Source organism: Nycticebus coucang, chromosome 1 (genome assembly GCF_027406575.1).
Source record: "Nycticebus coucang isolate mNycCou1 chromosome 1, mNycCou1.pri, whole genome shotgun sequence".
In the NCBI taxonomy this organism is placed as follows: domain Eukaryota; kingdom Metazoa; phylum Chordata; class Mammalia; order Primates; family Lorisidae; genus Nycticebus; species Nycticebus coucang.
In genome coordinates this window covers 130,171,920-130,748,635 of record NC_069780.1, presented here as the reverse complement: position 1 = coordinate 130,748,635, position 576,716 = coordinate 130,171,920, and the positions used below count along the sequence as shown (strand labels likewise).

The 576,716-nt window shown below is 40.2% G+C and overlaps 6 protein-coding genes, 1 non-coding gene and 1 pseudogene across 16 annotated transcripts in view; 5 read left to right on the top strand and 3 right to left on the bottom strand.

Moving 5' to 3' along the window:
* AP3B1 (adaptor related protein complex 3 subunit beta 1) overlaps positions 1 to 164,320 on the bottom strand; it is a 269,031-nt gene extending 104,711 nt beyond the window's left edge. The window contains exons 1-17 of one of the 2 annotated variants that reach the window (XM_053587990.1): positions 162,500 to 164,320; positions 136,488 to 136,563; positions 107,719 to 107,793; positions 93,801 to 93,896; positions 93,021 to 93,181; positions 91,246 to 91,312; positions 82,260 to 82,442; positions 47,987 to 48,139; positions 43,922 to 44,019; positions 41,556 to 41,610; positions 41,402 to 41,473; positions 38,708 to 38,770; positions 34,788 to 34,920; positions 28,357 to 28,466; positions 16,685 to 16,861; positions 3,956 to 4,142; positions 2,861 to 2,991 (exon numbers count right to left, since the gene is read on the bottom strand). In XM_053587990.1, the coding sequence (XP_053443965.1) occupies positions 2,861 to 2,991; positions 3,956 to 4,142; positions 16,685 to 16,861; positions 28,357 to 28,466; positions 34,788 to 34,920; positions 38,708 to 38,770; positions 41,402 to 41,473; positions 41,556 to 41,610; positions 43,922 to 44,019; positions 47,987 to 48,139; positions 82,260 to 82,442; positions 91,246 to 91,312; positions 93,021 to 93,181; positions 93,801 to 93,896; positions 107,719 to 107,793; positions 136,488 to 136,563; positions 162,500 to 162,627 (1,965 nt within the window). In that variant the 5' untranslated portion in view covers positions 162,628 to 164,320. The remainder of the gene's footprint in view (positions 1 to 2,860; positions 2,992 to 3,955; positions 4,143 to 16,684; positions 16,862 to 28,356; positions 28,467 to 34,787; positions 34,921 to 38,707; positions 38,771 to 41,401; positions 41,474 to 41,555; positions 41,611 to 43,921; positions 44,020 to 47,986; positions 48,140 to 82,259; positions 82,443 to 91,245; positions 91,313 to 93,020; positions 93,182 to 93,800; positions 93,897 to 107,718; positions 107,794 to 136,487; positions 136,564 to 162,499) is intronic. The other variant, XM_053587979.1, reaches the window with a different exon arrangement.
* A 26,066-nt stretch (positions 164,321 to 190,386) lies between these two features.
* LOC128589251 (melanoregulin-like) lies at positions 190,387 to 191,480 on the top strand. Its single transcript, XM_053596219.1, has one exon. The coding sequence runs from the start codon at positions 190,426 to 190,428 to the stop codon at positions 191,083 to 191,085; it is 660 nt and encodes a 219-aa protein (XP_053452194.1). The 5' UTR covers positions 190,387 to 190,425; the 3' UTR covers positions 191,086 to 191,480.
* A 45,027-nt stretch (positions 191,481 to 236,507) lies between these two features.
* On the top strand, positions 236,508 to 236,648 carry LOC128593428 (uncharacterized; annotated as a pseudogene).
* A 30,051-nt stretch (positions 236,649 to 266,699) lies between these two features.
* On the top strand, positions 266,700 to 391,066 carry SCAMP1 (secretory carrier membrane protein 1). The gene is made up of 9 exons (XM_053587936.1): positions 266,700 to 266,922; positions 303,074 to 303,151; positions 343,114 to 343,212; positions 344,377 to 344,485; positions 346,907 to 347,035; positions 351,947 to 352,106; positions 371,712 to 371,813; positions 374,709 to 374,826; positions 388,344 to 391,066. Exons 1-9 carry the CDS (start codon positions 266,866 to 266,868, stop codon positions 388,506 to 388,508), a joined length of 1,017 nt encoding a protein of 338 aa, XP_053443911.1. The 5' UTR covers positions 266,700 to 266,865; the 3' UTR covers positions 388,509 to 391,066.
* On the top strand, positions 270,614 to 270,721 carry LOC128592579 (U6 spliceosomal RNA). The gene has a single exon (XR_008381936.1). It is a non-coding gene; the product is annotated as a U6 spliceosomal RNA (small nuclear RNA).
* On the bottom strand, positions 290,541 to 291,935 carry LOC128583618 (phorbol-12-myristate-13-acetate-induced protein 1-like). Its single transcript, XM_053587963.1, has one exon. The coding sequence runs from the start codon at positions 291,769 to 291,771 to the stop codon at positions 291,613 to 291,615; it is 159 nt and encodes a 52-aa protein (XP_053443938.1). The 5' UTR covers positions 291,772 to 291,935; the 3' UTR covers positions 290,541 to 291,612.
* LOC128583612 (DNA polymerase epsilon subunit 3-like) lies at positions 312,309 to 313,173 on the top strand. Its single transcript, XM_053587951.1, has 2 exons — positions 312,309 to 312,487; positions 312,574 to 313,173. Exons 1-2 carry the CDS (start codon positions 312,336 to 312,338, stop codon positions 312,866 to 312,868), a joined length of 447 nt encoding a protein of 148 aa, XP_053443926.1. The 5' UTR covers positions 312,309 to 312,335; the 3' UTR covers positions 312,869 to 313,173.
* A 6,645-nt stretch (positions 391,067 to 397,711) lies between the features above and the next one.
* On the bottom strand, positions 397,712 to 556,218 carry LHFPL2 (LHFPL tetraspan subfamily member 2). 9 transcript variants are annotated; one of them, XM_053587904.1, is made up of 8 exons: positions 556,006 to 556,218; positions 554,958 to 555,041; positions 554,096 to 554,210; positions 542,024 to 542,086; positions 541,611 to 541,689; positions 477,234 to 477,291; positions 415,920 to 416,545; positions 397,712 to 401,415 (listed from the first exon to the last, which is right to left on the bottom strand). In XM_053587904.1, the coding sequence occupies exons 7-8, from the start codon at positions 416,347 to 416,349 to the stop codon at positions 401,159 to 401,161; spliced, it is 687 nt and encodes a 228-aa protein (XP_053443879.1). In that variant the 5' UTR covers positions 416,350 to 416,545; positions 477,234 to 477,291; positions 541,611 to 541,689; positions 542,024 to 542,086; positions 554,096 to 554,210; positions 554,958 to 555,041; positions 556,006 to 556,218; the 3' UTR covers positions 397,712 to 401,158. The 9 variants fall into 9 exon arrangements, with proteins under 9 accessions (XP_053443879.1, XP_053443831.1, XP_053443841.1 ...); XM_053587856.1 differs by lacking the exon at positions 541,611 to 541,689; XM_053587866.1 differs by lacking the exons at positions 541,611 to 541,689; positions 556,006 to 556,218 and adding an exon at positions 555,259 to 555,755.
* Positions 556,219 to 576,716: the final 20,498 nt, after the last annotated feature.

The window sequence follows — 576,716 nt, the reverse complement described above, 5'->3', positions numbered from 1 at the left end:
ACCCCAGGCCATTTTTCTTACTAAGTTAAGTTATACTTCATAGTAACGAGATTTGACCCTGTAAGATCATTTCACAGGGAAACTAGGATAACCTGATATATTATGTGCATGAAATACATGGATATGACTTTGGCGGGGAGGGGAGTGAAAGGCAGGAAAGACAACATGAGAGTCATGTTCTGCAGCGTTACAGCTACATTTGAAAACATAACTCTCCACCTTATTTTTATATTTAATTGTATCCTTCATAGTATAATTTTAACCAGTTTATCTCAGAGACCAATAGACAGAAGCTGTTTTCTGCCTGGCATCAATGGACAGTGACTGTTCTCTTCAGCCTGTTTCCATCAGTTAGAATTATTCTCCACAGTTAAATTACCAAGTATTAATTTCAGAAATGTAACCCACAAAATGAAAAAGAAATCGATTTGTCCCCATTGAACTGGACAGGTGAGATGAACATAGGACAACAGGTTACTTTTAAGGGACTTAATGCTCAGAAGGGCACATAAAAAGGGAAGAAGCTAGCCAACCACCCAATCTATCAGCAATGCAAGGATAATGCTGAGATCAAATTAAATTACACAGCATTGGGATAAGAAGACACACCATTTGGGGGGGGGTGGGGATAGGGTAAAAAGTAGGGGGAGGATAAAAGCATGGTTCTATCTGGGCCAAAACATTATCTTCTCAATAACAAGAAAGAACAGAACCATAAAAACAACAAATAGGCATAATAAGAAATTAGGAGGAATATATTGTAGGGAGTGTTCTCTTATATTCTATTATGTGACCAAAAGTTGCATAAATAAGGCAATTTTGTTTTCTAAGAGTACTTAAGAGTATGCAAATCTGAGTGAAAATCAACTAACAATTTTAACTGCAAGAAGAAAAACACAGAGTCTTCGTATTTTTTCAATATTTTTAACTTCTACATTTTTTTGGGGGGGCCATCTCTTAAGTAAGAGATCATTGGTCACAACATGAAAATGATCGTGCTGAGTATCAGACAATACAGATTTGCAAACAAGCTCAAGCTTCCTCTCCTCATAACATCATAACATGTAGTAAGACCCTGGGCAATGGGTTGGAAACAGTCTTGGGTTGGAAACCGGTTCTGTCACTTACTAGCTACATGAACTTAGGCAATTTACCTAGGTTCTGTGAGACTTGGCTCCCTCACCTGCACAATGGGAATAACAATAACCCATAACCATCACTTATGATCATTATGTGGTTTAAACAAGATAATGTCTGCAAAACATTAACAAGCATTATTGTCAGGGTTTGCTACATGGAGCTACTGTCATTTTTGCTTTTGTCCATACTCCAAAGCTGGAGTAAGTTGGGGTCATTAAGAGAAACATATTTCTCAGAGGAATCAAATACATGGCTATGATCATTCTACAAATTCTATTTAAAGCATAAAGGTTTTCTTCTGTTATATACCAAACAAATAAGAACAAGGATGGTAACTTACAGGAAATCAGTTATCACTAATTTCCCACAGGAATTAGTGATTAAAAAAAAAATTGGCTCTCTGAATCCTAGTTCAATGTATCTATTTTTTCTATTAGAAAAACATCCAGCATAGATTTGATTGGGGGGGGGTGCGGGGGTAGATAGTCTCTCTGTGGCTCTAGAATGTAGTGACATCATCATAGTTCACTGCAACCTCAAATTGCTGGGCTTAAGCAATCTTCCTGCTTCAGCCTACAACGTAGCTGGGACTACTGGGCACATGTCACGTCAACCAGCTAAGTTTTCTATTTTTAGTAAGATGGAGTCTCACTCTTGCTCATGTTAGTCTCGAACTCCTGAGCTCAGGCAATCTTCCCACCTCATCCTCCCAGAGTACTAGGATTATTAGGCATGCGCCACCATGAATATTCTTTGTATAGCTTTTTTTTTTTTAAATTCTACATTTTAAAGTGTGTATTCTACATAATGAATATCAAACTCCTCCTGCCTCAGCCAACCAAAGTGCTGGGATTATAGGTGTGAGCCTGGCCTCACATAGTCAATCACTAAATATAATCAAAAGGCCCCATTCCTTATTTTTCTTATTTATATAAGAAATAAACCAGTAATATTAGAAAAGAATGTTAATTCTTTTATCCTAATGACCAGCATTTTTTAAAGATCTAGAAAAAGCTTATTCACATTGCAAGTTTTTTTTTTTTTTTTTTTGTAGAGACAGAGTCTCACTTTATGGCCCTCGGTAGAGTGCCGTGGCCTCACCCAGCTCACAGCAACCTCCAACTCCTGGGCCTAAGCGATTCTCTTGCCTCAGCCTCCCGAGTAGCTGGGACTACAGGCACATTGCAAGTTTTTTAAATATTAAAGCAACATATTATTAATTTTAATTGTGACCTTGTCAAAGGACATTTTTGGTACACAATGCTCCCTATTTATATTTAGGCTTCATTTAAAACAGGTTCACCAGAAATCCAGAAGAACACTTTGTGTGGCTTTTCTGGACGAGAACAGCACAAAAAATGTTTAGAAAAATGTTGACAGGAAGCTTTAAATCTCTAAAAGCTCAATCCAATGAAACTAAATACCTTAGAAATGGAATCTACACAGCTACAAATGCAATAGCACAAATGTGGGTGGCATTAAAGCAGAGAACTCAATTCTCTATTTCCTCGAAGAAAAGGAACAGTACAAATATAATGACATAGGAATACTGTAATACTTAGTTCCGATGAAGGCAAGATATATCAAACACATTACATTTAGAAATACTAGAACAATATTTTCCATTTTCAACTCTCCAAAAAGGCTTTTATATAGAACAATAATTATCCTAGAATTTTCCACTGTTTGAACGAAATTAATTTCAGAAAGGTCAACTTACCAACTCTATTACTTCTACATTTCGAACTGATGGGTCGGGCGCCACCTCTGGCCAATTAGATAATTCCAGGTACCCAGTAGCTTTAATGTTGAGTGTATGAGATAAGGTGCCAAGCTGGAAATGATCTCTATCTATTAAAAACAGAGGAAAATATAAAATAAACAATAAGAGCTGCATATAACATAGAACAGTCATAATCAGAGCTCAAGATAATTGGCATGTTACCTCAAATGTCAAAGAATAAATATAAACTAGGAAGCTCTTCATAGGTCAAAAAACGGATTTCAGTCCATAGATTACAATAATCTCCCCCATAATGGCCAATAAAAAAGCTAATCAGTCAGTGTGTTTAGAGGTGTTGCTCTGAAATGTAGCTTCTCTAAAAATTACTTTACTGTGAATATTAAGAATGACAGCACAGTTAAACAATCCATATACATGTCTTGGCACAAACACATCCAGAATTTTAATAGTTTTTCTACAAAACAGAATTGCTTTTTATCGCTTTACAACAATTAAATAAGAAACAATATGAAAACCAAAGAATATAATAATTTTATTCCAAGTGTAATGGCTACTAGTAAACTGATAAAATGTTTAATCAGTCCTTTTAAAAAGCTGGGGAAAATAGGTCAACTTTCCTCTTTGAAAAACAAATTTAAATACAAAGGGATCTGTTATGTAATAATTCCTCCTAGAAATGTTGACGTTAGTGTACATAGAATATTTAATTAATAACATCTCAGTATTAAAATGATTTACATTCCTTATAAAACCAAACCACTTAAAATAGAAATAAATGCAATGTCTTCAGGAAGAACAAAGCTTTCACCTACTGGTTAAACTGTTTAGTAAGAATAAAAATAAAATCAAAAGGCTTGAAATTATTTAGGTAAATAGGTCTATAAAAATATAAACTTTAACTAATATAAAACTTGCTCTGGAGAACATGAATGAGTAGAAAGCACATTGTTCTTATATATGCAAATCATTTATATTATCTGACAGATAAATTTTAAACACATTAGAAATGGGGATTTACTGTCATAATTTTTTAGATAACGTATGTTTGCAGTTACAGTCTGATAATAATACCTTTAAAAGGAGATTCAAGCAATGGTGCAGGTTTTTGTGCTAGGAATATTTTTTTGGCGTATTTACTTAAAGCTCCACTCTTTTCATTCGGAACAATAAGCTGCCTAATAAATCTTGTACGGTCTCTGATGTCGTAGTTTTGATCATACTTGCCGAGATTTAATATGTACTGGGTAAGCAATTTTGTCTGTTGGAAAAAAACAGAACAAGATGAGAATACAGTTATTTATGATTATTGATAACTCTGGATAAACATATTTAAAGAGGTAATAAAAATGAATGGTTATGTCAAACAAATGTTGTTCCGTAGGGAATATGCATTTCTAATGCTGCAAATGGAATTCTGAAGCCAAAGCACATGTCCTCTTCTGTACTGGGGAGGTGAATGCTGAGTACTGAGAAGCAGCCATGTGCTAGATTATTAAACTGCTGAAGTGGAAAGAAAGGCATCATTAAAAAAATAATCATATATGGCAAACTCGCTGAAGGGTCTACGTGAGAATAATGAATGTGGAAATACAACTAAAAACATGGCACTCAAAACTTAATCGGAAAAATATGCAGGACATCAAAACATCAGAGAGTATTAGGGGGCTGGCAAACGGCTTCTCCTGAGGTGTGTTTTATGAAGAGATACTGTCCCTGGCATAAGCAGTGTCTGCACTCTGACTGCACTCAGTTACTTTACCCTGAATTATGACCCATTAAAGCAGACACATGAATCACTGAACTGGATTACTGCAAATTATTTGCAGTGCATTTAGCTGTTACTTTTTCATAAAAGCAAGCTGCTGATGCCCTCTAAAAACTAGGATAAAAGACTTCTCCCATTTTTTTTCCCCATGCTGCTTATAGCCTCTAGTAATACTGGTCATTTATTTATTTATGTAAGGGAACAACTTATTATGGTAGCTTTTACACGCTAATAAGACTTCCTAAGTCAATTTTTGAATGTACTACATTAACATATATTGAGATAATTTTAATAATAATTGAACCAAAATTGAAATGTTAACAAAAATAGGTTTGCATTTTAAACTACGGTTATTTTATTTAAAAAAACATAGCTTTATTACAGAAAGCTACACATGCACAATTGTAACTACCAGGCAAATAGGATTCTTAATACATGGGAAAAATAAACTGAGCAACAGTAAATCATTACATTAGATTAGAACATTTTATACACATTAGAAACAGATAAAAAATTAAAATCCAGTCACGTTTAAGCAGAGCTAAAGGCAATTCTAGAACAGTAATTCAAAGTATGGGAACGGTGTGGTAAACTCTTTTACAATAATAATTGTTTAAAATAATTGATTTGGATAGTAAGCAACCTTCTTTCAACAGATACTTAAAAAACATTAACCTAGTTTTATTAAAGTAGAATTATAAAAAATACGAGTGAAAATGTTAATAGAGCTATTCTGAATTTGAGAACCAACAACTGCTCTTGACTAATTGCTAGACCATTCAACTACAGACAAGAAAAATTCCATGATTCATTTTTTTAAAGACAAGTACTACAACTCAAAACAAGCTTAAAGGGAAATGTGGTACGCTCAACTGTGTAATTAACTTGCTGGGGAAACCTGGAAATCTACTTAACCATTAGTTTTCTTAAATGTAGACTGAGAATTTACAAGTAGGCTAACTTTAAAGTCCATTTGAGTGTTGAGATTTATAATCTACAACTAAAATAAATCAGAGAAAGTATCCTAATGGCAATGATTAAGTTTGAGTTCACAAAATGATATATTTTGCTTGTATTTCCTATTGCCAAAATTAATTTTTAGAAAATTAAACATTTTCAATATACTAACAGACACAATTTTGAGAGGGAGATAGGGTATTTAAAGTAACTAAAATTATATGATTTTAAAATATGTATATATTTATTAATTAATTTATTTTTTTTGTAGAGACAGAGTCTCACTTTATGGCCCTTGGTAGAGTGCCGTGGCCTCACACAGCTCACAGCAACCTACAACTCCTGGGCTTAAGCGATTCTCTTGCCTCAGCCTCCCGAGCAGCTGGGACTACAGGTGCCCGCCACAACGCCCGGCTATTTTTTGGTTGCAGTTCGGCCAGGGCTGGGTCCGAACCCGCCACCCTCGGCAAATGGGGCCGGCGCCTTACCAACTGAGCCACAGGCGCCGCCCAAAATATGTATATATTTATTAACTATAAAATTTATTATACTGGTAAGCTTATAAAGATGTTTTATAAGCTATTTTATTTCTGAAAACATAAAATTCTTTCTAAAATATATAAGCATATCTGTGTATAATAATGCATTAGAAACATAATTATTCACCATACATTCATATTCTTCTAATCAGTTTCTTTATGTTAGCTATCTCTAATACCACGGCCTTGATATTTCTTGAGAGAATGTATCATTTACGTAAAATATGATTTTTTAGGGTGTTTAAAAAATCTGCTGATAATCATTTTGAAATTAAATTTTATGATTAATAATTATCAAAGTGTTAACATTTTCAATTTATTCTTCTTTGTAAACAATAATGTTTTAGTGGAGAAAACATCCCCCCCCCCTTTTTTTAGAGACAGGATCTTGCTCTGTTGCCTAGGCTGGAATGCAATGGTTGGAACTCCTGGGCTCAAGTGATCCTCTTGCCTCAGCCTCCTGAATAGCTGGCACTATAGGTGTGCACCACAACACTGGGCTAATTTAAACAAACAAACAAAAAAAACTATTTTGTAGAGACAAGTCTTGCTCTATTGCTTAGGCTGGTCTTAAACTCCTGACATACAGTGATCCTCTCACCTTGGCCTCCCAAAGTGCTAGAGTTGCAGGCATGAACCCACAGCTGGCTGAAAATATCCTCTTTACAGTATTTCTGAATCATCTGGTAAGCCCCAGAGAAAATGCTATTGAATGAAAAATATTATCAATTCTCTCTTCTAAGTTGAAATCTGTAAATAATTCAAATCCAAATATTTAACTTTCCCCTCTTCTAGTCAATGAAAAATTTTTAAATAACTATTTCTAGCCAAACCTTTCAAATAATTATTTATCCTTTAAAAAATATTTCACCAAATTTAGATACTACAAAACCACCTGCCATAATTTCATTTAATTCTAACACAAACTATAAAATTATCTAATAAAATACAAGAACTCCATCAAAAGAGTCTTCAAAATAGACGATATAGTACAAATGACAGAACTTCCCAATTAACTCTTGAGTTCTCACCATTTGTTTAGTTCTCTCATTTTCACAGGGATAAATTTCAAAGTCTTCCTGTCTGCAAGATTTGTTTCTCAGAATCTTTACTTGCTAAAATTCTCAAAAAGCTAAAGGTTTTTGGCATTCTATTGGTGACACTTTAAAGATTTCCAAATGATTTTTGAACTAAAACCTAACTAATACACAGTAGACTTGGTTATCAATTAAAAAAAACTTAAGCCAACATGATATTTAAGTTAAAAATTTACAAAGCAATTCTTCACAAAATTATATTTCTAGAATCCTGTTGGTAAGATACAAAGAGAACAACTAAGTTGCATACTGTTAATACTGTTATGCTGAAATAAGTTTTTTTGACATCAGCTTCATCACAAGAATTTTGTAGCATAGTTAAACTGTATATATCAACATCAGCAAATTTGATCACTATTATTTCAACTGACTGAATAAGCAGAGTTTGTTTACATGGACTGCAAACAATTCCCAAAAACATTTCTGTTCCATAGTTTTCTTAATTTAATAAAAACATCAATTTTACCCATGACAACATCCCATTGGTGAAAACAATTTCATCTCCAATGTTGGGCTTTTACATTTACAACAGCATTTATAGAATTTTTGACAAGAGTAAACTTCCAGAAGCTTTTCTTTGTTCCCATCTATAGCACTCAGAAAGAATAAACACAAAAATACTTTGAGTGGCTCGGTGCCTGTAGCTCAGCAACTAGGGCACCAGCCACATGCACTGGAGCTGGCAGGTTCAAATCCAGCCCCGGCCCACCAAATTACAATGACAACTGCAACAAAAAATAGCCGGGTGTTGTGGGGACACCTGTGGTCCCAGCTACTTGGGAGGCTGAAGCAAGAGAATCGCTTAAGCCCAAGAGTTTGAGGTTGCTGTGAGCTATAACACCATGGTACTCTACCCAGGGTGTCAGCTTGAGACTCTGTCTCAAAAAAAAAAAAAAAAAAAAAAAAAAAATACTTTGAGTGAGAAAAGTCTATTATTGGAACTAATTGATTTTCTCTTTGAAAACCCACAGTGTTTGGGCCTTTTTTCTACTAATGAAGTCAACATATCAACTCAATTTTCACATGTGCAAAAGCATACTTGGAATAAAACGTGAAAAATTAATTTTTAAAAAGTTACTTCATCTAAATTAGCTCATGTTTTATGTACAGTTATATAAACATCTTCTGTACCCTCAGGTATCAAAGTATCACCTTGAGGCATAATCTTTGTAAAAATAACACCTAACTTTTAATATAGATGTTGAACCTTTTTTAGCAGATTTATAGGATCTTCTGGTTGTTGCGTGTTGAGTGGTATCACTACAACCCCCAAGGTGGATGGTAAATGGGAACATTGTATGCATGTTAAGTACTGAATGGAAATTTAACACTTCCTTCTTCATAAATATACCTTTCCATTTAAAAAAATTTATGGCTGATAAGCGTGTAACAAAATAAAAAACGAGCTGTCAAGTAATAAAACAAATAAGTTTTAGATTTACACCTCACAATAAAGACAAAAATACTGCTGCAAGAGTCCTCTGACCACTCTCTTTAATGATCTACAACAGGGCTGTTTAGTTGTTACCTCCTGCATGTATTTCACCAATAACTAAGCTCTAACTTCCCATTTTTCCCTCTGATTCCTTCCACTGGCAGCCTGGGGCGTCACGCGTCTCACAGGCCATGGCACCACTTGCTGGTACATCAAGCTGCTGCCAAATGAAGCACTGGTAAGTACTCAGCTCACCACCACCAGGAAAATGAAAGACAGCGCCCCCCTGCTGTGTCGGAGTGTACTTCACTAGACAGCACACACCCTGCATGCTGATCTAAAGGGGGAAGTTAGTTATGCTACATCCACAAGAAAGTGGAAAAAGGCAATGTTTCAGATTTAAAATATATCACATATTAAAATCAAATCTCTGTTCACTGCACTTGTGTTTTACACGCCACTAGAAAGTTAAAAGGAGAGGTCTACAAATTTACTCTCTTATTTTAATACAACCATTAATAATATTACTGAATTAAAAATAAAAAACTTGGGACAAATCCTACATGTGACACTTAGATAACAGGTATAATAATTAGATCTGTCCAGGGCAACTGTTATAATAAAAAAAAAAAAAGACGCTTAAGTAAACAATCATGACATTTGAACATTACCTCAATCTAAAACCAGACGGCGCATTAGATAGTACTTTAAAATTTACAAGATAATAAATTATACAAGATAAACAAATAGAACATATTATCAACAAAAATATTCAATATTGTTACTTATAAACTGTGATTTCAGATTAATTTTCCTGCTTAGATTTAAGGAACCATTACTAGTACCAACTAATGGCTAATGTTATTCCGAGACCATTTACGTCAATTATATTCTCTTTAGATTGACTCTAAGTTACCGTGTGACAGAAAAATGACTTTTAGGAGCTCTATATAAAAGTAAGATATTGATTACTTAAAAGACTTCTCAAAATATGAGTATCATATTTTTACCTAAATACTCTGATGAGCAATTAACCTGGTAAAAATGTTTATTTAAACAATAGCTTTCTTCTGATAGATTGTGTGTCAGCACAAAATAACAAAAAAGGTCTCTTAAAACATAGTCCCAGTATCAGCTTAGAGGTGTGCCATACAGATGTACCTCACAGATGGGAGCTTACTGAGCCCTTTCCTCTTTCTCAGCCCTTCTTGAATTTCATTGTGTTTTTCCTCTTGTGAGAGCCTGTAGCTGTTCATACACAGAATGTTCAACCTACATCAGAGGCAAACCTAAGCAGCACTGGTGTCCCATCTAATCAGTCTCTTAATTTCATAACTAAATAGTATATGACTTGGACAGACTTCTGAGTTTAACAGTATTTACCTTTCTGTCAACTTGAAAATTTTCTGTAACATTTTCCTCTGTATGTTACATTTATTTGAGTTTTTCAATGCCAAAAAACATAGATGCAAAAAGGGGGTAAATGTCACTGTCAGCCTACTTTAGCCAAATCATGTTAGTGGAACTGGGGGGATTTTCTCAGTTCCTTTTTTCCTAAGACCTGAATCACAGGGCTAGAAAGAATTCAGGAGGAATCCCCAAAATATCAGTGTGATTTACAAAACTTCTCACTAAGAATCAAAAAGAATTTAATGATGCACTTTTTTAATAGCAGAAAAGTAGAAACTTATCTCTGAGAATGAGACTGTTAATTCAATGAACTATACTACACATACCAATACTTCTTTTTTTCTCTTTTTTTATGGAGACAAACTCTCACTGTGTGCCCTGTGTAGAAGTATCGTAGCGTCATAGCTCACAGCAACCTCAAACTCCTGGGTTCGAGCCATCCTCTAGCCTTAGTCTCCAAGTAGCTGGGACTACAAGCGCCTGCCACTGCGCCCTTTTAGTTTTTCTATTTTTTAGGAGAGACGAGGTCTCACACTTGCTCAGGCTGGTCTCAAACTCCTGAGCTCAAGCAATCCACCTGCCTCAGCCTCCCAGAATGCTGGGATTACAGGCATGAGTCACTGCACTTGGCATCCCATAAAATGTTTCAAAGACGTATTCAGTGAAAAAAGTTCTGTAAGTATCCATTTCAAAACCCACAAAATAATATAAATCACTTATGGATGTACACTCATATAATAAAAATGTAAAACACACGTGACTGAATGAAGCAAGCCCACAACACAGATGTGGTCACCAGTGGGGGTGGGGAAGGGAGGGAGGGAGTGAGTGAGTGAATGAGAGATTTTTGTTCTGTATCTTATATTCCTTTTAAAAAATAATAAAGGTGGCAGATGTTACATGTCAACTTTATCCTAGTCCTGGATAAATACATATATATTTACATATATTTATGCTACTATGTACTTTGCCATAGGTTTGCAAGATTTTATAATTAAAAATAAAGGCATAAGGCGGCACCTGTGGCTCAAGGAGTAGGGTGCCGGTCCCATATGCCGGAGGTGGTAGGTTCAAACCCAGCCCTGGCCAAAAAATAAAAAATAAAAATAAAAATAAAAATAAAGGCATAAGTTAAGAAAAACATTAACTTAAGGTTCCTAATACTACAACATCATTTAAAAGATAATACACTATTAGGGAAAGTTTAAAAACAAAAGCGTGCTTTAGTCATTAAATTTTTAATTGTTATTAATCAGTTTAATCAAATCCAAGTCTTTTGTCTCAAACTTCCACAGATTATTTCAGTGAAGTCACGCCAAATCTTTATGCTATGTTTTAAGAGTTTGCAATTTCAGCTACTTGAACTGGTTTCAAAGTCCTTCAACTTTTTTACCTTCTACAACAAAGTACCTCAGTGTTTTCTACTCTTGTTCTTTATATCTATTGTTTCCTTCAAAAACTGTTAAAAGAGAGATTGCAGCACTCTTTTCTTAGTGGGATAAACCCAAATGAGCATTTTTCCTAAGAAGAATAGAGATTCTCAGTAACTAGACTAATTCCTTTATCGTAAATAATCATGTTCTACATAAAAAATCTAGTAATTGCAAACTAGGATAATAGAAGAAGAAGCAGGAATACTAAAATGAACTAAGCACTATTATATGCCAGGAAATCTAAGCATTTTACATGGTCTGTCTCATGTAATCTCATAATAACTTTGTGAGGTAGGTACAGTCAGTTCTGCTCCAATGCTTGTTTTAAAAATGTGCATTTGTGGGTGGCACCTGTAGCTAAAGTGGCCAAGGCACCAGCCACATACACCAGAGCTAGAGGTTTCGAATCTGGCCTGGGACTGCCAAAAAATAGCGGGCTCTGCGGTGAGCACCTATAGTCCCAGCTACTCGGGAGGCTGAGGCAAGAGAATCACTTAAGCCCAGGAGTTGGAGGTTGCTGTGAACTGTGACACCACAGCACCCTACACAGGGCGACAGCTTGAGGCTCTGTCTCAAAAAAAAAAAAAAAAAAAAAAAAAAAGGTTTGATGCCTATGGCTCAAGCGGCTAAGGTGCCAGCCACGTACACCTGAGCTGGCAGGTTTGAATCCAACCCGGGCCCGCCAAACAACAATGATGGCTGCAACCAAAAATTAGCCAGGCGTTGTGGCAGGGTTCTATAGTCCCAGCTACTTGGGAGGCAGAGGTAGGAGAACTACTTGAGCCTAGGAGTTGCAGGTTGCTGTGAGCTGTGATGCCGCAGCACTCTACCCAGGGTGACAGCTTGAGGCTCTGTCTCAAAAAAACCATGTGCATTTGTTCCAACTCAGTTGGTGTATTAGGGAACAATTTGGGCATAACTTGAATTTTGTCCGTGACGTGATTTCTTCTGCAAAAAATACTAGGTAAAAGCATAAAAATGCACCCAGCTGAACTGAGCTGTGTAGAAATACAAAAAATACAAATATCTCAAACGTTCACCTCAGATGTCAACATCTACATGTGCCATTTTCGGACTATCCTCATCTACACTGAGACATACAACTTTTCATCCAATTCCAGATTAACCCTCTAATCACTTCATTCATAAAAACCACCTTTCCTTAACAAGCAAAGCTCAGGTCTATTTCAAGATAGAACTATATTCATTTTAGTATTTATGCATTTGTTAAACATTTAACATGTGTAAAACTGTGCTCCTATTAATATGTCCCCAATATAGTTTTTGAATATTCTGACTCTAGTTCCATTTTCCCAATAATCCCTATGGCTTTTATTGTGTGCCTTTGCACAACATGATATTGCATTATAGCTTAATTGATATTATTATAATTCCCATTTTACAGATAAGGAAACTAAGTCATAAATAGGTTATATAATTTGTCCAGGATCATGTAGTTAGTAAGTGGCACAATAGGATTTGAAGCCAAACAGGCTAACTTTAGAACCTGTACTTTCAATCATTACCTGCCTCCCACTAATCAATATCAAATAGTTGTATGGCAGTCACCACACAGTTAATTTAAAACTGTTTTCCAAATACAAACTTCCATCTCAGGCCAGGCAAAGTGGTTCACGCCTGTAATTCTAGCACTCTGCGAAGCTCAGGCAGGTAGATTGCTTGAGTTCAGGAATTCAAGACCAGCCTGAGCAACAGCAAGACCCTATCTCTACCAAAAAACAGAAAAACTAGGTGGCGCCTGTGGCTCAAGGAGTAGGGCGCTGGTCCCATATGCCAGAGGTGGCGAGTTCAAACCCAGACCCGGCCAAAAACAAAACAAAACAAACAAAAAAAAAAACTTACTAAATGTAGAATATAAATGTCTTAACACAGTAACTAAGAAAATGCCAGGAAGGCTATGTTAACCAGTGTGATGAAAATATGTCAAATGGGGCGGCACCTGTGGCTCAAAGGGATAGGGTGCTGGTCCCATATGCCGAAGGTGGTGGGTTCAAACCCAGCCCCGGCCAAAAAAAAACTAGCTGGTCACAGTGGCACGTGCCTGTAGTCCCAGCTACTTGGAAGGCTGAGGCAAGAGGATTGCTCAAGCCCAAGAGTTTGAGGTTGCTCTGAGCTAGGACACCACAGCACTCTACCAAGGATAACAAAGTGAGACTCTGTCTCAAAACAATAAATAAATAAATAATTTATATATATGTGTGTGTGTGTGTGTGTATACCAGAAAGGAAAAATATTTAAATGTTAAAGAATATATAATATTCAAATTAGACAAAATGTTGATTTTTTAGTTCAAGAACTTCCATTTGATTCTTTTTCAGTTTCTACTTCTCTACTGGCATTTCTTTTTCTTTTTCTTTTTTTTTTTGTAGAGACAGAGTTTCACTTTATGGCCCTCGGTAGAGTACCATGGCATCATACAGCTCACAGCAACCTCCAACTCCTGGGCTTAAGCAATTCTCTTGCCTCAGCCTCCCAAGTAGCTGGGACTACAGGCGCCCGCCACAACGCCCGGCTATTTTTTTTTTTGGTTGCAGTTCAGCCGGGCCGGGTTTGAACCCGCCACCCTCGGTATATGGGGCCGGCGCCTTATCGACTGAGCCACAGGCGCCGCCCTCTACTGGCATTTCTTATCTTTTCATTAATTATGTGTGTATTTTCCTTTATATCATTAACCATGTTTACAGCTGTTGCTTCAAAATGCCAGCAAATTCGATCTGGGCCATCTTGGGGCTGCTTTCTCTTGAATTTTTTTTTTTTTCTTGAAAATTACATTTTCCTACTCTTCTTCATTTTATTTTATTAAGGCTAACAAAACACAAATTGCCATTTTAACCATTTCAAAGTGTACATACAGTTCAGTGGCATGAACATACTCACAGCATAGTGCATCAACTACCACCATCTATCTCCAGATTTTTTTCATCTTTTAAACTGAAACTATAACCATTAAACATTAACTCCCCATCCTGGTTCTACTTATGCTGAATAATTTTGGATTGTATCTTAGATGTTATTAATACTATACTGTAGAGACCCTGGACATTGTTATATTCTTTGAAGAGTATCGGATTTTTGTTTGTTTTAGCTTGCAATTAAGTTGGTGAGATTCAAAAGTCAAACTCGATCTATTGGGTATCCCTCAAATTTCAGTTTAATTCTTTATTATTAGCTGTGTTGCTCTGACCCTACTCTCTATGTGTGATTCATAATTCAGCCAGAAACAGAGTGATTTCATAGATATTGAGGCTTCCCCACTCGAGTGCTCTCTCCTGCATAGAATTCTTCATTATTTTTCCAATGTTCATAATTTTCCTGAACTCTGTTCTCTACTTCCTCAAGCCAGGAGTTAGGGTTTCCTTTTGGAGTTTCAGCTGCTGTGCATATTGCAAACTGCAGCTGCCCTCAGCGGACAAGCCACAGGAAACAGGAATATCATTCTCTGACACTCCTTTCTTTCAAGTTATCAATTCCCCTCCAGAATCTTCTTGCTTTTCTTTACTCTTCCGAGTCTTAGTTTTTTATTTTTGCATATTTCCAGAGTTTGTTTGTCATGGGAGGATCAGTCTTGTACATACTTAAATCAAGCTGTTAACTAATTATAAAATTCTTTTTGATTCTTTGTGTATATCAGGTCATAGCATCTTTAAGGTAGCCAAGAAGTTTATTATTCAGTTATTCTTTAAGCATACAAGTAAATGTGCTAAATCTTATAAAAATAAACCTAGACATTCCTTATAAATAGTTCAATAAAAATTCTGAAAATGTTCACTAAGATATCTACACCACAGAGAATGCAGGTCCACATACAAGTATTAGACTCCATGGCAAACCAGCCCCTGAACACTATAGCCTGGTCTCTACACGCAGGGGTCCTCAAACTCCACATGAGGCGGTGTAATTGTATTTGTTCCTGTTTTGTTATTCTACTTCAAAATAAGACATGTGCAGTGTGCATAAGAATTTGTTCATATATTTTTTTTAAACTATAGGAAGGCCCTCCAACAGTCTAAGGGAGAGTGAATTAGCCCCCTGTTTAAAAAGTCCGAGGACCTCCGCTAGTTTACTTTAAAATTGCTTAAATAAATAAGTACCAAAAACAATTTTTTATATGTTTGCAAAAGCAATCATTTTAGTCTCTCTCATATCCAAAAGGTTATGAACCATAAATTTAAAAAATATTTTTAATACTGTTAAGTTGATGGTGCTTAAAATCATTCTTTAATGCTAACTTTCACTTGGTAATTTTGCCAATCTCCTCCTTTTGAGAAATGTTGAAGAATGGAGAACAATTCTACAGGACATTTTTCTCATTTGTTTATGTACTTAATCATTTTAAAAAATGAACTATGTCACCCTTGGCATAGTCAGCAGTGCATTAGTGTCACAAAAACAATAAGCTATGTGAAAATTTGTGTTTTTTTTTTTTAAATCACGTTTTCACCAGTGAGTGGTGAAAATTATTGCGGTTATCTAAAAGTACCATTCTACAATATGCAATGGAATAAATACTTCAGAAGCTGAGCTCAAAACTTCCATTAATAATATAGGTCAAATGGCTCATTCATAGTTGGTGCCTTCACGCTGTGTCTTCACGAGGTCCAAGGGGTAAACTAGCTCTCATCAAAAGGGCTCTGCCCTCACGACCTAATCTCCCAAAAGCCCTATTCCCCAGTATCACATGACTAATTAGGTTTCAACACATGGACTTTGAGGAACACAAACAGACCAGAGCAGCTACCACTGCAGACTAGCTGTTAAAAGTTTCCTAAACACCTGTTTTATGACTCTGCTCTTACAGTAAACCACTCCCTACAAGCCTGTAGTTAAGAGTTTTATCCTTTATAAAACCTCTAACCTCTTATCTCCTTCTACTTTAGATTTTCAACAACTCCTTTGGAATTCCATTGTGTTACAATACATCTATTATAGCACTTAACACATACTCTTTCATTCTTTAATCTATTTTTCTCCCCTACTGGGTTAAAATGCCATCTCTTTGTACTATCTAACATAAAATCTGAAACAAACAGGCACCCAGTAATTGCCGAATGGATAGAGGAACGCAGGAACAGACCTCAGCTGCTTGATCAGAGTGAAGAGCAAAGTAAATATCAGACAGGTTGACGAAGGATTAGACTCTTACCTGTTTGGAGTTGGTCAAATATAACTTTGCTCCCAGATTTAAAATCTGCAGTTTTACTAGATCGTCTTCACTAGTGAAGCTTTTAGCCATCTTCCTTAAAACATCAGGGGCAATTTTAGGAACTCGTTCACAGTTCTCTCCAATTAGCCAAAGAATACTTGCTCTAGCCACAGGAACCTAGTATTAGAAGCAGATGACCTAGTTAGAAATAAGATAATCATACTTCCCTTAATTTTAACCCAGAAAAAGTTTTAAATATCATAAACATTTTACATCTATTAATTCCTTTAATGTATATCCAGGAAGCATTCTATATTGATGGGTTTTCTTTAGTCATCAAAAAATAAATATGCAGAAAATCTCATTAAAACTGATTTTAAAGAGAATGCCATAGAAAAAATTCAGAGAGTAAAAACCTGGTCTAGGGCGGCGCCCGTAGCTAAGTGGGTAGGGTGCCGGCCACAGACACTGAGGCTGGCGGGTACAAACCCACCCCGGGCCAGCTAAACAACAGTGACGACTTCAACAAAAAACCAGCCAGGCATTTTGGCAGGCGCCTATAGTCCCAGCTATTTGGGAAGCTGAGGCAAGAGAATGGCTTAAGCCCAAGAGTTTGAGGTTGCTGTAAGCTGTGATGCCACAGCATTCTACCCAGGGCCACATAGTGAAATTCTGTCTCAAACAAAACAAAACAAAAAAAAACACCGAACTAAAATCTAGATTCTATCAGAGATTGGCAAATTCTTGGACCAAATCTGACCAACTATACCCATGTGTTTCTATCTTTTGTTGCTGGTTTTGAGCCATGAGAGGGCAGAATTCAGTAGTTGAATTTAGACCACAAAGTCCAAAACCAAAAATACTGACCAGCAATTTACAGGACAGGCTTACTGTCCTCTGCTCTGTAGCAATAGTTCTCACATCTCAATGCCCACAAAAATCATGTAGGGTTCTTACTAAAGGCAGGCATCCAGTATCAGCTCCAAAATAGATTTGAGAACCCATGGCTAATACAGAGAAAGGACTATATCCATTAAAGACTATGATTCCAAATCAAAACTATTCATGCTCTCTATGTATTTGTATCCACAGAACTGGAAATATATCAAACTGACAAGATCATCAAGGTCTGCCTGTAAAATCCTGACTCTTAGTCTATTATTTAGTCAACAAAAAGAGGTAAGATAAACTTGTCCAATATTGCGTTTGGGCATTATATATTTTTAACAAAGAATACTTCAATGTAATTTATTTTCTTAAAAGTGACTGCTTTGCTACAAATTGGAAATCTTCCATCAGTACCATTAGAGTATGCAAATTAGTTTATTATTATTTGCTTGTTTGTAGTCTCCCTTATTCCAAAAGGAATTTGAGAGGGTATGTAAATTAGTTTCTGTGAACATTTTCACCTAACATAGAAAATTTGCTTTTTATAATAAATGAAAAGGCTGATGCCTATCATTAAAAGGTAGCATCACAAGATGCTAATATTTTCTGTATAGTTTCTCAGCTATACATATTAAAAGTATGACTATTAAAGAAAAACGCAAGAATAAGAGGAACTTTACATAGCTAAAATTTTATCTCAAATTACTCCTTCAAAATGAAGGAATTACTTATTCTTTCAAAACACCCATTTTATGAAATATTAGATAACATAAAAATATCAAGATATTTTTAAGTTGGACCTTTCACCAGAATAGGAATCAAAGTTTTAAAATTAAAAATTATATAATTCTGAATGTCATAACAGCTTCACCTTTAATTAGTATTTAGCATAAGTTTAGTAAGAAGAAATGAGTGTATTTATGTAATGAACAAAGGCCTGAGAGCTATTACAAATCTATTCATGCAGTGTGATAAAATTGATACCTTTACTGTATACTGACTTCTAGAAAAAGGTTATTTCTAATGTTCCAAAGGTTACACTGCATTAAGACCTTACTCTCCATCTATTATTTTAAATTGAGCTAAAGAATAGTAATTGAGTGGTACATTAAATTTTCCAGTATAAAGCAATTCAAGTTGCCTGCCATAAGGAAAGGTACTTCTAAATAAGAATATATGGGCAACTTCAGATTTCAGTAATGCTAGATTTATTTTTCTTAAACATGTTATTATATATTGCTAGTATAAAAATTAGAATTCAGTGACATATCACAATTTATTATCCCATTTTAAGTAATTTTCTTCTGGTAACACTCTTTTGCAATTAAAAAGACAATCCCCCAAAGAAACACAGTTTTAAGAAATTGTTTAAATTCATGAATATACTAAGATTAAAATGTAAGTATTTGAATACTCTAAAATACACAAAGGATACAATAGTTAAGATAGAAATCTTTGAAAAATTAAAAATCAAGAAATCATAATATCTCAAGGTGGTGGTAACAGTGGTGGTTAAGGACAAGATTTGTAGTTTTCTAGGACTAAGCTAATAAAAGCCCCAAGAGGGGGGTGGGGTCTTGGTGCGTGCCACACATTTTGGGGGCAAGACATGATTGTTAAGAGGGACTTTACCTAACCAATGCAATCAGTGTAACCTGGTTTCTTGTACCCTCAATGAATCCCCAACAATAAAAAAAAAGGAAAAAAATGGATAAACAGATAAAGAAAACATAGTATGTATAAAATAAATAATATCATATATTGTATACGCAATAAAAGACTGTTCAGCCACAACAAAGAAAGAAATCCTGTAATTTGCAACAACAACAACAAAATAAAAGCCCCAAGAAAACATCTTAAAAACTTAAAAAACTTCTTTACAACAAGAAATAACATCAATATAAATTTATCAACACCCAACGTTTGGTGATAGATTAACAAGCTTAGGAAACCGACAAAGCTAATATTTTTGTACATTTGATTGGAATCTGAATCCTAAGATTTTTCCGATTCCAGCCCTTCCTCTCCCTCCCAATTAAGCTAATAGAACTCTCATTTCCACCACTGATACTTCAAACAAGTAAAAAAAATTTAAATAAGAAAATTCATCACTTTGCTCTTCATGGTCTTTGCAACCACAAAATAAACACAAACAATGAACTAAAATGAAGTTGTTAATATCCCCACATATATACATACACACACACACATGCAGTCGTACATATAATACCTTCAATTATGAACCTCTGCTTTTCAATATTCTCAAAGACAAACTGGATTGTAAATGACTTTGCCTGATTCTTTATTCTAAATGCCCCGAGCAAGTGATTAAGTGCACTTTTCAAACCTTCTACTAGAAGGCAGTTTCCACTGCTATTTTAATTTTAACCCATTAACTTGCCTGCAAAAACAAATGGTTCCTAGAACAACACAGCAATTATGGAAAGATATCCAGAAAGATTTTAAAGATCATTCTGTAAACAGTTCCATTTAAAAACTATTGTGTTCAACACAAGCCCATTGTGCAGTTACAATAGTCTAAAGTAAATCTTACACAAACATCAATTTTATGTATTTAAATTTGTCAAAGGGAAACTCAGCAGATGTCTCAGCCAACTGCATACCGACAGCAAATCAGATCCAATATTCTGTATCTGGACTCAACATGCACTAAAATTCGAGCCTGAATTATGTTAGGGCGGCAGGACAAGGGGGTAACTTGTGAAATGGCAGGCAGCTGGGCAGGGAGTTCATAAAATGCGATTTCAGCACCACTCAGTAGTCTTTACAGAAATACATCCTTCAATTGTTCTTTTAGGATAAGAAATCTCCACTTGTCCTATTAAACGTTGTATGAAATCTTGTTACACCAATCCTCAAGTAGTATGCATCTTATTCTAGAAGAACTTAATGCCCAAACCAGTATTTACAGTAGCAAATTAAGGAAACTCCAAAGGATAAAATAGTCACAATATATAAGCTGATGAACTACAGACATAAATCTATTCGATTTGACTGAATTCAAAAAGTAAAATAAACTTAAATTTTAGTTTTCATATTTTCAACTATGCTATGTACTAAATCACCAATAAAATCAAAGCTTTGAAAACAATAAAATCTGTGTTCTCTTAACCCTGTGCTTAGGCACTATTTTGATATTTACATATTTTATTTTTTGTTATTTAAATATTTTCTTACATCAGTCATCACCAAAGTTCTATGAAGTAAGCTCTATCATTATCTGCACTTGAAATATGAAGAAATTAGGATAACAAAGTAGTCAAGAAACATGCCCCCATTTGACAGTTTGTCAGTGATGGAACCAGAATCAGAACTTACGTCCGAGTCCAGAACTCAATATTGGGTCCCTTGGGCAGAGACAAGTAAGTGAGGTAAGCTAGGAAGGAATAGCGGCCAGCAAGGCAGACTCTAGTCCCAGATTGATCGTGTGTATCATGGAGGCAAATAACTTCAACGCAGTGGGCCTCATTTACCTCATCAAAGGGACGATGATTCTTTTGTCACTCATTCTTTTCAGGGAAGGTCTGGGCCATCCTTAGGCCTATTCCTGTACCCGTGGCAAGATGAGGCATTTCCCCACTTCCTTTTACCTCCTTTTATGCACAGGAAAGTGGCCCAGATGGGAAGAGATCTGGCTACCATTTTTCTCCCTTTTCCTAAAAAACAGATTGGCCCAGAGTTCTGCCCTGCTAAGTGATTTGTGCACCAAGGGAAAAAATATTCAATACTGTCCTCTTGTCTTTTGACATTGATCAGATTGGCTTTCTCTAAAATTGCAGTGGTTTACGATACCACCCGGGGGTAGGAGGGTGAAATAGATAGAAATTCAGAAGAATATAGGTCTCATTTAAGGCTTTTATTTTAAGGCTCACATTTCAGAATCATTTGCACACATTTAGGAGTTACCAGGCACGTTGGCCAGACCAACAAGGCCCTGCTTTTCCACGTGGCTTTTGTTACCATGTGAATAGCTAGCTCTCTTGACTATTTAACGGAGAGATTTGGGGAACTCAGTCACTCCTTTCCCTAACTTTGAAATTTACGTCTGCTACATCCTTCGCTACCTTCTTCTGGGGTAATTTTTGCCTTCCATCCCTGGCCATTTTTAAGGTTCTGTACAACAAACAAACTGTCTTGCTTCTTGCTTCCTTGACCCACTGCAAGCACTTCGGCTTCCTCGGATTTGTTAGGTGAATAGCAACAACTCATTATTAACTCCTAAAGTTCAAATGTGTGCCAAAGAATTGCACAAGCTTTAATTAATTTAATCTCTCCTATTATCACATTCTACTTTTATCTACTCCTGCTTCCTCTCTTTGCCTGACTATAATTAGATGTTTTCTATTTATTTCTTTCCCAAAGGATCAGATTTAACATGTCTGTATCAATTTCTACCTTTTTCGGGTATTCTATTTTACAAAATCAATTTGATCCCTCCTCTTAGGTTTTTATCTTTTGTTTCATTGTTCTTTTTCAAATTTCTCAGGACAAATACTAAGTTGTTTTATTTCTGATCTCTATACTTTAAAAACGCTGGAAGGGTGTAGTCTCAGGCCTGTAGTCTCAGCTGAGGAGAGAAGACTGCTTAACTCCAGGCGTTTGAGGCTGCAGTGAGCTATGATCATGACACTGAACTCCAACCTGGGTGACAGAGCTATATTCTGTCTTGAAAAAAAAAATGCGGATATGTATAACTTTATCTTATCCCATACATTCTGGAATAAAACATGTTCACTTTTCTAGGTTTTATGGAAAGTTAGTGTTTATTCTCTAAATTTTTCTTTGATCTAGAAGTATGTTTCATACTTCACAAACTAGCCTGGAACGCTTTTAAATTATTTAGATCTAATTTTATTGTTTATGGTCAAAAGATGTAAAATCTTTACATTTTCCTTATATCCAAATTCATTCTTGATTTCAGAAAATGTTTGATGGAGATACCCCTAAGAATGGGTTTATCTGTTCAAGGGATGTAAGGTTTCTGTAATATTTATAAATCAGTTTTTACTCCACTGTTTATTTTTTCCATGCCATTACTTATATCTATTAGGAATATGTGAGAGCAGCATATTAAAGTTACCTACTAGAAACGTATTTTATCAATCCTTCCTTACATTTCAAATAGATCTTTCCTATATATTTATTTAGTTGCCATATTTTTGTATAAATAAATTTATGCTTATTAGTTTCTTTGTAAATTAGTCTTTTTTCATTTTATAATGTTCCTCTTTATCTTATTAAATGCTTTTAATTAACTCTAAATCTCTGTTGTTCACATTTGCTTAACATCTCTTCCCCTACCTTATTTTAAACCTTTACCACTTGATTAAAGTGTTTTAATTAATAATGGCCTGTAGCTAGCTTTCCTTTTTCATTTCAGTTTGAAAGTCTGTCTTTTAATGAGAAAATTCAGTCTATTTATATTTAGGGTGAAACATATTTGATGTTATTTCTTCCATCTTACTTTAATTTTCAAAAATGTATTATTTATTTTACATTTCTATTTCATTTCTTTCCTTTTATTTTTTTCTGGTTTGGTAACGTTGCTACTTGTTACTTTGTGAATTTGAAGTCCCACCACACTTCTGCATTCTGTTAATTGTCACCTTATGACAAAAACAAAAAATCCCCAAAATAAGCTTTGCTATATAGGTCTGTAAAAAAACATTTACTTTGCTAATAGGCCAACAACTATCAGGGAGAAAGCTGATGTGATCAAAAATATCCTCTAGCCCCAGACAGGGATATAGTCAAATAGAAAAGATTCTCTTCCAGGAAAGTCTGAGGTTTGCTTGATACAGGTCTCATACCCTGTCCCGGTTTTATGTATAAGCAGCTACACTCCCCTGAAGACCTAACACTTGCTATAATTGTCCCTTCCTTTCTAAAGAGGACCAGAACAAGTTCACTAGAATCAAGTTTTACCTAAATTTTGCACAGGAAGTCAGGGAGTACAGAGCTTCATATTCCTATTTCCATCTCACAATTAGACACATACTTACCTACCATTACTTGTAAATAAGATATCAACTATTTCCCCCACAAAACTCACTGTTTTCATCCCAGGATTATTTTTATCTTACTATTTTTTTAACACAAGATGAAAATATTATATTAATTTGCTGCCTATACTCTCTTTCTCCCGTGAGACCTACCTTTAAAATTCTTTCTATTCTGACCTCCATCTCATCCTATCCTTAGGGTTCCAAGTTATTGAACACTTTTAGTCCTAGATTATTAGAATTTTCTTCATATTGAGGTCCCTTCTTTTTCAAGAGTCCTTATTTAGCACCTCATCTATCATTATGCACTTAATTATGTGTATAAATATATTCGTATACTCATGTCTATTTTTTCTCTCCCCCATCTCTGTGTCTTGTTCATTAATTATTAGTTAGAAAGTGAATCTTACTGGGGGCTGTATCACTTCCATAGAATGCATCTAAATATGTATAGGAAAGCATGTGGTTGTTACAATCATTAAAGATAATTCCGAAATTTGATGCTTGGTGGACAGGGATGCTAGATGTCCATCTTCATGACTTGAGGAAAAGCGTTTACCCTCTCACTTCCCATCCATAGATGATTGACAAATAATGTCAAACATCTGTTCTACACTGGTGCAGACATGGACCATGTCAAAGTTCCAATCTGTCAATGATTTGGGGGAAGAAAAAGGAAATAACAATAATAAAATCCTAGCCAGGTAAGTGAGAAGGTTTCAGTGTGAACTGAATACAGGAAAGAGATGATGCCATAAATGCATGCAATTATTACTTGTTAAAAGTAAAATAATTTTTAAAAGTTTATAAATGGAAGTGAAATATAATGTATTGGTTAAGAAAGCAGATCTATGTGACCTTGGACAAATTAATCTCTTTATGCCTCAGTTTTCTCAGATGTAAAATGGGAACTAACAGAACCTACCCTGCAGGATTGTTATTAAAATTCATTATTATTTTTAAGATGCTTAGAATTGTGTCTGATAAATGATATGCACTATAGGAGTTATGTTAAATAAGTGAAATAGAAAAGAGGCAATAAGAACACTTAAAACTGTAAACTTTATCATAAACTATGTCTTCTTCAAAACCATTAAACTTGGCTTGGGGCCTGTAGCTCAGTGGTTAGGGTGCCGGCCACATACACCAGGGCTGGTGGGTTTGAACTCGGCCAGGGCCTGCTAAACAATGACAACTACAACCAAAAAAATAGCTGGGTCTTATGGCGGGCCACCTGTAGTCCCAGCTACTGGGAGGCTGAGGCAAGAGAATCACTTAAGACCAATAGTTAGAAGCTGCTGTGAGCTGTGATGCCATAGCACTCTACTGAGGGCAACATAGTGATATTCTATCTCAAAAAAAAAAAAAAAAATTAAAATCACTTTCTTAATCCCTACATTCTCATACACAATCTTTATGAAAAGTCCTGGGTTTGGTTATTGGAATCAAAATTAAAGAGTACATACCGCTGGGCACCAGGGCTCGTGCCTCTAATCCTAGCTCTTTAGGAGACCAAGGCAGAAGAATCACTTGAGGCCAGAAATTTAAGACCATCCTGAACAACATAAGAGAACCAGTCTCTACAATAAGAACAAAAAAATTAGCTAGGCGGATTACATGTTCTTCCCAGTTACTCCGGAGGTTGAAGTAGGAAGATAACTTGAGCCCTGGAGTTTGAAGTTACAGTGAGCTATGATGATGTCACTGTACTTCAGCCCAGCTGACTGACAGAGCGAGACTCTCTGGAAAAAAAAAAAAAAAAAAGAAAAAAGTAGATAGGAAGACATAGTAACTGTCCCGTGAGAGACACGATGGAAGCTAAGATGCTGAGTGACTTCTGTTTGAGTCTTATTATTCCTAGCTTTAAGACAAATGTGTAACTGCCCTGCAAGATTTAATAATGTCCTAAGGGAAAGAAATTTTTGCCACCAGAGATATTTTAAATTAGTCTTTACTGGTGGGCTCTAAAACTCTTTACTGGTAGGCTCTATTACCTCTGCCTACATAAATACATTCCCGCTAAAGACTCAGAGTATGGTTTGGCGCCTGTAGCTCAAGTGGCTAGGGCGCCAGCCACATACATCAAAGCTGGTGGGTTCGAATCAGCCTGGGCCTGCCAAACAGCGACAACTACAAGCAAAAAACAGACGGGTGTTGTGGTGGGCGCCTGTAGTCCCAGCTGCTTGGGAGGCTGAGGCAAGAGAATCACTTGAACCCAGGACTTGGAGGTTGCTGTGAGCTGTGACAGCACTGCACTTTACAGCTTGAGGTTCTGTCTCAAAAAAACAAAAAAAGACTCCAGAGTATAGATTACCCCTTATTCAAGAAAAATAGTAGAATGCCCTCTAAACATGTTTCTTATAGAATATTAGTTAGCAAAATGTTAACCAACACTTAAGGGACAGGTGTGGCAAAAAGCAAACGAAATGGAGAAAAAAAGGTTGAAGAGTTTGAAGAAAAACCAGGAGAATATGGCATCACAGAAGTCATGAGAACTTTTCAAAAGGGAAGACTGGCTAGTGAAATCCAGTGTTAACAGAAGATCACGAAAGGCACAAGCAGAAAAGTACATACTGGATTCATCAAGAAGACAGCCCCTTGGGAAAGGCATAATTAATGAAGTGCTGGGGAGTCAAAATCAGAACAGGATGGGTTGAGGAAGGCAATAAAATTCTTTTCAGATAATTCTTTCAAAAACTTTAGTTCTGAAGAGAAGAAGAGCATTAAGTAAGACAGCAACGAACCACCCTCCGTGGGCCACTGCAGAGGCTTTGCGATGTACTAATGCAAATGTGCACCACTGATGTCATGTAGGTCCATTTACTATCATCGGTTTATAGATGAGAAAGGTAAAACACAGAGATTTTAACAAGAGGACACACAGTGGTAAGTGGTAGAGTTGGGACTAGTATTTGTTGTTCAATTTTTTTTTTACATTAATTTCAGATTTATAGAAACATTACAGGAAGAGTAAAAATAATTTCTGGATATCTTTCGCTCAGATTCACCAAATGTTAACATTTTACTACCTTTGTGTTAGCTATTGCTCTCTAGCTATATACACATATTTCGTTTTCTTAATCAGTAAAAGTTGTAAACATCCCCTTGTTCCCCAACATACTTCAGTGTAAACTTCCTATGAAAAGGAACGCTCTTACCCAATCACAGTAAAGAAAATTTGAAATCAGGAAACTAAATACTGAACCAATACTATTAGCTAATCTATAGATTCTATTGAGATTTTAACAATTGTTCCTATAGTATCCTTTATAGAAAATGAAAACATCAAATTATGTCAGGTATAATTCTGCCTGAGTTTTTCTTTACATTATGAGAATGACATTTATAAAAAGAATACTGCCCAGTTATTTTGTAGAATACCTTCAACTTGGGGTTATCTCATGTAGCCTAATGGTAAGATTCAAGTCATTTACTTTCAGCAGGAATGTCATAACCCTGATGCTCAGTTCTGTTCAGTGTCACATCAGAAGGCACAGGAGCCCACTAACAGCAATGTTCATTTGGTTCAGAACGGCTCTGCCAAGTTTCTCTACTATAAGTCACCATTTTAACCTTCAAAATTACAAAGTACTTTACGAGGATGTACCTTAAGACTGTGCAAATACTCTTGCTATTCCTTAAATTTTCACCAACTCGTTTTTAGAATCTGTTAATTCTTGCCTGAATCAATTATCATTGCACTGGTTGGCAATTAGTGACATTCTAATTTCATCATTCTTTCTACATTTACTAGTTGTTCCTATATTGTTAAGGAACAGCTTCTCTTTCTCCTCTATTAATCCATTCTGATGTAGACATAGAGATTCTTACCCTATGCCATAGCTTATCGTCCTTTTACTATTATCATTTTTTTTGCCCCCTCAAGATGGCTCTTGTGTCCTTCTGACATGTCTCTATCACTCTTTGAGCACTTTCTTGCTTTTGTTGGGTCCAATAAAGTGTTCCAAGTTCATCTGGTTCTTTCTTTACCCTACCTCGGAAATCAGCTGTTTCTCTAAGAAGTCCTGGTTCCTTAAAGTGAGGAAAGGTATTTAAAAACCAGGATCTACCATAAAAAAGAACTATATTCTACAATCATGCGCAAGCCTTGAAAACATGCTAAGAGAAAGAAGCCGGAAACAAAACAGAACAGGCACATCTAGAGACAGAAAGCAGATTATGATGTCCAGGTCACAGAGCAAAAAGAGTTTCACATATGGAATTTTTTTAGGGGTGATAAAAATGTTCTGTAATTACACAGTGGTGATGGCTGCACAAGCTTTTGAGGATATCAAAAATCACTGAATTATATACTTCAAAGAGTAATGTTATGGCATAAAATTATATCTCAATTAAAAAGAGAGATTTGGGTGCCCGGTGTGCTCACTGGTACTGGGGTATTATTGTTTTCAGGTCCTCTCAACGGACAGCAGTGGGAAATAGATGTGTGTGTACCCTTTACACATTCACAGGCGACACATGAATGTGCGTATACATTCACACAACACCCAGCTACAGATATCTAAACCCATGAAGCTCCCACTACTATCCCCAATTCCAATCTAACACAGCAAGTCTCATTCTATCCTTTCCCCTTTTCAGATTTGTAATTCCCTCCTACGACAGCCCCAAATCTTAGAACTACAATTTGAATCCAGCCCAGTTCTCCTACCACTACCCTTACAGAGCAAGTGGTAACCACTACCACATACTGAGCGAAATTCAGAAGAACTCAGCAAACACCTCTGAAGTGGTACTCACAGTGATACTGTCCAAGAGTTTGGCCATGTGTTTAATAATTTCACCATGTTGTGCAGGTTGCATTTGAAGTAATTTCTTTATAACAACCACACTTTCAGCAACAACTATTTCTGAAAAAAGACAGATTATTCATATTAGGTATGTATAATCCAATTCAAATGCAATACACCTGATAAAATGTAAACTTAGATTAGCAAAACATTCTACATGTCTTAAAAAGACTAGGTAAAAACTATAACCATCAGCATGCTTCCAAATTTTGGGGGTGAACATGTGTAGAAGAGTTAACTTTACTCTCTACCTTCTGTTACTGTCTCCTAGCTTCTTTTACCCATTTCTAATCTCTGCGTCCTTAAATCAGGAAAGCAACAGAGTTGGATTACATTGCTCACCAAAGTGTTCCGAGTCTTCAGCACTTAACCAGAGCTCTCAAACACTGCTTTTTGGATGTCTAGCAGTTATACAGTGGCAATCAAATATCTACAATCTAAACAACATTTTCCTTATTTATTAGGAAACAGCAAACTAAAAAACTATTCCCTTAAGTGATATATGCTTTAGTTTACAAAATGTCATATTTCATTTTCTTCTTACAATATTATTATCATTTTAAAGATGAAGAGAGATGCACTGGAATTATGACTCTGTTCAGAAAAGTGAGTAGTGAAGATTAGTAGCAGTAGGAAAGATGCCACTGTGGAAACAGTGTGGAAGGGTGGGACTGTGAGCTGGGTGGTCTCAATTTGTCCCCTAAGTCCCACACTGTCTTTCTCTCCCCAGCTTTGTGCCCTCAGAGGTCCACCTGTAGACTTCATGAACTAGACTCCCTGGCCCCTAGCTTCTAGCTGTATTTAGTCAATAGGAAGTACCAGCAGGAGATCCAGGGAGGCAGGAGAAAATATTATTTATTATTCTCTATCCCTCCCCTGCCAGCCTCCCAGCTACCACATGCAAGCCACTACCCAAGGTATCAGTTCCTGTGAGTGGCTCTCTCCTGCAGGGTCTTCTGCTCCCCACACCCCTGCCTTCAATCCTAGGCATGGTTAGGGCTTCCCACTGGTGCTGACCTACTGGCCTCACGTGCTACCTCATACCTTACTGGTCTCCCTTAATCCTGCCCACATGGTTCCTTCATTCAGTTTTCTTCAATCGGCCCTTTTAAGTGCACCATCTACTTCTTGCTAGAGCTATAACTAATACGGTCACTGCTACTTAAAGTAGCTAGGAAGCAGATCCTTAAATTGGAATTATGCAATTATCATACTAAAGTGGTTAATCACTGGTCCACTTAATTCTGGGGGGCACCAGTACAGAAATGTAATATTACTAGCTGAGCACCCGACCTTATAAAATAAATCTTATATAAACCATCATGAACACTTCTGATGCCAATGAAATAACTTGACATTTTTGTTATTTTGACTTTTTTATTAGTAGGACTTTCTTTTAATATTTTATTGGGAACACCATGATTTGTGTCCTGTTACTTTTTCTGAAACATACTCTTATCTTGCTCTCTTTTAGAATATAAACAAAATTTCTCATCACTCTATTATTAAACATATGGATTTCAAACTGTATACCTTTCTCAAGGGGAGCAAAAAATTAACTACTAGTTAACTAATATTAATGCTTTACAAAATGATGTCATATTTCATTTTCTTCTTACAATAACAAAAGGTAGACACCCTACTATTATCATTTTAAAGAGGAAGAAAGAGAGATTCACTGGAATTATACTCTGTCCAGAACTCAAACTCAGAACCAGGATGTACCGTTCTACCTATAACAATGTTCTGTATTATCATGGGCAGGAATTACTTCTAAAAAGACTACTTCTTGATGCTACAAGGAAAACAAAAGTAAATCAGAATGAGACTCTACCCTCAGCAAGCTTATACTCTACTAGAAAAAATAATATGACTGTATAATTACTAACAAAGCAAACTATGGTTAAATATAGTTTTAAAGATTCCATAGTATAAAAATCAGTATTTTTAAAATACATTATTGCAAACCTAGCCTAAAAAAAAAAATGTCACAAATTTTAATTGTCCATAATACAGAAGCAGGACTGGTTATAGTTGAAACATGTTATTTGGAATCGTTTATCCTTTGGAGCTATATTATATACATTAGTTTCTTACCATTGCTGTCACAGATTACTATGAATGTAGTGGCTTACAGCAACAAATTCATCATCTTACAGTGGCAAAGTAAGAAGTCTAGCAGTTCTTATAAGATATTGACCAGGCTGTGTTTCCTCTGGAGGTCTAGGGGAGGAAAATCTGTCCCTTGACTTTTCCAACTTCTCAAGGCCACTCATCCTCCTTGGTTCAAGGTCCCTTCCCAACATCACATCAGTCTGACTATTGCTTCTGACATCCTCTGACTTTCCTGCCTCCCCCTTTTCCTTATAAAGGCACTTTTGATAACACTGTGCCCATCTGAATAATCTCTCATCTCTAAAACCTCGGCTTTTTCATTTTTTTTTTTTTTTTTGAGACAAAGTCATTCTGTTGGCCTGGGTAGAGTGCTGGGGAGTCATGGTAGCTCACAGCAACCTCCAACTCTTGGGCTCAAGCAATCCTTTTACCTCAGCCTCTCAAGGAGCTAAGACTCCAGGTGCCCATCACAATGCCCAGCTAGTTTTTCTACTTTTAGTAGAAAAGGGGTCTTGCTCTTGTTCAGACTGGTCTCAAATTCCTGAGCTCAGAAGATCCTCCCGCCTCAGCCTCCCATACTGCTAAGATTACAGGTGTGAGCCACCTCACTCAGCCTAAAACCTTAACTTAATCATGAATGCAAAGGCCCTTTTGCCATGTAATGTCCAGACCATTAAGACTGAGGCACCTTTGAGGGGCCACTGTTCTATGTATTATGGTTCCTTCTCATTCCCTTCAAGGAATTCCACCCTGCTCTTCCTTTATTCCACCTTCTGGTTTCCAAGGCCCTCAGCACTGTGGGGTTTTTCCACCAAAAGCACAAAGTGATTCCAATGTGCTGGACCTTTCCTAGCTTTCTCCTGTCTTCAACTCAACATGATGGACCTAACTCTAACAAGTATAGTCTACTATCATACAATGTTTTACAAACAAAGATTCAGATAGATTAGGTAGTTTACTCAAGATAGCATTAAGCTTCATAGATAGTCCAGCTCTAGAGGAAGTGGTCAGTACATGGGAACACTACTGTATACCTGCTTTATATTACTATCTCCTTCCATAAGACTATGAGCTCCATAAAGGCAAGTATCTTTTGTAAGCTAAATGAATATTCCATTAAGGTATTCATCCTTTATTAAATACCTCAACTTTAATTCAAGTCCTCAATAAATGTTTACTGAATTACTAAAAAACTAAACAAAACAAAACAGAAAAAAAGGAGTTCTATCCGGAATCTATTTTAAGTTTACCATGGATGGCAGTAAGGTCATTCAGGTCAGCAAATTTTGCTAATAAGTTACCTGAAATAAATTACCTTGGACAATTAAATTATCCTAACTCAACTAAAATGTAGATTTCTCCTACTAAAAATCCATAAGAAATCTGTTTATCAAATTAACCTTAGAGAGTGATAATGAACGGTTTTAGGGCAAGCTTCAAGTCTGCTTAGAAAAGTCCTCAACAACACACACACAAAACTACAGATGGAAGAGAAATACATTAAACATACATACAAAACACGAGAGTCTAAATGCTCTCCCTGAAATTTAAAGATACATTATCTAAAGAGATGATGTGGTGGTATTAATCTCACTACAAAATCAAAGAATCACAGATTCTTAAAACTCACAAAGATCTTGCAGATTTTAAGGTAACTTAGGCTTCATTCAGAATATTCATCCCTGAAAGTAGATCTTTTTATAAGAGGGTAAGAAGCTCTATTGTTGAAGTTAAAAATACTATAAAATGTTCTTTTATGTTACTGATTTTAATATAAACAATCTCCTTATTTGTTTTATTTCTTATGTTTTTCTGTCAGATTTTCACACTACAAAAAAAATAAATAGCATATATGACAAAAAGGTAAATTCATCAGATGTCAGAGGCTAATGATGATTATACAATCAGAACCTGGACAACGTAATTTACATTTGTTAATATTCAAATTGCAAGGAAAAAAATCCACAGCTATAAAGAGTATTGATTGACCAAAACCAAAAACCGAAATATTAAAATATCAGATTATAAATTAGTAAATCCTCCTATGTTTTGAGCGTGATTATATGTTATATTAATTCTTCCCCTATCTACTTATGAAACAATCTTCTTCCCTTAAAAATGCTACCAGTGACACAGTATTTATCTTTTAAATCAAAGTGAATAAAAATATTTTGACAAGTCAACAATAAACTTCATAACAATAAAGCTGAATAACCGGACGTGGTGGCGGGCGCCTATAGTCCCAGCTACTTGGAAAGCTGAGGCAAGAAAATCACTTAAGTCCAAGAGTTTGAGGTTGCTGTGAGCTGTGACACCACAGCACCCTACCAAAGGCGACATAGTGAGACTCTATCTCAAACAAACAAACAAAAAAATTACGCTGAAGCTTTAAAATCCACAGCTCAAAAATTTCACATTAGAAAAGAAAAGCCAAAAATTAAAATTGAGAAACATCGAATATATATGCCCGTAGAACCTCCATAGTTGGCCACCTCCCTACATTAACCACCTTAAGCTGACCGAATTTTCATAAATCAGACATGCAGCGTATGTGTGCATTAGTACAGTAGGCCCAGTTCCTTATGCGGACCACCTCCATATGCGGACCAGTTTGTCACAGTCCCTTGGGTGCAGTACAGAAGGACTACTGTATTTTATATCTAAAAGAACTAATCAGTGTTCTACCCAATTTTTTTTTTTTGTATGCAACTAAATTATAAAAGAATAATTACTCTGGTAAACCTTGGTTCATAATCTTTAATGTTTTGGAATTATTTTCCCAAAAAGTAGATTTTATTTGGTCAAAAGAAAGTCAGTATTAAACATACAGGAAAACAAAAAAACACGGTTTTAAAGTCACATTTTAAAGTGTGACACAGGAACAGAGACAAACAGGATTAGTCACTGTTAAAAGTAGGAATAGATAAAAGGATGACATATAAGATCCTATCTCCCCTACTTATGCTGCATGTACAGAAAGTACTTTTAAACTATGTCCTTGATAATTTTTGTTGGAATTTAATTTGGAATTTTAATATTAATACTACACATACAAAAATGTTCTGTCATAATATCTTGAGCTTACAGGTACAAATTTAACATTTTATGTTCGCAATAAAAATCATTGTTATTTAGGAACAAATTTTCTTTCAATTTTTTTTATCAGCAATACTTTCAACAATGTTACAGTTTTCTAAAGAGATCTACAAGTGAGAAAAGGTAATTAGGGATAATAAGATTATTGTCATAAAAAGTTATTTTTCAAATAAAATATTAAAAATGATCAATTTTGTTATGTTTTTACCTCATGGCTGCTATGTCATATATGCCTGTGTTAAGAGATGACATCAGTATATTTAGAATTCTACTAAAATTGGGCAGCGCCTGTGGCTCAAGGAGTAGGGCGCTGGTCCCATATGCCGAAGGTGGCGGGTTCAAACCCAGCCCTGGCCAAAAACCACAAAAAAAAAAAAAAAGAATTCTACTAAAATTTTAATGATTTTTACACAGAAAATAATGTTTTAAAAAAATTTTCATTTTAAGCAAATATACATTAATAATAAGTCTTCTAAGTAAATTATTTTAAAGGTAAAAACTGAATTTTTTTCTTTCTCTAAGTGGCCCCATTAATTGTAAAGCCACACCCGTAGAAATACTCACATTTTACTGCCGAACCATATAAAATCTAGGTTATGCATTTTTTTTGGATATTACCAAGCCAGCTTTACAGAACACTTAGATACCATTTAGCGTGAAACTGTATTAAATTGATGGTTTTTAAATCTAGTCAATCTTTAACATAAAATTATGAGATGCGTTTCTGGGAGGGAAAAAAAAACATTGAAGGTACACAGTTAACATATTGTTTTAATCTAGCCACTTCTCCGTGTTACAAAATCATTTGCCTGCTTTTAGCACCCTCTGCAGGTGAACCAGCATTATGCATGACTTATATGCCACTGAGAAGCAGTAAAATAGGACCTTTAAGGAAAGGGTACAATGAAGGTTATTAAATTGTCAAGAAGTAAAACAAACTTGCTTAGTTCTGCTAAGGCAAGACAATGTTAATTAATTATCTAACTCCCTTAAAAAAAGACTCAGAATGTACATATTTATGTACATTTCAAGAATAAAATGCTATGTAATGTGATAATACTGACATACATGAAAAACTAAAAGGCAAAGTTAAAAAAGATTACAATTTATAGATATCAAAAATCCTCATATTATAAATCACTTGAAAATAAAATGAAACTGTGAACTTACCGTCTCTGTTGGACAACAGACAGACCAGGCCATTGAGGCATGTATCCGTGACTTCTGAGATGTTGGTTGCACATCTGCCTATAGTCTGAATAGTAGCTGCTGCAAATTGCTTATCTTGGCTTTTCACATAGGTCTAAAAACATTATTTCAATTAGTTTACACATTAGTACTATAAAGTGGACCAAAAAAAACATGTTATATCGAGCTTTGTCAATATATAAGAATTCCAGAATACATAATGTTCTCATAAGCACAACAGGAGGCTCAAATGATGATGCAGAAAAATTTAGTTTTTATACTTAAAGAATGTGCCTATAGAAAAAGCACATTTTCAAGCCTGGCTCATTCACCTGTGGCCACAGTGGCTTGAGACTCCAAAACAGACAGTAGGGAGCAGTCACCCAAAGACAGCAATTAGTTTAAGTGCAAGGTTGAAAGAGATGATGAGAACTCTCTCTTTGGAGGTTTCAGTTCATTTAACCAGCAGCATCTGTGAATCTATGAAAAAATGGGTCACTTTTTCAGAGACACTTAAATCTAAAACTTGGGAGAAAAGGAATAGAAGACCAGTATGCTATACACAAATATTTTACATTCAAAATGGTATCAATGCAATGGTATCAATTTGCTATCAATGACTGCAAAACTACAACAATAGCTACACTGAGCAGCATCTCAATAAAGACCCTAAACACTCAGTTTACAACAAAATAAAATATCATACTTTTGAAATAGTATGACACTTTAGTAATCATAAAAGTAATAGTAAAAGCATACTATAAAAATACTCTCTAAATAGTATGTTTACACAAACGTAAAAATAAAAAAAAATTTAACAAGTGGAAGTTAAAATATGTTTACAAAATTTATAATGGCCCTAGAGAAGTTCATTTAGGTCAGAATTTTCCTAATTTAAAAAGTAAGCTTTCATTGCTTGCAGAAACTAACATACTTTGAATATTTATATTTTCTATAATATTATATATACAGAGAATTTTTTTTTTTTTTTGTAGAGACAGAGTCTCACTGTACCGCCCTCGGGTAGAGTGCCGTGGCGTCACATGGCTCACAGCAACCTCTAACTCTTGGGCTTACGCGATTCTCTTGCCTCGGCCTCCTGCAGCTGGGACTACAGGCGCCTGCCACAACGCCAGGCTATTTTTTTGTTGCAGTTTGGCCGGGGCTGGGTTTGAACCCACCACCCTCGGCATATGGGGCCGGCGCCCTACTCACTGAGCCATAGGCGCCGCCCTTATTTTTTTTTTTTTGTAGAGACAGAGTCTCACTTTATGGCCCTTGGTAGAGTGCCGTGGCATCACACAGCTCACAGCTCCTGGGCTTAAGCAATTCTCTTGCCTCAGCCTCCCGAGTAGCTGGGACTACAGGTACCCGCCACAGCACCCGGCTATATTTTTTTGTTGTTGCAGTTTGGCCGGGGCTGGGTTTGAACCCGCCACCCTCAGCATATGGGGCCAGCGCCCTACTCACTGAGCCACAGGCACCGCCCTATACAGAGAATTTTAAATCCTGTTTTCAATTGAAATTTTTTACAAAGACTCCCAGTCTCAAATGAGAAGAACACAGTTTAGAATTAATACTATGGTTATGTGAACTGCAAAAACCATATACATTTAAATGGTGTCTAAATGACAAGTGGGGGTGAAAAAGATCTAAGAATATCTTTACAAAAACATACCAATTTAGTAAGAATGGAACCAAGAAGGTGATTACATGTGAGGAAATAAATGAATTAAACTTTCCTAATTGCAAGATGGTAAGTAACCCAATTGTATTTAAAACTGTTCCCAGATTGCCCAATTTCTTCAATTTAAAAAAATACATTTATGAATCTTTAGAAAAATTCCTATTTTACTCAAAAAGTATTAAAAGCAAACTGTACTTAACTATGAATATAACATATAAATAAAGTACAAATTTAGACAGCGACAAAAATGAATACATAAGAAAGCATATGTTGAAAAGACTGACTAAAAATGGACTTATTAAATATCCTGCTTTGAAATGAAGCAACTCGGGTCACAGATATTTGAAAACAGGTCTAATATGTAACAACTAGACAATTCCTTAAGGTTACCTACGACTCCCTTCCTACAATCCCAGGAGAACAGCCACAAGCAGATAGCAAGAAGACACCCAAAGAGAATCCAATCGAGGACAAGGAAAGGGACAAGAGCAAACCTGAAGGCCAAAACTGAGAGATGAATAAATAAAATATAAGAATGAGGGCAGCGCCTGTGGCTCAGCGGGTAGGGCGCCGGCCACATATGCCGAGGGTGGCGGGTTCAAACCCAGCCCCGGCCAAACTGCAACAACAACAAAAAAATAGCCGGGCGTTGTGGTGGGCACCTGTAGTCCCAGCTACTTGGGAGGCTGAGTCAAGAGAATTGCCTAAGCCCAAGGATCTGGAGGTTGCTGTGAGCTGTGTGACGCCACAGCACTCTACAGAGGGCGATAAGGTGAGACTCTGTCTCTACAAAAAAGAAAAAAAAATAAGAGTGAAGTAAAATTTTGATATAAGGACGATTAACGACAATTAAGGTCACGGGGGGGGAGGAAAAGCAGAGAGAAGGAAGGAGGGAGGTGGGCGGGGCCTTGGTGTGTGCCACACCTTCTGGGGGCAAGGCAGGATTGTAAGAGGGACTTTACCTAACAAATGCAATCAGTGTAACCTGGCTTATTGTACCCTCAATGAATCCCCAACAGTAAAATAAATAAATAAATAAAAGAATGAAGTAAGGGCGGCACCTGTGGCTCAAGGAGTAGGGTGCCGGTCCCATATGCCGGAGGTGGCGGGTTCAAACCCAGCCCCGGCCAAAAACCAAAAAAAAAAAAAAGAATGAAGTAAAAACAAAATTTGAGCAATGCTCTAGAATTAATAGTATTACTTCATAAGAACTTAAGAAGCTACATTTTCTGGCATATAAATATGAGTGGGTCTCTGCATCTTAATTTTAAAAGGAATTCTTTTCAGAAAAACTAAACATGAGACAGTAATCAAATTATGAAAATACAAGTCATGGACATGCTATAATATTCTGCTACTCCTCAAGAAATTTTAAAATCACATAGCTAAAAAGGAATATAGTCCATGTAGCTGAAAAGAAGCTTAATATGGGCTTACAGAAGAATTATTAATTAAATTAAATCTATAAAAATTAGGCACTGACAAAAAAACCTGTGGTAAGTGTGTAGCATGTGGAATATTTTTGTTAAGAAAACTGTTGATGGTATGTAAAGCTCAAAGCACTGACGTAACATTTTTATTGCTGTGCTCCCCTATTAAGGCTTCAGAGATGACCCTTCCATCAGAAAAGGCAGAATGTCTGCTAAGTAATTTTCAAATAGTATTTTTCTTAGAAATACAGCTAACATAACATCTTATCCATTAGCACATGTTTAAAAATACAATAAAATAAATAAAAATGAAAACAACAATTAAAAAAATCATGGTGGAGCATTTATAAACCAAATGTTTTCATGAGGCTAAGAGGGAAATGTCTAAAATAGTGAGAGTCAAACAAACAGGGACAACCAGGTAAGAAATGAAACAGCCATTCTCCCAAGTGTTCAGTATAGAAAAGACTATTGACGCTAGCCACATAAAAAGATGAAAACCTTTCCAGAAATAAAATTTCAAAGACATAGTTATAAACCAAAGTCTTTCCAATTTTATCAAAACAGGAAAGGGAATATTATTCTATTTCCTTGAAGTTACAAATTTGTAGTTAATGTTAACTCTTGAAAATTTATCAATTTCTTGGTTGTTATTCTTGTCCCAAATCACTGTTTTACTAATATTTACATAATTACATACTTCTTGATGGAGAAAGATACAAAGCTAACTTAAGAACTGAATATACATTTCAGAGGTGATTTTATAATTCGCATTATACACAAACCTGAAATTCTCGAAGGAGAGTCGATATGTTAGCTTCATTTGCCAGATTTGTCAAAATTTCAAGCTATAGTAGAAAAGAAGGCACAGATTTTAAAACACAAGTAAAAAAATAAATTTCATAAAGACTAGTCATTTAATTAAGTTAATTTCTATTTTTTAAAAAAATCACACTTTCACCAGGATGGTAAGGCATTAAGACCCTTACCTTCAAGGTGAATGGAAGTCTTATACCTATACAGAGATTATCAAATTACTAGTTCATAAAAAAGTTAGAAAAAAAGAAACTCCTACTACCTTATTCTTTGTCCCAACTTTAACCTCAACAATTTAAGCTAGTTTAACTTTTGTCTTTTATTAATAAAGTTAGAAAACGGGTGGTGCCTGTGGCTCAGTGAATAGGGTGCCAGCCCCATATACCAAGGGTGGCAGGTTCAAATCCAGCTCTGGCCAAACTGCAACAACAGAAAAATAGCCGGGCATTGTGGCAGGCACCTGTGGTCCCAGCTATTCAGGAGGCTGAGGCAAGATAATTGCCTAAGCTCAAGACCTGAGGTTGCTGTGAGCTGTGATGCCACAGCACCCTACTGAGGGCAACAAAGTAAGATTCTGTCTCAAAAAAGAAAGAAAACAATTTGTCCCCCATGTATTAAAATAACAGCTTTCCAGATACTAATTCTCTTGATTTGTTCTCCCAGCCCATCATCCCAAATACAGTGGAGCCTCCATAGGTGACCACCTCCCGACATTGACTCCCTCCTTAAGTTGACCTCATTGTCATAGACCAGACATGCACCAGATGTACGCATCAGTATGGTAGACCCAGTTCCTTGTCTGTATGTTCGTATGAACAACGTATGAACATACGTCGACCACATCTGTATGTTCCCCAGGTTGTAACAGTCCCTGGGGTGGTCAACTTACAGAATTTTTACTTTACTTCGACATTTTAATTCCCTCTTCTGGATTTATAGATATATAAAATGTATAATTACAAATCCATCTCTAAATGGGCTTGCAAAAATAAAATTATTTTTAGCCATAAAAAATATTTAATCTGAAGAAAAGCATGACAAAGCAATAAAAGAAAGAGAACAAATGAAACAGACATAAAATAAGATGCAGGCACAGAAATATAATCATACCAACAATGACATTAAAGTAAATGATCTAAACACTCCAGTTAAAAGATCCTTCTTACAGAGGAAGTTCTTGTTATATTCTGGGTACAAGCCACTTATTCAGATACATGTACTGGGAATATTTTTTCCCAGATTATGACTTAACTTTTCCTTTCATTTTGATGATTTTAACTTTTTGAACAACTTTTTAAAAATGATCTGAAACATACAAAAAAGTTACACAGAATTGCTTTTTTCCTCTGAACCATTTGAGACGACAGTTGCCAGTATGATGCTGCATCACCCCCAACACTTCTGGGTGTGTCTTCTATAAACAAGAACATGTCCTTCAGACCACAATCCAACAACAAAAAAAAAAAATCAAGAAATTAACACTCATGCTTTACTTCTGTGTAATTGTCACTCGACATTCAAGTTTCATTAGTTGTCTTGATAACATATATTTACCAGGATCCAGCTCAATATCATACATTATATTTAGTTTGTCCCTTCAGTCTGAAATAGTTTCTCAGTCTTTCTTTTGACTTTTATGGCTCTCACATTTTTAATGATTACAAAACAGGTTTTTTATAAAATATCCTTCAAATTGGGTGTGTCTCATATTTTCTTATGATTGAACTCAGTTTCCACTATTTTTTTTTTTTTTTTGGTAGAGACAGAGTCTCACTTTATGGACCTCGGTAGAGTACCGTGGCATCACACAGCTCACAGCAACCTCCAACTCCTGGGCTTAAGCGATTCTCTTGCCTCAGCCTCCCGAGTAGCTGGGACTACAGGCGCCCGCCACAATACCCAGCTATTTTTTGGTTGCAGTTCAGCCGGGGCCAGGTTTGAACCCGGCACCCTCGGTATATGGGGCCAGTGCCTGAGCCACAGGCGCCGCCCTCAGTTTCCACTATTGATTGAATAGTCCATCTTTCTCCCACTATTTTATAATGTCTCCTCAAGAAATTTTCACATGTAGGGGTGTATTTCTAGGCTTTCTATTCTATTTGACCTACTTTTCTGCCTAAATATCATGCTATTTTAATCATTATAGCTTTATATTTCTAACTACACTGTACATCATAATTATCTTTCCCTGAAAACAACACTCTGCTTTTCATCTGCTCCCAACCCTTCAACCTCTCAATCAACTTATCAACCAACAAAAAAATTAAGAATGTCATTCTTTTAAGATCCCTCCAAATATCACCTTCCCCAAATCTCTGAGAGAACTAGCCTCACCTTCCTCTTTTCACAACACTCAATTAAGATCTCTGTAACACTTAAAATACACAATGCTAACATTATCTATTTGCGTGCCTGTCTCCTTCAGCTTGAGTTATCAAGCTGTAGGGGTGTATTTCTTGATAGCATACCTTGATTTCATATTATCAGAATGTAGCACAGTAACTAGTACCTAAGAATGTAGATTAGAAAGTATAAAGAAAAATCCTTAAATGTATCTGTTTTTTAGAAAAGCAAGACTCCATTCTGCAGATGCTAGAAAGTGACAGCACTATCTCTTCAAAGTAGACATAGATTAAGTATCTGGAAAATAAAAGCGTACATACCTTTAGTGTCTTGATCATAGTTGGATCAGTTGACCTAACATAGAAACTCTTCAGATAAGGTTCAAACATGCCCTAGATTACAAAAATACATATATAAATACATGGATGGTACTAACGTGTTCATTTGCCTCTTGTGCGTTCTTAACGTACATACCTTTCTTTGAATTGACATAGTTGCTATATTTTGTAGGACAATATACTGCACCTCCCTAGAAATTAAAAAAGAACTTTCACTGGGTGTATTTTCCAATGAAACATCTTTGAGTAAACAATTCAATAATGAAAAAGAATCAGCAATACGTTACATAATGAATAAAACTCTTAAACATAATATTAAAAAGTTTTTAGTAAACATTATATATTTGTGCCTTCTTTTTAATGCATTTTCCTATAAAGTACTAATAAATCAGAAGTGATTCGTCATGAGGAAGAATTAAAACCAACTTAATAACAATGTACTTGAAATATAAAGTCAGTATTACAGCGCCTTTGACCACATACAAGGAAGGTGTTCTTAGGGTTAGCGAGTAAACACAACCACAGTGCTAATGTAAACTCTGACTGGAAGGCTCATTCTGAAGCTCAATTCCGCCCAAACTGAAGGCCAGATTTAAAAGGCACTTAGATGATATTCTTATTTATATATTTATGTTCAAATATCTAACAAATGAACTGAATCTAGAATAAGATTTCACATGAAAGACCCACTCCAGATCTGATATCCTTTAAAATGGCCACAGAAAATAAAACTCACTGCCCTGACAAAGAGAAAAGAGGGGCTAGGTGTGAAGACAGGGAGAACAGGGACATGAAGGAAATGGCACCTCGCTTGTTACTAAGGAATGGCAAAAGCTAGTCAAGGGCTAACGTTGTGTGCTAAGCTCTAATTAAGGGCAAAAATAAATATATACCTTTTTTTTTCCGCCAACCCAGTTAATGGAAGTGAGCACTCAATGAAAAAACAAAATTCATTATGACAAAATATCCAAGACATGCTAAACAGCTACATAACCGAAACAAAGTTGTTCTCAAATACAGAAAACAAATCAAAATAAACAAAAAACATCTGACCTTGAAATCCTGTTTCTCGTGTTACATGCTATGGAAACTCAACATAAGTGTTTTGAATCACTGACCTGAACCACTTGGCCCTTTCTTCTTTCCCTCCCTTCTTTTCCTTCCTTTCTTTCCTTCTTTCTTTTCATGTAAATATCTATAAAAACCTAAAAGAAGGGCGGCCCCTGTAGCTCAGTGGGTAGGGCGCCGGCCCCATATACCGAGGGTGGCGGGTTCAAACCCAGCCCCGGTCGAACTGCAACAAAAAAAATAGCTGGGCGTTGTGGCGGGCGCCTGTAGTCCCAGCTACTAGGGAGGCTGAGGCAAGAGAATCCTCTAAAGTCCAGGAGTTGGATGTTGCTGGGAGCAGTGTGATGTCCCGGCACTCTACTAAGGGCAATAAAGTGAGACTCTGTCTCTACAAAAAAAAAAAAAAAACCTAAAAGAATATCCAATCCTTGGAAATGAGGAGCTATTAAAAACACAGCTCTCTTTTTTAAATAGAGCAAACTACAGTAATTAAGTCAGTCTGAGTGCTTCAGTATGGTTTTTCAGCGATTCCAGATTTACTTAAAACATGCAGACATAGGGCGGCGCCTGTGGCTCAGTTGGTAAGGCGCCGGCCCCATATACCGAAGGTGGCGGGTTCAAACCCGGCCCCGGCTAAACTGCAACCAAAAAATAGCCGGGCATTGTGGCGGGCGCCTGTAGTCCCAGCTACTCGGGAGGCTGAGGCAAGAGAATCGCTTAAGCCCAGGAGTTGGAGGTTGCTGTGAGCTGTGTGATGCCACAGCACCCTACCGAGGGCCATAAAGTGAGACTCTGTCTCTACAGAAAAAAAAAAAAAAAAACATGCAGACATAACATCATTATTGTCATAGCTAGAAATACCAAACACACACGCTAAGCTACTAGTGACAGTGTACACTCTGTACCATAAAATCTTTTCAATCTCTTTGGGCTAAGAGAATTTTATTTTATTTTATTTTTTTTGGAGACAGAGCTTCAAGCTGTCATCCTGGGTAGAGTGCCATGGCATCACAGCTCACAGCAACCTCCAACTCCTGGGCTTAAGCGATTCTCCTGCCTCCGCCTCCCAAGTAGCTGGGACTACAGGCACCTGCCACAACGCCCGGCTATTTTTTGGTTGCAGCCGTCATTGTTGTTTAGCAGGCCCGGGCTGGATTTGAACCTGCCAGTTCGGGTGTATATGGCTGGTGCCTTAGCTGCTTGAGCCGCAGGTGCCGAGCCAAGATTTTTTTTTTTTTTTTAATCAGCATTTATCATTAAGTTTGAGGTAAATTTTATAAAGGCTTTTATATTGATCCCCTTTAAGTATGAAATCTTACGGATAAAATATAGTCAGAGATACTTACTAAGTGCCTGAAAGATAGGTTACATTTGTTCAAACATTGCTTTTGAAGGAATACAAAAGAAAAAGATACATATGAAATCATGACTTACCTATTGCTGCGAAGTAAACGCACTAGTGATTTAGAAATGATGCCAGTCTCCGATTTTGGAGCTATGTGCCAGTACAGCTGAGCAACTGCCATAACCACCTAAAAGATAAAGGGTGGAAATAACAGAAACTATGAACACCAGGGCACTCCACAGTTTCAAAATACATTACATGCTGTTTCCTTTAACTCCTATAGAATTCCTGGGAAGCAAAACAAAACACATAGTTCTCTTTTCTAGTTGGGTTTTTTGCAAGTTTTGGTATAAGGGTGATGTTTGCTTTATAGAACGTGTTGGGGGAGATTCCTTCCTTCTCAATGTTTTGGAATAATTTCTGCATTGTTAAAATGTCTATACGTCCTAAAGCAGTCTACAGATTCAATGCAATCCCCATTAAAATACCATCATCATACTCTGAAGAACTGGAAAAAAAATAGTTCTTCATTTCGTATGGAACCAGAAAAAAACCCACATAGCCAAGGTCATTTTTAGTGATAAAAACGAAGCCAGACAGCCTACCAGACTTTAGGTTGTATTACAAGTCCACAACGATCAAAACAGCATGATACTGGCACAAAAGTGGAGACACAGACATTTGGAACTGAACAGAAAACTAAGAGATGAAACCAGTCTCTTAGAGCCATGTGATCTTTGATAAACCAAACAAAAGCACTGGGGAAAAGAATCCCTATTCAATTAGTACTAGGAGAATTGGATAACCACATGTAAAAGACTGAAACTGAACAGGCACCTTTCACCACTTATCAAAATTGATTCAAGATGGATAAAGATTTAAACCTAAGGCATGAAATGATAAAAATCCTTAAAGAAAGTGTGAAAAAACTCTTAAAGATAACAGCCTGGGTAAAGATTGTATGAAGAAGACTTCTGTGGCAATGGCAACAACAAAAATAAATAAATGGGACTAAATTAAATTGAAAAGCTTCTGCACAGTTAAGGACACAATAATCAAATCAAATAGACAACCTTCAGAATGGGAAGAAATATTTGCATGTTATGACTCTGACAAAGGTTTAATAACTAGGATCTATAGAGAACTCAAATCAATCAACAAAAAAAGAGCAGACAATCCCATCTATCACTGGACCGGAGACATGAACGGAACCCTCTCTGACGAAGACAGATGAATGGCTAACAAACATATGAAAAAATGCTCATTGTCCCTAATCATCAGAGAAATGCAAATCAAAACCACCCTGAGATATCACCTAACCCCAGTGAGAATGGCCCACATCACAAAGTCCCAAAGCTGCAGATGCTGGTGTGTATGTGGAGAGAGGAGAACTCTTTTACACTATTGGTAGAACTGCAAACTAATATAGCCTCTTTGGAAAGAAATATGGAGAATCCTCAAAGAACTCAAATTAGATCTTGCATTTGACTCCGCCATCCCACTAGTAGGCATCAACCCAGAAGAAAAAAAATCCTTTTATCATAAGGACATTTGCACTAGACTGTTTATCGCAGCTCAATTTACAATCGCCAGGATGTGCCCATCAACCCAGGAATGGATTAACAAACTGGTATATGTACACCGTGGAATACTATTTAGCCATTAAAAGACAGTGACTTTACATCTTTTGCATTAACCTAGATAGAGTTAAGACATTCTTCTCAGTAAAGTAACACAAGAATGAAAAAGCAAATACCTAATGTAAAGGAAAGGAAGGGAAGGGGAGGGAAGAAGAAGGGGAAAAAGAAAAGGAAAGGAAAAAGAAAGGCATTTGTTGTCCTCGTCTACAAGACTAACTTACGCTTTTAGACACTGTTTAAGAATTTTAGGAGTGCAAGAATATCTCATTTCTTCCCATGATATAGAAATATACTTTAATTATATGTAGAATAAATCCCCCTGATTTTAAGATCTTATAAAAATAAAAAATTTCCAGTTAATGATTAACCTAATACAGGGTGACAGTTCTTTGTAAAAAATATTACAGCACGGAGAGGGCTAGTAAATATTAGTACATGAGAGAAAAGAAAATCGAAGATTAATTTTAATGCATTTTACACATAATAAATTAAATGCTATTCCATCACAAATAGTAAGTCCAAGCTTACTGGCAAGAATATAACCGTACTTTCAATATATGTCAATGTTTTTCAAATTCTAGCTTCCACCTGGTATGTCATTCGCTTTAATATATTAGGGCGTTCCCGCATACCAAAGAAGCAAATGATCTTCTTTATCCTCAATATTTGCAAATCCAACCAGTGAAAGTCTCTTCTAAACTCAAAATCTGAAATGAATAGGCTAATTTGTAAAAAGCTAAGAGGAAAGCTCCCAAAACTCCAAATTCCAAAAAGATTAAAAATATACAGCCCCAAAGACCTTCTACAGTTACATCATGTATGTTCACAATTTGTTTTCTGAAACAAATTCTCAAAGTTTCCCCATAAATCTGAGTATAAAGTGAAGTAAAAAGTTATTCATAATTCTTCACAAGTCTGCTGTTACTTATATTTTGCAGAATCAGAAACAGGGTACCAAAATATACACAAAAAGTAAACTGTCTCAATTTGTTTCATCATTTGAGAACAATTTTGATAAGTATTTAAACTTTAAAATCAATTTCTAAGACAAAGTTAAATTAACAGTGATACATTCGTAAAGCACAGTTTTAGACGGCAATTTACAGCTACCTAAGTAGCACCTGGCTAAGATAGGCCACACTAAAATATAACCATAGTTTACAACCTTGGTGAAATAATATTTTTGTTATGACTGGGCATGGTTACTGAATAATGATTTGGAAACAATTATTAGGGTAAGATAAAAACTGCCGATTATTAAGATACACAAACTTGTAGACCCTGTATTCTCGAGAATCAGAAAACTGACAATAATTCTAGTAAAGTTCCTTATATTCAAAGTTCACACTAATGTAAGAAAAAAATTCATTAAGAAAATTTTCTTAATTAAAAACATTCTAAGAAAATGTTTAACTTAAATCCTTCAAGCCTTTAGATCTAACTAACTTCCAGCTAACAGGAAGCACAGGTTATAAAAGAATAAATTCAATGTCACTATAAAAGAAGCAAAAACAGACAAATCCAGAAGGACATTCTGCAAGACTTGAGAGGCTTTGTAACAATCAGACGTGATCCATGAGATAATGGTCTGGATAAACCATTGAAAAAGGACAATATAAGATATACTGGTGTTTTGTGAGATGAAATTTTATTGAAATAGAAAGGTAAAGAGAATTGACTAAAAAAAGACAAACCAGGTTACAAATCACGACACATGGTAAGATTTTTTTTCTTGGATAAAAACATACACACGTATACACGCCAATGTATCTATATTTATGCAGACAAAAAAGATCTAGAAGAAAATGCATTAACATAACTGATTTCTGAGTGATAAGAATGCAGCATTTTAATTTTTTTAGTCTTGCTAGTCTGTATTTTCTAATATTCTATTAAGTACATGTATTCTTCTAAAATGTAAGAGGTTATTTAAAAAGATGTTGCACCAAAAAAACCCTTAGGACTCAAATAAAGATGATTTTTAGTTACTAATAGTATCAATTTGACTATGTCTGAAGTATTAGTTTTGTTTATACTTTAGTCTCTTAAAACTTCTGTCAGGTAAATACAAACATTATGGAGTCTTAACCAAAGGGAGTAGCTGAGAAATATGTTTGTACACAGTCTTTGCATAAAGGCTAACATAATCCAATTAACTGAGAAACAACTTGGGCTCATAACTTGGCAAAAGCTGATTAACAAAACCACAATAAAGGCAAATGAAGTCCGGTAGGCCAACAACTGCCAGACCGGATATTCTCATCAAAATCTAATTTTGCATACCTGGCAACACTGAAGGCTGAACTAAATGTAGGTAGGCATTACTTTCCAGAAATTAGGTCTCTGAGTCTATAGCTCATATTCCACTTTGTGTTTCCAAGTGTCCATTACACATGTTGGGTAACGAACACATGCTCTATTAGCACACATGGAGTCATTTGCTAAATTTACAAACTTTTCATGACTATTTTTAAAACTCTGTGAATCATTATTTCTTATAGGATTTTCACATACCGCTGCGTTCCTGCTCTGAAGCAAAGGCTTTGTGTTTCGAATCAGGAGTCTGTGGTCAGGATCCATAGTGTAGGTCTTCCTTTTGTCAGCCTTTTCCTTCTGCTCATCGTCCGATTCATAGAAATTCTTTTCATTGTCTTCTAGACCATCACCCTACAATAAAAGAAACCCAATCCCAAGATTAGTTCAGAACTTAAACAGACCAAATAATTATGTAGTCAAAGAAAAAAAAATTTAAAAGTCATCTGCAATAACGTTTTACTGTTATATTACTGTTGAATCAATTTAAAAATAATTGGCTCGCGTCTTTATAATTGTTACATTACTGTTGAGTCAATTTAAAAAGGACAAGGTAAAATATATTAGTATTTTATGAGATAAATTTTTATTGAAATACAAAGTTGGAGAGAATTGACTAGAAAAAATGATTAAAAATTACTACACACAGTACAGTGGCTCACACCTGTAATCCTAGCACTTTGAGAAGGCAAGGCAGGAGGATAGCTTGAGCCCAGGAGTTCAAGACCAGCCTAGGCAACACCAAGACCTCAAATGCACAAAAATTATTTTTATTTTTTTATTTTTATTTTTTTTAGTATTATCATTTAAGTTTATTTCATTGTATTATGGTGGTACATATGTTTTTGTTACATAGTTTGTTTCTGTAAATTTTAAGTCAAAATTATAGGTGTGCCCACCCCCAGAAAATGTATAATGAGTTGGGCGGAAATTTACACTTCCCTTCTTCCCCCCTCTTGTCATCCAAAGTTTGTTAAGTTTTGTCTCCTTATGAGCACATAGGTGTTGATCAACTAGTTATAATTTAGTAACTGAGTTCAACGTAATGTTTGTTTTTCCATTCTTGTGATACTTCACTTAGGAGAATGTTCTCCAATTCCATCTAAGTTGTTACGAAAAATACTAGGTTGCCATCTTTCTTTCAGGCTGAGTAGTATTCCATGGCATACATACACCACAATTTATTAATCCATTCATCTATCATTATTTTTAAAAAGACTTAGCCAGGCCCAGCACCCTTAGCTCAGTGACTAGGGCCTTGGCCACATGCTCCAGGGCTGGTGGATTCGAACCCAGCCCAGGCACTTCTATCCCTCCCAGATAGAGAGCTATCAGAGGATGATTAGTCCAGAGCGAATCCCATGCAAAGAAATACATTTAAATTAACCACAAATAAAAATGGAATTCCAAAAAATGTTCAAATAACCCACAGGAAGATGAGAAATGCAGAGAAATGATGAAGACTGAGAACAAATTAAACAAAAAATAAAATGACAGGCTTAAGCCTTAAAAATCAATAATTACATTAAATATAAACAAAAATACGAATTAAAAGACAAACACTGGTAGATTGAAATGCATGACCCAACTATATGCTGTCTACAAGAAACTCACTTGAAATATAAAGATAAAGACAAGTTGAAAGTAAAATGGTGGAAAAATACATATAATATGCTAATAGTAACCCAAGACAAACAGGAATAGCTGTATTGATATCAGATAAAGTACACTTCAGAGCAAAGAAAATGACTACAGAGAGGGACATCATATAATGACAAAATGGATAAGCTACAATGAGGCTACCTATCATATAATTCCATTTATATAGCGTTCTTGAAATGACAAAATGGAAGAAATGGAAAAAGATTAATGGTTTCCAGGAGTTAAAGACTAGAAGGAGGAGCAGAGTTAAGCACCCAAAAGATAAGTGCATTTAGGTATAAAATGACACCATGAAGGGACCTTGTGATGGCAATGTTCTAAATCTGCACTGCACCAATGTCAATATCCTGGTTGTAAGGCTGTACTTGTAGTTTTGGAAGCTATTATCATTAGGGGAAACTGAGTAAGCGTTCTCGTATCTCTCTGAATTATTTCTTACAATGTGAATCTAAATTATCTTTTTTTAAAAGCTTAATTGAATACAATGAAGCCAAAAGTCAGTAAATTATTTAAAAGCAATTTCATATGCATTTGTGCATTGTCATAATATAATAATTAAAATCATGTAAAATGATTTAGGTTAATATCATTTAGTGAAGTATTTTTCCCTTGTTATGTGCTCACAAATAATGAACAATCTTTACTAACACTGGAAAACACTTCTCATGAAAAAGACAACGTTTAGATCTGTTTCTTAGAAATAAGTACATTAGTTCAGTGCTTTTTAAGTTGATAATAAAAAAAAATCTGACCCTGGGTAGAGTGCCATAGCATCATCATAGCTCACAGAAACCTCAAACTCTTGGGCTCAAGCATTCCTCTTGCCTCAACCTCCCAAGCAGCTGGGATTATAGGTGCCTCCATGACACCCAGCTATTTTTAAAGACAGGGTCTTCACTCTTGCTCAGACTGGTCTCTGAATTCCTGAGCACAGGTGATCCACCTGCCTTAGCCTCTCAGAGTGTTAGAATTACAGGCGTGAGCCACTGTGCCCATCCACAATAAAAAAATCTTCAGAAATTGTTCAAATCTCACAAAATTAATACTCTTTAAAAACAGAAGTATTTTTTAATAATACTCGTCTTCAAACTTAAATTAGAAATTATTATCAACATCCTCTGAATATACAAATTCAAAATATACTTGTCTCTTAATGCTTTAAAAAAAAAATAGGACTATAATTGAGATATACTTTTAAGTAAAGACCAGACTTCAATGATTGCTCCCTTACAGAGCTCCAGGCCAAAAAGTTTCTTTTTTCTGAGGCAGGGTCTTGCTCTATCATCCATGCAGGAGTGCCGTGGAACTAACATAGCTCACTGCAGCCTCTACTCCTAGGGTCAAGTAATGCTCCTCCCTGACTCAGCCTCGCCAGTAGCTGAGACTACAGGCATGCACTGCCATACCCAGCTAATTTTTAAAAATTTTTTGTAGAAATGGGGTCTCCCTATGTTGCCCAGGGTAGTCTTGATTCTTGGCTCCAAGGAATCCTCCCACCTTTGTTTCCCACCAAGTGCTGGGAATACAGACATGAGCCACCACACTGGGCCAAAGTAGTTCCACTAAGTGAGTTATTAAACCAATAAATGATACACCAATAATCACATGTTCTCAGAAGCACTCACCCAGAATCTTAATGCCAAATAAACAAGTATTCAAACTCTGAAAGCACTAGTCATATTATGGAACTGCTGCATTAACAAACTTAGCACTGTAACAAATAAAATCCTGAACTACACATAAACCTTCTTTTAATAAGCATTTATTCATTCCATTTTTCATCATTCTTAATTAACATATCTTATCAGAGTTCAATTATACTATTTTAATGAAAGACCCATTTGTATTTCTTATGTTATTATTTTTTTTTTTTGTAGAGACAGAGTCTCACTGTACCACCCTTGGGTAGAGTGCCGTGGCGTCACACGGCTCACAGCAACCTCTAACTCTTGGGCTTACGCGATTCTCTTGCCTCAGCCTCCCAAGCAGCTGGGACTACGGGTGCCCGCCACAACGCCCGGCTATTTTTTTGTTGCAGTTTGGCCGGGGCTGGGCTTGAACTCGCCACCCTCGGCATATGGGGCTGGCGCCCTACTCACTGAGCCACAGGCGCCGCCCTACTTATGTTATTTTTAAATGTTTAGAATTATGTATTTTAGTAAAAGTATTTCAAAAGATAAATTTCCTTTCATTAGTATCTTTCACACATAACATTCAAAGATCTGATAATATAACTATTAAGAAAAAGTCCTACAAATTAACATTTAATATTATACAAATGATAAATCTTCTAAGATAGAAGGGACTATTTGAAATAACATATTTCAAGTTTTAACAATGGGACTGTGAGAGAAACATGAAGAACATGTTGAGCATAGCTAAAATGGTTGACAGAAATTATTATTTGAAAGCATATTCCCCTCAGAAGAGATCCTCTTGTATTTTTTATGAAATTTCAGTTTGGTTTTCCTGCCATCAGCGCAACATAACGCAGCTTTTTAGATCTGTCTCTCCCAGTTACTAGCTGTCTGTATGTACCAGTTGCACCATGCTCTACACTGGAACAAATGGAAAAAAATAGTAATTAACCAGAGAAGGACTTTTTCTGTGAGGTTGATGCAATTAACAAAACGAGGCTTTCCTGGAGGATGGAAACCAACATCCAGTAATATATCTGAATTTGTAGGAGTGCTTTCTCAGGTTTCCAACCAGTCAGAACAGATATCACCTCAAACAGAATGGAGGCTCCATAGACACAACCAGTGTTTCAGTGCTGCCTCTACGACCATGACAGATCACTCGACCTTTCCTGTCTTGATCTGATCTCTTCTTGTCTTGATTTACTCATCTACAAAAGCAGTTTTTATTTTATGAAAGTTTTATTTTATAAAGATGACTCAGTTTAATGAAGGTTATACAAGCACGTAGTGCCTGGTACAAATTAAGCATTAAATAATAGCTATTATCACTGCTTTTATTTTATTAAGAAACTTCATTTCTCAAAGCCAGGTAATAGAAACTACTGTTTTACCTCAAATCAAATATCCCTAGATACCAAATATATAAGAAAGTTCTCCCCTAACTTTGTCTCTCAAAAAAAGAAGCTGCCTCATATTGGAGGACTTAAGAGGCTCTCGTACAACTGCTTCATTTTGAACGATAATGTATTGTTTGGGGACGTCTTTACACCAAAACAACTTCAATCAATGCTAATTGTGGATGCTTAAAAGAAGTCATGAACCCCAGTGATAAAAATGTCAGTATAAAATAAGCTTTTAAAAATCACTTTCTTAAAATAGGCAAAACGGGATTTTATAGTTCTGTTTCTAGGAATGGTTAATTAGGCAATTTGAAACAATCCCCTTTCAGTGAGAACTAGAAAAGCTGAAGAAAAAATATGAAACCTACATGTTTTGAAGGGCACTGGAGAGCTGAAGAAACAATGTCAAAATATTCAGGCAAGACCCAGGAGTAACCAACCTAAAAATCTGCCTGGTATAGGATTTACTGTCCCTACAAAAGCATGTGTTAATTATCTAACAGAAGGCTGAGAGGCCTAAAAGCTGAGTAGAGCTTTCAGCAGATTCAAAAAAAAAAAAAGAAAGAAACAAAAATATTGGAGGTCGGGGAACCAAGAAAAACTACAATCCTATAAAACTAGCTCTGCTAGTCTGGTTTAAAAGCTGGAGTCTATATCCTAGGGAGTAGAGATGATCAGATTAAAGCCCTGCTTTGAATCCCATCAATCCATAACTGAGGTGACTGAGTGAATTCAAGATTGTTGATTCCGCTCCCTAATACCTTTCCACAAGTAAACCAAAAACTATCATCCAAAGGTGCAAACTAGTTCAACAATCAGAAAGGAAATGGTGGTGTCATTCAGAATTAGGATATTGCTTCCATTTGGGAGGAAAACTGGAATATTAAGTGAGAGGTATCAAAAGGGGTACTTATGAAGTATACTAATAATTTCTATTTCTCAGTCTGGATGTTCTGTACACAGGTGTATTTCAGTTTGCAAAAATTCATGAAGTCATTTGTTTCAGGTACTTTTCTTATAAAATGTAGAACTTCTGTAAGTTGACCACCCAAGAGACTACACAAACTGGTCAATATACCGAGGTGGTCAACGTAAGGAACCAGGCTACTGTACTGATAAGTACCTGTGCTGCATGTCTGGTCAATGATAATTACATCAACTTAAGAAGGTGGTGAAGGCTGGGTGCAGTGGCTCATGCCTGCAATCCTAGTATTCTGGGAGGCCCAGCTGGGTAAACTGCTTAAGCTCAGGAGTTTGAGACCAATCTGAGCAGGACCAACAGCCCGTCTCTACTAAAAATAGAAAAAAAATTAGCTGAGCATGGTGGCACATGCCTATAATCCCAGCTATGTGGGACAGTGAGGCAAGAGGATCACTTGAGCCCAAGAGTTTGAGCTTGCTGTGAACTATGACACCATAGCACTCTACCCAAGGTGACAGAGTGAGACTGTCTCAAAAAAACAAAAGAAAAGAAAAGAAAGTGGTCAATATAGGGAGCTGGTGAACTATGAAGGTTCTACTTATTTCTACCTCAATAAAATGCTTTTTAAATATGCACATAGAAAAGACAATGCAGCATTAATGTACACACCTATGATTTAATAAAAAAAAAAAAAAAAGACAATGTACATATAAACCAAGAGAAATGAAGACAGTAAAAATATACAGGGAGTCTAGAAAATAAAGATATCAGACATGAATTTTAAATAAACTGTATAATGAACTGAATGCTGTGTTTCCCCCAAATTCATATACTGAAATCCTAATCCCCCATGTGATGGTATTAGGAGGTGAGGCCTTTCACAGGTATCAGGTCATCAAGATGAAGTCTTCGTGAATGGGATGAGTCTTGTACTGTTTCCACCCTAGGAGGACATAGGAAGGGGACAGTCATCTAGCAACCAAGACGCAGGCTCCTGCACAGCTATTACATCTGCCAGACCATTCATCATAACTGTGAGAAATAAATGTTTGCCAAGTTATGTAGTTGAGGATATTTCTGTTATATAGCAGCCTAAACTAAGATAGATTATAAAGTAATTGTGGTTAACATGTTTAATGAATTAAGTGGTAAGATCACGTTTTTGGTAGAGAATGCAAGCCAATACAACTTGTACTGAAAAGTCAACTTTATTTTTTATACTTCTTTATCTAAAGTGCTATAATTCAGCAACCACTTATAGAGTTAATTAAATTCGGCTATCTTTTTAAAATTCAATTTAACTGATTTTATCTTTGTGATATTTTTAACACACCACATAGAGGAAGATCTGTGCCCTCTTACAGAAAACAGCCCAGATACTTAAGTGGAAGAATCAAAGTTCATACCTTAGAGAACTTGGGAATCTATTTTATTAGCAGAAGTTGTGATTTGCAGCCATACTTCATAGACATATGTAGTAAAAGAAAAAGATGAACAGATTTTAACACACCATGTTTGCCATATAAAATGGGCTCCTGTGTGTAATGCACACCCATGTTTTGGCCCAAACTTTCAGGAAAACACCATTTGAGAAATTGTCTACCTATTGGCAGACAATGTAGGAGAGGCGCATTAGGGGAGGGCTAACACTCCCCTGGTAAACATGCAGATCACACTTCCCTCCCACAGCCACCCACCCTCTCTCTGAAGGCTGCTCCTTCCCTCTTTCCTAAGAGCCCTTCTGTCCCCACCTCATCAGGAGCCACAACTGGTATGGCCACACATGAGGCCATATGGGTGAGCGCTTCTGAGGCCATTTAGTCTGCATACGGGCAGCTGGGTGACTCTGTGGGGCCTGTGCATGGAGATCCTCATCTCCTCCTCATAGCTCCCTCACCAGCTCTACCAATGCCCCCTCCACTGGTCCAGGTGATTGGCAGAGGCCGCTCTGGCCTGCTCCAGCAGATCCTCCCATCCTAGGATTCTGAGCACCCTATTGGGCCCCGCAGGAGGCCCACTGGGCTCCCCTGATCCCATGCTATACTAACCATGGATAATGTGCAAACTTAATTTTCCCTCAAAATTTGGGCAAAAAAAGTATGCATGTACACAGCAAAGTATGGTACCTCCATTTGTGTATTTGAAGGTAATTTTTTAGCAACATTCTGGTTTTAGTAGAACTGCTTAATTTTCTGAACTTAATCTATATTTCTAATCTAGAAATTGATATTAAGCAATCTCAATTTCTACAACACATCCACAAATTTCGAACTAAGTAGAAAAACCACTCTAACATAGGTAAATCGCTGTTGCAAAGCCTTTAGATATTATTCTACTACACACACGTGAAGTCCTTATTAAGAGTATATCGTGCATATTATTTCAACCATCTTGATATTTTGGTTTCTTGGTATACAAATAATAAAAGGCATAATTTTAAAAGAAAAAGATAAACATTAATTATATTTTCCATTGTCAAAGAACAAGAAAAGAAAAGTGTGTTTTAGAAATATGTGGATCAAGAAAATAAAAAACAGGCAAGAGAAGGGGATCAAGGGTATCCAAATGGGGTCAGAGGAGATCAAACTCTCACTCCTTGCAGATGATATGATCTTATACCTGGAAAACCCCAAGGACTCAACTATAAAACTCTTAGAAGTGTCAAGGAATACAGCAGCGTCTCAGGATACAAAATCAATACTTACAAATCAGTAGCTTTTGTATATGCCAACAACAGTCAAGCTGAAAATATAGCCAAGGACTCTGTTCCTTTTACAGTAGCGCCAAAGAAGATGAAATAGCTGGGAATTTATCTAACAAAGGACGTGAAAGATCTCTATAAAGAGAATTCTGAAACTCTGAGAAAAGAAACAGCTGAAGAAGTTAACAAATGAAAGAACATGGTTGGGAAGAATCAACATTGTTGAAATGTCCATACTACCCAAAGCAATCTACAGATTTAATGCAGTCCCTATTAAGGCACCATCATCATACTTTAAAGAGCTTGAAAAAATAGTGCTTCATTTTATATGGAATAAAAAAAAAAAAACTCAAATAGCAAATACACTACTCAGAAATAAAAACAGGTCAGGTGGTAAAACGTTACCAGACTTTAGGCTATACTATAAATCTATAGTGAACAAAACAGCCTGGCACTGGCACAAAAATAGGGAGGTAGATGTATGGAACAGAACAGAGAACCAAGAGATGAACCCAGACACTTGTAGTCATTTGATCTTTGACAAACCTATTAAAAACATTCAATGGGGGAAGGATTCCCTATTTAACAAGCGGTGCTGGCTGAATTGGCTGGCAATCTGTAGAAGAATGAAACTAGACCCCCATTTCTCACCATTAACAAAGATTGATTCTATGTGGATAAAAGATTTAAACTTAAGATATGAAACTATAAAAATATTAGAAGATAGTGAAGGGAAAACACTTGAACAAATTGGCCTGGGAAAATTTTTTATGAGGCAGACCCCCCAGACAATTGAAGAAACACCAAAATTATGTTACTGGGATCTGATCAAATTAAAAAGCTTTTGCACAGCCAAGAGCACTGTAAGTAAAGCAAACAGACAACTTTCAGAATGGGAGAAGATTTTTGCAGGTTATGCTTCTGGACAAAGGTCTGATAACTAGAATCCACAGAGAGCTCAAACTAATAAACAAGAGAAAAAAAACATTTCTATGTGGGCAAGAGACTTGAACAAAAACATCTCTGAAGAAGACAGGCGCATGGCTTACAAACATGAAAAAATGCTCATCATCTTTAATCATCAGAGAAATGCAAATCAAAACCACTTGAGATATTATCTAACTCCGGTAAGATAGCCCACATAACAAAATCCCAAAACTATAGATGTTGGCATGGATGTGGAGAGAAGGGAACACTTCTACACTGCTGGCGGGAATGCAAACTAATACGGCTTTTTTGGAAAGAAGTTTGGAGAACACTCAAGGAACTAGAAGTGGACCTACCATTTGATACTGCAATCCCCCTACTAGGTATTTACCCAGATGATCAAAAATCATTTTACAACAAAGATGTGTGCACCAGAATGTTTACTGCAGCCAAATTCATAATTGCCAAGTCATGGAAGCAGCCCAAGTACCCATCAACCCATGAATGGATTAACAAACTGTGGTATATGTACACAATGGAATACTATGCAGCCATAAAAAGATGGAGACTTCACATCTTTTATTTTTACCTGGATGGAGCTGGAACATATTCTTCTTAGTAACGTATTTCAAGAATGGGAAAAAAGTATCCAATGTATTCAATACTACTACGAAATCAATATATAATCACCTACACATTCATACAAATGGTAAAACATAATATAGTCCAGAAAGAAGCAGGGAAGAGAAAAGAGAGGGAAGGGGAGGGGGAGGCCAGGAGGAGGAAAGGGCTGTAGGGGATCCAACCTAATGTGCATAATGCAATGATACATTTCTACACTATTTAGAAGAGTGTGAATCAGTTTTTGCCACAACAAATAAGAAAGGAAAACAGTTATGTTAATCATAACTGTTAACATAACAGTTAGATCATAACAACAGTTAGATGTAAGCATTCCATATTGTATATCAAATCAGCACATTGTACCCCATAAATGCATTAATGTACACAGTTATGATTTAATAAAGAATTTTTGAAAAGAAAGTAAAAAAATCAATTATTATACACACATTGCTTCTGTGAGCCTAGAGAAATGAAGCGTTATCATACATGAGGTTTCTAATAGGTATCAATTTTTAAAACATTTTATACTGTTTTGTTTTTCTAAACTATGTAGTCATTAAGTAATACCAAATTAACTCCAATACTGATATTATTATTACAAAATGACAGACCCATTTGACTGAAATCTGACTACTGTTGAAAACATTACTATTAAACCCATAAAAACTGCTCTTTTACGCCTTAGGAAATGGCTGGTTCTAGAGGTATGGCTGTTAAAATAAGCTTAGCTCATCGAGTTTTCAAACAAATAAACAAAAAAATTCCCTAAGGACAAAGCTGAAAAAATTGAGCAAACAAAGAATAACAATAGCATTAGTTATAACCCAAGGAATGAAATAAATGTCTATGTGTTCATACTGACACAAATAAACGGCTAATAACTAAATGCAGGGAAAAGCGACAAATCTTCCTTACAAACGAATTCCAAATAATAACTCTGCTAGTATCATGTGAATGAGTACAGAAGTTTTGAAATACATTTCTGTGACAGCACTATAACCATTTCCCAAGGTGATGTGTATCTCCAACAACCTATACATAAGTAAAGGTTTTTTCCAATAAAAAACTATTAAACCACTCAAAGAGAAGTCTTAGTAATAATGAAGACACAAATCCCCAAAATGCATGTGGTAAAACCATTTCACAAACTGAATATAAAACAATCTATTTTAAAATATAAGTGCATATAGGAAATGAAATTAGGTATTACAACAGACTGCCTACTTTTCCCATAATATACATTCAAGTTGGGAAAAAAAAAAAAACCTGCTTTAAATCCTCTTATTTGGAAAAAGGGGACAAACTTATATTGGAAAATACTTTGTGGTTTTTATGAAAGTACAGACAGTGTCTTAAACTCTCAACAGACACCTAGATTTCACACAAAATCTGGGGGCAGGGTGTGGATAGAGGTGGAATGAGAGCCTCTATCCAGGAGCTGATGAATGAAGTAGTTAGATGATGTGTAAATTCATTGGACTGTTAGCCCTACTTTGGGGTCTGTAGTTTGTAGTTAAGTTTGCCTTCAAGACTTACTATAAAGACTATCTATAAAGCTAAAGAAATCAGCACAATGTGAAAGAGACAAAAAGATCAATGGAACAGAATAGAAAGCCCAGAAGCAGACTCATAAACACAGCCAATGACTTCCACAAAGGAGCCAAAACAATACAAGGGAGAAAAGAGAGTCCTTTCAAAGAATGGGACTAGAACAACTGAACATGGACATGCCAAAAATACGAATCTAAACAGAGACCTTATACCTTTCCCCAAAATTAACTAAAAATGAATCACACACCTAAAAGTAAAATACAAAACTAAAACTTCTAGAGGCTAACACAGAAGAAAATCTAGATGACCTTGTGTATGGCAACATTTAAATACAACACCGAAGGCATGATCATGAAAAAAATAATTGATAAGATGAACTTCATTGAAATTGAAAATATTTACTATGTGAAAAACAAGGTAAGAGAATTACAAGACAAATTACAGACTGGAAAAAAATATTTGCAAAAGACCCAACTGACAAAGGCCAGGTGTGCTGTCCTATAATCACAGTATTTTGGGAGGCTAAGGCAAGAGGACTGCTTGAGGCCAGGAGTTTGAGACAAGGCTGAGCAACATAGTGAGACTCTGTCTCGAAAAAAAAAAAAAAATACATATATATATATATAAATTAGCTGGGTATTGTGGCACATGCCTATTGTTGTAGCTACTCAGGAGGCTGAGACAGGAAGAATGCTTGATGCCAGGAGTTTGAGGCTGCAGTGAGCTCTGTCTATGCCCTTGGACTTTAGCCTGGGCAAGAGAGTTAAGATCCTATCTCTAAAAACTTTTAAAAATTAAAAAACAAGCTAGACATGATAGCTTACACCTGTAATCCCAGCACTCTGGGAGTCCAAGGCAGATACATTGCCTGAGCTTAGGAGTTCAAGATCAGCCTGAACAAGAGCAAGACCCAGTTTCTAAAAAACAGCTAGGCGTTGTGGCAGGCACCTGTAGTCCTAGCTACTTAGGAGACTGAGGCAAGAGGATCGCTTGAGCCCAAGAGTTTGAGGTTGCTGTGAGCTATGATGCCACAGCACTCTACCAAGGATGACAAAGTGAGACTCTGTCTCAAAAAAAGATAGATAAAACAGCAAGGAAATACTACTATACACCTATTGGAATGGACAAAACTCAAAAGTTTGAGATCACCAAACACAAGCAAGGAGGTAAAGTAAAAGAAACTCTTATTCATTCACTGATTATGGAAACGTAAAATGGTGCCTCAACTTTGGGAAGACAATTCAGCAGTTTCTTACAAAATCAAACATATTCTTACCACATAATCTAGCAGTATTTCTCCCTGGTACTTACCCAAAGGAGCTAAAAACTTACATTCATGAATACACCACAAGCTGCACATGGATATAGCATTTTTATTCATCACTGCCAAAATTGGAAATGACCAAGAGGAGCTTCTGTTGGCGAATGGATAATTAAACCATGGTACATCCAAAGAAAGCCCAGACCTCAGTGACCACCACCTAGACAGCCTTGCCCCACTACCATTGCCATAGGGAGACCTGGGCAGAGCAATATCCCACAACTTCAGCCTCCATGAAGAGGGACTTGCCCACTCCCCAACCCCGGCTTCCAACAACGGCCTGAGGAAAACCTCACCACTTCTCACAAAGATCACAGTTTGTACTGTGACAACCACAGGGCAATGGGACAACAGAGAACAGTTGCATTATAGACGCTCAGTGGCTCTACCCCTACCCTGCCCAGTCAGTCTTCCACAGTAGACACAAGTGCCAGCTAGATACAAAGTACCTCTCCTTCTTCTCACAAAGTAGCAAAGTTCTCAGCAAAGAACAGATGCCTATAAACCAATCTGCCCTGAGCTGAGAGAAGAAATACAATGCAAATGGGAAGAAACCAGCAAAACAACTCTGGCAAGATAAACAAACAGTTCGACAGCCCCAACAATCACAATGAATCTACAGCAAAAAACCCTAACAGAAAGAAATTGTTGAAATGTCAAAAAAGGAATTCAGAATATTGCCATCCAAGAATTTTATATCCCACACACCTAAAATAGGTGTATCAGTTTCCCTTGTATAAGTTTCACAAATGATGGAGAAATAAACACTTTTCCAGAGAGCCAAAAATGTACGAGAATTTGTCACTACTAGACCTGCCCTACAGAAAATTCTCAAAGGCGCACTATACGTGGAATAGCACGACAGATGCCCATCAGTATAAAAACTCCCAAAAGTTAAAGCTCATATAAAACAATAGTACAAGACGAGGTACAATGGCTCATGCCTATAAACCCAGCAATTTAGGAGGTCAAAGAGAAAGGATTGCATGAGGCCAGGAGTTCAAAACTAGCCTGGGCAACATAGTGAGACCCCAGCTCTATGAAAAATCAGCCAGGCATAGTAGTGCGCCTATATTCCCAGCTACTTGGGAGGCTGAGGCAGGAAGATTGACTGAGCCTAGCCAAGGAGTCTGAGGCTGCAGTGAGCTTTGAAGATACCCTTTAACCTACGTGACTCAGCAAGTACTTGTCTTAAGACACAAACACAGAAAACCCCGACAATAGTACAAGAGGGAAAACAAAACAACAAGGTATTACCCAACATAATGTACAGAACAGTATAACACATATCAATACTAATACTGACTATGAATGATCTTAATGTCCCAATGAAAAGACAAACACTGGCTAAACGGATGAGTAAACAAAAGCCAAATATGTGCTATCTCTAAGAAACCCATCTAACACACAAAGACTTGCATATATTTAAGGTAAAAAGACAGAAAAAAAAAATATGCCATACAAATAACCCTGAAGTGAACAGGTGTAGCCGTTCTCATATCAGATAAAATAGACCTTAAAGTGATGGAGGGGATAAAAGACAAAGATGATCATTAAAGGGAGCAGCTTGACAAGATAAAATCCTAAAGATATGTGCACCTAATACCAGAGCTCCCAGACTCATGAAACAAATTCTTCTAGATCTTAGGAAAGAACTAAACAGTAGCATCATAATTGCAACAGACTTCAACACTCCACTAACACAACTGGACAGATCATCAAAGCAGAAAATAAATAAACAAACACCAGACTTAAATAGGACACTAGAACAAAGGGATCTAAATGACACTTACAGAACAATCTATGTAACAACTACTGAATAGACATTCCTCTCATCAGCACCTGGGACATTTTCCAATATTGGCCATATCTCAGGCCACATAGTATGTCTCAGCAAATTCATAAATATCTAAATCACACCATGTATTTTCTCAGACCACAGTAGAATAAAACTAAAAATCAATTCTAAGATAAACTCTTAAATCTACACAAAGTCATAGAAATCAACAACATGCTGCTGAATGAATGATCCTTGGGTCAATGACAAAATTAAGATAGAAATCAAAAGATCTGTCAAACTGAAAGATAAATGGGACTCCATCTTTCAAAATCTATCAGATATAGTGGAAGCAAGGCCTTAGAGAAAGTTCATAGCTTTAAATACATACATCAGAAAGATCAGAAATTAACAACCTGACACCACATCTCAAGGAACTACAAAAACAAGATCAAACCAAACCTACTGGCAGCAGAAGAAAAGAAGTTAATCGAAGCTCAGGGCAGAACTGAATGAAATGGAACCAAAAAAAATTACAAAGGATCAACAAAACAAAAAGTTAGTTCTCTGAAAAGGTAAACAAAATCAATACACCACTAGCCAAATTAACCAGAAACAGAAGAGAAAGGACTCAAATAAACTCGATCAAAAATGAAAAGGGAGACATTACAACTGATACTACAGAAATACTGAATATCATCCATGAACGCTATGAAAACTTCTACACACACAAACTGGAAAGCACAGAGGAGAGGGATAAACTTCTGGAAACACACAACATCCCAGGACTCAATCAGGATAAATGGAAATCCTGAACAGACCAATAATGAGTAGTATGATTGAAGTAGTAAAAATAACTTCCAAACACACAAAACAAAAACCTCAGACCAGATAGGTGAATTCTACCAGACCTACAAAGAAGAACTGTTAGGAAATTATTCCTAACATCAAAAAGGAGAGAATCCTCCCTATCTCATTCTGTGAAGCCAGTATCACCTTGACACCACAGCCAGGAAAGTGCACAACAAAAAAGGTAAACTACAGACCAATGTCCACTATGAACATAAATGCAAAAATCCTCAAAAATACTAGCAAGCCAAATGCAACAGCACATGATGATGTGATCTTGTATCCACAACACCATAAAGGCTCCACCAAAAAAACTCCTACAAGTGATAAATATATACAGCAAAGTCTTGAGTTACAAAACCAATATACACAAATCAGTAGTATTCCCATATACTAATAACTGCCAAGCTCAGAGTCAGATCAAAGACCTAATACTATTTACAATAGTTACAAAGAAAATTTAAAAATCCAAGATATATTTAACCAGGCAGCTGAAATATCTCTATAAGGAGAACTACAAAACACTGACAAAAGAAATTATATTTAATAGATGACAGAAACAAGTGGAAAAATATTCCACGCTCCTAGATTGGTCAGATCAACATCATTAAAAAGAGACTGTACGAGCCGGGCGTTGTGGCGGGCGCCTGTAGTCCCAGCTCCTCGGGAGGCTGAGGCAAGAGAATCGCGTAAGCCCAAGAGTTAGAGGTTGCTGTGAGCCGTGTGACGCCACGGCACTCTACCGAGGGCGGTACAGTGAGACTCTGTCTCTACAAAAAAAAAAAAAAAAAGTGTCTGTACGAACCAAAGTGATCCACTTATTCAACAAAAATCCCCACCAAAATACTAACATCATATTTCACAGGTCTAGAAAAAATAACCCTGAACTTTCTTTGAAATGAAAAAAGAACCCAAATAGCCAATGTAATCTTCAGCAAAAATAACAAATCTAAAAGCATTATATTACCTGATGTCAAATTAAACTCTAAGGCTATACTAACCCAAACAGTTGGGTACTGGTATAAAAGCAGAGGTATAGACCATGGAACAGAAAAGAACCCACAAATAAAACCATCCACCTACAACCAACTGATCTTCAACAAAGCAGACTACAACATACAATGGAGAAAGGAAGCCCTCCCTATTCAGTAAATGGTGCTGGGAAAAATGGATACCCACACAGAAATAAACTCTTGCCATATATAAAAATTAATTCAAGAGGAATAAGACTTGTAAGTAAGGCGTGAAACCATAAAAATTCTGGAAAACCTAGGAAAAACTCATCTAGACAATGGCTTATAACTAAGATCCCAAAGGCAAAAACAGCAATAAAAAAAAATAAATAAATAGGACTTAATTAAACTAAAAAGTGTGTGCACAGCAGAAGAAATAATCAAAAGAGTAAACACCTACAAAACGGAGAACATATATGCAAACTATACATCTGACAAAGGACTGATAAACAGAATCTATAAGAACTCAAAACAAATTAGCAATAAAAAACAAACCTCATTAAAAAGTGGGCAAAAGGCTCAGCGCCTGTAGCACAGTGGTTACGGCGCCAGCCACATGCACCAAGGGTGGTGGGTTCAAACCCAACCTGGGCCAACTAAACAAATGCCACAAAAAAAAAAAATAGCTGGGTGTTGTGGCAGGCGCCGGTAGTCCTGGCTACTTGGGAGGCTGAGGCAAGAGACTTGCTTGAGCACAGGAGTTTGGGGTTGCTGTGAGCTGCAATGCCACAGCACTCTACTGAGGGTGACATGGTGAGACTTTGTCTCAAAAAAAAAAGGAAAGAAGAAAAAAAAGTAGGCAAAAGACATGAACATTAAGGTTTTCAAGAGGAGATAGACAAATGGCCAACAAAAATATGAAAAAAATGCTCAATTTTTCACCAGGGAAATGCAGACTAAAACCATAATGACCATGATCATATCAATGTATACAGTTATGATTTAATAAAAATAAATAAATAAATAAAACCATAATGAGATACCACCTTACTCCTGTCAGAATGGGTGGCCATTATTAAAAAGTCAGAAGACAACAGATGTTGGCATGGATGCAGAGAGAAAGAAACCGTTATTCACTGCCAGTGGGACCACAGATTACTACTATACAACCTCTACGGAAAATAGTATGGAAATCCCTCAATTGGATCTAGCAATCCTGTTACTCGATTATCTAGCAAAGCAAATGAAGACATTTTATCAAGAATACCTGCACTCAAACGTTTAGCACAACACAATTCACAGTTGCAAAGATGAAGAATCAACCTAAGTGTCCATCAATTCATGGGTGAATATAGAAAATGTAATATATATGTATTATATAATATATATATTATATATCATGTAATTATATATATGTATTACATACAACACACACACCATGGAATATTACTCAGCCATAAAAAGGAATAAAATAATGTCGTTTGCAGCAACTTGGATGGAACCATTATTCTAAGTGCAATATCTCAGGAATGGAAAACCAAATACCACATATACTCACTAGTAATTGGGAGGTAAATGATGGGCGCACCCAGGCACAAAGAGCTGTAAAGGACATTGGAAACTAAGACAAGGGAAGGGTAGGATAGGAGTGAGGGATACAAACTTACCTGTCAGGTACAATGAACACTATTCTGGTGACAGGCACACTAAAAGCCCCAACTTAAGCAATCATACAAGGTGTCCATGTAACAAAATCATTTGTACCCACTTCATATTTTGAAATTGAAAAAAATTAGCTATCGAGTGATGAAAAACATGGTGGAAACTTAAAGGCTTATTACTGAGTGAGGAAAGCCAGTTTGAAAAGGCTGAATACTGTATGATTCCAGCTATATAACTATGGAGACATTCAAAAAGACAATCACCCTCAGTGATTGCCAAGGGTTAAGTGGGAGAAAGCCATGAACACAGAGACCACAAAGCATTTTCAGGGCAGCGAAACTATTGTGGATGATAATAAAATGGTATATTTAAGTCATTATGTATCTGCCAAAACCCACAGGATGTACAATACCAAGGGTGAACTGTAAAGTAAACTACAGACTCTGGGTGATAATAATGTGTTAGTGTGGCACTAAATGTGGACAGAGGGGGATATTTTGCATGTGGTGAGACGGAGCGTACATGTATATGGGAAATCCCTACATTTTCAACTCAATTTTACGGCTTTAAAAAAAAAAAGGTCTATTAAAAAAACAGTGAGTTTAATGTATCTGAATCTCTCATGTGAAAACAGGTCTCCCTCCACTCACATGTACCAACCACCCCAAATTCTATTGTAAAAAAATCAGAATAAAATACAGGTTTTCACTTTGTTTGAAAACATTCACTTTTCAGAAGAAACAAATTTCATTACACTACATACAAGCTTTGTGGAGGCAAAAATAAACAAATAAATAGGCCAGGTGCAGTGGCTGATGCCTGTAAAACTAGCCGTCTGAGAGGCTGAGGTGGGCAAATTGCTTGAGCTCAGGAGTTCGAGACAAGACTGAGCAAGAGTGGGACCCTGTCTCTACTAAAAAATAGAAAAACAGAGGCAAGAGGATCATTTGAGCCCAAGAGTGTGAGGTTGCTGTGAGCTATGATGGTCACATGGCACTCTACCTAGGGCTAGAGACTCTATCTCAAAAAAAAAAAAAAAAAAAAAAAAATGTTTAAATAGATTAAATAGCCTGTTACTCCATCAAGTATATTTTATAAAAGACATAGTTTATATGCCCTTAAGCTGCTATTATATAGACTCATGGTAAAAGAAAAGTATGAAATTGTACTTACATAGATTTTGAATCAGAAGCTCCAAACACAAAATGTTTGCAAAAATTACCATAATCAGTATTGAACTCAAAATTTGGAGTGCTGAGGATAATCTTTGCTTTTTAGAGGGATCTTAGGACACAAGGGACACTTACTCATTTTGTCTGAATGGATTTGCTAAGAAAAAAACAAATTATGGTCTTTTTTTCTGTTCCTAAGGAATGACAGAGAAAATAAAGAAAAATAAATTGACATTTAACACTACATATAAGCAAAACTTTTCTATGTCTAAAAATTGATAAAAGAATCTAATATTTCTAAAAAATATCTACTTCTGTAACACGTTGATACTGGACTTTGTAGAAAAGGCAACTTCAGCTTAACAAATCTCTAATTATTAATAAAGATTTACACAAATATCTCTGAATCCTCAGAACAACTCCACGTGATAAACCAAGCAAGTATTTACTACCTTTTTCACAGATGAAAGAACTTAAATAATGCACACAGTTTATATGAATTATCAATAGTCGCAGAGATTAAAAGTAGTGGGGCCAGGATTTGAACGCAGGAATTATTATCTTCATCTCATCATCTTTCCCTTTTGTCACCCTGCATTTATAGTAGTCAAGTAAAAGACATTGAATGTACCTACTTGCCTTCTGAATCATAAGTTAGCTTGATAGGTACTAGTACCGTCTTAAGGTTTACACCAGGACAAAACAATCTGGGAACAAGCTATGGACTCAGACTACCACATAATGTTCACAAGTGTCCCAGAGGAACACATCACGATATTCCCATGCGATCTGAGATACTGCATTAGCCAACTTCGGACTGCTGCAACGAAATACCACAGAGTGGGTGTCTTAAACAAAAGGCATATATTTCTCACAGGTCTTAAGGCTAAAAAGTCTAAGATCTAGATACAGGGTGCTTCAGCTGCTGGTGAGGGCCCTCTTCCTGCCTGCAGACAGCTATCTCACATGGTGAAGAGACAGGAAACAAGCTCTCTGGTATCCCCTCTTATAAGGGCACTAATGCCATCATGAGGGCCCCACCCTCAGGACTTCATCAAAACCTTAACATCTCCCAAAGGTCCTCCCTCCAAATATCATCACTTTGGGGGTTAGAATTTCAACATACAAATTTTCAGAGGCCACAAACATTCAGTTCATAATAGATAACAGCAGTATATTGGTGTTACATCTCTCTGGCAGTGGGTCAGATATCCCTGACAAGACTAGGGTGGGTAGATAATAAGCAATATTATAATACCATGTTAAATTAGTCATTCTGTATGGATAGCATACATTATCAGAGATGAATTCACTAGAAAAAAAATTCATGTTTAATAAAAGTTTTAGTATTTTTTTCAAAGAAAAAAAGCCCCTTTCTCTAAATTCAGTTCTATGTAAAACACACAGGATATACATACTGGTTTGAGTTTCTCTTTTTTTCCCTTCTGTGAAGAAACCACCATGCTATTCACTTTACATGTTGCATACCACAGTCCAGTGACCACTACACCACACAGGTGGAAGTGTGGGTTTGAGGACCATTGAACACTGACTCTCCCCCAGTACATCACAATTATGGAAACACGTGTGCACAGTAACTTTCCATTGAACCAGTCTGAAAATCCAGTGTTCAACTGCCCATAACACTTCTCATTTCTTACAACTATATATTCAGCCCTAGTATATAAGAAACAAGCTTTCTGAATGCAGTGGTTTCCAAACTTTTGTTACGGAGAAATCTGGAGGATCTACAAAAGGCATTTTTCAAATTTTCCTGAAATGAAATATGATCGTGACACTTGTTGAACCTAAGTCTAAGGGTTTCCAGACATAAGAAATAAGATTCCCAATTATTTGAAAACTGATGTCATGGGGAATATAAAAGAATTGTTTTTTCCTAAAGCAAAATGCATATTAGAGGTGGTTTATGTTCAATCATAAATTATGAAACAAAATTAAAGCCATCCTAAGTGGAACTAATCATGATTCCTCATGTATTCATTTTCTCCTTACCTTAATCCCTGCAATGAACAGATCCTATGAGAAACAAGAAGGTGAATGTGTGATGAATTGAAATCATTAAGTTTAAATCTCCTTTAAGGCATTAAAAACAATGGGTTAAACACAGGTATTACTATAGTTGCGGATATTCTAAATGGAGATGAATAAATCAGTAAAGTTTTTTTAAAATCCAATGGGGAACTCTAATATTTTAAAAATTAAACTATCTTGTTCGTAACCTGGGAGCTGCCAGTATGTTGACTAAATCTGTCAGATCTATTAATCTCTCTGGATGTCTCTAACTTTCAAGCCTTCAGACTTCTTCACAGCCACATTCAATGAAAAAGAGTATTAAGGAACGTTCTCAGAAGAAGAAGGGAAAAAAAGGTCTGACCCACCAGTATTATATCCAGCCAAGATACATTTTCAAACATAAAAGGTGTTAAGAGAATACTGATCTAAGACCTAAGTAAAATAACAATCAAGTGTGAGGGTGACACTGAAAGTCTCAAAACCTTATCACCTAATCATTCTTAAAAAGATACTGGAGGATGTGCTCCACCAAATCCAGGAAAACCAAAGAGAGAAAACCACCAGGGACAAGAAGAAACAGAAGATTTGACACAGGGAGACAAGAAATTCAGTTCTGGAACTACGGCTGGGCAAGCTTACTTTAACCATTGGAGTAGAACAGAGGGCAAAGCCTCCAGGAAGACGTCTCCTGGGAATAAAACGAAGCTGTTGTAATAGTTGATGTATTTGACAACTGTACCAGGTAGGACTGTGTTCAGCTGTATGCAAAAGAAATAGCTAGTTAGGTAACTTCGCAAGTAGAAGAGATGCCCAAAATCTTTTTGATTTTTCAGCTTCACCCACTCCTAGAATATGGCTTTATCCATATGCTTACAAATCGTCATACACGCATTCTGAGAAGATACAATGACAAAGAGCAAAGGGTTAACAATACGTGCAGACAGTCCCCGCGTTACAAACACCCAGCTGACATACAACTCATACTTACGAATGGAGGCTATACAGGTAATAGGTAGATGTACCTGTTCCAACTTATGTACAAATTCAACTTAAGAACAAACCGATAGAACCTATCTTGTTTGTAACCAGGGGGCTGCCAGTATGTTGAATAAATCTGTCAGAAAATAATAGTTTCCCCAGAATCCCCATTTCTAAAACTGGGTCACATAGCCATTTCTCACTCTAAAAGAGGACAGGGAAGTTGATTATTTTTAATTGGGTATATCACTACTCCAAACAAAATCAAGAGTCTGTTAAAGAGGGGTTAAAGAGGGGAAAGGGGAATTGATATTTGATAGGCAATTATAGCTACCTCAACAACTGCATATAAAATAATATTTGAAGAATATTTAATATTCTGATAGAGTTTGGAATCCTTTCTGTAGTGACATGATTAAAAAAGGAAATTAAAAACAAGGCAATTTTTGCTTCCAAAAATAACTGAAAGTTCTACAGGAGAGGAGATGAAATGTTACTGTAGAGCATAATATTCAAAAAGTCACAGCAAATGAATGTTACACATGGGTTAAAAAACTGTAATATAATTTGTATTGCAAATAAGAAAGAAGGTAAGTCAAAGCATAACGTAATATAAGAATACCAAATTCTTCATTTCTATAAAAAGAAGTCAATATATAATGCCTAAAATTGATAAATACTATCAAAAAACAGTAATATAACGATGTTATGTCGAAATGGAAGTATGTTACACACACACGGAGAGAGAACTGAGAAAGCTAACTCAGTACGGCAAAGAGTAAGACAAGCAAATGTTTCTTAAAAGCCTTCGAGTACTATTCAACTTCCTTTTAAAACCACATACACATGCTATTTAAATAAAATTTAAAATGTATTTTTCCTGTTTTAATTTCTTTTTATTTTAGAACATTATGGGGGTACAAATGTTTAGGTTACATGAACTGCTTCCATACAGTGTGAGTCCAAGTTGTAAGTGTGCCCATCACCCAGACAGTGTGCACTGTACCTGTGAGGTGTGAATTCACCCCTCTCCTCTTGCCCCCTCCCACCGATGTGGTTTCCATTAAGTCCATACGTGCACATGGGTGTTGACAGACCAGTTCCATCTTTACAGTGAGCACATGTGGTGTTTGTTTTACCATTCTTGGCAATACTTCACTTAGAAGAATGGTCTCTAGTTTCACCCAGGTTGTGCAAGAGGTATTAGTTCACCAAGTTGTTTTTATGGCTGTGTAGTATTCCATGGTGTACATGTCCCACATTCTATTAATCCACTTAGGTACTGATGGGCACTTGGGTTGATTCTACATCTTTGCAATTGTGAATTGTATGACAATAAACGTTCGAGTACACCTATCTTTTTGATAAAATGATTTTTTTTTTCCTGTAGATAAATACCCAAAAGTGGGATTACTGGGTCAAATGGTAGGTCCACTTTTAGTTCTTTGAGGTACCTCCATATGACTTTCTATACAAGTTGGACTAGTTTGAGTCTCACCAACAATGTATAAATGTTCCTTTCCCTCTGCATCCATGCCAGCATATGTTGGTTTGGGATTTTTTGATAAGAGCCATTCTCACTAGAGTTAGGTGAAATCTAACTGGAGTTATGTTTTGATTTGCTTATCCCTGATTAGAGACATTGAGCATTTTTTCCTATGTTTACTGACCATTAGCCTATCTTCTTTTGAAAAGTTTCTGTTCATGTCTTTTGCCTACCTTTTTTTTTTTTTCAATTCTTACTTATTTTTGGTTCTTGGAGCAATGTCATCTTTTCAACATGAAATAAGGCAGCAAGTTCAACTCGAAATAGAAATGTGAAGTGTAGGCTAGGACAAAACCCAGGGTAGGGAGAAAAAAGACAACAGCAAAAGGAAGAGATGATGAGAGGCTGTAGAACAGAGTGTGCCACCCCCCTGGGGGAATGACTCATTTAGGGGGCAGTATACACCTCTCTTGTGGGTAAGAAAATAAAGTCATAACATACTTTTATTACTGGAGAGGGCGTTTCTGGAGATTTAGGGACCAAGGCTGGTCTCTCTCCCATCCTGATCACCTTTTCCAATCAAGAGAAAGGCAGGACTCCAATGCCTGGGTGAGAGGAAGTATGAGAGGAGCACCCGACTTGGCAGAATGGGACAGAACCCCCAAAGGACAGAGTGTGGGAAGACACTGAAATGGAGATAATACTGTAAATACCTCCACCCTTGAAGCTGAGAGACAGAACATGCAAATATCTGGAAATTATGCCTTAATAGCCTGGATTTCCCTCTCCAAAACTGTTCTAAAATAGAAAATCCCATCCCCTTCCTTGTAGCAACCTCCACCCCCTACCCTCTCCACTTTGCTACTACTTGGGTTAAGTAGCCTTCTTCTTCAACTACCCCCTTCTTCTCCCTCAGAATTTATGTTGGCTGCCTCTTCTTTTTTGCCCAAAAAAGGGGTTGATTTTCTCCTTGCTAACTTGCTTGAGTTCTTTACAGAGGCTGGTTATCAGCCCTTTATCAGATGTATAAGCAAATGTTTTTACCCATTCTGTCACGTGTCCATTTGTAAAATAATTTTTTTAAAAAAGGAATCTTCATAACTTAAAAAAAATCCAAACAGAAATAAATTATGAACAACAAAAATTATGAAGCAGATAAAAAGAAGCTAAGCAAAAAAAATTTAGAATTAAACTTAACCATTCAACATCTGGACTTAACAGACATCTACAGAACATTTCATCCCAACAAAGATGAATACACATTCTTCTCATCAGCCCACAGAACGTACTCCAAAATCGACCACATACTAGGCCACAAATCTAAACTCAGCAAATTTAAAAAAATAGAAATTATTCCTTGCATCTTCTCAGACCATCATGGAATAAAAGTTAAACTCAATAACAACAGGAACCTGCATACCCATACAAAAACATGGAAGCTAAACAGCCTCATGCTGAAGGATAGATGGGTTATAGACGAGATTAAGAAGGAAATCACCAAATTTTTGGAACAAAACAACAATCAAGACGTGAATTACCAGAACCTCTGGGATACTGCAAAGGCAGTCCTAAGAGGGAAATTTATAGCACTGCAAGCCTTCCTCAAGAAAACGGAAAGAGAGGAAGTCAATAACTTAATGGGATATCTGAAGTAACTGGATAAGGAAGAACACTCCAACCCCAAGCCCAGCAGAAGAAATAACCAAAATCAGAGCAGAACTAAATGAAATTGAAAACAAAAGAATTAAAAAAAAAAAAGGAAAACAAAAGAATTATACAACAGATCAATAAATCAAAAAGTTGGTTTTTTGCAAAGATCAATAAAATAGATAAACCTTTGGCCAACCTAACCAGGAAAAAAAGAGTAAATTCCCTAATTTCATCAATCAGAAATGGTAACAATGAAATAACAACAAACCCCTCAGAAATTCAAAAAATCCTTAACAAATACTACGAGAAACTCTACTGTCAGAAATATGAAAATCTGAAAGAAATCGACCAATACCTGAAAGTACGCCACCTACCAAGACTTAGCCAGAATGAAGTGGAAATGTTGAACAGGCCTATATCAACTTCTGAAATAGCATCAACTATACAAAATCTCCCTAAAAAGAAAAGCCCAGGACCAGATAGCTTTACATCAGAATTCTACCAAACCTTTAAAGAAGAACTAGTACCTCTATTACTAAACCTCTTCCAAAATATAGAAAAAAAGGAATATTACCCAACACATTCTATGAAGCAAACATCACCTTGATCCCCAAACCAGGGAAAGACCCAACAAGAAAAGAAAATTATACACCAATATCACTAATGAATATTGATGCAAAAATACTCAATAAGATCCTAACAAACAGAATCCAACAACACATCAAAAAATTATACACCATGACCAAGTGGGATTTATTCCAGGGTCTCAAGGCTGGTTCAATATACGTAAATCTATAAATATAATTCAGCACATAAACAAACTAAAAAACAAGGATTCTCTCCATTGATGCAGAAAAAGCTTTTGATAATATCCAGCATCCCTTCATGATCAGAACACTTAAGAAAATTGGTATAGAAGGGACATTTTTTAAACTAATAGAGACCATCTACAGCAAACCCACAGCCAATATCGTACTGAATGGAGTTAAATTGAATCATTTCCACTTAGATCAGGAACCAGGCAAGGTTGCCATTGTCTCCATTGCTCTTTAACATTGTAATGGAAGCTTTCGCCATTGCAATTAGGGAAGAAAAGGTGATCAAGGGTATCCATATAGGGTCAGAAGAGATCAAACTTTAACTCTTTGCAGATAATATGATCGTATATCTGGAAAACACTAGGGATTCTACCATAAAACTTTTAGAAGTGATCAAGGAATACAGCAAAGTCTCAGGCTACAAAATCAACACCCATAAATCTGTAGCCTTTATATATACCAACAATAACCAAGCCGAACAAACAGTCAAGGACTCTATTCCTTTCACAGTAGTGCCAAAGAAGATGAAATATTTGGGAGTATACCTAACAAAGGACATGAAAGATCTCTACAAAGAGAACTATGAAACTTTAAGAAAAGAAATAGCTGAAGATGTTCACAAATGCTCATGGCTGGGAAGAATCAACATTGTTAAAATGTCTATACTACCCAAAGCAATATATAATTTTAATGCAATTCCTATCAAAGCTCCATTGTCATATTTTAAAGATCTTGAAAAAATAATACTTCGTTTTATATGGATTCAGAAAAAACCTCGAATAGCCAAAACATTACTGAGCAATAAAAACAAAGCAGGAGGAATCACGCTACAAGAACTGAGACTGTACTATAAATCAACAGTGATCAAAACAGCATGGTATTGGCACAAAAACAGAGAAGTAGATGTCTGGAAAAAAATAGAGAACCAAGAGATGAATCCAGCTACTTATCATTATTTGATCTTTGACAAGCCAATTAAAAACATTCAGTGGGAAAAAGATTCCGTATTTAACAAATGGTGCTGGGTAAACTGGCTGGCAACCTGTAGAAGATTGAAACTGGACCCACACCTTTCACCATTAACTAAGATAGACTCTCACTGGATAAAAGATTTAAACTTAAGACATGAAACTATAAAAATACTTGAAGAAAGTGCAGGGAAAACTCTTGAAGGAATCGGCCTAGGTGAATATTTTATGAGGAGGACTCCCCAGGCAATTGAAGCAGTATCAAAAATACACTACTGGGACCTGATCAAACTAAAAAGCTTCTGCACAGCCAAGAACATAGTGAGTAAAGCAAGCAGACAGCCCTCAGAATGGGAGAAAATATTTGCAGGTTATAACGCCAATAAAGGTGTAATAACCAGAATCCACAGAGAACTCCAACATATTAGCAAGAAAAGAACAAGTGATCCCATCTCAGGGTGGGCAAGGGACTTGAAGAGAAACTTCTCTTAAAGAAGACAGATGCACGATCTACAAACACATGAAAAAAACCTCATCATCCTTAATCATCAGAGAAATGCAAATCAAAACTACTCTGAGATATTACCTAACCCCAGTAAGAGTAGCCCACATAACAAAATCCCAAAACCAGAAATGTTGGCGTGGATGTGGAGAAAAGGGCACACTTCTACACTGCTGGTGGGAATGCACACTAATACGTTCCTTCTGGAAGGATGTTTGGAGAATACTTAGAGACCTAAAAATAGACCTGGCGTTGGATCCTATAATTCCTTTACTAGGTTTATACCCAGAAGACCAAAAATCACAATGTAACAAAGACATCTGTACCAGAATGTTTATTGTAGCCCAATTCATAATTGCTAAGTCATGGAAGAAGCCCAAGTGCCCATCTACCCACGAATGGACTAGCAAATTGTGGTACATGTGTACCATGGAATACTATGCAGCCTTAAAGAAAGATGGAGACTTTACCTCTTTCATGTTTACATGGATGGAGCTGGAACATATTCTTCTTAGCAAAGTATCTCAGGAATGGAAGAAAAAGTATCCAATGTACTCAGCCCTACTATGAAGCTAAATTATAGCTTTCACATGAAGGCTATAACCCAACTATAGCACAAGACTATGAGGAAAGGGCCAAGGAAGGGGAAGGGAGCGGGGAGGATTGGGGGAAGGGAGGGTAATGGGTGGGGCCACACCTAGGGTGCATCTTAGAATGGGTACAGGAGAAACTTACTAAAGGCAGAATACAAATGTCTACATACAATAACTAAGAAAATGCCATGAAGGCTACGTTAAACAGTTTGATGAGAATATTTCAGATTGTATATGAAACCAGCACATTGTACCCCCCTTGATTGCACTAATGTACACAGCTATGATTTAACAATTAAAAAAAAAATTATGAAGCAGATAAATGCTTCGTAACCAATGGGGAGGAGGGGAGACCTCATTTCACTATCAGATCAGATTGTAGTCCATAGTTTCACATTACACTATATATTGAACTCTTCACCAACAGTTGTCTGCGATCATGGAGAAAAACTTTTACTTGCATTATAAAGCAAGGATTCTACTACTACATTTCATTATGTTGTTTAAAAAAAAATTCCATGGAATAATAAGATCTAATAATAATAAATGGTTAAGACACAATACAAAATTTGTTTTAGAAAGAAAATCAACTGGTAAAGAAAATTAAATTCAATAAAAATAATCTCTAGGGTGGTGCCTGTGGCTCAAAGGAGTAGGGCGCCAGTCCCATATACTGGAGGTGGTGGGTTCAAACCCAGCCCCAGCCAAAAAAAAAGAAAATCTGCAATAAATAAATAAATAAAAATTAAAAATAATAATAATCTCTAACATTCTGGTCCTTTAATGCCTAAATATGGAGTTGATGAGAAGCAAATCCCCAAAGTACCTTCATAGATTGAGTATCACCTCTATGTATATGAATTTTCCATTTTGATGAGTTCTTATTTTGAAGCTACCTCTGAAAAACTTAAGAACTTAATCTTTAAAATACTTTAAACAAAGTTCTAAACTTTGTGGACTTTTATAAACCTATGTAAGATTTTAAAACTGAAGTAAAGATATACAGAGAGAGACGATATAAACTAATTGCTCCAAATGTCAAAATGGGCTAAATACTGCCATCAGAATTATATTACCAGAATTCATAATCATTTATATCTAGAGCTTTAACTCCTAAATCACTGAAATAAAATATTTTGATAATTATTGCAAAATTATCATCTCCTAGAAAAAGTTCAATTTTAAAGAGCTAGATTCATAAAATTAAAAATATTCCTGGCAGTGTTAAGTTTCATTTCAGTTTAGAATTCATGCCACTATGAAAGGTTGTGGGTTTGTTTGTTTGTTTGTTTTTTAATCGCTCTTAAAATTTACTTGGGATTTATATTTATTTTTAAAATTCATTAATTCTACAAAAGCAATGTTAGTCTTAGAGATTTACATCTATGCTTCAAGTATTTTCCCGTAATAGGCTTGAATGACAAAACACCCAACTAATTTTATATCCCTGAAAATTATACAGACTTGACCTAGAATAAAAAACAACCCACATGGACTGCAAAGAATAAGGTAAATTTAAGAAAATAAAAATGCAAATATGCATTTTAGCAGTCTCTTGAATTTATTAACCTAAAAGGTTTAATTTCCATTTTCCTGCATCAGCTTTATTTATAAAATGTCGTGCTTCTATAGTCAAGCACCCTCTTAACAAATCTTCTCATTAATATGTAAATTTAAAGTCAATCGGTCTTCTCCCTGACAGCCCTATGAATTCCTAGTGCACTGTATAATCGGCTTTGACTTGGCATCCACTATTTATCATCAAAGATGTCAGTTAGAAAAATTATGGAAAATGCACTGCAATTGATAGGACTGCAATCTACTTTGTCAACACTTAATTGTTCCTCAAATCATACATTTACATATAAACAGCCTAAATACTGATCTATAATGATGCAAATAAACTAAATTAAAAATCTCTTCTGCCCCTGAAGAAGCTTGTTTGTATATGATATGTTCATCTGAGAACTTACTGACAAAAGCATGTACATTAGTTTGTCTCAAAAAGTAGAACTACTAATTTAAAAAAAAAAAAATTTTGCTGCCCTTCAAACATATTAACATAAACAAATTTTTTTCAGAATTCAATAAGAAACATGATTTTTCTCTTCAAAAGCAAATTTAATTATGGTTAAGTAACTGAACACTGAACCATAATAACCAAACTTATTAAAGTAACGAAAAAAATTTTTAATTTAAAAGTCACAAGGTAATGTAACATAATGGAAAGAATATTGGTCTCGGCATCAGATAACTCTGCTTATGGTTCTATTGTACCTTTTATAAGTGATATTAAATAAATGAGTTGTTAAAATCTGTACACCTCAGTTTCTTCCTCTATAAAATGGATATAATAATTCTGACTGCCCTATGACAAATAAAACTCTATGTAAAAAAGCACAACAAAAATGATAAATTCCTAAGTGTAAAGTACCAAAGTATTGTTTTTTACATTCTGAGTATTTGAGAAAAAACTGCTTATTTCAATGAATTTGATATTACGCAGCTTTTAAATTACTTTATTTTTAGAGACAGATTCTTGGTTCTGTTGCCCGAGCTAGAGGGGAGTGACGTGGTCGCAGCTCACTACACCCTCAAAATCCTGGGCTCAAGCGCTCTTCCTGCCTCAGCTTCCGGAGAGCTGGGACTACAGGCACGTGCCACCATGCCAAGCTAAGTTTTTACTTTTTTGGAGAGATGGATCTCACTGTGTTGCTAGGATGTTCCCAAACTCCTGGGCTCAAGTGATCCTCCAACCTCAGCCTACCGAAATGCTCCGATTATAGGCTTAAGCCACTGCACTCAAGACAGCTTTTTTATTTTAAATAATTTTTATATCAAGTTTCATTTCAGTGGCATTTGTTTTCCCACCAGCAAATTTCCTTTATTTCAAGGTAAAGTTGCCCTTACTTTATCATAAAATGGGCTTCATATAGCGTTTATGTGACTTCTGCCTGTTGGTGAAAGGAAATGGGGACTAAAAGGCACACGTTTCCACTCAGCTGCTTGCATGAAACAACGGTCAAGTGTGAAAGAAGGGTCACACTCAGGACTCACTCTGCTAGAACACTCCTCCACCTTGTCTTCCTGTCCTATAATAATCTTCACCATTCTGCACTGCATGGTATGCCTTTTACATCAGATAGGAAACAGAAAACAGACTCAAATGTGCAATACTTCTCAGTTTCTTCCAGCTATGATCAAAATCTGCTTTGTGATTTAGTTTGTCAACTTCTAAAGCTCAAACTACCATGGGAACTGGAAGCAATATAAAGTCTAAGCCAGAAAGCCTCCAAGTCTACAAATGGTTAGACTATTTATGCCTAAGTTTCCCAGTAAAACAAAATGATTAGCACAGAGAAAGGTTGAGATGGCTTAACTAGCATGGACACAGTCCTAATGTTGATCATCCATTTGAATCTTAATTTTATAAAATGTATTTGTACTAAGAGTCTAACATCTTTTACAAGCCCTTATTCTTAAACTACAGTAAGGGCTGACCCTTTCCAATCTTTCACGCTGGCTGCATATGTACACGTGCAGACATAAGCCTGTTATTGTGATTATTCTGGGCTAAACAAGATTTTCAAATAGAACTTGAACAATCAAGGAATAATTTTTCCATGGATTGAGGACTAAAAATTTTTCCATGGACTACTATCATCTTAAGTTAATAAACAAAATGAAATGTGTCATCCAAAGTAAAATGTCTAACCAGCAGAGGAACTGAAATGAAATCATTGCCAATAACTGCCTCCAAAGAGTTAAGCAAGAGGTTATGAGACGGTAGTTTATTCTATATTTCACTATGTATTTGAATTGCTTCTATAATTAAAAAAATACCCATAGAGTTAGCTAAACTCCTACCAATCTTCTATGTAAGTGGTTTTTCTTTCCTTCTTTTCTTCAAGCCAAAGCAACTTTCTCAAAGGACAAAACTGCATAAGAAAGGAAGGCAGAGAAAAGCTGCTCTGTTGGAAAGAGTTCACATGCACAGGCTGCACAGCCCAGAGCACCACCGCCCACCCTGGTTGTTCCAAAGACAGTGCTACAGCATCCTGAGGCCTGAGGTGCACATTTGAAAATCACTCAAATAGTCTAATAACCAAAGCCTTTATAATAATGCCAACAGTGGGCTGCAAAAAGTAGAAAGGGAATGATTTATCCCATTGTAGCATGCTAAAAGAATCCCATGTTTGTAAAAATTAATGTTCAAGGGCGGTGTCTGTGGCTCAGTGAGCAGGGCGTGGGCCCCATATACCGAGGGTGGCGGGTTCAAACCCAGCCCCGGCCAAACTGCAACAACAAAATAGCCGGGCGTTGTGGCGGGCGCCTGTAGTCCCAGCTACTGGGGAGGCTGAGGCAGGAGAATCGCCTAAGCCCAGGAGTTGGAGGTTACTGTGAGCTGTGTGACGCCACGGCACTCTACCAAGGACGATAAAGTGAAACTCTGTCTCTACAAAAAAAAAAAAAATTAATGTTCAAGCAGTTACCATGTGAAAACAAAGAATGAATACGGTCCCAATTTTCAAATCATTTGTCAAAAGAATAAATGTATTTGGTAATACAGAATTTAACTATCTTGCTTTTGCACATAGCTTTAAAAATGAATTTTATCTAAAATAAGATGAAATAAAATTCAAGGAATAGTAAAACAAATAAACAGACAAATTAGAGATTTTAATATCCGTTAGACATTTTTAAAAGATATGGAAGTAAAGTATGTATTTTAAATCCCAGTTTCTACATAATAACGAAGCAAAGGATCTTTTGTGTACAGCTCCTGAAAATTATTGGACAGTAACAGGAAAGTAAAATAAACTACGTAAAACGGTCACACTAGTTATATAAGTCAAAATTATCTATAACCTTACACGAAAGGAAAAAAAATCTGAGCAGCATTTTTTAAAGGAATTGGCTAAAATCAAACAAGTTGTTACCAACAAAAATCTCTTATCACAGTTACCATCAAGGGGCCTAGACTTTTCTCTCATGCTACTGAATCTAACAAAAGTACCATCAACTCTGTACTTTGCTCAATGATAAATAAAATTAACTTTATAAAATTCAAGTACACAAGGACGGTAAAATTTCATCAAGAGCCCTATGTAACATAAGACTTTTAAATATTAGTAATTCAAAATATACCTTAATTTTTAAGTAGAATAACACACTTTGTTAACATTTAAGTTGAGATGAATCAATAATAGTCTTTTAGAAAGTAATATGAAAAACTTTTTAAAGTGCTTACTGCTGACAAATACTAAGATAATGTAGAAAATATTGATAAACATTTTATAATTATCCACAAGCTTGACAAGTCATTTAAAGCATGTATTGTGAACATTTTCCCCTCATTTTAAAATTATTTCTACCGAACAAAAGCAAGATGTAGTGAGCACTCAAAGCTTATTCATAATTTTGTGTACAAACCACTTTTACATAATACGATTTTTTAATCTTTTCATTTTGTATACAACTGATTTCTTGATGCATTTTAATTTCTTCTGCATTTTAAAAAGACATATCAACAGATGAATGAATAAAGTATTCTTCAAAGATTTAAGGATTTCCTTAAATGAGTTTACACTTCAACCTTAAACATGTACATACTGAATCATCTCAATTATATAAACTATATAATAAAATTAAATTTTTCTAAATTGTCAATATAATGAAAAAGAATAAAATATGCTTCTAATCTCAATCTGCAGAAAGTAAACAACTTCACTTAAAGGTAAATTTAATTATTAATTTTGCTAAATAATGCTACCAGTTTAAGTGAAGAAAAGTATTAACATATTTTAGGAAAAAAACTAGCAAAAAATAGTTTTAAAGTTCAACAATATTTATAAAGGGAAAAAATTATTTAAGGTCTAAAATCACATGTTACAGAATCTTATCACCTACTTTTATAAATGTGTATCTGGAATAGCTGGAGCTCAATTTTTTTTTTTTTTTTTGGTAACAGTAACACAAAAAATCCATGACGTGGCAATGTCCTTTCAACGACTGTATCATGTCCTAACAAGGACCTCTAACCAGGTATCACACTAAAAGTTTACAGACTATGCCACTAAATATGTGCTGATCATTGCCAAACAACAGACAATTATTCTCACATTTACATTGGTTTCTGCTTTCTAAAAGACCCCAAGAAAATTGATTCCTCCTTAAATAGGCAGATTTCTGTATTTTACTATTCTTAATTGTTTGTATACATTTTTAAAATATCATCCATTCTCTTAGTGTAGTTGGTAAGTGGAAGACTGTCCAACACTTACCTCTTTCCATGGGCTGACAAACTGTGTCCGAGCATATCGAGTTAGCATGTGGATTATGACAACCTGCCCCCACTCTTCAACATCGACTAGCAAGTTACATAGCTTGCGGTAGTTCTTGTGAATCAGATCTATTCTATCTGGGCATACTTCTTCGAAAGCCATCACAACACTGCCAGCTACGAGCTACAAAAGAAAGAAATAGTAACTTATTAAAAACCGTTTCTTCCACCTGGCTTACTGTACCCTCAATGAATCCCCAATAATAAAAAAAAAAAAAAAAAAAACCCGTTTCTTCCCCCCATCAAAGGTCCTCCTCAGGTATTACAGTAGCGTGATCAGTGTCCTGACAATCAATACAGCATTTGGTCACTCCATTACAATGGATGTTCATGTCTGAAAAACTAATGTTAAAGTACCACTCACTCAAAGAATAATTTCAAGAGTTGTAATATGTCTGGAGAACTAATACTATTCTTAAGAGAGGTAAATTCATAACAATTGCAATCAGTGTAACCTGGCTTATTGTACCCTCAATGAATCCCCAACAATAATAAAAAAAAAAAAAAACAAGTAAAAAATAAAAAATAAAAAAATAAAAATTTGTCTAAGCTCTCAACTGATAATGAACTCAGACTCAGACTCAAACCTAGATTGGCCTTGATGCCAAAATCCATGCTCTTAATAACTTTTGGTTAATTTCTAGAATATAGAGTTTTCTCAGTTGTAAAGCTGTTCTGAAACATCATTTAGTGGAAGGTCACATTCTAAATGACATCACCTTCAAAAATAAAGATGAAATATGGATCTGAAAAAAAAAAAGAGAGAGGTAAATTCTGATAATTTTTTATTTCATAAAGTTTCAATAAATTTTTTGTACGTGGATTAAACATTTTTGTACGTGAATTAAACATTTTTGTACGTGGATTAAACATCCACATTTTTCATTTTTAAAGTTAACCTAAATTCTAATCTAAAAATGTATTACTTAGTTCACAACAATGTTCAGAAAAAAATCAACACAGTAACAAGGCTCACACTGTATCCGTTTAAAACGGGAACGGCAATAACTTCATCATGAACTGATGTCAAAAAGTATATGAGGAATCTGCAAAATATTTTTAGTACAAAAATCTTAATTGACCTGCGTTTACCAATGTAATTATTTGCAAAAAACCTCCAACTCGCTAACAGTTCAGTACATCACCTAAGCTGTTATCACTTTTATAAGAATGTGTGTAAGTTGGAATAACATATTACCAACAAAAGGCAGCTTTCTCCGAGACTAATTAATGAACCATAAATGCTAGTGTTTGAACTGCCATACTTTTACAAAGTGGTAAAATTAAGAAACCTTTAGTATAAAGACACAAGCTAAGCAGGATATAACACACAAATATGTACTACTGATATATATGCAGTTAGCCAACAATATAGTACGGTTTTGAAAAACTACATTAATATCATATTCTTTCTGAACACTAGGGATCTTCATTTTACTGTCTAAAATTTCCCCAATGACTTAAAATAAGCAATTAAATAGAAATATAACTCATTGAAATGGTACTTTTTGAAAAATATTAGATACAATGATATTCGTATTTTGAGTGTTTGTCCCTCTACTTGGCTGACATTTAGTTTATTAATATGCAACCAACAATACAATTGAAAGAAAACAGCTCAGAATATAGACTTGCTATTATGCTAAACAAGTTTCAAGTCCTGTGGGGATTTTATGAATTACCAATCAGTATAAACGTGAAGCTGCATTTATTGACTCCAGCCCTGCCCATGTACCGGTGCCTGCTGGTCCCAGCATGTATGCACCTCAATCGAAAAAGCAAAACATTGATTATTTGTGTGAACTAAATAAAAATGTATTAGACATATAATTTTCTACATTGATATGGAATGGAAGTTAAATTCCTGTTTCCAGCTCCAAATTGGGACACCTTCTGTGTAAATTACTAGTCAGAAATTATATTCTGCAATAATCACATCTCGGTAAGGTTAAAATTAGTATCATTTAAAAACTGCTTAGAAGAACTAAGTTTATGACATCAAGCTATAGAATTACTCATTATTTGTGAGATATAAACGTCTATATACATCATTTATGTCTCAACCTTATATTAATATCCGTATCAACTGGCAAAGGTATTCCAAGAATCCCACTTAGAATAAAATGACCCATAAAATTAAACAGGTAATGTAATAGTCTTTTAATTTTAAAAATACTAGGTAAAATCGAGTTACTTTGTTTAAATCTAGAAATTCTTTTCTTCCAAAGGTGTTTAGATATCAAACAAAAACGGAAAATCAGGTAAACCAACAGCTGTCAGTATATAATTCTGAAGTACTAAGAAATTCTAAAGTATTAACAAATATCGTAAAAAAGGTAAGAAAATTATTAATTACTTAAGTACAAATAAAGTTTATAAGAACACTAAAATAATAATTAGAAAGAATGTAAAGAGAGTACCTTTCCAAAATAAAAATGACCATTTTAGAACATAGTTTTAATAAGCTGACCATCGGCTAAACACAAGGAGAAGAATTAATAATTTTGTTCTATTAAATGTTCAATATTCTATAAAACATTCAGAATTAAAATAAAATGATCTACTCAGATTTTACAACCAAAAATATTGGTTCCCAAAAAACAGACAGTTAATTTCCATCTCACTGTGTCAATAGTAGCTTTTCATAGAAGGGGAAAAATAAATCACTCCACCAAAACTAGCAATGAGCTCATCAAATTCAAATGCAGTTTTCCATTTATGTATTTTTTATATTAAAGCAATAAACATGGTTCATTTATCTTTCCTTGGTTGCCACGTTTTTCTGTGCTGTTGCTATGAACTTTAGCCATTAGCTGTGCTCCAAGGTAAACTACATGAACCATCAACAAAAGTGACACCCCATCTATGGAGTTCATATTTTCTCTGGATTATCTGTGCTAGTTGACAAGCTGGTAATGAAAAAAATCACACTAAGCAAATGGTTCCTCTAATAACAATAAATTTTCTATAAAATTATGAAGGGTACAAAACGTTTCCTTGCATCTATTTTGTCATGAATTCTAATTAACGCTGCAAAAACCTGAGAGTGCTGGGTCATCACAAGAAGTGCATCAAGGTTTGATTGATAATATGGTATAAGTTGGCCAATGCTGCCAAGATTTCCTTCCCTTAAATTAATGGCCATCCAACCTGCCCTAATCATACAGCCCAAATGATATTCCCCTTCTTATTTCAATTTTCTTGAGGCATGGAAAATGGGAAAGATCAGTCATTTATCTTCTAATAGCTGGATAATAGATCTATCACAATAAAACATCTGCACAAACTCAGGGGTGTGTTTTTTTGCCCATAACAGTGAGGCTTTTACCAACATTAAATCAATAACTTATAAAATGGCTATAAACTACCAACTATCCGCTAAACATAATTCTGTAGCAAAAATTAAGGAGACTTTAGTCATCAAAAAAATAAGAAAATCTGTTTTTTAAAGGCACTGACCTAATTTGTTTTAAGAAACTCTGTTTTCTATTAAAAAGTGCTATAAAAATGATTTCCTTAAAATTAACCTGAATGGAAAAGGAAATAAATACTGCCCTGCTTTTGAGATATTCACAAACTAAACAACATTCACTTCTAAGCTTTAACTGCTCAACAAATATGGATTTCTACATTTAAAGAAAAACAGGAGAAAGTGTTATAAATTTTAAGAATGAATTCAATAAGGGAACATTAGGGAAGGCTTGCAATGAAGTAGAAAAGTATTTAGGATATATTGATGAGGAATGAAATGCTACGTACTTAAGAATAAACAATAAAAATTACAGAATGAAAAATTATAATAATCGACTTGAGAATGACAGAATACAGATTAAATGTTCCCTTTTAATGTCATTGACTACAGTTGTAAAGTTTCTGTATCCTTTTAAAAATACAGATACCTTCAGATAACAGTTACCTAAATAACACTAAAATATTCTTACAATTATTTATGTCACCACAACTGTGTTCCTAAACCCAATGTAATCTATTTTTTAGGAAAGAATTATTCATATGACAAATACTGGTCTTTCTCTAATGAAAGAGAAAGCCATTCTGTTATATTTTAATATGCTTATCACTCCATCTTTCCTTAAAATGAAAGCTATAGAACTAAATTTTTTTTTATATCTCAAGAAAGAAAATCTTCCTGTAGCCTAAAAGAAGCAACAGAAGGTATATCTCAAAATCAAGAAGGTTAAACGAAGAAAGTTTAACAGTGTAACAGCTTTCAAATTTATATTTATCAGTAGTAATATCAATGTCATCATCATGATAATGATCCCAAGAAACTCTTATAGATAGCAAACAAAATCCTTTTTAGAATGTGAAAACAAATTAGAACTGGTTTGTCTAATTGGGAAATTTTTTTTTTTTTTAATCTATACCTTTATTTTTCCTGTGGAAATATGAATGCAGACATGACTCACAGTTACAACTTTCAAAACATATACATTTGGAGAAAACATTGCTTATTACGTTTTGCTGATGATAAAGTTTGGATCTATGACATTTAATAGGCCTTTTAATCCATCAAAACAAAGTTAAAATGGTCAAGCAACCCACAATAAAAACAGGAAGAGACCCTCATAAATCCAAAATACACACTTGGAAACTCAGCACCTTTCATATGAGCTACATTAGAGCCCAATTGTGTAACAACAACATCAGACCACAGAGATTTCAATGTTTTCAAAGAAAAGTGGAGCATTTTGTCTGATGAAAGGAAAGGAAAAAGAAAAGGAAACAAAAACTCATCATTGGGCAATTTGCAACATGAGTATAAGTGAAGGATGAGGTCAGATTTCAATAATTGGGAAATTTTTAAATAAAAATGATTTGTGATTCTTTATTGATTTTAATTGTCAAGGGAGGAAAAAAGTACCTGATTTTCTTCAATAAAATATTACATGTGACCAAAAAAAGTGTAATAATTAAGAGAAGATCCACAAATATCTGTGTAGATATCAGAATACTTTTAACCTTTCTATAAGGGATTATAATCACACAAAGGAAAAAATTATGAACACATTCTCAAAACATAATCAATTTAAATAATGGGTAAACAACTTAATGGTGCCCAGGTAAAATCCCCAGAAAGCAAAGGACCAAAACCTACGCCCTAAGCACAACTCAAAACGGAGAATCTCCAAACTTTAAATTACATCTAAGTAGAAAAGTAAGCCCTAGCACCTCCCAGAGAACTATTTTCATGCTTATAAATTACAAAACACAAAGAGCTGTGACAGTATGAAAACTGCCCATAACAAAGCAAACGGGTCAGTGGCAGGCAGCAGAGTGAACTAAAATCAACACTAGAAAGAAAAAGAACACTCTCTGTGTGAAAATACTGAAAAAATTCCTGGTAGATCAGAATAGACAGCAAGGCAAAGACCTGAAGGGCAAGATTACTCAATAAGGCTATCTTGAAAAGGGAAAAAGTTTCAAGAAAAAATAAAAAGAGGCTTAAAAAAAGGAGGGGCGGAGGACTGGCTTAGAAACTCAAGTAACAGTAAACGAAATAAGACGGAAACTTTTAGGCTCCTATAAGATATATCTCAAAATAATCTTAGGACGTAAACCCACTCCTACGTGTGCTCTTCCCTAAAAAAGCCGTCTAATAAAAAAACACCTTTACTGTTCTCACATAGAGGGTGCTCTGAATACTTGCCAGCTACCTCAAAATCAAACCACCGATCCTGTCCGCACACAGATGCAAATAACCCAGAAGTATTCAAAACAGAAAAGAGAAAAGGTAACAACTGGTAAAACTACCCACAAAAAAAAAAAAAAAAAATCAATGATGAAGCAAAAGCAAACATAACACCATGCTCCAAAATAAAGTAGAAACACACCAGAAAAGCGTTTGAACCCTGTAGTGACAGGATTCGTCAGTATAATTAGATAAGAGAAATTACAATCTTTAGGAACTGGAAAAGAGGAAGCAAAACATCTCTAACTGCAGAGATGATTCATTCTCTAAGGAAAAAAAAACAAGGAGAATGGATGAGAAAACTAACTCAAACAACAAAAGAATTCAGTAAGGAAGCAGGATACAAAATTACCATTCAAAAGAATTCAACAGCTTTCTTAGGTATCTACATAACAAGTTTCAGGATATAATGATAAAGCAATTTGCATTTACTATCACATCAGAAAAATAAGACTAAATATAAAAACAACACTAAACCAGTATTTATATATCAGTTCCCACTACTCCTCACAGAAGTACATTATAGCAGTTCTGAAACACTTTCTCTGCATTCTGGGACTAAGCAAAAAAGTAAATATATTGTAGATGATGGGAGCCAAGTTTCTTAATGTTGGAAAGGAAGTTATAGCATGACGAGGGAGAAGCTAAAAGGAAATCTGTGCTGGAATTAGAGACATCAACAGAAAGTTGCTTCTTACTATAGATACAAAAAGAGACATGTTTGTATGTTTTTAATTTTTAAAAGATTAACATACGCCATCTAACACTTTAGGAAAAATCAGTGCCTCATAAAGGGTAGGCCATCAAAGGCCCCAAAAGATCTACCTATGAACACTGAGCATGACACCATTTGAGGAAGAAAAGATTAAAAATAATACCAAATATCTAATTACTATCATCAGGAACACAAAAAGTTAATTCAGAAGTCATTCAACAAATATTAAATACTATGAACAAGTATTCAATATTTTTTCTTTACCCCCCTACATTCTGGAAGTAAATGGTCAGAAACCAAGAACAGACATTCCAAATTTAAAGAATTGTGTCCTTATATTTCTGTTCAGTCATTTCTTTCTTATTTGGAATTTTTATTAACATTCTGTATTATGGTGTTAGACATTATGCTGAGAAATGTGCATACAATAGTTCTTTCAACCCAAACAGTGACTTAATAAATTAGAAATTGTAAGTCCTGCCCATTTGTAAACTTGAACCCATGAAAGCTTAAGTACATAGCTACTAAGTGGCAGAAGCTCAGATATGAGTCCATTTCTGTCTAATTCCATAGACTAATTTTCACCTATAGCATGCTGTATCCTATCTGGGAAAATATGTACCCATATACACAAAGATTTCATTCCCAGGCCACTAACAGATTTCTTTTAGTCTAATAATGTATCAGAAATGATAGTAAAAGAGATTAAAATAAAGGAATAGTAAGATCTATAAGAACTCAGCAAGTATCTTGCATAGAAAAAGCTAATTTTTTAAATTACTAAAATATAGTTAACTACAGAATCAATATTATTGATTTCAAATCTGGAACCTAGAAACAGACACCATGTCTGTCAAACAAAAGACAAAAAGGAATCAAATATGTTTCTATGTCCTATGAAGACAGGACATAGGACTACTTCCTATGGGACTACTTCCTATAGTATGCCAACTACGCACAGAAGAAATGCAATGAAGATTTCTGCTACACTATAGACTAAAAGAAGTTTGCTAAACAGCCTAGGAATGAAACTCCAAGCATAGTCTCCATGTATAATACAGTATTTTAAAAATATGTAGTGAAAACATCATTAAAACAATTAAACTGTTCACTATAACATATTCACTTAATTAATGCAATATAAGTGGTAAGGGAGAAATGAGAAACAAAAAAAGATAATTATAAAAGCAAGTAAAAGGGCAGCTTAAAATCCAAATATATTAATAATAGTATTAAGTGTGAATGGATGAAAAAATCCAATCAAAAGCCACATACTGCTAGACTGGATAAAAAAAGAAGAGCTAACCAGAAGCTGTCTACAGGAGACATTAGGTTCCAAAATACAAAACAGGTTAAAAGTAAAAGGATGGAAAAAGACATATAATGCAAAAAGCAACCATAAGAAAGCTGGAATAGTTGCACTTATATCAAGCAAAACAGATTTTAAAACAAAATTATAACTAGACATAAAGTGGAGTATTTTATAATGACAAAAGGAAGATATGTAGTAAAACAGCTATAAACATTTATGTACCAAACATTGGAGCTCTAACTATGCGGGGTGCTACAAAAGTTTTGAGATAGACTGTGTTATTGTCCATTATTTCACTTGCAAGAAACACAGTTGACACACAGATATGGATTCTCCATGATGCATCGGGCATTCTCCAGGACAGATTGTATGCGAGGCCATAAAACAATAGCTACGTGGCTACTGCCTACTATATTAAAAACAGTTGCTATTCACAGATACTAGATGCATGCTTTGTAATGACGGTATCCTAAAGTGAGCTGTAATCTTTTTCTTCTGGAGTTCTGAACCACATAAAGTGGGTACAAAAGCCTCATCTAAAATACCAGTACTCATATACTAGTAACTCACAAACCCCAAAGGGCACCCTGTTCCTAAATCTTGGTGTCACATCACTACACACAAAAGGAAAGGGCAAGGAAGGGATATATACATTGTCTAAAGAGGACTCATTTTAGCCAATAAAATAATTCTAAGCAGCCAATAAAATAGCCTTTTATGTATGAAAATGTTTTAACTATTTTTAAAAGCATACTTACAATATGAAAACACACCTCTCAAATTTTTCCATAGCTCTTCAATACTGCTTACTACATCATTGTAAGAGAATCATTAATTCCCAGGCGACTGGGCTCATTAAAATCCTAGCAAATCATTGCTTAAAATAAAAGCTTTGGCTCTAAAAGCAGTCAACAGTTTAGCCAGAGCTTAAAGAAAGCATTTTTTTTTAAAACAACTTGCCATTCTTCATATTACATGAAGAAATATGTAACAAACTTAGAATTTCAAAGGTAGTCTTTTTCATTATGTAGAAAGTTCTGTTCTTTAAAGTTTTTAAAAATAAGTATGAGCTCCATTAATACATCACTTTGAAACTGATAAAAATAATTATATCAAATATACAATGGTAAATGACACCATATAAATACAACACATTTGTACTTTGATGACATAAAAAGATAATCACTTACTGTGCTTTTATCTTTCAGAAGTTTTTCAATTACTTCAATTAACATTTCCTTCTGATCTGGATCAAGACTAAAATAGAAAAAGAACTTGTGTTATTTTTTTCCTCCTTTCATTCTATATTTAAATAATGCTCACTTTTTCAAGGATGCTGAGAAGTTTTAAAGGAAAGGAGAGAAAACAAGAATTAGTTCAAAATAGAAACAAACTGAAAACAAATTTAAAGTACAATGGGATGGTTTTTCTGATACATGTGTCCTAATCCTTCCCTCTAAGTATTTAAAGAACAAATTCACTTCTTAAAAAGTTGGAAAACCTCAAGAGAGTAACTGCTAGTAGATAAACCACAAATACTTCTTTTAACTGGGGGAAAAATAACAACATAGCACCATTTTCTACTACACACACACCAGTGCACTAAGTGACATGCATTATAAAATCTGCCAGGTAAAACCAAGAAAAATAAAAGGCAGTACTGAGATTAAAGCATTTGATATAGAGGCCTAACAGCCAGTACTGAACTACAAGACTGTAAATTCAAGGCAGGGAGAGGTAAGAGTTGAGGCTGAGGAGGTAAACTTGAGCCCAGGGGTAGGACCAATAAACCATCACGGCGACTTGTGGGATAAGAACGCAAAAAGGTAATTAGGTGAAAAGCATGATAAAAGTTTGCCTTACAGTTAACCTAAAAATATGAGATTTTACTTTTTACAAACATTATCTAAGTTTGTTATTAATCATTATAATTATCTGAACATGTTCAAACATCTTAATTCTGTCAGATTCCAGCTCAAGTCCTTGTTACCAAAGCAGTCTTTTGTAACTAATCCCAACTCATTACTTCTTTCTGGTAACACTTACAATGCGATCACTGGCCCCTATCCTATCAAAGAATTGCTAGCATACCTTGGTATATACACATATATTATGTGCTATAATCTTATTCAATTAAAGGTTGCCTTCCTCAAATATGTGATATGTCATTCATAAGTAAATACCACATCCTTTACCATTTTCACGCATCTAACACATGTAGCATAGCACTGTGAACACACACCAGAAAAGAAAAGGACCTCAAAAAAGCCGGTGGAATTAATGACTGCAGAAAATAATACCAAGTTCAGGGCACTGTATGATATTTGCTAAAATATCATACAAACATGGTATGGCACTACATATAAAAATCACTATATTTTAAAAAAAAAAATTTTTGCCTGTGGCTCAAAGGAGTAGGGCGCCGGACCCATATACCGGAGGTGGCGGGTTCAAACCCAGCCCCGGCCCAAAACTGCAAAAAAAAAAAGAAAAAAGAAAAAGAAAGAAATTTTAATAGAATAGCTTTGAAAAAGAATCAGACAAGGAAAGGAGAAGCAGGACCAAAGATAAAAGAAAAAAAAAAACAAATATGAGTAAGTTGAGAGGATAATATACTTAAGATTCTAACTTACAGTAAATAGAAAAAATAAAATCTCCATTTTCTAATAATATGTGTACATGTGTACATGAGATAAGACTATCTAAATGAGAATTCAAGTTCTGATTATTTTTAAGTTATAAACTCCAAAAATTATCACAGGTCTGAATAGGCTCACAAATAAAAACCTGCATAGGGTCTCCATAACCAAAACAAAATTAAAGATGTATAAAGAATGTTCGTAGAGGAGAAATACAGTCATTGGGTTTACTTAGTATAAGGGCAGGCTAGTTTTGAGAACCTCGTGGTCTGTAACATTCCAGGTAACATTAGCGGTCTTTGCCATACTGTGAATGAAGCACTTACCTGTACAACTTTTGTATTGCATGAGCTGCGTTCTTCCTAACGTACGGTGATAAGTCAGCAGACGCTTCCTTAATAGCGAGCATCATGATAGGTACAATAATGGGCACTCTAATACTTGACAGAACTCTCAAAGCACTTGCACGAATTAGTTGGTTTGGGTCCTAAAAATAGTGCGAAAATATTCATCAAAATTTCAAGTTTACAATATTTCAATGACATCTTTATGGCACAGTTAATATGTGTTTACAGGGTTAATATGTGTTTACAGGGTGTAACAATAGCTAAAACAATCTACTTAATTTAAAATGAAAAACCAATATATGGAAGTGAGAGGGAAAAAGAAAAATTTATTTCTCTAAACAGTGTTTTAAAGAAATGTAACAGTTATAATTCTGATTCATCATTTATTACTAAATGTGCAGGGGTTTTAGCGTCTTGTGATAATAAAAAGTTACAGGACATAAATTTTATTTTAAAAAATGTATTGTGTCTGCTCTTCACCTGCTTTCAACAATTAGTCAGTATAATGATAAACAGTTCTTTGATACCTGATGATTATACTGAATATAAACAGATAGAAGGTGCAATATAAATGGCAAGATTCCAGTTGGTTATATGAGCTATTTTCCAAGGTTATTGAATAAGCACTAGGGGAGGCCTTTTAACTCTTTCAAGACATTACTATGCTATTTAGTGGATTATTGTTCCACTTCTTTAAATGACACACTTTCAACTGTGCAAAAACCTGGTAGCTATTTGCGTGCTCACTCTATTATTTACCTTCAGAGCTCGCTGAAAAGTACTTATGGACAAGAGGGCCAGATCCTGCTGTTCTTCAGCATATCGAACCAGGTAAACATATACCAACTTCTTGATCTGTTAAAGGAAAAAAAAATCATTTACTCCTAGCCAGAGTGAAAATTTAAAACTCGATATTTGCTATACCAAATCCATGCTCAATTTTTCTCAAGTAAATAACGGAACCTAGTCAGAGTTTAGACTATAAAATAAACACAGTATTTTGTGGAATAATGAATGGGAACAGAGAAAGGTCACAAGGTGAGTCACAAGGTGAGCATTTTAATAATGCAACCATAATAGCAACATGCCATCAAGGTATGCCTTCCTCTTAAAGGGGATAAAATAATCTCTAAGCAAACATCAAACAAGAATATTAAAATGCTAACTTAATTGCAAAAACAGTTTCAAAACGAAGGTTGCAAATAATAGAAAGAAACCAGGTACAATGGTGGGCAGCAGTCGTCCCAGCTATTGGGAAAGAAGACACAGAAGGATAGCTCGAGTTTGAGGCCAGCTTGAGCAACACAAGATCTTGTTTCTTTAAAAAAAATAAAAATACAAAAATCAAAGCTAAAATAAATAAAACGAGTAAGAGAAAGAATTTGGGCCCTATCCACTTCACATTCAAATATGTATTACATAACATTTTCAGCTCAATGTGAATTAATATAATATACTGGACCATAATGCCAACTTACTATAATAAAAATTCAAAGACTAGATGTATATTCTGAAAACAATTTTAAAGGCCATTAAAGGCAATTTAATCACTAATTTTATAACAAAATTATGAACAGAAAAAATAAATGAAAATTAGAATTTGAGTTGGAATTCATCAATTGCTTCCTTCTAGCACTGCTCTTCATCTGTTATCTCCCTTCTCAAATATCCTCACATAGCCTCAAATGCCCCCTGCCTGATGACTCTTCTTATATACCAGCATAATATCCTCACATAGCCTCAAATGCCCCCTGCCTAATTACCCTTCTTCTATACCAGCATAATAAATTCAGCACCTGTAGCTCAGCAGCTAGAGCACCAGCCACATACACCAGGGCTGGTGGGTTCAAACCTGACCTGGGCCTGCCAAACAACAATGACAACTATAACAAAAAAACAGCTGGGTTTTGTGGCGGGCGCCTATAGTCCCAGCTACTCGGAAGGCTGAGGCAGGAGAATTGCTTAAGCCCAAGAGTTTGAGGTTGCTGTGAGCTGTGACACCACAGCACTCTACCAAGGGTGACACAGTGAGACTCTTGTCACCAAAAAATAAATAAATAAATAAATACCAGCATAATATATACCTAAAAAGTTTATGGGATGCTCAAAGTACATAGGAAATTGGGGACAATACTATGAATAGAAATAGCTAGAACTGATGATGAAAAGAAAAAACACAGTGCTACACTGAGCCACATTTCATGTCACATTAACCAACCTGGACTACTTTAAAGCAACTGCCACGGCCTCCTTCCTTCCCCAATTTCTCATGATACAACACCGTTTTGAGTTTCTTTACCTTCCCACTTTCTACTTCCACTCACTGCAACTTGACTCTATTTCTTTCAGTAGCACTCATAGCTGCAAATAAGGTCTAACAAGAACAAACTAGATAAAATCTCCTTCTGATAAGATACTTCCACTAACACAACTAATTCTTGCTTAAAACCAGGTACCTTTTCCAAATGTACTGCTGACTAAATCAAACCATACTTGAGCAACTGTCCTTGTGGGATTTATTTAGTTTCTTTTAAATAAAGAGCATTTAAAAATCTGTAAAAATCTTCTAAAACTTCGATTCAACCCATCATGGTGCCCTGTTAAGATAACCTGAAACCTTAATTTCATAATACAATCTATTTTGTTATTCTTTATAATTTCATAAGCACAAAAAATATAACAAGCATGCTTTCTACATCATTATTAATAAAAAATGTTAAAGCCATCTTACGTTGATATCAATCCATTCATCTATGCTATATGGATAGGTTAATAGGCAAAACTAACAAAAAAAAAAAAAAAAGAGTAATTGATTTCCAATTACTCTTCACTGTTGAATGGCTCCACAACATTATTTAAAAATCTACAGACCTTAACCCAGTACTCAATACTTAGGATCTGCCCCAAACTGCCTTTCTAGTAATATAGAAACTGTCTCCATAGAACTTTCACTTTTGGTCTCAATCTTCACCCAGGTTATCTCTTCGAGTTTTCCTCTTTCCCCTCAATAAAATCTTCCACAAGAACAAAAATTGAACAATGAAATACCCACTGCTAGATAACAACAAATAAATGATGGCACGTGAATGTAACACTGTATTATGCACTGTCTCTGACATTGAAAATGTCCTTATAGAACTGTTTGAAGATATAAAACAGTATGCATTTAATAATCGCACTTCTGTATTAGAAAAATTGGATGTATACATACTGCATCTTATCCAACCTAAGATACACCATCAATTCTAAGGTCCATTCATTTTATGGACCGCAAAGGAAAGAGTGACAACAATTAAAAAAAGCAACTGCCCACCATAATCACCAACAGTTGTTAAGATAAATCTCAATTGCAGAAACTTTTAAAATAGCAAACAGAGCATTAAGAATAGATGCAATATGGTAATAATATATGTAGCTCTAACCACGTGCCAGATACTGTTCTAAAAGTTTTACTTAGATTAACTCATTATATCCACACAACTCAGTAAGTATTATTATTCCTATTTTACAGATGAGGAAACTAAAGTACACAAAATATGCCTGACCAAATTATCACATCAATTAAATGGAAATTACAGAATTCAAACCGAGTAAGCATAAAAGTCAAGAAATCTATACAGCAAAATGTTACCAGTGACTATCTCTGGGTCACAGTGTTAACCAGTGACTTTCACTCTTTACACCTTTCTGTATGTGCTACTTAAGGGTTCTTTTCCCCCATAGGAACATGAAATAATTTTGTGTTCAGATAACACAATAAAAATATTTTCATTTTAGGGGTGAATTTCATCTTTCCACATGCCCTTCAACATGAGTTAATAGTAGATTTTCTGATTCTAATATTTTAAACTTTAACTTCATTATAAAGTTTCAAATTAATATGTTTTTAAGTTCCCATCTTACTAGGAAAAGACAATTTTTTCTACACTCATAGCAACGGTAGCCACCTGAACTGTTTTTAAAACTCACCTAGAATCATTGTAACGTGGCTTATTGTACCCTCAATGAATCCCCAACAATAAAAAAAAAAAAAAAAGAAACTCACCTACAATGAGCAAGTTTTTTCAAGTCAACCAATCTGTGACAGCCCTTGCTTATTTAAAGTTAGCCAGTCAGGAAAAAGCTCACCCAATAAGCCCACATCACTGAGTGAGTCACCATACATCTACAAATGGTACCAACCCACTTAGGACCCCAAAACTCCATGAATCCCTCAAGTCTACCCTTCCCAAAAATCCACTATAAGGTCAGCAATCTCTGTGCCCAGGGAAACTATGCCTAAAAAATACAGTTATCCTTTGCTATAATAAGCAATAAATTCATTGCCCTATTATTTCAGATTCATATTATTTCAGATATTGAATGTGGGTTTCATCATTCTTCAACACAACCTACAAAAAAAGTTCCAAGACTAGTTCATGGAAGGCTTGTATATCCTTCATCTTTACTGTTCAATTAGTAACATGACAATTACAAAATTCAGAAAATTTAACATCAGTATAATCCTGTTATCTAATAAATAATCCATGTATAGAATTTTCTGATAATAACTTATATTTACAGTATTTTTTCCTGATCCAGGATCATGCATTATATTTAAGTTTTCACTTCTCATTAGTCTTCTTTCATCTGTAGGAATTCCTCAGCCTCTTTTTTCTAGATAATTTTGTCATTCTGGCTAGTGTTAAAATTAATCAGGAAATACAAAACATGGAGGAAAAACTCTGCCTCAACTTTTGTTCTTCACCTCAATCTGCTATATGACAGCTGACAATTAAGTTCAGAAAACTTCATCCTAGAAAAAAATGCTACATATCTCACTGCTGAGTATAATTGCGGTCACCTTTGAGGTCCTCCTCTTGGGAAGCTACACACTGACACCAGCCCCTAGTCTACCCTTCAAAGCAATTTTAGAACTTATACTGGAATGGCCATCAGAGCTGTTGTCATAGTACCCTTGGTGTCCTGAATGTCATCAAAACATCTTCCTTTCAATATTTATCTTCAGGTGAAGAAAAAAGTCTTTGGGGGCCAGATCAAATGAGTAGGGAGGGTGTTCCAATACAGTTATTGGTTTAGTAGCTAAGACCTCCCTCAGAGAGGTGCCCTGTGAGCTGGTATATTGTCATAAGGTAAGAGCCATGAGCTGTTGGCAAAAAGTTTAGGTCATTTTTGTCTAACTTTTCACGCAGCTTTTTCAGCACTTCTAAAGGACAAACTTGTTTTAACTGTCCAGCTGGCACAAACTCATAATGAACAATCCCTCTGATATCAAAAAAGGTTAGCAACATCGTTTTGAGTTTTGATTTGGACTGATAAAACTTTTTTGGCTATGGAGAAATGGCTGATTTCCATTGTGCACTTTGACACTTTCTTTCAAAGTCATTTTGGTAGACACATTTTCATTACCGATGATAACAGAGCCCAAAACATCCTCTGCCTCTCCAAAAGGTCTTGGCAAACTTTGACTCTCCTTTGCTTTTCTGTGTCAGTGAGCTCCTTTAAAACCATTTTTGCACACATCTTTCACATCCCAAGATTTTCAGTTAAGATTTTCCTGTTTCTCGGGGCGGCGCCTGTGGCTCAGTCGGTGGGGCGCTGGTCCCATGTACTGAGGGTGGTGGGTTCAAACCCAGCCCCGGCCAAACTGCAACCAAAAAATAGCTGGGCCTTGTGGCGGGCGCCTGTAGTCCCAGCTACTCGGGAGGCTGAGGCAGGAGAATCGCTTGGGCCCAGGAGTTGGAGGTTGCTGTGAGCTGTGTGATGCCACGGCACTCTACCAAGGGCCATAAAGTGAGACTCTGTCTCTACAAAAAAAAAAAAAAAAAAAAAGATTTTCCTGTTTCTCTATTGGTGTTTACTTGGGCTGCTACACTTCTCATAATCAGCCAATAATTTTAACACACAATTTGACAAATTTTTGCAACGTTTTTGTCAGTTCTGCGCATTACTGTATGCCCTGACCACTCTCTCTTTATCAGTCACACTTTCTCTCCCGTGACAAAATTGTTTAATCCATGCATACACTGCCATTTTCTTCATGCTATTATCCCCAGAAATTTGAACTAACATGTCCCTAATTCACTTCCACTCTTGCCAATTTTAACAAGAAATTCAATGTTTGTTCAATGCTCTAATTCAAGCTCTGACATTTTCATGATGGCACACAAAAACACAACAACAATAATGAACACCACTGAGCAAGATACCACTAGCATGTAGACCCAAACACAACTGAGACACAGCTATACTAAGGTTTTGAAACTTTACTGAGTTGTTTGTATAGTGCTTGCTGCCAAGGTTAAGGGCAAGGTGGTGAGTTTGCAAACTTAATTGTCAGACCTCATAACTTCCTAGCTAGAATTTACCCAGCACTTAAGATGTGTGATGGTCTACACCTACATTAAATTACTTATTTCTTACATCTAACCTAAGTACCAATATCATCTCCCTTTCAAAGGAGAGAAAAGTAAGGCACAGAGGTTTACATAATTTGCCAAAGGTCACAGAACCAGCAAGTGGCAGAATCAGGATATGACCCAGGAAACAGGGACATACATATTCCTAACTATCAGATGTTGTGGACTGTCACAGAAGCTTTACCTGGTGTTACAATAAAAGACTACCCTTCCCACAAGAGCATCTGAAAAGCTAGTATAAATTAAACCATCTAAGAATAAAATTTCCCTAAAATATTGACTCCTGGCTCAGCGCCTGCAGCTCACTGATTACAGCACAGGCCACATACACCAAGGTTGGCAGGTTCAAACCTGGCCTGGACCTGCTAAAGAACAATGACAACTACAACAACAACAACAAAAAAAAAAAAAACCCCTGGGCATTGTGGTGGGCACCTGCAGTCCCAGCTATTTTGGAGGCTGAGGCAAAAGAATCACTTAAGCCCTAGAGTTTGAGGTTACTGTGAGCTGTGATGCCACAGCACTCTACCAAAGGGCGACATAATGAGACTCTGTCTCCAAAAAAAAAAAAAAATTGATTCTTATCTTTGAAGGCAGAAAAAAAATTTACATTTTATTCCATAATAAATCAGTTCATAAAAAAAAAAACTTGTTTAAATCAATAAATCTTACAACCCAAATCAGTAGACAAGATCCAATCTATAGCTTTGGTTTTGTTTTTTTTTTTTACTTTATTTATTCAAATGAATATGTACAATATTTAGGTTATACTGTTCTCACTTCCAGGGTAAAGTTCCATTTGTAGAAGAGCCCCTCACCCAGGGAGCATGCTATCCACCCTCACAATGTGCACAGTAGGTGAAATCCCACTCCATGCCCTTCCTCCCTCTGCCACCCGTCCTCTCCCCTTCCCCCTCCTGCTTCCCTCGACTCCCAAACTGGACTATAATAGTATTTTATTGTTTTTATCAACATGTAATTGCTTATATACTGATTTCATATTAGTGTGGAATACACTGTATATTTATTTTTCCATTCTTGAGATACTTTACCAAGAAGAATGTATTTCAACTCCATCCAGGTAAATGTAAAAGATATAACATCTCCATTTTTTTAATGGCTGAATAATATTCCACGGTATACACAGACTACAGTTTGTTGATCCATTCATGAGTTAATGGGCACTTAGGTTGCTTCCACAACTTGGTAATTATGAATTGAGCTGCAATAAACATCCAGTGCAAATGTATTTGTGATAAAATGATTTTTGTTCTTCTGGGTAGAAGTAATGGGATTACTAGTAATGGGATTGCACTATAGCTTTGTAATTTTCAAGCAACTCTCTCATAATCTTAGGAGGAAATCCTCTAATTTGAGAAGAACATCATAGAGGTATACTATTAAAAATCCAACAAGGAGGCTGTGCTCATAGCTCACATACACCAAGGCTGGTGGGTTCAAATCTGGCCTGGGTCAGCTAAACAACAATGACAACTGCAACAAAAAAATAGCCAGGCATTGTGGCGGGTGCCTATAGTCCTAGCTACTTGGGAGGCTGAGGCAAGAAAATCACTTAAGTCCAAGAGTTATGAGGTTGCTATGAGCGGTGACGCCACGACAGTCTACCGAGTGTGACGTAATAAGACTCTGTCTCAAAAAAAAAAAAAAAATCCAACAAGGAATGCGCATCTGTAAAAAGAGTAGTAAAGTCACGCTGACTTCCTTCCATCTCTATTCACAATTAGATTATCTGTACTTTCTTGTGTTCAAATCTGTGCTCTGCAAAATCCAAAATACTTTTGTGAAACACTGTTCCTTTACATGATCACTTAGAACCAAGTCATCTTAACATGTAAATATAAAAAAATGGGTTCCAAAATTAGGAGACACTAGTTTATAAGACAGAAGCGAAAAGATTCATATTATACCTAATGTTTTAGATTAGATTTAAGCGGAAATGTAACTTTTAAAAACCCTTAGATCGCAGCTTTAGAAGCATGTCTCTAATTGTTGGAAGACAGACAACTTTATTCCTAATCATTTTTAAAGTTCTTAAGAATACAACAATGCTAGAAAGCAATTAACACTTGGTTGACTGATGAGCAGCAGTTTCAATATATCAAATCAACACATACGATATATTTAAGGAAGAAATTTCTTAAATCTGCTTTGGAATGGAGATGCAGGAATCATTCCTTCCTTATCTGTATTCGGTGCAGACCTCTAACACTGCCTGGCATATGGTAAGAGCTCCATAATTATCAGCTAAATCAACTTCTAGCCAAATGATAGAAGAAAAAATTAAGATGTTTCCCATTAGATTGCTACACCTAGTATAGGATCTAACTTCTCAGCAATGGTTATAATTCACTGAATAGCAATGTCTAGAAGGACAAAACATACTAAGAGGGAAAAAACAGATATGAGGCAGACATCAAAGTCTTGTTTTTCAGTTTTTCAAAATAATCATTTGACATATTCTTTCTCCTTCCTAATTATGTTCAGATCATACGCTATTCTAAAACTTCTCTGAGAAGTTTTGCGAATAGAGTGGCTTAGGGTCTACTCCACCCCCATCCGCTTGTAATCCATTTCTCAGCAACACCTTTATTTACCATCTTGGTGACAGTGAAATACTCAAAACCACAGCTGAGCTAGCAGGCATTGCTATAATTATTCACTATTGGAAAAGGATTTCTGTGACTATTATGTCAAAAAGCATAACAATATTAAATCACAGAAGGTTACAAAACACTAAATTTGTTCTAGTTCTGTTATAAGAATCAATCAATACTGACCACAAGAAGCCTATGCACTGACTGGCTGCAGGTGTGCAAAGATAGCCTACTTTCCCTGAAACCATTCTGTGACCAGAAATGGGAGTACTTAAAGCTTCGTGACTTCACCATTCTCTCATCAGTTACTCTCATTCAATGTTACAACACTCCTTGCTGTAAAGCTAATCATAGTAGAGCCCCAGTAGCTGGAGGACACAGGCAGATCTGTTTAATTAGCTTATCAATACTAGTACATCAAACTTCATGAGTTATTGACCAAACCTTTGATTATTTTTGTACTATAACCACCAATTGCTTACTAGGTCACTTTTGGCATCGTTTGACATCTAACAGCAGATGACGTACAGCTCACCTGTGTGTCTAAAGCAGCATGTACTTGTAAAAATGAAATTTTGCACTTGATAGAAATGAAACATCAATCAATTCTCTGAACACAAATTTTCAGAAGCTTGTGTCAAGTTTTCCAAAAACATCTAAGGATTAAGAATGTTTCAAATATTAAAAAAAAAAAAAAAAAAACAAGGTATTTAGAGAACAAAAAATCCAAAACAAATACCAATAATTACGTTTTACTGACACTTTTTTTATGAAACATTAGGCAGCATACAAGAGTTTTATTTTAAAGGGAAAAAAACGGAACAAATTAAAAAGTTCTATGATTGATAACTATAGGAATAGCATAGAGTCATGAATGAACAACAATTACTACGGAATTTTCTGTTTAAAACAAGATTAGAAGGCCAGAGGGAACTAGTTAATTTGCCTCCAATTTCTAAGGATATGGTCAATTTCTATGCATATGTTAAACAAAAAATTTATGTCTATACAAGCAAGATACCTCCCACAGGCTAACTAATACCAAATGTTGGTAAGCAGTCAAACATACAGGTAAGGAGAGAAAGAAGAAACCATCAAACAGAAAAGACAGCACTGAGAAAGGAATGCCGAATTTATGTATCAATTCTAGGAGTCTCTTAGTGGAATGTCTGGGATCTTCTAGATATAAGATCATATCATTAGCAAAAAGTGATAGTTTGACCCTTTCTGATTTGGACACCCTTTATTTCTCTCTCTTGCCTCATTTCTCTGGCCAGAACTTCTAGCACTATGTTGAATAAAAGTGGTGATAGTAGACGCCCTTGTCTTGTTCCAGTTTTTAGAGGGAATGCTTTCAACTTTTCCCCCATTCATTATGATGTTGGCTGTGTGTCTGTCATTATACAGCTTTTATAATTTTGAGATATATTCTTTCTGTGCCTGATTGGTTGAAAATTTCTATCATGAAAGGGTGCTGGAGGCCAGGAGCGGTGGCTCACGCCTATAATCCTAGCACTCTGGGAGGCTGAGGCGGGTAGATTGCCTGAGCTAATAGGTTTGAGACCAGCCTGAGCCAGAGCGAGACCCCACCTCTAAAAATCGCTGGGCGTTGTGGCAGGCACCTATAGTCCCAGGTACTTGGGAGGCTGAGACAAGAGAATCACTTAAGCCCTAGAGTTGGAAGTTGCCGTGAGCTATGATGCCATGACACTCTCGAGGACAACAAAGTGAAACTGTGTCTCAGAAAAAAAAAAAAGGTACTAGATTTTGTTGAATGTTTTCTCTGCATCTATTGAGACAATCATATGGTCTTTGTATTTGCATCTGTTTACATGGTGAATAACATCTTTTGAACCATCCTTGCCTCCCTGGGAGGAAGTGCACTTGTGCTACTGACTTAATTTTGCTAGTTTTTTATGGAGGATTTTTGCATCTAATTTTATAAGGGATATTGGTCTGCAGTTTTCTTTTCTTCTTGTGTCCTTTCCTGGCTTCAGGATCAAGGTTCCAGCCAAGGCTCTGGAAACAGACCATACTTAGGAATATGTAGGATTTAAGCAACCCAAGCCTGTTGAGGTAATCACTTCCCACATTGCCCTACACAAACTACTTTAACTCATAATTTAGTATCTTCCCATAAAACAAATTCTAGGTCCAGAAACCTTCACAGTATCAGTTAGAATGAAATAATACTAATACTGCACTGACTTTTCCAGGCAACAGAGAGAAACGCCTCTCAAGTCATTTTATAAGGCAGATTACCCTAATAACAAAACCAAAATTATCAAAAGAAAAAAAAAATTCTTCAAAAACATAGATGCAAAAACCCTTAACAGAAGCAAGCAAAATGATTCTAACAATGTATGAGAAGATTAGCACATCATGGCCAAGAGAGATCTATTCCAGGAATAGAAAAGAAAGGCTTAATCACTGAAAAACAAATCCTAGTAGTTTACATGAAGAAAACAGAAATCATATGATAATTTCGAAAATGACAGAAAATCACCTGACAAAACTCAATACCCATTCATGCTAAAAACTCTCAAAAAACTAGAGACAGAAGAAACTTTAACATGATTACAGCCTTCTGCACAAAAATTCTACAGCAACATCTTATTCCCTGGTAAGGCTTAATGCTTCCACATCAGGAATAAGGCAAGGATGACCATTCGTCACTTTTCTCCAACACTGTAATGTATGCTGTTAGTGTAATATGATAAAAAAAAAAAAAAGAAAGCATATGGAATAAAAAAGCAAAACTATATTTGCAAATATATAATTATCAAGGTAGCAAAGTCTAAAAAATCTACAAGATAACAGACCTAATAAGTGAATTTAGTGAGGATACAAGATCGTTATATAAAAAGCGAGTATAATTCTATATGCCAGCAATGACCAACTGGAAAATGAAATTAAAAGGATAGCTCAATTTTTGAAAGCATCTTAAAACTCATTGGCACTGACAATAAAAAATTAATTAAACAAATAAATAAAAATAACATCCATAACTAGTAAAAATTAAGATGGCAAAAGTATGTTGATAGTTTAGGTACATACTTTGATTAACTGCCCTGCTTCTTGTTTGAGATATAATAAACTTTTGATTCAAAAATAGACATTTCATATTTAATGACCTAACAATATAGTGAAAATAGAAATTATTAGCTCATCCACTCCCCTACAAAGCCTCACCTGATTTTCACATGATTATCACCTAAAACAGCTCTGCTACCAGTATCTCAAATTTTCAAAGTGTTCTCTCGCTTTCCATCCTTTCAACTCTCAGTGTCCCACCACCACCAAATGGGCCCTCTTCCTCTACCATTTAGGATTCATTTATCTAAACGAATTCCCAATCTGTCAAGCCCACTCTGCAACCTCTCCCTACAAATTCACTAGTTTCTGTAACGCAACACCAGTTGCTGCTGCTACCACTCCTCTGCTACCATTAATGCAGGACCGTAAGGTTCTCTTCTCACCTTGCCTCTACCCTCTCACTGAGACCACATTCATTCCCACAGCTTCAAGGAAGCTCTACAAGAAGCTCTACAAATGGCTCTCAAACCTAAACCTCTAGCCTTTATCTCTAAGCTATACAGCAAGTCTCAATTTCTAACACTGACAACAGGACAGTTCTAACTGGATCTTTTTAATCAATCAGTAATGAAGACCCAGAGAAAAAAGAATACAGCTATATGTATACATTATGCATGACTTATAAAAAATAAAAAGCATGTATAGACTCTAGCATTTATTTTTGATTTTTGAGACAGAGTCTCACTTTGTCACCTTCGGTAGAGTGCCTTGGCATCACAGCTCACATCAACCTCAAACTCTTGGGCTTAAGCAATTCTTTTGCCTCAGCCTCCCGAGTAGCTGGGACTACAAGTGCCTACCAGAACACCCGGCTATTTTGGTTGCAGTTGTCATTGCTCTTTAGAAGGCCCAGGCCGGGCTCGAACCCACCAGCCTCGGTCAGTGCTTGTGGCTGGCTCCCTACTCACTGAGCTACAGATGCCAAGCCTAGACTCTAACATTTTTAATACATAATTAAAATAGTATCTACACTTTATGGAATGAAAATTAAATTAGTTAATTCATGAACAGTGCTTACAGAAATCCCTGGAAAACAATATATATTACCTGAGTGTTACAATATTCAATAGTATGTATGAATACTGTCTTAATACACAACAAATATGCTTTTGTTTTACACATTTGATCTGTTTTATTTGGTGTTAAGACATTCCAAAAATTAAAAGAAAGGCACAAATTTACACATCATAAATAACAGAAGGCTAATCAATGCTGATATACTGAATGAAGAGATAAACAAGGTATTGGCTATAGGATCACGTTAAGCTCCTGAGTAAACAGTGCTATATTAAAATCACTGCACCAATGCCAAACTAATTCAATTTCCAGTTGTAATACATGGTTGGTTCAAGGTACTCTTCACCCAACCAAACACACTCCATCCTGAGGAGGAGGAGGAAAACCTCTTCCTTAAGAAACACACATCTTTGGGAAAAGTCTAATTAAATGGGAGGAATATAAATTAGGTCTATACCGAAAGATCACATTTTGTTTTTGGCAGGGGGGGTTTGCAGTTTGGCCGAGGCTGAGTTCAAACCTGCCACCCTCAGTATATGAGACCGGCACCCTCCACACCGTACCACAGGCACCACCCGATAACATTTTAAATTTTATGAAAGTGGGGAAGCGTTAAAGGCTTTTTTTTTTTTTTTTTTATGGCGACAGAGTCTTACTCTGTTGCCCTCAGTAGAGTGTCATAACGTCATAGCTCACAGCAACCACAACTCTTGGGCTCAAGGCCATCCTCTTGCCTCAGCTTCCTGAGTAGCTGGGACTACTGGCGCCTGCCACAATGCCCAGCTATTTTTAGAGATGGGGTTTCGCTCTTGCTCAGGCTGGTCTCAAACTCCTGAGCTCAAGTAATCCACCTTCCTTAGCCTCCCAGAAAGCTAGAATTATAGGTGTGAGCCACCGCATCTAGCATTAAAGCTTTAAATTGAGAAAATTTTTATCAATTAACCAGACTTTTGCTATAACACAGATGGGAGTTTGGGGGAGAATGTAACTTTAGTACTAGACATAATCAGTTCAGCTTATAGAAAACAGTGTTTTACTGGGATGTGTTTATTCAGTAAATCCACATATATGTATTGAATGCTTAGTACATGTCATGAGTAATCTCAGAAACTTGGGGACTATTCTTGGGCTAAATCCTAAAAAATCCCCAAGAGTGCAAAGTCATCAACTTCTGGATGTACCTGACTAGCCCTGTTTCATACTACATACGAGTAAGCTACCTTAAAACTGAGCCCCTACTATAAAATTTAAACTAAACTGGCCTCTACGAACAGGGGAATCCTGTTACGTTGATCAGTTATCATGATTTATCTAGGTGAATCAATCTCAATTTTGTTTTTCACATTCTCCATCAAAAACCTAAAACTAGGATTGTGTCTGCTTTTTATTCTATTTTATTTACACATAATATTAGAATATTTTAATTATAACAGAAATATAGCAATGAATATGCTACATTTCAAAGCAACTGAAAAGTATATGATTTCGTTATAACAAAAGGAATAATGGGAGTATAAATCAAAAAGGTACCTCAATATTTTTACTGGCCACGTTCTTCACAACAGCAGGAAACAGTTCAGAGGCATTTTTCCCTTTTGCAATCATCTGAAGAATAAAAGCAGAATATTAGTATAGAAATTTCTTTTCAAACTAGTAATTTGAAAACAAAATAGATTTTTTGTTTTTGAGACAGAGTCTCACTATGTCGCCCTCAATAGAGTGCCGTGGCATCACACTCAGAGCAACCTCCAATTCTTAGGCTTTAGTGATTCTCTTGCCTCAGCCTCCCAAGTAGCTGGGACTACAGGCGCCCACCACAATGCCTTGGCTATTCTTTGGTTGTAGTTATCATTGTTGTTTGGGGGGCCTAGGCTGGATTTGAACCACTGGCTCCAGGGTATGTGGCTGGCACCCTAGCCACTAACCAACAGGCACTGAGCCTTTTTAAGAAATTCTATATACACTAAATATTTAGAAGACTGTCAACAAGATATATAATTAACACTTGAACTCTTTTTGAGTAATTTTACTTATCCCAACTGTTTGCAGCAAAAAATAAACACTCTTGTGTATCAATATGAATTTTTTCCTAATGTGTGTCTTCTCACATCCACACAGTAACCAGGTCCTGTTGCTACTTTTTAGTACACCCATGTTGAAGCCTTCTGCTGCTACTATCCTGGCATGGCTGAACATCATTTCAAGAAGTCTCCTCCTTCTATCCATAATGTCCACCACTGACAGTTTAATATACTTAAAACCACTACTTTGCACTTGTCAGCCCTGCTGGAAGGTTTCAAATGCTCCTAACTGCCTGGAAATTATTTCACTATTTCACCAGCTTTTAATTTTACTGATTTTACTTTAATGTTTTTCTCTGCTCAATTACATTGACTTCTACTCTACCTTGATTATTCTTTTCCTTACATTCAATGTGTATATAATTTGCTCTTAACTATATTAAGATGAATGCTCATATCACTAACTAGAAATTTTTCTTTTCTAATGTATGCTTTTATTACTACAAATTTCCTTGAAAGCTTTTATTACTACAAATTTTCCTGTATTATCTGAATCCTCCAAATTTTAATATATGACTTTTCATTATAATTTCCTTGTGACTTTTAACTAATGGATTATTTACAAGTTTAATATATAATTTTTAAGTATTTAAGAAATTTATTTATAATTTTTTAATTTAATTTTTATTAAAATAACTGTATACATTTATAGAGTACAATGCAATGATTTGCTATACAATATGGAATGCTTAAATCAAATTGATTAACACAACCATCCCTTCATTTACTTATTGTTTGAGGTAAGACATTTAAAATTTACTTAGTTATTTTGAAATATACCCTTGCATTGTGCACATTAGGCGAGATCCCACCAAATGTCCTCTCTCCTCCCACCAGTCATCTTCCCCCCTCCCCTCTTCTTCTTTTCCCTTTCCCCTTATCAGACTGTATTTGTTTTTTCTCATTGGTATGCGGGCGTTAAGTGTTTACATATTGCTTTCATAACAGTACTGAGTACACTGGATACTTTTCTTTCATCATTTTTTTGTTTGGTTGGTTGGTTTGGGGGGGGTTTTTTGCAGTTTTTGGCAGGGGACAGGTTTGAACCTGCCACCTGGTATATGGGGCTGGCGCCCTACTCCTTTGAGCCACAGGTGCCCTACTCCTTTGAGCCATAGGCGCCACCCTTTTTTTTCATTCTTGAGATACTTTACTAAGAAGAATATGTTCCAACTCCATCCAGGGAAACATAAAGGATGTAAACTCTTCATCTTTTTATGGCTGACTAGTATTCCATGGTATACAAATACCACAGTTTCTTAATCCATTCATGGAACCGTTTTGATTGCTTCCATGACTTGCCAATTATGAATTGGGCTGCAATAAACACTCTAGTGCAAATGTCTTTGTGGTAAAATGATTTTTGTTCTTCTGGGTAGATACCTAGTAATGGGATTGCAGGATCAAATGGAAGGGCAACTTTTAGTTCTTTGAGGATTCTCCATACTTCTTTCCAAAAAGGTTATATTAGTTTGTAATCCCACCAGCAGTGGGAGAAGTATTCCCTTCTCTCCAAATCCACGCCAGTATCTGCAGTTTGGGGACTTTGTGATGTGGGCTAGTCTTACTGGGGTTAGATGATATCTCATAATGGTTTTGATTTGCATTTCTCTGATGATTAAAGATTATGAACATTTTTTTCATGTTTATTGACCATTCGTCTGTCATTCTTCAGAGAAGTTTCTGTTTAAGTTTCTTGCCCAAAAAGAAATAGTGTTGTTTGTTATCTTCTTATTGATTAATTTGAGTTCTCTGTAGTCTAGTTATCAGGCCTTTGTCAGAATCATGACATGCAAAAATATTCTTCTATTCCAAAGGTTAACTGTTTGCTTTAGTTGTTGAAATCCTAGTAATTTATTATTGATGGTGCTGCAATTGCTAGGTGGTCTTTCTTATAAAATAATTTTTCATAAAAAAATTCATAAAATATTTACCAAGGCCAGTATCTTCAAGCATTTTCTTTGCATTCTCTTCCAGTATTTTTGTAGTTTCATATCTTAAATTTAAATCTTTTATCCAGTGAGAACCAACCAATTCTTATTAATGGTAAGAGGTTTTAGTCCTCTACAGGTTGCTAGCCAGTTCTCCCAGCACCATTTGTTAAATAGGGCTTTATTCCCCACTGCATGTTTTTTTAGGCTTATCAAAGATCAAATAACGAGCCAGGTGCAGTGGCTCACACCTGTAATCCCAGCATTGTGGGAAGCTGAGGAGGGAGAATTGCTTGAGCTCAGAAGTTCGAGACTTGCCTGAGCAAGAGTGAGACCCCCAACTCCTAAAAAAATGAAAAACCCAGTCGGGCACCAAGGCAAGTGCCTTTAATCCCAGCGGCTTCTGGAGGCTGAGGCAGCGAGCTATGATGCCACTGCACTCTGCTCAGGGCAAAGGGTGGGACTCTGTCTCAACAACAAGAACAAAAAAAAAAAAAAAAAAAAACAAAGAAATAAAAATTTTAAAATGAGCAAGGAAAAAAAAAAAAGATCAAATGATGATATGTGGCTTGGTTCATCTCTAGATTCTCTATTCTATTCCATATATCTACATCTCTATTTTTGTGCCGGTATCATGCTGTTTTCATCACTACAGATTTTTTTTTTCTTGGAGACAAGAGTCTCACTCTGTCACCCTTGGTAGAGTGCCATGGCATCACAGCTCACAGCAATCTCAAATTCTTGGAGGTTAAGTGATTCTCTTGCCTCAGCCTCACAAGTAACTGGGACTACAGGCACCTGCCACAATGCCTGGCTATTTTTTTGTAGTTGTCGTTGTTTGGCAGGCTCCGGGCTGAGCTACAGGCGCCAAGCCATCACTATTAATACAACTTGAAGTCTGGTACCATGATGACTCCAGATTTGTTTTTATTTCCAAGAATTGTATTGGCTATTCAGGGTTTTTTGCTGATTCTATATAAAATGAAGTACTATTTTATCAAGTTCTTTGAAGTATGACATTGGCACTTTGATAGGGGATTGCATTAAATCTATAGGCTGCTTTGGGTAGGATGGGCATTTTTTTTCTTGTTGTTTTTTGAATTTTGTATTCAACTGTTTTTACTTTGAAGATTTTTTTAATTTTTATTTTATTTACTTTTTATTGACACAGAGTCTCACTTTGTGGCCCTCAGCAGAGTGAGATTGGCATCATAGCTCACAGCAACCTCCAACTCTTGGGCTCTAGCGATTCTCTTGCCTCAGCCTCCCAAGTAGCTGGGACTACAGGCACTTGCCACAGTCGAGTTGGCCTGTATGAAAGCCCTGATAACTAGACTCTACAGATAACTCAAATTAATCAATAAGAAGATAACAACCCTTTTTTGTAGAGAAGGGTCTCACTTTGGCTCAGGCTGGTCTCTAACTGCTGAGCTCAGGGCATTCCACCTGCCTCAGTCTCCCAGAGTGCTAGGATTACAGGTGTAAGCCACTACACCCAGTCAGTAGTATGGGCATTATAACAATATTGATTCTTCCCAAACACAAGCATGATATCTTTTTCTATTTGTTAACATCTTCAGCTGCTTCTTTTCTCAAGGTTTCATACTTCTCTTTACAGAGAATTTTTATGTCCTTTGTTAACTATATTCCCTGGCATTTTATCTTCTTTGTCACTACTGTAAAAGGAATAGAATCTTTGATTTTATTCTCATCTTGAGTATTGTTGGTATACATAAAAGCTACAGATTTACAGATATTGATTTTGTGCCCCAAGACACTGCTATATTCCTTCATCACTTCTAAGAGCTTTGTAGTTGAGTCCCTGGTGTTTTCCAGGTATAAGATCATGTCATCCACAAAAAGCGAGATCTCCTCTGTCCCCATTTGAATACCCTTGATCTCCTTCACTTGCCTGATTGAGATGGCTAGGACTTTCATTACTCTGTTGAATACCAGTGGTGACAATGGGCCTCCTTGTCTAGTTCCAGATCTGAGTGGAAATGTTTTCAATTTGACTCCATTCAATATGATATTGGCTGTGGGTTTGCTATATATGGCCTCTATCAATTTAAGAAATGTCCCATCTAAGCCTATTTTCTGAAGTGTTCTGAGCATGAAAGGATGCTGGGTATTATCAAAAGCTTTTTCTGCATCAATTCATAGAATCACATGGTCTTTATTTTTTATTTTTTTATGTGGTGTATAATAGTTACAGATTTATGTATATTCAAACCAACCTTGTAACCCTTGCATAAAACCAACTTGATTATGGTCTGTAACTTTTTTGATACATCTTTGAATTGCGTTTGCTAGGATCTTATTGAATATTTTTGCATTGATATTCATTAATGATATTGGTCTACAGTTTCCTTTCTTTGTTAGGTCCTTTCCTGGTTTGGAGATCAAGGTGATATTTGCTTCACAGAATGTGTTGGGGAGGTTTCCTTCCTTTTCTATGTTTTAGAAAAGGTTATGTAATATAGGTGCTAGTTCCTCTTTTTAAATTTGGTAGAATTCTGGTGTGAACCCATCTGGACACGGGCTTTTCTTTTTTTGAGAGACTGGGTATAGTTGATGCTATTTCAGTGCTTGATGTAGGTCTATTCAAAATTTCTAATTCTTTCTGGTTGAGTCTAGCAAGGTGTCATGCTTCCAGGTATTTGTCCATTTCCTCCATATTTTCATATTTCTAAGAATAGGGTTTTTTATCGTAATCTTGAGGATTTTTTAATTTCTATAGTATCTGTTATTTCTCCTTTATCATTTCTGATTGAAGTTATTAGAGATTTTACTTTTCTGTTTCTGGATAGTTTAGCCAATGGTTTATCAATTTTATTAATCTTTTCAAAGAACCAACTTTTGTTTTGTTGATGTTCCAGATGATTCTTTTGTTTTCAATTTCATTTAATTCTGCCCTAATTTTGGTTATTTCTTTTCTTCTGCTGGTTTTGGGGTTGGATTGATCTTCTTTTTCCAGTTGGTTAAGTTGGGCTAGTAGGTTGCTGACTTGCTCTCTTCCTGTTTTTTTGATGAAGGCTTCTAATGCTTTAAATTTCCCTCTTAGAACTACCTTTGCAGTATCCCACAGGTTTTGACATGTTTTATCTTCATTATCATTTTGTTCCAGAAATCTGATGACTTCCTTCTTAATCTTATCTTTGACCCAGCTATCATTCAGCCTAAGGTTATTTAGTTTCCATGACTTTGTTTCAATATGAAGATATCTATTGCTGTTGAGTTCAACTTTTATTCCGCAACTGTCCAAGAAGATACTAGGAATAATTTAAATTCCTTTAAATGTGTTGAGGTTAGACCTGTGTCCTAAGATATGATCAATTTTGGAGGATGATCTGTGGGCTGATGAGAAGAATGTGTATTCAGTTGTATTAGGATGAAATGTTCTGTAAATGTCAGTTAAGTCCATTTGGCTCTAGAGTCAAATTATTTCTTTGTTTAGTTTGATCTTGGAGGATCTGTCCAGAACTGCCAAAAAGATGTTAAAATTTCCAATTATTATAAGATATTATATTGATCACATCTGTTAGGGTTTGTTTTATAAATCAAGGAGTATTCAGGCAGGGTGCATAAATGTTAATTATTGAAATCTCTTCATGTTGAATGTTTCCATTGACAAATATATGGAGTGCATCTTTGTCTTTCCTTATTTTTTTAGTTTAAATCTAATCGTATCTGTAAATAAGATTGAAACCCCTGTTTTTTTATGATTTCCATGTCCCTGTATTATAGATGTCCATCCCTGAGTCTTGTTTTATCATTTGAGGTAAGATGAGTCTCTTGTAAGCAACAGATAACTGGCCTGAGTTTTTGTAGCCAGCCAATCTGTGCCTCTTTAGAGGAGAATTTAAGCCATTAACATTTATAGAGAGAATTGATAGGTATGGTACTGTTTTGGCTGTCTTGTTTTTCAAAGGTCCAGGGCATATTTTTAACACTTTCAACACTGTGGAAGCTAGGTTTTGTTCTTTAAATTCTGGGTGAGTTTACTTTGGTAGTAGACCATTGTGCAGGTCATTATGTTAAATGGGTCTCAGTAATTCCTGGAGAGCTGGTCTAGTTAATGGAAAATTTCCTCAACATATGGATGTCAGTAAAGTATCTGATTTCTCCATCACAAATGAAACTCAATTTAGCTGGATACAAGATCTTGGGTTGAAAGTTATTTTGTTTTAGAAGGTTGAAGGTCAATGACCATCCTCTTCTGGCTTGAAAAGTTTCATCTGAAAGAACTGCAATCATCCTAATATTTCTCCCCTTGTAGCTAATACTTTTCTTACACCTGGCTGCTTGAGAGACTTTTTTCTTCATATTAACTTTGGCAAAGTAAATTACAATTTGTTTAGGAGATGCTTTATTTGAATTGAATTATCCTGGGGTTCTGAAACTATGTGAATTTCTGTGACTCTTACAATGCTTGGATAATTCTCCTCCATAATATCTTGGAGTAGAGTATCTGTGCCTTCAGGAACATCCTCTTCTCCTTCAGGAATCCCTATAATTTGGACGTTTCATCTTTTGGAATGATCTCATAACTCTCTCAAGAGAGAGTTCTTATTTATTCTCCTTTCTTCTGCCTCTTTGAATGCTTGGGATGGTTCAAAAGCCTTGTCTTTAATTTCTAAGATCCTTTCTTCTGCCTGCTCACCTCTATTACTGAGGTACTCTACTGTGTTTTGAAGCTCCTCAAATACCTTTTCACTTCCTTAAGCTCTTCTACAAATTTTCTCATTATGTCCATATCGTTGGTGAATTTGTCTTTTAATTCATTAATTTCCTGAGACAACCTATGAACTACTTATTGAATTTCTATATCCATCTTTTCCTCCATTCTAGTCATCTTGTCATCCATATTCTGAATTCTATTTCTGACATTTCAGCCAATTCTCTATGGATGGTATTATCTGTTGTCTCTTTTGTCATCCCCTAGAGGAATTGATCTACTCTGATTATTAATGTTACCAGAGTTCTTCCACTGGTTCCTCCCCATGAGTATTTTCCACTTTTGACAATTAAAACTGGAGATAGAAGACTGGATTGGGGCCTCAGGAACTGGAGCTAACCAGCACTGTACCAATGCAATTGAGGCTTTTACCCTTCAGCCTTACAAAGGTCCCTTTCAGAGCTGCAGCCACCAACTCTGAGGACTTCCTTGGTGAGGCACCACAGCTGCCTCTGTTTTGATGTCACCCTGCCTCTACCCAATCCTAATGAGTCACGGTATTAGGGCTGGCATCTCAGCTGAGGAAAGATACAAACACCTGCAATGCCCCATCCCCTTCCAGTGACAGCTGGAGGAGGAGAACCTATCCCTCTCTACTACAAAACCACAGTTACTCAACCTTGGAGGGCTCCCAGGGTGGACATCCCAGGCCAAAAGTTTAATCATATTGTCTTAGGCAGTACAGTCACTACTCACAAGAAAGAGTTCTAAGACTCTCAAGTGGCCAGAAAGTAGGAATCCAAAGGCAGATCCCTCCGGCAATACCAAAGGGCTGGAGCCTGGTACCCTCCGGTGGGCAAGGGAGTCAGGAAAGTTCATCAGCCAAAGTCAGAACTGGGACGTCAGTGCCTCCATGCCTGCCATGCATCATCTCTGTGTGTCCCTGCATGTCCCTCTCTTCCACCGGTGCCTCCCTCTTCCACACAAGTCACTGTTTTCCTCACTGCCGTCTACACAATGCTTGGGCCTCTCAGTGTATTTGCCAAACACGCCACGCTCTGTAGCGGGTAGACCTTCAGGCAGCCAGTCTAAGGGGAAAGGGTGAAATGTGTGCTCAGAATTGCAGAGAAAATATTTGTTCACTTTCAAGCTGGGCAGGATGACACCTAGGCTCACAGGTGGGCCCTCCCTGGAGGAGGAGGACTGGGGTTTAGCAGTTCTCTCCCATTTAAAGTTAAGAGGTCTTTTGTTCCCTTCTTGTTCACAGAGAGACATCAGTGGGCCTCCCACTTGGGGGAGGGGTCACTCGTCCTCTTGGTACTGGGCTTCATACCTAGCCTTCATTGTCTTTCTTTCTCTTTCTTAGAGTCACAACTTATCTAAGCAGAAATTATGTACACTTGTCTATCTTCTTTCCATGCTCAACTTCCCACCTTTGGCTTCACTGAGTCCACTTCTCCCCAATATCTCTCCCTCTGCACAGGAGCCTCTGGAGAAGGCTGCTTCTAGTTGGCCATCTTTGTCACACCTCCCTAAGGAATTTCTTAATCTCTTCCAATCATTGCTTTTAGTTTAATTCTATTATGATCAGATAATATACAATAGCTCCAATTCTCTTAAATCTGTTAAGATTAGTTTTATGGCCCTGAACATAGTCTCTCTTACATGTAAAAAGGATGTATATGCTGTTTTTTTTTTTTTTGGAGAGTGCTCTACAAGCATCAATTAGGTCACTCAAGTGATAATGTTATTCCAGTCTTCAATATCCTTATTGATTTTCTACCTCCCTATTCTACTGAGAGAAAAGTACTGAAGTCTCCAACTGTAACTGTGAATTTGTCTTTCAGTTCTAACAGGTTGTTTGGTTTTTTACTCTATTTGTGAGATTCTATTGGTAGACCCATTTAAGATTATTAAGCATTTTGGAAGAAATGACTCTCATTATTATGTAACGTCCATCTTTATCCTTAGTAATACTCCTTCTAAAATTAAGAATGGTTTGAGATTTTTTTTTAGTGTTTGCATGATTTATTTTTTCATCCCTATAATTTGTCTTTATATTACAAGTGGGTTTCTTCTGGAGAGCACATAGTTATAGCTGGCTATTTTCAACTACTCTGACAACCTTTTAATTGATAACAGGCCACCTACATTAAATATAATTATTGATATGGTTACATTCAGGTCTACCATTTTATTATTTGTTTTCTATTTATTGCCTGTGTTTTTGTTCTGTTTACTTTTTCTCCCACTTCTTTAGAAATGTTTTAGTATTTAATTTTTTTATATTAACTCTCTGGTTATACCTTTTCATATAATTTTTTAGTGGTTCCTCCTCTAGAAATTATCAGATAGACAGACAGATACTCAGAAATATATAGATAGATACAGTAAACACTACACCAAGTCAAAGAAAATATAGAAACCATACAAACATACAGACCCTTGTAAGCCTACCTCCCTACTAGCTTTTGTTATAGCTGTGATTATATTATTATATAATATTATATTATTATATCTATACACATATTAAAACCCCTTAGTCAGTGAGATAACTTAAGAATAAAATTAGTCCTTTATGCTTACTCAGACATTTACCATTTCAGCTGGTCTTCCTAAATATCCATCTGGTATCATTTCCCTTCATGCTGAAGAAGTTCCATTAATACTTCATTAAAGCAGGTATGTTAGAAATGGATACTCTTAAGTTTTTCTCTTCCTGAAAATACCTTTATTTCACCTTCATTCAATGAAATTCAAAATTTCCTAAATGGATACAGACTTCTGGGTTAACAGTTCTTTTCTTTCAGCACTTTAAAAATTAATGTTATTTCACTATCTTCTGGTTTTTATAGTGTCTGACGAGAAATCTAGTTATTGAAACTTGTTTCTCTGTGTGTAATGTACCGTTTTTTTCAGCTACCTTCTCAATCTTTTTTGTTTTTGTTTCCTTTTTTTTTTGAGACAGAGCCTCAAGCTGTCACCCTAGGTAGAGTACCATGGCATCACAACTCACAGCAACCTCCAACTCCTGGGCTTAAGATATTCTCTTCCCTCAGCCTCCCAAGTAGCTGGGACTACAATACCCACCACAATACCCAGCTATTTTTTGGTTGTAGTTGTCATTATTGTTTTGGTAGGCCTGGGCTGGATTTGAACCCGCCAGCTCTGGTATACATGGCTGGTGCCTTAGCCGCTTGAGCTACAGGTGCCAAGCCCTTCTTTGTTTTTAGTTTTCAACAGATTACTATGTTTATGCATGGTTTTCTTTTAATTTATCATGATTTAGATTCACTTAGCTTCTTTAATCTATAAACTTATAACTTTCATCAACCTTGGGAAATTTTCTGCCATGATTTCAAATGCTTTTTTCTGCCTGAATGTCTTTCTCCTCTCTTTCTGGAGCTCTAATAACCCATATGATAGACTTTTTGAAATCATCCAATAAGACCCTGAGGCTATATTCACTTTTTCTCTCTTTTTCTTCTTCTTTTTTTTTTTTTTTTTTGAGTCAGGCTTTTACTCTGCTGCCCTGGCTGGAGTGCAGTAGCATCATCATAGCTCACTGCAACCTCAAACTCTTGGGCTCAGGCAAACCTCCTGCCTCAGCCTTCTGAGTAGCTTAGGACTATAGGCACCTGCCACAACACCTGGCTAAATTTTCTATTTTTTGTAGAGATACGGTTTCACTGTCAGTTGCCAACACTGGTCCTAAACTCCTGGCCTCAAGCGATCCTCCCACATCAGTCTCCCAAAGTGCTATGATTACAGGAATGAGCCACGTGCCCAGCCCTTCACTTCTTTTCTTTTTAATATCTGTTCTTTAAATTGACTAATTTCCAATAATCTGTCTTCAACTTATGACTTCCTCTCACCTCCATTCTGCTAATGAGTTAATCCACAATATTTTTAATTTCAGACATGATACAATTAACGTGACAGAAATTTCAACAAATTCCTGCATAGTGTAGCTTGCTTAGGACAATATTTTAAAAAACAATCATCTACCCATTAGTTGTAATCTAGGGAATAAACAGATGTGCTATAGATGTGTCCTCCCAGCATAATTTATTTATTTTTTTTTTTTTTCAGATTCTCACTTTGTTGCCCTCAATAGAATGCCATGGCATCACACGTCACAGTAACCTCAAACTCTTGGGCTCAAGTGATTCTCTTGCCTCAGCCTCCTGAGTAGATGGGACTAAAGGCGCCTGCCACAACGTCTGGCTATTTTTGAAGAAGAGGTCTCTCTCTGGCTCCGGCTGGTCTCAAACCTCTGAGCTCTGGCAATTCATCTGCTCAGCCTCCCAGAGTGCTAAGATTACAGGTGTGAGCCACCGCGCCTAGTCCACAATTTATTACTTAATCAAAGTGGATCTAATATTACTTAGAACTTAAACATAAGACAGTCTTGGCTCCCATATATTACTCTCTCTAACATTTTCAGGGAAATGATAGCACATACCAACCAGACAGCAGACTAGAGTACTTATTTTCAAAGAACACTTCAAACAACAACAACAAAAATGAAAAATGTTACTTTCAGTGATGACACTCAAGGAAAGACATGTAGCAACTGAACAGAGAGAGAACAGAGCTCTCAAGCTCCTTATGGTGGAACTATGTGTCGCTCACACTATATTCTATATAGCCACTTGGTCTTCTTAATAATTAATAAACATGATTACTATTTTCTGCTTCCCAAAATGGAACCTAAAAGTAATGATCCTAAGAATGCAGAGGATCTATAATCAAAACTATCTCACATAGAACTTCTGGACAATGCTAATGCTCTTTGATGGTGACCTAATAGGAAGGAAAACATAATTAGGCATATAAAAACATTCCATAGTGGAACCTGCCACCTCCAGTATATGGGGCCGGCACCCTACTCCTTGAGCCATAGGCATCGCCCCTGGAGCTCGCTCTTTAAGATGATATTAGAAATTTTCTTTTCGGAGAGGCGGAGCAAGATGGCAGCCGAGTAACAGCTTCCTTGCATCTGGGCACCGTGAGTCTGGGGAGATAGGACTCCAGGCGTCTCTGGCTGGTGAGAACTGCCTATCATCACTCCTATGAGGATACAGGGAGTCAGCGAGAGACTTCTGGACCCCAAGAGGAGGACTAAATCCGTGGAAAACCGGCAAGTGGTCGCGTGTCTTCAATCCGTCTAAACCCGCCCACAACTGTAAGTTCAGTAGCAGCGAGACTGCAAACCAGAAAGGCCTTGCCTGTGAACTGTTTTGATGTCCTTGGACTTGGCACTGAGTTGAACTGCCTTGGGGAAGGCCTGAGCGGGAGTGCGAGAACTTTGGCCGTTGTCTAGGGCCCCAGTCTGAGCCGCTGAGCCAGACGGAGCTAATAGTGTTTGGCGGTGGGTCACACGGATCCATTGTCAGCGATCTGCCCCGGCAAGCTCCGCCCTCAGGGTCGCAGAGCTAGAAATGGGTGGGAGCTGGTAACCCAGCAACCAAGTAGCCTAAGGGTGGGGTCTGAGCCGCCTTGCAGCCCTAACCCTCAGGGGCAGAGTGAGACCGGTTTTGGCACACTGAGTAAGTGGATAGCCACTTCAGCAGCAATTCCAGCAAGAAAGCTGGGAAAGCTTCTGCTCAACAAGTTTACAAGTTCGAAGTGCCTTTTAAGTAGGCTGAAGAGAGATTCAGGGTGTCTACCTGCTGGGGTTTGAGTAATCAGCAGCCTCCAGTCGTATCTGAACTGTGACTAACATCTCATACCCCAGAAGACCACGTGTTGCCCAGACAATATTCAATAACATATACAAACTGCTTTGTTTTTGGTTGTGTATTTTTTTCTTCCTTTTTTTGCTTGGTTGTTTTTTTTGTTTGTTTATTTTGACGTTGCTGATATTCTTTTGTTTTTTTAATTTCAATCTTTTCCACACAGATCCCTTTTTCTTTCTCAATTTTCCTAGTTTAATTATAATTTCCCATTGCTGCTTTTTTTAATAACTTCAACTTCATTTTTGCTAGTGTTTCTACCGATATAATTTGGTTTTTCACCCAATTTTATCCCTGTAAAGTTTTCGGTTTGCTTCTTTTGGTTTGATTTATAGCATTTTTGTCTTTCCTCTCTACTTGGTGGAGGTGGGGTACTGTGTCTGATCAGGTTAGCAAAGAGCTGCTGACCTTAAGGGAACCACGCAACTGGGCACCCCCAGAAGGTGGGGTTTTTTAAGGTTGTGTCAAAGTACCCTACTGTACACCTATATTGCCCTGTCTCCCTCTTTCTGTGCCTCTCTTCTTTTTGTCAATATTCCTTATACCCACCCCCTCTCCTTTCTCTATCTTTCTTTTTTTCTTATCACTCGGTCCTCCTTTCTTTCATCCCCTTTTTTTTTGCTCTTCAACCTTCTCACCCTTCTGGTCCTGTAAACTTTAGTCCACAGGCACAAGAACTTAAAGAGCAAGAGGAAGTGAAAGGAAAATTAGGGCAAGCAAACAGATAAAAGAAATCACTCATGAGGAAGAATCAGCAGAAAACTCCAGGCAACATGAAGAACCAGTCTAGAACAACCCCACCAAGGGACCATGAGGTAGCTACTGCAGATGATTCCACCAGTATAGAAATGTTAGGAATGACAGAAAGGGAAGTTAGAATACACATGTTGAAAACAATGAAAGAAATGATGGAAACAATGAAGGAAATTGCTAATAAAGTGGAAAATAACCAAAAGGAAATCCAAAAACAGAATCAAATAAGAGATGAACGATATGAAGAATATAAAAAGGATATAGCAGACCTGAAGGAACTGAAACAGTCAATTAGGGAACTTAAAGATGCAATGGAAAGTATCAGCAACAGGTTAGACCATGCAGAAGAAAGAATTTCAGAGGTAGAAGACAAAGTTCTTGAGATAACTCAGACAGTAAAAGAGGCAGAAAAGAAGAGAGAGAAAGCAGAACGTTCACTGTCAGAATTATGGGACTTTATGAAGCGTTCCAACATACGAGTTATAGGAATTCCAGAAGGGGAAGAAGAATGCCCCAGAGGAATGGAAGCCATACTAGAGAATATTATAAAAGAAAATTTCCGAAACATCACCAAAGATTCTGACACACTGCTTTCAGAGGGATATCGGACTCCGGGTCGCCTCAACTCTAACCGAGCTTCTCCAAGACACATTGTGATGAACCTGTCCAAAGTCAAGACAAAAGAAAAGATTCTGCAAGCTGCCAGGAGTAAGCGCCAGTTGACCTACAGGGGCAAATCCATCAGAGTTACCACAGACTTCTCTAATGAAACTTTCCAAGCAAGAAGACAATGGTCATCTACCTTTAATCTACTTAAACAGAACAATTTTCAGCCCAGAATTCTGTACCCTGCTAAGCTAAGCTTCAAAATTGACGGAGAAATCAAATCATTTACGGATATACAAACATTGAGGAAATTCGCCACAACAAGACCAGCTCTACAGGAAATACTTCAACCTGTTCTGCACACTGACCACCACAATGGATCAGCAGCAAAGTAAGAACTCAGAAATCAAAGGACAGAACCTAACCTCCACACTGATGCAAAAGATAAAACTAAGCAATGGACTCTCACCAAATAAGACGAATAGAATACTACCACACTTATCCATTATCTCCATAAATGTTAATGGCTTGAATTCCCCACTGAAGAGACATAGATTGGCTGACTGGATTAAAAAACACAAGCCATCCATTTGCTGTCTGCAAGAAACACACCTGGCTTCAAAAGACAAATTAAAGCTCCGAGTCAAGGGTTGGAAGACAATTTTTCAGGCAAATGGAATTCAGAAGAAAAGAGGAGTTGCAATCTTATTTTCAGATACATGTGGATTTAAAGCAACTAAAGTCAAAAAAGACAAAGATGGTCACTTTATATTGGTCAAGGGAAAACTACAACAAGAAGACATTTCCATTCTAAATATTTATGCACCCAATTTAAATGCTCCCAGATTCTTGAAGCAGACCTTACTCAGTCTGAGCAATATGATATCTGATAATACCATCATAACAGGGGACTTTAACACACCTCTTACAGAGCTGGACAGATCCTCTAAACAGAAATTAAACAAAGATGTAAGAGATTTAAATGAGACCCTAGACCAACTATGCTTGATAGACGTATATAGAACACTCCACCCCAAAGATAAAGAATATACATTCTTCTCATCACCCCATGGAACATTCTCCAAAATTGATCATATCCTGGGACACAAAACAAATATCAACAGAATCAAAAGAATTGAAATTTTACCTTGTATCTTTTCAGACCATAAGGCACTAAAGATGGAACTCAACTCTAACAAAAATGCTCAACCCCACCCAAAGGCATGGAAATTAAACAATCTTCTGTTGAATAACAGATGGGTGCAGGAAGAAATAAAACAGGAAATCATTAACTTCCTTGAGCATAACAACAATGAAGACACAAGCTACCAAAACCTGTGGGATACTGCAAAAGCAGTTTTGAGAGGAAAATTCATCGCTTTAGATGCCTACATTCAAAAAACAGAAAGAGAGCACATCAACAATCTCACAAGAGATCTTACGGAATTGGAAAAAGAAGAACAATCTAAGCCTAAACCCAGTAGAAGAAAAGAAATATCCAAAATCAAATCAGAGATCAATGAAATTGAAAACAAAAGAATCATTCAGAAAATTAACGAAACAAGGAGTTGATTTTTTGAAAAAATAAATAAAATAGATAAACCATTGGCCAGACTAACTAGAAATAGAAAAGTAAAATCTCTAATAACCTCAATCAGAAACGATAAAGGGGAAATAACAACTGATCCCACAGAGATACAAGAGATCATCTCTGAATACTACCAGAAACTCTATGCCCAGAAATTTGACAATGTGAAGGAAATGGATCAATATTTGGAATCACACCCTCTCCCTAGACTTAGCCAGGAAGAAATAGACCTCCTGAACAGACCAATTTCAAGCACTGAGATCAAAGAAACAATAAAAAAGCTTCCAACTAAAAAATGCCCTGGTCCAGATGGCTTCACTCCAGAATTCTATCAAACCTTCAAGGAAGAGCTTATTCCTGTACTGCAGAAATTATTCCAAAAAATTGAGGAAGAAGGAATCTTCCCCAACACATTCTATGAAGCAAACATCACCCTGATACCAAAACCAGGAAAAGACCCAAACAAAAAGGAGAATTTCAGACCAATCTCACTCATGAATATAGACGCAAAAATTCTCAACAAAATCCTAGCCAATAGATTACAGCTTATCATCAAAAAAGTCATTCATCATGATCAAGCAGGCTTCATCCCAGGGATGCAAGGCTGGTTTAACATACGCAAGTCCATAAACGTTATCCACCATATTAACAGAGGCAAAAATAAAGATCACATGATCCTCTCAATAGATGCAGAAAAAGCATTTGATAAAATCCAGCATCCTTTTCTAATTAGAACACTGAAGAGTATAGGCATAGGTGGCACATTTCTAAAACTGATTGAAGCTATCTATGACAAACCCACAGCTAGTATTTTACTGAATGGAGTAAAACTGAAAGCTTTTCCTCTTAGAACTGGAACCAGACAAGGTTGTCCTCTGTCACCTTTACTATTCAACATAGTGCTGGAAGTTCTGGCCAATACAATTAGGCAAGACAAGGAAATAAAGGGAATCCAAATGGGAGCAGAGGAGGTCAAACTCTCCCTCTTTGCTGACGACATGATCTTATACTTAGAGAACCCCAAAGAGTCAACCACAAGACTCCTAGAAGTCATCAGAAAATACAGTAATGTTTCAGGATATAAAATCAATGTCCACAAGTCAGTAGCCTTTGTATACACCAATAACAGTCAAGATGAGAAGCTAATTAAGGACACAACTCCCTTCACCATAGTTTCAAAGAAAATGAAATACCTAGGAATATACCTAACGAAGGAGGTGAAGGACCTCTATAAAGAAAACTATGAAATCCTCAGAAAGGAAATAGCAGAGGATATTAACAAATGGAAGAACATACCATGCTCATGGATGGGAAGAATCAACATTGTTAAAATGTCTATACTTCCCAAAGCAATCTACCTATTCAATGCCATTCCTATCAAAGTACCTACATCGTACTTTCAAGATTTAGAAAAAATGATTCTGCGTTTTGTATGGAACCGGAAAAAACCCCGTATAGCTAAGGCAGTTCTTAGTAACAAAAATAAAGCTGGGGGCATCAGCATACCAGATTTTAGTCTGTACTACAAAGCCATAGTGTTCAAGACAGCATGGTACTGGCACAAAAACAGAGACATAGACACTTGGAATCGAATTGAACACCAAGAAATGAAACTAACATCTTACAACCACCTAATCTTTGATAAACCAAACAAGAACTTACCTTGGGGGAAAGACTCCCTATTCAATAAATGGTGTTGGGAGAACTGGATGTCTACATGTAAAAGACTGAAACTGGACCCACACCTTTCCCCACTCACAAAAATTGATTCAAGATGGATAAAGGACTTAAATTTAAGGCATGAAACAATAAAAATCCTCAAAGAAAGCATAGGAAAAACACTGGAAGATATTGGCCTGGGGGAAGACTTCATGAAGAAGACTGCCTTGGCAATGGCAACAACAACAAAAATAAACAAATGGGACTTCATTAAACTGAAAAGCTTCTGTACAGCTAAGGAGACAATAACCAAAGCAAAGAGACAACCTACACAATGGGAAAGGATATTTGCATATTTTCAATCAGACAAAAGTTTGATAACCAGGATCTATAGAGAACTCAAATTAATCCACATGAAAAAAGCCAACAATCCCTTATATCAATGGGCAAGAGACATGAATAGAACTTTCTCTAAAGACGACAGACGAATGGCTAACAAACACATGAAAAAATGTTCATCATCTCTATATATTAGAGAAATGCAAATCAAAACAACCCTGAGATATCATCTAACCCCAGTGAGAATGGCCCACATCACAAAATCTCAAAACTGCAGATGCTGGCGTGGATGTGGAGAGAAGGGAACACTTTTACACTGCTGGTGGGACTGCAAACTAGTACAACCTTTCTGGAAGGAAGTATGGAGAAACCTCAAAGCACTCAACCTAGATCTCCCATTCGATCCTGCAATCCCATTACTGGGCATCTACCCAGAAGGAAAAAAATCCTTTTATCATAAGGACACTTGTACTAGACTGTTTATTGCAGCTCAATTTACCATTGCCAAAATGTGGAAACAGCCTAAATGCCCACCAACCCAGGAATGGATTAACAAGCTGTGGTATATGTATACCATGGAATACTATTCAGCCATTAAAAAAAATGGAGACTTTACATCCTTCGTATTAACCTGGATGGAAGTGGAAGACATTATTCTTAGTAAAGCATCACAAAAATGGAGAAGCATGAATCCTATGTACTCAATCTTGATATGAGGACAATTAATGACAATTAAGGTTATGGGGGGGGGAAGCAGAAAGAGGGATGGAGGGAGGAGGGTGGGGCCTTAGTGTGTGTCACATTTTATCGGGGCAAGACATGATTGCAAGAGGGACTTTACCTAACAATTGCAATCAGTGTAACTGGCTTATTGTACCCTCAATGAATCCCCAACAATAAAAAAAAAAAAAAATTCCAAAAAAAAAAAAAACATTCCATAGTTCAAAAATAGAGATCTTATTGGAGTAAGAACCAATTCTTTGGGGGTAGAGACCTGGACCTGGATGTGAGAGAGAGAAAACAAGACAAATACGTCTCGTTCATATTCTTAATGAGGTTTGAGATTTCAGAGGACAAGGCATTTGTAGGAAGACGAATCACTTTGGTCTAGGAAAGAAAGCTTTTAAATAAAGATGTAATTATCAATTTTAAACTATAATGAGAAACAATAGTACAGTACCATAAATTCGAAACTGAATTACAATGACAACTTAAAAAATTCTCCCAGGAATCAGGAGAAAGAACAGATCAAATTAACAGGTAAGAAGACAGAGACAGACAGGAAAGACAGAGCCAAAAAATGTAACCTGCCCATAACAGGAATGCCAAGAAAGACACAGACTGAGAGATAAAAGAGGAAATAAACAACAGGAAAAACGTTTCCCTAAGTAAGACATTTAAAATTTCAAAACAAAAGACTTCTTCAGTACTATAACAAATTAAGGAAGAGAAACCAAAACACAGGAGTATATATTGCACAAACTTCTTTCCTCCTTAAAATACTGAAGACATCTATGGATCTAGACAAAGAGAAAGAAAAAGGCAATCTCTTTGGTATCACGTTTCTGCTCTGTACATCTAAAGCCAGAGGACATCAAGAGTAAAATCTACAAAAATTCAAGGAGAAAACATTGTAACCCAAATACTATTCTTAAGTAATCTATTTTCGAGTGAAAAAAAAAAAAAGAACAGAAACCAGTTCAGATAGGTAACATCTCAAAAAGAATGTCATTTAAAAAAAAAACAAAAACAAAAACAAAAAAAGAATGTCATCTACATTCCCTGACTAAATGAAATGCTTCTGTCACCTGAAAACGAAAATGTGAAGAATGAGGATATGATTAAAAAAAAAGTAAAAGCCGGCGGCACCTGTGGCTCAGTGAGCAGGGCGCCGGCCCCATATGCCGAGGGTGGCAGGTTCAAACCCAGCCCCGGCCAAACTGCAACAAAAAAATAGCCGGGCGTTGTGGCGGGCGCCTGTAGTCCCAGCTGCTTGGGAGGCTGAGGCAAGAGAATCGCGTAAGCCCAACAGTTAGAGGCTGCGGTGAGCCGTGTGACGCCACAGCACTCTACCGAGGGCGGTACAGTGAGACTCTGTCTCTACAAAAAATAAAAATAAAAATAAATAAAAAAGTAAAAGCCATGGGCAAACATGAATGGACAGAGCTCATGCCTAAAAACTATCTTAATAGGGCTATAACATTGAAAATAGATGTCTAAAATGATTTTTAAAAGACAAGCTCCCCAGTTCCCCCTCCTCCCAGCCCCTGGCAACCACCATTCTTTTTTTTATTATTATTAAATCATAGCTGTGCACATTAATGCAATCATGGGGTACAATGTGCTGGTTTTATAGACCATTTGAAATATTTTCATCACACTGGTTAACATAGCCTTCACCGCATTTTCTTAGTTACTGTGTTAAGACATGTATACTCTACACTTAGTAAATTTAACATATATCCTTGTAAAAGGCACCGTAGGTACAACCACCATTCTTTCTGTCTCCATGAGTTTGACTATTCTAGGTATTTGATATATATAGAATCATACGATATGTCTTTTTATAACTGGCTTATTTCACCTAGCACAATGTTCGTCCTATACGTTATAGAATGTATCAGCATTTCATTCCTTCTTACTGCCAGATAATATTCCACTACAAGTATATATACATTTGATCAATTTATTCATTGGTGAACATAGGAGTTGTTTCCACTTACTGGCTACCATGAATAATGTTGCTAGGAAAACTGAACAGTCCTTTCAATTCTTCTCTGTACATACCCAAAAGTGGAACTGCTAGATCATATGATTATTCTGTTTATCACAATGGTTGTACCATTTTATATAACATTTACAATATGCAAATGTTTCTATTTCTCTATCCTTATTAATACTTGTAATTATGTTTTCTTGGTAATAGCTATCCTAATGGGTTTAAAGTGGTCTCACTGTGATTTAGATATGCATTTCCACAGGTTTAGTGAGGATGAGCATCTGTAATTATTGGCCATTTTTATATCTTCTTCAGAAAAATGCCTATTTAAGTCCTTCACTCATTTTTTATTGGGTTTTTAGTTGTTGAGTTGTAGGATCCTTTATGTATTCTAGATATTAATCCCTAATCAGATACATGATTTGCAAACATTTTCTTCCATTCTATAGTTGTCTATTTACTCTATTGATGGTGTCTTTTGATGCACAAAAATTTTAATTTTGATAAATCCAAATTATCTACTTTTTCTTTTGTTGCACACTCTTTGGTGTTGTATCTAAGAATCCTTTGCCGCATCCAATGTCATGAAGTTTTTCCCCCTCTATTTTTCTTTGAAGAGTTTTTACAGTTTTAGCTCTTACATTTAGGCCTTTGATCCATTTTGATTTGTTTTTATATATGGTGTGAGACAGAGTCCAACTTCATTTTCTTGCATATGGATATCCAGTTTTGCCAGCTATTTTTGTTGAAAAGACTATTCTTTCCCACTTGATTGGTCTTATACCATTATGAAAAATCATTCAAAAATCAATAAATACCAACTTTTTATTCCAATGCCATGCTGTTTTGATTATGGTAGCTTTGTCATAAGTTTTGAAACAGGAAGTATAAGATTTCCAACATTGTTCTTTCACAAGATTGGTTTGGCTATTAAAGGACTCACAAGATTCTATGTCTAATTATATATCTAATTTCTATAGACTTCTGTAATTCTAATGTTAGGATGGATTTTTCTATTTTTGAAAAGTGTATCAAAGGAATTGTGATAGGAATTGCACTAAATATGTCAATCATTTTCACATTTTGACATCTTAGTATTAGTCTTCTAATGCATAAACACTGATGTCTTTTTTTTTTTTTTTTTTGCAGTTTTTGGCCAGGGCTGGGTTTGAACCCGCCACTTCCAGCATATGGGGCTGGCGCCCTACTCCTTTGAGACACAGGCACCACCCACACTGATGTCTTTTCATTTGTGTCTTCTTTAATTTTTTTCAGTAACGCAAGTAATGCAGTATTTTTTTAATGTGCAAGTCTTTTGTCTCCCTGGTTAAATTTATTCCTATGTAATTTATTCCTTTTGATGCTATTAAAATGAATTTTTGTTTAAATTTACCTTTCAAATTGTTGACTATTAGTGTATACAAATGCAACTGATTTTGTGTGTTGATTTTATTAAACTCATGTATTAGTTCTAACAGGTTTTTGTGGAAATACTATGTTTTTCTACATATATGATCATGTTGCATGTAAATAAATTTTATTTCTTCCTTTTTGATTAGGATGCCTTTTTATTTCTTTTTTCTGGCCCAATCACTCTGGCTAAAATTTCTAACACTGTGTTGCACAGAAGTGGTGAAAACAGGCATCCTTGTCCTACTCCTGATCTTGGAGTAAAAGAATTCAGTCTTTCACCACTGAATATAATGCTAGCTTTGGGCTTTTCACACATGGCCTTTAATATAACTGCAGTGTTTGTATCATGAAATAGTGTTGAATTTTGTCTAATGCTTTTTCCACATAAATTGAGAGGATCGGGAGGTTTTTTTCTGCTCATTCTATTAACATGGTAGATTATACTGATTTTCGTGTTATTTTTTAAAATATGGTCATATGCCACATAACAATGTTTCAGTCACCACATGTGTAATCTTACTCTAAGATTATGATAGCACATGTTTACTATGCCTCTTCTGTGTTTATATATACAAATGCTTACCAATGTGTTACAGTTGTCTACAGTAATCAGTACAGAAACATGCTGTACAGGAGCAACAGGCAATAACCATCTAGCCCCAGTGTGTAGTAAGCTATACTATTTAGGTGTGTGTAAGTACACTCTATGTTGTTCACACAAGAACAAGATAATCTAACAACACATTTCTCAGACTGTATCCCTGTTGTTTAGCAAGTCATGACTGTACTAAATAAGAATATAGATCTAAAAATTTATTATTAATTTTTAAGCTCAGAAAAAAGGGAGGAAGTGTTCTTAATCTCTTAATTTCAACTGGTCATTCATCAAAGGAATAAAGGTGGGAGAAATGTTTAAAATTGTTAATGTATAGGTAACTACTGATTAATTTCTGGATAATAAAAGAAGGGTGAAAGGTGGGATTCCAGACCCAACTGCAACTTTTTTTCCTTTTTTTTTTTTGAGACAGTCTCACTATATTGCCCTAAGGAGAGTGCCCTGGCATCACAGCTCACAGCAACCTCAAACTCTTGGGCTTAAGTGATTCTCTTGCCTCAGCCTCCCACGTAGTTGGGAATACAGGTGCCTGGCACAACACCCAGCTATTTTTTGGTTGCAGTTGTCATTATTGTTTACCAGGCCCAGGCCAGGCTCGAACCCGCCAGCTTCAGTGTATGTGGTCAGCACCCTACTCACTGAGCTACAAGCACCAACTGCAACTCTTAAGAATCAGCAGCCAAAAATAAATACAGGTACAGAAAGAGAATCAACCCTTGATTTGTATCCCAGAGAGTACACTAGAGCAAAACAACAGCAAACCAATTAAGGTTCTACAGGTGTCATATTACTAGTAACATCTCAGGCCTGATACGTACCAAAATGGCACAAAAATCTTAATCTTTTAAGCAATTGCCAACCTAACAATTTTTTTTTTTAAAGTGCAAACAACAGCCCCAAGTTGAATCCTTGAGTATACATACAAATAAAGTGTTTTTGTTGACAGCAGAATGGGAGAAAATAAGGGATAGAAACATCTAGAAAGATTTACACCAAACTGTTTATTATAATCATTAACTCAAGAGTAATGATTTTGCATGTTTTTAGTTTCTTCTTCTCACATGGACTTTTCAATTTTTCTATAATAATTATGTACCATGGCTCGGCACCCGTAGCTCAGTGGTTAGGACGCTGGCTACATACACCAGGGCTGGCGGGTTCAAATCCAGCCCAGGCCTCCTAAACAACAATGACAACAACAACATAGCCAGGCATTGTAACAGGTGCCTGTGGTCCCAGCAACTTAGGAGGCTGAGAAAAGAAAATCGCTTGAGCCCAAGAGTTCAAGGTTGCCATCAGCTGTGACACCATGGCACTCTACCGAGGGTGACCTAGTAAGACTCTGTCTCAAAATAATAATAATAATGTACAGTTTGTATTTGATTCAAATTTTATTAAATATATTTAACCAAAACATCTGGATCATGGAAATTACTTTCAATTTTCATGTAGTCAATACTAAAATAACCAAATACCGTATGGCACATATGGCTATGAAGTAATATACATAGTACAGTAACAAACCCCATCAGGAATTTTAAGTCTTAGCTATCGAAGGTTCAAATCTGTTCATTATCCCACAACTACAAAGACAAACTAATCTGAAAAGACTTTCAATATCCAACATTTAGTAACAGAAAATACACACACGAACATGGAAATTTTTCATGGTTTTAAGAGCCTCCACATAGGACTATAGTATCGATTAGAAATTAAATTTAAAACTGGACAACCAAACAAGTAATTGTTGTAACAGCTCACTGGGAAAAAATTTCAAACAACTATTAATTATTTAATAAAGGGGGTACTAGCAAGTAACAATTATTAATTGGAAATTGGTATTTTAAAATGTGCCATTTAATAGCATCCAAAATATAAAGTATGTAGGGAAAGTACAGGCTGAACATCCCTACTCCAAAACTTCAAAATGCTCCAAAATCCAAAACTTTGTGCGCGCCAACCTGAAACTCAAAGGAGCATTTTGGATTTCAGATGTTAATGCAAATATTCCAAAATCGAAAACCATTCTGGTTCTAAATATTTTCAATAAGGAATACCAACCTGTATTAAGGGGAAAAAAAAATACCTAAAATGTAACACTGTATCAGTTTGAGGGGAATATAGAAAAAACTACCAAATGATACATTTCCAGATATTTTTTTAATACACTCCCCCCACCATGAATCAGGAATTTCAATAGTATCCTGGGATTTAGTGAAATAAATCACCTTAATAGAATGTAAGAGCCAAAGTTTTTGTTTTTTTTTATGATAAAAGATAAAGAGCCAAAGTTTAAAGAAGTAATTAAGAGCAGTCTCTCCTTTACATGGTACAGGTATCCACACTAAAAACATGCAAAACAATCTTAATAATCTATTGAAAAATTATAATTAATCTATAACCTTTAAAATTTTTGTCAAAACACTAATAACTCTTTTATTGTCAGTTAAATGACTGATTCTTAGGCATGAAACTCTTAAAAATTCATGTTGGAAAAATTCTTATAGATACCAGCCTAGGGAAACAATTTATGAAGAAGACCCCAAAAGTAATCACAGCAACAACTAAAATAAACAAATGGGGCCTGATCCAATTAAAAAAGTTCTGCACAGCTAAGAACACAATCAATAGAGAAAATAAATAACTTACAGGATAGGAGAAAATATTTGCACACTATACATCCAATAAAGAGCTGATAATCAGAATCTACAGAGAACTCAACCAAATCAGCAAGAAAAAAAATCAAACAACCCCATTAAAGAACGGGCAAAAGACATGAACAGAAATTTTTCATGAAGATTGCCTAATAATGGCCAACGAACACATGAAAAACTAGTCCACATCTCCACATGGTGTTGGTAGGACTGCAAACTAGTACAATCTCTATGTAAATTAGTACAGAGATATCTCAAAGAACTAAAAGCAGACCTATCATTTGATCCAGCAAGCCCAATACCAGGTAATTTACCCAAAGAAAAAAAGAGATACTTAGAAAAAAAAAGACACTTGCACTCAGGTGTTTACAGCAGGATAATTCACAATCACAAAGATGCAGAAATCACCCAAATGCCCATCAATACTTGAGTGGATTAATAAAATAGGGTACACATATAACATGAAATACTACTCAGCCATTTAAAAGGAACTAGTATCTTTTGTAACAATCTAAAAGGAACTGTAGACCATTCTTCTAAGTGAAATAGAGGAAAGGAAGAACAAATACCACATGTACCCAATATTAAATTGGAACTAGTCAATCAATACTCAACACACACATCTGGAAATAAAACTCAACAGAAAACAAGTCAGTGGCAGGTGGGTAAACGGGTTGGTTAAATTCACACCCAGCTGCTTATAAGGCACACTTACAACTTTGACTTAAAATGTACAAAAGCAAATTATGTAATGAACAAACGTGTACTCCTGTAATATTCTAAAATTGAAAAAAGTTTTAAAAGAGTAGTTTGAACAGGGCTTGTCACCTCTACATTGAACTTATGATACTGAACAAGGACCTTTTGCACACCTTGGTAAATTATCATGCTCCTTTCTAAGTCTGGATCAATTTTCTCACGTTTCATCCTTTGCACTTTCAGTGTTGTCAGTTATCTCCTATTGTTCCTTTAATTTATATGCAGGGTTTGCTGCCATTGTTTCCTCTGGGACATTTTCATCCTTTTCATCAAAACCACTTTTCTCATTTATGCTGATAAGCTCACCTTTCAGTTTTTCCAGCTACCTATTGAGAGTCTCCTGCAAACTGGTAATGTCACTATTTCCATAATCAGCTATTTCTGTACAACTCCATTTACATTCTATCTGAATTTCATCTTTAGTGTTATCATTTTTCACTCCGCTGCTACACTATCATCTTTGTTGACCAAATCCCTCTTTCAATTATTCGTATTTATAAAATGTCTCGTGGAATTCTCACTGGGAAACACGGAGGCAACCCAACTATAGGCTTCGCTGTCTGTGCATTAACTGAGTAACAGATGCCCGGTAACCAATTGCTGACAGGTTTTGAAAGAAGTGACAGGACTGATCACTGATCATGATGCACATCTGTAATTTACACAGTGATTTTTGGATAGAAAGTAAGCAGCAAAGTTTGTACATTATACAATTACTCAGTTAATAAGCCATGGTAAATGAAATTTAAACCATATTGTTGTGGAACTGAAATAATTCAACTAAACTGTTATAACTGAAATACATGTGTATAAAAACCACGCAGGGCAAGAACTTTCTGTCCATAAACATTCTTGTATGCCCAAAGCATAGTATTATCAAATCAAAAACTTTAAATAGAATCCTCAAAATTTCTATCACACTACCAAATGCATAAATCTGAAAGCAAAGATGAAATCCCTTGTAAGATGTTCTACAAACAAAAAGTAGCAATTAGGCCGGGCGTGGTGGCACATGCCTGTAATACTAGCACTCTGGGAGACTGAGGAGAGTGGAAGGCCCTGAGCTCAGAGGTTCCAGATCAGCCTGAGCCATAGTGAGATCCCGTTTTTACAAAAAAGAAGGCAAGAATTGTGGCAGGCACCTGTAGTTCCAGCTACTTGGGAGGCTGAAGCAAGAGAATCACTTAAGCCCAAGAGTTGGAGGTTGCTGGGAGCTATAATGCGACAGCACTCTACGGAGGGCCACAAAGTAAGACTCTGTCTCAATTAAAAAAAAAAAAAAAAGTCACAATGTCCTTGACTTTCATATATTTGATTCTAAATATAAAATTCTATACTTAGAATCAAATATATTTATATAACTGATTATATATAAATTATATATTTGATTATATATATTCAAATACATTTAGAATCTAATATATTTAACACTTCACTTTTAAACAAAGCATATAGACACCTGTTAATCATCTTTCATAAGTGGGACCTGGATCTTAATGTATCAAGAAAAGAAGAGAGATTTCAACCTCTCATAGGATAGCTACAGAAAAAGAGTCCTGTTTCAGCTGTGTTGTCATCTTATTAGTGTTTATTTGAGCCAATATGCCAATGTATTATATTTTGACCTTATTATATAAAATTAGCAATGGTGGAGATAAAAAACAGAAAAAATTAGAAATTAGAAAAAAAGGTTTTATGAATTTAATTCCATTAAAAACAAAGCAAAACTCTTTAGCATTAGTCACCGGAATTAAGCCAGTTTTTTCCCTGTGAATGTGAAAAATAAAATGCATGTAGAGATTGAAACACAAATTGCAACAAACTTTTATTAAAGATGATACATATAATTAGGTATTGTATCATATCTTTAGTTCTCTGGCAATGAAACCCTTCTAATAACATATTAGCCAATTGTTTAGTTTTGCATTACTAAAAACTGGTGAATGCTCTTACATTCACTAATACTTACTTAGTATTAGACTAAATAGCCTTAGCCTAAAATTTCTGTAAAAAAATTTTCTATAAAAAATTCTTTATTTCTATTTCTAAGCTGAATAAAGTGTTTGTACTGGTAGTAATGGAATTTGAAAAACACAAGAAAGTATACTCACAATATTTAGGTCATGAAATGACCAAAAAAAAAAAATCCCTTAGTATTTCTCTTTGTAGAAAGTCAAAAAAATAGGACAATATATCATCTTATTTTAACTTCAAAATGATTAACTCCCTCATTCTCATAGGAAAAATATCTTTTTTTTTTTTGGAGACAAAGTCTATGACTATGTCACCCTCTGTGGAATGCCATGCATCACAGCTTACAGCAACCTCAAACTCAGGCTTACGCCATTCTCCTGTCTCAGCCTCCCAAGTAGCTGGGACTACAGGTGCCCAACACAATGCCCAGCTATCTTTTTCTTGTATTTGTTTAGCTGGCCCGGGCCCGGTTCAAACCCGCCACCCTCAGTGTATGTGGTTGGCGCCATAATCACTGTGCTATGGGGCACCAAGCCATCATGGGAGAAATATCTTGATATTAGAGACAGGAAAATTTAAACTGAGAAAAGATGAAATTAAAACCCAAGTTTCTTAATTTTTGATACTTCAAATACTATATTTCCTTCCTTAACATTCTTAGACAGGAAATTCTAAGTTAATAATAAAGGGTAAATGTGATGTTAGATTTGGTATCTAAAATACATATTTAACATACTATAATCACTGCTTGTCCATTTCCATAAATTGAAGTAATCTAGTATTTTACCTACCCCAACAATTCGCTTCATAGCATCCAATTTAGCAGAATCTTTGTTGCTCTCCAACATTTGTTTTAGATCTTCATTCCTATTAGAAAAGAGAAGAAAAAAGTTTCCATACTTAGATTTCCACATTAAATACTTTGTATCATATTGGTAAGAATCAGAAATAGAATGAGCAATATTAAGGAACTGCAGTGAGAAGGGGGCTGTCTGCAAGCCCAGGAGAGAGGCTGCAGAGAAAACTAAACTTGCTGACACCTTGATCTTAAGACGTCTCACCTCCAGAACTGTGAGAAAAAATAAATTTCTATTAAGTAGCCACCCGGTCTATAGCAAACTAACACAGGGGTTAAGGATCACAAACTATCACTGCAGTAAAAAAAAAAAAAAAAGTAAAAACTAAGCACATTTTTTCCAAAAAGAATAGAGGCAATGAAATTGTGAAAAAAATTACTCTTACTTTCCAAGAAGCTCATAAAATTAAATGTAATGCTGACCACGACTGAAAGACCAAAAGTAATTCATTAAAACATCTTTTTCCTAATTAAAAATAAAGCAAGAAAATAAGTATTAGAAAGGATAATATATAAAAACTGTCTCTGAGGACAGACAACTACTAAATATAGTATAAATGTTCATCTCAATGAATTCGGGATCCCTTCTTAAAGCTTCTCAAGCTCTTTCACATTTCACAGGTAACAAAAAGGGAGAAAAAATAATGAAACCATATGTATGATTTCAAATTAAAGAAAACCACATGTTTTTCTCCGAATTTTTTTTTCTTATTTTACTCAATGATTTGGCATATATTTAGAAGTGAAAAACCTATAACCTAAAAGAGACTCTAAAAATTCTTAATAGAGGATAGGAATGCAAAAACCAGATAGGAGCTAAATAGAAAGGAAACACGATCACACACACAAACAGGCCAAAAAGAGTAATTTCCTCCTGTTTTGTTGCCCTTTTCTTTTCCCCAGGGTTGTTCCACCATGTCCCCCACCAATGTTATCTGGAAAGAGAAGTTAGCAATGAAGAGGAATGAAGTATTGATTTTTAGTACTTCACAGTCTCTAACACAGGCATAATCTTATTCAGGGCCTGATGAAAACCTGGTTTTTTTCTTCTTAAGCCCAAGTGTCCAGGGTCCCCTTCCCACCTACTGGCTCCCAAACCAAAAATTAGAAAACAGAATCCCAATATTAAAGTCAAAGGTTTTGCTCTTCGCATTTAACAGAAAAGCTAGTCTTCAACAACAAATACAAATATCTTTTGTGTTAACAAAAGCAGAGAAGCTAATAAATTTAAGGTTCAGAGAAAAGAGACAAGAAAAATCCTAGGTAGTGTGCCAAGCTGATGTAGTAATGAGCTTTTCACATATCCTCCAAAAAGAGATACTGGAAATTCTGACACAAATTACATATTTCTTCCCAAATTCCTCTGTGAGGGTCACCAAGACAGTAAAGATTTTGCAGGGTTAATACCATAACACCTACCTTACCTTCAAAATATATTCACTTCTTCGAGTCTAGCACTTAGGTCTACCTACTATGGGTCAATTCAAATATGACCATAACATGTATTACTACATAAATCATAGATAATAAGAAATTTTTTTTGCTAATTATCAATAGCTGAGTCAAAATGATGTTGAAATGGAAACACTTTCCTTGACACTCTGCGGAAAACTAAAACTTGTTTCAAACACACACATTTTTATTTACCTAGTTCTTCATGTATCTAGTTACCTGCAGGTTGCTAGCTTTGAGTATTAGGATGCCAACTTTATTTTTACATAAGTGACATCTTGTGGCGTTAAATGGTATAACTTGTCTTTTCATGTTCAAAATACTGTGTGCCTGTTTTAAGTTTCAAGGAATACACAAGCATATACAAACCAAATTTTACTATTACCAGGAGAGTTTTTATTTCAACATCAGCATAAACTAGTAACTATAATGGAAAAGCAAAAGCTTACTGGTTACATATTGAACATAGGAAATGTTTGGTCATTTCCGTATTAAAATTGCCTCCATTTTTTAATAAACCTATAAACCACAACTCATTAAAACCAGCCACTCCTTTTAAAAAATAATATGAATTAAGGAAAACTTAAGACTATGTGGCACTGTACCCTACAGTAGTACTCAAAGCATGATCTGAGGAAATCTGGTCTGAGAATCATTACCACTCCACAAACTTTTGTGACTAACTGAAGAGGCGCTGATATGTGCTTACAGCTACTAAGCACATTTAGAAACCTGAAGGAGAATTTGACAACCTACATTTACCTTTATTGAATCTAATTTTAAAAATCAGCGCTTATGCTTTATACACTTTTCTCATTTTAGTTTTCTAGTAACATATTTTTGATTGTATTTTAAAGAAGTATCCATCCATGATGGACTGGAAATTTAAAAGGAGGCTCAGCGCCTGTGGCTCAAGCAGCTAAGGCTCCAGCCACATACACCTGAGCTGGCAGGTTCAAATCCAGCCCTGGCCCGCCAAACAACAATGACGGCTGCAACCAAAAAATAGCCGGGCACTGTGGTAGGCACCTGTGGTCCCCTCTGCTACTTGGGAGGCAGAGGCAGGAGGATAGCTTGAGCCCAGGAGTTGGAGGTTGCTGTGAGCTGTGATGCCACAGCACTCTACCCAGGGCAACAGCTTGAGGCTCTGTCTCAAAAAAAAAGAAAAGAAAAGAAATTTAAAAAGAGGGAGAAAAAAGAGGCCTTCACCAGTTTGAGAGGACTTCACCACAGTTACCTTCCTTCTCCTCAAAATGCTGACCAAAACTGAAACTGAAGACCAGAAATGATGGGCCAGGCTTGGTGACTCACACCTATAATCCTAGCACTTGGGAGGCCCAGGCTGGCGGATCACTTGAGGTCACATCTTCAAGACTAGCCTGAGCAAGAGTGAGATGCCATCTCTACTAAATATGAAAACCTGAGGCAAGAGGATCGCTGGAGCCCAAGAGTTTGAGGTTGCTGTAAGCTACGATGCCACAGCACTCTACCCCAGGGCACAGAGTGAGATTCCGTCTCAAAAAACAAAAAATCCATGCAAGATGGATTGGGAAAAGTGATAAGGAATAGTGAGTTCCAATTAGAGGTCCACTTGTAAAAAGCATGCATCAGAATCTTTAAGAAAGGGAGGGTTGGACTTTTACAGAGCCCTGCCAAAAAATTCTAAAAATAGAGGCACCTCCTCTTTACGCTTTGAGAACCACTCAAAAACTAAATGCTCTATCCAAGTGCTGCACTGCAAAACATGAACAGATAAGCAAAAAAAGGCTGAAAACCAAAGTCAGAATTTACCTTTCCTAGTACTATATTACCAAAGAGAATGGCCTTCATAATAAGTTTTTGGGCACAACGTTAAGGCTTAGTAATGCTTTCAGTTCCATTAGGGCCTACTATTTCCCTGGATGAGGCTCAAAACCTTGTACATAGCTTTTGGCAGAAAGCATTCACTTAATAAATACAAGAGTGAGAAAAAAACAAATTTCCAAACTACCATTGCTAATGTCTTTAACCATTTACTCACCCATCTCTTTAACTTTCTAAAAGGAAAAAGCATAAATTATCCAAACAAATATGAACATTTTCTCCTACACTGTTCACAAGATTAAAAAAGAAAAAATCTGAATTACTACAGCTACTTCCTCGTCCCTTGGTAATTTTCTTTTTCTCCCTTAGTCTTCAATTAAAATGTCTCTCATACAGCAATAAATAACCTAATTTAAAAATCCAATGCAAAATTTTAGATGTTGAAAGGTGGAAAGGTGCTGCCAAGAACCAGGCCATGTAGAGTTAATGGCAGAGATATTATTAACAGTATCTGCTAGCTGATGGGCTGCCACCAAAAATGGAAAACGTCAACAGCACCAAGTTAGGACATTGGCCCTTTTTTAAGCAATTCACAGAGTGGTTGGTACACATGTAGCTCAAGAGGTGGCCAGCATGTCAGTAATAATTCAGTAACCCCCAACATGGAGTAAAAGACCAAAGGTCATCTGCTGGAGACCACTTAGAAGGTTGGAGGGTTATCTGCTAGAAATCTTCTGTAACCTGGAAAGAATGTTTAACAGAACCAAAAGAAACACTGTTAAGTGCTATTCCTTGCTTAACGAATGTCTAGACCAGGGGTCCTCAAACTTTTTAAACAGGAGGCTAATTCACTGTTCCTCAGACCATTGGAGAGCCGGACTTAGCTTAAAAAAAGAAAACTATGAACAAATTCCTATGCACACTGCACATATCTTATTTTGAAGTAAAAAAACAAAATGGGAACAAATACAATCACACTGCCTCATGTGGCCCCCAGGCCATAGTTTGAGGACCCCTGGTCTAGACCCTACTGAAGGTAGGGAAAAACAAGTCTATTCTAGTCTTAGTAAGGTTAAGAACCAGTCCTATTTTAAGTCTCAAACACTTATTCTACTTAATAAGTGTTTAAACTCACCAGAGAGAAATTTACTAAATGGCTAGACCACCCAGCACAGAGGGGGTTGGGGGGAGGACGACTAACAAAAATCTCCTACTACTTTCAGATTATTCCTCTATATTGGACAGAACTGGACACTACAATTCCGTCTTGAAATTCCTTCCTCTATGCACATCTGGTTCTCCATCTGCATTGTGACACACCAATGAAGAAAAACAACAATAACAAAAGAAACTTTGCCCTTGGTAGAGATCTCATTGTAAAAAGTTTAAAAAACAGCAAAGGTAACAAATAAGAGAAGTATAAGCCAGCAGATGACATGGAAAAATCATAAAACAGAGGGAGAGAGTATGCATAAGGGAAAGGGGGAGGCAATTTTATTTTTTCTTAACTCCATCTCATACATTGTGATACAATGGATTTTCTATCACAGAACTAGAGATTGCGGTACATTTAAAATATTCCAGCAGAGGCCGGGCGCGGTGGCTCCTGCCTGTAATCCCAGCACTTGAGAGGCTGAGGTGGGTGAATTGCCTGAGCTCACAAGTTCCAGACCAGCCTAAGCCAGAGCAAGACCCCGTCTCTAAAAATAGCCAGGCCTCGTGGCAGAAGCCTGTAGTCCCAGCTACTTGGGAGGCTGAGGCAAGAGAATCGCTTGACCCCAAGAGTTTGAGGTCGCTGTGAACTATGATGCCACAGCACTCTACCAAGGGCAGCAAAGTGAGACTCTGTCTCAAAAAAATAAATGAAATAAAATACTCAAGTGGAGGCAATTTTAAATAGAGTGATCCAAGTAAGCCAAATTAAAAAAAAAAAAAGAAAGAAACATCTGAATAAATATATGTGAGTCAAAGTGCTAGCTATGCAGATATTGGGGGAGCCGGGGCAGGGGACAGGGAGGAAGAGCGCTCCAGGTGAAAGAGATAATGCAAGGAGATGAAATAATTCTAAAGGCTTTGTGTTTACTCTGAATTAAATAAGGAACTACTTTTGGTTTTGAATAGAGAAGAATCATGATCCAATATAGATCATTCTGGCTGCTATGTTCAGAATACACCATAGGGACTTCCATATCTGTCCACAACACAGTAGCCTGTAAAAGACTAAACCTGCCAAAGACAATACCATAAAAGCTGAAACATACACACACACAAACATATGTACATATATAATAACTATGTGAAGACACTGGAAATCAATCAATTCAGGCAGAACGGAAGGGACCACAATCCTTTAAAGAAGACAAGCACACAGTGAGCTCCTCATTCACAACAGTTTCTCCCTGAGGACATTTCCCAAAATACCACCTGAAAGCACAGAGTCCAAGAAGTCACAGTGTTAACAGACTTAGGAATAAGTTCAGCGCAACCATAGTGATTAGAACTTGAAGGGCAAAAGTCACTGAGAAAAGACTCAGTAAAAGGGTTCACAAAAGATTGATTACAAATTCCCTTCAAGGGCGGTGCCTGTGGCTCAAGGAGTAGGGCGCCGGTCCCATATGCCGGAGGTGGCGGGTTCAAACCCAGCCCCGGCCAAAAGAAAAAAAAAAAATTCCCTTCAAATAGCTGGATACATTTTCACAGGGTAAGATTCCAGAAACCCAGCAGAAAATAGCAGCTGGGTGGTAAGATACATGAGCAGAGATTTCAACAGCCACACACTGCTGGGAAGAGAAGCAACAATTCAAGTCTCTCAGAAGACCTGGTAAAATCCTTGGGCTTCCATTAAGACTACTGAAGGGCAATACAGAACAGAAAGGGTGATGTTCTCAGAGCATAAGAAAAACTGAAATAGGCCAGGTACAGAGGCTCACACCCGTAATCCTAGCACTTTGCAAGGCCAAGGAGGAGGACTGCTTGACAACAGGAGTTTGAAACCAACCTGGGCAACACAGCAAGAACCCTATCCAACTCTGCTACTGCAGCATGAAAGCAGTTACGGACAATACACAAACAAATGTGCATGACTGTGTTTTAATAAAACTTTATTTATATAAATGTGTGTGCAGTTTGCTGAACCCCTCTTTAAAAAATCAATATAAACCTGCTAGGCAACTTTTCAACAGACATTATAGAGACTGGAAGATAAAAGAATGACATATTTAAAGAAGGAGGAAAAAAACACCAACACAGAATTCTATACCCACTGATAATATCCTTTAAAATCAAAAATAAAGTGGTTTTCAGACAAATAAAAGCTGAAGATCTGCTCCCAGTACATAAAAGGATACAATCAGAAAGAAGATAAGGTAAGGCTGAGCACCATGGCTCACGTCTGTAATCCCAGCAATCTGGGAGGCCGAGGTAGGAGGATCCCTTGAGTTCAGGAGTTGGAGACCAGCCTGAGCAAGAGCCTAAGCAAGAGCTTAGATTAGAAAAACAGAAAAACTAGCCAGGTGCCGTGGCAGGCACTTGTAGTCCAAGCTATTCAAGAGGCTAAGGCAGGAAGATCCCTTGAACCCAGGAGTTTGAGGTTGCTGTGAGCTAGGCTGACACCACAGCACTCTAGCCTGGATACCAGAGTGAGTCTCTGTGTCAAATAAAAAAACAAGATATGGTAATTTTACATTTATATATATTCTAAATTTATAGCTTCCGTACATAAAGCTGACAGAACCAACAGAAGAAAAACACACGTCTGCGATCACAACTGGCAATGTTAGCACCCCTCTCAGTAACTGATAGAACAAACCAAAAACTTCAGTGAAGGCATACAAAATTTGAACACAATTAACCAACTTAACCTGACACACAGATACACACAGAACAATATGCCCAACAACCACAGAATAAACATTCAAAGTGTACATAAAACACTTACCAAAACAGACTACACGCTGGGTAAGGTTTCAAAAAATTTGAAAAGTCTAAAACCATGGAGAGTATGTGGAATCTAACTAGAAACCAGTCATAAAGAATAACTAGAAAATGCCTGGATGGTAGAAAATGTAAGCAACTCACATTAAAGGACCTATGGGCCAAAGATGAAATCATCAGAGAAACTAGAAAATATTTGGAACTGAAATCAAACTGCACATTTTGCAACTCGTGGGATGCAGCTAAAGCAATTCTTAGAAGCAAATTTATATTTCTAACTACAATATGAAGAAAGATGAAAATCAGTGATTTAAGTTTTTTCTCAAAAAACTAGAAAAACAACAGCAAACTGAACTTAAAGTACAGGAAAAAATAAAGATGAAAGAATAATTCAATAAAACAGAAAGCAAGCTCCAATAGAGAAAAATCAACAAAATAAAAAGCTGTGGGCGGCACCTGTGGCTCAGTGGATAGGGTGGGCCCTTATACTGAGGGCGGCGGGTTCGAACCCGGCCCCAGCCAAACTGCAGCAAAAAAATAGCCTGGCATTGTGGTGGGCGCCTGTAGTCCCAGCTGCTTGGGAGAATCACCTAAGCCCAGGAGTTGGAGGTTGCTGTGAGCTGTGTGAGGCCACGGCACTCTACCGAGGGCAATGAAGTGAGACTCTGTCTCTACCAAAAAAAAAAAAAAAAGTTGTTGCCTATTTCAAATGGGTTGTTATGAAATAGACATAATGAAATCACAAATCACTGGGCCTGGCACATTGATCTACTCAACACCCACTATGTGCCAGGAACTCCTCTGGGTATGGGAATCCCTGACCTCCTAGGATTTACATTTTTTTTTTTCGTTAAGAGACAGGGTCTCCTTATATTGCCCAGGCTGAACTTCAACTCCTGGGCTCTCACCTCTGCCTCCTGAATAAGTGGGACTAAATAGGTGAGTGACACTGCCCTTGCCTGGCTAAGACATTCCAAAATTCTAAGGGAGAATGAATGAAGGAGAGGCAGTTTAAGGGGAATGAAGGAGGGAAAAAGGAAGATGGAGGACAAGGAAAGAAAAAGGGAGAAAAGAAGACGAGGAAGAAAACCTAAAGAAAGACCAGATAAGTAGTACACAAAGAATTAAAATAGCGAAGACTGGGTGCGGTGGCTCATGCCTATAATCCAGCACCTGGGAGGCTGAGGTGGGTGCATTGCCTGAGTTCATGAGTTCGAGACCAGCCTGAGCCAGAGCGAGACCTCGTCTCTAAAAATAGCTGTCTCTAAAAATGTGGTGGGAACCTGTAGTCCCAGCTACTCGGGAGGCAGAGGCAAGAGGATCGCTTAAACCCAAGAGTTTGAGGTTGCTGTGAGCTATGACTCTACCAAGGTTGACAAAGTGAGACGCTGTCTCAAAAAACAAAAAAAAAGGAAAGAAAGAAAGAAAAGAAAAAAAGAGAGAATGCAATAAAATAGCAATAGGTAATCACAAAAGACTTCTATAGGTAGGTGATCTTTAAGCTGAGGTCTCAAAGGATGAAAAAGAAACAACTACAAAGATACTAGGGCAGAAACTAGCTTGGCTGAGGACCCCAAAGAAGGTTTATAAAGGGCCTATAAAAGTAGGTTGCAGTTGTTTTCTCGAGCAGAGTAAATTTCTTTCAGGTGCATAATAGGTACATAAATTATTATTTTTCAACGAACAAAAATTAGTTGAAAGACTATATGAATGTAGGCTATATATTAAACTTGTTCCTTAGAGAGATACATAAATACTCTTTCACCAGAAAATCTCAAAAGGTCCATGACCCCAAGAAAGGCTAAAAAACAGGCATACATCTCTGTATTCATACCATTCGTGTATGTGTGGAAAAGCCACGATGCCATGTAGGAAGTCACCGTATTTGCCAAGCCCTTTATCAATGCCCTCAGCTACCTGGTCTCTTGGTAGGCAACAGGCAAGTAAATTTTACTTCTGCTCTGGAGATTAGGAATGTCATCTAGAATGTAACTAGTCAGTAATATATTCATCAATCTTTCCTTTAATTGCTTCTCAAATGCTACCAATCTTAATCTTTCATAGAAAGTAGCATTTGGGTTTACAGTACTCTTAAATAGTAAAAAAAGGAATTTTTCACTTCTTCCAATTTTTTGCCTTACTATATATAAACTCAATGAAATCAGTGGCTCTATGTGATTTCCTTTAAAGCCTTTTTCCTACAAATAGATAAATTCACGCAAGTGTACAGAAATTTACACAGCAATACTCTTATACTTGATGGAAAGTGAAATCAATCAAATGCCCTTCAAAAAGGGTACTAATTAATAAAAGGAATATGTGGAAATACTACACAGTGGTTAAAAGACTGAAATAGTATCACAGGCTGATATGGAAAAATCTCAAAGACACATTAAGTGAAAAGCAAGATATATATAGAATAGTATATATATGTATTATCATTTAATTGTTAAATAATTTTCTGCAGTGGCTCACACTTGTAATCCTAGCACTCCGGGAGGCCAAGGCAGGTGGACTGCTTGAGCACACAGATTCGAGACCAACCTAAGCCAGAGCAAGACCTCACCTCTAAAAATAGCCGGGTGTTGTGGTAGGCACCTGTAGTCCAGCTACTTGAGAGGCTGAGGCAAGAGAATCACTTGAACCCAAGCGTATGAGGTTGCTGTGAGCTATGATGCCATGACACTCTACCGAGGGCGACAAAGTGAAGCTCTGTCTCAAAAAAATAAAAAAAAATTTCTGGAAGGATACATAAGAACTTGTTGACTGTAGGTATCTCTGGGAGTATGAGATTAAAAGTTATATCCTTTCTGTATTATTGACTAATTTACCACTAACATGCCTTGCATTAATAACATATAATTAACTTATTTAGCCACCTGATAACTGTATTATTTTCTGGTGCTTACAAAACTTGTCTTTAGTATTACAAAGTCTCTAAAGCATGTGTGCTATTATTCCCATTTAATAGATAAGTAAAACAAGGATCAGAACTTATAAAGGCAACATACAGCAGAAGATTATAGAATGTGTAAGAAACTGTAAAACTATACAGGCTGGGCACAGTGGCTCATACCTATAATTCCAGCACTCTAGGAGCCCATTGAGGGTGTATTGCTTGAGCTCAGGAGTTCAAGATCAGCCTCAGCAAGAGCAAGACCCTGTCTCTACTAAAAATAGAAAAACTAGCTGGGTGTTATTCCGGACATCTATAATCCCAGCTACTTGGGAGGCTGAGGCAAGAGGATCACTTGAGCCCAGGTGTTTTAAGATTGCTCTGAGCAGGCAGCATCTGTGGCTCAGTGAGTAGGGCCCATATACTGAGGGTGGCAGGTTCAAACCCAGCTCTGGCCAAACTGCAACAAAAAAATAGCCGGGTGTTGTGGCAGGCGCCTGTAGTCCCAGCTACTCGGGAGGCTGAGGCAAGAGAATCACCTAAGCCCAAGAGCTGGAGGTTGCTGTGAGCTGTGATGCCACAGCACTCTACTGAGGGCAACAAAATAAAACTCTGTCTCTAGCCAGGCGTTGTGACAGGCACCTATAGTCCCAGCTTCTTGGGAGGCTAAGGCAGAATCGCCTAGGCCCAGGACTTGGAGGTTGCTGTGAGCTGTGTGACACTAGGGCACTCAACCCAGGGCAATAAAGTAAGACTCTGTCGCTATTTAAAAAAAAAAAAAAAAGATTGCTGTGAGCTACACTGATGCCATGGTACTCTAGCCTGGACAGAGTAAACACTGTCTCAAAAAAAAAAAAAAAATTCTAAAACTATACAATTTTTAAGTATATCACCAAAGAAGAAGGGAATGTCAAAAACTCAAGTCTTGTTTTAAAATCCAACATTCTTTCCATTCATCAAATTGCTGTCAATTTCTGCTATAAAGTTAACTATATTAAGAATATAATTGAGAAACTATAAAGTAGTAACTTACAAGAAGTACAAAATCCACAACCTAAAGTGTTACCCTATTTCCTCTCTAATCTATAATCTACCACAAGAATAATTCTTATTTTTTTCTCTTAAACTCAAAATTTTTATGAAAAGAAAACTGATCACTGTAACTGTAGTAAACGCTAACTCTATTCTCAATGGCAGTCTAAAACATCTGTTATACGCTTCTGCATAAATCAAAATAAATTTTATTTTCACTGATATTACTTTGACTGTATTTGGTTAACATTATCTCATGTAGATTCATCAGCTCAAAATTAATCAGTATTACAGAATAGTGTAATCCATCCAAACAATTCATCTTTGTTGGCTCACACGGCTCACTGCTACTGGCATGCCACCATAAAAAATGGGCATGGTGCCACCGTAACAGATGGACACAAACATAGCCATGCCAAAGAGTCAGTTTGTGCATCAAGTTTGAGTATTAGTATTAGATTTTCCTCCAAGAAATTCATAAACTATAGCAGAGTAAATGTAAGTTTTCTGCAACTGTTAGTAAGCTATGCCAGCTCAAAGCTAGATTAATTTTTAAATTCTTTAAAAAAAAAAAAAAAAACCTTTCTGAGGCCACAGAAAGCAAGTTTTCCATCTGATGAATTTGGATCGGCATTCTGTATAGGGAATTGAGAAAACCACTAGGCACTCTCTATCTTAAATAAGCTTTGTCCCTGCAGCACCTGAAAAATCTCAGCATTTTAAAAAAGTCATTTAGAGGCCGAGGTGGGTGGATTGCTTGAGCTCAGGAGTTCAAGACCAACCTAAGCAAAAGCAAGACCCTGTCTCTTCTAAAAATAGAAAAATGGAAGCAAGAGGATCGCCTGAGCCCAAGAGTTGGAGGTTGCAGTGAGCTAGGATGATGCCATAGGACTCTACCCAGGGAAACAGTGTGAGACTCTGTCTCAAAATAAATAAATAAATAAAAATTGAAAATAAAAAAAGTCACATGGCAGTGCTATGAGATGAAAAAGTTTTAGAGATGTTACACAATGCTGGGAACGGACTTCAATGAACTATACACTTAAAAATGGTTAAGACGGTAATTTTAATGTTACGTGCTTTTTACCACAATACCTTTTTTTTTGGAGACAGTTTCACTTTATCACCCTTGGTAGAATGCCATGGCATCACAGATCACAGCAACCTCCAACTCCTGGGCTTAGGCAATTCTCTTGCCTCAGCCTCCCAAGTAGCTGGGACTACAGGTGCCCGCCACAACGCCTGGCTGTTTTTTTGTTGCAGTTTCGCCAAGGCTGGGTTTGAACCCTCCACTCTCGGTATATGGGGCCAGCACCCTACTCGCTGAGCCACAGGCACCACCCTCACAATATCTTTAGAAGTCACATGGCCCCACCATGTTTCCTGATGAAGGCTACGTAGACCTAGAAACAGAAAGAGTCCTACAAATTCCTACTTGACAGGGAGAGAATCTAAACATGCAAATAAGTCAAGTTTACATGATTGTCTTTGAAAAACAATTCTCATCTAAAATTAATCACAATTTTTAAAAGAATAACTTATTTTCACAGTGGTTTTAAATTTTCCAAATATAAAATATGTGCATTGACCTAATTATCTTGAAACTTGCTACATGAATGAAAACCAGTTTTAAAATAATAAGAATGTTAAAGGAAAAGGAAGAAAAGGAAAATCATTTGTGGTCAATGTCATCCAAAATCAGTCAAGTAATATAAAAAGTACCAAAATAGGGCGGCGCCTGTGGCTCAGTCGGTAAGGCGCCGGCCCCATATACCGAGGGTGGTGGGTTCAAACCCGGCCCCGGGTGAACTGCAACCAAAAAATAGCCGGGCGTTGTGGTGGGCGCCTATAGTCCCAGCTACTCGGGAGGCTGAGGCAAGAGAATCGCTGAAGCCCAGGAGTTGGAGGTTGCTGTGAGCTGTGTGATGCCACGGCACTCTACCAAGGGCTATAAAGTGAGACTCTGTCTCTACAAAAAAAAAAACAAAAGTACCAAAATAGATTGAGACTTACGTACATGCAAGTGTACATATGTGAACAAAAATTATCTCTGACTTCCAGGCACTTAACCACATACTCTTTCTTTTTCTTTTTCTTTTTTTTTTTTTTTTTTTGCAGTTTTTGGCCGGGGATGGGTTTGAACCCGCCACCTCCAGCATATGGGGCCGGTGCCCTACTCTGTTGAGCCACAGGCGCCACCCCACATACACTTTCTTTAAAAGGGTTCAAGTATCCATTGACCTTTAGAAAAACAATCTGTTGTTTTATAATTGTCAATACTTTCAGATACGCAGAAGCTATTTATTAAGAACTGTTTCTACCTTTGTCTTACTTTCATTTACTTTTAATATATCAAAAATATGTAATATTAAATGTGTCACCTATTTTGATATTATTAAAGTACATAAAAGTATCTGTGAAATTCTTATTGCCCCTGAAACTCAAATATTCCAAAGAGTGCTCCAGCCTTCTGGATTTTAGAAGCTACGTAAAATGTCAATAATCCTTGCTAATAAAATGTGGTTGACTACTCTTTAGTTTGCCAAATGAAATGTCATACACCACATAACAACATTTCAGTCAACAACAGAAGGTATATGCAAAGGTGGTCGTATAAGATAGTTAGGTATTTTCACTTTACCTTTTCTATGTTTACATACACAGAACACTGTGTTACAGTTGCCCGTAGTATTCAGTGCAATCCCTGCTGCCCAGGTTTGGAGCCTAGCAGCAGGAGGCTGTACCCTACAGCCTACGTGTACAGTGGCCTATACCATATTCTGGGTGTATGTAAGTACACTCTATGATGCTTGCACAAGGATGAAACCACCTAAAGATGTATTTCTCAGAACGTAGCTGTGTCATTAAATGAGGCATGAGTGTGTGATGAAACTACCCTCTATTATCACTATTATTTCCTAAAAAGACAGTAGGAAGAACATTTGCTCCCTTGATTACTCATTCAGCAGCCATTTGTATTCTTTCTTTAGTAAACTGACTGCTCACATTATTTTGGCGTAATGTATTTTGTATACTATGTTTTTAAGTTTTGTTTCATTCCCAACTATGTTTACAGTGACCTCTTCGAGAAGAACACACAATGCCAGGCGTGGTGGTGCACTCCTACAGTCCCAGCTACTTGGGAGGCTGAGGCAGAAGGATTGCTTCAGCCTACGAGTTTGAGATCAACAACCATACATGTATCTCAAGAACAGACTTTTGACAAAAACTGATTAATTTTATATATTGCTCTCTCATCTCAATACATTCTAATATATACGTCTATAGCCCCAACTCTCCTAACTACAATTCAACATTACCAATGAAAATGTACTTTCACCGTCCCAAACATCCTCTCAGCCCTTCCCCATTTCTGTCAGCAGTCCTAACATTCAAGTGAAACTTGGAATCTTGAAGCCTGGATTCGGGCCCTCCCCGACCCAAAGCTAGTACAGAACTGAGCCCTGTAAATACCTCTTTCATAATGTTGCTCACCTTCCTTCCTCATCATACCTACTTAGGCCAATGAAATCCAAAACATTATCACATTCCACACAAGACTTTTCTTGACAGTCCCCTTTACGGTTCCGCTATCACCAATTTCTCCAATCTATCTATTCTCCATGCAAAGCCAAGTTAATCTTCCCAAAGACCATTGCAATAATCATTTGTGATCATCAATTCCTAATCTTAGAATGGAAGTTAAAGTCCAATTTCCTTCATACTCTACCAACTTTTCAAATCTTGTTTCCCACTACTCTTAGGAAGAAACTCTAGGAACTCTCCTCTTTCACCAAACTGGTCCACTCTCAGAATAGTTCACCATCACTCTTTGTTTTTCCCTGCTGAGAATACCCTTTCTTTTGTTTCTTTTTTTTTTTTTTTTTTTTTTTTGAGTCAAAAGTCTCCCTCTGTCACCCTATGTTATATAGCTCACAGCAACCTCAAACTGTTGGGCTTGAGCAATCCTCTTGCCTCAGCCTCCGGAGTAGCTGGGACTATACCACCTGCCACAAGCAGCCGCCACAATGGCCGCCAATTTTTAGAGACAGGGTCTCACTCTTGCTCAGGCTGGTCTCACACTCCTAAGCTCAAGCAATCTACCCACCTCAGCCTCCTAGAGTGCTAAGATGACAGGCATGAGCCACCATGCATGGCCTCTTCACCCTTTCTTAATCCTTGTGTCAGGCCTAAATCAAAACTCACTTTCTCTAGTAGCTCAAGTCTTCAGCCCTCATTCCCTCCTCCAAAATCCTGTAGCATTCCTGATTCCAGTTGACACTAAGCAATACTTAAGACATCTTTTGTTTTGTTTTGTTGCTAATCACTAGACTATCAGGGACTAACACATTCTTCAAACTTGATGTTTTGATAGCTCAACTAAAGAAGAGTACACAAAAGTGTTCCACAAACTGATACACAGGATTCCTGACCCATGAAAAACTGTTTTCAAAGAACAAGTATAAAAACCCTGGCGTTCCAAAGCCAGGGCACCGTGAGAGAAAAGCCGTCCTCTGTGATCTCAGACAACATGAGTTTACACACCTTGTATCATGAGGACCAAGAAAAGAGGAAATAGTACCATACCAGTGGTCGCCACAGCGTCCTATAAAAATGGAAGGCATGGGGAGGCACCTGTGGCTCATAGGGGTAGGGTGCCAGCCCCATATGCCAGAGGTGGGGTGGGTTCAAACCCAGCCCCGGCCAAAAACTGAAAAAAAAAAAAAAATGGAAGGCGTGATCCATAGGAGTGCACCTATGAATATCTGGGTGGGACAGTAACCCCATACGGAGTTATGGGATAAAGAAGCCATTTCCCTCTGTCTGACCCCCTTCCCTACTGCCTCCTTCCAATCAGCATTTAAGCCTCATCAACTCCTCCCAACCTTTAAAAAAAAAAAAAAAAAAACTCCTTGAATTTCTTTTCTGGATTTCTGGATGTAGACCTAAGATAACTGAATGGAGGGTCTCCAACAAATATTTGTGTACCGATGTTTTTAGCATCATTATTCACTGTGGCCAAAAGGTGGGTGTGACACAAGCTCCTATTAAGAGACAAATGGATAAACAAAATGTGATATATCCACATAATGCAATATTATTTAGCCATAAAAGGAAATTCTTTTTTTTTTTTTTTAATGAAACAGAGTCTCACTATGTCGCCCTAGGTAGAGTGCTCACAGCAACCTCACACTCTTAGGCTTAAGCAATTCTTCTGCCTCAGCCTCCCGAGTAGCTGGGACTACAGGCGCCTGCCACAACACCCAGCCATTTTTCTGTTGCAGCTGTCATTGTTGTTTAGCTGGCTCGGGTTGGGTTTAAAGTAGCCACCCTTGGCGTACGTGGCTGGCACCGTAACCACTGTGCTACAAGCACTGAACCAAAAGGAAGGAAATTCTAACACATACTAAAACATGGATGAATTTTGAAGATATATTGCTCAGTGACATAAACCAGTCAAAAAAAGGATAAACACTGCAGAATTCCACTTATCTGACATACCTAGAATAGCCAAATCACAGAGAAAGAAAGTAAAATACTGTTTGCCAGGGGCTGGGCAGAGGTGAAAATGGGGATTTATTTAATGGGTACACAGTTTCAGTTTTGCAAGATGAAAAGAGTTCCGTAAATAGATGTGGTAGTGATGGGTTGTAGAACAATGTGAATGTACTTAATGTCACTGGGCTACACACTTAAAATGGTTGAAATGGCTGAGAGTGGCTCACACCTATACTCCTAGCACTCTGGGAGGCCAAAGCGGGAAAGCTCAGGAGTTTGAGATCAGCCTGAGCAAGAGCAAGACCCCGTATCTATAAAAAATAGAAAACTTGGGTGGCGCCTATGGCTCAAGGAGTAGGGTGCCGCCCTCATATACTGGAGGTGGTGGGTTCAAACCCGGCCCCCAGCCAAAAAAAAAAAAAAAACTGAAAAAAAGAAAACTTAGCCAGGCATTGTGGCAGGGACCTGTTAATATCAGGTACTCAGGAGGCTGAGGCAGCAGGATCACTTGAGCTCAAGAGTTTGAGGTTGCTGTGAGCTATGATGACACCGCTACATTCTAGCTTAGGCAAAAGAACAAGACTCTGTCTCAAAAAAAAAAAAAAAAAAAAAAAAACCACTTAAGATGCCCGTCTTCTTCATATATCTTTTTTTTTTTTTTTTGCAGTTTTTGGCCAGGGCTGGGTTTGAACCCGCCACCTCCAGCATATGGGGCCCATGCCCTACCCCTTTGAGCCACAGGCGCTGCCCTTCTTCAGACATCTTAATCCAAGAACATCACCTAGCATACAAAAAGCACTCGTATCTATTGAATTAATAAACTACTTCTGGCTCAGCGCCTGTGGCTCAAGCGGCTAAGGCGCCACCCACATACACCTGAGCTAGTGGGTTCGAATCCAGCCCAGGCCCACCAAACAACAATGACCGCTGCAACCAAAAAATAGCCTGGTGGTGTGGCAGGCACCTGTAGTCCCAGCTACTTGGGAGGCGGAGGCAGGAGACTCACTTGTGCCCAGGAGTTGGAGGTTGCTGTGAGCTGTGATGCCACAGCACTCTACCCAAGGTGACAGCTTGAGGCTCTGTCTCAAAAATAAATAAATAAATAAATAAATAAATAAATAAACTACTTCTATAATAGTTTGTTATTTGTAAAAAACATTAGAAACAAACAGGTCCTAAGTACTTTGAAGGTAGGAACATATTTGGCACAAAGTCAGCACATAATAGTCACTGACTACCATCTAAATGTCCATTCTAGGGCGGCACCTGTGTCTCAGTGAGTAGGGCACCAGCCCCATATACCCAGGGTGGCAGGTTCGAACCCAGCCCCAGCCAAACTGCAACAACAACAACAAAAAAAAAATAGCTGGGTATTGTGGCAGGCACCTATAGTCCCAGCTACTCAGGAGGCTGAGGCAAGAGAATCGCTTAAGCCCAATGGCTGGAGGTTGCTGTGAGCTATGACGCCACAGCACCCTACCCAAGGCAACAAAGTGAGACTCTGTCTCTAAAATAAAAATAAATAAATAAATAATAGGCTCGGCGCCTATGGCTCAAGCGGCTAAGGTGCCAGCCACATACACCTGAGCTGGCGGGTTCGAATCAGCCCGGTCCACCAAACAACAATGACAGCTGCAACCAAAAAAAAAAAAAAAAAAAAAAAGGAGCCACCAGTTGTGGTGGGCGCCTGTAGTCCCAGATACTTGGGAGGTGGAGGCAGGAGAATTGCTTGAGCCCAGGAGTTGGACGTTGCTGTGAGCTATGATGCCACAGCACTCTACCCAGGGCGACAGCTTGAGGCTGTCTCAAAAATAAATAATAACATTAAGTAAATAAATGTCCATTCTACCCAAAACCCTCCATAGGCTTCTTTCTCTTCTCAGAGTAAAATCCAATCCTCGTAATGATTTATGAGGTCCTATACAATCTGTCCCCCCTTCTACTCTGCCCCCATATTATACTAATTTCCCCCTCAGCCTTCATGACCACATTCTTGTTAAGAAGCTTGGAGAAAACCCATTCCAAGACTAAAGTCGGGTAATGCGTATCTCTGCCAACTTACAATTTCAGAACCAGCCTACTATGGTTTGAATGTATCCCATCCGAAATGCGGATATTGAAACTCAATGGCCAATGTGATGGTATTAAGAGATGAGGCCTCTAAGATATGATTAGGTCAGGAGGGCAGGAGCTTAAGGCTCTTCTCAAAGAGGCTTCAAACAGTATTCAGTTCTCTTCCCCTTCTGCCTTCCATCATGTAAGGATACAGGATTAATTCCCTCCCAAGCACGCAGCAACAAGAAGCCACCTTAGAAGCAGAAAGCAGCCCTCACCAGACAACAGAAACTGCCAGTGCCTTGATCTTCCCAGCCTCCAAAACCATGAGAAATGAAATTCTTTTCTTCATAAAGTACCCAGTCTCAGGAACTTGGTTACAGCAGCACAAAACAAGGACACAGCTTTATCCACTTGTCCAGCTGCCACGCCAGCTCACTCACCTGAATCAAAGACGTTGACTGGCCTTCTAATTAGGTTGGTTCCTATCAGCAATATACTGAGCCCATCAATAATGAGGATCTATGGACGCTTTCTAGCTGACATGCCAAATAAGTCTTCGTAAATACACAAACCTCTCTGTTAATTCATAATAATATGAAATAAAGAAAAATCATTTCCTTCTTGATTATTCTACTTTGGGCTTTTCACTTTAAATTTTGAATTTGGACTGCAGGCAATTTGTCAGTAGTTCATTTACATACACAACTGCAAACCTGTCAAATTATTTCACTATAATACATTTGTCATTCTATGAGCGTTTATAACTTTTCCTATAATAAAAAGAACATTTCAACCAACCATCTGTCTGCTGTGTTTGTTTTAATCATTCAGCTGTAGCACTATGGCTCCAAATGCTAAATTTTTTCTCACATCTTATAATTTAATAGTAAGGCTTGAAATTTAAGTATTGCAGATTTTCTCCTCAGAGTTCACCAGATCAGTGATTTTAAAAATAAGACCCTATATCAAAAGATGAATATTTCTTGAATATTTGTGAATATAAAATATAAAAGTCAGAACTGACTACTCCAAGAAGAACTGCAAGCAAAGCAAAATGAAATTAAACACAATCTGTTGGAGAGTAGGCAACATTTCATCAAATTTGTATTCAATGCAGTAAAATCTTATTTAATTTGAAGTATATTTCAAGAATTAAATTACATCATAATTGGAACCGTACTGTACCACTGAAATGACAATCCTTACATAGTCATCTCTTTGTCTTATTTACTAAGAATGCGTTGGCAGATACCAGTCCACAGTTTCTTCTTTTTGCTAAGAACCACCTTGGAACAAATGTTGAGATTTACTTAGTAAAAGATCAATAGAACATTGAGATTGCCTATTATTTAACATGCCCCTTATAAATAAAAAAAGTAGTCTCCGGGCGGCGCCTGTGGCTCAACGGGTAGGGCACCGGTCCCATATGCCGGAGGTGGCGGGTTCAAGCCCAGCCCCGGCCAAAAAAAAAAAAAAAAAAGTAGTCTCCACCCTACATGCACGGTAAGCAAATATGTTAACATCTTTAGAACCACAGACAGTGGATATAAATTTCAATCAGCTAAGCAGAAGTAATAACATCAGTTACCAAAACTGGAATTATTAAGGGCTCAAGGGATTTAAATCTTCACCACTTAAAAGATGATCAGATGTATATTAGCGTGCTAAAGGGGGCTGTGCACGTGGCTCAGGCCTGTAATCCCAACACTCCAGGAGGCCTAGGTGGGAGGATCACTTGAGCTCATGAGTTCAAGATTAGCCTGAGCAAGAGCTAGACCCCATCTCTACTAGAAGAAAAACTAGCCAGGGATAGTGACAGGTGCCTGTGGTCTCAGCTACTCTGGAGGCTGAAAGAAGAAGAATCACTCAAGCCCAGGAATTTAAGATTGCTGGGAACTATGATGACACCACAGCACTCTACCCAGGGTAACAAAGTAAGATTCTGTCGTAGGGCGCCGGCCCCATATGCAGAGGGTGGCGGGTTCAAACCCAGCCCCGGCCAAAACTGCAACAAAAAAATAGCCGGGCGTTGTGGCAGGCGCCTGTAGTCCCAGCTGCTTGGGAGGCTGAGTTAAGAGAATCGCCTAAGCCCAAGGATTTGGAGGTTGCTGTGAGCTGTGTGACACCATGGCACTCTACCGAGGGTGATAAGATGAGACTCTGTCTCTACAAAAAAAAAAAAAAAAAAAAGATTCTGTCTGGGGAAAAAAGAAAGAAAGAAACGAAAAGAGAAGTTCTCCTGGGCTGATTTTATCTATTCACGTGATTTAACTACCTACTATTCTAAATTTTTAGGTCCAAATCTCTATCTCATCTGAATGTGCAACTCTCCTGGTCCTTACACCCAATCTAAAGAACTTCCCATTTCTTCCACCTAGCAAGAACCTTCTCAGGCTTTAAGACCTACAATGTCAGCACCTCAGGGAAGAGTTCATCAACTTTCCCATACACTGACTTATAAAGAACCTCACAAAACAGGCCAATATTATCACACTCTTTCTAGAAATAAGGAAACTGAGCTTTGAGATCAACAACTTGAACAAGGTAATACTACTAGTAAAAAACATCAACTTAAATCCACATCTTCTGACTCTTGATCCATGATGCTCTCAAAACAAGATTTAGAAATTCAGTAGCTTTACTACTGCAATTAAGAAAAATTAATCAGTCTTGTCCGTTTCTTTCTAAAAATTAATTCCTAATTAAATGTTTATCCAGAAATGGAATTATTAAAATTATTTTTCAATTATACACAGATACCAAAATCAGTTTAAGAGGTCCTTTTTTTAAGATAAAGGAAAACAACACAGAAAAAAAAAAAAAAACCTAAAAGAAATAAAAGATTGGAGCAGTGATTTTCAACCATTGTGCCCTGGCACACTGGTGAGCTGTGAGAGGATCTTAGGCGAGCCATGAAAATTTTTAAAGATCTTTTTTTTTTTTTTTTTTTTGTAGAGACAAGAGTCTCACTGTACCGCCCTCAGTAGACTGCCGTGGCCTCACATGCGGCTCACAGCAACCTCCAGCTCTTGGGCTTATGTGATTCTCTTGCCTCAGCCTCCTGAGCAGCTAGGACTACAGGCGCCTGCCACAACGCCCGACTATTTTTTTGTTGTTGTTGCAGTTTGGCCGGGGCTGGGTTTGAACCCGCCACCCTCGGTATATGGGGCCGGCACCACACTCACTGAGCCACAGACACCACCTAAAATTTTTAAAGATCTTTAATTAAGTTATTTTCCAAAGAAGTTCAAAGCACAGTAAGTGTACTCTTTTTCTTTTTAACATAATTTAAGTGTGCTGTGGAAGTTTAACTATAGGTTCAAGTATACTGTGAAATAAAAAAGGTTGAAAAACACTGGTTTATAACATCCTAAAGAGGAATAAAGACTGTAATCCCAGTGACTCAGGAGGCTGAGGCAGGAGGATCGCAGGAGTTTGAGACCAGCCTGGGGCAACACAGTGAGACACTGTCTCTAAAGAATTAAAAAGATTAGACAGTGCGGTGCATATGGTGTTATCATGGTTTCAATGACAACCCACAGATAATTTGGAGAGAAAATGATAATACAGCAGAGAAACTGGACAACCCCTTAAATTGGAAAATTAACATCATGAAGAAAAAATTAACATCATGAAGATGTGTATTCTATACCTCTAAATGTAATAGTCTGAGGACACATCACCTAGGGTAGTATTCTGGCCAGTGGTACACCAGCAAACCCAAATTGATTAACATGCTATAAAATAATTGGCATGCATTCTGTAAACATGGTCATGAAGGACAAAAAAGGATAAGGAATTACTCCAAATCAAAAGAGATTAAAGGAGGCCAGGCACAATGGCTCACACCTATAATCCTAGCACTCTGGGAGGCTGAGACAGGCGGATTGCTTGAGCTCATGGGTTTGAGACCTGCCTGAGCCAGAGCAAGACCCTGTCTCTATTAAAAATACAAAAAACTGAGGCAAGAGGAAAAAATACAACAACTAAATGAAATACCTGATCCTAGACTGGTCCTATACTAAAGGGACAAAATATTCTTAAAAAAAAAAACTATTGGAACAAATGATAAAATTGAATTACATACTATAGACTGTACTGATGTTAAATTTCCTGAATACATCAATACTGTGATTGTTTAAGAAAATATCTGTCCTTAAAAAATACACACTTGGCTCGGCGCCCATAGCACAGTGGTTACGGCGCCAGTCACTTACACAGAGGCTGGCAAGTTCGAGTCCAGCCCAGGCCAGCTAAATAGCAATGACAACTGTAACAAAAAAATAGCCAGGCATTGTGGCGGGTGCCTGTAGTCCCCGCTACTTGGGAGGCTGAGGCAAGAGAATCACTTAAGCCCAAGAGTTTGAGGTTGCTGTGAGTTGCAATGCCATGAAACTCTACCAAGGGCAACATAGTGAAACTGTCTCAAAAAAAAAAAAAAAAAAAATACACACTAAAGACTTAAGTGTATAAGAACATGATGTATACAACCTATCCTCCAATGGCTCAGAAAACATAATAATGTGCACATTTATGTGTATGTATGAGGAGAATAAGTGACACAGAGAGAGAAATAAAGCAATGTAGCAAATTTCTAAATATCAGTGAATCTGCAAAAGGGTAATTCTCTGTACTATTTTTGCTACTTTTTGTAAATTTGAACCTATTTCACCAGAGTAAATCATTAAAAATTAGAGCAGAGAAATAGGGTAAGCTTTGTTTTTTACATAAACTTTATCATTCCATTTTTTAAAGACAAGTAACATTATAGTATCATAAATGAGTAAAGAGGCTCAAGAGAGATTAAGTGACCACTTCCAGAACAGGGGTCTCCTAGGTTCTGCAGAACTCCATTAGACTGGGCGGCGGCGCCTGTGGCTCAGTGAGTAAGGTGCTGGGCCCCATATACCCAGGGTGGAGGATTCAAACCCGGCCCCGGCCAAACTGCAACAACAAAAAAATTGCAAGGCGTTGCAGTGGGCGCCTGTAGTCCCAGTTACTCGGAAGGCTGAGGCAAGAGAATCACCTAAGCCCAAGAGCTGGAAGTTGCTGTGAGCTGTGATGCCACCGCACTCTACCGAGGGCGACAAAGTGAAACCCTCTCTCTCTTAAAAAAAAAAAAAAAAAAAAAAAGAAGAAGAAGAAGAACTCCATCAGACTGCAGTTCAATGGCCAAAAAGTTTCTAACTCCTGGAAGCTTCAAGGTCATATGCTGCCTACACCTACTATTCAAAATTTTAAACTTTCAGTGAGTTGGATGCATTCTCTAATAAAAGTACCATAAATTTCATCAATTAGTAAGTAGCACATGTAAACACTTGGAGAACAGACTCCAGGTTAGAACTTCTGGGTTCAAATTCAGACAGTGAGGGTTCAAGCTTTCTGATCTTAAGCAAGTTAACCACTGCACTGTATCTTAATTTTCTCATCTGTAAAGTGGGATCAGAGAAGTATCAGGATTGTTAGGAAGACTGAGATGATACAAAGTGGTGAGCACAAATGCACAAGCACTCAGTGTTAGCTATTTTTATGGTAAAGTCAATCTGCTAAGTTCCCTCTAAAGCAGGGGTCCTCAAACTTTTTAAACAGGGGGCCAGTTCACTGTCCCTCAGACCACTGAAGGTCCGGATTATAGTTCAAAATAAAAACTATGAACAAATTCCTATGCACACTGCACATATCTTATTTTGAAGTAAAAAAACAAAACGGAACAAATACAATCACACCACCTCATGTGGCCCGCGCGCGGGCTGTAGTTTGAGGACCCCTGCAGGCACCCATCAGAGTCAAAGCCATAATTTATTTTTTTCCAAATCAGGTCCAAATCTGACATTTCTAAGAGAAAAACATCTTAGGTGCTCACAAACCATAAAAATGAATTAATCCTAAGTAAAATCACATGCAAAATAGACCAATGCAGAATTATATTTTGCTAACAGAACTGCAGAGCTGCAGTGAGAATTGATCTTTTATGCACATAATGCACAATGACATCAGTTATTCTTTTAAACTTGTCTAACCTGGGAATATGGAAAACAAAAAAGACTGTATTTCACATGCTACATATAAGATTGACTTTAATACAATTAAACTGTAATCCCAATTTCAACTACTAGCACTTTCTAGACCCAATTCTGTTAGTAAAATTCATGTTAAATTTTAAAGGTACCCTTCTGACATCCACAAAGCTACCAGGATAGCTATTACACCTTAATCCAGGCATGAATCTAGTGACAGCCTATTATGTGAACATACTGCTTAGTACTGAAAGATTAAAAATAAGAAAAATATAAAAATGATAACAATAAAATATAGTTACCAGAATTCTGTAAGCTTAACGTCCCTCGCAAAAAAAAAAAAGAAAGAAAGAAAGAAAATTGGGGGGGGGGGATTTCTTTCCATTTCTTGGAGGTAATTAAAAAAACTCGTACAAACATTTTGCAAAACTAAACGTACCTTGTTCAATGTTCGTTTTTAAAAATTCACATTATAGGGCGGCGCCTGTGGCTCAAAGGAGTAGGGCGCCGGCCCCATATGCCGGAGGTGGCGGGTTCAAACCCAGCCCCGGCCAAAAACTGCAAAAATAAATAAATAAATAAAGTAACCTTTTAAAAAAAAATTCACATTATAATCTGTAAAAGTTTAGGATTGTTAATAGTAACACTCTTTTTTATACATTGTCTACTCATATGCTTATATTGGATTGGAGTTTTTCTCCGTACCGCAAAGGATATAGTCCAGGAACATTAATGCTGGTGTAAAACAGCTTGTTCATCCATAGCACCTAAAACCACCTCTCCACTTTTGCACTCCAGGGTCACGAAATAATTTCCCATAAGCAATGCTCATACTCTTCCACTCTCAAACCCCATAATACTCCATTCACCCTAACGAGAGAACTTCTTAACGTTTTATCCCACATACATTAAATTAACCAAAAGTCTATACTCAAAATTCAGACTTCTGTTGCCCTAGCCCAGATCAACTCAATCAGCGTCTTGGGGTGGAACCTAAACTCCCCAAGTGGTTTGTTGTTTTTTTTTTCATTGAAGTTTGAAAACTACTAGAGACCCCTACACACACGCCCCAACTCCCCAACAACTCTCGCCACTCCCAACTGACCCAACCCCACCCACCCACGAGACACGTTACAGCCACGCTCAGCCGCTGTCTCCGGCGACCCCGCTCCTCTCCGGGACCCCAAGCTTGTGCCCTCCCCTCCCGGAGCCCCAGCTCCTCAATCCCGTCCCCGCGCCCCAAACTCCTCTCCTTACTTCTTCAAATCGCTGCTAAAGAGGCCGAAGGCGCCGGAGGGGGAAATAGTTGAGGTCGCCTCCTGACCCAGCTCCGTCGCCTCTCCTCCTCCGGACTGCTCATTATAAGCGAAACTGTTGCTGGACATTGCCGCGGCGCTGGCGGGTATGGGGTTCGTCCTGCCGGGGGTTCTCTCCAAAGGGTTCCAGTCCAGAGGACACAGAACAAAACTAGTTCCAGCGGAGGGGCGCGCGCAAGCGCTTCCGGACTCGTCACGGCTCCCTAAGCCGACCTGGCGGTCCACCCCTTGCGCATGCCCGGTGCGCAGGCTGGCCGGAGCCCTCGCCGGCCACTCCCGGCCGGCTAGCGCCTGCCTCCACCGGGTTTTAGAGGCGGCTGAGAGGCCGCGCGGGCCTGCCAACCGCTAGACTTGCGGCCCTTACGGAGTTTTGTTGGAGAAAGATACCCATTGTATCCGTTTTGATCCCTCGGGAGATTACAGAGCCCCGACAGCTGTTTGCTGGACTTCTGCTATAAACCCATAGCTTTCAGATTTCTCCGGAAACGCCGTTTAACACGCCAGATCGACTTTCCTAAACCCATCGCGATCGCTTTTCCTTTTGGTGCTTGCTTCCGCTCCTGTCCTGGAGCCGGCGTGGTCTCGCGTTCTCGTCGGGCCCCAGCAGCCTTTATCCTAATGCGACCTCTCCTTAAGGTAGTTTAGAGAATCCACAGAGAAGCGATCATTCCATCTTTGGGACGAAAATCCTGGGGCCAGGAGTTCCCATTTGGAGATAAGGGGTGTGTCCTACCAGCGTCTAGCTACCAACAATAAAACAACGTAGAGCCACCTCCCACGCCAGGAGCAGCCACCCGCTTCGTTCTTTAGCTGCCGCCTCACTCGCCAAAGTGCACTGGGGAACCCTGGCGGGACGCCTGCCCGACCCCGGGGCAGCTCTCCCTGGGTGCCAGCACCTAAAAAGCCTCCTTCCACGTGTCTCTTCCCCCATCCGGCCTTCTCTTGCGGATTTCAGCGCCTTCCTTCCTTATCCCTAAAGTCTGGGTAAAACCCAGAGCCCCAGAAGCCGGACTGAAACTGCCGAGGGGCTCCCAGGGTAGCCTGGGGACCCGCCACCTCCGCGGGGGCCGTGGGGCGTATTCGGGAATCAGACTGTGACCCTTGACTTTTCAAAGATCCCACGTTGTTACTCTGGAAACACGACAGTGGCTCCGAGAGGGAGAGGAATGAATGTCCCTTCACGAAGTTTGGCAGGTTTTAATTGCTGTGTTAGAATCCCAAAGAATTACTCCTTGACACTTGTTACCAAACCCAAAAATCAGATTTTTCTATTTCCTGACAGGATATGTAGTGGCTCTATACTATTGTCAAATAATCTGTCTTTTTGAAAAAAAAGATAGTTTTCGCTAACACTTAAAACCTTTCTTGGTGGCACACGCCAGTGGCTCCGTAGGCTGAGGCAGGAGGATTGCTAGGAGTCAGGAGTTCTGGGCTGTCGTGGGAGGTGCCCATCCGGTGTCCGCACTAAGTTCAGCACCAGTATGGTGACCTCCCAGGAACGTGGAGGGGTGAACCGGCCCAGGTCAGAAATGGAGCAGGTCAAAACCTTGACTGAATTTTCTGCTTTCACTTTCTGTTCATCTAACCCCATGATAATAGGTAAGCTTGCTGTGTACATTTTCAGACATTTTTTTCCTAAGCATATAAAAACAACCTATACATGTGTATATTTCACCAACTACTAAAACTTTACTACCATTTTGCATCTTACATTTTTTTCTTAATATACTATGGAAATCTTTCCTCGTCTGTCTCACTATCTCTCTCTCTCTTTTTTTTTTGCAGTTTTTGGCCGGCGCCGGGTTTGAACCAACCACCTCCAGTGTATGGGGCCTGCGCCCTACTCCTTTGAGAGTACACACTCAAAGGTGCCGTGCACACTATCTCTCTTTATATATAAATACATATACCCACATGGTTACTTCATTGTTTTAAACATCTACGTAACATTTCATTTCATGTCACCTTTATTTAATCAATTACCTATTGATATACATAAATTGTTTTCAGTTTAGACCATTGCAACTTTGCTAATGCATGTCTTTGCATGCTGGCATCAGTATTTCCATAAATTAACATCTCATAAGTCCAGTAGCTAGATCAAAAGAGAAACACACTTAAAATTTTAATAGATATTGCCAAATTTAATAGATATTGCCAGAAATACATTTTATTTTTTCAGAGTCTCACTTTATCACCCTAGGTAGAGTTCCATAGTGTCACAGCTCACGTAACCTCTAACTCTTGGGCTTAAGTGATTCTTTTGCCTTAGCCTCCTGAGTAGCAGGAACTACAGGTGCCTGCCACAATGCCAAGCTGTTATTTTGTTGTTGTTGCAGTTGTCATTGTTGTTTAGCAGGCCCAGGCCAGGTTAGAGCCCACCTGCCTTGGTGTATGGGCCGCTGGCCTACCCACTGAGGTACAGGCGCCACCAGGTATTGCCAGATTTAATAGATATTGCCAAATTTCTAACCCAAAAAGAGAGTGCCAACCGTGTCTTCCACTAATATTTCAACATAACCTTTTCCAGCAATGTATATTATAAATCTCTTTAATGTTTGTTAATCTAATTGCCATAATAATCATAATAAAATTCTCATTATTATTTAAAATTGCATCTCATTTATTGTAAGTAGGGAGATCTAAAAAATGTATTGTCCAGAGAAAAAATTTCTTTTCGTTTGAGACAGAGCCTCACTATGTCGCCCTTGGTAGAGTGCCATGGCATCAGGCTCTCAGCAACCTCAAACTCTGGGGCTTAAGCAATTCTCTTGCCTAAGCCTCCCAGGTAACTGGGACTACAGGTGCCTGCCATAACGCCTTGCTTTGTGTGTATGTGTGTGTGTGTTATTGTTCTCATTGTCATTTAGCAGGCCCTGACTGGGTTCAAACCCACCAGCCTCGGTGCATATCCACTGGTGCCCTAACCACTGAGCAACAGACGCCAAGACCAGAGAAATTTTTTGAGACTAGTGACACAAGTTATAATTTTCCTGGAGGAGCACGTGAAAACCAAGACCTTCCCAGGCAAACCGATAAATGATTATCCTAAATATGACGGAGTTAAAGTATACAATAAATGGCCATTTGAATTTTTCTTTTCTTTTTTTTTTTTTTTTTTTTGAGACAGAGTCTCACTTTGTCACCCTCGGTAGAGTGCCGTGGCATCAAAGATCATAGCAACCTCCAACTCTTGAGCTTAAGCAATTCTCTTTCCTCAGCCTCCAAAGTAGCTGGGACTACAGGCTCCTGCTACAACACCCGGCTGTTTTGGTTGTAGTTGTCATTGTTGTTTTTTTGGCCCCAGCTGGGTTTGAACCCGCCAGCTCCAGTGTATGTGACTGACCCCCTAGCCACTGAACTACAGGTGCCAAGCCAAAAGAAAGAACTTTTTTTTGAAAAAAGAAAGAAATAATGGACTTAGCCTACCACTCTTCTTAAATGTATTATGAAGTTATTATAACTTATAAGTTTGGCATTAACCCAAGAGTAAATTGATTGGTAGTATAGAATACAATCAGATTTAGCTACACATGGGTATTGTTAACACCTCAGATGACTTAAGAAATAATGTGTTATTCCATAAATGATACTGAAGACTCAGCGCCCGAAGCACAGTGGATACGGCGTCAGCCACATACCCCCAGGCTGATAGGTTCAAACCCAGCCTGGGCCAGATAAACAACAATGACAACTGCAACACAAAATAGCCGGGCACTGTGGTGGGCACATGTAGTCCCAGCAACTTGGGAGGCTAAGGCAAGAGAATCACTGAAGCCAAAGAGTTAGAGGTTGCCGTGGGCTGTGATGCCACAGAACTCTACTGAGGGTGACAAAGTGAGACTCTGTCTCAAAAACAAATAATAAATAAAATATAGCCGGGCATTGTGACAGGCGCCTGTAGTCTCAGGTACTTGGGAGGCTGAGGCAAGAGAATCACGTAAGCCCAAGATCTGGAGATTGCTGTGAGCCGTGATGGCACAGCACTCTACCAAGGGTGACAAAGTGAGACTCTGCCTCTAAAAAATAAATAAATAAATAAATAAAATGGTACTGGAACAACTAGTTAACTATGCCGTAAAAAATAAAGTGAAGTCTTTGTATTAGTTTCCTATGGCTATAACATATTACCACACAAACTTAGTTGTTAAAACAACATAAATTTATTCTCTTACAGTTCTGGAATCCAAAAGTTTGAAACTGAAATACACAATCTAAGGTACGGGCAGGGCCTGCCGTCCTATAGGAAGAACACTTGCTTTTCCTTTCCAGCTTTTGTGGCTAAATTTCTTGATTCCTTGGATGGTGCTCCCTCCCTCCCTCTTCAGGCCAATAGCTGTAACATTTTCAAATCTCTGCCCTGTCTTCATGTGGCCTCCTACTCTTATACGAGAACTCTCTCTGCTGCCTTTTCTCAGCACACTTCGATGACATTGAAGGCCCACCCAGACAATCAGAGTATCTCCCTATCTCAAAATCTTCAACCTAATCACATCTACAAAGTCACTTCTGCCATATAAAGTCACACATTTTCCAGGAATTAGGATTTGGACATATTTGGGAACTGTTATTCAGCTGACCAAAATTTCTAATTTACACAATGTGAAAAATATTATGAATTATAGATTGGGAGGGCGGGGACAAGATGGCTGACTGAAGCCAGCTTTCCACAGAGGCTCCCATCCAGAAGGAGACTTAAAGGACAGAAATTTAGCAAGTAACCTGGTGGATTAGAGCTGCACCAAGAGAGAAGGTTGAAGAACACACATCAACCCTGCTGAGGCAAGCTGCAACCCCAAGGATACAAACAAAAGGTACAAAATCCATCACCAAGCAGACGAGAGTCCCCTCCCCCATGAGAATGGCTTGGAGTGCCCGACAAACAAATGAGCAGAGTTCAAAAGTCCTCCCACTACGCTCCACAGGAGAGACCCTCTACAAACTGGACCTACCTCCCCTACTAGGGTGCCACGGCATTCTCCTACCAGGCATAAAACTGTATAAAACTGTACATATTCTGGGCGGCACCTGTGGCTCAAGGAGTAGGGTGCCGGTCCCATATGCCAGAGGTGGCGAGTTCAAACCCAGCCCTGGCCAAAAAAAAAAAAACTGTACATATTCTCTACCTGCAACTCTGAGCTCCTAGCACTCCCCTTCACTCTCACTCTGAGGTCTGGAAGCCTGTCCCCCAGGAATCCAGATTCTTGGGAGATTTCTTGAGGGGTGTGGACAGGGCCTAGACTGCAGCTGGTCAGTGCTGATTCTGCGGCATGCGAGTGAGGAGAGGACGGTTGGCTGAGAGGGAACCACACCGGGCGGCGGTGCCCCAAGGCCCAGAGCAGCAGCCATTTTTGGCAACAATAGGGTTCACTCCCGGATATTCCAAAGCCACACCCCTGACCCCCTGGGCAACCAGAGGAGGCTGGGCATCTTCTCAGGTGGCAACCACCACGGAACAGATTTGGAACGGAAATGCAGGCCCCATGAGTAAAGGATTTGCCTAAGGTGGTACCGGCCTGGGTGGGGCATGGGGACTAGAAACACATGCGCAGAGCCGGGAAGTTCCCAGGGTGGGGCTGAGCCAGAGGACCACTTGACTGAGCCTAAGATGTACCCGGCCCTCAGAGGATCGTCAGCCTATAGACAAAGGAAGACAGGAGGCTAGAACTGACAGCTAACCAAATACAAACCGGCAGGAGCAAAGACAGGACCTGTGGCACAGGCTCTGGGAACTCAAAACAGCTTCTCTTCTGCAGGGGAATTTAGCAGGGACAGAAACAAATTCCGCAAACTTGTTCTGTTCTGTTCTGTCCTGTCAGTAACATCAATCAGGGGCGGGGCTGGAACTGAGTGAACAGCCCCCAATCTCCATCAAGCACACGAGGTTGTCAGACCTCACCTCCCCATGCTAGATAGAGGCAGAGCGCAGCTGCCTAGCTGAGCAGATATAGATTTCCTTGTGATTCAGGCAGGTGTAACCCCTGGAGTATCTGTTCACTAGAGGCAACTGGGTCAAAGCCCTGCAGGGCCATCGGTGACTGGGTGTGACAGAGGTTCAAGGTGGGGAAGGAGGCATCAACCTTCCCAGACTGATCTCTTTGCTGGGTGGGTCATCCTGACTTCACAGAGCATGGGAAAAAGACATATCTGAGTTGTCATCACATCCCTGCGATCCAGTTGCCAGAGACCTTTTAAACTGTCCCACCTGAGACAGGTGCTGACTGAGACCATTGATTTGGACCTTTTGAACTGAGCCAATTGCCCGAGGACTATTCAAGTGGTGCCCTGGGTGTGTGGTTGTAAGAAGGTTTGATTTTCCTTTTCCAATTGTTGCCTGTCGGGGGCGGGGTGACATAATTGCTGGTATTTCTCCACAGCTGAGACTTCAACCCAGAGTGACTGTTTCACTAGGGTCAGACAGAGACCAGCTGAAAACAAGACAACCACTTAGCCCCACAACACCAAACAGGTCCCCACTTTCTCAGGCCGTAGCACTGTACGGATCCTCAACAAAGCCCCAGGGGAAAAAAAACAAACAGTGTAAACCAATCATGGGGCGGAATCAGCGGAAAAACTCTGGTAACATGAATAACCAGAATAGATCAACCCCCCCAAGGAAAGATAGATCGACCCCAGAAAGGAAAGATATGGCAGATGTAACTGAAGATCCCATTCATAAACAGCTGGCCGAGATGTCAGAAATCTAATTCAGAATCTGGATTACAAACAAGATTAATAGAATGGAGGAAAATTTGGAATTAGAAATTTGAGGACCAAATCAAAAGTCGGAAATAGAAATTTGAGGAGAAATTTAAAAGTTGTCTCAAGAATTTAACAAATTTAAAGACAAAACCAACAAAGATTTTGACGCACTGAAGCAAGAATTTGCAGCCCTCAAAGATCTGAAAAATACAGTAGAATACCTCAGTAACAGAGTGGAGCAAGCAGAAGAAAGGATTTCAGACATTGAAGACAAAGCTTTTGAACACTCCCAAACTCTCAAAGAGGAAGAGAAATGGAGAGCAAAAATGGATCATTCTCTCAGAAGCTCTGGGATAATTCGAAGAAGGGTAATATCCACCTCATTGGAATCCCTGAAAGTGATGAAGTGGCCTCACAAGGCACAGAGGCCCTTCTCCATGAAATTATGAAAGAGAATTTTTCAGATATGCCAAGAGATTCTGAAATTCAGATAGCAGACAGTTTAAGAACCACAGCATGACTAAATCCGAATAAGACATCCCCCAGGCATATTATAATTAACTTCACTAAAGTTAATTATAACTTCACTTATAATGAAGGAGAAAATTCTGAAAGCAGCCAGACGTAAGAAATCAATTACCTACAAAGGGAAGAATATTAGAATGACTACAGGTCTCTCTGCTGAAACTTTGCAAGCCAGAAGAAGGTGGTCATCAACTTTTAATCTCCTAAAGCAAAATAACTGTCAACCTCGGATCCTGTATCCAGCTAAACTGAGTTTCATGTATGATGGAGAAATTAAATACTTTAATGACATTCATATGTTGAAGAAATTTCCCATAACCAAACCAACTCTTCAGGATATTCTCAGATCTATCCTCCGTAATGACCAGCCCAATCCTATACCACAAAAGTAAACTCACTCAGAAACTTTTGATCAAACTCCAACTTCCACAGTGATGAAAGGATTAAAAATGTCCAGTGGACTTTCGAAAAACTCAATATCCAAAATTTTACCAGACTTATCAATATTCTCCATTAATGTGAACAGCTTAAACTGTCCTCTAAAGAGGCACAGGTTAGCTGACTGGATACAAAAACTCAGGCCAGATATTTGCTACATACAAGAGTCACATCTTACCTTAAAAGATAAATATAGATTCAGGGTGAAAGGATGATTGTCCATATTTCAGGCAAATGGTAATCAGAAAAAAGCAGGTGTTGCAAGTCTATTTGCAGACACAATAGGCTTTAAACCAACAAAAGTAAGGAAGGATAAAAATGGTCACTTCGTATTTGTTAAGGGTAATACTCAATATGATGAGATTTCAATTATTAGTATCTATGCACCCAACCAGAATGCACCTCAATTTATAAGAGAAACTCTAACAGAAATGAGCAACTTGATTTCCTCCAGCTTCATAATAGTCTGAGATTTCAACACTCTTTTGGCAGTGTTGGATAGATTCTCCAATAAGAAGCTGAGCAACGAAATTTTAGATTTAAACCTAACCATCCAACATTTGGATTTAGCAGACATCTACAGAACATTTTATCCCAACAAAACTGAATACACATACTTCTCATCAGCCCATGGAACATACTCCAAAATCGATCACATCTTAGGTCACAAGTCAAACCTCAGTAAATTTAAAGGAATAGAAATTATTCCTTGCATCTTCTCGGACCACCATGGAATAAAAGTTGAACTCTGGGCAGTGCCTGTGGCTCAGTTGGTAAGGCGCCGGCCCCATATACCGAGGGTGGCGGGTTCAAACCCAGCCCCGGCTGAACTGCAACCAAAAAAAAAAAAGTTGAACTCAGTAACAAAATGAATCTGCATACTCATACAAAAACATGGAAGTTAAATAACCTTATGCTGAATGATAGCTGGGTCAGAGATGAGATTAAGAAGGAAATTGCCAAATTTTTGGAACAAAATGACAATGAAGACACGAATTATCAGAAACTCTGGGATACCACAAAGACAGTCCTACGAGGGAAATTTATAGCACTGCAAGCCTTCCTCAAGAGAAAGGAAAGAGAGGAAGTTAATGACATAATGGGACATCTAAAGCAACTGGAAAAGGAAGAACATTCCAACCCCAAACCCAGTAGAAGAAAAGAAATAATCAAAATTACAGCAGAATTAAATTAAATTGTAAACAAAAGAATTATACAACAGATCAATAAATCAAAAAGTTAGTTTTTGAAAAGGTCAGTAAAATAGATAAATCTTTGGCTAACCTGACCAGGAAAAAAAGAGTAAAATATCTAATCTCATCAATCAGAAATGACAAAGACAAAATAACAACAGACTCCTCAGAAATTCAAAAAATCCTTAATGAATATTACAAGAAATTTTATTCTCAGAAATATGAAAATCTGAAGGAAATTGACCAATACTTGGAAGCACATCACATTCCAAGACTTAGCCAGAATCAAGTGGAAATGTTGAACAGGCCCATATCAAGTTCTGAAATAGCATCAACCATACAAAATCTCCCTAAAAGGAAAAGCCTGGGACCAGTTGGCTTCACGTCAGAATTCTACCAAACCTTTAAACAGGAACTAGTACCTATATTACTCAACCTGTTCCAAAATGTAGAAAAAGAAAGAAGACTACCCAACACGTTCTATGAAGCAAACATCACCCTGATCCCCAAACCAGGAAAAGACCAAACAAGAAAAGAAAATTATAGACCAATATCACTAATGAATATAGATGCAAAAATATTCAACAAGATCCTAACAAACAGAATCCAGCAACACATCAAACAAATTATTTATCACGACCAAGTCAGTTTTATCCCAGGGTCTCAAGGCTGGTTCAATATATGTAAATCTATAAGTATATTTCAGCACATAAACAAATTCAAAAACAAAGACTATATGATTCTCTCAATCAATGCAGAAAAAGCTTTTGATAATATCCAGCATCCCTTCATGATCAGAACACTTAAGAAAATTGGTATAGAAGGGACATTTCTTAAACTAATAGAGGCCATCTACAGCAAACCCACAGCCAATATCATATTGAATTAAATTGAAATCATTTCTACTCAGATCAGGAACCAGACAAAGCTGCCCATTGTCTCCATTGCTCTTTAACATTGTAATGGAAGTTTTAGCCATAGCAATTAGGGAAGAAAAGGCAATCAAGGGTATCCATATAGGGTCAGAAGAGATCAAACTTTCACTCTTCACAGATGATATGATTGTATATCTGGAAAACACCAGGGATTCTACTACAAAACTCTTAGAAGTGATCAAGGAATACAGCAGAGTCTCAGGTTACAAAATCAACATTCATAAATCGGCAGCCTTTATATATACCAAAAATAGTTAAGCTGAAAAAACAGTTAAGAACTCTATTCCATTCACAGTAGTGCCAAAGAAGATGAAATATTTGGGAGTTTATTTAACAAAGGATGTGAAAAATCTCTATAAAGAGAACTATGAAACTCTAAGAAAAGAAATAGCTGAAAATGTTAACAAATGGAAAAACGTACTAGGCTCATGGCTGGGAAGAATCAACATTGTTAAAATGTCCATACTACCCAAAGCAATATACAATTTTAATGCAATCCCTGTTAAAGCTCCACTGTCATACTTTAAAGATCTTGAAAAAATAATACTTCGTTTTATATGGAATCAGAGAAAACCTCGAATAGCCAAGACATTACTCAGAAATAAAAACAAAGCAAGAGGAATCACGCTACCAGACTTCAGACTATAGTATAAACCGATAGTGATCAAAACAGCATGGTATTGGCACAAAAACAGAGAAGTAGAGGTCTGGAACAGAATAGAGAACCAAGAAATGAACCCAGCTACTTACCATTATTTGATCTTTGACAAGCCAACTAAAAACTTTCAGTGGGGAAAAGATTTCCTATTTAACAAATGGTGCTGAGTGAACTGGCTGGCAACCTGTAGAAGACTGAAACTGGACCCACACCTTTCACCATTAACTAAGATAGACTCTCACTGGATCAAAGATTTAAACTTAAGACATGAAACTATACAAATACTAAAAGAGAGTGCAGGGAAAACCCTTGAAGAAATCGGTCTGGGCAATTATTTTATGAGGAGGACCCCCCAGGGCAATTGAAGCAGCTTCAAAAATACACTACTGGGACCTGATCAAACTAAAAAGCTTCTGCACAGCCAAGAACACAGTAAGTAAAGCAAGCAAACAGCCCTCAGAATGGGAGAAGATATTTGCAGGTTATGTCTCCAACAGAGGTTTAATAACCAGAATCCACAGAGAACTCAAACATATAAGCAAGAAAAGAACAAGTGATCCCATCGCAGGCTGGGCAAGGGACTTGAAGAGAAACTTTTCTAAAGAAGACAGGTGCACGGCCTACAGACATAGGAAAAAATGCTCATCATCTTTAATCATCAGAGAAATGCAAATCAAAACTACTTTGAGATATCATCTAACTCCAGTAAGATTAGCCCATATCACAAAATCCCCAGACCAGAGATGTTGGCGTGGATGTGGAGAAAAGGGAACACTTCTACACTGCTGGTGGGAATGCAAATTAATATATTCCTTTTGGAAAAATGTTTGGAGAACATTTAGAGATCTAAAAATAGATCTGCCATTCAATCCTACAATTCCTCTACTAAGCATATACCCAGAAGACCAAAAATCACATCATAACAAAGATATTTGTACCAGAATGTTTATTGTAGCCCAATTCATATTTGCTAAGTCATGGAAAAAGCTCAAGTGCTCATGAATCCACAAATGGATTAATAAATTGTGGTATATGTACACCATGGAATATTATGCAGCCTTAAAGAAAGGTGGAGACTTTACCTCTTTCATGTTTACATGGATGGAGCTGGAACATATTCTTCTTAGTAAAGTATCTCAAGAATGGAAGAAAAAATTTCCAATGTACTCAGTCCTACTATGAAACTAATTTATGACTTTCACATGAAAGCTATAACCCATTTATAACCTAAGAATAGCGGGAAGGGGGAGAGGAAGGAGGATGGGCAGAGGGAGGGTGATTGGTGGGATTACACCTGTGGTGCATCTTACAAGGGTACATGTGAAACTTAGTAAATGTAGAATATAAATGTCTTAACACAATAACTAAGAAAATGCCAGGAAGGCATTTCATCACCACTGTGATGAAAATGTGTCAAACGGTCTTTAAAACCAGTGTATGGTGTCCCATGATCGCATTAATGTACATAGCTATGATTTAATAATAAAAACAAAATTAAAAAAAATAAATGAATTACAGATTGATTAAAAATAAGCTACAGATGGCTCGGCGCCTGTAGCTTAAGCAGCTAAGGCACCAGCCACGTACACCAGAGCTGGTGGGTTCGAACCCAGCCCGGGCCTGCCAAACAACAATGTCAACTACAACCAAAAAAATAGCCGGGCGCTGTGGCAGGCGCCTGTAGTCTAAGCTACTTGGGAAGCTGAAGCAAGAGAATCGCTTAAGTCCAGGAATTGGAAGTTGCTGTGAGCTTTGATGCCATGGCACTCTACCCAGGGCAACATAGTGAGGCTCTGTCTCAAAAAAAATAAATAATAAAAATAAGCTACAGGCCTGGTCCTATGGCCTATGCCTATAATCCTAGCACTCCAGGAGGCCCAAAAGGTGGATGGCCTGAGCAAGAGTGAGACCCTATCTCTATTAAAAAAATAGAAAAACTAGTGTGCCATGGTGGCACATGCTCTAGTCCCAGCTACATGGGAGGCTGAGGGGAGAGGCTGGCTTGAACCCAGGAGTTTGAGGTTGCTGTGAACTATGGAGACACCATGGCACACTACCCAGGGTGACAAATTGAGACTCCATCTCCAAAAAAGGAAAAAAATCTAGGGAAGAAACAATAAACAAATGTTTCTAAAACAATAAGTTGGTGGCCAGCACAGTAGCTCACTCCTATAAACTCAGCCCTTTGGGAGACTGAAACCCTTCCACTTCAGGCCAGGTTAAGACCAGCCTAGGCAACATAGTGAGCTTCTGTCTCTACAAAATATTTTGTAAAAATTAGCTAGGCATAGTGGTATGTGCCTATAGTCCCAGATACTTGGAGGCTGAAGTGAGAAGATAACTTGACCCCAGGGGTTTGAGGCTACAGTGAGCTGTGATCACACCAGCGCACTCCAGGTTCAGCAACAGAGCAAGACACTGTCTCTTAAAAAAAATTTTTTTTTATTAGGCAGTGTGGCACGTGCCCATAGTCCCAGCTATCCAAGAGGAGTGGTGGGAAGATTCCTTGAGCCTAGGTGTTTGAGGCTATAGTGAGCTATGATGATGCCACTGCACTCCAGCCTGGGCAATAGAGCAAGACCCTGTGTTTTATAAATAAATAAATAAATAAATCCTATATAAATACCCAGTTTTAGTGGCTTTATAATCAGAGAATTAGTCTTCTGATGTTTTTCAAAGAATTTACAGGGTCAACAAAGACATGAGGTTCAGATTTCACAAAGTACGTAACTGAATTTATAATAAGGAGTAAAATTATTCCTATTTTTAAATATTTAAATTAGTATGTGAAAAAAAGGCCAGGCACTATTTCTCATGCCTATTGTCTCAGCACTTTGGAAGGCCAAGCCAAGAGGATCACTTGAGGCCAGGAGTTCATGACCAACCTGGGCTACACAGATTCCATCTCTACAAAAAAAAAGAAATAAAAAATAAATAGCTGTGCACTGTGGCTCACACACTAGTACTCTGGGAGGCCAACGTGGATGAACTGCCTGAGCTCAGGATTTGAAGACTCCTATCTACTAAAAATAGAAAAACTAGCCAGGTGTCATGGTAGCACACACCTGTAGTCCTAGTTACTCAGGAGACTGAGGCAAGAGGATCTCTTGAGCCCAAGAGTTTAACTTGCTGTGAGCTATGTTGATGCTACAGTACCCTACCCAGTAAGATGAAGTGAGACACTGTCTAAAAAAAAAAAAAAAAAATCCCCAGACATGGTGACATGCACCTGTCCTCTCAGCCACTTTGGAACTAAGGTGGAAGAGTCATTTCAGCCAGCAAAGACAAGGTACAGCAGGCTATGTTAGCACCACTGACCATTGCACTCCAGCCTGGGCAATGGAGCGAGACCTTATCTCAAAAAATAAAAAATAAAAAGGGGCCTGGAGGAAGGCGCAGTGGCTCACACCTATAAATCCAAGCACTGTGAGATACTGAGGCAGGAGAATCCCTTGAGCTCAGGAGTTTCAGACCAGCCTGGGCAAGAGTGAGACCCCGTCTCTATTTAAACCAAAAAAGAGGCTCGGCACCCGTAGCTCGGTGAGTAGGACACAGACCACATATACTGAGGCTGGAGGGTTCGAACCCATCCTGGGCCTGCCAAGCAACAATGACAACTACAACCAAAAAATAGCCAGGTGTTGTGGCAGGCACCTGTAGTCCCCGCTATTTGGGAGGCTGAGGCAAGAGAATCATTTGAGCCCAGACGTTTCAGGTTGCTGTGAGCTGGGATGCCATAGCACTCTACTGAGAGCGACAAAGTGAGACTCTGTTTAAAAAAAAAAAAAAAGGAATTGTGAAGAAAGGAATGATCTTTAATAACTGAGAGTTTCTCACTCATTATGCTCTTAAAAACTTTCAACCTCCAAGTGACATAATGCAGTCACTACAGTTCTATTAGATCTGGCCCTTGTTTTATGTCTTGACTTCACTGTGGACCACTCTCCATAGCTTCCACCACCCTCCTTGCCCTCCAGACAGTCTGGCTTTTCTGTTTCTTGAGCCACCAACGATGTTCCGACCTTACTTGCTGAGCTTTCTGTTGGGAACATTCTCCCAATGGGTCTTCAAAAGGATGGTTCCTTCAGCTTTATTCAGGCTTTGTTTTTGTTTTTGTTTTTGAGATGGAGTTTCAATCTGTTGCTCTGGGTAGGGTGCCGTGGCATCATAGCTCACAGTAACCTCAAACTCCTGGGTTCAAGCAATGCTCTTGCTTCAGCCTCCTGAGTAGCTGAGACTATAGGCGGCCGTTACAACACTTGGCTAATTTTTCTCTTTTTAGTAGATATGGGGGTCTCACTCTTGCTCAGGCTGCTCTCAAACTTCTGAGCTCAAGCAATCCTCCCGCCTAGATCTCCCAAAGTGCTAGAATTACAGGTCTGAACCACTGCACCCGGCCCTCTGTTCAGGCTTTAGTTCAAATATCACCTCTTCAGCGAGGTCTTCCCTGACCGCCCAATCTAATGTGGCATTTCCCCCTAGCCCTACTCAGTACAGAATTAGTTGGGACAGCTGATCTGTTTAGCTAGCCATGTATCCCTCCCTGATTCAGATCACTCTAGAAGCTTTGCACTGGGCTAAATAGTATAATTTTCCTAGCTACAGTACGAAGTTTCTTTTGCCAAATGAATGTGTTGTCATGCTCTACAGTTTAGAGAAACTCTATGATTTATATTTTGGAAACATGAAGAGCCTTCTGTAATTGAATTTATGCAATCGTCCAATTTACCAAGCATTTGGGTATCTTCCTACTTAAGACTTTCTTAAAGGCCACACACCTGTAAACTTAAATATGCTATCGCCTCATTATGAAAACAATCTGGAAAAAGGCAATGTGATCAACCCTACATTAGATAAAGACTGACATTCATCAGCCTCCAGTATCATTTCTAAATGATAATTTAGAAATGTGGAAAGACTGTATCATTAAATATCACAAAAGGAATATTTTAGGCATCACAGCGCACAGCAACCTCAAACTCCTGGACTCGAGGGATACTCTTGCCTCAACCCACCGAGTAGCTGAGACTACAAGCTCCCACCACCACACCCAGCTAGTTTTTCTGTTTTTAGTAGAGACAGAGTCTCTTCCCATTCAGGCTAATCTCAAACTCTTGGGCTCATGCAATCTACCCACCTGGGCCTCCCAGAGTGCTAGGATTATAGGCGTGACCTACCACCTGGCCGCCATTTATAATATTATTACTAAGAATTTTATGTGGCCTTAATCTCAGAGGGAAAACCTTAAGTTGTACAATGATCTTGTTATATTTTTCCTCATATTCCTAATACATTGAATATTTTTATACAGCCACAGGTCTTTTGTTTGTTTGTTTGAGACAGAGTTTCACTATGTCGCCCTTGACAGAATGCCAAGGCGTCACAGCTCGCAGCAACCTCAAACTCTTGGGCTTAAGTGATTCTTGTCTCAGCCTCCCAAGTAGCTGGGACTACAGGTGCCCACCACATCACCCAGCTACTTTTTCTTACAGTTATTATTGTTGTTTAGCTGGCCAAGGCTGGGTTCGAACCTGCCAGCCTCAGTGTATGTGGCTGACACCGTAAACACTGTGCTACAGGTGCCAAGCCCAGCTGCAGGTTTTTGAAGAAGTTTAAACAGCTGGGCAATGTGCTCAGTAAAATGAAATGAGGTTGACCCTTCATATCCAAGGATTCGGCATCCATGGATCAAACCAACAGTGGATCAAAAATCTTCAAAAAAATTAAAAATAACAATAAGAAATAATACAATTTTTAAAATACAGTATAACAACTATAGCATTTACATTGCATTAGATATTATAAATAATCTAGAGATGATTTAAGTATATGGGAAGATAGGTGTAAGTTATTTGCAAATACTATACAATTTTATATAAAGGACTTGAGCGTGTGTAGATTTTGGTACAGATGGAGTTCCTAGAACCAATCCTCCAAGGATACCAAGGGGCCTCTCTACTACTGAAGCACAAGTCTACTACTCTTCCTTTAGTCTTGTCCTCAAGGCTCACTTACAAGTCAGTGAACATAGCCTTCCTTTCTCCTTCACTTATGCAGCAGAAAGAACAATCAGCCAGACCTGAGTTTGAGTTCTAGCTTTATTACTAGCTAGATGTATGATGGCAAGCAAGCGCTTAACCTTTCCCACATTCAGAGGTTCTAAAAATAATTAGGTCTCATCCTCAATTAAAAATAAAGTTCTCGGAAAAGGAAAGTAACACTTTCAGAATGTTGCTCCAGGTCGAAGTAAACTTCCTACTTCTACATTAACAAAATAAGTGGACTTGTGCTAAATGTTGAAATTATAGGATCGGCCCTCTTGGACAGCTTCTAAAACTCTTCTGTAAATGTTCAATCTCTGAAATCATATTTATATGCAGACAGAAATCTGGATATCTTACGAATTTAGCTACCGAATGCACACAGGACTTCCCCCGCGTATGGCACAAGCCAGAGATCACGCAAAGTACAAACTTGAGGAAACCCAGGCCTTCTCCTCACAGAGATTATATAATAATAGAGGATTATAAGAGAGGAGACAGCACTGGCCTTAAATGCGTACAACTCTACAACATGAGGTGGTTTTGGTGAAAATGTTTAACGGCAATGAATTCAAAAAAGATTTAGCTTTTCATTTTTTTGTAAATTATGTTACATACTTCGAAAATCATTCACTCATGGCTTGGCGCCTGTAGCTCAGTGAGTAGGGCACCAGCCACATACACCAAAGCTGGTGGGTTTGAGCCTGGCCCTGCTAAGCAACAATGACAACTGCAACCAAAAAACAGCCGGGCACTGTGGCAGGCGCCTGTAGTCCCAGCTGCTCGGGAGGCTGAGGCAAGAGAATAGCTTAAGCCCAAGTGTTTGAGGTTGCTGTGAACTGTGATGCCACAGCCCTCTACTGAGGGCGACATAGTGAGACTCTGTCTCAAAAAAAAGTCATTCACTCATATCTCAGTGTTATAGTTCTATTATTTTACTGTGTGCCAGAACTTCTAAGTTCTCTCTGTGTATTAACTTATTGATCCTCAAAACAATCCTGTGGGGTATTTAACCATGAGCATCCTCATTTTATAGGTGAGAAAAACTGAGAAACTGAGCTTGAAAACTTTGTTCAAGTTAACACAGCTACTAGTTAGCAGAGCTGGACTTTGAACCTAAAGAGTCAACCTCTAGTATCCATGCTTCTTCTTTTTTTTTTTTTTGAGACAAAGTGCTGTGACATCAGAGCTTACAGCAACCTCAAACTCTTGGGCTTAAGCGGTTCTCTTGCCTCAGCCTCCCAAGTAGCTGGGACTACAGGAAACTGCCACAACACCTGGCTATTTTTTTGTTGTTGTCGTTGTCATTGTTGTTTAGCAGGCCCAGACCGGGTTCAAACCCACCAGCCCGGGTGTATGTGGCCGGCACCCTAACCACTGAGCTCTGGGTGCCGAGCCAGTATCCACACTTCTAATTACTCAGCTATACAACCTCTTGTCATACTTAAGAATACATCTTGGAGGCTGTGCCATATCAATATGTACAAAATTTATTTGTTTTTACAGCTGCAAAATATCCTATTATATGGCTGTACCATAATTCATTCAAAGAACCCCCAATGACAAAATTTTGATTTGTTTCTAATCTGTCGTTATTGCTAACTATGCTTCCATAAATAACTTAATGGCTCTCTTATTTTGTAGGAATTGCTACCTATCATTCTCTGAGAGACAAATCCATGACCACACGGGACCCTGAAGTGCTACAACCCTTATTGCATTACCTCTTGTGGATACGCGGTAGTTTATTAAGTGCGATGAGAGGAGTGAAAATCCACTGGGAACAAAGCGATAAAAGGAATGACATCAATTGGGACGAGATGTCATTCCCACGGGTCCTGAAGCACAGGCTGCCGCAGGTGAGTGGTCATGGCCGCCTCTGTGCCTATCTACACATTTCCTTCAGGGAAAATGATGTGAGGGTCAGTACATAGTAGGGGATGACAAATGTAGAAACAAATGTTATGAAGACAATGAACAATTTTACCTTCATCACTGATGGGTTACGTGTGTGTGTGTACATATATATGTATACTGCTGGAATGAATGGCAAAAATACATTATGAGATGTGGGTGGAAACATGATACCACCCAAATGGCACCACTGGCTTCACTGTATGACAGTTGTCCTCCAACCATCTACCGTTCATACTTCACCTGGACAGAACATAAATTCAACGTGGGTGGCACTACCAAACAACATATGCCTTATTCCAAGACTAGGAAGAAGATTCAAGGGTGGGCCCCGCATTCAACACCTTACAAATAAAGATAATGAAAAACAGTTTAAACATGTATGCTATCATCTGAGACAATGACAGTTTGGTTTCTCCCTTTTCTAATTTTTGTATCTCTTATTTTCTGTTTTGCTGCACCGTCTCAGACCTATAGACCAATGATGAGTGGAAAACAGTGATTCTGGGCATCCCCACCTTATTCCTCATGAGAAAAAGAAAAGCTTCTAATACTTTACCATTGAATGCTATGTATACTATTTACTCTTTATATTCCTAACTTGCTATACATTTCGATCTGAATAAGTGTCATCTTTCTGCATGTCTTGAAAATATTAATTTTTTAAATTCCCTTGATCTGTTTATATGGTTAATTCATTAACAAATTTTCTAATATTAAACACGTATGCTATAGTTCATCTATTTACCCCTCCGAATAGCATGTTGAAATTTGATTCCCAATGTTGGAGGTGAGGCCTAATAGGAGGTATTTGAGCCCTGGACAAGATCCCATCTCAAATTGCTTGGTACATCCTCATGGTAATGAGTAAGTTCTCAGTTTGTTAGTTCCCAGGAGAGGCCCCAACGCCCCAGAGCTGTTTATTTTAAAAAGGCCTGGCACCTTCACCCCCTCTGTTGCTTCCACTTTCTCTCCTGTGGCCTCCGGGGACACTGGCTCTCTTTCCCGTCCCCTGTGAGTAGAAGCAGCCTGAAGCCCTCCCCCAAGCAGATGCTGGTGCCATGCTTCTTAGCCTGCAGGACCCTGAGTTCAATAAACTTCTTTTCTTTATAAATTACCCAGTCTCAGGTATTACTTTATAAAAATACGAGCGGATTGGCTAGGCGCCTATGGCTAAGGCGCCAGCCACATACACCTTAGCTGGTGGGTTCGAATCCAGCCCAGGCCTGCCAAACGATGACGGCTGCAACCAAAACATAGCAGGGCATTGTGGTGGATGCCTGTGGTCCCAGCTACTTGGGAGGCAGAGGCAGGACACTCGCTTGAGTCCAGGAGTTGGAGGTTGCTGTGAGCTGTGATGCCACAGCATTCTACCCAGGGTGACAGCTTGAGGCTCTGTCTCAAAAAAAAAAAAAAAAAAAATATATATATATATATATGAGTGGATTAACACAACATAAACAATGGGGACATTTATGTAATTGCACTGTTACTGCTGAACATTAACAACATAGAATTGTTTGGCTGAAAAAAAACGAAATCACATAGAAGGCAGTCGCATTTGTGGTAGGCATTAAAATACAGAGAAGTTAATTTATACAGATAAATGAGGAACATACAGACTTCATAGTAATAAACAACCAGGGACATTTTTCACAAACATTAGAATGGGAAAGTAATCTGTGTCTCACGTGAATGTACAGGTCTAAAGGCTTAAAATTGAACAATATTGTTTTTTGAGGTTAATAGTTAAAAGAAATCATAAAGCAGGCCCTACAAGAGTTAGAAATAAATCTTCAGGGTACCATAAAAAATGTCGTCAACCACTGACGTAGCACACTAATGTATTCGAATGTGCCCACGCAGCTGGAGCAATACTGCCACACAGTTGGTATAATCACAGATGGAAGGATCGTAATGGATGTATAAAAGCAAAAGGGAATAAAGAAAAACTGAACGGCCTCAAATTAGATGGTAAATCACTCAATTTTAAATCTCATAGTTGAGAATTCAATCCAAGGGCCCATGTTTGAGGAAATTAATGGAAAATTTAGTAGATGTCATTCAGAAGGCACCCCCCAAAAACACTGCTTTTACAATGGGAAAAAAATTTTTTCGAATCACCTTGAAGTTCAATGTTAGCAGAACACTTAAGGACATCATGGCACTGCAACTTGAGGAAACACGAGTTGTTAAATGCTGTAAACATGAATATTATTTTATTAATCAGGACTCTTTGTTGCAAGTGAAAGAATGCTTCAAATCAACTTAGCAAAAAATAAATGAAAAAGGGGAGTGGGAGAAGAGATTTAGTGATTTTTCTAATTGTGAGAGACAAGGATCGAGCTGCCGTCAGAGATGAATGGATTCATGCAGTCAAATGATATTACCAGGATTTTTCTCCCCATCTCTAAGATCTGCTTTCTGGTTTTTTGGTTTCCTGTTCTTGAACTCCAGATGAGCTGAGATATCGCTGCAAGAAATCTCAGCTTTATAACATCATAGGTCAGCAACTGAAATAAAGTGAATCCTTTTGTCTAGCACTTTCCCAGGAAAGGGTCATGATTGATCCAACTCGAGTCACTTGCCCACCACTCAGACTGATGGTTGTGGCTATGGAGACAGATTATTATAAACAGTTGGGACTGAGTCTGTTATGTGTATCTTTGACAGAGAGAAATACCCTAGATGTTGAATGATTAGGGTAAAGAAGACACAATTCTGGTTCTCTTGCTGTTTTCACCACATCTGCAGTTTACTTCCTCCACTGAAGTCTTGAATCCATCACAGTTACCCATAAGGGTTGCCATCGACTTCTTTATTTATTTATTTTTTTTTTTTTTTGCAGTTTTTGGCCAGGGCTGGGTTTGAACCCACCACCTCAGGCATATGGGGCTGGCGTCCTACTCCTTTGAGCCATAGGCGTCACCCCCATTGACTTCTAAACTGCTATAATTTTGATATTGTGACCTCCTACCATAAATTACAAGTTTTATTAATAGCATCTAGAATGGTGAATCTTTTCCAGAAGGTTATCAATTAGCTTTGCCCAGATCCATCAGAGGAATCACTATCTATGGCAGCAATACCCTCATGAGATGTAATAACTAAATCATAAGACTTAAAAGTTGAAATGACCCTTTGTTCCATGGGTTGCAAAATAGATGTTGCATTAGCAGGCATGAATACAACATGAATCTCCTGGCTCAGCACCCATAGCACAGTGGTTATGGTGCCAGCCACATACACCGAGTGGAGTGGGTTCATACCTAGCCCGGGCCAGCTAAGCAACAATGACAACTGCAACAAAGAATAGCCAGGCGTTGTGGCAGGTGCCTTTAGTCCCAGCTACTTAGGAGGGTGAGGCAAGAGATCACTTGAGTTTGAGGTTACTGTGAGCAGTGATGCCATAGCACTCTACCAAGGGCGACATAGTGAGACTCTGTCTCAAAAAAAAACACAAAAAAGAAAAGAAAATGACATGAATCTCCTTGAACATCTCATTGCCTTCGGAGCTCTTGGGTGGCCAGCAACATAATTAATGAGCAGTAATATTTTGAAAAGAATCTTTTTCTTGGGCAGCACCTGTGGCTCAAGGGAGTAGGGCGCTGATCCCATATACCAGAGGTGACGGGTTCAGTCCTGGCCAAAAAAAAGAAAGAAAAGAATCTTTTTCTCTGAGCAATAGGTCTGAGCCTAAAATATTCATAAACAAATTTGTCATCCAGGGTTTCTTTTCCCATTTATAGAGCACACACTGGGTAGATTTAACATATTTCTTTAGAGCCCTATGATTTTCAGAATTGTACATGAGCTTTGGCTTCAACTTAAGGTCTCCAGCTGCATTAGGCCTCCCCCTCCCCCAAAGAGAGGCGACCTGTCATTTGAAGTTTTTAAGACAACCATTGACTTTTCCTCTCTAGGTATAAAGGTTCCGGACGGCATATTCTTCCAGTAGAGGGCTGCTTTATCTACGTTGAAATCTGCTATTTACTGTAGCCACCTTCGTCAGTTACCTTTACTAGATTTTCTGGACAACTTTACTGTAGCTTCTACATCAACACTTACTGTGTCCGGAAGACAGCTTCTTTCTTTAAACCTCATGAATGAACCTCTGCTAGATTCCAGGTTTTCTTCCTAAGCTTCCTTATTTCTCTCAGCCTTCGCAAAATCGAAGAGAGTTAAAACCTTACTTTGGCTTAAGGTAACATGATGGCTGAATTGATCTCGTATACAAACCACTAAAACATTCTCCATATCAGCAATAAAACTAGTTTACTTCCTAGCACTTTCATTTCCTTCAACAACTTTTCCTTTGTATTCAGAATTTGATCAACTGCCTAAGAGGTCTAGTTTGGCCTATCATGGCTTTTGACTCATCTTCCTCACTAAGCTTAATCATTTTTAACTTTTGATTTAGAGTGAGAGACATGTAACTATTCCTTTAACTTGACCACTTAGAGGCCATCATAGGTATTTATTGGCCTAATCCTGATATTCTTAAAAGAAGATTTTCAGAAAGAAGGAAAATAATCTAGGTCAGAAACATGGACATACATAAAGAAAGGAATTTTTGTATCTCAGGGAATAGAGAGGCCTGCGGAGAGGAAGAAAGAGAGGGGAACAACCATTGACAGAAAAGTCAAATACACACATTCATTGATTGTTTGCTGTGTTATATGGGTGTGGTTCATCATGCCCCAAAGTAGTTATAGAAGTAACATCAAATATCATTGATCACAGATCACCATAACACACATAACAGTAATAAAAAAGTGTAAAATATTACAAAAATTACTAACGTGACACAGAGACATGAAGTAAATGTTTTTGGAAAATGGTGTCAATAGACTTGCTTGATGCAGGATTGTCATAAAACTTCAATTTGTAAAAAAAAATAACAAAAAAAGAAAACTCATTTATCTGTAAAGCACAATAAAGTAAGTTATTCATGTATCCAAGAGTGGACTTGAATTTATTGTAAACGTATGTTGCAAACTCTGGGGCAATCACTAAAAAGTGTTTAAAAGAAGTATATTTGATAGCCGGGCGTTGTGGCGGGCGCCTGTAGTCCCAGCTGCTCGGGAGGCTGAGGCAGGAGAATTGCATAAGCCCAAGAGTTAGAGGTTGCTGTGAGCCGTGTGATGCCACGGCACTCTACCGAGGGCGGAACAATGAGACTCCGTCTCTACAAAAAAAAAAAGTATAATTGATATGCTAAGAAAGAAGAGAAAATGAAATCATGTAAAATGCTCACTTCGTAACCTAAAATTCAGAAAAAGTGTGGAAGACAAAAGTAGGAAAAAAATAACAAGGGCGGCTCGGTGCCTGTGGCTCAAGTAGCTAAGGCGCCAGCCACATACACCTGAGCTGGCGGGTTCAAATCCAGCCCAGGCCCACCAAACAACAATGAAGGCTGCAACCAAAAAACAGCCAGGCATTGTGGCGGGCACCTGTAGTCCCAGCTACTTGAGAGGCTGAGGCAAGACAATGGCTTAAGCCCAGGAGTTTGAGGTTGCTGTGAGCTATGATGCCACAGCACTCTACTCAGGGCGACAGCTTGAGGCTCTGTCTCAAAAAAAAAAAATAATAATAATAACAAGGGCAACAAAAAGAAAACAGTAGCAAATATCATAGATATTAATCCAACATTATCAATAATCACTTTAAAGGTCAGTGATCTAAATACACCAATTAAAAGCCAGAGATTGTCAGAGTGAATCAAAAAGACAAGACCCAGCTATATGTTGTCTACAAGAAACCCATTTTAAACACATGGTTAAAAGTAAAGGGATAGGCTCAGTGCCTGTGGCTCAAGTGGCTAAGGTGCCAGCCACATACATCTGAGCTGGCGGGTTTGAATCCAGCCTGGGCCCGCCAAACAACAATGACGGCTGCAACCAAAAAAAATAACCAGGGGCGGCTCCTGTGGCTCAGTGAGTAGGGCACTGGCCCCATATACCAAGGGTGGATGGTGGGTTCAAATCTGGCCCTGGCCAAATTGCAACAACAACAAAAAATAGCCAGGTATTGTGGCAGGTGCCTGTAGTCCAGCTACTCAGGAGGCTGAGGCAAGAGAATTGCCTCAGCTCAAGAGCTGGAGGTTGCTGTGAGCTGTGATGCCACAGCACTGTACCGAGGGCAATAAGGTAAGACCTTGTCTCTAAAAAAAAAAAATAGCCAGGCCTTGTGGTGGGTGCCTGTAGTCTCAGCTACTTGGGAGGCAGAGGCAGGAGAACTGCTTGAGTCCAGGATTTGGAGGTTGCTGTGAGCTGTGACACAATGACACTCTACCCAGGTCGATATAGGGAGCCTCTGTCTCAAATAATAATAATAATAATAAGGCTCGGCGCCTGTGGCTCAAGCGGCTAAGGCACCAGCCACATACACCTGAGCTGGCAGGTTCAAATCCAGCTAGGGCCGCCAAACAACGGACGGCTACAACCAAAAAATAGCCTGGCGTTGTGGCAGGAGCCTGTAGCCCCAGCTATCTGGGAGCTGAAGCAGGAGAATCGCTTGAGTCCTGGAGTTGGAGGTTGCTGTGAGCTGTGATATCACAGCACTCTACCCAGGGCGAAAGCTTGAGGCTCTGTCTCAAAAAAAAAGGTAAAGGGATAGAAAAAGATATACCATGCTAGCTAGCATTTATCAAAAGTATGGAGTGGTTCAAGTGCAGTGATATTTGTTTATAACTAATTGATGACAACCACCTCCAGGTTCCTTTACTCCTTCTCTACTCCCACTGCTTCACTTGACTAGCCTTAAAAAGGAAAAAGAAAGAAAGAAAAGTATGAATCTCAGAGAGCAATGTCAGAAACAGGACTTTCTAGCACTTATCTCCTCACAGAAATGAATTTGAGCAACTCTCCAAGCATAAAACTACCTTCACAAGAGCTAAGAAATCGTGGTGGGAGATTATAGCACCTGGGTATAGCACAGAATTAAGAAAGGCCCAGACCTGCCCCTGTGCCAGACCAGTCCCCACAACTCCAGGCTCCATACCACCCAGTGCCAGGCCAGTCCCTGTGCCTCCAGGCTCCAGGCTGCATAGCCCCATACTCCAGCAAACCCAGTGTATAGTTCCAGTCTGTAGGGCCCAGCCTTGGCCCAGTTGCCACAAGTCCAGGCCAAGGCTGCATCGATCCAGCCTCTAGGCCTACCCCTGCACACCCAGGCTTTGGGCCAGCCCCTGGGATCTCAGGCACCAGGGGAGCACCCTAACATAACCTATGGGCTTTGGGTGATGATGATGCCTTTATGTAGGTTCATCATTTGTAACAAATGTACAGCTATGGTGTTGATGTCAATAGTGGGGGAGGTTGAGAGTGTGTGGGGACAGGGGTCATATGTGAACTCTCTATACATTCCATTCAATTTATCTATGAACCTGCAACTGCTCTAAGAATAAAGTTTATTAAATCTTTGAAAATCAGTGAAAAATTACATAAGCTTAATATAAAAATATGATGTATGTTGATACAAAAATATCTCTTATTATAGAATGTTTTCATTATCTATAGAGCGGCATCTGTGGCTCAGTGAGTGGGGTGCCGGCCCCATATACCAAGGGTGGTGGGTTCAAACCCAGCCCCAGCCAAACTGCAACAAAAAAATAGCCGGCGTTGTGGAGGGTGCCTGTAGTCCCAGCTGCTCGGGAGGCTGAGGCAAGAGAATTGCATAAGCCCAAGAGCTAGAGGTTGCTGTGAGTCCTGTGACATCTACCGAGGGCGGTAAAGTGAGACTCTGTCTCTACAAAAAAAAAAAATAATAATAAAATAAAATAAAATTATATATTGTATACATAGGTATTTGTAGAAAATTTCTAAAACCATATCTGTGAAATAATTCCCAGGATTTGCACTATAGAGTGGGGTCAGGAATGGAAAATAGATTTAACTTCTGTGGGCTATCCTATTTTACTTTTCACATTTCTAACATATATACATATTAATTTACACTAAGTAAATGTTTTTTAAAAATAAAAATAAAATAAAAGTTTTTGGTGATAATTAGAGAACTGTGAATATGGATTATACATATAAGAGGATATCAAATTAAAAGTCTCCTGTAGGGTTGGTGCCTGAAGCTCAGCTGCTAGGGTGCCAGTCACATGCACTGGAGCTGGCGGATTCAAATCCAGCCAGGGCCTACTACACAATGACAACTACAACAAAAAAATACAAGCGCTGTGGCAGGCACCTGTAGTCCCAGATACTTGGGGGGCTGAGGCAAGAGAATCACTTAAGCCCAAGAGTTTGAGGTTGCTGTGAGCTGTGATGTCACAGCACTCTACCGAGGGTGACATAATGGGACTCTGTCTCTAAATAAATAAATAAACAAATAAATCCTCTAAAATATAGTACATATATATTTAATATATATTAAGAGAGAGAAATATTTATATATTTTATATTTATATATAAAAATATATATTTAATATATATTGAGAGAGAGAAAATTGGGGCAAGATGTTAATATTTGGTGAATCTACATGGTGAGTATTCCCTGTTTTCTTCTTTCAACTTTTTTATATGTAATTTTTTTTCAAAACAAACTAAAAAAGGAAAGCACACACATCTAAAATCTCAAATTTGTAAAAGTTCTTAAAGTTCTAAGTGACTTCTTTTTTTTTGTGCTTTTTGGCCAGGGCTGGGTTTGAACCCGCCACCTACGGCATATGGGACCTGCGCCCTACTCACTGAGCCACAGGCGCTGCCCTCTAAGTGACTTCTAATTAAGAATAGACTGCAGTGTGAATGGGCAAAGCCTTAAATAATCTCACTCACCCCCATAAACTGCTGATCTGTGTGACTGCTAAACTTTATTTTATAAAAGCCAAACACTAATGTCATTGATAAAGGAAATGGATTATTAACTTTCAATTAAATGGGATAATAAAGGAAATTGAGTAATCATGGAAGGTTTGATTTACCAAGCAAACAAAATAAAGCAGAAAGATACAGTCTTAGGATAGCATACGCTCAAAACCAAAGGTGGAAAAAATAAAAAAGATACAGTTACAGGATATTTTCAGGAAATGCACTTTTGCCTAGTTATCTCCATGACTTATTTTCAGAACTCCAGTTTGTGAGGGGGAAAAAAACTCTCCCCTCACTTCTCCCTAATTCAAGCACTGAAAATCAATGTAAAATATGTAATGATATTAACTAATTTCCTTCTACTGACACGAGACACATGTGTTGTGTAGTGTGTTAGAAAATGACTTTTTGTACATGATATTGACATCCAGGAAATGTTAAATAAGTTTTCACATATAAGAACTGATTTAGGCCCTCGCCCACGTCTCCGGCCGCAGCGGGGATGCGCCGGCTGGTCCGCAACGCCCGGGCGGCCACTGTCCCCACACCTGGACGTCGGCCCGGTGGCCGCGCTCCAGCCGTGATCGCTCGCCGCGGCAGCTAGCTCCCAGGCTCCCGGCACCGGTGGGGCCCTCGGTCTCCATGGGGCTGAGGGACTGGTTGAGGAGCGTGTGCTGCTGCTGCTGCTGCTGCTGCTGCCCGTGCAAGTGCCCGGAGGAGCCTGCCCTGCTGGAGAAGGAGCCCCTGGTCAGTGATAGCAGTCCACATTCCTCATTTGGAGCAATTCTGGCAAGGGATGATGAAAAGAATTTATGGAGTATGCCCCATGATGTGTCCCACACAGAAGCAGATGATGACAGAATCCTGTACAATTTGATTATCGTTCGTAATCAGCAGGCCAAAGACTCAGAGGAGTGGCAGAAACTCAACTATGATATCTATGCCCTGCGGCAGATTCGAAGGGAAGTGAGAAGCAGATGGAAACGCATTTTAGAAGACTTAGGTTTTCAAAAGGAAGCAGACTCTTTGTTGGCAGTGACTAAGCTCAGCACCATCAGTGATTCCAAAAACACAAGGAAGGCTCGAGAGATGTTGTTAAAACTGACTGAAGAGACCAATATTTTTCCAACAAATTGGGAGCTCTCAGAGAGAGATCTCTTTGTTGTGGACCGTCTCATTGCACTTGACGCTGCAGAGGAATTCTTTAAAATTGCTAGTCGAACTTACCCCAAGAAACCTGGCATCCCATGCCCTGCAGATGGCCAGAAAGAACTTCACTACTTTCCACTTCCAAGTCCCTAAAGCAGGGGCTCCAAGGCACAGGATGGGAATTCTTCCACCGGGACTCAGCAGCCAGAAAAAGTACATGTAAAAGAGAGTAGCAGATAGAAGGGCTGCTGAGCGAAGAGTGATGCTGAATCCCATAGAAAATGCCAGGTCTTCACAAGGACCTTCTTCTAAGAAATGTTCACGTTGCGTTGAAACCCTCTGGTGGTCTCATACATCCAGAAAGCAAGCTGGAGCGTTGGCCAGTGGGACCGTTCATCGTGCGTGATTACATTCCAAGAGCCCATTGTCCCAATGTTAAGTTTTGGTTGTACAATTAGCTCTGAACATTATTTCTATTGAGAGAGCAGAATATTCTACTTAATAAAAAATACTTGTAGAAAAAGCTACCCTTGAACCCAAAGACGAATCACCAATTATAATTATTATAAAATATAAGCTAAATCCCAAAAGAGTGCTAGACATTATGTGGCATGTCTTTGATTTGGAAGAACCTGTAGAACTTTGGAGGGTGACAAGGCATCATTTACATATCAGTTGTGGAATTCAGAAGTATGGACAGAGCAGATAATAGAATACCAAGGGGTGCTGCTTAGAAGTGAGTTCCAAATAGACTGACTCCAAGCCCAGCTTCTTCCAGCTGCACGTAAAAAGTTCTCTTTTCACTTGTGGTACCTGCATCCTAAATTCCCACCATTATTGATACCTGGTTACCTCCTTTTTGTATGTTGTCCATTTTTATTCCAAAAGCCCTTACATTTTATCTGAGACAACATCTGTCAACTGAAATGTTTGACCTCTATTTCACTCTCTCGTCTGTAATCTGTTTCTGGCTTATTGGCTGAGAGTTGCACCTGCCTGGGGAACTTTTGTGCGGACTTGCAGCTGTGTAGACAGTGTCACATTGAAGAAGATCACTGCTGGGTGTTCTTCCCTTCTGAACATAATTTTCAAAGGGGAACAGTGCTGTCAATGCAGCCTGCTTCTGTCCACAGATCGAGAAGTCCAGCTTCAAGAGTTACTTGCCACTAAAGCAAGAAGCTTGTCAAGAGATCGTGGTTTATTTTATTGGAAAGGCTTTAAGGATTTATAGAATTTATCAGGACAACGGCAACATTTTTATTTTTATAGACCTCGTATTTCTGACTTCACTAAAACTAACATGTATTTAGTCGTCCAGGGGATTGTGACTTGAAAATTTTCATATTCTGATTAGATTCCATGATAGTGTATGCAACGTTTCAAATATTTCTTAAAAGTGATCTATGTTTGTCCATTTATTAATGCATTGCAGACCAACTTACTGACCTGTTTCAAGAAAATTCTTCCTAATTTAGTAAGCTAAAAATTTTATTTTTTATATTTAATACTTAATCCCTGTCTCAAATTGTTTAAAATTAGCCTGCAGATATTTCCCTTCACCTAATGTAGGCTCTTGGTAGGTAAATATACAACGTGAAACAAACAATAAAATAAACAAAATATCTTATTAAAAAAAAAGAACTGATTTAGAATTACATCAGAGGCATAAAGTGTATTACAATCTAGGCGTTCTTTGTCAACCCATTTGGTTATGAAGGAGGAAAGTGAGACACTATGGTCTACTGATGCAAATACGCCATCCTACATGGGATTTCTCATAACTTAAAGAATGTAAGAGCTCAGACTTGAGCATAGCAGCTGGGGCAACAATGTGCCACAAGCAAGAGTAACACCGCCAATTAGTTGCAGAGATGAGACTTGAACTACTTTCCCAACTCAGCCAAATAAAGTGCTCAGAGAATTAGTATTTTATCCTCTAAGAAACAATGGATTTCGTTCTGCCTAAAGCAAAGTAACTAATGCCACCTGCACTATCTTTTTTTTTTTTGCAGTTTTTGGCTAGAGCTGGGTTTGAACCCACCACCTCTGGTATATGGGGCCAGCACTCTACTCTTGAGCCACAGGCACCACCCCACCTGCATTACCTTTTAAAACATATGTGTAGGCTTGGCGCCCGTGGCTCAAGCGGCTAAGGCGCTAGCCACATACACCTGAACTGGCAGGTTCGAATCCAGCCTGGGCCCGCCAAACAACAAATGATGGCTGCAATCAAAAAATGGCCGGGCGTTGTGGCGGGTGCCTGTAGTCCCAGCTACTTGGGAGACAGAGGCAAGAGACTCGCTGAGCCCAGGAGTTGGAGGTTGCTGTGAGCTGTGATGCCACAGCACTCTACCCAGGGTGGCAGCTTGAGGCTCTGTCAGAAAAAAAAACAACATATGTGTAGCTCTTAGCATAGGTAGGAGGTAGGATTTATTTTACCATATCTAACTCCAACATTATTTCCACTTGTATGTCCACTACATGAATGATTCTTAGAAATCACAGGATTGAATAAATTATTTTGGACCAAATTTAAACCAATTTAAATGTCTTCATTTTGAATATAATTTCTCAAGGTCAGGGACTATATCTTACACCTCTTAATCACTCTTCCTAGAACAGTGCCTTACAGCCTCAGTCAAAGATATTGTGACCACATTTACCATAATGATGATGTTATTGACGATTTCTTGCAATGAAACAAAAGAAATCTACTAAATCTATCAAGAAAATTAAGTTCTTTGTGTTTTTTGGATATTTCCTGAATAAGATTCCGTTGTTTGAAGAGTTTGGCAAAGGTTATAAAATGTAATTAACTCAGAGAGAATGAAGCACACTTGAGAAGATTATGTTTTCTCTTCGTAATTGCAATTGATATAATAAAATCATCCTCAAGCAGTCATTCCTGCCATATTAGCATAAACAGTTAGTTTGAAGTCTCAGATGACATATTCTCCCCTTGTTTCGTGTTTCTTGACTATTAGGGTTAATAGAAAGGGCCTGCCTTCGTTAGAATAAAATTGTACTAAAAATGTAATCTGACCCAGTTTGTAAAAGCTCTTTTCTGGTGTAAACGGTAATTCCACTTGTAGGCAGCAGAGGTAGTTGTTTTCACAGAAAACATGAGATACTAATTACATTTGCGTTTCGCATCTTAATTTTCATTTCAAATACTAAATCTTATAAAATATCAATCTTTTGTATTCTAATTCCTTCTCTCCCCACTTAGCCCTTTCTGCAGCAAGTTACGTTTTGCCGTTCAGGTCAACACTATTACCCTGTTTCCCCGAAAATAAGACATCCTCCGAAAATAAGACCTACTTACAGGAAAGATAAGACGTCCCCTGAAAATAAGACCTAGCACATCTTTGGGAGCACACCTTAAAATAAGACACTGTCTTATTTTCGGGGAAACAGGGTAATAAGTTTTTGTTTACTCAGTTTCTAACTCTTTAACTGGGTCTTCCACTACAATGACGAGCATAAATTTTCCAGAGTGGACACGAACATAAATTGTACTACCTTACAAAATGACTGTTTCTGATTGCTCTTATAAGAAGATTTTAACTAATTTAACCAATTTAACTAATACTGAATATTCATGATGTGCAGAGTACGTGGTAGGTGGTGTGAGAAAAAGAAAGATGAACAAGTGTCTACCCCAATGTAAGAGGCTTAACCCAAGAGCCTGTGGATAATGAGTACAAAACATTCACCTCTGAAGATGATTTAATTCCAAATCTCTTCATGTAACTATCTTAGTGCTGTGGCATCCTGAGATGGAATTACAGTGTCACCGTTCAAAAGGACAAGCACCTAACTCATGTTGACCTATTTGGTACCTTCTCTTTCTCCCACTACTGGGTCTGCTAGAGGTGATTAGTGTGTTTACTGCATAATCAGTAGGACTGCTGGGTGCATTGCTGAACAACTCTCACCCTTAGTCTCTCTGACAGTAACGTGCAATAATCACGAGAGCTTTAGAGGATTAGAGTTACAGGTGAGATCTGGAATGTGAAAGGATCGCTACAGTGCCTGGCACCTATGGGCATTCGATAAATCTTAGTTCTTTTTTGCTCTCTAAGTGTCTTCCAGCAGCACGCCAACTCAGCAGGATTATCTAGACATTCCAGCACTTCATGAGGGGGTACGGCAAAGATAAATGATAACACTAGGCCTGTGCCATTGGGTAATTTCAGCTGCCTTTTTTCTGAAGTAAAAATTTGTCTGGTGGATAATTTCTTTTCCCATTTACACTGTGTCCATTCCCCCTGCTCCCTCACTCCTCCGCCCCCTGCTGCCACTCTGATGGCAAGGCTTCTTTCTTTCTTCTTGCATACTGCAAGGCTTCTTTCTCACGGAGTAGCACCTTGCTTTCACAAAGTTCAGCTGTTCAAAAGAAGTTTGCCATATAACATAGCAAAGGACACAATGTTGATAAAGGATGAATTTAGGCACTATCCTGAGAGCACAGACAGGAATAGTGATAACAGCTATTTAACATATTTCATTTTCTGATATGTGACATAGTGGGCAAACCAGGCATAATGTCTCACACTGTAATCCTAGCACTTCAGGAGGCCAAGGTGAGAGGATCACTTGAGGCTAAGAGTTTGAGACCCTGTCTCAAAAAAAGAAAAAGAGATTGGATGTGGACAGAAGGGAACCCTTTTACACTACTAGTTGGACTGCAAACTAATACAGCCTTTTTGGAAGGAAGTATGGAGAATCCTCCAAGAAGTCAAACTAGATGTCCCATTTGAGCCTGCAATCCCATTACTAGGCATCTACCCAGGAGAAAAAAAAAAATCATTTTATCATAAGGACATTTGCACTAGACTGTTTATTTATTGCTGCTCAATTTACAATCACCAAAATGTGGAAACGGCATAAATGCCCACCAACCCAGGAATGAATTAACAAGCTGTAGTATATGTATACCACGGAATACTATTCAGCCATTAAAAAAGATAGAGACTTGACATCTTTTGTATTAACCTGGATGGAAGTGGAACGCTTAGTAAAGTGGAAGTGGAACGCTTAGTGGAATGCTTAGTAAAGCATCACAAGAATGGAGAAACAAGAATCCAATGTACTCAATTCTGATATAAGGACAATTCATGCTAGCATATGGTAGGGAGTTGGGGAGGAGGAGCAGGGAGAAGGAAGGGGGGAAGAGGTTGAGGGTCACAGTGTGGGACACTCCTCTTGGGGGCGGGACGTGATTTTAAGAGGGATCTAACAAATGCAATCAGTGTAACCTGGTTCTTTGTACCCTCAATGATTCTTCAACAATAAAAAAAGAAAAAAAAAAAAAGAAAGAGAAGAAAATGAGCAAGATTTTTAAAGAGAATGAGTAACTTCAATCACTTTAATTATAAAAAAAAATCATTTTAGACCTTGCTAAAGAATCAAAAGATGGTGATAGTACCCCGTTAAACTGTGATGTTTTTATCATGTGCATGATGAATTGTAACATTTTACTACCCTGAAGTAGATATGAATACATGTTCTCTTCATATGTTTAAAGCTCATGCCTATTGTCTCAGCACTTTGGAAGGCCAAGGCAAGAGGATCACTTGAGGCCAGGAGTTCAAGACCAACCTGGACTACACGGACTCTATCTCTACAACGACAACAACAAAATAGCCAGGCTCTGTGGTGGGCACCTGTAGCTTTAGCTACTTAGGAGGCTGAGGCAAGAGAATCACTTAAGCCCAAGAGTTGGAGGTTGCTGTGAGCTGTGATCCCACAGTACTCTACCGAGGACAACACAGTGAGACTCTGTTTCCAAAAAAAAAAATTATTATTTCTGATTAGAAAGTCTTAACTGAAAATAACTTTGTTTTGTTCGTTTGTTTTTGCAGTTTTTGGTCAGGTCTGGGTTTGAACCTGCCACCTCCGGTGTATGGGGGTAGCACTCTACTCCTTGAGCCACAGGTGCCGCCCAACTTTGTATTTTGTTATATAGTAACAAAAAATTATTTTGAAAAGACTGGAGACAAAAATTGAGTAACTCTCTGAGCCCAACAAGTCGTAACATTTCAATATAATCTAATGAGTAGAGTGAATCAGTAAAGCAGAATCACTGTCAAAAGTTTTTGCTCTTCTCCTTGGCAGCACTACATAGCATAAAGATTGGAATATTGAGCATTTCAGGAAAGAGCCAAGGTAATTTAAATTTTCCTTGCTACATTAGTTCTTGGCTTTAAACAAGCCAATAAAAGAACTCTCAGAAAAAGTAATTTACTAAATCATGGTACCAATCAAATAATGAACAACCAAATTACAATGTTTGGCTTTTCTTGTGTTCCTTTTGTGTTACAAAACGCTGGATGACTCTGACAATATTTTGCAGAAAAGGAGTCAGGGCAAGATGGCAGCCGAGTAACAGCTTCCTTGCATCTGGGCACCGTGAGTCTGGGGAGATAGGACACCAGGCATCTCTGGCTGGTGGGATCTGCCTATCATCACCCCTGAGAGGATACAGGGAGTTAGCGAGAGACTTCTGGACCCCAAGAGGAGGACTAAAACAGTGGAAAACTGGCAAGTGGTCGTGTGTGTTCAATCCATCTAAACCCGCCTGCAACTTCCACAGGCACGAGAACTTAAAGAGCAAGAGGAAGTGAAAGGAAAATTAGGGCAAGGAAACAGATAAAAGAAATCACTCATGAGGAAGAATCAGCAGAAAACTCCAGGCAACATGAAGAACCAGTCCAGAACAACCCCGCCAAGGGACCATGAGGTAGCTACAGCAGAGGATTCCACCTATACAGAAATGTTAGGAATGACAGAAAGGGAATTTAGAATACACATGTTGAAAACAATGAAAGAAATGATGGAAACAATGAAGGAAACTGCTAATAAAGTGGAAAATAACCAAAAGGAAATTCAAAAACAGAATCAAATAAGAGATGAACGATATGAAGAATATAAAAAGGATATAGCAGAGCTGAAGGAAATGAAACAGTCAATTAGGGAACTTAAAGACGCAATAGAAAGTATCAGCAACAGGTTAGACCATGCAGAAGAAAGAATTTCAGAGGTAGAAGACAAAGTTTTTGAGATAACTCAGACAGTAAAAGAGGCAGAAAAGAAGAGAGAGAAAGCAGAACGTTCACTGTCAGAATTATGGGACTTTATGAAGCGTTCCAACATACGAGTTATAGGAATTCCAGAAGGGGAAGAAGAATGCCCCAGAGGAATGGAAGCCATACTAGAGAATATTATAAAAGAAAATTTCCCAAATATCACCAAAGATTCTGACACACTGCTTTCAGAGGGCTATCGGACCCCAGGTCGCCTCAACTCTAACCGAGCTTCTCCAAGACACATTGTGATGAACCTGTCCAAAGTCAAGACAAAAGAAAAGATTCTGCAAGCTGCCAGGAGTAAGCGCCAGTTGACCTACAGGGGCAAATCCATCAGAGTGACCACAGACTTCTCTAATGAAACTTTCCAAACAAGAAGACAATGGTCATCTACCTTTAATCTACTTAAACAGAACAATTTCCAGCCCAGAATTCTGTACCCTGCTAAGCTAAGCTTCAAAATTGACGGAGAAATCAAATCATTTATGGATATACAAACATTGAGGAAATTCGCCACAACAAGACCAGCTCTACAGGAAATACTTCAACCTGTTCTGCACACTGACCGCCACAATGGATCAGCAGCAAAGTAAAAACTCAGAAATTAAAGGACAGAACCTAACCTCCACACTGATGCAAAAGATAAAACTAAGCAATGGACTCTCACAAAATAAGACGAATAGAATACTACCACACTTATCAATTATCTCAATAAATGTTAATGGCTTGAATTCCCCACTGAAGAGACATAGATTGGCTGACTGGATTAAAAAACACAAGCCATCCATTTGCTGTCTGCAAGAAACACACCTGGCTTCAAAAGACAAATTAAAGCTCCGAGTCAAGGGTTGGAAGACAATTTTTCAGGCACATGGAATTCAGAAGAAAAGACGAGTTGCAATCTTATTTTCAGATACATGTGGATTTAAAGCAACTAAAGTCAAAAAAGACAAAGATGGTCACTTTATATTGGTCAAGGGAAAAATACAACAAGAAGACATTTCAATTCTAAATATCTATGCACCCAATTTAAATGCTCCCAGATTCTTGAAACAGACCTTACTCAGTCTGAGCAATATGATATCTGATAATACCATAATAACAGGGGACCTTAACACTCCTCTTACAGAGCTGGACAGATCCTCTAAACAGAAATTAAACAAGGATATAAGAGATTTAAATGAGACCCTAGAACAACTGTGCTTGATAGACGCATATAGAACACTCCATCCCAAAGATAAAGAATATACATTCTTCTTATCACCCCATGGAACATTCTCCAAAATTGATCATATCCTGGGACACAAAACAAATATCAACAGAATCAAAAGAATTGAAATTTTACCTTGTATCTTCTCAGACCATAAGGCACTAAAGGTGGAACTGAACTCTAACAAAAATGCTCCACCCCACCCAAAGGCATGGAAATTAAAAAATCTTCTGTTGAATAACAGATGGGTGCGGGAAGAAATAAAACAGGAAATCATTAACTTCCTTGAGCATAACAACAATGAAGACACAAGCTACCAAAACCTGTGGGATACTGCAAAAGCAGTTTTGAGAGGAAAATTCATCGCTTTAGATGCCTACATTCGAAAAACAGAAAGAGAGCACATCAACAATCTCACAAGAGATCTTATGGAATTGGAAAAAGAAGAACAATCTAAGCCTAAACTCAGTAGAAGAAAAGAAATATCCAAAATCAAATCAGAGATCAGTGAAATTGAAAACAAAAGAATCATTCAGAAAATTAATGAAACAAGGAGTTGGTTTTTTGAAAAAATAAATAAAATAGATAAACCATTGACCAGACTAACGAGGAATAGAAAAGTAAAATCTCTAGTAACCTCAATCAGAAATGATAAAGGGATAACAACTGATCCCACACAGATACAAGAGATCATCTCTGAATACTACCAGAAACTCTATGTCCAGAAATTTGACAATGTGAAAGAAATGGATCAATATTTGGAATCACACCCTCTCCCTAGACTCAGCCAGGAAGAAATAGAGCTCCTGAACAGACCAATTTCAAGCACTGAGATCAAAGAAACAATAAAAAATCTTCCAACCAAAAAATGCCCTGGTCCAGATGCCTTCACTCCAGAATTCTATCAAACCTTCAAGGAAGAGCTTATTCCTGTACTGCAGAAATTATTCCAAAAAAATTGAAGAAGAAGGAATCTTCCCCAACACATTCTATGAAGCAAACATCACCCTGATACCAAAACCAGGAAAAGACCCAAACGAAAAGGAGAATTTCAGACCAATCTCACTCATGAATATAGATGCAAAAATTCTCAACAAAATCCTAGCCAATAGATTACAGCTTATCATCAAAAAAGTCATTCATCATGATCAAGTAGGCTTCATCCCCGGGATGCAAGGCTGGTTTAACATACGCAAGTCTATAAATGTTATCCACCATATTAACAGAGGCAAAAATAAAGATCACATGATCCTCTCAATAGATGCAGAAAAAGCATTTGATAAAATCCAGCATCCTTTTCTAATTAGAACACTGAAGAGTATAGGCATAGGTGGCACATTTCTAAAACTGATTGAACTATCTATGACAAACCCGCAGCCAATATTTTACTGAATGGAGTAAAACTGAAAGCTTTTCCTCTTAGAACTGGAATCAGACAAGGTTGTCCTCTGTCACCTTTACTATTCAACGTAGTGCTGGAAGTTCTAGCCAATACAATTAGGCAAGACAAGGAAATAAAGGGAATCCAAATGGGAGCAGAGGAGGTCAAACTCTCCCTCTTTGCTGACGACATGATCTTATACTTAGAGAACCCCAAAGACTCAACCACAAGACTCCTAGAAGTCATCAAAAAATACAGTAATGTTTCAGGATATAAAATCAATGTCCACAAGTCAGTAGCCTTTGTGTACACCAATAACAGTCAAGATGAGAAGCTAATTAAGGACACAACTCCCTTCACCATAGTTTCAAAGAAAATGAAATACCTAGGAGTATACCTAACGAAGGAGGTGAAGGACCTCTATAAAGAAAACTATGAAATCCTCAGAAAGGAAATAGCAGAGGATATTAACAAATGGAAGAACATACCATGCTCATGGATGGGAAGAATCAACATTGTTAAAATGTCTATACTTCCCAAAGCAATCTACCTATTCAATGCCATTCCTATCAAAATACCAACATCGTACTTTCAAGATTTGGAAAAAATGATTCTGCATTTTGTATGGAACCGGAAAAAACCCCATATAGCTAAGGCAGTTCTCTGTAACAAAAATAAAGCTGGGGGCATCAGCATACCAGATTTTAGTCTGTACTACAAAGCCATAGTGCTCAAGACAGCATGGTACTGGCGCAAAAACAGAGACATAGACACTTGGAATCAAATTGAAAACCAAGAAATGAAACTAACATTTTACAACCACCTAATCTTTGATAAACCAAACAAGAACATACCTTGGGGGAAAGACTCCCTATTCAATAAATGGTGCTGGGAGAACTGGATGTCTACATGTAAAAGACTGAAACTGGACCCACACCTTTCCCCACTCACAAAAATTGATTCAAGATGGATAAAGGACTTAAACTTAAGGCATGAAACAGTAAAAATCTTCCAAGAAAGCATAGGAAAAACACTGGAAGATATTGGCCTGGGGAAAGGCTTCATGAGGAAGACCACCATGGCAATTGCAACAACAACAAAAATAAACAAATGGGACTTCATTAAACTGAAAAGCTTCTGTACAGCTAAGGAGACAATAACCAAAGCAAAGAGACAACCGACACAATGGGAAAGGATATTTGCATATTTTCAATCAGACAAAAGCTTGATAACTAGGATCTATAGAGAACTCAAATTAATCCACATGAAAAAAGCCAACAATCCCATATATCAATGGGCAAGAGAAATGAATAGAACTTTCTCTAAAGACGACAGACGAATGGCTAACAAACACATGAAAAAATGTTCATCATCTCTATATATTAGAGAAATGCAAATCAAAACAACCCTGAGATATCATCTAACCCCAGTGAGAATGGCCCACATCACAAAATCTCAAAACTGCAGATGCTGGCGTGGATGTGGAGAGAAGGGAACACTTTTACACTGCTGGTGGGACTGCAAACTAGTACAACCTTTCTGGAAGGAAGTATGGAGAAACCTCAAAGCACTCAAGCTAGACCTCCCGTTTGATCCTGCAATCCCATTACTGGGCATCTACCCAGAAGGAAAGAAATCCTTTTATCATAAGGACACTTGTACTAGACTGTTTATTGCAGCTCAATTTACCATTGCCAAAATGTGGAAACAGCCTAAATGCCCACCAACCCAGGAATGGATTAACAAGCTGTGGTATATGTATACCATGGAATACTATTCAGCCATTAAAAAAATGGAGACTTTACATCCTTCGTATTAACCTGGATGGACGTGGAAGACATTATTCTTAGTAAAGCATCACAAGAATGGAGAAGCATGAATCCTATGTACTCAATTTTGATATGAGGACAATTAATGACAATTATGGTTATTGGGGGGGAAACAGAAAGAGGGAAGGAGGGAGGGGGGTGGGACCTTGGTGTGTGTCACACTTTATGGGGGCAAGACATGATTGCAAGAGGGACTTTACCTAACAATTGCAATCAGTGTAACCTGGCTTATTGTACCCTCAATGAATCCCCAACAATAAAAAAAAAAGAATTAAAAAATAAAATAAAATAAAATAAAATAGAATAAAAAAAAAAAAGAAAAGGAGTCAGAATGCTGTATTAGCAAGGCCAAGGACAGGAGTATAGAGACCAACATTGTCTTCTTATTTTGTAAATAAGATGGCTTTGTGGTCTCTCTTGCCTTAATTGTCCTTGGGGTGACTAACATTTGTTCTAAGCTCCCAGCATACAGCCTAATCAATTTGGTCAGGATCCAGTAAATATGTTAGGCAGCTTAGATCAATGGCTATCAAAGATTCTATGATTCCTCAGAGGACCCATTAATGAAACAAAATATTGATTATCAGGGTAAAATAAACACACAATGAAAATTTCTTAAGAGAAGGAGGCATTCCTTATTTATGCTTATAGGATTGTTACAAATGGGTTGGCTGGGTGCCTGTAGCTCAAGCAGCTAGGGCACCAGCTACATACACTGGAGCTGGCGGGTTCGAATCCAGCCCAGGCCTGCCAAACAACAATGATGATAACTACAACCAAAAAGAAAATAGCCAGGTGTTGTGGCGGGCACCTGTAGTCCCAGCTACTTGGGAGGCTAAGGCAAGAGAATTGCTTAAGCCCAAGAGTTGGAGGTTGCTGTGAGCTGCGATGCCACAGCACTCTACCCAGGATGACAGCTTGAGACTCTGTCTCAAAAAAAAAATAATAAATTAAATGAGTTAATCCATGCAAACCACTTAGAATAGTGCATGGGACAAGGTAATCACACAGCAAATATTTAGCTGCTACTATTATTGTTATATTTGTTGTGTTCAATACAATAACTGTTACATGCAATATGTAACAGAAAACCACAATATAGTCGAAATGATTTTAAAATTAATATAGATTTATTATTTCCTCTGATTTGTTAGATGCTCACTGAAGAGAATTCAAACTTAAGATTTCAACTAAAAAAAAGCTTATGTTATGTTTAAAAACATTGAAAACACTGCTGCAGAGGGTAGAAAATGTACTTTTTAAAAAGAGAATCATGGCTCGACGCCTGTGGCTCAAGTGGCTAAGGCGCCAGCCACATACACCTGAGCTGGTGGGTTTGAATCCAGCCCAGGTCCACCAAACAACAATGACGGCTGCAACCAAAAAATAGCCGGGCGTTGTGGCGGGCGCTTGTAAGTGCCAACTACTTGGGAGATGGAAGCAGGAGAATCGCTGGAGCCCAGGAGTTGGAGGCTGCTATGAGCTGTGATGCCATGGCACTTTACCTAAGGTGATAGCTTGAGGCTCTGTCTCAAAAATAAACAGAAATAAAAAGAGGATCATATGAAATTTCATTTATGCTGGAGGTGGCGGATTCAAACCCAGCCCTGACCAAAAACTACAGGAAAAAAAAAAGATACTTGAAATTGTAGGTATTTTGGAAGAGTTAGGCTTGAAGTAGAGAATCCAGAAAGAAGAATCCAAAATCCAGAGAAGAAAAAATAAGATCCTAAATTAATGCTGTGGTAATGGGGATTAAGAAGATGCCAGACTAGAGGCATGTGCTAAGCAGGATATGGAAGTTATAGGATTCAATGCTGAGAATGAAGAAGTCGCAAACACAAAAGATAAATCATCTATTTCTGACTTGGGAAATAAAATAGAGAGTGATCCTCTCAGGATAAGTTATCCATGAAGAGCGAGGTTAGTGAAAGAAATAGTTCAATTTTATTCATGTTAAGTTAGGAGCGCCAGTGGGACATTCAGGTAAAATGTCCCTGGGGCAGGAGGATTTAATAATCTGAAATCTGAGATGAGGTTGGACAAGATCATTTGGGAATCACTGGCAAAAATGTTGAGGTCACAGACATTGATGAAATCAATCAGGAAGGCAGAAAGTGTAAAAATAGAAGAGGCTTAAGGAGTAGGAAGAGGAACAGGGACTAGGAAAGGAATTAAAATCTGTGGGTGGTCAGGTGCATTGATTCAAATCTGTCATCTCAGAACTTTGAGAGACCAAGGCAGGAGCATTGCTGGAGGCCAGAAGTTCAAGACCAGCCTAAGCAATAGCAAGACACTACCTCTACAAAAAGTAGAAAAAATTAGCTGTCCCTGTAGTTCCTATTACTTGGGAGGCCTGAGGCAGGAGTCTGAGGTTGCAGTGAGCTATGATGCCACTGCACTCTAGCCTTGGTGACAGAACAAGGCTGTCTCAAAAACAACAACAACAAAACAACAAGTTGTTGGGGAGGGGAAGAGGAAAACAGGGAAAGTAAGACCAAGAGAGTTACAAAAGAAGAGTTTCAAGAGGAAAGGAGAAATAATAGTAACAAATACTATAGAGGCCAAATAAACCATGAAATTAAGGTGAAAATTACCCGTTGGACACAGAGTAGGAGGTTAATAGCATTTGATAAATTGGATACATAAGCTGCCGCACACAAAGCAGACAGAGCTGATCTGGCCTCCAATCTACCCTCTTAAATTACCGACCATTAAACATTTTTCCAAATGTTTTATTCCCTTGAAAATGAAAAATGCAGGGTGGCACCTGTGGCTCAAGGAGTAGGGCGCCAGTCCCATATGCCAGAGGTGCTGGGTTCAAACCCAGCCCCAGCCAAAAAACAAAAAAAAAAAGAAAATGAAAAATGCATTGATTTAGTTACTTTCTCTTGAATACATTGGGCCTTCCTAAGCCTCATGCTTTGTCTATATTATTCTTTCAGGCTAAAATAGAACTATTTCTTTTTTTTTTTTTTTTGAGACAGAACCTCAAGCTGTCGCCCTGGTTAGAGTGCTATGGCATCACAGCTCACAGCAACCTCCAAGTCCTGGGCTCAAGCAGTTCTCCTGCCTCCGCCTCCCAAGTAGTTGGGATTACAGGCACCTGCCACAACGCCTGGGTATTTTTTTGTTTCAGCCGTCATTGTTGTTTGGCGGGCCCTGGCTGGATTCGAACCCACCAGCTCAGGTGTATGTGGCTGGCACCTTAGCCGCTTGAGCCACAGGCACCAAGCCAAAATTGAACTATTTCTCTGCTTACAACAATCCTATTCATCCCTCACACCTAGATCAAATCCAAACTCTCTCACTGAATCTTCCATGATTTTCCCCAAAAAGTGATCATCACCTCCATAAAACTCCTAAAGGGCCACTTTAATCTATATTGTTACGGAAAAATGAGACCCAGTGGAGAGAAAGAGCACCCAAACTCCTTGTTTATGAAAGGAAGGGCTTTATTTAGCCACCAGAGAGGCACAGAATTCAAAATGGTCATGCTCCCAGCCTGGCTCAGTCTTCTCCTTTTTATCCCCAGCCAAAAAGTTCCGGCCCACAGGTACCTTTCTCATTGGTCAGTTTGAATCAAGCTGGAGAAATGGGATCCAACTTTTACAGAATCGCAGGCTTTGACATAAGCCAAAGCAAGTGTTAGTTCCCAAGTTCCACAAATTGCTAAGAGCTGAGTCACCACAGGGAGGACTTCGCAGGTGTATCCTTGGGGTTTTCTTGAGAAGACATCTGTTCTCTAAGATCTTACTTTTTCCAGGTATCCTCCCTCAATATCACCTATTTATCAAATTAATTAATTAATTAAATTCACACATTCTTGGCACTCAATAATTTGTCACAGGGAAAAATTATGAGACGTTACCCTATTATCCAGGGATTTATTATTTAGATGGACCGCAAGATATAGACACCTAAAAATTTAAATTATAATACAGAATAAAAATTTTATTCAAGGAACAGGGTGAAAAACAGAATATTATAATTAGAATCATAATACTTACCAGCCAGAAGTATGACAATCAAATCAAATAATTACATAGCTACTAAGACTACATGCTAGTTATTTTTTTAATTTTATTGTTTATTTATTTTTATTTATTATTTTTTTTTTTGCAGTTTTTTTGGGGGAGGGCGGGGCCAGGTTTGAACCTACCACCTCCAGTATATGGGGTGGGCGCCCTACTCCTTTGAGCCACAGGCACCACCCATATTTTTTATTATTTCTTACTTTTTTGAGACAGAGTCTCTCATTCTCTCATTTCTTACTTTTTTGAGACAGAGTCTCTCACCCTGGGTAGAGTGCCATGGGATCATCACAGCTCACAGAAACTTCAAAAGCTTGGGCTCAAGTGATCCTCCTACCTCAGCCTCCCAAGTAACTGGGACTATAATCTGCCACAATGCCTGGCTGATTTTTCTGTTTTTAGTAGAGACAGGGTCTGACTTTTGTTCAGGCTGGTCTTGAACTCCTCAGCTCAAGAAATCCACCTGCTTCAGCCTCCCAGAGTGCTGAGATTACAGGTATGAGCCACCACATCTGGTCAATACATGCTAGTTATTTTAAAAGTAACTATTGAATTTTGGAATTGAGAGGTCATTGATCTAAAAAAGGACGAGTAGTGAGAGGAATCTAGCTCTACCAAATACTTGTATTAAAACATTTTTTATAGTTATAAAAACTAAAACAGTATATGAATATGGAAAGAAAAAAATCGATGAAACAAACTAGAAAGACTGAAAATAGACCTAATTACATATGTAAACAAAGAGTACTGTCCTTAGATTTGGCAAAATTTTCATGTTCTGGTCTTCCTCTTTTACTGGCCTTTACTGGTCCCACAGGACAAGAGGACACGCCCATTTGAAACCTGTCCTTCCCTTCTGAACCATTTTTGTTACCAAGCCTCACTAAATGAGCACTTCAGGTATTGTGTTAGCACTTCAGGTACTGTGTTAGCCTTTCCCGTGCATCTATCCTCCTGTGAGGGACCATGACACCTTCATTGCATCCATAAACCCTTTGATCTACTTTGAGAGTTCATCATTCTTTCCTCTTTGACCCACTCTCTTCCCTTGGCGTCTGGCTCACCAATCTCTCTTGGTTTTTCACCTAACCTACTCACTTGATGAGTTTTCTTTGCTAGTTCCTCCTACAATCCCCAATCTCTGAATATTGTATTTGAATAGTAGTGGTAGGGGGGTGAAGTGCAGGGTGCTCAGTCTTCAGCCCCCTTCTGTCATTGCGATCTGTTACTAAAAGATTTCAATCCATGATGTGGTTTTAAATAACATCTACATACTGACAGCTCTCAAATTTATATTTCTAGCTCTGACTTTTCCCTTGAAATCCATCCTTGTATATCCAACTACCTAGTTAACATCTCCACTTAAATACCTAATGGACATCTCAAACTTATGCCCAAACACGTACAAAACTAAACTCTTCATTATCTACCACTTCAACCAGCTTTTCCCCCAGACTTTCCCCATTTCAGCAAATGGCAACTCCATTCTTCCAATTGCTCAGGCCAAAAAAATCAGAGTCCTTCTCACCTCCTCTTTCTTTTATGTTTCATGTCCAATCCATTAGCAAATCAGTAGGCGGCTCTATTAGAAAGTATGCCTGTAATCCTAGCACTCTAGGAGGCCAAGGCAGGGCGTTATGGGGAGTTCCTATAGTTCCAGCCATTTGGGAAGCTGAGGCAAGAGGATGGCTTGAGCCCAAGAGTTTGAGGTTACAGTGAGCTATGACAGGAGCATACTCTACTCCCTGCCATGGAGTGAGACTCTGCCAAAAAAAAAAGGAAGTATGTCTGGAATTTGATCACTCTTCACCCCCTATCACTACTATTCAAATACAATTCACCATCCTCTGTCATTTGGGTTATTCTTCTGGATTTGGGGCCAGCAAACTTTCTCTGCAAAGGGCCAGATAGTATTAATAAATAATTTAGTCTTTGCAGGCCATAAAAATCTCAGTTGCAAATGCTCAACTCTGATGGCAGGCCTAAAGCAGCAATAGGCAATACTTAAATGAATGGGTGTGGCTGTGTTCAATAACTTGGTTTACAAAAGCAGGCACTGAGGGCAGTGTCTGTGGCTCAGTGAGTAGGGCACCAGCCCCATATACAGAGGGTGGCGGATTCGAATCCAGCCCCGGCCAAACTGCAACAAAAAAATAGCCAGGTATGGTAGTGGGCACCTGTAGTCCCAGCTACTCAGGAGGCTGAGGCAAGAGAATTGCCTAAGCCCAAGAGCTGGAGGTTGCCATGAGCTATGACACCATAGCACTCTACCAGGGGCAACAAAATAAGACTCTGTCTCTAAAAAAAAAAAAAAGCAGGCACTGGGCCAGATTTGACCTGCAGGATATAGTTTGCCAACTTCTGATTTGTGTGAGGAAATTAGAGATTAGGGACCCTGAGACTCCCAAAAGAAAAATGTCCAAGAGCAAAATAGAGTTTAGGAGTTTAACTGAGCAAAGAAACAGCAGCTTAGTTTTAGTATTTCAATTGCGGATTTTTGGGGTTTTTTTTTGTTTTTTGTTTTTGGCCGGGGCTGGGTTTGAAACCGCCTCCTCTGGCATATGGGGCCAGAGCCCTACTCCTTTGAGCCACAGGCACCACCCTCAATTGTTTTTTAATAAAAGTGGCTTTGCTAACAAATAACAAGTCTGTGCAATTCTTGTGAGAAACAGGTTTGAGGAAGCAAACAGAGACTGCAACTTGCCTGCTTAAAGGTTAAATGGCCCAGGTGCATTGGAATGCAAATGACAATGTTCACTTGCAACAAGGCTGCCCGACCTAGCCTGGGGGCCCGAAGTTCTAGGGTTAAGGGATCAGGGATCCATCCCTGAAGTGGGTAAAGGGATAAGTCTCCAGCCCCGAAGGGGGCTGGAATAGAGAAACCCTGGGAGAGAAGTGGGTGTTGTAAAAGTCACTGGGAACAGTGCGTGCAACCACCCACACAGAGGAAGGACCCCTTGGGCAGAGATGAGAGGTAGGACTTTCTCTCCCAGCTTCCAATGTGGGCATCAGCATTCCCCGGTTTGCCCCACAGGGAACAGTCAACCAACCCCTTTGGACCCCAGAAGAGCGAGGCCAACCAAGATGTGGGCACATCCTTAAGGTTAAGTTCCTTGTTTCTCAAGAACGTACAAACTAAGGATAGTTAACTATCAATTAAGGAAGAAGAGATAATGGAATAAAGCGTATGTATTCATACAATTGCTAATGCATGACACAGCCCACAGGCTGATCTCTGCTCAGTTCTCCATTAGCGCACAGACCTCCCACCTAAAATTGGCTTTGCGAGAATTCAGTGATAGCTGAGTGGGTAAAGCATACAGGCCTCTGCTGTATCTCACTATGGTTAATGGGGGAACCCCTGGATCCACCTGTAAACTTCCTCTCTGTCTTGTGTATTTTCCCCATTTGGTCGATTCTGCTTTAGCAAATACCCTACGATCCTGCTGAGGGGCTTGTCCTCAACAATTTGGATTACTAGCCCCCTAAGTAGTCTCCCTGTTTCCACTCTTTCTCCTAAAATTGGGACATAGGTGAAAGTGATAGCTGTGAATAGCAGGGAAGAAGGGAAGGATGAGTAAAAATATAAATAATTTTGTGATCATGAGCAGAAAATGGAGATCATTCACAGGTATATTTTCTTGGTTAAATAGCACAAGGATCAGCTATTGAGCAGGAAGGGGCTAGAGTTGGGTGGAGTTATGAATACAGGGATCTCACCTCACCCCATCCTGCAAAGATGCTTACTGTGTGGTGTGCTCCCAACACTTACATTTAATTCCTTTTTTTATAGACCTTTGAGAATGTTGCTCCTTTTCCCTGAAATACCCCTCATGTACACAACACACACCCATACTGCCTATTTGCAGGACTCCCGGCCATTGCCTATTTGTCTATGTAAACTCAGCTTAGGTAGCATCGATTCCAAGACTTCTCTGATTATCCCCTTGCTTGGTTTATATTCAGAAACTCTCCTTTGAACTCCCATAGTACCAGGAGGAGGTTCATCCAGAAGTCCTTGTGTGATTTATAAATCAACAGAAGGATCAAAGCAATAAAACCATTTCCTATGGAAGGGAATGAGTTTTCCATTTCCTATGGAAGGGAAACCATTTCCTATGGAAGGGAAAGAGGTAAGTGGTATTGGATTGAGAGCCTGGGAAAAGAGGCTGTGTTGAAACAGAGGTCAGCACAGCCAAATTAGAAAGAGAAAGAATGAGTCCATGGACACAGTTCCATGCAAACGTCTAAGAAGTCTGGGAAGTCATTGTCCCAAGAGTTAAGAGATTTTACTAAGATAAGATAATTTGGAGAATTTATTTGCAAAGAAGAGGTTGGGTTTTAGGGTAAACCACAAGCGAAGCAAAGTGCAGGAACCTGAAGCCTGCAAAGATGAGAGGAGAGATGACTAGAACCTTGAAGAGGGGGGCACGCAGGGAGACCTAAGACAATCAGTGACATACAATCAGTCAAGCAAAACAGCCTAAGACAAACTCCTAGAGCAGGGCCAGGGGAATCAACACCTTACCCTTGAAAGACTTGGGGCAGGACCCCCCACTCTGTCCTGAACAACGACAACCCCAATCAACTGCAAGAGACGGCACTTGATGCAATCAGCAAGAGAATTTTATTCCAGCATGCTGGGGCTTAACTCGTAACTCTTTCAGGAGTAGAGGAGTCAAGCCCCGAACAGCAGGTTTTACAAGCTTATAAAGGCAAAAACCACAAAGTAGGGAGGGGTAGCAGACATAGCAGGGGCTTTCCAGATAAGAAGAACTCTGGTTCATTACTCATCTGTCTTAAGACAAGATCAGCAGTTAAACATTTGCTTAGCTCTTTTTGCTTAGCTCTTTTCTCAGAACCGGTTACCAGTTATCTGCTTCAGCCCGGGGCTATTTCCTGGAACAGTTACAAAGGTCACATTCTTATGGTAGGGGGCGAGAGGTGCTGCTACATGGCTGGTTCCCCCCCCCCCCTTTTTGGATTTGGTAGTACTTTCCTTCACCCTCACTATCTTCTCCTCATCCTTCTCCTGCTAGGACTCCTTGTTAGCAAACACCACAGAAAGCCAGAGGGCCCAGAAGTCCAGTGATCAAGTCCACACAGATTATTTTCCTTAAGCAGTGGGCAGGGTGAAGAGAATGGATCTGCAGAGGCAAAGGGAAGCAATCCCAAATAAAAGCATATGCTAGAAAATAATCAGTTAATATACGTAAGACCCACCTTTCTGACTGTCCCACAGGCGAGCACATTAGTAGAGGAAACTGTTTCAGAGAGGGGAAAAGGAGGAGACAAGAAACTTGGCTTGCTAATAAGTTAATGGTTATTTAAATTAACAAATACTTTCTTCTACTTTATAAAGAACCAGTTAGGGTCCCTTTGCATGTTGGCTTCATCAGTAAGCAGACTCTGCTGTAGAGTTTCATGCTTATTACAAAGTGCCTTATGATCAGCCCCTATGGAAGGGAGGGGAAGGAAGCATGATTTGGTAGAAATTATGTTGCAAGACCAATGCCAGACTCAGCCAGACAGACTCAGGCTCCTGCTCAGCAATTATGGAGCTAAAATAATCTGTAAAAGCTGTCCAGCTCAGGGCTGAAATGCCACCTTAGCCCCATTTATGCCTCACATTCCATTATTGGAATGGTAATGATATGGGAGTTTTTTTTTTTTTTTATTGTTGGGGATTCATTGAGGGTACAATAAGCCAGGTTACACTGATTGCATTTGTTAGGTAAAGTCCCTCTTGCAATCATGTCTTGCCCCCATAAAGTGTGACACACACTAAGGCCCCACCCCCTCCCTCCGTCCCTCTTTCTGCTTCCCCCCCATAACCTTAATTGTCATTAATTGCCCTCATATTAAAATTGAGTACATAGGATTCATCCTTCTCCGTTCTTGTGATGCTTTACTGAGAATAATGTCTTCCACTTCCATCCAGGTTAATACGAAGGATGTAAAGTCTCCATTTTTTTTAATGGCTGAATAGTATTCCATGGTATACATATACCACAGCTTGTTAATCCATTCCTGGGTTGGTGGGCATTTAGGCTGTTTCCACTGTTTATTGCAGCTCAATTTACAATCACCAAAATGTGGATATGGAAGTTTTTTTATATACTACTGCTCAAGGTCATCATGGAGATTTGATTTTTCACCTATGTCTAAGAGGGTATATGTTATCATGTGGTGCACAGAGTTAGTCACTGCTGCAGATACTGGCATGCTGGGAGACTGTCAAAAAGTCATGCAAAAAATTAAAAAAATGTCAACATCTGGCATAAATGTGTTCAGTCCTCCCTAGGAAAGCCATGACCTTGGGCATGGTAGCTCTCTGTAGGTAAGGCAACCCTTTGAAGGACAGATTGCCAAGGCTTTTTTCAGACTGTACCCCTAGGAGCTGGACCAACAAGCCATTGGGTGGCACATCTCTGGGCCTTCCTCAAATCCCTAACCTGGGACCAATTTTATGTGTGATAGGAGGCCGTGTAAGTATAGGCAGGGAACTCTAATAATCTGTGTGTAGACAAACTAGAGTTCCCTTAGAAGAGCCACCTGGAAAGTGATGGGCTCAAATACAAAGCTTAATACAGTTAAAGGACATAGATACATTTATTCTGAAGAAAGTAAGACATTGGGTAATGTAATTATTGTGTATCTTTCAATATTTTATTTTATTTTATTAATTTATTTATTTGAGACAGTGTCCCACTCTGTCGCCCTGGTTAAGCGCTGTGGCATCATCATAGCTCATAGCAACCTTAAACTCCTGGGTGCAAGGGATTCCCTTGCTTCATCCTCCCAAGTGGCTGGGACTGCAGGCATGTGCCATTATGCTCAGCTAGTTTTTTCTTTTTTTTTTTTTTGTAGTTTTTGGCCAGGGCCGGGTTTGAACCTGCCACCCCCGTCATATTGGGCCAGTGCCCCACTCCTTGAGCCACAGGTGCTGCCCCTAGTTTTTTCTATTTTTAGTAGGATAGGGTCTCACTCTTGTTCAGGCTGGTGTCGAACTCCTAAGCTCAAGGGATCCTCTCACCTCAGCCTCCCAGAGTGCTAGGATTACAGGCGCAAGCCATTGCTCTCAGCCTTTCAATTTTTTTTTGAGACAGAGTCTCACTCTGTCGCCCTAGGTAGAGTGCCGTGGCATCATAGTTTACAACTACCTCAAACTCTTGGGCTTAAGCAATTCTCTTGCCTCAGTTATAGTTCCTATAACTGGAACTATAGGCACCTGCCACAATGCCTGGCTATTTTTAGAGATAAGGTCTCACTCTGGCTTGGGCTGATCTTGAACCTGTGAGCTCAGGCAATCCACCTGCCTGGGACTCCCAGAGTGCTAGGATTCCAGGCTTGAGCCACTGTACCTGGCTAGCCTTTCAATATTTTAAAATATATTTTTTAATATTTTAATTTTAATTTTTTATTTTTGCAGTTTTTGGCTGGGGCTGGGTTTGAACCCATTACCTCCAGCATATGGGGCCAGTACCCTACTCCTTCGAGCCACAGGCGCTGCCCTAAAACTTTTTTTTTTGGTAGAGACAGAGTTTCACTTTATTGCCCTCAGTAGAGTGCCGTGGCATCACACAGCTCACAGCAACCTCCAACTCCTGGGCTTAGACGATTCTCCTGCCTCAGCCTCCCGAGCAACTGGGACTACAGGCGCCCGGCACAAACCGGGCTATTCTTTTGTTGCAGTTTGGCCGGAGCTGGGTTTGAACCCGCCACCCTCGGTATATGGGGCCGGCGCCCTACTCACTGAGCCACAGGCACGGCCCAACTTTTTTTTTTTTTTTTTTTTTAAGAAACAAAAAGTTTCCTTTTGTCGCCCTCGGTAGAGTGCCGTGATGTCACAACTCACAGCAACCTCCAGCTTTTGGGCTTAGGCGATTCTCTTGCCTCAGCCTCCTGAGTAGCTGGGACTACAGGTGCCCACCACAATGCCTGGCTATTTTTTTGTTGCAGTTTGGCTGGGGCTGGGTTTGAACTCACCACCCTTAGTATATGGGGCCGGTGCCCTACCCACTGAGCCACAGGTGCCACCCTCCCCTTTTTTTTTTTTTGACAGTCTCACTACATAGCCCTCAGCAGAGCGCAGTGACATCACAGCTCACAGCAACCTCAAATTCCTGGGCTTAAGCAATTTTCTTGCCTCAGCCTCCCAAGTAGCTGGGACTACAGGCACCCACCACAACACCCAGCTATTTTGGTGTTGTTGTTGCAGTAGTCATTGTTGTTTAGCTGGCCTGGACAGGTTTCAAACCCACCAGCCTGGGTGTATGTGGCTGGCGCCGTACCCACTGAGTTACAGGCACCACCCACTTTCAATAGTTTAAAGGGCTTCCATGTAGAAAAGGGATTAGGCCTTTTCTATATGGCTGAAGAAGGGAAAATCAGGACAAGTGAATGAGAATTTGAGAGAGGAAGAAATGAGATGGATTCAGAGCTTTTTTTTTTTCTTTTTTTGAGGCAGAGCCCTGGGTAGAGTGCTGTGTTATCACAGTGCCATGTTATCACGCCCTGGGTAGAGTGCTGTGTTATATCACAGCTCACAGCAACTTCCAATTCCCGGGCTCAAGCAATTCTCCTGCCTCTGCCTCCCAAGTAGCTATGACTACAGGCACCCGGCTATATTTTGGTTGCAGCTGTCATTGTTGTTTGGCTGGCCCAGGCTGGATTCGAACCCACCAGCTCAGGTGTATGTGGCTGGTGCCTTAGCTGCTTGAGCCACAGGTGCCGAGCCAGGATTCAGAGCTTTCTAATCATAACAGCAAGAATGGCTTGTCTTGACAAAGAGTGAATGCCCTGGCAATGGAAGCATGTGGTCATGGGCTGGGAATGGGGTTAAGGGAGTAATCATATGGAGACAATTTTGAGAATTGGAAGAACAGGGAGACTAAGTCTACTCTAGTTTAGGGAATCTAAGATTCATTTTTTATTTTTTTGAGACAGAGTCTCGCTCTGTCACCCTGGGTAGAGTGCCCTGGTGTCATCATAGCTCACAGCAAGCTCAAACTCTTGGGCTCAAGTGATCCTCTTGCCTCAGCCTCCCCAATAGCTGGGAATACAAGTGCTTGCCACAACACCTGGCTAATTTTTCTATTTTATTATTATTATTATTATTTTAGTAGAGATGGGATCTCACTCTTGCTCAGGCTGGTCTCAAACTCCTGAGTTCAAGCAATTTGCCAGAGTGCTAGGATTACAGGCAGGAGCATTGCGCCCAGCCTCTAAGATTAATTCTTGCCTTAATACAAATAACCCTGATAGTCATCACAGTCCCAGAAGAGAAAATTAAATCCGGCTTATGATAAGTTAAATCCAATGAAAATACAAACATTTTTGGCATTGCTTTAACATTCATTTTTTTGTGTGTCCTCTTTCATTTTCAGAAATGAATTTGTGTGAAGCAGATCTATGAAGGAGTGCAGTAGAGGTGCAAATATCATGGAAAAGGCAAGCTGTCTGACTAGTAACTCATCCAGTTGAGACAAGTGTGAAAACTCATTACAACCTGAATTTCTCACACCTCTCAGTTTCTCCTCCCTCTTAAACTCCCTAATATAAAAATTTGAATTCATATTATTGGTACCTCTTCTACTTGCTCTCCCTGCCATCAAAAGAATAAATAAGGGCAGTGACTGTGGCTCGAGGGAGTGGGGCGCCGGCCTCATATACCGGAGGTGGCGGGTTCAAACCCAGCCCCAGCCAAAAACTACAAAAAAAAAAAAAAGAAAATAATAAATAAATTAGAGATACATCCTTTCCCACATTTACTTCAATCTAAAATGTTGTGATCCCTTAGGTTTTATTTTATGGTTTCTCAAAAGACAAAATCTTACAAATCTCATTCTTTTTTTTTTTTTTTTTGTAGAGACAGAGTCTCACTGTACCGCCCTCGGGTAGAGTGCCGTGGTGTCACACGGCTCACAGCAACCTCTAACTCTTGGGCTTACGCGATTCTCTTGCCTCAGCCTCCTGAGCAGCTGGGACTACAGGCGCCCGCCACAACGCCCGGCTATTTTTTTGTTGCAGTTTGGCTGGGGCTGGGTCCGAACCCGCCACCCTCGGCATATGGGGCCGGCACCCTACTCACTGAGCCACAGGCGCTGCCCTACAAATCTCATTCTTAAACCCTTGAGGAATATGTCAATTTCTACTTGATTTGAGCAAATGAACTGGGAAGGAATAGGGTTTGATTTAATACTTGTAAATCCTACAGACTAAGTATGAAAGGTATTGCAAAAAAAAATACTGTCATTTACTTCTATTTTATTTCATATTTGAAGATAGTATTGTTGACCATTATATTGTTTGTATATTAATGAAATTTTAAAAATAATGAACTGGCAATTTTATGAACTGTTATTGAAAGAACCAGACCAGCGCCATCTTAGGAGTTAAGTTTCGCTTTCCAGACAAGCCCAGACAAACCCAGGCAAGCCCAGGCAATTCCCCGAAATCATGAGACAACCGCCCACCAATCAGGGACCCCCCCCCCACCTAACCAATCCAGAAGCGCCCCCTTTGTTTCAAGCTTTGCATGCCCACTGCTCTGTCAGACCATAAGAACCCCCTGCTCCACAGCTCGAGGCTCCTGGCTCGGATCTGTTGCAGCAGAGTCCCTGGGAGCCCAAGTTCGAGGTTGCAATAAAAGACCCTTTTGCTTTTTCATCAGACTTGGCTCCCTGGTGGTCTTTGGGGGGGATTTCAAGATCTGAGCACAACATTATCAGTGGCATGCTTTTCTTTCTCCCACACAATAGGCTAATTCCTTAAGGGCAGAAAACTCTTTTTCTTAATCACTAAATCTCTAATAAATCACGGGCAAAATAGCAGTGGTTTATTGAGCACCTCCTTTGTACCAGGTGCTTTACACACATTATTTTCTCATTTTAACAAATCCCTTTTTATTTACAGATGAAAAATCTGATGCTTAGAGAATTTTAGGTCACATAACTAATAAGTTATGGATTCTAAGTCTGGCTTCTGTTTTCCCATCCAGTACTCTTACTGTTAGGCTCCTTATACAGCATAATGTGGCAGGGACTGTTTTTGTCTACCAAACATCCATTCTTTCCTTTTTTATAACAGAGCCCTGAATTTTAGCTGAGCTCAATGTTCAGCAGAGGCTGTTTTTCAGCCTCTCCAGCAGCTAAGGATGAGCATATGACTAAGACGATATAAAATATGTACTATGGAAGTGGAAGTGCTTTAACCCCTTCCCTTGCCTCATGAAATGTGGTTGATCATGTGCCTGTCATTTTAGCAGCTATTTTTGTTTAATCAGGTGGCCTTAGGCTAGAGATGAAAGATCATATCCCACTGTTCCCTAAGGCATCATGGAAATGCCTTGCCAATTCTGGTTGGCCTACTTCTGAACTTCTTTTACATGAGTGAGAAATAAACTTCCACCTCCTCGAAACCAGCTAAATTTATTCCTGTTAGACATGGTGTATCATGCTCAGTATCTTTTTATGGAATTAAATTTTATTCCTCCTGCCTGCCTCTTTTTTATACCTCTTCTCTAATATTATTCCTTTAAATCTAGTTTAAATTTCAACTTGTCTATAAAGTTTTCCATGACCACCATTTTCTTGATGGGGAATTTCAAATAAGTTACCAGGTTTCGTAATGATCTCTCTTTGAAAAAGCTTCCTGGAGGCTGGGCTGGGTGGCTCACACCTGTAATCATAGCACTCCTAGCAATCTCAATCCTCTGGGAGGACCAGGCTGGTAGATATGCTGGAGCTCAGGAGGTCCAGACCAGCCTGAGCAAGGACAAGAGCCCTTCCCTACTAAAGATAGGTCTTTGTGTACTAAAGATACTTTGTGTACTAAAGATATTCCCAGCTATGCCGGAGGTAAGGCAAGAGTATCTCTTGAGCCCAAGAGTTTGAGGTTGCTGTGAGCTATGACACCATGCACTCTACAGAGGGTGACAAAGCCAGACTGCCTCAAGAAAGAAAAGAAAAAGAAAAGAAGAGAAAAGTTTTTGACCAGATGCAGTGACTCACACCTGTAGTCCCAGCACTTAAGGAGGCTGAGGTAGGATGACTTGAGCCCAGGAGTTCCAGGCTATAGTAAGTTATGATTAGGACACTGTACTCTAGCCTGGGCAACAGAGTGAAACCATGTCAAAAAATAAAAACAGCAGATGATATGATTGTATATCTGGAAAACACCAGGGATTCTACTACAAAACTCTTAGAAGCGTTCAAGGAATACAGCAGCATCTCAGGTTACAAAAATCAACATTCATAAATCGGTAGCCTTTATATATACCAACAATAGTCAAGCTGAAAAAACAGTTAAGGACTCTATCCCATTCACAGTAGTGCCAAGAAGATGAAATATTTAGGAATTTATCTAACAAAGGACATGAAACATCTCTATAAAGAGAAACTCTAAGAAAAGAAATAGCTGAAAATATTAACAAATGGAAAAACATACCATGCTCATGGCTGAGAAGAATCAACATTGTTAAAATGTCCATACTACCCAAAGCAATATATAATTTCAATGCAATCCTTATTAAAGCTCCACTGTCATACTTTAAAGATCTTGAAAAAACAATACTTCGTTTTATATGGAATCAGAAAAAACCTCAAATAGCCAAGACATTACTCAGAAATAAAAACAAAGCAGGAGGAATTACACTACCAGACCTCAGACTATACTACAAATCGATAGTGATCAAAACAGCATGGTATTGGCACAAAAACAGAGAAGTACATGTCTGGAACAGAATAGAGAACCAAGAGATGAACCCAGCTACTTACCGTTATTTAATCTTTGACAAGCCAATTAAAAACATTCAGTGGGGAAAAGATTCCCTATTTAACAGATGGTGCTGGGTGAACTGGCTGGTGACCTGTACAAGACTGAAACTGGACCCACACCTTTCACCATTAACTGAGATAGACTCTCACTGGATCAAAGATTTAAACTTAGACATGAAACTAAGAGTGCAGGGAAAACCCTTGAAGAAATAGGTCTGGGCGAGTATTTTATGAGGAGGACCCCCCGGGCAATTGAAGCAGCTTCAAAAATACACTACTGGGACTTGATCAAACTAAAAAGCTTCTGCACAGCCAAGAACACAGTAAGTAAAGCAAGCAAACAGCCCTCAGAATGGGAGAAGGTATTTGCAGGTTATGTCTCTGACAAAGGTTTAATAACCAGAATCCACAGAAAACTCAAACGCATTAGCAAGAATAGAACAAGGGATCCCATCGCAGGCTGGGCAAGGGATTTGAAGAGAAACTTCTCTGAAGAAGACAGGCGCACGGCCTTCAGACATATGAAAAAATGCTCATCATCTTTAATCATCAGAGAAATGCAAATCAAAACTACTTTGAGATATCATCTAACTCCAGTGAGACTAGCCTATATCACAAAATCCCAAGACCAGAGATGTTGGCGCGGATGTGGAGAAAAGGGAACACTTTTGCACTGCTGGTGGGAATGCAAATTAATACATTCCTTTTGGAAAGAGATATGGAGAACACTTAGAGATCTAAAAATAGATCTGCCATTCAATCCTGTAATCCCTCTACTGGGCATATACCCAGAAGACCAAAAATCACATCATAACAAAGATATTTGTACCAGAATGTTTATTGCAGCCCAATTCATAATTGCTAAGTCATGGAAGAAGCCCAAGTGTCCATTGATCCACGAATGGATTAATAAATTGTGGTATATGTACACCATGGAATATTGTGCAGCCTTAAAGAAAGATGGGGACTTTACCTCTTTCATGTTTACATGGATGGAGCTGGAACATATTCTTCTTAGTAAAGTATCTCAAGAATGGAAGAAAAGGTACCCAATGTACTCAGCCCTACTATGAAATTAATTTAGGGTTTTCACATGAAAGCTATAACCCAGTTACAACCTAAGAATAGGGGGAAGGGGGAAAGGGAGAGGAGGGTGGAGGGTAGAGGGAAGGGGATTGGTGGGATTACACCAGCGGTGCATCTTACAAGGGTATATGTGAAACTTGGTAAACGGTCTGTGAAGCTAGTGAATGATGCCCCATGACTATATCAATGTACACAGCTATGATTTAATAAAAAGAAAAAGAAAAGAAAAAAACGCAAAAAATTTTTTCATTATGAAAAATTCAAACATATACAAACATAGAATAGTATAATGAAAAATTTCTTTAGAAGATGTTTTCCTCTTGGTCATAAAGGTTGATTTAGCTTCCCAGACTAGAGTCCTGTCTTTGCTCTTCCATATACATTTTTCTGCTGCATTAAAGGAGGTTTTCAAAAATAGCCAGCTTTAAACTGTTTTGGAAATTCGTTATTTTATATTGTATAAAGTCTGAAAATTAAGTTCACGAACGCGTTGTAGAAAAAATGCGACATGCCTTATTGCTGAATGTCACTACAGTCACCTTTGAAATCCACCCCTTGGGAAACTGTGCACCACATCAGTGCCTAGTCCACCCTCACCCTTCAATGCAATTTTGGAACTATTTTTCTGGACTGACCATCAGAGCTGTTGTATGCAGTTTGACAATGAAGGGCTCAGACTTGCCAGTGTGAGCTTTTACATTGGCAGCACTGTACAAACCACTCAGTAAGGCTTCATGACCGTGGCATGTCAGTGTTTCACAGCTGTGCTCATGTTGATAAGTGGTGGTGTCTTGCTGAGTGGTGTTCATTACCATTGTGCGTTTTTATGTGCCGTGTGTGTGTGTGTGTGTGTGTGTGTGTAGAGTTTCTACTATTGGGTTTAATAGTACAAGAAAAGAATGTTAGATTATGGAAGACATTACAGAAGTTGGCCCTCAAAGGCCTAATTGGTTGTGGGCCCGCCAGGTTTGAAATATGAGAATAACCACTTTAGAAAATGGTCCTGCTGGTGACTAGATAGTGATACGATGATATTGTCAAGAGATACAGGAGATTAGATAGGGATTAGAAACAAAACTGCTCTGAAGTCTTAACTCCATCATTTTACTTGCCTAGGCCTCACAGGCTTCTGGTAAGGGAAGAAAGTTGAACTTATCCATGTTTATTTCATGGCTTGTGTTTGAATTTTGGACATTGCCAAACAGAGAAAAACTTCAGTTTTTTCCCACTAATTCAACATTTCTAAACCTCTGTGAGTTGCTTGATCCAATTTGTAAAATGGAAGCTTCAGCCTAGCTAATTTCTTTCTTTTCTATTTTTTTTGAGACAGTCTTACTTTGTCACCCTCGGTAGAGTGCTGTGGCGTCACACCTCACAGCAACCTCAAACTCTTGGGCTTAAGTGATTCTCTTGCCTCAGCCTCCAGAGTAGCTGAGACTATAGGCACCTGCCATAATGACTGGCAATTTTTTTTTTTTTTTTTGTAGTTGACATTGTTGTTTGGTAGGCCTGGGCCAGGTTCTAACTGGACAGCCCAGGTCTATGTGGCTGGAGGCCTAGCTGCTAAGCTACTGAGCCAGCCTAGCTAATTTCTATTGTTTCCAGATTTTACATTCTATAGTTCCACCTAGTTTTATATATATTTTCTTTTTTGTTTGTTTGGTTGTTTTTTTTGCAGTTTTTGGCTGGGGCCGGGTTTGAACCCACGACCTCCTGTATATGGGGCCGGCACCCTACTCCTTGAGCCACAGGTGCTACCCAAAGTTTTATATATGTTAATGTTAAGAAAAGGTAACTGACCTTTACTACTACTGTAAAGTCATGCTTGTGAGGTATTTCCTTCCTCTTTTTCTCTTGGAGCCTTTTCAGACACCACCAACACTTCTTCCATAAGTCTAAAATTAAATTAGCCATCAGGACCCAGATGAGGTAAGAAGAATCAGTAAAATGTTTCCTAGATGTCACCTAACAAAGGTGCTGAACTTGAAGCTGGGGAAACCCTGATAAGCCCGACAAACTCAGTCCTGTCTTCATGGAGTAAGGAGCACTGAGGTTGTTCCCATGTTCACTCAAAGTTAGGCTAAACTCACATGTTTTTGAAAGGATAAAATGCCTGTTCTGGTTTTTAAAATACTCTTCCATGGAATAAATTCAAGAGATAATGTCACTAACAGAAAGTATACTAGGTCTTAACTATTACTTTAAAAAACCCTTGTGTGCCAGACTAAGCAATATAGCAAGAATCAGTTTCTACACAAAAACTTTTTAAAAATTAGCTGGGCACAATGGTGCATGACTCCAGTCCTAGCTACTAAGGAGGTTGAGGCAGGAGGATCACTGGAGCCCAGGAGTTGAAGGGGTTAGTGATCTATGACTGGGCTACTGCACTCAAGCCTGGGCAATAGAGCCAAAACCTTATCTCTAAATAAATAAATAAAGTCTTTTGGTCTGCTTTATCCGGCCAAGGTTCTCAAATGTTTGTGTGCAGAAGACTTTTAAATGCAAAACCTTGGGTCCAAGATCTAGAGAGTTTGACTCAGTTGGTCTGAGGGGTCTTTATGCTTAGCCAGCACCACTAGACACCCTTAGATGCCTAATGCGGAGGCTCCAGATTCCAAAACTTTGTTAGACACTGCCAAAAAGTTTCTTACTGTCTTATCCTTTGGACAAATAACTTTAAATTTGATATGCATAAACTAAATTTATAACTATATAATATCATTTCCTTGTTCCCTTAAAATAGTGTCCTCATTTGAAGTGCTCTAGGAAGTGGCCCCAGATCAGCCTCAGCTTGGAACCTCCTTAAACAAATGATAACTCTCATCACTGCATATTCTAAAACATGTTTTAAATTTAATTTTGACTAGCTAACACATTTGTCTGGTCTGATGACAACTATATATGCCAAAAATAATATACCAACTCTGCCCTTTCGCCCAATAATTATCTTAGTTTTCTGTGCATCTTTTCAAGTTTCCTTTATGGTTGTCTTATACAAAAGCTAAGAACAGGCTAGAACTCTTCTGCACCTTGTTTATTTAAAATTAATATGTCTTGGCTGGGCACAGTGGCTCATGCCTATAATCCTAGCCCTCTGGGAGGCTGAGGCAGGAGTTGAACACAGCCTGAGCAAGAGTGAGACCTCATCTCTACTAAAGATAGAAATAACTAGCCAGGCATTGAGGTGGGCACCTGTAGTCCCAACTATTGTGGAGGCTGAGGCAAGAGGATTGCTTGAGCCCAAAAGTTTGAGGTTGCTGTGAGCTATGATGCCACGGCACTCTACCCAAGGCAAAAGAATAAGACTTTGTCTCAAAAAAAAAAAAAATTGTATGTCTTGAAAATTTTCCTTATCAGTTCATAGAGAGCACTCTTTTGTTTTTAAGGTGCCCAAAATTTCATGGTATGGTGTGTCACAATTCATTTAACCAGTTCTCTACCCATGAACACATTGGTTGTTCCAATGTGGCTTTGCTGTTATAAATCATGCTACAAGAAATAATCTTTTATTTAAACATAAATTTATCATATAACCCCCAAATTCTATTCCTAGTCATAAACCCAAGAGTATTGAAATCATATTCACCCATGTTTATACAAAAGTTCACATATACACAAATGTTCACAGCAGCATGACTCATAACAGTCAAAAAGTGGAAACAATTCATGTTCATCGGCTCATGAATGATTAAAGAAAATGTGGTATATCTATACAATGGAGTATTATTCAGCCATGAAAAGAATGAAGTACTGATCAATCCTACAACATGGATGAGACTTGAAAACATTATGTAAGTTGGGTGGCACCTATGGCTCAGTGGGCAGGGTGCTGGTCGCATATACCAAGGGTGGCAGGTTCAAACCCGGCCCAGGCCAAACTGCAACAAAAAAATAGCCAGGCGTTGTGGCGGGCGCCTGTAGTCCCAGCTACTCCGGAGGCTGAGGCAAGAGAATCGCCTAAGCCCAGGAGTTGGAGGTTGCTGTGAGCTGTGGGATGCCACGGCACTCTACAGAGGGCCATAAAGTGAGATTCTACCTCTACAAAAAAAAAAAAAAGAAAGAAAGAAAAAGAAAACATGTAAGTGAAATAAGCCAGGAAAAAAAAGCCACATATTATATGATTTGATTTGTATGAGTTGACCAGAATAGGCAAATCTACAGAGATAGACAGTAAGTGAGTGGTTGTTTGGAAATGGAGATTGGAGAAATAATGAAAATATTCTGGAATTAGATAGTGGTGATGGTTGCATACCTTGTGAATATACTAGAAATCACTCCTAAAAATGGTGAATATTATGGCACATGAATTGTATTTCGATTAAAAAAAAACTTGGTACATACCACTTTATATGAGTATAAACATTTATATAAGATAAAATCCCAGAAGTGGGATTGCTGGGTCAAAGGGCACATGCATTTTAAATTTGCAATTTTAATATATTTTGCTGAATGTTTTCCCCCCATTTGGGCATCAAATTTATACCATCAACACGTGTGAAATGGTGGTTCCCAACAGTATTGCCAACAGTGCATGTTGTCAAGCCTTTAGAGTTTTATCAAACTGATATATTTAAAATACAGTGTCTTGGTGTAGTTTTCATTTGCTTCTCTCTCACTCTGAGTGAAACTGAGCTTTTGAGCTTTTTTTTCTTGCATATTTCCTATAATCAAATTTAATCCTTTGGAAATGCTTGTTTGTACTGCCATGTTTTGTAATGCTAATGGCAGGAAGGAGTTAGCTCAGTTTCCAGCTCTCTCAATCAACCCCAATTTCAGCTTTACCCTACAGTTTAGTATATAATTATTCAAATTAGTGATGATTCTCTTCAGCAACAAATTGAACCTCTGCAGAAAATGAACCAAGTGCCATAAAAAGAAAATAAAAGCTGGCTTTTTAGCCTTTGAATCTGAGCTTTTGAAAACCAAACAAAAGGTTGCAGCCTCTCCAAATTATTGATTACACCATAATCTCTGAATCCTGACATCTGATTCCTGATTACCCCCAGGGTTCAGTAAATAACTTAGCTCTTTTCTTCTGGCAAGAAAAAGAGACCATATAAATACTGCTCATCCCCAAATGCTTTCATTTACATAGCTCCTTCCATCACTGAAGATTAGGCTTCCATCTGTGGGATAATTTAGATCATAAACATGCCCATTCTCTAGGTGGAAAAATAGGTTCTGACAAGAACTAGAAAGTTGAGATCAATTGCATGGCTGTCTGCCAATAACATGGCTTGTCCGATTTTCTTTTTTTTTTTTTAATAGAGACAGTCTCACTTTATCCCTCTCAGTAGAGTGCTGTGGCATCACAGCTCACAGCAACCTCCAACTCCTGGGCTTAGGCAATTCTTTTGCCTCAGCCTCCCAAATAGCTCAACTACAGGCACCCCCACAGTGCCCCAGCTATTTTTTTTGTTGTTGTTGTTGTTGCAATTTGGCCGGGGCTGGGTTTGAACGCACCACCCTCAGTATATGGGGCCGGCACCATACCCACTGAGCCACAGGCACCGCCCCATGGTCTGATTTTCAATAGCAAAACTTTAGACTCCACAATTTCAAAACAATCATTTTTAAATCTAATCTCTTAAGTATCCCCAACTAAATTCATTTCTAAGTTGATATGTAACGTACTCAATAGTTGAGTTGTGCTTTGCACCCAATGTTCCTCTTAGTAGCTTTTTTCCTGCCCGAGTCTGACGTCTTAAGTCTCTCTCTCTTTTTTTTTTTTTTTTTGCAGTTTTTGGCCAGGGCTGGGTTTGAACCTGTCACCTCCGGCATATGGGGCCGGCACCCTACCCCTGTGAGTCATAGGAGCCCCCCACAGTCTTAAGTCTCTTGAATCCTACAGAGATTGTTCAAGATCATAGAAAAAACTAAAGCCAGAGCTGGAATAATAATGAGAGCTAGCATCTCTGTTCTAAGAACTTTAAGTATGTTCACTTATTTTGCTCTCACAGCAACATATGAGGTATCGATTATGATATCTTGGTTTCTACCAAAGCATCAAGAGGTTGAGCACTTTGCTTTAGATCCCCCGGCTGGTAACAGAGTTAAGATTCCAATCTAGAAAGTCTACTTCTATGGCTTGTGCTCCTAAGCACTATTCAATATCAAACCTTAGGGCAATCTGATGCAACAATCATTTAAGCAGCAAACTGCCTGAGTCATAGAGAGTTAAAATGCTCCCTCTTCTTGGTACAACACTATGTAAGGGTGAATGGGATAATCATCTCCCTCTATCGAATCTTACATGGATTATGAATTATCTCAGTCTGGTTGAGTTCAGAGAAATGACAATATAATTAATTTAGGAAGGCATGTATCTAGGCTTGTCACTTTAATAAATAAAAACATAGGGCTGCTTAGTATAAATTATGTCCCAAATATTGCCTGAGCCATATTTATACTAAAAACTATTCATTAGTTATCTGAAATTCAAATTTAATGAGGTATCCTGCATTTTATCTGGCAACCTTACATATATTAAAAGGCAAAATGTTAATTGTATGTCTTGAGGGCATCTTTGCTTTTTACTTTATCCAGTTCTGTATCATTTGAATGATTTATAGTCACCAAGATTCTCAAAAATTTTTCCAAAACCTGCAGCACATGTGGTGCATGTGGCTCAGTGAGTAGGGTGCCGGCCCCATAGACTAAGGGTGGTGGATTTGAACCCAGCCCTGGCCACACTGCAATAAAAATCCACACTTAAAAAAAAAAACCTCCAGCAGACCTTAGCTTATGCCCATGGCTGAACCAGTCTTTTATGAGGATAATAGGATTACCAAAATTTGTTGGATTTACCCCATAGGAACCATTACTTGACAAAAAATTGGGTTATGTTTATAATAATAAATATTAGAGTTAATGATTATTGGCTCGGCTCCTAAAGCTCAAGTGCCTAAGGCGCCAGCCACATACACCAAAGCTGACAGGTACAAATCCAGCCTGGGCCTGCCAAAAACAATGACAACTACAACGAAAAAATGGCTGGGCGTTGTGGCGGACGCCTATAATCCCAGCTACCTGGGTGGCTGAGGCAAGAGAATCACTTGAGCCCAGGAGTTGGAGGTTGCTGTGAGCTGTGATGCCATAGCACTCTACCCAGGGTGACAGCTTGGAGGCTCTTTCTCAAGAAAAAAAATAATAAAATAAAAATTTAAAAAAAGAGTTAGCAATTATTATACACCAGGCTCTGCTGTAAGAACTTTAAATAGGTCAATTTAAAACACTGGGAAGTACATACTATTATACCCATTTTACAGATGAAAAACTCTGAATAACAACAATATTAAGTAACTTCCTCAAAATAATGTATCATCTATTTGGTGTGGCACTGTTGAATATGATAGCCACTAACCATGTGTGGCTATTTCCATGAAAGTGAAATAAAATTCAGTTCCACAATTACAGGCCATATTTCAAATGTTCAATAGCCACATGTGGCTAGTGATTGCCATATTAAACAGTACACATAACGTGGTTTCGTCATTGCGAACAGGATCAGCTTCAGGGATCACACAGGGCTTCAATCTTAGAAGAGTCCATGCTTGGTTTAATAATTGCTGTTGCTGACTTGAAATTCTTTCTTTCTTTATTCTTTTTCTTTCTTTTTTTTTTTTTTTTGAGACAGAATCTCAAGTTGTCACCCTAGTGACAGGGTGCCATGACGTCACAGCTCACAGCAACCTCAAACTCCATTTTTTTTTTTTTTTTTGCAGTTTTGACCAGGGCTGGGTTTGAACCTGCCACCTCGGGCATATGGGGCCGGCGCCCTACTCCCTTGAGCCACAGACGCCGCCCGCAACCTCAAACTCTTGGGCTTAAGCGATTCTCTTGCTTCAGCCTCCCAAGTAGCTAGGACTACAGGCACCCGCCACAATGCCCAGATATTTTTTGGTTGTAGTTGTCATTATTGTTTGGCAGGTCCGGGCTGGATTCAAGCCTGCCAGCTCCGGTGTATGTGGCTGGCTCCATAGCTCCTGAGCTACAGGAGCCAAGCAGGCAGAAAGTTTTATTTGATGGCACTGTTGAGCATCAAGGAAATAAAGAAGGCAGAGTGTAATTGGAGTTTCTGGCTGGGGCTGGGTTTGAACCCAACACCTCCAGCATATGGGGCCGATGCCCTACTCCTTTGAGTCACAGGCACCGCCCAGGCACAGTGTAATTGGAATAGATCTTATTGAAGAGGGAGGATTTGAACTGTGCAGTTTTGGAGAGCTAGTTCCTTCTGCCTGCAGTCAAAACATTTTTTCCAGCCTTCCCTCTCCCCAAAGAGCCAACAAAATAAAAACCTTTGCTTAGAATTTGTATTCATATGCAATACATTTGGGTCCTGAATCCTCTTGAGACTACCCCTTGAGCTGACCGGCTGCTCCTACCCGACTTCACCCTCAAGTCTGCCCTGAAATTTCCCAAAAGTCACTCCTAAAAAAATATCTAACATTCAAAATTAGTGAACACGTTTTCAAGTAGAAGTAATTCTCACATGAACATCGATTGTATTTGAAACCAGGCTTCCTATTGCCAGAATTCCCAAGATAAAGCACCAGGCTGAGACGCAAGTCACTGCTTAAATTCACGGTTGCCCCATAAACTGCAACCACCAAAACATGCTGACTCATCTGGACTGTAAAATCATTTCTCAAAATTTCATCTTCCCACACCAAGTTTTTACAATTAGAAGATAGAAGAAAATGTTCTATATTTCCTCCTGCACATGCAAATCCTATATTTCCTCCTGAACATGCAAATCCATGTTTTTTTTCACATGCTAGCATCCTAATCAAACTTACCTCATTAGGTGACAACAGCTTTTGGAGAGGCGTGGAGTAGCAGAAAGCAGCAGCTAGGAAGGGTCTTTTCTGAGGCCATTTCCTTCCAGTTTAGGGGTTAAGAAAACTATCATTTAACAAAGAGAACATAAAGAATTTCCAGATGGGCTCAGCACCCATAGCTCAGTGAGTAGGGCGCTGGCCACATGCACTGTGGCTGGCGGGTTTGAATGGGGCCCAGGCCTCCTACCCTGTTTCTCCGAAAAAAAGACATCCTCCAAAAATAAGACCTACTCACAGGAAAGATAAGACATCCCCTGAAAATAAGACCTAGCGCATCTTTGGGAGCACACCTTAAAATAAGACACTGTCTTATTTTCGGGGAAACAGGGTAAACAACAGTGACAACTACAACAACAACAAAATAGTCGGGCATTTTTGTCAGGTGCCTGTAGTCCCAGCTACTTGGGAGGCTGAGGGACGAGAATCGCTTAAGCCCAAGAGTTTGAGATTGCTGTGAGCTGTGTAGCCATGGCACTCTACCCAGGGTGACATACACTCTGTCTGAAAAAATATATATATTTATATTAAAGCATTTGTACCACAATTTCAGAATAGGTTTGAGAACATGTAAGTGCAATTTAGAGGATAATTCTCTATATAAAGGAATGGTGGAAACAGCAATAAATGATGTAAAAAGCACATTAAAAGCTGTGTTTAAGATGGGACCTGATCACTCACACCTATGGTCCTAGCATTCTGAGAGGCCAAAGTGGGTGGATTGTTTGAGATCAGTCCAAGACCAGCCTGAGCTAGAGCCAGACCCATCTCTACTAAAAATAGAAAAATTAGCCAGGTGTTGGGGGGCCAACTGGCTAAGTAGCTAAGTCCCAGCTACTTAGGAGGGTGAGACAGGAGGATCCCCCAAACCCAGAAGTTTGAGGTTGCTGTGAGCTATGACCCCATGGCACTCTGCCCAGGGCAACAGAGTGAGACTCTGTCTCAAAAAAAGAAAAAAAATCAAAAGCCATGTGTAATTGTGTCAAGCATGCCAGTGGGTACTCATGTTTAACATCATATTTGAGTCTTTATTAGAGTGTTGCTTCCCTTGAATTAGGGTGACTGAATATTATAGAACTTTAGGCTGGGGTTAGCCCAGAATATTTTTGCCCCCCAAATTGTTGGAATTGGTTCTATTTATCATTACCCCAACATACGGAGAAAAGGTGCTTTATACTGGAATGGTTTTGTACTTCCACAGCCAAATGTTCGCAATGGAGACTCTACATCCATTCATCTATCCATTAATTCTTTTGCTCATTCATGGATCACCTGGACGGCACCCATCTATTTTTTCCAGGCACTGCCCTGAAAGTTAGTGCTACAAAAGCAAATAGGATACCAGTTCTCTCTTCACGTGGATCACAGGTTGGTTGGAGAAGACATATTTGTAAACAAACAGGTGGCACTGTTTGTCATAGCTTGCATTCAGAGTACCTACAGGTTTTGGTGGGGAACAGATGAGCATGGAGAAGAAGGTCTACAGTGGAGGAAATGCTGGGGCTCTGTTCTTTTGTCTCCTTTTTTCATTTTGTTCCTTCTTCCTCCATAGCCTTCCCTCACTTCTTCATCAGTCTAAACCTTGCTCAAAACAAACAACAACAACAAAAAAAACACGGTATTTATACTTTCTTAACCATTTCTGCAGAAATGCACCTCAGGTATTTAAAATATTGACATACAAAGTCTTTTTTCACCCTGCTCTTATTCCTCTTTTATCTTTTTTTTTTTTTTTTTTTTGTAGAGACAGAGTCTCACTTTATGGCCCTCTGTAGAGTGCCATGGCATCACACAGCTCACAGCAACCTCCAACTCCTGGGCTTAAGCGATTCTCCTGCCTCAGCCTCCCAAGTAGCTGGGACTACAGGCACCCGCCACAACGCCCGGCTATTTTTTGGTTGCAGTTCAGCCGGGGCCGGGTTTGAACCCGCCATCCTCGGTATATGGGGCCGCCGCCTTACCCACTGAGCCACAGGCGCCGCCCACTTACAAACATCTTAATGCAATGTGTATTTCTTTTTCTTTTCTTTTTTTTCTGAGTCTCAAGCTGTCACCCTGGGTAGAGTGCCCATGGCATCACAGCTCACAGCAACCTCAAACTCTTGGACCTCAGCGATTCTCTTGCCTCAGCCTCCCAAGTGGTTGGGACTACAGGCGCCTGCCACAACGCCTGGCTTTTTTTTTTTGTTGCAGTTGTCATTGTTGTTTAGCAGCCCCGGCCAGGTTCGAACCTGCCAGCCTCGGTGTATGTGGTCAGCGCCGTACCCGCTGAGCTACAGGTGCCGCCACCAATGTGTATTTCTGTAAACTGTATAGCTAAGAGTGGAATAATTTAGATTCATGATAAATACTGTTACATTGTCTTCCCAAAACCATGTAGCAATATGCACTCCCACCAATTCGGTAGAACAGTACCTGTTTCCCCACATCTTTACCAGGTGAGAATATTGTAATTGTTTAACATTTTGATTGTCAGATGATGAAAACCTTGGCGTTTCAATTCCATTTCCCTGACTTCTGGTGAGATTAAGCTTCTTTCATTCGTTTTTTGAAACTAATCTTAAAAGAATTGGTGTAGGCAAAGGGGAATGTGTGAGCAAAGACAGATGTTAGCTGCACAGTGCCAGAGCATTTTAAGGAGACTGAAATTACTTAGTATAGGGGATGAGAGAGGTGATTTCAAGATAAAGGAGGCCTAGAAAAGTAGATAGGTGTCAGATAACAAAGGGCTTACTGAGACACTTGGCCTTTATCCTGTGGATAATGGGGAGCTGATCCAGGATTGCAAAACAGGTTTGTGAAAAAAGGCCAGCTTTGGGAAAACTGAATCCCGCAGTTGGGAGTAGTGAGCAGAGAGACTGGGCAAGACAAGAGCAAATGGGAGACCACAGCAGTTCACCCACGCTGGGGAGAAGGCGTTCAGGAGAGGGATTAGGGAGCCAGAAGCCACAGCGCCACCTGTGGACTGTCTGTGAGGACCACTTTCGACCGTTGCGGTGAATGCCTTTCTGATAATCTTTTACTCTAGCAAATGGTGTTATAGAGTTTCCATTTGAAACTCTAGTTCAGTAGTTATGTTCATTTTCAGGGAGGTTTCTGCAGAGGTGAATATTTAAAAGGAAGTCACTAGAAAGGTACATTTATTTAAGACAGAAAAGATATTAATTGAGGGGTGGCGCCTGTGGCTCAGTGAGTAGGGCGCCGGCCCCATTATACCGAGGGTGGTGGGTTCAAACCCAGCCCCTGCTGAACTGCAACCAAAAAATAACAGGGCGTTGTGGCGGGCGCCTGCAGTCCCAGCAGCTCGGGAGGCTGAGGCAGGAGAATCGCGGAAGCCCAAGAGATGGAGGTTGCTGTGAGTCCTGTGACATCATGCCACTCTACCCAGGGCGGTAAAGTGAGACTCTGTCTCTACAAAATAAAAGATATTAATTGAAAAGAGCTAGCAATAATCTGCAAAGAAAAACAATGGAAAGACCTGTAATCCTAGCACGCTGGGAGGCCGGGGCAGGTGGATCAACTGAGCTCAGGAGTTGGAGACCAGCCTGAGTAAGTGTGAGACCCCATCTTTTCCAAAAATAGAAAAATGAGCCAGGTGTTGTAGCAGGCACTTGTAGTCCCAGCTACTTGGGAGGTTGAGGCAAGAGGATCACTTGAGCCCAAACTTGAGGTTGCTTTGAGCTATGATGCTATGGCACTCTACTGAGGACAACAAAGTGAGACTGTGTCAAAATAGAAAGAAGGAAGGAAGGAATGAAGAAAGGAAAGAAGGAAAAATAGGAAAAGAGAATACTTTTTTTTTTTTTTCTTTAAGAGACAGAGTCTCACTTCATCGCCTTGGGTAGAATGCTGTGGCATCACACAGCTCACAGCAGCCTCCAACTCCTGGGCTTAGGCGACTCTCCTGCCTCAGCCTCCCAAGTAGCTGGGACTACAGGCCCCTGCCACAACGCCTGGCTATTTTTTTTGTTGCAGTTTGGCCAGGCCGGGCTTGAACTCGCCACCCTGGGTATATGGGGCCGGCACCCTACCCACTGAGCCACAGCACCGCCTGAAAAGAGAAATGTTTTTTCAAGTGAGTGAAGGAAAGAAAAAGGAGAGTAGACAAGGATATAAAGGAAACAGGATTTTTTCTATTTTATTTCCTTTTACGTACACATGATGTTTTCTAAATATTAAAATAATATCTCAAAAATAAAGAATGTTGGGCGGCACCTGTGGCTCAGTGAGCAGGGCGCCGACCCCATATACTGAGGGTGGCAGGTTCGGACCCAGCCCCGGCCAAACTGCAACCAAAAAATAGCTGGGTGGTGTGGCGGGCGCCTGTAGTCCCAGCTACTCGGGAGGCTGAGGCAGGAGAATCGCCTAGGCCCAGGAGTTGGAGGTTGCTGTGAGCTGTGTGACGCCACGGCACTCTACCCGGGGCAATAAAGTGAGACTCTGTCTCTACAAAAAAAGTAAAAAAAAAATAATAATAATGTTAACTAATGGAAGGCAGTAGATTCTGAACCATATGTTTGATAAAAATCTCAAAGTGAGTGCTATTAATAATACCCCCGTCTTGAATAATAACACTTGTGTCTTGAGAACCTGAATTTATTTCATCAAGTAGTGCTCTTGTAGCCTCCTAATGCTACCTCATCTAGAAAGAAATCATTCTCTCTCTCTTTTATAGAACAGAGTCCTGAGGCATGGGAAAGATTATTTCTTGTACATGTTACCAGTTCAACACTTTGTTATTTATTTATTATTCATTCTTTACTTGGTTACTGGGGTTATATTTTCATGGCCATTCTGAAATCCATAGAGTCCAGGAGTTTGAGGTTGTAGTCAGCTCTGATGATGTCACTATACTCACCCACTAACCTGGGTGACAGAGTGAGATTGTCTGAAGAGAGAGAGAGAGAAATTGAAGAGAAACTGAAGCAACTGTTGAACTTCAAATAAATATTTGAAGATATATTATTTACTCAAGAAATTCTAAATACTCTAATCTTTAGACAAATCATGCTTTATCTTATTCCATGGTACTTTATTAATGCATGTGTATAAAAACCATCTTCTGGGCTCTGTGCCTGTGGCTCGAGCGGCTAAGGTACCAGCCACATACACCTGAGCTGGCAGGTTCGAATCCAGATGCCATGGCACTCTACCGAGGGCCATAAAGTGAGACTCTGTCTCTACAAAAAAAAGAAAAGCATAATAGTAATTAGGCTGAATTCACTGTGTTTTTATAAAAGCTCCATGTTTTTTTTAATTATTTTATTTTATTTTAATTATTATTATTTTTTTTTTGCAGTTTTTGGCTGGGGCTGGGTTCGAACCTACCACCTCCGGCATATGGGGTTGGCGTCCTACTCCTTTGAGCCACAGGTGCTGCCCCAAGCTCCATGTTTTGATTGCATATGTCATCAGTGACTTTGTACTTTGAAAGATGAGACCATTAATGTCCTCACACTCCAGCTCATCTCTTCATCCTCTTCCAGTCCAAAACGTTTACCCGTTATTTTATAATTACAATTCTCATAATTTTTAGCACAAGTAACATATTGAAAAAAGTCCTCTGTCTACACCTCTGCCATTCTTTGTTGTTGTCGTTACAGAGTCTTACTATGTTGCCCTTGGTAGAGTGCCAGGGCTTCACAGCTCACAGCAACCTCCAACTCTTGGGCTTAAGCAATTCTCTTGCCTCAGCCTCCAAAGTAGCTGGGACTACAGGCACCCAGCTATTTGTTCTAGCAGTTGCCCTTGTTGTTTAGCTGGCCCGGCCTGGATTCAAATCCACCACCCTTGGTGTATGTGGCTGGCACTGTAACCACTGTGCTATGGGCGCTGAGCCACCTCTGCCATTCTTGATGTTTTTTACAGACAAGCTGTTGCTACTAAAAAGTCCCTCTTCCCATTGTCAACTCCTAACCCCAAACTGCCACCATAACTCAGTGTTGGCAGCTCAAGGCTTCCACCCCTCCTCTCTAATAAGGTCCATGAGAAAGGTAAGTGGAAAAATATCCACAGGATTTAACATCTCCACAGTTTCATTTAGCTAATGGGGAGAAGGAAAGAAGATGTGTATTCTCGTGCATTAGTAATGTTGACCCTGTATGACTTTCCGTAACACTAGAGTTTTCTGGAATAGTAGGTGTGGATAGTAGAATTCAGATGATGCAACTGGCTTCTGAGAACTTACTGAAGATGTGGGGACATGAAGGTCTTCCCTGGACCAGGGAGGGTCAAAGGCTGGGAGTGACAGGAAGGGCACTTATTGATGGCACTCAGAGCAGAGGGACTGGACCTTGCAGGCCCGCCTCAAGGCATACTGCCTGTCTGCTCATCTCTCTGCTTCCTCCGTGTTTAAATGGAAAGCTCAGTACTTAAAACTACCCATCTGGCTTGACAGCAGGGAACATTCAGTTAATGGTAGTGCAGAGGAATTGCTGTGTTTGCAGCTGTTTCTTCTTGATAAAATAATTGTTATTTCAAATGGGAAATTATTATGTAGAATCAGAATCGAATGGAAAAGCAGTGTCTTAGCGCAGTTTGATTTAGTGGTATATAAATACGTTTGGGGAAAGGAAGGTATAACATTAAAAAGTATGCTAATCATTACATATGGTAGATTAACACTTTTCCAAAGAGCCAAAGGTAACAATGCCAGAGTGATGTGACATAGACTGAAGCACCACGAGTCACATGTCCAAGCAATGGCTGCACATATCTTCTAACTCTACTTCGTGGAAAGCATGCACATTCTTAAGATAGGGTATTTGGCAATCTGCTTTACCCAGACTAAAAGCTCATTTGCTACTAGTAGGCACTAGAAAACCGTTAGAAACAGCTATAAGTATAATTTTTTAGCATTTCAGAGGCCTTGGCTAACTGTCAAGCTATCGTTTGCCTGCAGTAACTATTAGTTGAAGAAAGAAATAAAAACAATTAGTGATGCATATATTTCTTTGCCTGTGTCTGTTAAGAGCAAATGAGAGTGCAGAATACTTAGGCCCAGGGTTGGGGGCCTGGAAAGAACAGCAACTGAGTGAAAGAAATAGAGGCTTGGGGGTATACTCAGAGCAGGGGCCTGAAGAATGGCTCCTCTGGGCTCAGCGTCCATAGTGCAGTGGTTATGGCGCCAGCCACATACACTATGGGTGGTGGGTTCAAACGTGGCCCAGGCCAGCTAAAACAAAATAAACAATGACAATTGCAACAAAAAATAGCTGGGCATTGTGGCGGGCACCTGTATCCCAGCTACTTGGGAGGCTAAGGCAAGAAAATCTCTTAAGCCCAAGAGTTGGAGGTTGCTGTGAGCTGTGACACCATAGCCTCTACCAAGGGCAACATAGTGAGACTCTGTCTTAACAACAACAAAAAAAGAATGGCTCCTCTGTTTATAACATACCCAACAGGAATCTGGGATCATTGTGATAAGGGGCACAAAACTTTTGGTCTCTGCAAACAAATTCTGTACATGTGAAGAAGAAAAAAGTTATGAAATGCTATGTGGTGGGTGGATGGGTGATCACTGTATAATTCTATCAACTGTGTTGTATGTCTGAAAAATTGCCTAATAAAATACTTGAAAATTAAAGAAAAAAAAAGAAACAAAGGCTGGGAAAGGGATTTCAGAACATTGTATGTGCCCTTTTTCTCTCTTTCTGATACTTGGCCATGATAAAGACCCTAGGTGGGCTGTGCATTGAAAATTCTTTTTTTTATTTTTTAAAGCAGACCTAACTTTATTATTATTATTATGTAGTTTATTTATTCTTTTATTTTTTTGGCTGGGGCCGGGTTTGAACTCACCACCTCCCGTATATGGGGCTGGTGCCCTACTCCTTAAGCCACAGGTGCCGACGCTGCATTGAAAATTCTTAGGTGCTATGTTATAGGAGGGATTGAAAAGTGTAGGGAAGTAAGAATTTCATAACCTAGAGAGTCCAGACATGGACCAGGGGTGACTAAGCTTGCTGAAGAGCAGAATCACTGGGTGTGTGCGCATAAGCTGTTTTCAGGCTATGGCTTTGCTGGCCAAGGAAAGTATCACTCTCCCTAGTGTGTATCAGGGCCTCATTGCCCTGGACATTTCTCCACCTTTTGCACCTTCCTTGACACATTCCAGAGAAGATCAGAAGGAAGTCACCAGAAGGTCTTCCTCACTTGGTTATATCCTTTGTCTATGCTGTTAACATTCCATTTTGATTTTCCATAAAAGTTATGATAGAATAAATCATAGGTGGTGGATTTCATTTTTATCATTCTATTTGCAAACCAAATTTTTTTATACTCGGCCCTGAGATACCTAAAACCCCTGTCATATTTTCAGCCTGTGACTGTGTAGACTCAAAATACTGTATGCCTCTTATTTTATTTGTTAATAATCCTGCATTACAGGCTAGGTGCAGTGGCTCATGCCTGTAATCCTAGCACTCTGGGAAGCCAAGGCAGTGGTTTGAGTTACTATCCAATGTCCTTTCGTTTCAACATGGAATCCTTTTCATGTTTCTTGTGTACTAATGAGAAATTTCATGTTTTTTGCTCTGTTGTATTATTTTAATCTGGGAATATCTGAACCTATCATTTTTTAAATGATTTAAAGACTAAATAGAGATTCTTGATTGACAGTCTTTCAGCGCTTTAAATGTCATCCAGCTGTCTTCTGGTCTCCATAGTTTCTGATGCGACATCAACTGTAAATGTCGTTGCATATCTCTTGTACTTGATGAATCATTTTTTCCCTTGCTGCTTTCAGAATTCTGTCTTTGTCTTTTGACAAGTTGCCTATAGTATGTCCAGGTTTGGTCTTTTTGTGTTTATTACACTTGGAGTTCATTGCATTTCTTGGGTGTGTACATTAATGTCTTTCATCACATTTGGTTAGCTTGTGGCTATTATTTTTCTCTGCTTCCTTTTTTTCTTTTAAGAGTTTTATGCATATGTTGGTATGCTTGGCGGTCTCTGGTTATTTTTCTTCTCCTTTTTTCCTTTATTAAATGATATAATCTCAATTTACTGATTTATTCTTTCAATTCACTAGTCCATTATTTATTTTTCTGCCAGTTCAAATGTGTTGTTGAGCCCGTGCAGCATGCGTAACACACTTTATCTTATTAAAAATTAATATATTAACATATGTACCAGATAAGCAAAGGATACTTACTTTTATTCACATCAACGTGAAATATTTACCCAAAAAGGATTACACTGTAAGTCAAAAATAAAATAAAAAATATTGCAAAAGGTATACTTTGTATCAGCTACATTCTCAGATCACAAAAGGCACTAAATTCTAACTACTTTGAAAGTAAAAAAAAGCACTCTCATTAATAGCTATTGGGTCAAAAAAGAAAATTAAAGTGGAAATTAGAGGCTCAGTGCCTGTACCTCAAGCAGCTAAGGTGCCAGTCACATAGACCAGAGCTGACGGGTTCAAATCCAGCCCAGGCCTGTCAAACAACACTGACAACTTCAACAAAAAAATAGCTGGGCATTGTGGTGGGGGCATGTGGTCCCAGATATTTGGGACGCTGAGGCGAGAGAATCGCTTAAACCCAAGAGTTGGAGGTTGCTGTGAGCTGTGATGCCATGGAACTCTACCCAGGGTGACATCTTGAGGCTCTGTCTAAAAAAAAAAAAAAAAAAAAAAGGAAATTACAAATTATTTGAACATCAGTGGACATTGTTCCTGTATTTACAGGCAAACCTGGAGATGTAAATGCTTTTATCATTAGAACACATTTTGGGGGTGGGTGGAGCAAGATGATGGATCAGAAAGCTTGTTCAGCTGAGCTTTCCTCGAATGACTGGAGAAAAAGAGAGAACCCAGCCATACCTGGGTCAGGACCTTACCCAGAGTGGCAGCTCAGGGACCACATGAGGAGGTGGTGACCTGGCATATGGCTTTCCTGATCCAAGTCTTGGAAATCTGATGAATTAGGCAAGTGACTTCCACCTGCTGGGATCAGCTGTCCCCCGCAGAGTTCTGAGCTGGGAGGAAGACTTTCCAGAGTGTTCAGTTGTTGGGGGATGCTGCACATTGAGTGGAAAGCTTAGAAGAGTGGGTGGAACAGTATACAGCAACCAAATTAGAATATTGGTTTGAGTAGATTTGCCATAGGTTTGGTGGCTGGCAAGGCAGCCATACTGAAAAGGTCTCAGAGCCAGGAGACTGCCATTGTAGGAAGGTACAGAGAAGGTCTTAGCAGGGTCCTAAATAATGGTCATCTTAATTCTGCCTGCTGGGATCAGAACTCCACTCTTGGGAAAGGCTGGGGGACTCCCGCACCCCACAGGAACTGGAGTCAGGGGGCACTGTGAAACCTGCCCATGAAGGATTTTTGTGAGCTTTAAGATCCAAACCCAGCAGGGTCTGCATGCTGAAGAAACAATCAGGTGCTCACCAAAGGCAGCTAAATTAGGAAAAAGGACCACAGAGGTTGCTGGCTGTGCTGTCTCCTAAAAATCCCCACAGCACCACCTGTTGTCCCAGCAACATACTGCAACATATTGTCATCAAGACCACAGACTCCTGTTTGGCCCCTGGGAACAGTTTGGTTTTCCTCAGCCTAAGGCCAGTTTAAGACCTAAGCTCTGAGACAAGATAATTTGAAGCAAAGGAGGAAGTGAGAAGGAAAAAGGAGAACAAGGAGGTAAATAAGAATAAAGGATGCATGAGTAGGAACCAACAGAAAAATTCAGGCAAGATGAATTCCCCCCCAAGGGACCACAAGGCTACTGCAGAAGACTCCACCTATAAAGAATTAATGGACTTGACACTAAGGGAATTTAAAATATGGATGATAAAGACAATAAAATGAATGGATGAGAAAATGGAAAGACAGAACAAAAAGTTGATGAGAGATATGTAGAATATAGAAAGGATATGATGACACTTAAGTAAATGAAGTAGACAATCAGGCAATATAAAGATGCAATACAAAGTACCACAAATAGGTTAGACCATGCAGAAAAAAGAACTTTATTTTTTATTTATTTATTTATTTATTTTTAGACAGAGCCTCGAGCTGTCACCCTGGGTAGAGTGCCATGGTATCACAGCTAACAGCAACCTCCAGCGAGTCTCCTGCCTCTGCCTCCCAAGTAGCTGGGACTACAGGTGCCTGCCACAATGTCTGGCTATTTTTTTTGTTGTTGTTGTTGCATTCGTCATTGTTGTTTGGTGGGCCCTGGGATGGATTCAAACCTGCCAGCTCAGGAGTATGTGGCTGGTGCTTTAGCTGCTTGAGCCACAGGTGCTGAGCCAGAAGAAAGAACTTTAGAGCTAGAGGATAACGTTTTCAAGTTAGTCCACATAGTCAAAGAGGCAGAAAAGAAGAGAGAGAAAGCAGAACGGCTGCTTAGAGAACTACAATACTCAATGAAGCATTTAAACATATGAATAATAGAGATTCCTGAAGGGGAAGATTTTCCCAAAGGAATGGAAGCCCTACTTGGAGACTACCATAAATGAAAATGTCCCAAGTTTTACTAAAGGCCCTGACACACTCCTTTCAGATGGATATCAAACCCCTCATCTCAACTCAAATAGAGCTTCTCTAAGACACATTGTAATGAACCTGTCCAAAGTCAAGATGAAAGAAAAAATTCTGCAAGCAGCCAGGAGTAAGGACGAACTGACCTGCAGAGGCAGAGCCATTAGGATAACAGCAGACTTTTCAACTGAAACCTTCCAAGCCAGAATAACATGGTCATCTGCCTTGGTCAAAACTTAGCTTCCACAATGGCACAAAAGGGAAAACTACACAATGAACTTTCACAAAATAAGATGAATAGAACTTCACCACACTTATCAATTCTCTCAATAAATGTCAATGGACTGAATTCCCCACTGAAGAAGCACAGGCTGGCTGATTAGGTACAAAAGGATAAGCTATCAATATGCTGTCTCCAGGAGACATACCTAGCTTTGAAGGACAAGTCAAGACTCAGGGTTAAAGGATGGAAAACAGAATTTCAAACAAATGGAAATCAGAAGAAAGGAGGGGTTGCAATCTTATTTTCAGATATAAGCTAATTTAAAGCAACTAAATTTAAGAAAGACAAATATGAACACTTCATACTTGTCAAAGGAACAATACTACTAGAAGACATTTCAATTTTAAATATTTATGTACCCGACTTAAATGCTCCCAGATTTATGAAATAGACCTTAATGGGTCTGAGCAATATGATATTTGATAACACCATAATATCTAGGGACTTTAACACCCCTCTGAGAAAACTGGAAAAATCCTCTAAACAGAAACTCAACAAAGATACAAAGGACTTAAATGTGACCCTAGAACAAATGGGATTAATTGACATATACAGAACACATAATGCCAAAGCTAAAGAATATACATTATTCTCTTCTTCCCATGGTACATACTCCAAAATAGACCACATCCTAGGATACAAATTAAAGAACAGAAATTATACCTTGTATCCTCACAGACCACAAGGCAATAAAGGTGGAACTCTACTCCAACAAAAATGTTCATCCCCCACAAAGGCTTGGAAATTAAAAAATGTTATGCTGAATGATAGTTGGGGTCAAGAAGAGATAAAAGAGGAAATTGTTAAATTCCTCAAACATAACAACAATGAAGACATAAGCTATCAAAACCTGTGAGATACAGCAAAAGCAGTCTTAAGAGGGAAATTTATCACATTAGATGCCTATATTTGAAAAACAGAAAGACAGCACATTAATGAACCATCTTATGAAATCTGAAAAATTAGAACAATCTAATTCCAAACCCAATTTGGAAAGAAGAAAAGAAATAACCAAAATGAAATCAGAGATTAATGAAATTGGAAAAAAAAAAAAGAATCATTCAGAAAATGAATGAAACAAAAAGTTGATTATTCAAAAAAATATATAAAATTGATGATAAACCTTTGGCCATATTAACTAGAAACAGAAAAGAAAAATCTCTAATAACCTCAATCAAAAATGATAAAGAGAAAATAACAACAGATGCCACAGAGATACAAGAGATCATCTCTGAGTACTACAAGAAACTCTACGCCCAGAAATTCAACAATGTGGAGGAAATGGATCAATACCTAGAATCACACCCTCTCCCTAAACTTAACTAAGAAGAAAGAGGTCTCTTGAACAGACTGATTTTAAGAACTGAGATTGAAGAAACAATAAAAAAATCTCCCCCCGAAAATGGCCTGGTCCAGATGACTTCATACCAGCACTCTATCAAACCTTCAAAGAAGAGCTTATACCCATGGTGCAGAAAGTATTTCAAAAAAATGAGAAGGAAAGAATCTACCCCAACATGTTCTATGAAGCAAACATCACTGTCACATCTCATTCCTGACACCACTTGTCAGGGCCCAGGACTGGCCAGGTCTTGGGCCTGGCTTAACTAGGTTCTGGACACGGACTGCTAAGTTACCTTGCTCAGGTCTGTTAGGTGCATGAAGGCTATCTACTTTAGCTGGAGAGAGAGTGTGTCTTAGAGAGAGAGAAGCAGTCTTCTTAGAAAGATAGATTTTAGTCTTTAGCAGAGCTTGGTAATCTTCAGCAGAGAGACACTGTGTTTGCGTTCTGCAGGCAGAAGAGGAGACAGAGTCAGAGTAAGCGAGTCTGTGATAGAATGTGCATACTCCTGACTGCCTTCTCCTCCAGCCTAATATAAGGCTGATCTTGTGCCTCTCAACACCACAGGTGTAGAGACTGCCAATTCACCACTGCTCTCATCTTGCAAGCTCTCATGCTTGTTAGGAGAGCTAAATCCCTCTCCATGCCCTTTCCACCAAGGTGTTCCATTATTGAGCTATACAGGTATTTCTATCACTCTCACTCCTCCTAGCCATAGGCTATATAGGCTGCTACACATCACCCTGATACAAAACCAGGAAAAGACCTAACTAAAAAGGAGAACTTTAGACCAATTTCACTACTGAATATAGATGCAAAAATTCTCAATAAAATCTTACCCAGTAGATTACAGTTACACATTAAAAATATCATTCATCATGATCAAGTAGGTTTCATCCCAGGGATCCCAGGCTGGTTTAACATATGCCAGTCCATAAATGTAATTCATCATGTTAATAGAAGCAAAAACAAAGACCATACGATCCTCTCAATAGATGCATTCAATAAAATTCAATATTCAAAAGCATTCAATAAAATTCAATATTCCTTTTATAATTAGAACACTTAAGAATATAGATGTAGGTGCCACATTTCTTAATCTGATTGAAGCTATGTATGACAAACCCACAGCTAATATTATCCTGAATGGAGGAAAACTGAAAGCTTTTCTTCTTAGAACTGGAATCAGACAAGGTTGTCCTCTATCACCACTACTATTCAACATAGAGCTGGAAGTTCTACCCTATACAATCAGGCTAGAGAAGGAAATAAAGGGCATCCAAATGGGGGCAGAGGAAGTCAAACTCTCACTTTTGCCAATGATATGATCTTAGAGAACCCCAAAGACTCAACCACAAGACTTATGGAAGTGATCAAAAAATGCAGCAGTGTCTCAGGATATCTAATCAATGTCCATAAATCAGTAGCCTTTGTATATGCTAGTAACAGCCAATATGAGAAGCTACATGTACACAATTCCATTCATAGTAGCTTCAAAGAGAATGAAATACCTAGGAATATACGTAACAAAAGAGCCGAAGGACCTGTATAAAGAAAACTATGAAACCCTAAGAAAAGAAATAGCAGAAGATACTAACAAATGAAAGAACATAACATGTTCATGGCTGGGAAGAATCAACATTGTTAAAATGTCTATATTTCCCAAAGCAATCTACAGATTCAATGCAATCCCCATTAAATACCATCTTCATACTTTCAAGATTTGGAAAAATTAATTCTTCACTTTGTATGTAACTAGAAGAAACCTTGTATAGCCAGGGCAATTTTTAGTAATAAAAGCAAACCTGGGGGTATCACCATACTAGACTTTTGGCTATAATACAAGTCCATTGTGATCAAAACAGCATGGTATTTGCACAAAAATAGAGTCATTGACATTTGGAACTGAATAGAAAACCATGAGATGAACCTAATCTCTTATAGCCACTTGATTTTTGACAAACCAAACAAGAGCATACACTGGGGAAAAGAATTCCTATTCAATAAATGGTGTTGGGAGAACTGGATAACCACATGTAAAATACTGAAACTGGACACCTGCAGCTCTCACCTCTTACAAAAATTGACTCAAGACAGATAAAAGATTAAACCTAAAGCATGAAATCCTTGAAGAAAGTGTGGGGAAAACACTTGAAGATATTAGCCTGGGGAAAGATTTTATGAAGAAGACTTCCACAGCAATTGCAACAACAACAAAAATAAACAAATGAGACTTAATTTATTAAGCTGTACAGAAAGCTTCTGTACAGCTAAGGAAACAACAACCAAAGCAAATATACAACCTTCAGAATGGGAAAAGATATTTACATATTATGAATTGGACAAAAGCTTGATAGCTAGGATCTACAGAGAACTCAAATTAATCAACAAAGAAAGATCCAACAATCCCATGTATCACTGGGCAAGAGATATGAATAGAACCTTCTCTAAAGAAGACAGATGAATAGCTAACAAACATAGGAGAAAATGCTCATCTTCTCTAATCATCAAAGAAATGCAAATCAGAACTCCCCTGAGGCTTAGTGCCCATAGCACAGTGGTTAGGGTGCCAGTCACATACACCAAGGCTGGTGATTTCAAACCCAGCCTGAGCCTGCTAACCAACCATGACAACTGCAACAAAAAATAGCTGGGCGTTGTGCTGGGTTCCTGTAGTCCCAACTACTTCAGATGCTGAGGGAAGAGAATCACTTAAGCCCAAGAGTTTGAGGTTGCTGTGAGCTGGGACACCATGGCACTCTACCAAGGGTGACATAGTGAGACTCTGTCTCAAAAAAAAAAAAAAAAAGAAAAACTACCCTGAGATATCACCTCACCCCAGTGAGAATGGCCCACATCACAAAGTCTCAATGCTGCACCTACTGGTGTCGATGCGTAGAGAAGGGAACACTTTTACACTGCTGGTGGGACTGCAAACTAATATAGTCTTTTTGGAAGGAAATATGGAGAATCTTCAAAGAACTCCAATTAGACCTCCCATTTGATCCTATAATCCCATTATTAAGCATCTACCCAGAAGAAAAAAAATCATTCTATCATAAGGATATTTGCACCAGACCAGTGGTTTTCAATCTTCCTAATGCCTCCTAATGCCGTGACCCTTTAATACAGTTTCTCATGTTGTGGTGACCCCCAACCATAAAATTATTTTCATTGCTACTTCATAACTGTAATTTTGCTACTGTTATGAATCATAATGTAAATATCTGATATGCAGGATGTATTTTCGTTTTTACAAAGGGGTCGCAACCCATAGGTTGAGAACCACTGCACTAGACTGTTTATCATAGCTCAGTTTACAATTGCCAAAATGTGGAAATAACCTAAATGCCCACCAACAGAGGAATGGATTAATAAGCTGTGGTATATGTATTCCATGGAATACTATTCAGCCATTAAAAAGATGGAGACTTCACATCTTTTGTATTAATCTGGATGGAGGTGGAACACATTCTTCTTAGTAAAGCATCGCAAGAATGAAAAAGCAAGAATCCAATGCTCAATTCTCATATGAGGACAGTAGATGAGCTAATACAAGGTGTAGGGTAAGGGAATGAGGGAGCCGGGAGAGGGGAGGATTGAGGATGATGGCGTGGTCACAGTGTATGACACACCTCTTGGGGGCAGGACACAAGTATAAGAGGGACTTTATCCAACAAATGCAATGAGTGTAACCTAATTCTTTGTACCCTCAATGAATCCCAAACAATAATTTTTTTTTAACTCCAAAGCATACATCTCAAGAATGTGGAAAAGCAATTGTAAAATTTTTATTTTTATTTTTTATTTTATTTTATTTTTTTTTTTTTTAAGAGACAGAGTCTCACTTTGTTGCCCTCGGTAGAGTGCCATGGTGTCACAGCTCACAGCAACCTCCAGCTCTTGGGCTTAGGAGACTCTCTTGCCTCAGTCTCCCGAGTAGCTGGGACCACAGGTGCCCACCACTATGCCGGGCTACTTTTTGTTGCAGTTTGGCCGGAGCTGGGTATGAACCCACCACTCTCGGTATATGGGGCAGGCGCCCTACTCCCTGAGCCACAGGCACCACCCAACTGTAAAATTTTTAAAAAGTTATTTCATAACATTTGTAAACATTAATGTATTAGAAAAGAGAAAAACATGTGCTTTTTAAGAAATTATGTTTTTATGGTTTTTGTCTTGGCAATGGTTCTTTATAAAGACTGACAAAATAGACATATTATGGTCAAAGTTGTTCTTTCACAGACAAACTAGCCCACATCTAGGGCTTTACATAATCTACACTACTATAATTTTTCTCCTAATATAATGCTTAATAGTCAGTAGTTTGTGCTTGATAACATTCCTGCTTCACGCACACATACACGTTGAGTAATCCATACAATATCCATGTGCCTATATTTTCAGCTATCTCTACAGTGGAGGTATATTATGAGTATTTCTACCGCAGAATTAATTAAATAGAATATTGTCAGGAAAAAAAGACGTACATTTTGAAATAGAAAATACAAACATGCTACTCGCCGTAACTAGGGTTTCTGGACTTTGGATTGATTCTCTGTGGGACTAGGTCGGAGCCCAGGACGCAGATTGAAAGTACAAGCTTACAAGAGGCGAGGCTCACTGGAGATGCAGGAGAGCCCGGAACAATTTTTGCAGTGCCTATTTATGGAGGGGATAACAGGTGTGAAGAGTGCTAAGTAATAACATACAGGAGCTACGTGTTTAAAGGCCACAAAAAGGAAACACCTTTCTCCACAGGTCCCACAATAAAGTACCATAAGATGTGTAAGGTTTAACACCTGCTCACTATCGAGTAACCGATCTTATCTCATTCCAGAATACTGAGTTCCTTGGGGCTTGCCTCCAAGTTACAAGATTTCTCTAGGCTTGCCAGGAAAATGTCTTGCTCTCAGCGTTTCCTCTGATGTGTTAAGAATCCGTGACTATCGGGCGGTGCCTGTGGCTCAAGGAGTAGGGCGCCAGTCCCACATGCCGGAGGTGGCGGGTTCAAACCCAGCCCCGGCCAAAAAATCACACACACAAAAAAGAATCTGTGACTGTCCTTGGAAGCATGATGTTTATTCCCCCACAGGACTAACTGATCCTCTGGTCAACTAAACCACAAAAGAATTCAACCCACCAAGACTAGACAGGAAGATAAACCACACACCAGTGTAATTGTTGCCTCAGGAAAACTGTTGAAACTTGAAACCTATTTGGTGGTAAGGAGTTTCTGCATTCACAGAAGCTGGAATTTGTATTTGAGCTTGCATTCAATCTCTTGTTTGTTCTCCATGTGGCTACTTTGGTGAACTTTAAAAATCACGTTGTTATAAACAAGTACTTGGCCATTGTTTTTATGGATTCCCTGAACCAAAAGCAGATGTTTCTTTTTTTTTTTATTTTAATTTCTTAATTTTTGAGACCGAGTCTCACTCTGTTGCCCAGGTCAGAGTGCCTCAGTGTCATCATAGCTCTCAGTAACCTCAAACTCCTGGGATTAAGCCATCTTTCGGCCTCAGCCCCCCAAGTAGCTGGGACTACTGGTGTCTGCCACAATAACTGGCTTTTTTTTTCTACTTTTACAAGAAGATGGGTGGGGTGTAGGAGAGGAATCTCATTCTTGCTCAGGCTTGGTCTCAACTCCTGAGCTCAAGGGGTCTTCCTGCCTCAGCCTCCCAGAGTCCTAGGATTACAGGCATGAGCCTCTGAGCCTGGTCCAAAGTAGATATTTCTGATTGAGTTGTTAAATTTTACCTAGCAATGTGCATTGTATTATGTCTTTTTAGAATAAGGCCACCATACAATGGGGGAAAGAAATCTTTCTACTAACTCAGAAAGAATTGTTTTTGAGAGATGAATTTGTTTTTATTCAGTGATTTCCTCACAGGAAATCATGAGAGTAGACTCATGCCAGAGAGGACACCCCACGTCTCATTTCTTCCTCCCTACGTACTGAAAGAAAGACGGTCAAATGAAACTGTACTGGATTGTGGCAGCCTGCTATAGCCTGGATGGCTATTGTCTCACTTTCAACACCATTTATACCCGAAGGAGCCTGAGTTAGGGAAATGTACTGTCAACTGCTGGGTTTAGTTTGTATAGGTTATGGGACCAAAGTATCCCCGGGAATGGAGGTGGGGAAATCTCTCTTGAAGAAGACGGTAGGATCAGGCTAGGTACGGTGGCTCACACCTGTAATCCTAGCGCTCTGGGAGGCTGAGGTCAGTGGATTGCCTGAGCTCACAGGTTTGAGACCAGCCTGAGCAAGAGTGAGACCCTGTCTCTAAAAATAGCCAGGCATTGTGGTGGGTGCCTGTAGTTCCAGCTACTTGGGAGGCGAGGCAAGAGGATTGCTTGAGCCCAAGAGGAGATGGAGGTTGCTGTGAGCTATGATACCACAACACTCTACCAAGGGCATACAGTGAGACGCTGTCTTAAAAAGAGAAAAAAGAGGGCAGTGCCTGTGGCTAAAAGGTGTAGGGCGCCGGCCCCAAATGCCAGAGGTGGTGGGTTCAAACCCAGCCCCAGCCAAAAACTGCAAAAAAAAAAAAAAAAGAGAGAGAGAAAATTGTCAATTTTCTAGAGGAAGAACTGACGAAGGCCTTGGATGAGGGAAAGGGAGGACTTCATCATCTTTCATGGTTGGTAGCAGTGGGAACTGCCTGGCTAAGGAGAATGTCCTAGAAATACATGCCTGTGGAAGGGAAGATGGCTTAGGTTACTGGTGACATACTAGGGGTTTAAACAGAAAAGGGCAGGGGAGGAGCAGTGATCCTCAGTGAAAGGCATTGGCTAACTGACTCCAGGACAAATATCTAAATTCCCATTTTATATATTTTTTCTTCTTTTTTGTTTTAATTCCTCTTTAACAATTTAAAGTTAAAATTTAAGTCCAGTGTTATCTAAGTTGTGAGGAAATAAGAAAAGGACCTGTGAGTGTGAGTTTCCCCCATCGCCTTCTTCCCTGAAGTCAACTTGGTGGTAGTTGTCAGAAAATAGAGTGGGTATCATGGCAGAGCAGAGGGTGTTTGTCACATTCCAGGCAATAGCTGAAGGGCAAGAGGATGCTATTGCCAAGGTGAGATGCCTTCTCCACAGTGTTCAAAGTGGGAAGAAATGGGTTAAGGGGAGGGAGATATTCTGATATTGTGAATGGGACTCACTATCTAGCCACTAGTATTTCAGTTCCAGTCAGTCAGTCACATAGAAAGAGTCATTCAGGCCAGTCAGGATCACGTGGCATTTAAATCGTAGTAGCTTGTGATACTTTATAACTACCACAGAAAATTCAACTGAAGGAATAAATTACCTATGGTTAATAGCTTATAATAAAATAATGACATTATTATTGTCTCAAAAATGTCTTATATTGAGAAAGAATAGACAAGAACAGAAAATTGAGCTTTGTAATACTAAAAGAAAACCAGATTCGGGCGGCGCCTGTGGCTCAGTGAGCAGGGCGCCGGCCCCATATACCGAGGGTGGCGGGTTCAAACCCAGCCCCGGCCAAACTGCAACAACAACAACAACAAAAAAATAGCCAGGCGTTGTGGCGGGCACCTGTAGTCCCAGCTACTCGGGAGTCTGAGGCAGGAGAATCACCTAAGCCCAGGAGTTGGAGGTTGCTGTGAGCTGTGTGACGCCACGGCACTCTACCGAGGGCCATAAAGTAAGACTCTGTCTCTACAAAAAAAAAAAAGAAAAAAAGAAAACCAGATTTAAAATGAAGGCAGCCTTCTTCCTATGTAATTTTTTCCTGTAATCTCTTTGATAAGATTGGAGGGATTCTCTGGCCACTAAGACAATGGATGTTGTAGATATTGTTTGGAGTCTTTTTTTTAATGGGCCAAAGGTACAAATTTCTTCTGTTTCCTAGGAAAAATTCTAGAACACTCCAGATTATTAATAATCTAGTATATTATCTGTGATTTTTTTTTGGCATGCCAGCTATGATTGCTGCTTAGTATTCCTAAATTCATGCTGAGAGAATTTTTTGCTTACTACAGTAGTACTGTGGGAAACTTAACTTGATTTACAAAGCACTGTAGGTCTTCAAAAGCACAAACATTTTATGAATCTAATTGGAGATGAACAAAGAGGTGAGTGTACATACTAAAAAAAGGTATATGTTTTTTGTGTGTTCATTATCAGCTTTGTCATAAAAATGTTGCAGGGAAGTTACTGCATATATATTAAAAAATCTGCAAATTTTAATAATTGCCACTTCTATTTTGATTAGTAGAATATTGCAATTTGTTTGGGTCTAATTATGAATTTCACATGATCACAACAAATTATTTGTGTATTGAATGCTCTACAGCTATTTTAACAAGCTAGAATAGGGGTTGGCAAACTATGGCCTGAGGGCCAAATTTGGTCACATCTATTTGTTTCCATATTATCAGTGTGCCAGAATTAGTCAAACTGCAAAGTTTAAGGCCACAGTCTCCAAGACTGTTCCCATTCCAACACAAACTGCAGGTTTGGGAGATTCCCAAAACCAGACTAAGGTTTGATAATTTGCTAAAAGGAATAACAGAACTTACTGAAAGTTATTATACTGATGGTTATAGTTTATTATAGGGAAGTGATACAAATTAAAATTGTCCAAAGGAAGAGACAAATAGAACATTGTCTGGGAGAGTTCCAAATGTGTTTTATTTCCCTCTGCCGTGGAGAAAGATCCATTGACCTTGTGGCATCATTGTATGACAAAACAGATGGGGTATTATCACCAGGAAGTTCACTTGAGCTTTGATGTCCACAGTTTTTAGTTGAAGTTTCATTCTGTCATCCTAGTTGACGGAGTGAGTACACAAAGCCCCCATCCTAAATCACTTGGTTGGTCTCTCTGGCTCTGCCAGTTTCCAGTTTAAACAAAGACAGTCCTATTAATTATGACATAGATTACCTTCCAGAAGCATTCTGTACCTGTCAATCAAAAATAAATTGCTTAGGGCGGTGCCTGTGGCTCAGTGAGTAGGGCGCCGGCCCCATATGCTGAGGGTGGCGGGTTCAAACCCAGCCCTGGCCAAACTGCAACAAAAAAAATAGCCGGGCGTTGTGGTGGACACCTGTAGTCCCTGCTGCTCGGGAGGCTGAGGCAAGAGAATCACGTAAGCCCAGGAGTTAGAGGTTGCTGTGAGCCGTGTAACGCCACGGCACTCTACCTGAGGGTGGTACAGTGAGACTCTGTCTCTACAAAAAAAAAAAAAGAAAGAAAGAAAGAAAATACACAAATTTATAAAAAACAAATAAATAAATAAATAAATTGCTTGCTAGGGTTGAATTTAAAGCTCTGATTTTGTTTTGTTTTTGAAAAGAGCCAATAGTATTGAGTTAACATATCATCAATAAACTTTTACTGAGGGCTTCCTTTAAGCAAGGTAACTGCCAGGTACACCATTCTCTAAACTTTCACCTGTCTGTTCCAAACCATGCAGGAGTAAAAAGGTGATTTACAAGCTAAGGACCAGAATTATTTGAATCAAAGCATAAAGTCAATTTTTTCCACTGTGGGACCCAAATCTTTAGATTTGGGGGGCTTTATACCAATTAAGTCAAAACCAAATCATATTCTTTCTCCTGAACTTATTTTTCAGTTGTAAAAATAATGGATGGTAAATAAATAAAAAGAAATTCAAGTAGATAAAATAGTCTATTGACTTATCTTATTTTCTACTTTTACGTTTTTAAGGTGAAGTTGTACCCTTACTTTTTATACTATAGATCCTACCTTTTTCCACTCACTATTGTAATTATTTGTTCATGTTATTACACATTATTTTAAAATATCATTTTAATAGTTATATAATAATCCATGTATAGATTTTGTATTATTGATCTAACCACTCAATCATAGTTATATATATATATATTTTTTTTTTTTTTTTTGGAGACAGAGCTTCACTTTGTCACCCTCGGTAGAGTGCTGTGGTATCACAGCTCACAGCAACCTCAAACTCTTGGGCTTAAGTGATTCTCTTGCCTCAGCCTCCCAAGTAGCTGGGACTACAGGCACCTGCCACAATGCCCGGCTATTTTTGTTGTTTTTGTTCTTGTAGTTGTCATTGTTGTTTGGCAGGCCCGGGCTGGGTTTGAACCCACCAGCTCTGGTGTATGTGGCTGGTACCCTAGCTTCTGAGCTATAGGCGCCAAGCCAGTTTTCTATATTTTTCTGAAATAATGTTTTTGTTTGTTTTTGGAGTAATACAACAGAATGTTATTTGAAAATCTTTTTTCTCTGGCTCGGCACCTGTAGCTCAAGCGGCTAACGTCCCAGCCACATACCCCAGAGCTAGAAGATTCAAATCGAGCCCAGGCCTGCCAAACAACAATGACAACTATAACCAAAAAAATGGCTAGGCCTTGTGGTGGGTACCTGTAGTCCCAGCTACTTGGGAAGCTGAGGCAAGAGAATCGCTTAAGCCCAGGAGTTGGAAGTTGCTGTGAGCTGTGATGTCACAGCACTCTACCCAGGGCGACAGCTTGAGGCTCTGTCTCAAAAAAAAAAAAAAGACAGAAAATACTTTTGTCAAATTTATGCAAGCTGATAAAGTAATCCAGGACCTTTCTTTTATTTATTTATTTTTTTTGAGACAGAGTCTCATTACATTGCCCTCAGTAGAGTGCAGTGGCATCACTGAGAGCTTGAGGCTCTGTCTCAAAAAAAAAAAAAGACAGAAAATACTTTTGTCAAATTTATGCAAGCTGATAAAGTAATCCAGGACCTTTCTTTTATTTATTTATTTTTTTTGAGACAGAGTCTCATTACATTGCCCTCAGTAGAGTGCAGTGGCATCACAGCTCACAGGAACCTCAAACTCTTGGGCTTAAGCGATTCTCTTGCCTCAGCCTCCCAAGTAGCTGAGACTACAGGCGCCTGCCACAATGCCCAGCTGGTTTTGGTTGCAGTTGTCATTGTTGTTTAGCAGGCCTGGGCTGGATTCAAACCCACCAGCCTTGGTGTATGTGGCTGGTGCCCTAACCACTGTTATGGGAGCCAAACCTAGGACCTAGTTTGAAAAATTTTTTAATATAATTTTTTAATATAATTTTTTCTATCATGACAAATGCTAACAAATATTTAATACTAGGTCTTTGTGACAGTTAATTTTAGGTGTCAGCCTCACTGGATGGAAAGATGTCTAGATACCTGGTGAAGCATTGTTTCTGGGTATGCCTACTGAGGGTAATTTGCGAAGAAATTGGCAAGTGATTCTATAGACTGCCCCTCGAAGATCCCCTCTCAGTGTGGACATCTGCCATTGATTGGCTGAAGGCCCAGAAGTAACACAAAGGAGAAGGAAAGGTGACTTCTTCCTCTTTCTCTCTCTCTGTCTCTGTCTTTCTGTCTCTTCTGGAGTGCAGCACCCTCTCCTCCTGCCCTTGGAGAGCTCCAGGTTCTTCACCTGCTGGACTCTGGAACTTTGACCAGTCGGCTCCTGGGTCTCTTGGTCTGAGAATGCTGTCGTCAGCTTCCCTGGTTCTTGGGCCTTCTGACTCAGACTGAGCCACACTACCAGCTTCTCTGGTTTTCCAGCTTGCAGACCGTCTGCTGTGGGACTTCTCAGCCTCTGTGATCATGTGAGCCGGTTCTCCTAATAAATCCTTTTTCATGCATCTGTATATCCCATCGGTTCTGTCTCTCTGGAGCACTGTGACTAATACAGTCTTATATGTGTGTTTAATGGAATCAGGTTCCCAGAAACTTTGCACTTGAGAAAGAAACAAACCCCATATTGTTTAGTGAGTCAGTGAAACTTGTCTCAGCTGGTGTGCTTTGGCTCGTGATGGGTAGTCACACGGTTAGAGATTAAAGGAAGCCTTTTAGGATTCTGCTACCCAGAAAGCAGGAAGTGTGGTTTTCCTCTTCTTTTTCATGTTCTTTAATACATCATAATTGTACCTATTTATAGGGTACATGTGATATTTTGATAACATGCTTACAATGTATAATGATCGAATCATGGTCATTAGGATATCCATCCCTGTAAACCTTTATCATTTCTTCATATTGGAAATATGTGAAATCTTTTCTTCTAGTTATTTTGATATATACAATAAATTGTTGTTAACTCTAGTCACCGTGCCCTACTGTGCTATTGTAATCTCGGCTCTGCCCCCTCCCTGGTAGCCGGGTGCTTCACCTTCTCCTCTGGATATGACTTTCTTCTGAATGTTCTATCTAATTTGACCACCCTCTTCTTCCACCTCAAGCACCTGATATGGCCTCTCCCCTCAGCCCTGCTGCTCAACCTAGTCCCTTCTCTCCAGTCTGTAATATTGGCAAAGTTATTCATTATGAAGTGAGGTAATTATTATTATTACTATCATTATTATTATTATTATTTTGAGACAGAGTCTCAAGCTGTCGCCCTGGGTAGAGTGTCATGGTGTCATAGCTCATAGCAACCTCCAACTCAGCTCAAGTGATCCCGTTGCCTCAGTTTTTCTATTTTTAGTAGAGACGGAGGTCTTGCTTTTGCTCAGGCTGGTCTTGAACTCATGAGCTCAAGCAATCTGCCCACCTCAGCCTCCCAGAGTTCTGGGATTACAGGTGTGAACCACTGCACCTGGCTGGAGTGAGGTAATTCTTCACTCACGTGAGGCAGAGCTATCTGTTCTCAGTTCCTCAGTGTGTTTCAAAATTCTTTATTTATCTTTCCCTCTATGAAGGCTTTTCTCTCCCTAGGTCTTTGGCATGAGCTTCTGAGGCCTGGACGGGAAGGCAGTCTGAGTGAAGCATGGAACAGTGTGTTCAGAACTGTCTTCCCTCTCAGACGTCAGCCCCTGTCCACAGAACAGGCCTCTCCATTCCCTCTCTGCCACCAAGTTCTTTTCCCTACCAGGCATGTTGTTGGAGGGAATAAAGGAAGAGTTTCCAGTCCTCAGGGGTCTGAAGGCTAGAGCCGCCCTAAAGGCTGGCTGACAGCTTTTCACTGTCCCCTGCCCCATGATGTTCCTCGGCCCTCTTCAAGTTCCGCTCTGGTGAGCCTGTCTGCTGTCTACCTTGACGAGTTTAGACTTGGCTCAGTTCTCGACTTCTTAGCTCGAGTAAATGTTCTGGACTCTTACTCCGTTCATTTAGAAATTATTGAACTTGATTATTTTCCTGTTAACATTAATTTTTAAAACCTAACATCACTAAATCTCCATTGAGTTTATTTTTCAAATTCATTTGCATACCAAATTACAATTTAATCAGAAAACTGGTCTGATACCCTTGTGAAAATGTGATTAATTTCTTCGAACTTGCCCCCCAAAATTGATGTTTTCTGCTTTTATTTTGTGATCACTGATCTTTCAGTGCCATTTGTGGTGAAAAGTAAGTTACAAAGTGTGTTGTAATTTGATTTTTTTTTTTTTTTCGGTTTTTGGCCGAGGCTAGATTTGAACCCACCATCTCTGGTATATGGGACCAGCGCCCTACTCCTTGAGCCACAGGTGCCACCCATAATTTGATTTTTTTTTTTTTGAAACAGAGTCTCACTATATCACCCTGGTAGAGTGCCGTAGTATCATAGCTCACAGCAACCTCAAAGTCTTGGGCTTAAGCGATTCTCTTGCCTCAGCCTCCCAAGTAGCTGGGACTACAGGCGCCTGCCACAACACCTGGCTATGTAATTTAATATTTTGTACAGAAATTTTATTTTCCTTAAACATCTTTTAAGAAAATGTAATATGCTATGATAAAATAGAGCATTATATAACCAAAATTCAGAACTGATGGTTAAAAACTACTATCAACACCAGCCTCAACAAGCATGAGACCCCCTCTCTACTAAAAAATAGAAAAACTAGCTGGGCATTGTGGAGGTGCCTGTAGTCCCAACTGCTCAGGAGGCTGAGGCAGGAGCACCAGTTGAGCTGAAGAGTTTGAGGTTGCTGTGAGCTATAATGATGCCACAACATTCTACTGAGGACAACAAAGTGAGACTCTGTCTCAAAAAAACCCCAAAACTATTATTAACAGAGCAAGTTGTGAAAAGAGGTTAGAAAAGTCATTAGGTGAGTGCAAACCTAAGGTGAAAGAAATGTCTTTAGTCTTAACTGCATTGTTCTATCCATCTATCCATCCATCATCCACTCATATAATAATAAATCAGCTTCTACATTATATCAGATACTATGCTGGGTATCAAAGATGTGAACATGAGGTGTGAGCCCCAGAGGTATATGTGTATGGTCTAAATGGGGACAGAGATATGTCAGGAGGTGTAGCAGCACTGTTTGTGCACAACACATTTCTTTGGCCACCTCCGACCTTGGCTGCAGCTGTGGTAGGTGGTCAGTACTGGTGCACATGAATGGCTTCTCATTACTAGTTCCTTAGCTTTTCTTTTTTAGGGCTTTCCCTGAAGCTACTCGATTTCTGTGTGTAAGAGAGAGAGATTTATACCCCTGAGGGGGAAAATCTGAACTAAAGAGGGACAAGAGTTGGTGGATAAATGCCCCTGCTTCCTCATGCTTCACAGGACAATTCTAAGGAACGTTCTACATGGTTCCTCAGCAGATCCCACTGGCATTAAGCCTCCCTCACCCACAGTTGTAACCTTTGTAATTCTTCTTTTATTGTCTTTCCTTCTCTATCTTTCCCATTCTCCCCTTTCTCACTCTGGTTTGCTGGGAACACCACCCAAATAAACTACGGGTACCCACACTCCTTATCACTTACACCCAAGGTCCTGCTTTTGGCAAAACCTTCTTGAATCACCAATATAGGATAAGAATTTCCATAGATGATAAAGATAGATACAGAGTTCTCTGGTTCTACAGAAGAAAGAGCAACTAGTTTATTGGGCAGGCGTTGCCAGGAAAGACGATAGGCCAATTGCAGGAGCCAAAGAAAGAGTGAAATTTGAGATTGACATATGAATTGCCTTAACTATAGCTCAAGGTGAGATATATAGCCTGGACTGACCTAGCGGAGCCTAATCTGCATACACCCTGTTACTTGGGTTAGTTATATTGGCCTAAGGCCTTTTAGGCCTTCTGGAAGGATCAAAAATGACAAGACAAGTTGGAGCTAAGGTCTAGCTCTACGACTAAACAACTTTTAGAACAGAAAATAGTAATAGGTCTATGCCTTCCTTGACCAGGGAAGATGATTTGAGGTGGGAGAATGTCCAGGTTCCTAGGGTTAGCTTAGTGACAATGGTTGTGACCGGGGATAAAAGGACAGTTTGCTTGCAACAATAGTTTTTTTTTTTTTAATCTCCATCTTTTTATGGCTGCATAATATTCCATGGTATACATGTACCACAATTGGTTAATCCATTCATGAGTCAGTGGGTACTTGGGCTGCTTCCATGACTTGGCAATTATGAACTGGGCTATCATAAACATTCTGGTGTAAATATCTGTGTTGTAAAATGATTTTTGTTCATCTGGCTATATACCTAGTAGAGCAATTGTGTGCGGTAGCTTTTTACTATCTACTAAACAAACTCCCAAGGGAACTTGTACCAAGTTCTATGAGATCATAACTGTGAAAATTTGAAGAGAACATGCAAAAGAAAAGTTGTAACCCATCAAAGCATTGTAAAAATCTAAAATAATGACACACTCCCCATGGGAGACTGATATCCCTGCAGAACACAATGCCTTGGATAATAAAGAATATGAGATTTGAACAGCTCCATGCTGGTGTTCATGGAAAGAACAACGTCTGCCTTCATCTCTAGAGCCTCAGGTCATGGTGAGAAGTAGACACAACCATAGAAGTTCCCAAGGCCACAAATGGAGGCCAGCAGCTGGTCAGGTGAAAGGAGGTGATTCAGTGGAGGGAGATGAGAGAACCAGAGACTGTGGGGATAGTTACTCACATCCCTGTCACTTGGTCCCCAGGCAGCTAGTAGCTGCACGCTGGGGAAGCATGGGTGACAGGGATGTGCTTAAAGAACAAACAAGATTATGTTGCAAAATTCAAAAAACAACAACATAGAACTCTCTATGTAGGTCGTATAGGAAAGCCTAATACAAAATGCAAGGGCAAACAACATAAAACCCCAGATATGGCTCTATTTTGCATAATATTCCTAAAATAATCCCTAATATTTACTTCGCTTTTCTGAGTTCCCATTTTCTCATCTGTAAATTGGAGATAATAATATGTAGTACTTAAAAAGTATTTTGTTATACAAGAAAACATCTGTTACACCTCCAGTATTTCAATGCTTGACACATGCCAGGCATTTAAGAAATTTCAGTTGTCGGGCGGCGCCTGTGGCTCAGTCGGTAAGGCGCCGGCCCCATATACTGAGGGTGGCGGGTTCAAACCCGGCCCTGGCCAAACTACAACCAAAAAATAGCCGGGCGTTGTGGCGGGTGCCTGTAGTCCCAGCTACTTGGGAGACTGAGGCAAGAGAATCACTTAAGCCCAGGAGTTGGAGGTTGCTGTGAGCTGTGTGAGGCCACAGCACTCTACCGAGGGCCATAAAGTGAGACTCTGTCTTTACAAAAAAAAAAAAAAAGAAGGAAATTTCAGTTGTCTCTGTACTCTCCTAACGTATCATAGTGAGGGGTAATAGCCATTCTAAACATACCCGATTTTTTAAAAAAAATTCTTGGGTGGCGCCTGTGGCTCAAAGGAGTAGGGCGCCGGCCCCATATGCTGAAGGTGGCAGGTTCAAAACCAGCCCCGGCCCCCCCCCAAAAAAAAAATTCTCAGCATTAAAGTAGAAAAGGAGAACCTGAAAGTAATCTTTCTTTCCTTTAAAGAGCTAAAATCAGATTTGGGTGTATTTCTTTTGGGAGATCAGAAAATGGGTTAGATTACTAAGATTATTTTCTCTCTTTACAAGAGTTCCCTGAAGATTTATGGCTAATAGGCAATTTAAGAATTGTGAACTGTCCCTACTCTGAAGAACTTTTTGAAGTTGCATCAACATTAGGTGATATCAAGCATGGTTGTAAAATTTACAGTTAATTAAAAAAAGTTTTCTGAAAATGTATCCAGATAAAAATAGCAGTCATTCTCTTTTGTCTCATTAGACACAACCAAGTAGATGAAAATGAGTTTTCAAAGTAGTCACAGGACTGTAATACTTAATTTCAGAGTGGTAAACACCTCCTTGATATTTCAGTGTGTATAATGCACACCATATATACACACATGTGCAACATCTTTCTAGCTTGTAAAATCAGAATAATTTCACATAAAATTCTTATGCAGACCATTCCAGGAAATAACATGAGCTTTACTGAATGTCTCTGTCCCTTCTAAATACATATGTTGAAAATTAATCTCTAATATGATAGCTTTCAGAGATTGGAATTGTAGGAGATGATCGGGTCATGAGGATAGATTGGGCCCTTAGAAAAGAGGCCCAAGGGAGCTTGTTTGCTCCCCAATCTCCAGAACTGTGAGCATTAACTTTGTTTATAAATTTCCCAGCCTACCATATTTTGTTATAACATCTCAAACAGACTAAAACCATTTTTGGATCTCATTGACTCATACCATTTGAAATGCTCCCATGGTGTTTCTATGAAATCATTATATAGAATTCAGAATTTCAGTCCAGAAGATCTTATTATAATGATTGCACAATTCTCTTTATGTCGACTACTAAAATTGTTGCTCTTGAGCTTATATTTGGGCTTCCTCGGACTAAAGATTTTAAGTGGCAATCCCTTTTATAAGCTAAGACACAATTGTTTGTTGTGTACATACTTTAAGCAGGATACTGTGGTAGGCCCTGTGAGGAAGGGATATAAAAATGAAATTTCTTTCTGTCACCAGAAGCTCACATCATGGAGAGAGGGACAGACACATTCATTCGTTCACAGATAGTAATTGAAAGCTCACCATAATCACTGGGCATGTAGTGGTGACTTTATATTCATAGGAGATGGGTCTATTATGAATTCTACAACAAAGATACAAGATTGTTTCATACGCTATAGTTATAGGAGAGACAAATTTGGATTGTGAACATATAGGAAGTATCTGTATTGGATGTGTCATTTGAAATTAGCCATGAAGGATTGACTAGACTTTGGTAAGTGGAAACTGAGTGGGAGGACATTCTTGGTGGAAGAAATTGTGTATTGCATGTATCAGTAAACCAAATATACACTTATTTTTGTTATGTTTGCTGTGTTCCTGTACTACAAAATGTTTGTATACAATGAATTATAAAAGAATGCCACTCTGATGCAATTCTCTGGGGAATATTCAGACCATTCATCCTCTTGAACAATATACGATCATACAGTAACACAGCTGGTGGGCTTTGGTTGACTTAGGTGGCGAGTTTGGACAGCCGTGAGCTAGATGAAGGGTGGTGGTGTGAATCTATGGCTTGCTAAGGATTGGCTCATTGAGTTGAAGATAACAGTTCAACTTAGCAAAGCACCTGGTGAGAAAGGAAGCATTCCTCTTCCCTTGCTCCTGATGTGTCTCCCACAGGGGATGTGGGCTGGTGAAAGCTCTTCTATCATGTGCTCTCTTACATTTGTGCTTTTGCTCAAGGTTTTTGGCCCAACAGATGTGCTCCTTTGTCCTTGCTGTGCTTTATGCCGGTGTCAGCAGGCCTTGAAGTGTCATCAGCCTTCCTTTTCTGTGAAGCCTCCCCAGCTCACTTCAGCCCACAACCACCCCTTTGGAAGGCCTCTTTTGCCTATTGTCTTTGCTTACACTGCTTTTTTTTTTGCTTACACTGCTTTTATTTCACCTTTATTTTTAACTCTTGAGTTATTCTTCAATTAATTTCTTGAGTCCTTAATTATCCCTTAATCATAATAGTTACTATTTTTTTTTAATTTTTAAATTTTTTTTAGGGGGGGGGTCTTACTTTTGCTCAGGCTGGTCTTGAACTCCTGAGCTCAAGCAATCCATCTGCCTTGGCCTCCCAGAGTGCTAGGATTACAGGTGTGAGCCACCACACTCAGCCATAATAGTTCCTATTTATTGAGCATTCTCTGGGCCTTTTAGGAAGTTTTCTGGAGCAGGCTCTACTCCTACATATGGTTTGCTCTTTTATCCACATCATCTAACATGGATACCACTTAGTAGTTGCTCAAGATATACTTGAATGATGGACTTGCATGGAAACTCTGGTCAGAGAGGTGAGCCAACGTGATTAAGATCACACAGCTGATTTCGTGGTAGGGCTGGGTTGAGAAACTAGTTTAGATTCTTCTTTGTTCTATCAAATTTAAGAGGCAGCACTAGGAAAATGAACTGTTGCAACAAACGAGGCTTTCTCTATGCTGACCTTCTCTCAATTGCACACGTAACATTTCTTCTTTCTACGTGAAATTGTTACTTATCAAACCCATCAATTTAATATCTGAAATGTGAGTCAAGAGACCAGAGTTCTGGTCCCAGTTCTCCTAATTACTTCCTTGGTGAGTGAAGCAAATGGTTCAACCTGTACTAACTCCATGAGAAAGGCCAAGGTTCCTTTCAGCTGTCACATCCTGTAATTCTAAATGTCATGAAAGCTGATGCATTCGTAAGCTCACTGCTGGGAATTGGCCCTGCCTAGTCTTATGTTGAAATCTGATCATCACTGTTGAAGGTGGGGCCTGGTGGGAGGTGTTTGGCTTGTGGCAGCAATCCTTCATGAATGGCTTTTCTTTCTTTTTTTTTTTTTTTTGCTGTTTTTGGCCGGGGTTGGGTTTGAACCCACCACCTCCGGTATGTGGGGCCGGCGCCCTACTCCTTTGAGCCATAGGTGCCGCCCACTCTCATGAGAATGAGTTCACTCTCTCAGTTCTCCGGAACTGGTTGTTGAAAAAAATCCTGGCACCTCTGTGCTCTCTTTCTTCCTTTTTGCTTTGCGTGTGACCTCTGCATACCAGCTCCCCTTTACCCTCCTGACAAGTGGAAGCAGCCTGAAGCCCTCACCAGAAAAAGCAGTTGCTAGTGCCATGCTTTTTGTACAGTCTGTAGAACCATGACCCCAATAAACATCTTTATAAATTACCTTACCCAGGGTTATCCCTTTATAGCAATACAGACTAAGACACTCATCTATCAACTCTATTTCTGAATATCCTTGTATCAGTGTTCTTGAAGTCGCATTACAGTTGGGTTTCAAGGCAGCTTCCTGGCACCTAAACCGTTGGGGTTTCATTTCTTGGCACACTTAGTTGAAAACGACCAGACACCCCCGAAATAAGGCAAACATAAAACAAAGTTTATTGGGAAACAGTTTTATAGAATAAGAGCAACACATAGAGCAAAATATGTTCGCCATGGACAGCATACAAGCCTCATTGTTGGAAAAAGGAAAAGAGGCAAAGGTTATGGCCGGCAGTTCTCTTTTATACCACCTGGGTTGCGCCTAACCTCATGGTTCAGAGGTCACCTTGGAGCCAGACTCTTACTGCTCATGTGGACGTTCCATGAATCTCTCAGAGCCCATTTGGGCTTGTGGACTACAATGTAGATGTAAACTAATAACAGGATTGTCAGTCTTAAGGCTGTTCCAGGCAGGGCACGGAACAGCCTGTAATCCCAGCACTCTGGGAGGCTGAGGCAGGTGGATTGCCCTGAGCTCACAGGTGAGACCAGCATAAGCAAAAGCGAGACCCCCTAAAAATAGCTGGGTGTGGGCAGCTCTGTGGCTCAAAGGAGTAAGGTGCCAGCCCCATATGCCAGAAGTGGTGGGTTCAAACCTAGCCCTGGCCAAAAACTGCAAAAAAAAAAAAAAAAAAATAGCCGGGTGTTGGGGTGGGTCCCAGCTACTTGACAGATGGAGGCAAGAAATCACTGGAGCCCAAGGGTTGGAGGTTGCTGTGAGCTATGATGCCACCGTACTCTACTGAGGGCAACAAAGTGAGACAATGTCTCAAAAAAAAGGCCAGGCGTGGTGGCTCACGCCTGTAGTCCCAGCGCTGTGGGAGGCTGAGGCGGGTGGATTGCCTGAGCTCAGAGGTTCGAGACCAGAATGAGCAGCAGTGAGCCAGAGTAAGACCCCGTCTCTACTAACAACATCAAAAACAGCCAGACGTTGTGGTGGGCGTCTGTAATCCCAGCTACTGGGGAGGCAATGGGAAAGAACATCGCCAGAGGAAGAAGAAAATGAACAACAAAAAAAGAGTACTTCAAACGAAGAAGGATGAACAAGCAAGCTGAAATTAAAAAAAAAAAAGGCTGTTTCGGGTCACCTTTAAGTCTCTTGTAACTATTGCCAGGCTACAGTCTTTTACATTCTTTTGCATGTGGCACTGTTGTAATTGGTAGATTGGCAGGATGTTCCCTCCTCCCTTGGTTTGAGCAATCATTTAGGACAAAGTTAAGGCAGGTGGCACCAAGATGAAGGCTTGAGAGCCATTCCTAAGAACCTAACATTACCACTATCAAAATCACCTGGATGTCCTTTAATATGATTTTGCAGTTGTTAAAAAATTGAATTAACCATATGGTTGTTGATCTAAAGGGATTTCCATTAGGCTGTGCTTCCCTTTTCAAGAGGAAATGATCTGGTAAAAACCAGTGAAAATGCTTTCTAAAACTTATCTCACTCTTTTTGGAAACTGAGGCCTGCATGCCTGCCACCCTTGTAGTTGGGAGGGGCAGGGGAATGTCTTCTTTTCTTTGTACAGAAAATGGTTGAGCTAAACTGTCAAGAGATGGAGGCTGAGAGCCTCGCCAGTGAAGGCCTGGGTGGGCATCTCGGTTGGAGGTCACAGCTTTGGTGCAGAGATGGGGTGATTTGAAACATTAACTGCAAATTAAACAACAATAGCCTAGAACTGAGGGCCCTCACTTCAAAAGCTCTGGTTTTCTGTTTACGTACAGGAAATTTGGTTATTTGGGACTAAAGCCCCCCTTTTTTATTGCTTTGCAAGCACAGTAATAAACTTCTCTTTTTTCTCCTCAGACTACTTGTTCTTCCGATGCAGCCTCAAGGAGGACAAGTGCTGAGCTTTCAGTAACATAGTCACTGTACACACAAAAAGTGATATTTATGTGGCATACTGAGCTAAGAAACTTTATATTGTCTCTGCCAATGCACTTCTCACTGAGAAACTCTATCACGTATCACTGAGAAAAATAAGCACAGAAAAATATGCATATGATTCCATTTTTTCAAGACAATGCCTAACACAGTATTAGACTATATGTCTACCTGAATGTGTTTTCATATGACTATGTATTACTTTATATAAATGTATAGATATATAATAATGTATGAATATTGGAAAAATGTACTAGATTGTTAATGTACGGGAAGAGGGAAGACAAAAAATTTTTTTAAAAAGTGGATAAACCAGTTATGTATGCTATGAATCTATTTATTGCATTAATAGAAAATAATGTATTTATATACATAAAGACAGGTAAAAGATAAAAACTGCAGAGCCAGGTCCCCATCTCTGATCCCTTAATCTTAAGGATAGGAGGTATGAAAAGGTGGGTGTCTATATTCTTTACAAGTATTCCAAGTGATTCTGTAACAATGACATCTATAAACCTTTGCATTAGGTGCTAATATCATTAGCTGTAAACAGAGCATAGTTGGAAATTTCCATCCTGCAATGCAGATTCAGCTGATCCTCATAGTCTTGGAACATAGTAGATGCATAATAAGTAGCTGTTGATTATTTGAGTCATTTGGAGGACAAATGGAGGGAGTTAGGGCAGATCAATTGGGCAAGGTCAAACTCTGGAGAGATGATGTAAACCATGTAAGAACAATGGGCGTGGGTTCTTGCTATTTTCAGGCATTCCATTAGTATTTGTTAGGCACTAAATAAACATGCAAGACACTTCTCTATCTTGTCTCATTTAATCCCTACCCTTCATAGACTCAGATGAAGGTAGTAGCAAAAGTGGTAACCGACTTGGGATTCAAACAGAATTGGGACACACACACTGAACACTAAGTTATAGACTAGGCACTGGGCAACAGCTGAAGTTACAACAACTGTAAGCATTAAATAGGCTGCTGGCTCTTCCCCTATCTGGAATCTTACAGTTCTGTCATGATCATCCCCATCTGTTGTCACTTATTAGTTGACCTCTCAGTTGGTCACCCAGAAAGCAGCTGCTTTGCCATGTATTCTAATCTGGGTATAGTCCCAGGGAGAGTTTAGCAAATGTATTTTTGCCTATGTTTCTCTTAGTATTTTCACAGTGGTGAGAAAGTATCATTTCCTACATGACTTTACAATAGTACAAGGCCCTCAAAAGCCAAGGAAGACCAAATCTAGACCTCTTCAATTCTTAGATACCCACAAAGTCAAAATAATTCTGAGTCTTCCTCGCTTCATCTGTGCTTTTCTGTTAGGACAGAAGGAAAACGCAAACGGGGTGAGTGGTGCCATCTCAATAAGTTCAGGGGCCGGGCAAGGAACGGTGAAATTAACTTCTTACATACTTTTTTTTTTTTTAATCTCATCCTTGTTGGGGAAGAAAATAGGAAAAATTCAAAAGTATATTTTGCATCCAAATACTCAAAGGTAAACAAAAAATGAATACATTTTTGTCTTTCATCAACATTAACTTGAGGACCTTGATCTCAGGACTGGTGCATTTAAAGGAAAACAAGGCCGATGGACCTTTTATTTCTAGGCAAGGGTTCCTTGTCCGAGGGTACCCTTCTCATCTGTCAGTCTGAGCTGGAGAAAGGAGGGGGCTTTTTACAGAAGCTGAAGCAAGCTTTAGTTTCAAGGTCCCAGGAAGTTAAGTTTCTACAAATCTTAAGAGCTGAGTCACCAGGAGGAAGACTTTGCAGGAGTGTTCTTTGGCTCCTGTGAGAAGATTTTTGTTCAGACCTTACTTTTCCCAGTGCGACCCCTCCTCATTATGTCCGAAGAGGTAGCCATTTCACAGATTCTGGAAGATGGGAGCCAGGGCCGTACCCTGGTACTGAATCTCATCTCCTCCCAAACCTCCTTGGAACAAGTCCTGATCCACAGCGCCAAGGATGTTATCCGCGATTTAGCAGCAACTTTGAGAGGCTGGCCCGGAATCTGGGAGTCCGGGATTCCCAGGTGAACTTGGGTGGGAAGCCCCTGCCCCCTCGTTACTCCAGCAGATGCCAGCCGACGTTGCTCTACAGCCCCACGTGGTTGCGTGGTTTAATAGCCGCACCCCCCCAACCCCCCACCCCTGGCCAGGTGTGTACAGGGCGCCACCCAAGCTGCCTCCCAACCTGGCTAGGGCACTCATTGTGCGTCTTTCTTTCTCACAAAATGCCACCTCTTCCCTAAGTCACGCTCGGTCTCAGCCGATTTCAGGTCCAAGTTAGAACAATGGAGTCCCACCGGACGCAGCGCTCCTCCGGACGCGGACTCTGCCGCCAGCTGTGGGAGCTCGGGGCGCATCACCTCCGCTCCGGCTTCCCGGCTCCCTGGCTCCCTCCGCGGTCGTAGCCAAAGCCCGGAGCGTGGGATCCAGGTCCGGAGGAACAGGACGGGAACGCGAGCCGCGGCCGGGAGCCTGTCGCACCGGGCATGCTCAGTGGCGCGTCCGGCTGGGTGGCCCCGAGAGCTGCACCCGGATCTGTTCGGCGGCGGCGGCGACGTGAGCGCGCAGGGGGGCGGCGGCCTCGCCTTGTCTCTCTCTTCACGCCGGGGTCGGGTGAGTGACGCCAAGCGCCAGAGAGATGTCGGATTTCGACAGTAACCCATTTGCGGACCCGGATCTCAACAACCCCTTCAAGGTGAGCTTCGACCCCCGCATCTCCCGCCGCCGCGCCGCGCCGTTGTTTGTGAGAACAGACGAGTTCCTTCGCGCCCGCTGCGTCCGCCGCTCGGCTCCCCCTTGGCGGACCGGAGAGGGGCGCGGGGCCGCGGTACCCCGTTTGGGGTCGCGCCCCGGCCCCACGCGTCACCCGTTTGGGGTGGGACGTTCCTACCTCCGCGTCAGGCTGCTCTTCCCTGTGTCCCCGACTGGTGGGGGTCGCGCTCTCACCCGGGAGTGGGCCGTGCGCCCGGAGGGGTCCCGGCCTGCCCCTCGGGCGCGGGGAGAGCGACAACCCGGGGCAGGTGGAGTCGTGGCTGGCCGGGCTGAGGGCTGAGAGGTGGCAGAGCGGGGCCCGCCCTGGGGAGGGGTTGTTATGGGGACCCGAGGTGGCGGAGGCGATGGGCTGCGTGGGGTGATGGCAGAGGGCGGAGGAGGAGAAGGGGTGAGGGCACCAAGTACGCTGCAATTTACAAAAAAGGTTGTGCTTATTTTTTAAACTTGTGTTGCACGAAATACCATCAGCGGCGCTGTCATCGCCCCTCTCTCGGTTAGGCTGAGGTTGTGGGTATCAATATCAAAAGAGAAGTCGAAAATAAACATATCTGGAAAACAATAGTGCACGTGGGCTTCTTCCTACCTAACTGTTCCCAGCAAGGTAAACCGTGGAATATTTTCCAGGCTCCTAGTGCGTCACCAGTTCTTGGTGCTGTATGAGGATTCCATTTCCTACTTGAGCTGCTTTCCTTCTTGAGGTCGACCTTATTATCAACCCCAGCGGGTGCAGAAACCGCAAAGGAAGGTGGCAGAGGTGTTCATAATCTGCACTTAAATTAATGGAACACCCAAATAGCTCTTTTTAAAAAAGTGCTCTGGATTTTATAACTGTTTAAGAGTAATTTGTTTCCAGCCAACTTTGTTGGTTAAAGTTGTTTCTTAATCTCTCTTGGCCAAGTGAAATAGTAACTTCAGTTTAGCGTCATACAAAATGAAAACAGTAACTAACTTGTCACCCAAGTGTCACTTCTGGCTTGTAGCGTTTACATCTCTTATTACATATTACATCTCTTAGCATCCTGGAAGAGTAAACATATTCCAGTTTTATAAAATGCCTGGTAATTTCATGGAGGATTATTTCAATGAAATGATCTTGATTATTGACAACTCTATTCGGTTTGAGGAAATGTAGAATAGGCTCAGTCACAATTTCATTGTTCCTAATGTCACTTAAGAAAATTTTGTACAACTGGCTTGTAACTCTAAGGTTTTTACAAATGATATAGTTGCCTTTAAAGGAGAATATTTTTCCACAAAGTTGTGTTTCAGTTATTGAACTTGCATGTGTAGAAAATCAGGTTATTTTTATATTTATTTTTTTGAGACAGCGTCTTACTGGGATTGAGTGCTGTGGCATCATCATAGCTCACAGCAATCACAAACTCCTGGGCTCAGGTGATCCTCATGCCTCAGCTTTCCCTGTCGCTGGTACTTCAGGTGCCTGCCACTACTGGCTAATTTTTTCTATTTTAGGAGGGACGGGGTCTCTTGCTCAGGCTAGTCTTCAACTCTTCTCAAGCAGTCCACCCTCCTTAGCCTCCTAGAGTGCTAGGATCACAGGCCTGAGCCATCGAGGCTGGCCAAAATCAGGTTATTTTTAAATCATAGATTTCTAAAGAGATATTTCATAAATTGCTAAATGAGTTAAAGTATTTTAAAGGTATAACAGGGTAACATCAGGAACCTTTGGATTTTTTCCTAATTTGGGTAATTCATTGAAACTTATTTAGCATCTGACAATTTGGCTGTTTCTGTTTGGTCATTCTTTTTCATGGCTCATTTCTTATAAGCTGATTCTCTTGTTAGGGCAAGACATTGTCTTCTTAGCTTTGACTGCCTTTTGTGACATCAAATGTTGCCATGACATTTTCCTCTTCTGACATTTATGAGGTTGCTGTAGTAATTCGAAACCCAAAAGTAGTTTTAAGTGCTCATTCGTTGTGGAGTAAAATTTTAAACCTTTTTTATAAGTGGATGCACTCAAAGGACAGTGATTATTCAAGATCCTTTATAAAGGGATGGATCGTTTAGGTCTAAGGAAGACTTGATTGCACACACATGCCTGCTTATCTTGCTGTTCCACACTGTCAATGAGTCTGATCCTTTACCTTTCCATCTGTGTCCTGCTGCCCTTCCTCTTTTCACAAAAAAAAGCTTCACATCTATACTGTATTTTTGTCTTCTTTCTACTTTTGCTTTCTTTTATGCAAATGTGTATAACATTTCTGATACTCTTTTTTTGTTGTTGTTGTTTGTTTGGTTGCAGTTCAGCCGGGGCTGGGTTCGAACCCGCCACCCTCAGTATATGGGGCTGGCGCCCTACTCTCTGAGCCACAGGTGCTGCCCTGATACTCTAACTTAAATATAAAAGTTTCCTAGACTCATCTTTGGGTTACCTTCTGATCTTCTTTCTTTTCAAATCTGTTCTTATTTTCAGGTATATAATATATCACATTTGGTAACCATGACAATTTCTTTTTTATTAAATTCTATTTAGTTTCTATTGCTTGTTTTGTTCTTTAATAGTTCTTTTCCATTATTTTTATCTTGGGAATACTTTTGCAAGCATCTTTATTTGAGGCATGTCATGGAAATAGTTTCTGAGTATAATCTCTTTAGATTAATATAACCACAGTGATTTACTTTATTGTAAAAATTATTTGTCAGTTTCAACTTTTTTTAAGCTGCTTTATTCTGGTGGTTATGCTAGGCTTAGTAAATGTTTTTGTTTTTTTTTAGACAGTTTCACTCTGTCTCACTGGGTAGACTGCCATGGCATCATAGCTCATTGCAACCTCCAGCTCTTAGGCTCAAGTGATCTTGCCTCAGCCTCCCAAGTAGCTGGGTCTATAGGAGCCCACTACAATGTCTGGCTATGTTTAGAGACAGGGTCTCCCTCTTGCTTCAGGCTGGCCTGAAACTCCTGAGTTTAGGTGATCCACCTGTCTGGGCCTCCCAGAGTGCTAGGATTGCAGGCGTGAGCCGTAGTGAATGGTTTTATGCAATTTGGTTTTCTTTGTGCATTAAGAAACTTGAATAACTGTCATTCTGTAGTAATCCAGAGAAAATAGACTATTAATTACATGGAAGTTTCTGAGAATCCACTTCTGAATTGTTAAAATGTGATTTTAAAAGTAGAGAGGAAAAGTATTTTCTACATAGTCAATATTCATTTACTGAATAATTGCTGTATGTTCCTGTTCTTCTGTTCAGTTTATTCATTCCACAGATACCGAAGAAATACATGTATCCTTATGGATATTAGTCTAATATGGAGACAGACATGTTTGGAAACTGAAGTAAAAGTTCAGTGACCAGTAGACGTAGAAATACAGGTTCTTACAAGTCTATATAAGACTATATGATTAAGTGCCAGAATGAGTGCAGTTTGTTTATAGGAGGGAGAAATTAATAAGTTGTCAGAAAATGTTCATGCCTTCTAATATGCTTTTGCATATTAATATGATTATTGAATTAGAAAGTTCATTATGGAAAAACATTTAACTTAATGTAACTTAAAATTTGAGAAGAGTCAAGATTTCAGAGTTGAGAAGTTTAAATTTTAAAATGTATTTAGTCAGATGTCTTTTCGTGGATTAAGGAAACAAAGCCCAGAGCTCACTTTAGCAGCACATACACTAAAATTGGACACGATGCAGAGAAGATTAGCTTGGCCCCAGCACAAGGACGACACGCAAATTCGTGAAGTGTTCCATATTTAAATTTCTTTAAAATCAGTGACTGTTTCATTAAAAACAATAAAAAACAAAGAGGCTAACTTGCTCATCTGTCTTATGCCCATTTATAGGTAGTGTAAAACTGGCATTAGAACTTAGATCTCCTGATCTTTCATTGCTGCTCGCACTGTATATCCTTCCTGGATGCATTTTTGACACCAAAATTCTTGCTTTGTTTTTGAAACTTAGAGTTTAAGCTCTTGTGCTTGTGGAGAGGCAGCAGAAGGTAAGATTGAAAAGTTCTGACCCAAGAATTAAAGACCTGGGTTGGATCCTGATTTTGTCACTAACTGGCTGCAAGACCTTGGAAAATTACTTAACCTCTTTAAGCCTCAGTTTACTACTATTTTTTTTTTTTTAATTTCACATCGATGTGAGGGTACCAACAATTAGGTTACAATGTTTGCATTTGTTAGGAAGAATCCCTGTTGTGGTTTTTATCCTGTACCCAAAAGGCATGCCATATACCCTTATATGGACGCAATGTAGCATTCACTGTTCTGTAAAAGAGTAGTAAGGCCAGGCACAGTGGCACACAACAGTAATCCTAACACTCTGGAAGGCCAAGGCAGGTGAATTGCGTCAGCTCAGGAGTTAAAGACAGCCTGAGCAACAGGAAGACCCTGTCTCTATTACAAATAGAAAAAGTAGTCTGGTGTTGTGATGGGCACCTGTAGTCCCAGCTATTTAGGAGGCTGAGACAAGAGGATTGTGTGAGCCCAAGAATTTGAGGAGATTGTGAGTTATCACACCATGGCACTCTACCCATGATGACAGAGTAAGACTCTGTCTCAAAAATAAATGAAAAGGATGTTGCATTTTTCATAGGGTTGTTAATAGGATTAGGTGATGATACATTTAGCATGTAATAAAGTACTCAATGTGTGGTGGCTTTGAAAGGTACAAGTTTTTCATATTAACATTTAATTATGTTAATGAGTATTCTCAGTTAAAAAGTTGGTAAAATTACTGTTTCTTTTGGGTCTTCTGGAGGTCTAGGAGAAGCTGTTTGGCTGATCATAGTAAAGGAATCAAGGCTAAAAATAAGCCTAGCTGATCCTGTTAGATTAGATGAAGGCTGTCTGAATTCTGATGCTTTGTTAATGCACATAGTTGTTTCATGATAAAAGGACTCTATATTAAAATTGAGCAGTGTTCAATTTTTTTGGTCTCAAAAATGAATTCTACTCTATTTAAATAATCTTTTAGAAATGGCCTAAAATTCAGCATCCTCGCTTATGTTATTAACTCATGGTAATTTTAGTGGCATTCTAAAAGTTTAATTGAAGTTGAAAATTAAAAAGCTTGTCATTAAAAAGTGACCCATAATTCAAGTATGTTATTCATTTATCTTAGTTTGGGCTACGATAACAAAATACAGTATCTTACACTGGGTAATTTATAAACAATAGAAACTTACTGCTTCCCATTCCAGAGACTTGAAAGTCCAAGTTCAAAGTGCCAGGAGATTCAGTGTCTAATGAAAGCCTATTCCTTCTGTTTGTCCTCACACGATGGAAGGGGATGGCAGTGCTCTGGGACCTCATTTATAAGTGTTTTAATCTCATTCTTTGGAGCAGAGCGCTCATGACCTAATCACTTCTGAAAGGCTCCATCTTCTAATATCATCCTCGTGATTAATCGTCAACGTGTGATTGTTGAGGGAACACAAACATTATCAAAGCACCATTTGTATTTGTTGTTTTTGAGTCTTGAGATTATATGGCACTAGGAAGAGATTCCTAGGATGTCCTTTGTGATGCTTAACACTTTGAAAACTTTATCTTTTTTTTTTTTTTTTTTTTTGTAGAGACAGAGTCTCACTGTACCGCCCTCGGGTAGAGTGCTGTGGCGTCACACGGCTCACAGCAACCTCTAACTCTTGGGCTTACGCGATTCTCTTGCCTCAGCCTCCCGAGCAGCTGGGACTACAGGCGCCCGCCACAACGCCCGGGTATTTTTTGGTTGCAGTTTGGCCGGGGCTGGGTTTGAACCCGCCACCCTCGGCATATGGGGCTGGCGCCCTACTCACTGAGCCACAGGCGCCACCCTGAAAACTTTATCTTTTAATGTTAATCTAGGACATAGTAATTGCAGTTTATAGTTTGTGGTATAACATTCATGTTAGCTGCATGAGTTTCTGCGCTCTCTCTTTTTTTAGGTTAGTATTTTTTTTTTTTTTTTGAGATGGAGTCTCACTTGTCGTCTTTGGTAGAGTGCCATGGCATCATAGCTTGCAGCAAACTCAAAATCCTGGGCTTAAGCAGTTGTCTTGCCTCAGCCTCCCAAGTAGCTGGGACTACAGACACCTGCCCCAACCCTCAGCTATTTTTAGAGACAAGGTCTTGCTCTGGGTGAGGCTGGTCTCGAACCTGTGAACTCAGGCAATCCACCTGTCTTGGCCTCCCAAGTGCTGGGAGCACTTTGGTGTGAGCCATTGCACCTGGCCAAGGTTAGTATTTTTTAAAAGCATGTGTTAAGCTGTTAATTATATTTCATCAATAGATGCCATCCTTTGTAAGATGCACCGTTATTTTATTTATCATTGTCTCACCTGTTGCTATGTAACAATCCAAAAATACAGTAGCTTAAAATAAAAATTATCTGCTCCAGGATTCTGTTATTTGAGGTAGGCATTTTTTTTTTTTTTTTTTTTGAGACAGAGACTCAGGCTGTCACCCTGGATAGAGTGCTGTGTGGTGTCATAGCTCACAGCAACCTCCAACTTGGGCTAAAGTGATCCACTTGCCTCAGTTTTTCTATTTTTAGTTAGAGATGGGGTCTCGAACTTGTGAGCAAGCAATCTACCTGCCTTGGCCTCCCAGAGTGCTAAGATTACAGGGGTGAGCCACCGCACCTGGCTGGCAGTTTTGGTTTTATTTTTTAATGTTCTTATCTGAAGCCACTCCGGTGGCTTCAGTCACTTGACAGCTTGACCCGGACTGGATGGTTTAAGGTGTCATCACTTATGTACTTCCTGACGAACTAGAGTGTTAGTTGGGGCAGCAATTGGTTCTTTGTCATGTTTTCTCTTTACTAGTAATAATCTGGGGTTTTTACGTATTGGTGACAGTGCTCCAAGAGGGGACAAGAGCTGAAGCTAGAAGGTCCCTTGAGTTGTATGTCACTTCTGCTACATTTTGTTGATCAAAACAAGACAAAAGGCCAATCCAGTTTAAAAGGGGTGGAGAGCAGCACCCATAGCTCAGTCAGCAGGGCGCTGGCCACATACACCTAGAGTGGTGGGTTTGAACCCGGCTTGGGCCTGCTTAGCAACAATCACAACTGCAACCAAAAAATAGCTGGGCGTTGTGGTGGGTGCCTGTAGTCCCAGCTACTTGGGAGGCTGAGGCAGGAGAATCGCTTAAGCTCAAGAGTTTGAGGTTGCTGTGAGCTTTGATGCCATGGTTCTCTACCCAGGGCAACAGCTTGAGTCTCTGTTTCAAAGTTAATAATAATAATAATAATAAAATAAAAGAGGTGGAGAGGATTAGAGACTACACTTCTTGACAGGAGACAGACCCATGAACTACAGGTACACCCAACATAAAATGGTCCAGCAAGCATAGGATAACCTAAATAGACATTCTCATTCAAATAGGGAAGAGTGGGAGGCTTGTAGCAGTTGCTGATCCATAGCAATTCTGAAATCTAGCCAGGTTCATATTATTAGGGTTTACTACTTGGGATAAATGAGTGCTCCTTAGTTAGGACCCAGTTCTACCTGGAAGTGGTTCCTTCATCTTTCTGTGATGGTTCCTTTTTCTGTCTATAAAGAATGACTTTTTGCCTATGGAGCATATGACAAGTGTACAAATCATTTGTCAAGTATAGAACATAGATGTTTTGGCACAGTAATCAAGTAAATGAGGTGAAAGCCATGTTGATTGGTTTGATCTAACCACATCAGATAGTATAAAAAAAATCAGCACATTGTATCTCACATATGCAGGAATGTATTCATGATCTATGTGTATTTGACTTAATAAAAATAAAAAAAAAATAAGAATGACTGTTTGCACTGAGTAGCATTTTCAGCCTGCTTCTATCCTTTTGAAAGTTGGGAGCTCATAAGTAAGTTTCTTTTTATTGTAAGCTGTTTCTCTCAGTCCAGGATGGGACTACTCTCAAGAATTTCTTATTAATCTTATGCGGGTTCAAAACACAGCTTAAAAACTACATCCGTAGTTCTTTATGAGGTGGTCTTCTTTGCTTAGGGTGGAGTGTCAGGTGCCATGAATTAACAATCTTGAGCTATTTAGAAAACCTTTCATCTTCTAGGTTGAGCATCTCCTATGACCATTGGAAGCTTTTAGGGGCTGCTGTGCCACATGACAAAACTAACATTTGAACACAGTATTATGTTGGTCTTTAACAGTGGTCATCCTTGAGTTGATGGTGACTGTGAAAAAATTTGAAAGTAAACCGATCTTGTGCTGATATTAACAATTTTTTAAGAATATAAATAATATTTAATAGTGCTAAATGCAGATCCAAATAATTGGTTATTTATTTACTTTTTGAGAGAGTCTTAAACTCTGTTGCCCAGGCTGGAATGCAGTGGCCTTCTTATATCACTATAGCCTGGAGTTCTTGGGCTCAAGGCATCCTCCTGTCTCAGCCTTATGAGTAAGCACTGCCACACCTGGCTAATTTTTTTTTTTTTTTTTTTGGTAGAGATGAAATCTCACCATGTTGCGTAGGCTGGTCTCAAACTTCTGTTCTCAAGCATTACTCCTGCCTTGGTCTCCTAAAGTGCTGGGATTATAGGTGTGAACTACTATGTCTGTTTTCTTAATATGAACCACCAGTGTGATATAGTTGCTAGGAAAGAAATACTTTTTGGTATAAACAGAAATAGTAATAAAACCAAAACATTCAGATTACTAGTTGCTTTACAAAGCTTGGGGGTTTTAGAAGCTATTATATATCATGACTTAAACTGAAGGTAACAGTAAGGATAGCTCGTTGTAGTTTTCATTTAAATGTTAGTTATGCACTTGGTTGCTTAATGTTGGAGGTTTAATGAAATTAATGACCAGTTCATCAGAGATCACTGGTCACACATCACCACAGTAGATATAATGAAAAAGTTTGAAATATTGGGAGGATTGCCAAAATGTGCCATAGAGACAGACACGAAATAGCACATGCTGTTGGAAAAATGGCACACATAGATCTGCTTGAAGCAGGATTGCCACAAACTTTCAATTTATAAAATATGCAGTAAAGTGCAATGAAACCAACTATCTCTGCATTTTCTCTCATGTTCTGACATGTTGGATGTTGGAATTGAGTCTGATCATCTCAGAGAGGAGGCTTTTTGTTCTAGAGCAGCAGTTCTCAACCTTCCTAATGCCGGGACCCTTTAATACGGTTCCTCATGTTGTGGTGACCCCCAACCATAAAATTATTTTCGTTGCTAAGTAGGACGCGGCCTAAGACCATCCTACATATTACATATTTACATTATGATTCATAACAGTAGCAAAATTACAGTTATGAAGTAGCAACAAAAATAATTTTATGGTTGGGGGTCACCACAACATGAGGAACTGTATTAAAGGGTTGCAGGAGTAGGAAGGTTGAGAACCACTGTTCTGGAGGTCTGCCATGCTCTAAGCCTCAGCTCCTTCTGAGGGAGCAGTCCTGGGTAGTTGCTTACACACAGGTGATCATGTCTTCTTTCCTGTGAGCCTTGCCCACTGTGGCTTCAGCTGAATGATCTTGCCCAGAGGAAGCCATAGAGTAGGAGTCATCCCACTAGGACTTGTGAGGGCCATTTCAAGAATTCCAGTCCTGAATTAGGGCTGCCCTTGAGCTAAAACTAGATGTTGAGGAATTCCTGTCCATCTGAAACCTTGTATCCTTTTTTTCCTGTATTTATCTTTAAAATACTCTCAACCTCCAGCATTTGAGGTGAGCTGAGTCTGTCTTTAGACCAAAATTGCCAAAGAGTAAACTTGAAGTAATATTTTCTTGGCCCAAACCAAGAATGGTAAAATTAAACCTGTGTTTAGAGGAACTGTTTTTGGTGGTATACTGTAATAATGCAAATCTAAACGTTATAAGATGTAGTCCAGGCGCAGTGGTTCATACCTGTAATCCCAGCACCCTGGGAGGCCAGGGTGGGTAGATTGCCTGAGCTTAGGAGTTTGAGACCAGCTTGGGCCAGAGTGAAACCCCGTCTCTAAAAATAAAAAATAGCTGGGTATTGTGGCGGGGGCCTGTAGTTGCAGATCATGGCAGTGGGGGGTGTGGCTGAGGCAAAGAGAATTACTTAAGCCCGAGTTTGAGGTAGTTCTGACACCACTCTACCCAGGGTGACAAAGATAGACTTTGTCTCAAAAAAAAAAAAAAAATTATTAGATGTGTTTAGATCTCAAGGGGAGTATCCCAACTTTCAATAGGTGTAGTGTGTAAAAGGTGATAAGGAAATTGTTTGGATTTGACCTTGTAACAAGTCTCCTCACCACTTTCATTCCATTTCATTTGTGCCTGCTAAGGCAGTCTTGTACACTTGTAGTTCTGACTTTACCTGTGTAGAACAGTGTTGGCGCCCCTGTTCTCTTTCCTGTGCAAGCACTGCCACAAGAAACCCTTGTAGATCTGAACCCAGGGAGCAATCCAGTAATCACCTTCTCCTTGCCATTTGACTTTGGGTACTTTTAAGAATAAGTAATGTTTGTTAATCATTTGCTGGATACTTAATAGCCACCTTTTGGCTTTTGTGAATAATGCTGCTGTAAATATTCACATACAAATTATTGTCTGAACAATTTAACAAATTGAGCAATTTAAAAAATTCCCTTGTTTATATACCTATGAGCAGAATTGCTGAATCATATGGTAACTCTTACATTTAATCCTTTGAGGAACTTGCAGACCATTTTCTAAACTGGCTGAACCATTTATATTTCCATTAGCAGTGTGTGCCGCTTTCCCCATATCCTTGCCAGTACTTGTTATTATCTGTTTTCATTCCAGCCATGCTAGGGGAGCACATCCTCTGGCTGGTATCTCATGGCTTTGGTTTGTATCTCCCTGCTAACTAATGATGTTGAGAATAGTTTTATATACTTATGGACAATCTGCATATCTTCTTTGGACAGATGTTTACTCTGATCCTTTGTTTACTTTTAGATTAGCTTATTTGTCTTTTTAATTATTGAGTTGTAGGAGGTTTTTATATATTCTGGATACAAGTACTTTAACAGGGATGTGATTTGCAAACATGTTCTCCCATTTTGTGGGTTGCCTTTTTACTTTCTTGTTAATGTGTTTTGAAGCACAAAAGCTTTTAATTTTGGTCAAGTCCAAATTATCTTTTTTGTTTGTGTTTTAGTCTTATCTAATAATCCTTTGCTAAATCCGAAGTATTGAAAGTTTATCCCTACATTTTAAGAGTTTTATAGCTTTAGCTCTACATTTAGGTAGGTGAAGTACAACTTCATTCTTTTGCATGCGGATATGTAGTTGTTTCGGTACCATTTGCTGAAAAGACTGTTCTTTTCCTGTTGGATGATACTGGTCTACTTGTTGAAAATCTCAGTATTCTTTCTTTAACTATGTTCTTGCAAATGAGATTAATTTTATCTAGAAAAGCTTTCATATTTCATGCAAAAAATACCTGATGAGTGTTCCCAGAGTGTCTATTAACTTGTTCAGTTTCTAAAATTGCCAGAGCTGGCATTGCAACTGCTTCTAAATGCTTGCATACTTTGCTGAAAACAACAACAACCTTGTAATAACAGGTTTTACATTTGGTTTTAGGATGTAATTATGTATTAGCCACTTGATATTTTTTCCTTTTTAAAAAAAACTACTTTAAAAGAAACAGTTCTATTTTAGAATATAGTTGAATTGCACAATACGTTTTTGCATATAAGTAACAATATTGAAACCTGTTCAACTCATAAAGCAAGGGAAAGGTGTGTATTAGAGTGTTGTGCATTTTGAGTATTGGTGAGGTCAAATCAGGAGGAAGAGATCTGTGATAGTTATACACTGATGATTTTAAGTTTACTGATAATAGAAGAAAACAGAAATCAGACATTTGAATGGTAAATGATTTAGCATATATAGCTCTTCAAGATTTTTTTTTTTTTTTTGTAGAGACAGAGTCTCACTGTACCGCCCTCGGGTAGAGTGCCGTGGCGTCACACGGCTCACAGCAACCTCTAACTCTTGGGCTTCCGCGATTCTCTTGCCTCAGCCTCCCGAGTAGCTGGGACTACAGGTGCCCGCCACAATGCCCGGCTATTTTTTTGTTGCAGTTTGGCCGGGGCTGGGTTTGAACCCGCCACCCTCGGCATATGGGGCCAGCGCCCTACTCACTGAGCCACAGGTGCCGCCCTAGCTCTTCAAGATTATCTGTCAAACACAGTGAGAATAATCCATATTGCAGAAACATTATATACATAGCAAATACTGGAGGTTCCCACTTTCTCTAAGAGAAATAAATTGTGGCCATGTTATTTACATGCAAATGGCAGCCATTTAGCCTGTGGGAATCCTCTACTAGTGGTTAGAATATGGTAGTTTGGAATATAAGGACAGTGGTGTCAAATGAAAGTGGTAGGTAGTAAGAAAAGAGCATCAGGAGTGTTGGCCAGCCATGGCTGAGGCTGGTGTATCAGGTGTAATTTTATCACCAATTGGCAATTTTCCTAGAGCTGTGGGTGCTTGTTTTAGATTGATTTAAGTTGAGCTTGTGGTTTAGGTATGGTGTAAACTTTTGGCATCTTAAATAGTCATAAACTTTAGTGAATTGCTTATAGGTAAGTAACATTTTAAAAATGCAAATTAGTGTATCCCCCAAGCTTAAAAGAAGTAATACATGCTTTTTCTGTTTCAAAAAATGTTTAATGGAAATCTTTATAGATGAATCTCAGGGGAGCTTGACTATTTAGAATTAAGTTCATAAGAAAAAGTTCTATAAATTGTGCATATTGCAGGTAAATACTTCTGTGTTCTTAGCTTGGTGTGAGGGGATTAGAAGGAGTAAATGAAATTTGTAGAGGTTTGTCTTCCACTACTGGTAGAGGGGAATAGCTAAGAAGGTGGAACCAGGCTGCTTAGGTTTGCTTCTCTGCTTCCTACTTAGGTGACCTTTGATAAATTACTTAATTTTTCTGCTTGCAGTTTTATTTTATTTTATTATTATTATTATTATTATTTGCAGTTTTTGGCTGGGGCCAGGTTCGAACCCCCACCTCTGGTATATGGGGCCGGCATCCTACTCCTTGAGCCACAGGTGCCGCCCGGGGTTTTATTTTTTTTTATTTTATATATTTTTTACATTTCTTGTAGTTCTAATCTTTTGAATCAGGACAAAGATGAGAATCATTTATAATAAAAGATAGAGAAAATAAATAATAATGCAGGATTATCTTTGGTTGCAACTTGTGATTATTTTTTATGTCATCCCTAAATTGCCTGTATTTTCTATAGCAGACTCTAATTTGTGTTAACTTTAAAACTTTTTGGTGCTAACAGAAATAGTAACAAAAAACATGTAAATTACTGGTTGCTATACAAAGCTTAGAGGTTTTAGAAGCTATTATATCATGACATAAATTGAGGTTACCAGTAAGGACAATTCATGTTACTTGTATGACAAATCACATTGTGATGTAGGTTTCATTTAAATGTTAGAGGTTTTTAAAGAGGGGATCTCACTCTGTTGCTAAGACTTCATTAATATCGGGGCACCTGATGACCCAATTTCTCAAATTTAGAAGAATTTTTGGTGATTTAGTATAATAGGATGCTAAAATAAAGCCTCTTATATGTAAATGTTCAAACTGCAGTATCAGTGTAGTAGTCCTTGATGGCTAATCCTCCAATCTCACGTCTCCTTACTTCTTTCCTATTGAACATCTATTTATTTAATGAAGGTAGTGGGTGATCTGGTATTTAGCTTTTGAAGACATGAATTTATAGCTGGCCAGCAGCATTTCTTAAGAAATATTATATCTGATTATCTTTTTATTTTTAACAACTTTGAGATGTAATTCTTATGCATACAATTCACACATCTAAAGGGTGGACGTTCAGTGGTTTTTATTATGTTTATAGTTGTGCAATCATGGTTGTGCAGTTATTGGTATTATATTTGTTATTGTTTGAGGTAGAGTCTCACTCTGTCACCCTGGGTAGAGTGCCGTGGCATCCTACCTCACAGCAACCTCAAACTCTTGGGCTCAGGTGATCCCTTTGCCTTAGCCTTCTGAGTAGCTGGGACTATAGGCGCCTGCCACAACACCCCGAGTAGCTGGGACTGCAGGTGCCTGCCACAATACCCGGCTAGTTTTTCTATTTTTGTTTTGTTTTCTTGGTAGGGGCAGGGTCTTGCTTTTGCTCAATCTGGTCTTGAACTTGTGAGCTCAATCACATCCCCCTCACTCCTGCCTTGGTCTCACAGAATGCTAGGATTGTAGGTGAGAATCATCATGCCTGGCCACCCTGGTACTATAATTGTAAGAACAATTTCATCATTCCAAAAAGAAAACACATTCACTTTATCAATCACTTCATATTTTTCTCCCAGTCTCTGCAGCCGTAGGTATACTTTGTGGACATTTCATATCAATGAGATCATTCTATATGTAGTCTTCTATGACGGGCTCCTTCTACTTAGCACAGTGTATTCAAGTTCATCCATGTTGTAGCATGTATCAGGACTTCGTTTCTTTTTATTGCCAAATAGTATTCCATTGTGTGGACATACTCTTTTTTTGTCCATGCATTAGGCGATATATGTTTATGTTTCTACTTTTTGGCTATTAAGAATAGTATCACTGTCAATATTTGTGAACAATTTTTTGTGTGGATATATGCCTCATTCTCTTGAATACATAGGAGTGGAATTGCTAGGTCATATGGTAACTGCCAAACTATTTTCCAAAATGGTTATACTTTTATGTTCCCTTCAGAGTATGAAGTTTTTTTCCACATCTTTGCCCACACTTGTCTTTTTGATGACAGTCATCTTGGTACGCGTGAGTGGTATCTCCTTATGGTTTTGATTTGCATTTCCCTGATAGCTAATGATGTTGAGCATGTTTTCATGTGCTTGTTGGTCATTTGTCTGTCTGCTTTGGAGAAATGTCTATTCAGACCCTTTGCTGATTTTAAATTTGTTTTATTTATTTTTTATTGAGTTATAAGAATTCTTTATATAGTCTAGGCACAAGTCAGAGACATGATTTGCCAAAATTTTCTCTAGTTCTGTGGATTGTCTTTTTACTCAGAAAAAAAATTTTTTAGGCTTATTTTGTTGGGGGATGGGATCTTGTGTTGCCCAGGCTGGTCTTCAACACCTGGGCTCAAATAATCCTCCCACTTCAACCCCTCCACCCCCCAGTAACTGAGACTATAGTTGCCAGGAACTACACCACTCCTCAGCTTCATTTTACTTTCTTGGTGGTATTGTCAAGAAAATTTTTATTTTTATTTTTTGAGACAGAGTCTCATTACATCACCCTCAGTAGAGTGCTGTGGCATCACAGCTCACAGCAACCTCAAACTCTTGGGCTTAAGCAATTCTCTTGCCTCAGCCTCCCAAGTGGCTGGGACTACAGGAGCCTGCCACAATGCCCAGGTATTTTTTGGTTGCAGTTGTCATTATTGTTTAGCAGGCCCGGGTCAGGTTCGAACCCACCAGCTCTAATATATGTGGCCAGTGCCCTAGCTGCTGAGCTATAGGCGCTGAGCCAAGAAAAATTTTTAATTTTGGTAAGATCCAGTGATCTTTTTTGTTGTTGTTACTCTTGCTTTTGGCTTTATATCTAATATACCACTGCCTGACCCAAGGTTACAAAGATATAGTCCTGTTTTCTTTTAAGAATTTTATAGTTTTGGCCTGTACATTTAGGATTTTTTATTCATTTTGAGTTAATTTTTGTAGTATATGGTGAGAGGTATTATTGGTTGTCTATTTAAAGATTATTTTACATCTTTCCTAAGGTTTTACTGTCATTGTAAAACATTTTAATACTATCTAGAACATTTCAGTTTTCTACTCTACTGATAGCTTTAGAATTTGTTTGGGTTCTTGCCACTGCTCTATCTTTAGATAATTTTTGACTGTAGATCAGTTAAAACATGTTTTTATATAGTTCATGTAGCTCAGATATAGTGCTATAAAATGGAATATGAAATACAGAGTAGCAGAATCCCTTTATTACTGTGATTTCTGATAGCATTTGCTATCTAATTCTTCAGTGGACTGTTAGTGGAAATTAACCAGTGATTTAATTTCTCTTGTTTTGGTTAGAGGCTTGATTGTGACTTTGAGTGGACTTAGTGGCATAATTTGAAGAAGCAAAGTATACTCTCAGTGTATTAGCCATTATGCTTATAGTGAAGTGTTTGCCAGTTTATTAGGTCTTCAGAATTACTTCAGGTTTTTTGTTATTACTGTGCCTGCATTGGTGGTTAAGAAGACCAAACTCAGTTCTCTCCAAGAAATTGTTACCCTTGAGCATAGAACAAGAGTCAACTTTGTTCTGTGCGTGGAGCTGCTAAAACCAGTCAGATACCATGATCGTCTCTAGGGATACAAAAATAAAGATGTCCGTGATGTCAAAGAATCCACACTTGAGTTGGGAGACCTCGTATATGATAGATAAATGCTTCGCTGCTGAAGAAGCAGGAATAGCATGTTTTTCATACTGTGGAAGCAAAACTCTGAGAAGACGGGGCCTAAGCTATCTTTTCTCCTAGAGGCAGAAGGTGTGGGTTTTGGGGTAGTTCACTCACCTCATTTTGTAGATAGGAAAATTTAGACACAGAGGTTGATTTTGCTAAGTTTACTCAGCAATGATAGAACTTGGACTAAGAACTGTTCCATGGAATGGCTCTCATACAGATAAGGATAATGATGTGAGAAATTATTTCTCACAGAAGCTGCTAAAAGTGTTGCTAGCAATATAAAAGTAAACAAAGAAAGGAGCAAGCCTCTCAATTTCCATTTTACTATAGACTAAGAAACTAGAATTTCTTGCTTTCTGTATTATTTAGGTTCCTTATGTAGATCGTTAATTACCTAGAGGAAGTTTTTACCAAATTATGTTTTGTTTCTGTGAACTAAAATAAAATCTTAAGCCCCAAGCTGACTGGTTGGGCCCTCTGGACCTCCTTTAGGCTGAGGGGACCCCAGAAAAATCTTAAATCTGTGTTGCTGGCTATGAGAAGAAGGGAGGTCAGATGGGTCTCATTATGTCCCCTCCCTTTTGGAGTTAACTGTTTGCAACTGTAAGATACTAAATCATTAACAGGAATGAAGGCCACAGAAAGCAAAGCTTAAACCATACCCATGAGCCATCCGTTTACTTAACAGGTCTCTGGAGTTTTGGTAAATGTTTGGTGGCTTGTCTCTGATTAACATACATCTTTATCTTAACTTAAAACATCCCAAGCCTTGAGAGAGAACTTCATTCCTTCAACCAGTTACAGATCAAAGATTCTTTAAACCCACCTATGACCTGGAAGCCCCTCACGCTGAAATATCCAACCTTTTGGGGACAAACTAATGTATACCTTCAACGTATTAATGTATAATTTTATGTGTAATTCCTATCTCGATGACTGTATAAAACCAAACTGTAACCAGCTACTTTGGGTACATTTTCTCAAGACCCCCTCGAAGGCATTTTCCCGGGGTTGCAGTCAAACACATTTGGCTCCGAATAAACCTCTTTAAATAGTTTTACAGAGTTTGAGTTTTTTCCCTTAACATGTCTGAAGAATTCTTCCTCTAGAACACTGGAGGAATTTCAGTCTTTTTTTATCTCATGCACACTTGAACCTATAGTTAAACTTCTGTGGCACACTTAAATTATGTTTAAAAAAAAGGTAAAAAAAAAAAGCATATACTTACTGTGCTTTGAACTTCTTTTGAAAATAATTTAATGATCTTAAAAAATGTTTGTGGCATGCTGGTTGAAAATCACTGCTCCAGAATCTATGGAGCATACTAGGTAATGAACTTACTTTTTTGTTGTTGTTGTTTTTTCATGAAATCATAGCTGTGTACATTAATGCAATCATGGGGTATAATGTGCTGGTTTTATATACAATTTGAAATATTTTCATCAAACTGGTTAACATAGCCTTCCCGGCATTTTCTTAGTTACTGTGTTAAGACATTTATATTCTACACCTAGTAAATTTCACATGTACACTTATAAGATGCACCATAAGTGTGGTCCCACCAATTGCCCTCCCTCTGCCCATCCTCCCCAACCCCCCTTCCCCTTTCTTCTTGGGCTATAATTGGGTTATAGCTTTAATAAGAAAGCTATAAATTGGTTTCATAGTAAGACTGAGTACATTGGATACTTTTTCTTCCATTCTTGAGATACTTTACTAAGAAGAATATATTCCGCTCCATCCATGTAAACATGAAAGAGGTAAAGTCTCTATCTTTCTTTAAGGCTGCATAATATTCCATGGTGTACATATACCACAATTTATTGATCCATTCATGGGTCAGTGGGCACTTGGGCTTCTTCCATGACTTAGCAATTATGAATTGGGCTGCCATAAACATTCTGGTATGTATATCTTTGTTATAATGTGATTTTTGTTATTTTGGATATATACCTAGTAAAGGAATCATAGGATCGAATGGCAGGTCTATTTTTAGATCTCTAAGTGTTCTCCAAACATCTTTCCAAAAGGAATGTATTAGTTTGCATTCCCACCAGCAGTGTGGAAGTGTTCCCTTTTCTCCACATCCATGCCAACATCTCTGGTCTTGGGATTTTGTGATGTGGGCTAATCTCACTGGAGTTAGATGATATCTCAGAGTAGTTTTGTTTTGCATTTCTCTGATGATTAAAGATGATGAGCATTTTTTCATATGTCTGTATGCTGCGTGCCTGTCTTCTTCAGAGAAGTTTCTCTTCAAGTCCCTTGCCAGCCTGTGATGGATCACTTATTCTTTTCTTGCTTATACGTTTGAGTTTTCTGTGGATTCTGGTTATTAAACCTTTGTCAGAGACATAACCTGTAAATATCTTCTCCCATTCTGAGGGCTGTCTGCTTGTTTTACTTTGTTCTTGGCTGTGCAGAAGTTCGTTAGTTTGATCAGGTCCCAGTAGTGTATTTTTGAAGCTGCTTCAATTACGTGTGGGGGGAGGAGGTCCTCCTCATAAAATATTTGCCCAGACCGATTTCTTCAAGAGTTTTCCCTGCACTTTCTTCTAGTATTTTTATCGTTTCATGTGTTAAGTTTAAATCTATAATCCAGTGAGAGTCTATCTTAGTTCATGGTGAAAGGTGTGAGTCCAATTTCAGTCTTCTACAGGTCGCCAGCCAGTTCACCCAGCACCATTTGTTAAATAGGGAATCTTTTCCCCACTGAATGTTTTTAATTGGCTTGTCAAAGATCAAATAACGGTAAGTAGCTGGGTTCATCTCTTGGTTCTCTATTCTGTTCCATACATCTATTTCTCTGTTTTTGTGCCAGTACCATGCTGTTTTGATCACTATTGATTTATAGTATAGTCTGAGGTCTGGTAGTGTGATTCCTCCTGCTTTGTTTTTATTTCTGAGTAATGTCTTGGCTATTCGAGGTTTTTTCTGATTCCATATAAAATGAAGTATTTTTTTGAGATCTTTAAAGTATGACAGCAGAGCCTTTAATAGGGATTGCATTAAAATTGTATGTTGCTTTGGGTAATATGGACATTTTAACAATGTTAATTCTTCCCAGCCATGAGTATGGTATATTTTTCCACTTGTTAACATCTTCAGCTATTTCTTTTCTTAGAGTTTCATAGTTCTCTTTATAGAGATCTTTCACGTCCTTTGTTAGGTAAACTCCCAAATACTTCATCTTCTTTGGCACTACTGTGAACAGAATAGAGTCCTTGACTGGTTTTTCAGCTTGACTATTATTGGTATATATAAAGGCTACAGATTTATGAGTGTTGATTTTGTAACCCGAGACACTGCTGTATTTCTTGATCACTTCTAAGAGTTTTGTAGTAGAATCCCTAGTGTTTTTCAGATATACAGTTATATAATCTGCGGAGAGGGAAAGTTTGATCTCTTCTGACCCTATATGGATACCCTTGACTGCCTTTTCTTGCCTAATTTCGATGGCTAAGACTTCCATTACAATGTTAAAAAGCAGTGGAGACAATGGGCAACCTTGCCTGGTTCCTGATCTGAGTGGAAATGATTTCAATTTTACTCCATTCAATCTGATATTGAATGGAGTAAATAAAATATTCTGGGTTTGCTGTAGATGGCCTCTATCAGTTTAAGAAATGTCCCTTCTATACCAATTTTCTTAAGTGTTCAGATCATGAATGGATGCTGGATATTATCAAAAGCTTTTTCTGCATCAATTGAGAGACTCATATGGTCTTTTTCTTTCTTTCTTTCTTTTTTTTTTTTTTTTTGAGACAGAGCCTCAAGTTGTTGCCCTGGATAGAATGCCATGGCATCGCAGCTCACAGCAACCTCCAACTCCTGGGCTCAAGTGAGTCTCCTGTCTCCGCCTCCCAAGTACCTGGGACTACAGGCGCTCGCCACAACGCCCATCTATTTTTTGGTTGTAGCCGTCATTGTTGTTTGGTGGGCCCAGGCTTGATTTGAACCTGCCAGCTCAGATGTATGTGGCTGGAGCCTTAGCCTCTTGAGCCACAGGCGCTGAGTGTGGTCTTTGTTTTTTTTTTAAAAACACACTGTTCTATTTTATTTTATTTTGGTTTTTGGCCAGGGCTGGGTTTGAACCTGCCACCTCTGGCATATGGGACCTGCGCCCTACTCCTTGAGCCACAGGCGCCGCCCGTGGTCTTTGTTTTTTAATTTGTTTATGTGCTGAATTATATTTATAGATTTACATATATTGAACTAGCCTTGAGACCCTGGGATAAAACCCACTTGGTCATGGTGTATAATTTGTTTGATGTGTTGCTGGATTCTGTTTGTTAGGATCTTGTTGAATATTTTTGCATTAATATTCATTAGTGATATTGGTCTATAATTTTCTTGTTGGGTCTTTTCCTCGTTTGGGGATCAAGGTGATGTTTGCTTCATAGAATGCGTTGGATAGTATTCCTTCTTTTTCTATATTTTGGGAAAGGTTTAGTAATGTAGGTACTAATTCCTCTTTAAAGGTTTGGTAGAATTCTGATGTGATGCCATCTGGTCCCGGGCTTTTCTTTTTAGGGAGATTTTGTATAGGTGATGCTATTTCAATTCAACATTTCCACTTGATTCTGGCTAAGTCTTGGAAGGTGGCGTGCTTCCAACTATTGGTTGATTTCTTTCAGATTTTCATATTTCTGAGAATAAAGTTTCTTATAATATTCATTAAGGACTTTTTGAATTTCTGAGGAGTCTGTTGTTATTTTTATCATTACCATTTCCGATTGATGAAATTAGAGATTTTATTCTTTTTTTCCTGGTTAGGTTAGCAAAAGGTTTATCTATTTTATTGACCTTTACAAAAAACCAAGTTTTTGATTTATTGATCTGTTGTATAATTCTTTTCTTTTCAATTTCATTTAATTCTGCTCTAATTTTGGTTATTTCTTTTCTTCTGCTGGGTTTGGGGTTGGAATGTTCTTCCTTTTCCAGTTGCTTGAGATGGTCCATTAAGTTGTTAACTTTCTCTCTTTCCGTTCTCTTGGAGGAAGGCTTGCAGTACTATAAATTTACCTCTTAGGGCTGCTTTTGCAGTATCCAAGAGGTTCTGATAATTCATGTCTTCATTATCGCTTTGTTCCAAAAATTCAGTAATTTTCTTCTTTTTTTTTTTTTTTTTTTTTTTTAATGTTTTTTGACCGGGGCCAGGTTTGAACCCACCACCTCCGGTATATGGGGCCAGCACCCTACTCCTTTGAACCACAGGTGCTGCCTGGTAATTTCATTCTTAATCTCATCTATGACCCAGCTATCATTCAGCATAAGCTTATTTAGCTTCCATGTTTTTGGATGAGTATGCAGATTCTTATTGTTACTGGGTTCAACTTTTATTCCATGGTGATCCGAGAAGTTGCAAGGAATAATTTCTGTTCTTTTAAATTTGCTGAGGTTAGACTTGTGACCTAAGATGTGATCAATTTTGGATTATGTTCTGTGGGCTGATGAGAAAAATGTGTATTCAGTTTTGTTAGGATGAAATGTTCCGTAGATGTCTGTTAAATCCAAATGTTGACTGGTCAAGTTTAAATCTAAAATTTCTTATTGGAGGATCTATCCAACACTGACAAAGGAGTGTTAAAATCTCCGACTATTATGGAGCTGGAGGAAATCAAGTTGCTCATGTCTGTTAGAGTCTGTCTTATAAATTGAGGTGCAATTGGTTGGGTGCATAAATGTTAATAATTGAAATCTTATCATATTGAGTGTTACCCTGAACAAATATAAAGTGATCCATCCTTATCCTTCCTTACTTTTGTTGGTTTAAAGCCTATTGTATCTGCAAATAGAATTGCAACACCTATTTTTTTCTGATTTCCATTTGCGTGAAATACAGATGACCATCCCTTTACCCTGAGTTTATATTTATCTTTTAAGGTAAGATGAGATTCTTGTATGCTGCAGATAGCTGGACTGATTTTTTTGTATCCAGTCAGTCAACCTGTGCCTCTTTGAAGGATAATTTAAACCATTCACATCAATTGAGAATATTGTTAAGCCTGGTAGAGTTTTGGGTATCAAGTTTTTCCAAAGTCCAGTGGACATTTTTAATCTTTTGCCACTATGGAAGTTGGAATTTGATCAAAAGTTTCTGAGTGAGTGAGTTTACTTTTGTGGTGGAGGATTGCGCTGGTCATTATGGAGGATAGGTCTGAGAATATCCTGGAGAGCTGGTTTAGTTGTGGCAAATTTCTTCAACATGTGAATGTCATTAAAGTATTTAATTACTCCATCATAAATGAAACTCAGTTTAGCTGGATACAGGATCCTGGGTTGAAGGTTATTTTGTTTTAGGAGATTAAAAGTCAATGAGCACTGTCTTCTAGCTTGAAAGGTTTCAGCATAGATCTGCAGTCATTCTAATAGTCTTCCCCTTGTAGGTTATGGTTTTCTTACGTGTGGCTGCTTTCACAATTTTCTCCTTCATATTATCTTTAGTGAAGTTAATTATGATGTGTCTGAGAGTTGTCTTATTCAGGTTGAGTCATGCTGGGGTTCTGAAACCGTCTGCTATCTGAATTTCAGAATCTCTTGGCATGTCTGGAAAGTTCTTCTTCATAATCTCATGAAGAAGGGCTTCTGTGCTTTTTGAAGCAACTTCATCGCCTTCAGGAATTCCTGTAAGGCGAATATTAGTTTCCTTCAGATTATCCCAGAGCCCTCTGAGAGAGTGATCCATTTTTGCTCTCCATTTCTCTTCCTCTTTGAGCACTTGGGAGTGTTCAAAAGCCATGTCTTCAATGTCAGAAATCCTTTCTTCTGCTTGCTCCATTCTGTTACTGAGGGATTCTCCCGTATTTCTCAGATCTTTGAGGGCTGCAAATTCTTGTCTCAATGTGTCGACATCTTTGGTGATTTTGTCTTTAAATTCATTGAATTCTTTTTTTTTTTTTTTTTTTAATGGTGATAACTTTTAATAGTTTTATAGTGACAACATACCAATTTTCATGTGTACATACATTTAAATAGACCATAAATACCCATATGGCAGAATATCTACCTCTTGGCAGAAAAAACATCTTTCCAACTAAACAGCCTTAATACTGAGAAAAACAAATGTGAGGTAAGTTTTCATAAAAAGTGACTATACCCTATATTATTTTTACTGTAAAAATTCAAGTAGTTAAAAAATCCTTGTCTCAAAACTCAAAAATGGAACTGTAACACACATCTTCAAATGAAACAATATTTTGATTATAAATAGATAAAATAAATAGTTACTTCTGCTGAAATTCAATCATGCCATTATTTTCATGTATGTCTATATGGGATTTTCATTGTGAATAAGAAATATCTGTCCCTTTTTAAATCAAAATATATTCTAATTATGAAAATGTTATTTCTTTTAAAAGATCGCTTTTCATAGGATACACACTGATTAGTATTTTAGTTTTTAGGAACATCTTTAGAATGAGTACTGGCCTTTTAACTGCATCAGTTGAAAAGTCAAATTCTATTTTTTTCATTTTCCCTAGTTATCCCAAATCCTCTTTTCTCATTTTATGTTCAATGTGCAGGACTTTTAACTGGCACCAAGTAGTCCTCCTATAAAACCCAATTTTTTCAAAGTAATCTTCCAGTTTTCCACTTTCCAATTAACCCCACGGAACACATTTAATGAAAGTCATCTGAACAGAATCAATACAATTTGAATCAGAACAAATTAACTTATTTTACATTATGTAGTGACCTATGCAATCAACATTCAATAACATTCAGTGTTCTCAGAACGAAATTTGTCCTTTTAACAAGACAATATATATATAAACTAAATAGTATACAGTGCTCTGAAGTTGGCACTGAAAAGTAAAAAAACAAAACAAACAACAAAAAAAAAACCAACACTGAACTATTTCTTTCAGCCTTAATGTTATTTTCAACTCCTTTTATACCAGGCTGGGCAATGACCTTCAGCAAAAATAACAGAATAATTCTCTAACTAAAGTGTTGTTTTCAAATAAACAAAGTAGTTTTACAATGTTCTCACAGCCCCAAAAATGACATATGAAAACCCCCCCCACAGAAATTCTTCTGAGGTATTCCATCTTCACTTCTCAAGGGCGTCCACAGCAAGTGAATGCTCCTTTTCACTCCTCTCAATTACATGCAATGAGACCTCTCTTCGAATTTATGAAATTTGTACCACTTGCACCTATTGTGGGAAACTTCCCTTTCGAAGGAGTCCCCTTATGCACAGGTTTTTGTTGCAGTCAGGTTCCTGAGCAGAAGAATTTGGTTATCAGATTCAGAAGTTTCTGCCGGAAATTCAGTTTGTCTCCCAGTCTCCTGAGCTGAGCAGCACACTCCTCTTCCAGCTCAGTGCGCGCGGGGCTCGGTTGCGCGTTCTTACGCGCCTTCTTCCCGGCCATCTCCGCAAGTGCCGCCGCGAACGCTGCTGCGGATCCCGGGGTCTCAGTCTCCCAGCCCGAGCACCTCGGGCGTCTGCAGGATGCGAAGTGCGCGCGGGCAGCCGGGCGGGACCGGGTGGCGGTACGGGAAAACCGAGAAGCACGAAGCTACCAAACGCACAGTCGTGCCGGGAACCTCTGAGGTCCCCAAATTCATTGAATTCTTGAGACAACTTTCAAATTGCTCCTTGAATTTCCAGTTCCAACTTTACCTCCATTCTATTAATCTTCTTTACAACCCAAACTCTGAATTCGATTTCTGACATCTCAGCCATCTGTTTATGAACAGAATCTTCAGTTGTGTCCTCCGTATCCTTCCTTGGCGGGGGTGGGGTGGGGTTTGATCTACTCTGGTTATTCATGTTACCGGAGTTTTTCTGCTGATTCTGCCCCATGATTATTTTACACCATTTGGCTAGATGAGCAGATAAGGTGAAGTTGGGTTGTGGGGCTCCTGGAGTAGTGATTAACCAACCCTTTGCCCAAGAGCTGTGACTGGTGTCTGTACCTTTTCCCCTAGACAACTTACTGTTTTTTTGAAAGGGCACATCATGCTAATGTTAATGTGGACAAATAATGCAATTTAAGGTTTTCAAGTTGCGCTGCCTTTCAGATCCCTACTTGTGCAGTAAATCTGCTTGGGTATCATTGCTTTAGTTATGTTTCTAATCTACTAAAAACTGGTGCCTACAAATATTAGTTTGTGAAATCTCTTTTAGGCTTGAGTAAGGCTGTTAGGAATCTTGCCATGAATATGAACTTTCCCCCTGCCCCCTCTCTTCATTTAGAAACTGTAATGTTGTTTGAGGTAAGTGAAAATTTCAGTCTTTATTAAATTCATATGGTTATAATAACTCTGAAAATTATAGAGTAGGGGAAAAAATTAACTCTCTGAGGACAGGGCCTCTCAGCTCAGATTCTTGTTTAATCAATTTGCCCAGCCTAAAATATAATATTGATTAGACTAAGCAGAGCTGTTGAATAGTATTTTAATTAAGTTTTGTGGAACAACACAATGTTTATTTTCTTTTGAGGAAATAGTTTTTTTTTTTTTTTTTGTAGAGACAGAGTCTCACTGTACCGCCCTCGGGTAGAGTGCCGTGGCGTCACACGGCTCACAGCAACCTCTAACTCTTGGGCTTACGCGATTCTCTTGCCTCAGCCTCCCGAGCAGCTGGGACTACAGGCGCCTGCCACAGCGCCCGGCTATTTTTTTTTTTGTTGTTGCAGTTTGGCCGGGGCTGGGTTTGAACCCGCCACCCTCGGCATATGGGGCCGGCACCCTACTCACTGAGCCACAGGCGCTGCCCATTGTTTTGTTTTTTTTTTAAGAGACACAGTCTCACTTTATTGCCCTCGGTAGAGTGCTGTGGCATCACAGCTTACAGCAACCTCCAACTCCTGGGCTTAGGTGATTCTCTTGCCTCAGCCTCCTGAGTAGCTGAGGCTATAGGCACCTGCCACAACGCCTGGTTATTTTTTTGTTGCAGTTTGGCTGGGGCTGAGTTTGAACCCGCCACCCTCAGTATATGAGGCCAGCGCCCTATGCACTAAGCCACAGGCGCCGCCCCAGGAAATCGTTTTAAACCTATATTTGTTTTCTTTATTACATTTTCTTCCAGCAACTTGGTCTTTGGATTTAGATCTGAATTTTAATTCTGACCATATCACTCATTAGCTATATGAGTTTGGGCAAATAACTCAGACTCTGAGCCAGTATTCTCAGTGTAAGAGAAAGGAAATAGAACCTAAATCATAGAGGATTACATGAGATAGTTAAAGTGTCTGGTGTATTAGCCTAGATGAATTCTCTTTTTGTCTTTGAATATATTTTTGCTGTATCCGTTTTCAGTTTCCCATAGGCTTCTTTGATAGAATTATAAATACGCATTTTCTTCTACATGTCTATTTTATTTAAAAAAAACAAACATGGGCGGTGCCTGTGGCTCAGTGAGCAGGGCGCCGGCCCCATATACTGAGGGTGGCGGGTTCAAACCCAGCCCCGGCCAAACTGCAACAACAACAAAAAAAACAAACAAAAGAAAACTTCATTTGCAATAGTCTCACTTTGTGCCTTGGGCTGGAGTATAGTGACATGCTGATAGTTCACCGAAGCCTTGACTTATCAAGTGTTATCCCACCTCAGCCACCTGAGTAGCTAGGACCATAAGTGTATATACCACTTTGTGTGGCTAAATGTTTATTTTGGTACATTTAAAATATTGCTTTCTGTTATATCATGTGAAAAAATGTGAAGAAAGTGATGCTAAAAGTTTGCTGCCATATATAAAGAAGCTTCTGATCTCTTGCTACCCTTTGTAATTTTGAAAAAGAGTAAATTTTAGTTTGAGTTTTTTGTTTTTCCTTTTTGCCAAAACTAATTTGTAGAAATGGATGAAAGTGAAATTATAAGCTAGTCTTGAGTGGTTGTAATATCTGTATGAGTACTGCCAAGTAGAAACATAATTTCTGTCATATGTGTAATTTAAAATTTTCTAGTAGCAAAAGAAGAGTGCAATTAATTTTAATATATTTTACTTCATATATACAAAGTCTTATTTTTAGATATAGTAGAAAAATTGAGATATTTTACATTGGTTTGTGCTAAATTCATTGGTTTGTATTTTATACTGTCAGAATCTCTCAGTTGGACTAGATACATTTCTTTTTTTTTTTTTTTTTTGTAGAGACAGAGTCTCACTTTACTGCCCTCGGGGTAGAGTGCCATGGCGTCACACGGCTCACAGCAACCTCCAGCTCTTGGGCTTACATGATTCTCTTGCCTCATCCTCCCAAGTAGCTGGGACTACAGGCGCCCGCCACAACGCCCGGCTATTTTTTTGTTGCAGTTTGGCCAGGGCTGGGTTTGAACCCACCACCCTCGGTATATGGGGCCGGCGCCCTACTCACTGAGCCACAGGCGCTGCCCCTGGACTAGATAACATTTCAAGAGCTACTTGAGGCCGGGTGGGGTGGCTCACATCTGTAATCCTAGCACTCTGGGAGGCCAAGGTGGGTAGATTGCCTGAGCTGACACGTTCAAGACTACATGAGCAAGAGACAAGACCCTGTCTTTAAAAATAGCCAAGCGTTGTGGCAGGCGCCTGTAGTCCCCGCTACTTGGGAGGCTGACGCAAGAGAATCCCTTGAGCCCAAGAGTTTGAGCCTACTGTGAGCTATGATGCCACAGCACTCTACCGAGGGTGACAAAGTAAAACTCTGTCTCCAAAAAAAAACCAAAACAAGAACAAAAACTGGGCAGCATGTGGCTTAGTGAGTAGGGTGCCGGCCCCATATATAGGGGTGGCGGGTTTGAATCTGGCCCCAGCTAAACTGCAACAAAAAGTAGCTGGGTGTGGTGGGCACCTGTAGTCCCAGCTACTCTGGAGGCTGAGGCAAGAGAATTACCTAAGCCAAGAGGTTGCTGTGAGCTGTGATCCTATAGCACTCTACTGAGGGCAACAGAGTGAGACTGTCTGAAAAAAAAAAAAAAAAAAAAGCTACTGTGGTTGGTTGCCACCGTATTGTACAGCATAGGGCTAGATGAATAAAATAAAATGTGTTACAATAATAGATGGCTTTGGTATGCTATAAGGTATGTGATAGAAGAATATCAATAGTAATTGCCAATCTAATGTTTGTCTTTATTCCTTAGCAGTCACTTACGTAGATGATGATAATTTACTCATCTTTGTAATCTCTTTCGTAAATAATTCATTATCCATTCCCAAATCTATAAACATTTCAAAGGTCTAAAATATGTCCACTTAATATTAAATCTGTAGGTATGACACAAGCAGATTTGTATTTTGAAAGGCTCATTCTGGCTCATTATGAAGAATAGATTGGGAAGAGGCCTGAAGGCAGGGAGGAAGACCAGTGAGGAGGCCATTGCAGTTTAATACTGGCAGCTTGATCTGGGGTGGATGAAGGAAGATGAAGTGGACCAGAAGCGGGTGAGACAGGTGTCTGATGGTAGCTTGAGGGTGAAATGTGGTTGAAGCTATGTTTTGGTTCTTTCTGCTTGTGTGCATTTTAAAGATGATCAAGACTTTGAAAAGTGAGATGTCCTGTTGAGAGAAAGCACTCAAACATATGAGGGAAGAGGATAATCTGGAAAGAGATGAAGCTTAGATAAGAAAGGGGGATTGTTTTCAAATAGATTTTTTTCAAGTTGTAAACTTTTGAACTGCAGGGGATATTGGACACTAAGAAAAATAGAGGATAAATTAAAGACTATAAAGTTATGTATCTCCTTTTTAAATTGGAAGGGGGAAAAAAGTGAGTTAAATTAAGCAGTGATTAATAGCATTTATGGATTAAAAAATTTATTATTATGAATTTTAATAATGTTAGGAGCGAGTATAGTAGGGATCAATAAATGTTCATACTTACTAAAATCTCTTAGATTTTATTTAAATATACTTATTTAAATATGCATTATGACTGTTCTTAAATATAAAATGGCAAAGAATATTGGTTCCATCTATTTTATTTTTAAGCATGGAGGTATGCTCAGGTTATTTCAGGTGATGGATGTTTATCTTAAGGATCCTTAGGGGCAGGAAGAAAGCCCAACACTCATCTGCAGTTGTAATGAAACAGTCTCTGGAGCTAGCAGGGTATTTCCTCAATCCTCACATCTTTCTCCATTTCACTACCTCCATCCCATCCCTTTACCCCCAGCCATTGGAAGCCATTTTCAAATGAAATCTATACTTAGAAAATAAATAAAAGGTGATCTCCCCTAAATCAAGGCAAGACTAGGGATCTGATCTCTGCCACCCTCGTTTCCTCCTCCTGCCTGCCCTTTTACTTTCAGGCTGAGTCCTTCTGATGACCTGTGGGACATTGTGAAAATATGTAACACAGTTATTCCTTGCCAGTTAAAAAAGCAGTAACTATTTATTGGCCCTATTTTTGCTTTGATGACTTATTGACAGATCTAGTAATTGCTGTTCCCCTCAGATGCTGTACCTCCTCCTCTCTGCTCCTTTTTCTGATCAACTTCCTATAACTTAGCTTCTATCACTCTTTTTACTATGACTAGTGTCAGCTTCTGCTGCTAGTAATTATCAATTATTATGTCTCCTATTGTCTCCTCAAAAATAGGATCTAATGGATTGGTTAGTCATTGTCCAGTATAGAGTTGCTTCGGAGACTGAGAGGATTCCTCATGTCCAGTTCTAGAGATGGTTGCCTCTGAGAACTGGAATTTGAATACAGGCAGTCACTTTTCCAAATAAGACAATTTATAACCTAACATTTCTGAACTGCAGTTGACTAAGCTGATCATCTGTCAAATTTCCTCTACTTTATGAGAAAATTGAGACTACGGTGACTTTCCTAAGGTCACAGAGCGAGTCATTGCCAGGAATTCAGGTTTTCTTTTTTTTTTTTTTTTTGTAGAGACAGAGTCTCACTTTATGGCCCTTGGTAGAGTGCCGTGGCATCACACAGCTCACAGCAACCTCCAGCTCCTGGGCTTAAGCAATTCTCTTGCCTCAGCCTCCCGAGTAGCTGGGACTACAGGTGCCCGCCACAGCACCCGGCTATTTTTTTGTTGCAGTTTGGCCGGGGCTGGGTTTGAACCCGCCACCCTCGGCATATGGGGCCGGCGCCCTACTCACTGAGCCACAGGCGCCGCCTGGAATTCAGGTTTTCTTATTCCTAAATTAGTGATCTTTCTGTAACAGAACAAGACTTGAGTTTTTTCACAGCTCCCTTTAACCCAAACCTATTATGTATAGCTGATAGTATAGTAAGTGGATAAATAATACATGGTTGAAAATAAAAAAATAAAACAGAGGAACGAAAAGACCTATAATATGTGGTTGCACATAATCATCTTTGTGGGGTTTTTTGTTAGATTGTTTAGCTCAAAAATGGTAAAAGTGCAAAGCAAGATAAACAGGAGACAGAACTTGATTAGTCACATGAGTTGATTCAGTCTCCTAATTATTTATTTTTGTGTGTGTGTGTGACAATCTCACTTTGTCATCCTCAGTATAGTGCTGTGGCTTCATAGTTCATAGCAACCTGAAGCTCTTGGGCTCAAGTGATCCTCTTGCCTCAGCCTCCTGAGTAGCTGGGACTATAGGCATCTGCCCTGCCACAAGGCCCAGCTAGTTTTTCTATTTTTACTAGGGATGGGGCCTTGCTCTTGCTTAGGCTGATCTTGAACTCCTGAGCTCAAACAATTCACCCTCCTCAGCCTCCCCGAGTGCTAGGATTATAGGCTTGAACCGCCTTGCCTGGCCTAATCTAATTTTAGGTGCAGGTGATAAGTACTCTCTGGCAGGTGGACTCTTTCAGATTATATGTGGCAGTGATTGAGAAATGTCCATTTTAATGAACTGAGTAGGAGATCATTTGAAAAGCAATGAAGACAAACTTATCTGAAATTTTCTGTGAAGAAACTGAAATTAAAGATATTAAAAAGACCTAATATGCTAGGTGTAAAATTTTTACTTATTTTATTTGAAAAAACATTCTTTTTCACAATGCATCTTGGTTTTTAATGAAATATGGCTACAAAGTTAAGTGGTGTTACTAACAAGGGGGCAGAATAACTTCGGCTTATCTCATGAAGTAAAGATACAATTTTAATGTCTATGCATAGTCAGAGCCATGTGACATTTAGATTAAACTCTGAAGAATGTCTTTATTTGCCACTTAAAAGTTAATAAAACAGAATCCTAGTATGTTCCTTTAAGTCGATAAAATAATTCTAAGATTCTTTTCCTTTTTATTTTTTTATTAAATCATAGCTGTGTATATTAATGCAATTGTGGGGTACAATGGATTCTTTTCCTTTTTAGAAGTATAAATTCTTAGGGACCATCACAGATCTACTGAATCAGAAACAAAATACATCAGGAGTTCAACAAGCCCTTTGGGTGATTCCAGTGTGTGCTGACATCTGAGAACACCTGCCTGCTGTATAAGAAACCAAGTTGGGGCGGCGCCAGTGGCTCAAAGGGGTAGGGGGCCGGCCCTTATGCCTGAGGTGGTGGGTTCAAGCCCAGCCCTGGCCAAAAACCGTTAACAAAAAAAAAAAAAGAAAAAAAAGAAACCAAGTTATCTGTTGAAACAGTTTGGAATTAATAAAAAATTAGCTCAATCAATGTCTTATTGAAGTTATTATGGTGACCTCTATTTTTAGCCTATCTGGTAGGAAGTGTGTACATAAGCATTGGAAAGTTCTGGTTTCCTGTTGATTCTCAGACATATATTAATTGACCTTGAGGAATTTTCCTGACCTTGTTTAGGGCCAAAGATTCTTTTTCTGAAAAATGGAACTATACGGTCTACCAGGAAGGCTTACAGCAAGAATTGGAAACACAAGTAAATGCTGAATCACTTAGGAGGCATAACAGATTATGTATTATTATTTAAGTCTTCTTCAGCTTTGTCTTCTCCCAGTTTAGAGAGTGTGGCTTCCTCAACACAATTTACAGTTACTGAAAATAACTGTAAACAGAGACAGCAGTTCTTCACCTTCCTAAATCCGGTCTCACTCTTGGCATACCATGTATAGACTCTACTGCTTTGACTCTAGTACTACATTAGGAGAGATTCCATACAGGCTGGAAGTGAACTCAGTTCATTTTAGGTAATCATTTTGTCAAATTGCCAGTTAACCTGCAGCCTAGATTAAACTTTTCTAAAATCTGGAAGGAAACAAGTCTATTTAGTTAATGTGATTGAATCTAGAGAATTGGAAGGATGGTTTCATTCTAGGTCTCTTTGATACTAAAACTTAATAAATTATACCTTATTACTTTTTTTTTTTAAATAGTTTAAGGTAAGTTTTAGAACCCTTGACATAATTGGATGTGTATACTTCTAAAATGGGAGTTGGGACTCACTATACTTCTGTGGCGTTGAGGGAATGACATAGATGGTATGAATGTTGGCTAAGCAGGATGCATTTTTCTGACCATTCTGTCTCCCTCCTTTTTGAATTATTTTGGTATTTAATTATGAAAACATTTTCATTGTTCCAAAGTAAAGACTATAAATCAAGATATAGTTAGAGAAGTCTAGCTTCTAAGCCTGTCCTTGCTTTCTTCACTGTTTCCTTCCTCCCCTTGTAATCATTTTCATTAGTTTTTGATTTATTCTTTCTTTTTAAAAAATAAGTAAATACACATTTATTTTTATCTTCCTTCTTGTATAACAAGTTATCATTTATACCGTCCTATACTTTTTTTACTTATGCCTTCTACATAGCAGTAGAAGCATCTCCTTATACCTCATTTACAACTATGTAACACTCAACTGCATAGTACTTTGTCATGTAAGGGTATCGTAGTTTATTCAGGCATCTTCTATTGATAGACATTTCAGTTGCTTAAAGGCTGTTATAAGTAGTAGTATATCTTTGGAATAGATTGCTGTAAGTGAGACTATGGGTCAAAGGAAAAATGCAGATAAAATTTTGCCAGCTCTTGCCAGCTCCCCTCTATAAAGGTTGTTAACAGTTTCTTTTCTTTTCTTTTCTTTTTCTTTAAGACAGAGTCTCACTCTGTTGCCCTGGTTAGAGTGCTATGGCATCATAGCTCACACCAACCTCAAACTCTTGGAGACTCAAGCCATCCTCTTGCCTTGGTCTCTCAAGTAACAATACTATAGATGCCTGCCACAACACCTAGCTAATTTTTTCTACTTTAAGTAGAGATAGGGGCTTGCTCTTGTTCAGGCTGGTCTTGAACTCTTGAACTCAAGCAATCCACCTGCCTTGGCCTCCCTCCCTGGGCGGTTTGTAACAGTTTCTATTCCCATTAGCAAAGCTCTAGAATCCCTATTTCCTTACAGCTTTGCTAATAGGGAGTATCAGATTTTGAATTTTTTGCTAATCTGAGTGATGGGAAATGATTACATCACTGTATTTTTATTAGTATTTTTTTGGAATGAGATAAAACATCCTTTCATCTATATTTTTTGAAATATCCTTATATTTATGCTCATTTTTTGCAGGAAATATTTCTTGGTTATTACTGCTGTCACTATCTCCAAGAATTACTTTTAGGGTATTTCCTCCCATGGGTGGTAATGCTTAGAGAAACAGAATATCACCAGGATGTGTGATTTTTTTTTTTTTTTTTTAAAGACCTGTTTCTTAACTCAAAAAGCTCACAAATAATTTGGAGGAAAAAACTTGCATGAAGATTATCATAGTGCAGTGAAATAAAGGTTAGTGGAGATAAATACCAAGCACTGTGGGAGTTGTGGGTCTGGAGTGGAGTGACTTGCATAGGGTAGATCATTTTTTAGCCTGTGAAGTCATATTTGGACTGAGGCTCTGAGGAAGAGGAGGAGATTGCTAGGCTGACCTTGCTGGAAAGAATACTCCAGCTGGAGGAAGCAATGTAAAGGAAGAGAATGGTGTCTGAGGACTTGCCACTTACTGGTTTTGTAGGTAGTAGTGAAGGGGGACATTGAGACTGCAGCTGGACCATGTGGGTTATGAGAAGGTCTCTGCCTATGGAAAAAAACTGACTTATAAATTAGGCTAACTTCAGCAACGCCAAGTTGAAAATTTGATTAAAACATTCATGTTTCTATTTTCTTAATTTTCTCCCCGAGGCATACCTTTCTTCTTGGTAATCTTCCTGCTCCTCACATTTTTGGGTAATCTTGGGAGGGGAACCCTGCGGAGTACATAGTGATTTCATTTCCTGCTTCTTGTTTTATTCTTGAGCAAGCCAAAAGCCTTTATATTTTGTCTGTGGCTTTTTATTTATCCTTAACACTTGCTTTTTGCCAGGTTTATGCAAAAAGCTTGTTTCACTTGGTTAAGAGAGAAAGGGTCTGTTGTATGAGTTGATGAGCTGGAAAAACATAGGTAGGTGCCAGGTCAGAAGCCTTGTGTCTCATTTTGTGCTTTGTTTTACAGTTTGTGGACAGCCTCTAAAAATCTGAAATGGACGAGGGACAGAGGAAAGAGGTTGGAAGAGGGGAATGACAAGATTAGCTTTGCATTTTTTGAAAGATCACTTTGATGACTGCGTTGCAGAAGGTGGCTTGGAGAAGGTGCTATATAGACTTAGAGAGCTAAGGTCCCCAGACTTGCAGAAGCAGTAACAGCTAGAACATTGAAATACAGATTTTCAGGCCCCACCCTAGACCTACTAAATGAGAAATTCTGGGAGTTGAATGCAGTAATCTGTATTCTGATTCTGATGCATGCTTAAGTTTGAGGTAGAAATTAGATCAATTAGGCTGCATCATAGTTTGGAAAATGCTTTTCACATAAATCATGTAGTTGATTTAGTTGAGTTGTTCATTTTTTTTTTTTTTTACATTTACAATGAAGAGAAATAGAATAAGTATCTAGGATTTTGTGATTTAATTATTTTTATGAAAGCCTAATAATAAAAGATTTGAAAAGCTGGGGTGGTGTGGTCATACGTTAATGGACCACATAGAAAAAGGGGAGACAGTCTAGGATCATGTGGAAAGGTAAACTGTAGTCAACTAGAGATACCAGAATAAAGTAAAACAAATATTTAATCTTTTTTTTTTTTTTGTTTGTTTTTTGAGGCAGAGTCTCCCTATTATGTCGCCCTTAGTAGAGTGCTGTGGTCTCACAGCAACCTCAAACTCTTGGACTTAAGCGATTCTTTTGTCTTAGCCTCCCAGGTAGCTGGGACTACAGACGCCTGCCACAACGCCCAGCTTATTTTGTTGCAATTGTCATTGTTTAGCAGACCCAGGCCGGGTTTCAACCCACCAGCCTCAGCGTATGTGGCTTGCACCATAACCACTGTGCTACGGGTGCTAAGCCCAAATATTTAATCTTGATCACTCTAGACGTTGGCATATCTAGACATTGATTTGTAATGTACAAAATCTATAGTAGGGAAAATTGATTGAAAATATTATAAAGAAGGGGAACATGAACTCTTTGTGGAGTCTAAAGGAAAGGATGGTGGGTTTACCCAGGATTTAATTTAAGATATTCTTGTGCTGTCAGATCCAGACAGCTATAAAGAAGCAATCTTTATATCTTTTTGATCTTTATAGAATAGCTAGCAGCTGATTTGCATCAAACTTAGTTTGCTTTTCTTTGAGTATACCAGGATTGTGGGTTTAAATTTCACCTTAGTTAAAATGGGACTTAGTTAAGCTGATAACTGTTTTCCTCTGTTAGCTTTGTTGGATGATCAACAGTACAGATAAATCAAATGCTATGTAAATATCTAAATTATGTCTTAAAGGATAAATAACATTTTTTCTCTTTTGAATTTTATTCCAGGATCCATCAGTTACACAGGTGACAAGAAATGTTCCACCAGGACTTGATGAATATAATCCATTCTCGGATTCTAGAACAGTAAGAGTATTAATTGAAATACTTTTAAATGTTTAAATTGAAATTAAATAGGAGTTATATTTCAGTTATAGCTTCTTTTTTATTTGATTTATTGAACTTACATAAAATAAGATGTTAATATTTTATTTAGAATTCAGCATGTTAGTTTTTTTTTTTTTTTAACGTGAAGGAATGTCAGTAATTAGAAATTACCATGGTGGTCCTAGTGAAATACTTTAAATTTTCCTTTATGTTCTACAAATTAAATCACAATCTCTCTAATATGTAAGCTTTTCTATAGTAGTTGAAATACTAGGGTTAGAGAAATTTTTCTTATTACAAATGTTGCCTTTTCTTACAGTGGAAATTGTGTATGGAATTGTACCACGAATATTTCTATGTCATTTTATTTATTTATTTATTTTTTGAGACGGAGTCTCACTTTATTGCCCTTGGTAGAGTGCTGTGGAGTCGTAGCTCTCAGCAACCTCAAACTCCTGGGCTCAAGCAATTCTTTTGCTTCAGCCCCCTGAGTAAATAAATGGGACTACAGGCGCCTGCCACAACACCTGGCTATTTTTTTTTTTTTTTTTTTGTAGAGACAGAGTCTCACTTTATGGCCCTTGGTAGAGTGCTGTGGCATCACACAACTCACAGCAACCTCCAGCTCCTGGGCTTAAGTGATTCTCTTGCCTCAGCCTCCCGAGTAGCTGGGACTACAGGTGCCCGCCACAGCACCCAGCTATTTTTTTTTTTTTGTTGCAGTTTGGCCGGGGCTGGGTTTGAACCCGCCACCCTCAGCATATGGGGCCGGCGCCCTACTCACTGAGCCACAGGCGCCGCCCCACCTGGCTATTTTTTTAGAGATGGGGTCTTGGTCTTGCTCAGGCTGGTCTTGAACTCCTGAGCTCAGGCAGTCCACCTACCATGGCCTCCCAGAGTGCTAGGATTACAGTTGTGAGCCACTGCGCCTGGCCCTCTATGTTATTTAAATTAGGTTATTCTGAATAGTATTAGCTTTCTGCTATGGTAGACTAGAACCTCTGGAACTTTACTCAGTCTAGGAAAGTATACTATTCCCCTTACAATTTAGTCTTGCTTTATAAAATGTAGGAGTATGGAATAAAAGTAAAAAGTCCTTGTAGAACAGTAGTTTGCTATCCTGGATGCAGGATAGCAGGAAACTTAATTTCATTAGCTTTACAGTCCTAATCCCTTTCTTACAGTTAGGGCAAGTTATTTATCTATTTATTTTTGATACAATGCCTTGCTTGGTCACCTGGGCTAGAGGGCAATGACCTCATCATAGCTCACTGCAACCTCAAACTCCTGGTCTAAAGTGATCTGCCTGCCTCACCCCTCTCCAATAGTTGGTACTGTAAGGCACATGCCACCACACCTGGTTAAATTTTTATTTTTAAATTATTTCATTTTATTTATTTACTTTTACTTTATTGCCCTTGATAGAGTGCCATGGCATCATAGCTCATAACAACCTCCAGCTCTTGGGCTTAGGCGATTCTCTTGCCTCAGCCTCCCGAGTAGCTGGGACTACAGGTGCCTGCCACAATGCCGGCTATTTTTTTTGTTGTTGTTGCAGTTTGGCTAGGGCTGGCTTCGAACCTGACACCCTTGATATATAGGGCCAGCGCCCAACTCACTGAAACACAGGTGCGGCCTTATTTTATTTTTTGAGACAGAGTCTTACCGTGTTCTCTGTAGAGCGCTGTGGTATTACAGCTGACAGCAACCTCAAACTCTTGGGCTTAAGCAATTCTCTTGCCTCGGCCTCCAAAGTAGCTGAGACTATAGGCACCTGCCACAACACCTGGCTATTTTTTTGTTGCAGTTGTCATTGTTGTTTAGCTGGCCTGGGCCAGTTTTGAACCTGCCAGCCTTGGTGTATGTGGACAGCACCCTACCCACTGAGCTATGGGTGCCCCTAAGTTTTTATTTTTTGTAGAGATGGTTGCCCAGGCTGGTCTTGAACTCCTGGCCTCAAGTAATCCTCCTGGGTCAGCCTTCCAAAGTGCTGTGCTGGGATTATAGGTGTGACCACCGTGCCTGGACTGCTAGTTTTTTTTGTTTTTTGCTTTTTAAAAAAGCTGTTTTTGATACTGACCAGATTTGTTCTACCTGTGGTACAGTTATTGCAATGAGTTTTGTAGTAGAGAAAGAGTTTAATTAGCCAGCCAGAGAAAGGAGAAGAGATCTTATATCTGCCTCCTTGAAAGTGGAGTTTAGCAGTATTAATGAGATAAAGAAGCAGGGTGGTCTAAGGTGTGGGGAAAGTTGATTGGAGGTGCGGGAAAGTGAAGTAATTGGCTATCTGTGCATAGATAGTCAGACTTCATGGCTCTTAATAGGATGTATGTTCAGAAAATGGTGGCACTAGCAAGATCTGAGGATGGAGTTTTTGAGCTTCTGGTGTCAAAAGATCACACATTGGATATTCATGCAGGCCCAATTGAAGGGTCAGTGGTCTTAGCTGGTTTGAACTGAACAAGAGCTGACCCCTGAAAATCAACTTAAGCAACTGTTACTATGGTGACCCTATGTCAGAGATGTTATCTATAAAGAAGCCAGTCTTTTAGCTATATAGATCAACTATGAGCAAGTTACTAAAAGCAAGGTAGGTTAAATTTGGGAGGGCCCTTGGTTTCATTTTGATGATTTTGTTGTGAACTGGATTTGAAAACTATTGGGGTAGATTCTATTGAGAATTCTTCCTAGAATTTCTCTGGCAAATAATTCTGTCTCTTTATTTGGGTGTTCCCTTGCCCCCAGATAAATTTTTAATTATTATGAGTATAGTATAGTTGTATATATTTATAGGGTACATGTGATGTTTTGATGCTGGCATACAATGTGTAATAATCAAATCAGGGTAATCGGGGTATCTATCACCTTAAACATTTATTATTTCTTTCTGTTAGGAATATTGCATTTCTACTTTTTTTAGTTATTTTAAAATATATCACAACTTAATGTAGACTATAGTCTACTTCATTGTGCTACCAAGTATTGTTCATTCCATTTATCTAACTGTATTATTGAACCCATGAACCATCTCCACTTTAGGTCCTCCTCTCTATTCTTCTCAGCCTCTGAGAAGAATACTCTGTCTTCATGAGATCGATTTTAATATTTAGCTACCACATGTGAGTGAGAGCATGCAAAATATGTCTTTCTGTGCTTGGCTTATCTCACTTAAGCTCATATTCTGCAGTTCCATCCATGTTGTTGCAAATGACAGGATTTCATTCTTTTTTATGGCTGAATAATGCATTGTATATGTAGCATTTCTATATCCACTTATCCACTGATGGATACTTGGGTTGATTCTAAATTTTGGCTATTGTGAATAGTGCTGCAATAAACATGGGAGTACAGATACCTTTTCAATATGCTGATGTCCTTTCTTTTGGATACATACCTAGCAGTGGGATTGCTGGGTCATATGGTAGTTCTATTTTTAGTTTTTCGAGGAACCTGCATATTCTCTATAGTGGTTTGCACTAATTTATATTTCCACCAATAGTGTACACCTTTGTCAACATTTGTTACTGCTTGTCATTTTGTTAAAAACCATGCAACTAGGATGAGATATTTCATTGTAATTTTGATTTGCATTTCTCTGATGACTACCTGTTAGCCCTTTATATGTCTTCTTTCAAGAAATGTCTATTCAGATTTTTTTGAACATTTTTAAAATCAGATTATTCTATTTTCCCCCCCATTGAGCTCCTTATATACTCTAGTTATTACTCCCTTGTCACATGGATAGTTTGTGGATATTTTCTCCCATTCTGTGGGTTGTCTCTTCACTTTGTTGATTGTTTTCTTTGCTGTGCAGAAGCTTTTTAGCTTGATGTAGTCCCATCTGTCCAATTTACTTTGGTTGCCTGTGTTTTAGGGTGTTACTCAAGAAATCATTGTCTAGACCAATAACCTGGAGCATTTCTCCAATGTTTTCTTCTAGTTATTTCATAATTCCAGGTCTTAGATTTAGATCTGTAATCCATTTTGATTTGATTTTTTTATACAGTAAGAGGTAAGGGGTCCAGTTCATTCTTCTGCATATAGACATTCAGTTTTCCCAGCACCATTTATTGAAGAGACTATCCTTTCCCCAGTGTATGTTCTTGGCACTTCTGTCGAAATGACTTCACTTCCCTGTCGAAATGACTTCACTATAAATATTGCATTTATTTTCGAATTCTTTATTCTGTTGCATATGTGCCTATTTTTATGCCAGTACTATTACTGTTTTGGTTTCTACAGCTCTGTAGTATAATTTAAAGTCAGGTAATTTGATTCTTTCAGTTTTGGTCTTTTTGCTTAAGATGGTGTTGTCAATTTTGGCTCTTTTGTGGTCTCATATATATTTTAGGATTATTTTTTCTATTTCTGTGAAGAACGTCTTTGGTACTTTTATGAGGAGTGCATTGATTGCTATGGGTAGTATGGATATTTTAACAATATTGATTCTTCCAATCCATGAGCATGGAATATCTTATATTTTTTTGTTTCCTCCTCAATTTCTTTCACCAATATTTTATAGTTTTCATTATAGCAATCTTTCACTTCTTTGGTTAAATTTATTCCTAGATATTTTATTTGTAGCTATTGTAAATGGGGTTACTTTCTTGGTTTCTTTTTTAGATAGAAATGCTGCTGATTTTGTTGACACGCTGATTTTGTATCCTACAACTTTACTGACTTTGTTATCAGTTCTAATAGTTTTTAGCTTTCTCTGAATATAAGATCATATCATCTGGAAATGAGGATAATTTGACTTCTTCCTTTCCAATTTGGATGCCCGTTCTTTCTTTCTCTTGTCTGATTGCTCTAGCTAGAATGTATAGTATTATGTTGAGTAAAGCAGTGAAAGTGGGCATCCTTGTCTCATTCCAGATATTAGAGGAAAGGCTTTCAGTATTTTTCCACTGAGTATGAGACTAGCTGTGTACCTATCATATGTGGGATTCATTGATTTCTATTGTCAGTTTCTTGCAAGTTTGTATCATGAGAGAGTGTTGAATTTTATCAAATCCCTTTTCAGCATCAGCATGAAAATGATGATATGGTGGTGGTTCTTCATTCTTTGATATTGTATCACATTGATTTGTGTATGTTGAACCATTCTTGATGAGTTGGATCCCACTGAGTTGGATTCCAGTTGATGGTGATGAATAATACTTTTTTTAATGTGTTGTTGAATTCTGTTTCTTTTTGTTGTTGTTTTGAGACAGAGTCTTTGTTGTCTGGGTTAGAGTGCAGTGGCATCACCATCGCTCATGAACCTCTCCTGGGCTCAAGCAGACGTCCTGCCTCATCTTCCCAAGTAGCTGGGACTATTGGCATGTGCCACTTTGCCGGGCTGTTTTTTATTTCATGTACAGATGGTATTTTGCTCTTGCCCAGAGCAAAGTCTGGAACTTCTGGCCTCAAGTGATCCTTCTAGCTCTCAGCCACTCAGAGTGCTAAGATTTGCAGATTGAGGCACTGTGCCCAGTCTGCTAGTATTTTGTTGAGGATGTTTGCAGCTGTGCTCATCAGAAACATTGGTCTGTAATTTTTGTTTTTGTTGTGTCTTTTGGTTTTGGTATCAGGATAGTTCTGGTCTTCTAGAATGAGTTTGGGAGTATTCCCTCTTCCTCAATTATTTATTTATTTATTTATTTATTTTTAAAGAATAGTTTGAGTATGATTCATATTAGTTTTTCCTTAAATGTTTGATAGAATTCAGCAGTGAAGCCATTGCTGAATTCCTGGGTCCTGGGTCCTGGGCTTTTCTTTGCCAGTGGGAGACATTTGTTACCACTTCTATCTTATTAGTTGCTATTGGTCTAGTTAGGTTTTGGATTTCTGCCTGTTTCAATCTTGGTAGGTTGTATGTGTTTCTCTCGCCTAGGTTTTCCGATTTATTGGTACATAGTTGCTCCTAGCAGTTTCTACTGGTTCTTTGAATTTCTGCAGTGTCAGTTGTAATGTCTCATTCTTCATTTCTAATTTTATAATATTTGAGTCATCTTTTTTTCAGTCTGGCTAAAAGTTTGTCAATTTTGTTTATCTTTGCAAAAAACCAACTTTCTATTTTGATAATTTTGTTTCAGTTTCCTTTCTGCTCTGATCTTTACTATTTCTACTAATTTTGGGTTTCAGTGTCTGGTCTTTCTAGTTCTGTAAGATATGTGATTAGGTTTTGTTTTTCTGCTTTTTTGGTCTAGGCACTTAATGCAATAAACTTTCCTTTTATTACTGTTTTTGCAGTCCATAGATTTAGGTATGTTATGTTTTCATTTTTGTTTGTTTAAAAAATTTCCTCAATTTCCATCTTAATCTTCATCGACCTAGTGGTCATTTAGGAACATATTGTTTAATTTCCACATGTTTATGTAGTTTCTCCTGTTACTGATTTCTAGTTAGACATCACACTCAGAATTGAATTGGTTTGTTAAATTATGTGTTTTGAAGTTCTTTGTATGCTTGAATGTGCAGATCAGCACATTCTTATTGGTGATCACCTCTTTGTGATTTTTCACAGTCTAGAAAATAATCCTAAAAGGTGGTTTTTGCTTAGAGATTTCTTCAAGATATTGACTCCATTTTAAGAAAAGCTTTGTATAAAATTGTGGTAAAAACTTTTAGAATCTCTGGAGAATGAGTCCTTAGTAGGCTAATCAGGTGTCTGCTGGCTAAGGGTCCTCTAGAGAGTTTCAGGGTGTTGCTGGTCTGCTGGAAAAACCCAGACACGTTCAGAGAGTTGGAACCCTCAGTCTGCTTTCCTCACTTCTCAGGAGAGGGACTGAAGATTGAGTTCATCAGCAATGCTAGTGATGTACTCAGTCATGCGTACGTAGTGAAACCTCCGTTAAAACCAGAGAGCTTCTAGGTTGATGAACACAAGATGCTGGGTCTAGAAAGAGCATGTTGGCTCTGCACCTCCTCCCCCTCCAACTCTTTGATACTTTGCCCTATGCATCTCTTCCATATGACTGTTCCAAGTTGTATCCTTTAGAATAAGCTAATAGTAAGTAAATTGTTTTCCTGAGTTCTGTGAACCATTCTGTAAAATTATCAAAATGAGGATGAGGGTCATGGAACCCCCAGGTTATAGCTAGTCAGAAGTATAGGTGGCAACCTTGGCAGTCTTGTGTTGAGCTCTTAACTTGTGAGATCTGTGCTCGTCTGGTTGGGTAGTGTCAGAATTGAATTGAATTTTACAAAATCCAGTTGGTGTCCAGAGAGATGGAGGTTTAGATGGTGTGTGGGGGTGAAACTCCACACATTTGGGGTCAGATATGTTGTGAAAAAAAGCATTCAAAATAAGATCGAACTTTTAAATTTCTCTTTATTTTATGCCCTCATTTAACAGATTTTGCTTCTGTGTGGCAACTGAATTCCAGGCTGGGATCACTAAAGTGCTCACTGAGCATGTAAGTTATAGGTTGAATTATGTGAAATTGCCAAAAAGTTGACCAGTTTTGAGACATAAAAATGGGGTTTTCATGTGGTTCAACCTTGCAGTGAACTGATGCTATCAATGAGTGAGAGTGTAATTGAGAGTGCAATTTGGTAGTAGTTGTTCAAAGGGAAAAAAGAAGGGCTGGTAAATTGTATTCCACTATCAATAGTTCTAACACGATTTCTAGGGGGTGGAGGTGGAAACAAGACTGTTTTTAACATTTGCTGATGAAGAATGAAGAGAGCTTTTTATATAATTGCTTGGAAAACTTCACTGGCACAGCACACATTTAACCTTTTTACAGTAGCAGCTTCACATTAGTCTAAATTATTCTTTATCAAGTTGTCTATTTTGTGTCATGTGTTACACGTTGAATTCTCATAACAACGTTCAAAATGGGTACTTTAAATATTTATTTTACTAATAAAGAGTCTGAGATAAAGGTTGTCCATAAGTGGCAGAATTGGTTTATTAAATCATGTGTTTTCTGTAAAGCTTTTGCCTTTTCCTTTTTGCTAGTGCTGTGTTTCAGAGATGGATGCCTGAGAAATAGAAGATAAAGTTCTGGTCTTTGAAAACTTTCTCACCTAATTGGGATTTTAAAAATTACACAGTCAAGGCCCGGTGCAGTGGCTCATGCCTGTAATCCTAATACTCTGAGAGGCTGAGGAGGGCAGATCGCTTGAGCTCAGGAGTTCAAGACCAGCCTGAGCAAGAGCAAGACCCTGTCTCTAAAAAATAGCCAGGCATTGTGGCGGGTGCCTGTAGTCCCAGCTGCACTAAGGAGGCTGAGGCAAGAGGATCGCTTGAGCTCAAGAGTTTGAGGTTACTGTGAGCTATGATGCCACGGCGCTCTACCCAGGGCAACAAAGTAAGACTCTGATGTTTAAAAAAAAAAAATTACATAGTCACAAAGAAGATATATCCAGGATAGTAGAGCATAAAAATGTAAATCATCGTTATAAATGTTGAGTTTTATAGTCACAGGAAAGTTTTCTGAAAGTGGGCCATCTTTAGGAGGAAACTAGTGATAACGAGAAGCCAATTTACAATGAAACACTTCCCTTAGATTTGATGAGCAGTTATACAGTGTCAGAATCAGGAAAATTATTATGAGAGAATTTTGGTGCACTTTTCTCATGATGTAAGACAGTTGAAATATTAAAAGTAAACATTAATTATTTACCATATGATATGATTTTAGAAATTTGTCTATTATGAGTGTTACTATTTTCCAAAATAGATTAGATGTATTTGGATAATTGATTTAAGTGTTATGTTAGACCTCGGTCCAAATACTGTTTTAGTTGATTGGTGGAATTGATATTTACCTTAGAAAAATATCTCTGAAAATGTAGCTTCTGTATTATTGCATAAGGGTATGGTGAGCTTCTTGAGGTCAGGAAGGAAGATCTTCCAACAGAATGTCTGTCTGAGTGTGTAACCTTGCTAAGATTTAGAAAGTTCCTGTCCTGTTCTTGTCTTTTTTATTAAAATGAAGTTTCTTTTTATGCTTAATTTTCTGTTTGAAGGGAAACTTTAAGGTATTTAAGGAAGGCTACTGCATGAAAATTTTATGCATGTTCACTATATTACAAATTAAGAGAAAGGAGTTGTCATAAGACACCTTATAATACAGGCTAAGCCAGTCTGTTGACTGTGTCATGGAGGGCTGGGAGCATTTGAACTGTGGCTAGTCTGGGCTTGAGTGGAGGCTGGGCCCAGGCAACAGCAATGGCGGAGAGGCCCGAGGACCTAAACCTGCCCAACGCCGTCATCACCAGGATCATCAAGGAGGCGCTCCCGGACGGGGTCAACATCTCCAAGGAGGCCCGGAGCGCCATCTCCCGCACCGCCAGCGTCTTCGTGCTGTACGCCACATCCTGGTGAGAGTTGCGGGGAGGACTCCTGGCTCGGAGCTCGTTGCCCAGAGCCCACCAACCACAGTCATGTCCTACCTCAGTGTGACGAGTGCCAACAATTTTGCAATGAAAGGGAAGTGCAAGACTTTGAATGCCAGTGATGTGCTCTCCGCCATGGAAGAGATGGAGTTCCAGTGGTTCGTTACCCCATTAAAAGAAGCTCTGGAAGCATATAGGCGGGAGCAGAAGGGCAAGAAGGAAGCTTCAGAACAAAAGAAGAAGGACAAAGACAAAAAAAAAACAGATTCAGAAGAGCAAGACAAGAGCAGGGATCAGGACAACGATGAAGATGAGGAAAGGACGGAAGAAGAAGAACAAAATGAAGAAGAGCAAGTGGACAAATGAATAGGGTGGGCGACTGTGGCACCTTGGAAGGTGCCATTCTGAGACTCGCTACATGTTTCTCTGAAGGTTTTCCCTGCGGGGCAGAGTAGTCTTAGGCAGAAGTGCCTGAGAAGATGAAAATAAAAAATGACTAGAATTGTCACCAAAACCAGCACTTCCCAAACTCAAAGCATCTGAGTAGCAGAATCCTTTTTTGTTCAGTCTGAAGGTTATGCCTTTGGCAAGAGAGATTCTGAATGGCAAATTAAATTAGTTGAATCACTCTTGTTTGCTTATATGTATGGTTAGGTCATTTTTGATCCCTAGTCCCCCAGCGCCTCTCAAAAAGTAATAACTTCCGCTGCCTGCTGTATTCCAGATCACAGAGGCAGCAAAGGCTCAGGAAAATTGGGGCTTTGATCACAGTCAGCCTATATTTGATTGTACAGTGTTTGGCAATAGTAGCTTATTAAGAGTATTTGGAACAATAAAGCTTTAGGAGACTACTAACAAAAAAAAAAAAAGAAATGTGGCTAGTCTGAATTGAGATATGTTATAAAGATGGAAGGCAGTTTTGGGTTATGAAATAATTTTTATTTGAATTCAGAGTATATTTTCTGATTATGTTGCGCATGGTGGGTAGTTTCCTGGCCTATTCTCTAAAATTTAATGCATAAATTGCTGAAGTAATTATCTCATCCTTGAGAAGAGATGTGTTTTTATGGGGAATGTTTTTATTTTTAATTATGTAACACTTTAAACACTGAGTGCAGCTTGATTCTCTCTCTAGTTTTAGCCACTCCAATGGTATTTATGGCATCCAACAGGATTTCTTCTTAGGTATTGAAGGATAGTGATAGAGACACCTTGTGTGGAAGGGACATTTCTCAAGGCCTGATTTATTGTCATGTTTCTTTTCTTTAAGGATTGTAGGATTGTCTTCCTGATTCCTTTTCTGTTATGCTGGTTGCTGCTGTATATGACTTCTTTCACATACAGCAGCAAGATCTGTATCTTCTAGCAGAAAGAAGAAACACTAGAAGAAAATTCTAAGTACTGGCAGCGTGTATAGGTGGTCATCTTTAACCAGTAAGGGGGACATAGGTAATTGGTGTAATGAAAGAATGAACTAAGTAATTGAAACTTGGTAAACGGTCTGTGAAGCTAGTGAATGATGCCCCGTGATCATATCAATGTACACAGCTATGATTTAATAAAAATAAATAAATAAAACTCTTAAGGCAAAAAAAAAAAAAAAAAATAGAAAGACCTGCATTTTAACTTAGGCTCTACCACTAATTAGTAGGTAGCCTTTAAAAGGCAAACCATCTATCCTCTTGAGACATTTTATTTTAAAAAAGTTTACAATGTAGGGCAGAAGGAAAATGTTGAGTTGAATAATTCCTACTATCAGTTTATCTTTTAAAAATGGAAGATAAAACTTTTTAGCTCCAGGGACTAACTCATTGTGATTGTACATAGTATCAATAGTTTACCCGTCTCTAATATTGTAGAAGCATTCTGTACACTTTGCCTGTTTTTATTGTCACTTGTGGTACATTTCTGTTTTCTCTTTTCCTCAGTGTTTTGTCATCTTTTGGAGCTCATTATATGTCCTGGAACTCTTTAAGTCTCATTAATAATACTATTGACTTCAATCCTTCTGGTGTCAATGGAGAAGAAATACTGGAATCCTCTTGGACTCAAACAGCTTCTTTTCCTGAATCTAATCAGTTGCCACATCCTGTCATTTATACCTCCAGGAGGTATTACCTATCCTTTTCATTCCCTCTCACTTGTCCTAATTCAGGCACCTATGTGAAATAATACAATGGCCTATCTAATTACCTGCCTCCAGTATTTTTGTTTTTCAAATCATTTTTTGCACTGATTGGAATTATTTTACTTAATCCGAGGTCAGATTTCGTCATCTACCTTCCTTAGAAATGATCATGCATTGCGTACTCAGTAGTTTGGCATACGGGGCCATCCATGGTTTGACCTTAACCTGCCTTTTTGTTTTTATTTTAATTTTTTCATAGACTATTTTTTTCACACTATTGGAAGTTCAGAATTCATAGACTAATTTTAAGAGCAGTTTTACAGAAAAATTGAGCAGAAAGTACAGAGTGCCAATTTACTCTCTATAGACCATCTTTTTACCCTCATCCTCTCATGTGCTGTTTGTTCCACCCAAAGTCATCAATTCTCAAAACTCTCAAAACCCTCAACCCTGTTGAGACCACCTCCCCTAGGCTTTCTGTTGGTCACTGAATGTATGATCATAACGCCTGGCTTCCCTAGGTTATATATAACCCTCACCACCTTCCTGGGTTCATATGAACCTCTCACACTAGCCACATTCATTTTCTCCTGCTGTGTAGCAAATTACAAGTTTGGTTGCTTGAAACAACACATTTGTTTCACAGTTTGTAGATCAGAAGTTTATACACAACATAACGGGGTCCTTTACTCACTGTCTCACAAGGCTGTGATGAAGGTGATGTCTGGACCCTCTCATCTAGAGGTTTAAGTATGGGAAAGATCTAATTGCAAACTCATTTAGTTTGGTAGTTGTATGACGGAGGGCCTGGCATTCTGCCGGCTATCAGCTGGAGGCCGTTTTCAGGTCAGAGATTCTGTCCATACTTCCCAGAGGCTGCATAGCTTTATGCCAGCTTCCCCAACATGACCACTTACTTTGGCAAGCATTCAGAATGCCTCTTACTCCATTCTGCTACGATGGTATCTTACACAATGTAACCTAATCAGAGGGGTGACAGTCTGTCACATTTACCATACTCTGATGGTTAGAAGCATGTCACAGGTTCTGCAGCACTCACGAGGAGTGTGTTATAATCAAGATGTGAACACGAGGAGGAGAGAGAATCATTAGGTCTCACTTTAGGGTCTACTTACCACCCAGGAATAAATGTTGCTTTTGGAGTAAGAGTGTGTGTCTACATCTCTCTTCACTACATCTATAAGTGTCATAGTGGGACTCCTCAGAATACCTATTCCTCCCTATCCTTAATTCATTAAATTGGTCATTGAATGGAGTATTTTTAGGGCAGTGAAAATACTCTGTATGATGTTATAAGGATAGATACATGTCATTCATTACACATTTGTCGGAGAATGTACAACACCAAGAGCGAACCCTAATGTGAACTGTGGACTTTGGGTGATTATAATGTGTCAATGTAGGTTCATCAGTTATAACAAACAAAATAGGTCACTCTGGCGGGGCGTGTTATTAGTGGAGGAGCAGTGCGGGTATTGGGGTAGGGATATTTGGGAAATCTGGTAACTTCTCAGTTTTGCTGTGATTCTGAAACTGTGCTAGAAAAATAAAAGCCTTATTTATTTATTTATTTATTTATTTATGTATTTATTTATTTATTTGAGACAGAGTCTCAGTCGCCCTGGGGTAGAGTGCCATGGCATTGTAACTCACAACAACCTCAAACTCATGGGTTTAAGCAATTTTCTTGCTTCAGCCTCCCAAGTAGATGTGACTATAGGTGCCTGCCACAACACCCAACTAGTTTTTTGCACTTGCTCAGACTGATCTCGAACTCCTGAGCTCAAGCAGTCCACTCACCTCGGCCTGCCAGAGTGAGCCACTGCTTGACCTTAAAGTCTGTTTTTTAAAAGAAAAAGCTAGTGAAGGGTTCTGAGAAGAAGATAAAAAAGATTACCTTTTGGGGTCATTTTTGTTAAAGGATCACTCTGGCTACCAAGTTGAAAATAGATTGAAAAGAGGCTAAGGCTAGAGGAGGGAGAATAGTTAGGAAACCACTACTGTGGTAGTCCTGGAGAGAGGCCGATAGCAGTCCAGGCCAAAGTGGTGGCTGTGGCACAGATGAGAGGTCGGATATCAGCATGTTTTTAGGGTAAATCCAGTTGGATTTTCTGACAGAATGATGTGATTTATAAGGTTTTGAACCTAGGCACATGGTAGGATAGAAATGAGCCTGTCTTGGGGAGGGGACTCAGTTCAGTTTTTGACATGTGAGATTTGTAATTTCTAAGACATCCAGGTAGACATGATGAGTAAGCAGTTGAATATATGAGTCTGGTGCTTAGTAGAGAGGTCTGGGCTAGAGATGTGAATTTGGTAATCATTGGTGTGTAGATGGTATTTAAAGCTGTAAGACTGGATGTAATCGCTGATTGAGCATATGTAGGCGAGGAGCAAGGCCTGACTCCTGGTGCATGTCAGTATTGGAGGTGGAGGGGTGGGATGAGGAGAGAAAACAGCCAAGGATACCTAGAAGGAACAACTTTGTGTCTGAAAACCAAGTGAAGAAAGTGTTTCGAGAATGAGATAGTGATCATTTGTCAGTGTTGATGGATCAAGTGAGGTTAAGACAAGATTAAGCATTGGATTTGGCAATGTGCAGATCATTAGCTGCCTTGACAAGTGTATTTTTGGTGGAGTGTTGGGAGCAAAAGCCTATTGATGTATTCTTTTTTTTTTCCTTTCTTAAAAATTAAATCATCACTTTATTGACGTATTCTTAAGGAAAAGGCACTGGAGAAAAAGCAAGCAAATTTTTAGAATTTTGCAATCGGCTTGGCACCCGTAGCACAGTGGTTACGGTGCTGGCCACATGCACCGAGGGTGGTGGGTTCGAACCCAGCCTGCGCCTGCTAATAAACAATGACAACTGCAACAAAAAAATAGCTGGGCGTTGTGGTGGGCACCTGTAGTCCCAGCTACTTGGGAGGCTGAGGCAAGAGAATTGCTTAAGCCCAAGAGTTTGAGGTTGCTGTGAGCTGTGACGCCATGGCACTTTACCAAGAATGATATAGTGAGACTCTGTCTCAAAAAAAAAAAAAAAATAGTAATAAAAAAACCCGAATTTTGTAGTAGTAGGGAGCAGAGAAAGTTTTACCAGAGACAGTGTGGTACTGGCATAGACATACAGATCAATGGAATAGACCCGATAGTCCAGAAATAAACATGTTTATGATCAACTGATTTTTGATAAGAGTATCAAGAAAATTCAATGGGAAAGAATAATCTTTTCAACAAATGGTTCTGGAATAACTGGATGTCCCAAATACAAAAGAATGAAATTGGACTCCTACCTCATCCTGTACAGAAAAATTAACTCAAAATGAATTGTAGACTAGAATATAAGCACTAAAACTATGCAACTCCAGCAAGAAAACATAGGAGTAAATCCTCATGACTTTGGGTCAGATGATGGTTTTTTTAGACGTGACACTAAAAATATAAGCAATGAAAGAAAAAATAGACAAATTGGACATCAAAGTTTAAAACTTCTAATGTCAAAGAACACTATCAAGAAGGTAAAGATATAACTCACAGGATATAAAAAAATTCACAAATCTCTTATCTGATTAGGGACTTGTATCCGCACATATAATAAATTCTTACCGCTCAGTATTTAAAAGATAGCCCAATTTATAGTGGGCAAAGACATTTTACCCAAAGAAGATACACAAATGACCAATAAATAGTAATATTCAACATCTTTAGTCATTCAGGGAAATGTGAATAAAAACCACTTCATATTCACTAATATGTCTGTACTCAAAAAGTCAGACACTAGTGAATGTTGGCAAGAACGTGGAGAAATTAGAACCTGCATACACTGCTTGTGGGAATATAAAATGGTCAGCCACTTTGGCAAACTGACAACTCTTCAAAATGTTACTTACCGCATGACCCTCCATATTCCACTCCCAGATGCATACGCAAGAGAAATGAAAACATGTCTGTGGGTGGTGCCTGTGGCTCAGAGGAGTGGGGCGCTGGCCCCATATGCCGGAGGTGGTGGGTTCAAACCCAGCCCTGCCCAAAAACTGCAAAAATAATAATAATAAAAAGAAAATATGTCTGTGCAAAAACTAATACACAGATGTTCTTAGCAGCCCCAAACTGGAACTAACCTATGTTCCCATCAACTAATGAATGGATAAGTAAAATGTAGTATAATAAGGAATGAAGTAGCTACCACAACATAGTTATTTTGTTTTTTTGAGACGGAGTCTCACTATGTCGCCGTTGGTAGAGTGCTGTGGTGTCACAGCTCACAGCAACCTCTTAACTCCTGGGCTTAAGCGATTCTCTTGCCTCAGCCTCTCAAGTAGCTGGGACCACAGGCACCTGCCACAACACCTGGCTATTTTATTTTTTTGTTGCAGTTGTCATTGTTGTTTAGCAGGCCCAGGCTGGGTTTGAACTTGCCAGCGTCTGTGTACGTGGCTGGCGCCCTAACAACTGAGCTGCTGGCGCCAAGTCTACAACATAGTTGAACCTTGAAAACATCATGCCTTCTGTGTTATCAATATCCTTCACAGCAGTGGTACAGTTGTTACATTGATGAATCTATGTTAACACATTGTAATCACTCAAAGTCTGTAGTTTACATGAATTAGGGTTCACACTTGGTGTGGTGCGTTCTGTGGTAGACAAATGTGTGATGACATGCATCCATGATTATTATACACACAGTCATTTTACTGCCCTAAAAATTGTGTGCACTCCACCTGTTCATTCCCCTAGCCCAGTGCAGACTCTTTTTCTCCATTTGCATTTAATCTGTGTGTTTATAGTTAAAGTGGATTTCTTTATAGGCAACATATAGTTGGGTCTTGTTATTTTGATCAGTTTTGACAGTCTGTCTTAAAAGATTGGTGCATTTATTTACTTTTTATTTCAAAATATTAAGGGGGTACAAGTGTTTCTATTACATGAATAGCTTTTATAATGCTTAAGTCAGGGCTTTAAGTGTGCTCTATCACCTGAATAGTGTTCATGGTACCTGTTAGTGGGTTTTTACTCCTCCTCCCCCTCTTCCTGATTTCTAATGATTTTTACTTCCAATGATTTTACTTCTATCAGTGCCCATGTGTATCCATCAGTTAGTTTAATTGGTACATTTAGAACATTAATGTTCAAAGTGATTATTTATATAGTTGGATTAATATCTACCAATTTGTTTTCTGTTTGTCACTCTTTTTATTTGTTCTTTTGTCTTCTACTCTTGGCGGTTTTTTTTTTCCTCAGTTGAGAATATTTTATTACCAAATACAATCATTAATTTAGTTACTTTAAGCTGCATTGATACTATTACATCACAGTGTGCACAACATGTAAAGCAAATGAGATGAAGTCTAATTATACTTTTTACTTACTTAGTTCTACACAAAAGGATTCCTTAGTCAATCTGTTTCAGACCAGTTGACTATATCCATAAGCAGCAGTACTTTATCTTATTTATACTTGTACTTTAAGGTTTTAAGTTGAAATTCATTATTTCCTTATCTGAAGGATTGAAGGAAACAGGAACCCAGTGGCTTGGAGGTTTGGGAAGAACACTTGGTGATGGTGGCTCACTAATTCTCAGTCGTTATTGTTTTGGATATTTCTTCCCCTCTTCTTTTTCCTCTGGTGTTCCCATTGTTGTAAGTTATACCTTTTGTAGTTGTCTCATAGTTCTTGTATTTTTTAAATCTGTTTTCTCTTTGCTCTTCTGTTTGTTGCCAGCCTCCCCCTCAGAGGATCCGTATCTGTATGTCCCGTCTACTGATGAGCTCATCAGAAGCATTCTTTATTACTCTGGCTTTGATGCTAGCATTTCTTTCTGTTCCTTCTTTGGATTTCCATCTCTTTGCTTGTGTATACCCCTGTTGTCGTATGCTTTATCCATTAGAGCTCTTAGCACATTAATCATGGTTGTTTCAAACTCCTAGCAGTCTCTACTGGTTCTTTGAATTTCTGCAGTGTCAGTTGTAATGTCTCATTCTTCATTTCTAATTTTATAATATTTGAGTCATCTTTTTTTCAGTCTGGCTAAAAGTTTGTCAATATTGTTTATCTTTGCAAAAAACCAACTTTCTATTTTGGTAATTTTGTTTCAGTTTCCTTTCTGCTCTGATCTTTACTATTTCTACTAATTTTGAGTTTCAGTGTCTGGTCTTTCTAGTTCTGTAAGATGTGTGATTAGGTTTTTTTTATGTTTTTCTGCTTTTTTGGTCTAGGCACTTAATGCAATAAACTTTCCTTTTATTACTGTTTTTGCAGTCCATAGATTTAGGTATGTTATGTTTTCATTTTTGTTTAAACATTTTTTGCAATTTCCATCTTAATCTTCATCGACCTAGTGGTCATTTAGGAACATATTGTTTAATTTCCACATGTTTATGTAGTTTCTCCTGTTATTGATTTCTAGTTAGACATCACACTCAGAATTGAATTGGTTTGTTAAATTATGTGTTTTGAAGTTCTTTGTATGCTTGAATGTGCAGATCAGCACATTCTTATTGGTGATCACCTCTTTGTGATTTTTCACAGTCTAGAAAATAATCCTAAAAGGTGGTTTTTGCTTAGAGATTTCTTCAAGATATTGACTCCATTTTAAGAAAAGCTTTGTATAAAATTGTGGTAAAAACTTTTAGAATCTCTGGAGAATGAGTCCTTAGTAGGCTAATCAGGTGTCTGCTGGCTAAGGGTCCTCTAGAGAGTTTCAGGGTGTTGCTGGTCTGCTGGAAAAACCCAGACACGTTCAGAGAGTTGGAACCCTCAGTCTGCTTTCCTCACTTCTCAGGAGAGGGACTGAAGATTGAGTTCATCAGCAATGCTAGTGATGTACTCAGTCATGCGTACGTAGTGAAACCTCCGTTAAAACCAGAGAGCTTCTAGGTTGATGAACACAAGATGCTGGGTCTAGAAAGAGCATGGTGGCTCTGCACCTCATCCCCCTCCAACTCTTTGATACAATCATAATGAGTTAGTCCCTGGAGCTAAAAAGTTTTATCTTCCGTTTTTAAAAGATAAACTGATAGTAGGAATTATTCAACTCAACACTGAGGGGACTCAGTTCAGTTTTTGACATGTGAGATTTGTAATTTCTTTTTTTTTTTTATTAAATCGTAACTGTATACATTGATATGATCATGGGGCATCATACACTCGCTTCATAGACCATTTGACACATTTTTATCACAGTGGTTAACATAGCCTTTCCGGCGTTATCTCAGTTACTGTGCCAAAACCTTTACATTCTACATCTACCAAGTTTCGCAAATACCCCTGTAAGATGCACCACAGGTGTGATCCCACCGATCCCCCTCCCTTTACCCACCCCCCCCTTTCTCACTTCCCCCTATTGTTAAGTTGTAACTGGGTTATAGCTTTCATGTGAGAGCCCCAAATTAGTTTCATAGTAGGGCTGAGTACATTGGGTACTTTTTCTTCCATTCTTGAGATACTTTACTAAGAAGAATATGTTCCAGCTCCATCCATGTAAACATGAAAGAGGTAAAGTCTCCATCTTTCTTTAAGGCTGCATAGTATTCCATGGTATACATATACCACAATTTATTAATCCATTCATGGATCGATGGGCACTTGGGCTTTTTCCATGACTTAGCTATTATGAATTTGTAGTAGAGTCCCTGCAATAAACATTCTGGTACAAATATCTTTGTTATGTTGTGATTTTTGGTCTTCTGGGTATATGCCCAGCAGAGGAATTACAGGATTGAATGGCAGATCTATTTTTAGATCTCTGAGTGTTCTCCATATATCTTTCCAAAAGGAATGTATTAATTTGCATTCCCACCAGCAGTGCAGAAGTGTTCCCTTTTCTCCGCATCCACGCCAACATCTCTGGTCTTGAGATTTTGTGATATAGGCTAGTCTCATTGGAGTTAGATGATATCTCAAAGTAGTTTTGATTTGCATTTCTCTGATGATTAAAGATGATGAGCATTTTTTCATATGTCTGAAGGCCGTGCGCCTGTCTTCTTCAGAGAAGTTTCTCTTCAAATCCCTTGCCCAGCCTGCGATGGGATCCCTTGTTTTTTTCTTGCTGATGCATTTGAGTTCTCTGTGGATTCTGGTTATTAAACCTTTGTCAGAGATATACCCTGCAAATATCTTCTCCCATTCTGAGGGCTGTCTGCTTGCTCTGCTTACTGTGTTCTTAGCTGTGCAGAAGCTTTTTAGTTTGATCAAGTCCCAGTAGTGTATTTTTGAAGCTGCTTCAATTGCCCGGGGGGTTCTCCTCATGAAATACTCACCCAGACCAATTTCTTCAAGGGTTTTCCCTGCATTCTCCTCTAGTATTTTTATAGTTTCATGTTTTAAGTTTAAATCTTTAATCCAATGAGAGTCTATCTTAGTTAATGGTGAAAGGTGTGGGTCCAATTTCAGTCTTCTGCAGGTTGCCAGCCAGTTCACCCAGCACCATTTGTTAAATAGGGAATCTTTTCCCCACAGAATGTTTTTAATTGGCTTGTCAAAAATCAAATAGCAGTAAGTAGCTGGATTCATCTCTTGGTTCTCTATTCTGTTCCAGATATCTACTTCTCTGTTTTTGTGCCAGTACCATGCTGTTTTGATCACTATCGATTTGTAGTAAAGTCTGAGGTCTGGTAGTGTGATTCCTCCTGTTTTGTTTTTATTTCTGAGTAATGTCTTGGCTATTTGAGGTTTTTTCTGATTCCATATAAAACGAAGTAATGTTTTTTCAAGATCTTTAAAATATGACAGTGGAGCTTTAATAGGGAGTGCGTTGAAATTATATATTGCTTTGGGTAGTATGGACATTTTGATAATGTTGATTCTTCCTAGCCATGAGCATGGTATGTTTTTCCATTTGTTAACATTTTCAGCTATTTCTTTTCTTAGAGTTTCATAGTTCTCTTTATAGAGATCTTTCACATCTTTTGTTAGGTAAATTCCCAAATATTTCATCTTCTTTGGCACTACTGTGAATGGGATAGAGTCCTTAACTGCTTTTTCAACTTGACTGTTGTTGGTGTATATAAAGGCTACCAATTTATGGATGTTGATTTTGTAACCTGAGACGCTGCTGTATTCCTTGATCACTTCTAGGAGTTTTGTAGTAGAGTCCCTAGTGTTTTCCAGATACACAATCATATCATCTGCAAAGAGCGAAAGTTTGATCTCTTCTGACCCTATATGGATACCCTTGATCGCCTTTTCTTCCCTAATTGCGGTGGCTAAAACTTCCATTACAATGTTGAAAAGCAATGGAGACAATGGGCAGCCTTGTCTGGTTCCTGATCTGAGTGGAAATGATTCCAATTTAACTCCATTCAATATGATATTGGCTGTGGGTTTGCTGTAGATGGCCTCTATCAGTTTAAGGAAAGTCCCTTCTAGACCAATTTTCTTGAGTGTTCTGATCATGAAGGGATGCTGGATATTATCAAAAGCTTTTTGTGCATCAATTGAGAGAATCATATGGTCTTTGTTTTTTAATTTGTTTATGTGCTGAGTATTACATTTATAGATTTACATATATTGAACCAGCCTTGACACCCTGGGATAAAACCAACTTGGTCATGATGTATAATTTGTTTGATGTGTTGCTGGATTCTGTTTGTTAGGATCTTGTTGAATATTTTTGCATCTATAATCATTAGTGATATTGGTCTATAATTTTCTTTTCTTGTTGGGTCTTTCCCTGGTTTGGGGATCAGGGTGATGTTTGCTTCATAGAACGTGTTGGGTAGTCTTCCTTCTTTTTCTACATTTTGGAACAGGTTGAGTAATATAGGTACTAATTCCTCTTTAAAGGTTTGGTAGAATTCTGACGTGAAACCATCTGGTCCCGGGCTTTTCTTTTTAGGGAGGTTTTATATAGTTGATGCTATTTCTGAACTTGATATGGGTCTGTTCAACATTTCCACTTGATTCTGGTTAAGTCTTGGAAGGTGGCGTGCTTCCAAGTATCGGTCAATTTCCTTCAGATTTTCATATTTCTGAGAATAAAGTTTCTTGTAATATTCATTAAGGATTTTTTGGATTTCTGATGAGTCTGTTGTTATTTCGTCTTTGTTGTTTCTGATTGATGAGATTAGAGATTTTACTCTTTTTTTCCTGATTAGGTTGGCCAGAGGTTTATCTATTTTATTGACCTTTTCAAAAAACCAACTTTTTGATTTATTGATCTGTTGTATTATTTTGTTTTCAATTTCATTTAATTCTGCTCTAATTTTGGTTATTTCTTTTCTTCTACTGGGTTTGGGGTTGGAATGTTCTTCCTTTTCCAGTTGCTTGAGATGTCCCATTAAGTTAACTTCCTCTCTTTCCGTTCTCTTGAGGAAGGCTTGCAGTGCTATAAATTTCCCTCTTAGAACTGCCTTTGCGGTGTCCCAGAGGTTCTGATAGTTTGTGTCTTCATTGTCGTTGTGTTCCAAAAAATTGGCGATTTCTTTCTTAATCTCATCTCTGACCCAGCTATCATTCAGCATAAGGTTATTTAACTTCCTTGTTTTTGTATGAGTATGCAGATTCCTGTTGTTACTCAATTCAAGTTTTATTCCATGATGGTCCGAGAAGATGCATGGAATAATTTCTATTCCTTTAAATTTACTGAGGTTAGACTTGTGACCTAAAATGTGGTCAATTTTGGAGTAAGTTCCGTGGGCTGGTGAGACGTATGTGTATTCAGTTTTGTTGGGATGAAATGTTCTGTAGATGTCTGCTAAATCTAAATATTGGATGGTTAGGTTTAAATCTAAGATTTCTTTGCTCAGCTTCTTGCTCGAGGATCGATCCAACACTGCCAAAGGAGTGTTGAAATCTCCGACGATTATGGAGCTGGAGGAAATCAAGTTACTCATGTCTGTTAGAGTTTCTCTTATAAATTGAGGTGCATTCTGGTTGGGTGCATAGATATTAATAATTGAGATCTCATCATATTGAGTATTACCCTTAACAAATATGAAGTGACCATTCTTGTCCTTCCTTACTTTTGATGGTTTAAAGCCTACTGTATCTGCAAATAGACTTGCAACACCTGCTTTTTTCTGATTACCATTTGCCTGAAATATGGATGACCATCCTTTCACCCTGAGTCTGTATTTGTCTTTTAAGTTGAGATGTGACTCTTGTATGCAACAAATATCTGGCTTGAGTTTTTGTATCCAGTCAGCTAACCTATGCCTCTTTAGAGGACAGTTTAAGCCATTCACATTGATGGAGAGTATTGATAAGTCTGGTGGAATTTTGGGTATCGAGTTTTTCAAAGGTCCAGTGGACATTTTTAATCGTTTCGCCAGTGTGGAAGTTGGAGTTTGATCCGAAGTTTCTGAGTGAGTTTACTTTTGTGGTATAGGATTGGGTTGGTCATTGTGGAGGATAGAGCTGGTTTACTTATGGCAAATTTTTTCAACATATGAATGTCATTGAAGTATTTAATTTCTCCATCATAGATGAAACTCAGTTTAGCTGGATACAAGATCCTGGGTTGAAAGTTATTTTGCTTTAGGAGATTAAAAGTTGATGACCACCCTCTTCTGGCTTGAAAAGTTTCAGCAGAGAGATCTGCAGTTATTCTAATAGTCTTACCTTTGTACGTAATAGTTTTCTTTCGCCGGACTGCTTTGAGAATCTTCTCTTTCATGTTAACTTTAGTGAAGCTAATTATGATATGTCTGGGGGATGACTTATTGGGGTTGAATCGTGCTGGGGTTCTGAAGCTGTCTGCTATCTGAATTTCAGATTCTCTAGGCATGTCTGGAAAATTTTCTTTCATAATTTCATGCAGAAGGGCCTCTGTGCCCTTGGAGGCCACTTCATCGTTCTCAGAAATCCCTATAATTCTTATATTGCTTTTTTTCAAATTATCTGAGAGCTCTCTGAGTGAGTGATCAGTTTTTGCTCTCCATTTCTCTTCCTCTTTGAGAGATTGGGAGCGTTCGAAGACTTTATCTTCAATGTCAGAAATCCTTTCTTCTGCTTGCTCCATTCTGTTGCTGAGGGATTCTACTGTATTTTTCATATCTTTGAGGGCTGTAAATTCTTGCTTCAGTGTGTCTAAGTCTTTGGTGGTTTTGTCTTTAAATTCGTTAAATTCTTGAGACAACTTTTGACTTTCTCCTCGAATTCCTAATTCCATTTTATTAATCTTGTCTGCAAATTCTGAATTCGATTTCTGACATCTCAGCCAGTTGTTTATGAATGGGATCTTCAATCACATCTGCCGTATCTTTTCTTGGGGGGGTTGATCTATTCTGGTTATTCATGTTACCAGAGTTTTTCCCCTGATTCCGCCCCATGGTTATTTTACTTCCTTTGGTTTTTCCCCTGGGGCTTTATCGAGGGGCCGTACAGTGTTGTGGCCTGAGAAACTGGGGCCCTGTCTGGTGTGGTGGAGCAAAGTGGTTCTGTCTTGTTTTCAGCTGGTTTCTGTTCGATCCTATTGCAACTTCTACTCTGGCTTGAAGTCTCAGCTGTGTGGAAAAATCAGCAATTAAGTCACCCCGCCTGCCCACCTCTGGCCCCAGTTGGAAAAGGAGAATCAAACCTTCCTACAACCGCACACCCAGGGCACCGCCTGAGAAGTCCTCAGTCTATTAGCCCAGTTCAAAAGGTCCAGATCAACTGTCTCAATCGGCACCTGTCTCGGGTGGGAGAGTTCAAGAGGTCTCTGGGAATTGGATCACAGGTGCCTGGTGACTCCTCTGACACGGCTCACCGCAGTGCAGCGTGGAGTCAGGAGGAGCCACCCAGCAAACAGAGCAGTCTGAGAAGGTTGACGTCTCCTTCCCCACTTTGCCCCTCCGTCGGACCCAGTCACTGGTATCTCTGCAGATGGCTAACCCAGTTGCCTGCAGTGAACAGACACTCCAGGGGTTTGCACCTGCCTGAATCGCAAGGAAGTCTGCCAGGCCCCCGCAGACTGCCGCTATCTAGCAGGAAGAGATGGGGCCTGACATCTTTGAGTGTTTGATGCAGGTGATGGGAAGGAGGTGTTCACTCAGGCTTAGCCCCGTCCCTGATGGATGCTGCTAACAGAACAGAACAGAACAGACAACTTTGCGGGGTTCTGTCTCTGTTCCTGCCGAAATCGCCTACAGAAGATGGGCCGTTCTGAGTTCAAACATCTTTGCTGCTGGAGGTTTGTGTCCTCTTTGCTACTGGAGGTTTGCGTCTGATCACCTCTCTGGGTCGGCCCGCCCTGGAAGCTTCCCGGGTTTGTGAGCAGTGTCAGGAAATCACCCGCTCACCGGTGGCCTCCTCTGGTTGCCCAGGGAGACAGGGGGTGTGGCCTCAGAATATCCAGAAGTGAGCGTTCTTCCGTTAAAGAAAAAACGGCTGTTGATCTACCTCCAGGGAACTGTTGCTCTGGTGTGGGCACTCAGCCGACCCTTTTCTCCTCTGTCTCGCGCCCCAGAGTCAGCACTGAGCGGCCGCAGTTTATGCTGGGTCCACACCCCTCAAGAGATCCCCCAAGAATCCGAACTCTTGGGGGATAGGCCCCCAGACCCCGATTGGGAGTGAGGGGGAAGCTAGAGTTTCATTCAGTTTTACGCCCGCCCGGGGAGGGCTGTTGCACCGCACTACAGGGAAGTGCCGCCAAGGCTTGATTTCCCCTCAGCAGAGTGCCCTGTCCTTGCTCACGTGTCTCAGAGTCAGTGCTGACCTGACGCAGCTCGGGCACTGTGCACTCCCCTCGAGAAATCACCCAAGGAGCCGAACTCCTGGGGGATAGGCCTCCAGACCCCGAGTGAGAGTAGGGGCTCTCAGCTCTCAGCGGGGAAGCTAGAGTTTTATTCAGTTTTGTGCCCGGCCCATAATGTTGCCCAGGGAGGGCTGTAGCACCTAATCCGCAGGGAAGTGCCGCCGAGGCGTGACTCCCCCTCAGTAGACTGCTTTCTCCTTGCCCGCGTGTCTCAGAGTCAGCGCTGACCAGTTGCGGCTCGGGCACTGTGCGCTCCCCTCGAGAAATCACCCAAGGATCCGAACTCGTGGGGGACAGGTCCCCAGACCCCGAGTGAGAGTGGGGGGGAAGCTAGAGTTTCATTCAGTTTTATGTCTGGCTGTATTGATGCACAGGGAGGGCTGCTGCACCGCACCACAGGGAAGTGCCGCCGAGGCGTGACTCCCCGTCAGCCCGGTGCCCTCTCCTCACTCGCGTGCCTCAGAGTCAATGCTGACCAGTCGCAACTCGGGGACTGTCCACTCCCCTTGAGAAATCACTCAAGGATCCGAACTCCTGGGGGACAGGCCTCCAGACCTCAGTGGGCGGGAGGGAAGTGTTGGGGATTCAGGGTTGCCAGCAAAGGATTTTTTTAAAGTTTCATTCAGTTTTATGCCCTGCAGGAGAACGCCACGGCACCCCAGTAGGGGAGGTAGGTCCAGTTTTTAGAAGGTCTCTCCCGTGGAGTGTAGTGGGAAGGCCTTTAATTTCTGCCCGCTTGTTTAATTGTGGGGCTTTTGAGCCGGTCCCATGGGGGAGGGGGACTCCCGTCCACTTGGTGGTAGATTTTGTACCTTTTGTTTGCATCCTTGTGATCACAGCTTGCCTCAGCGTTGTTGATGTGCGTTCTTCAACCTTCTCTCTTGGTGAGGCTCAAGTCCACCAGGATACTTAACTAAATTCCTGTCCCTTAACTCTCCTTCTGGACGGGAGCCTCTGTTGAAAGCTGGGTTCAGTCAGCCATCTTGTCTCCCTCCGAGATTTGTAATTTCTGAAACTGAAAATACCAATATCCTTGCCTCGTTTGGTTTTAATGTTTCTTCAAATTGTCTCGTTTTTTATTATTAATATTACTTATAATTTTTTTTCTTCATAGCTGGACATAGTATACCTAGGTAAAAGGAATTGCTGTGAAAACAGGCCTTTAGTTATGTCGTAGTAAGGTGTTGGGAAGCATTCAGTAGTCCTAGAATTAAGTCTTAGTTTTTTAGTAAGTTAATGCCTCTGAACTGTGCACTCCACAAATGTTTCTAAGTTTTTCCCGCCTCTCGTAGGTGGGACAGGATGGTTGGAGTAGGCTGGAGATGGGTATTTCTTCTCTCCTGTATCATTTGGGCTCTGATAAAACCCCAATAGGTTAGGCACTGGTTAAATACTTTCTCCTGAGGGTAATCCAAAGGCAGGAGGGGATTTTTCCCTGGTTGAGGAGAACCAGGTTGAGTTTGTAGAGATAAAACCCAAGTGTGGTAGTCCCCATGTGACAGTTCCTCTGCAGACTCCAACTCCTACAGGAGGCTGTGTTCATCAGTTACAGTTCAGTTTTTCCTACCTACACTGGCGCTGATTCTTGCAGAGGTTTCTGCTGCAGAGCTTTTACTCCTTCTACTTCCCTGTTTTCTTCACTTTGCCCTGTGCTCTCATGTCTTTTTTTTTGTTTTAGACAGAGCCTCAAACTGTCGCCCTGGGTAGAGTGCTGTGGCATCGTAGCTCACAGCACCTCCAACTCCTGGGCTTGAGCGATTCTCTTGCCTCAGCCTCCCAAGTAGCTGGGACTACAGGCACCTACCACAACACCAGGCTATTTTTTGGTTGTAGTTGTCATTGCTGTGTGGCAGGCCCAGGCTGGATTCTGGTGTGTGTAGCTGGCGCTTTAACTGCTTGAGCTACAGCCACAGAGTCTTGTTGAGTTTTTAGTTTGTTTATCTTTTTTATTTGTTAGGATGGAGTGGCAAATTCCAAACTCTTCATACATGGAGTCAGAAACTGAAAGTCCCCTTCACCAACTTAAATTTTTTTTTCCAGAGTGAAGAAATGAGGAGCCTTTAAAGTAGGCTGTAATCTGATCCCTAACATCTCTGTGCTTCATCTCTCCACATTCTCTCCCTTGGGTATTCCTGGCCAGCACACTGGTCTTCTTGTATATATGTTTGCCATTATCCTATTTTGCACTGGATGTAATTTCTGCTTAAAGTGGTCTTCCCTGAGGTAGTTACAAGCTTACTTTTTCATCTCCTTAAAGCCTTTGCTCAAACACTGGCTTCCCTAACCACCTTATAAAATTATCCCCACAAACCCTGTATTCATTGACCTCTTTACCTTGGTTTTTGTTGTCATTTTTCTTTTCTTTTCTTTTTTTTCGTAGAGAGAGTTTCACTTTATCGCCCTCAGTAGAGTGCTGTGACATCACAGCTCACAGCAACCTCCAGTTCTTGGGCTTAGGTGATTCTCTTGCCTCAGCCTCCTGAGTAGCTGGGACTACGGGTGCCCGCCACAACACCCGGCTATTTTTTTGTTGCAGTTTGGCCAGGGTCGGGTTCGAACTCGCCACCCTCAGTATATGGGGTCCATGCCCTACTCACTGAGCCACAGGCACCTCCCTGTTATCTTTTTTCTATAAAATTTATTGCATTTTAAGATACTGAAGAATGTACTTATTATATGTTGTTAGGAGGTAAGCTTTATGAGGTCGGTATATTGGTTTGTTTTCTTTGTTAATGTATAGTTCCTGTATGTGCGTATGCACCCTGTAGTTGGTTAGTGAGTGTTTGGGTGTATGAATGAATGTGTATGGTCATGCTTGTGTTTTTATGTGCCTTTAAGTATTTGGAAACACTTATCTTGGTGTATATTGTTTTCCTCCTATTATATACCTCCTCCCCAGACAATTATTTTAATTATTTTAAAGACTATTTTTAAATGGTTATCTATTCTAATAAAATTATTTGTCCTCATTCTGAGATTAGTGTGTATTACTCTCACCACCCTTAGATAGCAAGGGAATCTGTGCTAAGTAGGCATAGCCACGTCAGTTCTTCCGTTCTGACTCAGAGGCTGTTAAAAGTAAAAGTTGTGAAAAGGTTTAGGGTCCTCTTTGTTTCATGAAACAAAGAATGTAAATGTAGTTTAGGGAAGCCGTAAACTTTTTTGTCTTCAAGGGGAGTTCTCAAATTTTAAGGTGTCTAAGAATCATCCTTGGGAACTTGTTAAAAATAGTATAGCTTGTTAAATATGCAAATTCATTTTCCTAACCCCTGAGGTTTTGAGGTGATAGTGAGGCCCAGACGCTTTTTAAGTAAGCACCTAGGATTTCTGATGCAGGAGCTCCATGAATGCATAATATTAAGAAACATTTCTTTTGAGTTTAGACTATGCTTAGTATCTTTTTTTGGCTCACAGATGGAAGAGAAAGGACTGGGAAAAATAAGAGAAATTTTCTGGAATAGCTGTTTAGAATATGCAAGAAAACCTGGAAGGAGAACATAAAGTTGTTTATGCGCGGCAAAGACAACTCATGAACCTCCTAGACCTTGAGGAGACCTCGCGTGGTCATTTATTTAACAATGAGCCACTCTTGGAATTTTCTTGGTAGAGAACTCACTATATGATTGATCACTTTGTCCACTGATTGTTATAATGTTCTTAATTCCTTTGAGCCAAAATATTTCTGAAATTTTTATTGATTTGTCCTAGCTTAGTTCTCTAAAACAACACAGAGCAGGCAAATGTAGTATGGTAGTTTATGTTAAAATATGAAAAGAACTATAACCCCTCAATTTTTAAAGAGATATTTAAAAATAGAATCTAGTGCTATTTTGTGAAATTTCTTCTGTCTCAGGAGAAGGATGTATATATAGCCTTGCTCAGCCAGACTTTGTTTTTGATTCTGCCTCTGGAGTCGGCTCTCTTTATTCTCTTCGTGGCCTGTTTCATTTTTGTTCTTTGTCTCCATCTTGCACCCTCTGCTTTTCTCCGTACTTCCAGTTTTTCCCCAAGTACAGCCAAAGTAGTGGTAGACACAGTTCCAAGTTGTCAGGAGGACGAGAGCTTAGCTTATTTTAGTACATTTGGTTGCACTGGAATGTTTTCTTTTTCCCTGTGGATAGCTTGGCTTTCCTTCTTTGGAGTTTTTATCAATGTAAAATGAAGATGAAGCACAATGTACCATGTACTTCGTAGTTTAGTGTACTAGGAAGCGTCCATTGAGGCAGAGAGGTGTTCCTTTTTGCATCTCAAATTTTCCTTCCCTCCTTTAGGGAGAGTCTGTTGGTAGTAATTTTTTTTAGTACGTATCATTATTTCACCTCGATTCTCAAAAGTTAATCTGACTGGATTTAGAATTCTGCATTGACCGTTATTTTCTTCCAGTAGCTAAGCACACTCTACTTGCTCTCCACTGTTACTAAAAGCCAGCTCTTCTTTATGTTGGAATCGTGTTGTTTTTCCTTCCTGTTCTAGGGTTTGCTGTCTCACTGGGCTGTATCTACGGGTTAATTTAAAAAACGTCATGTTCTGTTTGATTGATGCCCTCATCCTTTGTTCTCTCCCTCTGGACCTCTTAGTTGTATGAGACACCTCACTCTAAAATCATGTTTCATAATTTTTCATATTTTCAACTTTTTGGTCTCTGTGGGCTTTGCTACACAGAAAACTATAGTTTTTAGGCCCACTCCTATATCTGTAATTATTTCTTCATCTTTGTGTTGACTGCTATTTAACTTGTCTAATAATTTGTTTTCATTATTGTAGCTTTCATTTCTAAAAGTTCCTTTGGTATTGTTTTAAGAAGTTGTTTGGTCAGATTTGATAGTCTCTTGTTGCTTAGTCATATTCTTACCACTCTCATTTATTAAACATACCTGTTTTGGATCTTATAATTCTAATATATTCAGGTCTTATTCTGTACTTTGTTATGTCTGTGGGCCCTTGCTCCTGGTGGGGTGTGTGTGTGTATGTGTGTGTGTTTGTATGTGTATTTTTTTTTTTGCAGTTTTTGTCCTGGCTGAGTTTGAACCTGCCACCTCTGGTATATGGAGCCAGTACCCTACTCCTTTGAGCTACAGGCACCGCCCTGTGTGTATATTTTTTTCTGAGACAGTCTCACTTTGATGCTCTTAGTGGAGTGCTGTGACGTCATAGCTCAAAATTAAACATAAAACAGTAAGTCAGACTATAAACAGCACCTGAAGGCCATACGTGCATATTAGATGTTATAACCCACAACTCTTTTTTTTTTTTCTTGAGACAGAGTTTCACTTTGTTGCCCTCAGTAGAGTGCTATGGCATCATAGCCCACAGCAACCTCACACTTTTGGGCTCAAGTGATCTTCTTGCCTCAGCCTCCCAAGTAACTGGGACTACAGGTGCCTGCCACAGTGTCTGGCTGTGTTTAGAGAAAGGGTCTCGCTCTTGCTCAGGCTGGTTTTGAACTTCTGAGCTCAGGCAATCTACCCGCCTTGGCTTCCCAGAGGCTTTCTTGTATGTTTAAATTATGAGCCAAAGTTACTTGGAAGCTTATGTGTGGTGATTCTTTGAAGTCTGGTTTTAAAGGGTAGTCCTCTACTTTTGCCAGGTGCCTGAAGTTACTACCAGCCCGAGATTCCTGTAATGGAATTCTCAGTGAAGAGTTTCTTTTTTTGCCTAGTTCCAGAGTCAAGGGCAAGGCACACAGTTATTCCCACCTGTTTTTCTGTGAAGCAGCTTTTTTCCCTCACTCATCTGCTGAAAATGTTATCTGCTAGGGACTTCAGCTTCACACAGAGATCTCAGATGGAACTTTGACTTTGCACTAAGCTTTGTCTCATTTGTGGAGACAGATCACTAATGATGTGTGGCATCAAGGTGTTCTTTGAATTTATAGTTTTTCATACTTTATGGGTTCCCAAGATTTCTTGTCAGTTTAGCCATGTATTTACAATATTATTTAATATTTGATCTGGCATTTTTAGGTATTATATATTTGGGGAGTTGCTATAGACTTGTGGTCTGCTGTGTTACCAGAAATCAAAGTCTTAAGTGGTTTGTTCATATAAATTATGAATAAAATATTTTTACTTATTTATGTAGTAGTAAAAAATTAGAAAAGAACTAGAAACTCTTATTAAAGTAGGTCTTTAATAATTATGATAAAGTCTTCCTCTAGAGCTATACTTGGGTTGAGGTGGCTGATCCAGTATGTTGTGGCTGAAAAAAATAGTGGGTCTCATACTTGGAAAGAAAATAAGTTAACATCTATGAATGTGAGGAAGTTACTAAGATAATAGCTATGATATTATTGCTATTAGAGCAGCAGTTCTCAACCTGTGGGTCGTGACCCATAGAAACTGTACTACAGGGTTGCAGCATTAGGAAGGTTTAGAACCACTGTATTAGAGATTGGTGCTTCTCCAGCATTTTTCATTATTGGTATACCACAAGCAATTATGACCTTAAATATATCAAATTACTAGCTCTGGCCCTACTTTCTTCCTTCAGTACTAATTTTTTGTACTTGGCACTTCACTTGGTATTTAAGGTGATAAAGCCTTTATAGTGAGGTTTCAAATGGGTAAATTCTTGGGCGATTTCTTCAGCATGCTTTTGAAGTGGACTGCCAGCTTAACTTTGCCACACATTTAATTTGGTCATTGTTTTGTTGTTGCTGCTTATTAAATCGATACGGTGTGACTTGATCAGTGTAGTGGGTCAAGCTTGTAATTCCAGGAGGCTGTGGTGGGAGGATCAGTTGAGGTCAGGAGTTTGAGATTAGCCTGGGCAATGTAGTGAAACCTTGTTTCCAAATATAAATAAGAAAAATTGGTTGGGTGTGGTAGTGGTAGCACACATTTGTAGTCCTAACTACTTGGGGAGCCTTGAGGCAGGAAGATCATTAGAGCCTAGGAGTTCAAGGCTGCAATGAGCTATAATTTCGCCGTTGCAGTTCAGCCTGGGTGTGGGACTTAAGGACCATGCTTTTTTTTTTTTATTGTTGCAGTTTGGCCGGAGTTGGATTTGAACTCACCACCCTCAGCATATGGGGCCAGCACCCTACTGACTGAGCCACAGGCACCACCCAGGACCATGCTTTTTTAATTGGAGGACAGTTAGGACTGATTAGCTTCAGTTTTTCTGCCTGTTAATTGGGTTGTGGGAACAGGCAGTTGGAACAGAGAGTTTATGATTCTTTTGATAACGAAAGATGATAATGGAGATAAAAAATACAAGAAAATGTTCTTAATCTCATTTTCTAGAAATGAACACTAATAACACTTTGATATATTTTCATCATATTTTTCTTTTTTTTTGAGACAGAGTTCCACCATGTTGCTTTCAGTAGAGTGCTATGGCATCACAGCTCATACCAACCTCAAACTCTTGGGCTTAAGCAGCTCTCTTGCCTGAGCCTCCCAAGTAACTGGACTACAGACCCCTGCCACAATGCCTGGCTATTTTTTTTTGCCTTTCTTTTTTAATTTAATTTTTATTTTTTTTAATTAATTTATTTTTATTGTTAAATCATAGCTGTGTACATTAGTGCAATCAAGGGGTACAATGTGTGGGTTTCATATACAATCTGAAATATATTCTCATCAAACTATTCAACGTAGCCTTCATGGCATTTTCTTAGTTATTGTATGTAGGCATTTGTATTCTGCATTTACTAAGTTTCGCCTGTACCATTGTAAGATGCACCGTAGATGTGGCCCTACTCCATTACCCTCCCTCCACCAAAACCTCGCCCCTCCCTTCCCCTTCCTTGGCCCTTTCCCCATAGTCTTGTGCTATAGTTGGGTTATAGCCTTCATGTGAAAGCTATAATTTAGCTTCATAGTAGAGCTGAGTACATTGGATACTTTTTCTTCCATTCCTGAGGTGCTTTGCTAAGAAGAATATGTTTCAGCTTCATCCATGTAAACATGAAAGAGGTAAAGTCTCCATCTTTCTTTAAGGCTGCATAATATTCCATGGTATACATGTACCACAATTTGCTAGTCCATTTGGGGGTCAATGGACACTTGGGCTTCTTCCATGACTTAGCAATTGTGAATTGGGCTGCAGTAAACATTCTGGTACAGATGTCTTTGTTATGTTGTGAGTTTTGGTCTTCTGGGTATAAACCTAGTAAAGGAATTATAGGATTGAATGGCAGGTCTATTTTTAGGTCTCTAATTATTCTCCAAACATCCTTCCAGAAGGAACGTATTAGTGTGCATTCCCACCAGCAGTGTAGAAGTGTGCCCTTTTCTCCACATCCACGCCAGCATCTCTGGTTTTGGGATTCTGTTATGTGGGCTACTCTTACTGGGGTTAGGTGATATCTCAAAGTAGTTTTGATTTGCATTTCTCTGATGATTAAGGATGATGAGCTTTTTTTTCATGTGTTTGTAGATTGTGCGTCTGTCTTCTTTAGAGAAGTTTCTCTTCAAGTCCCTTGCCCACCCTGAGATGGCATCATGTGTTCTTTTCCTGCTCTAATATGTTTGAGTTCTCTGTGGATTCTGGTTATTAGACCTTTATCGGAAGTATAACCTGCAAATATTTTCTCCCATTCTGAGGGCTGTCTGCTTGCTTTACTTACTATGTCCTTGGCTGTGCAGAAGCTTTTTAATTTGATCAGGTCCCAGTAATGTATTTTTGATACTGCTTCAATTGCCTGGGGAGTCCTCCTCATAAAATATTCACCCAGGCCAATTCCTTCAAGACTTTTTCCTGCACTTTCTTCAAGTATTTTTATAGTTTCATGTCTTAAGTTTAAATCTTTTATCCAGTGAGAGTCTGTCTTAGTTAATGGTGAAAGGTGTGGGTCCAGTTTCAATCTTCTACAGGTTGCTAGCCAGTTTATCCAGCACCATTTGTTAAATAGGGAATCTTTTCCCCACTGAATGTTTTTAATTGGCTTGTGAAAGATCAAATAATCGTAAGTATCTGGGTTCATCTCTTGGTTCTCTATTCTGTTCCAGACATCTACTTCTCTGCTTTTGTGCCAGTACCATGCTGTTTTGATCACTATGGATTTATAGTACAGTCTCAGGTCTGGTAGCGTGATTCCTCCTGCTTTGTTTTTATTGCTGAGTAATGTTTTGGCTATTCGAGGTTTTTTCCTGATTCCATATAAAACAAAGTATTATTTTTCAAGATCTTTAAAATATGACAATGGAACTTTAATAGGAATTGCATTAAAATTATAACATTTCTTTTTTTTTTTTCTGAGACAGAGTCTCACTTTATGGCCCTCAGTAGAGTGCCATGGCATCATACAGCTCACAGCAACCTCCAACTTCTCGGCATAAGCAATTCTCTTGCCTCAGCCTCCCGAGTAGCTGGGACTACAGGCTCCCACCACAATGCCCGACTATTTATTTTTTTGGTTGCAGTTCAGCTGGGGCCGGGTTTGAACCCGCCACCCTCAGTCAATGGGGCCAGCGCCTAACCAACTGAGCCACAGGCGCCGCCCCTGCATTAAAATTATATATTGCTTTGGGTAGTAAGGACATTTTAACAATGTTGATTCTTCCCAGCCATGAGCATGGTATGTTTTTCCATCTGTTAACATCTTTGGCTATTTCTTTTCTTAAAGTTTTATAGTTCTCCTTGTAGAGATCTTTCACATCCTTTGTTAGATACACTCCCAAATATTTCATCTTCTTTGGCAGTACTGTGAAAGGAATAGAGTCTTTGACTGTTTTTTCAGCTTGGTTATTGTTGGTATATATAAAGGCTACAGATTTGTGGGTGTTGATTTTGTAGCCTGAGATATTGCTGTATTCCTTGATCACTTCTAGAAGTTTTGTAGTAGAATCCCTAGTGTTTTCCAGATATACGATCATATCATCTGGGAAGAGTGAAAGTTTGATCTCTTCTGACCCTATGTGGATACCCTTGATTGCCTTTTCTTCCCTAATTGCAACGGCTAAAACTTCCATTACAATGTTAAAGAGTAATGGAGACAATGGGCAACCTTGCCTGGTTCCTGATCTAAGTGGAAATTATTTCAAATTAACTCCATTCAATATGATACTGGCTGTGGGTTTGCTGTACATGGCCTGTATTAATTTAGGAAATGTCCCTTCTATACCAATTTTCTTAAGTGTTCTGATCATGAAGGGATGCTGGATATTATTAAAAGCTTTTTCTGCGTCAATGGAAAGAATCATACGGTCCTTATTTTTTAGTTTATGTGTTGAATTACATTTATAGATTTACATATATTGAACCAGCCTTGAGACCCTGGGATAAATCCCACTTGGTCATGGTGTATAATTTTTTTGATGTGTTGTGGATTCTGTTTGTTAGGATCTTACTGAGTATTTTAGCATCAATATTCATTAGTGATATTGGTATATAATTTTCTTTTCTTGTTGGGTCTTTCCCTGGTTTAGGGATCAAGGTGATGTTTGCTTTGTAGAATGTGTTGGGTAATAGTCCTTCTTTTTCTATATTTTGGAAGAGGTTTAGTAGTATAGGTACTAGTTCTTCTTTAAAGGTTTGGTAGAATTCTGACTTAAAGCCATCTGGTCCTGGGCTTTTATTTTTAGGGAGATTTTGTATAGTTGATGCTATTTCAGAACTTGATATAGGCCCGTTCAACATTTCCACTTCATTCTGGCTAAGTCTTGGTGTGTGGCATACTTCCAGGTACTGGTCGATTTCTTTCAGATTTTCCTATTTCTGAGAGTAGAGTTTCTTGTAGTATTCATTAAGGATTTTTTGAATTTCTGAGGGGTCTGTTGTTATTTCATCATTACCATTTCCGATTGATGAAATTAGAGATTTTACTCTTTTTTTCCTGGTTAGGTTGGCCAAAGGGTTATCTATTTTATTGATATTTTCAAAAAACCAATTTTTGGATTTATTGATCTGTTGGATAATTCTTTTGTTTTCAATTTCATTTAGTTCTGCTCTGATTTTGGTTATTTTTTTCTTCTGCTGGGTTTGAGGTTGGAGTGTTCTTCCTTCTCCAGTTGCTTGAGATGTCCCATTAAGTTATTAACTTCCTCTCTTTCCATTTTCTTGAGGATGGTTTGCAGTGCTATAAATTTCCCTCTTAGGACTGCCTTTGCAGTATCCCAGAGGTTCTGATAATTTGTGTCTTGATTGTTATTTTGTTCCAAAAATTTGGTGATTGCCTTCTTAATCTCGTCTATAACCCGTCTATCCTTTAGCATAAGGTTGTTTAGTTTCCATGTTTTTGTATGGGTATGCAGGTTGCTGTTGTTATTGAGTTCAACTTTTATTCCATGATGGTCTGAGAAGATGCAAGGAATAATTTCTACTTTTTTTAATTTGCTGAGGTTAGATTTGTGGCCTAGGATGTGGTCGATTTTGGAGTGTGTTCCGTGGGCTGATGAGAAGAATGTGTGTATTCAGTTTTGTTGGGATGAAATGTTATGTAGATGTCTGTTAAATCCAGATGTTGAATGGTTGAGTTTAAATCTAAGATTTCTTTGCTTAGCTTCTTTTTGGAAGATCTATCCAGCACTGCTAAAGGGGTGTTAAAATCTCCAACTACTATGGAAGTGGAGGAAGTCGAGTTGCTCATGTCTGTTAGAGTTTCTCTTATAAATTGAGGTGCGTTGTGGTTGGGTGCATAAATATTAATAATAGAGATCTCATCATATTGAGTATTACCTTTAACAAATATGAAGTGTCCATCCTTATTCTTAAGTATTTTGGTTGGTTTAAAGCCTATTGCATCTGCTAACAGGATTGCAATGCCTGCTTTTTTCTGCTTACCATTTGCCTGGAATATAGATGACCATCCCTTCACCTTGAGTGTATATTTATCTTTTAGTGTAAAATGTGATTCTTGTATGCAGCAGATATCTGGCTTGAATTTTTGTATCCAGTCAGCCAACCTGTGCCTCTTTAGAGGGCAGTTTAAACCATTCACATTAATTGAGAGTGTTGATAAGCCTTTGGAGAGTCCGGTGGACATTTTTAATCCTTTTGCGACTGTGGAAGTTGGAATTTGATCAAAATTTTCTGGGTGGGTTTACTTTTGTGGTGGAGGATTACATGCTGGTCTTTATGGAGGACAGGTCTGAGAATATCCTGGAGAGCTGGTTCAGTTATGGCAGATTTCTTCATCATGTGAATGTCATTGAAGTATTTAATTTCTCTATCATAAATGAAACTCAGTTTAGCTGAGTACAGGATCCTGGGTTGAAAGTTACTTTGTTTTAGGAGATTAAAAGTCGATGACCATCCTCTTCTAGCTTGAAATGTTTCAGCAGAGAGATCTGCAGTTTTTGTAATATTCTTGCCCTTGTAGGTGATGGTTTTCTTTTGTCTGGCTGCTTTCAGAATTTTCTCCTTCATATTAACTTTAGTGAAATTGATTATGATGTGTCTGGGGGATGTCTTATTTGGGTTGAGTCGTGCCGGGGTTCTGAAACTGTCTGCTATCTGAATTTCAGAATCTTTTGGCATGTCTGGAAAGTTCTCCTTCATAATCTCATGTAGAAGAGACTCTGTGCCTTGTGATGCCACTTTGTCACTTTCGGGGATCCATATAAGACGAATATTGTTTTTTTTTCAAATTATCCCAGAGCTCTCTGAGAGAGTGATCTGTTTTTGCCCTCCGTTTCTCTTCCTCTTTGAGAGTTTGGGAGCGTTCGAAAACTTTGTCTTCAATGTCAGAAATCCTTTCTTCTGCTTGCTCCATTCTGTTAATGAGGGATTCTACTGTGTTTCTCAGATCTTTGAGGGCTACAACATCTTGTCTCAGTGTGTCAAAATCTTTGGTCATTTGGTCTTTGAATTCATTGAATTCTTGAGATATCTTTTGGGTTACTGCTTGGAATTCTCATTCGATCTTACTTGCTATCCAGATTCTGAATTCTGCTTTTGACATCTCAGCTATTTGTTCATGTATGGGATCTTGTGCTGTTTCTGCCCCATTGATATTTGGGGGAGTTGATGTACTCTGATTATTCATATTGCCAGAGTTTTTCTGTTGATTTCGCCTCATGATTGTTTTTCACCATTGCTCCTGGTGGTCCTTAGATTTGGGGAGGTGTCTCTTCAAGATTAGACCCCAACGGGATCACTGTTGTTGCTGGATCTTTGTAGGGAGTGACCCTGTGTAGTTCCTCTGGGGCTGCCCCAGCCAGGGAGTTCTGGTTTTGGAAGCAGCTCTGGAGTATTACACACCCAGATCCAGTAACAGGGCAGGAGGTGGTTCAGCAAGGTTCTGGGAGTGCCTGGTGCCCAGTGACTTTGGCACAGAGAGCCCAAGGTTCCAGTAGTCTCTGGCCAGGAGAAAGGCTCTGTGCAGAGGCAGGGTGGGCTCCGGACGGCACGTGGATACCAGAGTCCCTGGCCAGATGAGCGGCCGGTGTGGAGGCAGGGAGGGTACAGGAGGGAGGACACAGGGTTGTGCCGCTCCCGCAGTTCCTGGTGAGGGCATGCGGAGGCCTGGTGGGCACGGGTCACGGGTCAGGTGTCACCGTGCAACTCTTATGGAGGTCCGGGCCGCGCCAAACCCAGGAGTTTGAGGTTGCTGTGAGCTGTGACGCCACGGCACTCTACCCAGGGCAACAGCCCGAGGCTCCAGTGTGCCAAAACCGGTCTCACTCTGCCCCTGAGGGTAAAGGCTGTAAGGCAGCTCTGTCCCCGCCTTTAGGCTGCTCAGTCCCTTGGTTACTAGCTCCCGCCCAATCCTTGCTCTGCGACCCTGAGGGCGGAGCTTGCCAGGGCAGTTCTCTCGCAATGGCTTCCTGTGGCCCAAAGCCGAACACTATTAGCTCCGTCTGGCTCAGCGGCTCAGTTTGGGGCCCTAGACAATGCTCAAAGTTCTCCGCACTCCTCCTCAGGCTCTCCCCAAGGCAGTTCAATTGAGTGCCAAGTCTAAAAACACTGAAACAGTTCACAGGTAAGGCCTTTCCGGTTTGCTGTCTCACTGCTGCTTGTACTTATGGCTGCCGGTGGGATTAGGTCGATTGAACACACACAACCATTTGCCAGTTTTCCACTGTTTTTGTCCTCCTCTTGGGGTCCAGAAGTCCCTTGCTGACTCCCTGTATCCTCAAAGGGAATATTATAGGCAGATCGCACCAGGCAGAGATGCCTGGAGTCTTATGTCCCCAGACTCACCGTGCCCAGTTGCAGTGAAGCTGTTACTCGGCCGCCATCTTGCTCCCTGTTTTTTTTTTTCACAATTGTTTAGAGCCACCTTTATTTGTGTGAGTTTGTCTCTGAGTCTTTGGTTTATTGGTCTAGTTCTCTCTCCTGCATCTATAACATGTTCTTGTAACTATAGCCCAGTAGTAAGTCTTAATATATGTTTGTCTATCTTATTTTTCTTTGAAAGTGCTTAGCAAATTCTAAGTCCTTGACTTTTTCTTATGGATTTTAGAATCATCTGTAACTCAGTTGTATCCTTGGTTATGCCTGGCTTCCTTTTCAAGTCTGCTGTTAGCTGTGTTAGGGTCAAATCCTGCTACCTTGGTCATGTCTTCAGGCTTTATTAGTTCTGATCCTTGAAATTTTCTTTTGTGTCCTTTTTCTTTCTTATAAACATGGCAACTGAAAACTTTTTTACATAAAAGTTGAGCTAGATCGGTCTGATGCAGTTATAAAAGTAGCTGCCAGGTTGTAGAGTTGAGAAGTGAGTTTGAGAAAATGGAGTTGGAGAACTTGAGCCACTGTTTGCCATACACTTGGTCAAGTGAGAGGGCAGGGATGAACAGGCGTAGGCCTTGGGATTTTGCATTTTATCAGTATTATACCTTTTGAAAGAACTTGAAGGTGTTTCTTATGTTATGTAATTTGTCTGTTTCTTAATTTCCCTAGCCTCCACCCGGCAGTGTGAAGATGCCTAATGTACCCAATACACAACCAGCAATAATGAAACCAACAGAGGAACATCCAGCTTATACACAGATTGCAAAGGTTAGTTCTTGTTGGCTGTGTAAATTTATGTTGGAAATTCCAATATAGGTAACATTTGCTTTTGGAGCAAACTCTTTTTTTTTTTCTTTCCTCTCATTCCTCCATTTTTTGAGAGAGAGTCTCACTCTGTTTACCAGGCTAGAGTGCTGTGGCATCATCCCAGCTCACAGCAACCCCAAACTCGTGGGTTCAGATGATCCTCCTGCCTCAGCCTCTCACGTCCTCAGCTAGGACTATGGGTGCCTGCCACAACTCCTGGCTAATTTTTTAGTAGAAATGGGGTCTCACTCTTGGTCAGGCTGGTCTCAAACTCCTGAATTCAAGCCATCCTGCGTTGACCTCCCAGAGTGCTAGGATTATAGGTGTGAGCCACTGGCACCCAGCCTTTGGTCTCATTTTCTGATGCAAGATACCATATGGTAACAATGAGAGAATAGTATGTATTATTGAAAGAGTTATAATGGCGAAGCAATAGACAGTGATAGTGTTCGGAGGTGGAATATGGCAAAATCTGAGAAAAAAGATGAATAAGATGTCTGGTGGTGTATAAGGGCAAATGGAGTAAAGAAGCAGAATTTCATATTCTTTTTTTATCCCTTTCTCATATAATATTTAAGATATTTTACATGGGGAACCTTGTAACCTCATTTAGCCTAACTTATAAGGGCCAATTCACTTGCCCTTTTTTCTGTTTGTTTTCCTCAGCTGTTCTCATTGCTCCTGTTCTTCACTCATTTAGGCACAGAAGTCACCTTAATTTCATTTTCTAGATTACCTTAGAACTCTGACTGCTCTTACTAAGGCAGTGGTTCTCAACCTGTGGGTTGCGACCCACAGGAACTGTATTAAAGTCTCGCAGCATTAGGAAGGTTGAGAACCACTGTATTAAGGGGTTTTGTCTATCCCTATGGGTCCAACATTTTTATTAAGGGTTTTAATAACCAAAATACTAAAATGGGTTAAATATCCTCATAAAATTTTATGAAATTATGATCTCTGATGAATCTCTATATTTTGGAAGTATAGTTGGAATTAGGATTCTATCATAGTAGAGAGAGAAGTAGCAGATAGCATATAAATGTAAATTATTTCATAATTGTATATAAATGTTAAAATATTTTATACTTCTGACAGAGTATTCATGTGTTGCTGTTTTTTGTTTAGGAACATGCCTTGGCCCAAGCTGAACTTCTTAAGCGCCAGGAAGAACTAGAAAGAAAAGCTGCAGAATTAGATCGTCGAGAACGAGAAATGCAAAACCTCAGTCAACATGGTAGTATTCAAAGGAATTTGAGATAAAAATAACTTCTAAACACTTTAAATGGTATCTGTACTAGCTTCATGGTTGTTTGGTTTGTGGATAAAAGCCTGCCCTGTTTTCTTGTTCTAGCAAAGAGATCAGACACAGCAGATTGTGTATTTGATACTCTGTAGCTCTCTGATCTTGGCTGATTTGCATGGTCTTTTGATAGATTTGAACAGTGTTATCATCATCATGCAGAAAATGAATGTGATCATTTTGTCTTATTCTAAGGCCAGGAGCCTTTGGTTCTCCTCTTGGGTCCTCAGTGGTTCTATTGAATCTTTGTGAGTATAATTGAGTGTGCCCTACATTTGACTCATCTGATTTATTCAGACCAGTTTCTCTTCATCTACCCAAGTTTATCATATTTGCAGACCATATTAGAATAGTATGTTGGTGGTAACATTTGGAAGCCTAAAGTGTTTATGTGATGCCAAAGAAATATGTGCTGAATTGTTAGTTATAAAATCTATTCAGGCTGTGACTTCCAAAGATCACTTCAAGTGAGTCTCTTAGGGAATACTAGCAGTCTCTGGGTAAAACATGGTTAAGAGCTAGATAAAGCATTAGTTAGGGTGTCTGGGATAAGAATGGAATGCAGAGCTGAAACAACAGTGATCTAGAACTATTCCTTTTTTTATCTTAGATGTGTAAGTCTTAGGCCTCGTGAGAATATGTTTATCCTGGGTCATTTTCTTGCTTGCAGCATCAATACAAGGAGAAACCAAGGGTTTACTTGGGATCATTGTTTTTGAAATAGCTGTAAACAAAATTGGTCCTATTTCTTTAGCACTGACTGATACAAAATTGTTTCTGTGCACTGTGAGAGATGTTTTAGTAAAGGTAGTGATGAAGAGTGGTAAACTAATAGATTAGCAGTATGTCAGGACGTCTTAGTACTTTCCACCTTTTAACTCCTACCTGATCCTTGCTACAATCTTGTGAAGGGTGGTAGAGTTGTTCTCATTTTATAGATTTAGAAACTAAGGGTTGGAGAGGTCAAGTTGCTGAATGTCACCTAGCCAATAAGTGGCAGGCAGTTCTGGTTCCACAGCCTCTGTTCTCTACTACTGTTCTCCACTGCTTGTCAGGTATTATGAGACTGGTGCAAGAAACATATCAACTATATGGAATTTGAATAGTGTGATAAATGTAACAGAGGAGGCATATTGGGGAGAATATGAAATCAGAAGTCATGCTTTTCCCACTTTGAAAATTCTTTTGGTCTATAAAAAGTATGTAAAACTGATCAAAAGTTGTGGGTTCTAGGCTGGGCATGGTGGCTCACGCCTGTAATCCTAGCACTCTGGGAGGCCGAGGCAGGTGGATCGCCTGAGCTCACAGGTTTGAGACCAGTGTAAGCAAGGCTGAGCCCCATCTCTAAAAATAGCCAGATGTTGTGGCAAGCACCTGTAGTCCCAGCTACTTTGGAGGCTGAGGCAAGAGGATCACTTAAGTCCAAGAGTTTGAGGTTACTGTGAACTGTGACACCATGGCACTCTACTGAGGGTGACAAAGTGAAACTCTATATTAAAAAAAAAAAAAAAAAATTGTGGGTTATGGCATCTAATATGCACGTATGGCCTTCAGATGCTGTTTATAGTCTGACTTACTGTTTTATGTTTAATTTTGCCTGTTATTTCCCAGGTCTTATTTTCAATCTAATTTCTTTATTTGGGCAAATTTTCTTCCCTCACAGATTGAATTTATTTTTCTCTAGGTTTTAGAAGGTTCATAATTTCTCAGCTTCTTTCTCATGACTGTTTTATGTTTTCTTAGTTTTATGGTTTTCTCACATATGTCTTTTGGGTATTATTTTCTCCAGACTTTGAGATTTCCAAATGTGATTCTTTGGTATTGGTTTAATCTTGTGTTTCTTCATGGACTTCCAAAAACATGAAGAATTTAGAAACTGATTTTCTCTCTCCACATGGGTTAGAAATATTAGCAGAATTATTTTTAAAGATTTAAGATGTTGAGGAAGAAATTAAAGTTTAAAAACTGGATGACTTTTCCTTAACAGCCAAACTGTTGGGACTTAGAATTAAATTTGTTTTAAGGGCAGAATCACAGGGTTATGTTCCTCTGGATTTTTTGTTTCTATTTTTTTTCTGTGCATGTTTAGTTCTTGCTAAACATGATAGGGTATGATAACTGGAAAATTATTTTACCATCTAATGTTTTCTAAAATGATATCCTTAGAAAATTTTTAAAAATATAAAGCTTGACTTTCAAAGTTATAGGAATATAGAAATACAGTATTACATTTTTTATACTAGCTATTTAAATAATAGATAGGTTTTTTCCTTATTATGAAACCAAAAATCAGAATGAATGTATTCGTTGTAACATAATTTTTGTTTTTGTGTTGTTTTTTTTTTTAATTTACAGGTAGAAAAAATAATTGGCCACCTCTTCCTGGAAATTTTCCTGTGGGACCTTGTTTCTATCAAGATTTTTCAGTAGACATTCCTGTAGAATTCCAAAAGACAGTAAAGCTTATGTACTACTTGTGGATGTGTGAGTATGGAACAAATTATATATTTCTTTAGAGTTTAGATTTTGATGTCCAAATCCACCATTTTGGGGAATTGATATGTTAAGAATAGTATAGTAAATTAGTCTTCATTTTCTATAATAATTCTAATTTTCAGAGTGAAACATATCATCTTTAGGTACTTCAAATTATACCATATGGGATGATATAAGTCCTTGGAAGAGAAAAACATAACTGAGAACTGGTGTTCTTTTAAGAAAAGAACAACTTCTCTGTCACATGTAACGGTTCTTATTCCTTGAAATTTGTTATCTAAGCATGATTTGCTTGAGAAAATTATGCGTGCTATTTTTATGCAGAGCGAGCACAGTTTACTGTTCATTTTAAGTGGTTGTGAATACTTTTATTATTGAAAGTACCTAATTAATATAGGATATTTTATTGAATGGAATGTTCTAACATTTTAGGTTGTGATACTCAGATTTCTTTCAGTATAATTACAACTCAGGGAAATCCTAAAATAAAATGTCAAGCTGTTAACAGTTCTCTTGTATGTACACAGACGTCCCACTTACTCTCTGTTTCATTTTTCTTCCAAACAGTAGTCTCAGCCTTATTTGATATCATTGTCAGAAGGAGAGGTAGCTATCTTAGCTTCTTACCTGCATGACATCTGGGTTAATGGCTAATTTTTAGGGTGCATTTTTTTATTTATTCATTGGAGGCAGGGTCTTACTCTCTCACCCAGGCTAGAGTGCAGTGGTGTCATGATAGCCCACTGCAACCTCAAACTCCTGGGCTCATGCAATTATTCTTTCAAAGCCTCCGGAGAAACTGTAGCTGTAGTTAATGTGTCACCCATGCCTGGTTAATTTTTCTATTTTTGTTAGAGCTGGGGGTCTCTTGTTCAGGCTAGTCTTAAACTCTGACCATAAGCAATCCTTCCACCTCAGCCTCTGGAGTAGTTGGAACTGACCAGAAAATATTGTTTTTGGTAGAAGAGATGAGGTTTGGAAAAAAATTATAAAAGGAATTTAGTAAATAGAAATTAAAAGGGGAAGATGGTTAATTTTGACTAAAGTAGTTATTAACTACTTTACAAAGGCTAAGTTTTTGAAAATAGGTCTGTTTTGGCTCAGCACTCATAGCACAGTGGTTATGGTGCTGGCCATGTACACTAAGGTTGGTGGGTTTGAACCCATCTGGGGCCAGCTGAACAACAATGACAGCTGCAACAAAAAAAATGGCTGGGCGTTGTGGTGGGCGCCTATAGTCCCAGCTACTGGGAGGCTCAGGCAAGAGAATCGCTTATGCCCAAGAGTTGGAGGTTGCTGTGAGCTGTGACTCCACAGCACTCTACTGAAGGCGACATAGTGAGACTCTGTCTCAAAAAAAAAAAAAGAAAGAAAGAAAATAGATCTGTTTTGTTAATCACTTCCTGAATTTCTCAAATATAATTGACTATAGTTTTCCCCAGCCTTATCCAGTTAGCAAGTTTGTTAACTGTATTCAAAGAAGACTCAAAATTCCGGTTTTTGAAGCGTTACCTGGAATGAAGTAACATCTACTACCAGCTTAGTAATGTACCTACATTTTATATAATATAGGATATTTTAATAAATTATTTTCATGAAGTATTTTATTGTCAAATTTGGAATTGACTCATCCTTTTGAGAGCTAACATTTGTTGAGAATACTTTGTGCCAGGCACAGTGCTAATCACTTTGCATACACATTACCTTATTAAACCCTAAGCACTCTATGAAGCAGGTACTATGTTATAAGCAGGCACTTTGTTTTGTGGATAGGAAAACTAAAGCTCAGAGAATTTGAATAACTTGTCCAGCGTTACACAAATAAGGTTTGAGTTGGATAAGCTCAACTGTAGAGATCAGGGCCTAGATTTCCATGTTATAACACCTACAAAGTACTGAAATGAAGAAGTAATTTACATTTTAAACTGAATGTGATGAAGATATACTCTCTTTTTTTTTTTTTTTTTTTTTTTTTTTTTTTGAGACAAAGCCTCCAGCTGTCACCCTGAGTAGAGTGGTAGAGTGCTGTGACATCACAGCTCACAGCGACCTCCAACTCCTGGGCTTAAGTGATTCTCTTGCCTCAGCCTCCCAAGTAGCTGGGACTATAGGCGCCCGCAACAGCGCCCGGCTATTTTTTGGTTGTAGTTGTCATTGTTGTTTGGCAGGCCCGGGCTCGATTCGAACCCATGAGTTCTGATGTATGTGGCTGGTGCCTTAGCCACTTGAGCTGCAGGCGCTGAGCTGAAGATACACTTTCAAAGGGTTTTCTTTTTTTTTTTGATGCCCTCAGTAGAGTGCTATGGCATCACAGCTCACAGCCGCCTCAAACTCTTGGGCTTAAGCAATTCTCTTGCCTCAGTCTCCCAAGTAGCTGGGACTACGGGCCCCCGCCATAACGCCTGGCTAGTTTTTTGTTGTAGTTGTTGTTGTTTGGTAGGCCCTGGCTGGATTCAAACCTGCCAGCTCTGGTGTATGTGGCTGGTGCCCTAGCCACTGAGTTACAGGTGCTGAGCCTTTCAAAGGTATCTTAACAAGCAAATAATATAATCTATAAATGACCTAAAGCAATAGAAGTATCACAGTGACATGAATCTCAACCTCTTTGAGTGTAGTCTTGATTTTAAAAAGAAACAAGAAAGAAGAAAAACAAGTCAGCTACATTAACCATTTAGTGAAGATAATATGCCATTTATTTTAGGAGTCTATATTGTAATTCAGAATTTATCAAGACTGTTTTAGTGATGGTTGCAAATTTAGGTCCATTAACAGATTTGAGTGCTTAATAAAGCAAATTGAAATTTTATATGAAGGAAAATTGTTTATTTTGCAAATCAGATAACCAAAATCAAGAGATTTCTTTAGTGTTCTACCTACATTCAGGGTCCACCAACATGGATTCATCTCTCATTCAAATTGTATTGAAGTTAGCAACATTGTCACACATTTCACACAACTCTGCCTTTCTGTATTGTTTTTGAACTCTGGATAATTGGACAGATTGTTCAGTAATTAGCCCTGGACACTTTAGTTGTCTTTCGAGTACAAGTGAATGGTTCATTGGTAATGGTTGTTCGTTCCTGTGATAACGTTCAGAAAAAATTGTATGGTAAAAAATTAAATTGCTATTTTTATCTATACTTGGAAAACTTTTGCAAACTTTAAGACATATATGTTGTCTTTCTTTAAGTGGATTAGGAGATAAACCTTTAAAAGTTATTTCTTTGAACATTGAAATTTAAATTAGAATGTTCTCAACATTTAAAACCCTTTTTAGACAACGAGGTACCGTTTAATGCTACAGAGTAGTAATTTTCTTTTTCTTTTGAATTCTGCTTTTAAGCTCTTACTCAACTCCCCTTTTTTGAGCAGAGTTTTAACTAAATTGATTAGTACTAGCTGGCTTTCTTTCATGAGAGTTAAAATCCCAAATGAGAATAATGAGTGAGAGTCTCTTTTTTGTGATAGAATTGAATGGAATTTTAAAGGTGGAAGAGCTCCTGAATTTCTGTAGCTGAAATACTGAACTCACAGAGGTTAAGTGACTGGTTTAGTCTTACATTATTGACTAGGTGTCTTCACACATCCTGTGGAGCTCTTTCATTTACTTTAGACTGAGTTTGTTTATTTATCTAGTGATCTAACGAGAGCAAATTTGGAGAATCCTAGAATGTATTTTCATATTGGTTCATTAATTACTAATTTTGATTCGGAAAGAGATTTAGTTTGTAATGCATATTGAGATGTTTTTATTAGATTCAGTAGGTTTTCACATTAATTTCAACTGAAGTAGTTTATTGGTATAGTTTTATTGTATTCATAATTTACATTGAGATTCTTGCTGGGTGGCGCCTGTGGCTCAGTGAGTTGGGCGCCCACCTCATATGCTGAGGGTGGTGGGTTCAAATCCGACCCCAGCCAAACTGCAACCAAAAAAATAGCCGTGGCAGGTGCCTGTAGTCCCAGCTACTCTGGAGGCTGAGACAAGCACAGGAGTTGGAGGTTGCTGTGAGCTGTGTGACGCCACGGCACTCTACCGAGGATGAGAAAGTGAGACTCTGTCTCTTACAAAAAAAAAAAGAGATTCTTGCTTATATAAGAATTCCTATGATAAATGCAACCTGTGAATACATTTTTAAAAAAATTCTTAGTTATTGTAATGAGGGGCCAATGTGGTTCTTTAAGATGATAGTGTAGTTAGATGTTACACAGATTGTTTAGGGTCTATCAGGGAAAAAAATCATGAGGAATTTGCCAGGATCTATTTGTATTAACTGAAGGAATGGCTTGTCAGAACAGCTAACGTGTATTATGTAATGTGGGGAAGTGGGGTGAAGGTTTAGTAAGTTTAATCTTCTACTAAAACATAGTGTTTATTTTTAGAATAATGGACAACTCTATAAAGGTGACTTCATAATCCTTATAGAGTGACTGTATAGTCACTGGAAATTGCTACTGCATTAGTGTTTTTACTACGCTTTTCAGTCTGTAGCCCCATTCTTTGAAAGTACAGTTCTGAGTCTAGGATCATTTTCCTCTTAAATCTTCATTCTTTTCTGAGCAGACACTACTTTTCTTCCAGGCCTTGAATCAGGAGACACATCGTGTTTCCTTCATATAGATCCTTAAGTTCGTGCTTTTCTGGTTTAGCAGTGTAATTGCCTATTAGGATGAGAGGGCTGCAGAATTTTTGCCAAACAGTACATGTATTAGAATTTCCTTTTTTGTGTATACTATTTTCAAATCAAACGTGTAAGATACAGCAGTGTTTTGAAAAATAACTAAGTAGAAACATGAGATAGATTTTTCTCTTAGAAGTATTTTTTCATTTATAATTTTTGTTGAATTCATAAATTAAATGTAAACATTTTTCTTTCTATTTTGTTTTTGATTCCACAGTCCATGCCGTAACACTGTTTCTAAATATCTTCGGATGCACAGCTTGGTTTTGTGTTGATTCTTCAAGAGGGGTTGATTTTGGATTGAGTATCCTGTGGTTCTTGCTGTTTACTCCTTGTTCATTTGTCTGTTGGTACAGACCACTTTACGGAGCTTTCAGGTAAAATGTGTGTATTTTAGAATATGCTCTTTAATACCTTGAAGTAAATAATTAGTAGTACACCTTAAAGAAAAAAATCAACACATTTTCACTAAAATCATTTTTATTGTTGTTTAACATACTTTCAGAAAAGTCCAATATAGCATGCCTATGTGTTTATTGGCTATCATAAGTCATAAAGTCCCATCCTTTTCTTCCATTTGAAAAAAGATCAAACATGAAAATTAATGTAGGAAAAATAAAAATGGTCTTAGATATTTATACTTGTAAAATTTTCTATTTCATGTGATAAAGTTGACCTTAAGGAAAATTTTGGTCTTTACCCTCCACCCCCCAAATTATAATTGGTAGTTTCAGTCTTAATTTTTAAAGAACCTAGGGAAGGTAAATATACATGCAACATTTAAAACAAGTAGTTTGCATTTAGCAACTTGGTAATTATTTTCTCTGTAAATTCATTTTTGGCTTTTCCAAAGGCAATAACATTTTAAAAACCATGCTACAAGATTAAGTATAATTCTTGGATAGCTTGTTTTAATCAGTGGTTAAGATTAACATTTCCTAAATGCATGTTTTGTGGGATATTACTAGGCATTAGAGGTAAAAAAGAAAGCTTATTAGCTTAATAAGTTTGACAACAGCTGGATAATAAAATTAGTAAGCTTCTTCATTTCAGGATTTCTTTTTTTTTTTGAGATGAGTTTCACTATGTCACCCTTGGTTGAGTGCTGTGGTGTCACAGCTCACAGCAACCTTAAACTCTTGGGCTTAAGTGAGTCTCTTGTCTCCCAAGTAGCTGGGACTCGCTTGGTTATTTTTTTGTTGCAGTAGTCATTGTTAGGCAGGCCCAGCCAGGCTCGAACCTCCCAGCTTCAGTGTATGTGGCTGGCACCCTACTCACTGAGCTATAGGTGCCGAGTCTCATTTCAGGATTTCTTAGACTCTTCAAGTGCCTAGTGTGATTTGTATTTTGTGACTTGACTATGAAACCATTATTTTTCTGTGGAGCACCTTGTTGAACTATTGCTTTAAGAAAAATAAAATTGGGAAATACTGATTGAAATGATAGTCCTGTATGGGTCTATGTATTCAGGAATTTATCAATTCATTTTTATTTGAGTTAAACTCATATGAATAACAAACCTTTTCAAGTCTCATGAATGAGGGGTAACATTACTAGGCTATAGGTGTTTGTTGTGCAAATCATATATTAGGGAAATTAGAATACCACATTCAGTTGTTTAGTTGGCCCCCATCTCTTTAACCAGAGTGAGTCTCTCTCTCTCTTTTTCTCTCACTCTCTCACACACAGTCAGAAACCAATTTTTGAAAACAGAAGAGAAAGGGAGATGTGACAACGTTAGGAAATTTGGGAAAGGTGTCTCACAACGGAAAAGAAAATCGATTAGAAATGGAAGCAAAGGAAGAGAGAAAGGGATATATCAGAATATGGGAGATGGTTGTCAAAGAATAAGGAGAGGCTCTCCTGTGGTAGGTTAGAGAAGAATGAAAAGGACCTATGTACTCCTGGTGTGATCTAGGAAAAGAGTTACTGTGCTCTTTTCCTTGTTATTTAAGCCTGACTCACGAGGCTTTTTTTATTTTTTATTTATGACATCTGGCCTACTCTGTCACATTACCTTTATGTTAGCTATCTGTAATGGTGCTGGTTGGTGGGAGTGGGAGTTATTAAGAGACTTAAAAAATGATGAGACTGCAGACTTTGGACTTTAAACCTTCCATTACTTGTGTAGTCAAACTACTAAATGCCAACTTGCTACCTTTTATTACTTGAAGTCACTTGGTTCTTTTCTCTTCCTTCCTTTGCCAGTTGAAATAAAAATGCTCTGTGGAACATTTTCAGTCCTGGTATTATCAATTCCTAGGCTGAGTTCTTAGCTACCTCTTAATCTTTTAGAATGTATCACAAGTATGTTAATTATCTGTGTTTCATTGTGCAGAGTAGAACTGAGAGGAATAGTTTTTTTATGGGGAAAGTTGAATTAAAGTATTTTAAATAATTAATGTACCTTTCCCGAGTATAACTTTGGCATTTTGTCAGACTGATATACTCATAGGACTTTGTCCTCCATAAGGCAATCCGTGGTAAAGATCTAAAAGAATTATATAGAGAAGTCTCAAGTGAATGTGCTTTTAAAAGAAGTTTAACAGATATCAGAATTAAATGTGGAGTTGTCATTTGTGTATTTTAAAAGGATTGTAACATGGTCTTTAATTTTGTACTCCCACATATCACTAAGCATTTTGAAATATTTAAAATATTAGGTAATTTTGTTGTTGAAAAAGCATAACTATTGGAAACAGACTAAGAAATGGTGTGAATCCTGGTTTCTCCACTTAAAAATCTATATTGTCCCGAACAAATGCTGTAAATCCTCTCAGAACCTCAGTTTGTTCAGTGCAAATGCAGGATAATATTTGTAGAGTTGATAAGAGCATTAGAGATAATGCATGGGAAAGATTTGGCATCATCGATGGTCAATAAATGGTAGTTAGAATTAACTTCTTACTTTTTTTTGGATTTGTTAGGTTTTGTCCTTTATTTTTGATGATTTATAAAGTGAACTGTGATTTCTTATACATTATATTTTGCTTTGTTTAGTCCATTGTTTTCTCATGCCCCAATCTAGGCTAAGAGGAGGTCATAATTTAGACTAAGATGTCTATTGTATTTCCAGATAAAAATGAACTTTAAAAAATCTAGTCTGATAATCTAATCTTTTAATTGGCCTCCTATGTTTAATGGAACTACTGATACATATGGATTTGTACCTACTATCTTACTATTTATGAAATAGTATGTATTATGTACATATTTATAAAATATATGCTTTACATTCATGTTCTCTTTGTCTCCTTTTGGATCAATAAAATATTGTATTTCCTGTGTGTTCTTTTTTATTTTATATTTTGTTAACATTAGTATGGATCTGCTGAGAATGAATTCGTTCAGTTTTTGTGTGACTGAAAGCATTTCATGTTCATTTTAAAGTTTATTTCATTGATTTAAATTCTATATTGTCAGTATGATTTCTTATAGTGCTTTAAATATGCTATTACATTGTTCTCTGTCTTTCATCATGTCTATTGAGAAGTCAGCTGTCAGTCTTAATAATGCTGTTTTAAAGGAATTATCTCTTAGGCTGTTTTAAATAAGATTTTCTCTGTGTGATTTTAAATAGAATTCTTTTGTATTCATCTCGCTTGGAGTTTATAAAGCTTCTTGAATTTACAGATTGATGGGTTTTTGAACTGTTTGGAAAATGCTTGATACTATTTCCTCAAATACTGCATCTATACCATTCTCTTTTCCCTTGTAGGCTTCTGTTCACATGTCTTTTCCAGGATTCTACCTGCCTTTCATGTATTTGCCTGCCTTTTTATTCCCAAGTTTCAGCTTGTTGACCTGTCTTCCATTTAACTGATCTTCTGTATTTTCTTGTCTATAGTGAAATTCATATAATGAATTCTATATTTCATAAATTTCTTTTAGTTTTATAGTATGTACTTAATCTTTTTAAAAGGTTTTATTCTCTGGTGAAATTCTCTTGTTAATATTTTTGTACGACAGTTCAGTATTTAGATCACTCTGTGGGTCTGTTTATACTGTCTGGTTTTTTTCTCTCAGTTTTCAATTTATATGGTGCTATCTCTTGGCATACTTAACAGGTCTTGGCTGAATCTGGAAACTATAAGTAAAAAATTGTACTGATAATGTTCATTTATTTCAGAGAGAGTTCACAATTTGCCTTGCTTATCTCTGGTTCTCTACTCCTAGGAGGTGACCCTGTAAGGTTTTCAACCTCTCCCACAGCACATCCTAGACTCATAAAATGTAGTTCTATGATTTCTTGAGGGAGAATAGAAGAGGACAGCATGCTTTCAGAGGGCTCACCTGGTCTAAACTATTTCATAATAATATCAAGATGTTTGCTTTTTCACTCTTTCATAAATATATAGTGGAGTTGTTTTCAGAGGCCACAAATGATAAACGTTATGAATTCAGAAGTAGATAAGAGAGTGCAGCTAAGAGATTTGCCAAAATATAAATAATGGTACTCTTTCGCTGTTTCTGAAAATATAGTGGTTTCCCAACTGTCTTTTTAAAATTTTTTTTTTTTTTTTTGAGACAGAGTCTCAAGCTGTCGCCCTGGGTAGAGTGCTATGGCATCACAGCTCACAGTAACCTCCAACTCCTGGGCTTAAGCGATTGTCTTGCCTCAGCCTCTCAAGTAGCTGGGACTACAGGTGCCCGCCACAATGCCCGGCTGTTTTTTGGTTGCAGCCGTCATTGTTGTTTGGCGGGCCTGGGCTGGATTCGAACCCCCCCAGCTCAGGTGTGTGTGGCTGGCGCCTTAGCTGCTTGAGCCACAGGCTCCAAGCCTTAAAATGTTTTTTAAAAGTAGGGGCGAGCTGTTTTTGCCATCCCTCTATTGATGAGTTTTGTCTTAACTTTCATAGAGCTCTTTTTATGTCTTTTAATAAACTATAAATACTCTAAAAAACAAATAAATAAAATGTTTTGAAAATTAACTGGTGACAGGTTTATTTTTAAAAAGTGAATTCCTAAATGCTTCTAATATTTCTCAGTATTAATTTCTAATTTGGTAAATCAAAAGCTATAACTACATAAGCAATAAAGATTCCTTGTGATCCTCAGTATTTGCTAAGATGTAAAGAGGTACTAAGACCAAAATTTGAAAACTGCTGTTCTGATGCTTGTCCTCTTAGGAACCATTGCAGAAAACTACACTGTGATCAGAGGCTCTGCTTTCCATTTTAGCATCAATATTAGGTACATTCTTTTGACAGAGAAGCTGAATATATGTTAGGGTCAGTTCTGTGCTTATTTACTTACTCATCAGTATTTTGTTAGGTTGTCTATTCAGTTTTTTGTCTCTAGTCCTGTGAGTTAGAAACCTTCTAAACCTTCTAAAGTTCTATTGGTTTTTCTATTTCCCTGCAGATAGGCCTTGAATTCTTAGCCTCTTGTTGTCCATTCAGGAAAAAAGAATATATAGAATATCAGCATGCCTCTCTCTCGTTCTCTTCCACTCCAGAACTATGGTCCGTTTGTTCCTGGTTGCTGTAACAGCAGCTCTTCATTGGATTTAAACATTTTTTGTGTGTGTGTGTGTGGGAATATGTTTGACACAAGCTATTTTGTCATATTCAATCATATTCAAAAGCCAAAAAATCTGTTATTTCAAACTTGATAAATGTTCATCCTTTTTTATGATTCTAACATAGTGAAGTCTAAGACATTGTTTTTAGATTTGAAGACAATTTTCAAAATATAACTTTGTCTCATTTTTTATCGTGATGTATTTAATATATACTAAAGAATAGCTGAAACATAAATAATAAGACATAATAATGAAGTGTTTATAAACTGTGAACTCACTGCTCAATTTAAAAAAGGAACCATTATTATTATTGCTGAAGCTCTAGTGTATTCCCGTTGCCCTGCACCATATATAGGTAACCAGTTACCTGGAAGATAGGTATTTCTTGGTCATCCTTTAGTTATAATTTTAGTTTTTGACACATATGTACATGCCACTAAACCTTTTTTTAGCTTGTAGGGAATACTTTTGAAAGTACTTCAATTTTTATCACAGTGGTACATGTATAGAAGTTACATTTATAGTTTTAAATGTAACTTTAACTGTATAAGGATTTTAAAATAATATACTCCTGTTTCATCTTTTTCTACCAGGAGTTCTTTTTTTTTTTTTTTTGTAGAGACAGAGTCTCACTGTACCGCCCTCGGGTGGAGTGCCGTGGCGTCACACGGCTCACAGCAACCTCTAACTCTTGGGCTTACGCAATTCTCTTGCCTCAGCCTCCCAAGCAGCTGGGACTACAGGCGCCCGCCACAACGCCCGACTATTTTTTGGTTTCAGTTTGGCCAGGGCTGGGTTTGAACCCACCACCCTCAGCATATGGGGCTGGCGCCCTACTCACTGAGCCACAGGCGCCGCCCTACCAGGAGTTCTTTTTGAGACAGAGTCTTACTATGTCACCCTTGGTAGAGTGCTGTGGTGTCACAGTTTACAGCATCCTCAAACTCTTAGGCTTAAGAGATTTTCTTACCTCAGCCTCCCAAGTAGCTGGGACTACAGGCACCTGCCACAATGCCTGGCTATTTGTTGTTGTTGTTGTTGTTGTAGTTTTTGTTGTTGTTTGGCAGGCCTGGGCTGGGTTTGTACCCACCAGCCCCGGTGTATGTGGTTGGTGCCCTAGCTACTGAGCTGCAGGCACCAGGCCTCTACCAGGAGTTCGTGTTCTTGACTTATATTTGTGACATTTACTTTCATATTTTAGAATAATTATCCATACTCCATTTTTTGATTTTTTTTTATAGCTTTATTGGGATATATTTTATATACTATAAAATTCACCTTTTCTAAAGGCATACATAAATGATTTTTAAGTAAATTTAAAAGGTGGAGTAGTTACGGCAATAATGGGCATCTTTGTCTAGTTCCAGTTCTACACAGGAATGCTTTCACTATTTCCCTATTCAATGTGATTCAGTGGTGGATCTGTCATGGATAGTTCAGTATCAAGGTGGTATTTGCTTTGTAGAATGAGTTGGGGAAGGTTTCTTCTTTCTCAGTGTTGTGGAATAGTTTCTGGAATATGGGGACAAGTTCTTTGAAAGTTTGGTAGAATTCTGGTATGAAACCATCTGGTCAAGGACTTTTTGTTGGAAGATTTTTTTATTGTTGCTTCAATTTTGGTGCTTGATATTAGTTGATTCAGGAGTTCTGTTTCTTTCTAGTTGAGTCTAGGGAGGTAGTGTGGTTCCCAGAATTTGTCTGTTTCTTCCAGGTTTTCAAATTTATGGGTATGGAGATTTTTTATAATATTCAGTGATGCTATTTTGTATTTCTATGAGATCTATTGTTTTACCTTTTTTTTTTTGAGACAGAGCCTCAAGCTATCGCCCTGGGTAGAGTGTCGTGGCATCACAGCTCACAGCAACCCCCAACTCCTGGGCTTAAGCGATTGTCTTGCCTCAGCCTCTCAAGTAGCTGGGACTACAGGTGCCTGCCACAACGCCTGGCTGTTTTTTGGTTGCAGCCATCATTGTTTGGCAGGCCCAGGTTAGATTAGAACCCACCAGGTCTGGTGTTTGTGGCTAGGGCTACAGGCGCCAAGCCAACCTTTTTCACTTTTGATTGAGCTTATTAGAGACCTTACTTTTTTGTTTCTGGTTAATCTGGCTGAAGGATTATCAATTTTGTTTATCTTTTCAAAGAATCACCTTTTTACTTATCTTCTGTATGGTTCTTTTGTTCTTGATTTCATTTAGTTCTGATCTGATCTTCGTTATTTCTTTTTTTTCTTCTGGGTTTGGGATTGGCTTGCTCTTCCATTTCCAGTTCTTTGAGATGTTGTTGACTTATGATCTTTCTGATTTCTGGAATGTTGGGCATTTACAGCACTGAGTTCCCTCTCAGGGTTGCTTTTCCAGTATCCCACAGGTTTGGGTAAATGGAGCCCCATTGCCCCATTGTCATTTAGTTCAAGGAATCCTTTGTTTTCTGTCTTTATCGCTTCCTTTCTGTCTTTATCTCTTAAGCAATAAGTTGTTTCTATGACTTTGTGTGGGGATGAGTGTTTCTCTTAAAATTGCTTTCTAGTTTTATTCTACTGTAGTTGGTAAAGATAAATGGTATAATTTCTATTTTTAAATATTTGTTGAGTCTTGTTTTGTGGTTTAGGATATGATAGATCAATCTTGGAGAATGATCCATGAGCCAGTGAGAAGAACATATATTCCAGTAGTGTTGCGGGGGATATTTTCTAAATGTCTGTTAGGTTCATTTGTTCTAGAGTCGTGTTTAAGTATAAAGTTTCTTTGTTTAGTTTCTGCTGGGAGATCTTTCCAATTCTGGCAGTGGAATATTGGAAGTCCCAGTTATTATAGTGTTATTGTTTGTCTTTTTGTTTAGCTCAAGAAGAGTTTGCTTTAAAAATCTGGGTGCACTTAGGCTGGGTGCATACCTTTAAGATTGATAAGTTTTCTTGTTGAATCTTTCCCTTGGCCAATATAGTTTAGTACCCCTCTTTATCTTTTATTGCTTTTGTTGCTTTCAGTTCAATAGTATTGGCAGTGAGGGGTATTGGCAATGAGGATTGCTATTCCCAGTTTATTTTGGTTTCCATTTGTATAGAATATTGTTTTCCATCCCTTCACTTTGAGTCTCGATGTGTCCTTGCAGGTTAGATGCATTTTCTGGAGGCAACAGATATTTGGTTTGTATTTTTTTTTTTTTTTTATCCCTTCAGCCAGCCTATGTCTGTCTATTCAGTAGAGAGTTCAAGCCATTTGCATTTATTGAGAGGATTGATAAGTAGAGTGGATTTTTGTTTGTCCTGTTATCTGAGACTATTCTCTATTTGGTGTATCTCTTGGCCATTGTGGTATCTAGGCTTTAACCTTTAATTTCTGGGTAGTTCTACACTGTGGGAGTCTGTTATGTTGGTTGGTGTCTGGAAGTCCTAACCAGAGCAATTAGATGAGAGAAGGATGTCAAGGGTATACATGTGGGGAAAGACGAGGTCATGCTTTTACTCTTTACTGATGATATGATTTTGTTCCTAGAAAACTCCAAGGACAGCCAGGTGTTATGGCTCATGTCTGTAATCCTAGCACTTAGGGAGGATGAGACAGGTGGATTGCTTGAGTTCAGGCATTGGAAACTGTCCTGAGCCAGTGTGAGACTCCATCTCTCCTAAAAACAGAAAAAAACTAGCCAGATGTTGTGGTGGATGCCTGTAGTCCCAGCTACTTGGGAGGCTGAGGCAAGAGAATCACTTGAGCCCAAGAGTTTAAGGTTGCTGTGAGCTGTCATGCCATGGCACTCTACCCAGGGCAACAGAGTGTGATTCTGTTTCAAAACAAACAAAAAACCCCCCAAAATAACCCAAAGAGTCAACCAAGGGTTGCTCATGGAATTGATAAATAATTAGAGAAGAGAAATGTCACAGGTTATAAATCAATGTAGTAGCTATGTGTAGTACACAAATCAGTAGCTTTCATATGTCCAAAAAATAGTTAGGCTGGGAATCCAATCCAAGACACAAGACCCTCCAAAGTAATATTAAAGAAAATAAAATATCTTGGAATATATTTAACAAAGGAGGTCAAAGATCTTTATAGGGAGAACTTCAAAGCACTGAGAAAAGAAATTGCAGAGGATATAAAAAGATGGGAAAACATACCATGCTTACAGACTGGTAGAATCAACATTGTTAAAGTGTCCATATCACCCAAAGCAATCTACAGATTCAATGCAATTCTTGTATTGCATTGAATGCATTGTCATATTTTGAAGATCTTGAAAGAGTTCCATGCTTACCATGGAATCACAAAATACCACAAGTAGCCAATGCCATCTTACAAAATAAGAACAAATCTGGAAGCATCACTTAACCAGACTTCAGGCTATATCACAAAGCTGTGGTAATCAAAATAGCCTGGTACTGGCACAAACATAGCGAAATAGACCTTTGGTTCAGAACAGAGAATCTAGATATGAAACCGTCCTCATATTGCCATCTCATGTTTGATAAAACAAATAAAACCATACAACAGGGAAAGTAATTTTTATTCAATAAATGGTGCTGGTAGAACTGGATAGCCACATGCAAAAGACTGAAACAGGACCCACACCTCTCATCACTAACAAAACTTAACTCACAATGGATAAAACACATAAGTCGTGAAACAATAAGAATTCTGGAAGAAATTGTTGTAAAAACTCCTATCGATATCGGCCTTATCTATAAGAATTTGTGAAGACCCCAGGGGCATTCATAGCAATATCAAAAATAAATGAGACCTGATCAAGTTTAAAAGGTTCTGCATAGCAAAAGACACAGTTAACAAAGCAAATAGATAACCCACAGAATGAGAAAATAATTTGCATGCTTCACATCTGGTAGAAGACTGATAACTAGAATTTATAAAGGACTCAAGAAAAGATCAAAAGACCCCATTCAAAGTTGGACAAGAGGCATGGACAGAAACTTTTCTCAAGAAGATAGAGCCAGATGGTGAGCAAACACATGAAAACAAGCTCTGAGTCTGCAAATCAGAACCACACTGAGATACCACCCAACCCTGTGAGAATGGCTCATATCATAAAATCCCAAAACCACAGATGCTGGTGTATATGCAGAGAGAAAGGAACACTTAACACTCTGTTGGTGACATCACAAACTAGTTCACCCTCTGTGGAAAGTAGTATGGGGATTCCTCAAAGAACTTAAAGTAGACTTACCATTTGATCCTGTAGTGCCTCTACTAGGGATTTACCCAAAGGAAAAAAAAATTTTTTAAAAAGGCATTTGTACTTGAATGTTCATAGCAGCACAATTTGCAATTGCAAGGATGTGGGAACAACCTAAATGTCCATCAGTATATGAATGGACAGTAAACTGTGGGTATATGTATACCATGCAGTACTACTCAACAATAAGAGGATGGTGACCTGGTATCTTTTGTAATAACCTGGATGGAATCGGAGACCATTCTCTTAAGTGAAGGATGGAGAAACACCATAAGTACTCAATACTAAATTGTAACTAGTTGATCAATACCTCCATACTCATAGGGAAGCAAAACTCAATGAAATTCGGGTGAGGGAAAGGGGAAGAAGAGAAAGAGTAAATTCCCACCCATCAGTACTTTGAACAGGTTCATTACACATTTTGTGGGTGAGAGGCACACCTAAATAAAGGTCCAAGCAGATGTCTACTGCAACCAACTGAACAGAATGAGGATGTCCAACTTCTGTAGTTTGAGCAACATTGTTTGTGTGACAGTGTTGTTTTTTGCAAGATGATTGGCCTGTCTCTATTGGTGAGTCTTGGCTGCTTCATGGCAAGCATCCTTATCATTTTGTTCAGTTGGTTGCAGTAGACATCTGCCATGATTGATTGACCAGGTTTCATGAAGCTGTAGTGGATAATACCAGCACTGGACCACCAAATGTACACCATTAGTTTTTTTTATTTATGACTATTTGGTTTTGCACTTAAATTTTGACTTAAAATTTACAAAAGCAAACTATGTAACCAAAACATCTGTATCCCCATAATATACTAAAATAAACTAAAAAGAAATAGGTGTGCTGATGTCACCATAATCAGTTTTAGTACTGTTCCAACATCCCCAAATTTCCCTGGATCCCATTGGCAGGCAATTGTCATTCATACCAACTAGCTTTAGGCAACCACTAGTTGGTGTCTAAAATTTCTCTTTTCTGGATGTTTCATAGAAACATTCCATATTCTATGGAATAGAACATTCCATATTCTATGGAATCATAGAATATGTGGTCTTTTCCTATTTTTTATTTTCATTTAGAATAATGTTTTTGAGGTTCATTCAGGTAGCAGAGTATGTTAATAATTCATTTCTTTTTAATAGTTGAATTGTGTTCCATTGTATCCCTATATCACATTTTATTTGTCTGCTTTTCATATTTTGGCTTTATGAATATAATATTACGAATATGCACGTACAATTTTGCATGTGAACGTATTCATTTTTCTTGATTGTATTCCTAGGAGTGGCATTTCTGGGAGGTAACTTTTTAAAAAATCATGTTTAAATTTTTAAGAAACTACCAAGCTATTTTTTTACATTCCCACCAGCAGTGTTTGAGGGTTCCTGTTTCTCTACAACCTCACTAACACTACTTAATTTTTTGTCTTTTTGATTAAAGCTATTCTAGAGGGTGTATAGTTAGTATCTTGTCTTAGTTTTAATTTGCATTTCCCTAGTTGATGTTGAATACCTTTTGTATTTATTAGACATTTGTATCTTTTTTGTTGAAATGTTTGCTCAGTTTTATTGTCTGTTCTTTAAGTTGACTTGTTGACTTGTTACTCTTGTTTATATTTTGTTATAAGTTATGTATTTGAATTAGTTGTTTTATATGATTTGCAGATAGTTTTTCCTACTCTTTGGCTTCTTAGTGGTGCCTTAGGAAGCAAAACAACTTTAATTTTAATGAAGTCTAATTTATCAGATTTTTTTTTTTTTAAAGAGACACAGTCTCACTTTGTCACCCTCTGTAGAGTGCAATGGCATCACAGCTCACAGCAACCTCCAGCTATTGGGCTTAGGCAATTCTCCTGCCTCAGCCTCCCAAGTAGCTGAGACCACAGGTGCCCGCCACAACGCCCAGCTATTTTTTTTTTTTCTTTTATTGCAGTTTTGGCTGGGGCTGGGTTTGAACCTGCCACCCTTGGTATATGGGGCCGGCGCCCTACTCACTATCAGATTTTTTTTTTTTTTCCTGTTAGTGTCATGTCTGACAACTTTCAGGATCATAAAAAGATTTTCCTTTATGGGTGTTTTTGTTGTTGTTCTTTTTTTTTTTTTTTGTACTTTTTGGCCGGGGCTGGGTTTGAACCCACCACCTCTGGTATATGGGGCCAGCACTCTACTTCTTTGAGTCATAGGCACTGCCCTTCTTTTATGTTTTCTTCCAGAAGTTTATAGTTTTATCTATTATATTTATGTCAGTTATACATTTTGAGTTTTTGTTTATTGTGTGAAACAATAAATTCATCTTTTTGCTGTGGATGTTCACATATCCCAGTAATGTTTGTTGAAAAGACTGTCTTGTGAATTGCCTACACATGGTCATTAAATACGAAATATCTGATTTGGAACCAAAAGTTCAGTTTATTATATCTCTAATAAGAAGCAGCACAGGGTGGTGCCTGTGACTCACAGGAGTAGGGTGCTGGCCCCATATACTGGAGGTGATGGGTTCAAACTTGGCCCTGGCCAAAAACTGTAAAAAAAAAAAAAAAAAAAAAGAAGAAGCAGTATAATTAGTCAAAGTATGTGCCTAAACTATCAACTAAGTTTTGCCATCTTAATGGTGCCTTATTTATGCCAGCAGCAAACACCCCAGAGAGTAAGTGGCAATGAAATTGCGAAAGGCATTTTCCACAGCTTACTGAGAATTGAATATTATTCCTTGCGAGAAGTGGTCCAAAACCTGGAAGAAGTGGTAGTCCGCTGGTGTAGGGTCTGGTGGATGACAGTTTCCTGTTTTTTTTTTTTTTTTTGGCCGGGGCTGGGTTTGAACCCACCACCTCCGGCATACGGGACCAGCACCCTACTCCTTGAGCCACAGGCGCTGCCCAGCATGACAGTTTCCAAGTCTAGCTTCTGTAGTTTGAGCAGTGTGGTTTGTGCAACAGTGTTGTTTTGCAAGAGGATTGGCCCGTCTCTGTTGACCAGTCTCAGCTGCATAGTCACAGCATCCTCATCATTTTGTTCAGTTGGTTGCAGGAGACATCTGCTGTGATTGATTGACCAGGTTTCATGAAGCTGTAGTCGATAATACCAGCACTGGACCCCCAAACAGACACCATTAGCTTTTTTTGAGGATTATTCAGTTTTGGACTGTTTGGGCATTTCATTTTTATCCAGCCATTTTGCTGAATGCTTGTAATGGTCAAAAAGCATCCATTTTTCATCACACATAACAATATGTATGGTGTAGAAATGGTTCTCCCTTACGTCGTGACAGCAAAGAAAGGCAAGCTTCAAGATGGTGTCTCTTCTGATGTTGTTTAATTCACACAGAAACCATCCATCCAGCTTCTTTACCTTGCTGATTTGTTTCAAATGGTCTAATATTGTTGGAATAGTAACATCAAACTTGCTGCTAATTTGTGCATAGGTTGAGATGGATTCACTTCCATAGCTTTCAGCTCATCTTTATCCACCTTGATCTTAGATTGCCCACATGGTTCATTTTTAAGATTAAAATCACCAGAATAGACCTTCTCAACCTATCACTATAGTATGTGTTCATTAGCTATATCCTTCCCTAATATAAATATTTCGAGCTATTAGTACTACATTAGTTCCATGATGGAACTTATATTCAGAAATAACACGAAGGTTTGACTCCGCCATGGTTTCACAAAAATTACTCTAAATTTTTTTTTTAAATAATCACCAAAATGTGCATTTGAAAGAATGAGGGTATACCTTCACAATAAAATAAAAACAAGTGTCAAAGTGAAATATCAGTGATATCAGCCTTAGTGTTTAGAATCAGACATTTCTAACTTGATAACCTAATACTTTTGTCAAGAAAAATCACTTGTTCATACATGTATGGGTCTGTTTCTACACTTTCCCCATTGAATTGTTTGAATATCTTTGTTGAAAATCCATTGACCATAAATGTAAGGATTTGTTGTTGGACTCTGTTCCGATCCATTGCACTGTGTGCCTGTCCTTCTATCAGTATCTCCTTCATATTGATGTTGCTTTGTAGTAAGTCAGTCTTCCCTGTTTGTCTTTTTTCAGAATTATTTTGTCTATTCAAGGTTTTTTGCCTTTTATTTAAATTTTAGAATTGGCCTGCCCATTTCTACCAAAAAAAAAAAAAAATCTTGGTGTGCTACTGAGATTGTAACAGGGAATGAGTTAACTTTATAGGTCAAGTTAGGGAGAATTGATACCTTCACAGTATTGACTTTGTGAATTTGAATGAACATGGATGAATATGTCCTAACATTTATTTAGGTATTTGTGATTTCTCTCATCAGTGTTCTTCGTTTTAATTTTACAAATCTTCTGTTGTTAAATTTATTCCTAAGCATTTTATCCTTTTTATGTTACTTTGAGTAACATAAAAATAGAATTATTTTCTTAATATTTTCTCTGGGTTGTTTGTTGCTAGTAATTCCTTATGTCTTTGTTCATGTTGTCCATCTTTTTGACTATAATCATAAACATATAAAAGTTACTTCATCCATTCATGCCTGGGTAGAGTGCAGTGGCATCATCACAGCTCACAGCAACCTAAACTCCTGGGTTCCAGCGATACTCTTGCCTCAGCCTCCCAAGTAGTTGAGACTACAGGAGCTCGCCACAGTGCCTGGCCAGTTTTTCTGTTTTTTAGTAGAGATGAGGTCTTGTACTTGCTCAGACTGGTGTTGAATGAACTCCTGAGCTCAGGTGATTTACTCACCTCAGCCTCCCAAAGTGCTAGGATTACAGGCGTGAGCCACAGTGCCCAGCCAGTAACAATTATTTTAAATTTCTCTAATAATGCCAACATCTGAGTTATCAGAGAGTCTGGTTTTCTTACTGACTTTGTCTCTTGACAGTGTGTTTTTTCCCTTGTTTCTTTTTATGCCTCATAATTTATTGTTGAGAGCTGGCCATCCTTTGAAGACACTAGAGACTGAGTTAGATAGGCTTTGTGCTTGAAATAGTTAAATCGTTTATATTATGCCCTTAGGCTTTTAGTGCCTAGGCAAAAGGGTGCCAGGTTTTGCAGGACAGTCGGGATTGCCACAGTTGCCCTGACTACATGTTTTTTTGGTGTTATGTATAGGATGAGGCCTTGTTTTCCAGAGGCTTGTGTCAGTGTCTGCTCCATTAGCTTTAGTCTCCCCTTTGTGCCTTCCTCTCAGAGGGTTTGTCTCCACACTGTCTTCCCCCAGGAGTGGACTGCTGTTACTTGTGGCCTTATGCTTGCTAGCATGATGGGGGGAGGGGGTTGAGGAGAGGAGGGGACTATTCTCTGGTTCAGCCTTAGCCTAGCAGTCTGTCTCTGTGTAGGGTGGTCACTTCTCAGTGATCCTGCTCCTTCCCCATCTGTAAAGTATCTCTAATGGTCTGGACCAGGGCATATTCCTGTTATTCATTCCATGAGTTACTCTTTTTTTAAGGCAAACTTGTTTGTGAAAATAATGCTATATGGCATCACATACACTTCAGAGTAAATAAGTGTTGTCAAATATCTTCTTAAAGACTTGCTGAGATGCTGAAGAAGGTGTTAATTTCAAGGTTTAAAATTTCTGGTGCTGTTAAAATATTTGAGATTTGTAGTAAGTGTAAAAATAATACAAGGTGCATGAGATAATTTTAAAACACGTCTTTGCATGCATTACCTCTAGATTCTATTTGTGTTCTGTCAGCTAGTTATTTGGGGCACATCTGATTTTAAAGAGAAATGTGAATAAAAAGCATTATTTAGAATAGCAAAAGTAAGTATGTAAGAAACGTATGTGTGGTGTAGCTAAGAATAGGAGTAGAACAGCAGGATGAAACACATTTACTTATGTATGTGTGTGTAAAAGAGTATGTAACATTAAAAATGAAATATATTTCTGTCTATGCATTTATATTTATACCCTTTATGGCAGTAAGTATAAATGATTTTAGAATTATTGCTCATATCCACTAGCATGCTCTTCAGCTATTAACTGAGTAAAAGCAGGGTTAGAGATTAGTTTTTGAAATGGAGTTAGGAAAGGAGAAACTATATAGGGTGTCCATAAAGTTAGTGTGTGACTTAAAATGTTAAACAATATATTGCATAATTTACAATGAATCAAGGGAAGAGGTCTGTGTATTTTCTTCAAGTAACAGTCTAAGGTGGATAGAATGGTAATTTAGATTCATATAGAGGATCATGACCTTTTAGTAAGAAATTCAAGGGGAATTGATATTGGTACTAAAATACAAGTTTTAGTTTATTTAATAAAAGTTACTTATTTTGGGTCATATTTGATGAGATATAGTAAAATGCCATAGGGAAAAACAGTAAAGAAGTAATGCATACTTATTAATTTGACCTACAATACTGTGTGAAGTGAAGATAGTTGATTGAAAGTTTGAGGTTATGTTAACAGGGAAGAGTTTAGGGAGAAGAAAGGTTATTTTGAAGTATATGATTGAATAGCTAGGAAGCTTGGATAGGACTCTTTGTCAGAGTCAATTCAAGTAAGAGAATTAATAGTAAACTTTGTGACACAAGACAAAAGGCATTAGAAATAGTTTTATGATGTGATAGTTCAGATGTGTCAAAACTCAGACTTTTATGGTTAGTATTCTCTGTTGATACAGGTCCCATAAAGGTATATATTAGAGACAACTGTTTGGGTTGTCCATTTCATAAGAGGATAACCTGTGCAATATCCTCAAACAGTTTGCTTGTGACCTAGGATGTAACCAATATCGACTTACATTTTCCTTTAAATTGCTTGGTTTTGTTCAAAGGTGATATGAAAATGGTTGGGTACTGACTGACTGTAGCTATTATACTTTCTGGGCTGAATGGCAGTACAATGGTGAGGTTTTTGGTTGTCACTCATGAAAATCTTTGACTAATCAAGTAATAGCTTTAGTAAAATATTTTTTTGTCTATTTTATCCTCCCTTACTCTTTTTAAAAGGGAGTATTTAAAATAACCTGAGTTGTAGTAAATGAAAAGCAGATTTATAATCTTTCTTTATGCAAGAAAAAGCACTAGATTGAAAGGATTTCTTTTTTTAAAGGGATTTTTAAAGAGAAAAATATTGCACAAAGGAAATTATTTATTTATTTTTTGCTTGCAGTTTTTGTCTGGGGCCGGGTTTGAACCTACCACCTCCGGTATATGGGGCTGGTGCCCTACTCCTTTGAGCCATAGGCACCACTCGGACAAAAGAAAATTTTTTAATCATTGTTATTATTTGCCTCAGGGGAAAAAAAAGAAACACTACATTGAGCATTTGGCGTTAATTCACTTTAAATAGTAGTGTCTATTGATTCATAATTAGATTCCTTGGAGAATATGGAATTGAAGTAATATCTTAGAGGTAGGTAGTTTTAGCACATGGTTAAGAATATTAGCTTTATAAATACATTGACACATCTCAGCATTTCTGTTACTAGCTATATATTTAGATTATTTAACCTCTAAATCTGTTCATCAGTGAAATGTAGTCTGTATTAGTGTCTGCCTCGTGGGGATGTCATAAGAATTGGTAAGGGGTAACGTGTATGTTGGCATGGTCTTTGGCACATAATGTTGAACAAATGTAAACTATTGTTATGAAATAGAGCCAGTTAAGTATAAGGCATCTAGAGCTTGCACCCAGGTTAAAATGTAGGTTTAGGGGCGGTGCCCGTAGCTCAGTTGGCAAGGGCACTGGCCACATACACCTAGGGTGGCGGATTCGAACCTGGCCCAGGTCTGCTAAACAACAGTGACAACCGCAACCAAAAAATAGCCAGGTGTTGTGGTGGGCGCCTGTAGTCCCAGCTATTTGGGAGGCTGAGGCAAGAGAATCACTTAAGCCCAGGAGTTGGAGGTTGCTGTGAGCTGTGATGCCATGGCACTCTACCCAGGGGTCTCAAAAAAAAAATGCAGGTTTAATATTGTTCAGGTTTAAAATTTCATTTCAAATGAACTTTTCATTGTGCCCATCAACTTTTCACAGAACACAGCTGGGAAGAAGAGAGTTCAGGGTCTCTTTCATCCCACGCCTGTGCTTGTTTATCTGGACTAGTTTAGCGAGTGGTTCTTAATAGTTTTCAAGTCAATAGATTCCATTATAAATCTAAAGTCTTTGAATCCTCTTTCTAAAAAAAAAGCACACATATGCAGCATTTGTACACATATGTACAAATTTTTGTACAATTTGGAAAGTTCACATGGTCCTACCTTTTCAAACCTATTTCTAGAAGCCCTGTTCTGGAGGAAGGAATTGATTTCAGTACAAAGTTATTTAGAGGGAAGAAAAGGGCTTGGTTAGATAGTCTTGGATCTCCCAAGTCACTAAGACAAGAAAAGCAGCTGTATTTACTCCTGAGGTTTCTTTTCTTTCTAATGCCTTTACATCGTCAAATAGTTCATGTCTTACTGGATTCTACTAGTAGTGATTAAATTACCTACCATGCTAAGGACATTTTCACTATCTTTTAAATAGCTTAGCACCACTTTTGCGAGCAAAACAGTTTACTTTGGTTCAGTATTGTACTAGCATAATAGAGGGACCAGCAAGTAACATTTATTAATTGCTTACTATGTACTTGTGCATTCTCAGCAAAGCACTTTACATATTTTATTCATATGAAAGCAGGTTCTGTTGTTACCCTCATTTTGCTGTTAGAAAATCTCAGGCTGGATATTGTTGCCTGAAGTTACACAACTTTAAGTGGGCGGGTCTGGATTCAAACTCAGGTCTGCCTTTTAAGCTAAGACTCTTATTCACTTTGTTGAGTTACCAAAGGTGAAGGTGTTTAGTAGCAGACTTCAGTTAACTTGTGCTCCTTTAGCATGATTAAATATAGTATTTCCATTAGGTCTTTTGAAATAGCGAAATACTTTCTTGCCCTGCCTCCCCAAACTGTAGTTGGAATGAATACTGCTTATCTCTGGTATTGATTTGGCATGTGAAATACGGTATGTACATATGTCAAAAAGTTTTCAAATTTTGTATTTTAAATATTTGTAGTTTATTATAAATTATAATTCAGTGAAACTAATAAAACTGAATTTTTTGTCAAGATAGATTGTGGTGCAGTTAGAAATCGAAAGGACAGAGTGAGGTTGGAATAATGTTATCTAGTATTTACCTGAAAGGTTCACGAAACTTATGATAGCATTTCAATTTCAACCTAAGGTAGTTGCCACCTTTCTTGTTTTGTTACATTTTAAAGTTTGAACATCAATCTGCATGTGAATATAATGAGAAAAATGACATTCTCCCCCTTTCTCTCTTCCTTCCTTTTTATTTTCTTTTAAGGAGTGACAGTTCATTCAGATTCTTTGTGTTCTTCTTCGTATATATTTGTCAGTTTGCTGTGCATGTACTCCAGGCTGCAGGATTTCACAATTGGGGCAATTGGTAAGTTACTTACTAGTTTAAGCTATTAATCTAATATCTTTATGTAACTTTTAGCTTCCTAAAGTATTTTACACAGAAAAGCCAGATTAACAAAAGTAAATAAGGCTTGGTGCCCGCAGCTCAGTGGGTAGAGCGCCAGCCACATACACTGAAGGTGGCGTGTTGGAGCCTGGCCCGGGCCTGCTAAAACATTGACAGCTGCAACCAAAAGATAGCCAGGTATTGTGGCAGGTGCCCATAGTCCCAGCTACTTGGGAGGCTGAGGCAAGAGAATCGCTTAACCCCAAGAGTTCGAGGTTGCTGTGAGCTGCGACGCCACAGCACTCTACTGAGGACTATATAATGAGACTGTGTCTCAAAAAAAAAAAAAAGTAAACAAATAAAAGCAAAAATGATTTTTAAAAATGTAGTTTTAAAATGTCCTAAGGCATAACCTTTGGACAAACCGTTCTCTTAAAGACTGCGTTTCCATTTATAATAATGGCACATTATGTCTAGTTTAAATAGAATGTGTGATGGGCGCTGAGAGGAAGAGTGCAAAGGGGACTGAGGATGGTGAGGGAGTGGAAGGCCAACGGTTACGAGGGCAGGGGCAGAAAAGAACTTCAAGGATTTTAAGGGAAAAGGTACCTATTGTGTATAAAGCACTATTTTAGATACACAGATGTACATTTTCATACATACTCAAAAACTTGTCTTTGGAAAGGTAGAATCACTGTACACACATAAATACATGTATCTTTAAACGATAGAATCATTCTCCTCACAGCTGGATGCTCACTCAGTGAGGGATCCCTCAGTAACTAAGACTATCTTAGATAGGATTCAAACCAGGAGGTAATAGCAGATTTATGTCCCTTTTATACCCTGGAGGGAAGATTCCTTGAGTGAATCTGAGGCTGAAAGAGTATACATCTCTAAAAGTTCCCACCCTCCCAGCTTTGTTTATACTGTGCATTCACGTGAATTCTTGTGTGTCGCAGCTTTGTTGCACTGCATTCATGAAATTGAAACGAGCATGAAATTAGAGCTAAGGATTAAATCGGTGTACTGCTACTAAATTGGAGTAGTGATCAGCTGTCTGACAACTCTTAGCAGTTTTGCAGAACTCTTAATGGACATATGATGTATCCATGCAGAGAATTTACAAATATATTAAATCAGTTCTTGGGAAGAGTAATTTTTATTTTAAGTAGTATCTGGTCTTTGAGGGAAGGAAAGGTGTTCTTTTTTTTGTTTGTTTGTTTTTTGAGACAGAGTCTCACTGTCACCCTGGGTAGAGTGCCATGGCATCACAGCTCACAGTAACCTCAAACTCTTGGGCTTAAGCGATTCTCTTGCCTCATCCTCCCGAGTAGCTGGGACTACAGGCGTCCGCCACAACACCCAGCTATTTTTTGTTGTAGTTGTCATTGTTATTTTGCTGGCCTGGGCTAGGTTTGAACCCGCCAGTCTCGGAGCATGTGGCCGGCACCGTAACCACTGTGCTTTGGGTGCTGAGCCAGGAAATGCATTCTAAATGTTTAATTAAATACACTGATTATTTCAACAGTACTCTTTTTATATTGCTTCTCGGCCTTTTGGCTAAGATCAAGTGCAGTACTCTTTTTATATTCCTGTGAAATTGAAATTTCTTTTGCTCTTTAGCATGAACTTAGGGGGGAAAATGCTAAAATTGAGCATAACACTACATATTATGACATAATAGTAAACAGCTCAGAGGAGTCTCCTAATGAGGTTGCATACAGAATGAACTGTTTTGAGATAGACATATAATTCAGATTTTTTACATTAAGGCTTTTTATTTTGGGGGTAATTGTAGATTCACATACAACTGTAAGAAATAAAACAGAGAGATCCCACATACCCTTTACCCAGTTTCCCCCAAGAGTAAAATCTTACGAAAATATAGTAAACTATAAAAACCAGGATCTTGACCTTGATAGTCAAGATACAGAATATTTCCATCACTAGAAGGTTTCTCATGTAGCTTTTTAGTAGCCACACTTATAACTCCTGTACCCACTCCCTCAACTCCTGGCAACCACTAATCTGTTTATCGTTTCTGTTATTTTGTCATTTCAAGACGGTTATAGAAATGAAATCATGTGGTGTGCAGCCTTCGACTTTTTTCACTCAGCATAATTCTCTGGTGATTGATCTGGGTTGTTCTGTGTATCAGTTGTTTATTCCTTTTTACTCTTGAGTAGCACTCCATAATATGGTTGTGTCACAGGCTGTTGAACCATTCACCAGATGAAGAACACCTGGATTGTTTCCAGTTTGGGCTGCTAGGAGCATTCATGAACGGGTTTCTGTGTAAACATAAGTTTTCATTTTTCTAGAATGAATGTCTAAGAGTGTAGTTTTAGGTTCATATGAAAGTGGCATGTTTAGTTTTTTAGAAACAAATTGTTTTATGGGTGATTTAGCCTCTACCTCCTCATTAGTATTTGGTGTTGTCATTATTTTTTATTTTAGCCATCATGGTATGTGCATTGGGTATGGGTGGCTCGCAGATATTTCATAATTCAGAATTTTAAATGAACATTTAAAAAATGTAATATTGAACTCAGGCTTAAAAAATGAATAATCTGGCGGTAACTACTGTTGGCTCTGGAGTTTGGTTTGCTTTTGCATTCAGACCTATGCCATTTATAAGCTGTGTGACTTCGGACAGGTTACCCTATGTCTCTGTGACTCACTTCCTCATCTGTAAAATGGGGATTAGAAACAGCACATGTCTTATTGGGTTGTTATGAAAATTGAATATTACATATAGAAAACTTGAATATTACCTGGCTCATGGTGCTAAATATGTGTTAGATATTATTCTGTCTTTTAAAAGTGTGCATTAACTTATTTACCTAATTGTACTTTTTAATTACTTTATAGTGGCTGGATTTCATCCCTTACTGGTCTCAACCGAAATATTCCTGTTGGAATCATGATGATCATCATAGCAGCACTTTTCACAGCATCCGCAGTCATCTCACTAGTTATGTTTAAAAAAGTAAGTGAAATTTTATGTCTGTAAATTTTTATGTTAAACCTGATGTGAAGTTCTTATTTTCTCATTTTGCTTTTAATTCAGTGTAACCTCAAACCATTTTGTTGTTCTTATGCAGATTTACCCTTAAAGGATTATTTTCTAAAATTGTATCACACTTGAACTTCCTAAAGAGAATCTTTTAAAATCCTGTTAACTGAAGGCTTCTTTCATGAATTAAAAAATCAGCTTTATTTTTTAAATTTGTTTTTTTTATATATACTCTAATTTCTTTTTTTAAATATGAAGCGTATTGGTTTGATTCATAAATAAAACTGTTGTGTGCTATGTGTGTCTTATCCAGACACCAGGAGTACACAGAGCGAGTACCAGGTCGGGCTGGGCTATGACATGCGTTACCTCGGCAACACTTACTCCTGTAGAATTCTCATGTTTGTTTTCACAATCTTAAAAAAAAATTACACAGCATGGGAGATAATCAGTGTTTTTATTTAAAGTTTTATTGTGTCTTAGGTGTACATTTCTGATATTTTATGTGTGTTTAAACTTGATATTGAGACCCCGAGAATGACACCCGTGTTTTAAAATGGTAGACTTTTTGGTGGCTCTCACGTTAAAGAAAATAGATCCTTCTAAATTTTTTTCTTGATTTCCCCCCCACATTGGATAACTTGAGAATATATACAAGGAATGCATAGAAGTAACTTTACCTTATATTTAAAACCACTTTGCAGACTGGAAATACTTTACTCATACATTTGCCTTTTATCTTTTTCCAAACCTATGAAGGTTCGGTTATGTTTTTTTCTGTCTGTATTTTGCCTCTTTTCTTTTTTTTTTCTTAGAAAGTTTAACTTCTTTTCTCTGCCAAACACACATACTGCTGAAACTCAACTTTGCACAGTTACTAAATCCACTAGCCTTTCCCCAGATATCCTCTTCCTTGGTCTCTGAGATTTCCACCCTGCAGGTGTCTCCTCTTCCTCAGCCTTTGGAACTGTGTTCTGATGCTCCTGCCACTTTGGTTCTTCTTTCACCGCCATCTTTTTTTCCAACTCATAAATAAAGGTTAATGCAATTAACTCTTTGTGCTGTACAGATTAGGGGCTCGGGGATTTTCATCCTCCCTCATTGTTCCAGTTTCTTCTCTACGTGGGGAACCAAGAATCTTGAAACTGGAAAAGACAAAGCTTTGCATGCTCTTTTGTTGCGTCTTTGGTTGGTCATGTACATCTCCAGGTGAATGCTTCATGAATACTTCACTTTCTTCTCAGAACAAGTAGGAAGAGAGTGCATGCTGACTAATGTTCAAGAAACATTAAGCCCTCATGTTGTATGATTCCATTTATGTGAAATATTCAAAATAGGCAAATCTGTAGAGAAAAAAAGTAGATTGGTGGTTGTCTGTGGCTCGGGACAACCCTGGGAGTAGGATTGGAATGACCGTTAATTGTTAAGAGATTTCTTTTTAGGGTAATGAAAGTGTTCTAAAATTAGATTGTATAGATGATGTATTCACAACTCTGAATATACCAAAAACCATTGAATTGTAAACTTTAAAAGGGTAAATTGCATATTATATAAGTTTTGTCTTAGGCTGTTTTTAAAAAAGCAATGTTTATGGAGTACCTGAGTAGTGAGTGAGATTGTGGTAAGTACTTTGTGATCCGTTTGACGTCGATGTCAGTGCTGCCATTGATTCGTCACTTGCTTAGATATTTTCTCAGTATCTTTTTCAAAATCTTTCTCTTCCTTTCTGGTCTTACTTCCAGAATTTTTTTTTTGTTATTGTTGTTACAGGTCACTCACATCCTCTCACCCCTTTTAAAGTCTATTTTATGTGTAGTTATATTAATCTGTAAAAAAACTAATCCAACAAATCAGCACTCTGGAGACTTTGGACGTGGACTTGTGGTTGGGATGTGGAATTGTAGGAGAAGGGCTGGTGGCGACAGATACTTCCCAGCTCCTGGATCCACACTTTCTGCTCCAGTCAAACGGTGCTTCTTGTTTTCTTTAAATATGTCATGTGCATTCCTTTGTTCCAGATTATGTTTAAGCGGTGCCATTTAACCTTTGGATCAATTCATTTTCTCTTCCAGTTGAAGACCTACTGGTGTTCTTTTAAGACCCAGTAGGGGTCTTGCTGCCTCTTCCACAGAATCTTTCTGATTGTCCCATGTCTTAGAGATTTTTGTCATCTTCTGTTTTCTCAGGGGAACTTCCTATCTGTATTGCTTACTGTGAGATCTGAGCATAAGCCAGTTTATATACCTTGCAGTGCCTCTATTCTGGATATCCAGTTTGTGAAGCTCCTCCAGGGCAAACAAGTCCTTAGAAATGAGAACAAGAGCTTTGTTTTGGAACCATAGAACTCAGGTTGAAATCCGGACACCTTCACTTACAGACTGAGACCCGAGACAGGCTCCTGTAGAGACTCAGGTTCAGTGTCCTTGCCTGTACTCCAAGCTCTGTGCAAGTGGGGGCCTGGTCTGCATGCTGTAAGTTGTATTCCTCAGGCTTGGGACAGTGGGAAAGTGTCTGCAGTGATGATCATGTGACAGGCCCGCAAATATTTGTTGATAAAAGAAGGAATGGGAATAATAACTACATTCATAGAATTGGTGTGAGGATCAACTGAAGCAAAGAATGTAATTAGCATAGCCCAGGGCCGCCTCAGTTAAAACAGTTTTCCCTCTGATCCTTTGACCCCTTTATCATTTTGTAATGTGGAGTCTGGCTTAGTGTCTGCTTTGTTTAGTAGGTGCCCTTTATCAGTCAGTTTCCTGTCAGAGAAACAGAACAGAATGAAGAAGCTTATCACAAAGAATGGGCATAGGTGGTGTTAGAGCGCGCCAGGTACGTCCCGCGTCCCTGAGGAAGGCTGCTCGGGAGGGCAGGCTGGAACTGTCCATCAGAAACCCAAGCTCCAGTCTGTAAGTGGGATATCTCCTTCCTCAGAGGAGCCCCAGTTCTGTTCTTCTGTCTTTCAACTGATTGGATGAGAGATAGCCAGATCTTCCAGAATATGCTTCTTTACTAAAAGTCAACTGATAGTAGGTACCAGTGACATCTATGAAATGCCTTTATGGCAACACCTACTTTGTGTTTGGTTGAATAACTGGGAACCATAGCCTACCCAAATTAACACATAAAACTGAATATTACAGCACCATTCTTAGAAGAATTCCTGTATTATTCCAGTTGTGTAGTTGAGTTTTATTTCATAAAATTAGAAATGTAATAAATTTATAGTAGAAGGTTTTGTGGTATGTTGCAGGATTCATTCATTTGTTAAACTGTTGTTACTGAGTATGGATTATGTGCGCCAGGCACCTCACCGTGCATAAGCTCAAGGAGCTCACATATTGGTGTGGGAGGGAAACAAATGAATGGGCACCACGATCCAGTGATTTGATGGCTATTGTAGAGGTGAATCTAGGGAGAGAGGGACACCTAAGCACATTTTGGAGATCTTTTTAAATATTGCCTCAGCTGAGAGATGATGATAACAGCTCATCATTATAGTTGTCTAAGTAAAGGAATAAAGGGCAGGGAAGAGGATAAAAAGATAAGCATAGGTACTAGGTAGTAGGGATGCCACGTTCATACCTACTCGTAGAAAATATTCACCTGCCATCTTCAAGGAATTAAAAGTAGCTCAGAATGGATGGGAGATAAACCTGGTGCATGAGCTAGAGCTGGGAGAAATGTAGAGTGTGGTGGTGGATAGGGAAGGTTAAGGTTGAATGCATTAAGTGTAGATGTACCCTTCATGGTCCCGTAAACTAGGAAACGATGTTAAGAAGTTTGAATCTGGGTGGCTCTCGTAGCTCAGTGAGTAGGACGCCAGCCATATGCACCAGGACTGGTGGGTTCGAACTCAGCCCAGGCCTGCTAAACAACAATGACAACTGCAACCAAAAAACAGCTGGGCATTGTGGCAGGCGCCTGTAGTCCCAGCTACTCGAGAGGCTGAGGCAAGAGAATTGCTTGAGCCCAAGAGTTTTAGGTTGCTGTGAACTGTGATGCCATGGCACTCTACTGAGAGCAACAAAGTGAGACTCTGCCTCAATTAAAAAAAAGTTTGAATCTTCTCCAAAAAGCGGTGATGAGCCATAGAGGAATGGTAAGGAGGAGAGTAACTGAATTGATCTGATTTGAGCTTTAGAAGAATCACTCTGGAATAGGTTTGGGATATGTAGGGTAGGAGAGTGGTACTTAGAAAAACTAAGGCTGGGAGACAAGCTAAGAAAGTCAGTTAGTTAGTAATGATGGTGGCCCAAACTAAAGAAGTGGCCATTATCATTACTGAACTAAGGAAGTATGAAGTTGTAGTCAAGAGAAAATGATCAGGTAATGACTAATTTGACTTGGGTCTACAATTAGGGGGCAAAGGAAGACTCTGTTATAACACCCAGGTTTTTACATGATGGGCCATTCAAGGAGAGAATAGGTTTGGGGATCAAGATGTTTTCTACTTTGACTATGGGGAGTTTAAAATACTGGGGGAGGGGCATTAATATATGAATACTCAGCAGGCTTTTGGAGTACAAGTTAGGAGCAAGGAAAAAAGCTCTGGGCTGGACTTCTAGACTGAGAAGTACTGAATTCTTGAGGTAAATGAAGCCTAGAGAGCATATTACAGAGTGAACTCTGGAGAGTCTGCTGTTGGCAGAGTGTGGAGGGGATGATCTGTACAGTCAGGTCTGGAAGGGGGACTTGTTCTTCAGCTGCTGTGTGATGGATAGCTGGGTGCTGCATTTTTTTTTCCCTTCTATTTTCCAGGTAAGTGGTTTTCAGGATCCAAGCCATGAAGGGAAGGTTATATTCATATCCCAGGCATTTAAAAGAAATATGACTATTTCTCAAATAAGATAAAAGTATTAATATGGGAATTATGCAGCATACTCTGAGATATCAGTTGAATTTTTTTTTTTAATCTCATAGTTAAGTAGTTATTAGTTACCTCCCTTTATATGTTTCCATTATCTGCTGGTGCTGTGTAAGTCCCTAAACTTCTCTGGATCTCCTATTCTTTATCTGTGAAATAAGTTTATATTTTTTTATATGATTTTATGAAGTACAATAAATGGGGACAGTATAATATAAGCTAAAGTGTAATTTGAGCTACATTTCATATTTTAATGAAAGGAATTTCTCCTGTGATAGAAATTTAGATAAAAAAACTGATTTTTCTTTTTCTTTTCTTATTCATACTTGTTCAAAACTGGCTATCTAATAACAACAACAAAATCCCTCGGGAGTATGTAGCCATAGTTTATAACCACTAGGGGTCAGGCTCTTCATGAATAGTTAATGCCCTCTAAAATTTATCTGTGCTCACTATTTTGGCTCTGGAATTGTTGTATTTTATTAAACTAGTTTCTCCAGCCCCAGCTAAATGTGCTCTGTGGTGTATATTTATTCTAACTGGAATGAATATGCTATGAGAATGTTGTTGGCATTCTGAAGTCTTACGTAACTGGAGTAGGTAAGTATTAGTGTGTCGAATGCCTGGTAGGAGACTTGGGTGTCTTTGTTTCCCTCATGGTGTGATTTTATACTCCAGATTTCAAACATTGAAAGAATGTATTGTCTCTTGTTTGTATACATAGATAAATAAATTCAGTCCTTACCTTTTACAAATAAATTGTCTGAAGTTTTCTCTTGGATGAGAGAAATGGTATTTCTAAATGGTATTTTTTAATAGGTCCTCTTTCTATAGTAAATTGTTAGAGCTGAATAATGATTTTGGGCCAAGGGAGGAGATATTATTATTATTATTTATTATTATTTTTTTTTTTTTGTGGTTTTTGGCCGGGGCTGGGTTTGTACCCACCACCTCCGGCATATGGGACAGGCGCCTGCCTTACTCCTTGAGCCATAGGCACCACCCGGGAGGAGATATTATAAATGGGTCAAGTAACAGTGGATGAATGAGTCACAGGAAGCTATGGATTAGGGGAATTGGAAAATATTTTCCTTAGAATTAGTGTAAGAGCTAGAATAACATACTAAAGTTAAGTAGAAGGAATTACTACATAATATATAATTCGTATCTCTTTGGGGACCTTGTTTTAAATGATTATCTTTCCCATTAAATTTGGAAATTTGTTCATAGACTTTCATGTTTGTATGTATAAAATAGGGTTTTTGTTGTTGTTTTTTGAGATAGAGTCTAACTTTGTCACCCTTGGTAGAGTGCTGTGCTATCACAGCTCACAGCAACCTCCAACTCTTGGGCTTTAAGCAATTCTCTTGCCTCAGCCTCCCAAGTACCTGGGACTGTAGACGCCCACCACAACACCCAGCTATTTTTTTGTTGTAGTTGTCATTGTTGTTTGGCAGGCCTGGACCGGCTTCTAACCCTCCAGGCCTGGTGCATGTGGCTGGTGCACTAGCTGCGGAGCTATAGGTGCTGAGCTCCGATAAAATAGTTTTTAATAGGGAGGTTTATTTGCATTTCAAAAGAACTTTAAAAGTAGTTGTTTTACTTCTTTATAAAACAAGCTTCCCAGAGTGCTTGAAAAAATTTTTTATTTACTATAATGTCTATTCTGCAGGTATTCTTTTTTCTTTTTTATTTTTTTTGAGACAGAGTCTTACTATGTCACCCTCAGTAGAGTGCCGTCGTGTCACAGCTCACAGCAACCTCCAACTCTTGGGCTTAAGTGATTCTCTAGCCTCAGCCTCCCAAGTAGCTGGGACTATAGGCTCCTGCCACAATGCCTGGCTATTTCTTTTTGTTGCAGTTGTCATTGTTGTTTAGCAGGCCCAGGCTGGCTTCAAACCTGCCAGCCTTGGTGTATGTGGCTGGCGCCGTAACCACTGTGCTATGGGTGCAGAGCCCTGCAGGTAGTCTTTTAATTTGCATGGGAGTATAGAATGGGGAATATGATCCAGAATAATGATTAAGTCTTACTGATTAGTTAAGTTGGTGTTTTATAGTAGATATTTTGTGGAGATACTCTATTATACATAAATTAAATTGATAATTCTTTTAGGTTAAAAGTGACTGTTATGGTCATCCCTCAGTAGACAAGGGGGATTGGTGCCTCTCTCATGTATACCAAAATCTGTACATACCCAAGTATTACATAGCTCCGTAGAACCCATGCATGTGAAAAGCCCTTTGTATAGGTGGGTTTTGTGTCTAACAAATATTGTATTTTTGATCTGAGTTTGGTTGGGGAAAAAAATGTCCATATGTAAGTATACCTAAGCTGCTATAAAACCCATGTTGTTCAGAAGTTCTATTGTAGGTTCTTTGAAAGTATTACTGTTGCTCATCCCTTTTTAAAACTTCTTTTAGGGGCGGCACCTGTGGCTCAGTCGGTAAGGCACCGGCCCCATATACCGAGGGTGGCGGGTTCAAACCCGGCCCCGGCCAAACTGCAACCAAAAAATAGCCGGGCGTTGTGGCGGGCGCCTGTAGTCCCAGCTGCTCGGGAGGCTGAGGCAAGAGAATTGCTTAAGCCCAGGAGTTGGAGGTTGCTGTGAGCTGTGTGAGGCCACGGCACTATACAGAGGGCCATAAAGTGAGACTCTGTCTCTACAAAAAAAAAAAAAAACAAAAACTTCTTTTAGGACCTAGGGTAGTAAGCTGATAATTCTTACTGTACCGTTTCTCTGTGGTCACAAACAAGCATGTTCTCTCTCTCTCTCTCAACCATCCAGCACTATAGTCTGTCTTGATTAGGAGTCCGTTCCAGAAGATTCACATTGCCTATTAAAACGTTGCCCAGTTACTTGTCGTCTTCATCCAGGGAACATGGAGTAGATAGAGTAATAATTTGAGTCCCTAACAAAAAATTAACACTCCTGAGCAGTTGTTTATACCTTGTTCTTAGTTGATACCCTTAAGATGTTTACTTTAAAAAAAATTTCCCCTCAGTTTTTATTTTGTCATCCTTTTCAATAAGTCCTAGGCTAGCTACTTAGTAAATCCCATATCTAGGTTGATATAATTAAATTATTACTAATTATCTAAGCTATCGTCAAACTTGGAAGATTAGGGAGTATTTATGATGCTGTACGTACGACACTTTCATCTAAATCATCTTATATGCATATTTTTAAAACTTATTCAAATATTCACATTGTAATTTATTTAAAGTATATAATTCAATGGTTTTTGGTATACATTATTTTTTAAATTGTGGCAAAATATATGTAACATAAAATTTGCCATGTTAATGATTTTTAAGTGTTACAGTGGCATTAACTGCATGCAATGTTGTAAAACCATCAGCACTATATTTCTAAAACTTTTTATCACTTCAGACAAAAATCCTGTAATCATTAAGCAGTAACTCTCTTCCTCGGGTCCTCAGACTTTTTAAACAGGGGGCCAGTTCACTGTCCCTCAGACCATTGCGGGGCTGGACTATAGTTTAAAAAAAAAACCATGAACAAATTCCTATGCACACTGCACATATCTTATTTTGAAGTAAAAAAACAAAACGGGAACAAATACAATCACACTGCCTCATGTGGCCCGCAGGCCATAGTTGGAGGACCCCTGCAAGCCTCTAGCCACCTCTAATCTTCTTTCTGGCTCTGTGAATTACCCGCTCTAGATATTTCATATAAATGGAATCATACAGTATTTTCTTTTCTTTTGCACCTGGCTTATTTCACATAGTATATTGTTTTCAAGGTTTATCCATGTTGCAGCAGAACTTCCTTTCTTTTAAAGACAGTAATATTCCATTCTGTGTATATAGCACGTTGTATCCATCTGCCGATGGACACTTGGGGGTTTTGCCACCTTTTGGCTATTGTAACTAACGCTGCTGTGAACATTGTTGTATGAGTATCTGAGTCTTTGCTTTCACTCCCTTCCTGTGTACACCAGGAGTAGAATTGCTGCGTGTGGTCTTACAGTCGATTTCTGGTTTAGTTTTTTGAGGAACCTCCAAATTATTTTCTGGCTTCATCATTTTACATTCACATTCATTTACAGCAGTTTCTCTACATCCTTGCCAACACTTGTTATTTTCCATTTTTCTCATAGCCATTCTAGTAGATAGGAAGTGGTATGTTTACTTTTAAACATTCAATCTCTGAGGTAACTGTACAGTGGGCATTTTACTTGGTGACACAGGTACCAGTTTGCTAGAACTGTATTGCACTAGTTTAGTAACTTTGTTTTTAATCAATGAGGACAATTTTGGGCGATTTAAGCCCTAGCAGATAGGTAAATAAGTATTCGGTGGCTTCTATTGCAAGTTACTTAGCTGTGTTTTTAAGGAAGTGTGACAGTGAGTAGAAGAAATAGCTCTCATGCTCCAGGAACTAAAAGCACGTGGGGCACAATGAGACACGGAGACAAGAGATCTGACCCAGCTCTGTGGGCAGGGGGGTCTTGGAGGGGTTCTAGGAAATGTTTAATTAGAAAAATTAGGCTTAGAGATCTATGTTTTTTTTAAATACAGAATAAGAATAAAAGAAATATTTAAACTCATTTGCTTTTATTTTCCCAACTTTTATAAAAGGTAAAAATAATCTTGGTATAACAGGCATTTACATTAATAAAAAGCATAATTTCTTGAAATGATACTCTATAAGCTTTAATGGAAACATGTTTGGATTTTTTAAATAAATTATGGCTCTTAAGTGTCCACATTCTACAGTTTTTCTGTTGTACCCCTCCATAACTTGTACTTGCTCTAAAAATGCATTAAGGAAGCAGGAGTTGCATCTACATTTTGACGGTGATACTTCTACAGATACTTACAAATTAATTTTGATTTATGTTAGTATAACACATTTACATATATTCTGATTTGATCCTTAGTAAAACTCCGGGAAGTAGGTAGGGTAACAAATACCCTTGTTTTATGGTTAAGCAAACTTGAGGTTTTGGGTGGCAGCCAGCCAGCTAGAAAGTATTGGAATTACTAGATGCCAAATCTAATACCTTTTCTGTAATATTCCTAGAACTAAGTATCACTCTAGGAATAATGCAGTTCTCATAAGTAGAAGAGATAGCAAGTATTTAACTTGTTTAATTTTTTAAAGATTGTGATACTTGATGTTAAAACTTTGTTCCTGATTTCATAAGGAATGTGAGTTACCACTAGATATCAATCTGAAACATAGGAGGAAAACGATAAGCTTTTTGAGGTTTTGGTTATCGTGATATAGTCTATCATTTTTGAGCTCCCTCCCCAAATCAGGAATCCATCCTTTTCACAGGAATATCACAAATTCCGTGCAGTATTTGAGCTCTGGGCACTGAATGCGTAGGTGGTCTTTTCCCTCTAGGTGGCTTCTGCGGCTCTATGTAGATGCTGACTGTTGAGCGCTGGGTGCTGTTCCTACCTTTCTTTTGTCCTTCTGCTCTATGGGACCATGAATTCCACCATCAGTAAACTATGAAGCCCATGAACACATAGTATCAGCCACTCAATTTAATGCAAATTTGATAAAGGGAGTAATAACCAAGCAAATTAGAACTAACCTTTGTTACAGGCCCAAAAACTTGGGAAAGGGGGAGAGAGAGAGAAAAGTGAACTTGTAATTGCATTACATTTTGATTGGGTCTAATAAGTAAAGGTTTATTAGATGTCTTTCTTTCTTTCTTTTTTTGGAGACAGAGTCTCACTTTATCACCCTCAGTAGAGTGCTGTGGTGTCACAGCTCACAGCAACCTCCAGCTCTTGGGCTTAGGTGATTCTCTTGCCTCAGCCTCCCGAGTAGCTGGGACTACAGGCATCTGCCATAATGCCTGGGTATTTTTTTGTTGCAGTTTGGCCGGGGCCGGGTTCGAACCCGCCACCCTTAGTATATGGGGCCAGCGCCCTACTTAGTGAGCCACGGGTGCTGCCCTAGGTTTATTAGATTTCTATAATAAACTTCATTTTCTAGGATCCAATTATTTTCTTTCACTGTGAGGTAAATTTCTTGAACATAGATATCTGTATCTTTAATTTTCCATAGAAAACTTGGTTCAAAAAGGGAATAAAAACAATTAGTTCTATACTCATGATAGTGCTAAGGTGCTAGGAGAAAGATTTTAGGGTTTACACTCAGTATGTGTACTGGTCAGTACTCTCTTCTTGACCATTTTACTTTTTTTTTTTGCAGTTTTTGGCTGTGACTGGGCTTGAACCTGCCACCTCTAGCATATAGGGCCACTGCCCTACTCCTTTGAGCCAAAGGCACTGCCCCATTTTACATTTTGATGCACAGTAATAGGGTATTTGCTTCCATCACTATGTCAGAAGCACTTAGGCTGTCTAGGTTATTTTCATTTTATATTTATTTATTTATTTATTTATTTATTTATTTATTTATTTATTTATTTTGTAGAGACAGAGTCTCACTGTACCGCCCTCCGGTAGAGTGGCATGGCGTCACACGGCTCACAGCAACCTCTAACTCTTGGGCTTACGCGATTCTCCTGCCTCAGCCTCCCGAGCAGCTGGGACTACAGGTGCCCGCCACAACGCCCGGCTATTTTTTTGTTGCAGTTTGGCCGGGGCTGGGTTTGAACCCGCCACCCTGGGCATATGGGGCCGGCGCCCTACTCACTGAGCCACAGGCGCTGCCCGGGTTATTTTCATTTTATACCCCGACAGCTTTTCATGCCTTAACATGTTTTCTTCCCTTGAAGTTCTGGTTATTCCCATTCTTCTTCCAGCCATTCCTTCTTGTTATAGATTCCTCTTAAATATTGGTCTCTTAATATGTTTTTGTATTTGACTTTTTTCTCTTCTCCATGTGTTCTCCACAGAGAATTTCACATATGCTGAGAGGTATTAGCTGCCATTCATATGTAATCTTAGACCCTCTGGGCTGCTGTAGCAAAAGTACGGCATGTTCCTCGACTTAAACAGCAAGTAAGGAACTTAACAGTTCTAGAGGCTGGGAAGTTCAAGACAGAGGCATGGACAGACTCAGTTTGGTTGGGACCAACTTGCTGGTTCATAGACAGCAGTCACCTTTGTCCTTATATAGTGGAAGGGATACAAGAGCTCTTTGGGGTCTCTCTTTATTTTTTAGACACAGGGTCTTAATGTCGCTCAGGCTGAAGTGCACTGGCTGTTCACAGGTGTGATCATACTGTAGCCTTAAACTCCTGCCCTCGCAATCCCAATACCTGGGCTTCTGGAGTAGCTGGGGCTGTGGGCATAGACCCACCACATCTGGCCTTAGGGTCTCTTTTATAAAGGTGCTAGACTCATTCATAAGGGCTTCATTCTCAAAACTTAATCACCTTCCGAAGACCTCCACCTCCTAATACCATCACCACATTGGGGATTAAGATTTTAACGTAAGAATTGTGGGGTAGGGCAGAAACATTCAGGCTTTAACAAAGTCTGTGTCGTAGTCCATTCCTCACTTGAGCTCCAAACCAAATTTTCACCTACCAAGGCTGTGGCAGGCCAGAATAGATACTAATAGACATTTGTGGAATATTCATTTAGACTGTTTAGAACTTGACTCTCCTTCTCACTAAACCAACATGTCCTTGCTGTTGTCTGTCTTCTTGAAACTATATCCTGGTGGCTGAGCTTGACCCGTGTGTCTGTTAGCTGTTGTACTTTTTCCTTACTCCATGTTCATTCCACAGTTAACAGTTCTTATACAGCTTTGGAAAAAAGACTGACTTGGATGCACTGGCGCCTTCCCCAAACCTGCTTTGATTGCATACAACTCAAGCTTCTATAAATACAGGGTAGTGTAATTGCCAGTTCATTCAGTTGTCTCTGCCCCAGACCCTCAAATTTGTGGGCATGTAATAAATATATTTTTTTTCATTCCCTTTGTCAACTATGTTAAATTGAGTGGCTGATGTTACATATTAATGGGCTTCATAGTTTAATAATGCAGCTTAAAACATACACTGAGAGAAAAATTTTGAACCTTACTTCTGAAAATAAACCTAAGATTTGAGTGATGAATCAGCATAGAGAGACCATTCCTAGAAGTATTTCTTTGTACATTCATTAGGACTTAACCAAACACACACGAAGGTAAATTGTATACAAAGTGAGAGCAGCAGTGTGTTGAAGGACGTGAAAGTGATGGTTAGTGCTCTAAATGATAAAGTGATGTCATTTATTACAATAGGGTCAATAATACATATTTAGCCAAAATAGAAATAGATAAGGTATTGTCTTTGAATTGTTAGGGGTTGTAAATTGATGAACTGAAGTCAATCGTCTCTTGTTATTGTGTTTAACTTTAAAGCATTCCATTGTAATGTAGCGATATCTTAATTGGATATAGAGGTAAATTGCTTTTTACGATTGGTTGCGAAGTTGTTCTTTATTTTTGGTTTGAATTGGCATAATTATCTCTTCTGCTTAGAGAAAATAGAAATATGAAAAATCTGTATTAAGAAAATAAACAATGTTATGTGCCAGTGTGATGGCTAATTTTCTTCATCTTAAGAGTCATGACTACAACTAGTCCTTTTATTTCTGAGTAACGTTGAGATTAATTTCAGAGCAGCTGGAAATGAATGTGTAGATTGCCACTTACCTTATTTTTGTGTGTGTTTCTAGGTACATGGACTATATCGCACAACAGGTGCTAGTTTTGAGAAGGCCCAACAAGAGTTTGCAACAGGTGTTATGTCCAACAAAACTGTCCAGACTGCAGCCGCAAATGCAGCTTCAACTGCAGCAACCAGCGCAGCTCAGAATGCTTTCAAGGGTAACCAGATCTAGAGTCATCAGACAGTCCACTGTTACTTTCTGACTGTATTTCTTCTCCAGTTACTGTATTCTACAGATATTTTTATGTTCAAAATACACAGTACACACAGCATGGATATTTCCTGTTCACGTGTGCATGGGCTAAAATCGGAAAAACTTACTTATTACTTAATAGTTTCTTAATATTTCAGTGCCCCTTGCAGAAAAAAATATTACATGCTAAATATTCTCCATATTTTTTGGGGGATGATGTTCAGAGAATTATTTCAGTGGTGACACACTGAAATTAACATGGTACTTATGATTAAAAATGCATTTAATACTAACTGCGGTAGTTTTCAAGAATCTTTAGAGATAAGGATTATACATTGGAACAGTAAAGCTATGTTTTTCCCCTATTTATAAAATATTGAAAGAAATAGGCCATCAGGTACTTAAGGATTTTTAAATTGGCTTGCTTTTTAGCAGTTTCAGTCACCAGTGAAAAGCCTACGTGCATTTTGTAGTAGATAATGTGAATTTTATCTTCTTTTTATGTTCTTTTTTTAGAGTAGTTGATATTTTGATAACAATCTCTGATCTTGCATGAGTACCACATTTCTAAAAAGAGTTAGTATTGGGGGCTCTGTACTGCCTATGGTTATGGGATTCAGAAGTTCATGGAATCATAGAAATGATTTTCTGTAATAGTTTCTTTTAAATTAGAATTTATTGGGGTACAATATGAGAATTCAACATAATACGCAGTGCGTTATCCAAAACAGATGGTAGTTACCTGATGCAGTAGAATGTAGTGGTGATAATTCCTTTTTCTTTTTAAGTTTTGGTATTCATATAGTAAAATTTTACTGTATGGAAACTTTGGTATATTCTGTGGCTACTCTTTCATTGAACTAAGATTGTGTTTGACAGCTCTTTTTAGAGATATGTGTGTGTGTGTAATTTTTAATAGAGGTTAAAAGGCTAGCTTAACCTTTGTCTAAAAAGAACGTACAGTGTTGAACGGATTTTTCTTTTAGCCTTTCATCTCTAAAAATAAAAAGACCCTGGCATTTTTCATATACTTGAATCTCTAAGTCTTTCACTTTTTGAGACAGACTGAATACATCTAAAATTTTCAGCAATAGAAAAAATAACGTTTAACTTGCACTAAGCAAGAAAATACAAGTCAGTTAAAAGCATTAAATGCAGTTGTTACTATGCAGCACCCAACTTCATTCTTATAGTATATTTGGGTCAAACTTAGAATTGTTTTTAATGGTGATTAAATGACTCCAAGTCCTTAGTAACTCATGCTACTCTGTTTTGAAAGTCTTTAATTTAAGATTGCAGAATGATAACCAATGATTACTTGATTTTAAGAAAAGATTATATTATTTGAGATTGTAAATCATATTTTAAAAAAATATATGGGTATAAATGGTTAAATCACTTTCATTCTCCCCTAATCTGGAGTTTAAGTAAATTTCACACCAGGAGGTTGGATGCCAACTTCTCACTACTTACAAAGAAGCTCTGTCTGTTACTAGGTAACACAGATCCACCCAGATGGTGTTTACATTTGATTTATTTGGACCTTTATTGAAATGAAATGTAATGGGAGAAGATATTTCTTTTTTTTCTTCAGAGTATGCATTTAATGCTGTTCTTGCGACTATTTCTCATCAGTGATAATTTCCACTTACATTTTCAATCAGCTAAGCCACTTCAAGTTTTTCAGAGCCTGTACTTTTATTGAAAATCTTTTTGATCACATGCTTTATTGAGCGTGGATTTTACACACCTTCAAAACGTGAACCACAAAATAAAAGAACACTTAAACCCACCATTAACTTATGTCCCAAGCCCATTTTTAGTTTTTTTAAACTACAAATAAAAGATATATTAGAGACTTTTGACAACTACTGAGATACTTTCCTTCAGAATTAGTGTTTCTATTATATAGAAATCCCCAAAGTTAGCATTACTAAATAGCAAAGAATAATTACAACTCAACAGTATTTTTCCCCCTGTGGATGGAGAAAATGTTTTAAAATCCAGTTATTTGGGTTAATACGTGTTTGAGAGGGAAAATTATGTTTTTTAAAAACATATGTGTGCATTAACATGCCAATGCTTACAGTTTCATCAGGTATGAGCGGATCTTTAAATTCTTATATTCACTATTACTAATGATAATCAGTAAATATTTACATTTTTACTCAGTAAAAGATTGGCATTCGTTAGTGTTTTATATTTAAGACTAAAATTGCAGTTATGACATGGTCTTCCTTGTGTCATTTTTCAGTTTGCAATATTAAAAACATGGCTGTTTTATTTCAAGCCATAGTTTGAACACTGGAAAATCATTGCTCAGTGATTTGTAATTTGGAACTTGGATTATTTATCTAGGAATGTTTGTATATTTTTGTCAGTGAGTGATATTGTGCTGCCGTCATGGTGACTGTCACAGTTCTGTATAAATGCTCTCCATCTGTCCCTCTACTGTTGCATGTTCTCAGTGGGTTGGAAGTTTTGTATATTTATTGTATTATCACAGAGTGTCATAAAATAAAATTCTGTTTACTGGATGTTTGTTTGTATAATTTTAAGAACTATATTAGCAATGCAGAGGCAGCACTTATGTTGAGAGTGTAAGGTATATAGAAATTTCACACTCAATTTAAAAATTATCTGTGTATAATTCTATCAATTGCTAAACAAAATAATATAAAAGACTTAGTTAAAAACTTAGCAACGTAAAACGACAATTTTTCTGTTGGATTAGACCTTTATAGGTAGTGGAACATTAGCTTTACCTGTATTAAGGCCAAAGTGCAGACTCTCTAGAGTTCTGTTAGATTCAAAATGGAAAACATGTTTTATGGCTCAGATCTTTTGTTGTGGGTTAAAAGTAGATAAAAATAGATGTTGCTGTACTGGTATTATATTGATCTGATTGAACTTTGTTTCCTAACCTTGCTACTTTGTATTGCTGTTTTATATTCTGATCAAAGTACCTATTTGTGTATTATTGGATTTTTCACTTTAGCTAATCTCTTTGATTAGCTAAAGAGATATAAAAATATCTAAAATAATGTTCATAGTTTCTCTTACTTTGAGAAATAGATGTTAAAATAGGAACAATATTTTTATTTTCTGAGTGTTATCTAAAAAATGTGTTTGGATTTTTATACTTCATTTACTAGGAAACTAATTCTGTAATTCATGTGAAGATAGGGGTATGATTTGTATTTTAAGGGGATTTATGTTAAATTAGATTTATTGTTTCTGTAAATCATTTGTAATAGCATAATGCTTTTTACTTATCTGAAGACTGACGTTTAATTCTATCAATTGGTAAATATCTATGTTTAGCATGACAGTTCATATATAGAATTTGTTGCATTTGGGACATTTTTTTTCCTGCCTATATACAGCTCAGAATTACCATGACTGTCATATACCATTTTACTATATCTCCTTTTGTTTTTTCCTTAAAACCCTTTAGAGGCAAAAACAAAACAAAACAAAAAACCCGTAGAGGTGTGAAATAAGAGCAGTTAATTAAAAAAAAAAATTGAGGATGGTTAAAAATAGAAAACACAAGGGGCTGGGTGCAGTAGCTCACACCTATAATCCTGGCATCCTGAGGCAGGTGGGTTGCTGAGCTCACAGGTTTAAGACCAGCCTGAGCCAGAGTGAGATCCTGTCTCTACTAAAAATACAAAAAACTGAGGCAGGAAGATCACTTTAGCCCAAGAATTGGAGGTTGCTATGAGCTATGATGTCGCCATGGCACTCTACTCAGGGCGACAGCTTGAGACTCTGTCTCAAAACAACAACAACAAAAAACAAGCTGGGCGTTGTGGTGGGCACCTATAGTCCCAGCTACTTGGTAGGCTGAGGCAAGAGAATTGCTTGAGCCCAAGAGTTTGAGGTTGCTGTGAGCTGTGATGCCACAGCACTCTACTGGGGGTGACAAAGTGAGATTCTCTCAAATTTAAAAAAAGCAAACACCTTACTTTGACAGATTTTTCAAGTACAGCAGTATACATTTATTGAAGTAGAATAATATCTTTTAAAACATTAGTGTTTGAAATACTTTTTTATTCAACTAAAAAAGTTGTACCTCAGTGGTTAAAGTATTATTGGAAAGTGAACTATTTCCAGTAGAATTTTAGGGCACATTTTATGAAGCAGCATGCTTGTTGGCTTGGTGGGTATTTTATAACCTTATTTTAGAGGTTTATTACAGTATGTAGAAAGAGAAACTTTCAGAGCCAGGTATCGCCTCTCATCTGTCCTACATACGCAGGTATTTGTCTCTATTTAAAGATTCTAAGAAAATAGAGAAAACTGTCCTGTTTCTTATCCTTCCTGTAGGGTTTATAATTAGGATTTAACTGTAGTTTGCACTTTTCCTGCTTTCAAATAGCAAGGAAACATGGGAACCACCAGGTGGATATACAGTGAGTATTAAATTTTGTGTTTATTCAAATCGTGATTTATTTTTCAGCTCATATCTTTCTGGGCTTGACATGGCTGCTGGGGTAGCTAACCCCCTCCTAGCTTTCAAACCCATTTTATCTTTTCTCTAATAGGGATAAAAAAAAGAATAGTTAATCTCCTTCTACCTGGTGATTTTTCATTTACTTATATAAGATGACTATTATCTTCTCTATATTAAGCAGTTCTAATTTTTAGAATCATACTGTAGTAGACTTTAATTTTGAACTCTTTATTTCAGTGTGTATCTAAATGTGATCCTAGAATTCCTTCATCACCTTTCTAGTATTTTGTGTGATTCTTAAGAGTAATCATTGTTGTCGTAGTTGTTACTGTTGGCAATTTGTAGTAGTATTTAAGTATCTGGGGATGGGAAGAAAAACACTAAATCTCTACAATCCCCTTTATCTGGTGATCAGTGATTTCTGCAGTATTCTAGTCTCCTACACAGACACTGACCCCGCAGGGCATATACAGCCCTCAAACTTTTTCACTAGTTTGAGAGCAATGCATACTGTGGTAGAATAATTGAAGAATGCAGGAGCGATAAATGAAAAAATGAAAATCAATTCTTAAATCACTAAGATATCTTTGCTAATAATTCTATTACATTTTCTTCCATTCTTTCTCCATGCATATAAATGTTATAGCGTTAAGAGATAGAAGCAATATGGATTTTTTAAAATCCTATTTTCTCCTCACTTGACATATAATGATTGTTTTAAAAATTTATGAAAATAATATACATTTCAGCATAAAGTACAGAAAGCATATATTTAGAAACAAAAGAAAATAACTAAATTGCTCATAATTTTACACCCATGAATAATTTCTGTCAAAATCTGGTTTATATCTTTGTTTTTCTAAGGAGGCAACTTTGCCCTATACGTCCTGGTAGATTCTTTAGGGATATTTATCTAGCTCTCCTGAGCTCCGTTTCTCTGGGCCCCTGAAGACCCTGGTACTGGACGTCATCTAGCCACAGGGCACTCAGGCCTGGCTCGGCCAGTTTCCGTTCTGCGGGTAAGGTGTCCAGAACTGTGCTGTTCCAGAATTGGGACATGTCGGGTAGCCGCTTTCTGCCACCAGAAAGGACTCACCAGGAGGGCTGGTCTGCAGCGAGAATGAGGAGTGAGGCCGACGTGCAGGGAGAGGCAGAAGGGGCCCCCCTTGCTACCGCTCACGCGCAGCCTGTCATAGCCTGTCACTGCCCGGGCCGCCTTTCTGTCTGTGCTCCCTGAGCTTTCCGGATGGGGTTTCCTAGTCAACTGGAGAAGCTTAACTAAGACAATGGTTTTATCTTTTCTCACTTGTGATGTATATGGAACTTTTCATATCTCTGAATATATTTAACATTTAGTAGCTGTAGAGCTATCATTATACATGTGCGTTATAAAGTCTTGTTATTCCTTCAGCTTCTGATATTCAGGGTTTTTAATTAAAAAGAATTTATCAAGGGCCTCAGGCTTTTGCTCTTAAAACAGATTGCTGGGTCAAAGGGGATGTGCATTTTTTCCCAAGATCTCTGACCCGCATTGCCAAATTGCTTTCCATACAAATGTACCCGTTTGTGCTCCATTAGCGATGTACAAAAGAGCCTGTCTCCACACACCAGCTGGCATTACATGTTCCTTTTCTAAAGTCTTTTATATTAATACCAATAGGTTTTGAAAAATAAGTAGATTGTCTGTTTTCTCTCCATTCTGGTCCCAATAGCTTGGCCTCACCTCCTGCTACCTGCTTATTGTTTGGTTTTGCTGACTAGGAATAACTGTACATCCTGCATCCACAGAGAAATCTTCCGCTTGCTGAAAGCTCCAAGGTAAATACGATCAGCTGAATGCTTGATTGTAACAAGGTGGAATAAGAAATGGGGGCCTCAGGTAGCCAATCCAGCCAGTCTCTCTAGGTACAGTTTGGTTTTGACAGCAGGTTATGTTACCCTTTATAAGATACAGTTTTTAAAAGCAACTCCAAATGATACTAGTCTGGGCAGACAGAGGATGCTCTTAGTTTTCTTCTTTTTTTTGGAGACAGAGTCTCACTATGTTGTCCTGGATAGAGTGCCATGGCATCACAGCTCACAGCAACCTTAACCTCTTGGGTTTAAGTGATTCTCTTGCCTCAGCCTCCCAAGTAGCTGGGACTACAGGTGCCCACCACAACGCCCAGTTATTTTTTGTTGTTGTTGTTGTTGCAATTGTCATTGTTGGTTAGCTGGCCCGGGCCGGGTTCAAACCCGCCACTTTGGTTGACTGGCACCATAACCACTGTGCTATGGGCACAGAGCCTTAGTTTTCTTCTAATAGTAACTTAGGATTTACTATTTACCACAGACTACATTAAATTCATTATTTGCAGCACTTGATCCTCGTGCTGAATCTGTGATGTAATTTCTGCTACTGGCTTTGTTTTATAGAGGACTAGAAAGTTACCCCAGGGTCACCCAGTGCATGGAATAGTGATGGGCTGGAGAGGGCCCCGACTCCTGCCACACAGTGCACCTCTTTCCTATTCTTTGTGTTCCCTTACATCCTTCCACATTTCCAGTAACTGGGTGTCTATCCTTTACGGACAACAGACACCAGAAAAAGTATTGATAATCAAGAAAATGTTTACAGCATGCATTTTTGAACACTTCAGACCAAGGCTAGCTAGCTCTGCCACCCGTAGGTAGGGCCTGCTGCCTGCTCTCCAGTGGTGTTAACTCACTAAATGGTCTCTGGCATTCGCATGTTTGGAGAAATTGTAGTTGAGGTTATTTAATTACTACATTAACTACGCGTATGTGATCACAGAGTGATCACTGGCTTGCCCAGGAGTTTATATTGGCCACTTTCTCACCCTGCACATTTTAGAAAGAAGAAAATATAACAGTAGCTGTTCGGGAGTGTTGCTTTTGTTGCCAAATCTGTATTTTTGCTTTGCCACTTAGTAGCTTTCTAATGGAGGGGCACATTAGTTAACCTCGGTTAAGTTACTTGAGTGATAGTTAATTTACGTATAAAATGAGGTTAATAGTTTCTACCTCACAGGGTTTGAATGAGTAAGCGTGTGAGGTGCTCAGCACGGTGTCTGCACATGGAATGTGCTGCCTCCTGGGTGTGCATCTCTAAACTCGCCCCACAGTGCACGCCCAGCGGCACACGGAACTTCTCCATTGGCAGCAGAAGCTGCACCTGCCCGCCTGTTCTGTCCCTGCTGCTTCTGGATTTTTCTTGGTGATTGCATCACTTTCTACCCAGTGCCCATTCTTTCTAACGTGTAACTTGTCCCACTGTCCCTTCCTTAATTCAGGCTTCTCTCAGGAATAAAATTAGAGTGGTTTCCTCCAAACACAGGTGCTTTGTGGACTGTCTACCAGCACGTGTTAAGATCTGGCAGGGTATTTGGCTATAAAAAGCTGAAGAGCTGCTGATAGCTTTGGTTATTTGAGTGACTTTCCCCAGTGGTTTTGGTTTCACGGCCTCTGTTTGTGCTTTTGTCTTTATCCTGCCTACCTATGCAAAGTGAGCAGTTGTGTTTTGAAGACTTATCTTGAAGAACTCCTCAGGGTAAGGAGAGGAAGCTGCAAGGAAGAAGACAGTAGGTGGGGCAGCAGGGGCGGCCTGGCACCATGGCTAAGGCCGGGCGAGAGCCTCTGAAGTCAAGGCCATGGCTGGTTCCTGCTGCTTTGAAGTTTAAAGTTTGCTTTAAGGATCCTTCAGTGTTTTAGGGTTGAAAAGGTTTTGGATGTTTGAAACTACTGAAATAATTCCCACGTAAAGGAAATGCCCAGGCTGGTAAAGCCTCGTCTTAAGGTGGTTAAAGACTTTAATAGGATGAAGGAGTGAGTTGAATGCAGTGTGTTTCAGATCAATTGTGGAAAGCTGACCTAGTGGCCAAACTATTAGGTGAAAACTAAGCGTGAGAAGTTCACGGGAAGGACTTCCAGAAAGGACTCTGTTGAAATGTAAGCCAGAGTCTGTTCTCTTCAGGGTTAACTTTTGAGAAAGATCTAACAGTCATAAAAGCAACTGAAGTTTGCTAATTTTGCTTATTCACTTCATGATTTGTTTGGAAACTATTTTAGTGATTTGGATGTTTTCAGCTTTTAATTTTTATTAGAAATCCTGCAGGTGTCAGGTATGTTTAGAAACTAAGACATTTCCATCATCACTGACCCTGGCTCAGGGAGGAAATGGCCATTTTTGTTTATTCCATCAGGTAAGAACTTCATGGGATTTGGAGAGTTGAAAGAGTTTTTTAAAAGGGTAATGTCATCTTTTGAGTTTATAAATTAGAATTCCGCGTGCAGGACAAGTGAGGCTCTATGGGCAGGATCGCCCTCAGGAAACACGGATGTGGAGCAGCCCCATCTGATTGCCTGTTCGTACTTTCAGTACTTTTGTTGGAAGAGAACGTCTTTTAGTTAACGTGCCTTTCTTTGTTCTACATATTTCTTTGTAAAGCCTTTAATATTTTGAAGCATTTTCATGTTTCATACCTTTACCTTAAGATATGTTTATTGTACTGAGGATTTTTTCCTTACTTATTAATTGTATTGCTGTTTCTCCAAGGAAGAAATTTATAGTTAGCTGGAAGTCAAAGATAACTAGGGTAGGGATGGATAATCTTTTTTTCCTCTCATCAATATTACCTATTAGTGTTTAAAAATAAATTCTGATAGGTGTTTTCTGGATCAGATTATACACATCATAGTGAAGCCAATATACACAGACTTGAAAGAATCTGCAAAATCTGGTTTAATTCTGATTTGGGGAGGGGAGCACATTGTGAAAATACATATGCATGGGAACCTAATCAATACTAGACAAACAGTGTATTAGTTTACAATATAATAAGATAACCACACATTTAGAGGCTCAAATCGAGTCCAACAGCTGTAAATACAATTTTACATTTGGCTCAAGTGGCTATTGAATATCAAGTGGTGCCAAGTTCCTCTGAAGCACCCGATGACCCCCCAGCCTTGGAAGGAGTTTCACCACAGTCTCAGAAGAAATCCCAGTCATGCCTTTAGCTCTTTTGGCCCTTGGGAGTCATTGCTACCCAAATACAGATGCAGGCCAGGGATTTCCAGGGGCCACATGTTATTGCACAGAGAGGTCTGTTCTAAGCCAGACTCCTATAGCTAAAGAGGTGTGAGATTAGCCCTTAAACAGTGGTCTAGCATTAGCATGGTCTATAAAAGCATGTGAAGGACTAGATCCTTAGTGATTAGGTACCAGCTACTAGTTGTCACACTCACAGAAAAGGCAACACGGCAGCTTCACATTTCACATAAAAGACTGGCATTAGCTGGGCCTGGCTTGTTGCTGGCTTAACTTTCACATAAGTCTGGTGATTATCTTCATTTAGACCCGGGAGAAAGTGATTGTATACCAGCCTTTTCTTCACATAAGATTTGTGTAGCATTAAAATGGTACGGGTTTATGACTAGCCCATAAAGGCATAAATGTGTAACTCTCTTTGCCAAAACAGAACCATCCCTGTTTTGACTCCTGTCCAGTTTCAAAAAAAAAGACAAACAAAAACCCATACATACAACTTTGTTATTGCACATCTTCATACAGACTTGTGTATGTATAATATACATATATCTTAAATATGCTACACATAGGCTATGGCACTTTACAGAATACATGTTTAACAGATCATTACACCACAGGTGTTTAAAACTATACAAAAACACAATGTAACTTCGTTGAATTAGCACACAGGTTTAAAGAATCCACAGAATCTGAGGCAAATATTTCTGCCTCAGGGTTTATTGAGAAGCCCAGCCCATCACAAAACTTTAAGCATAAATGCAGGCAAAATAAATAAGACTTCTGGTGGTAGTAATGGTCCTATTTATTAGAAAAATAAGCATGAGTCAACAATGTGTTAACAGTTCTTTCTAGCACATCCCTTGTACTCAGTGGTTTTTAAATAGTCATGTGGAAGAGCATGGTCTAGGCTATCTGGACACAGGACTTTAGACGGTCCTTTCATCCCGAGGCAGTGAGGGTTTAAAAGGCCCTTTACTCAGTCTCTGCTCGGTTTCCTAATCCGTGTTCAGGGAGTGTCTAGCGGTGTGGGGTTTGTGTATGTGCATGTGTTTTTTGTCTTCTAGAGTAGTCAAATGAAATTTTATTCTGGCCAAGAGAAGTCACATTCTCATTTGTGACTGTTACCAGGCTTATCTAGGGGGACACCACCATGATGGATGTGCCTGGAGGACCCTTTGGGCTTGACTGGACTTGTAAGGAGGAGACTAAAATTGTAAATTTGGTGTTAGAAAATGGATTCTCTGTTTTGTAAAGAAAGATTTATTTCTGACGTTTTTGACTAAGATTTGCCTGACGAAGGAATTTGTTTTAATGAAAATTATTGCCCATGTATGGAAAGTAGTTACACATGATGGTTAGAACATTAGGAACACAACGGGGATGGGGCCTTGACTGATGGTTCCCAGAGCCTGTGTCTGTGTGGTGACCCTCCCCCGGCGCTGCTCTGAAGACACCTGCTGTGAGGATGCCCATTCTCTCTTCAGAGTCCTAGGATTTATACCTTGCTTGCTTCATTGGTTACAGAATGGTAAACCTATTAAGGCCAGCTTCCACACTGCTATCTGGTATAGGCCAAAGGCTAGAATGTAATAAAACTTTAGTTGCCTCCTTCCACCTATACATAAAGCATTTGTTTGTTCTGCATCTGGTTTTTGGCTTTAACATGATCCACTGGGGCAAGGTTGTAAAATGTGAGGGTTGTACACTTGGTGATACTTAGCACCCAATACCTTGCCCATAGAAGGTGCTTATTGTTAATTTTTCAAAACAAAGCCCTCAAGTGAGCAGACCTACTACACTTTTCATCCTTCTAGAAATATGGTAGGTCCAGAATATGTCTGTATCGCTCTCCAATTGTGCAGCTCACATAATGCCAAACTAGGTTATTCCTGGCTACTGAATACCATCTTCCTGAATCAGTCTGGTAATTTATGGAAAGTAGATTAAAAGCTCCTGAATCCTTTATAATAGTGGTATTTGATTCTTTTTGTAAACAGGTTTGGGCAGGTGCACTATGACCTCGGTCTAGCTCCTGTTTTGCACCGGGAATAAAGTCTTTGATACGACTCTTCAGCTCCAACAAAATTTAATGTAATTTCAGTCTTCTTTCAGGATCAACAGCAGTAACCAGAAAACAAGTCCTATGACTAGCTCCTTTTTTCCTGCAAAGAATGCCAGTATGCTACTGATAAGGTTGGAAATAAGAGCTGAGTACAGCCTGGTTACCAGAGTGGGAGGAAAAGTCTCCCTGCAAAAACCAACATCCTGGCAAGTCTTCCCAGTGACCATCTGAATGAGCCACAGCTGGCTTAGAGACAGACCTCTGTCCCTGGAAGGAGGAAACGGTGAAGTTCCCTTTGGCAGTCAAAGCGCAACCCTAACCCTGTGAGAACACACGAGATCTCCCACAGATGGGGAGACCAGGCCAGTGTTGGTGTTAGTCTGGCTGCTGAGAAGATGTACTTTTGTCCTATAGATTGTACAGGAACTGTTTCTTTACTCAAATTTCTAAAATCTTAGCTACATTTGATTTGGTCCTCCTTATCCTGGAATTCGGCCTCGAATAAGTTCTGCAACAAGATTCCACAGCATCCTTGCTGAGCTCTTTGGTCAACTAAGCAGGAGCTAGGGTCTTGCTGTTCCCTTTAGCACACATCCTGTTCTCAGCAAGTTTGTAGTTTTCCATTCTTCATGAAGGGACTAGGAGGAAAACAAAAACGTCAACCTAAAATCTCATTCTGAGGCACAGATGCTTACAGACGAGCAGTTTTGGAGCAGAAACTGTCTTCTGTTACCAGAGAAACTGCTGCCTTAGTAATTCTGATCATTATCCTTCATTGAGCCTCAGAGGAGGAAGCGTCTGACGGAACTTGGTGACTGCATGTCAGGGTTTTTGTACTATTTTCATGTTCCTTCCCTTATAATTTGCACTGCAGTCCTCATGTCCAGTAACTTTGCTTAGCCAGATGTTGCCACTCAACTGGTCCTGTTAGCCTGGGGCTGTGGAATGTGGCTTTGGTGTGTAAAGCTAGTTCTCCACTTGATTCAAATGACCAACCTGGAGGGGGACTCTTTTCAGGAGATTACTCAAGGAAGAAATGGCATTAATGTCTTTCCAAACTAAAGGAGACAGATAAGGTTTTTCCCCTCTTCAATTTCTTCCTGTACTTTGTCACTGGAGGTGGCAATTTCTGCTTGTGCGGATAAGACGGCACAGATGAAGGTGAGGACTGTGCCTCCAATGGCAGTGTAAAAGGCCCAGCCCAAGGAGCAGTCGCCAGGTTTGTAGGCAGATGCATAATGTCCACAGTAGTCTATGGCCTTCTGACAGCCCCAGCCAGCGGGGTAGAGTATCAGACCAAGGATAAGGAATAGACCTGCAGGACAAAACAGAAAACAGATTGTTACGCGATGTGCTTGCTTTGGGCAATGACATCTGCTTTAGTTGCATAAAACAGTCTTAACACTTCTATTATAAATCTGACCTGATGAAGAGATATTATGGTATTAAGAAATATTTTCAGTGACTTTTGTACATGTCGGAATGTGAATTGGCTAATAATTTCTCTTCTAGAAAAGTAAATTAACGTGTTAATATTTCTTCCCCCAAGGCTCTTACTGCAGTGGCAGATGTTGGCAAACTAAAGCCCTCAAGCCAAATGTGGCTTTCTGAATAAAGTTGTATTGGAACACAGCTGTGCCACCCATTTACATATGCCTACGACTGTGACTGCTTTTGCGCAGAAATAGCAGAGCTGAGTTGTGGCCATAGACCACATAACCTGCAAAACCTAAAATCTTTACTGTCTGGCCTTTTGCAGAGAGTTTGCCAACCTGATCTAAGGAGTTCACACAGAACCCTCTAGTGTCATGAACCTGGTGAAATGCAAGAAAGAGAGGCCAGGAATACCAGATCTTAGCTCGACTAAGCCCACAGTCTGCTGGCATTCACCAAAAACCAATGCCTTTGCCAGAGATTTCTATTTAAAGATGCAATTAGAGGGAGGCGCCTGTGGCTCAGTCGGTAAGGCACTGGCCCCATATGCCGAGGGTGGCGGGTTCAAACCCAGCCCCGGCCAAACTGCAACCAAAAAATAGCTGGGCGTTGTGGCGGGCGCCTGTAGTCCCAGCTATTCGGGAGGCTGAGGCAGGAGAGTCGCCTAAGCTCAGGAGTTGGAGGTTGCTGTGAGCTGTGTGAGGCCACGGCACTCTACCGAGGGCCATAAAGATGCAATTAGAAATCAATTGCAAACTTCTAAGACTTTTCTGTCTGGATACTTAAGTAAAGTCGGCCTTGAGTGGACACTAATGAGCTTTGCTTCCATTTCCACCCTGCCATATGGAACACCCATTTTTCGGTTCCTCACTGCTGCGCTGCTCACCGTATGACTGGAAGGCACCCACTGGGTTACTTTTCCTGCCAGGCCCCATCAGGCTGAGGTGAGGAGCAGCTCCCTGCCCCAAGGTCTCAGGTCAGCCCTGCGCCTGCCTCACCCTGGCTGCCGCCACAGTGGGAGCTCCTCCTAAGCAAATATGGAACCTGCAGCGACAGGCGACCTAGGGTCCCCAGGTTTTCTGGGTAGAAAGTCTTCTATAAAGGTGCCACAGAGGATGGTGGTTTTGTTCTACCTGGAAGGAAAAAGCTTTTCTCTGAAAAACGACACCTACATAATTAAGATTGCCAAATCAAACCAAGAAGTCCTGTTTTGTAAGATACCTTGGGCTAGCGATTCTGGCCTTACAAATTACTCTTGCCTTTAGGTCTGTCTCTTTTCTTCCTCTGAGGTTCTCTGGGTTTGCCACACCAAAGCTCCAAAGTCTGCTGCAGTGGCTTTCCCACCCAGAGAACATGACTGCGGAGCAGTGTGAGGTGTGAAGGGAGGATGGGGAGGAGTTTCACACAGGGCGGCTTTCCTAGCTGTCTTTCTCGGTGGTGTTTGGCTCACTACTTTTACTCCTTTGTCTCATCGTCACTCAGGTGGCCTCAGGGGACTTTTTAGCAGGGCTGGAGGAGAAGAATCCATTCAGACACTCCCTGATTCACAGAGATGTCCTTTTGACCTCTATTTTTCTGTAGGTCCGAGTGGCCAGAGCAGGGAAACTGGGAACTGCTGGCAGGGGACTGGGAACCTGTTCTCCTAGGCTAAGGTCTCCAGTGGAGACTTTCGGTCCTCCAAAATCTGGAAGGTCCTGGACCAGCAATTTTGCCTTGGAAAGGCTGCAAGTCATGTAGCAGAAACGCCCCAACAGTCTAGTGTGAGAGCGTAAAACCGGCAATAACGGACCACAGCAGACTCTCTAAATTAAGAGGTGATTCCATTAATAGCTGAGAAGTTTGAATCCAGGCTCTGCCCTCTACAAGCTGAGTAAACTTAGGAAAAATTGTTAACCTAAGTATGATTCCTCACCTGTAAAATGTAAAACTTTATTGACCATCAGTGCAGTTTGTTTTGTAATTAAATATTACAGAGAGCTCACGGGGGAAGCCAGTAAAATAATGGCTAGCAATCAATAATAAGGAAACATGCCAGCAAGAAAGCCCTTGCAGGGGTCCTCAAACTTTTTAAACAGGGGGCCAGTTCATTGTCCCTCAGACGGTTGGAGGGCTGGACTATAGTTTTAAAAAAAATAACTATGAACAAATTCCTATGCACACTGCACATGTCTTATTTTGAAGTAAAAAAACAAAACAGAAACAAATACAATCACCCCGCCACATGTGGCCTGTAGTTTGAGGACCCCTGGCTGCTCCTGGCTTCTCCGCCCTGGGGTTTAGAAGCAAACTAGTGCCCAGAATTCCAGAGGGGCTTCATATCTGCTCATAAAACAGAATCAATGACTTCTGAAAAGAGCATGTCAGACAGCTGCAAGAGAAGACAGTAAAACATACAAGTTTGCGGAAACGCGGCCACGTTTTCCTCAATTTGAAGTGCATGCACCCAGGGACTATCAGCTGGTGTGCAGATTGCACCCAGAGGCCAAACGGAAGGCACCGGTGTTTTGGAGTGAGTTTTACTCCAGAGCCCAGCCAGGAGGCGGTCTGCTGTCCTCGGCGCCGGTCACACAGCAGCTCCTGGAGGTAGGCCAGCCTATAAGTCTCCAGGGCCTCGCTGCACCGTTGTTTGGGGAGGTGTGTTTGTTGTGTAGGGCAGTGGGCATTTGCTTTCTCTTTGCTGGCCTCTGGCCTCTCTCCCTGGTGCATGGTTAGGCTGTGGCCGGTGCAGCGGGAGAAGGAAGAATGGGAGGATACTGCGGGCCAGAAACCCGAGCGAGCAGAGCCGCGAAGAAAGAAACCAGAGTAAGCTACAGCGCTGGTGACTCCCACCCTGGCTGCACGGACAGGAGGAGCCTAACAGGTGCTGCTGCCACAACCTTAAAAGACACCATCCTTGCGTCCTAACAGCCTCCCAGTTTGCTGAACCAGGAGAGCTGTCAGTATCTGCTGACCATGGGGTCACGTGAGCCAACCTAATCAGTGGAAGAAGAAAAACCAAAGGAAAAGAAACTGCTGGTTAGTCACTTGAACTGTCCTACTGATGCCACTTTAGCTGGAGAAGGAGCCTGACAAACTCACCCCCCGGGCACTGACCGTCCCGCAGGAACTTCGATCTCTTCCGGGGACCTGAATGTGGCTGGGGCTTAACCCAGACAATCCACCCATGGGCTCCGTGAGGGCGGGAGCTGGGTCGTCCTGGTCCCCGATGTCTAACTCACAGACAGTGTTAGGCAGATGAAATACACCAGGGAGAGTCACCTCAACATCCTGCTTTATTATCAGCCTTCCTCACCAACCATGATCACAAAAGCCACAGATTTATATTCTACTTAATTTTTTTAAATAGTGCCCTGGAATCAACAGAATATCAAACGTTTTAATCAAGTCTCTAAAGTGGGAAGAAAAGCATTTCCATAGTCTTGTCAAATCCCTCAGTTTTAGAAAGACTAGGTGTAAATAGCCGGGCGTTGTGGTGGGCGCCTGTGGTCCCAGCTACTCGGGAGGCTGAGGCAAGAGAATCGCCTAAGCCCAAGAGCTGGAGTTTGCTGTGAGCTGTGATGCCACAGCACTCTACTGAGGGCGACAAAGTGAGACTCTGTCTCTAAAAGAAAAAAAAGAAAGACTAGGTGTTTCTGGCTACGATGAACCTGAAGTTCTGGAGTACGGGGTGCTAGGAGTGGGGGGAGCCAAGTCTGTGAAGAGGTGGGAAAGGCCCTCTGGCTCTGTTGCAGCCTTCCCTGGCCACCTCCTCCCGGCTCCAGATAGTCAGCGGTGGCCATGTTTCCACTACCTGCTGGCTGACAGCCTGGACCTGAGGTTTTTTGTCTTTGTGGGTCACCCACTATATCTGGAGAAGGCCGTTCTTCCTGCTTGAAAAGCGAACTGCAGGTCGCTCCCGTGGCAGAGTGACAACCCAACCAGGGGGTGCAGACACCACTCCTGCTTCCTTCAGACAGGCTCCCAGACTAAATGCTACAGGCTAACTAGATCTCCCTTTGCAAAGGAGATTTTCTAAGGGCAGGAACAAAAGGAGGCCATCTCTTACTGCTACCAACAACCTGTGAAGAAGCCACCAGGGAGAGACGCATACTTAGTACCTGCACTGAGTCTCATGAGGAAGCTCATTCCAGACAGAACTACGCTGCAGTGACATCACAGCAGACAGTTGAGAGCAGACTAGGGAGCCTGTGATAAATGTGGGCTGCAGCCAGGGAATTCCTGTGCCTGCCCACGTGTGCTTTCTGGATGCCAGGGGCCTTTGTGAGGGGCCATGGTAGGGTCGTAGGAGCAGGATGTCATGTTTCATAGGCTGGCAACACTTTCAAGCTGGTGATAAGCCAGCAATCTGGTCACATGATACATGTCCCATTCTTTGAACAGGGGGCTCTTATTCATGCTAATACTCTGGACAGTCATCCAAATGTGTCTCACATCCCAGTTCAAATGTCACCTCTGTGAACCGTGTCACCCCTGCCTGCCAGTGTTAGCCTGTGTTCCCACTGTCCTGTGGACATGGTCTTCTGCTCAGCTCTTTGCCAAACGATTATTTTTGTGTTTTTATCCAACAGCTATTTATGGAGTTACCTGCTAGGTGCCAGGCGTGGTTCTCAGCCCTGAGGAAGGGCAGGGCCCTCGTGGGACTCTGGCATCTCCCATGCCCAGCACACTTCCTGACACTTAGTACTGGGATTTGTTGGCTAAATCAATGCTTATTACCCTAATAAGACACCACAATTTTGCCGTAACATTTACCAATAAACCTGCTGCGCCCAGCGGTCACACTTAACCTTGGGTAACCAAGGTCAAGAGTTCAAATTATTTCTGGCTTTTGAGGAATACAGCAGGAGACCATCTAGCTGACTACCAAACACCCATTCCCCTTCTAACACATCTCTGAAAACATGAAAGCAAGTCCCCTGGTGGTGGCTATCACCATCAGGTTTGCCCATGACTCAGAGGTCTGGGCTGCAGACCCAGCTCAGCTCCCTACAGCGCAGAGCCTGCCCTGCCACCATGTCCCCACCTGCCCCTGAGTCCCCAGAGGTATCTCTCCCGTGAGGCCAGCAAGCCAGGGGCTTGTCTCCTGTGTCTCATCCCCATTCTGGGACCAGCTAACATGGCAGCCAGGCTCAGTAGGGGGTGACAACATCCAAAAACAACAAGAGCACTCGTGTAAAGGGAAACTAGGACAGGACAGTTGCTCTCACAGGAATTTTCAGTCAGCTGCCAGGGCTCTGCTTAACGCGACACCTGCCTGGCTCTTCCTTCTCAGTTGTCCTCTGCTGTTCCTGCCTACCTCCCAGCCTCTCATCACCGTGAGCCCGGGGCTCGGTCCGCCACCCTGGTTTCAGTCCCAGGGCTTTCCATCCTAGCTCGTGCTGCCATCTCTTCTGAACCCCAGACAGCAGGTGGAGACTCACTCCCAGACCTCCCCTGGGACATCTAACAAGGTGCTTGAAAATTACGTCCAATTCCAAACTCGTGATTTCCATCCTCCACCTAAAAATCTGTTCCTCCTCCTGTCGACCTCATCTCAGCACGTGGGAGTTCAGTTTTACACATGCACAGGTGGCCTGTCCCCTCTCGGGAATCCCACACTCATCTACCAGCACAGCACTGGCATGGAGGGCATTCCCCCCCCACACACACACAACAGTGCCCTCACCGCTCCTTCAAGGCTCTGGAAGGGGAAGCCTCCTCCCCTTGTGCTCCGGTACCCTGACCTCTGTCCCTGTCCCCTCCCGTCATGCCCAGTTCCTCACATACCATCTAGGCTTCTTAGTTTCTTATTGTCTGTCCCCACACCAGCTTTGAGAAGATGGAGAACTTTATCCCAGTTGCTTAGAACAAGATGGGACATGTGACAAGCTGTTGGTAAATGTTAACTAATTGAATAGAATAATAAAAAGATAAGGAGATGTGATTACATTTTTAAATGAAGCCATTGTGGAAAGTTCTTGCCAAGTTTTTGAAATGGCTGTTGGAAAGCTTTGGTCAACAGCATGAAGCTCAGGGGGTTGTGATTCTGACCAACAAAACATCAGCCACACTGTTACTACTGAAACCCACGGGGACCACACCACGGGACTGGTCTTTACACACCTGCCTGCAACAAAAACCTTCCTGGCTATAGCAAGTGCTTGTTGGGAGAGCACACAGGAAAAAGGGGTAGGTTGATGAAATGTAATTTGCTTTGGAAAGAGTTTTAGTTGATGACCACAGCGTCTTTTTAGAGACAATACCTATATGTCAGCTTAGTATATGACCAATAGTAACCAGTAGGTCACTAGGGAAGTTTTGAGACAGACTGTATTCTGGTCCATTATTTTGCTTCCAAGAAACACAGTTGACGGCATCCTTTCTGATTCACTTGTGCAAGCTGCAACTTGCTTGGCTTACTGGTATTGCTGGGAGGGCTTCATTTATTTCCATTTATGTAGATTTTATGTTTCTTGATTTTTGTGTATCTCAAAAATTTTGTAATGACCCATGTATTAGTAGAGGTTTTTAACCAATAATATTTTCAGAGGGAAAGGAGAGGAAGAGGGAAAGAACTAGTTGATATTTGCAAATATCAGTAATTCTTTTTAAAGCCTATATTAATGCTTATCCATTTCCCCAGAGGAATATAGTATAATATCCACTTTCTCCTGAAAACACTCCCATGGTATTATTAGTGTATAATGGCAAGAAAAATACTCTCCAGGGTAGAGAAAGGATGACACAGCAACATAAATAGAACTCCTTGGAAGACAATCAGATTACAGTTGTCACAAAAAGACCTTACAACCAAGGCCCCCAAAGGAAGTTTCTGTTGGAATTACTCAAAATTAATGGCCAACAGTTAAGAACTGTCCGATGCCCTCGTGATACCTGGAGAAACTGTAAGAAATATGTAGTTTCTCTAATTGTGAAAGGCTCCCTCACTCTCAGCAATGACTCCTCTTCATATGTAAATTATTTCTGCTGGCAGTTTTTAAAGCCTTGACTCTAAAATTGTTGAAATGCATCTCAACAAAGCCAGACTGTTTTTCCCATCAGTTAGTGATGAAGCTTAACTTCACTTCCGAGGTGAGATGCCATTTGTTAAACTGTTTGCATTCAACTGGAAGAACTTTAATGAAATATTTTCTCCACAAATTATTCATCTGACACAAAGGATTACTAAAGACAGAGCTCTTGTTTGACTCTAACCAAAATACACTGATATCTCAAAATAAGCTGCTTAAGTAACTAAAATGCAAAATGCAGTGTATAATGGAGTAAAAGGTACTTACCAAAAAAAAAAAAAACTTAAGGACCTATAAAATTTCTAGGACAATTTATTGCCTGCTGAGGTCTTTGGGTGCAGATAATGTTAATTCCTACATCAAAACCAGGTGATGTCTTTTTAACACTTGGTCCCTGAGGTCGGCATCTATCACTTTGAACACAGAGCCACTCTGCATTTTGAGTTGAAATTACTTAGAGTTCTGGACACATTTGTACTGATACCATACTATTTTAGTATTGATTTCATTTTCTCAATACATGTGTTTTTTAATTTAGTCTGTACTGGTTGCTGTCTTTAAAAAAAAGATTGCTGGCCATTTAATAAGCCTACTAGAATTGCCATATAGTATAATGAATGAACCATAAACGTGGCTGGCATAGCACAGGTCTGCACAGGAGACGTGGATTATTTCTGAAGGGGCTTTATGGCTTAGAAGAACACCACCTTTGCACTAAGTTCTTAAAACAGTGCCTGGACTGCTTGGGTAAATATTCAGAGCCTTGCTTAAGGGATTCTTTGTTAATGTAAATTTGAACATAGATCATCTATGGCTCCACCATAATTTATGTCTACAAATAAGTGGTTGCCACAGCAAACCATTTTCCACATTTTATTTGTATATCAATTGCTAAGTCTGAATTTTAAGAGTTTGTAGTTTTCTTCTAGACTTTGCCAACTGATTAAAAGTAGATCCCAATTTCTAGATTTATTCAAATTAATGCCTGGTCCCCTTGCTTTTAAGGAAGAGTTTTTAATGTAATGAAGAAGTTGAGTTCTTTGTTCCCTTTATATATATATGATGATACAGGGTAGCTTTTTGTTTTGTTTTTTTGCTTCTCTAGAATATAGGTCTTTGCACATAGTAGGCATCCAATAAAAGCTCCAATTTGAGCCTGCCTTATAACATGTCTACATTTTTCACTTTTTACCAAGTGACTATTAAATGCTGGTGAATCAGCAAATGTGTCGTATCAGTGGTATTCCTTTTTTTTTTTTTTTTTTTTTTGACACTGAGTGCCATAGGGTCAGCATAGCTCATAGCAACCTCAAACTTCTGGGCTCAAGCAATCCTCCTGCCTCAGCCTCTTAAGTAGGTGGGACTACAGATACCTACCACAATGCCTGGCTAATTTTGCTATGTTTAGTAGATACAGGGTCTCACTCTTGCTCAAGCTGGTCTCAAACTTCTGAGCTCAAGTGAGCCTCCAGCTATGGCCTCCAGAGTGCTAGGATTACAGGCGAGAGCCACTGTGCCCAGCCTTTCGGGCAGTATTCTTAATCTGCTTCAGACACGGCACTGGACCTAACTTCTAATGGAGGCGTCATCTGCTGGACAGCCAGAAATTAGGAGTCTCCTTTTGGTGCCCAATAGTTACCACCAAGAAGGAACAGCAGGGATAATCCTTCTTGGAGGATATTTTGAAGTTGAGCAACCAAGGTCACACTACCTTCTTGGAGAAAGCCAGGTACTTTTTCAAGCATAAAATTACAGGAAGGCTCTGTGAGAGCAGGGAATCTGCCCTCTCCCTGGTCCTCCCCTGTTCTTATTTCTCTCCTCTCTGTGGCTCTGGCCTGGGGGTGGATGGGGAGGGCGCAGATGAGCCAAAAGCAAGGCAGGGACGGGGTTGCGTTGTGGTCATCAGCTGGTGCTTAAGGTTCTTTCGTTCTTTTTTCTTGAGACACAGTCTCGCTATGTTGCCCCTTGGTAGAGTGCTGTGGCCTCACAGCTCACAGCAACCTCAAACTCTGGGGCTTAAGTGATTTTCTTGCCTCAGCCTCCCAAGTAGCTGGTACTACAGGCGCTTGCTACAGTGCCCGGCTATTTTTTTGTTCTAGTTGTTAGGCAGGCCCAGGCTGGATTCGAACCCGCCAGGTCTGGTGTATGTGGCCAGCACCCTAGCTGCTGAGCTTCAGGCACTGACCCTTAAGGTTATTTTTCACCCAGTGAAAAAGCGCTGAAAAAGCAAGTTGTGAACAGCAGCCAGGAGGCACTTCCTGTGCACACCACACACTACATGCGTTTCTGATATGGCAAAAACAATTCCACAAGCAACGAAGGCCAAAACGTTCCACTTGTCTGCTCTCTCACATTCTTCCCATTTATTCCTTTTTCTTCTTTCACACTGCCCTCCTTCACCATTGTTGCTCATTTCCAAGAAAGGTGAGCCTACAAAGCCAGGCCTACCAGGCCTCCACCACCCCAGCGAAGAGCAATTCCCACGACCACACTCTCCACCCCAACTCTGCAGAGCTCAGCCCACGGCCACGGGTCTGGTCAGACTGGAGGGTGGCTTGCTGAGGCAATCCTGCTGGACCAAGACCCAGGCAGGCAGAGGGCTGCAGGGAGTAGGGAGCGTGAGAGCCAGCAAGACTTGAAGAAGCAAATCAGCACATGAGGCCAGAAGGCAAGACAGCAGGCAGCCAGGCCCAGCAGCCCATGTGCTAGTCCAGCCCTCGTGGCAATCCCAGTGGGACAGGCCCAGCCAGCACAAGTGAGCCAAATCCTGAGCTCATTTTAATGGCTTCTGTCCCAATCCTGAGTCACTGGGGATTCCATGGACTTCTAACAGAGCCCTACATGCATTTCCAAAAACAGACTACTTGATGCTGTCATGGAAAACCTCGATCTTTGCATTCTACGGTTTCACTATGGATTACATCCAGGTCACAACCTAAGGAAGACAGCTGGCAAAAAAAAACCCTGCTGGCAGATTACCCAGCTTTTGTAATGAATCCCAGAGGGATATGAACCAATGTGTGTTTCTGACTCTGCCAAGTCCTGGACAAGTTCTCACCTAGTGAAGACCAATCAGCCTGTGATTTATTCTGCTAGGGCAATCTGAGAAGACACCTGCAATCAAGACTCAACTGCTAGGAGCTGCCTCCAGAAAGCAAAAAAATGTAGAATGTGTGGCGGGGTGGGGAGGGTAGGGAAGGTCTTTATTGCTTGTCAATACAACTGCTATCGTCTGCTTTTTTAAAAAAAATCTTAGGACATGCCCTGGTCATATCAAAGCCATAGGACTGCTGCTCTGAACCCTGCAGCCCAACACAGGCACGCCATTAAGGGGCCAGGGAATGGCCCTGTGCAATGTATTACCGTTGGATTAAGGTCAATACTGAAAGTTACAAGAGATACACCTATTCCTCAGAATGCAGCAATTCTGGGCAACAAAAAAAATACCAAAACTTGCTAAGAAAGCAGAACTACTTTAATATAGTTTTAGCTCCTATTTATTGTTTACTATTATCAAGTATTGTACTTTACACATTCTTATATTATCTAATTTAATCCTCAAAACTACCCAAGGCATGTGCTATTATTATCTCCATTTACGAAAGGGAAAACTGACGCTTAGAGAAGTGAGGCAAATTGGGCCTTGTTTCACGGCTTTTAAATGAGGCTTGAATCCTAATTACTGCCAAGAGTGGGTGCAAAACACCCAAGCCATCTGTGTTAAAGTCTTTAGAATGGGCACCATGAACAGGCTAGGCCTTAAAGGCAAATCCTTTAAGTGAATCCAGAGTTTGGTTTCCTTTGAGATAGTAGATTCCTTCTCATACAACTTCTAAAATCAAAATATCACGATTTTAATGATTTATGTTGTATTTTATAGATAATAAGGGCTATCCAAGCCTGTGGCCTAGTTCTTTTTTAAAATTAAGTGTAGCAAAGGAATATGCTTACATTATCCTGTAATTTTTCATTCAGTTACATTTTATAAAAATGTCATTTTTGCCAAAATGCAAGTTGTAAGAACAAACACAGCCCGGATGTATTTCTAAAGAATCTGTCTGGCAGTCTGGTGGCGGGCTCCTCTCTCACCATTTGTGCAGCATGGAAGAGATCCAGGGCCAAGTGAGAGGGCTTGGGGAGAGACAAGACTGGTGCTCACAGCTGCAACCAGTCCTCCCTGAGCTGGGGCTGGCCAGATGCTATCACAGATTGGCAGACTGGACAGAAAGCAAGTGAGCTGCTTCAGACACTGGTGTGCAACCTTTTCAGCCATAGATTCAAGCTGCAAATTCCATTGGCTTGAACTATCTATCTGTGGTGGATGTGAGCACTAAACTCGAGGACGGCCTGTCCCATGTTTCCTATGGTTTCTTCTCTGTAGGGGGCTACTAGGCTGGAAGGAGAACAGAAACCATGTCTTTCCTGTATCTCAGTGCTTAATCTTGGCCTTGGATTAATGGCTTTTAGGCACACCACACAGAGGCCTCTGCCTCCTGCCAATTTAAAATCCTGAGTAATTTCAGAATTTCTGAGATGATGTATAGGTAATAGGAGAGAGAAAGCTACAGTTTCCTTTAGGAAGCCCAGACTTTTGGAAGAGACTGAAGACCCGCAGACTAGCCGCTCAGGGTCTGCCTTATATACAGAGAAATCCTCTGCCTTATATACAGAGAAAAAGAGAAAAGTCAGAAAAATCTCACTGGAGAGTACAAATAATACCTAAGATACATACTGATCTTTGTGCAAAAATGAACACACTTGCCATTTATGTGATGCACACAAGATCACCCATAGGTTTATTGGACTAATCCACACACTTAGAGATGGAATTCACCAGACTAGCATCCTATTAAAAACTGCATGGAAATCATCTTGAAGGATACCTATGTTTTGCTTCTGAATAACTACAAAAGATAAGTTTGGGGTTATGGCCCAAGGTATTCTCCTTGCAGTAAATGGCCACTGGTTTACTAGAGGCAGTTAGAGCACCGTGCAGCTTCTCAGGGTGAAAGGCACTCCTGGAGACCAGAAACCCACAGTCTTGCCTGCGCACCGACCAAACCCTCAATAGAGACATGAAGTCAGTAGGGACCTTCACAGACACCACAGTGAGAGAAGAGTCCTCAGAAATCAACTCTGGTCCCCCGGGGTCTTCATTAGGATTAATAAACGTTATGCGCTGGAGTTCCTTTATCTCCATTTTTGTATTTGACATCTCAAAAGCCTTTGGTAACCACTTCTCTGCAAAAGTTTTAAAGACTTACACATGCACGTACATTTGCACGCACAGTGGACGCCCCGCACCTGAGAATAAAGGGGGGGCATTTGGGGAAGAAATAAAAAAAGACGAACCTGAGTTGAAACCCACCTCATTTAACGTTTCTGGGCAGTGAAATGCCAAGCTGAGGGGGACAGACTTCAGATTTCAGAAGTCAATCAAAAGGGGACACTGAGCAGGAATGATGGCTCATTCCTGTAATCCCAGCACTGTGGGAGGCTGAGGAGGGAGGCTTGCTTGGGCTCAGGAGTTTGAGACTTGCTGAGCAAGAGTGAGACCCCCAACTCCTAAAAAAATGAAAAACCCAGCCAGGCCTATAATCCCACAGGCTTCAGGAGGCTGAGGCAGAGAGATGCCCACAGCCTGAGTCTGAGGTTGCAGTGAGCTATGACGCCACTGCACTCTGCTCAGGGCATAGGGTGGGACGTCTCAACTACAACAACAACAAAAACCAAAGAAATAAAAAATAAGCAAGGAAATAAAAAAAGGGTGGGGGGGGACAATGAGCATCACAGAATCAAAACTCCAAGATTAAAACTAAACTAAGGTCAGTTCTTATTTTCCAATCTCCCTGTTTTCTTCAGAAGAGGAACACTCAGACCCAGAGAGGTGGTATGCGCACCTCGGAGGGGAACGGCTAGTTAGCGACAAAGCTGAGAAACAACATCCTAGCCGCCTGACTTCTGAGTTCCTGGGTCATTCGTGGTATGGCCGATCCTGGCAGATGAAGAGATGAGGGGCAAGAGATTTGTCACTTGGGGCCAGAATTTTTAAGGGCTCTGGTGACTGGATGGAGTGTACTCCCATGAAAGCAAGTCAGAACTGAGGGCCGGCGCCTCTGCCATTTCTCTTGACCCATTAGCCCCGTCCCCCACCACATAGAGGCCCCCTAAGATGTGAACAGAAAACTTTTATCTTATCAGCTGTTGGGGGGGGTGGGATCTCTGTCACTTGATCTACTTCTTTGGAAGCCATCCCTGCTGAGCTCAAGAGTTTGCTATGAAGCAGACTAGGGTTAATTCATCTGGGGTCTGTTTCTGTGCAGCCCTGGACGCAGGCTTGGTGCTTATCTTCATTCTTCTGGGCACACAGCTTTGGAATTCGCAGAGGGATGAATCACCTGTGCCCTTTATTTAGGGTTGTAGGTAGATTAGAGTTTCTCCTGTTAGAACTGAGCTTAATAAGTATCTTGGTTAAAAATGAATCTTTTTCTTTGACTGTCAAAGCAAGAGTCTATTCCTCTACTTCCTTGGGGATGTCTTCAAACTCAGCTGTGTGTGGGGGGGGGAAGATGAGGGGGGCAAGAGAAAAGGTGGGGGGAGAGAGAATGAATCAATTTCTACCACCCAGAACAAACCGAGACAGACTGCCACTCTCTTGGTTCAGAACTGGCCTTTGGAACCCACTGAAGAACTACAGAAGTGCTGGTGGCCACCGACTTTCCCTGCAACTCACAGCCTTCCCTCTGGGATCACTGTAAAGACCTCACCCTTTTCTTTCCGCTCATTTCTAACAAGCTCATTAGTGAGAAATTATCAGAAAGTGGAAGACTTAGATCGTCTTTTCGGATCTGAGTGCACAAAACATTCTGCCAGGCTCCAGGAGACAATTTAGACCAGAACACCATTAAACGCGGAGCAGCTGATTCTAATTCCTTCCCGGCCCACAGCTGAGATCGTCTGGGGCGGAGAGCGGGCCGGACCTGCTGCCTCCTCGCATTCTGTCCTCGCAGCGGGCTGCTGCAGGTGGGGCGAGTCCGCCCACAACTCCCCAGGGAGATGCGCTGGCGGGGAAGGCATGCTTTTAATTTAATGGGAAAAGCAAAAAGTAGGAGTAATTGCTCATATAAAAAACCAACGACATAGACCGGAGGAAATAAGCCATGGGGAAGATCAAGCCGGACCAGAGAGAACAAGCCGGCGTCTTCCTGTGGGGTCAGGGTGGGACAGGGAGGGGACCCACGGGGCCGCGCGCGAGCTTTGCCCGGAACAGAATGTAGCAAAGGCGGCCCCGGTTAGACGGTCTTCTCCCCAGCGGGCGGCGCGGGATCAGCTCTCGGCCGCCCTCCCCGCTCAAGCCCCCGCCCTCGGCACTTACCTGCGATTCCCTGCAACAGCCCGCAGACGTTGAAAATGCTTTTCTTCATGATGCTCTGCACACACATGGTGAAGACGGACACCAAGGCCACGATGCAGAGAATGAAGATCCCCACGGCCAGGAAAATCGCAGTGGCCTGCCAGAAGCCGCTGGCGATCTCGCCGAAGCTCTCGGCGTAGGGCCCACACAGCATGTCCCGCGGGAAGTGCTGCAGCCCCGGGTTCCGCGTGCAGCGCGAGTAGATGCCCAGGGTGCGGTGGTAGGACTCGGGGACGCCCCCGCCCGGGCCGGCGGGCTCGGCGCCGCCGCGGCTCTTAGCCTTCCCAATGAGCCAGTCCGCGCTCATGAAGGCAATGAGCTCTGCAAAAGCCACCACAATACTCAGGAGGGTCCAGAGCATCGAGCGACAGGTGACAATGACATGACACATATTGATGTCCAAGGCGGAGAAAGAGTCAGGCGACCACGGAGTTAATCAAAAAAGAAAGTCGGTGAGGAAGGAGGCTCGAGCGGCCCGGGAAGGAAGTCGCAGCTGCAGTCATCCACTCCCGCAGCCGGCGGCATGCACGCTGCGGGACGCGCTTCCTCTGGCCGGAGCCGCAGCACCGCCTGCCGGGCGGCCTCACCTAGGGAGACAGAGCAGGCGGTTAGCGGCGCGGCGGGCCCCGCCCCCTGCCGGCCGGGCGGGGTCGCGCTCGGTCCCTGCCTCCCGGGCCGGCTGAGCTGGCCAGCAAGTCCCGGCCCCGCCGGACGCCTCTGCTGGGGTTGGTCGATTCAAGTTCTCCCCGCCCACACGGTTCACCTTATCTCTAGGCGGCACCGCAGGACCGGCCAACCCTGGTCCCGCTCCCAGCCCAGTGCTCCCTCGTCTTTTATTAAATGCTCCTAGGGATCCAGATGGGTCCAGGCAAGACTGGCAGTGAACACTGTCAGCGGGATGGCCACATTTTTTAAAAGTTTGCAAGACTCGGGCTGCTGTTTTGGTACTAGATAAGCTAAGTTCTGAAAAACTTGCACCAAAAGCTTTTGCTTGGCAGCAGATAATAGCAACATTCCGCTTTTATTGCCTGGAAATAGAATTAATGGCAGAGACAGCAGAGTGAGCCTTTGCTTCACAAGTAAATGAGAATGTAAAATGAAATGATCCCACGAAAAAGAACCCAAACCCATTTTTCATCCATTTTCACAGGGTCATTTTTAGGCAAAATAGTTTATACTAATTGGAACTCAAAGAGGGAGGGAACCCCTCAAGAGTTCATGACTCACTTGTGGAAGTTATTCACCAGGCTCTGATGCCCGTTCACTAAGTATCATTACAGCTGAGCGGACCAACTTGTTGACAGCAGAAACTTGTCTGTGAAGAATGCATCCCTTGAAATGTCCCAATTCATCCCATGTGCCCCTGCCTAAGCTTCAATTCACCCCAGGTCTGGAACTCAACATGCCCATTGTTTCTGATTTCACAGAGGGCTCATTCTGTACTCAAGGACAAATGACTTCATTAGCAAAGGACTTTGCTTCAATGGCTCAAACCTCCTCCAGAGGAGCCTGGAAGCAGGGCATGGCTGTGCTCCCTGCAGCCCCCTTTTCTGCCCCTCTCCAAGGTCAGGAAGAGTCACGCAGCTCACATCTGACATCTGGACGCACAGCCCTGCTCTCAATGATTAGATCTTATTAACCGAGGTCATGTCAGCTCCAAAGAGAGTTACAAAGAGCCCCCTGGCATGTTGGGAGCAGGGTGAGGCAGGGAGTCAGTTATCACAGAGGAAGGGAAGTAGGGAGTTGAGGAAGCTCAGTGTCAAGGCTGAAAGTGTCTGTTTCTACCCTGTGTGCAGCTGTCTGCTTTCTGGCTGACATCCTGGTGAGCAAGTGACCCTACTCATCTCCTGAAACCACGAGACAGGTTGCATTTAAAAGTCCTCATGTCACTAATTATACAAGATGCTATTTAGGGGACAGAACTAGTGCAATACTAGGAACATGTACACTTAACTATGTGGGGTTGGGGATGCGCGCGGGCTGTGCTGAGCACTGGGTAAGGGAGAGGTGGCGCGTTCAACTGAGGAAGTTTTGGAGTCCATCAGGTCTGGGTTCCAAAGCCAGCTCCACCACTCACTGACCATGTAGACATCTAAGTTTTCAGAACTTTCTCATCTACCACATACATGGACCCTGTAGGGTGCCCATACTTCCCAACATTGCTGTAAGGAATGGACAAGAATCTGTCAAAGTGCCTGGCATGGGAAGTGCTCGATAAATATCCTTTCCCTCAGAAGATTTCCCTCTAATATGGATGGCACTGAACCCATGAGGTGCTCAGTAGATGGCAGAAACCTGGCGATTGCACACACAAAAAAATTAAGAGCAGACTGCTTAGAGATGAATGAGGTTGCTCATGTCTGAGCTTCCCTGGTGGGCCTTCAGGGCAGGGTCCTGCTCTTACTTCCTGTGTCCCCACCGCCTAACCTGGATGCCAACTTCAAGGGTGAAAACAAGCATTAAGTCGGAAGGTATAGCCTACTCCCACTCACTCATTCCAACCCCCTCCCCAAATGTTACCAAATTGAAAAGCCTTTTCAGAAAAAGGTTTCCCATAGAAGAGAGCTTCAGAGGCAACTGCGAGAATAATTATTCTGAAAGAGAAGAAAACCAGCTGCAGTAACTCCCAAGAGACTCTGAGAGCCTGCACCTGCCACCAGGCTCACACACACTTTGAACCAACAGGTGGAAAAAGCCCAGCCTGTTAAGAGCTGCAAAACCTTCCCGTTTGATTAGAAAACCAATTTACTGTTATATACAGCCTGCCTCTATCTTGTCCCTTTTCTTAGTTTAATGTAATTTTTCAATGTGAATATACATATTTGTCCTCTTGCAGAAGCGCAGGCCTCTGCAGCAACCTCTCGGGTTACTTGTAGCTTAATGACTATGCCAGTGTCCGCTATCTTGACCAGCAAGCTCTGGTCAGAGGCAGGAATGCAATTAGGTTGCAAATTCTGAGAAGAAAGGCTATCAGAGAAGATGGGATGTCCAAGCTTAGCAAAATGGTTGACTTCAAATTTAAGGTAGGATTATTTAAGGATTTGTCCTTAAGTTCAAATAATACATAGTTCCCTCTCCTTTTGTGCTAAAACAATATGCCACCCACTGTGCCAAATTCTCATGTCCACACCAGAGCAGCTGGGATGAGGCCTTCATTCTTCTCTGTTCTGAACAGGGAGATAAGGCTCTTTGGTCTCCTGGCAGTTTGTAAACTGCTCTTATCAGAGGCACAGCCATGATATGCAAGGCCAACTGACTAAAACTAACTGCTCCCCGGGGGCTCCAGGCAAAGTTCTCAGAGTGGCTGGACAGGGAAAACCTGGAAATGCAGCAGGGGGCCTCCCTAGCAGTCTGTGCTCTGTGAGGGGTCCCAGTCTGGCTATGTGCAGAGAGGCAGAAACCCGCAGAGACAACATCTGTATCAAAGACAACATCTGTATCAAAGGGGAACGAGATGCCCTTTATGGAACCCTGTGAACTGCAGGGATGCCGGGCACAGCACTCCTCAGCCCCAGCACCCATGGCCACTAACTGTAATTCCTGCTTCCATGAAGCTCAGCTCACAAAACCAGACCCTCATTGCCGTTCCGTGTAAACGTCTCCGTGGGCCACTAAACACACTTCCCCTCTAGAACTCTTGACTTTGCTGTCACATCCCTGGTGATCATGGATGACCCGACAGCCTTCTGACTTTCAGAAAGCGATGCTGTGTTTGGCACAACGGTCTGTGACGTAAAGTCTCTTAGCAAAGACCTTAAAAATAAGACAACTGAGAATCGTGCAGAAGCCTACGATGACACCACCGTCAGAACAGACAGCAAGAAGGAGTTTACAAGAGGTTGGGCTGCGGGAGTCTGTTGTACATACAGTAGACCCTCCGTGGCTGACCACTCCCTGCACTGACCCTCTCCTTAAATCGACCTAATGTTCATAGCCCAGACATGCACCACATGTGCATAGCGTTCAAGAGGCCTGGTTCCTTACGTTCACCTTAGCATATTGACCAGTTTGTTACTGTCCCTCAGGAGGTCAGCTTACAGAGGCCTACGATATAGATATTCTTCCCAAACCTCTAATGGTAATGGTAAAAGAAGGGCAAAGGCACTGAGCAGAGCTGAACTACCGTTTTTTCACTTAGATCCTGGGGTTCTCTTCTTGGCAGCTTCCCACTGCCAGTTAGAAGGGAAGGAAGTACTTGTGAAGTCAGAGCCACCCAGTGCTGTTGGCCAGGAGCAAAGTTCACATCTCCGTGGAAAGGCTGCTGAGGGAGCCAGAGGATGGCAGTCAAGTCCGTGTTGTCCATGCTCCCACCAGGGCAGGATCAGCAACCCAAAGAATGAGGCCAGGACGAACAGTGTCATGAAGAACAACACCTCCCTTACTCACCTTGGTTCTGTTTTTCAGCTTTACTGTTAAAATTTTCAAATACAGATATAAGTTGATAAGACTAGGTAATGAACATCCATCTACCCAACACTCAGATTCAACATTTGCTAACATTTTCCCATATTTGCTCCATCTATAGCCTACACACTCACGCCAACACATAATTCTTTTCCTGAACCATCTGAAAATGAGTTGCAGATGTCTTGACACTTCACCCCTAAATACATTAGCATACACCTCCTAAAAATAAGAACATTTTCCTACAAAACCACAATAAAATTAGCACACCCAAGAGAACTGACAATAATCCCATTATATCCAAAGCCTAGTCTGTACTCAAATTTCCCTACCCTGCTCCATTTTTTTATAGCTGTTTTCTTAAAACCATGACTCAATCAAGGTTCAAATGCACTGCATTTGATTATAGTTTTTTTTAATCAAAAACAGTCTTTGCACCCTAATTTATCCCATCCCACCCGCTCCCCTCCAACACGAACTATCTGAAGATCTTAGGCCAGATGTCTTACAGGATACCCGGCTACCCTTTGACTATTTCTCCGTGTCCTCTATCCTCTGTTTCACAGAAACTGGAAGTTACATCTAGTTTAGATTCAGCGTTAATGTTTTTAGTGAGAACCCTTTGCAGGTGAGGCTGTGCAGGTCCCAGTGCATCACACTGCAAAGGGCATTACTGGGGCCACGCCTTAGAATCAGAACAGCTGTACGCATACGTGTGTGCACGAACGTGTGTGCACGTGTGCATATACATAACAGGGGAGAGGGAGACGGGAAGACAGAAAAGGAGGGAAGGGAGAATGAGAGCCTGACAGACTCCGTGTTCAGGGTCCTCTCCAGTCCGGGAGAACCTGACTTCTGTTGATGAAGTTCTGTTTTGTTTGAAAATCTCCATGGGCAGATTCCGAGGCCACCGTTGAGAAGCCCCGCTCTAAGCGATGCCATCCTAGGAACTAAAGAGGAATTTTAGAATACTTCTCAGAAATGTCTGCTGTATTTCTTTGAAGTGGAACTGTGTTTCATATGTAACTTACGAAAACATAGAAAGCTCTACAGCCATAGGAGGGAGAAGCAACCCTACAGAGATGCGCCCTTCCCTGGAGAATCTTCTCAAGAGAGCACAGGCTATAGTGATGAGAAAAGCTTTTGTGTAACTAAGAAGGTTAGGACTGAACAGCGGCCTGGTGGCCACAGCCCCTCCTCTAACCTATTGATAGAATCCTCCATTTCAAAAAGGACAAGCCTAGACTCCTTGAAGCCTCTCTGACCCTGTTCTCTGTTCACACTCCTGCCCCCCAGCCAGTCTGGAGGGGGCATCATGCACCTGGCAATATCATGTTAAGAAAAGGGCATTAAACAGTATGAGTCGAGATGGCACTGTGCTTTAAAAGCTCTGTAAACAGACCCCAGATCAAATCTTAGCTCTGCCACTCAATAGCTGTATGTCCCTGGACAGACTATGTATTTAACCTCTACGAGCTTTAGTTTTCTCATCTTCAAAATAAGGATAATGGCATCTTCCTCTAGATTGCTGTCGGGATTAAAGGAGAAAGTGTATGTAAAATAATGAGCTTAACTTCTAATTCGCAGTGCTCGCCATATGTTAGCTATTATGAATCATAACCATATAATTAGCTTAACATAATATCTGTGGTGAAGGAAGCATGCAAAAATATTAGCTCCTATTATTAGTAATACATTTGCTACACTGACCCTGACCCATGTGGCCCAAATAATCAGTGTGCCTCTGAGCAGACCGTCTTTTGCTCCCATGTCACCGCTAGTCTCCTGACCAATCTCTGTTTTCATTATTGCTCCCTCCCTCAAATATGTGAGTCACACAAGGGCTGCTATGATCCCCATCCCAATGTCTTCTTCAAGGATAAGAGGATTAGGTAAGGTAGAATTTATGTGCTTTTGGTTTCCAAAAGTTGGAAAGACCCTCTAGGGTGCTGCTTCTTTAAGTTTGGTTCCTGCGCCACCCCTATTTCCCAGAGGAGGATGAGGGCTACTTATTAAAAAAGCCTAAGTCCCCAGTGCCCACCCACTGAATCAAACTTTCTGGAGGTGGTGCCAGAATCTGCATTTCTACCAAGCTCCCCGGGAGATTCTCCCACAGTGAAGTCACTGGGGGGCAGTCAGGAAGAGGTCAGGTTCCAGGTATTGGGAAGAGGCAGGAGGAGTGAGACCACCTGTCCTCTGCACAGCTCGGGAAGCTTCCCAAGTCACAGGGACTGGAGATTCTGTAGGGAAACCAGCTGTTCTCCCCGCACACATGTTCTCCAATAATCCTCACGCAGCGTGAAAGGAGCTGCCCAAACATTCAGGACCTGCTCTTCAGAGTACAAAAGCAGCTTCAGAACTAGGAGGATAGTACTGGCATGAAACCCACAGAACCCTGGGTGACTTTTTTTTTTTTTTTAATCATCTATCAAACTCTCACTCTGGCCACCTCATAAAACATAGTGACTACAGAAATACAGACATCTTGACTTCATTTAAGAGGTGGGTCCAAATGCACTCGTAATTATGTTGTTGAGCTGCAGTCTAAACACAACAAGCTCAACGACTCCCGCTTTTGTCAGCACCCCACACACACTCATCTAGCCCATCTCTGTTCCCCTCTAGCCCATCTCTGTTCCCCTGGAAAAACTCTGAAGCCGCGGTTACCGCCCCCACCCCAACTCTGCAGGGCATGTATTTGGCGATGTCTAGAGGCATTTTTGGTTTTCCTGATTCTGAGAAGAGTTGTACGAGCTATTGGTACCTCATGGACCAAGGATGCTGTTGAACAAAGAATTACCTGGCCCCAGTGCTGCGAAACCTTGCTTCCCTGAGAGCAATTATGAAATAGATACCTGCAATTTATAATAGATTAATAAAATCTTTACAGTTTAAAAGGGTCTAATGAGGGGCGGCGCCTGTGGCTCAGTGAGTAGGGCGCCAGCCCCATATGCCGAGGGTGGCGGGTTCAAACCCAGCCCCGGCCAAACTGCAACCAAAAAATAGCCGGGCGTTGTGGCGGGCGCCTGTAGTCCCAGCTGCTCGAGAGGCTGAGGCAAGAGAATCGCGTAAGCCCAAGAGTTAGAGGTTGCTGTGAGCCGTGTGACGCCACGGCACTCTACCCGAGGGCGGTACAGTGAGACTCTGTCTCTACAAAAAAAAAAAAGAAATTAAAATTAAAAAAAAAAAAAGGGTCTAATGAGTATGCCATGTTCTATACTCTGAACATTAAAATATTTACTAACATAACTAAATTTAGTTGTTTTCCTAATTTATTTTTTTTTTTTTTGTAGAGACAGAGTCTCACTTTATGGCCCTCGGTAGAGTGCCGTGGCCTCACACAGCTCACAGCAACCTCCAACTCCTGGGCTTAAGCAATTCTCTTGCCTCAGCCTCCCGAGTAGCTGGGACTACAGGCGCCCGCCACAACGCCCGGCTATCCTAATTTATTTTTAAAGGTTCATGCTAGTCTGTGTGTCTAAGACCTCAGGATGACAGGGATGGGGAGCCCAACTGGCTCAACTGGACTGACTCCAGTGTGACAGTGTTGGTGATCCTGCCTCCCCTGGGGACACAAGTGGTCTTCCTGGGTCACATGCTACAGTCAGCTTTTGTGTTCAGTAATCTCTGTTCTGGGAGTGTCAACGTTGGCCTCCCCATCTGCTAAGACTGGGGGTTCATTTGCTTTGTGACCCGTACCTGAGGGTCACCTGAGTAAACTGCGAGGTTGGCCATATGGTCTTTATTTCTGTCAAACTCCCCTTCGCCAGAATTGGGCTGGCCACTTGGTAGAGGCTACTGTCAATCTCAGAGGCTCACAAGGAACTTAATGAAGGAGATCTATGGGAGATTCAGGAATTCTCAGCCCCCAGGGTGGTTCCCCTTTGCAAGACGTGTTGGTCTCCCCTAAACTTCTTGTAAGTCCAGCTGCCTGGTGTCCCCTCTCTGCACAAGCACCTGAACAAGTCTCTTTTTTTTCTGGGCATGGAACACCTGGTGAGCTTTCAGGGCCTCCTGCTCACTGTCAAGTATGTTCTTTAGTTCACCAGGCCTGAGCAGTCAGGTTTTTTTCTTCATGGCCACCCCAACTCCTGCTGGGTCCAATCAATCTGCCTTCTGAGCCCCCACTCTGGATGGGCCACTTTGACCCTCTGGGCTGAGGTGTCTGTAGCCAGAGATGGCAGGTCCACTTGCCTGGTCCTATTTGCTAAATAATCCCTTCTTTAAGATTTCTGAAGTCTGCTTACACTTTTTTCACCCATATGTCTACAAATGTCCTCATCTAAAACTCTCGGGGGGGCAAGTCTTCCTCCATGTGCGTGTCTGGGGATAGAAAGAGACTGAAAAAACCAACTTGGCCCCATCCACCAGGCTGGGCACTAGGCCTGCACCTGTACCCACTGGGGTCAAAAGCTGTTTCGGTTCATTTAATGAAATTAAAATTTGAATTTCAAAAGTTGCCTTTTAAAGTGACTGCTTTACATAATTTTAATCAAAAGATTTTTTTAAGTTTATAATGAGTTCTATCATAGCAGGCAAAATATAAATCTTAAAGTGAGCCTCACAAGTCTTTTCAGGATTAATAAGAAAGTAGAGAGTTTTAACATAGAAAAGTATCAAAGGTAGAAAACAAAGAACTTATAAACAAAAATCAAGACATAAAAATCTTTCTTCTTCTTGAAGTCCTTGGTATCGCAGAGGGGAGGCTCTCCGCGCCCTCTGTCCAGATGACTTGATTAAAGCCGGGCTTCTGGCTCATCCTGGTGGCCACCTCCTCATCTGGGGACACTTGTCATCCTTGTCAGGGCAGTGGCAGAAGAACCCATACCTCAGTAAGCCCCATGCACAATATATGGCAAGGACTACGCACCTGTTACTTCTGAATTTCTCACACAAATTCATAAAACACCAGAAAATCCAAGAATCACCTAGAACAAGAACGCCTTCCTGATTGGAAGCTCCTATGGAAGGCCACAGACAGTCCCTGAGCTGCAAATACCCAATTTACGTACAACTCGCACTTAGGAATGGAGGCTATTACAGTAAATCCCCTAGTTACAAACATCCAACGGACATACGACTTGGCACTTAGAAACAGAGGCTATTACAGATAAGAAGGTAGACGTACCTGTTCCAACTTACATACAAATTCAACTTAAGAACAAAACTACAGAACCTATCTCATACCCAGGGATGGCCTGTGTATTACTAGTTAAATGTTCCCCTGTCTCTCAGAGTGGGGGTGGAGTTTCCCCACCCCATTGGCATCAAGCCTGCCCATTGCTTCAGCCCATCCAATGGGAGCAGAAGCGACAGGCGCCCCTTCTGAGCACAAGCTCATGAGCTCTCCGTCCCTTCTGCCATGACATTAGGAAGATCACAGACAGACCTGGCCACCAGCCTGCATCCCTGACCACATGAAGCAGGGGCACAGCCAACCCTGGATGGATGTGTGTGTGGGCAAAAAAACCAAACCTCTGCTGCTGCCAACGCTGCAATTTTTTGTCACAGTGCAACTCCCCAATCCTCTGAGGGCTCGAGCTCCTGGCGGCGTCAAAGTGCCTGCACCCCTGCCTGTCTTTGGTGTCATGTTAAATTCAGTCTCACCATCCTCATCCACACACCTGGCAAAGAACTTTTTTGTAAGTAAATAATAATACACGTCATTTAGTGAGACACAGTGAAGCTTGCCCAACTGTCTCAGAAGCATCCACCACCCACTTCTATCAGGGAAGCTGCTGTAATAAAAATTCTGCTCTCTTAATAAAGGGGGGAAGTACTAAGAAAGAAGAAAATTGTGTTTTGAGTAATTGAGGACCCGAGAAGTATCTCCCAGAGTGCCAGCTTGAAGAATCACTTCCCGCCCCAGATGCCTCCAAAGTCTCTTAGCAAAAAGCAAGGCTTGCTCAGCGCTGCCTGGCCTTTCTTTGCTTCTCTTTTTCCACCCTTGGGGTAACTCTAGCCTCCTCCTGCCACCATAGTTAGGACCCAAGCAGGAAGTCTGCTTCTAACAACCATCAGAAGAGAGCTCTGAGATTTGTCAGAAGGGGAACCTTGGCCAGAGGGCAGCTCTAGAACCAGATATCAGCACAGAACAAAGGCCTGGGACTGCGGAGAGGCCCATCTGCAACACAGACCCTGCCGGGTCTCCTCAAGGAATGGAGGCTATGGGGCGGCCATGAGGCTATCAGCTGAGGAGAACAGAAGCTACCACAAGGAGAGCGGTGGGGTGACTGATGCCCCGGACCAAGAAGGAAAGGGGGTGGACAAGACAGCCGTCGGGGAGAGAGTGAGAAACTGTCAAACGCGGCCACAAGGCAGATTTACAAGTCCCAGGTAGAGAACAAACCATGAACACACTTCAGATGCTTTCAGGGGATCTCCGCGTGAGAATGCTGTGAGACTGCAGGGAGGTTTCGGTCTAGCTCCAGTTACTCACTGCACAGAAATCCAGTTATTGAGACAATCGCCAAGGAAGAAAGGAGTTTTTAATATGACAGACAACTTTCAGGGAGAACAGGAGAAGCTGCTGCCAATTGTTTCCCGATTACTGGCTTGTAAAGGAGGGACCAAGTGCTTCGGGCAGGTCACTGAGTATCTCCCAAGGAGCTGTATGCACTGGGGGCCAGGCTCTGAGGGATGGTGAATCTTGGTGCCTAGAAGTCTGCAATGGGGCCCTCAGAATCTCAGCCCCTTTGTCTTGTAGAAAATCCATCATAGGTTTGGTGGTTTAAGCCTACAATCCCAGAACTATGGGAGGCCCAGGCAGGAAGATCACTTGAGGCCAGGAGTTCAAGGTCCCTCCTTTCTGGGAAACAACTTAAGGGTCAAGGCATTAGTTAAAGAAGAGAAAGGATTATAAAAAACATACAGGGGTTCATGGTGCCACTGACAAGCGTCATAGTATTCCTTCTAGGAATATGGTTATTCCAGAGATGAAGGAGAGGAACATGGCATTAGTGTAAAAACCACAAAGAAGATGCTCCTCAGTCTGTGAGGGCACCTGGCATTTAAAAAATGTTTTTATTTAGGTATTGCTGCATTTTGAACTGAGTCCTTTCCCCCCAAATGGCAATATGGTGCCATTTTATAAACTCAGTAACTGGTAAACAAAAATGGTAACCTGGAAATAGACACAGTAGTTAAAAAAGTTTTTCTTCCCTTGCACCTCCACAGACCTGACCCATGAGTGCTGCCGAGAGAAGAACATGGGAGTAGTTAATGTTTACACCGGGCCTTAGGAACACGGTTCCCAGCAGCCGTTAGGGAGGAGACTCAGGTGAACAGAAAGGCCTCAGAAACTTCCTCTTTAAAGTGACCACGGGGATAGTCCAGCTACATGACCCACAGAGACTAGAAGGGGATCCTCCCTTTCAGGGTGGGACACTAATCCTAGAACTTCCGGGAGGGCCCAGGCAGGGACAGGGGCACCACCAGCAGCAGCCTTCACCTCCATTAAAACAAACACTCCTGGCACGTCGCAAAATAGCCAGCCTTAATTGGGTTTGCTGGCAAAGCTATCAGCAGGGTGACGCACTTCTAATTACCCACTAAAGGATGTTATCAGTGAGTGGGCTGAGCCTATGATGGAAGACAGCTCATAACCCTACACACCCAGAGCCTGATTTGGGATTCACACAGGGAGGGACCAAGGTAACGCTAGTGGCTGCTCACTTGTTTTCTTTTTAAGCCTCCCATGGTCTCACTGAGGTCTCTCTGTTTCTAACTAGTATCACTAAGTGGTAATGGAATTTTAAAAGTTTTTTTTTTTTTTAATAATTTAAAGGAAAGGGCCAAAGTCTAGTGTAGGCTAAGTTCCTGTTTCTAAGAAGAGCATTGCTAGAATTTTCAAACTCACCATTTTTTGCTCACATGGATGCTGGCTTGTTACAACTAAAGGCACAATCTGCAGCCCAAGGTCCAAGTGGCCCTGCCCTGTATGTCCACACCCGTTGTCTCCTGAAAGCCAGTGGGCCGAGCAAATGGACAGGGTAGATGTTCACAAATAAGACTCTTCATAATGTTATCTAGGTATTGAAAATATCCCCTCTCTAGGGCCTTCTTTCTCTCAGAGGTTTAAAATACATGAAATAGTGTGTGATCAGGAATACATGCATATACACACAAGTTTTTTTTAAAGATCTGAAAAATTTAGCAAGCAGAATTGTAAGCTGCATCCTCACCCAGTTCACTAAGCACCGTACATCTCAATCACTTCATAAGCAGAGATCAGCTACCAAGCATTTTCCAACTTTCCCTAATGAGAATCCCAAATTCAAAACTGTGAACAGGTTTAAACTTTCTTCACTTATTAACTAGAGGAATTCTCCCAGATACTTGGGATTCAAATTATGCTTTGAAATTATATAGGGTTAAGTACAGCCTCCAAAAGGATGCACACAGCTCGAAGAAAAGCGAGTTCAACATAGAGCTGCCATGGCATCAGGTACTTACAGATACAGAGCGACCCTTAAACCCTGGTGACAGCTGTGCCCTGCACTGCTGAGCTGGCCTAGTGACTCGGGAATGCACCAACTGGGAAGAGGTGGCAGATAAACTTTCCTCATTGAAGCCTAGATGAAGTCACTGTAGGCTCAAAGCTCAAGACAGCCACATAAAGTCCCCCCCCCTTTTTTTTTTTTGTACTTGTTCATATGATCCAGTATCCTTTTTCTTGCGATGGGGACTTATTACCACAGCTTTTAATGACAGTGAGGCATAGTAAGCTGGAATACAGTTTAACTGGATGTCTCAGAAGACACTGAGATACTGTATGTGTTTTAAGACCAGACCACTTAAAGACACAGTGCTAGAAAGGCATGGGCAGAAATGGCTTTAGGTTCATTTCTATAGCAAGAGATACTGCCCAACTCCTGTCCCCCCAGATTCTCCCGGGTAAGGGCTGCTACACAGGCAGGCAGAGGAGGCCTGTCCCTGTTACGTGCCTAGTGCTGTGGGCTCCAGGGCTCCAGTGGGCTCCTGCCACCTTGCTCCCCAGCAAAAGCCAGGCTGGAGTAGATAACTCATGGAAAATCCACACGGCCCTCAATAAGACAAAGATGCTAGGCCAAGAGCCCACAAAAATCAATGGAGGAAAAAAACAGGCTGGGTTTTGCTTAGGTCCTAAAAAGGAACACATGCCTGGGGTAGTTAGAACCAACTTCAATACAGCAAACTGTTTCCCACAGCCCTGATCACCACTGCCCTCCAGAGAAGATAGCCACGTAAGGTAGAGATGCTCCTTTGCTCTGCACGCCAAATGCCAAGCTCTCCCACAAGTTGGGTGGCTGACAATTCCGGGTTCCAGCCTAAAGGCAGCCAGACCACGTTTTAGGGGAGGATCTGTCTGGCTTACAGAAAGGTGCATGGATAAAACCCCTGCCTGCTCCACCCCTCCAGAACAACGAGCTCATCCCGAAAGGCAGCATCTAGGAGCGATTCCATCCATCTGCAGGCAGACTGTCTTGATTCTAATCCTGATGCCACCAGCTCCTAGGTGGTCACTGCTAGTACACTTGTGCCGTTTCCCTCAGTTCCTGTGTCTGTAAAATTCGGTAATAGAGCATAAGGATGTTGTGACAATCAACTAAGTTAATAAGTGACAAGCTTAGACGAGTGCTTTGCTTTTGGCAGTGGCCTAAGTGTGTGGGGGCCTTTCCTTCCCAGAACAGGATCCAGCCTCCCTGTCCCTCAATCTGGTACAAAACAACCATTTCTCAGGCATTTCTCGTGCCACTTAGCTCTTCCAAGTTCTAGGGCACGTGAGTAATCAGCCTCTAGTTTCTCCCATGTAAAAGGAGTTGTATGGCAGGAGGACGCAACATAGAGCCCGGCTCTGTCATTAAGCAGCTCTGCATCACAGGGCAGTGAACGCGCCTCTGTCCCCAGACACAAATGGCCCCAGGAGGCTGATCACATCCATCCAGGGGCACATTATTTCTGGTAGGTACTTTTATTAATGATTTAATAAAACGTCTTGTTTTATAATCAACCAAATGATTCAAATGATGTTTAAAAGTCCAACACTCCAACCCACTAGCAGAGTGAGGAAGATGCCAGGTGAATATTAAAGTGCAAAAAAAAAAAAAATTTAAAGTGATTTTCATTATATGTAGCATCATCCGTGAGATCATGGTAAATTAAAATTTAAAAAAAATTTTTGGCTGCCATGCTGTCAAAGGCAATATTTTACAAGGTTCAAAGAAACTGATCTGATTGCAATGATAATAACAGATAGCAAAGGCCAGGGGTGAGAGGTTCTGGTAAGACGAGTTACTTGGTAGTCAGCTACCCACATCCTAAGTGAACAAGTGGACTGCAGGCTTGGACTTTGAAAATAAAGCTATGTCAACAAAAAGAACGACACCCATAAACACGTACAGCCTCTCTCCTCCTAATTTCCTGCCCTTTAGCAGAGGTGGGCATTCAGAAGCGCAAATTAGGCCTTTGTGATAAGGGGAGGAATAAAAATGCAGACCCTCTAAGGCTGGCTGTGCAGAGACGGGTAATAACCTGATAAATGACGGCAGTGCTTATCCTGATGGCATGCCCCACTCTCACCGAGAGAAACCAAGAGCCCAGACTCTTCACAAAGGCAATAGATTTCTGGGGTGACAGGTGAAGCTGCATCAATTTCTGCAAAAACAGCTCTTATAATTCTTTCCAGGATAAATCTCATCTTTCTGGAAAATAGTGCTCATTAAATATCTGCTAAAACTAAAGCCCTTAAAAAAGGAGTCTCTCATATTGCTGGCTTCCCGAACCAGAGAACTTATGTAAATATGCATTGTTGACCCTTGTCGGTCATTGTTATGTATGAACAGCCATGCTATATTCAACCAAGCACTAAAGGTCTAAAGAGGCAAGGCAGGCACCTCCTCCCGTCTTATTCATGATCTGACAGGGAAGTAGAGGTAAGGGCAATGGGGCAGAGCAGGGGGCAGGGGAGGAGACACAAAGTTACTTTTACTGACCTCCAGGAACTGTCCTTCAAGCTGGAACTAGGATGGACACTGACTTAATAAAGACCTGAGCTACTGAGGACCATGACTCAGTTACTTACAATTCAGAATGCCAGGGCAAGTGGGATGGGACTGAGGCTGAGAATCTTTAGAAAACTACAACAGGTTTATCAGGGGTATATTATCTGGGAAGTAAACACATGGTTAATTCAAATGGAAGGGTTTCTCTGGGGTGGTGGTGGGGGAGTTGGGAGCTTTTCTGCTTCTGTTGGAAAGCCCTAGATGGTTGCATAAAAACACTTCTTAGTAGAAGCCAAAAGAGCTGGACCATACCGACACTACTTATGTTCTGAACAAGACAAAAGTGGCTGATACCCTAGTTGGAGTGTATGAGGAAAAACAGAGGCCGAAAGGGTAAATGATATTTAATCCAGGCATATCTGCTACCTATTTAGCATGACGAATTTTAAACAGAGGTTAATTAAATTTGACCTTCTGTTCTCATTGCCCCTCTTACCCATTCAAATTCACTTTTTTAACTTAGGATGTTTTGCAAACTTTCTATAATAGTTTCCAAGGAATGAGGATGGCCATTAAGATTTGGGAACTACCAGTAAGGAAAGCAAGGGATATGAAGGCGTTCCCACAGGAGAGGATGTGGAGTAAGCGGAGCACCAGGGTACACCTGGGGGTGTTGTCTGCCCAACAGGGGAAGGGCAGTCCCCGGGAAAGAATGAGGGGACACTGGGTGCTGGAAGGTGAGAGCAGAGACCTATAAGACACGGCAATGGCCAGCAGAGGCCAGCGGCTGTCCCTGATATGTCCTAACATAAATTTTACCCTAACAGTGATTTTTCAACCGGTGTGCTGTGAAAATTTTTAAAGATCATTAATTAAATTATTTTCAAAGGAAGTTCAAAGCACAGTAAATATATTCTTTTTTTACTCTTTTTTAAAATAGAGTATTTTAAAATACTCAACCTAATCATTTTAAATCATTTTAATCACTTTTTAAAAATTGAGTATTTTAAAATACTTGACCTAATCATTACTTAAACATAATTTAAGTTGTGCCGCGGAACTTAAACTATAGGTTCAAGCATGCCGTGAGATAAAAGGGTTGAAATACACTGCCCTAAAAGAGGTCCTGAGCTTGACAAGCAGGAACTAAAATCGAGTCTCTTGTGGCCTGAGATAAACTTCAAATTTTGTGTGTCATATTTTCGATAGCTCCTCCATTTTCCAAACTTAAGCATTTAATTAAAAGAAAAAAAGTCCCAAGGAAGGACTTTATCTGAGGAGTCTTTACAATAAACAGGCAGTTAGCAAGAGGCGGAGATAAGGAAGAATGTTAACAATACAATGGTGTGGGGCTGCAGGGGGCTGGGCAGGGGGCTGGGCAGGGGGCTGGGAAGGAAGCGAGCTGGACAATGCACAGATGTCTGTGTTTTCGCTGCCAGGAGTTCAGACAAACAGGAAGACCTTAAACTTACTTCTCCAACTGGGAACTCTCGGTTTTGCCTGATTAGCAGAGGGGCCGAGCACATGACTGGAACACAAAAACAGAAGGTTGTGATTAAGGCTGCGAGAATCGCTGCACACAGAACCTTCATCCAGCCTTGCTCTCAGGAAATCCCAAGCCCAGGTCGCGCAGTCCACGGCCTCACCACCGCCCCCCTGGGCCACTCGCTGGGGTTTTCACTCACTCAGGAGACCCAAACAAGGCCAAGACACTACAGTTCACAACGTTAAAATTCGCTGCTGACATCTAGCAGAAAATTTATATTATACAGCCCCTAAGTGGGAAACAAAAAAAATATCTGGCGTAATTATCCGAATGACGGGCTGTGTTCCAATAACCATATCACAATGGTTAGAAATCCTTTGAAATTCAAAAGTCAGGAATCTCATGAAATGTTCCCCCCTTGCAAAGTTATGTATTTTTTTCTCACTATTGAGCATTTTTGAAATAATTTTTAAAACTATGCAAACTAGGAATATTGGTTGAAATAACTAAAATTTGAGATCACCGCTTGGTTAGTAGTAACTTAGCGAGTAAACATCAACTGCTCAGCTGGGTCTTCAATAGGGCTTCTTCACCTCAGCGCTCCTCATATTTGGGGCTGGATAGTTCTTTGTCGTGGAGGGTTGTCCTATAAGTTGTGGGATGTTTAGCAGCATCCCTAAGTTCTTCCCACTATTCCAGGAGGACTCTCTCCGTTATGACCAAAACAACAACAATAAAATGTCTTGAGACACTGCTAGACGACCCTAGGGGACAGTCCAGCTCCAGAAGGTACCACCTGTGGTTAATGCACAGGACCTGGGCTGAGATGTGGGTCCAGTCCTGGCTGTAGCACACTCTGGTGCGTGCCCCAATACGCCCAGTTATAAAATGAGGGTATTTCCAAGGGTTGGTATGAAGAGTCAATGAGACAATATGTGTAAACCGCTGTGCACAGAGCCTGGCACATGGTGAGCATTTAGTAAACACAGCAGCAATGAGAATAGCTGAAGAAAAATTGAGCAGGTCATTCCTTCAGTCCTGTTGTAAGAAGAAATAGCCCACGTGGCTCGCATCTGAGGGGTCAGTACAAGGGCACTCAGGGCTCATGTGTTAGAAACACAGCCACCTGTTAACACTAACCTTGAAAGGATGGAGGGGGAGTACAAATAAAGAAAAAAGAGACAAAATAAGAAAATAGATATAGACCAAGAGAGATATCCTGACACAAAGGGGAAAGTAAAAATTTGTACCTTTGAAAAACTACTTGAAGATATAAGTTAAAATAAACATACTAAATGCGGGGAGAAGATATCATGGTAAGAAGAGTTGGTGAGTAGCTAAACAGCTCACCAATGGAAGGTGAGGACAGTCTTTTTTTTTTTTTAATTTCAGATTAACATGAGGGTACAAATGATTACCTTACGTTGAATTTCCAAGGTAAAGTTCAAGTTGTAGTTGAGTCCTTCACCCGGGGGTGTGCTGTATACCCTTACCTTGTGCACATTAGGTGAAAGCTCACCAATCTCCCTCCTCCCTTAGCCTCCTACCCCCTCCACTTGAATATAATTGTGTTTTTCTCATGTGTGAGCATGTTATTGTTTATCTCTTGGTTTCATATTAGTATTGAGTCCACTGAATACATTGAACACTTGCTTTTCTATTCTTGTGTTACTTTACTAAGAAGAATGTGCTTCACCTCCATCCAGGTAAACACAAAAGATGTAAAGTCTCCATCTTTTTCAAGGTTGAATAGTATTCCATAGTATAAATATACCACAGTTTATTAACCCATTCATATGTTGATGAGCACTTGGGTTGATTCCATGTCTTGGTGATTGTGAACTGAACTGCAATAAACATTCTAGTGCAAAGAAGGACAGTCTTGATAGAGCCAGGAAGAAAAGTAATATGGCTACACATCAAAGCAGTGGGGGAAAGTAAGCACTGTAGAGACTCTCTGGCCTGGAGCCACCTATAGCTTCCTCCTGTCAAAATGCTGAGCCTGCTGAAAGGGGTGGCACCCAAGCCTCTCCGGCATCCCTACCTGGAAGGAGAGATCAGAAGCCTTAACCCTCCTTCACCAGCCTCTGCCCCTCTCCTCTCCCCAAACTCCATCCATGCTCCACACATAGGCTGGGTATGGACAGACTCACCAGAACACAAATACTGGGTGTCCCTCAGGACCCAAGCCTCCCTGGGGTTAGAAACAGCCAGTGACTTTATCTGGTAGCTAACATCTGAAATAAGCTGTTAAAAACAGTCATCTTGACTCTCTAGCTGACTCACAGAGAACGCAACACCAAATTGAATCCTATCTCCTAATTAGCCACTCAAAGATACAACCAAGTCTTTGTGAGACAAGGCCTGGCAATATTTAGTGAAATCCCCTCTCTACTGTCTTTTGTTTGACCCACGTTATACTTATATCTCAATAACATTCATTCAAACGCACCATATTGTTCTTTTCTCATTAAAGTAAATTAAATAACCCAGAAAAGTAGCAGGCTTGTGCCCAGTGTTTGAGGCCGCACACATTAACAATCAACAATGCAGCCACCATCTGTAATCTTCTGAACCCAAGTTGGGTCAACACAAAAACCCAGTGGTTTTTACCCTGAAACGCTATTATGCTGCTGTCAGCTGAGTGCACTCTATGAGCCAAATGAGGAAAACAAGACAGCCCTTCGTTCACTCCTGAAGGCAGGCCCCACAACACCCTGCATTTAGCCCCGGCATCAAATCACAGTCATCACAGTGGCATCTACTTGCCAGGGTAATTTTCAGAAGATAAAAACTTCCACGGCTCAGCTTAGAAAAGTAAAATGTTTGACATAAATGAAGTACCCAACAGGTAGTAGAGGTGAGAAATTTAAAAAACAAGCAACAAACAGAGAGCTGACTTAAAATACCCTAAACCCCAGAAGGTTGAATGTTAAATTCACTTTGTCAGAATTAATTTGGGAAACATTTAGTTCTGCTAGAAGGAGAGCTCCATTTCCCCAGCCAATATTTTGTCAAGTCTCCATTTCCATTATTTGTTCATGTCAGTGTTCAGTCTGAGTAATAACTAAGTGTTCCTCTCCCACCTTGGCTGGGAGGATTAACGTGGGGCCAAACACCTTGGAGACAGAAAAACAAACGGACTCAGTTACTATGTTTTTAAGCAAGGTCTGTCTGGAAATCAGGAAGCAAGACTCTGAAGAGCAAGTTCTGGAGAAGCTCTGGATGCTGGTGAGATTCTTTTTCCAAAAGTTCAAATGAGAAGTCACCAAGAGCCTAGAAGGAAAGAAGGGAAATGAAGGGGAAACCGACTTTCCGACTGCCTCCCTGGAGGCACAGTTCACTCCCAGCGCTTGAGACAATTTTTAATTCAAAAGGATCAGAAATACGAACCTGCCTCCTTCTCATTATTTTACCTGATCTTTTCTTATTTGCAAATTTTGTACACAAAGTCCTCTGCTAGGAATAGGTGTAGAAGGCCAATGGCATTGCACTTTTAGTGGAGTCAAAGAATGAAGGTTTTAGATTTTACTTCATTCACACTGAAGAGAAAGGAAAAAAGACTGTGACGTTTTCTTTTAGTATGACAACAGTTTCTAGACCCATCAAAAAAGAGAGACTGTACATCATTATTCAACTGGGAAAACCAGCTCCTCCGCTTGGTCCCCCCACCCCGCCAAGCATTATTTATTCTGATACTCCGTGTTTACCAAACTGTCTGGACAAGAATATGAAGACGCAGAACTTCTAGTTCTGAATCTTGAAGGGTATAAGTAACCAACGGGTGCTGAGCAGATGAAAAGCAACATCCAATGCTCATCAATCTCCCTGCACTCTTCATTTCTCTTGCTTCTCAGTTCTGATAACCCTCTTTTATTTTCTGAACCTGACAGCTGCCAGGAATTTTTGCTCTCTGAACCATCACCATCTGTCTAAAATTAGATCTCACTTTGGGAGGTAACTGTGTTCTCAGCATCAGAAAATTAGTAATGAGGTTTTAAAACAATGCATTTCATGTGGCCATTTAGTCACAGAACTGTACCTGCTATCAGCTTCTGAGTTAAAGTACACCTTACAAAATAGATTCCATTGTCCTAACTCAACCCTGTTTGTACACTCCCTGTTTTATGTTCTCACACTGCCTTTACGATATTCACGTTAACTCACCCCGTGTTTGTGTGTTGGTTGTATAATGTGTTTATGCAGCAATAATCAAGAACGATGGTGCCATTTATAGGCCCAAAGCAGCAGGCGCAGTGATAAATATTGTCAACGAGTGTGAACCTGAAAGAGCCAGTCCTTGAAGATGGATCCCAGATGGCTATCTGCGCCTAAATTGACAATAAAGCCAAGCAGCCATTTGCTGACTAGAGGGCACACACATACTCTGAATTCCCTGAAAACCCCACACCTCTGTTTAACTTTGGGATTTTCAGAGCTCACCTGAGCCAACCAATCAGATAGAACTCATCTGACCCAAGCCATTAGGGCTCAGCTCCATCAACCAATCAGAACTAAACTGCACTGACCAATCAGAACTAAGCGAGTTTCAATCTTTCATTTCAATAAACAGACCTAACCAGGAACCTCAGTGGGAAATTTTGTTATAAAATCTGAACCTGGCTCAGCGCCTGTAGCTCAAGCGGCTAAGGCGCCAACCACATAAACCAGAGCTGGCGGGTTTGAATCCGGCCCTGGCCTGCCAACAATGACAACTACAAACAAAAAATAGCAAGGGATTGTTGTGGGCACCTGTAGTCCCAGCTACCTGGGAGGCTGAGACAAGAGAATTGCCTAAAGCCCAGGAGTTGGAGGTTGCTGTGAGCTATGACGCCACAGCACTCTACCTGGGGCAATAGTTTGAGGCTCTGTCTAAATAAATAAATAAAATAAAATAAAATATGAACCTCTCTTTATTTTCTGTAATGTGCCTTCATTTTATACCCAAAGCTGTCTGCATCTCGACAGTTTATAAACTGTTTACTAAAGTCTTTCCTCCAAATTCCTTTTTCAGAGAATTTGTTCAGTGTGCCCTTGTTAAATGCATTGCTGCTTAACTCCCTTACAGCGTTCATGCTGGTGCTATTGTGTTTCACAAATGGGGAAGCTGAGGCACTGGCCATAATACCTGAGATACAGCTTCCATATTTTAAATATGCTAATCAATACCAATAACCAGGATACTTCTATTTTAACCAGCCCAATGCTAACAAATGAAAACAATTTACTTTTCAAAAACTCATTCTTCAGCTGGAACCGAACCAACCACATGTGAAGTGGCAGAGCACTGTCGAAGAAAAGCACATATGCACTTTAAAAGTTTGCCTGTACCAACACCTAATTCTGCAGCAGGTGGCTTCCTAAGAACTGAAAAGGACTTTAACTGGTTACCTCATTTTACTCAAAGGCTGAAAAGAAGAGGCAAAACCCAACACTTTTCTCTAAAGCATGAAGCCACAAGCTGCCCTCTGAAGTGTTTTGCAGCCTGGTAGGCAATAGGAGTTGGTGTGGGATGGAGCCAGGCCACACAGCAAGGCTGGCATGTAGCTGGATAAGAAAGTGTTCACAGAAAGCATTTCGTGAGGAGACAGATGAAAGAATTTATGAAATAAATCACCAAATTTTTGCAATACTATAGAGTCTCGAGGAGGGAAATCATCTGACAGACTGAATCATAAATTTGTGCAATGCAAGAATTTATAAAGCACCCAAGTATGAATCATACCCACAAAATGTTTTTGAACATCTCTGCAAAAATCAGGCTCACCGAATATAGCAACTCTTCCAAAAACACGTATCTTTTCATTTTGGGTATTAACTCATTTACGGTTGTCTTTTTATCTCAGGTATCAACTCACTGCAAATTTTGCAAAAAACAGAAAAACAAAAGAAACTTACAAAAATCTACCAGAAGATCAAATTTCTGGAAACTAAAAGAAGAAAGGGGGGCATGGAGGGAACTAGTTCCCATCTCAGTATACTGTGCAAATGCCATTTTGTCCAAATCCCAAGTTAAACCATAAAACCCAGTAGGCACATTATTTTTAGTACAATTACTCAAGGGCACTCCAATTCATTGTTAAATACCACCAGTAGAACTTGCCCAAAATCACAAATAATTTTAGAAAAAGTAACTTAAAAATAATTTGGAATTAAAAAAAAAAATGAACTTCACTGAAATGCCAGATGATTGTTAAAAGTCACAAAAATAATCTAAACCATAGCTCTAATAATCGAATTATAGCACTAGGATCTAAAAACAGCAAACTAACTATTTTTGGTTTCACATACACATGGCCTTAGTCTATTGTTTCTCTAAAACTTGTAGAAGCATAAGCACTAAGCAGGTCCACATGAAGTCAACCTAAATCATAAACAATCATTCCAAAAGATTTGTCTACACATAGACCAGGGAGCTAGGAGTCTCCCTTAAACATGAGGTATTCATTTATTCCCTTCCCCAAACCTCCCGCCATCATGTCGTAGTCATTTGCCCTGTGTTCTACTGATAAGATCTTCTGAGTCAGTGGTTCTTCTTAGATGTTCCACACCCCATGGTTGTTGACTCTGATCTATTGGGTTAGACTTCATTAATCTCTTTTATAACACGGACCCCACACAAACCATAAGATTCTGATCAAACTATCTCATCCTTGATCACTCAGTCCCAAAGCCCCTGCCCTGCCAACAGTGTCCCCTCAAGCACAAGTTTACACATTTCACAACCAGCAATGGCCAAGGATTTGGGTAAGCAAAGGGCAACATTTTCTTGGCAGAAATTGCCAAGTTCCTACCCAATATCCACTCTTGCCTCCTTTGCTAATGGAACCTTTGGACCCAACTGGCATATGGCAGGACTCACCTGGGGCATAGCATTTAAGGGTACACAAAAATAGATTAATAATATTAAATAATATTTCAATAGGCAATAGTCTTAAGAATCAAAATTAATTTAAAAATACACAATGAATAAAATATCAAAATTTTAGATACAGAGAATATTATCATTACCAATTTTTCCTTTTGTCTCAAGCTCCAGTACAGCACTATTATACAGGTATTACATTAAAACATAAACTACCTCGATTATGTGTTTTTTTGGTGCCCCCTTAAATTTTACACCAAAGGTAAGTGTCTTACTTGCTTCACCTTAATCCTGGCCCTGACTGAAACCCTACCTTAGGGAGAAAGTAATGGGCCCAGCTAAAAAGCCCACATTTTCCAACTTCCTTTGCAAATGGGGTGGCCAATGAGATTTGAATACAAGAGACAGGCTTTGACACTGGCCTTTCTCCAGGTGGGGAATGTGACTATAAATGCTCTGTGGCCATCTCATGACCTTGGGAGACTTAGAGAATTGAAGTTCTGTGCTAATAATGGTGGAGCAAAAACAGGGAAGGGGCCTGGGTCCCCGATGACATTGTGAAGGTAACATCATGATCCACTTATCTCAGGATTTCTTGTTAACTAAAAACAATAAAACTCGTAATTCATTTAAAGCACTGTAACTGGATCTCAGGTAATAACTGATAAAAGCAGTTCTTAAGTAATAATATTCTAAGGAAGCTAAACACAATAATAAAACCATCACATTCATTTAAACAGAGCTATCCCAGAGAGAAACCACCAAGATCTCAGATGCTTCTCTTTCCATCTTATTAACCAAAACACTAATGTTTTCACTCTAACAACTCCAGGGTAATTTTATTGTTATGATGTCAATTGCATCGGCCTTTCAAGTAATGACCAGTGGCAAAAATCTGGGCAGGGAAGAGAAATATTTCCCCCAGTGGTGAGCAAGGCTGGCAGCATCGTGCCCGCTACATGTGACCAAGTGGCCATGTGTCCTGTGCAGGCTGGGCCGGGACCAACTGACGGACTGCAGGGACTCCTCTCCTGCTCGCCCTACTGAATCCTCAGACAGCCTTCCTAATGGAGTTGAGCGGACTGAATCTCTCTGCCTTGACTGCAGCAAAAACTAACTCCCTTGCTCTAGGTAAGTGCCATCATCTTTTCAAAATCCAGGATTCTAGAGACATTTTTCTCACTCCTGATATTGCTACCCACAAAAGAGTAACATCCCTATGTTAAGATATATGGGGGAGCACTGAACATTGAGCCTTAAGTGTAGCATATTTTTAAACAAATGAAGCTTTGTTGTTAGGTACTAGTAATTCAAACCATATGAACAAAATGTTGCCTGGTGAAATTCCTTCAAAGATTCGTGACAAATACATATAAGAATAAACGGTAATGAGACAATAAGAAGAATTAGTTTGTCAATGTATCTTTCCCATGGAGGGAAGAAGGGTTGGTTTGGGGAGGATGCTGTGGAAAAGATAAGTAAAAGTACAGCATTTTAATATCTTTGAACAAAGAAAATGGAGGAAAGGCCTTCTGTGATGAGATGTCAGTGCTTGAACTAATGGCTCATATTCCAAGGTCAGAGCCCCCTTTTCAGAAGAAAAGAAAGCATTATTTACATTTCTCCCGGCTTATATAGGTTAAGTCATAAGCCGTGTGCCAAAACCCTAATCTGTAGGATCAGCTCTGAAAAGAGGAAAAGAACTCTGCCAAGCATTTATCAACACCTAAAATTGTTTCTTTTCATTCCCAGAACTAAAACTGTTTCATTAAATTTTTTAAACTTGAGGTCCACCACTCCCCTCCAAACCTGCTGTCCCTGCCTCAGATTTTAGGCAGATACTCTAAGAAGCAAAGAAAAACGATGCCAGAAGGGCTATTACTGCAACACAGTGAAGGCCCCAAGCCTAGATGGAGATACCAATGCTCTGGCTGCGAGCCCCACGCAGCCTTCCTGGACATGGAGTCCACGGGAAGCCCGAGGAGGGAGAAGCCAGCAGCCGTGGCCAAGCCCACCACGTGCTGCTGGAGGCTGGGAGAGAGGAGGGACGAGACGACAAGAGCAGCTGGACTCCAGCCCAGAGGGCACAAGGGGGCTCTCAGGGGCTGAGAGACCTGGCTTCCCTCCTGCAGGGAGAGCAGAGGGGCTCTCGGGCAGAATGGACAGGAGAGATGTGCTTCCCAGAGCCAGCAGGGCTCCTGGGGTTCATGGGGGTGAAGCAAGAGCGAGGCTGGGAGTCAGGAAACCTGCTCTCCTTCCAGCTGCATGCCCGCGGGTAGAGCACTTTCCTTTCTGGGGCCTCAGCTGGCTCCCCCCGCCTGTGGTTCTGTGGCTCCAGGGTTCCACATCCTCATGCCTCAGCCCTCCTTAGTGCTGACTCATTAGTTGAGTTTCTTCTCCTAACCATCCTTCTGACTCAAAATAAAATAGGAACAGAAAGCTGGAACCCCAGATGTGAGGTCAATCATCCCTTCTTCCCATGGCACTGAGCTGGCTTCAGGTCCTCGGCAGAAGTGATGCCCTCAGCTTTGCTTTCCAGGCTGGCACGGAGGGCCACGGCCCCCTCTGCCCACGTGAGCTGTGTCTGTGAGGTGATCCCATCCACACAGACAGGGCAGTAAATAACAGCAAGCACCTGAGTCCCAGCAACTCTGCTGTCCCCACTCCACTCCGGCCAGACTGTCCACCGCTGCCAACCCGTGCAGGGGGAAGCAGAAGCTGGGACAAGGCCCAGGGAGGCACACTGCCAGAATCACACCACCACCTCGACTTAAGCTTTGCAAATCTTAGAATATTATTGTTTGCCCTCTACTGTAAGTCCATGGCAAAAACTTAAAAGCTTTAATGGTATTTTGTTATAAGTTGAACAAGTTTGCTGGAACATGGGTAAAAACTAACAACTTCTTAGGACAAAAAGGGAAGAAAGCCTATTTTTTGTGTCCCAGGACTTCTCCCATTACATCTGAGTTCTCACAAAAGAAAATGAGGCTTCATCTGACCTGTAGGATACACCACAGGGTCAGATAAAGAGGAGAGGTGCTGTCAGCGACGGCGCCTCACCAAGAGACCACAGAGATGGTGGGGACCCCCGCAGGGGCAGCCTGGCCTCCTGCCCACCTCTCACCCTGAGCAAGTCACACATATCACCCTCAGAAGCCCCCTCTGCTGTTCTCTGCTGCAGAGACGCCTCCCTTCCCATCTCACTGTCTGCTGGTCCTACAGGGAACATGGGATGTCCACGGTGGCCAGCCTGAAGGGTGAAGTAAAGAGGTTCAGGGACAACCTGTGACAACACTCCACTCTAAAGCCACACAAAGTCAGCACGGAGAGAGGGCCCCACCCGTCAGCCCAGTGCTGGGCAGCTGAGGGTTTGTGTGGGTAAGGAGCTGCAGAAACAAGTATGTGGGTCGCCTCCGTGCAACAGAGAAGCCCCTGCTGCAGAATCCGCTCATGGAGGCCCTGCTCCGCCCACTCCCTCACAAGCCCCGCTCTGCTGCGCAGCCAAGCACGTGGCCGGGGATGCCTCTGGAACCCCCACATGCCAGCCTCGGACGTATGGTGGCTGCTGGCCTCTGTCACTGCAGTGCCTCACACCTTAGGGGCAGACCTGACCGCAGCACTTGCGCAAGAGAGTGGGTGCTAGACACCGACCCTCACTGGTAGCAATCTCTGCAGCACAACCCAGATCACCAGCTGGAGCCTTTCTGTCTTGAGTTCTAAAAATCAGGCTATTCACATCCATGGGGGAATGTGGGAGTCCCCCCTTAGGGACGTGGGAGTCACACGGGTAAGTGGGAGACCATGAAAAGGTAGCTCTGGAATCCTTCCGTGAAGGGCTCCCAGGCACAGCTTCCACACCAAGCCTCACTCAAGTTTCTGCAGAGCCCATGCCAAGAACAGAACAATGCAACAGACTCTGGAGACAGCCCCAGCGACCAAATGTGATCACATGGAGAGTGGGGTAATCAGAAACAGCATGTGGGACCAACTCACTTGGGAGGTGGAAAGAAGGATGAGATTTTTCAAGTACAACTTGGTCATGGCACTGTGGACAGCTGTTGCCTCTACTGTCCAGATACAACTAGGCAGCCAGATACTCAGCAAGAAGATCCATCCAGAAAAAGCCTTCCAAGGAGCCAGAGGAACGTTCCTTACTCCATGCCTCTGGAAAGAATCTCAAGAGCTGACAGAATCAACACAAAATTTGGGTTTTAGCTCTCTCAACAAATTTGGCCTTGCCTGATTTGTTCTCCACAAGAAAGACTACAGAACCCAGTAAGAACCCTGGCCTCTCAGGGAACGATTTCATTCTTCTCCTAAGGCAAAACTACCTACATCCTCACAAAGGTTTTTAAATGATTGAAATGATTTTTCATCTCATAGCTTCAATGTCTGGGCTATTCTTTTGCCCTTATAATTTTGGTAAAGTGTGCTTCATTATTGTGGAAGAGTCTCAGTTACACATCAACTAGCCCAGGGCTGTGTTTGACTGAATCAGTCGTTACATCCACAATGTTCAGACTCCGCCCAACCATATGCATTTTTGCCAATAAAATTATAACATACAACATATGTAATCTTGTCATGATATTAAAGTGTCACCACCATGCAATGAAAACATCATCAGTATGACAATATGACAAGAAACAGCTGTCAAATACTTGCCCTTTTTTTTTTTTTTTTTTTTTTAACTTAGGCCAAATTCACTAAAACTTGAGTGGGGTAACTCCCCTGCCTGTTTGCTTTCACTCTTCCTCAAAGCCGTGAGGATCAGGGATGTACTGTGACCCCTTGTAACTCCAAGTGTGCTCCCTGGACCAGCAGCACTGATGCTGCCTGGGAGCTTATGGGAACCGCAGAAGCTCGGACCCCAGCCCAGACCCACCGAATCAGAATCGTATTTCACATTCACAGGCAGGCTAAAGCGGAAGCAGCGAGGCACCAAGATTTTCTCCCACTCATCCTCTGCACATATACTTTGGCCCCAGATCTGAGAGCCGCCTCTGCTCCCTGGAGGCCACTGAAGCTTTTTCCTAGGGGCTTGGTTGTCATGGCAATCCTACTCTGGCTGGCATCCCACCCACCTGGCTGCACCCAGGCCTTGCTGGCCACCTCCCTTGACCTGCCAAGGCAATGTTCCTCCTGGATGGTTAGAAATGTGCAAGGCTTTTGGCCTCCCCAAAATGTTTATTCATGAGGAAAAGGATCTATTTTTAGGTGTCAACTGCCAGCCCATCCTGGCTCACCCAGGCCTTTTCCTCCCACTTGCCCAATTAGAAAAATCATATTGTTTCCTGGCATACAATTCCAAGGGCACTGGACACAGGCAGGGGACCCGGAGGAGGGATCCAAGAACAGCTCTTAGTGAATGGAAACAAGATGATTTCTGCTCAAAGCAATTTCCTCAGCACCCACCCTTTCCTCCCACCATGGACCCCACGCTGAAGGGACGCCAAGGCCACATGGAAGGAACAGAACACCAACATGTGCAAGACATATTTTTCACCCTCAAAGTATAGCAGGAAGAAGGCACAGCCAATCAGCTAACTCTCCCTTTATCCCACCCAAGTTGAAAGTTTAATATTCTAATCCCAATTTCCCAGATGATATAGAAAAGAATCCAAGTTTATCTTATATGAAGAAATATGCATAAAAAGGATATAAAATTCCAAATCTTCTTACCTAGCTCAAATTCTGACTTTTAGGGAGACCCTGGAAATGGCCCTGAATACGCCATCTACCTATTGTCCTGGCATGCTACAGCGATGGTGAATATGGGAGGCCATGCCCCTCTCTCTGCTCACAGTAGATGGCACTGCATCATCAAGGGATTTCTTGCCCTGCCCTGAGTTGAGGCTGCCTTGGCATCTTCCCAGTAAAGCCCCCTAGACCTGCAGCATCTCAGACCACATCTCTCTCTCTCTCTTTTTTTTTTTTTTTTTTGAGATAGTCTTATTATGCCACCCTCGGTAGAGTGCCATGGCATCACAGCTCACAGCAACTTCCAACTCTTAGGCTTAAGTGATTCTCTTGCCTCAGCCACCCAAGTAGCTGGGACTACAGGTGCCCGCCACAACACCTGGCTATTTTTTGGTTGCAGTTGTCATTGTTGTTTGAGCCCTGGGCCGGGCTCAAACCTGCCAGCTTCGGTGTATGTGGCCGGTGCCCTACTCACTGAGCTACGGGCACTGAGCCAGACCCCGTCTCTTGAGTCAGGACCTACATTCCAACAAGATCCCCAGGTGATTCATATGCACATGGAAGTTTAAGAAGAGCTGGTGTGAGCTGCAGTCACCCAATGTAGACCAAGAAAGTGGAATACACTCACTACTTCTGGTCTCCTGTCTTGGGGTTTCCAACCTCTGTGTACCAATTTCTACACCAGCTTCTCCAAAGACTTCAAATCAGAGGCTTATCTACAACAATGGATTCGTTAACAAAATTTAAAATTAATAGCAGACGTCCAAAAATTGGACAACAAGGTAAAAATCCAAATTTCTGGCTTTTTCTAGAGGAAGAGTGTCAGTGCACCTGGTAATACTGGGCCCACATTTCCACATGACAACAGCTGACCAGAGCTAAGTGGTGGCTGCTGTCTTAAGACAGGGCACAGATTCTGCACACGACTCCCTACTGCCTCATACCAGCCTGTCCTCTTTCCTGCTACCTGTTTGTGTGACTATACTATATACAAAGCCTGACAATTAAGTTTGTGAGCTTGCCACGGTGTGCATACATTGATAGCACTGTAAAAACAACTTGGTGAGGTTTCATAACCTTGGCATTATCAGCGTCTTACAGCTGTGTTCATGTTGATGTGTGGCAGTGTCTTGCTGAGTGGCATTCATTACTGTTGTTATGGTTTTGTGTGCCATTACGACAGTGTTGGAGGTTGAATTAAAGCAATGAACAAACATTAAATTTCTTGTTAAACCTGGCAAGAGTGGAAGGGAAATCAGGGATCTGTTAATCCAAGTTTATGGGGATAATGCCATAAAGAAAATGGCAGTGTCCAAGTGGATCGAATGTTTTTTGAAGGGAGAGACAGCATCACGGATGAAGAGGGATCGGGGGCCAATAACGAGCAGAACTGATGAAAACATTGCAAAAATTCATCATGTTCTCTACAGAAATCATTGGCTGTGAGAAAAATAGCAGACCAAGTAAACATCAATAGAAAAATAGGAAAATCTTAACTGAGCATCTTGGCATGAGAAAGGTGTGTGCAAAAATGCTCCCAAAAGAGCTCACTAATGAACAAAGAAGAGTCAAAGTTTGCCAAGTCCTTTTGGAGAGGCAAGACAGTGTTCGAGGCCCTGTTATCACTGGTGATGAAACATGGGTGTACCCCTATGACCTGAAACAAAGTGTCAAAGTGCACAATGGAGGTCAGCCAAGTCTCCACCACCAAAAATGTTCCAGTCCAAATTAAGAGTTAAAACAATGTTGCTAACCTTTTGATACCAGAGGGATTGTTCATTATGAATTTGTACCAACTAGACGAACAGTTGACCAAGTTTACTAATGGGGAGTGCTGAAGAGGCTGCACAAAAAACGACCTGAACTTTGCACCAGCAACTCTTAGCTCTTGCATCACAACAATGCACCAGTTCATACAGCACTGTCTGTAAGGGAGATTTTAGACAGTAAACAAATGACTTCTTGGAACACCCTTCCTACTCACCTGATCTGGTGCCCAATGACATTTTTATTTATCAGAAGATAAAGGACGTACTGAAAGGAAAGCATTTTGATGACATTCAGGACATCAAGGGGTAACATGACAACAACTCTGATGGCCATTCCAGAAAAAGAGTTCCAAAATTGCTTTGAAAAGTGGACCTGGCGCTGGTGTCGGTGCAGAGCTTCTCAGGGGGAGTACTTTGAAGGTGACCATCGTGATATTCAGCAGTGAGGTATGTGGCACTTTTTCTAGGTTGAGTTTGCAATCTTAATTATTATACCTCATCCTATAGACTACAGACAAGGGTGTCCAACTTTTTTTCTGCCCCACAACAGAAGAGCAAGAATTGTCTTGGGCCACACATTAAATACACAAATACTCACGAAAGCTGATTAGCAATGAAAAAGGTCTGTGCATGCTTTTCATGATATCTAACACCACCTATAAGCAAAAGGAGTCCTCACAAAATCGGCATGGGCGGGAGAGCTGCAGGCTGTACATCCCTGCTATAGACTACAGTTGTTTCCAAAATCAGTAGGACATGCCCACGACACCATCCTTCACCTGCTTATCCTTTACACTGACTCTGAAGGGAAAAGTGAGCACACCTGCACTGGCACAGATTCCCCTTCTCCAGACGATCCCCGGTGGGGAGACGAGCCGCCTCTTCATACAGTCTGCTCCTCTCTGAGGTCAGCAGGTTGCCTGAGGTCTGCAACCACACACCATAGATTCTTTTTATTGTCCAGTGGCCTGCCACCAACCACACACCAAAGAGCATAATCCTGAAGAGTATGAGGTGTTATTCTGTGACCTCCTTCTAGTTCCTAGCTCTGCGGCTCAGTGGCAGTGTAACAACCTTAGGTAAGTCCCTCCAAAATTCATGTTGGAACTTACTTCCCAAAGCAACGGTATTTAGAGGTGTGTTCTCTGGGAGGCGATTAAGCCATGAGTGCCCTCCCCTCATGAATGAGATGAGCAACCTTCTGCAAGGGCTAGAGGTTGAAGGGAATGCCCGTTTTCTTGCCCTTGGACCTCCACCGAGGAGGACACAGCAACAAGGCGCCACGTTGGAAATGGGGAGCAGCTCTCACCAGGCACCAGTGCTGGCACTGTGATCTTGGACTTCCCAGACTCCGTAACTGGAAGAAATAAATTTGTTCTACAGAAATTACTCATGCCGGGGTTTTTGGTTATAGCAGATTAAGTCAGCCCACGCCCCGGCCTGTTTCCTAACCTGTGAAATCGGGGGAGCCTTACTACTTCATGGAGTTGTGAGAAATAAAAGGTTGTAAAGTGCTTGGCACAGTGCCCGGCATATAGTATGTGTCTCATAACAGCGGTTACTGCAGCTATTAGACAGCTGGTGCTAAACAGGTATTTGTTGACTGACTGGGTTTTCTATCACCTGTGACTACCCTCCCCCGAATATGACAGCTTTCCTACTGAGGGTGGGGCAGGGGGGCACCTGTGTGGCATCTCTGGACATCTGAGGATACAGGCTGGGGTGACAGAGTCCGGAAACCACACACAGCCTGCTACGGCCACGCTTAGCATCTTCCTTACCCCACGCACAACTTCTACACAAACCAGCCAAACTTTTTGCCTTTTTTCCCCCCCAAGAATAATTATTTGCATTTGTACCTGATAATGTATATAATTTTATACAAATCCTATTCCAGAAAAGATAACTGACTTTATGCTACATAGAACAATCAACTGTTGTAGTTTACAAAATTTTTATATTTATGTTAAATTATTTCACCTGCCAGCAGTTCAGTCCATATTACTTATTATCTGCGCATTTAAATTAATACACACACTTCTGGTCATTATGCAGGGAAAAATGAAACAGTAAGCCATTTATAACTCAGTTTGCATTTATATACCAGGTTAGCCTGCCCATGATCTAGAAGAATCCTGAGAGAATTAGACAAGTTTTGTTAAAAGGTCATCAGTGCTTTGTAGTTTCCAGTGTGGAAGATTTTTATTTCTTTGGTTGAGTTTATTCCTGAGTATTTTATTCTTTTTGATACTATTGTAAATGAGGCTGTTTTTGCCTTTTTTTTTTTGTTTAAAGTTAGCATTTTTGTTTGTCTCCCTTCAAAGTTAGGAAGATATATTTTAAAATTCCATTCTGGCCCACACAAAAGCCTCCCTTCTCTGATCTCACACTGCACTTGGTTAGGACCACACAGTTGAGCATTTAATGTTCTCTCAATATTTCATGTAGGCTGTATGATTCTCCAGAAAAACTTTGAGTGGCCTCCAAAGGAGACTCGCTACAAACAGGTTTGTTAAAGTGCACACACTAAATATACATACACACACAACAAGTTCCCTTCATTTTTTTATACCAGGAAAATGCTACACAATGTACTAAACACATAGCAAGCCCACTGATATTCATCCCCTGTGTGCTAAGCAACATGTTTTATGTTAATTAAACCGTGAAATGGAACTCTTCCAGTTTTCTTTGGTAATGTTTGAACCATGCATTGTACAATAAATGGAAAGGAACAGAATTAGGTCTTTGTCTTGTTTGTTTCCTTAAAAAGGGACTGGTGATGATTTCTCTCTGGGCTGTAGCATTTTATCTCCCAGTGCTGCAAAACTGACCCAAGAAACATAAACGAGTCCTTCCAAAAATGGTATCCAAGCAAGTTCCTCCTTTCAGTTCTAAAATATCAGTCACTGATTTCAGCAGCCCACAGATCCTGGCCTCAGCAGTCCGTTTTAGGAACCACAATGACCTCACATTCATGGCTTTCAGAACACAAAGGGCCTGGCCGTCAGCGGGCACTGGGGGAGAGGAGAGCCTCCCTGTCATCCGCAGTGTCTCTGAGATGGGAGTGGTACAGGGGTCTGGGGGAATGCCTGGCACCTGTGGTTCATGGCATTTATTTAAGCATCCTTAAGCGGCTGCATCACGTTAGGATAGCTAGTTACAAATTTCACCACGTGAATTACAGCCCTGGACAACGAACAGCTCCCCCTCCAAGGGGCAGAGAATAGTCTTACTGAAACAGCTCTCTGAGGCTGACTGGGAATGATGTGCTTGTCTGAGCACCACACCGCCCTGTTGGGCAGCCCCTATCTTGTGATGAGGACAGGGAGAGTTTTCATCTGACACACTTGGCCTTTAGCGAAAGAAACCCCAACGTCTGTGACTTTCCTGTGTCCTTGGTGAGGGATCAATGATGACCTCTAGCACTGTCAAAGGGAATCACAGAAGCATTGTTTTTAGCACAGCCTGGGGTTGTCATGAGGGAAAATGGTATCAATGTTAGCTGAAGAACAAAGGAACAGAAAGATCCTTTACCCCCACTTAGAGGAAGCTCATTCCTTAATGAACTGCTTTCACTGAACATATCACCATCAAGTCGGCAGCCCCACCTCCCCACTCATCCATCACCCCAGACTCTAAATCTTGCCTTGAAAGAAGTCATCTGCCCGGTGGGGGTGCAGTGACAGTGGGGGAGGTGGAACGTTCAAGGGAGGGAGAGAAAGTATGGAGAGCATCTTTGAAGTATTCAGTGACAGCAAAACATGAGCACACTGACCAAGGCCTCTGAAGTTTCTCACCCACTCCTGAGTTACCTGGAGTGCGGCCCTGGGACGCGGAAGGAGGCTGCTGGAGCAGGTTACGGAGTTCCTATCTCACACGGAGCAGGCCTGCTTCTAGAAGCAATTTCACATTTGCTCTGGAAAACACAAAGAAAGCCCCTGGCCTGTTTCACTGTCAGGAGCCCCTGGCTGGGCCAGTCGCAAAGTCCTCAGGAAAGGAGGTAGGAATCTCTTTCATAAATTCTTGCTGGGAGGTGTGTGACCAGCCTGGCACCTGATAAATCAATGAAACAGATCCCAGCCTTCCGGTGACTGGGCATCCTGTAACACTCAAAAAGGGCAAAAACTTAAAAAAAAAAAAAATCCATAAAATACAGTGCTGCAAAGACCACACAAAAAAAGAGCTTTCAGTTCTAACCTGCACGGCAGGGAAGCGGTAATAACCAACACAGCCTCTGAGCACCCATGTACCAACTTCGGAGGAGGCCAGTCATCAACCTGTGCCCACGTAGCCCGCAGATGGCAGAAACCAAAACCACAGCAGTTAAGTTAAATTTTTTAAGAAAGCATTACTCTTTAAAAATATATATTTCTATGGTAGAAATAACATTAGAATGCTTAGAGTTTGAATTACGACAGGGACCGTTTTAAGAGGGAAGCCATTTGTAACTCTAGAATCTGTAAAGTTATAGAAATTTAATAGCTCTGTGACCTTTGGAGGCATTTTAAAAGACCATTGTCGTTTGTCCAACTGCTTCCACATCCTTCAGGGATATATTCTCTAGCATTGTGTGATGGTTCTGATTTGTCACTAGGAAAAAAAATAACCATCTCTAGCAGCCCTTGCAGTGCCCCAGGGCTCACTCTCTCCAGGAGGGTCAGTCCCCTGAGTGGCTCAGATTTCTGAATATTCAGAAATATTCAGCCAGGAATATTCCCACCGTGCCCTGTCTCCAAGAGCAAGGCACTGTGAGCAGCGTCCTGGGACTCCTCTAGCCATACTGCTGTGCACCCAAACACAACCTCGCCTGCCCGGCCAGCCTGGGTCCTCCCTCCCTGCCGTGCACACACCTGTCCCTTTCTCTCTCCACCCCCACACGTCCACCTTGCTCCTGATCTTTGAGGTCCAGCTCAAGGCTACACCTCTTCCAGAGACAGCTATCCCCCTGGTGTGTCTAATCTTTTGGCTTTCTGCCCCACACTGGAAGAAGAGCTGTTCTTGGGCCAAACATTCACTACTCAAACACTAATGAAAGCTAATGAGCCAAAAAAAAGGTCTGTAAATAGTTTTTGCAATATCCACCACAAAAAAAATCTTCACATACTCTATATGTGGACAGCAGGCCAGAACTCCCTGGAAAGGGGTCCAGCGTCCACCTGTGTCCTTTCAGTGAGCTAAGCGCTCTCTATACCAGTGTTTTTCCATCTTTTTTTAATCTCACCTATCATTCAACCTCCAACTTCCACAGCACACTTCAGTTATGTTGATCCAAAAAAAAAGAGTAAAAAATATACCTACTGTGCTTTGAACTTATTTTGAAAATAATTTTATTACTGATCTTTTTTTTGTTTTTCTTGAAACAGAACCTCACCCCTTTGCCCTGAGTAAAGTGCCATGGCATCATCATAACTTATAGCAACCTCAAACTCTTGGCTCGCCAGACCCTCCTCCCTAGCCTCCTGAGTAGCTGGGACTACCGTGACATCCAGCTAATTTTTTCTATTTTTAGTAGAGATGGGGTCTTGCTCTTGCTCAGGCTGGTCTTGAACTCAAGCAATCCACCCACCTTGGCCTCCCAGAGGACTAGGATTACAGGCGTGAGCCACCATGTCTGCCCTTAATTAATGGTCTTTAAAAAGTTTTGTGGCATAACTAAGATCCTCTCATGGCACACCAGTCTGCCATGGGACATGGATTGCACAACACTACCCTATGCCACGGTGGATCTAAGAGCACTTTTCTCTCTCACTAGGTAGTACACATACCCAGAGGTCCAAATCCTCACCTGACTCACTTTCAGATTCCCCACGGGGCTGCACACTCAGCAAGTGCTGATGGGACGCCCCTCTTAGAGCTCTGTCCCTACCAAGATGGGAGCAGCACACACCCACAGGGCTCCCCGGGCTCTCCAGGTATGTGTCTGTCTTCCCTGGACGTCCCCCTGAGATGCAGAGCATGGCAAGAGCAACAGCTGCCCCCCCGACAATCCTCAGGTCCCCAACCTGGCCTCCTGGGTACAGGGGATGAGGTGAGGAGCCAGCACAACCCAGGGCAGATCCCTTACCCCCCACCCCCTGCAGGTCTCAGAAATCCTAGGACACAGCAAAGTCAAAGTGGGGCTGAAGAAAGAGCCTTTCTTCAGCAAGTCAAGTTACCTTTAGGCACACACAGCTGGGGGACTGAGGGAGAAACTAAGATTTGTTGTGCACAGTGACAATAAGGACAAAGTGTCGGGAGGATTAGGCCAAGACACCATGCTATCACTGCACATGAACTGAGGGCAGAGAGGCTGACTTTGGAGGGGAGGGGTCTGTTTTAGCCTGGGACCGTCTCTTGCAATTCCAGGCAGAGATATGAGGAGCTAAGAATGCTGAGGGCCGATCTACTTCCAGTTGGCCGACAGGGCCAGCTGGCAAGAACTCCTCTCTGGCTCTGTGAAGGACACTGGGGACCCTCACTGACCACCCACTAGTGCCAGGCAGCAACAGCTTGACCTGCCCTTTCATCATCCCTCACGATAACAGCTCCCCAACTGGCTCTCTTCCAGGGGGAAGGAGTCCCCTTGCTTCAAATCCCCCAGCTGTGAGCTCTTCAACACCCAGCTGCTCTGATCCTTAGGGCAGGGCCTGTGTCTCCCACATTCAACGCCATGTCCTTTCACAGCATCTGGCACATACAATAAATACCTGCTTAGAGACACCTGAGGGTGACAAAGAACTCATGTCTTCGGCTGTGAATCATCACAGGTAGCACATTTTAAATACAACATACAAAAGCAAATCCGCCTTACCATTCCTGGATTTATACAGTAAAGGACAGGGATGGGCATAACATATCTCTAAATCAAAAATGACCACTGCTTTCTTATACAGGGCTACCATTTTACAGTGAAAATTCAGCCAGGAAAATGTCTGTTGTGATTTTTGTTAACAGGAAGAATCTGCAGCATTTGTCTGAATCCCTAAGCAGCAGATCTGTGCAGATGTGGGGAGGAAGCCATGGCTTGCTGACCACAGCAGTTTTGAAGCAGCTCATCAGCAGGGCGAGGCCACCTTGGTGGAAAAGTGGGACCAAAGGCAGAAAAGCCTGCCAGGACGTCCTGGACCATCTTCTTGCACACACATGCATACACACATGTGTGCACACATTCCCCCCAAAACAAATAAAAACCAACCAACTGAAGCCACCATTTCAGCAGGCATTTATCTGCATGTTAGTCTGCTTTTCAGTAACTGGGTCAGGGACTAAGCTTGTCTTTCTTATCTTCTCTTTTTTTAAAGAAAACATTCCCTCACCAAAATATGGAATTCATCTGCGCCATAATCCCAAGTGGAGAGCGGACTCATTTCCTCTCAATCTGCACATCACTTACTCCCACTCCCGCTCCTTTCTCATGGACAATGAATGGAAACACTCCCTTGTAGGAATTTCAACCGCCTCACTGAGACAGATGTTTTGGAAACCACCGACAAGCTGCTTGTCACTGTGAGGCGGATCACACACTCTCACAGCCATCCGGTCCGAAACCGCAGAGAGCAGGGCCTAGGGCCTGCAAGATCTTAGATGGCTGCTACTTAGTAACCTTTTCTCCATGCCCCCACCAGGAGACACCCCTTAAGCCCCTATCTCAGCCACATGCTCCTTGTTTGCTACAAAATCAAGAACAAGATTTCTTGTGAGAGGAATTTCTCTATAAGATCTAGTACAGTCCAATCCTTCAATGAAAACACTACTTTTAGGAAGTGAGTTAGGCACTAGGGAAAGAGAATGAACATTTTGAAGCCACCAGCGCACTGCTCATAAATTTCTGCTAGGCAAATGGGGCCTCATGGCTTGAAAGAGTTATTACTCAATACTTCCCAAGCACCCACATAAGTTCATGTTTCTCCCTGAGGGCCTCCCCTGCTCCATGAGAGAAACTCACTACAAGCTTTCGTCTTGTTTAAAAAGACTTGGTGTGATGCGTGGAGACAGACCATTCCAGCCACCTGGATATGCTGTGAAATAGTTTCTCAAACAGTCCCAGCTTTTCCAAATGCACCTATAAAAACAATCTTAAACGCCTGTGAAATTCACTCTTCAGGAGACCAATTTTGCTCCAACACTGTCAACTGACCAAATAGAATTCTCAGCAGAATCTAACACACTCAATTGAGCAATCTTCTTACTGGCAAGAATAAGGAATTGGTCCATGTAAATTTGGAAGGGTACAGGGTCAGTCAAGAGGAGACCCCAAAAGGAGACTCATCCACACTTATCAGCCTACAGGTAAGGCCATGGCACAGAGGCTTTGAAATGGAGAAGTGAAGATAAAATTTGAGAAAAATCCTCAAATTTTAAAAAGTCAAAACCTGTGTAGAACTTAGTCTTGTCTACCTTGGCAACGGAGAACAAGAGTTCTAATTTCTCCTGTGCCACACAAATGTAGGCGTGACGGTGTGCCATCAAATCCAGCGCACGCTTTCAGAGCTGCGTGTGTCTGCTTGCTATTAGCATGCGTTGTTAGGGTTACATCGTTGCCTCTTTTGTATTCTTTTTTCTGCAATAAAGATCACTTACATGCATGCAACATTAAATTTCAACTTTATTATGAAGCAATCTATGAGTGGAGTGACCATAAAGTTATGTGAAGACACTATGACAAGAAAGATACTTTTTCTTTTTTTTTTTGAGACAGAGTCTCCCTCCGTCGCCCTCAGTAGACTGCCGTGGTGGCACAGCTCACAGCAACCTCAAACTCCTGGGCTACAGGCACTGCCCAAAGACACTTTTTCAAACTACTCATCCTCAGGTTCTCCACTTACCAAAACCACCAGAGGAAAAATCCAGCAGAGCTGAACTCTAACCAAAGGGACCTGTCCCCAGCTCCATTACTTTATCTGCTGGGCAAATAACACAAGCTCCGTGCCTCGGTTTCCCCATCTGTGAAATAGGGGTAATAACAGAACCTGTTTCCTGGGATGGACGAGGCCTCCTAGGTACAGTCCCAACAAATGAAAGCTCTCAACAAACGGCGGCTTTTATCTCATGATTCTCACTGACCTCAACTCCAGGACCTGCTGTGGCTTGCACAGTGAGGAACATGGCAGTTTGGCAAGGCCACCTGCAGCAGTGACCAGAATTAGGCTCTTGTCTCCTTGCTCCTTTGAGGTCACAGCCTGCATGTTCTGTTTATATTGACTAAGAGTTTCCTGATGACATTGTTAGGCACACAGAAACATCTATTTGTTTAGTTCTTTGCTTTTTGCTGCTTCCAAAAGTCTGTGGATTGATCGATGTGGATCCCAGAAATGTAATCGTTAGTTGCTCAGCTGAAGAGGTTTCTCGCTCTGTTTGTTTTTACTAGAAGTCAGTCCTCTGAACCTGTGGTTTGCAAACTTTCTATTTGAGCACAGAACTCTATTTATCAAACACAATCTGACAAGCAGCCCCAGTTCTGTACAGGGAACAACAAAAGCAGAGATGCACCAATGAAAAAGAAGGGCGTGGAGAAGGGCCCCATGTCCCCTCCACACAGCTCCTCAAATGCCCTCAGGAACTGTGGACCATACTCAGAAGAATACTGATCTTAACTTCTTCCACTTCCAATCACCCAGCCTATAAACCCCACACAGCCTGAACTTAAGGAGCTGCCTGGAGAGCTGCTTCTCAAGTCCTCACATCATCAGCAACAGCAAAGTCAGAGACCCACAGCCCATGATCCCTTATGATCCTTTTGCTTGCTGAACATTCCTTACACGGCTGTGCGCTGGGCAGACAACACAAACCCTTACTTCCTTTGTCTTACCGACTATGCACTGAGTTACATCAACTCCCCAAAAGAAATGCCCCGGGACCACAGTGTTTACACGGCTGTGCCAGCCAGTGTGTATGTGTGACACTGTTATTATCAGCTTCTGGAGGAGCTCTGCTACTTGTGGGGTTCTCCTACCCTGTGGACAGTGATATGGAAATCAAAGCCAACCTAATCTGGCAAAAATTCACAATTTTCAAACAACTGTCAACAAAAGTGTCATCTCACCGGGGAATGCACACTCCTTGCGATGCTTGTGAAGTACTAGCACGGTTTCCACACACATGAAATGCAAAAGGGACAAAGCAGTTAGAAGCTCAGAGCAGGGGTGAGAGTAATAAAGTTGGAGAAGGATGCCACTTTGAAGGCAGGAGGCTGGGAAGCAGGCCCTCCTTGGTTTAGCTGCTGCTCAGCAAAAGCCTGACAAGGATTTCACTGGTGAGAATCTGAGAGGTGGAGGGGACTTGTTCAGGGTGGTCTGAGGGAGACCAGCCAGGAGTGATGGGGCTGGAGCCAACCAACAAAAATCCCAACCAAACTGTGAGGAAAATATTTCCCCCTCAGAAAAGGCCACTACCTCTCCCCAGGGAATGGCTGGAAGACTCCCAGCCTGAGTCATTCGGAAACAGATTTTACAAAGCGCTCCAGAGTATCCCAGGGGGGATGGTCTGGCCATGACGGAGGAAGAGGCTTCATGACCAAATGGGTCTTTTCCAGCATGAGTTCCCATGATGCCTGGGTCCTTCTACTGCTTCCAAACTCACTCTGGTCAGCCTGGCTGCAACATGACCGTCACAATCGTCCGGTCTGCATGCTTTAAGGCCCGGAAGTAGTGACTGACGTGGCTCTGGCTAAGGCCTCCCAGCTGCAGTGCGCGAGCCCGCAGCCCAGACTCAGCTCCACCTGGCCACAGGACACTGAGAAGACAGCCCATGTAACGCCGGGGTGCTGGTGCTACCAGGCCTCAGCAAGCCCGAGCCCTCTCACATTTCCACATCCCACCCAGGCCTACTGACAACAGGCCCCTTGTGACATCTGCTAATCAGATTAGCTCTGAGGAGCCAGTAATAATTAAACCTGCTCTGTGGCAGGGAGGCTGGAAAGGTCTCACACCCCACAGCTGGCCAGTGAGCAGAGCAGATGGGCCACATCCAAAGCCATGACTGCTTAAATCTAATTATTAAGCTGTAAGAATGAGCACCAAGTGGCACTAGTCACCTTCAAAGGTAGCAGTCAGACAGCCCTCGGGGAACTGTCACTGACTGTGGGTCCGAGAGCCACAGCTTCTCCATCAGTCCCTTTAAGTCAGTGTCTTTCGACCTTTTTTATCTCATGGCATGCTTGAACCTATGGTTTAACTTCCACAGCACACTTAATTATGTTGATCAAGAAAAAAGAGCAAACATATATATTATGTATATATATACTTACTGTGCTTTGAACGTCTTTTGAAAATAATTTCATAATGATCTTTAAAAATTTTCAGGCACAACTAAGATCTGCTTACTCACAGCAGCTGAAAGTCACGGCTCTGAGGGGAGCCAGCATTAGCGAAGTTCACACTAGATCACCCATTCTGACAGGAGGCACCATTTTCTGGTGCTTTTCATCACATGCAAACACATTATGTTCTTGTTAACTATTGACTTGAATCAGGTTTCTAGAAAATCTCTGCCTGGAAATTTAGTTTTAAACCAGAAAACTCTCCTAGAGAGTATTGGATTCGATTTTAAAAATCCCATTTTCTGTCTCATTTTAAAGTGTTCATTGAGCGATACCGCTTATGTTAGTGTATTTGCTATCAACTATCCTATGCCAAAGTGCCTTAAAATTTAGTGGCTTAAAATGAGGACTTAACATTTCTCACAATTCTGCACATTGGCTGGGTAGTTCATACTGGCACCCCCCTCAGCTGGGTGAGCTATGCTGGGAGGCCCACACTGACATCATTCCTGTGTCTGGCAGTGATCACTGCCGGCCAACAGGGGCACCTTGGCTCCCCTGCACAGGCCCTCCATCCTCCTGGAGCTAGAAGGTCTCAGGGGAACATTCCAACACGGTGAAACGGAATCTACCACGCTCTTGACACTGAAGCTCGCATAATACCTCTGCCATGTTCAATCAGTTAAAGTCAGTCAAAAGGCAGCCCACACAGGTGGGGTCGTGAAATAAGACTCCATTTATTGACTGGAAGAACTAAAAAGAATCTGTGAACAATTTTAATTTGTAAAACGTCAGCATCTCCTCAACTGTGGGAGAGTGGCATGATGGGTTTGGGACACGGTCACAGGGACTCTGAGATCAAAGGGATCCCAGAACAGACACTGAATCCTATGTGCCTCCCTTGAAGAGCCATTGTACACATCGAGTCTGAGTACTCGTGAGAGAAAAATAAATACTGCTCAACTATGTTGAATGATTAACAAATACGTTCATAGAAGCCGAGGAAGACTACCTTCCTGTAACATCACTTCGGAAAGCTTGATCATGAACTCTGGATTTTTAGAACAGTGCTAGTTTAGCAGACCTGGTCTTGCTGCCTCATAAGAAGTCCCAGACATGTCATACCCATGCCTAGGATGTGTGAGTAGCACGCAACATGGTGATTCCTGAGTTGGGGTTATCAAACTAAACATCACCACAGTTTATCTCTGAGGGACAGAGACATGAAGAAGCTCCCACCCAAAATCATCTTGATTAGCCTTGGAAAAATTTCCTAGAAGTTGTGCGCACACAGGTTTGGAACGGAGAGACTGCCAGCACTCACAGGAAAGGGGCTCGGAAATGCTGGACGCTGAACACAAGACTGAAAAAGCGTCCTGTGACCTTCCGTACCCACTCCTGTATACTGGCAAGGGTAACTGGCGAGGGAATATAAAAAAATTTATTTTCATCCTGATTATTATGAAAATAATCAATAAGAATTCATCAATCAATAAGAATTATTACATTCATTCCCTGAAGGACAGTGATTCACCCAAAGATATATACCAGTCAGCAACCAGTTTACTAAACTGGACTCATCTCCTAACACTTCTTTCCTTTGTGTCAGATATTTTTAAGTCTTCATCTTGTATTATGAAATCATCAGAGAAACATCTCCTGAAAGCTTAACTACAATTTCAAAGGACAGAATAAAAGTGAATCTATAGAGGAATGGAGAATTCCATGGGGGAAAAAACACTCCATACATGATAAAAGAGGAAGTGGACATTCCTGAGGGAGAAAGAATTGTAAAGGCACTAGTCAAAGAAATAGCAAGGTGACTGCTCAGAAGAGCTGCACAGCAAAGTCATTTTGAGAATGGATGAACACCAAGACTTATGTGCAATTTTGAATTTAAGGAACAAGAGATCAGTCAATCCAAGACTTGGTGAGACGGTAATTAGACTGTCCTCGGGGTTTCTAGAGAAGTATCTGGGAGTCACTTTCACCTCCTGCTTCTAATTCTCCCTGAGAAATAGCCCTAGCATCTGGAAGCCATGTTGAGTTTTCTCTACCTCTAGCAAGGCAGCTATTTCATCAGAAACAAAAGACAACGATGACAACCAAGGGACTGAGCTGCTTAATGTAACACGGGGAAACGTGGTGCCAGCTTACTCCTGGGTTTCCTTTCTCAATCCGGATACTGAGGGGTTCCGGGATTCTAAAGGCAGGTGTGCCCCTCCGGCTGGCCAAAGGCACCAACACACTAATACTGCAAGACAACTACTACAGAAGGGCCAGAAATTAGGGAAAACAAGCACACAATTCTGTACACTACAGAAACATACACTACATACAGAAACATACTTAAAGAAATGCAAAATATTTGGAGCTAATGGAGTGATAGAAAATACATGGCAAATAAAAAGATAAATAATATATTTTCATCTGTAGTCCCAGCAACTGTGGAGGCTGAGGCAAGGGGATCACTTGAGCCCAAGCATTTGAGCTGTGAGCTATGATGCCACGGCACTCTACCCAGGGTGACAGAGTGAGACTGTCCCCCCCAAAACCCAAAATACCCAAAACATATCTGATGCCTAATATTGTCTATCTGTATAAACAATGCCAATTTCCCTTCCCACAAGGTATCCACAGGCCACAGTGGATCGGCCACTTGGCACAAAATGTGGGTTTCACTACCCGGAGGCCACACCACTGGGACTTTGAACCCCACCCAGGTTCTACAAGCTCCATTCATCAGCCTGTGCCTAAGCTATTCCAGCAATGACAGGATATTTGGTGGGGACTTGGGCCTGAGACAAAAGAAATGGTTCAGCCATAAACGGTATGCACTTTTTTACATCCGTATCGGAGAGACAGTAAAAGCGGGGGCATGTCTCCCAGGACTTTCCCAGGGTGGCCTCTCCCACCTGCCTCCACAGCCTTGCTCCCCACTGCCCACTCACGGCTTCCTGACCGCACTCCACACGGCACTGTCATGCCTCTGCCCAGCCTGCCATCCTCCTCCAGCCCTGAGCAACAGCTGGTCATCTTAGCCCAATTCAAAGGTCACAGCTGTGGGATGCTTACTCCAACTGGCAGAACTCACCATTTTTCCCCACTGTCTCCACTATAGTTAGTTTACCACAATGGCATTGACTTCTCTGCTTGTCCTTTCATAGCTGGACTGAGGACCCCGTAGAGACAGGGACACCGCCCTACCCTTGCTGCTCCAGCGTCACACAATAGCTCTAAATGATTAGAGCTCTGCAGCTTCAAGATCTTATTCCCTCACCCCCTAAATGACAAGAGTGGAAGAGCCAATGAGATTTGAGGATACATTTTCAGGCTACGATGGGTCAGCAAGGCTTTTGCATGAATATAACAGAAAGGAATAGAAAAAAATACAGCACAAAAGGCTGCTTTTTAAGGTCCATGACCAGCACTGATTCCACCTTCTTTCCTTCCCTAGGAATTTCCCCAATTAATGAAGGTGGCTCTGTTCAGACTTGGCTGGCCACAGATTTCCGTCAGATTTTTGTTTTCTTCCAGATCTGAGTGCATGGAAAAAATATTGCAATTTCCTTGTGGGCCTAAGTTATAATCCTGTAGGCTGAGTAGCGCTGTGGAAACTTCAGCCTTATAAGGAGCTCCAACAATCCGTTTGTGACTATAATGGTTAGTCATTAATGTTACTGAGGCAGTGTGTCATTTTGGGAGCAATAAGGAGATACCTCTCAGAGATTCTCCCTGCATCTTCCAGTCCCTGATTCAGGGTCATTATCAAATTATTGACATTATTTAAATTCAATCCAACATCAAGCAGGTGTTGACAGCATATGCTTTGCTTCTGACCACCTGAGATGTCTCCCTCAGATAGACTTGTCCACGTTAAAAACGTCGCAGCAGTGCACACGGCAGGCACAGTCGAGGCCCCCTGCACCCCACCCCCTCCCCATCCCTACACGCCCTTACTGCAGGCACCTAGCACCTCTACCAAAGGGCTCTCTTTTGGCCCCAGCAAGGAGCAAGCCTAAAGTGCTGGTTTCGGAAGAGCAGTCAAGCAATTAACAGAGGTGAGTCAGGAGGGGACAGATTCCAGACCTTGCTGGCCCCTCACATGGAATAATCCTAAAGGACATTTCCTACAACTCAGCAGGCTTGCGCCTCTGGGGCCCACGACAGCGACCTGTTCAGTTACATCTCTTCACTGGCTTTCCCTCCCTCTCCACCTCACAACCCTGTTCTCTCACAACGCTTTCTGGATTGCCTCCCAAATAACCTTCGACTTGAATCCTTGCCACAGGATCTGTTTTTGAGGAACCCACCCTAAGAAAAGAACTAGACTAAAGCAACCTGATGCAGACAAGGGAAGGCAGACCCAAGGGGTGGCCCCATGGCAGGTGCAGAAAATGCATTAAATAGAACACTGCCATGGTGTTTTCATGCTGAGGAGCCTTTTCGTGTCACCATCATAAAGGGCCTGGTGGCCTTAGGAAGCAAACTAAGCTGTCTTAAATCTCAGAATTAGTGTGTTGTGTGTGCTCTAAAAGCGGATTCAATTTCAGGGGCTGTTTCCAGCTTCCATGGTATTAAATTTCCTTTTATTCCTCTCAGCCCCATATTTCCAATAAGTCCTAAAAAAAAACTTATCCTGGGGAAGGATATTGTGCTATCTTAATAAAATCTTCCAATCCTTAGGAGACAAATCACCATATTTTCATCTCAAAAATATTAATTTTATTCCCTTAAAGAATCTTATGAAAATATTTATATTTCTTGCCTGAGTTCCCTAGGAAGTAAGCTGAAAAACTACCTAACAAAGGATAATTCCAGTATGACAAAAAACAATACATATTGAAATATGGAAATAATTAAGACCCCAAGAAAAAACATCAAGATCTCAAATCAAAGGCTCTATAGCTAGGAAGTATGCAGGGGTCCTCAAACTTTTTAAACAGGGGGCCAGTTCACTGTCCCTCAGACCATTGGAGGGCTGGACTACAGTTAAAAAAAAAAAAAAAAACTATGAAAAAATTCCTATGCACACTGCACATATCTTATTTTGAAGTAAAAAAACAAAACAGGAATGAATACAATCACACTGCCTCATGTGGCCCACGGGCCATAGTTTGAGGACCCCCTGAGGGTCTCACTTAAACTAATACACATTAGACATTATTCAAGGTGTATTTTGCTTTAGACTACGCAGTAAGAAATTCATTTCTACAAATGGCAAACTAATAACTGATGATTCTATTCATACAAAGAATTCATTAAAGGATTCCATTAAAATAACATGCCCTGAAAAATATCAACAATGACTTGTTTCAGAGAAATCTGATTTCTCCATTTTGTAAGAACATCCCTAATACAGAAAACACACATTCACTCACTCAGGGAGGCACAGGGATGCACATGAAGGGGTGTGAGGAGAGCAGATGGGGAGGACTCTCCCCTTTTCTGGCTGGAACTATGGAGGGTATCAAAGAGAAGAAAAAAGTAAGGGAATTTCACAGAGCTGAAGATCAAGCATCTGAGAAAGAAGTGTGCACAAAAGATGCTTTGAAAAGCAAGGAGGAAGCTTATCTATGAAAAAGCTGAGCATTATCACAAGGAATACAGGCAGATGCACAGAACTGAGGTTCGGATGGCTAGGATGGCAACTTCTATGTACCTGCAGAACCCAAACTGGCGTTTGTCATCAGGATCAGAGGTACCAATGGTGTAAGTCTAAAGGTCCGAAAGTGCTGCAGCTTCTTTGCCTTCACCAGATCTTCAGTGGAACCTTTGTGAAGTTCAAGAGGCTTCAATTCACATGCTGAGGATTATAGAACCATATCTCGCATGAGGGGTGGGAGTGGGGGTGGGTACCCAAACCTGAAGTCAGTAAATGAGCTAATCTACGAGTGTGGTTATGGCAATATCAATAAGAAATGAATTGTGTTGACTGATAACAGTTTGATTGTTCCATCTCTTGGTAAATATGGCATTGTCTGCATGGAGGATCTGATTCACGAGATCTATACTGTTTGGAAAATGCTTCAAAGAAGCAAATAACTTCCTGTGGCCCTTCAAGTTATCATCTCCCTGGGGTAGAATGAAAAAAAAGACAGCCCACTGTGTAGAAGGTGGAGATGCTGTTAACAGGGAAGACCACAACAATAGCCTTATTAGAAGAATGAACTAAGGTATATGCCCTGATTATTTTTGCAGTCTGGTCAGTTAATAAACAGTGACTGCTTTCAAATTGAAAAAAAAAAAAAAAAAAAAGTGTAGGCAGGACTGCATGCAAGCAATGAAACGGGGGCAGGAGGGACTTCCGGGGGCTTCCCAGGAGTCTGGCTTGGGCGGCTAGTGGCGGGGATGGAGGTGTTACTGGAGAAAGAACCCAGGCCACAAGGACAGTCAAGCGGGAGGAAGAGTTCACTTGGGGGGTACAGTGCATCGTAAGTGCCAGAGGGACATAGGGGAAGACCCCCCAGTGGCAGTCAGTCAGATGGGGCTACAGCCTGGAAGAGAGGGCCCTGGCTGCGGGTGGCAGTTGAAGCCATGGAGGGGGCAAGATGATCCAGAGAATGCAGGAAGTGAGCCAGAAAAGAGGGCCGAGGATTCTCTAGAAACAATGATTATGGTGCAGGCAGAAGAGTCAATCAAGCCAACTGACAGGAGACACCAGGAGAGGAGGCGCAGGAGAGACCACTTCACGGGGTCAGTGAACGCTCTACTATGAACCGACATGCTATGATTCTCCTTCTGACAACACGAGCCACGCCTCACCTGCCCTGGACAGGCCCAGGGGATTAGAAGCCCCAGGGAAGGATGAGGGTGATGGCTGAGGCCCACAGGTTTATGTGAGGTGGCACAGGGGTGCTCACCAGATAAAAGCCTGACTTTCCAGGTGAGACCACAGCAAGCAAGAAGCCAAGTGAAAACTTCCTGCTGAGTTTTCTTTGAGGCTTCCACACCTGATTTCCCCTCACAAGTAGGACAATTTTGTGTGCAATTGACAATTGTTGAGCAGACAATATGTGCAAAGTATGTATTCCAACAAAGCTTTCTAGAAAAATGGGTAAAGGTCATAAAGGTCACGGTTATCTTAAATGACAGTTTCACCTGAAAGGAAGAACATGAATGAACAATTCACAAAAGGCAAAATACAAATGGCTGTTCTCCTTATGAAAGATGTTAGATTTGATTAATTAAAAACAGCAAAAATTAAAAGAGATGATATTCTCACCCCACAAACTGTCAACAATTTAAGACTCTGATGATAACTCGTTCCTGATTAGGGTGTCATAAAGCTGGCATTCTCACACTGCCGGTGACAGTCCAACTTTCCTGGAAGTATGTTTATAACTGAACAATGATATCCATAAAAAGATATTCAAAGTTTCTACTAACTGGTTTAAAAAAAATCATAAAACCTAAAATGTCAAAAGGAGAAGGAAGGTTAAAATGACTTAAGATATAAACCGTAAGATAGGATACTAAACCTTTGAAGGGCTTTAGTTAAAAACAAGAAACTTTTAATGACACGGGGAAATGTTTATAATATTTAAAAAGTAACTGAATATAGAGTTGTACACAGATGAGAGCTGAACTACATGAACAAAACAGCGTACAAAGAAATATTCTTAGGGAGTTGGCCAGTAGATTACAGTGGTAACCCCTAAGGGGACTGAGTTTTCTCTTACACGCCCACACTTTTCTGTATGAACGCGGGCTATTTAGTAATTGGGGAGTAGAAGTTCTAACCCAGCCCCAGTAGTTGGTATGTACAGGCTGTTGCTTGGCTTCAAGAGTACACGAGTGTTCTGAAGCACCAGGAAAGACAGAGTGTGACCCGTGGGCGGGCGAAAGCTATCTTTGCCTTCAGATGTGCGGATGATATAAGCACACAAGTGACAAGCCTGTCACAGCACCCAAAGAAGAACAGAGCTAGGGGTTTGCCCCAGTGACTTTCTTTGCAAACCACCCTCTTGCCAAATGCTTTCCAGTTTCCAGAGGAGTAGACTTTCATGTACCTGATGTAGGGTGCAAACAGCCCAATACTGGTGACTCTGACCTTGAATAATGAAGAATAGAAGTTCACGACAGCACTTAACCACCACCCTACATCCACATCACTCCATGGACCACGAATAGGAAAAGAATGGACTGGACTTCAAGTGAATCAGTCTGAGAAGGAAGCAAGGAGAGGTGGTGTGGTGAGGCAGCCAGAGAGGACTGGCTCTTTCAGACAAGTCACACTGGCTTCCTAAGGCAGACCTCCCCTTAGTCATGTCTGCCATCATTAGAAGAAAAAGATGACCTGAGGGGTAACTGACATCAGAAGTGTCTGCCTCGTAGCATCACTTGGCATTGGTTATCAAACAACTTGGATCCAAATCCCTCCCAGCTTGCCAATTAACCCTAAAAGTTTTTCACAGACTGTCCTGGGATGGTAACATAAGGGACATGGGGACCCACCCCATCTTCATAGCCCGCCTGGCAACCTGGCCCTGGGTATGGACCAAGCGGCTGGCCCACGGCTTGGGCATGTTCCACCAGGGGTATCTGGAAAGATGGACCACTGTATGACCAAGACCACAAGAGAGAGAAAAGATCATACAAACTTTATGGTGGTGACTGAATTAACCCAAGAGAGAATACATTAAATAAATATTTAATTCAGTAGAAGTCAGTTTCAGTTAGGAAATCATGATACGGTTTCAGAAAACGGATAAGGTGTTTGTAGGGGCAGGATCTCAGAATTCGGAGCTATACTGTGACCCTTTTTAGTGCCATGCAGGAATTGATGTGATTTAGCATGGGGAATGATTTTTTTTTAAAAAGAATACTAAATAAAAACGTATACGGCTATTACCTACATTAACAGGCTTCATACAAAGACACACACGCATTTCACAGTGACAGTGAAAGGACACGGCTATACTATAGCATTGTGCACTCACTCACTCACCTAAGTTCAACTAGATCACCTTCGTTCAAGGACCAATTTAAAAAGTGGATCATTAAAGTAAAAAAGCCTTCCTGGGAAGGAGGGGGCACTTCTGACAGGGGTGTCCTAACACAAACACTAATGAAAGCTGACTAGAAGAAAAAAAAGGTCTATGCACAATATCTGAAACATAGTTAAGGAAACAGTCCTCAAATAATCTGCAGGTGGCCTGTGGGCTGGACAGCCCTGATTGTAGAGAGAGGAACAGGAGTACCTACGGGAACCCAATCTGCTACTGGAAGAATTGCATGTAACCATTTTCATAGACTTCAGCATTGAATCAATAAAATTACACCTTTATTGATGTGAGATCCCAGAACAATCTTACCAGAGGACCAAAATTTACAAGAAAATAGCCACTCTGGTCACAGCAGCACCAAAAAAAGTTCTTTTCCGCGTAGGGAGAATGTGCACCCTTGTGGAACTCCCGGCTTCACCTCCTCTCTCCAAAGCAGACGACTCTTCCTCCTGCTTCTCAAAAGAACTGAGGCCATAACCTAAGAATTCTCTAAACACCTATTCCCTGCACTTTCAGTTTGCCATTGGCATTGGCAATACCACCCATGGAGCTGCCCAGCTCCTGGGCACAGCTGACCCTGAGGGCCGGCTCCCTGGGCAGTGTCCTGCCAGGCAGCGGCAGCCCTGCCCACACCACGCCCGGAGCCTCCCTTCAGCCCTCCTCATTTCCTGACGGTAACACCTTCCTGCCTGGTTTCCTGGCCTCTGGTCAATCCACTACTGGTGGTGCCTTCTTAATGTTCAACTTTACTCCTGATTAAAAGAAACTTAGAGGCTTACCAAATTGTAAGCTGGACATACTCTCAAATATGTATAAACTGGAAGTGATATTTAAGCCCATGTTCACAGCTCCCTTGCCCATGTTTACTGAGTATATGTCAGGCACTGTTCTCTACTGAAGCAGAACTCTTTTTTTTTATTATTTCAGGTTAATGTGAGAGTACAAATAAGTAGGTTACAAGGCTTGCATTTGTTAGGTAGAGTCCCTCTTGGAGTTGTGCCCCTCACCCAGAAGGCGGGCCATGTACCCTAACATTGGCCCATCAGATGGGAGCACACCAGTCTTCTCTCTCCTTCCTCTTCCCCCCAACTTGAACTGATTTGAGTTTTTCTCTTTTGTGAGCATGGATTAGATCCTCTACTAGCTTCATAGTAGTACTCAGTACATTGGATACTTGCTTTTCCATTCTTGTGACACTTTGCTAAGAAGAATGTGTTTCAACTTCATCCAGGTTAATAAAAAAGATATAAAGTGACTATCTTTTTATGGCTGAATAGTATTCCATGGTCTACATATACCACAGCTTGTTAATCCATGCCTGGGTTGGTGGGCATTTAGCTGTTTCCATATCTTGCCGATTATAAACTGAGCTGTGATAAACAATCTAGTGCAAAGGTCTTTATGATAGAATGATTTTTTTTTTTTTCTGGGTAGATGCCTAGTAATGGGATTGCAGGATCAAATGGGTGGTCTAATTTCAGTTCTTTGAGGATTCTCCATACTTCTTTCCAAAGAGGAAGTATTAGTTTGCAGTCCCACCAACAGTGTAAAAGTGTTCCCTTCTCCCACATCCAAGCCAGCATCTGCAGCTTTGGGACTTTGATGTGGGCTATTTTCACTGGGGTTAAGTGATATCTCAGGGTGGTTTTGATTTGCACTTCTCTGATGATTAGGGACCATGAAAATTTTTTCATATGTTTGTTAGCCTTTTGTCTGTCTTCTTTTTTTTTTTTTTTTTGCAGAGACAGAGCCTCATTCTATTGCCCTCGGTAGAGTGCCGTGAAGTCACACAGCTCACAGCAACCTCCAACTCCTGGGCTTAGGCGACTCTGGTCTCAGCTGTCTGTCTTCTTTAGAGAATGTTCTATTCATGTCTCTTGCCCAGTGATAGATGGGACTGTTTGCTCTTTTCTTGTTGATTAATTTGAGTTCTCTGTAGATTCTAGTTATCAACCTGCTGTCAGATTTATAACATACAAAAATCTTTTCAGAGTTCAGAAGGTTGTCTATTTGCTTTAATTGTTGTGTCCTTACTGCGCGGAGTTATCTTTAGAGCACATTATAGTGTAACAGTGCTCCACAGTGTAACCACTTATCCTCCATCTATTCAACTGACACTTACCAAGTGTCTACCGTGGGTCACATACTGCACTAGGGACCGAAGATATCCTGGAAGACTCAGGCCTACCCTCGTGAAGTCCACAGTCTATCAAGGGAAGCAACTTTTCAGAGACAGAAAATGTCCCTGCTGGGGAGAGTTCCCAGAAGTCTGTAAGACAAATGGCTCTAGCCAGAATTTCTTATCAGAAAAAAGTTACACTGACTACGTGTAAGTAACTATAGCAGAAAAAAGAAAAAAAGAACTGTACTCACTTTAAATTTTTAGCTTATTAATTAATTTTTAACTCACTGTAAATTTTTAACTTTAATTTGCTTTTGTTAAATCTTAAAAAAATCACTGTGTTTCTACTTTATCATGTTCTTGTCCAAATAACATATTTGGTCTAATTTACCCCCGTGGAAGGGTAAATTAAATGCTTTCTATTCCTGTTAACCACTTCCAAATTGACAGTGTAAATGAATTCTATGTTGCATTACTAAGATGTAAGAGTATCGATAACATAACAGTCAAACTATGCAAGGAAAAGCCACTTTCTTTACCTAAACATTCCTTCTGTAATTTCATAATGGCTTCTATTTAATACAGAAATATCAATCTTCCAAGAGAGCTTCTAACACTGGGAAGCAAGCTCTTATTTCTCAGCCTGGAAAAGTATAAGGACAGCAATGTGTCCACCCTGGTTATCACACAGAGGAGTACAGGTTATCACAGGTCAAGTCCTCAAAATGAAAGGATTTTAACCAGGAAAGTGGCTGGTATTCGCTGGCACCAGGTACACAGGATCAGAGGGGCTGGGTCACCTCACCATCAGCACTCTGTAATTGACACATTCTGTACTCAAACCCAGACCAGAATGATTCTGTACCAAACACTCTACCTCTCAGAATGCATGTAGGTACCACTCGGGGCATGAACATGAAACAAACATGTTGATAACATTAATGGTATTACCTCCTCGTGTTTCATATATGCACTGGTGACAACTGGGTATCCAGCCAGCAATCATGCCCTCGGGAATATTATCTCCATATATCTGGTACCATGGTAAGAAAAGAGTGCTGACTCGCTATGGGTAATGAAAAGTCACTTTCTACTAGACAACAATCCCAAAACTGATCTCCTGGGGCAAAGCAAAATGTGACCCTGGGAACGTGGTGCCTGCATCAAAGTTGCAGTCAACAGTCATGGAGGAAACAGACGCTCAGCTGAAGATACTATTTGGGTTCACATCCTAGGGAACGGGGTGATCTGGCAGGCTATTCAGGGCTTCTCTTCACACACTTCACGAAGAAACTGAGGTAAAGGACCACAGGACAGACATCGCTATGCACCTTTTCTTTCTCTTTCCAATTTTGAGTATTTTTTAAATTTCTCTAACTTGTTAATTGGTAGACTGTGAACAAAAACCGTTAAAAGAATAAAAAACTCACTTCCATAATTTTTAAAAACCACTGGGGAAAACAGTATTTTACTTGATACACTAGAAACTACCCAATTCTAGGATCTTCTAGAACAGCATTATGTAATGGAAATATTGTGTGCCCCCAAATATTATTTAGAATTTTTAGTAGCAACATTAAAAAAGAAAAAAGAAACTAATTTTAACATATTTCGTATAACCCAAAATATCTAAAACATTATCATTTCAACATGTAATCAACCTAAAAATTATTAATGAAGTATTTACAGTCTTCTTTTCTAATACTTACACTTCAAAATTGGCTATGATCTTACACTTACAACACATCTCAATTCAGGCACAAAACTTTCATCAGAAATAGCTGACCTGGTTTAAACGTTATACAATTTATAGCTGAAAAACTAGGTCTGCATGTGCAAATTGTTCCAGGTATACTTAAAAGTCTTCTAATAACTGATCAATTCTAAATTTAAAATTAAATGAGAAATTTAGTATCTTGGTCTCACCAGCCATATGTCAGATGCAGGTGCTCCTGTGCGGGGTGGCTGCCAGATTGAACAGTGTGGCTGTAGTGTTTTCACTTTGCTCATTCAGTCAGTTCAGAAAGAATTCCCATAAATGTGAAGAGACCCATCCCCAGTTCCAGAAGACCAACTCCCAGTGCTGCACTAGTCCCACGCGAGACTCGCCCTGCAGTGAGTCTTTTTGGCTTGTTCAGGGACTATCCTCTCCTATTCAAACTAATGACATGATAGAAGAGGCAGTTCAACAAGCTAAAGTTCAAACTCAAGGGGTTTTAAAACTGTGGGTATTTTTTCCAGTCCAATTCTCTGCCTCCCTTACAGACTGTCTTGGTGAATTTAGGAGCATATTTGTTGAAGTTTTGTAAGTGCCAGTTCCATATGCCCCAGTCTTCATACCACGTATCATTTACTTTTTTTTTTTTTTTAAATACAGAGTCTCAATCAGTTACCCTTAGTAGAGTGCTGCAGTGTCATCATAGCTCACAGCAACCTCAAACTCTTGGGCTCACGTGATCCTTTTACCTCAGCCTCCTGAGTACCTGGGACTAAAAGCACCCACCATGACACCCAGCCAGTTTTAGTAGAGATGGGGTCTCACTTTTTGCTCAGGCTGGTCTCGAACTTGGGAGCTTAAGGAATCCACCTGCCCTGGCCTCCCAGAGTGCTAGGATTACAGGCATGAGCCACCTCGTTGAGCCTCAATTACTCTTAAAGCAATGCAGTGAGACAGGTAAATGCCAAAGAGGGCGTCCACCACCTGCTAATTGTCATGGACCTAATTACAAGGGGTGGAGCAGAGATTGAAGCCCAGAAGGTCTGACTAGATTTCTTCTAGTCTGTCCACTAGAAGGCCCCTTATATATTTTTTTTTATATCTTGATTTTTTTTATTGTTAAATCATAGCTGTGTACATTAGTGCAATCACCTGCACCCATTCTAAGATGCACCATAGATGTGACCCCACCCAAACCTCCACCAAAACCTCCACCAAAACCTCCCCCCTCCCTTCCCCTTCCTTGGCCCTTTCCCCATAGTCTTGTGCTATAGTTGGGTTATAGTCTTCATGTGAAAGCTATAATTTAGCTTCATAGTAGAGCTGAGTACATTGGATACTTTTTCTTCCATTCCTGAGATACTTTGCTAAGAAGAATATGTTCCAGCTCCATCCATGTAAACATGAAAGAGGTAAAGTCTCCATCTTTCTTTAAGGCTGCATAATATTCCATGGTATACATGTACCACAATTTGCTAGTCCATTCGTGGGTCGATGGGCACTTGAGCTTCTTCCATGACTTAGCAATTATATATTGGGCTGCAAGAAACATTCTGGTACAGATGTCTTTGTTATATTGTGACTTTTGGTCTTCTGGGGATAAACCTAGTAAAGGAATTATAGGATCGAATGGCAGGTCTATTTTTAGGTCTCTAAGTATTCTCCAAACATCCTTCCAGAAGGAACGTATTAGTGGGCATTCCCACCAGCAATGTAGAAGTGTGCCCTTTCCTCCACATCCATGCCAACATTTCTGGTTTTGGGATTTTGTTATGTGGGCTACTCTTACTGGGGTTAGGTGATATCTCAGAGTAGTTTTGATTTGCATTTCTCTGATGATTAAGGACGATGAGCTTTTTTTCATGTGTTTGTAGATTTTGCATGGGTCTTCTTTAGAGAAGTTTCTCTTTAAGTCCCTTGCCCACCCTGAGATGGGGTCACGTGTTCTTTTCTTGCTAATAAATTTGAGTCCTCTGTGGATTCTGGTTATTAGACCTTTATCGGAGGTATAACCTGCAAATATTTTCTCCCATTCTAAGGGCTGTCTGCTTGCTTTACTCACTATGTTCTTGGCTGTGCAGAAGCTTTTTAGTTTGATCAGGTCCCAGTAGTGTATTTTTCATACTGCTTCAATTGCCTGGGGAGTCCTCCTCATAAAATATTCACCCAGGCCGATTCCTTCAAGAGTTTTCCCTGCACTTTCTTCAAGTATTTTTATAGTTTCATGTCTTAAGTTTAAATCTTTGATCCAGTGAGAGTCTATCTTAGTTAATGGTGAAAGGCGTGGGTCCAGTTTCAATCTTCTACAGGTTGCCAGTTTACCCAACACCATTTGTTAAATAGGGAATCTTTTCCCCACTGAATGTTTTTAATTGGCTTGTCAAAGATCAAATAACGGTAAGTAGCTGGATTCATCTCTTGGTTCTCTATTCTGTTCCAGACATCTACTTCTCTGCTTTTGTGCCAGTACCATGCTGTTTTGATCACTATGGATTTATAGTACAGTCTCAGGTCTGGTAGCGTGATTCCTCCTGCTTTGTTTTTATTGCTCAGTAATGTTTTGGCTATTCGAGGTTTTTTCTGATTCCATACAAAACGAAGTATTATTTTTTCAAGATCTTTAAAGTATGACAATGGAGCTTTAATAGGAATTGCATTAAAATTATATATTGCTTTGGGCAGTATGGACATTTTAACAATGTTGATTCTTTCCAGCCATGAGCTTGGTATGTTTTTCCATCTGTTAACATCTTCGGCTATTTCTTTTCTTAGAGTTTCATAGTTCTCTTTGCAGAGATCTTTCATGTCCTTTGTTAGGTATACTCCCAAATATTTCATCTTCTTTGGCGCTACTGTGAAAGGAATAGAGTCCTTGACTGTTTGTTCGGCTTGGTTATTGTTGGTATATATAAAGGCTATAGATTTATGGGTGTTGATTTTGTAGCCTGAGACATTGCTATATTCCTTGATCACTTCTAAAAGTTTTGTAGTAGAATCCCTAGTGTTTTCCAGATATACGATCATATCATCTGCGAAGAGTGAAAGTTTGATCTCTTCTGACACTATGTGGATACCTTGATCGCCTTTTCTTCCCTAATTGCAATAGAAGGCCCCTTATATTAACCGCACACCGAAATTCACAAGTTTTTTCACAGAGAGCACGTATTAGTTTGCCACTGTGACAATGAGGCACAGGAGAGAAGAAATCTGCCCAGGGGCACAGTGAGATTCCACACCCTGTGCTCTTTCCAAGATACCCAGAGTCAGCAGGCCAGGCAGGAGGACACCCGTGGTTTACTGCATGCCACACACATTCCCATCTTTATCTTAACCTTCCAAATCACTTTGTGAGGAATAGATTATCTACAAGTAAAGAGATAAGAATTGTAAGGGGTCATACTGCACACTGGCCTCACACCTGAGATCCCAGGTCTGTGTCTAGCACAGGTGGGACCCAGGACCACCTGATGTCAAGGCTCTCCCCAACCTGCAGTCACTTTCTTTGTTCAAGAGAAACCTTATACCAAGCTGATATATTGAGAGTGACTGTACACTGTCAGTAGTATCAGAAAGTTGTATATTTCCCTATAATTCAGATGCCATTAAAATTTCTGATCCTATGTCAGAACTCATCCAACATAATGATTTTCCCCATCAGCTCCAATGTCTGGAGCTCAGGAATTGCATAAAATCAAAATACATATAACAGGAATAGTCATGGCTTCTAAGAAGGATTTCCAAGTGAAAATCCCAATGTGTGGGGCATGCAATCAACTACAGGTGTCCTCCTGCCTGGCCCACCTAACAGAAAAAGAGGAATCTCCAGGAACATCAATGATGTGCCTAACAATGTGATGTATGATGTGCCTCTCATTCCGTGAGAACCCTTTCCTGCCCAAAATAAGTAAGAGCTAAGGAGTATGTGGGTGGCAAAAAAACTGGATTGAGAATGGTCTGTTCTTGTGTCTGACTTGATAAAAGTTTTATCTTAATTTGCATACAACGAATTCACAACTTAACAAAACAAAGAAGACATGGAGACGTCTGATTTTATTCGGTTAAATCTTCAGAAAAGAGTACTTCACGGGAGAAAGGGACTTGGCTCCTGAAGGCATTGGCAGAACGGAATTGGCTGTTCCCCAGGGCAACATTAAACAGGCCAACCTGGCAGGGATCCAGGGTTACAACCCACCACTGGATCACTAAGCCACCACTGGGAAATACTGGGCCATTTAACTCAGGTTCTACATAAGAGGGAAAATGGTGACTGTTCCTGTCCCCACTCTGGCGGACAGTGCCTCTGAGTAGCAATAAACACACTCCTCACCTTGCAGAGCAACAGGAACAAAAGCAGGCCTCACTACTAACCCCTACGTCGCCCAGCTGACAGGCATCTGAAATTCTAGATCTGCAGGATGCCTGGCAGAGTGTTACTATTAGCCTAATTTTAAACAGGTTTATAAAGACCTGGTTCAGAAAATCATGTGTAATAAATCCCTTAATTTCAACATACAGAAAAAGGTATATATTTTTATTAATAATCTCTGTAATAATGAATCAGTGTCCCACCTCCCCTACTAAATGAACATGGAACAGATACTGAAAGATTATTATGGGGCCTTGGTGTGTGTCACACTTTATGGGGGCAAGACATGATTGCAAGAGGGACTTTGCCTAACAATTGCAATCAGTGTAACCTGGCTTATTGTACTCTCAATGAATCCCCAACAATAAAAAAAAAAAAAAAAAAAAGGAAAGATTATTAGGTTGATAAGGTGCTAATGATTAGTCTGCTCAGGACACCACCTGTCTCAGGTCAGCCTAGCTTTCCCATGAGAAGGAAGTGTGCTCAAACAATTTCATAACTTAACAAATATTTACAGTTCTCATTTAAAACAAAATATACCCAAACTTCCCACCCTAACCAGTAGTAGTTTTCAGAACAACTTAACATTTAAATGAGGCACTTTTTTTTTCCAGTTTCTGGCCAGGGCTGGGTTTGAACCCTCTACCTCTGGCATCTGGGGCTGGCGCCCTACTCCTTTGGGCCACAGGCACCGCCCAGAACAACTTAACATTTAAAAGCCAACCACCCAAAATGCAAAATGTTCACTTCATAACATAAGAGGAGTTTTTCCCTTCCTAATATCTGTAAGCTAAAAAAAAACCTTTCTACAAATGAGACACTGTCTGTGAAAATACTCTGGGCAAATCTCAATGGCAGATCCTCCTGAATAGGACTCCAGTCAGTCCAAAATCCGGATGTCACCTGGCTTCCTTGGCCTGAGCTGAACCCTGAAGCGTATAACAAGACCCCTAGAGAAATCTGGTTGAACGGGCCTCTCCCTTGGGAGAAGCAGACCTGGATCAAAGTCTTTTGGGACGATTATTTATCCACTGCCTTCATTTTCTCAAATGCATATTGCAGGAGATTACTCAACTTCTGTTATTACTGTAACATTTTCCAAACATGACGTTTATAAATTAAAATCTGTAAATTTAATCATAAATCACCTTCTAGTCAACTTTTTTTCAACTTGGATTCCAGTAATCCTTCCAGTGATCTATCCCTGAGTAATAAGATTGAGTAATTTCAATCGGCTGTCTCTCCCTCCCCTGTCTGAGATGAAGAAATGGTAACAAACAATAAAACTGGTCCACAGAGAAGAGTCAGCTACGCCCATTATAAAGAGCTCCGAAACCCGTGCATGAAGGGTGACAAAGCGTTTCAGATTTGAACCGAGGAAATTACAGCATTAAATTCAGTATGATTTATGAAACTTCCTGGGGTCCCTTACGACATTTATGTATGTTTATCCAGTGCTGTCTCTAGCTTAAAAAAAAAATACATAAATAATGCTTACCATGCAGGATCCAAAAGTTTGGAAAGCTGCGTCTTTTTCGAGTAGTAAGTTGCCATCCACCTGGAAAGTGTTTCCAAACAAATCATCAGCAATAAGAGCATGAGATTTCATTTACTCACCTATTGATATCTGCAGGAATGCTGGAAGACTCAATGAAAAACTTCAAAAAAGTGCCACCTGGAGAAACAAGTTGAACAAAGAGATTTTAAACACAAACACACACACACACATACATGAAGACTTACCATGCAATTCCAGTCTCATTAAACTATGTGATATTTCAAATATTGGTCCCAGGCTGCACATAGTTCAAATTGCACCAGAACATAATCACTCTGTGCCATGAACACTGATGTGGGAGCATAAGGTCCAAAGCACCGGTGAATCAGAAAAAATAAAAGAGGTCAGTGGGGAAAGTGCGGCCCAGGAACATGCAGCTAAATACATCCTTTCCTTCCCCTCAAAGAGGAACCAACTTGAAAATACAACTTGTGGCCTGGAGGGTATTTTATGAACAACCATAAAAGGTCCAAATAATCCAGAAACAAATTAAGGAATGAAATATAAAATCGTGAATGAGGAAACTATCCTGGCAGCGCTTTATATGCTTTTTAGTTACTCTGTTAAATTTTTTTAAGTCCAATTCACAAAGATGTCCAAGATTGGAGGAATGGAAAAATAGCCATTAAAACTCTTAACAGTTAAAAGAGAAAGTGAGATGCAAGAACTCACTTAATGATTAGTTTATTCAGAAATCAAATCGTCCTTCTGGCAGTTTCAAAGTCTTGAGGTAAACTTTAGAAATTATGACCCTATTAATACATTCACAAGACAGAGAATCCCAAAGTATCTTTCCAGCATTGCTTTACAATGTGAAGCATAAACGGAACAAATTTCTAATTACCACACTTAGCATTTGGTGGAACTCTATTATGCACCTGGGACTACTTTAGGAAAAGTACAACTTTTCCAGGCAAGTACCATCTCATTAACATGAGGAAACCAATGTTAAAAGAAGTAGACAACCTTCCTTAGTATCTCCCACATCCAGGCTTTCCAAATCATGCCCTTCCCTCCCACACTTGCTCTTTTAAGCATTCCTTCCACTCAACAAAGCCCGCTTATCATCTCCCTTAAATAGGAACCTGACATGCCCTAATGCAAAATCCTGTAAAGGAAACTGGCTAGCAGATAACTAGCCAAGAACCTTTTTCTTTTTTGCATATTTAAATGTAATTTCCTTTAGAAAGGATGAAGCTAATTATGCTACTTAGAAGACACTGCAATACTGCACAAGAGTGACTTTTAATGTTTCTTAAACACAAAACCCTTCTTTCTAAATACACTGTAATTTATAATTCTTAGATACTTATAATATTTAGAAAAAAGGGTTTTGCGTTCAAGAAACATTAAAAGTACAATTAGATGTGAAGAAATATGTTTAATTCCATGTAAGGAAACAGAAAACATTCAAACAGCGTCAATTCTGGTGACAAACAAGAAAACAAGAATGTCCATTTTTCCATAATCAAACTTCCAAATATGGATGGAGTGACAACAAAAATTTGCAATACCAAGATATGACTATCCACACTTCTATCCAGAAAAATAGCTTAACATCAGCAGTACTAGTGTTAATCCAAACTATACCGGACCTGAGTTTGAAAAGCCAGCAGGTGGCTCAAAGGTGCCTCTATCTAAAGAATTCACGTTAGTTTTGAGATAAACTTTAAGATACTGGATAATAATCACTGGGTTTCACTTTATAAAAAAAAAAATACACCAAATAATTTTGAACTCATAAGCTCCTTTAATATGTGTATAATAATAATTTATGGAAACCAATTTTTTTTAATAAATTAATGGCTAGCCCAATGCTAAGCCTTTCCTACAATTTTATTTTACTCCTTAAGAGAAATCATAATTAGTAATTTTATCTGGAAATAGTTTCTGTGAAATAAGCTACTAGGATTATTACGAATGGGCCTGTTATATATAAATGGAATTATTGATCAACATTTCATGTTTTCTAAAAGCTAAATGAGTCGCAAAAGAATGAATCACCTGAATCTTGGCACTGCTCAAAATCAAAGATAACATTTTTTTAAATCTCTTCACATACAACACAGCGAAACTGTGCACAGTTAAGACAGATGTCAGGACTAGAACAATGTCAGAGAAGGTAGAGTTGTATCCTGATTCCCCACTAAGGCTTTCCAAACTCACGATGACTGACAGTGTTAGGTAGGGAGGAGGGCAAACAGGTAACAAGGCAGTAGAGGAAGTGGCTGAGGGTGGAAAGCAGGAACCCAACAGAATGCAGGAAAGAGACCACTGTATCAGAGATTCGTGGCTAGACACTTTTCCCTGGTTGGAACATGGACAGTGACCTTGACTGACCTGGGGCTCATTACTGTCTACCACAGGAGTTTTAACCCACCAGCAGGTTTTTTGTAAAGGACTCTGGGAAGATGCATGCACAGACAGGAAACTGTTATATAACCCCAACCTGTTATGTAACCTGCTACATAACCCACCCTGTCAAATCAGCCAAAGGCGGGAAACAACAACCAATCTGGAACATTCGGGAGAGAGGTGGGACAAACTAGTGAGCATATAAAAGCTTGTGTGTACCTGGGGTCTTCCCCCCTCACAGAGAGTGGCCCATCTCTCCCTCTGAGACTTACTTTCAACTTTGCAATAAATGCTGCCTCTCTGAGACTTGCGTGTCTTTGCAATCACTCTGTCATTGGGTCTACTGGCTACCAGTATTCATTCCTGACACCGGGAGCCAAGGATTAGGGAACATCCCCACAGACCTAACAGAGGTAGAAAGTATTTCCTAGAATAAATGTGACCCAAAGCTCCAAAGAAAAAAAGCATTTAGGAATAAGTTCTCAGTATTAAACTTTTTTGACAAAGAAGTCATATCTTACGAGACCACCAAAGTGAGTAGAAAGATAAGACACGCCAATTCTGCTCTGGCTTTGTTATGATTTTTATTTTTATTTAAAATGCTATTTCAAAAAAAGATACATTATGCTAAAAATACACTAAGTCATAGAACTCTCATAATTTCACAAAAAAATGTATTAGCTACTAACCGTCAGACACTGTTCTATGTACTTTTGGGAAATTAATTCATTATCTTCTGACAAAAACCCTGATGTAGCCACCAGTAACATCGCATTTTAAAAAGGAGGAAAACAGCACAGAGAAACTTAAAGAACTTTCCAAAAGTTCCAGGGCTTGCAAATAGTGGGGTTAAGATTCTAATCCATATACTTAATATTACCACATTTAATTTTAACAACTATATATAATGCAGGCAAGAGAGAAAATTTTTGCCTCATTTTAAATTTGAGGGAAACTGAAACTCTGAGCAGTAAATACTGATTAGCAGTATTTACTACTAGTCACGAACAGAACCCAGGGCCTCTGTTGTGCAGGCCAATGCTGCTTTTTTATCTGTGCACTTTTGCCTTAGATTCGACAAACCAAAGCGTAACTTACATGTGGAGAGTGATTGGTGCCTGTAATCACAGAGCAGGCACTTCAGGCTCTGCCCATGGGTGTGGCAACCATTAGAACACCAAGTCTAGCACACACAAAGGTTGCCTCACACTGCCAGGTCACCAGCTTTCCATTTTCCTACATACTATAGTTTTTCCACTTACTGGTTGTTAAACACATGGGTTCACCTAAAAATTAGAAATAAGAGTCTTTATTATTAATCAATCTTTTGTCTCCATTTTTGTGTATGATTACTCTGCTTGGCTATTTAAATTATTTATAGGCCAATAAGTGTAGGCGCTGTTTATCCTAGCAAACATTCTAAGTAAAATTAAAGCCCATGGTTTTGCACATTAAGGAGTTAAAAGGAGTTTACTTCCCACTCATCTCCATTCGGGTTGCGTGCCCTTCTGTTCCACTTCCGGAGATCAGGAGGAGAAACAATAGCCGCCTTTAGTGCCCTCCCACGTGATAGGCACCAGCATTTATTTGTTGAATTGAATCGCCAAAAACAGGAAGCAGAGTTGTAAGGCCTCTTTCTCAGTTACAAATTTCTAAGACTCTGTTTGAATTGTTTCATGCTACTCTGTAATCCTAGCACCAAGGACTGAAAATTACCTTGGAAGTTACAGGGATAAATTTCAGCTCAATAAAGAATGAACTTGATAATAAACAGTCATCCCATAGTAGTCCAGGTGACCTGTGGGGTGGGCTGAGGGACAGCAGCTCTTGATCACAGAGGCCACAGAGGGAGAGAGCCCCAATAACTAACTGTCCTCTTAACAGGGAGAGTCTGTCCTTGAAACTACCCGCATGGAGAAAGGGAGTTCCACAGCAGAGCACTGTATGTTACAGGACTACTTTCTCATTCATTTTCTCACTTGATACACACTACGTGTCTGTGGGTAGGGACAGACATCACGGATTATTCCCACTTTATATCCTTGGAATTTGAGGTACTTAAGCTAAAGCACACAATTAGTAAATGCTGGAATCAAGCTTTGATTCCAGGTGGGCAATACCACAACAATCTACTTAGGATGCTTTCAACCATCATTCTTATCTATGAAGGACGGGGCAAGGGTGGGCCCCTGGAGCTGAATACCAAAGCAGATGAGCTAAAAGCAAAATAGGGTTAAGATCCCTGCCACTCTCACAAACCATTCCTTCTGCCTGACTAAGAAGGGCTGGTTACACTTGTGGCTCTGCTTACATGAGTCAGTCATCTAAAGGAACAACTGTCCTAATCCTACTTTGCTCTGCTCTGTTGATACAACAAACGCTTAGGGAAGTCTGTCCACATTTAAGGGCAGGTTTAGTGGAAGCATAATAATTACAAAGAATAGTGCCCCATTTCTGCATCCAAAGCATAAATTGTCATTCAAAGACTGGGTTGGTGGTAGTTTTTTTTTTTGTTTTTTTTTTTTTAAAGTCACTGAAATGCATTTTCTGACAATAGGTCCAGGACAACTTCACACTTGTGCCTGATAACAGAATTTAATAGAAATGGGTCAGTCACTGAAGGACTGCTGAGCCCTGGGAGACTTTCAAGAAAAGACAGGAGAGTGTCAAGTTTCAGGGACCTGTCTACCCAGCAGAGAGGGTGGCAGGCTGCCAAAGGCTGAACTGTGTTAATGCATTTGAAATGCTGGGAACTTGAACCTCCACAATGCCTGCCCTGCCAGTCAGCCACAAGGGTGAGTAACTAAAGTTCAAGTTTCCAAAGACCTCACAGTACAAGCCAAATGTCAGGAATCACCAACACTTCCTTTCACTCTGAATGAAAGAGAAAATCCTCAATTCAAACGTTACCACATCAGTGCGAAGCTGTTAGACAGTAAGGTTTTAAAGATGTGGATACAACAGAACAGCGTACTGATGTGCCAGCAGCAAGTCAGATTCAATTACACTGCAATTTAACACACGGGGTTGTACATCCAAACACTGCTGTTGTCATTCACGCCAAGCCAGGACCATGCTCATTCACATCCTTGTTGCTTCTTCCCCGGTATTTAGTTATAAACATAGAAGGACCTCCATAGTTGACCATCTCCGTATGTTGACCGGTTTGTTACAGTCCCTTGGGCGGTCAACGTACAGAGGTTCTGCTGTCCATGGGACAACAAGCTCTTGGAGAACAAAATTGATTCCAGCTTACCCCTTTCTATATCTCTCATAGTACGCGGCACAGAGTAAAGTGTTTACAGAATAAACAATAGCATTTCCTACAGATAGTATTTAGAAAAGGCAGGCTGTAGGGAAGAGAAAAACTGGGTTGATAGGCATGGAGAAAATCATCACAGAAGGTTAGGAGCAGGAATACTAGAATGAAAAGAAAATCTGCAGGCTCCGGTTAAGTTCCTCTGCCCAAGGCAGGGGGAATCCTCAGACGTGTGTGTTCCCAAACACGTCCGGACCAACCTCTGTGAACAACTTCTGTCCTAGAACAGACTTAGAATCTGGGTGGAAAAGGAGAGTGGCAGGGGTGAGTGGAAATAATTGAATAATTGAAGAGCTCGTTAGATAATTCTGAGTCCAGATAACTGTCACTCAACAGTTTTGCTTTTTCTAAAATTTATTTTGGATTAATATGAGGGTACATACAGCTGGGCACAGTGGCTCATGCCTGTATGCTAGTACTTTGGGAGGCAGAGACAGGTGGATCACTTGAGCTCAGGCGTTCCAGACTAGTCTGAGTAAGAGTGAAACCCTGTCTCTAAAACTAGCTGGGTGTTGTGGCGGGCGCCTGTAGTCCCAGCTACTTGGGAAGCTGAGGCAAGAGAATCACTTAAGCCCAAGAGTTTGGGGTTGCTGTGTGCTATGATGCCACAGCACTCTAACCAGGGTGAGAGAGAGAGACTCCGTCTAAAAACAAAAAAAGGGGGGGGAGGGTATATACAATTAGGTCATTGTTTTCATTTGTAAGGTAAAGTCTGAGTTGTAGTTGTGAACTCACCCAGGAATGTGCCATTCACCCATAGAGTGTACCTGTTGGGGAGGAATTGACCCACCCCTTCCCCCTCCTTGAATTTAACTGAGTTATTCTCTCCTGTGTGCACACTGTTGTTAATTGACAGGTTTCAAAAACATTTTACGAGTTGTCGCCTCATCCTTGCACAAGGGCCATGCTGTATCATTCCAATGTCAGTGTATGTGCTGCTGCTGCAAGCATGCTTTTATTTTCTTAACTCTGAATATAGGTATGTGATGATTTTGTAGGACAGAAACTACTGTGAATGGTGTCAAGCATCAGTAATGTGTCTATCTTCATCAAATGCCCTAATTCCTTATTCCACAAACCCAGGGTGCCCCAGGCAGACAGGTGAGGGCAGCAGGGGCAGCATGGGGAGCGTGCCAGGCAGACAGGTGGCTGCAGCGAGGGGCTTGCACCATAAGTGCTGACAAGCCCTTTCTCTGTTCGACACTTCTCAACAGTCTGCATTCCAAATCCGAGCATAAACTTTAAGTAATAACATACCAATGTTCCTGGAAAACAGATGCCAAGATTAAAACTAGAAATAAAGAACAGTTACTCATTAAAAAGATTTCCAAATGGCATTTCTGGACACACACAGGCCAAAGCCTATATACAGACAGATGAGGTCCTGCTCCCAGGCTGGCTGTCAATTATAAACCCGCTAAAGTGCAGGAACGGGCCTGTTTAACCTGGGGAATGCTTCCCAAAGATCTCTGTATAATCTTCAAGGGTTCCTGACTCTGCCACCACCTCATCTTCATGGGAGAAACCTTATTATCTTCAGACAGGAGAAGCTCATTCGCCATCAAGACAAGCCAATTCACCATGTGGGCAATTCATTTCTTTTAGAGGATTTGCATTCTCCTGAAAATAAAAGGGACGAGGGAGTCTTAGTATCTAGGCAAAGCTCTAATGGTGAAATAGAACGTAGTTTTCTTCTGGAATCTCAACTTCCCTACCTAAAATATTTACCTTTTTCGTTACCTTACATATGTGTAAGAGTATTTATCTGTCCGTGATTCTATTTGCACCCAGCCAACAAATATCGTTTGGGTACTAGTCCAAGGAAGGCACCGTGTGCTGCTCCTGTCTCATGGCCCAGGGCAGCCTCCTCGCAGTACCAGCACCGCCTTCCTCCTCTGTCTGTCCGCACAGAGGGTCTGATACCATCATCCACCCACAAAGCACACAGCCACTGCTGTCTTTTCCAGCCTCATTTGCATCTTAAGTTTTGGTCTACACAATCCTACCTTGAGTTTTTCTAAAAATTTGACATTTGTGAAGCACAGTCCAAGAAGGGGATCTCAGGCTGTACCTGAGAAAGCCCAGAAGCCACTCGTCACGTAAAGTGAGAGTGAGGACGGCTTCCAGATGAAGTCTCAGAGGAATAAAATCATTTCAGACACCAACTACAAGAGAAAACTGTGACCAAGCTTTTACCGCTTTTAGGGAGAAACATTTCAAGACATTTGCTTTAAAAAAAAAATCTGCATCATGACAAGACAAAGGCAATAAACATTTAGTATAATAGACAGTATAATTTATCAATAAAATAAATCCCCATCCTAGCACTCTGGGAGGCCAAGGTGGGTGGATCGCTTGACCTCACAAGTTCCAGACCAGCCTGAGCAAAAGCGAGACCCCGTCTCTACTAAAAATAGAAAAAATTGAGGCAAGAGGATGGCTTGAACCTGAGTTGGAGGTTGTTGTGAGCTAAGATGCTACGGCACCCTATCCAGATGACAGCTTGAGACTGTCTCAAAAAAAAAAGAAATCCCCAAAATGTCCTTGGCAATAAAGCCCCACGGTGATGCCTACTTCGTACAATCACTACCCCACAAAAGGAGGAAAACAGAAGCCCATCCATTGCCCTTCAGAAAGGAGACAATGAGATGAGCACTTACTCCTGAAGTTTCCTCGAATGACCCTGCTCACCTAAACAAGAATTCACATGCCACAAAGAAATACAAGGGTTTGCTATTAAAAAATAAAAACTACAATACATAATAGAAATCTTATCTCTGAATTGTATTTATAAAGTCATCCAAATAAAACTTGGGAGGGGGTGTTCCACCACAAATTAGAGAATGAAGGCAAATACGCTGAAAACAAAATGATGCCAAAGTTGCGTGTGGAAGACTCAAGAGCTGACCATGGAGTCCCTTTAGTGAGGTCATCCCATTCCTAAGTGCACATATCACGGTGACACCCCACTCTCCCACTCAGAAGAGCCACTGCATGCCCCCTCCCTCAGATACCACCCTTGTCTTCACCAGGGCCGGAAGCAAAGGCCAAGAGCCACTCCTCTGCCTTGGACTCTCAGGCCTCTCGTCCAGTCTCTTCTCCATGGCACTACACAGAGCTCTTATTCAAAATGTATAAATGAGAGAGATCCTGGCCAACATGGCAGAGGCTTCTGTAACAGTTCTCAATGCACGACCCTTGCAGAGACTCTTTACATTAGAAAGGAAGGACCCTGGCTAAGGGAGGTGCAGGGAAAGAGCGCTCTCCAGGACGCACCTGGGAAGAGAGGAAAAGTAGAAAAAGCCACGGTTCTTTCTCCCTCCCTCCTTTCCCAAGGGCAACATTCAAAATCGGTTGTGTGGAATGTCCTCCTCATGGTATTGTGCTTCCCTGTTTTTGTGACCCCAAAACTGATGCTCTGTTCTCCAAACCTCAATTTTGAAGCTCCAAAGTATCTGCCTCCGTGCCTATTTTGTCTTCCCTATGCCACAGGTGAAATTCTGCTCAAGACACAACTTGACTGCTGTCTTCCACAAAGCCTTCTCCAATCCCCCCTCTTTGCTCCTGTTTCCTTGTCCAACTCCCTGTTTCAAGTCCATCCATCCATTTATCTCACGGCTAACATTCACAAACTGGGGCTTGGGGGTGACATTACAAAAATAACCATCGCGGGCGGCACCTGTGGCTCAGTGAGTAGGGCGCCAGCCCCATATACCGAGGGTGGTGGGTACAAGCCCAGCCTCGGCCGAACTGCAACAAAAAAATAGCTGGGCGTTGTGGTGGGCGCCTGTAGTCCCAGCTGCTCGGGAGGCTGAGGCAGGAGAATCACATAAGCCCAGGAGCTGGAGGTTGCTGTGAGCCGTGTGACACCACGGCACTCTACCGAGGGCGGTAAAGTGAGACTCTGTCTCTACAAAAAAAAAAAAAAAAAAACATTGCTCCGCCCTTGATCAAGAAGGACTCACAGAGGCAGGTCCTCCCAAATCACAGATGTACAAAAGGCCTGTCCTCTCACTTCATTCAAATCTCCATTCAAGTGGAGACCTCCTTCCCTGGCCACCTAACTAAAGGAGCAGTACACCCATCTCCTGCTGGCTGCCGCCCTCAGCCTTCCCTCTATCTGTCCACAGCTCTCACCACTGCCCAACATCCATCCGTACACAGGGATAAGATGGGTACAGAGTGGCAGCGATCTCTACACAGATAGGGACAGATAGATTTTAAGTTATCTAGTCTGTCCTCTAGATTATAAGCTCCATTAAGGCAAAGCCTTCAATATGTTTGGTGATGTACAGATGCCCAATTCTGGAATAGTACCTGAGAAAGACTTGAGTTCTCAATAAGTGTCTACTGACAAACACATGTGTGGGCAGATGATAATGTCTTGACCTAAAAATAGGAAACCTGGGGGGTGGGGGGAGGAGATTAGGGGAGGATAGGGGGGAAAATTTGTTCTGTCAAAACTTTTTAAGTTTGAGGTACCCTGCTGGGCACCCAGGTAGGGAGGGTTCCAATAGGCAATGGATCTAGAACTTAGGAGGGAGTTTAGAGCAGGCAATATAGTTTGGGAAGTTATCAGCATATAGGAGGTGATTGAAGCCATGAGTAAGGGTAAGATTGCCCCAGAAAAGTATGTCAAGCAAGGAAGGAAGAGCTGGCTACGATACAGTTAAAAAAAAAAAAAATAGCATCTACTCCCTACCCCCTAGGGACATGTGTATACTAAGGAGTCAGTGCATGCAAAGCCTCAGGATGGCTCTCTCTCTTCAAGGCAGCCGAATCACTCCATGCAGTGAGTGCTCATACATGCCAACTAAATACATGAACACCACACAAGACTGAGAAAGCACTTTTAATGCTGAAAGACAAGCATTTGTCCACAGCACGGACATTGCATTTTTACACAACGCTATCTATTTTTTGGTAGGGCTTTGAGTTACTCTGGTCTGTCCAAAGTTTCAGAGATACTGCAGCAGGATGCACAGAGTCCAATGATACTGTGTTACTTTCTATTATCTAGTGGAGAAAAGAAAACAAACAGAACTCGGTATCCAAGGATGGGACATAAAGGGAAAATACTCATTTCTACAAGGTCTGTGAACATAAATGTCACCCACGGCAGGCACAAGTACTATAGCGACAGATTTAAACCCAAATCCACAAGGAGAAAAACTTTTTGGCACAGACTAAAAAGTCGTGACAAATGTGGCATTTGACCGAAACTCAAAGGATGACTTCGATGTAAAGGTCTAATTTTAAGATACGAAAAAATACTGGTTGGCTTCGTGGTTAGCTTTTAAGTTTGCAACTAACTGCAGCTTAACTGAAAATAACAGCCCAAGTCAATGACAGGGAAACAAACGTCACTATGGCTGCCCCACTTAGAGGAGTGGGTCAGGGAGGGCAAGGCCCAGCATCAAGGCCGCTCAACCGCCGAGGCAGCCAGGAAAGGGGCCTGCTAGACGTGGTTCTGCAGAGAGCCTCTCATGAAGGGACCCTGGGGCAGAGAAGGAAGTGACCAGAATTCTTCCCCAGCTACAATCAGTGTGTCTCTGCTTTTATATTTTTTCCCCGATGTTAGAATTCCACACAAAATTTTAAAGGATGCATTTATTGTTAAAAGAAATACTCTGAGGCCAAGTACAATGGCTCACGCCTGTAAGCCTAGTACTCTAGAAGGCTGAGGCAGGTGGATTGCTTGAGCTCAGGAATTCAAGACCAGCCTGAGCAAGAGCAAGACCTCTGTGTCTAAAACTAGCCGGACAATGTGACAGGTGCCTGTAGTCCCAGCTACTCAGAAGGCTGAGGCAAGAGGATCACTTGAGCCCAAGGGTTTAAGGTTGCTGTGAGCTATTATGATGCCATGGTACTCTAACCTGGGCAGCAGAAGAAGACTCTATCTCAAAAAAAGAAAAAAGACAAGAAAAGAAAAAACAAATACAAATACTTTAGAAGCCACTGACTTGGAGCAAATTAATTAAACGGGTAGGGAGGATCACAAGTTTTAAGGTTCTAATTTTTATATCCACTTTTACAATTGACTCAAAAATTGACCACCCTGGTGACAGTTACCATTGGGGTAGGTTATTGCCAAGATTAAGAACTATATAAGTTTTAGAATTCTGTAATACTTAAATTTTTTATAATAGAAACAAATACTTTTCTCATCAAAAAAGTGCTTCACATAAAAGTTTACTTCAGACCATGTGTCTTTTCCACTTTTCACAGGAAACAAATTATAACTAAATCCATTTGCTCGACTAAGATGAAATCCTACTGAGGCCTCCTAGATTACTACATGTATGTTAAGAAACTGGTGAAAAAACGTTCCATGTGTAATAGTAACAAACTATTCATATAGAACCATTCCCTAAGGGAACTGTGTGCATTGGTATATTTTTTCCTAACAACTTTCAAAAAAATTCCTGTATGCTATTCTTTCACAGATGAAAATCAAGTGTTTCAAATTTTAATTACAAAATGGTATTCAACTAATGGAAAAAACTAGAACAACCACAGAGAACAATGGAGTTAAAACAGAAGCAAATTTCTCTTTTAATGCCAGCCCTCCTCTCAGTTCCAAAAGAGGAGGAGGGCACATTCACATCAAGAATCAGGAGGCATTAGTTCGATAACCTCTGTTCTGACAGAGGTGGAAATTTTATCTTCAGAGTGAAGAGACTCACTGACAGTGGGCTCTAAGATCCTGGTCCAAAGGGAGTGTTTCCACTTTCCCTTTTAGTTGTTGAAGATGTGGGCAGGGTACCCTCAGCACACCAAGATGCGCTGGCCAGGGGCTGCGGAGCACCAGGGCAACAGCTTCATTTGGTCCCAGGAGGAAAAGCTGGAGTCGGGCATCCCTCTGTGCCCTCTAACCCCGTCTCTAAACCTTTCTTGCGCCCTCATGTGACATATTTGGGCAGGGCTAAAAGTACAGTCTGGCCATAGGGCCCAGCCCAGATAACTGGCCCATGTGGTAACTAAACCCTGACCTTGGTCTCACCATCCCCATTGTCTAACCAAATGTGTTCACTGGCTGCGAATTCTTGAAATACATCTCAGATGCATTTCCCAACGAACAACAACAAAAAGTGACAGGACATAGATTTCTCCAGGAATGGAAACTTGTTTTACTTATTAATAGCTAACCACCTACCAAAGAGAAAAAGAACTAAAAACATAGCTTTTATTTTAATGAATACGTTGAACAAGGAAAGAAAACAGCACTAAAACTGAATGTTACAGCTTAGAATAATCTCCTTTATTTCTGCCTGCCCTGGAAAACAAAATACAAAAGACAAAAAGAAGAAAACAAAGGGAAGATAATGTATTTTAGTTTCTGGGTCTCTTGAAAAGTCGTCAGTGGGCAATCACTGGACAATTTCAAGAAAAAGAGTTAGAGGACGTTTAACCTCCTGATTTAAATTTGCAAGATCAATCTCAAAAAAGAATGGAAGAAAACAGAATTTTCATATACTGCCTGCTAAAAAAGGAAACAAATAAATAAAAGGTAAGGTGCCCAATTTTACTTTTTGCTCTCCTGTCTGCCGGGCACCTTTAACGGATTTCAATTTCTCCTATTCCTAAGGAACCCAGGCCTTCATACAGGTGCTCACAAGCCACGCAGGACTTCGGGTCTCTTTAAGGTCAGCTGGAGGGAGGCAAACTGCTTTGCCACTATGTGGTAGGCTAGAGCTGGACGCAATTTAGAGGAGGAGGGCACGGCCCGGGGACACTATAAATTCAGAGTCACCAGGAACTATGTTCACTGTGGTTTGGTATCCCACAAAGAACCTTTCCTTGGTTTTTTGTCATTCTAGGCTCGCCATGGAGCCAGATGATTTACAAATCCTGCTTTGGATAATTTTCTCAACTTTCTAAAATTAATTGTTTCCAATAACACGGAACCAAATAATCTCTTAGTACTTTATAGATCATTTAAAGCCCAGCAAACTTGATAATCAGTAGTGCAATTGTTCTTCACAGGAATCTGTGGGGATTTTGTTAATACATTGAGTCAAGTCAGCTCTGTCTAAGCCAAGTGTCATCAGTGACATCCTCTGAAGAGACCAAATGTCATTTTCTAAAATGACAACCTCGCTTACTTCCTTCTTACCACTCACCCCTAAAATTCCACAGGCAATGTTATCATGCAAGGCAAATGAGACACACAGCCATTTCTAGGCATGGGGAGCTCAAAACATTTTAAATCAAAGGCTAATATGACAAAAGATTGATTTTCCTTGTGTGCTAACAATATGCAAATATTAACATAAGTTGTTTTATAAACTTGGAACACTGCAAGAGACCATCCTGGGCAACCTCCAAGCCGACTTACGGAAGTGACCTGATTTTTATGTTCTACTTCTGAAGATCTCCAGGGCAGAAATTCCACAATCCTCACTGGTAGCCTGACTCATGGTTTAACTTCCTTCAGATGCAAAGGGGACTGTTTCTCTCAATTTTTATTTTTAAGTTAAACAAGAGCTCAACTTTTAAAAAAGGTGCCACCTAAACCCTGAAACTGGCAACTGGAACAACACAAAAGTGAGTAACCAAGAACTAGGTTACATGTTCAACTACAGGTCCTGGGGAAGTGTTCCTGGCTGACTAAGGACAGTCATACTGTGCTGTCCCGAAGCTGAGTCCACGGGTGTCTGCATTCACAACTCAAGTTCACAAGCTTAAGAAACAATCCCACATCTCCCAGAAGGAAAGCAGCTTCTGTGCAACCTTTTCTAAGTCTTCCACACTTCTTACATGAGGACCAGAAAGTTTCGGTTTTTGATATCATTTTCCATTTTTTTAAGAGTCCTTTAAGGAATGATCATACTCAGTTTTCTTAAATTATTTTTAAAGGTGAACTTTCCACCGAGCTACACTTCTTGAAACAAGTCTTCTAGAGATTTTGCCCTTGACCTCCTGGAATTTTTCAATGAAACTCGAAAAAGATGTTTACCTGACCCTAACATTTTCCTAATGAAAACTCTGTTTTTAATTCTTTGAACTATTCTTTCTCTTTTCCTTGTCATGCCCTTTGGGAAAGAAACCCAAGTACAAATGTTGGCTTGACCTCAAGGTCTAATAGTTTCTTAAGACCTTGGACAAAATCATAAAGGCATTAGTTAGATTCCCTTCTCTGGCATGGTCCTTTGCACTTCACCTGCTTAGGAGGATCAATGGAAAGATAGGAAATGCCAGCACCTTGTCTTTTTAACAAAAGTAAGATGCTAATCAAGGGAAGAATAATAGGATTATTATCAACTTCTCAAAAGCAGTAAGAGAACAGGAAGAACTATAATCTCAGGGACAGGGAGAAGGAAGAGTAAGGTTAATTTTCTGCCAATTAAAGAGTCTAAATGAGGCGGAATTCCAGACTCTTTGGCAGAGGGCATTTGGGGAGTTTTATAATTAGACACCTATAAACCAGGAATGAGAGGGGATGACACTTTTCAACTCCTGGTTGCATGACGCAGAGGGACAGGAAGCATTTGGTTCTACTTGGGATAACAATGTTCACAGATCTCTGAAGGATGATTTAAAGGATTAGCTTTGGACAGACACTTTGAGTGTCAGTGGCTTTCAAAAGGTGTGGGAGTGAGCAGAAGCCACAGCTCCAACTGTCTCCCTTGCTTGATGGGGGAGAAGAATCTTGACAGTTTAAATCAGGGTATGTGGAATAAATAGGAAACAGAAGATGAGGCAGGTTTCAAAAGCTATTATTTCTAAAAATTACCCCAAGGAAGCTATTGTGGGTGTGTGTAGCATGGGAGAGTCAAAAGTGGATATTCAAGCCTGGAAGCAGCCCAGCCAGTGGAAAGAATGTCCAGCAACTACAAACCCTCAGGAGTACTAAGAACCTCAGCAGAAACAGACAATCGTCACCGTCACCATCATCCAGTCACTGAGCCTGGCCAGTGCAAGACACTGTGCTAAGCATTACTGGCCTTTATCTCCAAGGAAAACGCACCATTTTACAAGATAGGCTCTTAGCCCCATTTTACAGATGGGAAGCTCAGGGGGTGGGGCGGGATGGACAGAGCAGCTTGTCCAAAGCCCTCCAGCTCACAGGCAGGCAGCACGGCCCTTCTCAGACTCCATCCCAGTGATCTAAAAGGCCCCAGAGCCTCAGAGGTTGTCGTAGGAGTAAGAAGCCCTTTTTTTTGGTAATATAGGACTTTCCCTCTCGAAAGGACTTGAGGATGAGGAACAGCACCCACTCTGGAGTTCAGATTCTTGGCTTCAAGCACCAGCTCCCTCGCTGCACAGCTGTGAGGATTAAGTCAGATGATCTCATCATGATAAGGCAGGACACACACACAGACTGCTGTTGTGCCTTCGTGTCATCCCATTTGGTTTGCATGTTGTCTCATTTGCAGAGGGCGTCATCACATCTGGTATTCCAGAAGCACTGTGGGGAATACGGGAACCTCAGTGTCCTCTCGCATAATCGCAGAAGCTGCAGCCGGGCACGCTGCCTCGTCTCATAGCTGGCATTCCACAGACTCCTGTCCCCCGACCTTTGTCTCAGTTGCCACAAAACCTCAACACTCAGCCAAGTGAGCCCATGACAAGTCCAGCCGCTCACCACGATTTAAGTGTCCTAACGGCAACTACATTGGGGGGCGGTACGCCCTCCTGCCCCACTGACTCACACAGTAGGTATACACAATAAAATACAAAACAGCAAAAAGTCCAGATTTTATGTGGGGAAAGTCAACCCTTAAATTCTGTCCCATTATTCAACTTAGGGTCCTTTGCTTACTAACAGAGCGTAAGTCGTGATTTTAGCAATCATTTAAAAAGCGCTAAAAAGGGGCAATGCCATACCAAAAAAATATAGAGAATTTTATTTATACACTCCTCCCTCCCACACACACACACACACACACTAAGACCTGGAATATTTCTTTTAATCCTTTTTTGCTGCCTAATGATGCTGAGTGGATTTATAAGCTCAGGAAATTTATTTCTTTGAGGTGGGGAGAAACATAGTAGCTGTCACTTCAGTAACAAACTGCTAGGTTATTACAACTACTCCTATCCTTTCAATTCTGTCCTTTCTTATTAGTAATAAAGGTAGTTCTTATAGCCATCTAAAGTCCTTGCCATATAAATTATGAAAAACAGATATCAAACGAGGCAAATCTAAATACCTTGAACTTTACTAACGATATTAAATTAAGTTAAAATGTCTGTCGCACAGTCAATTAAAGCTGGTTGCAGAGACTCACATCTTCCACAGTCTGTGTGCTGGCATGGTTGATGCTTGTTGGCAAAGAAGCTGATGAGAGCCTTCTCACTGAACAGGACAGATGATGACAAGGACAGGCCCTGCACGCTAACCAGCTAACCATTATGAAGGAATTTGCCCCTTCAAAGGGCCTGCAGGCAAAGATAAATTATTCAACAGAAAAAGACCTCCAGAAAATACTGACACCTCCAACCTCTGCTTTTATCTCTCCATCCCACACCTCATGGACAAAGGGGAAGGACTCAGGCCTGAATCCTAAATACGCTATGCCCACATGTAAGCCATTATGGGTAACTGTGCTTGAAATTTAATTCCACATCTGCTCTTCTACAGCCTTTGGAAATCTTACGAATTTCTCTGACAATTGTTTGCAAAGGCCATAATCACAGGCATCTGTAACTATATCCTCAGCTACAAGGCAAAACACCACATAATCCCAAGAGGGTTTTGGTCAAACCTTACTTGGTTTCTCATCTCTCTTTCTGTCTTTAAAATTGTGCTGAGCCTTCAATTTGCAGAGGGAGCTGATTAGCATGGGAAGGAGGCCACACAGGCCCTCTGTACTGTCCCCACCACACGGCCTAGCAAATCTTTATCATCTCCATGTGGTCATGGCCTCCCTGACCCACCTTCAGAAAGAGGCCTTGTGGCTCTAGAGGAGGCGACCTGAGCTAAGGACAAGTGAGGGTCCCAGGGCCAGTTCATGTTCCCCCTGCTGGTTCCAGAATCCCAGAAGGAAGCATGGGGATGTAGCCGGGCTCCACGTAACCCCAAACAAATGCATCAGTCCTCTGCCTACTCTCCCTTGGGACATCAGAAGCTGTGTGGCTCAGGGGCTGAATCTGCCCTTTCTAGTCACAGTTGGCCTCCAGCCAAACACGGGACCTTAAGCAAACAACTAACTTCCTTGGTCCCTTACTTAAGACATTTAACAGTGACCGTTTATTAGATGGATCCCTGAACTGTTCTACCTTTCATCCTATAACAGAAGAGTCAAGTGGGAAAAGATCTGGTCCCAATGAGGCCACACACTGACTTAGTAACCTCCCCTTGGTTTTTTTTTTTTTGTTCTAATAATCCAGTTTCTCGCCACCTCCTAGTTTTTCTTCTGAGAAACAAATGTAACAATGTACACAGACATGTTCTTCAAGGGATGAAGCTCATGAAATTCTAAATTATTCTGATTGCCCTAATCCTCATTATTACCTTCAAAAGCTCCATGCTGATGGTCAATAGCTCTAGACCCAGAAAGGCAGGGTTAGTTATTTCTGTTAGTCAATTTTCTTCATTTGTAAAGTGGGATAAAATAATAGTACCTTAACACAATTAGTGTGGGGATTAAATAAGCAAATGTAAAGAAAGCACTTAAAGTAGTGCCTAAAAAAATGGTGCCTAATATTTGTTTCTCTCATTACCCCTAGTGAACCTTATTTTATCGACCTCCTTTCAAAATAAATTACTTTTTTGAAGCTGTTCAGCTTTAGTGAGCTAAGGAACAGGGAGGGACTAATACACACTGTTATACGCCTTATCCCGCTTCATCCTGCCAACTAATGTATGCGGCAGATGTCATTATCCCTTTTTATGTGAGGTTCAGAAAGGTGGATTCAAAGTTCAGAAAGGCAATCAATGGTATCCAGGTCTCAAAGTCGGGCCTGAATGACCCAGACTCTGCTCCCCACTGTACCCAGTTTCCAGGTAGATGTAAAGTAGGGGAATAATAATGGAATGGTTTTGTTTAGAATTTGAAAGTCTTCTAATTTACATAGGCCATGTAATTCAAAGTCTATTGTATCAGATTTGGACTTAAGCAGTCACATTCGGCTCCAGTGGTGCCTGCTCCTAACGTCCTTCTCGATTACACCCTCACAAACAGGCGAGCAGACTGCGGCTGCATGGCCAATGTGCACGCCGGTTCACGTCTGCCTCTCCTGACAGGGCCTGGGCTGGCTTTTTGAGGCCTGGCACTATGTCTGGTTCACCTCAAATGCCCAGAACCTGCCCAATGCCTAGTCCAGAGCAGGACACAACTGTTACCTTAATAAATGCATGAAAAGTAGCCACCAAGACAGTCCTTCCTGTACTGAGGACTGGTTCATCTGACAGTAGTGTCCCTTCAGGATATGATCTGTGTTGTATGCAAGGCCACGCTGTAAAAGGCATTTCATTAGTCTGTGTAACTGGAAATATACCTAACTAAAATATATCAAAGCATCACAGAACTTAACCTGCCTGCTATGAAATGCTATTGAACCTTTCTACAAAGGCCCAACTGTCAGACACACGGCTCTGTGAGAGCTCAGGCCTCATTACACCTCCTTTCCCCCTTTGGTCCAGGAAGACCCAGCCAGTAACAACAACAGAAATGGGGCATAGTTTTCGAGGTATGCTGTAGTAAAAAGTTGCCTTTGGATCATCATATTTCCTAATGGACAAGTACCTGGCAAGAGAGCAGATACAAACTTAGATAAAGGTATTGACTGATTTTATAAGCAAAATAAAATCCAAGTTCTTTACAAAGCTGTCCCTATAACCTCAAAAGTCACTTTACCTTGCCTCTTATTTTAAATTTTTTTACTAACTCTATTGAATTCATTTTTTCCTTCTAATTTCATACATTTTTTACAATTAATGAATACTAAAAGTTTCTATCAAAGATATTTGGAAGCATGTTTTTTGATTTCTTTTTTTTTTCCAGTTAGAACCGGGTCTTCCTCCTGAAAAGGTTGAGAATCACTCAGGCATACAACTGCCACTTAAAATGTAAGTGCAAATTTGTTGGATAATTGTTTTGAAAACACTTATGATGTTTATTCACAGATTTAATAAGAATCAACCAACTGTTACAAACGGCATTTTTATATCAATTTATTTTCACTAAATACCATACAAAACCTAGAAATAGTTACATCATCCATGATGGAACATTTAGTCTTACCAAAATTAGGCAAAATAACATAAATTCTTAATACCTCTATTAGATTTTCATATAAATGGATAACACAGATTTTGCCTTATGTAACCATACATTTATAGCTAAGAATGCTTCCTAGTCTCAAAGCCTTTGTGTCTATTTAGGAATCTTTGATCCTTTCTAACTGGGAGCTTGTGACACTTCTGAGAAAATCAAAGTGTTTACCAGTAAAAATTAACTAAGTGTCTCAGTCCTAACCTAGTGACACATTTAAGGCACTCATTTGTGATGGAAGGGGGAAATCTGATTTACTATTTTTGTAAAATCTCCTCGGAATAGTTCCTATCTGCACGGAAAGGAACTCTCACTCAAGCCATGACTTGGTGAGTACGAGTAAATTCACAGGAACGAATGAAGATGAAGACCTAACCCCCAAATGACCAATTTGTTTGTTCCCATGACCAAACAACAAATGAAATTCAAAGACCAGGCAAAGCCGTTGACCTTAAGTGCCCTCACATTTTTCCCTCTGCAGATTTTGCAACAGTTTACGGTTTCTTTATCTTTATTAGGACATTTCCCTCATCAAATTAATGAGTCACTAAACAAAAGGCTTCCTAAAATGTTTACATTTGAGAATAAACTATCTGCTAAGGCTCTAGTAGAAACGACAAGTCATAACTTGCCATTGCTTTTCAATGAAATCATCTGGGAAGAGCAAGGCAGAAAAGTTGGAACAGAAATAGAGGATGACGATGTAAAATTCAAAGTAAATCCTGAGTCTAACCCAGAGGAAATGTTCTCAATCCTTTTTTCTTTTTGGAGACAGAGCCTTATTCTGTCACCCTGGGTAGAGTGCTGTGGCTTTGCAGCTCACAGCAAATCCAAATTCTTGGGCCCAGGTGATCCCCTTTGCCTCAGCCTCCCAAGTACCTGGGACTTACAGGTGCCCACCACAATGCCTGGCTAATTTTTCTGTTTTCAGTAGAGATGGAGACTTGCTCTTGCTCGAGCTGCTCTCAAACTCCTGAGCTCAAGCAATCCACCCACCTCAGCCTCCCAAAGTGCTAGGGTTACAGGTGTGAGCCACCACATCTGGTTCGCAATCCTTTTTGTCCTGTAATCTTTAACATCATGGTCTCTACCCTCCCGCCTTTATGGAGTACTTTCTTTCCGACAGGGGAGGAAAAGGACGTAGAAACCTCATGTTGGAGGGAACTGAAGGAACAGAAAGGAAGCGTCTTAGCTGAGGTAGCAAAAGCAGAAATGAGGCACATTTAGAACATGTATAGAAAAAACAAAGTGCAATACATCCGTCTATCAAAAACTTTCACGGTTCTATCTGGGCACACTCAGCTGGTAGAAGAATGTGGCTGATACGTCTGAGAGCTGATTCCTAACTGAACTCAACTGAGAAGCGGCACCCAAGAGCTGTGAAGGGGGCAGCATCCACTACGCCTGGGAAGTTTCTTAAAAGGCAGGGTTCCCTTCAAATCATACTTTTGAATTTGCAAATCATACAGTTTTCTTTTTAACAAGCAACATGGAGCTACGGTTAGAGATCAAAGGGAATTCTGGAAGACTCCAGAAGTACCCAGAGATGGCCAGGCATTCTGTCCCAACAGGTCAGAAAGGACAGAGAGCTCCCCCTCAAAGCAGGGAGAGGATGGAGGCCTCGGGCTGCAGAGGAAGCTCTGCAGGTCCACAACCAGTCTGCTCAGGGACTCCAACCTCTAAAAGACACTCTCAAAAAGTCAGAGCTAATCTGGGTTTGTCTCCTGTCCACTCTCTATTTCTCAGGCTCAACTACATAAATGCCCCACTCTGCGTGAGAAGTGAAGTTCTTTTTCCCTTTCTATCCAAGCTTCACAATTACATACCAAACTCGTCCTTCTTAAACTAGACTAAGTTCTGCCCGACCACTCCTCAACTATGTGAAAAGTCCAGGTACACACAAACATACACTCGGCTACATTATTCCTGGTGATCCAGGTTGTTCTTTCAGGATTTTTTTTTTTTCCAGATTAATATGAGGGTACAAACAATTAGGCTGCAATGTTTGCATTTGTCAGGTAAAGTCCCTGTTGTAATAATGTCCCACACCCAGAGATATGCCATATGCCCTTACATTGTGCCCACTAAGTGGGAGCTCACCAATGCCCCCACCCCCAACTTGAATTGAGTTTTTCTCTTGCATGGGCTTGTATTAGTTCCTCTACTGGCTTCATATTGAGTACGCTGGATGTTCATTTGCTTTTCCATTCTTGCGATAACTTTACTAAGAAGAATGTGTTTCAACTCCATCCAGGTTAATACAAAAGATGTAAAGACTCCACCTTTTTATGGCTGAATAGTATTCTATGGTACATACATACCACACTTTATTGATCCATTCACAAGTTGATGGGCATTTAGGTTGTTTCTACATCATGACGATCGCAAATTGAGCTGCGATAAACGATCGAGTGCAAATGTGCTCATAATCTGTTCTTTCAGAATTTTAAAAAAGATTCAGAATGGGGAGTTATTGGTTCTCTAGCACAGAGTTTCAGTTTTGGAGGTGATGGCTGCCCAATGGTGGGAAGGTATTTCATACTACTGAACCGTGCTTTACAACGTTAAGATGGTACACCTTAGGTAATGTGTACTTTATCGCAATTAAAAACAAAATCAAAGACCAACAGGGAGTTCAATTTGTGCCTGATTCTGTCACTGAAAGTTTCCATTGGAAGCCGTCAGCCCACAGCAGTGCTGGGTCACTACCAGCCTCTGACATTCACGCGGGGGCTGAAGGAGACACCCGTTGCTCCTCACAGCGATTCCTTTCCCAGGGAGCACAGTGTCTATATCAGGCATGGCTGACTCACTTCTTGTTCTCATGGGAAACAGAAGAGAAAGATTTCACTGCTTTGAAGTAAGACCTCCAGGTTCCCAGAATTAAGAAAGGAAAAAAGATGAAATCAGGAGCCCAAGATCCTGAGATCCCCAGGGCCGTCTTTCTACCTCCTAGCTTTACAGTTGAGCAAGATGGGGGTCTAGGTCCTCAAAGGCACCAGATGCCTCTCCACAGGCACCTCTCCCCGCATGCTCCCCAAACAGTTATCATCTCCCATGATAAAGAGCTCTTCATCAAAGTGTTCTATGACGTCTCACAGACCTGGTCCCTGCCTCCAGGAGATCACAATTTATGACACACTACTGTGGCCACGCTAGTTGAAATGTATGGACAACAGGCTAGAAGACTAAATTAAGGTTTGAGTGCACCATGACACATTGATAACACATGTAGTAGAAGTTGAGGACGCACACATTTCAGGGAGAAGAGGCGACCTGTAGCAGCAACCAGACCAGAGGCCAAAGAACGGAGTGTGTGGAAGAACCTGGGCACTCTGGACCCCAGACAGGACCAGGTGTCTGTGCAGGCCTCACTCACAGACCAGCAGGGCACGTCCGCACCCCAGTCCCTCTCACCTCCAAAGCCTCTCCACAGCTGACCCAGGAGACACCTTCCTTCCTGAGGCAAACAGAGGGGATAGAGAAGGTATTTCATTCCTATTTGTCTTCAAGATAATATACAAAAATAGCAGACACTTGCATAGTGCTTACGCGGAGCCAATCTTCGAACACTTCCTAGATAGGAATTCTTTTAAGCCTCCCAACCACTGGTACTATTTTATCCACTGACGGAGAGAGCAAGACATAAAAAGGCTAAGAGCCCTGCCCGAGGTTTGAGAGCTAGTAACGGGGGGGCCACGCAACTGTCCTGGCTCTTAGCCATTATGCTAGCCTGCTTTTCTGAAAGAACAGCTGCTTATATAGCAATTCTAGACAAGGAGAAAGGCTTAAAGACACTCAGCGTTATGTAGCCCGTTAAACGTACTCCCCTTGTTTTTAGGGGTGAGGAGGTGGTATGGCTTTGTGGACATCCTTCCAGTCATCTCTTCCACTTCCAGGCTATGTGGCCTGCGCATGTTAGTTAACCTCCCTGAGTACTGGCAGTTCGCTCCATCTGTAATACAGGCTGTCCACCGTATCTGTAAGGATTAAATATAGTTCCTGGCACATACACAATCAATAGACGCCATTAATTCACCCAGGTAAAAGCTCTCAAAACAAGCAGCTGACACTTAGTCGTTATCTAACAAATTAATCAAAATTCTATAAAGTAATAATGGCTGTGTAGGTTCACACTGGCATGTAATGGTCAGTTTATAGCCAGAGCTCTACAAATCTTCAATAGTTTCTTTTTTTTTTTTTTTTTTTTTTTTTTTTTTTTTACAAATCTTCAATAGTTTCTTTACCACACTGTTTAGGTAGGGATTCTATATTTTTTCCTAAGTGTTCCCCTGGGATAGTTAAGAACCAAGACATAATAAAGAGAAAGGGACAAATTTACAAGTTACTTAAAACACAGTGCAAAAGTTAAAGGTGATTAAAAAAAAAAACCTTGAAATTTTACAACAGTCTTTGATTCCAGAAACCCAAACATTCCATAATTACTAAATCACATATAGAATACACAGCCTCCAACAACCAAAGAAAGAATATAAATTGCATGTCACATCTCGACATCAGAGAGAAACCATCTGACGAGGTTACCCTTCTGAGAGGTTCGAGGGCTGTGTTCCTTCCTTCCCTTCCAAATAGAGCCTGGTGACTGGCCCCGGCTGGCCCGTCCTTGGGGTTGGACAGCTATCTCTCTGGGACCAGATAGCAAACATCATATTCAGAGTGTTTTGACCTCACATTTAAGATTGTAAAGTCATCAGCAATGCCATCTAAACATGCACTAAGGGACATTTTTCAGGACTGCTTCAAACCAGGATCTAAGGTAAAACAACAAGTCCGACGAGCCCTGTGCAGACACCCCGCCTCCAGTCACGACACAGGGATTCCCCTTCCTAGAGACAGACTATATTTTTACAACAGGCTTTTTTATTTTCCTTACAGATTGCTTCAACCAGAACAGCACAAACCAAACATCTGAAATAATGAGTCACCTATTGGCTGGAATCCGAAGCGCCAGGTCAAATGCAGTTAAAGCCACGTCAGTGCTCAAAAGCAGCCCTCGTACAATGAGTGGACAGATTTCTGCCACCAGAATTCTGTACGCCCTTTCCATCTTGGTAGGCAAAGCCTCAGTGCTGGGAGGCACCACAAGCATTTCTAGCCATCCAGGACTGTGCCAGGAGCGTCTATGATGTTCCTTCTCATTTGGGAGGAGATTTCTGACAAAGAAAAGCCAGAACAGAAGCTTAAACTTCCATATAGCAAGTTTTCCTGTATGTGCTCTGATAAAGGGGAATCTGAGAAAAAGGGGCTGAAAAGAACACTAATTGTATTAGGTACTTTTGCTTTTATGGATTTAAGTTAAGTTTGTTCTCGATTATATTAGACACGAAGTTGAAACATTCTTTCAACAGTTAAAAAAAAAAAAAGAAACAATCCTCTCTTCAGCTCTACTGGACTAAATTGAAGAAATAGATTATAAAAGTTATAATAAGCTATAAGTAACCTTAATATGACATCCAGTTATACATTTCCTTTCCTCCTTCACAAAATCATTGTATGTCTATAATAAAGCCAAACATTATTTGAAATTGAACTGAAAAGATACACAGCTATGAGATTACTTCCCAAGAAAGACGGAAGGAGAAAGGATTCGCATTCCAGAAAACTGGACTTCCAGGAACCGTAAGCCTATTTAGGATAACATAGCTCCACATCATTTCAGGGAAGGTAAAAAGATCCATGGAAGACAGTCTCTCAGAGAGTTTAACTCTCCCGTGAACAAACAGCCCTGGGAATCATAAAGTTCCAAGAGTTTATTTATTTATTTATTTATTTATTTATTGAGACAGAGCCTCAAGCTGTCATCCTGGGAGGAGTGCTGTAGCATCACAGCTCAAAGCAACCTCCAAGTCCTTGGCTCAAGTGATTCTCCTGCCTCTGCCTCCCAAGTACCTGGGACTACAGGCGCCTGCCACAACGTCCGGCTATTTTTTGGGTACAGTCATCATTGTTGTTTGGTGGGCCTGAGCTGAATTCAAACCCACCAGCTCAGCTGGTGCCTTAGCTGCTTGAGCCACACGCGCCAAGCCCCAACAGTTATTTTTCATAAGTCTCAGAGTACCCAGTTTTCCTTTAATGTAGTCTACCTGATCTCTTCTAAAATATAACTCACATGCGATGAAGAGGAACACAGTAAAAATTACTGATCTCACTTAAGCAATCCTTGTGACTCTTATCTAATCATTCCAACTCTGCTGAGGGGTAAAAGTATCATGTGCCTCCAAAATTATCTACTACAGCCATGTCTGAATCACCCAAAAGTCAGACCCCCCATAGCCCCTGAACCCTTCTAGGCACACAGAAAGAGAGTTAAGCCAGGCAGTGGTGGACACCTGTAGTCCCAGCTTTTCAGGAGGCTGAGGCCAGAGGGTCACTTGAGTCCAAAAGTTCAGGGCTGGAGTGAACTATGACCACAGCCTGGGTGACATGGGAGACCCTCTCTCTAAAACAAAAATTATTGTTTAATTTAAAAAAAAACAAATCCCAAGAAAGGAAATCTTGCCCAAAGCTCAGCATGCCACATTCTGATGCTGGTAGGGTATCATTTATAAATAAAAATCCAGAAAACACAAATTCCTCCTTTGGTGATAATGTTGATGATTTCTTCTCCAAAGTATTTGCTTTCTTATCATTAAACCACAAACATTAAGTGACTATAGGCTGTTCACTGTCCACAGTGCATACATTCATATAAAACTAAAATTTAAATATTTAAAAGAAAATTTGTTCTATAATTATTGACCAAATAAATCACAAAGTAATATTTAAAAACCCAAACTCTAATTTTGTAAACAAAACAAATTGCCCAGCCCAGTTCTCAGCCATTGTTCCCATATCGCAGTCACCTATGGGACTTGGAAAACCCATTGTTGAGCCAGCACCAGCCCCCTCAGAGCGAGGTGTGGGGGGTCTGGGATGGATCCAAAACAGCACAGCAGCAAGGAACCAGGAGAGAAGCTTTCTAACCTGAGCTGGGCTTTCTGAAAGGCCCCGGGTATATTATTTCTCTTCCCTGTGCTTCCTTACAAGGAAATGGGGGCATTGAATTAAATAATAATCTGAGTCTCTTCTGATTGTTTTAATTTTCTCCCAATCCCAGAGTTTTTCCCACCTAGGAAACAAACACATACAAATTTTTTTGTATTTTTTCACAAACCCAGTTCTTTCCACTTAGGAAATTCCGTGTCTCTTCTTGTGGGATAGAAGAAAAAAACGGAGACAAATATATCCGAATGTATCTCAGAACAGACTGATTCAACGTGACACAGAGACCTGTGTGGGAGAGTGGGGAATTGGCATGGTAGATTTAGAACTAAGTCACAATTCTTCCTTTTTTTTTTTTTTTTGAGACAGAGTCTCACTCTGTCACCCTCAGTAGCATCATAGCTCACCACAACCTCAAACTCTTGGGCTCTAATAATTCTTTTGCCTCAGCCTCCCAAGTAGCTGGGACTACAGGCATCTGCCACAATGCCTGGCTATTTTTAGAGATAGGGTCTCACTCTTGCTCAGGCTGGTAGTGAACTCCTGAGCTTAAGCAATCCACCCTCCTCAGCCTCCCAGAGTGCTAGAATTACCCGGCCTTTTTTTCCTTTTTAAGATATAGATCTAGAACAACAGCAACAACAAAAAAAAGTTGGGAAGAAAAGAGAAATGAAGGCACAATAAGTAAGTTCAAGAGCATTCAGTGAACATTTATCAAAGGTGCATCATGGTACAGCACAGGAATAACAAGGGTCAAGTGAAGAGCTACAGGTTTCCTCAACTCAGGGATCTGTGATGGAACTGAGTGGTTCTCAAACTTCATGTGCATTAATACCATCAGGAAAATTGTTAATAAAATACGGACACTGGCTTCCATTCCCTCCTCCCAAATGTAATGAGTTCATTTCCAGGATGTTGAGTGTGGAAATGTTTTTTTGCTTCTCCCCAAAACTTGACAACCACAAAAACTATTTAATAAATAACAAAGGAAGCCAACTTTTGAATAACCCAGTTAAATACTCAGGCCCCTTAAGACAACCCTGACTTACTGAAAGAGAACAAATCTAGGTTAAGATCGGGGTTCTCATACCATATGCCAACACTCCTGTGAGGGCCACAGTGAGCTCAATTTTTCAAGAAGACAAAGAAGTGCTGGACACTGTACAAACAACAAGTTCAAGTTAATTCTCAGATTGCTCTACATTCTTTTTGATGACATCATCTCTTTGTGAAACTGGGCTCTTTGCAACTGCTATGATAATAAACCAAGGACCATTTGAAAATCAACGTGGAGCAGAAAATGAGGGTGGGAAAGTCATTTAATTCCAAGATTTGAAAAACTGCAATGTCCAACAGGTATACACAACCCACTAGTAAATGATGGTGGTTGTTCAAGAATAAAGTAAGTGTTAAAATTTTATAAGGAGAAAAGCATATTTTCTTTCATTGATGTGTACTAGTTTTTCAAGTGGCAACCTAGTTGTTGGGACATAAATACTTACAAGGTTGTTTGTATGTAACTACTTAATGATTTTTTCGATAATGATTTTTCATCTAACAGTTTTGCTTCCTAAATTACCTGGTAGGCACTTAGCGCACTATGAACACAGAGCCTGGGATCTTTGGGTCACGACAGCCTTACAAGGAGATTGTTCTTACAGCACAACAACTTAACTCACTCAGTCATCCGCTGCATTCTGAAAGAGAAAACATTCTAGAGGAGTTCCAGAATATTGCTTTTCACGGTTTTCTCAAATGAGAACAATAGCTTATCATGAATGTCTCCCCACTGATGAGTCAATAAGTTCACAAATTATATTCTTCCATGTTATATTTCAAATCACATTCAAAAAAGTACAGACGCATCATCTTCACATTCCATTTGCTTTGTTTGTTTCACAAAATTCGAATAAACAGACATTTCAGGAACAGACTTGTCAGACAATCCAACTCCAGTTATCCCTGGTTTTCAAGCACCAGTCACAGGAAGTGCTGAGCTCACTGCACCTGTTGGTCTGCCTCCCCACTCATCCCCAGCCCTGGGCTTGGCACAGCAGTACTCCGTTGCACTGCTTCATTCTCCTGTCCTCCCATGCATTATGCATAAGGTTTTATTTCCTTAATTCACATAAATTGGATTTTGTTAGAGACTTCCATGATTCCTAGAAGTACACACACACACACACACACCCCAACTGAAAGCCCAGGTAAACTACTTCTCCCAGGTAGAATGGTGACTAATGGAGAGACCATCAAGTCTACACACAGGCCCCGCTTGGCAGCTTGACAGCTGAGTAACAAACACAAAGGCTGACCACCTAGACTCGGGACCTTGTCCGATTGTGACCTGGTACAGACAACGGCACAAAGGTCAAGACAACAGGGACATCTTTCTGCACATGTAACTGCTGCAGCCATTCTGAATACTTATCTCTTAAAATCTGAATTTTTAAAAATTGTCCTTCAAATTACAGGCAGTTTTGGGCATTCTCTTTAGAAAGCGACTAAAAAGACCAAATTTTTTAAGTGACCATTGAAAGTCCAATCTTTGGGCTCAGCTCCCAAAGCACAGTGTGGTTACAGCGCCAGCCACATACACCAAAGGCAGCAGTTCAAACCCAGCCCGGGCCAACTAAACAATGCAACAAAAATATAGCCCGGTGTTGTGGCGGGCGCCTATAGTCCCAGCTACTTGGGAGGCTGAGGCAAGAGAATCACTTAAACCCAAGAGTTTGAGGTTGCTGTGAACTGTGACGCCATGGCACTGTACTGAGGGCTACATAGTGAGACTCTGTCTCAAAAAAAAAAAAAAACAACAAAACCTTATGTGATCTAATAAATCTAAACTTAATTGTAACTTTTTGGCAATTAACTTCTCACTTAGATTAATAATAAACAAGCTACCCAGAGAAACACAATTCAAATAAAGGAAGCTTATTTATGTGTTAAAGTTATTTTTCATTTTTTTTGATACAGAATCTCACTTTGTCATCCTGGGTAGAGTGCCGTGGCATCCTTATAGCTCATAGGAATCAAACTCTTGGGCTCAAGTAATCCTCTTGCCTCAGCCTCCCAAGTAGCTGGGACTACAGGAACCAGCCACAATTCCCCAGCTAGTTTTTATATTTTTAGTAGAGAGTCTCGCTGTTGCTCAGGCTGGTCTTGATCTCCTGAGTTCAGGCAATCCACCAGCCTCAGCTTCCCAGAGTGCTAGGATTACAGGTGTGAATTACTACAATCAGCCTGTGTTAAAATTATTTTGAAAGACTAAAGTTGAGGGGCAGCGCCATAGCTCAGTGGGTAGGGTGCCAGCCACATACACCAAGACTGGCGAGTTCGAACCCAGTCCGGGCCAGCTAAAATAACAATGATAACTGCAAAAAAAGAAACAAAGAAAGAAATAGCTGAGCATTGTGCTGGGCACCTGTAGTCCCAGCTACTTGGGAAGCTGAAGCAAAAGAATCATTTAAGCCCAAGAGTTTGAGGTTGCTGTGAGCTGTGATGCCACAGCACTCTACCTAGGACGACAGCTTGAGACTCTGTCTCAAAAAAAAAAGAAAAGACTAAAGTTGAAAGCATTGTACCCATTAAATCTGTAAATAGTTTTGAAATTTTTCAAGGTGAGGTTCTTCACTTTAAGATGAACCTTCCAAGTATTTAAAAATATATATATGTTACAGATAATGTTCTTGTCACATGAAAAAATTAAATACCTAGCCTAACAAAAGCTCTGCTATTGTATGTTATTCTCCTATAGATGGACAGAGATGACTCCAAAATTGAGGAGTAAGGGTTAATCAGTGAGCTCCTTAGCTTGGGATTGAGGGTGATGAAAACTAAAATTATAACCTGGGTCAAAAGATGATTTCTCTATTTTCTGAATTTCAAAAATCAAATCATAACAATGCCTTTAGAGAGAGAAATGACTAATGGATGCAGGCAGGTTCACCCCCTCAGAGAGATATTACTAACAAAATACAATGAAGGAAGTTGGTAACTAAAATAAATGCTCTTTCTGGCTTTAAAAAAACAAACAAACAAAAAAAAAAAACCACGTTCCACAATGGAACATAAGTAGCAGACAGCCAAAACAACATTTTATTTTGGCCTGTGTCTGAACTCAAATTAGCCATTTGAAAAAAAAAAAAAGTTAGCTGAAACTCCAAAAGCCCTAGAAATAAAAGAAAGTCACATTTAAATCTGCCCCACATTTGACCAGGGTGTTGGCCCTTTGCCCCAACCCCCACGTTGGAGTGACCCCACAGGCCCTGAGGGCCCCCACGTCTGAAAGATCAAATAACAAGGCAGGCCAGGGAGCCGCAGAGGAAAAACTGTGAAAATACAATTAAGTAGAACAATTCCTACCATTTGGTCTGGTAATGAAAGGAGAAATGAGGTGTCACTGAGGATGATAAATATTTGGACCCCGATCTCCGGGAGAGAAGGCTACAGAACAAACGTCTTTTCTCAAACGATGAATTGGTTTGACTTGAGATTTACTGGGCTCAGATGATTCTACCATGTTCACAAAACCACAGTTGAGAATGCAGGTCCCAGAGCAGACAGTACCAAGAATTTAAAGTCATGGATCATTCACCGAATTCCTCTGGCTGGGGTCAAGTTCTCAGCAACAATATGAATTATTCTTAGGTCTGTATACAATTAATACTGATGGTGAATAGCCTTTGGGAGTTAGGCAGAACCCCTCCCACAGGAGATGTTTATTCTTTGAGAACAAACTAATAAATACTAAATCTAATAAGAGTATAAACCATGTCTATGCAAGAAACTTATGCCACCATGAGTTCAACAGTACGAGGAGAAAAAAGAAATCATTCCAACTCCTTAGACACATTCCTAAGGACTGGACTGAACATGGGATGAAATGCCCTGTGTTGGCTACGTGGTCATCAAGCTCTTTGCAAATGATCCCAAAAAAGAAGAAAAGCCTGAGGGCTTGGGGATGGAGGTTGGGGCAACACTCACTCCCTCTCCAACTTTCCCGTTTCCTCATGGGAAAGTCATTTCCCTCAGATCCTAAGTTCATCCAGCAGTGGAAACCCAGCTGTGGTCACCACGTCCCTTGTTAAACATTGTTCAACAATCATAAGTGTTGCTGCTGGACCGCCATCTGAAGGAGTCAGTGGGTGGGGGCAAGTTTCCCTTCAAACCCAAAAATTAAAAATAAATTGATGTGGAAAAAAATACATATACACAGCTTAGACTTCTCCCCCAAACCACTCATGATCTAGGATACCACAAATTAAATAAGTTCCACTGAAATTTCCACAAAAGGAACACATATACAATGCATACTGAATCTGGAAAAAGAATGACAAAGCTATGATCCAGAACTACACATACGTATAAAGAAGGCGATGAGAGGGCGGCACCTGTGACTCAAAGGGGTGGGACGCTGGCCCCATATGCCAGAGGTGGCAGGTTCAAACCCAGCCCCAGCCAAAACTGCAAAAAAAAAAAAAAAAGAAAGAAAGAAAGAAAAAAGAAATGAAAGAAAAAGAAAAGAAGGTGATGAGAGCAATGAAGAAGGGAAAGAGTAGGGGAAAAAATTAAGAAGTTGACTGATGAAGACACTTCTTTTGACTTTTAAATCAGCTGGTTATAAGGTAGAAAGATTTCTGATAATGTCACAGGAAAGTAAAAGACACAACATTTACAAAACCAAAACAAAGTAAAATTCTTACCCACCACTCCTCTAAAAGCATTTTATTAAGCTAAGGAAATGCAGGATTCAAAAAAAAAACACGTCTTTCTCAAATTCTCCTTTTTATACAGCAAACAAGAAAGTGCAATACCAGAAAAGAATGGCATGAGTCTGCCACAGAGACACGGGGGCAGGTGGTTGATACTCCAGCAGAGTTAGTCCTTCTCAGTTGGTTCTTACAGAACAAACTCCTCCCTGTCGGGCAGTCTGGACCCTTCACCATCAATATTAATTCACATACAACCTGAGAACTTAGCCCAAGCAGAGAACTCTGACCCAGAACACACCCAAGGGGACTCCCAGGGCCCGAAGCCTCGGGGAGCAACCTGCCAATGCCACAGGAAACCCGACCCAGAGGTCGGCCACTGCAGGCCCGACAGAACCGATCACAGCTGCTCTCCTTTACTGACCATTACCAACCAGGACCTGTGCCAAAGACTTTCTAGCACATTGTCTCATTACCACCACCCACAATAAGGCAGGAATTCTTTGTTTTGGGTTTTGTTTTTTTGTTGTTGTTGTTTGTTTGTTTTTGCAGTTTTTGGCCGGGGCTGGGTTTGAACCCGCCACCTCCAGCATATGGGGCCGTGTTGCCGTGGGCAGAGTGCCATGGTTTACAGCTCGCAGCAACCTCAAACTTCTGGGCTCCAGGGACCCTCTTACCTCAGCTTCCCAAGTATCAGAGACTACAGGTGCCTGCCACGACACCCAGCTAGTTTTTCTATTTTTAGTAGAGACGGGGTCTTATTCTTGCTCAGGCTGGTCTCAAACTCCAAGGCAGGAATTATTATAAGCACTTTATGAAGATGGAAACTGAGACTCAGAGGGGGTAATGCAACTGATTTGAATTCCACAGACTGTGCTCTTAAGCACCACACTGAACTTTTTGTTTTTTTTTTTTTTTGTAGAGACGGAGTCTCACCGAACTTTCTATCTACTAATTAGCCCACAACAAGCAAAGTCCTGATGTAGTGCTCTAAAAACTATTATTCTCGGGCGGCGCCTGTGGCTCAGTCGGTAAGGCGCCGGCCCCATATACCGAGGGTGGCGGGTTCAAACCCGGCCCCGACCAAACTGCAACCAAAAAATAGCCGGGTATTGTGGCGGGCGCCTGTAGTCCCAGCTACTCGGGAGGCTGAGGCAAGAGAATCGCTTAAGCCCGGGAGCTGGAGGTTGCTGTGAGCTGTGTGAGGCCACGGCACTCTACCGAGGGCCATAAAGTGAGACTCTGTCTCTACAAAAAAAAAAAAAAAAAAAAAAAAAACTATTATTCTCTTATTGGTAAAAAGATTTTAAACTTCCAACACAGCTCTTTTTCCTTGCAGTTGTTTTCTCTTTCTCATTGTATGTCCTCACAGGGCTCTTGAGACAGACGGGAAGTAGCACTGTGCAACAAGAGCTACAAAGAGTCCACATCTTCTACCCAAGATTTAAATACATCCCCAGGAAGGGGCCCCAAGAGATGGGCACCTGCTGAAAGATGTTTGCTGCAGCACCGTAGATGCCGGCCTCAAATTGGGAAGAGTTCAGATGCCCTAACTGGGGACTAGTTAAGGACATGATGACACATAAAATGATAAAATACCTAACGGGCTATTCAAAATGAACAGAAGGTGTTTAGTGCAGGTATATGGAATATAAAACTAAAATGCTGCTAAATATTTCAAATGAAATAGTATCTGCCTCTTAAAGCCATAAGAGTCTCAAGTCTCACACAAATAAAAGATACAATATCAAAACCAAAATCAGAGAGAAAGATAAATGAGAATTCAATCTCTGCTCTAGCCTGTTGTTACAGATGTAAAGCTACTGAAGGAAAAAACTGTATTAGAAGTCAAAACAGAGACCAACAGTAGATTGCTACGTGATCAAAGGAATCTGTACTTATGACAACACCACAGGCACACTCTGACAGCTGAAATTAGTTTCTTAATTTGTGTTTTCACTGTATCTGTCTGCTCTGTAACTTCTTGAAGGCTGGTTTTAAAATAAGATTGACACTATCTCGACGGAGGAGATTGAGGCACACAGTCCCACGTAGGTGTTGCTTGGGTGACATTCTTGTCATCCTTTTTGTTTATTCTATTTCCCTACCTTTATGAACTCTCTAAATCCCTTCTACTTAAACCATAGCACTAAACCACTAGGATTAAAGACCTGGTGAATTTCCCAACAGAATGTACTTAAACTTTACGTCTGAGCGATGTGTTTGCACAGTTCTGCACTTGAGTAATTTGCTGGATGAACATGTAAAACACAATGCGCCTGAAAACTCATCTTTTAAAATGTGTTTTATCAGAAAATCTGACAGGGGATTTCCATTACTTCCCATAAGAAAAGGTTGTCCAACCCCACTATGGATTTATTGGGCTTCTAAAGCCAGGTACAGAAACCATAGCTTGGCTGGGGTTTAAATTACATTTCAAACATTATTAAAGAGAGCACTTTAATGAAAAGTGTTACTATTAACTGTTCCGCTCTCTTTCAGTGGCTAAAACCAGACATTCTATAGGACATTCAGGCAATCAATGCAACTTTGAAAGCTGGCAGGCATTAGAATCAAGACAAGCAGGGATTCACTGCCTGGCCTCTGAGCAGGATAAACTGTGTCTGGGATACAGATGGCTCCAACAGCGGCATCAGCCATCACAGAGACCTGGGCCACAGGCTGTCGATCATTCCTTCCACCCTCTTGCAAAATGCACACCAGGATTTTCAGGATCATTTACGTCACCATTACAACCCCCATGACTATGGTACCACCTGAATGGATGGAATTCAGACGATGGCCTTACAACATAAACTCTAAGATGAGTGAAATCACAGAAAAGGCAGTACCTTTATGCTTCTCCTTTCGAGTGACAATTTTAATGAAATCATTCTTACCGATCCACTTTCTCCTTTGATCTGTCACAAAATTTCATTTGGGAACCAAGACACTACAACCTGCAGATTAATTATCTTTGGATTAATCATCTTTGCATCTTAAAATTCCCTAGAATTTAATATAATCAAAAAATGAATAATCTCTCTGTAGTATCTTCAGCAGACAGTTTTGATCATCTCACCTTTACAATCTGAGTGAGGTTGTTTCAAAGCTTTCTCATATGCTACTTAACTCTCACCATCCCCATATCAAGTGAAATTTCTTTAGTCAGCCACATTCAATGTCATATCTTACAAAGTTAACATCCCAGTATGAGGTCTGATAAAACAGTAACAAAATTAAACAAAGGTCACCAGTGAAAATTCTGTCCTAAAATATGTAGCTCAATTCCACTCAACTGATATTTACTAAGTGCCCACTATGCCCTAGGCAATGTGCTCTTGGGTCAGGTTTCTCAAAGGCAACAAAACTTGGCAAAATTGTAACAGCCCTAAATACTTTTTAAACTGGTCTGTGAAATCCAAAAATCTGGGGCCCACTACTTTGAAAATTTCTGTTGCACTTTCCCAGTGCCTGAGCAACCATCTGGTTTCAGATGAGCATCTCTATGAGAAACGGCATGAACTTTTTCCTGCCACCAGGGACTAGGCAGTGAATTACTGCTCAGTGCTATTTAATGTACAAGACAGAAATTTATTAAATGGCAATGAAGTGACAATTACTGAATTGTCCCCAGTGGCTGAAAAAGTAATTAAATACCACTTCAGATTGTGAGTTATTAAAAGGCACTAACGAAACAGTTCATTAAATGGTACCTTAGTGTCCTCAAAGAGTCACTTCTATACAACTCACCACGAGCAAATATAGACACTAGGGAAATCCAGCTGTCTGCTGGAAAAAAAAAAAAAAAATGAATGTCATACAATAGCCAATAACCCTGGCATTTGATTGGACAGTTGAGCAAGCACTTTTTTGTTCAGCACCTCCCGCAGAAACCCCTGGTACTCTGATCACCTTGCAGCCTGAGTACCGGCTATGACCAGACGACAGCCCCAACACAGAGATCTTCTCCCACAGGTTTATATTTTGCCATTCTGACATGAACAGAGGACATTTAAAAATAAATTACAATCGAATAGTAAATACTACTTACCATATTTACTCAGACAACCTCCTCCCCAGCCTTTTTTTGTGTATCTTAGTTACTCCCATCCAGTAGGTTTCCACCTCCCATTCCCATTTTATCCTAGAGTAGCCTCTTCACCAGCTGTCCCCGTCCTCCAGGTAGTGACCCTCGTCTTTTCTATTAAAATTCAACATGAAAAGTCTATCTCCTCTAGAAAACTACCTGATTAGGAGACAAGACACTGAAAAATCTCCCTTCAAATTCCAAGGAAGTTTACAAAGATGATGAAATCGATGGTATTTTTTTCCCTAAGCTACCTTTCTTGTTACTGCTACAGTCTTAACAGGCAAAGTTTATCTTTTGGTAGACCTGTGTAACGCCCAAAGGGAGCCAATAACGAATGTTAAATATGAAATCACTCTGGGCAGTGAAACATACACTAAAAAAAGCTTTTTAAGGAGATATGTGATATCCTTATCATTAGATGAACCTAAGAAAGTGTAAAAGAAAGATACGCAATTAACCAATGAACTGGTAAGAAGTTTCAGGTGACACCAGGGGAAAGGCCAGAGGCGATCAAGGAGATAAAGTTCAAAGAGATGGAGCAACAGCTCATTAATCACAGGATCTGGAAAACACCTTCTAAAGGAAACCAGAGATGGTCATGAAGACAGTGCTTGCTTCCTTAGCAGAAATGCTGAAATATTCACCTAAGACTATACCTTCAAAGAAGAACGTAGTTATTTTTTAAAACCCTATAAAATTACAAAATAGCATTTGCTACTCTTACTGCCAGAAAGCTCCCATTAGCAAAGTTTTAGAAACAATATAACAATATGGAACATGACAGACGGCCCAAAAGTGGGACTAATAAAGGGCACAGTTTTAACTACACAAACTCCATGTGACAATTATTTAAAATAAAAGTCAAGCAAAGATACAACTGCATACTAGAATAATACATACAAGGGAAAATGTATATGGGATATATACAGTTTTGGTTTTTAGCTATTAAAGCTACAAAATTAATCATTATACTTCTCCCTCATTAGTTATCCAAACTCAATTTGCAAAAAAAAATTTTTTAAGGTACCTTGCAAGTTTGGGATATTTAACCATTTAAAATACATTAGCGAGGGCGGCGCCTGTGCCTCAGTGGGTAGGCCGCCAGCCCCCATGTACCGAGGGTGGTAGGTTCAAACCCGGCCCCGGCCAAATTGCAACCAAAAAAAATAGCTGGGCATTGTGGCGGGCGCCTGTAGTCCCAGCTAGTCGAGAGACTGAGGCAAAAGAATCACCTAAGCCAGGAGTTGGAGGTTGCTGTGAGCTGTGTGACGCCATGGCACTCTACCAAGGGCAATAAAGTGAGACTCTGTCTCTACCAAAAATAAAAAATAGAAAATACATTAGCAAATAATGTTAAAGTCAATAAGAAAATTTCCTTTATTACAGGATAATAAAAACAAAGATGGGCTTGGTGCTATAGCTCAGTGGTTAGGGCACCGGCCACATACACCCTGGGTTAGGGGGTTTGAAACTAGGCTGGGCCTGCCAAACAATGACAATTACAACAAAAAAATAGCTAGACATAGTGGCGGGCACCTGTAGTCCCAGCTACTTGGGAGACTGAGGCAAGAGAATCACTTAAGCCCAAGAGTTTGAGGTTGCTGTGAGCTTTGATGCCACAGCACTCTACCCAGGGTGACATAGTGAGATGCTGGCTAAAAAAAAAACAACAAAAACAAACAAAAAAAACAATGTATGATCTTTCTGCAAGTAGTCAACCTGCATGAATATCTAAAATGGCCAGCCTCTGACTCAGCAGTTTTAATCCATTTACCCTATGAAATAACTAGACAACTGTTATACAAAGACATTCAATGGAGCATTATTCACAACTGGGAAAAAGTTTCATCTATAAGAGACTGGTTAGGCCAGGTGCGGTGGTTCACACCTGTAATCCTAACTACACTTCGGGAGGTTGGGTCAGGTGGATTGTTTGAACTCACAAGTTAGAGACCAGCCTGAGCAAGACCCAGTCTCTACTAAAAACAGAAAAACTAGCCAGGAGTTGTGGCAGGCACCTGCACACAAGCTACTCAAGAGGTCCCAGCTACTTAAGAGGCTGAGACAAGAGAATTGCTTTAGTCTAAGAGTTTGAAGTTGCTGTGAGCTAGTTTGATTGCCAAGGCACGTGACCCCAAGACAACAGAGTGAGACTCTGTCTAATAAAAAAGAGAGAGCGAGATGAAAGAAGGAGGGAGGGTGGGGAAAAGAAGAGCAGAGAGAGGGAAGGAGGGAGGGGGTGGGGCCTTGGCGTGTGCCACACCTTTTGGGGGCAAGACACAATTGTAAGAGGGACTTTACCTAACAAATGCAATCAGTGTAACCTGGTTTCTTGTACCCTCAATGAATCTCCAACAATAAAAAAGAGAGAGAGAGAGAGAGAGATTGAGATTGGTTAAATTGTGGCACATGTACACAGTGAAATTTTCTTTAGATATCAAAGACGAGGTGTCTCTAAATTTATCACACAGAAAAAACTACCACAATTTACTGTGAAGAAAAAAATGTTTTATGATATGATCTTATATCTCAGGTTGTGAGTATGCACATATCCATGGCGATCACTAAAATATGAGTAACAAATAATCTAGAAAGTGGATATTTGGCACGCTTTGTATTTTAATGTATTTGTATTTGTACATATTGTTGGAACTTTCTACAATAAGCACTTTCTTTTTTGAAGAGAAAACAATCCAAAAAATTAAGCTCCTTCCATTTGGAAGAAAAGAAAGTCACTGGTGCACTTTTTTCTCTCTCTCTTTTTTTTTTTTTTTTGGAGGCAGAGTCTCATTCAGTCACCCTGGGTAGAGTTCCATGACATCACAGCTCACAACAATCTCAAACTCCTGGGCTCAAGCAATCCTCTTGCCTCAGCCTCCAGAGTAGCTGGGACTACAGGCACCTGCCACAATGCCCAGCTAGTTTTACTGTTTTTACTAGAGACAGGGTCTTGCTCTTGCTCAGGCTGGTCTTGAAATCCTGAGCTCAGGTAATCCACCTTCCTCAGCCTCCCAAAGTGCTAGGATTACAGATATAATCACCATACCTGGCCAGAAAAAAAAGAATCTTTTTAATGGAGAGAATAACAGTCATTCTTCATTTACAGGATGAAAATTCACTGCCATGCATCAGAAGCTCCAGAATGAAACGACCTGAACCTCAGGTAGTGAAGTGCCTACCCTAGGTAGCAGCTTCCAGAGTAACCAGTCACCTAGCCAGGCTGCCACCAGACAGAGCAGGGCAGAGGCAGCTCCAATGAGAGCCACCTGAGCTACTGGACCACCAGCCTCCTCATTGCACGTTTCTCTTCCATGTCTCACCACAGGAAAAGAGACCTTGGGTGGGCTCTGGGCCTCCTCGAGGGGCAGGCAGAACAGCAGGACCTGGTTCAGGAAACACCAGCTGGGCCCTCTGCAAGTAGCACATGGCCCTGCCTGAGAAGGGAACGGCTGCTGCAATGAAACTTCATAAAAAGGGAATGGGAGAATAGAAAAGATGAGTCTGCCTTGGCCCTGTTTCACTTTCCTACAGATGCAGCCAGAAAACCCCTGGGAAGGACTCGGTGGGGGATCAGTAAACATGGCAGTGGCAGGACTCCATTCCGGAGCCGAAGGCCCACGCAGACCCAGAAGAGGTACGTGCCAGGGGACGAGGGGGGCTGAGGGGAGGAGAAAAGACCCTCCTCACATGCTTCATGTACCCCACAAACTCAGAACATCAAGAGATAAGATTTGAAGCCATATACTATTAATCTAAGTACCCCCACACTCTGGTAAAAGTATAGTATCAGAAGTCCCTCCGGTGTTGACTGTACTCAAGATTCAGTCTAACAATAAAGCAGCTAAGAAAAGAGCAGCCTAGGCTATTGTTCCTCCCTCCTGTCTGTGCCTTCCTGCAGAATCTTTAATCCAATTTGAAAAATGTAGATTTGGCCACATGCCAGGACTAGATCAATATTCTGACACCTACCATGTGGCACAGAGAGTGTGTAATAAGCAAAGAAGGGAGGACGGCATCCAAAGAAGGGCGTGAGCAGGGTGTACGGGTGTGTCAGGGTTTCTCAAGGAGCCAGACACAGAGGGGGTGGGCAAGCTCTGATTCATTAAGGGTCTCTCACTTCTTTGTTACTTAGTGGGGGAAGAAAAGGCTCCACAAGTTCATTAATTGCTATGAGCAAACAAACAGATGGAGGAGGTAGAAATTCTTCTAAGTCTTTAAAACAAAACAAAACATAATGGTATTGTTCATTAAGTAAGGGGCCACTGCCCCTGCCCTGGGTTCAAGGCGGCATGCCCTCGGCCACCAGCCAAGCACCGGCAGCCATGAGCAGTGTGGCCTGGCTGGACAGTTCTGAGCAGGGCAAAATTAGTGTAGGCTGAGGCCACAAGAGGATGACTATCAAAGTGCAAGTCCATTGTGGCCTCCGACTCTGTCCAGTCCATCGTCAGCTCTGCACTCCAGCAGGGTTAAGAATTATCTTCTGACCTGGCCCATGAGGCCTCTGGGCTCTCTTCTCAGTAAGTGATATCCTAGCTCTTAGGAGGTGCTGCCAAACTCAGCCCCCCAGGCCCAGAAGTGAGCTCAGGACGGTTACAAAAGTGGGCCAGCCAAGTTAAGTAGGGCCCAATCCCACCAGGCCGAGGGAGTCTGGACAAAGGATATGGGTTTTGCCCTAAATGTGACAAGAAAAGACTGGAAGATTTTAGGCAAAGGAGAGCCTATTTTGTATTTAATTTACATTTTTAACAATCCTGAAGCTGCTATGTTGTGTGAAGGCCGCTGCTATGTGTATAATGGATCAGGTGGCAGCTTGAACTTTTAAGTTTTACTGAAGATCTGTTGTTAAAACTCAGAATATACAGGTGCACCAAGGGGAATCTAATTCTATTTTCCCACCTGTGGTACAGACAAGTTCTCAGAATGCAATTGCACCAGGTTAAGTGTCTCGCCCACTAAAAACCCACGATACATTATGAGATGCTCCTGTCTAGAGAGTTTATTCATCTCTAAAAGAGCAAAACCAATAAAACTATTTTTTTTTTAATTTTATTTTTGCAGTTTTTAGCAGGGGCTGGGTTTGAACCTGCCACCTCCGGCAAATGGGGCTGGCACCCTACTCCGTTAAGCCATAGGCGCCACCCCAGCAAAACTATTTTTATTGGTGTTTCTTTTTATTTTTGGTGTCTCTTTCCAAAAAAGACAAAACCAAAGAGAGTAGTAAGGCAGAAAAAAAGTATTTTTTATAGTAAAAGACTATGACATTCTGTTACAAATTAATGCTGCCAGCTGTTACTTGACAATAGAGCATTCCCTACTATTACTTACTAGTCAAACTCTGACACTGTGAAAACATTTTTTCTCAGAGTAAAGAATTTTTTAAACTAGTTCAAAACATCTATGGAAAAGTAAAAATCACCCCACTCTTTTGCATAAATTTCCCTTTGGAAATTAAAAATAGGAAAATAGCCACTAAAGCAAATGACCGATAGCAGAATACAATTTGCATCTTTCAGAACTGGAACACCATCATATAATCATTCCTCCAAAACTATGAAAATATGACTACTATTTATACAGAGCCTTTCCTGTAAGCAATTAAAGTGCTTTACAAATATCATCCTCATAATAACCCTATAAAGAGAAGAGAGTTTGCTATAAAAGTTCATTGGGCGTGAAAACTTGGCTCAGCTATTCAACAGCTTGATCCAAAAGCAATTATTAAAATTAATTTTTAACAGCAACAAAAATAATTTGGCTGAAAGAGTAAACTAATAAGCAATCAACTACCTACCTGTGGCACATTTCCTGTACACAAGGCTGTCTTTCCTTGCCCCAATACCCAGAATTACTTCTATGAAACTACCACCTGTGAACAGTAATGGCCCGGAGGCCTGGCGCCAGGGACTATCTTTAAAGTAGACTCCATTTTACAGTAGCACTTAGTCCTACATTTAAAGTACCCTAAGGCTGGCATTAAATGAGCTGGGGAGATAGGGATTTCCTAAGGAACTAAGGCTGAGCCAAGGGTTGTTCTTCATAATGCCTACAGGATGGCCCATGGATAGGACAGAGAGACCACATCTGACCTCTCCTCCCCAAACAGCTCCACCACATGCACATATGGTGAGGTTCTCTTGGCAGAGAAAGCACAAAAGAATAGGGTGGTTCTGTGGAGAAGCAGTTGTGCACAGAAACTACTGCAAAGAATGCCAAAATGCCATTTTCCAGGTTCCCCCTGAAAGGCAAGGCCAAGGAATGAGGCCAAGTACACAGAATATATACTTCGAGGTCATGCCTCCTTTACCAGCTTTCTACCTCTGTCACGGACTTAACTTCTCTCTTAAGACTTGGGTACATTTCTTGAATGAGAAATGAATGCAGCTGGTTCTGTCAAACCATGGCAGACTTGGAACAGGTGCTCATTTTTCCTGGTTCTTAAGTTCAGGTTTATTCCAAGTACGCTAGAGGTGACTGCGAGTGACTAGGCAAGGAGACCTTCCCAACCTTTCACAGCATGGTATGATGAGAAATGGATTCACACACCTGGTTTGCCACCTACTGGTTGCATTATTTACACAATTTACTTACACTCAGCCTCTGTTGCCTCATCTGTAAAATGGGTCTAATACTCCGTAAGATGGTTGTGAAAATGTAAACATATTAATGAATGAGTAGTGTCTAGCATAAACTACATTCTGATTATTACCTCTAATGTTTGCATATGTCAACTTCTTCCTATTATCAGTGATTTACATTCATGCTTTAATGCTTCATTAAATGCATTCAAATGAACTATCCATGTCTATTTCATATTGAAAGGCCAGCCAAGATGGTGATTTGAAACAGACTTTGCACAGAGCAGATCTGTGGTCCAAAATCCAGTTCTACTACTTAAAGTTTTAGTCAAACTAGTGACTAAGATTCATTAGGTACAAAATGCAATAAGTTAATAGTACCAAAGGATTGATTATTGGGAGGATAAATGGGAAGGAATGAATAGCTGTCTTTGTTAAGAGTGCTCTGGTCAACATTTTCCCCAGGGCGTGGGACAACTTAAGCAAATCGTACTTCATAACAATACTTCCTGTGGTCATCAGACAGTAACTGATAGCCATTGCAGAGCAGGCCTTAGAAATAATACCTACTGACTGATGTTAATTTTGGTGCTAGTTCTATTAGAAATATTAGTAAGTGATAGGATTTAGGTCTAAGTTTTAAAATGCTTCACGGGTGAAATATGCCTAAAAAGGACTGGTCCTGAATATGGTCTGGTCACTTTCAATGCCTTGGGACAGCTTGGCCTGGTCTGCCTGAGCATATCTAGCTGGCCCCTTAAAAAGCAATGTCTAACGGACAAATGCTACCAGAACAACTCTACCCACCTTCTCTGGCATAGGAATCCCCTCTTATCTCCACTGGGTCTCAGGAGAGTGGGAGAAAGCAATAAAAGCTTGTTCTTCACATACTATGAGCCTCTGAACCTCTGGGTAAAGCTCACTCATTATGAGGAAAAAGAATCTACTTCTACGTTCTACCTCTAGAATTAGAAACGCAGTCCTATGCCAGATTAATGCAAGCACTTCTCACAGCATCTGACACAGAAACCTATTGTTCCTATTACTCTGTGCAGGACTCTTTCCATTTTATTATAAATCTTTAAGAGAGATTCTAAAATCACTTTGTTATATTTGAACTTAAAAATTACGATAGAACCTGTATTGGCTCATATAAAAATATGGGCATCAATATAGCTGATGCCTAGAAAAAGAAAAAAGACTAAAAGAATTAAGAATAGGGAGAGAGCCCTTAGACTCTTTCACATACTATTTTATCAAAAAGAAGTAATCACTAAACACTTAAAATATGCCCAATACTTTTCTCATTCATTTGATCTTCACAAAAACCTACGAAATATTTATAGTCCCATTTTGTAGATAAGGGGTCCAATCAAAAATTTTGTATCTTGCAAAACTAAGTTTCATAAATCATGGAGAAAGAAAAGACTTCCAGACAAGCAAACACTAAGACCTGCCCTATAGGAAATGTTCAAAAGTACATTATTCATGGAACAGCACAATAGATACCCACCAGTGTAAAAGTTTACAGCTCTGAGAAAACACCACCACAGGAGAGCAAACAAAACAAGATACCCTTCAACATGATGAACAGAGCAGAATCCCACATTTCAATACCAACACTGAACATGAGCAGCTTTAATGACCCACTTAAAGACACAGACTGGCTAACTGGGTGAAAAACACACTCCAAGAATATGCTGTCACCAAGAAACCCATTTAACTTGGAAGGGTGAGAAAAAATATTCCACACAAATGGAAACCAAAAGTGAGCATTCTTGTATCAGATAAAATAGACATCAAATCAACAATGCTAGAAAAAAAAAGACAAAGGTGATTTTTATATAATGGTAAAGGAAGCAATTCAACAAGAAGACATAGCAACATGAAATGTATGTGCTCCTAACACAGAAACTCCCAGATTGAGAAAGCAAATTCTACTAGTTCTAAGCAAAGAAATACAGTACCATAGTAATGCTGGGGTCTTCAACAAGCCACTGTCAACTAGCCAGATCATCAAAGCAGAAAATCAATAAGGAAACACTGGACTTAAACAGGCTTCTAGAACAAACAGACCTAACAGACATTTACAGACCATTCTACCCCAAAACTACTGAATATACATTTTCCTCATCATGGGACATTCTCCAATATTGATCATTATCTTAGGCCACAAAACAAGTCTCAGTGAATTCAAAAAAATCAGAATCAGAACATATATCTTCTCAGACCACAGTGGAATAAAATAAGAAATTAATTCCAAAAGAAAAAATTTATTCTACACAAAGTCAGAAATTAACAACCTGCTGCTAAATGATCCTTGGGTCAATGATGAAATTAAGACAGAAACTAAAAAAATTCTTGAACTGAACAAAAAGACTTAATCTATGGGCTACAGCAAAAGCAGTCCTGAGGGAAAAGAACTTTTCCAACCTTAAATTGGAAAATGTAGCCTAAAATTCCCACATCAAAAAGACAGAAAGATCGCAAATTAACAACCTAATGTCACTTCTCAAGGAACTAGAAAAAAAAATAGGAAACCAAACCCGAAGCCAGCAGAAGAAAAGAAATAACAAATCTCAGTGCAGAACTAAATGAATGGCAATCAGAAAACACACACATGCAAAATCAATGAAACAAAAAGTTGGTTCTTTGAAAAGATAAACAAAATTGATTGCAAACCAGATTAATCAGAAATAGAAGAGACTCAAATAAGGTCGATCCAAAAAAATGAAAAATGAGACATCACAACTGATAGTACAGAAATACAAAGTGTCATCCATGAATGCCACAAAAACCTCTATACACATAAACTAGAAAACAGAGAAACTGGATAGATTTCTAGAAACACACAACCTCCCAACCCTAAATTAGAAAAAAAATAGAAAAACTGAACAGACCAGTAATAAGCAAAGAGATTGAAGCAGTAATAAAAAATGTCCCAACAAGAACAACAACAAAAAGCCCTAGACCAGATGGATTCACAGCCAAATTGTACCAGACCTACAAAGAAGTAGTACCTTCCCTACAGAAATAATTCCATCACATCAAGAAGGAGAGAATCTTCTCTAACTCATGATATGAAGCCAGTATCACCTTGATACCAAAGCCAGGAAAGGACACAACAGAAAAAGACAACTACAGACCAATATCCCTTATGCACATAAATGCAAAAATCCCCAACAAAATATTAATACTAGCAAACTGAGAAAGAAACACATCAAAAAGATAATCCATGATGACCCACGAGGGTTTCATCCTGGGGATACAGGATGGTTTAACATATGCAAATAAATAAACATGAGTCACATAAACAGAAGTAAAGGAAAGGCCATGATTATCTCAACTGATGCAGAAAGAGCATTTGATAAACTCCAGCACCCTTTCATGAAAAAAAAAAACATTAAAAAACTAGGCATAGAGGAAACATACCTCAAAATAATAAAGTCGCATAGGTCAAACCCACAGTCAACACCATACTGAATGAGGAAAAGCTGAAAGTATTTCCCCTAAGAACTAAAACAAAACTAGGGTGTCTATTGTCACCCTTTTTATTCAACATAGTATTGGAAGTCCTAGCCAGAACAAACAGGCAAGAAAAAAAAATAAAGAGTATCCAAATTGGGAAAGGGAAAGTCAAACTATCCCTATTCTCTGACTATATGGTCTTGTATCTAGAAAACCCTAAAGACTTCACAACGAGACTTCTAGAATTGGTAAATAAATGCACAAAAGTCTCGAGTTAGAAAATCAATATACACAGGGTGGCACCCGTGGCTTAGTGAGTAAGGCACCGGCCCCATATACCAAGGGTGGCAGGTTCAAACCCGGCCCCAGCCAGACTGCAACAAAAAATAGCTGGGCGTTGTGGTGGACACCTGCGGTCCCTGCTACTAGGGAGGCTGAGACAAGAGAATCGCCCAAGCCCAAGAGCTGGAGGTTGTTGTGAGCTATGATGCCACAGCACTCTACCAAGGGTGACAAAATGAGATTCTGTCTCTAAAACAAAAAAAAAAAAAAAGAAAGAAAAGAAAAGGCAAAGGAAATCAATATACACAAATTAGTAGCATTTCTATATACTAATACCAGTCAAGCTGAGAGTCAAATCAAGAACACAGTGCCATTCACAATCACTACAAAGTAAATAAAATACCTAGGAATATATTAAACTAAGGATGTGAAAGATCTCCACAAGGAGAACTATAAAACACTGATAAAAGTAATCACAAATGACATAAACAAGTGGAAAAACATCCCTTGCTCATGGATTGGTAGAATCAACATCATTAAAATGTCTATATTGCCCAAAGTGATACATACATTCAATGCAATTCCCATCAAAATACCAACATCTTCCTTTGAGCAGAGAGAAGTAGTAGGATTGCAGGATCTAGAAAACAGTTTTCTATTAGCTGCTGCTGTGCCCTCATGATTTGGACTTAACCATGAACTAGAAAAAATAATCCTAAGCTTCATTTGAACAACAACAAAGAGTCCAAATAACCAAAGCAATCCTAAGCAAAAAGAACAAATCTGGAGGCATCACATTACCTGGCTTGAAATTATACAACAAAACAGCATGGTACTAGAATAAAAGTAGAGACAGATCAATGAGACTGAATGAAGAACTCAGAAATAAAACCACATACCTACAACCAACTGATCTTCCACAGAATAGAGAGTTACGTACACTGGAGAAAAGACGCCCTATCCAATAAATGGTGCTGGGAAAATAGAAGAGCCACATGCAGAAGAAAGAAACAGGATCCCTATCTCCCCTCATGTACAAAAATTAATTCAAGATGGATAAAAAAGGGCTCGGCGCCCATAGCACAACTGTTATGGTGCTAGCCACATGCACCGAAGGTGGTGGGTTCGAACCTGGCCCGGGCCAACTAAACAGCAAAGACAACTGCAACAATAAAAACAGCCAGGCATTTTGGCAGGTGCCTGTAGTCCCAGCTACTGGGGATGCTGAGGCAAGAGAATCACTTAAGCCCAAGAGTTTGAGGTTGCTGTGGCTATGACGCCCTGGCACTCTGCCAAGGGTGATATAGTGAGACTTTGTCTCAAAAAAAAAAAGGCTCAAATGTTAGGCATGAAATCATAAAAGTTCTAGAAGAAAATGTAGGAAAAACGCTTCAAGACATCAGCCTAACCAAATAATTTATGACTAAGACCCCAAAACAAATACAACAACAACCAAAATAAATAAATAGGACTTAACTAAATTAAAAAGCATCTGCACAGCAAAGGAAATAATCAATAAAATAAATAGACAACTGATAGAATGTAAGAAAATATTCACAAACTACACATCTGATAAATGGCTAATATCCAGAATCTACAAAGAAATCAATAACAAAACAAATGAATAACCCCATTAAAAAGTGGGAAAAAAATAAATGAACAGGTTTTTTTTTTGTTTTAAGAAAATAGAGGAATGGCCTGCAAACATATGAAAAAAAAAAAACATTCAAAATCACTAATCATTAGGGAAATGCAAATTAAAACCACAGTGAGGTACCACCTGACCCTTGTCAGGCTAAGCCACTATTAAAAAGTCAACAAACAGTAGATGCTGGTATGAATTCAGAGGGAAAGAAACACTTATATACTGCTGGTGGGACTGCCAATTTTCTATGGAAAAACAGTATGGAAATTTCTCAAAGAACTAAAAGTAGACCTATCATTCAATCCAGCAAGCCCACTAGTGCATATCTAACTCAAAGGAAAAGATATCGTTTTATCAAAAGGACACCTGCATGCAAATATTTATTCACAATTGTAAAAATGTGGAATCACCCTAAGTGCCTATCAATTAATGAGTGGATTGAGAAAATGTTATCTATACACACACACACCCTGGAGTACTACTCAGCCATAAAAAGGATTGAAATGGTGTCTTTTGCAGGGACTTGAATGGAGCTGAAAACCATTATCCTAATGAAGTATCTCAGAAATGGAAAAACGAACACCACATGAAGTCTCTAATAACTGGGAGGTAAACCATGGGCCCACAAAGGCAGGAAGAGATACGAAGGATGTTGGTATCCAAGGAGGAGGGAGGACAAAAGGAAGAAGGGTAAAAACTTACCTACTAGGTTCAACGAACAATATTCTGGTGATGGGCATCCTAAAAACCCTGACTTAAGCATTAGATAAGTATTCGTGTAACAAAAACATTTGTGCCCTCTTAACATTTTGAAATTTTAAAAAATGATAGAGCCGGGCGGCGCCTGTGGCTCAAAGGAGTAGGGCACTGGCCCCATAGGCAGGAGGTGGTGGGGTTCAAATCCAGCCCCAGCCAAAACTGCAAAAAAAAAAAAAAAAAAAAAAAGATAGAGCCATTATCACGAACAGAAAAGAAAATCAAAAAGATATCAAGAAAATTGAAACAAGAAATAGGTGTTAGCAAGCAAAGAAGAATTTGAAAAAGGAATGAGAGACAAAGGGAAAACGTACAACAGATTTCTTCCCTTTTCCTAACTCAAACCCCACACGCTATTAAACTGATAATTAGACTAGAAACAATCCAAATTTCTGAAAAGTCATCAGGGCACAGCAGCAGCTAATAGAAAACTGTTTTCTAAAAACAAACCCATATTTGGTAGGCATTCTTTATCTGCTCCTTTATAAACTCTAAGCACAAGATTTCAAATTAACTTATGACCCACCAATGTACAAATCTATCCTCTTGACAGAACATAGAAAGCCTTCTCCCTTGCTCTGCCTCAGATGAAAGAACTTACATTGTCCCAAAATAAAAAATAAGATTTCGACTCAAAACCTGGTGGGAGAATAAGAACCCATATTCCATCATAAGGGGGCCCCTCTAAATAACTAAGAGTCAAGCTGATGGATACACAAGAAATAAAAGATCCACACTCCTTCCTCCTGCCCTCTCTTCTTAACCATTCGACAGGGCACCACGCTGGAAACACCACCTGCACGTGACTCACCTACAAGACTACACCGCAGAAAGGTTACCCGTCCAAAACTAGGTCACCGTGCTAGGGTCTGGGCTTTGCAGTGCCCAGTGGCACTGGTGCTAACAAGGCCAGGAGTGTTCACTGAACAGGTGTGCTGCCTCTCCCGCTACTTGCTCACCCACACCTCCTCTCTCTTGTCCTCCTCCCTCCTGCCCTCCCTTCCTTCCTCCCCATTCTCCCTTTGGCAAATCCAACTTCTTTCCCCAGGTTTCCTTGTTAACTATCCTGGATTTGTTTCTGACAACATCTTACAAAAAAACTGCAAAGCCAGTTAAGGATTTCTGTGAGAATTCCAAGGCAGGCACATCCAGGTTTCAGAACACCATGCAAAGGGATGCTCCCCTCCCCTAATCCCCGGTCTGTGGACTGATGTATCCCAGAGAAAAAAGAAAAGGACGCTGAGAGGGATCTGAGATGTCTAGGACAGAGGTGTTTCACTGGCAGGTCCTTCAGGGCCCTTGATAAAAAAGAACTCTTGCCCTCCTTGCAACACTACGGCCAACAGTAGGGTGAGTCCGACTCTTCTCACTGGCATCAGCATTAACAGAGACAAAGCTGATGCAGACACCCCAGCAACCTGGACTTGTCTGCATTTTGGCACACAGCCTACCTGCACTAATTAAGAAGAAAGTTCCCCCTGCAAGGGGGTTGTTAATTCTGACTTTCCTGAAGCAAATTCTAGCTTCTGGGAGAATTCCCTATACAGTCCTCAAAATCTGAAGTGTCACACGTCCTTTAAAACAAGGGTCATTTATATCACTTCTAGAGTTTCCTTTAAGTACTAGTAACCTCACATTACATAAATGCTATTAGTTGTCTCCTAAGAAAGAGACTCGTTTGAATAATTATTCATTCTTCCTCCCTAACCCACTCAGCCTAAGGGTAGTTTACTCTCCTCATAGGGACATGGACGGCCATCTATGCACCACAGGTACAGTTTTTACAACCTACACTTAAATGCTGTTTGCCTCCAGGAGACGCACTGTTTAGAATACTCACAACCCAGGACTGGATTTAGCACAAACTGATCTCATCTTCCATGAATATCTGCGAAGCTCTTTCAAACTGTGAACTTCGGGGAGGATTCATAGAGTTGCCTTGGATATGAGAGCAGTGAATTGGGCTAGTGCACCAATGAAGGCAGGGCTCTGACCCTATTCTCCAGAGCAACTTCACATTTTGTTGTTGTTGTTAATAGCTGTCATTAAGCAATATTTACTAAATTAGTATATTTGTTAATAGTCTGATAGACTATGCTAAAGCAGCATTAATGTCAGCAAGACAGGACGAAAGGTGTACCTGGTCGTGATGACCCATTAAAAATTCTTCCAGATGACCAAGAAACTCTCTCAGGAAGCTTTTAGAATATGGGCCAGACACCGTGGCTCACACCTGTAACTCATACCTGTAGTCCCAGGACTTTGAGGGCCTGAGATGGGAGGACCATTTGAGACCCAGAGTTTGAGACCAACTTGAGAAACATAGTTGAGACTCAGTTGCTACAAAAATTCTAAAAATTGGTAGGGTGTGATAGGTAGGACACAGCAATGGCAAAGGTTGTAGGTGGCTGGTGGGTGGGCCAATCTGGAGGATCCAAGGTGGGTTCATTCACATGTCAGTGGGGATGGCTGGAGTGCTCAGTTCAGCTGAGTCTACCCCAACAAAGCATCTACATCTGGCCTCTCCTGCCACAGCCTTAGGGTCTTAGGACAGCTCAGGGCTCAAAGAACTGTGTTCTGTCCAACAAGGCAGAAACCACATGGCCTCCTATGACTCGGCCTCAGAAGTCTCACGATACACTTTTGTCATTCCTACTGGTCACAGTATTGACAAGCCCAGCCAGATTCAAGGAGAGGAAGCCTGTTTTAAAATCCAGAACCTCTCCAACCATACTATATAAAAAAATAATTCAAACACAGACAAAGGTAATTTGCACAGAGACTTGAACACATACATTCAGAATGACCTGTTTCCCGATTCAGCCCACGAAGCACCACAATGGCTGCTTTTCACAGAATTGGTCAAAGCCAGCAGGTACACAGCACACAGTGGTGTTCAGCAGACTTGGGGGTTAAACACTGGCCATGAGCCCCACGATTACCAAGAAACTCAGCATGAATAAGACCAACATTTGTGTCAATGGACCAATCACTTTTCTTTTCTTTTTTTTTTTTTTTCAGATTTCTTTTTTATTTATTTATTTTATTAAATCATAGCTGTACATTAATGCGATCATGGAGCACCATACACTGGTTTTTTTGTTTGTTTGTTTGTTTTTTTATTGTTGGGGATTCATTGAGGGTACAATAAGCCAGTTACACTGATTGCAATTGTTAGGTAAAGTCCCTCTTGCAATCATGTCTTGCCCCCATAAAGTGTGACACACACCAAGGCCCCACCCTCCTCCCTCCATACACTGGTTTTATAGACCGTTTGACACATTTTCATCACACTGGTTAACATAGCCTTCCTGGCATTTTCTTAGTTATTGTGTTAAGACATTTACATTCTACATTTACTAAGTTTCACATATACCCTTGTAAGATGCACCACCAATCACTTTTCTTTATATAGAAATTTCTAAGAGAGATTTTCACTGAGACTGCTCTCCCTTGAGGAGTAATCAAATGCTTTCAACTAATCATCTCTGAGTTATCCTCTACAGTTTACACTCACTGTAGCTGAGAGTTTTGTTTTCTCAATGATGATCAGAAAAGCAAGATAAATCAATAAAAGGACCTGGAACCCAAATCGTCTAAGGGATTGCAAAGCACCTGCATCACTGTCATGCTAGGGCAGTGGTTCTCGACAGGGACAATGCTGTCCCCTTCCCCACCCCCAGACCACATTTATTTGGCAATGTCTGGAGACATTTTTCATTATTGTGAGTAGGAAATCAGGGTTCCATTAGCTTCTCATCAGGAGAGGCCAGGGATTAAATGTCCCGTAATAGGCAGGATAGCTCCACAACAAAGAATTACCCAGCACAAAATGTCAGCAGTGCCAAGGCTGAGAAAACCTGCCCTCACGCCACGCAGACAGCGAAGCTGCTCCACATTACCCTCAACGTCATTTCTATGCTCGAACCACGCAAGTGTATGTTAATTTTTATGACTTAAATACATGCATGCTACACTGAAGTATCTCATTTTAAAAAGGCAGTCCTACTAAAAGTCTGAAAACTGTAATTATCATTGTGAAGACATTCTTTAACTTAATCTTTAAGAGTCATCTTGAATATAGATGGCCCAATCTCATCATACCAAAAACACAAATTTTAAAGGATTCAGTGCTCAGTGACTCCCATATGCTCTGGTCTTTTGTATCTTAAAACAATGAGCTGAAATGTTTATGCACGGACACAAGCAAGCCAAGGGTAGAGATTAACAGGCCCTGTTTCAGTACAGGCTCCTCCATCTGTCATCTCCCAGTAGGAAAACAATGGCAACAATGACACAGACGCGGCCGATCTGGCCAAACATACCCTGGACCGCTGCCACCTGCCCCTAGGAGGGCACGGATGCCTGCTGCGCGTCTCTGTGGAGTGACTTTCTGCTTTATGGCAGTACTCTCTCACACACCCTGCTCTGTTTGTGGCGTCATACTTTGGTTAATACTCACAAATCAAAAGCTGTCAAGCTACCGGACAGAAAACACCATTTATAAATGGTCGCATTTACCTTTGGGGCTCCTGATAGTCATTTTTATTGGGTCTCTTCCACCACAAATTTATAAAGCTATTTCCTATTTCTGAACATTAATTGCTATTCCCCTTAAAATGAGGTTTCAATGACACCAATACATGGCACATAAAACCACAATTCCCTCAGTGAAATAACTTACTACATTGCCGGGCTGGTGCAAACTGCAAGGCAGGGCTGCTAGCAGGTCAGGCCTGTTAACGTCGTGTGATATGTTCCAAACGTAAATACATTTTATGTAATCTCTTAGTTTTGCCTCCCCGTTTCCAACTAAGATGCTGGCCCAGGAAGTGGAATCTAACCGCCTGCAAGGCAGCTCTCCTCCAAGAATGGCCCTCACCAGCAGGTGCGCCTCCTAGGAAACACACATTCTCTGAGAAAGCTGACTAGAGGGCTAATCTGATTTTTTTTTTATGACTATCAATTTTAAGTCACATCAAAATACACAGTTTAGAAGTCTCTTCATTCTAACACAGGAGGTCCAAGTAAATGCCGATTTCTAGAAGCTGTCTCTTGTAGAGAAGGGTAAACACAACACGCTCCAAGAAGCTCAGTCAGCAGCAAATCTGGATATGGACAGAATGACGCCAGTACAGAAAGGGACAACACGCCTGAGAACAGTGTCAGCTACCGAAATGCTCTAAGCCCCGCAGCTGAAGGGGCAACAATTAGGGAGAAAACTTTCAGAAGGTACTGGATCACTCAAAGCAGACTTGCTCCTGCTGTAGGTAACAGTAAAGAGAACTACCACCTACTATATTTCAGGTATGCCCTCCATGGGTTCCCCTCATTAATCTCATAATTTTACAAAGTAGGCATGATTATCCCCATTTCACAGATGAGGAGACTAAGCCCTAGAGAGATGAGTAACTCGTCTGAGGTCACCAAAGCTGGAAGTAGGGAGCAGACCCTAGGGCCTGCCTGACTCTCCCACCACACATCCAGTCCAAACACAGTCCAGTCCATCTTCCAAGGGCAAAATGGGCCTGGGAAGAGCTGTCACCCAAGCATTCTCTTCCTTCAATAATGTGTCTTAATTAGTAAAATATTTTACAGGGCTGCATGATCACCAAACAAAATCTAATTCTGTATATTTGATTGTTAATTTTTAGGGTACAGAAAAGGCATGCTCTTTAGATTGAGGGTGAGCTGGGCCGTTTGCTCAAAGAAACCCAGAAGATGCAAACCAAGCCACCTTTGGAGCTTGGACTGGCTGGAGGAAATACTGCTTTTTTCATGAAGACCCTTATAAGATTAGGCCTTACAAAGGGGGAAGATGAAACTGGGGTGATGATCAGGGATTTTTATCCTAGCTCTAGGGAAAAAGCACACATAATAGGGGAGGAAATTATCTAGACAAAATACAGAAGCTAAAAACGGAAGAAACACTAAGACACATCAAAGACTTCCTTGACCTATGTTGTTAAAATCGGAGCAAATTCTCGCAAAACAACGACAAATTTTCATTCTTACGCTCCTGCCCTCTATAAAATTGTATTTAAGTGACTTATGCCTTATTTGGGGAGTAACTAATGAATGCATATATACTATTTCATTTTGTAATAGTATACAAAACTTCTTTGCAAGAAAGCCATAAATATAAACCAATCTTCTTGCTTATTAACATTAATTTTTATAGCAAGCTAGAATCCTATGAATACAGAATTCCATCACTTTTCACCATTTAATTTTGTAAACATGAACATTATTATAAATCTCCATTAACTTTTTCTCCATCACTGTGATTACATACGCCCATAGACTGCTAACAAAAAAAGAGGAAAAGAAAACTCCTGAATTGATATATGTAGAATAATATAAGCATATAAATAAACAAAAGGTGTGCCTCTGTTCACATGCATAGCTCAAACGCTTTTGCACTAAAAGGTGTGCTTTCTAAAATGTCTTCCATTAAAAGCTAGAGAGTCGGGCACGTCTACCTCCTTTTTGTTTGTACTTTCAAGAATTCTGAAGAGTAGAATCAAGCCTTCTCCATGTGTAAATGAATGAATGAAACTAGACTTTCCAAATAAGCCATTTTGTTTTTAATCAACATATATAGATTTTTAACTTGTTTCTAATTTGCACGATTTTACACATAGAATATTTTGGGTTCAAGTAAATACAGTACAACCTCCATAGCTGACCACCTTCCTACACTGACCACCTTCCTAGGTTGACCTAATTTTCACACACCAGACATGCACCACATGTACATGTTAGTACAGCAGGCCTAGTTCCTAATGTTGACCACCTCTGTATGTTGACTAGTTTGTTATAGTCCCTTGGGTGGTCAACTTACAGAGTTTCTACTGTATTTACTATTTATTTCCAAAATGATACACTGAGACCACACAACAGGACAACCTCACAAATAACAGTGCCAAAGAGTAGCCCCCACGAGAAGGTTATGAGGACACTACCACAAAACCACTTCCCAAAGCCTGATTTTCACCTAAAAGCAAATGATCAATGCCAGTGTGCAAGTGTAAAATAAGTTTGCTCTTTTTAACCAAGCTCTAATAATCCTGGCAATGGTCACAACAGTAATAATAAGAAAGTAATACACTTCTTGCTGCTATGGAGTCCTGCTCGAGTTGACCTCTGGCCTGCAGAAAGCCTGTAAGATCTATAAGCCTTGTGATCTTCCCTACAGAGCAGAAGCCACAACCCAACTGATTCATTCCATAGTTGTCAATCAGGTTACGACGACAGCTTGTCTTCTGACCCCCGGGAGACAGGCTGTCTGCTATTTCCTAGCAGGAATGTCCAACCTTCACTTCTCACTGCTGCACATTGGAAGAATAAGTTGTCTCAGGCCACACGTTAAATACGCAAACACTAACGAAGCTGATTAGCAAGAAAGAGGTCCATGCATACTTTTTGTGATATCTGACACCACACATAAGCAAAAAAATAGTCCTCACAAAATCGACATGCGGCCCAAGCAAAAAAAGTCCTCACAAAATCAGCATACGGCCCACGGGCTGCACATTGGACAGCCCTGTCTAGAGAGCAGTAAGCAGAGGTCTTACAAAATAGGCGTCCACAGAAGTCAGATGAACCAGAGAAAGGGATTTACAGAAGAAACTGTAAATCTCCAGCGTTTCTTGGAGAAACGTTGTCTCACCAAGAAAGCACAGAAATTCCACTTGAAAATGGTCAGTCGCAAAGGATTCCAGAGGATTCCCTCCCCTAGGCATCAAGGCCCATGGTGACACCTACGGGTCAATTTAAAGAGACACATTCCTACCCCCCTGGGAGGGTGGGAAGATGGACCACAGTGGGTGGGGGACTCGTACCACCAGCAAACCATGATGTTACTTTGGGTCAGTGTTTGTGAATTCAATTACATAACTGACTATATAAATTCCCTTGGCAACTTTTGATCTTGAATTAATCTTCTATAACTATTCTAAATTTTAAAACTCTCTCACAGTTGAAAATCTTTTTGTGAATTAACCATGAAGTTAAATAAAAGAGATAACAAACTGCATTGCTTTGACTGAGGAGCCTAAGAATGGCAAGTGTGGCTCACCACTGTGGTTTTCTAAGTGCAGTCCACTCTGAGACCTGGTTTCCGTGACTGGGGCGCATGATGGAAGGGTTACAACTTTCAAAATGAAATTGGACAGTGGGCCATGTCGGAAGACTTAAGATAACCCTGTTGCTGCATTTGTATACACACACACAATTTCTGCAAAGAGATGGTAAGGCCCGTGGTGCTCCAAGCTGCACATCCCTCTGAAAAGATGACTTCATCACAAAAGCAGGGCAGACTCCCAGCTGCTGGGTACTGTTCTTAGGGAGAGGGGTAACTTCAAGCCTTCAAGCTTGTCCGGGGAGTTAATGAGGACATCACCCAACTTCAGAGGCACCACTGACACAGAATCCAACGTGAGAAGGGCCCTGGTTGCTTCCCTCCCCCACCAAAGCCTGTGCAAGCCTGTCTTCCCCTCAACTTCACCAACTTTCGGGAGCTGGTTGGATTTTTCTGTCTTTGTTTTCTAATCGTGTGTAATCTCAAGAAATCCTCTGATGGAGACCCTCAATTCCCGTACTTACTCTGTGTCAGAAACATGAAACTAAATTTCACATATACTCTCATAAATCTGTACAAATTTTTTAAAAAGTAACCCTCAACCCACCACTTATAGATTTTTCAGCCTATAAATATCTTAGAGCACTGGATTGGGGGTCAAAAGTTGAATCTTTTTTTGTATCATTCAATCACCATATTTTACACCTAATACCTGCCAGGGACCAAAGATATGGAGGTGAACAAACAAAACAGACAAGAGACAAGGGCCCCTGCCACTACGGGGTGACGGCCAAGCGATTCAGTGTCCTAAATTGAAATGAAGGAGCTTGGACCAAAGCTCTGTGAAGTCCCTCCCAGCTCTCCTATTCTCTGCTCTCTGCACTGATGCCAAGAGGGGATAGAAACATTCTGGAATGTTCTGCTTTCCTGAACAGATGCTATTTTAACTCTAGATACACACAGCTCAGGCTGCAGCCCTGTGACTTATCTCCATTCTGCCAACCACGAGCTATGCATTTCCATCCAGAGTTTATTAGACCAACCGGTGCCCTCGTGTAGAAGGGCTGCTGGCACGCACAGCTCAGGCTCCTTGGCACAGGGACTCTCACAGCCCCATTCCTTCCACATGGAGGAAATCTAGTCCCTTCGGATCAAAATTACAAAAATACAGGAGCAGGGCTGCCAAGCCTTCCTCATGTGCTGCCTGGGTTTACTTATTTCTTCTTCATCAACTCGCATCATTTCTGACACTGCACTTCAACATCCTGAACACAGCCATGGAGAAAGGCTTTTTAGAGGCACTGAAGAGCAGCCAACTCCTGATTAGCCACAGTCCTGAAGGAAAGGAACAGCACACGGCCACGGCAGGAGGACTCTGGCCTCCGAGAACTGCAGGGGCAGAGACTCTCACAGAGGAGATGGAGAGGCATTTGTGAAACAAGTGAAAATCTTTCCTGTCCACCCCACCCCCAGCAATTCCGCTCAGACAACAGTTCAGGAAAACACTTGGCTGGAGTCCTGCTTCTGGGAGTTCCCAAAGACACTGCATCGGGAGGTGTCCACAGTCCCACATCAGTGAGCAGGGGGAACATGCCAGCCCCTGAATCAATTGGGGGAACAGATTTTTATAAGTACTATACAAACCTAAACTATGGATACATGCACTTAACAACGGTTAAGGTTTTTATTAGCACATCTCAAGAGAAGTTTTCTTTCTCTCTCACAAACATTAAGCAGAAATTTATAGGGAACTAGGAGCTAGGGAAAAGAAAGCAAGGAGACAGTGAGTGTGAATGCAGATGGACAAGGGAAAGGCTGTGCCCCAGCAATAAGCCAGCACGATGCAGGCAGTCCTTTCTGAAGGTAGGTACGGGCTCTCCAGAAGTTAATCAGGTTCTGTTTACAACTGTGCCCAACATGCCAACAGCCCTTCCTTGGCTTCCCCCACCTTCCCTGCCCACCCTGGTCACTTCCCCTGCAAGCCCATGAAAGAAACCAAGCTGCCCTGGGGAATGGTGCCAGCTGGTGGCTGGTACAAAGTACTGTTTGAAAGGTGTAAGCAGCAGCACCCACAGATAAGACTTGGAGGGGAGATGTTCAGGCTAGGTTTATTGAAAGGGGAGGGCGAGCTGCCACAGCAGTGCAACGGTTGTGTCTGCACCTGAGGCCAGTTAGAGGTCCCTTTTATATAGGGCCATATGGGGTGGGCCAATTCCACAGCTTGCCAGAAGCCTTTGGTGAGTTAGGGGTCTCTGATACAAACTTCTTGCTTAGGGGGTGGGGCTGACTAGTCCTTTGCCTCCTTTGTCTGGGGGTAGTTGGTGTAGAGCTGCAGCAGGCCCCCCAAGGCTATCACCATTCTTCTCTCTTCCTTCTCTTGGAGGATTCATTACTGCTACTCTCCTCATCTTCCCTCCCTTCCTCCTCCTCTTTCCTCTGTTTCTTCTAATTATGATCACAGAGGGCTTAATTTGAAATTTAAAAGTCCAGGGATGGAATCCATATTCCCCATTTCTCTACCAGGAGGCCTTGGGCGAGTCACATAACCTCTCTGCCTTGCACCCTCTCCACAAACAGCAAATATGGATAGAAACACCTACTTGCTCGGCAGAGCTTTAATGAAGCAACAGACATGAACTTAGGCTATAAATGGAATAGTACTGATCAGACAGAAGGCGCAGCTCCCTTCCTGTTGACCCTCCACCGCATGGTTTGACACTCCAGATAATGCTCAGCTCAGAGATACTGGACATGACATACTGGACCATGACAGTCCAATAAGTCAACAACAGAGGACCAGGGAGCCTTGTTCAGAAGTGAAAAATAAAATCCCAGCTCTGAGCGAGCTCATTCCTCTCGTGGATGCCTGCATTTTCAGGGTGAATGCCACATTCCTGAGTGGCCGGCAGAGTCATACTTTGGAACTTGTAGCCCTCACCTGTCACTTACAGTGGATTCCTGACCACAATGCCCTAAAGGGTCACTAAGCCTCCCAAGCCCTGCCCTGGCACTAAGCAAACCCAGCTCTGGGTTCACTGGGAGGAAAACACACAGCCCCTGCCAGGCTCTGCTACCTCCCAAAATGCCACCTCATCCTGAAATAGATCTCAAAGGCACTAATGAAATTATCTTGTCTGCCTTTTATTCCTCAATAACGACCACAAAATTAGATTAAGATGACCCCCTGCTCCTCTAATTTAAGGCCTACTTTATTACCTTCAACCCCAATTCTCTGAACTTTAAACGGATATGAGACCCTGAAGCCCCACAGGCCAATGAGATTAGTAATTGATGGCTCCTTCCTCCCAGCCTATTCCCCAGAGGGAGCTTCTCCTCCCCCAGGGTGGGGTCACAATCAGTTCAATCTTCATGCTTTAGAACCATCCCCTTTGAACAAGACCTGGCCTGGTGCTGGCTCAAAGGAGCAGCAGCCCCTTCTCAGCCAGAGCATTGGTGTCAACTCAGCCAGAAAAGCAAAGCCAAAAGGAGGAGGTCAGCACAGTTAATTGTCCACCAGGCTAAATCACGGGCCCACTCAAACCCGCACCTTGGGAGGGCTGGTCACCCCCATAAAATGCTAAGTGCACTTTGAACCCAGGAACAAGGAGAATGAGCACTATTTTTCCCAGCCTGCTGGGCTGCAAGGGGAGCTTCAGCTGTTTGTTTTCTTTTTCAGATTGTAGCCATAAAGGGAAGAAGGACTCCTTCCCAGTGAGGCCAGTCAAGCAGATGACTCGCAGGGTCGGCAAGGTGGGGTGGGACCAGCGCCTGCCCTTAGGAAGTAAAGGAGAGAGAGGATAAGCATTGAAGGATGAGGCTGAAGGGAGCAACCAGGGTGCCCCGATCCAAGAAGGCGCCTGGGAGGACAGGATTCCAGAGCCTCAGAAACTGTTCTCGATCATATAAAATGCAGGGTAATTACTCAGTATCATTAGAAGAGATGGAAGAAGACTTTTTTTTTTTTCATTTTTGCCTATTTGGAAAAGTTACTTTGATTAAATAGTTACCAAAGTGCTTCTTTCTAACTCAGGTCCATAATCTTAAAAAAAAAAAGAAAGAAAGAAAGAAAGAAAAAAAAACCCTAAGGAATAGAAAACTGCCATTTCTTTTTTTGTTTGTTTTTTGAGTCAGAGTCTCACTTTGTCACCCTTGGTAGAGTGCTGTGGGTGTATAGTTCACAGCAACTTCAAAATCTTGGACGCAAGTGATCCTCTTGCCTCAGCCTCCCGAGTAGCTGGGGGTACAGGTACTGCCCAGCTATTTTTAGAGAGGGGGTCTCACTGTTGCTCAGGCTGGTCTTGAACTTCTGAACTTAGGCAATCCACCTGCCTCGGCCTCCCAGAGTGCTAGGATTAGGCTCCTGCTCTGCCCTATGGAACTGTCATCTCTTAACAGAAAGGGGACATGAGAGTGACAAAACAATACCCTCAGACCTTTCATAAGGCAAAAAGACTATTATATTCCATTTTAAATGAACTTTTCCTAAAAACAAGTACCCATGGTAAGTTTTCTTTCAAATCAACAACAAAACTCCTATAGTAGATAAGACAAACCAGCCAACAAATCATAGCTGACAAGCTACCCGATCCAAGTAAAAAGTGGTCCCTAAATTATGCATCAATTGTGCTCTGGAAACGGAACGGAGCAAACTCTTCCCACAGATGTCAATCTATGGGAGCAGCTTTACAATGAAACTTGAAAGGCTATTTTGGAGACTTCTGATTCCTCTTTAAGGAATTACAGTGAAGATAAAGGCCTTATCTAAAAAATAATCAACATAGCAGCTTGAGGGGAGATGTGCCATTTAGTTATGTCTTGGTACCTGATTCCCTGGCATTTCAGCAATGAAGGAAATGGTTAGGCAGAGCCCAAGGTACTAATGGCACTAAAGCCCTAGCCCCATAAGCCAGCCGCGGTGCCTGCTAGTTGCCGTTGCTCTGATTGCTCCCAAACGTCTACCCCAAGCACACGCTGGATGATGTCTTTGGCTCAAGGTCAATGAACAAAGGCGACTATATTAAAAACACATGCACCCTGACATACAAATTCAACTGAGAAGGTACCAGCAGTCCCATCTTTAGGAACAGTAAACATTTTACTGAATAAAAAAATCGTACCTTATCGTAATTCTAAAACTTATATTACAAGTTCGGATGCTCAGAGGAAATTCAGGCACAATACTTCTTCTTGGACTAATTAGCATGTGGGGTAGTCAAGATTCAACTAGGGGCCTCTGTGGAGTGTGCCTGAATATCTCCTGTATCAGTGGGTGACCCCTATGTGAAGGGTGAAGGGTTCAATAGCTTGAGGTCCTGCCTACCTCACTGGTGCTTTTGTTTTGTTCTAACCTGATTAAGATTATATTGTAAAATAAGAGGTGTTCTGAGAATCAGACATCGCCTAGAAGCCCAATGAATTGCTGCTTATTATGAGTTGGTAAAAACTCCCAAGTGCTAGGCTGGGTGCAGACCAGATACATAACAAGTGCCCTGCACTCACTTCTTCAGGAATGGTGTGACATAAATATTCAGCAACATCTCAAATTCCAAAGACTTCTAAAACCCACTCATATTTTAACATCTGGGATTTTCATTTCAATTTATTTTCTTAGCTTATTTTTCAAGGATGATAGACAAACTGATTCCATGGAGACTGGACATTCCTGGGCAAAGCTGAATTTCTCATTCCACCTAAGCCCTAGGAAACTTTAAGACCATGAAGAGGGTCAGCTAGGAGTCAAGTTCCTTTTACTGCCTTGTCTTTTGCTAAATTCTCCTTAGCCAGCTATACAACTGGGACTCAGCACCGGGCAGAAGCAGCTGCAGCTAAGTGACTACTGGTATGTGGCACTTGCTGGCCAGTGCCTCTACTGGGGTGTGGGGAGCCTGCGAAGAAACCAGAGGATACCTTCTTTCTTTCTACTTCTTTTATTTGTGCTACAAACACCCAGCAAAGCAGCAGGAAAGGCTGAAGAATAAGTAATATCAATGTAGAAGCAGAAGACAGGAACGAAATCTCAAGAGCCAATTCTCCTATGCGAAAACAGTCTTTGGTTAGAGTTCAGCACCGTCACCAGGGTTCAGAGAATCCAGCCAGCTCCAGCTCCTGAGAGGACCCAGGTCCCCTGGGGGCTCCAACAGTAGGTGAAGCACTAACTGGAGGGTCACTCCTCCCCATCCACAGGATACAGCAGAATCACCTCAAGCCAATCAGTGCACCTCTCAAAGCACCCAACTAACTCAGCAATATGGGGAAAAGTGAAATGTACTGATTTAAAAGCTCTTTATTAAAATTATTAAACTTAAACTGTGTTCTAAAACATAATCCTTACACCACTGATAAATATTTCCATGGGGGGGGGCTGCTAACTAGGAAAGTCTATTGTTTGCTCCCTACCACCTACACGTTTAGATGGATGTTCCATCCTACGTGGTCTGCCTGCCAACAACTGGGCTACTGAGAGCTTCCAGGGGGCAGCTGACAAATGTGTCTCTCTCCAAGGGCAGCCAAGACAGCTGGCTGCTCCTGGCCACAGCTAGCCATTTAGTACATTAAGCTCCCCAACCGAGCGTTTACCTTACTCAGAAGTAACACAATGAAACAAAAACTTGTGACTTCTTATCTTTTTCAGGAATCTAAAATCCTATTGACTTAACTCTATGATGGTAAATTCTCAACTACGTACGTGTGGTGATATGAACAAAGAGCCATGTAATTAATCCAAAAAGGCACTCTATAAATCATTTAATTGGTTTAGAAACACACCATATTTTTTTTGTGGCTGTGCCTTAGTTTAGCTCACAGGGCTTTTCTTTTTTCCTCTCAGGCTGACATTCTTTCATTTATTAAAAATCTGTTCCATGCCAGGAACCATGCTAAGTGGAAAAGAGTAGCAAAAGGAAACTACAGAATAAATAAAACTCACGTGACAACCGCATAAAGCAGCAGCTACTCGCTATGCTAGAAAGCAGACGAAGCCAGTGCTCCCCCAGTATCTTCTCACTCTGTTAGTTTGATAAGTAACAGGTGAAATGTGTGCTTGGTCTCAAAGCAGGAGAGCAATTCTAAAGCTCCAACTCAAATGGAGGTGAGAAGGGTGTTGGCACAAAGGAAAGAGCCTGGGTGAGAAGGCGGCCAGTGATGCCCAGGAGGAAGCCAGCCAAGTAAACATCTTCCCCAGGTAACTCATATCAGAAGCTGGGGACCACTTTACCCCTTCTTAGAGATGTTGCCCTACACCGAATGGGAATTTTGGGTGCTGTCCCAGTGCATTGGTCACAGCAGCAGTAACTGGCCCAACCCACGCGGACATGAGCAATCCCAGGAATCAACCCTTACCGTTCAGTGCTTCTTAACCAAACGCAGAAACCTGTCAACTCAAGAGTCTGCTTCAAAGTTCACCTGAAAAACAACAGAAAAAAGGCATGTTTTGAAACCAGCAGCCAGTCTTTTAATGATCCCACTAGAACTGCAGAGCAAGGTGAGGGCTACTTGATCTTGTGTCACTTGGCCAAGGGGTTGGATAAACAGACCTAGGTGAGGGTCATACTCAGTGCAAGGTAACTAAAAGCCAAGTAATTAACCTACCTGTGCCTCAGTTTCCTCACCTGCAGTACCTCCCCCACAGAATGATTAAGGCCTTTATATGCCAGGCACCTTCTATACACGTGGAGAGGCCTAAATGAACCTGTGACGGGTTCCCTGCCCTCAGGGAGTTTACAGTCCACAAAGAGAAGTAAACAGGTAGGATCACGACTTTGATGTGGCTGATAGAAACCAAAGTGAGGGATAGAAGGTGACATGGAGCCTCTGCAGAGGCACCAGCTGATTCCAGACCAAGTGAGGGCTCAGCAGAGGAGCTGGCCAAACGAGAGAGCAAGCAGAGAGCACGTCCTGCAGAGGGAATGGCAAAGTGCGAGGCCCCAGAAGCAAGAACACAGTGAGCTCACAAATAAAAACAGTTGGCTACCACTGGAGTATTTCAGATCCCAAAAGGAGAATCTGGACTTTTCCTTAAGGCCAATGCAAGCGCTTATGTAAGAGACTGGCAGAGTTCAGAAAGCTTCCTGGAACCCGGAGAGAAAAACAGACTGGAAGGAGGTAATGACAGCCCATCTTAGCTGCCCAAAATGCCACCTCCTGGTCTTTTATGCAAAGACCAGAGAGAAGGCTCCCACTAGCATCTCCAGTGAACCAAGTGTTTCTGAATTGCAGTCCTCCAGCATGAGGTGGTTCCCACCACCTCAGGGACAGCATCTGCCTGTCTCAGCACTGCTGTGACGAGTGCCTGGGAGCCACAGGGTACCATCAGGTGTGATCTCCACCAGCAGCAGCATCACATAGGAAGGTGTTAGAAACATAAATTCCTCACTAGTCCCAGAACCAGTGACCCAGAATCTGTGAGGTGGGGTTCAGAGATCTGGCTTTAAGAAGCCCTCCAGGTGATTCTGATGCTTACTAATGTCAAGTCCTGGGGGGACAGAGGACAGAGCTGGCCAGCCTACTGACCCAACAGTGACTCTGTGTTCAAGGCACTCTACTAGGCCTTTGAAGCCCATTTCTGTTTAAAAATATACAAAGCTGGTTCTGTCAAGGCTTGTAACCATTCCTAGCCCGGCAGACCAGTAAGGTGGAGAGGACCAATCCGCCTCCATGGTGTGGTGAGGACTTGGCACACTGGAGGACCTCATTTCCCCAAGCAAGGCTGGTCTTCTCCTGCAGCCCTCATTTGTTTTGGGACAGTCAAAGGCAACTTGAAGAAATCAGATGCACAGGCGGCGCTTGTGGCTCAGTGAGTAGGGCGCCGGCCCCATACGCTGAGGGTGGCGGGTTCAAACCCAGCCCCGGCCAAACTGCAACAAAAAATTAGCCGGGCATTGTGGCGGGCGCCTGTAGTCCCAGCTACTCGGGAGGCTGAGGCAAGAGAATCGCATAAGCCCGAGAGTTAGAGGTTGATGTGAGCCATGTGACGCCACGGCACTCTACCCGAGGGCGGTACAGTGAGATTCTGTCTCTACAAAAAAAAAAAAGAAATCAGATGCAGGCTTCTCCTTTTAGAAGTTTCTCCTGCCACCTAGATAAAGAATCTGACCACTCCAGCAATGAAAGAGTGAGGTCATCCGGAAGGCTCCTCGTGGTTTTATTGGAGGGTCAAGTTTCTTTATGGAGTGTGTAAGAAACTCTGCAGTTACAAAGACACCATGGCCTAGGAGCCATAAAATAGTTCAGGATTCAGGAGAGCCCAGCCTAGCTACCTCTTTCTTTGAATATCTATCTTCTTCCTGGAAAAAGAAAAAAAGATTACCTCCACCCCGCAAAAAAGAACATTTCTATAAACAGCGGGTAAATTCTCACATTGTTGTTTCTGTTTGTATAGCTATTACTTTGTGTTATAAAAGGAAAAAATGAGGTCTAAAGCATAAAAATAGTGTTCAGATTAACATCGATGGTGATGACGTTAGATGATGCACCACTCAGCTCCCAGGGTCTGCCCCTTGGGCCAATGCCACAGTTTGAGGGTGGCTGAGCTACAGCACCTGACAACAGGCCATGGAGCTGCATGTGGTACAGAGGCAAGGGGAATCTGGACTCCCAGTATCCACTGACTAATACTGTAGAAATCCCGACCATCCCCTCTGCGCAGCACCCTGCATTTGCACACAGAAGCTCACCATCCTCCCACTTGTCCTGTGCCTGTGCTGCCTGCATCTCCAAAGGCCTTTGCACATCCCCCACAGCCTACATGTCCTACCCTGCTACACCTAGCTAACCATCAATGACACAGTTCAACCAGGCTTGCCCCAGGAGACAACAAGCTCCCGGGGTGCATAAGAAGCATGTGTTGAATAAATGACCAAACACAGACATATGGATCCACCTAGAATAAGAGCATCAGGCCTAGATTGCATCCCCTCACCTTTTCTAGTCCTATGAACATTTACATATCTAATCACAGTTTTAAAGGGAAGCATGTCACCCAAATTCCTCTGATGGTAGAAGTTTAGGCACACCACAAAGTAAATTCCACTGTGTAGATAAGGAGCTCTTTCTACACCCTGCTGCTCCCTCCACAACAACCATTTCCTACTTCATCTCTTTTATAAACTCACTTTGTCCCCAGGGTGGAGCTGAGATGAATCCTGCATCTGTAGAAAAGGAGGTTAATGTTGACATAATGATATGGAAAGCACAGCTCCTTAACCTTCCAATTCACCTGGATCAGATCCAAGCTGGGGGGGAGGGGCTTCTCCATTCACTTCTGGTCATCTACCACTTAAAAAGGAGACCGCTCATTATCTCCAGCATCTGAACCAAAATAGGGAAAAGAGAAGACATTCTTGAAGACTTCTTATAGTCCAGTATCTTTGAGAATGTCTCAAAGCACTTAATAATCAGTATCCATAAAACCATCCTAAAAATAAAGACTTCACAGAACAGACTTCTTATACTGTGGACAAAAGCCTCTCTGACTTGGTTCCATCCAAGATAAGAGCCTCTCTGTAAGGACAAAAGCATGTGTCATGACAGAAAGTGAAGTGAAATCAATGGGACAGAAGATGGCCCTTCACAACCAGCTATCCAATGGGTGAGAGTGGCCCTTAGACGTGGCCAATATCACAGGCTCAGATAGACAGGTTTCTAAATTGATTATTTCTCTAAACGGGTGTTTCTAGAACTTGTCTAATAAGAACCGCCTAGAAGCTTTGTTCTAAAAAATAAAGATTCCCAGGACCTACTCAGAACCATAAAGTCACACCCCAGGGGAGGGGCCTGGGCACATGCACCCCAGCCAAGTGTCAGGCAACTTTCGGAAGTAATGTTCCAAATGAAACAATAGGTAACTTTTTTAAGACTTTAGAATCACATAACTTCAAAGTTATAGGGTATACAGGAAAATCCAGATTTAATGGAAGGAAGTTAGTGCCTTCTTTATCTAGTTAAACCTACGGGAATATGACCACATGCAACAAGGAAGTCAATTTAACTAAAACTTAGCAAAAATAAATAAATAAAAATAAAATTTCCCCCATAGCTATACCCCAACTAGGAGACCCCATAACCGCCCCGTCCTAAAGACTTAAGATCCCTGCACGATGCTCCCAACAGCTCAGCTATTAAAGGCCCAAACTGAAGTGCATTTAATAATAATAATAATTTAATAATCATCCAAACAGAAGTCAGCCCTAAGTAGCAAGTGACCAACTTCAAGGTGAAGAGGTGAAGCTCACAGGCCCTCCTGGCAAGCGAGCCTTTCCAGGTCTTGCTTTCAAGCTGACTATTCCATATTCCTTTTTTTTTTTTTCAAGCAGAGATGGGGTCAAACTCCTGAGCTCAAGCAATTTGCTTACCCCAAGCTCTTACAGTGCTAGGATTACAGGAGTGAGCCACGTATTCCATAGTCTTATTCCTGTCCCAGTTTTAGGTGAGTCCTTGTTATTCAAAGTGTACTTCACAGGACTATCAGCAAAATTATTATGGGGAGAGCTTGTTAGAAATACAGAATCCCAGGGTCCTCCCCAGCCCTGCTGAATCAGGGTCTGTATTTTAACAAGATTGCAGGTGGTTATTGTCCACATTCAAGTTTCACAAGCCCTGCTGAAGGGCCAGAGAGTATCAATGTGCTTTTCTACCACCTACAGCCCACCCATGTATGCTCCAGACTCTAAAAGGCCTTATTCTCTCACGTTCTTTACTGAAGCCTGGTCTGTTATGTTTACCTGATGGTCAAATCACCATCAGCAGGGCCCAATGACTAGCTGACAATCCAATACCTGACTTTTAGTGAGTTCAAAGGACTCACGTTCTCATGTGGCTCTAACATCCGCCTCCCTTAGAGGGCAGGAATATGGACCCCGTGACCATAAATCAGCAGAGACAATCCAAAGTCAAACAATACCATGGAATGCTGGCTCTTTTAGTTCCAGCACAATGTTAATGAGGTCAAGGTCACGGGTATGATTAGCTTCCTCTGTATCTTGGCTCAGACTCCAGCCCTCTGCCCTCCGGCTGCCTGCAAGAGCTGATGCACCCTTAGTTACTAAGAGGACGACAAAGAAAGGCTGAACAAAGCAGCACCAGTAAGCCACTCAGAGAACCCGAATGACTGATGAGCTGAATGCTTCAAAGAACAACCTGCTGCCCAGAGGAAAGGCTGACATGGCACATGACCAGGTCAGAATTCAAAACTACCGTATGCTGAACATGCCACACTGAGAAAGGTGAAATCTCACAAGAAGAAATTTAGAAGTCCCATGGTCAATATTTTTAACAATCATATATATCTAAGCTAGAGGAAATCTAACTTGATGACAGTTCTTTATTATTTAAATTTTTTCTTTTTTGAGACAGAGTCTCACTCTGTTGCCCTGGGTAGGGTGCCGTGGCATGATAGCTCACAGAAACCTCAAATTCTTGGGTTGCTAAGAAAGCTAGCATGCGATTAGGGGCCATGAGCTTGGCTTGGATGATCAGCTAATCCCAAACAGTTTCCTAGCCACCTGCCCAGGCAGGTATATATACAACCTGGCACACTATCTGAATTCATATTACCCAGCCTGGCCTCTCCACCCATACTGTCCCTGGTTACAGCTCTTATGACTTGGAAATAAAAACATTCCGCACACCAGCTTAGTTCCCTTTGAAGCTGCCCTCTCTTTATAACAGACATAAGCACAAGCTGGAAAAAACTTGTGACTAGACAAGACAACCTAAGCACACCCACTTACCAACAGGATTCAGATCAAAAATGACTTAGTCACTGCTTTAAGCCAGCACACCATGCTGTGTATTACAGCATGAATCCATGCAGCCAGTAATTAGGTCGGTAAATTATGAGCTTCCAGTATGGCAGAACCCTAAAAGGACTGCTAGAAGAGCAAATGAAAGAGGAGGTATCTGTTTGGACAAACCTCTCTCTCCATGTAGAATCCTTCTCTAAGAATGGACAGCTGGCCATTTCAAAAAAGCAGAAACAAGATGTGATTTTAGGTTGTTTTTAAAGTTGCCAGCCATGTCTTTTTTAAGTCTATACTTTTCACATACAAGTGGTAGTCATTTATAAATACAAATACCCTGCTCACTGGTAATTCCCCGAGCATCCAGTCTTATTTTTAATGTCAGAAACTTTGATCTATATGGGTAAGAGAAAAAAGTTATTTTTTAAAAAGAAGCTATTTTGTCCTTAATAAGCATATGCCACGCACTACTTATCTGAAGATTAAATGAGGCTGTCAGTGCAGTGAGAGCCTTCCTTGAACAAATGGCTAAATGCCTCAAAACTGGAAAACAACATGTATAATTCAGCCCAACTGCAGCCTGCCCCAGGAGAAAGGAAGCTTGAACTCTAGGTGCCCCTGACAACACAGCACAGCAGCACAGCCTGGAGAGAAAGAAAATGCTGAACAATAGAATTAGTAGAGGAAAAAGAACCCCTCTTAATTTTCCAGGCATGTGGGGAAGTTGCTACTAAAGAGATACTTAAGATCTCCCTGCTGGGGTGGGTTCTACTGAACACTGAAGTAACTGAAAAAAGAAATAACCCTAACATACCAGTATCGTACTTATTTAATTCAGCACTTCTTATCAATCAGGCAGAAACACCTCTCAAATCACACTTAAAACATTGACGATCGCATATAAAACATGCCCACTAGAAGGACTGGGGTCTTCCCTTGTCCAGAGGAAGCTGCCCCACGCTGGCTTTGGGTCACAGCACCCAATCCTCGTTCCATTCCCACAGCCTTCTGGTATTTGTAGCAATATCAATGATGAATAGGAACTTCGATTCTGTTTAAAGACAGAAACTGCCTGACAACGGATGCGCCACAGGGGTAAATAGATGTATAGTGTTGTGACCAAAACCACTTACAGTTGTGTACAGAAAAACAAAACTACCCACCAACTCTTTTGTTCGATTTTTAAAGTAACATGCTACTTACTATTAGCCCAGGGTAATCAGTTAAAATTTTAGTCTATGTCCTTCCAACCCAGGTAGGCAGGCAAAGGTGAGGTGAGGTGTTAACGCTGGTTACACAGACTGACGATGATTAATCATCACCGTTTAGCGAGAGGAGTAATGGTTGTGCACAAATGAAATGGCATGCCTGCGATTCAACAAGCATTCACTGGGGTCTACTTGGCACACTTACATTTATTCCACAAATCAACAAAATGCAAATTAACATCCACTGCCCTTGAGAGCCCTTAGGAACCTTTATCAGGGGTCCTCAAACTGCAGCCCCCGGGCCACATGGTGTTCCTGTATTTGTTCTCGTTTTGTTTTTTTACTTCAAAATAAGGTGTGTGCAGTGTGCATAGGAATTTGTTCATAGTTTGTTTTTTTTTAAACTATAGTTCAGCCCTCCAACGGTCTGAGGGACAGTGAACTGGCCCCCCGTTTAAAAAGTTTGAGGATCCCTGCTTAGATAAACCTCATTCCCAGTGAACATGAAAAAAAGTTAGTTCTTCTTGTCCAGAGACTAAAAAGAGACTCCAGCCATTCTCTCTAAGGAAATGCTGCAGAGAAAGGGGGTGCAGCAGTTGGAGATGAAGACCTGGGAACCACAAATACATGTGTGCAGCTGCCCATCAGCACTCCACTGGTCCCTGAGGACCTATCCACCTTTAGGACCAGAGTCAGCCTACAAGGGAACGTTCTGAGTCCCACACATAGGGATAACTTTAAAACCGTTATAACACTCTTGTTTCATAGATCAGCCTGGGCTGCAAATCCTCGACATGTTGCCCTGTGTAGCCAGAAGCCAGACAATCTGGTTACATGCAATTGAACCATTCTCTCAACTTAAGGCAAAAGGAATTATTCTTCCTGCTAGTCACCTCAGTACATATTAAACACTGTTCATTATGAACCCACTGAAATACTCAATATTGTTCATTCAAATACTACAACTGGGTACAGGGTTCAGTGACTATCATTTTAGAAAACTTGAAAAGTTTTAAAAGTTAATATGATTGAACCTCAAAACTTTACCCCCAAGTAAACACCTCTGAAGTCTTATTTAAGTTTCATAGAAGTATTTTTAAGATAGTGTCCATAATAGTGTCTTTACTCAATAAAATGTGGTATTAAATCAAAATCAGAACTAAAGCCACAGGAGGAAAAGTCAAAATACACAAAGGTTCTCCTTTCTGACCCACCAAGTCCCAGAGTTAAAGTTGGGTGTTGCTGTTGACCCAGCTCATGGCCTAGCTGATGGCATTAAGGTTAAACTAAGAAAAACGTGCCGATAACAGACAGGTCTGTAATTGTATTTGGTATTTTGTAGATATACACAAAGCCAGTTTACAATCTCAGCAGTCAAGGTCGTCATACATTGTCTTAAATACAGTGCACGTATGTATACTAATCTGCTTAGGCTGCCATAACAAAATACCACAGACTGGATGGCTGAAACAACATTTCTCACAGTTCTGGAGGCTGGGAAGTCCAGCAGATTTGTCGCCTGGTGACGGTCCTCTCCCATCGTTTGCCACCTTCTTGCTGTGCCCTCACATGGTGGAGAAAGAGTTAGTAAGCTTCCAAGTTTCCTTTTTTCATGACACTCATCCTATGGGGGGTTCTCCTCCTCAGGACCTCATCTGACCTAATTACTTCTCAAAGGCCCTACTTCCAAATACCCTCACATAGCGGGTTAGGGCTTCAACATACAGACTGGGGGAGGACACAGACATTCAGTGTATGTGGTATCGACTTTATCAGTTATATAGGATTGAACAGGTTCAGAATCATTTTCCGCACACCCCTTTTAACTATCTCAGTTCAAAATAACACAAGCAGACCTTGCCAAGTCTGCAAAATAACATCAGTAGGAGCCTGGTCGTTTGAAACCAAGACTGGTAGCTTGATCATCAGTTAGGCCTTGTAAAAGGACAGAAGAGAAAATTTCAGTTCTAAAGACATAAACTACCCTTGTCCCCAGAACTATTTATAATAGTAACCTTAACAGACCCGGCAAGAGAAGGAGCCCTCCCTACAACCACTGGGGTTTTACTGTTAAAAAAACTCCCTTCTTGGGCAGCACCTTGTGGCTCCAAGGAGTAGAGCGCCGGCCCCATATGCCAGAGGTGGTGGGTTCAAACCCAGCCCCAGCCAAAAACTGCAAAAAAAAAAAAAAAAAACCTCCCTTCTTCGTCTCTAGCTCCAGACCTCTCTTCCTGCCTCTGAATCCAATTCCTTTGCTGGACACCTCTCCCTGAAAAGCTCATAGTTGGGTTTTTGATTCAACTGAACTCATCACCCTCGGCCATCCGTCTCCAGACTGAGGTTACTCACAACTGCTTACCTCATTGAAAGGTGCCATGACCCACAAATTCATCCTAAGCTCCATCTCCTAAGGGACCACCCCAGGAGAGGAGCAGGAAGCACAATCTCTCAGGACTCCCTCCGCCCCCTCATCTGGTTCCGCCAGGATTCCTGCACTACAACACTTCCTTCCAGCTCACCTTGTCCTTGCCCTCCTGTGGCTCTTTTTAAAGCACAATGTGATCACAGCATTCACCTGCTATAAATTCTCCACCCTCTGCACAGCTTTTGAGATGAAGATCAGACCCCTCAGCTCAGCACCAAGACCCCACACAGCCTTAGGTACTTCCCAGCACAACCCTGACTCTAGTCCAAGGAACTGCCATCCGCACCCCCCTGCTTCATATATTGCCAAACCTCCTAGACGCCAAACATATGTGTCAAAGTAATAAAAGAAAAACAAAACTTCTTGAAATTCCATGAGGAACAAAGTATCTACTCTTTCCTCTTTCAGTCAGACCTGACAGGGTCTCTCCAACCTGCAGCCTGTGGGCCAAATGTGGATCATGTAAGGACATTTTTTGTCTGTGGTGGCAGGTATCATGAAAATTGTGTATGGACCTATTTTTTTTTTTTTCCGCACATTTGCTTTCTTTCTTTGTGGCCCAAGACAATGCAGTCTTGCAATGTGCAGCAGAGGGGGAAAAATAGTTGGATACCCCTGTGAAAATAAGTATTTCAAGTGCCAGACAAAGACTCTTCCCTTGACACATCTAGCTTTTACAAGGTGATGATCAGATCCTACTTTTGATTCTTTCTTTTTCTTTCAAAGGCTACCTCTAGGAAAAACTGCTGTTTTCATTGTACTTGAAATAATTTTTTCCTTAGCCAGTGGTTCTGTTCCACCACAGTTCAAACGGGACACATACTTTCATCAAGTACAGAGAGAGGAAGGCCTCTCTCTCACCCTCATGCTATGGAGGACCCACAGGACTGGCTGTCCACTGCCACCACTCCTAGCCCCAGGCAGATCACTTCCCTCAAAAGTGATCCCTCAGATCAGGCTGAACAATGAAGGGAAGGACAACCAGCATGCTGCTATCCACTGTGTGATCTTCTGAATCAAAAGGAAGCTTCTAGGGCTTACGGAGGTTCTTTGCACACAGTTTGTTTCTCCCACTAGATGTGTGTTCTGTGAGAGAAGACGCCTACTCTTGGTTCTTGCTGTGTTATCAGAGACTAGAACAGAGCCTGACCCATAGGAGAGGCCCCATAGGTATCTGTTGGATGAATGAATAGATGGATGAATGAAGAAACAAGTGTTCTCTCTAAATTAGAATACAGCATAGTTCTTCTGCTCATGAAAACACTCCTTTGCTAAATATGCCTTTTATTCACTTGGCTTTTAGATACAACTTTACTAAAATTGGGCAATGTATCATTAACCTCAAGACATAAAGATGCTTTTTGTTTTGGAACCAGGTCTCACTCTGTTGCTGGGACTAGGGTAGAGTGGTATGATCATACTGATGCAACCTCAAATTCCTGGGCTCATGAGATCCTCTTGCCTCAGACTCCCCAGCAGCCGGGACTACCGGTATATATGTACCACCACACCCAGCAACTTCATTATGCCCACTCTAGTCTTGAACTCCTGGCCTCAAGCAATCCTCCTACCTTGGCCTCCCAAAGTTTTAGTATTACTGGCATGAACTACCACACCCAGTCTCAAAGTTGTTTTTTGGAGTAAATTCTGGAGGTTAGCTATTTACTTACTATTTTCTTTCTTTCTTCTCTCTCTCTATTTCTTTGAGACAGAGTCTCACTCTGTCACACAGGCTGAGGCCATGGCCTGTTTCAGGTTCAGCCTAGCCCCCAGGAACCTGAAACTCTTGGGCTCAAGCAATCCTCCTCTCGCAGCCTCTCAAATAAGCTGGGACTACAGGCACCCACCACCATGCCTGGCTAAATTTTCTATTTTTAATAGAGATGGTGTCTTCCTTTTGCTCATGCTGGTCTCAAACTCCCGACCTCAGGTGATCCTCCTGCCTCAGCCTCCAAGAGTACTAGGATTACAGGTGTGCACCACATGCACCACCTTTTATCTTTCTAAGAGCAAAAACCATTGGGTAAAATGTTGCTTTTAGGATTCCCAAGAGAGACACTTAACATATCTTTCAAATAAAATTTGGATATTTACTTTGCTAGGTCTTGGGACCTAAGAACCTGACATTGCAATGGAGTGTAAAGCCTGGAATCATAAGCCAGCATGTCCTCCAGCCCTCAAACCCACAGAGCCTGCATTCCCTGGAAATGGAAGCCCAGAAAAGGCCAACCAGAATGGGCTGGAATGATGCATCCTGCAAGTTCTAGAAAGAACAAGTGTTTCTGAGTGTTGGCCGGCAGAGCATGGTCACAGCCTCAGCTCAGTGTCACTCAAAATCAGCTACCTGTGCCTTCCAGCTCTTCAAATTGCATTACTTGTAATTCCATAGGGATTTGTGATACTTGGTAACCACCATTAATATATTCTGAGCACTGGGGGCAGCACCTGTGCTGGCCCCATGTGCTAGAGGTAGTGGGTTCACTGTGGCGCTGGCCCCATGTGCTAGAGGTGGTGGGTTCAAACCCAGCCCCGGCCAAAACTCAAAAATAAAATAGTTTAAAAAAAAAATAAAAGAAAGGAAAAATATCAACATTATCTTTAAAAAAAAAAATTAAAAAGAAAACATATTCTGAGCACTTACTCAGTGTGAAGACTCATCCTAAATCCTGTATAAAGGTAATCCCAGTTAGTCTTCCAAGTGATTCTTTTACTTGATCTCTTATCACCACTATTTTATAGACACAGAAACTAAGGTTGTGATAAATAACTTGGCCAAGGTTCAGGTAGTAAGCGACACATCTCAGAACTCGAATTTGAGACTTCTATATTTTGGTCTGCTACTCTGTCAATTCTTTGCAGTAAAGAAGTTGAGAAGCTGTAAACAATGTTCATTAAAAAGAAGTATGTAGGCTCGGCACCTGTGGCTCAAGCGGCTAAGGCGCCAGCCACATACACCTGAGCTGGTGGGTTGGAATCCAGCCCAGGCGGCCAAACAACAATGACAGCTACAACCAAAAAAATAGACAGGTGTTGTAGTGGGCACCTGTGGTCTCAGTTACTTGGGAGGCAGAGGCAGGAGAATTGCTTGAGCCCAGGAGTTGGAGGTTGCTGCATGCTATAATGCCATGGCACTCTACTCGGGGTGACAGCTTGAGGCTCTGTCTCAAAAAAAAAAAAAAAAAGAGAGAGAGAGAAATATGTAGTTTTTTTAATATGCTGTTTTTCTACCATCTCCTGCTATAGACTTTCATCCCATCCCAGCCCAAACACCATAGGCAGTAAAATCGGTTTTAACTCATCTTCCCATCAATTCTGAGCCCAGGCAGGTGGGTGAATATTAGCATATGTTACTTTTCCCAGAAGGCATCACTTTCCTCTCATCTACAAAGATCCTTCTTTCTTCCCATTGCTGGTTCACATATGATGACTCAAATTATATTCAAGAATGCTCATTTGCAGTGTAATTATTCTTACTGATCAGACTGTTCTGAAAACAAATGATCCCCGCTACCCCCCTTTCCTACAACACAAATGTCTTTTTCCTGGTATAAAATGTTTGTTGCAACCTTTGCAAACCACAACAAACCACACTGTCTGCTCTCCATGTGACCACTCAGCAAATAATACTATTATAAGATAGTGTTTTGTCTGGTATTACTTCGAAACTCTTAACTATTTCATCAGATACAGATTTCTAACATAGATCAGCAAGCACCCTATCACAGAATGACAGCAAAAAGAAATGAGCATCTTGGATTTTATTTCTCTTCCCTATCTTGAAAAACATTTACTCTTCCCACTAACGTGTTCTCTATCTCTTAAATTTAGAAAGGAGTAGCTTTTGACAGAGAACTGGTAGGAAAGAACGAGGAATACCAGGAGGAAGCAACAGCAGAGAAACTAACCTCTGGTCCTCCCTTGAGCCTGGCAAGAGCGCAGCTCTCAGCCCAGCACGGAAGGCAGCAGCAGCCGGCAGGTTAGAAACGGCCCTGGGGGTGGGGGAGAGGCTCGGGCTCAGCACACTCTCGTCTATAGCGGCCGCTTTGCGATTTCACCAAGTTCTACTTTTCCACGAAGGTCACCCACCCATGGTAACCTACACGCACAAACACACTCATACAGAGAAAATGGTAAATACAGGAAATAGCCAGGGTGTGAGTGAGGACAGGGGCAGGAGATAAGACGCTGTCTTTATTCTGGTCTTACTTCCATTAAAACAGCCTATGGACTTCCAGAGAACTCATGACCCTCCCGAAATAACAGAAAAGTGGAACGGGAGTGAAGACAATCCTTCGCTCTGCTGAGTTCAAAGAACACCGGACTGCTGAATGGAAGGGAAAAAAACAAAAAGCTGGGCGCCTAAAAACATCCACCAACACAGTGGGTCTCTCCCCAGTCCTTCAACCATCCCACGGTCTCAACCCGCGTCCCAGATGCGGTCTTCCCGCTCCACGCCCGCCTCCTCCAGCCTGCATCCCGAGTCCCGGCGCTGCCCACAAACATGCAGCCCAGATTGAGCAGCAGCCGAGGTCGGTGGCCGGCGGGACCCACACCGCAGATCCGGCCTGGCGGGGAAACCACGGCGACCGGGGCGCGGTGCCAGGGCTCCGGGCTGGCGGGACCCGCGCGCCGCCGTCCCCGCCGGGCAGAGCCGGCCAGCAGCAGCGGGAGAGCCCTGGGAAGACGCCGCTCCCAGCACAACTTTTTCCACTTCTGCGGCCGGCGGTCGCAACGCTGAGGAGAAGCAGCCGTTCCCCTCCCGTTCCCAGCACCCAACCCGTCGGCGGCCGGACCCCTCGGCCTCTCCGCGGGCTCCGCAGGCTCCCAGCAAAGTTCCCGCGCCCCGGCTCGGCCGGGCGACGGCTCCTCGAGCGCCCCCCGCAGGGCGCCCGCCTGGCCGGCCCGGGGCTCTCCGCTCCCGTGGCGCGCGCAGGGCCCGGCGTCCGCACTCACCGGCTCCGCTCGGCGTCCCGGCTCCGCGCCCGCAGCCGCCGCCACGCCGGGGCTTTCCGTTACGCCTCCTCGCAGCGGCCGCTCGGGGAAGGAGGCGGCGGGCGGCGCGGGCAGAGGGCGGGGCGGGAGCGCGGCCGCCGGGTACGCTCAGCCGGGAGGCGCGGGGGCGGGGGCAGCGAAAGAAAGAGGAGGCCGAGCCTCCCCGCCCAGGCCCCGGCCCCCGCCGCTGCCCAGTCCCGGTCGCCGCCGTCCCGCTGGCGGCTGGGGGAGGGGTCGGGCCCGGGGCACCCCCGGCGCGGCGCTCGGGCTGGAGGCCCGGCCTCCGGAGGGGAGTGTCCAGCGGGTCCCGGGAGGGAGTCGGCGACCGGGGATCCCCGAGAGGGGGCGCGGGGACCTGTGAGCCTGTCACTGGGCCCGCCGGGCCGCGCCGGGGAACCTCTGGGGGGCAGTTTCCAGAAACCGTGTCAGGAGCGTTGGGGACCCGAGCGGCGCGGCAGGAGCCCGGGGCGAGAGGCCGGGCCCGGGGGCGCTCGAGTGGGAAGAATGTCGGGCTGGGGCCCCGGGACTCCGAAGCTCCAGAGTGGCCAAGGGTATCAAGACACCCCCCACCGCCGCCCTCTCCTGGAGAGGAGGCTGGGGCTTCAGTTTCCGTGCCCTGTGGGTCTCTAGCTGAGGAAACCCAGCGCCAAGAGACAGAATATTCCTCATAGAAAGCTTGGAGTCCTGAAACATACTCCCCTGTTCTCTACATACTCTTGGGGATAAATTTCGCAGGCACTTTAGTGACAGTCTGAAAAGGCATCCTTGTCCAGAGAGGGGACCCGCTAGCTACACACAAGCACACACACACCGCCAGGACTGGGAGCAAAAAACTGAGTTAAATGGCCAAGCATTAAGGTGCCAGTGCTTTTTGTGATTGAAACGTTGTGTGAACACCTAACCCAGCAAACTTAATCTCCTTTTTTTCTCCTGGTCAAACTTGCTGCCCTCTCCAGCTACTCAGCCCCTGGTCTGGGACATCTCCATCTACCAGTCACCCAGATTCATGCTAGTGGTCAATTTGGGGTCTCTCTCCTGCCCTCCCACTGGTTGTTCACTTTTAATGTGTTTCCAGTTGTCCTGTCGTTTCCAAGCCCACTGCCACCTTCCTGATTCTTGCTGTCTGGGACTGCTGGCTTCAGTGGTGGCCTCCCGGTTCTCCGCTGTGGCCGTCTCTGCACACGCACCCATATGTACAGGCTGACCAGTTAGTGGCTCTAGACCACCACTGAGGCGGGCTACTTCCTGTTCTAGAAGTACTTTGTCTTGGCCCACCCTCCCCCAACACCCCTCCCCCAGTCGTCACAGTCTGGCACTCTGTCCAGATGGGGATCTCTCTCCCCACCCCCACTCTGGATCCATGCCTGTTTCCACGTGGGAATTGCTGAGGCCCTTACCAGAACCGGAATGCTCCCTTTTATCTTCTCCCACAGCCAAATCCCCCTTATCTTCATTGGAAATGAACTTTGCAGTACTACATTTCTGCTGCTAGAAAAGGATATATGTGTTCTTCCCATTTTATGAAATCTCACTCTAGAAACACCAGGGCTTGTGGGGGGAAAAGGCTTGGGAATAAATGACTCAAAATCTCTGTAACATTGCAGCCAGAGCACTAACAAAAACAGTAACCATTCCAAAAAACATGCTACAGAGCTTAGGAGCCATGTTAAATTCTTATAGTGAACATAAATATAGGAATTTACCTTTATAAAAAGATAAAGATAACTGTTGAGAGATTATAAGGGGAATTGTTTGAGGCTACTGACTTAGGATAAACACAAGATGTACAAATAATTTGAGAACCTGCTCCTGCCCCCTTATTCCCTAAACTCTTCCAAGTTAGAAGTCCAGGCCAAATGAGTCCAAGAGCAAGAATGCAGGGTGAATTGGCACTGGGCACAGTACCATGTGGATCACTTGTACTCCGCTGTGTTTTGCAGCTGTTACTTGGTGCAAGATTGGAAAGTACTCGGGACATTTGTGTATGAACCAATACGACTATGCCCATTTTACTAATATCCTTGTCCTGCATATTATCAGTCGTAGAAGAGTTAATTTGTGTTATGCATGCTCTTTTTATTTTTTTGAGACAGAGTTCTCACTTTGTCACCCTGGGTGGAGTGCTATGGTGTCACAGCTCACAGCAACCTCCAACTCTTGGGCTTAAGTGATTCTCTTGCCTCAGCCTGCCAAGTAGCTGGGACTACAGGTGCACGCCACAACACCTGGCTATCTTTTGTTGTTGTTGTAGTTGTCATTGTTGTTTAGCAGGCCCTGGCTGGGTTTAAACTTGCCAGCCCTGGTGTACGTGGCCAGCATCCTCACCACTGAGCTACAGACGCCAAGCCATGCATGCTCTGGTTACAGAAGCACTCTTGTAATAGAGTAGACTAGATCTGAAAAGTAGATATGTTACACTTAACCTGAAGCAAGAAATTAAGGAAAGTAAAGGGAGGAAGAATAGAGGAGAGAGATGCTAAAAGGTATAGTTCCAGAAGAAAGTACCTGGCCGGACCTGGTGGCTCCCACCGGTAATCCTAGCACTCTGGAAGGCTGAGGCAGGTAGATTGCTTGAGCCCAAGAGTTCAAGACCAGCCTGAGCAAGAGTGAGACCCCATCTCTACTAAAAGTAGAAAAATTAGCCCGGTGTGGTGGCAGGCTCCTGTAGTCCCAGCTACTTGGGAGGCTGAGGCAAGAGGATTGCTTGAGCCCAAGAGTTTGAGGTTGCTGTGAAGCTATGAAGCCATGGCACTCTACCCAGGGTGACAGAGTGAGACTCTGTCTCAAAAGGAAAAAAAAAAAGTACTGCTACCTTATGTAGAAAAGTAGGGCTGGAGAAAAGATAATAACAGGAACTTCGGGATATTATAAATGCTGCTTCTATCATGTGTTTCAGCCAAATGTTCAAGAGACACTGTGAGGCATGGTGAGGAGGAAATTATAAGAAATTAAAGGGTGTTTGCAAATGACAAGGAGGCCTTGGAAGAAAATGATTATGAGCCACTTGGTTAGGTCATAAAGTAAAATTACAGAGATGCATGGTTACATGTCTGTGCAAATCGCTCTGCTCCCTGAATGTCTGGACATCACACCCCACCTAGAGTACCTTGTTTCAAGAGGGCCAGATATTTTTCATGTATGAACACTTTGTATTTTATTTTTTCTGAGTAAGAATCTACTTGGAATTTAAACAAAGTAAGCATTTATAACAGAAAAGCACTGACACATGTTCATGATTGTCAGCATACTGAATATCGATTAAGTTTAAATTTGCCTATTCATCTTCATAAAACCTACTCCCCAAATCTACCACCCCCTACATTGAGAGATTGATATTTTCCAAAACTGTACATGATTATGGAATTTCAGTACTAGACACAAACTTGGAAATCCATGTCTTTTGAAGATGAAAGAAAAACTTATTAAATAATCTCTTCAAGGAAACTAGTAGAATTGCTGTTCACACACGGTCTTGTGAAAAGTCGCTGACTTAAAAATGATCATTCTGCTTATTTTGTTCCATGGATATAATTTTATAAAGAAGCCATCAGAAATTCTAAGAATCCATTTTCCTCTACAAACAAGCATTAAAAAAAAAGACAATTTTGAGCACAAGCACTTGAAGGGCTCCACTGATTCAATCAGTACTCTGAACTATTTGTGAGACAGAAGCTATCTTTTTGGCCACAGAAATGGCCTGGCCAAAGGACTTAGAAATGTCATGTCTTATTAATTGCTGCTTCCAATGGTCAGTTTTTAAGTCGAGGATAAAAATTAAGCATGTAAAATTTTTTAAAATCCTTATTTTTACTGGAATCTCCTTCTACCAAGGTGCTTGGCTGGCTGTTGAATAAGGATAGCAAAACGTTAACTGAGAACAAGTATGACAGGTGCGGACAGGCATGGAGGGCACTCCACTACTGCATTATGGGAAGGGCAACAGGCCACAGGGTCTTGACAAAGAAAATCTCAATGATATGTAGAAAAGATTACTTTTCCCCTCACAGATGTGTTAAAGACACCATTCAGGAGGCTGGGCATGGTGGCTCCCTCCTGTAATCCTAGCATTCTGGGAGGCTGAGGTAGGTCAATTGCTTGAGCTAAGGAATCCAACACCAGTCTGAGCAAGAGCAAGACCCCTTCCCTGCTAAAAATAGAAAAATAGCTACTTGTGGCTTGGCACCTGTAGCACAGTGGTTACAGCACCAGCCACATACACTGAGGTTGGTAGGTTCGAATCCAGCCTGGGCCAGCTAAAACAACAATGATAACTGCAACAAAAAATAGCCAGGCAGGGCGGTGCCTGTGGCTCAAAGGAGTAGGGCGCCAGCCCCATATATCGGAGGTGGCGGGTTCAAACCCACCGCCGGCCAAAAACGGCAAAAAAAAAAAAAAAATAGCCAGGCATGTGGCGGGCGCCTGTAGTCCCAGCTACTGGGAGGCTGAGGCAAGAGAATCACTTAAGCCCAGGAGTCTGAGCTTGCTGTGAGCTGTGACGCGACAGCACTCCACCCAGGGCAACAGCTTTAGACTCTGTCTCAAAGAGAAGAAAGAAAGAAAGAAAAAAAGAAAAATAGCTACCTGAGAGGCTGAGACAAGAGGATCACTTGAGCCCAAGAGTTTAATGTTGCTGTGAACTATGACACAACAGCACTCTACCATGAGACTCTGTTTCAAAAAAAAAAAAAAGAGAGAGAGAGACACCATTACATTCCAGTTCAGCCAAAGCAAATCATGACCCTCAAAATACTCATTGTGGCTAAGTCATAGAAGAAATAATCACTCAGCACGCTGGGTGCTCGTCCCCTTCCTGTGCAAGCTAAAGACAGCTGGCCACGTTCGTGTTCTAGCCACAGTTTTTACCTTCTGACCTCCCTTTCTTCTATACATGAAGCAGTAGTTTTAATTTGCCCACTGACTTTCCCTAAAAAAGTAGTCTGCTTTCCTGACTAGTTCCAAAACGAAATTCCATGTGACTCTGGTAAAACTCAAATCTAAGAAGGTACTCTGTTAATTTCCTCCTATTATGTCTCCACCACCATAAACAGATCCATCTGGCCCTCATCCAATTGTGCTTATCCTTTAAGTGAGGTGGAAATTTCCATACAGTGAGACTCTTTTTGACTGCAGAGTTTCTTTAATAGTTGCATGTAAATTCTGCAACATTCTTAGCTGCTCAATAACTTGTAACAGGCAAATTCAATGAAATGGGTCCTTATTCACTCTGAATCTTCACCTGGAGACATTTTTCTGGACTACAAACCTTTTCCAAAAGAGGTACAAAATACAAAGAAGCTTGAGGGAATAGCTGTCTTCCAGTGTTCATGATGGGTATAAAACCACCCAGAGAAAGCAAACTTTGGCACCTTATCACAGCAATGCTGTGCATCTGGTCTTTGAATTGTGCTTTCTAGAGCTTTATTTTTTCCATGATGAATTCTGTGCTGCTCTCAAACAGGTTTTACTATTACCCTCACTACTCCCTGCAGCGAAATTTGGAAAATACTCAGCATGATTTAATACCAGTGCCTTATTTTATTTTATTTATTTTTCATTTATTCATTTATTTTTTTGAGACAGAGTCTTACTCTGTCATCCTGGGTAGAATGTCATGGCATCATAGATCCCAGCAACCTGAAACTCTTGGGTTCAAGCAGTTCTCTTGCCTCAGCCTCCTTGGAACTACAGGCATCCACCACAACGCCTGGCTATTTTTAAAGGTGAGGTCTCACTTTGGCTCAGGCTGGTCTCGAACTCCTGAGCTCAGGTAATCCACCCTCCTTGGCCTCACGGAATGCTAGGATTACAGGCGTGAGCCACAGCGCCCAGCCAATACCAGTGCTTTAAATGAAAATTTGAAAAAGGGACTGCCTTTTTTTTGCACTGTGGAGAGGATTCTTGTCCTTAATCTGGTCCAGACTGAAAAATCTAATTTCAAATCTGAAAACCTTGCCTGCAAGGAATGGTTTTTTTTCACCTCTCTCTTCTAATACTTTTCCTGGAAACCAGAGCACAAAATTGTTTATCAGGAAAACTAACAACTGCTGGTTTGGGCATTCTATTTTCATTTAGTGCTGGAGTTAGAAGATACATTATTTTTATTGATATTTAAAATATTGAGTATCATTGATTATAGCATAGATTCTGTAGGACCTGGGCAACTTCCAGATGGACCTGGGTGACTTCTTACTAGAAATAAAAGAAGGCGGCAAGAGATTCCCTTGCCATGGTCCTTGTTTACCGCACAGTCAAGCATGAAATTTAGCTCTGGCCTTCCCAGAGTCAAGGCAAGAATGACATACAATTAATGCTAAAGTTCTCATGGTATGGTCAAAGAATCATAGCTGTTCTTCAAGTTAGGCAAATTTTTCCTGGCACTCATGTCTAAAAGGATTGAACCTGGGAATCCTCACACAAAGACCCTGGACAATCTAATTCTATAGGTGAAGAATCTTCACTCAGAGAAAGCAAAAGACTCTCCACTGAGCATGGAAATGAATAAGAGATGACAGAATGCCCTAAGGCCAGCTTTTTTCAACCTTTTATTATCTCATGCCACACTTGAACCTATTGTTAAACTTCCATGGCACACTTAAATTATGTTGACCAAAAAAAACAGCGTAAGAAAAAGAATATACTTACTGCGCTTTGAACTTCTTTTGAAAATAATTTAATGAATGATCTTTAAAAATTTTCACAGCACACCTAAGATCCTCTCACAGCATACTGGTTGAAAATCCCTGGTCTAAACTGTTTCCATCAGAGCTAAAACTGCATTATCTAAACTTACTTTGACCCAAACTCTGGACTCAGATGGTACTCTCTGTGCTCTCAAATTAAAAAAAGAAAAGACCCTTGTATTAAGCAAATCATGCAAAAATAGTGCCATTTCTTCATTAACTTCACAGAGCGTTCTCAATTTTAAATCTATTATCTCACATATTACAATTCATTTGGCAACTATGACTTGTATTCATTTCAGAACAACCTTGGGAACGTTTTTGGTGAAAACAAGAATTAAGGACAAGGCCAGTGCACACAGCTGAGATTAGTTCTAGCTTTTCTTCCACAGAACAGCATGAGCTATGCTAATTATATAAAATAATGTTCAATCGCTTTTGAGATCATATAAATGAGAATAATATAAGCTATGAAATTAAAATGAAGCATTAAACTAGTTTTATAGTTGACGAGTGTTTTATTTAAATAGCCTGTGAAATTTTGCTATTAGACAACTATTTCAAAATAGTTATAAATGCCTCTTTGTCTAGAGTGTGTCAGAAAAAACTTTTAATATTAGAGAATTCAAGTCTCCTCACTACATTTAGCAATATTTCATAGATGTTTGTGTTTCCTAAATATATAGTAAGAATCTCCATGGTAGGAAAAATCATGGGCTTTGGAGTCCTAGGGACTGTGTACAAATCATATTTCTATACCAGTTACCAAATTATTTTAGGCAAGTTATTTAACTTTTCCAAATTTTAGTTTACTCACTTTTTTTTTGTTTGTTTGTTTATTTGTTTATAGACAGAATCTCACTTTATCACCTTCAGTAGAGTGCTGTGGTGTCACAGCTCACAGTAACCTTCAACTCCTGGGCTTAAGTTATTCTCTTGCCTCAGCCTCCAGAGTAGCTGGGAATACAGGCACCAGCCAGAATGCCCAGCTATTTTTTGTTACAGTTTGGCTGGGGTGGGTTCGAACTCGCCACCCTCAGTATATGGGGTGGGCTCCCTACCCACTGAGCCACAGGCTCACCCAGGTTACTCACTTTTAAATGAGAATAACATTGCCTACTATGAGGGATGGCTCTATTACATTATTATTATTATTACAATTTAGTACAGGTATCTACCACAGTGCCCAACATCAAATAGGTGCTCCGTAGATGTTTGTTCCCTCCCTTGACATCTGTAGTCTTGCAAATAGAATTTTCTATAACTTCAAGGAGATCATTCTTCCCAACTTGCCAGTTACACAGCTTTCCTATAGTCCTTTTTAAAAATGATATAAGAGGCTTGGCACCTATGGTTCAAGCGGTTAAGGTGCCAGCCACATACATGGCAGGTGGCGGGTTCGAATTCAACCCAGGCCCGCCAAACAACAATGACAGCTGCAACCAAAAAATAGCCAGGCGTTGTGGCAGGCAACCGTAGTCCCAACTACTTGGGAGGCAGAGGCAGGAGAATCGCTTGAGCCCAGGAATTGGAGGTTGCTGTGAGCTGTGATACCACAGCACTCTACCCAGGGCAAAAGCTTGAGGCTCTGTCTCAAAAAAAAAAAAAAATGATATGAGAATCAAATAGTGTGATACTGTCATAAAGATAGACCTGCAGATCAAAGGAATAGAATTGAGAATCCAGAAAAGAACCCACACACTTATGATCAATGATTTCCAGCAAGGATGCCAAGACATTTCAAAGGAAGAAAGAACAGTCTTTTCTTTCTTTTTTTTTTTCTTTTTTTTGAGACAGAGTTTCACTGTCACCCTGGGATTGAGTACAGTGGAATCATCATAGCTCACAGTAACCTCAAACTCTTGAACTCAAGTGATCCCCCAGCCTCATCTTCCTGAGTTGTTGGGAATACAGGCACCCATTATAATACCTCGCTGGTTTTTCTATTTTTAGTAGAGAAGGGGTCTTACTTTTGCTCAGGCTAGCCTTGAACTCCTGAGCTCAAGCAATAATCCCTTCTATGCCTCCCAAATTGCTAGGATTACAGGCACAAGCCACCATGCCAGGCCTAAGGGCTTAAACTATAAAACTCTCTAGAAGAACATATGGGAACAAATCTTCATGGCTTTGGGTTAGGCAATACTTTTTTAGATATAATATTAGAAGAAAAATGATAAGAAATATATATAAATTGGACTTCATTGAAACTAAGAACTTTTGTGTAATAAAGGGGCACTATGAAGAAAGGAAAAACAACCCACAGAATGGGGGGAAATATTTGCAAACATGTATTTGAAAAAGGACTTGTTTCAAGAATATATAATGAAATCTTACAAATCAATAGTAAAAAGGCAACCTAATCAAAAATGAGCAAAGGAGCTTTCCAACTTGGGCTGGGAAGAATGGCTGAAGAAGGGCTGTTCTACCATCAATGAGGTGGCGACCCAGGAACACACCATCAACACTCACAAGTGCACTTGTGAAGTGGGCTTCGAGAAGCATGCTCCCCAGACACTCAAAGAGATCCAGGAATTTTCCATAAAGGAGATGGGGTCTCCAGATGTGCACATTGATACCAGGCTCAACAAAGCTGTCTGGGTCAAAGGAATAAGAAAGGTCACATACCATACCCACGTGTGGTTGTCCAGAAAACATAATGAGGATGAAGACTCACCAAACAAGCTCTCTACTTTGGCTACCTGTTGACTGCTACTTATGACTTTCAAAAATATACAGTCAACATGGATGAGAACTGGTGATTGCCAGATACATCAAATAAAGTTATAAAACCACCAAAAAATGGGCAAAGGATATGAATAGATACGTCTCTAAGAAGATGTATAGATGGCCAATCAGCACATGAAAAGACACTCAGCATAGTTCATCATCAGGGAAGTGCAAAGTAAAACCACAATCAGATGCTACACTACACACACCAGGATGCCTCAAATAAAAAGGACGGATAATAACAAGCGTTGGTAAGGATATAGAGAAATTGAAATCTCCATCCTTCACTGGTGGGACTGTAAGAAGTGCGGGCACTTGTGAAAAACATTGCAATAATTCCTCAAAAGGTGAAACATGGAATTACTCTATGACCTAGAAATTCCTCTGTTAGGTACATACTCAAGAGAAATAAAAGCATGTCCACACAAGAACATATACATAGGTGTTCATAACAACATTATTCATGATAGCTGAAAAGTAGAAACAACTCAGACATCCATCGGCTGATGAATGGACCAAAAAAAAAACAACAAAAAACAAAACCATGGCATATGCATACACTAGAATATTATTCAGCCATAAAAGTGAAGTGCTGATGCATGCAGTGGCCTGGGCGGGCTCTGAAAACAACACACCAAAAGAAAGAAGCCAGACACAAAAGATCACATGTTGTATTTACGTGACGTGTCCCCAGTAGGCAAATCCACAGAGGCAGAAAATAGATTGCAGTTGCCTACAGCTGGGGTGGGGGGAGATAGAAGGAATTGGGGGGTGACAGCTAATTGGTACAAATTTCTTTCTAGGGTGACGAACTATTCTAAATTAGATTGCAGTGATTGATGTTGCTCAATTCTGAATATACTAAACACCATTGGACTGTACACTTTAAGTGAGTAAATTTTATATGTGAAACAGATCTAAATTTTTTTAAAGAAATTAAGAAAAAATGATTGAAATAGTTATTTATGTTCTCAGCAATCAGGAATAACTTTTGCTAAACATTTGCCAAATACTTACTGTAAAAGGGATACAAAAAGTGATTGAGCATGGCTTCTATTCTCAAAAAGCTTAAAATCTAGTTAATGGCCGGATACAGTGGCTCACGCCTGTAATCCTAGCACCCTGGAAGGCTGAGGCGGGCAGACTGCTTGACCTCAGGAGTTCAAGACCAGCCTGAGCAAGAGTGAGACCCCATCTCAAAAAATAGGTGGGCGCTGTGGCAGGCATCTGTAGTCCCAGCTACTTGGGAGGCTGAGGCAAGAGGATTGCCTAAGCCCAAGAGTTTGAGGTTGCTGGGAGCTATGATGCCATGGTATTCTACTAAGGGTAACAAAGAGAGCCTGTCTCAAAAAAAAAAAAAATCTTATAAATGGATATAGTTCAGTGAAGGTCAATGTAAATTTTGGGACCAGAATGAAATAAATAGCTGTAACATAAACACAATGCTAAGCACTATGCCACCCTAGGGGTGTAGGGTTTGGCCGCTCCAGTCCACTAAAGGCATCCAGTTTCTGGGGTGAGAGACAAGGATCTAGGCAAAAGCTCTGTGCTAAAGATTAGAGCAGGTGCCAGGGGAGCCCATGAACATTGGAAATGGGTGGCAGGAGGAGAATGGTGTTAGAGAGGATTCTCCAGGGGGTAAATAAGAGCATGGCGAGAGAGGTAAAAGGCGGTCTGCTCACAAAGGAGAGTTCATGCACAAAGGCCCCAAAGCATCAGAGATGGAGAGGAAAAGTAAGAAATGAGAAGATATTAACTGGGGGGATGTTAGTGTGGCCACCAAGGGTCCTATGAGTCACATTGAGAAGTTTGAAGTGAGGGCCCGGAGAGCCATTGAGGGTTTATTTAATTAGTTATTTTTTATTGAGTGATTAACTGATTGTAATAAGGTCTCACTCTGTCACCCAGGCTGGACTGCAGTGGTGTGATCATAGTTCACTGCAGCCGTGAATTCCTGGCCTCAAAGCCATCCTCCTGCCTTGGCTTCCCAAGCGCTAGGATTATAGGCCTGACCATGGTGCCTGACTCCATTGAGGGTTCCAAATCCCAGGAACGATTTGATTTTTTTTTTTCAGAAAAATGGTTCTGGCTGCTGTGTGAGGAGAGAGATGGGATAGGAGCAAGACCAGGAATAGAAAGACCTGTCTTTTAGGAGAGTGGGAATAGGACCAAGATCAGAGGTGGCAGTGAGGTTGCAGCAATGATTGGGTGGTCAGAGAGGGGACGATTTCAAGGATGATGTCTGGGTTTATAGGCTGGGTGACACATGGCAAATTGTGCCAGCCATGGGGTCAGACAACACGGACAAGAGGTCAGATTCTGGTGGGGATATGGTGCCAGTAACATATCCTTTATGTGAGTGAAAAGGGTCGCAGGGTATGCAGAATTGGAGCTTCCCTCTTGGAACTTTAAAGACCAATGTCAAATCCTTCAGTTGGCCATCAGATTGTAGAACTGGATCCAGCCATACTTCCTTTAGTCAACTTCTGTCTCAAAAACTCAGACCACACCAACATTACACAGTGTCGATAAATCTTACTCAATGCTTTTCAGCTAAATGGAGAGTTATCAGCTAACAGGCTAGCAGAAAGGCTTTCCCAGGAGACTTCACTTTCCAGGTTCTGATAGAGGCTGGCAGACTCTCTCTTTAGTTTCTCCAGGTTGGGGTGAATCACCTTTCATTGTCACTTACTATGGTGACATGTAAAATATCAGTGGACTAGTTTGGCATTCCTGAGGGCATTATTGCATTAGGTAGGTCAACGTCTAAATAACAACAGAAAAGGAATTTTCACTTCTTTTGAGCTAGTTTGCGTAGTTACCATCATAACTTTGTCAACGAGAAAGGCCTTTCAGATCTTAATGGAATTATTGATTCTCAAGTCAAATTGAAAATTCAAAGCAACTCTTAATGCATTTATTGATTGCTGGTGGGATCAAAATTAAACATGAAAAATCATTGATAAACATATACTAAAAATAAAGTTACATTAAAAAAAAAAAATCCCTGTCTCCTAATGTGGGTTTCTGTCAGTGCAAAATTACTTTGGAAACCTGAACTTTCTTTGACCTGATAGAAAGTAGCGACTTCAGCATAGAGGGAAAGACAAATACAATAATATGCCTATTAAAAAATATACGATCAGTGAAAGTGGATTTTAACCTCAGAGACCTCAAAAGAAATGCAACCACCTTGTTACTGATAACACAAAGAGAATTCAGGAGAAACAACTTCAACTTGGAAAACAAGTTGTTAAATGTTTCTTTTTCCTTGTCTAAAATTGGCTGTGATCTAGAAGCATAGCTTCTCTTTGTCTCAGCCCAGAACACTTCCCAAAGCTTCCAGGATATGTGAGTCCAGGAAATTCGCCAGTGCCTGAAGGTAGCAACCCCAGCAACCTGCTAACATTTTAACAGGAGAGACTGCATTTACTGTGTTCTTCAAGGACAGACTCGTGGAATGACTTCGAAAAAAAGTATTAATTTCTCTCATTTTTCAAAAATGAGAAATAAAGTCATTTAATAATGCTGGTTTGGTTATTGTTTCGGGTCATTTCAGACAATGGTGGAATGCAAGAACCAGTTTCTCATCTCACAATTTATTGTCTGAGCCCTAATGGGACCATGATTTAATTACAGATCATTTTTCTAATAAAGAAATCTAACCAAACATTTTATATGGCAACTGGATGGCAAAGAAATGCTTTTTATATGATTTCTTTCCAGGTTTATTTTATTTATATCTTGAGAGAATTTATGATGAAATTGATTTGCTGAGCAGGACATTCTGGCAGAGACCAAGTGTCTACTTAGCCAAGTCCTGCTCTTTAGTTAATAGCACGTGATCAATTTATAGGAACCTCTCAAGTGCAAGGATAATTTGGACCTTTACCTCACAGCATATAAAATTAAAAAATCAAAATGGAACAAATACCTAAAAGTAAAAAACTATAAAATTCTTAGACTAAAACATGGAAGGAAATCTTCACTACCTTTGGTTTGGTCATGGAGATGACACCAAAACCACAAGAAACAAAATACAAATAAATTGGATTTCATCAGAATTAAAAGCTTTTGTGCACCAAAAGGTTATTAAGAAAGTAAAAAGAGGGCAGTGCCTGTGGCTCAAAGGAGTAGGGCGCCAGCCCCATATGGTGGAGGTGGCAGGTTCAAACCCAGCCCCAGCCAAAAACTGCAAAAAAAAAGAAAGAAAGTAAAAAGAACTCCCAGAATGGGAGGAAATATTTGGAATTCGTAAAGCTGACAAAGGTCTAGAATCCAGAATACACAGAGTTCTTATAACTCAATAGCAAAAAGACAACTCAGTTGTTAAAAAGGGACAAAGAATCTGGAAATGTTTCTTCAAAGAAGATATTCAAATGGCCAATAAGCAAATGAAAAGATACTTAACATCATGTCACACTACTACAATGGCTGTAACAAAAAACAAGCAAATGGAAAATAACAAGTGTTGATAAGTATTGGAGAATTAGAGCCCCATACATGGCTGGTGGGAATGTAAAATGATGCACTTTTTTGGGAAACAGTTTGATATTTTCTCAGAAAGTTAGAGTTAAAACATGACCCAACAATTCCATTCATGAGTATATACCCAAGAGAACCAAAAACAAGTTTTCAAACAGAAACTGGTATGTGAATGTTCACAGCATCTTTGTTTCTTAGTCAAAACATGGAAATAAACCAAATGTCTAAGCCAAATGTGGTAGACCCATACACTGGAATATTATTATTATTAATTTTTTTTTTTTTTTTTTTGAGACAGAGCCTCAAGCTATTGTCCTGGGTAGAGTAGTGGCACCACAGCTCACAGCAACCTTCAACTCCTGGGTCAAGTGATTCTCCTGCCTCCACCTCCCAAGTAGCTGGGACTACAGGAACCCGCCATAATGCCCGGCTATTTTTTGGTTGCAGCCGTCATTGTTGTTTGGTGGGCCCCGGCTGGATTCAAACCCGCCAGCTCAGGTGTATGTGGCTGGCGCCTTAGCCACTTGAGCTGGAATATTATTAAGCCACAAAAAATACTCAAGTGCTGATACATGCTGTAATGTAGATGATTATTGAAAATATCAGGCTAAATCAAAGAAGCCAGAGATGAAAGTCCACATATTATGTAAGTCCATTTATATGAGATTTCCAGAAGGGGCAAATCTATAAAGACAGAACACAGATTAGTGCTCACCAGGGGCTGGGAGATGGAGGGAATGACTGCTTAATGGTTATGGGCTTTATTTGGGGGGATGATGAAATGTTCTGAAAGTAGATCTTGGTAATGGTTATATAACTTTGTAAATGTATTGGAGGCCATTAAATGATAAGTTTTAAAATATGGTCAAAATCGTGAATTTTAGGTTATGAGAATTTTGTCTCAATTAAAAAAAATCATATTTTCCAGAGCCAAAAAATAATTAGTGAAAAGAGTGGCATATTTTATTTATTTATTTATCTATGTATTTATTTATTTGGCCAGTCTCATTCTGTTGCCCAGGCTAAGAGCATCATGGCAACAGCCTAGCTCACAACAAACTCCTGAGTTTCAGTCATCCTGCTACCTCAGGCTCCCGAGTAGCTGGGACTACAGATGCCCACCACAAGGCCTGGCTATTTTTTCTATTTTTAGAAGAGAAGGGTCTTGTTCTTGCTCAGGCTGCTCCTAAACTCCTGAGCTCAAGTGATCCACCTACCTTGGCCTCCCAGAGTGCTAGGATTACAGGCGTGAGTCACCACACCTGGCCAGCATGTTTGTTTTATACTTTTTAAAATCTCACTTATGCACGACTTAGTGGAATAGAGGTGGACACTCACTTTGCTTCTGCATTCAAGTGAATAAAGTCTAGCCTAACATAGATATGTAGTTGGAAAAAGGAAGTTTTAACAGCCTTTCCCAGTAATTATAGATATTCTTTTTTGATACAACACCAAAAATTAACAATGGATAGTTTTCTAGGTTGGTGTGAAATCTGAAACAGAGCAATTGGCTTTTCATGTTCTATGATAGTAAAAGCCATTGGATTATCTTGCAAAACCATGAAAGTGGAAGGATGAGACTGAAAAGCAGTGAAGCTGATGGCGCCTGTGGCTCAAGGAGTAGGGCACCGGTCCCATATGCTGGAGGTGGCGGGTTCAAACCCAGTCCTGGCCAAAAACCACAAAAAAAAAAAAAAGCAGTGAAGCTTTCTTCTTTGTGGATGGGTGATACTGACTTAATTGCTATAAAGAAGATGTGGCACAGGATAAGTAGGCTGGGTGCGGTGGCTCACGCCTGTAATCCTAGCACTGTAGGAGGCTGAGGTGGGTGGATTGCTTGAGCTCACAAGTTTGAGGCCAGCCTGAGCAAGAGCGAGACCCTATCTACTAAAAATGGAAAAACTGAGGCAAGAGGATCACTTGATGCCAAGAGTTGGAGTTACTGTGAGCTATGATGACACCATGGCAGTCTACCAGGGCGACAGCTTGAGACTCTGTCTCAAAAAAAAGGGGGATAAATATAATGTCAAAGAGTATTAGTTAATTATTAAAGTTGTTGAGTGCCAGGGAGAGATGTGCTATTAGACCATGAATTGTTTTTTTAAAAAAAAAACACTATAGTTTACTCCATCATTTTTATGTACCTTTTAATATCATCAAGATCATATGGTAGATTGCTTATAGCCTTTTTTTTTAACTTAACATTATAACCTAAGGATTTCCTCCTGTTAGTAAAAATTCTGTCTTCTCCGATTTAAATCCCCTTCCTCTAATCAATGCCCATTTCTATACCTGATAGCATATAACCCAGAGTGTACATTAAACTAGAAAATTTTCATGAGACTCCAAAATTTCAACAATGATTTTTTAAAACCTCAATTTTCTTTTCTTTTTCTTTTTCTTTTTTTTTTTTGTAGAGACAGAGCCTCACTTTACCGCTCTTGGTAGAGTGCCATGATGTCACAGGACTCACAGCAACCTCTAGCTCTTGGGCTTCCACAATTCTCCTGCCTCAGCCTCCCAAGCAGCTGGGACTACAGGCGCCTGACACAACGCCCAGCTATTTTTTGTTGCAGTTCTGCCGGGGCTGGGTTTGAACCCACCACCCTCAGTATATGGGGCCGGCGCCCTACTCACTGAGCTACAGGCACCACCCAAAACCTCAATTTTCTATCACACTACATGTGCCCCATGGTTGTTTAATGTCTTCTGCCACCAACCTGAGAAGGAAGCCCCACGCAGGCTGCATGGAGTAAGGATCAGCTGGACTCACTGCAGTGGAGTATTTAGATCCCTTATCCAAGTTCAAGCCACGTAATACTCAACCTCAGACAAGCTGTTTACCTCTTTGTGCCTCAGCTTCATCAGTGAAAGGAGGAAAATGATAATAACTGCTCCTACCTTGTTGGATTGTTGTGAGTGGGTACGTGTCAGTGGTTATAACAATGCTCGTCATGTGATCAGTATTCAGTACATACTAGCTGTTATTATTATCATTATTAAAGAAAATCAGATAGCTCTGGGTGGAAAGCCCCTACTTTCCACTTCCCCCCCAATGTCATCTACACTTTGTTAAACTGCTCAGTGCTTTGGTTTTCTCCCCTCTAAAACTGGTATTATAGGTCAGGCGCGGTGGCTCACACCCATAATCCTAACACTCTGGGAGGTCAAGGCAGGTGGATTGCCTGAGCTCGAGAGTTCGAGACCAGCTTGAGCAAGAGTGAGACCCTGTCTCTACTAAAAATAGAGAAACATAGTGGCGGGTGCCTGTAGTCTCAAATACTATAGAGGCTGAGGCAGGAGGATCACTCAAGCCCAAGAGTTTGAGGTTGCCATGAGCTATGATGCCATGGCACTCCACCCAGAGTGACAAGCGACTCTGTCTCAATAAATAAATTAATAAAATTGGTATTGTTTTATAAAATCTGTCTCACAGGGTTGTTTTCTAGAGATTGACATAGAAAAATCTCTATGCAAAGCAGCTACAGGGCTTGCTAACTGTGGGCACAGAGGAAATAGTTGTTGTGGCTGAGGCGCCTTTCCTAAGTCCACCACGCTCAACATCACAGAGCAGGTGGTTAGGGAATTAAAGCGAGAGGCGTGGGCAGGAGGGATTTTCAGGGTAGGAAGGGAGGCCCAGGTGCGGGCATTTGGATGTTTTCTCTTTTAGAACCCAGGGTCTGCTGAGTGGATGAAGCCTCCAGGAGTTCCCATTAACCCAAGACCCATCAAGGTGAGAGGGGCCTCCGGGCCAGCAGACTGAGTTTTCTTAATTTGTTTCTAATCAAATGTTCTGGCTGGAGGACTTTTCCTGCTGTGGTAGGGTGGGAATGTTTCGATGAATGTTTTACCAGAAAGATCTGGTTCTTTTGCTTAAAAAATAGCTATCACTTGCAAAATCACAGACATGGAAGGGTTTATGATGAAACAGGCACCCCAGGCAGTTCCAAACAGAAGGCTCCTTTGCAGTCTTCTCGGATGACTCTGGCCTGGCGGGCCTGCCCCAGGCCAGTCCTCCCTTCTCAACACACAGGGGCCCTGGCAGTCGGCCCCACTCCAGCCCTTTCCCTGAAGCACAGTGTGTGGTTATAAAGTGCCTAACCACCCTGGGAATTAGGAAAGAGAGCAAAGGGAGTTAGTTAATGTGTAAGTCTGGTGCTCAACTAACTCAGAAAGATTAAAACTAAAACATGAGTCCTGACGTCCATCTGTATCTCTGAGGCCTCAGACTCCTCTGCAGTCTCTCAGTTCTTTCCTCAACCTTCTCAACTCTACCTTTCCTGCATTTCACCTCACTTCTGGAACTCTGTCCAAGTCTGGGACCTCTGCTCCAATACCTTCGGCCCCTGCAGACTCAGGTTGCCCGCCCGGGCCAGAAGGCAGCCTCTCTCTTGAGACGAGATGCAGCTCGGGGGCCTCTAGGCAGACTCGGACTCCACCTCTCCCCACTTCTCCCCTCTTAGCTCAGCTGGATCAGTTCTGCCCTTCCTTCTCACAGCTTATCTTTTGGTATGGGTGTTAAGGGTTAGAGAATTCACTGTTGCCCTCTCCCCCCATCCTGCCTTGGATCTTCGGTGGTGGTTTTCCTCCACCACATGGTCCATAACATCCATTTTGATCATACCTATTCCTCCGGACGGCGGGCAAGAACTGGTAAATATTTATGAAGACTACTGGGGACAAGACTCTGTGCTAATGGCCTAAGAATGGAAGATCATAAGACTTGGCTTCACTGTCAAACTGCTTCTGAGTTGGCTGAGGGCCATAGGAGGCTGTGAGGGTCAGGTGCCATGGATTGCACTCATAATGACAACCAAGAGGGAACGTTCTCCCTTGGCTGGGTCAGGGAGGGCTTCCCAGGAGAGGTCTGAATTGAACATTAACACAGGCCAGTGGATTTCAACCCATTTTATTTTATTTATTTTATTATTATTATTTTTTAACAGAGTCTCACCTTGTCACCCTCGGTATAGTGCCGTGGCGCCACAGCTCATAGCAACCTCCAGCTCCTGGGCCTAGATGATTCTCCTGCCTCAGCCTCCCAAGCAGCTGGGACCACAGGCACCCGCCACAATGCCTGGCCATTTTTCTGTTGCAATTTGGCCGGGGCCAGGTTTGAACCCGCCACCCTCGGCATATGGGGCAGGTGCCCTACTCACTGAGCCACAGGAGCCGCCCTCAACCCATTTTAAAGAGATATGCGTGCTGAGGTCACAGCCCTGGAGAAGTGATAACTAACCACTGCTCCTCCTCCTCCCCTTCCTTCTCCTCCTTCATTTTTAAGTGTGACAGAAGACTGAGCTGGAGACTCAGTGTTGACAACTGTTGGGCCAGGCAGAGAGAAGGAGGGCATTTCAGATGACGGAAACGGGTGTAACAAAAAAAGAAAGACAGGAGCACCAAGCTTATATTTGGAGAAGGATAGGCAAGAAATACTACTAAACTAGTTTGGCTAATATACATGAGTACTTGAAATGCAGTTCAGAAATTTAGATTCTGTATTTTATGCAACGCTGAGCCATTGATAATTACTGAGGAGGTTCGTTCTGAAAGGCATGAAGTGTTTCTACAACAGGCACTAACTCTACCTGGAATATTTCTCCACTGTATCCAAAAGTGTTGGTGCCAGTCTTTCTGCAAATTGCAGGTGAAACTATAACTAGATGTCCCTGTTGAAACCTGCCCCGGAAGAACAGGCAGGATTACACTTGCATTTTGTTTTTCTATCCTCCAAAAGACAGTCACAAAAATGGGTCTGATGTTGTTATATCTCCTAAGGTTTTGACCATTTGTTCATGTCTATGGAAAAGGAGTTTTCATAAAATTGTAGGTAAAGGCTGGGCAAGTTGGCTCACACCTGTCTGTAATCCTAGCACTCTGAGAGGTCGAGGTGGGTGGATCAGGTGAGCCCAGGAGTTGAAGACCAGCCTGAGCAAAAGGGAAACCCTGTCTCTACTAAAAATAGAAAAATTACCTGGGCATTGTGGTAGCCAACTATAGCCTCAGCTACTAGGGAGGCCGAGGCAGGAGGATCGTGTGAACCCAGGAGTTTATGGTTACAGTTTGAGGTACAATAAGCATGGCACTTTACCCAGAGCAACACAGCCAAGGCTCAATCTGAAAAAAAAAAAAAAAAGAGAGAGAAAAGAAAGGAAAAAGAAAATGAAACCTCTCTAGAGACAAGTTAGATGCTCAGCAAAGTCCATAAGCCCTGCAAGAACTCCCGAAGACTCAGACCTTCAAGAGATGAATGTTGTAACAGAAAAATAAAGAGGGAAGCTTGATAGCTATCTTCTAAAATAGACACAGAGTCTCCTCAGGAGAATCCTGAGCAAAAGGTCTTTACTGTTGCTAAGAATAAGAGAGAATAGTCTTAAATTTAATAATGAGGTCAAGAATGACTCTCAGAAGGACGAAATAAGATGTTGTGTATGTAAGTCTCTGAATAATGCAAAGTCTCTGCTTTGAGATGGTATTAAATTGAACCACTGAGTACCTCACCCTATTCTATTATTAACTCTTTATGATACCTTTGGTAGACTATGAGCACCCCGAGAGCAGCTGTTAATGCTGTCACCTGTCTGTGACTGTCATCACAACATACCCAGGATCAAGTACAGTGCTTGGCTCAGGATAGGCACTCAGTGAGCATTTGGCTAAAGGAGAGATGAAAGATTTGATTATCTACTCCATGAGAGTATCAAATAGCTTATTTTTTATTTATGAAAGTAAGTAGCCAAAAAGAAAACCACTAGCACCACCAATCTCCCCACATAATAT

Bases quoted from the DNA above. Each gene is read 5' to 3' on its own strand.
- LOC128589251 (XM_053596219.1), top strand. From the start codon at position 190,426: ATGGGGCTGAGGGACTGGTTGAGGAGCGTGTGCTGCTGCTGCTGCTGC.
- LOC128583618 (XM_053587963.1), bottom strand. From the start codon at position 291,771: ATGGCCGGGAAGAAGGCGCGTAAGAACGCGCAACCGAGCCCCGCGCGC.
- LOC128583612 (XM_053587951.1), top strand. From the start codon at position 312,336: ATGGCGGAGAGGCCCGAGGACCTAAACCTGCCCAACGCCGTCATCACC. The intron at 312,488-312,573 runs GTGAGAGTTGCG...CAGTGTGACGAG, and splicing joins GTGCTGTACGCCACATCCTG to TGCCAACAATTTTGCAATGA.
- SCAMP1 (XM_053587936.1), top strand. From the start codon at position 266,866: ATGTCGGATTTCGACAGTAACCCATTTGCGGACCCGGATCTCAACAAC. The intron at 303,152-343,113 runs GTAAGAGTATTA...TAATTTCCCTAG, and splicing joins CATTCTCGGATTCTAGAACA to CCTCCACCCGGCAGTGTGAA. The intron at 374,827-388,343 runs GTAAGTGAAATT...GTGTGTTTCTAG, and splicing joins CACTAGTTATGTTTAAAAAA to GTACATGGACTATATCGCAC.
- LHFPL2 (XM_053587904.1), bottom strand. From the start codon at position 416,349: ATGTGTCATGTCATTGTCACCTGTCGCTCGATGCTCTGGACCCTCCTG. The intron at 401,416-415,919 runs GTAAGTGCCGAG...TTTGTCCTGCAG, and splicing joins GCTGTTGCAGGGAATCGCAG to GTCTATTCCTTATCCTTGGT.